This window comes from Canis aureus, chromosome 15 (genome assembly GCF_053574225.1).
Source record: "Canis aureus isolate CA01 chromosome 15, VMU_Caureus_v.1.0, whole genome shotgun sequence".
Lineage (NCBI taxonomy): Eukaryota > Metazoa > Chordata > Mammalia > Carnivora > Canidae > Canis > Canis aureus.
In genome coordinates this window covers 56,994,549-57,457,323 of record NC_135625.1, presented here as the reverse complement: position 1 = coordinate 57,457,323, position 462,775 = coordinate 56,994,549, and the positions used below count along the sequence as shown (strand labels likewise).

General features: G+C 39.6%; 1 protein-coding gene and 1 long non-coding RNA gene across 3 annotated transcripts; one reads left to right on the top strand and one right to left on the bottom strand.

Annotated features, from left to right (window-relative positions):
* Positions 1-25,193: 25,193 nt before the first annotated feature.
* DGKI (diacylglycerol kinase iota) lies at positions 25,194-454,432 on the top strand. The gene is given in 35 exon segments (XM_077850064.1): positions 25,194-25,270; positions 25,272-25,556; positions 171,210-171,318; positions 185,854-185,949; positions 207,367-207,441; positions 208,781-208,837; positions 216,825-216,890; positions 229,439-229,510; positions 232,989-233,105; positions 243,014-243,088; positions 243,615-243,713; positions 253,595-253,677; positions 255,726-255,786; positions 265,658-265,771; positions 267,193-267,330; positions 270,346-270,424; positions 279,222-279,277; positions 280,204-280,266; positions 284,609-284,682; positions 286,123-286,234; positions 297,224-297,423; positions 302,627-302,689; positions 326,804-326,904; positions 347,013-347,092; positions 349,103-349,147; positions 364,233-364,302; positions 366,472-366,512; positions 367,412-367,539; positions 369,634-369,756; positions 396,711-396,736; positions 424,122-424,159; positions 427,768-427,888; positions 438,198-438,234; positions 439,846-439,945; positions 443,947-454,432. Coding segments are annotated over 35 exon segments (3,198 nt in total). The 3' UTR covers positions 444,064-454,432.
* On the bottom strand, positions 341,164-367,295 carry LOC144284900 (uncharacterized). Of its 2 annotated transcripts, XR_013353308.1 has the most exons (5): positions 367,173-367,295; positions 366,858-366,945; positions 364,933-365,028; positions 357,926-357,982; positions 341,164-341,368 (listed from the first exon to the last, which is right to left on the bottom strand). It is a non-coding gene; the product is annotated as an uncharacterized LOC144284900 (long non-coding RNA). The 2 variants fall into 2 exon arrangements; XR_013353309.1 differs by lacking the exon at positions 366,858-366,945 and having other exon boundaries at positions 367,173-367,267.
* Positions 454,433-462,775: the final 8,343 nt, after the last annotated feature.

The window sequence follows — 462,775 nt, the reverse complement described above, 5'->3', positions numbered from 1 at the left end:
AACCCATACCCCAGCCACCCCAGGGCCCAGTACCAGACAACTAGAGACAGTCCCTACACCTAGAGATCCCCCTTGAGATTATTCAAACTAGCCAATCCTAAACTTGCTTACCTTGTCTTGCTCTTTCCTTCCTGTGGAAACTACAATAAAGCTTCTTGCTGACTTTTCCTTCCTTCCACTGCCTCCTGACCGACTACAGTGCTTCCTTCTGTGGCCACTATGGCAGGGTGTGAGTCCTCCTCTTGGGACCTGTGTGTAACAAACTCTTTTCATCAGCAATTGTCTCTTGGCAATCTGCCAGCCTCACCATATCTGAATAATAATAACGGCCTACTTTAAAAAACACATTCCTTAGGCCTTGGAATGTCAAGTTAGAGGCTGATCCCAGACTCGTGGGCATTCTGGGTTTCACGGATGGATCTACTATGACTTGGGGCAATGTAACAGATTTGTTGTCTCATTTCACAACAATTGGTTGGCAATTGTGTTCCAGAGAAGAAAAATGAGACTTGTAGAGGATGGTGGTGGTTCTTTTTCCCAGGAAATGAGGTAAATCAGAGAGCAGGTGTCTCATGTCCCAGTCCTGTGCTCAGGCTGGTTCCAAGGTAAATCACACCCCAGGCTCTGCAAATGGGAACTATAGAGGCAAGGAAGCAGTGGGGAATACAGTGGGGGAAAGAACCCAGCTGGCTTCAGGAGATAAACGTTTATGGATTTCTGCAGTTTTATCAACTTGCTGGCCGCAAGGGAAAAGGAGATGCTTATCAAGCATTTATTTATGCACCTGGTGATTTTTATGTATTATCTATGATCTTATTTATTTCCTCTAAAAAAATTTTTTTTTCCTCTAAAAATTTTATGAAGAATATATAATTATCCCCTTTCATAGTTGAGGACCCTGGGATTTTAAAAGGGTAAGAGGCTTCCTCGAAGTCATACAGTAAATTAGCTGCAGATGAGAGAGGACAGAGTCTTCAAACTCTACTGTGCTGTTTCTTAGGGCTTGAGCATTTTTGCTTGTCAAGATGCAGGGGTTAGCCTCTATCAGATATTGCAGACCTTCAGTGTGTGTGTAAATATTTCCGGTTTGGCCCCATGATGTTTCAAACATTTAAAATTATTGGTTAACCTTTCGACAGTCCAAGACTACTTGTAACATCAGATTTCCATCTTCTCTTAAAAGACTGGAGGACTCAAAACTTCAGGAGCTGAGTAATGGTGACCCCTTCAGTAGCATGGGTTGTCTGTGGGTAGCCGCATGTCTCCATGCCTAGGCTGGTTCATTCATTTATGCTGCTTCCCTGGCCCTTCCATCATCTGAATTGACAGGAAAGGGAATAAAGGATAAGATGCTGTATTGATGGGGCTGGGAGGTGGGAGGGGGCTCAGTTTCTCCCTGAGGGACAGAAATTGTGAGGCCTGAGTTTGGAGGCAGCCAGGCTATGAGTCATGGAGGCTGCTGGCTAATTGCCCTTCTTTGCATTACATGAGAGAATTTGAAATCTGGGGTCTGTTCTTAGTCCAAGAGATAAACCTTTACCAATCTCAAAAATGATATTAAAAACTCTTTTTTGATGATCTCACTCATATAAGACCTTATGCTCTAAATAAAGCTCTTTCACATGCCATGTAACTTGCAGATCATCTAGGAGGGAGATGGAGCAGTCAGTGTTGTCCCTGTCACTCAGTTGAGGAAATGGGGGGCTGTGGAGATGGGGATGGCACCACATTAAGTTACAAGATGAGTGCAAAGCAGAATCATGAACCAACTGTCCCGATTTCCATCCTAGTACCAATTCCATTAGCTATGCCTCATCTGGGCAGGTTGACATGCTAGCTGTCTCAGTCATCCATGATCCTTCCAATGGGATTGCTTTTCAAGATGCCACTGCCATATTCTTTTTCCTAGAATTCTCAGGACTGAGTTTTAAGTTGGATATATATATATATATATATATATATATATATATATATATACCCAAATGCCCCTGTCTCTATAGAGAGAGGGAAAAGGGGAAGAAAGATCATCTCAGTCATTTCCTTAAAAATAATCCAAGTCACCATTTGAGAGGCTGGTGTCACTTGACCCCTCATTATTTGGTGAGTCTGGGCAGGTGGCACAAGTTGATGTTGTCTTCCAATGGACACAGCTGTTGCTAGATCTTTTTGGCAATTTTAAAGTAGAGTTCTGGCCCCATGAGGAGGCCATGTGTTCTCCTCCTCCCTCTGTGCTGTTGTTTTTAGATGGAGGAACAAAAATAACCATTGAGGAATACCATGAAAGCTGCCAGAGAGGCTGTTGTGCTCTTCTCCAAGAATCTGTTTCAAAATGTTTAATGTTTCTTAAGTGAAAAGTATTTGGGAATCGGGGCTGCCAGAGTGTTCATCAGTAATGTCCTCCCCAGTATTACTGCAAAACAGATGGCAAGTTAAGTTTCCTGATGAGTGTATGAGACATTCCAGGTGCTTGGGCTGGTTCAAAGGAAAGCCCTCCCCAAGACAAAAATGTAAATATACAACCACCTACATATTTAGAGACCACCAGGACTGGAAAGGTATCCTTAATCCCCAAAATGTTTCCTTTCTCAACTTAGTTATCAATTAAATGCTTTCAATCATTGATACAGCATTTTATCGTGGTTTGAGATAGTATAAATTGTAAATAAAATGCAAAAAGGAAATACAGTTGACCTGGTATATGCAATATTGCACACATCATTCCATGCAATCCCACCCCAGGGGCAGAACTTGACAGGGGATATAAGTTGAATTAGGAGGGGTGCTATAAGGATAGTCAGAGTTAGGGACAACATGCATGGCATTACAGAGATAAGAAGTAGAGAGAATGCTATTGGAGCCAATGGCAAAATTTTCCTATGGTATAATTAAATTTTAAAATATTGCAGTTCTATTACACATAGCTAAAAAAAATTAGGGTACTAGAAAGCTTTTATTGAAAAATAGCAGGCTATTTTTCCCTATCTTTTCTATCCACCAGTCCTACTTCTTGGAAGTAACCAATTTCCATTTTTTTTCTCACATTTATTTCTATATCTCTTTTTTAAAAGATGTTATTTATTTGAGAGAGAGACAGAGAGAGAGAGAGAGAGAGCACAAGCTGGGGGAGGGGCAGAGAGAGAGAGGGAGACAGAATCCCAAGCAGACTCTGTGCTAAGTGTGGAGCCCCATAGGGGGAGATCGTAGGACCCTGCGAACATGACCTGAGCCAAAATCAAGAGTTGGACTTTAACTTATTGAGCCACCCAGGCACCTCTCTCTATTTCTAAATAATGGGTTTATGCTGCTCTTACTCGATATATCAGTTTTAGACAATTCTTATGGTTATAAGAATTTTACCACTTCAAGGGGAACCTGGGTGGCTCAGTAGTTGAGCGTCTGCCTTTGGCTCAGGGCGTGATCCCAGGGTTCTGGGATCAAGTCCCACATCGGGCTCCCTGCAGGGAGCCTGCTTCTCCCTCTGCCTGTGTTTCTGCCTCTCTCTGTGTCTCTCATGAATAAATAAATAAAATCTTTTTTTAAAAAAAGAATTTTACCACCTCCAGCACATGTACAATGCATACTTCTCTCCCCATTTTCTTCCCATTTGGTTTTTCTTTCACGCTATCAGCCTTCCTCAAAGATCTGAATGGCTTTTGTCCTTTCATGTGCATTATGATGTATCATAATGATGAGCTATTCCAAATTTAAGAGTCAGGATAAGGTGTTATTCATTTTCCTTTAGCCTAGTGTTCTTTAAACTGAGGGTTGAGGAATTGGGAAATCAATTTAGTGTGTTTTGACCAACAATTTAAAAAAGAGAAACAGCATGGAATGGAGTGGAATTGCACAGAGTAAAATAGAAAATGTCAGAATGTATCTAGTAGAGGTTAACACTGTTTCATGTAACAATTTCAGGTGTGTGTGTGTGTGTGTGTGTGTGTGTGAATATTCTCTTGGCTCATAACAGTTATATCACTCTGAGGGTCACAATAAAAAAGTTTTAAATTCTCAAAAACAAAACCCATTAATAATTCTCTCTCCATAAAGAGGTAAGATTATAAGTTAGCTTTTTTTTGTTAACAATTCCCAAAGAATAGCATATGAATATCTGGCACCATTTAAGCCTCCCAAGAGCAGTAAGTTTCCGTCCTGCCTGGGGACTGTAACTGCGCGCAGGTGTTCACGGATCAGTGTGGGGAACAGCACCAGGGAGAGTCGAAGTCATTCGGTACAGAGTTTACTTAATCCTCCTGTTTTGAGCCCATGCCTCACTCCTGCTTCCTTCTGTCTCTGGTGGCTTAAGCTGTGTTTTATTTGGATCATCTCAAAGAACCTCCAAGAATTTTCTAGATGACTCAGCACTTGCTCTCACCCTACCATTTCCTAATTGATGTAGCAAAAGACCAGCGCCAAGGACTAGCAGTGAGGGAGTCTTTCTCTCCGCTGCCCCAACTCCATTTCCCTTTGTCATCGTTAAGCCGTTAGTGGTCTCTCCTGCTGTGTTCATTGTCTAGAGGTGTCTGAATTTTGGTACAAACAAAGGTAAAATAGCTCTGCATGTTGAAAAGTAAATGTTATTCATAATTATGAGCTGGTACTTTTGGCACAAACTTTAAAACAATTTTCAAGCTGGGATCAAAAATATATTAGAAGCTCAACATACCCTGGGTGAAAATGGGGAGAAGGTAATATGGCAAGGAGGAGACTTACCGCCCAGACTGCACGGCATTTCACACATCCTTGTAAGATTTACTCCTTTTGCCTTTCTTGGATACATGATTGCAGCAGCTATGCAGCCAGAACCGAGAGATAAAGTGGGTGGCAGCAGATAGAGGCAGATTACTTGGTGTATGAAATATCTATTTTTAGGTCCAAAACTTTACGTTTCCAATAATAGATTCAGGGAGCCCTGGCTTTGCAATGTATCTGAAAGTTGCTGTTTGTACCTGAGGATGGGACCATCCTGAAGTGAGTGCAGTTAGAACCTGCCTCAAGTCCCAGAAAGCAAGTGTGCACTGTACCCTGAGTTAATTTACATGTGTCATGTTCCATTCTGTTCTGGCTACCACACTTTAAAAACGTGTATCATCAATCTTCTTAGGTACTGACAAACTCTTATCAAACTGTTTCTATCAGTTTATTCTTCTACCAGCAATATATGCGTTCCTGCTTCCCAATACTCACACCAATGCTTGATTTTTGTTTAATTTTAATGTTTGCCAGTCTGACGGGCATAAAATGACACCTTGTGGTTGTTATTGTTTGAAGTAGAATGCACTGTTTCTGTTTTTCCAAAGATGCTATTTTAATTTTCTTCCTGCGCATTTATATTTTTTAAGATTTTATTTCTTTATTCATGAGACACACACACACACACACACACAGAGGCAGAGACACAGGCAGAGGGAGAAGCAGGCTCCATGCAGGGAGCCTGATGTGGGACTCGATCCCAGGACCCAGAATCATGCCCTGAGCAGAAGGCAGACACCTAACCACTGAACCACCCAGGCACCCCTTCCTGCACATTTAACTTAAACATTTGAAGTTAGTATGTTTACTCTTCTCTTGAACAGCCTACAGACCTTTGCATGCCTTAATTCTGAGCAGCTCTTCTATTTTCATGCACTTTCGGTGCAATGTTTTAGTTGTAAAGTCTGTCTTCGTTATTCACAGATACCTTGTTTGTGAGTTTGCTTACCCATTAAAATTTATCTTTAACCTGGAAATTGATATTCACAGCACTTTCATGATAATTCATGGACTTGCACAGGACAGCAAAACATCTGAGTTGCCTGACTCACATGTTCCCAGTGAAGGTCAAACAAGTTGATATGCTGCCTTTTTGTTTCAACTCTTATACTGTCAACAACTGCCCTTTTGGTGATTTGGCATCATTTTTTCCTCCATTTTTGTGTTTTTGTTGATGATTTTGCTGTTTAAATGGCCCCCACACATAGTGCTGAAGTTCTATCTAGTGTTCCTAAGTGTAAAAAAAGCAGTGACGTGTCTTATAGAGAAAGTATACACTAGATAAGCTTCATTCAGGCATGAGTTTTAGTACTGTTGGCCATAAGTTCGATGCTAATAAATCAACAATACACTATATCCTGAAAAATGCAGGGGAAATCCTGATGTGTGAGGCTGCTCTGGAAAGTACGTAATATCTATAATGAATAATGATGCTATTGAAAAGATGGAAAAGCAGCTAAATTTCCGGATTTATGAGATGACGGTTGATTAAAAGAAAGCCTAGTGGACAGTAATGTTATGAAGTTGAAAGCCAAAGAATTTTATGGCTGGCTAGTGTCAGGATAATGTTAAACCCCTTTCAGCTAGTGCTGTTGGCTCACACATTTCAAAAGGCAGTATGGTGTGAAAACGTTAAACCTGCAAGAGAGGGTGCTATAGATCTGGAGGCTACAGAAGATTTTTAAAAAACATCTGCTAAGTGTTGCACAGGAAGTTATGTGAGGGTCTTGTTTTGAATTTGTCTATAATTGTTTTTTTCTCTTCTTTATTCTTAAAAGATAGTTTTGCTGGGTATACGATTTTATTTTATTTTTTGAGATATAATTTGCATATAACATTGTATAAGTTCAAAGTATATAATGTGTTGTTTTGGTTATATATATATTGCAGTGTGATTATCACAATAGCTAACACCTCTGTCATGTCACATCATTATCATTTCTTTTGACAATTGTAGATGGTCAGTTATCCCCTCTCAGTATTTTGATTCCACTATCTCTAGGGTTCTAATTTTGCTATTGAGAAATCAGCTTTTCTAGTTCTTGATTATCTGTAAGTAATCTGGATTTTTCTTCTGACTGCTTTGTGATCTTTTCTTTATCTAATAATAAATTTGATGTATTTATTGATCCTACTTCGGATCCATTGTGTTCAGGATTGGGTGTGTTTCACCAAAGGAAATTCTCTGCCATTGGCTTTTCAAGTATACCTCTTTCCTTTGCTTCTCTTAACTCTTTATGGAATTCTGACTATTCTTATTCCAGACCTTTTTCTATCTACAATATCTTGTAACTATCATATTTGTCTTCCTGTGAGCTCTCATTTCAGATCTATTTTACAAGTTAACAGATCTCCTTATAATTGCGTCTAATCTGTTGTGTCCCAGGTTGGGTTCTCTTGAAAGCAGAGGTTGGAACTGAGTTTGGGGTATAGCCTGTCGATAAGGGATCAAAACCCATGAAAGAAGAGAATGAAGCAGGACTGTATGGAGGAATAAGGCAAATAGCAATGGCTTCCTAACCAAACCTTGGCTACTCCATTGAGGAGCTCTGAAGTAAGTATGTTCCATCAGAGTTGTCCTCTCATTGAAAGTATGTTCTTTCATTGAGATGGAATAGTCAGGGCCGTTTTATGTCTCATCACTCAGTCATTGCATACAGCTTCTCCGTGACCTTGGGAAAGGCAACTCTGAAGGAGCTGACCCCTGGAGACTGTCTGATGACCACACTTCTTGCATTTGGTTAAGTCCTTCTTTGATAAGGAATCTTGAAGATATGCCTTCATGTCTACTACATGCTTTTTAATCTGTTCATTGCATTTCTAATTCCGATCATTATTTTTTCTGGACCTCCATTTGTTTGTTTGTTTTTTGGAAAATGTCTAGTTGTTTTGATTTTTGATTATCATTTGTTCTTACATCACACTCTCAATATCTTATTATATTTTTAAACATATTAAACACAATTATTTTATACTCTGTTTTTGTATTTCTCAGATCTGATTTTTTTTGGCAGGATGATTTTGCTCTGTGTTTTTCTGCAGTCTCTGACTCACAGTACCTTGCATTTTTATGGCTTTTGTGATATTTGATTGTGAATTCATCTATTTTGAAACTTCATTGGTGGAAATTTGTTGAGGGCTAGATTTAAACTATGTCCCTCTAAAGAGAATCTGCTTTTATTTCGCAGGTGCCAACATCTACCTACCTGGCACTACTTTAAACTGAGTGTTTATGTTCTTATAATTAGCTATGTTCATATAGTGTGAATTATCACCCTAAATCTACACAAATAGAATGAGAAATTTCCTGAGGACAATTTCTTTCTTATTTCACCTTTTCCTCTCCTACCATAATTTTTTCTTCTCTTCCTCCTCCTCCTCCTCCTCCTCCTCCTCCTTCTTCTTCTTCTTCTTCTTTCTTCTCCTCCTCCTCTTCTTTTCTCTCTGCCACTGCCATGGAACTGTTTCTCCTTTGCTTCTTTCCTCTTTTTCCTCCTCTTATTTGTCTTCCACCTACTTTATTGTAGTTTGTTGTTCACCAAGCATCCACATTGCAATCAATCCTACCAGTCTCCCATGGTGTGGGTTTTTTTTTTCCTAGATCTTCCATGGTGGATGCACTGCTTTGGGTTCTTAGGTATGTGTGGGTCTTCAGTCCAACTTATCACCCTATTTAGGCTTTATCTTGTACCCTCCAACTCCACAATCCATTAAACAACCACTCCTAGTTAACAAGGGATCAGCTTATTGAGTGAATCAGATATTTATTTTAAAATTTTTCCTATATTTTATCCAGGATTGTAGGTGGTCTATACCAAGAGAAATGTCTTTGGATAGCTAGGCCACCATATTGCCAGAAATGAAGGCGGTTAAACCTCTCAAACATTGAAACCTCTCAAACATTTTAGTCCTCAGTTTTGCCATCTCTAAAATGTAAGAGCAACTGAATGATATATGAGGCCTTTCCAGCCCCAACATCCTATAATCCATTTCAATAAAGTCTGATAATTTGGTCTGGGGTGAGGTTCAGCAATCTGTACTTTTTTTACATGCTTCCATTGAGACACACTTTATCCTTTTCAAACCCCAAAAAACATTTCCAAGTTTTGTCCCAATTTTTATGTTTTTGGTAGTCTTTATCACTTGCACTGAATTCTTTTAATCTCTCCATACCTTCTTTTAAAGGGTGATGACAATTTGACCAGCCCCGTGGAGCTACTGTGTTCAATGTGATTACATATCCCTACAGGAAGGCAGAAGCTTCCACCTCATCAGCTGTTGGAGTAACAATCTAAAAACCTTCAGCATTCAGAGATTCAAAGCAAATGACCAAGTCTGTTTGGCAATTCCAGGGCTGTAGGGAATAAACACATCCTTTTTTTTATGAGTTACAATTTTCTTCATAATATGTTCCTCCCTCTTCCCTTCTATTTCCTTCCATTTCAAACAATTTATCCAGAGTGGTTTTAATAGTATCATTTCTGTTAATGTTTATTGAGTAATGGAGCAGGAAACACATCAGTGAACTCTTGCCTACCAGACTTCAGTTATCCATTAGCTTTGATGAAGTGATCTTTTGGAAATAGTTCAATGTCCAGTTTGGCAAACATGCTCATGAAATTACTTTCTGAGACAGAAAAACATCAAAAGGATCCATATCTATTCCTTAGAGAAAGGGAACACACTGGTATCTTTAAGAAGTTCTGCAGTTATGCCCTTTGAAAAGTGTTCTTGATGCTGTCTACTGTTCTTCCCTGATGATGATCACCAAGGGAGGAGTAAGAGAGGGAAGGAGAAATAGAGAGTGAGAGAGAAATGTGAGAGAAAAACTAAACACTTGAATAGTAAGGGTGCCATTCAGGCTGCTTGCTGTAGGACCACAAAATATCTGATAAGATGGCAGTGTACCTCATAACTCTTGCTTCTACCTCATTCACAGTTTTTGGATTCTTGTGGTGAGAAAGAATCTTAGAGAATTTCTGTTTCAATTCTTTCATTTTTTAAATAAGAGGACTAATTATTGTAGAAGTTAGGATTATTCTAGAAGTTGCTTAAGGCCACACAACTATTTGATAAAAGTAGAGCATGCAGGGTGTGGCTTTCTCATCCAGCGTTCTTTCCACTATAAAGTCCTTCTGAGATGGAGCTTTGACTATCCAAAGTGTGGCATAGGTTGTCCCAGGCTTGCCCTATTTTTTTAAAAGATTTATTTATTTATTTTAGAGTGAGAAGTGGGGAAGGGACAGAGGGAGAGGGAGGAACCTCAAGAAGACTCCCCTACTGAGTGCAGAGTTCAATGGGGGGCTCCATCTCACACCTTTGAGATCATGACCTGAGCCAAAACCAATAGTCAGATGCTCAACTGAGTGAGCCACCTGGGCGCCCCCAGATTTACCCTATTTTAAATCCAGTTCCCATTTTCTAGTTGAGCATTCTAGTTGAATGAAAGGATATGTGGGTACTCAGGTGTTGTGGTCTGAATGCAGATGGTAAATGGAGCAGTACCTGTTGTGACTTAAAAAGAACTGAACCCATTTTCTTGGCACAGTAATTATAATAAGAATATCTTCTTTAGCCCAGGGAACTAACTGGTGCTGGCTCGAAAGTAGTAAATACTCAGGAAACCTTAATCAGTTCAGCAACCTCAAAAGCAAGGAAACAATTGGTTAATTATAATTGATGACAATAGGTGTAGTTTTATTGTATGTTACAGGAAAAGTCATAGAACCATAGGACTTATTGCCTGAAGTTCCTGGACTCTAGGCAGAGATAAATAGGAAACAATGAAATACTTTAATAAGTAGATGCTGAGGAAGGTGTGATGTAATGTTCCTCAATTGATTCCAAAAACCTAGAGTTTCTGTTATTTCTCTTCAAAATTAAAATTTTTGCTTTTAATTGTGGGGTTAGCTAAAAAATTAATATGGTATATATCAACTCTGCATAACCTAGATTATCCTCTCAATACTAAATACTGACCTGTGGTTTTAGGACCCCTGTTTACCCTGATCACCAAGTAGCATTATTTTGTGACTGTGGGCTAAAGTGCAAAGAATGGAGATGGAATTACTCTGTAAATTATGCCTTTGTACTAAGTGAGGCCAAATGACCTCAAGACAGGCAGTATGAGCAAATGTGTTGCAATAATTGCGGTATAGAAATCTGACCAGAGAGCTGCTTATGCTCAAGGCACCCATTTCAAAAGAACTTGCTCTGGAGCAAACAGGGCCATATTTTTGTTGAAGGCGATGATTCAATTTGAGGAAAACAACATTATCCCTCATATATTAATAGTGTGATTTTTGAATATTTGGGTTGTGTACCTTTGTATTGCATTTGAAAATTATTTGGGTGTTATCATTATGCAACCAACATAAGGACTTTAGGCATTGTTTTTGTAGAACCATTAAAATGATAACTGAAAAAATGTAAATGAACCTGTAGGACGTAAGAATCGAATCTTTTTTTTTTTCCTTTGAGAGAGTTCAACATGTGAGTGAAGATTGAGAAACAGTTGTATAGTGAGAAACAGTCATGTAAACTATCAGTCCAGTAGGAGTTCAAGTAAAAGTAATAGGAACGTATTTCAAGTCTCTTGGACAGCAGAAGCAATGTTGGACAAAAAAGGTTAAATTACTGCAATTCAATTAAAGACCTGACTCACTTGGAACAAAGAGGGAAATGCAAAAATGTTCTCGTGGGCAGCTCCATAATGGTGGATTGGACTACATGAGTTTTGCTAATTGTTCTCTGCTCACCAGAGGGACTGCAAATAACAGTAGCAGAAGCAGTCCTCCGAGCCCTCCATTTTTGCTGCAAGCAAACTCTGATCCTAAGAGCACCAGCATTTGTCCTCAGGGAACTTTTCCCACTCCAGTCAGCAGCATCTCAGAGTGGCAGCAACTGGAAAACTTGGCTAGTAATTCCACCCTGTAATCCTGCATCATCTTTGATTAATGAAGAGGGAAAAAACAGGCTGCACCATCCTGAACTCTGATGCAGGGCTTGGCATCACAGTTTAGACAGTTCCATCAAGAAATTGTTTGCTCCCTTGTCTTGCCATTGCCCCCACCTGGCTTCTGTTCAGTAGGACTCATGGTCTTAGGAGAATTTATTTTTCCCGTTTGTGTTCTAAGACTTAAAGTCAGACTGACTTCAATAATTTGTGGTCTCAGCATAAATTCGTTTTCATTTTTATTCTCCTAGAACATTGTTTTGTTTGTTTATTTGTTTACCTTTGTTTCAGAGGATTTCAACCAGTTTTGGCATTTAAAAAATTTTTTTATTGTGGTAAAAATGTAAAAAGTGATATTTATCGGCTTCATCTTTCTAAGTACCCAGTTCAGGAGTGGTAAATATATTCACGTTGTTGTGCAAGTAACCCCCAGAACTCTTTCATCTTGTGAAACGGAAACTTTGTACCCATGAAACAGGAGCTCTTCATTTCTTCTTACTCCCAGCCTGTGGCAACCACCATCCTGCTCTCTGTTTCTATGATGAATTTGACTACTTTACATACATCACATAAGTGAAATTGTATAATATTTGTCTTTTCTGTGCCTGGCTTATTTTGCTTAGCAGAATGTCCTGAAGGTTCATGTGTGTTGTAGCATGTGTCAGAATTTCCTTTCTTTTTAAGACTGAATAATCCCATTATATGGATGTACCACACTTGATTTATTTACTCATCCATCGATGGACACTTAGGTTACTTCTACTTCTTAGCTATTGTGAACAGTGCTGTTATGAATGTGGGTGTACAAATATCCCTCTGAGGTCCTGCTTTCAATTCTTTTGGATATATACACAGAAGTGGAATTGCTGGGTCCTTTGATAATCTTAATTTTATTTTTTTAAGGAACTGTCACACTATTTTTGATCATGTCTGTACCATATTACTTTTCCAGTAACATTCACATCCTCACCAACTCTTCTTATTTCCTGGCATTTTGTTTTGCTTTGTTTTACTTTTATTTTTTTTAAAGATTTTATTTATTTGTTCATGAGAGACACAGAGAAAGAGAGAGAGAGAGGCACAGGCAGAGGGAGAAACAGGCTCCATGCAGGAAGCCTGATATGGGACTCGATCCCGGGACTCCAGGATCACGCCCTGGGCTGAGGCGGCGCTAAACCACTGAGCCACTGGGGCTGCCCTGTTTTACTTTTTTGATAGTCACCATTCTAATGGGTTGAGGTGATATCTCATTGTGGTTTTGATTTGTATTTTCCTGATGATGAGTGATGTTGAATATATTTTCATATGCTTATTGGCTATTTATAAATATTTTACCCTTGTTGCTTGTACTTTGGTGGCATATCTAGAAAGTCTTTGCCAAATCCAGCGTCATGAAGCTCCTTCTCTATTTTTTTTTCTGAGTATTTTATAGCTTTATGTCCTATGTTTTGGTCTTTGATCTACCTGAGTTAATTTTTGTAGATAGTGTAAGGTGAGTGTTAGATTGAATGTTTGTATCTTCCCAAGTTCATATATTGAAACCCTAACCACTAACGTGGTATTAGGAGGTCAGGCCTCTTGAAGGTGATCAGGTTTGGCTGAGGTCATGAGGATAGAACCCCCGAGGTTGGATTAGTGCCCTCCAGACACAAGGGATTCCTCTCTCCACCATGTGAGAACACAGATAGAAGAAGGCTGCCTGCAAACTAAGAGGAGGTCCCTCACCAAGAACTAAATTGCCAGTACCTCGATCTTGGATTTCTCAGCCTCCACTATTGTGAGAAATAAATGTCTATTAAGTCATCCAGTCTGTGAAATTTTGTTCTAGCAACTTGAGTTGACTGTAAGAGTAAAGGTCAAAGTTCATTCTTTTGCACGTAGACATCCAATGATCCCAATGCCTTTTAAAACACTATCCTTGAAGTAAGTCAATCGGAGAAGGACAAACATTATATGGTCTCATTCATTTGGGGAATATAAATAATAGTGAAAGGGAATAGAAGGGAAGGGAGAAGAAATGTGTGGGAAATATCAGAAAGGGAGACAGAACATAAAGACTCCTAACTCTGGGAAACGAACTAGGGAAGGTGGAAGGGGAGGAGGGCGGGGGGGGGGGTGGGGGTGACTGGGTGACGTGCACTGAGGGGGGCACTTGACGGGATGAGCACTGGGTGTTATTCTGTATGTTGGTAAATTGAACACCAATAAAAATAAATTTATTATTAAAAAAAAAAAACCACTATCCTTTCTATCAAATGATATTAGTGCCCTTGCTGAAAGCATTTGACCATATATATGAAAGTTTATTTCTGTGCTCTTTTTCCTATTCTATTGTCTATGCCTACCTTGACACCAATATTTCACAGTTTTGATAACTGTAGCTTTATAATAGGTTTTGAAATCAGGAAGTGTGAGATCTCCAACTTTGCTCTTCTTTTTCAGGATAATTTTGGCTATTCAGGGTCCTTGGAGAATCCAAAACATTTTAAGATGGACTTTTCTATTTTGGCAAAAAATGCCATTGGAATTTTGACAGGGATTTCATTAAATCTTTCATTAAATCTTTTTCATTAAATAGATTGCTTTGAATAGTATCGATATCTTAGTAATATTAGGTCTATCAATTCATGAACACAAGATATCCTTCCATTTATTTGTATCTTCTTTCACTTTTTTCAGCAACATTTTGTAGTTTTCAGTATATAGGTCTTTCCCCTCCTTGGTTGAATTTATTGCTAAGTAATATTTTATGTTTTCTGATGCAACTGTAAATGGAATTGTTTTCTTACTTTTTTTCCTGATTGTTCGTTGTTAGTGTATAGAAACAATTGATTTTTGCATGCTTATTTTTTAAAAAGATTTTATTTATTTATTCATGAGAGAGAGAGAGAGGTAGAGACACAGGCAGAGGGAGAAGTAGGCTCCATGCAGGGATCCTGATGTGGGACTCGATCCCACATCATGCCCTGAGCCAAAGGCAGACACTCAACCGCTGAGCCACCCAGGAGTCCCAATGCATGTTGATTTTTTATTGTAGAATTTGGCTGGATTCCTTTAGTAGTTCTGAGAGTTTGTGTGTGTGTGTGTGTGTGTGTGTGTGTGTGTGTGTGTAATATCCTGGACATTCTACACATAAGATGTTTTCTGTGAACAGAGGTAATTTTGCTTCTTCCTTTTTAATTTCAATATTTTTCATTTCTTTTTCTTTCTCTAGTGCTCTGGGTAGGACTTCCAACACTAGGTGGAATACAAATGGTGAAACTGGTCATATTTGTCTTGTCTTGATCTTAAAGGAAAAACTTTCAGTCTTTCACCAGAAAGTATGATGTTAGCTATGGGGTTTTTACATGTGAATTTTATCACATTGGGATAGTTTCTTCCTACTTCGAGTTTGTTGAGTATTTTTTTTTCTCATGGTAAGGTGTTGATTTTTTTCTTAAACCCAATTTTTAAGAAGGATTTTATTTATTTATTCATGCAAGACACAGACAGAGAGAGAGGCAGAGACACAGGCAGAGGGAGAAGCAGGCTCCCTCCAGGAAGCCCAATGGGGGACCCAATCCCAGGACCCTGGGATCATGCCCTGAGCCAAAGGCAGATGCTCAATCACTGAGCCACCCATGTGTCCCAGTGTTGAATTTTGTCAAACGACTTCTCTGTATCAAATCAATAACCATTTGGTAATTTTTAAAAATCTCTTTATTTTGTTATTATGATGTATCACATTCATTGATTTTCATATGTTGAATCATTCTTGCATTCTGGGAATAAATCCCACTTGGTCATGGAGTCTAATTCTTTTAATGTGTTGTTGAATTATGTTTGCTAGTATTTTGTTGAGAATCCTGCATCATTATTCATCAGGGGTATTGGTCTTGTAGTTTTCTTATAGTGTCTTTGTCTGGCTTTAGGCTCAGGATAATGGTGGCCTAGTAGAATAAGTTTGCAAGTATTTCCTCCTCTTTGACTTTTTGGAAGAGTTTGAGGAGGATTAGTATCAATTCTTCTATAAATATTTAGTAGAATTCACCAGTGAAGCCATTGGGTCCTGCATTTTTCTTCCTTGAGGGTATTCTGATTATCGATGTAATCTCACTATTAAATTTGTCTGCTTAGATTTTCTATTTCTTTATGATTGTGTCTTGGTGAATATAAGAATTCTTTTCTTTTTTTTAAAGAAGGACTTTAATTTATTTATGCATGAGAGACATAGAGAGAGAGGCCGAGACGGGCAGAGGGAGAAGACTCCCTGTGGGGAGCCTGATGCAGAACTCGATCCCAGGACCCTGGGATCATGCCCTGAGCCAAAGAGGCTCAGCCGCTGAGCCACCCAGGCATCCCAAGAATTATTTTTGATTTGAATTCTCCCTTGCAATACTCATTTTGACTTGCAGGTATTTGGTAGGTTAGATTATGGAGGTTTTGAGCATGTATTTATGATATATATTAAATTTTACTAGGTTCTTTGTGTTATTAGAGTCTTCCTAAAGTTTCAAGAACTACTTATTAGATCCAGTTTTGATTCCACTATTTCCCTCACTCTCCATAATTAATCTGTTAAAGACCTTTGGTTCTATCATAGTAATAACTCTCAAATATTTCAGCAATATGTATTCACCTTCCTAGCCTGCTGCCACTGCCTTGGTTCAAGCCCTTGGTATTTCTTGCATGGATTGTTTCAATAACCTCATCATCTGTTTTCCTGCTTCTTCCTGTCCAGAATTGTCTTCCATGCCTTGATAGCTTTCTAAAATTTATTTTTAATCATACCATTTCCCTTGCCTAGGAATAATCTATGCTTTTTATTTGCTTATTTCATGAAGTTCAAAATCCTCAGAATAGAATAGAAGTTCTTAAAGTCTGTAACTTGCCCTCCTCGTCTCTTGTACCTCTACTTCTCCCTTGCTCCTCCATTCTAAGTCTGTGTCTGTAGCAAAATATTTGGTATTTTACAGCATACCTGGCTCTTGCATTTTTCTGTGCTTTTGCAATATATTATTTTTGGATTGTGAAATTCTACTCAAATCTTCAGAAACAAGGGAAAAGTGACTTCTTCCTTGGAATTCTTCAGACACACATTGTTTTGTCTTCCAAGGTTGTGTTCTAAGATGCTTGGAATCTAGTAGAAAATAAGCACTTATGTCAATATGTTTTGTAAGTATTATAGTGTTGTTCCCTCCCACAAGACTCTGATCCTGGAAGAGTAGTATGTGTCCCCAATTTGTCTTTGAATACAGTGCCTAACATTGTCTAGTACATAGTAGATAGAGTAGCTACTTAATAAATGCTTACATAATGAATAATTGTTTCTTCTTACAGATGAATAATATTAAAGAAAACCTGAACTATACTCCTTGTTCTTCACTAACTACGTATGTGACCTTCAGTGAGTCATTTAACTTTTCTAGGTGTCAGTTTCTTCATTTGTGAAATGAAAGGTGGGAACAGATAATCTCCCAAATCCTTCCCAGCCCAGACATCTTATTATTGCAGGTTTTATTTGTGCAAAAGACAATCTAATCATTAACATAATTTTATTGTCCATGACTTGCAATGAAGACAAAACCCAAACCAAATTCTTTAACTCATTTGACTCTGCACTTCATGTTCATTCTTGAGAGGAGGATCATTCTAATCTTAATGAGCTTTCCTGATGTTACAAATATTCACAACTTTATTGAATTAAAATCTTTTATGTTATTATTTAAATCAAATATATGGCTGTTTATATTTCCAGCAACTCCAAATCAAAAGTTTGTGGTACCTCTATCTTTCATAGAGATACAAAAAGATACTTTTGAAGGAACATAGTATTTAATAAAACAATATTTATCTTTAAAATGTCTTACAATTATGACCAGAAAATAATTTTGAAAAAATTAGAAAAGTCATCTCAAAACCAACTATTTTCCTACTTGTGCATTCCTTGTCTGTCTCATATATGCATATTTTACCTAATCGATTATTCAACTTTATATACTACTCTTTTTACATAGCATATCATCAGCAGTATGTGTCATTTCTACATTGACTTATAATTATTATTTTAGAGTCCTGCATACTGTTTCTTCAATGGACATTAGAAAATTTACTTATTTCCCTACTGTTAATTTGTTAGATCACTTCCTCATCAATATAAACAATTCTACAACAAATGTCTTCCTTTAATCAGAATCTAGAGATTTTTGCTTAGGATCCATTTTCAGAAGTGAAATTATCTGGTTAATGAGTAAGATTGTTAACTTCATAGTTGCCTTTGGAAATTATGTGCAAAAGTATAATTTGGGGGGTACAGCCCAACTACCCAATTTGATTTATGGTGTTATAATATTTCAATCAATACACCATTTTTTTCTGGATTTATTTGTGCCAACCAAAAGTTACAAATGCATTTGGCTGCAAGCAAATGAAAAAAATTAATCCAGTCAAGAGTGGCTTAAACAGATTGGAGTTTAATTTTTTTCTTGTAATGAAAATCTAGTGGTAGGCAAGCTGTCCTAGCCTGGCAACTGCTCAAGGAAGTCATTGAGGACCAAGGACCATCACATTTGACTCTTCCATCCTTAGTAAATGGTTTTTTGTTTTCATGGTTGCAAGATGGCTATTATACCTCTAGGCATTGAATTGAAGAAGGAAGAGGGGTAAAGGACTAAAGGGGCATATTATCTTTCTGTACTAATAAAACACTTTCCCAGAAGCCCCGTCTGGTTATTTTGGCTTTGATCTCATTGTTCAGAACCAGGTCAGAGAGTCACACTTCACTGCAGGGCAGTTTGGGAAAGAGAGTATTTTATCTTTTATATCTTTGTAGTCTAGGAAGATTAGAGTGAAAGGGGATATGAATGGTTTTTGAGTAAAAAGATCATGATGTTGCCCCATTACTTTTATTATTTGCAGTGAAAAATAAATGTGTTCCATTTATTATAATTAAATGATAAACCTGTTCAAGGAAGTCTTTTCAAATATTTTATTTTTAAGTAATCTCCCCATTCAACATGGGGCTCAAACTCATAACCCACAGATCCGGAGTTGCATGCTGTACCAACTGAGCCAGCCAGGCGCCCTTGTTCAGGGAGTTTATTGAATCCATGTCCTAATCCTCAGCATTAGCATAGTGTTCATATAGAAGAGGCTCAAGAAATGTTTGTAATATGTTGAAAAAGAAAGATATGATCCCTGGAATTTAGGATAGGTTCATTTAAAAAGTCCTTTTAGATTTGACTCATTTTCTTTAATATGATTTCTTGTCGAATACTAGGAATCTTCATATTTTGTATGCCAATGGTGTAAGCCTGAGAATCTGGCATTTAACACACATTCATCATGGACATCCCTTCTTCCCTTATTTGCTGGTAAATTTATGACCCCAGAAGCTTCCCGGTTGGCTCTCTGATTTTCCTTCTAGGCAGATGAATGTTGGATAATATTTATTCATTCATTCAGCAAACATTTGTTACATGCTACTATGTGCTTCACACACTTTTGTTGAACACATGAGCTGAAATAGAGCTCATGTTCTAATAAGAGAAGAAAGGCAAAAGTAAATAGCACAATTTAGACAATGGGAAGTGCCATGAGGAAAATAAAGTTATATGTCAGCTAGGGCTGAGAAAGACATTTTAGGGAGTGTTAGGAAAGCTTCTCTGAAAAGGTGATATGTAAAGTAAGATCTGAATGGTGAGAAGAAGTAGAGTATATGTATTGGACTCGGTTTAGAGGACCTCTCCAGAATGGCTTGGCCCCAGCTGTCCTTCTATCCCTTTGCTTATTCTTTTGCTCAACAGAGAGCCCCCTCCACTGACATGGACATTGCCTCCTCTCCTGCCTCTGCCAGCTTTCTCAGTCTCCCCCTGAGGAGGGCTGAACTATGGCACAGCCTCTACTGAGGTAATATTGGCAGGAGATTCAACAGCTTGGTGTTCAGGCCCAACCAGTATCTGTCCTTAGAAGTTTCTCCCATCACTTGCAGAAAGGGCTGAGGAGTCTTGCTGTGGGGCAGGGGTCTGGGGTCCCCAGCAGGTGTCATAATGATCCAGTAACACAGCCAGGGAGTGAGGGTGAGTTAATTCCAGAAGGGACAAACTTCAGCCAGTGAGAGATAAGGCACAAGAATAAAGTGGCAGCGAAATTCGTCTTGCTCCTGCAGACAGAATGTTCCCAGCTGCAAAGACGATGTAAATCCTGTCTGGAAGAAGTTCTGGTGATCAAGCAACCAGGTATGTTTATTTGTGAGGATGCAGTCATGCCATAACTCACCATCTTGAATTTAATTTCCCCCTTTTTCTACCTTCCTCTCTTTTCCCTTCATCAACTGCTGGGATTATATTTCTCCATAAAGCCTTGGCTTGTGAGACTTACATCAAGGTCTGTTTTTCTTAGGGAACCCACATGAAAACAAACACCGTGGAGAAATTTGGGGGTAGAGCTACAGTTCCCAACTGTGCATGAAGGTGCTCCGTTTCTGCCATGAATTTACAGGGGCATTGCAGGATGCTTTAAATTTCCAAGAGAAACACAGTGATAGCTTCTGTTAGATGCCATGCAACTACTAGCTCAAGGTAGTTGAGAGCTTCAATACTGGATCCACACTACCTTCTTTCAATGACATTATTATCTTGGCAAAGCTGGGTTTTCAGTGCTTGCTCTGATAACAAGCAAAACCAGGTACAGGAAATGAAAGTGGTGAAATCTAGTAAGATTCCAAGGTTTGAGAAGTTGTGCCATGCCCATTACTATCCCATTGACAAGTAATTTTGGCTATTTTTTAAAAATTTTTTTTTAATTTTGGCTATTTAAGAATGAGATACAAATATCATGATTTCCTTTCAAACCATATGCACTATTAAAAAAAAAAAACAACAACACAAACAAAAAACACCTGTTAGGGGCAGCCTGGGTGGCTCAGCGGTTTAGCACTGCCTTCAGCCCAGGGCCTGATCCTGGAGACCCGAGATCGAGTCCCACGTTGGACTCCCTGCATGGAGCCTGCTTCTCCCTCTGCCTGTGTCTCTGCCTCCCCCTCCCCCACCTGTGTGTCTCTCATGAATAAATAAATAAAATCTTAAACAAAAAAAGCAAGGCATGGACTTAGAATTAGACCCTCAACTCCACTTTAAAAATAAAAACAAACACCTGTTAAAGTTTTGAAGACATAAATGCTTCTTAAATTGTTAGGACCCAACTACCTAATCAACAGAAATGTTAGGTTCTTCTTTTGGCTTGGAGTTCCCAGGAAAATGAATTACTGAGGCACTAAGAAAGTGAACTGAGAAAGTGAACTGAGAAAGTTTAAGAACCTCTGAAGTAGAGTATTCCAGGTAGCACAAGTAGCAAGTCTAGACATTGGAAGGAAAAAAGCCTACACATATCAGTTCAACTCAGTTTTTTCCCTTTGGTGACAGTATGTTCAAAACCTTTATTACCGGGATCCCTGGGTGGCGCAGCGGTTTGGTGCCTGCCTTTGGCCCAGGGCGCGATCCTGGAGACCTGGGATCGAATCCCACATCAGGCTCCCAGTGCATGGAGCCTGCTTCTCCCTCTGTCTGTGTGTCTGCCTCTCTCTCTCTCTCTCTGTGACTATCATAAATAAATAAATAAAAAAATTAAAAAAAAAAAAAAACCTTTATTACCTTGAGTTTGGTCTATGCATAACTAAGATCCTAAATGTGTGTGTGTGTGTGTGTGTGTGTGTGGTTTATGTGTGTTACTTGCTTTAAAAAAAACAACCACCATAATTCTGTGTTATTTCCTGAAAATTCTCAATTGCTACAAACATTTTAAAAAATGTTTGTTATACTATTCTCTTTATTACTGGTCTTGCAATCTCTTTAAACTATAAAAAAAAAAAAAAGAAAGAAAGAAAGAAAGAAAGAAAGAAAGAAAGAAAGAAAGAAAGAAATTGTTCTTTCTTTAAAACTCCATGCTTAAAGATGTTTTTGGTCAGGCTAGAATTTGGAGACTCCAGTTTGGTATTTAGGACAGGGAAGATACCAGGTTTTTTTTTTTTTTTTTCTTTTAAGATTTTATTTATTTATCCACGACACACACACACACACACACACACACACACACACACATACACACACACACAGGCAGAGGGAGAAGCAGGCTCCATGCAGAAGCCTGACGTGGGACTCGATCCCGAGTCTCCAGGATCACGCCCTGGGCCAAAGGCAGGCGCTAAACCGCTGAGCCACCTGGGCCGCCCGAAGATACCTGTTTTAACTATAGAAATATGAAGTAAGAAGCCCACCTCATGGGGCATGGCTTTGGGTCCAGGGATGGAGATATTTTCTAGGTGAGGCCTCCTGGGATTAGAAGCAGGATGTTTCAACAAACTCAGAGAAGCTTATTTTCTTGTTTATGTATTTACTTAGAATCATACAAGATGCATTTTTAAACCTGTATGACAATTTCCTTTCCTGTGATTGGAATGCTTTTGACCCATTTCCAAGGATTCTACTTTAGAGTCAAGGTAACCAAGAAGTTGAATGAATAATTACAAGGTTGCCTAGTGACCACTGAAAAACTAAAAGGAAAATACGTTGCCTAAAAGAATAATTGCTATTTTAAGTAACTTCTTAGAAGGTCATCTACAACAAGAATTTTCATTTGTTTTGTGCTGGAATGATTTGTACCTCTTGGGTGTAGGGCTTCTCTCTTTCTCTCTATTAAGTTCAATGGTGTGTGTTCAATGACCATTTTCCTAACCCTATTTTCCTTTGTTCAGCAGCCCATCTTTGTGGATACACTCTTTAAACATGCAAATACACAGCTGATTGGTCTAGCTGGCTTTTCCGTTAGCGTGGGAGGCATTGTTTCCTGTCGGTATGTACTGATTTAATCAGACGAAAAACTCAACCTTCTACTAGGACCATTCCACTCTGAGTGTCACTGCCTTCTCATGTATTTTCCCTGAAATCCTATATAGCTATTCTCTTTTTTCCTGTAAAGGATAGTATACTATATACTCTGAACTTTGTTTCTCTTTTCTTTTTTGTTTAACTTATTTAAATTCAATTAGTTAACATATAGTGTATCACTGGTTTCAGTTGTAGAGTTCAGTAATTCATCAGTTGCCTATAATGCCCCGTGCTCATTACATCACGTACCCTCCTGAATGCCCATTGCCTAGTTATCCCATCCCCCTGCCCATCTCTCCTCCAGCAACCTTCAGCTTGTTCCTAGAGTTAGAAGTCTCCTCTGATTTGCCTCTCTCTGATTTCATCTTATTTTATTTTTCCTTCCTTTCCCCTATGGTCCTCTGTTTTGTTTCTTGAATTCCACTCTGTTTTTCTTTTTTCGTTAACATATTTGAGATTGTTTATATTATTATGCATCACTTTGCCTTATTCCTCTCAAGGCTGCAGAGAATTCCATTGTTTGGGCAAATAATAATTTAGGTAATTTGTCCATTTTAACATGCATTTAGGTTGTTTCAGTCTTAAATTTTTGGTGTACGCTTACAAGAACATCAGAGGACAAATTCCTAGAAGTGGAATTGCTGGGTTAATTAGGTTGTGCATTCCAAGTATTGATAGATACTGGCAAATTTCCCATCAGGGAGATTGCATCAAACTACCCCAATAATTTGAGGAAGTGTTGGTTTTCCTAATCCATCATCAATACCGTCTATGATCAAACTGTTTATTTTTTAAAAATGACATCTTATTATAGTTTAAAATTGAGTTTCTTTTATAAGGAGTGAATTTGAGCATCTCTGTATATCTTCAAAATCATTTGTTTTTCTTTTCTAAGTCAATAAACATTTAATGATGACCTACAAATATGCCTAATTGTTATCCTCATTACTGGAGACATGGTAATAAACAATATATAGCCTCCACAGACATATGGTAGAGACAGACAAGTGGCCAACAGTTACACTGGTCAAAATGTGGTATAATGGTACATTGGGAACCTGTTGGAGACACACCCATCATGGTGTAGAAGATCAATGGAGCCTCTAGCAGGAAGTGGCGTGCCAACTCAAATCCAATGGAAGTATCATTGTAGTTAGCTAGGCGAATACGAGCGATGGGAAGAAGATCACTAGGGGGGAGCAGACCCGGGTGTGCAAAGATGGGAGCAGAAAGCATCTGGCACTTGTACATAGTCCCATTCAGAGTGGCGCTGTCAGAAAAATAGGAAGGGGAGGTGGCAGGGCCGGCACACCACCCACTAATGTGGCCTTGAAAATCAGTTCAGGGGTTATGTGAACTTTGCCCTAATGAGCCTATGACATAATTCGAGGAGTTTCAAATGGAGGATATCATATCAGAAGTATCTTAGGGGTTGAGCTAGAGTTGATTGAAGAAGATATGGCGAGCAGTTAGGAGGCTGTCCAATAATTCAGGTAAGATGATGTTTTTGTGGTCTTGGGGATACACTAGATATTCGTAGATCTCATCGAACATTACTGTTGAAGCACCTCACTCCCCCAGGCCCCTCTGAGGATGAGGCACATGGCACAGGGGTGAGGGGCAACCCCCTACCACCAGACAGCCTGGGTGCGGGTCCTGCCTCTGCCAGTTTCTAGTTGCACGAGCCGCAGCAAAGGAGGAAGCCACTAACATTTGAGGAGTGCTGTGAAGATGCGGAGATAAGCGTGTCAAGTGCTACGTATGGCACTTGTCTTATAAAAATGGAAGCTTAATAACCACTATCTGGGCTTTCTTTCTTTTTTCTTTTTTTTTTTTAATTTTATTCATGAGAGACACACACAGAGAGAGAGAGGGGCAGAGACACAGGCAGAGGGAGAAGCAGGCTCCATGCAGGGAGCCCGACGTGGGACTCGATCCCGAGACCCCAGGATCACGCCCTGGGCCGAAGGCGGCGCTAAACCGCGGAGCCCCCGCCCCCCCCCCCCCCCCCCGGGCTGCCCATCCCGAGACCCTCTTCGATGGAAGTAGCAGCTGTTGAGGAATAGCCTGCTGTGTGCGGTGTGCGAGGCAGACGCTGGGCCGGCTGGGGGATGCGCGGAGCAAGGGGTCCCAGCCCTCGCCCCGGGGGAGAAGCGGGGCGCCTCGCCCGTAGCTTAAGCTTGACCCGCCTGCCCCCCGCCGCTCACTTGACGCCGGGCACCCTTTCTCTCCGGGTCCGCACGGCGCGCGCCCCACCCCCGAGCTGCCCGCGGGGCTCGAGCTCCGCACGCGCAGGGAGCCGCGCTGGCCGGGCACCGCGCACCGGGCGTCGGGGCGCTCGAACCCGGCGGCGGCCCCCGCCTCCCCGTGCACCGACCGGGGCGCCGCGAGCTGAGCTCTGCTCTCCTGCCGCCCGGTCCGCGCCCCCCGCCCCGGCCTCCCCTCCGCAGCCCCGCGCCTCGGGGCAGAGCCCGCGGGCAGCTCTGGCTCGCGCCCCCGATTTAGGGAAAGGGCGGCGGGCGGGCGCGGGTTGGCCGCGGGGGCGGGGGAGGCGGCCTCCGATTGGTCGGGGAGGGGGCGTGGAGGCACGGAGTTTCCCACAATGCCCCGGTGCGGTGCAGCCGCGGATGGATGCTGCGGGAAGGGGCTGCCATTTGCCGCCCCTGCCAGCGGCGCGCGGAGCGGCTCGCCCTCCCGCAGTGGCGGCCCGGCCCCCGCGACGCCGCCGCCCCGGCTCGGTCCGCGGCCGCCGCAGCGGTCGCCATGAACCCCGGCTCCGCGGCGGGAGAGGACAAGGGCGCGCCGGGCGGCGGCGGCGGGAGCTGCTGCCTGGGCGCCGAGGGCGGCGCGGAGCCGCGGGGCGCGGGGGCAGCGGCGGCGCTGGGGGCCGCCGCCCTGGAGGAGCCCGCGGCCGGCGGCCCGAAGGAGAAGGACGAGGCGCTGGAGGAGAAGCTGCGGAACTTAACTTTCCGGAAGCAGGTGTCTTACAGGTAGGCGCGGGTGCACAGGTGCGGCGCCGGGCGGAGAGCTCGCCCCCCCCCCCAGGCGCTCCCGCCGACCTGGGGGCGCCTGGCCCGCCGGCGCGCGCGCTCTGCTCCTGGGTACCTCTCCTTCTCTCTCCCCCTGGTGGGGAGATGCAGCCTCGTCTCCTCCCAGCACCCGGGCTGGCGGGGAGCTAGGGGCGCCCGGTTTCCCTCTGGAACAAGACAGAAGACTGGGTCCCTGAGGTCACGGCAGCAACCGTCATGCGTGTGCACCTGAGCGGGGCTCAGTTTCCCCGAGAGAAGTCCGCAAAGTTGTCCCTAAGCCGGTGTCATCTGTAGCCACTCCCCCTACCTCCTGGATTTCCTTGGATGAACCTTTGGCACGAACTCGGTAGTTGAGATCAGTGGAGATGGCCCTACAGACAGGAAGGAACAGCACCGCACTGACGAGGAATCCTTGGGGAAGTTGGCCCTGCCCTGAAATCTCCCATCAGGGAAGGGTCGATGTACAGGGAAGTCTGTGGGTGGTCACCTGGGGAGGGGTTACCTATACCCGTGCTCTCTCCCTCTCCCCCCCAGTGGAGGGTGGGGGGTGCCCAGCACCAGGAGGTGGGGAACCCGCAGGTCAGTCCGGGGTGAGTGCCACAATGGGGCCATGCTTGCCCCTGAGGACGGATGCAACGGAGAGACAAGGACAGTGTAGGATAAAGGGCCACCAAGTTATCATAAGAGATGACCCCAAAGTGTTTCAGTATGGAAACATGAGAAATGAGGATTCAGTACGTTCTCTGCTCCACCTCCCCACCCGCATCCTCAGGCAAGAAGAAAGCTTTTGAGAGGTTCCGAGAGTTTCAGAGACTCTCCCCTTACTGCTGGGTTAGTTTTAAAGTCAAGGCAATAAATAAGCATAGAATTACAAACATTTGCACTTGCTGGGCTCTGAGCATTTCCTGAAAAGGGGTCAGTAAAAAACATTAGTGTGACCTGACTCCTTTGAGCCGGCAGTCCTTTCCAGAAACCCATATAAAGTATTAAGCCTGCCACACCATGTGCTGTTATGTAAGCAAAAGCAGATGACAGAGGTGTGTGGGTTTGTGAGGGCGTGTGTTGTGTTTATGGGGGCATGTGTGTGAATCATTGGGATCCCCGTAGGCATTGCCTGGACTCGAGGCCCCAGTCACTAGGGCATGGGCCCCGTGTCTCTAAGTGTTGGTTGGCTTCTGATGACTCGGAATCGGTCTTGCTGGTGAGGCTGTGGCTCCCGCATCACCTGCATGCATTTTGTTCACTGTGCACCGAGGGAGTTTCCCACTTGACTTGCTCTTTTAGTTACTCACATAGATCAGGATCAAATGAATCTTTCTCTTTATATTTTTTGGTTTCTAAAAATAGGTGTTGGAGAGTGGGGTAGCTCTAGGGAGTTATGCTAGGACACAGGCAGTTCTACTTCCTAGTGATGATGGCCTGCCCAGCCCTTAGGGGAACAGGGACCACATCCAGTCTAATTTGGGAGCTGTGGGTTTGGGGGGTGGGGGGCGTTGATTACATTAAGCACATTGTAGGTCTGGGCTTCTGAGCTGAGAAACTCTCCTGCGTTGCTGGTATTCATTGGACTCCTGGCGACAGTGGGTAGGGCTCTGAGGCCAGAGTTTGCAAGGGAAATCATTTCAGCGTGCCTCTTGGCAGGGGGTCATTCCCTGAGGCTCTCTCCTGGACCTGGGCGCTGTGTGAGTGGGGCATGGCTTTCTGGATTGCACGCCCACGCATGCATGTGTGTGTGTGCACACACAAACATAGACATGGACACAGAATTTTTCTGTAAAGTACTAAGAATACGGCATCTGCCTTCCAATCCATCGAGGTGGATCCCACTTTGTGAACATTTCCTTTCAAATAAAGCTTTACAATCTCCAATTCATGGAACCACCTGCTTCAGCATCACCTCAGGGGGCTGGTTAAAAAGGCCTGCCACCCCAGACTTACAAAATCAAACAGTCCGTGGGTGGGAATCTTTAACAGCCTCCTGAGGCAATGCTTAAGCACATTAATATCTGAGGATTGCTGCCCTATTTTTTGCCCAAAGGCTAAACAATTGATCTTTGAGCTCATAAACGGGTGCCCAGCCAAACAAGGCCAGGGAGTCCCAAAGTCAGAGGAAAGACAGCGAAGACATAGGTGATTCCATCTGGCACATGTTTGTCCTGGGTCACCCGTTTGATTACTACTATTATCTTTTTTAGAGTCAGGGTGAGTGGCCTCCCCACTCGCATGGCAGCTGTTCCTGCTGGATTCAGGTGTAGCTGGGCCTGACCATTTTGCTGGTGGGTTAACAGGTAGTCTGTAAAGAAAGTACAGCTCTGGCTGGAGTTGGGCCCTGGCCCCTCTCTGAGGCCCACGCCGCCTCACTCCCGGGGGCACCCGAGGACAGCGACTGGTGGGGTGGGTGTTCGTGGAGACAGGTTGGGAGTACATCAGGGGATGGAGCCTGAGTCAAGGGGTCGGTTGGTGGGGGAAGCCTGGCCATTTGTGTAAGGGGGTCGTGTGAGGTGGGGGGGAAGAGGAGCCTTGCAGGTAGGTAAAAAATATCTTTTGGAGAACATGGGAATTTGCAGAATGACACTTGACAGGAAAGAAGAAGGGGACTTTGGGAGAGGGTGTGCGTGTGCGTGTGTGTAGGGGGGTCTCATCTGCTCCTTCTGTTGCTAAGGAACATATAAGCTAGATTTTAAAAATAAATGAGGAGTGGGTGGGCATATGCAGTGACTCCTGTCTTTTTAGGAACTGGAGCCCTTTACAAAAAGCCTTTAAATAACCATTTCTGGAGGCAGATTATTCATTTTGCCTGACTTTTACTTTGTTAAGTAAAATAAACTCTTTATATACCTCTAGATTTCCCCTCATTATCTTTTCTTTCTTGGCTTTTTTTTTGGGGGGGAAGCCATTTTTCCCATGAAGAGTTTTCCTTTATTTCAGATTCTGCTCCCCTAGAGCAAATAGTCTCTGTAGACTATAAAGCTAAAGGTTTTAGAAGGCAGTGCAAGTGAGCTGGTACTTTTCTCTTAAAATTACTACTTCCTTTTTCTTTGCAAATTATGGTGCTGCAACATGATACATATGTGCCAACGACTATATAATGTGTAGGAACTGGGTTTTTTTTAAAACTGCTGTAAGAATTCCCATTTAAGTTAGTAAAAAAAAAAAAAATTCTTTCAGAAATCCACAGGGGAGGGGAAGAAGAGGGTAGCTGATGTTCCTCGTACCAGGCACTGCATATGCCATCCTGTTTACTTGTCATGATGGTCTTATGTGTGGTTATGGTTATTTCTATATATTTCTGTTCTATTCATTCTACAGACAATGAACTTGAGGGATAGGACTTGAGTAGGAGGCAGATTGCAAACCAAGATCTGACTCTAAAGGGTGCTCCCTTTATTTATTCTTTTTAAAATTTTTTTATTGGAGTTCAGTTTGCCAACATATAGCATAACACCCAGTGCTCATCCTGCCAAGTGCCCACCTCAGTGCCTATCACCCAGTCACCCCAACCCCCCACCCACCTCCCCTTCCACTACCCCTTGTTCATTTCCCAGAGTTAGGTGTCTCTCATGTTTTGTCACCCTCACTGATATTTTCACTCATTTTTCTCTCCTTTCCCTTTATTCCCTTTCACTAATTTTTATATTCCCCAAATGAATGAGACCATATAATGTTTGTCCTTTTCCGATTGACTTATTTCACTCGGGTGCTCCCTTTAAACCACGTTCTGCTTCCCTCAACATTCACTTCGGGTTGGAAGCCTCTCCATGAGTGTGCAAGCATATATATGTGTGTGTGTGTGTATGTGTGTGATGTGAGCTGTTGTTCACCTCCTTTGTAATAGGTCACAGGTCATTATATATTATCTCTTACTCACTCTGGGTCATCTCCCTTTAGCCATATAAATTTAAGGAGTTCCTCTACTATGTCAAAAATAAAAATGAATATAGGGCAGCCGGGTGGCTCAGTGGTTTAGCGCTGCCTTCAGCCCACGGCGTGATCCTGGAGACCCAGGGTCAAGTCCCACGTCAGGCTCGCTGTATGGAGCCTGCTTCTCCCTCCGTCTACTGTGTCTCTGCCTCTCTCTCTCTCTTTGTGTCTCTCATGAATAAATAAATAAAATCTTTAAAAAAAGAATATAAATAATTCCCTTACTATGTCAGAATAAAAATGAATATAAACCCATGGTCACCGAAACATGTATTAGTTTTGCTTCTTAGAACAAAACCACCTACGTGACACCTGCCATAATCATGAAGATGCCCCTGTTAGAGTTTTACATGCCTTTGAATAAAAATTACACAGATGTTGTGTAGGTGAACCTAGGTCCAGTGAACAACTGGCTTGTGTGTGCGTCCTTGGGCAGCCCAAAATACATAATGAGGTATGATTTCACTTGTAAGAAGGCCTGGGCAGCTACCATTATGTATAAGATGTTGATGGTATGCTTCAGCTTCCTGACTTATGCTCCGGGACAGTCCTGCCAAACCCTCCTTAGAGGGGAATTTTGGTATGATACAGAAGTAACTGGCAGGAACTATTAAAGTCCTTAGGTTAGACAACTTGGTAAAAAATGATTTGTTATTCTTTACAGGTTGACAAGAACATAGTTTCCATTCTTGTTTTTTTTTTTTTTCCTGCAAAGCAAGATTGTATGATTATAGGAAAGGCCAGTGGGATGTAGAAAGCCAAATAGGACAGCATGGACTCTGTTTTTCCTTGCACAAGAACCAATCGTGTGCGGGCAAAGTTTTCTCCTGAATATCAGTACGCAGTATCCTCCTTTGTAAATCAATTTTGCTTATTTTATGTTTCATACATTTGCTCACTATTTAGAGCCTTCAGGATCAGATGAAAACTTCAATTCTAATTTAATGTTTCCTTCCTGAATAATTCCTTAAGACTTGGCTAAGTGGGGATCCCTGGGTGGCGCAGCGGTTTAGCACCTGCCTTTGGCTCAGGGCGCGATCCTGGAGACCCGGGAAGGAATCCCAGGTCGGGCTCCCGGTGCATGGAGCCTGCTTCTCCCTCTGCCTATGTCTCTGCCTCTCTCTCTCTCTCTTTCTCTCTGTGTGACTATCGTAAATAAATAAAAATTAAAAAAAAAAAAAAGACTTGGCTAAGTGTAGACGTCCTCATTCAGGACACCAACTGGGCAGGATTGCACTGGAACCGTTGTTCAGAGTACTCAGTCTGCTCTAGTTGATCTTTCAGAGGCTTGCTTTTTACATGGTAGGGTGACAGCATTGGATCCTGTGGCATCAGGGGGAGGAGAAGTTGGAGGGGGTTGTGCTGGTGTTTGTTTCTGCTGTGGCAACAATGGCATTGCGTCATAGGGTCAACTTTAATTAGAGTAGAGGTAGCTCTTTGGAACATTTCAGCCTCTCTAATAGAGAAAATGAGGACTCCCAGTGAGGCTGGCTACACCTTCCCTGTCTGATGGGGCCGGGTTCTGGGATACACATCTTTTAGGCAACCCTGAGTTGTTCTTGAAGGGGGCTCAGAACTGTGTGAAGCTGGAAGCATCTAGAAGGACCATTGCCTAGAGGCTGACATGACATTTACTTTCTGACTTGGGTTTATGTTGATAACACCAATCCTAATTACTTTCGCTAAGACCCTCTAATTTTAGTTTTAGGACAACAGTTGCTCCACATCAATGGTGGATAACCGAGGGACCAAGGTAAGGAGCAAAAAACGTCTAAACTGCAGGTTCTTTTTTTTCCTTGGAAATTTAATTTGCATGAAATAACTATAAAAATGGACTAATTTCAAATTGTTTGAACTGGCTGGAACTATTTGAACTGTTGGAATTGTTTGAACTGGTTGGAATGTTATGCTTATTGCAAGGCATAACAAACCAAAGCAATGTAGAAGAAGATTAAAGAAGTTAAAATGCCAAAAAACGTCTGCTTGCACAGAATGCCCCCATAATTCCTCTCTGGCTTGTTCACCAGGCAAACTGCTCCTGAGGGTTAAGCTCCAAAGTGTCCACTTTCTGTGACAGGTGGTGGGTCTTCCTGTGTCCTCAACATGGCACTTCCAAAAACCTGTGTTAGGACTACCCTGTGATCTTCGGGTGTGAGAATTCAACTGGGGTTTGAACCTGGCATCTTCTAGCTGGTCTTGGGCATGTCATGTGACCCCACATATTCATCTCTAAAATGGGGGTAATAGTGATGCCTACCTTAGAGGTTTGTGATGAGAATTGCATGGGTTGCTTTATGCAAAGGACTCAGCACAGCGCCTTGCAGAGTTAACTTTTCCAGTTATTATTCCCCGCTAAGTTGTTAGCTCCTTTGAAGATGCAAATTGCACCTTATCAGTTGAATTTCTGAATCCTGTTCTTATTACTCAGTAGGTGTTGGATAAATATTTATTGGATGAATGAATTTAATTGCCTTCTTTAAATAAATGACTACTCTTCCCATTCCCTGTCCATCTCCGCTGCAATTTGGCCTTTCCACCAAAAGAAAGGCTGGTCTTCTCATTTACACTTTGTCCGACAGCCCGGAGCTGTGTTTCTGTGGCCCTCTTCCTGCGTGAGTACCTGCATCGGCCAGCTGTTGGAGGCTGGAGAGGGGTGGCAGGCTCCGACTCAACCAGCTATTTGTGGCTTGTCAAAGAAAAGACCTTAATTTGCCTTCTGAGTAGCTAATTAGCTCTCAGGCTCTCCTTTCTGTCTGTCTCATTCCTTTCTAAGGGGGCATCATTGATTTCCTCCTCGGGGAATATTCCCATTGACTCCCCCCCACTCCATGATTAGAATTTAGAGCTGCAGGAAGATGGCTCTCTACCTCCCCCTCCCCCCCCCCCTCCGCACCCCGCCGGTTCCTGGAACCTGTCCTGCTGTCCACCAGCCCAGGTCCTGCCTTCCAGGGCCTCCGCTCCCTATCACCTCACTCTCCCTTCGCAGGTCACCCACTTGAGTTGGGTGGGAAGGTTATTTTAGGAAGAATTTCTTGGAGCACCTGGGTGACTCAGCGGTTGAGCATCTGCCTTTGGCTCAGGTCGTGATCCCGGGGTCCTGGGATCGAGTCCTGCATTGGGCTCCCTGCATGGGGCCTGCTTCTTCCTCCGCCTGTGTCTCTGCCTCTCTCTATGTATCCCTCATGAATAAATACATAAAATCTTTATTTTTTTTTAAGAGGAAGAGTTTCTTTGTCGACGTAGTGATGCTGAGCTTTTGTTTTTCACTAGCTTCATAAGACATCCTTCAAAAAAGTGTTAGCTACCTTTTAGCCACGTACATTTACCACCCTTGAAGGATGGTGGTGAGTGTCCAGACACCCACGGGGCTCAAGGGGACATGGCACGAGCATTGCTCTGTTCCCTTAGAGGAAATTGGATAGTCAGATGTGTGTGCACTGGCTGAGGTTGGGTAGGGATGGGAAGAAGGGTCTTTGCAGATGAATGTTCAACTCCTTCCCTTCCAGCCCTGAGGTTTTGTGAGCCTTTGAAATGGAGTAAATACTGTTTTCAGTTTTGTTTTGTTTTGTTTTTACAGACAACAGCTTTCTGACAGGGACTTCTGTAGTCCTTAACCTCCATGCATTCTACTCAAGTGGAGATTTGCTGTTAAATTTGCAGATTCATAAATAATGCTCTGATAAGAACCAATTGTCATTTGAGCTATCACATTAATGGTCTGGCTTGCTGGATGGAGTGGGGAAAAAAATCAAAGCTTAAAGCAGTAAGAACTCAACTGCAACCCAGTCTCATTATAATTACTCTCTAATGTCATGAGACACAGGTGGGATTGTGGTTAACAGCCCTGACTCTAGAGCCCTACCACTGCGTTTGGTTCTCCATCCATCTCTGCCTGCTGGGTGACCTCAGGCAAGTTACTTAATCTCTCTGTACCTTTATTGCCTCACTGATGAAATAGTACGCACTGATGGTAGTACCCCAGCCTGTGGAATTGGTTGAAGGTTGATGCTCGTAATGCTTCTGCCACAAAGTAAGTGCTACGAGTGTTGGAGTGGTGTCTTTCATAGTTATGTCCAGCTAAGGAAACTTGGTGATTATTCTTCAAAATGTTGAACATGAGTCACATGTCAGTAGCTAGCAATCAAATTATTCAGAGAATATGAAAATAAGATAGCTCTGTACTTAGGAAACGTAAAGGTTTTGGCATTCACCGAGGTATAGGATATGCACTTTTGCTTTCACAACATACTAAAAATTAGTTGACTCTTACTAGAGCGTGTGAAGAGGATCAAGTTGCCCCTAAGTGCTGTGGAAACTGGCGTAGGCAGGAAGCCAAGGTCAGAGATGATGCGCATGGTCAATGTGCCAAGCAGCAGTGGCCCACACCCCCAGACCAGTCATTTGGGAGCAGGAAGTCAGGCATGGAAGTATTGGATAACAGGGGTCTCAGAGCTTCAAGTGTCAGGAATAGATACACAGATAAAGACAGAGGTACTAGAAATAGAGTTGTCACCAGGGACTCCAGGACAGAGGTCATTTCTCTTCTGGCCTGGCTCGATGATGTCTGCTTTATGCGTCCAGACAATGGCCTGCCGCCCTGTCCTGGCAATCAGAGAAAAAGCTTCCCAGATGCTACCTGGCCTGGATTATTTCAGAAATGGAAGGCTCAGCCTTCTGGGATGTTCTATCAGTTTTCCCAACCAGGCCAAACAACAGAATTTACTTTTTAAAATTGTAGGTGGTTATTAAATATTTGTTGAACAAATAAAACTGGCTCAAGACCGTGGAATAGTACTGAGGAAGTTAATTCATTTTTTTTTCTACAAAAGGCAAAGGAAAGGCAGTTTGGTTGCTTTTGTGTTATCATGCAGATTTTCAGGAAATAGCCAGAAAAGAGACTCCTTGAAAAGTTCAAAGTACATTTTTAAAATGTGTCATTCCTTTGTATACCAGAAATATGTCAAAAATTCTATGGAAAAAAATACATTTTTGTTTTAAAAACACTTGAAAGTAATTTGTTTAAAGATGAAAGGGGCTATATATAAGCTTATGCGGAAGCGGTTGGGAAGGGTTCCACATATGACTTTTGAGACAAACTTCTGGAGCATTCTTCAAGCCGAAAGGACTGTGTTCTCATCACTGTCCTTAGGTAGGTAACCGGGTGTGAGGCAATCTCTCTCTGAGACAGAGAGCATTCCCTGTAGGGGTTTTGGAGAAAAGAGCCTGATTTAAAACGGTTTCTTCCTTTTAAATTGGCCCCCTCTCAATGCAAAGACTAAGCTATAGCATATTTTTGTCTCTCTCCAATTGAAGCACTGTCCTCAGCATCTAAAGTAAGACAGGAAGTGCAAAAACCTTGAACCCTAGAAGCCTCAGAGCATGATCTTCCCTGGCAGAGTGAAAACCCATGGAGCCGCTGAACCTTCCTGGTCTACACCGCCTTTTCTCACAGTGGCCAAAGTCCAGTGGAAACCAGTTGTTCTTGCCCTTCCCAGTGGCCGCTGACAGACCATTCCCCAAGGCAGCAGAGACAGCCCACATATTTCCAAAGTCTTTGTGCAGCGCAGCTAAGAGAAGAAACAAGCTCTTCTTAGGATTGAGATGTGGACTGTAAGTGTTAATTTACTTAACTACCTACTTGTGAATATTAATCAGTATAAGGTCCTGATTTTGCTAAATGTTTACTCTGTGCCAAGAGCTTCTGAACACTTTATAGGTAGCGTTTCCTTTCAGCCTCAATCAAGTCGGGACTGTTACTACTTCCATTTGACAGACAAGGGTCCTGAGGCTCTGAGTTTAAGCAAATTGCCTGAGGTCACAAAGCCAGTGAAATGGCAGATGTAAAATCCATGCCCGTGGCTGCCCACTGCTCTCTTAAGGCAACTTTGCACCTTGGTTCTTCTTTCACCCTTTCCCACTCTCTCTGTGTGCAAATAGCCCCAGTTCCACCATCTGGTGGTTTATTGGACTAACATCCCCTGAGAGGAGAGATCCACGGGCCCATCATTTAGGTGGGTCCAGCCAGTCCTGACACAGGACATAGAGACAGGTTGATTGGCTGGCAGAGCAAGAGTTCCTTTCCTGTCCCAGCATGGACTCGGCTCTGGGAATAGCCCCGTGCTACCGGGAACTGTAGGCAGGCCAACATTGAGCTTTCTTGGGTGGCTCTTTCTAAAACTGTATGAATTTTCCATTGCATGAGATGGGGAAATAGATCCAGGTTCCTGGGGCAGAGAAATGATTTGCAGGGATTACAGCCCGCTCCTTCAAATGCTGCTTCCACTACGAGACCTTGTGATCTGTTGGAAGCAGAGTGGAACTTGAGAGGAGTGGTTAATGGTACGGTGGCTTGGGGTCCAGTGAAGAAGTTAGAACTGATTTATGTGTACCTTTTGTGGTTGAAATGGTCCAGTGAGCACCAATTTGATTTTTTATTTTTTAATAAGTATTAATAAGTATCAATAAGTAATAATAAGTATTAGTAAGTAATCCCAGGAGAGCTGAGTCTTCACCTTTAACAGGAGGGCCTATTCAGGCTGTAAGTACTTGCAGTATAAGTTAATTCATAACGACACCTTCAGAATTCATAAGTGTATGCATGTGCACCGTTATAGTCACCTAGAAAGTTCCAAAGGATGATTTTAAAAACCTGAGTCATTCTTTCCCATTTGAAGAAAACCTTCAGAATTTCTTAGCGAAATAAATCTCTAGTTCAAAAATAAACGACAAAGCTATTTAAAGATTAAAACAGAAGCTTTCTATGAGCCAGTGTGGAATTATAACAAAATCTAAGGGATTTTTTTTTTTTTAAGACAGATTTCTGGAGATTTCTTACACTGTTAATACTGACTAAATTTAAGTACTTATAATAAAGATGTGTGTGGCACTTTTAGGGCTTTACCATTTATAAACTGCTTTCGTGTACTTGATCTAATTTTACCCTCAGAACGATCTTAGGCAACAGGTGGGGTAGGTACTGGTTTTATGGCCATTGCACATTTCGGGAAACAGGCATGACCACTAAGTGATGGGCTAGTAAGGGGCACTTCCAGGCTTAGGCTAGTTTCCAAAAAGTCCCACGTTCTTTTCATTTCAGGGCACTGCTTCCATGCACCGTTCTCTGCGTAGGTTGATAGCAACATCTCCCTTTTGTTAATTTTATTTACTTGAATTTATCTCAGTTGTTAATCACAATGGGCAAAGTTGAAATCAGTCACTGGCTGGCATATCAAATCCATATCACATTGACAAGGAGGATGACCTCATTGTTGATCTCATTACTCTTTTTTGTAGGTTCAAAAACGTGAAACCACTGGCGGGATGGTATATGTTTATCACTCCTCTACTGGGAGAAAAAAAAAAAGAAATATTCAGGCTCTTCCTTTGCATTAGTTGCTAGGCAGCAGCCATTTCATTGTAAAGGAGATTCAGTTCAAGTAATGATATAGGTATTCCAAGAATAGCATTTCATTTTTACAGCAACTGCATTTCACGTCTCCATATAGCGTATGCTCTTGTGGCTCAGTGATTTTAGGAGGAGAAGTAGGCACCTCAACACATTTGCTGAATGTGTGAAGAACGTTCTATATAGCTGATCACCTAATAGCCAAACTCTCGTGACCTGTGACTAAGGTTGTGCAGCATTCATAAGCTCCTTGCACTTTTAAGGATTTGGAAGTGTCTCCAGAAAATATGACAGCCAAACAGGTATGCTTTTGAGGCCATATTTGATATTAACTGAGAACATCTCAATGGAATGTTCTGGATAATTTAGAATTCGAAGTTTTTGAAGTAACATGGCACAGAATAGAATTTGGTTGCAGTGGAGAGTTGGATTGTGGACAAGATTTCATTGTATTGAGATTTTGCTAGCAACTGAAGATAAAAGAGAGTACCGCACGGCTAGCATAAGTCCTGGAGTTCAGTTTTATCAGTGAAGAGGGTAGGAGTATAGGGGAAGGCATGTATCTGAGACATGAGTGTGTGTCATTCTTCTATAGTTATGTGTGTAAAAGAGGAGATTGTCAAATTACAGGGCTGTCAGGTGATATATTTTTTTGATTGCACTATCATTAATCTTAAAGGCTGCATGATCTGTGTGTGGAAGCCCAAGGCCCTGCTTTTCGAGGCATTTATGTCATCTCTGCTATAGGTTATCCAGACTGTTGTGAAATTTATGTGTGCCTAGATAAATATATTTTCTTTAGTGAACTGCTTTATGGGAGCTGTTAAGGGAGCAAACTTTGTTGTTTCCTGAGAATGTGCTGCACACCACTGCTCCCCCGACCCCCTCACCAGGCCATTTGAGAGAAAATACCTCTTTCCGGGAGCAGATGGGATGCTTGGAAGCTGGTCTTTAACTTCCAGTAAATTGCCCTCCCATTTATGGCAAAGTATCTCTTCCAGGAACTAAAAGTAATCTTCAGAAGAAATAATACGTGGATGAATCCACAAATGGCGAACGGTTATTCCCACTGTGGTGTGAGTTCATTAGTATAGTTGGTTTTAGCATCTACCCAGCAATTAGTGCTTCTCAGATATTTCATTGTGCACTTTTTACAATTACTTAAAACAGCTTTTGTGAAGCAGGTCTGGTGTTGTAGGAAACCATCATCTACATGGAGAAATCAAGTCTAGAGGGCTGGAAAGGAGAGGACTGGAATCATTGACTTCTCTCCTGGCATGAAGCCACAGAGGAGCAAAAGCCTCCATGTCTTTAGAAAAAGCACTTCCGAGGGGTGCTCAGTGGTGTACCCTCAGCATTATTAATAGTAATATTACCAGTCACAATAATGTTATTTACTGAGGTCTTATTATAAGTGCCAGGAACCGTGCTAAGTGATTTGCATACTTTATTCCAGTTAATTCTTACAACAACTCTATCAGGTAGATGCTGTTACTATTTAAAGTTGGACAGAAGGGCAGCCCGGGTGGCGCAGCGGTTTGGCGCTGCCTGCAGCCTGGGGTGTGATCTTGGAGACCCAGGATCGAGTCCCATGTCGGGCTCCCTGTGTGGAGCCTGCTTCTCCCTCTGCCTGTGTCTCTGCCTTTCTCTCTGTGTGTCTATGAATAAATAAATAAAATCTTTAAAAAAAATAAAATTGGACAGAAGAGAAAACTGAGGCACAGGGGAATAAAGTACCGTCTCAGGACCTCATAGCTAGCAAGCAATGAAGCCAGGATTTCAGCGTCAGGAGACCTCCTTGGCCAGTGCTATATCCCGGTATAGATGTATAGATCTACCCTGTTCTCTTCTTGGGAATCACCTCTACCCTATTGTGTGCAGTCTCTTGGGGTTGTACATCAAGGTACCCGGCTCTGAGCCATGGAGGCCCCTGAGGTCTCTGGAAGCTGTCACCACTGGCTTCCTCTTACCGCACTGACACTATCTTAGGGCATATGACCTGAGTTTCAACAGTTCAAGCTCTTTTGGATTTGACCTCTTAAAGGCTGTCAGAGGAAGTGACAGTTTGTTCATATCCATTAACAATTCCCCGGTAGGACAGTTCCTTCTGCCCTTGCTGCTGTCTATTCCAAGCATGGATCCCCCAGCCTTTCGATTAAATTGTGAACTATCCAACATCTTATCAATGCACTTCCTCTTTGTTTAAGTAAAAAAAGCAAAACAACAACAACAACAAAAACAAACAAACAAACAAAAAACACAACCCCTTCTCCCACCAAAAAACTCCCCCAAAAAACTAACTGATAAAGAGTCAATTGGCAAATAGTCCACAGCAGAGGCTGGTGAATGTCTTCCCTGTCAGGTGTTCTTGGCTACACCTGGGAGAGTGTTATACTGTGCTTAGGTCTAATAGTTGGAAAGTTTTCATTATAAGGAAAAATAAGACACTACCATTTGATGGATATTTAGCATAACTTAGGTACTTCGTGCCTCCTGTTTTGTTGTTCTCGTATCTAATTATCACAGCAACTGTCTGAATTTAGTTATTTCTATTTTACAAATGAGGACACTGAATCTCACAGAGGGAAGTAATTAGATTCACGTCAAAGAAGTATTAGCTGATGGGATCAGGATTCAGACTCAGTTCTAGGTCACCCAAGGCATACAATTTTCCCCATGATCCCATGTTGCCTCCATGTTGAGGCTAACCCTGACTCCTTTATTTTTTGCCTACTGGCATTACATTTGCCCTTCTGGTGGGGCATTTAGATTAACCCTCCCCATTTTGCTATATGGTAGGTCTTCAAGTATTTGAAGTCAGGTATTATATTTCTTTTTAGCCCTCTGTTTCTTTAGACTAAACCATCTCCACTTTCATTCTTCAGTTTTCCCTTATCTAAAGGTGATTGCAAAGCCACTGTTCTGTGTGTCCCTAATTTGACAGCATACTGGTTTCTCCATGACTTTCTTCATAAGAATTGAGCAGTAAACTAAAAATGTGGTCTAACCAGGGCCACCACGAGCACATGCGGTATCTTTGTTTGAATTAGAAACAGGTTCCAAGTCTAAGTGGACAAGTTAATAAAAAGCCTCTCTTACTTCCGAGCTCTTTCTCAGCCCCAGAGCCAGACTCTGCAGGTGGTAGGTGGCACTTAGGGTGGGTTTCAGCCTCCACCTGCCCCCTCCTCTATGTGTCCTAAGCAAAGGGTACAACCTGTGTGTATATGGGCATGGCTCTAGGAACTTACTTCCCTGCTGTGGTGGTAGGCTGCTGTGAGTATATGGGTTAGCATGGGTTCAGGCCAACTGCTGTAAAACTTGTTCCAAAAGCCAAATATTCAGGTTGCCAATTCGACAAATTACTCATGAAATTTCCGGTGTCTTGCTTAAGATGCAGCCATTTCACTTAAGGTTTGTCATTTCAGTTTGGCTAAATGTTTATTTGGCATGTTTCATATTTATTTCAGACACCAAGCACTTCTAGAATGTTCAGGATTCCCTTTCCTTTTCTTCCTCCTTCCCTCCCACTCTCCCTCCTTCCATCCCTCTCTCCATCCTTCTCTCCCTTCTTTCCTAAATAAGAAATGTCAAGCTCTTAAGAACTATTTACTATTACCTCTATTTTTCAGACTTATGCCCCGCATCTCCTCCCCCTTGACCCTGCTGCTGTTGGAGAGATGCCTGTGGTCAACCTTTCTAAAAGTGGCTTAAGCTATTTGTCTGTGAGGTTTTGGTGAACTTTCTTTTAGTGTGTTGATGCAGAACTTATAAAGAAATCCATCTGCTTTTACTAAACCTATATTTGGGGGCCAAAAACATTACTTATTTTGTCCAGAGGATAGCCTTCTACTGTTTCAGATATGAGCGCTGCCCAGTACAGTAGACACGAGCCACATGTGCCTATCAGAAGTCATTTAATACATTGAATTTGAACCCAATTCCTCAGTCACAGTAGCCACACATTAAGTGGTTCATAGCCATGGTAACTACTAGGCACCGTATTGAACAGCACAGATACAAACCGTTTTTATCACTGAAGACAGGTCTATTGAACAGTGCTTCTTTGAGAGATTAATGTCAAGACACTAATTGATCAAACCTCTAGAAACTGCTAGCCGGTCATCCTTAAATGACAACACTGAATATAGTTCTTGAATGAAGAAATCTAGTTCTCTAATTACAAAGTTATACTTTAGAAGTATAGTAGGAAGAAGAGAGCACTGAAGACAGGGAAAAGGGGAAGGTCATTCTTGGTGTTCTCCATCATGTTGCTGGTCACATCCCTACCCGCCTCCCGCCCCCCCCCCCCCCGCCCCAGTGATAACCAATCCCTGTAAGGGTAAGAACAGGAAATTTGTCTTCTCTTTCCTTTGTAAGCTTCATCTTCCTGTAAATTGCCAGATATGCAGAGCTCTGTGCAGCCGGGAACAAGTTCTGTGGCTTTTGGGTGGACTGGCTGTTTTGCCCTCGAGAATACCTAGCTTGGCCTACAGTTGTTGTATTTGGAGCCCAAGGGAAGGGTGGGTGAAGAGCATCACTGCTTCCCCATCAGGAGATTCCTGAAATTTGGCAAGGGCGTGGTCCACCATGCAGAGTATGAACTTGGAATATGAATGTGCAGCTTCAGGTTCTACATCACAGAAATTGCTTATTAGGCTCCTTGTTTCATTCTTAACACTAGTTCTCATTACGTTCAATAAGGATTTATTGTAAATTCACCACATAGGCATGTAAGTAAATGCATGAACTTGAACCTTTAAGGTGGCTCACCTGGTTCTTACAGGAAAGACCTTAGGAGACTATGAAAAGAGCTTCAAGGACAAAGCAAAAACCCCAGGGAATCCTTGTGTGTTTGTGTGGATTCTCTCTGGTGCTTTGAACTGCCAATATTGCACACAAGGGTGTTCTAAAAATAACCTGAGTAATGTGCATCCTCAGCTGAAGGGAGTGAGATAATTTGTGAGGATGATGAAAAATGGAAAAGAAGAGAAGCTTTAGGACATGAGAAATGAAATACATGAATCTCCCTGGTCTCTGAGGCTCTCCCACGCATCAAGTGCTTTCTTTGAAGTCTTGATATTGAAAATCAGGAAAAAGTACTAAAAAAAAAAAAAAAAAAAAAAAAAAGGCACCAAGGGGAGAATCATTGGGTTTTTCTCACCTATGTTAATAACACGAGCAGTTGTCTGGACGAAAACTCACCCATCTTATAGGAATAGTTATAGAATACTCACATGCTGTTCATGCAAAGCCCTTGCTGAAGAATCCAGAGTCAAATAATAAATGATTTCTATCTTAAAGTGATTTAAACTGATTATAACTTATTGGGGAAACAAAAAAATGTGTTGAGTGCCTACTGTATGCCAAATACTATGCTAAGTGCTAGAAATAAAAGAGAAGAAATTCTGTTATCTAGCTTTTACAGTCTAGTGAGGGAGAAGCAGGGATTGACCTGTAGCAATACATAGTGATAAGTACAGAGATGGAGGGATGGTTGGGGGCCCCAGAGGAAGGGCGCCTACATCAGATGCAAGAGTGGAAAAAAGATCTTCTAGAGCAGATAATGGTTAAGCATGCCTTCAAGATGAAGAGAGGATGGCTAAGTGAATTCGTTCATACCCCGGATTCAATGGAGGAAACATGCCTTTAAGTTCCAAATGGCAAACTAGAATTTTGGAACACATTCCATTTGCTTCTACTCTCTTTTCAATAGCCCCTGAAATCAGCCATTTGAGTTTTTTTGGAGTGGAAGCTTTCAACAGGCTCCACTACCTATAAATCCACACATGAAGGATCTTTACTAGAAATGTTATCTATTCTGTACCTCTTCGGCATCAGCAGCTTGAACAAAGCTACAAACAGTAGGCATAAAGTGACACACATGGTCATTTCTGGGTTGTAGAAGCACCAAAGGGAGGGAGAGAAGTTAGTTATGTTTGGGAGTTTTCTTGAAATATTGGCTTTGAAGTATTGGTAGGATTCCAACAAGGGGAGATAGGGTGCAAGGAGGGCAGGTATGGAAAACAAGCCAGCCAGAAGGATTGTATGAGAAAGGACTTGGTGAGTGGAATGAATAAGGTACTGGAGCAGCCATGTGAATTATGGGATAATTTTGCTTTGAGTAGGGAGATACATAATGAAAGGTCAGGCAAGAAAGGTAACTTAAATCTCATGATAGAACGCCTTCATGCCATCAGAAGGGTTTGAATTTTGTAGTTAACAGAGAGCCATTGAAGATAGGGCAGAGAGGTGACACTCTGGACCCAAATGTGGGAAAGTCCCTGTTCTTCCTGGATCCATTTCTAATTCCTCTTTCTGGAGACACTATTATTACTGCAGAAGTCATTGCTGCAGAAGTGACGCCTGTCCCCTGCTCTGCCATGAAACCTTCCAGAGTGGACAAGAGCTTCCCTCCCTCCTTCAGGGCATGAAGAGGGAAGGGAGATCTCTGTTGTCTCTGCAGTGACCATGGTGGCTGAAAGCCATGCTCCTCTCCTGCCTGTGGGACAATAGAAAGGAGGAAGGAGGACACAAGGAAGAAGGGCGAATCTCAAATCCATGAGAATCTGGGAAAGACTGAGTAAGGAGAATGTGAGATGTACTCAGAGCCTGAACATGAAACTCATTTTTCCATAAAGTGTAAATAAGTGGTTAGATTTGGTGTTCAAACCAGGTAACCATTGGGGAAGTTTGAGAGGATAGGGTGCCTTAGAACTGGGAATTTTTTTTTCCCTTTCAAGATTTTATTTAAATTCTAGTTAACATACAGTATAGTGCTAGCTTTGGGGGGTAGAATTTAGTGATTCGTCACAAGTGCCCTCCTTAATGCCCATCTCCCAATTCACCTCCCCTGGGACTTTTCTTTCTAATCTGTTTGGAGAAACTCCCCAAATCACATCATCATTGAAATTTTGTTAATGAAGTGGAAAGGTCCCCCTAGAAAGCACTGGACAAATTAATAGAGAAATATGTGTTTTGAATTTATTAGAAAATAGTAGTTGAGCAGCTTAAACGTTGTTCACTGTCAGAGGACTGTGTTACTGTCTAACACTCTTACATGAATAGGGATTGGCTGGACCAGTTAATAGAAATACAGGTAATTTTGCAGCCAGGAAAGATTTGCTTTCAGCTGCAAACTGCACACTCTTTTCAGACCTAATCTTCAGTAAATGGAGTGCAGCATTGCGGTGGAAAGTCAGTGTGACCAATTCTGTCCCGTGGCTTTCATGCTGGCTCTTGAAGGATTAGGGCGGTGCCCAGTTCATTCTTTGTGTTAGGTACGTTGCATTGCAAGACTTCAGAGCTAGCCCCCCTCTGCATTTTGGAAAATCATCATTTTTCTTGTATAAATGGAAAATAGAAAAAATTGGGTAGAAGAGAGAACAAGTTGGAGATCAAAGTAATATTAACATACGGGAGGGAGTAGAGCTTGATTCAAGGCCACCCAGAGTGATGAGTAGTAGTAATCTTGGGCCTGCAGGCCCACATGACCTGTCTGATGTGGGGACACAGCCTGCAAACTTAATTTCAGGATTTCAAGATTTAAAAACTCTGTCTACCTTTCAACAAACCCGACTGTTAATTATGTAGAGACCACCCAGCAATGCTGTAATTGCATTTCATAATAGTAAACTCTAAGATGCAAAACTTTTTATTCCTTCCCATGTTACTCAGTGAAGCCACTTTTGTTTTAAATGAAAAAAAAAAGTGACCCTCAGTTTTTTCCCTCGATAGCCTTCTTTCAAAAATGTTCCTTCTTCACTGTCCTAAATCGACAAAGGCATAAATAAAGTCAGAAAATAAGTCTGGGGGGTGCCTGGATGACTCAGTTAAGTGACTCCTTGGGCTCAGGTCATGACCTTGGGGTCCTGGGATCAGGTTCCATATCAGGCTCCCTCTCCATCTGCCTCTCCCCAAGCTCATGCGCTCTCTCTCTCTCTCTCTCTCTCTCTAATAAATAGATAAAATTGTTTTAAAAATTAGAAAATAAGTCTGTTAATGTGTCATTGTCTATCCGTGTTGGAAAATACTGCTACCATGTATGTGTGTGTTTGTGTATGTTTGAAAATGGAATTAGCTTGTTTGTGTGTCACTTGCTAACCCTCAGGTAGGTCTCACTGTCTCTGAAGTCTTGTGTCCTCATCTGAAAAATGAGGCTGGTGATACCTATTGCACAGCATGATGGTTGAGGTTGCATGGAATGACATATGCACTTTGTGGATTGTAAACCCCGTCTAGATGCAAGACACTGCTGCACTACCACCACGCTAGATCATGTGTGTGCCATCTGTGATGGAAGGATGTGAAGACCTTATGGACTTCTCAGGGTAACCACATTTCTTTGTGACAGCTCTGGAGCATGGCCTTGCCAGTGGTACACATCATTTTGGAGGTGTGCTCATGCAGGTATGTGAGGATTAGCCAACTTTTGGCTTTAGTTTTTGAATATAAAATTTATTTAAATCAAAGTAGCACATAACTGTAGCTTGATGCATAGTTCATAGTTAACTAAAACCAATTTTTGGTTTTGGTTATAAATATAACATTTATTTAAGTCAAGGTAAATATGTAAGTATAGCTTATTGCATAGTTTGTAGTTAACTAGCACAGGCTTATGACAAATATGTGATTCGCTTCTCCGTGTTTCTCCCATAGTCCCACTTCCCCAGAAGCTGTTGTGACATGTTAGCTGTTTCTTCTGGATTCTACATTTCTATTTATAAATGATTGTTTTTGTAATCTCTCTCAACTGTTTCCTATGAGAAGGTGAGGATTTCGTTCTCTTTTGTCCCATCTGCACGTGTCCCTTCTTTCATCTTTCCAGTAATGCTCACAATTTTATTTAAATTGTTCATAAATGCTTCTGTTATTGACTCTGTAAATCTTATGGATGTCTGAGCCACCCAGGGCACTACTGAAGACATTTCCTTCCTTATATTATTGGTCTCATTTAAAAATACTTTTTTATGTGGATTTGTTTCTAATTTTTCCATAAACTTCTTAAAAGAGCCATACGTCTTCTATGGCATTTACAAATAACAAGTCATGATTCAATTTCCTTGTTTCTGAGTAGAGAGCTCTGGTTCCCTCCCATCTCCCCCCTTTCTGGGCTGGTGGGTACCATGGGGCAATCTTTCTTCCCTGTTTTCTAGATTTCTGAGATTCCTTCTTTGGATTATGCCTCATTAGGTGGAGCATATGACAATTTCGAGAGCATGACATTCTTGGATAGTTTTTTTTCCCCCATCATCTTTTTATTTATTTCTTTATTTTTTATTTTTTTTCCCATCATATTTTTAGATGACCAACTGGAAAAAGTTTCCCAGGAGGTGGCTTCCTCGGACAGAGTGCACAGAAGGTGGTAGATATTTTAAGTCTCTTCATGTTAGAGAATATCTTTTTTTTTTTTTTTTTTTCTTTCCTGCCCTCACTCTTAATCGAGAGTTTTTCAGGGTATGGAGTTCTGGACGGGAAATAATTTTACCTCAGAGTGGTGAGGGCATTTCTGTGTTGCTGCTCTGCTTCTAAGAGTTGCAGTTGAGAAGTCCAAATCCACTTGTTTCTCAATAACTTTGCTGGCTTTTTATTTTTTTTTCGTTCTCTGTGGGTTTAATTTTTTTTCCTCTTTATACTTAAAGAGAATATGTGCCTTAGCATGGGTGCATATATTCATGGTGTGGGAACTTTTTAGATCTCTTCAATCTGAAAACTTAGTTGTAAACAATTTTCTGGTATCATTTTTCCACTCTATCTACCGGTTTTCCCTGGTTATATTATATAGCTACTTGTATCTACTGGAATATTCCTCTAATTTTCTTTTCTATAAAAAGTTTTCCTTACCTTCTATCTGTCCTCTGGGGGATTTCCTCATGTATTTTCCATCCTTTTATTGGATCTTTAGTTTTGTTGTGATCCTGAATAATTTCTAAGTGTTCTTTCTTATTTTCTAGAGTTCTTTTTTTTTTTATAGTACTCCATTCTTGTTTCATGGCTTTAATATCTTTTATTTCCCTAAGGATATTAGTGATAATTTTTGGACATTTTGTTTGGCCTATATTAACTCTGTTTTCTTTTTTCAAAAAAAATTATTTTTCTTTTAATGTTAGTACCTTCTTTCATGTTGGACTTTGTATTCAAATATCTGATGATCCATTCATATTTAAGAGAGAGGCCCCAAAAGGCTGCACAGAAGCTCGCTGTGTACACATATGCGACTTGTGAGACGACTAAGCTTCACTATGGTGTCATTGGTTGGGGACGTCATTTGTTTTCCTGGGAAAACCCTAAACATGAACGTTTTCTGTTCAGTTCTCTGAAGAGAACACTCTACTTTCCTTTTAAGAGGTTTGCACCCGTTAACTTCTCTGAGGCTGGGATTTTGACTATTCTGTGTGTAGATTTTTGGTTGATCTCTCTCCCCTCAGTGGAGGGGCTCAGACTCAAACCAAGGTGTGGTTGATGTTTCTGATTCTCTCTGATTTAGTCTCTTTAGGAACTAAATCTCCAGCGTCCTGGCTGTGTGCAGCAGGAGTAGCCACCAGGCTGTTCAGGGAGGGATCTAAAGAGTGTCTGTAAAGCCTTTGGCTCCCTTTCAGGCCCCTCCCCCAGCCTCGCCTTCTGCAGGACCTGGTGCCTCTGATCCAGAGCTTCTCTGGAACAAAGCAGGGGACTCCACCTCTCATTTGCTTCTCCCTCCTTGATATACTTAATTTCCAGCATCCTCTTCCTGCCTGCACACAATCACTTCTACTCACTCTCTAGCTTCTAAAAATCTTGTCGTCATCCCTTTTGCTGGCATCTTGCCTGTTTTCTTTGTTCTTGTGAAATTATGTCTTTTATTTCCTTTACTTTCATTTTAGTGGGAGTTTCCAGAGGGAGCTGGGAGAGAGAGGTGTATGTCCAACTCACCATGGTGAACTAGAAGTTTTTCGCTCTGTTCTTCCTCAGTAAGAACAATAGGAGATTTGACAAATCAGTGTATTTCTTTAGAATTTTTGAACAGACAATAATGTTTTTAGTTTACTTAAAAGAGTTTCATTAGGCATTTTGTCTGTCCCAACTCTCTGTGACATGGGAAGGGGTGGTAATTTCGCATCATTTTTCAAGCATCCAAGTAAAGGAGATAAAACTCCTGTCACTTTCCTCAGGCATTTTGCCACAATCCAGTTGCCTTCATTCAGTTCACCATTCACCTTGCAGCCATCAACTGAAGCTTCAAAATATCCTTTTGATTTCTAGAGCCTCCTCACCTGAAACCACTGGTCTCTGCTAGACACAATGTTCTCTGTCTCCTGTCTGTATCCTATGCTCTCCTCGTTTTGGGATGCCCTGAGACTTGTCATTCTAGCAGCTCAGATGCCATGCTCCCCAAACACCCAGAGTTCGTTTAGCACCAAGGACTGTGCTCAGCCTGGGATTTCTGAGGGACCTGTCACTGGAGAGAGACTGTTGCTAATGAGGTGCAAATTGGGAGTAGCTGGGGAGGGGCAGCTCTCTCTGGGCTGGGCCCCATGGGAGGGGTAGATTGCTATGATGCTTTCAGGGGACACTGGGTGTGGGCTGGCCATGGGCTGGCAAGACTGATTCCTGGCAACAGGAGGCCCTGGCACAGTGTTGGAGATTGGTCTGGGCTCACACAGCCACGCCCCTGGAGCCACTGCCAGCTGGCTAATCTGTTGGCTAGTTTTCTTGGCTGGCTTTTCTTGCAAGTAGGAGAGGCCTTGCTCAGTCCTGGGGCTTTCCCAGACAATGGAGAGGCAGCTGGAGAAGACCCACAGTCCCCAGAGACTGTCTCTCAGGCTGGGATGCTAGAAGGTCACAGGATTGGGGTTGAGTGGTGGGATAGCAGTTCCAGAAGCAACTGATGGGGGAAGGGAGAGTGTCTGTTCCTCTTGAGCATTTACCCATTGCTCTTGCATGGAAGACTCTTACCCTCTAAACTGTTGACCGAGCGCCCTCATCAGCTACTCTCCTAGGTTCCTGGAAGGTTCACCCTTCTCAGTTATTTTCAGGTGCAAGTATTCCCACCAGGGCTGTGGCAGGGCCGTGGGTGGACCCACGCTCAGAACCGGAAACTATGCCCTGGTAGAGAGAAGATGGAGGGAATTGGGTGGATGTGGGATGTTGCATAAATGGTGAAGCGGCTATACCTTCTGGGCTGCATGACTGCGCATGAGTGAGTGGAGCCCCGTGTATCTATTTGGATGATCTTGAGCCAACCTCCTAAATTCTCTGACTTTAGCACCCTCTGCCCCTCCTTCTGTTTCTCTTTATCTCATTTCCTCTGACTTTATAAAGAAAGTCCTGGGTGCTGGTCTAGATGCAAAGGTGACAGAAATGAATGAAATACAGTCCCTATCTTCAGTGAAAGAAGACAGATATACAAACAACACAGATTTACACGTGATGAGAAATGCACTATATCAGAGGCATGTAGAAAATGTCACAGATGATGGAGGAAGGGCAGTAATGCTCTATGAAGGGGTCAGAGAATGCTTTATAGCAGTGGTGATGTTCAAACAGACTGTCGAAGCTCGATTCTGTACCCAGACAAGGAATGAAAGTCTGCTCTAGAGAGGTCAGAGCATCGTCATGGCGGCTTGAAAAAGCATGACGCCTTCTAGAAAAGGCAAGTTGTTTGTTGATCCTGGGGTACAGGTGCCAAGTGCCTGGGCAGGCTGTGGGTCTGAAAATACACGGGCTCAGATGATGCAGGATGCTGCTTGCTGGAAGAGTTTGGACCTCACCTTATCGGTGATGGGGTGCTGTGGTGGGTTGTGGAAAACTGAGATAACTCACTAAGTGAGGAGGCTGGGCTCGATTAAGATCCCTTGTAGTCTGAAATTCTTGGATTCTTTATGTGGGTACAAAGATGTGGGTCTGGGAACACAGCTTCGTTGAGGAGTGTTATCTGGTGTAACGTCTGTGAGTAGGTGTTTAAATGTGGGCTGGACTCGATAGCTATATTAAGAGGTAACATCAAGTGGGGTGTGGAGCTCCAGGTTTTGAATTAAGCTGGAGTTTAAATATCCAAGTCTTGGGGTGCCTGTGTGCCTCAGTTGGTTGAGCATCTGACTCTTGGTTTCAGCTCAGGTCCTGGTCTCCGAGTCTTGAGATCAAACCCCAAGGTGGGTTCCATGCTCAGGGTGAAGTCTGCTTGATATTCTCCCTCTCGCTCTGCCCCTCCCCCCATTTTCTGTCTTTCTCAAATAAATAAATAAATCTTTAAAAATAAATAAATATCCAAGTCTTACTTTAGCCTTTGATTGTGGTTTTGACCCTGGCTAAAACACTTAACCTGTCAGTGCCTCAGGATTGCCACATGTGAAATAGCACTTGTGTAGAGTTGGAAGGGTTTTTGTTTGTTTGTTTGTTTTGGAATAGTTATATTTGATAATGACTTTGCTGTGGTTTAGGGCATTTGAGAGAAAAATAAGTTATTTAAAAGCTTAGCATTATTTCTAATTTTATGACTAGTTATCAGTAAGGATAGAAATAAAAGTTATCTGTGCATGAATTTTGTGTAATACACTTGTGATGAGTTTCTCTTGAGTTTTGGTTCAGATTTAGAGTAGGAATCTGGTGGGAGTTAGGGTAGAAATGGGAATATGTGCAAAGACCAGCATTGCAGGAACTAACTTAGTGAACCATACAGACACACAAAGCTTTAGCTGAGTGTTCCAGCTGGGCCATTTTAGGAATGTACTTGTGTAGCTGATGACACATTCCTGGACTCCTAAGTGTTAGTTTATGCTTGTTGAACTTTAAACCCCAGGGGATTATTATTTTCTGAAACCACATGACAAACACTTTGGCCTAACTCCAGAGCAGTTCCCAAACCCTGAGTTGCCTATTTGCTTTTGAGCTGGGAATATTTTCTTCAATTTTGCCTTAAGAGTTTTTTGGTCACTAACCTGCCCATTTTCTCAAATTACTCTCCAGTTAGCTCATCTTTGTAACTAAGGGATAAACGATTTCTATGTGGTTTGGTTCTCAAGCTCTGAGACAATGCTGCTGATGGCTCGACAGCCAAATATGGGTGTAGGCGAGAAGGATGTTCAAAATATGGAACAATCAGTGAAGTGTGGTTGTGTAGTTGTGGACAACTGATACTTTCATACCAGTGTACACTTTCTGGTGTTTGCCCCAGCTGTGGCTCGAGAGGTGTGGACACATACATATGGGAATAAAACTTAGTATATGTGATGTCTTAAAGAGACTGAGCATCAGAAGATATCTTTTAGCACTGGCCTCATTCAGACACACGGCTTGGGTCCCCTACATTCTTGGGGATCTTAGCATTGAAATAACTTGCTGATATCTGCAGGTTGGCTTTCCAGTGGGAGTGATAGTAGGAATCACAAACATCTTTACCTCTGTCTGGTCTGGGAGGCTTTTATTGATCACTCGTGAAATTATGACCATGGTCTGTAACTTGTAGGACTGTATTGGGGACTGGAGGGAGACACAGTTTAACAACGTACAGAATTTGCTTTGTTCTATGCAAAAGAGTAAACACTCAGTGGAAAGTAATTTTTCTTGAATCTGAACTCTAATAACACTTTGTGGCTATTTCTCTTATGTCACATATTATTTTTGGCATTATTTTAGAGTTATATCTGCATGCGTCTTGTTAACCTCTGAGTGATTGTAGTATTCTTGAGGGTGCAGCAACTAATTCATTCAACAAACATTTATTAAGCACCTGGGGTGTGTCAAGCACCCAGTGTGTGTTTTAGGCATCAAGCACAAATGAATAAGATTCATTTACAGACCATAAGAATCTCACTGATTAGTAGAGGGAGATAAATAAGTAGACTGATAATCATAACACATATATTATAGTGATAGAGATATTCACATGGAATTAGAAAATGAGATATTTTGGGTATTAAAGGATGAGGTAAGGAGTTCCTGGGTGGCACCGTTGGTTAAGCATCCAGCTCTTGGTTTTGGCTCTGGTTGTGGTCTCAGGGTCCTGGGATCAAGCTCCACATGGGGCTCTGCATTGAGCATGGAACCTGTTGGGGATTTTCTCTCTCTCTCCCTCCCTCCCGCCCATGCTCTCCCTCTTTCTAAAATAAGTAAATAAATCTTTACAATAAGAAGCATGAGGAAAAATTACTCAATTGAAGACAGTGGGAAGGATCTTCCCCAGAGGTCAAGAGGTCAACATGAGCAAACACATGGCTATAGAAACGATATGACTATATAGAAAACTAGAAGTGAACTGATAATGCAGGAATATAAAGTGATGGCTTGGGCTAAGAAATGAGCCCAGGGGCTCCTGGGTAGCTCAGTGGTTGAGTGTCTTGCCTTTGGCTCAGGCGGTGATCCCAGGGTCCTGGGAATCTGTTTCACAATAGGCTCCCCGCAGGGAGCCTGCTTCTCCCTCTGCATGTGTCTCCCTGCCTCTTTCTTTGTGTCTCTCATGAATAAAATAAAATCTTAAGAAAAAAAAAAAAAAAAAAGGAAAGGAGACCAGATAGTAGCACTGTTGTCATTTAAATTGTCATCTCATTGTTATTCAATGAGGGTGATTTTGTCACAACTCTGGGGATGCTCTTGGCATCTGTGGTTTCAGGTCTGGGGCACTGATAAACATCTTATGATGCATAAGACAGCCCCTCACAACAAAGAATTATCTGGTTCAAAATGTCGTCAGTAGTGCTAAGGTTGAGCAACCCTGCTCTTGACCTTTACGTGTCTGGCTTTTAACATTCAAGTCTTAGCTCAAAGGCTTCCTTGAGTCTTAGCTCCAAGCTCAGAGTCTTCTAAAGTTTTGAGTCTTAGCTCAAGGCCAGTTCTTCAGGAACTGCCTTGGCACCCCACCTGTCATAGAAAAGTTTGCTTCTTTTCCTTTCCTCTGTCACTCTCTATTATTCCTGTGGTTTTTTTTTTTTTTTTTTTTTTTGTACTTTTTGATACCATCTGACATTATATGATGTGTTTATTTTCATTATCTGCCTCTCCTCCACTAAAATATAAACATCATGAGATCTTTGATTTCTTTGCTGCTATGTCTCCCAAACCTAGAATAGTGTGGGGCACATAAGCAAATGCATGGAAAAGTTTGACATCTTTGGGTTCTGGATGGAGACGTGCAACCACTTAGATGCAGATTCTGTGGTGTTGGAATGATAATAGTGGTTAACATGATAATTATTCTCATTCCATATATGAGGAACCTGAGCCAGTAAGAGAGATTGAATATTTTCCCAGGATTATGAAGTGGCAGTGCTAGGGAGGAATAACACCTCATGTGATCTTTGTGTATTTGCAAAAGCTCTTTATGGCTACCGATCTGAGTACGCTCTGGGGCTGGATAGGGACTTGTGAATTGGATTTGAAGAATTTCAAACAATATCCCCAAAACAAAGATGCTAGTTCAGGTAGAAATGGGAGGGGTGAGTAGCTGGTGAACAAAGGAGATGTAATAATGAAAAGATTGGTGCCTTGTAAAGAATGGAGTATGCTACTCTGTGAGGGTGTCCAATGACCCAGATAGGTCAAAACTCTTGACTAGAGTCCTCTTATGTAAGGAGGGGAGATACAATGAGCCCTGGCCTCCAAGGCAATCCCGGGCTTAGGAAAAATTGTGTCTTAAGTAGTGGCATAATGCTGAGCAGTACTCCTGACATAGGTGCATCAGAAGTTTCTGCAGACCATTTTCAATGTCGAGAATGAACTACAGGGATAACTGGGATGACAGGTTGCCTCAGAGGAAACTTTTGGGCAGTGTCTCTGTGGCTAGGTCGCAGAGAATGCTTCTCATCACTGTAGGATTGCTCATTAGTTATATTTACAACGTTCCTATCCTGGTGGCTCTACAGATCTCAGAACTAAAGCCACACAGCTAAGTCATTTCATTGTAGTTCCTGTGTAAGTAACCCAACCTATGTTTTGTGGAAGGCCATGAACCTGACCTTCACAGATAACATTGCTGACCTAGTGTGGCACTCCTGAGATGGACTGAGATGGCAGGTGGTTACTGGTATCAAGTACCTAGAAACAAGGGAGGAAGATGACAGCCTTGCTTTGTTTTTCTTTCCTTTTGCCAATGGTAGAGCTGCAAGTTGGAGCTCAGTGAGTGCTGGTGTAAATACACCTTACGGAGAAAAGAGGTGGGGGACTTCTGGGTCTTTAGTACATTTCACCACTGGCCATTGGGATTAATGGGGCAGAGCAGATTGGGTTCTGAGTTCATACCTCCTTCAATGTAGTAAGACCTCCTGACACTGGAGGACACTATTGGATTATGGGGAGGGGCTAGAGAGGGAGGTGGCTGTACCTGGATCAGCGGGGGGCTGCTGGTACTGGAATATGGAGAGCTTGGAGGCCTGTGGTTGAAAGTTCAACCTTCTCTACATCCAGCAGAGAATAGTTCAACTGGGGCAACAGGCAGATGCAGGTGATAGAGAGCCAGGGCTACTGTGCTAGCCCTGAACCTGAAAGACTCTTGACATTTTATCCTGCACTGTTGTCTAAGTTGTGTCTCCAGAAACTGGAGCTGGTGTGGCACTGGCTGACATTGATGTCTAGCAGTGGAAGATGGAGCAAAGGAGATGTTCAGTCTGACTTATAGATACAGCCATGTCTGGAAGCAAGGACTTAAGTCAAACTGAGTATGTAAAACTCAGTTTGGAAGAGTTAGAAAGTAAAGACTGGAAAATTCTTGTGAGAAAATTATGTAGAGGGAGAGCTCTTCATGGGAAGCCCCGGGGCCCCCGAGGCTGATGCTAGGGGCAGTGAGCCAGTATTGAAAATGGAGGATTTGTTGCCATTTTATGGCTGGTATGGGTGACTACAGAGAGGTTTTAGATAAGGGAGTGCATCTTTCAGATTTGTTTTTCAGCTAGATTATTCAAATGCATACACAGAGGATGGGATAATACGGGATCTTGTGCCAGTCTAGGTGAAGGGAAACAGGCAAGAACAGGCCTACGAGATGGAGGGGATGGAGAAAGTCTTTAGAACTTAAAATGAAGATGACTTAGTGACTGAGTGAGATTTATTGAGAATGAAGGAAGAAGCAAAGGTGACTTCTGTGTTTCACATTTGGTTGGTTAGTGGAGCTAATACTTAGATAAAGGGTAGAGGATAATGAACTACATTGGACAGGGAAAAAGATGAATGAAATGCCAGTCAAATTGCACGTGAGGTCCTTGTGAGCCAACAAGATGAGAAAGTCTGATGTGTAAGGGAATCTGACGCTCGAGAGAACAGTCTAGGCTGGATGTGTGGATTTTGTAGTGGGAACTGAAATCCTGAGAACAAATGTGACTGTCTCGGGATGGTCTATAGGATGAGTTAGAAAGAGGACGTGGAGGGGGGCACTCTGAAGTCACATCAATGTAAAAGTGCCTATAAGGAGCCCACACAGGAAACAGAAAGAGCAGTAGAGTGACATATCAAGATCTGTGTTAGATGCAAGCTTCAAGCTGAAGTCTCTCCTCTCCATTGTAGAATTAAGTCCTCCTTGCTCTGCTCTATTATTGTTATTTTTTATTTACAACGAAGTAAGTGATATTATAGAGGCATTAGACAATGGTTAGTGTCGTGAGTGTCATGCAAGTTGCCTATAAGCTTCTTTAGGCCTAGGTCTTCATGGTTATCCATGTCCGTAGTATGAACTTGAGTGGCTCATGTGCACTCATAGGCTTTTAATAAATAGATGATATTGAATACATGAATTAGAAAATGTTTCATGAGAGAATGAATGTACCATTTTAGAACATTTGTTTTTTAGCCCACATCAGAAAAAAGAAATTTTATAGACCAATTAGGTTTTTATTCCTCTTGATTTCACAATGGATTCAACTCCCAGTTGAGCAAACCAGTTAGCTAGTATCTGAAATTAGCTACATCAGTATCATGGTAAGGTCAGTACCATAGATGTTGGCAGCTGGACCAGAAACTCAAAAAAATACGATTTTCTAAAAGGGATCAGCTATGCTGGTTTCATGTGTGGAGGAGAAGGCTCTTACATTTTCATTGTTCTCAGGTGCATACATGATTGTGTTCTCTTTACTGCTTGCAGGGCAAAAGAGGGGGATGTATTTTTAAAGATTTAAGGGAAAGAATGCAGATTCTGTTAATATCCAAGAAAAGTAATGATAAAACAAGTTATCTACAAGTTATTCTACTTTTTTGAGCTGAAAGCCTTGTTGTTTAGTGCTGTTTATTACTGGAAGGCAAAAAGAGCAGATCTTTTTGGTTGATATTTCCATGTTTGCAGCAGGATTCAAGTGAGCAAAGGAGAAGCTTATCTTCCATTTTCCAAACTTGGAGACATCTTGAGTAATCCAGAGACAGGAAATTGCTGCCCAAGGACTGTATTTTAGTTTAGTTTATATGCTTCTTTGACCTAAAACCATCATACCATTTGTTTTTAAATATAAATGATACACCTACATAGTTTGTTCTGCCTTTGGAATATTTGTAGGCTCAGATTTCTCTCTATACTTGTTCTCTAGGTAGGCTTTACTATTTAATAATACTTAAAGAGTCTAAGGCACTTCTTACTGAGGTTCTAAGCCTCAACTTACGTGCCAGGTAGCTTGGAATAGCTCAAATCCCTGTAGTCAAAGGAGCTAGAAGCTGTCAAATGCTCAAGGGTACAAGAGACTCACCCCTTCTAAGAGGGATGATGCTGATGATGGAATTTTAACCCTTCTTGGCATTTTCCCAGTTTGTAAGAACACTAGACGGTATTCCATTCCAGTGCTAAGTTTTTCTTAACTCTTAAACTGAAAGCCCTACTACTAGAAAAGGCCTCATGAAGGCTTTTGTGAGTGAGCGTCATCATGCTACACTTGTGGCTTCTTCTCCTTATTTCTCCCTTTGATCCTCATGTACCTCCAGACCTACCCCTCCGTCCCACCATGGAGAGCCTTTGAAAATAGAGCATTAGAAGAATAAACCATTGATCAAAAGAGGCAGCAAAGCTGCCCTTTGGGGTTTAATAATGTGTCCTGCACTATTTTTGTATTTAGCAAAAATCAATTTTGCCTCATTATAAATGTGTTTTCCCTTGGGCTTTCATTTCTGAGATTATTTCAAGGGAAATTATATCCATATATTAGTCTCATTTGTCTGGTATCTCACTCAATAACTATTAGAGTTATTAAATATCTTGAACCAGGAAGTTGTATTTCGCCAGCATTAAATGCAGCTTGAAATTCTAAGATTCAATTTGGAGAAAAATCACTACATTTGAGTGGGTTAGAATATTGCCAAAAATGCCTTTTCCATCTGTCTCATGGATAGAGCTGTTTTAGCATTTGAAATTTATAGCTGAGGACTTTCTGCCATCTTTGCAAAGTGGTCTGGAACTGGAGATTGTGATAAAGATTGTAGGTCCTTGGGAGCTGTCCTCGCGGTAGAGGACGAAGTGGAGTAGAGGTCAATTTCTTTCTGTTTTAGTTCCTTGAACTGTAAATGTCTTTGGTGTCTGATACTGTCAAGTCAGCACCAGCACCCTCCACACCCTAGAGGTGGTTCTCAGGGTGTCTGCACCCAGAACCATGCATATTCCAGCGTGACATGACCCATAGTGATGATCATGGTTCCTTCTCATCCTTTCCTCCTGACCTGAGTCTATCCTGGAAATATTAGCATTGGACTTATCCTTACACACCTAATCTAACACATGCAGAGAAGACTCTGAGTGTGCCAAATGCAACTAAGAAGTCAAAGGCCAAGTCAGTAATTGGTTTTCAGCCTCTTCACTAACGTGGTCCCATATGCAGTTGTTCTTTATTGTCCGAGGTCATGCACCTGAGAGTAATCTCTTCTCTTTGTCTTAGCAATGCTGATAAAGCCATGAGCACTAACATCATCACTCATGGGCACTATAGTTGGTTCTCCTGTCTGCTCTTTTTTTTTTTTTTAAGATTTTATTTATTTATTCATGAGAGATACAGAGAGAGAGAGAGGCAGAGATGCAGGCAGAGGAAGAAACAGACTCCTCATGGGGAGCTTGATGCGGGACTCGATCCCAGGACCCTGGGATCACGCCGTGAGCTGAAGGCAAATGCTCAACCACTGAGCCCCCCAGGTACCCCTATTCTGTCTGCTGTTATGTGGATGGAGCCTGTCTCTTAGCATCATCATTGGTTTACTTACCTGGCTTAAAAAGAGGGACTCCCTTCCTTTTGATTGCATGTTGTGTCTCTGCCATACCTTCACAATGTCTGCCACAGAGGGTTATTGTGAGGATTAAATGAATTAGTACATGCCAAGGGCTTGGAATAGTATCTCTCAGAGATTGATATCAAATTTTAGTGATTGAAGAACTGAAAGAGTGGGGTTTCTTCATCAGTCATTTTGCCCTGACACTTTACTATTTATTGACTTCAAGAAAATATATGTGAAACTGCTTAAGAGGTCTTGTATAACTTTTACTAGGCTAAACGCCTCTCTACTTTATATTATGTGGATGATGATGATGATAGCCAACATTTATGGAATACTTATGATGCCCCAGGCCCATCCTAAACATTATATATAATCTTATTTATTCATAAAAACCACATGGTGGGAGGCTTATCTCCACTTTACAGTTGAGGAAGCTGAAACTCAAAGGCTTGGGGCTGGATTCATACTCAGGTCTATCTGCCCAAAGCCTGCACTATTAACCATTACTGTTAACTGCCTTGTTTACAACAATGGGCCGGTTCTCCTTCAAAGTGGAATCCTGGGTGAATGGGAAGAGAAGGAGATCTTTCTGGGGTCTACTCCTAAGGTGTTATTGGAACTTGAGGAAGGCACTCAACTTCCCTGAAGTTCAGAGTTTGTCTGCATGCTGAAGAAGACAATCACTGGTCAGGTTGTGTGACAGATGTAAAACAAAGTAAAATACATAACAAAGCAAGAACAGGGAGGTACTTCAAGGATTGTTTCCTGGCTGGCTTTGCCAGGGCAATCAGAAATGCTGAAGATTTCATTTCATATACATGTTTAATGTACATGATGAAGGTGGGACAGTGCATTCTGAGATTAGTCTGCATTTCTCTCCATGATGGAACCGAGCTCAATGGCCATTAAGCAATGTGACTTGGGGAATGATTTTGGCTCAAACTGGGTGCACAAGTTACTCTTGTTCTGTGCAGTCTGATCAGTCTGGGAGGCTGGGACATAGCCCTTAGACTCAGTCCCAGTCTTTCTCAACATCAAGGAATTTACACGACAAATTTCCGTTCTTTCTTTTTTTTTTTTTTTTTAAATTTTTATTTATTTATGATAGTCACAGAGAGAGAGAGAGAGAGAGGCAGAGACACAGGCAGAGGGAGAAGCAGGCTCCATGCATTGGGAGCCCGACATGGGATTCGATCCCGGGTCTCCAGGATCACGCCCTGAGCCAAAGGCAGGCGCCAAACCGCTGCGCCACCCAGGGATCCCTTCCGTTCTTTCTGATAGGCTTTGCAAAATGCTGGATCTTCTTGGTCTTTCTTTTTTTTTTTTTTTTTTCTTCTTGGTCTTTCTAACAGAGTATTTTGTGATTGTTTCCTTCTGAGGTTGGTCAGGAAATTATTTTGAAGGGAAGCTAGCTTTTGCAGCCTGTGATTATGGGTGATCGTGATGGGAGGGGACATATTAAATCCTTTCTGTCAGTTCTTGGCCAGAATGGAGCTTAGAATGGATTTCGCCATTTATGAAACCCATAACGCTCCCAATGTAATGCCATTACAGAGCCTCCTGACAGCAGTCGGTAAGGAGTAGCTCAGGGATGTTACTGTTTAATCACTTCAAACTCAATTTCACATGTTATTACAGATCTATTATTCCCCCTTCTTTATAACTTCATCTTTGGGTAGCACACCATTGCTTCAGAAGCAGAAATTCAGCAACAATTTTAGTTTATCGGTTGACAATAAACATGTTAGATTGTCTGATCAAGGCTGATGGATGAGTTCCATCTTTGGGATTATGATCAGTTCAAACAGGGCCACCTCTGCCCCATATCTGTGGTAGTCATTGATGCTGTTCACCAAATATTCTCTCTCATCACTCTGGGAGCATGGCAGATTGTACTTCCTGGCTTTTTTATATTTTGGTGGAGCCATGTAAGTAGTTTTGGACGATATGGTGTGATTGTACGCCATTCAGTAGTGATGTACTACTTCTGGGCTGGAACGTTTATTTGTCGACATGAGCCTATCCAGGGATCTCTCTTCTTTCTGCCATAGTTACAGGCAACAGTCTTGATTGTCATCTTGGTCCCAGAGAGCCCCAGCCAACCCTTTATGGCCAGGCAGCCCAAAGTAGAAATAAACTGTTGTTATTTTTGACAAATGAGACATTTGTTATGTGCCTGCAGGATATCCTGCTCCATCTCAACTAGTGCAATGATCCATGGTCAAAGGCTTGTACTTTTGGTGAGCAGTCAAGATATATCCTTGATGGAACTTGTTTTCTCTCTTTTATCTTTACCATAAAGTCCTTCTAGAAGTCTGAGAAAATGTGACACCTTGATAATAAATGTATTAGGGATAATCAAACTTGCTTCATAGTCTGATTTTTGTCTTTTTCTTTAATTTTTTTTCCCCTGTATCTCCTTATCCTAGCCTCTACTATTTTGCCGGGCATATAGCAGCCACTTGGTAAATGAGTGATGAATGAATTTGTACATAAATCCACTAATCTGAAAGGAATTTGCCATTAGCATTTTAGAAGTTTTTCTGACTCTTCCCGAACTTACTGTTGCCAATTATCCTTTTATTAATTTGACCTGCAGTCATACCGTTTTTCATTTTCAGGCCTCCCACAATGGCAGGCAGCTCTGCTCTGGCTTTATCAGTAGCTGCAGTGGCCTCTCTAGAGAGAGCAGCACAGAGGATCTCCATCTTCTAAACTCAGCAAACCCAGGAAATGTATGAGATCCTTGCTTAAGCAGACAGGAAAATCCCTTACTCTGGCACCATTTTCTGGACAAGGACAGAGTACCCAAACTGCTGCCGGCTCTGGAAGAATTTTCACCTTTTTTAAATTTCAAATTTGTGTAGTTTCAACTCTGACCCTAGAGAGTGCCATCTCTAAACTTCTTCCCATGAGGCCACACCTAAGATGTCTGTCCCAGATGCAGAGGGGAAAATGGACAGGGGTTAGGACAGCCCAAGACTTCAGTCTGATACCTGGGGACAAAATACCAGTCTTTACAACATTCAGCACATATCCTGCCCAACCAGAGATAAGGAGATATCCTCCCCCTCCCATTTTTTTTTTTTTTTGATTTTATTTATTCACCCATGAGAGACACACAGAGAGAGGCAGAGACACAGGCAGAGGGAGAAGCAGACTCCCTGCAGGGAGCCTGATGTGGCACTCAATCCCAAGACCCCGGGATCACGCCCGGAGCCAAAGGCAGACGTTCAACCACTGTGCCATCCAGGCGTCCTGAGATGTCTCTCGAAGCAATTCCTTCTCTCCATTTCTCCTGTCATCGCTTCAGATCAGGCTCTCAAATCCATTGATTGCACTATTAAATTAGAACAGTGCCTAGGACACCAATAAGTACAGCTATTATAATCTGTGTGTCTGTGTTATTGCTATTTTGTCAGCCTCGTATTCTCCCTGTCTCCATGTTTCTACATCCCAGTCCGTACTCTGCATCTTTTCAAAATAGATCAGCTCCTGTCTTTTACCCCCTCTCTACAGCCCTTTGGCCTCCACTGCCTAGGGAATAAGGCCCACAGCTCTGAACGCATCGTCCTTGTCCGGCCAGGCTTTCACCCACGTTAGCCGTGTTGGAAGCACCAAGGATGCTGGTCAAACTCTCCATCTCTGTACTCTCTTCCCCAAGAGATGCTGACGAGCTGGTTGTTGATGTGCAAGGGAGACATAACACCTTCCTGGGGTGGGAATGTGTAGTTTGAGGAAGATTCCACACCTAGCAACCCCCTGCCTCCCCAGATAGAACCACTGCCTCCCATTCTGCTCTCCCACCATGGGGCCACATCCAGTGTGGGTTCCCAGCTTCTGGAGCCTCCTCAACCTCCTCAACTAAGCTCCGTCATATCTCCTGGCTCTGCACATGCATGATCATTTCCTTTTATGCCCTTCTTCCTTTCTCTGCTTCGGTGCATGTTTTTTTAACATTTAGTTTAAATGTCAGTTCTTAGGCCTTTCCCAACACTGGATGGTTCTCTCTCTCTCTCTAGAGAGATGGTTCTCTCTCTCTCTCTCCCTCCCTCTCTCTCTCCAATGCACTGTGCATTGACCTGCATTATTGTACTTGTCATAGGGCAGCTTCATTATTTGTGCCTGCAGCTGCCTGGAGAGCAGGAGAATGTCTTGTTCTGTGATCCTCTACCAGATGCTAACTGAGTTTTAGTACCTGGGAGGCACTTAATGAAAGGCAGCACTCTTTTGAAGCATGGGTTTTGGAGTTATCCCTCCTAGGGCCCCATGACAATTAAATGAGAATATACAAGGCACTTAGCCCAGTGCCTGACTCTCAGTAAGTGCTGGATAAATGGCACCTATAATTTTTATGAAAGAAATGTTTAGCAATTAGTCAGTATATGTAATTCTTGCATTCATATGCTAACTTGTCTGCACATTCGTACTCATGCCAGGATGCATATTTTCCTCATCCAGATAATATTTCGACTCCCAATTATTTATTTAGCAAATATTAGTTGCTATGGAGAATATATACTACTTCATCTTTGCTTCCAAAGAGATACAACTAAACACCACCGACATCAACACAAACACATGCAAAATGGCAGTGAGGCGACCACAGGTGGAGTTTAATTGGCTGTGTCTCTACAGCCCTCTGGGCTGTAGGTGCAACAGGAATGAAAGGAGGATATGAGGCCTGAGAGACCAGATTCACCTTTTGGGAGCTTCATTTACACACACATATCCATACTCACCTCTTAGGAAAAGTGGTGGCAAGAGGGGATATGGCTTGATGAGGGGAGGAAATACAGGGTGGCAAGAGGGGATATGGCTTGATGAGAGGAGGAAATATGGCAAGAGGGGATATGGCTTGTTGAGTGGACAGGTAGGTGGCTGAAAGTCTGGGCTGCTTTGGGTAAGTACGATGCCAGGGCCATGCTACTCAAAGTGTGTCTATGCTGAGCAGCATCAGCATCACCTGCAAGCCTGCTAGAAGCATAGAATCTGAGGCCTGCCCACCTCCCCCCGCCCCTCCCATGAGAATATGCATTTTAAAAGCATCCCCGGATGATTCCTGAGCACCTGAAACTTTGAGAAACAGCAACCTAGAAGAATTTGACTTTATGGGAGGCTCATTTTGGGCTTCCTGCGAGCTGCTGAATCCTTACAGGGGTTCCATAAATCCATCTGTATCTCCAATGCAGTCTGAACACTGCACAGACTCTATAGCTCATGCATAAATGTAATATTTCTTTGTTCCAAATGTACCTAGATGGAATTATGACAAAATACAAAATTCAATTGGAAGTGTTACTGATTCTTAGTAGTTTTTCATCATTATGTGGTTTCTCAGGCATCCAGATCTAAAAGAAAACAGCTCTTGAGTGAAGGTTTTTTGAAACAATTTGTATTAAAAAGAAGTTTTAGTGTTTGAAAACCAGTATTTAGAAACAGATACACCTTCAGTACTGCATGATGCACAATATTTTGGGTCTTTGCAGACAGATTTGGGAATCAAAAATGAAATGCGTCCCTTTGTTAAACAGAGCACATCGCCTGGCACATAGCAAAGCTGCTCCCGTGACCCAGGACTTAGGGGTTTGGCATCGCTCTTATCCTCGTGCCTTGTGCTGTATGAGCTTCTGCTTCATAGGATAAGGGAAGCAAATACCTGCATGGTCCTGTTCCTTCCCCTTTCCCCGTGTCCTCTGTCATTTAGGCTGCTGGTGATAATTGGTGTGTGGGAGTGGAAATTGAGGCATTTTATCCAATTCTTATTCCACTTCTTGGCCTCGGTTGGGTTTTTGGCTTGGAGCATGCTTGTCATGCTTGGTATGGAAGAGGGCAGGAGCGAAGCCTGGCTCTGTTACTGAGCTCAGTCCCGAGCATGGGTGCATAGCTTTAGCACCTGGTTCTTCCCAGGCTAGTGTAGCACTGACTTTGAAATCAGCTGGACCCAGCATCAAATCCTGTCTCTATCACTCTGGGCTGGTTTCCTAACCTCTCTGGAACTCAGTTTCTTCATTTGTGAAATAGGGGTGACAAATCTGACTCAGCTCCTTTAACAAACGAATGCAATCTGCAAGTAGTTTGGCAGATCCTTCCCATCCCTGAGACCCCCTACTAGGCCATAGTCATTGTTGCCATTTGCTGTGTCTTCTAAAGACTTCCCTTCCCCTGGCTTTCAGGTGGGGACCTTCATGTGGTAAATCTGAATGCTAAAGAAGGTAGAAAAGGGAGGCTGAACAATTATTCCTGCTCACAAGTGATTCACGGTGGAGGCCAAGAAGAAGAAATGAAATACCCTGTCCCCCAGCTCTTACTCAGCTTGAGCCCTGTCTGTGTGATCACTTAGCATCACAGAAATGATCTTCCCGAGCTTTCTTTAGCTCCTGGTGCTGACGCGGGCTTAGCCTTGGCTGACCTGTCTGGACTCAAACAATTTCCTTCATCTTCCTTAGCCTCAGTTTCCTTATCTTTAAAATGAGAGTATGAACCTTTGTGATCTCAAAGGTATTTCCAATTATAAAATTCTGAGAGATTACGCCCCTCTTAGAGCAAGTAGAATTAATGCGATGAAGGGGAGCCCTCAAGGGGGAAGCGCTGGAGATGAAGACAAGAATAGATATGAATCATCTCAGTTTGGGGGCTCAGAGAAGCTCATGGCAGGCTTCTGATTCCGTCTGCCTGGTTGCATGCTTATGCATTGCCCTTGTTTGGCCTTGAAGGGCATGGTTTTTTCCATTGTTTCTAGTGGGGACAATACTGTATTGTCACAAATCATTGTGTCACATCTGCTTGGGAAAGCAACCACGGCTGCTTCTCTTTGGCTCCTTGTCCAGGAAGCTCTCAAGCCAGTGGATTGCCTCAACAGTTCATGATGACTCTCCTGGTGGCTCCTCTTTGGCCAGGGACTTGTTCTCCCCTCTGTGTTGGACACCAGAGGGGATGGTAGGCATTTTCTCTCCACTCACTCCCACGTCAGGAACGGCACTGGTGATTGTCAGGCAGGTAAGGGGATGCCGTCATGCTCAATAGAGATGTCAGACCAGACGTGAGTCAGCGTTAGCTTCCCCCAAGCACAGCTGGGAGACAAAGAAATGGATTTACTGGAGATGTACACAAACCAGAACCTATTATGTTAAAAAACATAAATAAAATGAAGGAAAAGGCATACAGAGTGAAATTATCTTTTTAAAGCATTTTGGCAAAATAGCGCTCAATACACATCAGCACAATAGTGGAGTCATCCATGTGTGTCAACCTGTAGTTTTTAATGACAGGGATGTATAAACAAGTAGGTAATATACAGCCCAGCTGCTTCTGTGGTTTTTCTTGCTCTCTTTGAGAATGAGTTGGTGGAAACACAGCTGAAAATACAGACTTAAAAAATGAGTAATTTAAGTTGAACATCGAAAAGGAGATGTGGATGAAGATTTAGAAAGAGTATATTCAACTTCATAAGTGTACAATGTAAGATTAGGCTAAATAGACAGAAATTTTACTTTGCTCTGAAAGGATAAATATCATTTTCCATTCCTTTTGATGGATAGGCAAAGCTATGCCGTGAATAATTTTTTAACTGCTGGCTTCTTTATGAAAAGAAAAATATACCGCATTTTTTTCTCTCACCCTGTGTCCACTCAGGCTCGTAACTCAGGGGTCCCTCCATGTCTTCTCTAGCCTGTATCAGTGCTAATCACCCAACACAGAAACACCAAAAAAGTTTAAATCTCTTCATTTTTTTTCTGCAAAGAATTTAAAACTGCCCACCTTTGTTTTTACAGATAATTCATAATAGCAGATTGGTTTTATTTATGTTAAACGAATGTGTATGGGGCCAAAGAGACTCATGGAGGAAAGAGTGAGTGAGGGACTTCTCTTCCAGAGAGGAAACAGGGACGAGAGCCAATAATGAAATCTTATTAAATCTTATTAAGGCAGGAAAAACTTGCCTTTACTCATATACCTAGAACATTCCAGATTCTTTCCTTATAGGATTTCTTTACAATAACTGTAAACTGGTAATTTTCTTTATTTTTGAAGAGGAAGTCAATGCTCGGAGAAGCTAAGTAACTGGTCAAGTTCCCATATCTCACAGGGAGGAGGATAGAGTGGAAGTCCAATGTTAGGGCCTCATTGCTCCCTTTTTAGACAACAAGATCAAAATTACACATTAGGTAGCTACTGTATGCCAGACATTTTGATGAAAACTGGAGATGTGAAGGGAAAAAGAGCCAAGTACTTCCTGTTGAGTGCTTCACAAAGCATTTATTTAATGCTTGCTGTTTGTCAAGTACTCTCATAAAGGGAAATCACAATCAAGCCTCACAGTAGATAATCATGTGAAGTGGACATGGTTATTAGCTTATTTTTCAGATAAATGAAAAGTACATGCTCAGACTATATATCTCACATAGCTAAGATCATATAGTGAATGAGTGTTAGAAGTGAGGTCTGGACTCAGCTATGTCTAGCCCTCAGCCCTTGTTCTTTTCTGATGTACATTTAATGCTTATTGAGTTCCCCAGCATATTTGAAATGGACCTGATATGTTACATCTGCAGAAGTATTTGTATTGTAATAGAAAATCCTAAGGTGAAACTGTGTTTGTGTAAGAGACTCATAGGTGGTAAATGGGGGAAGTCACTTTGCCCAGGGAAAAATGTCAAAACTCTTCAGAATGACACCCGATGTTAAGTCTATTAGACAAAGACACATAAATGTGAGAGGTGGATTATCTTAGTTGGTAGACCACAAAGAGAAAAATGACATCAAAAAGAAATAAAGTAATGTGCAAATAAACTTCCGGTGATATAAATAGTATATATAATTCTTGAAAACATTCAAAGTCAGTGAGGAGGATTCCTCTGAGGATCTATTTAATATACTCACTGATACTAGAATCATAAAATAGAGCTCCAGTCTTGGTACTTTCCTGTATAAATACCTTGTCTGGCTAATACAAAAAGCTCATCTCCTCACTATCGCCTGACTTTTGTTTTGTCTTACCTCTGTTCTTCTCTTGGCTAGGACCCTTGCACCCTTTCTCCCCAAGTGTGGGACCATTTTAAATACTCACTCAGTCTCCAGGATGATTTCTATGATATTTCTTTACTGCAAGTGACCTGACCTGTCTTTCCTTTGGACTCCTGTTTGAAGAGCTGACATTCACCTAGTGATCCTTATTTTGCTTTGCTTTGTGTTGTTATTAGTACTTGCTTTGCTTTACCCACTAAACTGTAAGTTTCTTGAAGGTTTTTCTCATCTCTTTTGATTCTTTGTAGCATCTAGCACAGGGTTTACAAGTTGCAGTAATGAATATCGGTAGCTATTGGTCAAATGAAACCAAATTAGGGGCACCTGGGTGGCTCAGGGTTGAGTCTTTGCCTTCAGCTCAGGTCATGATCCCAGGGTCCTGGGGTCGAGTCTCACATCGGACTCCCCGCAGGGTGCCTGCTTCTCCCTCTGCCTGTATCTCTGCCTCTCCCTGTGTGTGTCTCTCATGAATAAATAAATAAAATCTTTTTTTAAAAAAAAAAAAAATTAAATAAGGCCAGAGTGAAATGTGCAGTCAGAACAGCCAGGCATCAGACTTTCTCTGACTTGTGGATAAACCGCTTTCCAGCAAGGGAAGGAATTGGAGGAGAGAGGAAGACAGAAGTAGGCACTTCTGTAATTTGGCAGGCATGAAGTTTACAATGGAAAATCGGCATGTGTCCACAAACCACCTTCACTCTTCTCATGAGGGACCATATCTCCTCCTTAGGCAGGAACTTATACAGTGGGAAAATCTCATAACTCCCTACAGCCATAACCCTATTGATGGCAGCATATGTGGTTACTTAGCAACAATTATGGTATCGCACGTAGATTATTATGATGCTTTCAGGTATGAAAACAACTGGAACAAAGGATTAAAGTTAGCAATGAAAGGGAGAGATGTAGTAAATTTAGAGCTAGAACAGTTCTTTCCAAAAACACATTTTGCGTAAACTTTCCCGTGCAAGGACAAGGCGCACATCCTAAAGTTAAAGCTTTCCCCACAGAGAGAGGGAGAGAGAGAGAGAGAGAGCTGAGGCCTGCAGTTTTTCCAGATAGTGTTTTTCCCAGCTGCAAACCCATATTTATTTCTTCCAGGATATTTACTAATCCTCTTCCTCCTGCCCTCATCCCCAGGGGATGCATGGCTGGGCATGTAAACACATTCTATTCTTTATCATTCAGGACTGGCGATAATATATTATCATCAAAGAGAATGGTCTTCATTTGATTCATAGGACTCACTGTAAGGACTCAAATCGCACTCTGTAGTGGTTGGCCAGAAGGGTGATAGCGTTGCTCACGATATAGTCAGTCATACTTATTATCCACTTTGTGGTTGGTGAAACTGAGGGCCGAAACCTAGTTTGACTTTTTCAAAAGCAAATGGTTGGGACCTGCAGGGTCAAAGCTCTCTGGTCCTAGGACAAGTGGGCTCATATTTTGTTATCACTATTTGTTTTTGCCATGTGCTCCATAGTTATAACGATGTAAAGGACACTGTTGTTTACTTATTTGGTGTCCAATCCCCCTGGCTTCTTCCAATCTTGATTTTTTCCCCCCTAAATTATGAGATTCAGAAAAGCTGGCCCCATTTCCAACTCCAGGGAGCAGGGAATAAGCAAGTCCAGGTGGGCATGGGGAGAGATGGTGGCTTCTTTCATTCCCTTGTTATTCATCCACCCATGCACCGTCGCTCTTTTTCTTCCTTTTTTCATTTGTTTTTGCCTTCCTTCTTGTATGTTCAAAACAACGTCAAAAATATCTTTGAAGGATAAGGAGAAGATACCTCCATGTGAGTGGGAGGGTACGAATATATAAGTGCATAGAGAAGGAAGTGGAGTGTTGACTTGAAAGTTAGTGGGGCATTTGACCTTCCAATTTTTTAAGCACCAGCTGGTACTTCCTTTTCTTCTCTCCCTGATCCATGAGTCATGCCTCATCAAAAGTTTCCTAGGGCCCGGGAGTAAAAACGACAAATCACTGGGTACGAGTGATAGGAGAAGATTTCATTAGATGGACTGAGAGAAAGACTGCAAAATGAAAAATTGCAGGGTACTGACCCTTGTACTACAAACAGAAGGGGCATAGTATTTAGATAGCTGCTGAACAGTGCACATCTTAAGATGAGATTCTTGAAATTGAATATGGCTTAAGGTGAGGCAGAAACTCTTTACTCCAAGTCATAAAAATTCTTGCTTTAGAATCTGATGGAATGGTGAACTACCAAACTCCACTGAATATATAATTATCGAGGATGGACTCACAGACACTTGATTAAGCATCATGAGTATGGGATGGGCACAGAATACTTAAAAATAGTATGAGATGTCAAAAAGCATATGATCCTGAAATAAGCCCTAAGTATCAACAAATTTTGAAGCCAGAATGCCTGAATTGAATCTCTGCTCCTCCAATCTTGTCCAGGCCTAGTTTTATACCTATTAAAAATGAGCACCAAACTGTGTCATTGCTTTCCTGAAACCAGTGAGAAGCCACCTGGATAGAGTATCACTCCCAAGTTGTTCTAAGGATGTAGTAAATATTTGCCAATTCTGTTGGAACAACAACCCCATTGCCTATCCTGCCACATTCTGCAGTGGAGAAAATGGCACCCTCAAGTCTCTTGGAAATCTGAGCTTGCTCATTTCCATTTATAAAGTCAGACCTATTTCTCTAAAACAACCACACCTGTGCTCCTGCTGTCTCTTGTGGTTTCTTTCGGCTTTATTCCCAGCAGTCATCTAGAGATAAGCATATTGAGCAGTTGAAACAGGTATTTCTAGAGTCATTGAATACTAAAAATTAGTAAGGAACTAATCAACTACAGAGGGAAATTTCAAAAAGTTAAAACACGTGGTTCATAATCACAGGGAGTTTAAAAGCTAGTTAAAGCTTCAAAATGGATGCAACTGATGGAACAGCAGGCAGGACTTCTGTTGTACGGGAGGGATTGTAACTAATTTCTCATCTGGTCGTTCTTTTCTTCAAGCACACCTTGACTGAGATGGATAAGGCCGATTGCCTTACTATTTCATATTGGGCTTTCATGTTCTGGCTTTAATTCTTGAAGGTTTCAAGATGTATTTTGATCATTTTCCCTTAGAAAAGTAAGTGATCAACTTCTTAACCAGTCGAACCCCAAACGTAATGAACCGTAATGTCAAAATTATGGCTTTTAAAGGAATAAATTATAGGCAGAATAGCTGAACTCAATATGTTCTTCTGAAGAATTGGGCTGGTTTTTTTTTTATAGCAGCTTTATTGAAATGCAATTTACATACCATAAAATTTACCCTTTTAAAGTGTACACTCCAGTAGATTTTTAGTACTGTATATTCACAGAGTTGGGCAGTCATCCACAGTATCTATTTTGGGAACATTTTAATCATCCCCCAAAAAACTCTGTACTCATTAGTAGTCACTCTCTATATATCCCTATTTCCTGCAGCTTTTGGCAACCACTAATCTACTTTCTGTCTGTGTATTTGCCTATTCTGGACATTTGGAATAAGTGGAATCATGCAGTATATGATATCCTGTGGCTTTCTTAGCATCATAGTTTCAGGGATCATCCATGTTGTAAAACGTATCCAACCTTGCTTCCTTTTCATTGTCAGATAATATTCCATTGAATGGACATTCTATATTTTGTTTGTCTATAATGAATAATGCTGCTATGAACATTCATGTAAAAGTTTTTGTGTGGATATATTTCTCTTGGGTGTAAACTGAGAAGTGAAATCTCTATGTTAAAGAGTCTGAAGAATTGCCAGACTGTTTCTCTAAAGTTCAGCCCCATTTTATGATCCCACTGGTGGTGAATGAGGGTTCCATTCCTCCACAACTTTGACAATCTATATAACTGTATATATTGCTATCTATATATCTTTATATCTCCTATCACCTCTCTTTCTCTGAGAACCCTGACTAGTATACGGGGTGAAACTGGCCACATAGAATAAGCTGGAAGGTGCTTCTTGGTTTTCTAGTTGTTGCAAGAGTTTTTAAGGGCCTAGTGTTAATTCTTCTTTAAATGTTTGGTAGATTTCACCGTTGAAGCCATCCAGAGCTGGGGATTTTTTTTTTGGGGGGGGGGGAGTTTTTAAATTACTAATTCAATCTCTTTACTTGTTATAGGTCTATTTAGGTTTTTTTTTTTTTTTTTTGTCTTGAGTCCATTTTCAGTAGTTTGTTTCTTTCTAGGAATTTTTCCATTTCATCTAGGTTATGTAATTAGCATAGGGTTGTTTATAGTATTTCCTATATTTCTGTAAGATTAGTAGTCATGTCCTTCTTTTATTCCTGCTTTTTGCAATTTCTCTTTTCCCTTGGTCAGCCTAGCTGAGGGATTTTCAGTTTTATTAATATTTTTTTTAAAAAACTAACATTTGGTTTTGTAGGTTTTCTCTATTATTTAACTAGAACCTATTGCATTTAATTCTGCTGTAAACTTCATTATTTCTTTCTTTCCTTCTGCTTGCTTTGGGTTTAGGTTTATTTTTTCCCTAGTATCTTGAGATGGGAAGATAAATTATTGATTTGAGACCCTCCTATATATATATTTTTTGTTCTTGTATTTCTTCATTACTGCCTTCTTTTTTGTTAAATATACCTTTCTTAGTATACTAGTTTAATTAATTCCCTTTTTAATGAAATATTTGCGAGTTATTTTTTTAGTGGTTATTCTGGGGATCACATTTAAAATATTTTCTCAAAAAATCTAGTTCAGATTAATGCCAGCTCAATATCAATAGTATTACAAAAACTCTGCTCATATGTAGCTCTCTTCCCCCCATTGACCTTTGTGTTATTATCACACAAATCACCTCTTTTACATTAGAGCCACAGTAACATCATTTTAGGATTATTGGTTTATGTAGTTCCCATTTAAATCTGATAAAAAAGAGTTATGAATAAAAATACACTAGTATCATCTTTTATATTTACCTATGTGGTTACTTTTACTGGTGATCTCTATTTCTTCATGTGTATTCAAGTTACTGTATATCATCCTGCTTTTTCAGCTAGGAATCTCTGTAGTATTTCTTGTAGGGCAGGTCTGCTTGTAATGGGTTCTCTCAGTGTTCAGTTATCTGGTAGTGTTTTCATTTCTCCTTCAAATTGAAGGATAGTTTTGCTGAATTTGGCATTCTTTTTTTTTTTTTTTTTTTTTAGATTTTATTTATTTGAGAGAGAGAGCATGAGCGAGCAGTGGAGAGGGGCAAAGGGAGAGGGAGAAATAGACTTCCCACTGAGCAAGGAGCCTGAATGGGGCTCGATTCCAGAACCCTGAGATCAGGACTTGATCCAAAGGCAGATGCTCAACCAACTGAGCCACCCAGACACCCCTGAATTGGGTATTCCTGTTGACAGTCCTTTTCTTTCAGTTCTTTTAATAACATATCATCCTATTGGCCTTTGGTTTCTATGTTTTCTTTTCTTTTTTTTTTTTTTTTGTTTCTATGTTTTCTGATGTGAGGTCAGCTGTTCATGTTATTCAAGATTGATTGCATATGGTAGGTCATTTTTCTTTCGCTGCTTTCAAGATTTTCTTTTTTTTTGTATTTGACAGTTTATGACTATCAAGATATAGGTCTCTGAGTTTATCCTACTTGAAGTTCAATGAATTTCTTGAATATGTAGATTAATGTTTCCATAATTTGGGACATTTTCAGTCATCGTTTCTTCAATCATTCTCTCTACTGTTTTCCCTCCTTTCCTTTTGGGATTCTCATTTTGCCTATGCTGGTGCAATGTTCGGGTCCCAGTCTTTGAGGCTTGGTTTGTTTTTCTTCATTATTTTTTCTTTCTGTTCCCCAAGTTGGATAATCTCAACTGACCTGTCTTTAAGTTTTAGTTCTTTCTTCTCCCCATTCAGTTGGGCTGTTGGTCCCAACTTTTCGTTGATATTATTGTATTTTTGATCTCTAAAATTTCTATTTGATTCTTTCATAATATCTCTTTGTTAATATTGTCTATTTGGTGACATATCATTCTCATATTTTCCTTAAATTCTTTAGGCAAGATTTCCTTTAGTTCTTGGAGCATACTCATAATAACTCATTTATAACTGTGTAGTAACTCAACATCTGAGCTTTGCAGGGATAGTTTCTATTGATTCTTTTTTCCTATTTATGGGCCATACTTTTTTTTTGGGGGGGGCATACTTTCTTATGTCATTATGTGTGCTATTTTTTTGGTTGTTGAAAACTGGGCTTTTAAGATAAGTTCATGAGACATCTCTGGAAATCAGATTGTCTCCATATCTCCATATCTGGTTTGCTTCATTGCTTGTAGTATACTGTAGCAGTTGTTATCAGTGCTATTTGCTTGATTAATGACTTTAGTAATTTTTAAAATCTATATTGTTGTATGCAGCATCTAAAGTCTGCTTGATTAGCGTAGTAGTCAGGTAGTGAGTCAACATAGATTTCTTTAAATTCCTTTAAGTAATAAGTCTCCCACCCTTTTGCTACAGATATATGTGTGTGAATTGAAGTATGCCTTCAATGCTCTGGCAGTTTCCAGTTATGCCTTAGCCTTCATCTCCTGTATGGCCAACCATAGGTGAGAGATGAGGGCCTTCTTAGGTGTTTTCCAAGAATGCATATACATATGGCTTTCTAGATTCCCAGGGATATATCAAAACTCTCCAAAGCCTTCTATGGACATCTCATTTCCCAGATACTTATTATAAGTTTCTTTGGTCAGCTTCCTGTTTGCCCCAACTGGTTTCACCATCTTAAGCAGCCATGATGCTAAATAATTCCTGATTCTTTTGGAAAAACACTCCGAAGGTAGGGATTTTCTCACTTAGTAATATCTGAGTTAGATCAACTAAAGATAAATCCTGCAGGTGGGACTTTTCAGACAATAGAGATAATTCTCTAAAGATGGGACTTTTTGAGGGAGCTACAGACCTCTTCTTTCTCAAACAGCTGGAAGACCACTGGTTTTCATAGCCACCATGTTTCTACAGTTGCTGGTTTTCAAGACTGCTGCAATGCTGGGGAGAGGGAGATGAGAAAACAGCAAATATAAATGCCACATAGCTCACTGTTCTTCTAGAAAAACGACTATTTTTCTTTTCCATCCTTTGGTGAATTTACAGAATTTTGAAAATGTTTATTTTGACTATTTTGCTGCCATTCTCATTGCTTTAATGGAGCACCATTCTGGAAGTATTCCTTCTTCTTGAGTGACCTTGATATCAGGGCTGCTTTTGAGACATAGGTTTAGACCAGAAAGTTGTTCGGTATGCACCAGAAAATGGAAATGGGTGAGCTAGAAGGATATAGATGGATGATTAAGTCTGGTACTTGTTTCCACTCTGGGGAGATTGATATTTATGTCGGTAGAGGAATGTTGTACCTCATATTTCTGTGTTCAAGAGCCACCATGATTAGATATTTCCCTTAAGCCTTGAGATCACAGAAGAGGAGGAGGGAGGGGCAGTTGCTGCTGATGATAAAGTCTGAGTGGAAGTCTCAACTGAAAACCCTAATAAAACTGACAAACTGACAGAACAGAACTGTGACAGTGGGGCTTTGGAATTGGCTGGCTGATTGTGAGCTATTGGTTGGGGACCCTTGAGATGTGCCTGCTGTTGACTTGCTACTTGATGTGCAGCTTAGGAACCACAGTGTCAGCACCACCTGAGAGCTTGCTGGAAATGTAAAATCTCAGATCCCACTCTGGTTTTGCTGAATCAGAATTTGCATTTTAACGAGGTGATTTATATACACAGTAAAGTTGGAGAAATACATGCCTATAGCATATTTATATCTTTATGTGGTTGTCCCAGGAAGATTCCTGTTGATTGACTAGCCTTGTCTCTCTCATGTTGATTTTTATCAACTTAAATCTCAGATGTAGTCATCTGTTTTCCTAAAACTTCAGAGAATGCCAACCTTTGCACGGTCTTATCCTTCTAGGGTTTTATTTTTGTTTGTTTGGTTTTTTTTATAGTGAGGATAAAGAGTTGAACCTCAAGAGTTTCAGAGAGAGAGAAAGTATGTGAGCTGAATTAGTCCAGAAAGGCGTTATTCGAGTTGGACTTTGAGGAAAGGAAAGGGAGGATGTGAGTACATGTCAGGTAGATGACGGAATATAGGTCAGCCTACAGAGGTGGGGATTATCTATCATATGTAGTAGAACTTCAAATTATAAAATTTTTGAAGATGTAGATTATGTCTTGTTCATATATCCATCCTCAGTAACTGCATTGATTCACTGCCTACTCAATGCAGTAGGCACTCTGTAAATTCTTTTTAACTAAATAGTGACAAAACTAGCTTCACTGAAAGTGAGGACTTATATAAGAATTATGGGAGTTGATACAAATTGCTTAGGATACGTCCAGGTGATGGGGACCTTGAAAGCTTGGTAGGAGTTTGTATTTAAATTTGTCGGATAATTTTCAATAAGCCATGGGGAAATGGAAGGAGGTTTACTTGGGGCTGTTATTAGAAAAATGATGAAAAAAAAAAAAAAACTATGTTCAAACTCCAGCAAATATAGCCCTCTAAAATCTTGGCTATTCTAGAAATGCATACATTTAAATGAGAATGTGTTATGGGAATCACACATTAAGGAGAAAGAAAGCTGGAAAAAAATGGTAGACAGTAGTGGCACATTTCAACTTTTTGTATGTTGTAGGATCTTAGGCAGAGGAATGGCATGTAAAAAATGGGGTTCAACAGTGATTAAAACAATACTAGGTGGATTGGAATGGGAAGAGAATGGAGTCAGGTAGAGCAGCCATGAGGTGTTTTCAGAATTGGGATGAGGGCGGGTGGATGTGAACCAAGGTCTACAGGATGAAGAGTAGTTGCTACTGGAAGTTCCTGGTTTTCCATAGGAGTGAATTCTTATCAAGCAGCTTGGGTCTTGCATTAAAGATAAAGAAGGAAGGAGAACAGAGAGAAACCACCTGGTACAATAGTAGTAGTCACAACAACTATTTTTTACCACTCTCATAAGGCAATGGTAAGAATTAAATGAGTTAATTCTTGTAAGTTGCCTAGTAAATGCCTGGCACAGGGTAAGCAGTCAATGTAAATTTTAGCTATTAACATTGTTTCCTGGAAGAAGGGACCTCCTGGTGCTGACAACAAGTGGCACTTCTGTTCCTCAAAATCAGTACCCAACTCAGTGCTTTTTTGTAATAGATACATAATAAATGTTTGATGAATGGGAAATAAAATATTTATCAATGTAGGAACCAAAAATATTGATTCTAAATAAAATCACATTTTACTGTTGATATCTATTATAAATATTATACCCCAGTGGAGGGCTGGAGGAAACTGATTATTTATCTTGCATCTTCTGCTCTCCAAACCAACTTTCTCTTTTTTTCTTTCTCTACTTGTCTACTCCCATCCTGGTGGTTCCTATCTCTATACTCGTAACTCCAGGAAGCCAGCTCTTCCTGTCTATCTGCATTTTACAGTAGATGCTCAGTAAATATTTGTGTTAATTTGTAAACTTGTGTTTTCTAGACCTGGGGCTCATACCTCAAAGCACTCCCATCAGTGAGGAAGATACCCGTGTTTCTCTGCCATATGTAATTCAGCTCTTTTGAATAGCTTGTCCTCTCTGAAACATCACTGAAGTGTTTGGTACAACCAAATTAATGAGTTGTGGCTGAAGTTCTTTCTCTATTTCATGTGGCTGAAATACATGTAACTGCACATTTGTGCATGAGCCCAAGTTTCTAGAACTTTCATGATTACTTGACAGAATAATTGAAGCAAGAGGGAAAGGATCGAGTGGTTCATTTTCGCTTCTATTTTTTCACCCACTACTAAGATAAAATATTCTCCTGTGCAAAAGTCAGAAACTTTTCCAACCCCTATCACCATATGACAGCAAGTTGAAGAATGGAATTAAAATAGAGAGTTATCTAGAATCTCTTTCCAAGAAGCTGAAAGTTCTATTCATGTATCACCAGAGAATCTCTGTGATAGAAAAGTTTCCATATGTGGTGATATGGAACTTTTAAGAGACTTAATTTCACTTGAAAGTCTGTAGAAACCTGTAGTCCAGTGCTTCTGATCTCTCTGAATCCTTCTATTTAAAGTTGGCTTGCTTTCTGCCATTAAATAGGCCTTTTCCTCTAATGTTTAATAATGGTGAGCCTTTTGGAAGAGATTTGCTACAAAGGGTTTTGAATATGGGTAGAGAATCTATATCAGGCCCAACTGACTCACTGAAAAGATTAATCAGGCACACTTAAGAAGGAGCAACGTAATTTAGGTCATTTAAGAGAGAATATGAAACCATTAAATATACTTCCTATCATGTCCAGTTGAGAAAGGTAAGGCAGGAAATATAGGGGAAGAAATAGAATCGATCAGAAGAAGGAAAAGAACAGAGGAAAATATGCACTCGGAAGTAGATGCCCATGGCTCAGAAAGGGCTAGGGAGGAGGGAAGGGATTTGTGAGTTCTGAGATGAGCTGCTCCTCATGTGCTGTTGTTTCCTTGGACTGATTTCTGTGCAAATGAGTTGTTCAAGTAATAAGTAGTTTAAGCTTCTAGCTCCTTCTACATCAACTTGCAAGGAGGAAAAAAATATTATTTGGACTATAGCAACATTGACCCAAATGCTTTCTCTCTGAGAGGACAAATAAAATTAAGCCAAAAGCTGGAAGTTCATCTGTGCTCTTGAAAGGAATGCAAGTCACAGAGTTGAATCCTTACTCTGTAGCACATACATGTTCTCCAGAGATTACCCAGTTTCATCCTCAGTGAGTCCAGCAACAGGTACTGTTTCACCCATTCTACAGATGATAAGACAGTCAGGGATTTGGCAGGTAACACAACTACTTGAGGAGAGGCCGATCTCCATAACCAACGATCTCCTGAGTCCCGTACTTTCTGTTTCACCAGCTGCATCCAAGTCTCTTTCTAGAACTTAAAGGAACTTCAGAAAAACATCCAGATTTGCAAATTGGTTGAAATGGCTCCAGGCTTCAGACCGATAATAATTTGCTTTATTGAGTAGAGATGCATCCCTGGGCCTCATGCCAGCCAGTCGAGCTTCTTATCCATTTAAAGTAGAACAGCATCCAGTTGGTTGTAGGGAGTATTGTATCTACCCTTCTCTGACAGATGGCTTTCTACTTGGCTTTTAAAATTTTTTTAGGAGGGAAGTTCACAGTTTCTCACAGAGCTTATTGCAGTCATTTCCAGATCAGTCTTAGGATCATCGACGTGACTATCCACTGTTCCTCCCTTTGAGTGTGGCATACTGTGTGGGCCTGGCTTTCCTGCTCAGTTAATGATGATGGGACAGTCACAGAAACTGAGTTTACAAGGAATAAGTGTGAATAAGGACTCAGCAAACTATCACCCTTGGGCTGGATCAACCTGAATGTTTTTGTAAATAAAGTTTTATTGGAATGTAGCTCTGCTTTTTCACTGTGTACTGTGTATGGTTGCTTTTGTACTTTAACAGTCAAGTTTAGTTATTGTGACAGAGACCGTATGACCTGCAAAGCCTAAAATACTTATTACTGGCCCTTTACAAAACAAATCTGTGACCCCTGCTGTTGATTAACAAGTCACCTAGAGAATTCTTGAAGGGAAAAAGGAGCATGGGTGTTGTCTAGGCCATAGTATGGTGAGGGTCTGCTACAGATGTTTGGGGAAATCCAAAGGGGACAGTTTTCTTGATTATCCCCTCATAACAGGGATTGAGAGTTCCTTGTAGAAATGTTGCTTGTGCAACAAAATACAGAGTTGTGATTCTCTGTTCTGTGGTTCTTGTCCAGGCAAGTTTGGAAATTGTGACTCCTTGAAACCATGTAGGGAGCCAAGTATTCCAGCTGATGTTTTGTGATCTCCCCCCCCGCCCTTGTTTAAAAATAAACTCTGTAGAATCATTTTTTCTTTCTTTTTTCATGGCTCTCTAAATATTCTGTTTTGAAACATTTAATTACCCAGGTTATTTATATGGAAAGGTCTGATAATGTTTCTATTGGAGTCTGGGAGTCTGTTATTTATTTCTTTTGCTAAATTTTATCTTATATTAGGGGAAGGGCTGAGGTTGGTTACTATGGCAACATTCTCAAAACTGCAACAATCCTATTATGGATGCTAAAACTATAGTCATTCTGGTGGGAGGGTAGCATGGGTAGTGGGTGGTAGTCTTTTTATTTTTATTTTATTTTATTTTTTTAAGAAAACCTCTCCCACTTCCAACCCATTTGCATTCATTTATTTTAAGCTTTGCAGTGTAGGGTACTGGAATGAGAAATGAACAGAAAAAAGGGTGTCCTGTCCTGTCTGTCTCCATTAAATTTCTGTAGTCTTTATCTGCTCCATTTGTAAGGATACCCAGCTTTCTATCTGATCTTTTATTCATTTCTTCACCACTCTTATATTGAGGCCTTCTCTGTGGTAGAAATGAGTAAGACACAATCTCTGCTCTCATTTCTTCTTTTAAATTACAAATTCCCTGAAGTCATTAATTCACTTTGCTGTAATTCAGTTAAATAAATATTTATGAGGACATACACTATACCAAGCATCATGCTGGCATACAGAAAAAGGGGTTTTGGTAAAAAAACATGGTTTTGTTTTGTTGCGCAGTATAGGGAAGGTGATTAAAATAAACCATTATGCCCAGAGGTGATTAAAATAAAATTTGATCGATGCTAACACAGAAGTATGTAACTCACTTAACTCTCCAGTCTGGAGATCAGAGGAAAAATTTTGCAAGGGGGGCAACATTTGGGCTAATTCAAAGACAGGTCCCTGGGAATGGGTAGGGCATCCTAAGCAACTTTGGACCAACAAGACAGGGAATATGGTGGTGAGAGAGGTGTGCAGGAGATGTTTAAAGCATGCAGACAAGTGGTATTGGAATAGTCGGAAATAGAGGTTAGACTCATCAAGAAATGGCACATCTAGGAGGTTGGATTTTGGAGACTGGGAGCCACTGAAAAATTCAGACAGAATAGCAACCTGAGTGTTCTAGTTTAGCAAGATCTTTCTGTTAGTGGTGGGTGGGATGGTAGATAATGAAGGGAAAGGGGCAGATTGGATAGAACATGGAGACTTGAAAAGATGGCATGTTTCCTCTTAGGCCTTAGTGAGCTTAAAATGAGCCCACCAAATTGGACTATCCAGTAAGCAGTTGGTGATATGGATGCAAAAGTCATGAAATGTGGGTGGGCACCCGAGACCAGGGTATCATCTGAGGCTTGTGGGTGGGAGGGAAGCAACCAGAAGAGGAGCCACTCATTATCACATCCTCACAGTGCCTAATGTGGTGTCTCACTTTGAATAAAATACTAATTTTACTCAAATTAATTTCAATTAATTTGAAAAAAAAAAAAAAAGGATTCCAAAGTATTGATGCGACCAAAAGAAGTAGTCATTAGACTCATGATTCTTTAAGATTCCACTTGGAATTCCTAAACTCGACAAATGGGAGATACTCCTCAAACAGCCTAGCTTTCTCCTTCTATTCATCCTTTAAATCTGCACAGTGGGGCATGCCCTTCCCTGGCTCTGCTGGCCACTCTTAGGAAATGAAAAACCTTTCTGTTGCAAAACACTGTACTAATTCACTAACTAAAACTTTCAGAGCTGGGCAATAATGAAAACTCTGGACTTAGAACTGAGGTTTCTTCCCTCCTCCGACGTGGACAAGACCACTGCAGCCAGAGAAGAGAGCGGCCAGCTGCTTCTTTCTTTCTCCATGGTGCCTTTTCTCTCTTGTCTCCTACTTGCTGGCCTCAGTTGCAAACCTCTCTCAAGCTGAAGTGGGGCTGGCAAAGAGGCGGAGAGGGAAACAGTGAAGTCCCTATCTGCCTGGTCATGATTTATGCTTCTACTGCTAGTGCTCTTTGAATCTTGCAGATATGGAAAGTTGTCTTTTTCTCTTTAGAGTTTTTCTGTGGAGTCTTTATTGTCTTCCCTCCCTCATTGCCAAGGATCTCATATTTGCAGTTCCTTGAGATGAGGGCAATGCATTGCTTTCTTGGCTACAAGTTTTCTCAACCCTTAGGATCTTGGTAGCACCTCTAGCTAAACTCTGCTGTGGTGTTTTGGATAGTATCTAAGCCAGTCCCAAGATGGCTGTCTCTGGCACATGGCCCACATCTTGTTCCATGGAAGACACTCAAGCAACCTCTTTTAAAATATATTATGTATTGTTTCTTGATGTCTCAGAGAGACTATTCATTGGAACATCTTGTTACATATATATATATGTATATATATATATATATATATATATATATATATATATATATATATATAACTACTCTCTCCTTGTTTCTTTTAAACTTTCCTGTCTTGTAGAGACAGTTCTGTTACACAGGGTAGGATTGGCTGGCTGCTTCTGGGTGGATTTAGTGGATGACAAGGGTGGAACCAGGTAGTTTTTGTGAGCATTGTGTGTGTACCTTCCATGTGGACGGGGCATCCTTGGACGAGAAGCTTGCATCTAATAGGAGCTCAGTTTACAAGACCGATCCCCTCCTTGCTAATGACTTCCAATCTCTTTGCAGCCCAGGCTAAGAAAGCACAGATGGACCCTGAAAACGCATTACAACCTCTCATCAAAAACCCTGAACCCCAGCTGTTCACCCTCATCTCCATCCTTATGGGAACATAAAATGATTGGCAGCTTCACTGCCCAGTTTTTGCCACGCTACAGATAAGAAATGGGCATGTTCACATTCTCACTCTTACTTCGAGAGCCCTATCATCCTTAACCACCCAAGTAAAACCTGAACCAGCTTTCTTTGAGATTTTTATTTTTTTAAAAAGATTTTATTTATTTATTCATGAGAGACACACACACACACACAGAGGCAGAGACACAGGCAGAGGGAGAAGCAGGCTCCATGCAAGGAGCCTGATGTGAGACTCGATCCTGGGTCTCCAAGATCATGCCCTGAGCAGAAGGCAGACACTCAACTGCTGAGCCACCCAGGCATCCCACTCTTTGAGGTTTTTAAAGGTTTAGGCAAGGTGACCTCCTCTCTCCTCCCAGTTTGGATACCAAAAGGAGATTCCAAGTTGAATTTTTGAGCTTAAGATACTCTTCCAGAGATGCAGACCATATGTCTGACATCTCTGATCAAAATATTACAGACTTAATTCACATCATTACTATGAATCCCACTCTTCATCCTGAGTACCCATTCATCTTCATGTAATTTCTCTTTAGTCTTAATAAATGGCACCTAGAACATCCACTTAATTGTTCAAATCAGAAACCTGGGAGTCATCTATAAGTTCTTAAGCTCTTATGCACCATGGGTACCCCCTTTGGCAATGTATTGCTATTTATGGACACTTTTCAAAATGATGTCTTTAAACACAGAGAACCATTATGGAGACCAGCAATATGAAAATACAAGTCTATTTTGAGTAATTTGGAATCTGTGAATCTCCCCCCCCCCTTTTTTTTAACTTCTCATGTGGGTTTAGTTTCAGTCACCAGTCACCTGGGTGGCAGACTCATTTCATCTTGTCTCGCTTCAGGGCTACTTTCTTCATTCAGGCCTTCATTAGCTCTCACTTGAATTGCAGCAGTTAAATTTTATAAGGAATTTGTATTGGAAAATTTCAAATATGTACAAAGTATATAAAACAGTATAATGAAAACCCATAGAACCATCACCTAGTTTTGACAGTTATCAACATAATACTTCAACCTACTTCTTTCTACTTCCTACTTGATGATGATGATGATTTTATAGGGTTTTAAAACAATTTTATTTTATTTTATTTTATTTTATTTTATTTTATTTTATTTTATTTTATTTTATTTTTTTATGATAGGCACACAGTGAGAGAGAGAGAGGCAGAGACACAGGCAGAGGGAGAAGCAGGCTCCATGCACCGGGAGCCCGACGTGGGATTCGATCCCGGGTCTCCAGGATCGCGCCCTGGGCCAAAGGCAGGCGTCAAAACGCTGCACCACCCAGGGATCCCTTTATTTTATTTTTTAAAAAGATTTTATTTATTCACGAGAGACACAGAGAGAGGCAGAGGCATAGAGAGAAGCAGGCTCCCTGTGGGTAGTCTGATGTGGGACTCATCTCAGGACCTTGAGCCGAAGACAGATGCTGCCCAGTTGAGCCACCCAGATGTCCCTATAGGTTTTTGGTTGTACAGTTTGGATCCATGAATCCACAATCCATCCTTCATAGCAGAAAGCCCACACCTCTATGAAGAGACATCTTCCCAGAAAGTTCCTTCTTTTCCCAGTCCCTTTCCAGTCTAGCCTTGCCCTTCAGAGGAAACCACTCGATGTTTCTTAAAAACCTTAGTTTAGTTCTGTGTGTTCTAGAATTTCATGAACCTGGAATACAGTATAAGGTCCAACTATATCACTGCATGATTAGTAGGTTCATTCCTTATTGTTGCTGAATATTATTCCATTATATGAATACACTACAATTTGCTTGTGAATCTTTTGTTGATGGACATTTAAAAATTTTTGCATATTGTGTCCCTGAATATTCCTGAAGTCTTTTGTGGGGAAATGTTTTCATTGCTTTTGGATAAATACCTAACAGTGGATTGGGGGGTCACAGGGTAGGAATAATGTTGATTTTTTAATTAAAAAAAAAACACAACTGCTAGATCTTTTCCAAAAGTACCATTTCACTTCCACTAGCAAGATATGAGAGTTCTAGTTGTTCCAAATTTTCACCAATATTTGTTGTCAGTCTTCAAATCTGGCCATTTTGGCGGGTGCATAATGGCCTCTTGTGGTTTTATTTTACATTTCCCTGGTAACTAATGATGTAAGCATTATTTCTTATTGGACATTCACATAATTTCTGTTGTGAAGTGTCTGTCCAACCATTTCTTGCCTATTTTTAATTGTTTAAAAAAAGTATTAGTGAGTTTTAGGATTTAAAAAAGAACTCTAGATATAAATCCCTTATCATACATATATTTGGTGAATATTTTCTCCCCATCTGATACATACCTATTCATTTTTTAAATGTCATTTTTAGTAAGCAGATACTATAAATTTTTCTTTTATAGTATTGCTTTTTATATTTTGTCTGAGAAAACTTTACCCTATCTTTAGGTCATGAAGATATTCTCTATTTTCTTCTAAAAGTTTTATATATAAGCTTTCATATTTAGATCTGTGATCCATTTTGAATTAATTTTCATGCGTAGTATGAGACAGCAGTTGAGGCTCATTTTTTTTCCACCTGGGTATCTAGCTGTTCCGCATAATTTGTTGAAAAAATTCTTCTTTTATGGAATTGCTTTGGTTTCAAAGTTTCGCATTTTGTTCTTTCTTCAAGATTGTTTTACTGTTCTAGATTCTTTACACTTACATTTCCAATTAGATTTTAGAATTAGTATGTCAATTTTTATTTAAAAAGCCCTGCTGGGGGGAAAAATTTAAAAAGCCTTGGGATTATGATTAGTGTTGCATTGACTCGATATGTTAATTTGCATGCCTTGTTCATTGGTTAGCCAGGGATCTGAGATTTTATTCAGATTTTAGGACTCACTCCCTTTATGACTTCCTCCCTTCCACCATTTCCTCCTACCTTTCTGATGATTCTGCCTTCCCTGAAATCACCTGACATCTCAGTTAAGTAAGAAAGTTGTGGTTTCCTGCAGCCCAACCTTTGTGTGGATTGAGAGGGCCTCAGACAGGAATTTGCAAATTCACACATTTTTTCCATTGCCTTTTTTTAAATTAATTATTATTTTTAATTGGAGTTCAATTTGCCAATGTATAGCATATCACCCAGTACTCAGCCTGTCAAGTGCCCCCCTCAGTGCCTCACCCAGTCACCCCAATCCCTTTCCACCACCCCTGTTCATTTCCCAGAGTTAGGAGTCTCTTATGTTTTGTTACCCTCTCTGATATTTCCCACTCATTTTCTCTCCTTTCCCCTTTAATCCCTTTCACTATTTTTTTTATTCCCCGTATGAGTGAAACCATATAATGATCGGCCTTCTCGAATTGACTTATTTCACTCAGCATAATACCCTCCAGTTCCATCCACATCGAAGCAAATGGTGGGTATTTGTCGTTACTAATGGCTGAGTAATATTCCATTGTATGTATAGACCACATCTTCTTTATCCGTTCATCTGTCGATGGACACCGAGGCTCCTTCCACAGTTTGGCTATTGTGGACATTGCTGCTAGAAACACTGGGGTGCAGGTGTTCTGGCATTTCACTGCATCTGTATCTTTGGGATAAACCCCCAGTAGTGCAATTGCTGGGTCATAAGGCACTTCTATTTTTAACTCTTTGAGGAACCTCCACACAGTTTTCCAGAGTGTCTGCACCAGTTCACATTCCCACCAACAGTGTGAGAGGGTTCCCCTTTCTCCACATCCTCTCCAATGTTTGTTGTTTCCTGTCTTGTTAATTTTCCCCATTCTCACTGGTGTGAGGTAGTATCTCATTGTGGTTTTGATTTGTATTTCCCTGATGGCAAGTGATGCAGAGAATCAGAAAAGACCCCAAATAGCTAGGGGAATATTAAAAAAGAAAACCAGAGCTGGGGGCATCACAATGCCAGATTTCAGGTTGTACTACAAAGCTGTGATCATCAAGACAGTGTGGTATTGGCACAAAAACAGACACATGAATCAATGGAACAGAATAGAGAATGCAGAAATGGGCCCTCAACTCTATGGTCAACTAATATTTGACAAAGCAGGAAAGACTATCCCCTGGAAAAAGGACAATCTCTTCAATAAATGGTGCTGGGAAAATTGGACATCCACATGCAGAAGAATGAAACTAGACCACTCTCTTGCACCATACACAAAGATAAACTCAAAATGGATGAAAGATCTAAATGTGAGACAAGAATCCATCAAAATCTTAGAGGAGAACACAGGCAACACCCTTTTTGAACTTGGCCACAGCAACTTCTTGCAAGATACATCCATGAAGGCAAGGGAAAAAAAAACAAAAATGAATTATTGGGACTTCTTCAAGATAAAAAGCTTCTGCACAGCAAAAGAAACAGTCAACAAAACTAAAAGACAACCTACAGAATGGGAGAAGACATTTGCAAATGACCTATCAGATGAAGGGCTAGTTTCCAAGATCTATAAAGAACTTATTAAACTCAACACCAAAGAAATCAACAATCCAGTCATGAAATGGGCAAAAGACATGAACAGAAATTTCACAGAGGAAGACATAGACATGGCCAACAGGCACATGAGAAAATGCTCCATTGCCTTTTAATGGTTCTCTCTGCTCCAGTTTTTGCATGACCTTGGCCCCTTTGCAGTGCTTTTGAGTAATATTTTCTTTAATTTTCTACATTTTGTCAATGTTATCTATGCGACAGTTGTTATGTCCAAGGTGCCATGCTGTTAGCATAAGACGGCCCCGTCAGCTGCCTCGCAATGCTCTCCATGCCTCCTCTCTCCCCTCCACTAATTTACTTGTCCCTAGTTCCCAGAGTGAACTTTCAAAGTTGCAAACATGAGTGGTGCCTGGCTGGTTCAGTCCACATGGGACTCTTGATCTCGAAGTTGTGAGTTTGAGCCCATGTTGAGTGTAGAGATGATTAAAATCTTTTTAAAAAGATGCAAACATGAGCAAACCATTCCCATCAATGGCTCCTCATTGCTTTCATTGTTCCTCATTGTTGTCATATTTTTCTAGATTCATCTGTGTTTATCCCAGGTGCTTTTGGACTTTATTGAACCATTGGCATTCCCTAGACATTGTTCCCTTAAAAACCTCCCCTCCTTTGCAGGTATCGTGGTCCTGGCCTCAAATACCTCTACCTTCTTCGTGGTCTGGTTGACTACTAAGGTCCTTTAAAAGTCAGCTCAAAGTACCAACCTTTAAGAAAAACGCCCAAACTGGGTTACTCATGCTTTCTTATATTCCCATTGTTCATATTATATTTTAGCATCACAAAGCATGTCAGGTTGTATGTAATTGTTTAATCACTTATTTGTTACCTCAACTATCAAGGCTGTGAGGTCCTTGAGAATAGGGTCTTGTGCTTGAATGCCTGTCACCTAGCATTCAAGTGAAGCAAAGACAGGAGTATGGATGGGTTTTATAGTTAAATTATGGTTGCATTGTAAATTGTAGGTATCTGACCATCCCCAAATATTTTCTCTCATTCCTCTTGCTCATGGGTCTGGATATTTAAATGCCAATATGAAATTAACAAGGGGCACCTGGGTGGCTCAGGGGTTGAGCATCTGCCTTCAGCTCAGGTCATGATCCCAGGATCCTGGGATTGAATCTTGCATCAGGATCCCCACAGGGAGCCTGCTTCTCCCTCTGCCTGTGTCTCTGCCTCTCTCTTTGTGTCTCTCAGGAATAAATAAATACAATCTTAAAAAAAAGAAATTAACAAGATAAAATTAAAACAACAGAAATACCTCAATTATCCAGAGCAATATATATATATATATATATATATATATATATAGCAAAAAATATATATATATACAGTTGATTGCATGTTGTAAATGTGTATGTGGGTTTGTACTCTTTCTTTTAGCTGCAATTACAAAAACAATAAATATAAATAATACTATATAATACTGTGGTTTATATAATGTAATGATATATCTTTATAATATATAACTATATATTTATAAATATATATATTAAAGAGAATAAAAGACATCTATGAGTAGAAGGCAATGACAAAATAAATAAAGGACCAATGATGCAAAATATTTCATTTGTTGAGATATAATTTAAAGTGTTGTGAACACAAAGAAAAAGGCTGATAATGATTTCAGGAATAAAGCAGCCTCTTGAAACTTTAATCTACATGGTCAGCCAGTGACACAGGGGAATACCAGGGAAGCTTAACCATAGCTATGCTCTTGTGGGACACAGGGAGCCAAAATTTTTGCACATTTACTTGAATTCATCCATCTTTTTCCTTTCCTTTCCTTTCCTTTCCTTTCCTTTCCTTTCCTTTCCTTTCCTTTCCTTTTCCTTTTCCTTTTCCTTTTCCTTTTCCTTTTCCTTTTCCTTTTCCTTTTCCTTTCATTCCTTCCTTCAGTCTTTCTGCTACATAATCATATAGGCATTACTTACTTTTATATGGATTCTTTCTTGGTGGAATCCCAATGTAAAATACTGCTTTCATAGAAGTCATTTTTGGTGGCCAATGACTTTTCCACTTAAAATTTTTTTCTTGTGATGTCACAATCCTCCATATTACCATCTTGTCCATCAACTAAGTTGGAAAGTTCTCCCAGCTTTTCCTTCTTCTCCCCTTAGATTAATCTGTGAAAATTACCTTTCTGTGTTCACTTCACTTTTCCCTCAAGCCTCCCCACTGTATACTTCCAGCGCCTTTCCTTTCTCACAGGGGCCTGTCCTTTCATCATGCTTTACAACACTGATGCACTTCCTCGATGAAGTTCACCTGCACTGAACATAAATAGTTGATTGCATGTTCGTAAGTGTGTATGTGGTGTATGGTCTTCTTAAAGTTGTAATTACAAAAACAACAAATGTATTATTCATATAGAATAGATAATAGAGAGTACAAATGGAAAGTTTCTCCTTTAAATACACCTGCCCCAAATATACCTCTTCCCTCATCCCCAGGGGTAACTGCATTACCATTTGTTGTGTTGTGTGTCTTTCATATTTTTCTAAGCACCTATGAATGCACACATGTACATACATATAGCAAGATAATGATGAAATCCTTGGCCACTGGTATGGTAGTACAAATAAATATATTTATTTCAGCACTTCAAAATATATTCTCTTCTATTCTCTGAGTAAACTAACTATATATGACTGCCAAGAGTTAAATGTTAGAGGGCAAATCATTCATCAAATCATTATGATAATTTCCAAAGCATTTCTTGATTTCTTGTTGGTATGGTGCAGCTCTCTACAGCTAAGTGATAGTGCTATATGAACCATGATTTGAAATGGGGAAACACGTGAATCTGTTCCACAGTTTACTCACTGCATTGATAAGCATCAGGTTATTGAGCCCAAGGTTTTATTATAGCCACAAGGTGGCTGGACATGCACCTGAATGCATGGACATGGGGAGCTGGTATCTTAGCCCCCAGCGAAGTGCCATCTTAGAAGCTGCTTGCTCCACTCTCTAATCAGTGCTGGTCTCTGGGCCCTGGCCCAGTCACCTGGCTCTGTGGTCACCGCCAGATGGTGTCATGGAGTGATTTGTAAACTTAGTAGGCCTAGCGTTTCTATTTCCAAATTGATGTGTAGGTATTTAAATAAGTTAACAACTGGTATGGTTGTACCAGTATATATAATCTGTGTATTAATCTTGTATATATTCCACATGATTAAATTCTCTGTGCGTGTGCGTGTACATGCATCCAAGCTTTTATGCATCCATAGACTCCCCAAATCAGGGGCACAGTAAGGTAAGCAAGAGATAGGAATGGCAGAGACACCTGTGTAGAAGGTAAAGGAGAAGAGGAAAGGTGGCAGGTCCAGGGATGTGTCAATATTCATGTATCTGGAAGGACTGTCTATCAAACTTTGAGAAAATTTTTTGTTGTTTTCCATTGTCCATCCAATGACACTTTGCACTTTTTTTCTGAGCATTTAAGATCACAGACTGTCCTGCTTGATTTTCAAATGGTTTCCCTCCCTTCTGTGAGAAGAACTAAACCTCAGTGAAGCATTTGCTTTCAGGAGTCAAGGAGTTAAGAAAAAAAAAGAAAGAAAGAAAGAAGAGAGAAGTGAGTCAGAGAACTTCTGCCTGTGTGTCTGAGTCAGCTTAGTGTGTTTAAAAAAAAAAAAAAAAAAAAAGCTGTGTGCAGAGACCTGCCTGGAAAAACTGCTGAATGGAAAGACTTGAACATAGCTTATATACTTTGATGGTGAATTTTGATGTTTTTTCAGAAATGGTTAGCAGCCACTAATAATGCTCCATGACATCACAGAAATCTTGACTCCTGCTGGTCCTTTGCATTCTCTTCCCAAGCCCATCCCACTTCCTTATCATATAGGATTTTAGCACAAGGGGCTTGGGAAGAGAAGAGGAGGGAGTGAGGCAGGTGGAGCTGCTGTCCTACCTGGCAGGCCAGTTTCCCTCACAAATCAGGCGGGTTTTTTGGAGGAAATGCCATTGGGTAAAAGTGACCTGTGAGTACTCGGTTGCTACCAGCAGCTCAGACATGTGGGACCGCTGGAAGGAAAAACACCCCTGGATGGGGGGAAGGTGGAGTTCAATTTTATGTTTCTATTGTGTGTGTGTGTGTGTGTGTGTGTGTGTTTTGGGGGGGTAATGGTAAGAGTATCTGTTGCAGACACATGAACATGCAACAGAATAGTGGGTGTGATTTCATTATATTCATGCGTATAAAGGTGAACATTTTAATTTTATTTACGGTAGGGGAAGAAGCCCTTCAGAGTTGAAGATTTGGTGTAGTGGAAATTGCGATGAAGATCCTAGTTTCGCTCTGTTATCAGCAATATGTAACTTTCTGAGAAAGAAAAATCTACATTTTCAAAGCTTGATTTCTTTTAAGATTTTATTTATTTATTCATGAGAGACACACACACACACACACACAGAGAGGGAGAGAGAGGGAGACAGAGACACAGGCAGAGGGAGAAGCAGGCTCCATGCAGGGAGCCCTACACGGGACTCCATCCCGGGTCTCCAGGATCACACCCTGGGCAGAAGGCGGCGCTAAACCGCTGAGCCACCCTGGCTGCCCTCAAAGCTCGATTTTTAAAACAGTTTGGGAAATTGGAGCTAAAACTAACTCCTCCTTTTTTCAACAGCGAAAATGCTTTTAATGTGCTTTTCATGTTGCCCAAATTATGACCATTGTTTCTTTTTTGATTCAATTTCGAATCTGTTGGAGAGTTTAAATAACAGCCCACATACAGGCCTCTATGAGATGCTGCATGTGCTTCACTATTTTGTTCTCATAAAAAGTGGAATTTTTCTTATGTGAAATAGTGATTACTTTCCCCTGCAGTCTTAGCAGGTGCGTCAGCTGAGTGTGCTGTGTCAAGCCCTGGGTCATTCCTTCTTAACCTGTCTTTAAGGGGCAGGGGAGTGTGCATTATCACTTCTCTGATTAAATGATGTCTGGAGGCACCAGCCCAGGGCATGGACCCACTGGAAGACTTAATCATACATGTTCTTCTTACTAAACGCTCTATAAAGCAAAGTTCACTTTCTTAGAACTAAAATTGAATGCCAAAGACCCTCTAACCAGAATCCAGTGGAATTTTAAAATGTTGGCCCAAATTGGTCACCTGGGAGATATTATAAGGCACTCAGGTAAGAAAGTTAAGTTTAAGTGACTGAGAAAAGTTTGGCCAAGCCTCATGGAGGCAAGTTTAGTTTATAAACCTCAGACATGTTACTGTGCATAATGTCTACCTGCTTAGAGATGTGATTTTTCTCACCTTCTAGATATCTGCCTTTTCACGATAGAGAGAACATGGATTTAGTGTTCCACAGTCTTGGATTTGAGTCACTGTATCACTTCTGTAGCCTCTGTAAGCCTCCATCACCTCATCTAGAAAATGAAAATAATGCCTATAGGTTAGTATTGGAGTGAGGGTTAATTCAGGTTATTTCTATAAAATCTTGGCTCATACTAAGCATTTAGAGAACATCAGTTTCACCATTTTTCTTGTTTCTTGGTTGTTATTATTTGTTTGTCTGTGTCTTTCTGAGATGTGGGTTTCTTCTCCAATTTAGGTAGAAGGTGATTTTCCTGCAGTATTGAAATCTGAATTCTGCTAACAGAATTCTTTTTCCACTGGTCTTATGTATTTTTTCAACAAATAGCCACCCATTCAGCCCAGCTCTCTGATCAATATCTGGTTTCTCAGTTCCTGTGTGCCCCTACTGGATCCACTGAGGCACCGTGACAGGGGTGTCCCTCAGTCAGGGTCACCATTCAGGGCTCCAGCATTTCCTGGGAGTCAGGTCACCTTATCAGGCCGACTCTGTAAAGCAGTAATCTGTTTCTCTGGCAAATAGCCTAATAGCGTCTTTGCAAGTTAATCACATTTATTCACTCTGATTGGAGTGAGGATTTTCCCAAATTGTCATGCCTTCACAGAGGGTTTCCTACCATTATGTGCTATAAGTGTGGCATCATTTTATGTTCCTACTTGTTTTTACTAATATAGAAGAAACCCCATTATAAATAATTCCAAGGGATTTTGCAGATTATTTTGCTGGTTCAATATAAGAGGACCGTTCCCTGGAACCTGGAGCTGCTGTGGTAGACAGTTTGTAGATGTAGAATGGGGTACAGTGCAATTGCCCTGTGGGTTCCATCTTGTGTGGAATGGCACCTGCTGAAAGAAAGTAAAAGGGGAGCAGATCTGTGCATCTGGCAGTCCTCCCCATTCTGCAGCATTAACTCGAGCACTTTATCCCATTATGACACTGACTCACCCTTCCTCTCCACCCCCATTGTCTGGTTCTGATGTGCTCTGTCCCCACTAATTCTAGGGTTGCACTGACTTATGCCTTCTGCACCCTGAGTGGGGAAAAAAGCTGATCTTCACTAATAAAAGTATGAAAACCGAAATGCCACCACTTTCAATGTGAACAATATATGTTTGTTGAATGCATGAATACAACAACTTGGAACAACTGCTGGCAGTGTTTCCAAATATTTTAGGCCTATTTAAGTAAAGAGACATGAATAATTTGAAACTGGCATCCTTGTTTTCTTCTTCTTCTTCTTTTTTTTTTTTCGCATTAGCAATGAATGTGGTGATATCTGAAGACAAATTCTTACAGTTAGGAGTGGTCGCCCATAGGCAGTAGGACCAGCAGCAGGTCTGGGACTTAGGCTGTTCTTTAGAAACCATTCTGCATATTTTTTTGGTCAGATATATGCATTCCCTTTTTTTTTTTTTTTTTTTTTTTGATGCCTGCCTTAAGTCGGTATCAGTTCAGTCAAAGTAAAATCTATTGAGGTGCCTTGTACCAGACATTGTGCTGGTCATCTGGGCCTAAGGATGAGTAAGGAATAACTCTTGCTCATGAGTTCACAGTCTAGAAGGAGAGACAGAACAGACCAGAGGTGTAGTTAAAAAATATGATTCTGGCTTACAGAGACGTAACTGTGAAGGTAAGCATCTTCCTCCCCACACATTTTATTCATAGTTAAAAAAAATTCTGTCTTTTTGATGAGTGTGAGTGTATCTCACCAGTGTTCTAATGATATCACCATTTTGGTTTCAGTGCAAAAGAGTAGATGAGATTTTATCTTCATTTCCCCAACATGGAAGACCCCAGAATGAATGACAGGCATAAAAACCAGTCACAAGTTTTATTTTGCTACTTTCTCTCTGGGCGTACGTGCACAACAGTGTACAGCAGCCCTAAGTCACAACTTGGAATAAGACTGTGTAAGTACCAGGACATTCTTTATTTCCCGAAGCACACAGCTGCCAATTCCTATGTCTATATCCAGAGGTTTCCACTGCTTTTCATTGATTCTGGAGCACCCAGGAACAATGGCATCTTATTATTAGGAGGTGTTTCCAATGTGAATTGGAGGCAAGCTGAGCAGCTGTCTCCGGCGCTAAGTACTTCTGGTTTTCCTGACAAAGCTTCCAAACTCATCCAGGGGTTGTTAGACACATTTAATTCAATCTATCAGATTGTTCAGCAGTTAATGAACAAAGAAAGAGCAAAGCTGCATCACTCTGCATATCATCAGAGTGTACCAAGTCATTCTGATTTTAAAATATCACTGATATATATCATTAAAATGTCATTCAAATAAAGATTTGTGTTTTGTGGTGTCTATCTATTCCTCTATTTTGTTCCAGAGAAATTTACTTCGGTTTGTACAAAAAAGCTTTTTTGGCTTAATTTTAGGAGTTTGTGATTTCCACAAAACTAAAAATATCTGCAATGTGTATGATGTACCAGGACTCTCATTTCTACTAACTAGTAGGAAAATAGTTTGTCAGAGATATAAGGAAGAGTTTCATTTGTTGCAAGATAAGTGATTTGCTTTTGTTAATTTCAAAGCTAAAACATAAACTCAGATTGGGAATAAAAAGCAGAAAATGAAAGTTAATGATCATATGGATTCAATCTTTAATGATTTCATTCAAGGGTTGCTTTAACAACAGAAATGCGGTAGGTAACTGTCTGCATTTTATCCGTTAATTCCAAGATTATATAATGATATTAAATTTGTAAAGACACAAAAATTCTTTTAAAACTCCGAGAATACTTTATTAAAATCCACTTGGGTATAATTTATTATTAAAAAAACTAATATTTAATTATTAACTAGTGAGTAGTACTGCTTTTGTCTTCCTTGATTAGAACAATTCTTTATAGCTCACTTTAAACCCATTTCTTTGACTGAGATACTTTTAGCTCTAAAATTTCAGGTACATTTGGGGTCAAAATCTTTTAACCGAATTTTGCCCTCAACTGCCATGGCTGGATTCTACTTCAGCCAAAGTTTATCTACCATGTGTTTTTTTTTTTTTTTTTTAAAGATTTTCTTCTTTTGCTCTTTCTTTCTTTATTTTTTTTTTAATTTTTATTTATTATTTACGATAGTTACACAGAGAGAGAGCTAGAGAGAGGCAAGAGACACAGGCTCCATGCACCGGGAGCCTGACGTGGGATTCGATCCTAGGTCTCCAGGATCGCGCCCTGAGCCAAAGGCAGGCGCTAAACCGCTGCGCCACCCAGGGATCCCTATGTACCATGTTTAACATGCTCTGGCTTCTTCTGCACTTGCTCTAGATTTCTCCCTTTAAAGTGACAAAAGCAGAAAGTGTGATTATTGTCATGTAGTTGGGCCCCATAATCAGAATGAATAATCCCTCCACATAAATGCTGGCTTTTCTCAGAATTTCCTGACCCATTTTCTATTTTCTATTTTTTTTTTTTTTTTAGAAGACAACATTTTCTTTCTTGCCCTCCTGACTTCTTCAGAAATCTCTTACATTAATTGGTATTTTCATCTGCTGGCACCTCTTAACTATTACAATGTGCTTCTCAGATGGAATAGAGAGTGCCCACATTTTCTCTTAGAAAAGAAATACCTTTTCTGCAAGAGTTAGTTTCTCTAATGACACCACCATATGGACCATTTAATAGAAAACTCAAAAGACGTGAGAGCACAATATAACAGCCATTCAATCAAGGGGCAGCAATCTTTTTGTCCCTGTGTGAAGGAGGCACCCCGGGAAGGTGTGGCTTGGGAGGTGGAAGGCCAGAATACAGGGGCGGGTCCTGGGGAGGGAGGGGAAAGTCGGGGCACCTGGGTCAATGAAGGCACAGCGGGATTTTGCCTGGGGCCCGCCCATCAGGTCTGGACTCTCCCTTCCCTCTGGAAGCATGCCCTTTGCTAACTTTTTGTTTGAAGCAGCTGGAAAGATATTTTTTGCTCTGAGTCATGGCTTAGCTTTTGAAGAAGCTGCTTCATGAAAGTCATCTATTGTCATCCCTCTGGGTTCCAGCTCAGTGTGATGAGGTTACTTAAATATGTGTGTGTTCTTAGATGGTTGGGAAAATAAACCCTTGGCACCAATGTGGCTCACCCCTTCCCCACTACTGAGTTCTGCTCTCCCTAGGAGCAGCTTTCACTTCTTCTGGCTGTACCTTCTGGTATTCATTTACTTCCACATTTCCGAATACTATGTTTGTTACCGTTTCCTGATCTGCCAGGTGTAGACATTCTCTATGGTTTTCCTCCTTTGGATGATAAGGTCTGAGACTGACACCTGTGTGTCCCCTGACGTACCTCCTCTTCCTCTCTCTTCTTTGTATACGTACATCAAAGCTTTGGGTTAAATTAGTGATTGTACTATTTGTACCATGATATATAACATGTTAAATAATAGCTGATAGTCATTGGGTACTTTTTAGGCATAAGGCACCATTTAAGAGTTTTAGACATGTGTGAACTTACTGTTCAAACAATGGTATCAAGTAGGTAACTATTGTTTTCCATTTTGTAGATGTGAACATTGAGACGTGGGTTAAATAACTTTTGTTTTGTTTTTGTATGTTTGTTTTATTTAAATAACTTTTTTTGAAGTCATACAGGTAGTAGTTGGTGGAGGCAGGCTTCAGAGCAGAGTAAATCTGACTCCAGAATCTGCTTTTAAGCACTGTACTCTGTAAATTACTCAGTTTTTTTTTTTAATCAATACTATAGGGCAGCCAAATGCATACTATCACTTTTTTAAAAATTTCAGTTCACTTACTATAATTTCATTTCATGTTTTTCACCATGGCGTCATTTGTTTCCTTTTGGAACTCCCAGTAGCTGGAAGTTGTATGTCCTGAATTAAACTTCTGAATTTTTTTAATTAATTAATTTATTCATGAGACAGAGAGAGAGAGAGAGAGAGAGGCAGAGACACAGGCAGAGAGAGAAGCAGGCTCCATGCAGGGAGCCTCACGTGGGACTTGATCTCGGGTCCCCAGGATCAGGCCCTGGGCTGAAGTCCACGCTAAACTGCTGAGCCACCCGGGATACCCAAATCTCTGAATTTCTAACCTTTCCATCTTTACTACCTTTTGGCCAACATTCTGGGAGATTGCCTAAACTTTATCTTTTGACTCATCTGTTGACTTTTTGTTTGGTAATGTTTCTTTTTTGGCACGTTCCTTTGTTTCTCTTTTACTTCTTCGTGACTTTGTATTTTTGGTCCTGTCCTCTGTATTAGTGGTTTTCCTCCAGTGTCAGGAGCTCTGTGGTCATCAGTTCACATAGACAAGTGAGGCTTTAAGGAGCTGAAGGGATGTACTCTAGGGTGGCCCTCAGCCAGTGCAGCTCACTGCTGAGTGAGCTAGGCCTCACATCTGTTTGGCTGGAGGATCTCCAGTTATCATCTGGAAGCTTTTCCCATGGATAGGTCAGATTCTCCAGAATTGAGTCTTCCAGATTTGTTCCTGGGAACATGTGCTGCTGCAGGGATTGTGGGAGCCAAGTTTGGAGCCAGGGACAGAAAGATCTCATAATGCCTGTTGACTTCCACTCACTTCTCCCTTTCCAGGCTCACATTTACCCCTGCACCACCCTCACCACCATGCAAGCCCTCCCTACTTTTGTCTCTAGTTCCTGAGGACTGCTTTTTCAATTTCTGTAAAAAGAAAATCCCTTCTCTGCTGCATTTCTCGGGAAAGCATGGTCACATGCTGAGTGGGGAGCACAAGGGGGTCAGTAGGTTTCTTTGCACCTTGTAGGGAGTTCATGGCACTACTTGTAATTCTGCTGTCCCTCAAAGACCTGCAGTTTTAACTGGCTTGCTTTTCTTTGACTTTGCTTTTGGAGAGTTTTAGCTTTCTTTGTTGTAACAGGTAAGTAATGCCTTGTTTATTCCATTTCCATCTTCTGGAAGACTGTTGACATGTCTTTCTTACTGCTATCACCTTTCCTTTTCTCTTTGTCCTTGTGGAGTTTTACTTTTTAAATTTATTCACTTTCCTTATATTGTAGTTTGGGAAGGGAGCAGAGATAAATACCACGTTAATATGCCATGCTTAATGGAAGCCTGCTTACATCACGATTGAAAAAAAGAAGTATTTTCTGGAACTTGTTTCATTTTCCAGTTAGTTTGGAGAACCCTCCCATGGTAGTTGTTTCAGAACAATGGGATGGATTCACCTTTCTTCCTTCCTGCTTGAGTTTTCTTGATGTGTACCTTTCTTTGTTTTCTTTCAGGAAAAAAAAAAAATCCTGTATGGTCTCTCAGCTCTTTTCTCTCAAGATCTTCATCTGTAAATGAAAGGGACTGACAGGTTTCAGGAACTGGATCCTACATTAAGGGAAACTCGTGCAACAGGCTTCTCTTGGCCTTGTCCTCTCAAGGATGTCCTCTGAAACCTTTCTGTATTGGGACCTCTGGGTGACTTAGTGGTCGAGCATCTGCCTCTGGCTCAAGTGGCGATCCCAGGGTTCTGGGATTGAGTCCCGCATCAGGCTCCCCCACAGGGAGTCTGTTTCTCCCTTTGCCTCTCTCTCTCTGTCTCTCATGAATAAATAACTAAAATCTTAAAAAAAAAAAAAAAAAAAAGAAAAAAAGAAAAAAGAAAAAGAAAAGAAAAGAAAACCTTTATTGTACTGAGGTACAAGTATGGGATATTAGCTTAAGGTATAAGTATAACTTCTTTTGGGAACATGGATAAGGCCTTGAGGATAAAACTCCAAAAATGAATTTTTATCTCCTTAGCCAGTTGAAAGGCTGGGTTGGGGCTTCAGGGCCTTCTTGGAAAAGAGGTGAATTATTCAGTGGTGTGATTCAGCTCCATCATTTCTAGGAGGAGGCCCATGTTCACGTTTCATTGCAGGGAGCTGGGGCAGGCTGGCTCTAAACTTCCACAGGACAGCGCTTTCTGCAGGAATGCCCCTTAGAAAACTCAGTGGCACAGGGGAGATGAGGAGTATCATCGGCAAAATCATTTTGAGATTTCCTAGTTCAGGGGCTCGCCCTGAGCAGTAACTTTGCCAGCAGGTTGGAAGAAGACACTAGAAGCGTGCTTATTAAATCTGTAATAGATGCAAAGTTGGAAAGAATGGCCGATATAATCAATAACAAAAGTATGTCTCAAAATGATCTGGATATGTTGGGATGCTGGGTTAAAAATAGCAAGATGACATTTCAAAGAGATAAATGTAAAAATCTTATTTGGAAGTTAAAAAAAAATCAATGGTAATGATGGGAGAAAAAAATCTACTGGCAGTTGTTCTGGTAGAGAAAAGACATTTAGGTTTTGTTTGACTAAAACTCAATATAAGCTGCTACATCTGATGAGGCAACTAAAAAGCTGCATTAATGGAACCATAATGTATTGATCCCAGGAAGAAACCCCTCCTTCAATGGTTAGCCAGCACCTGGAGACGTGTGTTCGTGGGTGTACCTTTGATTAGATCCAGCAAATAAGAATTTGTCGGAGAGGAGCAATTAGCAAAGGGCCTAAGGCCCTGGCATCAGAGCCACTGATGGAACTGGGTATATGCAGTTGGATAAGAAAACTGTCTGCTTCTTAAAAGCTGTAAAACTTCAGGCAAGTTGCTGCCTGGGCCTCAGATGCCCTGTGTGTGAAGTGGGGAAGGGAGAGCATTTCTGCTCAGTGAGAGTGGGGGCCGGAGACGGCAGGAACTCCTGAATGAGACCAGAGAGGTACGAGGTGGGCATGAGATGGTGAACATCTTTGAATTTCAGGATAAGGGATTTAAAGTTTATCCTGTGCTGCACATAAAGTATTCAGTCATCCCAGCTATTATCTTCCAAACCAGGACATTGAGAGTGAAGGGGAGCTTCCTAAATTTTGAATACAACAGATATAAAATGCTACCAGCAACTGCGTGCCAAGGGCACCCCGGGCAAACATGGGAGGAAAGGCCATCCTGGTAACTGGTGCTATAGGCTGGGGAAAACTGCTTTTTGGGATGTAAATGAGGTGCCTTTGGAAGCTCTTAAGCAGAGCTTGGCTGAAGGAACCTGTGTTACAGACCAGACCAGTGGTTCTGCTTTAGAGGAAATGAACAAGATGAACTTTAAGATCCTTTCTAACTCCTGGTATAAGTGATGCTCAGTTGGGGGGTATATGAAACAGGTGACATTGAAACCATCCTGGCCTTCCCCTGATTTTTAAAAATGTATATATTTGGCAAAAATAGGGCAGTTTCTTCTGAATTATGAAACCAAAGCGTTGGAGTCTGTTTACCTGGAACAAAGATTCTAGTGTACTTCAGGGAGCTTCTTAAAAACACTGATTTGCAGGGCTGGAGTCAGAGTACGGCTGGGTCACATTAGAAAACATCATCTGTTCTAGAGTGACCCCATTCACATCTGAGATGAGCAGCAAAACGTATTTATTAAATATTTGCTGGATCTGTGATAGGATTTGATCAAAGACAGTCCGGGAGTCATCACTTGGCACCTGTACAGGTTTAAAATAAATGTTATGATGATGTGCAAACACTGAGCAAATACCAAAGCAGTTAGATGCCCTGTCACTCAGTTCTCTGGCTCTCAGGCCCAGACTACTGTGTCCTTACTGGTTAGAGGTAGTACAGAATGCTTTTATCATTGACACAGGAGGCTGAAAATTGCTCCTCGAAGGGTAGAGAGCTTCCTAGGGACTAGATGCAGACAGGTGCTAGCAGTTCACATGCAGAAGAGCAGCTCCCCTTGGATGGGCGGGTAACTTTGTGTTGCCTTGTTAGGAAGGGAAACATCCAAGCAAGTCAGGGCCTCTCTCCCATTGAGCACTTAAGTCACTATTGTCCCCGAGAACCAGACAGTGGACCTCGTACATGGCAGGTTCGCCCAGTCCAGGAGATCCTAGGTGATCCTCTCTTGGTTTTCATTTTCACATGGGAAAGTAACTTTCCTTGAGAAGGAAGAGGTCTCCCTTTGAGAACAGGTGACACTGGACCTAAGATTCTAAGCTTTCTCGTTTTTCAAACGGAAGGATTTGATCTCCAAGTCTAGAAGAGAAATGAGAGAAAAAGGCCAAATTTGCTGAAGAAAAAATAATTCCCCATGAAAGGCAAATCAAAATTCTCAGACTAATTATAATATAGTTTCTATTTCAGAAGGCTAAAAAAAATATTTTTAAGTTTTTTTTTTTTTTTTTTCCTGAAACCTGAATATACCTCAACAACCCTAGACATGCAGAAAGGTCTAAGAACCGGGAGCCCGTTGCAGGCAATGGCTGACGGGCTGGTTTCTGTGAGGACTCACATTCCTTCCTACATCTCACACCTGAACCAATCCTTCCTGACTTGGGCTTATTAAGAAGTAAGGTCGTTGAAGCTCTGGGCGCCCAAGTAAGAGCGAATGTACATTTCAGCTATTTCTGTGTCTAAAAACTGAAACAGGGCCTGAAAGCTGAGGAAGCTTTGAGCATTTCGGGTGCAGACATTCCTTAGGTTGTCTTCAGATATGGGTGGGTCAGTGTTTTGGGAATGGACAGCTGAGGCGATCGCACCTGAAAATAACAACTGGGTATAGCAGGATTTGCCTGCTGACCCAGGAATGACACACGGCTCACCTGCTCTTTAGACCCTTGGCTTTGGCAGTATCCCAGAGCTCTTAGCAGGGTCTGATCATGCCAGTCTCCTGTCATTGCTTAACTTCATTCTAGGTCTTCTTTGTTGCTTTTTTTTTTTTTTTTCTTTTTGGCTTTATTTTTTAGAGCATTTTTAGACACCAGGGGGCTTACCTTACTCTTAGGCGTTCACTGTGATCTTCGCATCAAATGTATAAGGAAAATAAGATCTGTGGATAAGTAGTTTTCAGCAGTTCTTTTGGTGGAAGTCCTACATCATTGTGCTTGATTATTTTAATTCTCCCTGCCATATGATTCCTGACATTATTCTGGACCCTTTTACACCAGGAATTACATGCCAAAAAGTACTCATATGGCTTGAAGGAAAGCCTAGTGGCATTTGTGATAGCATGCACCATTTCTAGGAGCCTCTTACTGACATCTTTTTTTATATATATAAATTTATTTTTTATTGGTGTTCAATTTGCCAACATAGAGAATAACACCCAGTGCTCATCCCATCAAGTGCCCCCCTCAGTGCCCGTCACCCAGTCATCCCCACCCCCGCCCACCTCCCTTTCTAGGGAGGTCGTTTCCCCTAGTTCGTTTCCCAGAGTTAGGAGTCTCTCATGTTCTGTTTCCCTTTCTGATATTTCCCACTCATTTTTTTCTCCTTTCCCCTTTATTCCCTTTCACTATTTTTTATATTCCCCAAATGAATGAGACCATATAATGTTTGTCCTTCTCCGATTGACTTATTTCACTCAGCATAATACTGTCCAGTTCTATCCACCGAAGCAAATGGTATTTGTCGTTTCTAATGGCTGAGTAATATTCCATTGTATACATACATCTTAAAGCTATCCGAAAGATAACATTATTGTTCTCCTTATTTTGAAAATGAAGAAATTGAGACTCAGGGGTTAATCATCTTGCCCGTGGGTGCCGTGTCACAAGGTGATGAAGCTTTGATTCTTATTTTCGTTCTTTCTGACTCCAAAATGTGTGTGTGTAGTGTAGTTATACAGCTCTGCTTGGGAAGATCAATGGATGATTGATTTGCCTAAGTCTATGAAGGAAATCACAGAAGGTTAGGATATACCTCTGACTTTCAATAACCATAGAAGAAAACTAGTCCTAGTCCTTTTTCTCAGAATCTTTCTGAATGAGGAAGATGTAAGCAAACACAGGCCTGAGCTACGTGATTCAAGCCTCTTGGCCTGGATAAATTACATTCTGGGTAATGTAGAGAAGCTACTATTGAATTACTATTTAGAATCTTTGGAGAATCATGGCTAATAAATGGGACAGGAGGTGGAAAATTGAGATAGGCAAACATTTTCTAGGTTTTCAAAAATGAGAAGACTGTAGATGAGAGAGTCTGACATAATTTCCATAAAGCATTCTTGAACAGGTTATGAAACACACAATTTGTAAGTAGGATAGGAAAGGAGTGAACCTAAATGCAAACACTGGTTTACAGAGAACTTCTTGTCCAGGTAGCATGATTTGTTTTTGAGAAATTTAAAGTTGCAAAGCCTAAATAGATGTAAGCGCAATAGGTATGGTATATCTGGGGTTCAGCGAGACATTTGACAGTGTCTGTGCCAGGTAATTTCACACCCAAATCTTCTTGGACAAGATCGATAAGTATGAGCTGTATAAAAAGACAGTCAGATACACCATCCCCATTTCAGTGACTTCTCTGGGGCCCTTACATACAATGCTTCACAGATGCAGAGATATTTCATGTGGATTCTGTGCATTAGGTCCCTATTTGAAACTTAATGATCATAACTTAGATGACGATAAAGAGTACATGTTACCAAAATGTTAGGTGATCTGAAGTGGCAGTGAATACTTTGGATGAGCTGATAAAGGTTTCAAACAGATATGAACAATTTAGACAATGGAGCTAAATCCTACTGAGGTCATTCTTTGTTACTTAGTCACCAATATTAAGTTCCCTGGTTGCTGAGAATTGGGTTAGGTTCTGGGGTTAGGAAGTACACAGCTATAGAAAGGAGAACAAGACACAGATAGTATCCTCTAACAGTGCTTTGATGGAGGTAGACCCAGGATGCTGGAAGAGCATAGACGCAATGAACCCCAAGAAGGCTGGGGGAGCTCAGAACCAGGTTAAGTCCTCCTGGAGAAGGTGATAATGGAGCAGTTTTGAAGAATGAAGAGTTGTTTGCTATGGAATCGTGTGTGTGTGTGTGTATGTGTGTGTGTGTGTGTGTGTGCGCGCGTAGGGGGTGTATGTAGTGACCAGGAGCAATGGGGTCTGGGTATGAGACAATGTGCAAAACCAGTTTATGGAGGTCGTCAATGGCAGGGATCTGGAACAGAGAGATGTTACCTAGAGTCCTCACTTTTTTGTTGTTGTGTTATAGAATGCCACTGCTGCTTTTATCAGTGCTTCCTAAGAGTGACCACTGTTGTGGTTGTTTTACATGTGTTGCCTCATGCAACCATCACAGTAACCCATTGAGGTGGCTACTGTTATTACCCCAGTGGCATAGGACACTGAGGCAATAGGACAGTCATGCACCTTGGCTAAAATCACACATTGGATAAGTGCTAGAGCCCAGATGTGAACATAATTGAAAGGGCTCCAGAGTCCTATCTGTTAACTACCACAACCACTTGCTAGGGAGTACAATAGCTAGGAGGCTCACAAGCATTTGCTGGATTTAACAACAGAGAAGTTCCTCAAGACCCGGGCTCTGCCCTGGTGCTGGTTGGTGGGGGCTGATGCATAATGAGGAAGTAGAGACAGGGGAAGGAAGATAAGTGGGCTTCACCTACAGGGTAATGGGGCCAACAAGGATTTTGTTCTAAGATAGGAAATGGTGTTTACATGCTGCAGGGGAAGAGTAAGTAGAAAGAAATTGGTTTACGGTTCAGGAGCCCGAGCAATTTTGGTTGAATTAGATTCCTAAGTGTTCTTACCACACAAATGAACAAACAACAAAGCAAAACAAAAGAAAAAGGGAAAAAAAAAGGAAGAAGGAAAGAAAAGAAAATGGTTAACTATGTGAAGTGATGGATATATTAACTAGCTTGATTGTGGTGATTATTTCACAATGCATACAAATACCTATACTTTGAGTTGCACATCTTAAATAAATATAATTGTTTGTTTCTCAGTAAAGCTGGAAAAAAAAAGAGAGATCCCTAAGGAAGCAGGAGATCATAGAATCCAGATAGGCAGCAAGGCACTGCTCTGGACCTGAGAAGGGAATGTCATCCCTTTGAGCTGGGGGAAGAAGGGGTGTCATGGGAGGTAAAAGGGATGGTCTCTGTAGAATGGGATGCAAGGTTCGCTCTGAGGGGAGCTCACTGGGTGGAGTTGGTGTTATTGGACCTCAATAGGCCTAGCATGTATCTGACTCCTTTTGCCAACCAAAATAGTTCTCACTGGACTTACCCTTCTTGTTCCTGTTCCTCCTTTTCCCCCGCCATTTCTAGAACTTGGGTAGAATCTTCATTTCCACTTACTGGTTGTTTCTGATGTGAGTGCCACTTTTCCTTTTAGGACTATAACAGAAAACCCTCCTGATAAGATGTGGTCGACTGGATGGGTGGCAAGGGAAAAGTGATTACTGCGTTTCCCCTTTATGCCCCAGGAAAAGAAAGACCTGAGAGTAGAGAGAGAGGGAAGCCATGAAAGGACGAGGAGGTGGGGGTAACCAGGAGGTGGGTTGGAGTGAACTCAGCTTGTTTAACAAGCAAAGCAGATCTAGATTAGAGTAACCATGACAACAGGCTTTGGGCTAAGGCACTCTGGATTTGGGAAAGAGGGAGGGAGGTGGAGGGGAGGTGCAAGCTGTTGGCTAGGTATCAGCCTACAGTTTTGGAAAAAGCCGGTTCTTCCCTCAGGGTCCTTGGCTGTCACAGGAATCACCATAGTCACCAATGGTGGCTGGAAGGGAAAGGCAATCAGGAAAGGAGGGTGATCAGGAAAGAGCAGTGGGTGAGATGGGTCCAGCTGATTCAAAGAAAGGGAGTGACCCCCAAGGACTAAGCAGGGTTCTTGACAGGAGGTACAGAAGAGGATTAGGGGGAGTCTGTATCTGGTGCCTCAGTCTACCCCCGTGCCTTCCAGGCACAGATGCACTATCCAGTCACATTTCATTGCTTACTCTGTGGTAGCGAAGGTGGTACCACCTCCATGGCTTTTTGTTTTTAGCTTCTCAGAATATCACATTTTCCACTTCTAAACAAATGAGGTATAAGCTCCTTAAGACTCTTTTCCTGAAGCTGCACCAAGTCTCTCTCTGTGTGTGTATGTGTATATACACGCACATGTGTGTATGTTTGTGAGTTCATGTATTTTTTTTAAAGATTTGGCTTAATCATGAGAGACAGAGAGAGAGAGAGAGAGAGAAAGAGAGGCAGAGACACAGGCAGAGGAAGAAGCAGGTGCCATGCAGGAAGCCCGATGTGGGACTCGATTCCGGGACCCCAGGATCACACCCTGAGCCAAAGGCAGACGCTCAACCGCTGAGCCACCCAGGCATCCCAGAGTTCATATTTTTTTAATATTACTTGAGTTTTATGTGTACAACGTAGTAATTCAACAACTCTCTAAATTATGCTGTGCTCACCTCAAGTGTAGCCACCACCTGCCCCCGTACAGCACTATTACAATACCATTGACTCTATTCCCCAGGCTGTGCCTCTTATTCCTATGAGTTCATGTGAACGCAGCCTCTTCACCCAGCCCGGGCCTGTCATTATCTACGAACTTCTTGGAAGTCTTGTATCCTTGCTCTGTCACCAACCACTTCTGTAGCTGCTTGAGAATCTCTATCCGTAAGAATATAGATGCTTTTAAAATATGTGAATTCAGTTCCTTCCTGAGTAAGCTCAAAGCACTTGAATGGGAAATGTAAGAAATTGCCATGATCCCAAACTAATGATGCTTTTAGCTTAAGTATCTCCTCATCACACCCCAGTGAGATCTCATCCCAAACAGTACCAGCAGCGCTGCTGAGGACAGGCCTGTCGGAATTTCTCTTAGGTTAACTTAAAGTGATTTGCAAAAATGGCCTTGGGAGTCCACTCCCTTCCTCCCTTTCCAACTAAGTTTCTCCCTAAGGAAATAAAAGCTAGACTCACCATGGAATGGGCTGAATGAACCTCAGGAAGATTGGAGCCCTACACCTCACCCAGGGGTTCTTAGAACCATGTTGGGGCTGTAGGTTTATGTGTCAACAGTTATCATTTCCGATCTTCTGCAATTTTGACTGGGAAGGAGGTGATCAAGGGGATTCACATCTATTTCTCAATGTCTTTTCCTCCAAATAAGGAGGAAATAATGTAGAGCCCAAGCCGTTGGAAAAAGAAGGTTCCTTTGCACAAAGAGAAGTTAAAACTTGAGCTCTTTCTTCCAAGCTGTCCTAAATAGCTGTGAGAAGAGAAAACAGAAAGAGGACTGATTTCCCCAGGGTGCAGAGATCTTTCTCAAAGCTGGAAAGAGTATGCACAAGTCTCCAATTTTGCTCTAAGCTTAAAGCTACCCACCCCCCTTTCTTGAAAAACAGTCTTATGTCAGGTAGATTTAGTCATCTTCTTCTTCTTGGCTACATTATAACTTGTAAATGTGTAGATCTGTTCTGCAGTGTTGTGAAGAGTCCTCAGTACCTTGGGAAATAGGTTCTACATTGAGATTTCATTGGTTCAGAAGGATTTCTGGAACGAGTGACTTCGGTCTGGCCTCCTGTTGTCAGTACCGGCCAAGGGAAATAGAGCCACATGCAGAGGGAGGTGACTGGCCAAGTGCTCCAATGGAGGGAAAACGAAGGAAAGCACACTTATAAAGTGATGAGGTGATCCCTTTTGGGTGGAACTGATTAGAGAGATTCAGGAGGATTTGGGGAGGGAATAGAGAGGTGGTTCTAGAATAGAGTCTGGAGCACATTGATTCACTCACACTGTCACCCCTTGCACATAACATCTCATATAGACACGCATGTGTGGACCCACAAACTCACACACACACACATCTGCACTCATGAACCCCCCACGTATAAATCCAGATGCAAACAAAAAATTCAGTTTTGCCTATTTCATTTACTAGTTCATTAATTCACCTCCCAAGCATTTATTGGACATTTTTTTTGGGTGGGTCCTGTGCTAGACTGAGAGAAGGAGCACAGAGAAATGTCAGACATTGCTGCTGCCCTCAGGAGTTTATTGTTAGTAGGTGAGAAAGCCCCACAGACGTGGTTGTATCACAGGATGGTGGATGCTGTAATAGACGGGTAGTTGTATGAACTACAGGAAAGCATGATCTCTAGGGTGAGAAAGAGGGGGATTAAGGGAGGCCTATTAGACTGCTCTGGATGCCATAACAAAATACTACACACTGGGTGGATTAAACAGCAGAAATTTGTTTTCTCATAAGTTCTGGAGGTTGGAAAACCCAAGATTAAGTTCCAGCAGTGTTTGGTTTCTGATAAGAGCTCTCTTCCTGGCTTGCACACAGCTACCTTGCTCTGTCCCCACATGGCTCCCTCTCAAAGTATGCATGTTGGAGGGAGGAAGGGAGGGGGGGACTCCCTAGTGTCTCTTCTGGTACGGACCCTGATCCTTTGGGATCCTGGCCCCACCCTTATGACCTCATTTAACCTTAATTGCTTCCTTAGTGGCCCCACGTCCAAATACAGGCACGGGGGTGGTAAGTGGGGAGGGGTGGGTGGGTAGGACATGTGAATTTTTGGGGGGGACACCAGACCAGCATTCGGTCTACAACAGAAGGCTCGTAGAGCAGATGACAATTGAAATATATTTTTTAAAGTTATGCAAGGGAGAACAGGGATGCATTCCCTCCCCCTTAAAAAGAATAGATTAGGAAGGGATGGAAGGACTTTCTGCATTTCTACAGATTAAGATAGCCAGAAAGTAGACAGGGAAATGGGGAGTAAGGACACATCAAAGGGCTCGGATTTACTTTGTGGTTGATATGGAGCCACTCATTCCTGTTAAGGTGGTAACAGTGTATGTCGTCTCATCAGAAGCAGAAAGCCTGAGTTAGAGGGGACACCATCCTAGGTTAGCGTGATTGGCAGTAGAGGGGAGGGAGGACTGGTTGTATTTGGTGCCTGGATGTAGGGAGTGTAGAAGAGCAGAAGGTTAAGCCGATTGAGCTGCTGTCTTGGCTTGATGGATTTGTTCTCACGGGGAGCAGGGGTGGAGGGCAGGCAGGTGTGGAGGGATAGGTAATGAGCACAGTTTTGACATTTTGAGTGGGAGCTGTTCACATATAGCTGGTCAGGAGGGAGGTCCCAGAAATGAAAGTTTGGAACCCCTCAACATTCTATGTGGCCATAGAGTGAGGGTGGGAAATGATGTGGAGATGACAGGAGGATTGGGCACAGAACCCAGGAGACCCTGCAGCTGAGGAAGGAGAATGAGAAGCTCGGGAAGGAGAGGGGGTGGGAAACTGAGGAATACATCACATCTGGAAACCAAAGGAGGCCTTGGTTATCAGCACTGGTAGCTGAAGATGGGACTGAGAAATAGCCATAGAATCTGGGCCTTGGAACAGAAATAGTGGTTTTGGTGAGAGGTTTTGAGTGGAGAGTGGGGAGCCCAAGAACCTCATATGGAGTGAATCCAGTGTTAAATGGAGCAGAATAGAGTGTAGGTGCCCAGGAGCGGGGAGTCTAGAGTGTCAAAGGACAGCTTTCTTTCCTTTGTTTTGGGGATCCTGAAGAATGTTTACTGATAAAATTTAGAGGAGAAACAAATACAAAAGAGAAATAATTTAAAAACCTAGATTATTTATGCAGAAACACATTCAAAATCTAGGGAGCCCACACAGTTGAGAGAGACAAAAGATACGTAGACCTATCTGCACAAAAAGAGCTAAAAACTGAAGCGGGGAAGGGGTGGGGGACGGGAAGGAAGTCGTTGAGGGGGTGGTCTTATTAACACTGTATTAATCACTCGGAAATCTACTCAAGGTAGTCTCTGAGGCAAGTTTGTTTTAAAATTGGAATTTAAATGATAATAATAATAATAATAATAATAATAATAATAATAATAAAAACCCTCCACAAGTCTAAATACTTATTCTTTTAGATCCTAGAGATGTATGAAGTTAAATAGCTCTTTTAAGAACAGCGCTGCGTGGAAAATAACTAGGTTTACCCGGCTAAGTTTAGCATATAAAGCTCTTTACTGAATGGCTTCTTTGTCAACCTCAGGCTGGAGGAGTTCAATTCCTTTTTATTTGGTGAATTCCTTAATTGGATTTTGTTTGCCGATCTTACTTTCTCACATTGTAAGATTTTAATAAATCATTATAATCATTCCCTTATGTCTTGCAAAAATAACCTTTCTGACGGTTCCCGAATGATTTTTCCCCCCTGTGTTTGCATCATGGGATTATTAGTGTAGCTTACAAATGAATCAGAAAAGGCTGTGCAGCCGAGGGCGTATTTCCATCATTTCCTAGGCGTGAGCTGGGGGCATGATAACCTGGAGCCCCTGAGGTCATGCGTGGCTAGGAAGGCACAGCAGGCCTTGGCATATTATCTCCTGTCTGGATTATTGATGAGGTGCTTTGCTTGGAAACAGGGGAGAGATCTCCTATCTGCTTGGTTATTAAGGCCTCTGTAGGAAACAGGTTCATTGGTGATCTATGTGCACTGGTGATTTGGCTGCATTTTCAGCTCCCATCCGTCCCTTTTACTTAAGGTTGATGACTGGGTAGAGGAAGAACTTCACGTCTTGTTTAGCTGATGTACTTGGTCAATGTCTCGCTTGAAGTGTGCCTTTCCTATGGCCCTTCCATGACAGATCTCTTCTGAGAGGAGGTGTTCTCAGTCACCCATTTGGGAACTGGACCAGGGACCCAAGGCTTTTTTCCTTCTAGCTCCCTGGGCTTTCCAATTTGCTGCTTTGTCGGTAGACTCCAGCACAGCCGCCTTCTTGTTGGCGGAGCTTTTGGGAAGCTGGGGTTGCTTTGGGCAGTGGGATTTTCCAGACGAGACTCGTTTCTTTGGCATCTTAGCGCCCTCAAAGAATTAAAAGCATTCAGATGGATTTGTTTCCGGTTTGCTCCCTATGTAAGTAACCAAGCCAAAGATCTCAATCTTGACATAGAAGTAATTTTTAAGCCTGAGAAGTTTTGTCAACTTGCCTCCCCTCTCCGTAGCTCTCTCAAATTAAAGGCCACCATCCCAAGGCCCTACCAAAAAAGCCAGGCTCGGAGGTGAAGGCAACACCCTGCAATGCTATCTTCGCCCTTGCTTGGTGGTGAGCCTGTGCGGAGCAGGAGGTGTCGAGAAAAGCCTCGCATCCTTATAATCTGGTCCGTTTCTATTTCAGTCTTGAATGGATTTTTGCTAGTTGCAAGGAAAGGATTCTTGATGGATACCCCTGGAGGCTGGAGGAGGCCTTATTTTATTTTTCCTCTTTGTATCTGCAGCGTCTAACGTGCCCCTCACCCACAGCACGGCCGGGCACTGATCCTGTGTGGTCTTACTTGTGCCGGGGTGTGTGTGTAAAGGCTTATAACCAGCAGTGCCCTGGAGAGCAGAGCATGGCAATAAAGTGCTTAAAATGCACAGAAAAAGATAAGCCTTGGGCAGCCCTGGTGGCTCAGCGGTTTAGGGCCTGCCTTCAGCCCAGGGCATGCCCCTGAGGACCTGAGATCGAGTCCCACCTCGGCTCCCTGCATGGGACCTGCTTGTCCCCCTGCCTGTGTCTCTGCTTCTCTCTCTCTCTGCATCTCTCATGAACGAATAAATAAAATCTTAAAAAAAAAAAAAAAAAAAAGTAAAGAAGATAGGTAACACAGGAGGAAGAAGGCAAATGCCTTGCCCCAGGTGCCCTTTGGGAGGCCGGGGGTGGGGAGGCAGGTGCTCGCAGGGCCGGGTCTGTGCTGGAGGCCCGGGTGCAGGGCAGGGGCCCGCGTGGGTCTATTTATAGCTGGTGCGAGGCTGAGCACCTTGTTCTTTTCTTAGCAGCCGCTTGACTTGCTATCAATTATCTAGGAGGTGGATGCCAACACCGGGGGAGTTATTCGAGGCAGGTGCCCTGCGGTGAGAGGGACAGGGCGGGTCACGCAGGGCCAGCTCCAGATGGAAGGGGTGAAATAGGCCGTCCTGGGTCCCCCCAGCTGGGAGGATGGGGGGCCGGAGCTGCTTGCCCCCGGGACTTGGACTCTGGCTCGGCCCTTCTTACCTGTGTTCTGCTTCCATTTGAAAAGCCCACTTGGGCAGCCCGGGCGGCCCAGTCAGTGGTTTAGCGCTGCCTTCAGCCCAGGGCGTGACCCCAGGGTCCTGGGATCGAGTCCCCTGTCTGGCTTCCTGCATGGAGCCTGCTTCTCCCCCTGCCTGTGTCTCTGCCTCTCTCTCTCTCTCTCTCTCTCTCTCTCTCGTGAATAAATAAATAAAATCTTAAAAAAAAAAAAGAAAGAAAAGCTCACTCGGAAAATATGGGGAGCAGGAGGCGAGCAGCAGGGGTCTCCTCCTGGGGGAGGTGCCCGCAGGGGTGGGGGAGAGGCCCCACCAGGAAGCTGGGCATAGGGGTGGGGGTGGGGGGTGCAGGCAGGGGCTGGACAGCCTCCCTCCACCTGGGACCCCTACAGGCGACAGGCGGCAGCCCCAGGACAGAAGCAGGAGTGCCTACAGGGCTGCTCTGGGCCCGGGCACCTGAGCACCCTGGTCCTGGGCCATGTGCCCCACGCCCCTCAGGAACCCTCCCTCTGACCTCTTAGATTCTATACTAGGTTCTGATCTTTTGTTTGTTTCTGTTCTTTTTCTTGCTGCTGCTGCTGTTTTGTTTTTTCCCCATTGATCATTTAGATTCCATTTTTGGGAAGCTATTTCTCCTCTTCCTTCTCCAACTTTTTTTTTTTTTTTTTAAGTGTTGTAACAGAAACACTGTTTGCCCCTTTGCAGTGGGAGCGGCTGCCCTGGTGCCTCCTCTTACCTACCTGCCGTTCACCAGGCAGGTGCTGTAGAAGCAGGTGGAATTGGCTACCAGAGCAGTTCTGACGGTGCTGACGTCATTGCTTTAGCTCCAGGAATTGAGCGGCCCTGGAGGTGCCCGGAGGAGGCCGTCTTTTCCACGACCCCTCAGTAACCAGCCTTCTAGTCCCTGTGCTCTGCCTCCCTTGGACTTTGAATCTGATGAGAGGGAGACTGAGTTCCAGTCAAAGAGAATGGAAAGTGAATTTGTTGAACATTCTATCAGCCTTGATTTTGGGCATAAACTAGCTCAGACTTTCTACCCCGTCCCTCTCTAAATTTTCCTAATTTCCTTCTTCCGGTTGCCCTTCCAGTTCTTTCTACCTTGAGGGATTAAACTGTCGCCGCCTGTGCTGTGTGCGCTTGCTGATGCCTGGGGGGACAGCGCGGCTGCGTCCGGAAAGGCTTTGGGATCCTTGCGAGGTTCCTAACTATATGTGGAGGGCACTGCCACGGTCACGGGCAGCCTTTCCCAGGGATCCCGGCTCTGGCTCTAATACCATCTGCCCGGCTAATCCACTTTCCAGGCCAGTGTCTAGCGCCAGAGAGTGTCTGGGTCTGCGAGTGTCCTGGTGCCATTTAAACCGACTCCAGCTTCCTGGGGATCAGTTTGCAGCCTTTGTTATCTTTTGGCAGAGCCACCCTGTCTTTTTCTTTCTCCTCTTCTTGGGAGTCAGACCACTCAAATTTAGCTTGGTTTATTATTTAGGGACTTCATGGGGAGGAGTTGAGCACAGAGCACCAAGCTTCCAGGCAGATACTGTGTGTGTGCACATGTGTGTGCTCCTGGGCACACAAGTGCGCACTCGTGCAGGAGTAACACACACATGAGTCGGTGAGTGCTACTGACTGTCTTGGGAAGATGAGTCCAGGATGGGTGGATCTCTTTTGCAGAAGCTGCAGGAACCAAGACAGGTGCACAACCCCAGTACCAGAGGCCTCAGATGGCTGGTAAGTAAAGAGGAACTTCCTCCGTTTTGTTTTCGTTCTAGGTCATAGCAAAACCTTTAGTTGACAAATTATTAGGTCTTCTTGCTTCCTCTTCACAGACTGAAGTTTGTGAAACAGACCTCCTATTTATACCTGTGTGGGATTGTGTGATCAGAGTTTTCTTTTCTTTTTCTTTTTTAAATTGTTGATTATGTTATTCTTGAGTGACGGGAGTTCACCATCCATAGTTTTGCATTGATATCATTTGCCCACCTTTTCTACATTGTTTCCCTCAGCTTTTATTATCCAGGGGGAGATCTGTTTGAAGATTTCTGGCTCTGGGAGGTTCGTTCTGGGGATAGGTTTTGGAAATAGCCAGATTTTTAGCCTGAAGGTTATTGCACCGAGGTTTATGATTTTGCAACATATTGGTAAATTGTATGAAGCTATATACTTAAATCCACAGTCAAATATATATATATATATATATATATATATATATATATATATGGTATTAAATATGATTAAATGATTGGCTAGCACCTAGACATAACCAATAAACCTAGAGATGTTACTTTTGTTTTATTTTTTGTTATTGTCATATTATTACGGCCTCTTTTCTTAGCTTGCTCCTTAAGAGTCCATATAGGACCAAATCTCTCTCATTGGGATTGGCAAAATGATAATAAATGGTTCTTAGGCCCTTTTTTTTTTTTTTTTTTTTTTTGTTCCAAGATTTAATTTAGGAGTTGGAAAATTGCAGCCCATAGTCATTCTGGTCCACTGCCTGTTTTTATAAATAAAGTTTTATCAAAATACGGCACACTCATATATATGTAAAAATACTGTCTGTGGTTGTTTTTGTGCTACAACTATAGAGTTAATTTGTTGTAACAGAGACTCTATGGCCCCCAAAGCCTAAAATATTTAGTATTTGAGCTGTGTTGTGGTTTGATTTCCTCTTTTCTTTATGTACTTTCAAAAGATCTATAGTGACACTAAATAGGGTATCTTTAATGGGAGAATGAGCACTATTTCTACTCAAGGGGATTCTAAACCTATCAAAAAAGGAGGAAAGATATACCTGAAATATGTATAGCAACACGTGTGATAAAAATATATGAAAAGATAACCCAACAGATATTAACAGCACCCACTCAGTGCAAGTAGCTTGTCAGGATGAGGAGAGGTATACAAGTGAACAGAACACAGTCCTATTCTCAGAGTTAATAGGACAAATCTGCTACATAACTAGAGTTTCTGACAGGCTGTCACGGTGGCTATAGGAAAATACACATTGTTATGGGATTCAGAGGAGGTAAAATGACTTTTATGGCCCAGTCTAGTAGGTACAAACTTTGGAATGGAAATTAAAAAATGATAATGAGGGTTGCTTCTTAATAACAGTAAAGGAAATCTTTATCTGTTGTCTCCAGCTGTTCACTGAAGTAGACCTTTGCTTCTATAGTTGAGGAAGTCTTGTTTTTTACAAGAAAGGATAGAAGGAATCTTAGCCAATTATTTGTCATGAGATTCACAGTTGTAATAGACTCAGCGATACCTAATTTTAGGCCGTGGATAGGAACAAAAATATTATTAAAACCAGTTAGCCTGGACCTAGAAGTGACCCATAGAGCTCATCTACAAATAGTCCACTCCTTTTACAGCTGAAGAAACTGAGTCTAAGAGATCTAGTTAGTTGTATAAAATTGTCTCCAGAGCCTAGGATTTTTGGCTTCCTGGTCTTGACTAAAGTTCACCATAGTTTTCTTTCCAATTTTTAAGCGAGAGTCTCTGTGGATGTGGAGAACATCTCAAAATTACCAGCATGAAGTCTTTATGGCCTTAATGATCATGTCAGTTCTTTCCTTGGTCCTCCTGAATCCTCAAAATCACAGATGGGGGAGTAAAGTGTTGGCAAAGCCCCTTAGGCCTCTACCTGCTTCCTACTTCCCTATTGGACTGCTTGTGGGCAGACAGACCTTCCCAGGCTGGGCTGGGTGTCCTGCTCTGCTGGAGTGCCCTCAGTTTTATAGTGCTGCTGATTGGAACAACCATATAAGGGTTTATCAGTGGGGAGGAGGACAGGAGAGAGTGGGTGAGAAAATGACCCACAGGTAATGATGGGGGAGGGCTTCAACTTCCATTAACTTTCAATTAGTATTCATTGGTTATTTACTCAGCAGGTATTTATTAAGCACCTACTGTATTCCAGGCTCTGTTCTAGGCACTTGGGATATAACAGTGGTCTAACAGACAAGAATCCTCCCCTTGTGGGTCTCACATTTAAGGGTGCTTCACTATGGGAAAGTGTTTTTCATGGAGATGTGGCTTGGAATGTGGACAGGTTGAAGTGCTGGACCTGGGTAGGAAGGGCTGGGTCTGAGCCCAGCACCACCTCTTGGCCATCTCCAAAACTCTCTGCATCTCTTTACTCTTCATCTCATCTCCCTGTACTGAGTCTCTGTCTCTGTAATACCTTCACCCTGGTTCCTTTCTGCCTCCTTTCCTGGTTCTACTAATTCTACTTAACCTTACGTTCCCCTTTAGGTTCTCCTATTACCTTTTTCTAGGAGGCCCAATGTCAGTTGTGTGTCCTTGTGCTGGACTCTGTGATGATCTGCTCTGCTCCTCTCCAGTTTTCTAGCTCCTACCCAGCCCCACTAAAGCATGCTTGGCTCCAGATCCTGGGTCCCATCCAAGGGTCAGCTCACCTTGGGGAACAGCTCTACCCCTAGCTGTCTGTATTCAGCACTTTTGCCACATTCCTTCCATTTCTGTGATGGTATTTATTCACTACATGTTAATTCACTCATTTTACAGTATTTATTGGACATGATTCTAGACAGGGACATAATGGTGAAGAAGATCAAATTCCTGTTCTCATAGATCTTACATTCGCAGATGGAGAATCAGGGTTGAATTTGGGTTAACTTCAGGGACTGATTCATCATATGCCAAATGATGAGTTGGGAGTTGATAAACATCCTTTTTAGCTCAAACATCCATCCTTTTTAGCTCAAAAATTTCTCCTTTTCAGTCACTCTCTGTCTCTCTCTCTCACTTGCCTCTCTCTTGCTTCCTCTGCCTACAGCCGATTGATTATTATATTCAGTTAGAGTTATAAAAATGACCAGGATTTTTTAGGAAAAAGAGAAAGAGAGAGAAAAACGAGAATTCTTTAGATCCTGGATAAAATGGGCCTGTTGGATAGTGAAGGGGGCAGTGACAGCCCTTTGGTGTCTGTGAGTTGGGGTTCACCAGTGGTTTGAGTGGAGACTTTGCTTGGGGAAAATTAACTGTCCACAGAAACAATGGGGGGTGTAACAGCTGAGGGGAAGGGTATTGGAGGGCAGGGAGCTCTGTGCTCCTCATCTTATTTTAGGGTTCTGCTTTTGTATGTTTTGCAAATGGAGGAAACACAAGCAGCACGTATTTTATGGTGTTTGAGCATGGAAAGAGAAGACAGACGAGCTGTTTGAGTTTATTTTAAGTGAAGTTAAGAATCTTGTTTTACTAGTTTATTGATTATAGAATGGCTGGAGCTAGAAAAGATGATTAAATTAATAAATATTCGATGATCATTCTGGATCTGGCAACCATGCATGCCAATTTCAAATAATGCGTTCTATTGTCTCCATAAATAATCCTGTCATCATAACCTGCATGTCAATATTTGGTTCAGAAAATATAATCAATGGTTGCTATTATTATCTGCAAGGCACGATACTGTATTATCTTGTCATCCAACTCAATTTTTACCATTTTTGCTTTGGCAATTTTATTGGAAGAAACTAGTAGCTCATAAATCATAAAAGGCTAATAATCCCAGTCATAATTTCCTTCCTTTACCAGGTGTCCTTAAGATGCCGACTCTTGGGGCACCTGGGTGGCTCAGTTGGTCGAGCATTGGCCTCTTGATTTTGGCTCAGGTCATGAGCTCATGAGTGATAGGATCGAACCCTTTGTCCTCTCTGCGCTCAGTGGGGAGTCTACTTGAAGATTCTCTCCTTCTGCCCCTCCCCCTGCTGGGATGCACACCCTCTCTCCCTAAAATAAAATAAAACTTTAAAAAATAAGATGCCCTCTTTCAATCCTAATATTTTTCTAAAGATTTTTAAAGAACTGGATCATGATTTCTATGATGAGATTAGGTTGGGAATGATGAGTTTAAAATGAATTTCTGACAGTATGTAAAGAGTATATTCCTATGAGAAAATTGAAATATAGAAAAACATACAGAAGAAAGTAAAAATTCCCCCCTGGCTTTCTGTTTCCCAAGAAATAATACTGGAACATAAGGGATGATGAAGTGAAGATATTACCTGTCTTCTGCTCTGTTTCTGTGCCAAAAAGTGCTTGGCACATAGTAGACATGCAGTAAATACTTGTGGAATGAATAAATGACTGTTTTGTGTATTTCCTTCAAGTCTTTTTTTTTCCTATATACATATGTATGAAGATTATATAATAATGATTCCATTTACATCTTTGAATCATATTCTGTGTTTCAGTTTTGTATCTTCTCTTTTTCTTCATTCCAACCATAGATGCATTTATATTCAGGAGTTCCTCGAGGGAGCAGAAGAAAAAACAATGAAAATAGCATTACATATGGAATGATTTAAGAATGTTTGGTTTATATTTCAACTCCTGGTGATTAAGAAATCTGAAGTTGGTGTTTTCCTTTTGGGCCTTACTTCACCAGCTATAGAACTTTATTTGTAGGACCCTCTCTTAGGTGCAGATAGTCACTTTTGGATGATGATGATGAGCTGGTGGCGTGTAGGCAAAGCTAAGAGCTTAGGTTCTGGGATCAGAAACACCCCAATTTGAATTTTATTTCTCTCCTACAGGACTAGGTTAGGTGACCTTGGAAAAGTATCTTGCATTTTATAAATCTTATTTCCTTGTCTGTAACGTGGGTTTGCATTTGTTAGATAGGCTAGCTAGGCTATGACTGCCATAAACAGATAAACCCTGGAATTGAATTGGTTTAGGACAATGAGAGTATTTTTCACTCACACAAGTCTGAGCCAAGTCTGGGCAGAGGGGAGAGGGAGGCAGGGGTGGAATGCTCTGCTCTTTCGAATGACTCAGGATCCAGGTTACCTTCTTGTGATGCTGCCGTCCCATTCCAGCATGTGATCTTTAATGTCTCTGCAGCAAAGGAGAGGAAGGCCTGGTGATGGCACCCAGCTCGCAGCTGCATTGACATCAAAGTCACACATTAGATACCATCTCCGCTCACATGTCATTGTGTAGATCTCCGCATTGCGCCGCACTCAAGTAGAAGGGCAGGAAATAAAATTTTCGGATACCTGGGAAGAAAAGGAGACCCAGGCATGGGTGAGCACTAGTAGTTTTTACAACAGAGCCTAATAACAGTAACTTCAACAAAATTTGGTATAATCCAAACCTTTGCCAGCCTGTGATAAAAAAGAAGATTACACTTTGTTTTTTAATCTTAACTTACTATGACATAGAACCCTACCAGCCAGATTGCTGGAAATAACAGGCCTCCACCCTCAAAGTACCTTTCAAGGATTCTCAGGGTCCCGCTCCTGGGTGTTCTCTAAGAGGTCTTTAGGCTTCCCCATTCTGGTTCCTTCCCTTGTCCTGTGGCAAACTCTGTTGCTATTGAGAGGACTGTGCTGTGCCTGTCCATCCTGCATTGGTGACCGCCCACTCAGTCTTCTTCTCATGTTCACCCTGGCTCCCTTCAGTAGAGCCACCATGGGGCTCAGTTCATAGGACCTTACTGAAACCTTGAGGTCAAAGCAAGCAACACCTAGAGCATACTTCACACTTATTACCAGACGTGTTTGGACTCGTGGAGCTTCAGATGGAAACTTAACTTCAGAGTCTCCTCTTCTGCTAATTTGGGGCTCACCTCCACCTTGCCCCCATTACAGGGACTACTAGTTCAAGCCTCTACATGCTTGAGAATCCAGATCCTTTGTGGCCTGGGGAGAAAGAGGGTGAGGAAGACTTCCCTGCCCTATTTCAAGGCATAAAAAAACCCCAAACTGACAACAATAACAAAAAAGTGTTTTCTTCCCAGGATGACTGTCAGTGAGAAGCTCATTTCCCTCCAGGGGAGATTCCGCAGTGTGGCTTGGCCCCATATCCCTGAAAATATAATGTAATAATTCGCAATGCATTAGTCCAAATCTGGATTATTTGCACTCAAATCACATCACTGTGGAACCCAACAGCCCATCCAGATTGTGCTTGATTAAGTCTGTATCACCTTCTTGTGGCTTTTCCTCTAGGGGGCGGGAGGGGAGATAGGGCTTCACCACCCTCCTGATAGTCTAGCTTCAGCTCCATCTCCTGAGAGCAGATACCTGGACAACACAAAGCATGATCTTACCCTCCTTCCCCCTGCCCCTTTTAAGTACTCTCCACACCCAGCGTGGAGCATGGCATGGGGCTTGGACTCATGACCCTGAGATCCAGACTGAACTGAGATCAAGAGTCAGATGCCTAACTGCCTGTGCCACCCAGGCACCTCCAAGCATGGTAGCTCAAGAACAAAGTTCTAAATCAAACTTTGGGGGAAAAAAAACAAAAACAAAAACAATTCTGTGTCTGTAGACACAGTTCTGTTAATACAGCCAATTCCCATTATTACAGAGACACCTAACATGTTAGTCTGAAGTTTTTACTTCAGGCACTTGTTGCCTTCCATCTGTGTGAATGAAAGGCCCACCAAGGTAATCCCTTCCATGATAAAGACTGATTCTGCCCCAAAGACCAAAAGATACATTCATTCTTCACGTTCTAAGACCGAATCCCACAAATGGACATTTTTACAGATTCATGTCAATTTTAGTCTGGTTTCCACTGGAACTCCCTTACATTAAGTATTCTGATTATAATAAAACAATTTTATATCTTCCCTTCTTTGTCTTTCTTTGAATTATTTTCTTTAATAAACTCTATTGTACATAAAGTTATAGTCTTGCTAGTGGTTACTTCTGGGGTCAAGTCCTTTTTGCTCACTCACACACTTCATTTTTCCTTCTCAACTTCAGGCTTTTTCCTAATAACTTGTTCTCTTTCTTGTGGTAACAATGAGTAAGACATAAGCTGCTTATCTACCCAGGTCTTCATTCCATGAATGTCATGTTTGTGGTTTGCCTATCATCAGTCTTGTCACATGGGTTGACCTGCTTCTGCAGGCAGGTCTGTGTGTCTATGGGGCTGGGTAGAGGTAATGGAGAGCTCCCATGGGTGTTCCTTTTTTTTTTTAATTAATTAATTTATTTCTAGAGAGAGACAGAGAGCATGGGGCGGGGGGTAGGGAGCAGAGGGAAAGGGAGAGAATCTCAATCAGACTCTCTGCTGAGCAGGGAGCCCTATTCGGGGCTCGATCCCAGGATTCTGAGATCATGACCTGAGCCAAACCAAGAGTAAGACACTCAACCGACCGAGCTTCCCCAGCGACCCACCCATGGGTGTTCTTGTGTGTGTCTGGCCAAGATACCGGTCCCAGATTGGTTCACTGGCACTACTTTACTGGAAGCTCTATTTCTACCCAGAGCTACTCTCAGGTTCACCGCTGCTACTCCTAATGTAAGGGGACCCTAACTAAGAAGGATTTTAAAGTTCTATATCTTTCTTTCTTTTTTTCCCTTTTGGAGGTAACAGCTCACTCACCGCTGCCAGAGTTGACAGGATTGGAATGGCAGTAGGTGGGTGAGGGGAGTGGGGGTGGCAAGGGGAATGGCAATCATCAATTTGGGAACAATCTCAGAGCCAAAGAACTGCCTTTGGCATATAAGAACAATATGAGAGAGTTTGTCTCTGCCTCCTTGGAAGGAGCTATGCTATAAATCTGACTCAAGCCAGGAACTATTTATGGGATATCATTATTAAAGAACAGATATTTGGTTTTTCAATTAGCATAGGCTTGGCGAGATTATGAGTTGGGCCACTAAGAACTTGTTGTTCCCTGATAACTTTCCTCCTGCTATCCATAAGGCAAATCTAAATTCTTGACAGGAGTCTCTTCATGAGAAACCAGACTAGGCTTATGTATAATATTAGTACATGTAAAAGCACTAACAAGCGTGGAGCTTTGCTACGAGAGAGCAGCCCTATGGCTTTCAGCATTGTTAGCAGCAAGTTCGTGTTAACTAGTGACTGTGCTTTCCCAAATCGCCCAGTATTGCACCTTCATGAAATTGCAATGAGCATCCAGATTTGTCATGATGGTTATAGTAACTAGATTCAACCCCCGAGCCCAGAAGGAACTGTCACTCTCAGTGATTCAGATGGGTATTTGGGTACAGGTGGCCACGTTTGGCAAGCAGGTGCCATGCAGATTCTGCACTTGTGGTTTGTTTGGTCTTAGCAGTCAGGCACAGATGCCTCCTGGAGTACCGCATCATGCTGTTGGCCGAAATCTTTCTGCATAAACCACGACCTCTCCGTGATCCTAACAAGAAGGAGTCAGTGTACAGAGGGATGTGACATATTAAGAATCAGAAGCTGGGATAAGCCAGAAGGAATCTTCTAGGATTACTTTCTTCTCTAAGTTGGGTAATGTTTCTTACATACCCTCTTTTCAAACTTCAGCATTTCACTTGTCCATCTGCATTTTCTCTAACTATTGCAAATGTCAGGTTTGTGTGAAGAGGCATCTGCAAAGCTGTTGGAATGAATAATGCCCCTGATATTTCTGTGCAGACAAGAGTACCGGGGGCAAGCCGACTTTCGCACACTTACTATCTTTTACTAATTAAAATCAAGAAGACTGTGCAGTAAGACCTTTGATGTGCAAGCACCCGTTGAATTGATTTTTCTCCTTTTTGGTATTTCTGATCAGGTGGGAGGCAGGAAAGGATCGCCAAATGGCTTGCAGCAAGCTGCAATGGTGATGTCCCACCACCCCCAGACAGAGTCTTCAGTGGCCTGCTGAAGTGTGCTTTTCTATCTCAAAATAACCCTTCAGGTGGAGATTTATTAACCCCTTTTGTACAGGAGGAAATTGAGGCTCAGAGAGGTTAATGATTGTGCTCAATGACACGGAGTGTGACAGGCTAGAATGTGGACCCAGAGCCACCGCTGAAGCTCATTCTCCTTCCACTGTCATAGCCACAAGCAGGGGATGGTGAGATAGCCCAGTTTCTGCATGAGAGCAGCCTTATTCTATGTGGAGTGAGTTTACATTGGATAGTTATTTAAGATTAGAGTCATAGGCTGAGCACTGCGATACCGGCAAGACACAGAAGCTTTCCGGAGAAGTTTTCTTGGTGAAATATTTGCACAACTTCTGATCACACTGAGCAACCATGCCTGGGCTGATTGTTGGGGAGAAGGATGGGGCTGGTCAAGGTAATAGCTAGTCTCCGTTTCTTACAGTGAGACATTCTCCGACTTTCTAGTTTTGAGGCAGGGAGGAGTGTTTGTGGCGAATCCCAGGAGACAACTTGATGGATGTTCCCTCTGTACCTGTCGCTGCTGAACTGCTTTGCTGGGGGCTCAAGTGGACACACAGGTCGGCCAGGCTGATGCCCCGGGGAGTTTCTTCTGCAGCCTGACCTTAGGCATCCTCCCTGTGGAAATTCCTCACATCAGACGTCTTGCATTCATGCCAAACAGTACTGATTCAGTCTCATTTGTTCCCGGGAATAATGTGACTAAAATCAGAAGCAGGAGATAGAAGAAGCTGGCCTTTCATCCAGAATTAATAAACCAAGATCTTTTAAATGTGTTTCCCAAGACTGTGGATTTCTGCAGTGTGTCTCTCAGGCTGCATAAACAGAATTTGTGCTTCAATTTCTCAGCATCCTTAATTTCTCAATTCTCTCATGGGGCTTTCAGTAGAGGAGAGAGCCAGATTTAACTTGCTGTGCAGTCCTGGGGTGGGTTTGCGCTTTGACTTTATCCCAAAGCAGGTGATTGGTGGATCTTATTTGTTGCAGTGAGATGCTGTTTCTTTCCTCCTCCAACTTTGGAAGTTATGGTGGAGCAGAACCGTTGGGCAACACCAGGACAAATAATTCAAAACTAGAGTAGTTGTTACTAAACACACAGAGAGAGAGAGAGAGAGAGAGAGAGACCTCAGTGTCACCTTCCCTCAGTGGAACTGCCAGTTCCATTCTGCAATTTGCAAATGTAGTCTGGAAAGCAGATACTCACTCTCATATGCTCTATGGGCAAATAGGAAAAATAGGGAAGAAGGGACTCAGGAGGCATATGACCCAAACTAACTTCCTCTGGACAGTCTGGTTGATAAAAGCCACTGTGAGGAGCTAGTATAAACATTCACATGAAAATGCAGCACTCTTTACATGTGTCCCACACTTTCATAGTCACCTCTCATTGGCCATTCTGACTCTGTTGTGTGTTGGGCAGGTGGGTCTGTTCTATTGGCAAGAGGGATGAGATCTGAAGGCAGCCCCTTGGGAAATGAGCTGGAGAGCCGGGGCTCAGCTTGCAAAGAAGTCCTGCCTGAGAAGTCCTTCCTTTCCCATAGGAAGCCTCTGTGATCTCTAGTTCCTGCCCCCCCCCCCCTTTTTTTTTTCTCTTAAGTCACACTGCAACTCTGAAAAATCCATGAAGGACTAAGCTTTTCTTCTAGAGTTTTAAACATGGAAGGAGGCTAAGAACTTATTTTGTTCATTTTAGAGATGAAGAAAAATGAGACCCAGGGAGATGTGACTTTTACAGGGTCAAACAATGCTGAGGTCCTAGCCAGTCTATGAAATACCTAGTGTGAATTTACAAAAATGCACCGTGGAAGAACACAGCCTTTTGGACACATTGCTTGGTAAGCTGGGGTGTCTTTGTGCAAAGGAAAAGATGCCCTTCTTTCAGGTGGACACAAAGCCACGCAGGGCACATGGCTTAGATGGCTGAGCATGAAACAAATATCAGGTCCTGATCCCCAATTTGAGATGCACTGACGATGTACTTACTAAACAAAGTAGCTCTGCATAGTTTCCCCCATTGTTTAAAACAAATTTGGTTAGAAAACATTATTGAGTGAGGGAGTCAGTTTTCCATTAGGTAGATGAGAGTGTCCATATGTCTACTAATTGCCCTCATTTGGCATAAATCAATCAGGCCTGGGGCATCAGGGGTGAGTCTTTCTTTTTTGCAGTTATAGACATGAATAATTAAGATGAAGCCAGACCTGCATGTGCTGGTTTGACTGATGGTGAACATTTTCAAAATCATCGCAAAGAAAAGAGACTTAATGGAAAGTCTGGCAAACTTCACAATGAATATCTAGTGAATTGGATGTGAAAAGGAAAGGAAAAAACTCTCAGCTTTTCAGCGTCTTAAAAAAAAAGAGTTCATGCAAGACAAAGCTGGTAAGTTTGGAGAACCATTTTCCAAGCTTAGGTCAATACAGGAGGGTTTTTTTCTGGGGTCCAGAATTTGAATGGACAGGGAGGTTGGTATCAGTGGTTAATGATTAAAGCAGATAAACATAACCCCCCCACCAGCCACATTACTATAAATGCTTTTTACTAATATGACATTATATTGGAAGGTAAATGTCACTATAACATTTACAAGTAGTAAATTAATTCCTTGGTAGTGAAAATAGCCCTACATTACAGAAACTAGACCCTTCTCATAAATGATCTTTGAGTAGCCCAAAGTTTTCTTTAGTATAACTCATTAGTCTTATAAATAATTATTTGCAGGTATGCATTTGATGTGTGTCTCCCTCAGTAGCTTGGGGTCAGAATAGCACAGTGGCTAAGGGTTCAGACTTTGAGGTCTGGTTTCATTTTTTAAAAAAGATTTTATTTATTTATTCATGAGAGACACAAAGAGAGGGAGAGCGAGAGAGAGGCAGAGACACAGGCAGAGGGAAAAGCAGGCTCCCTGCAGGGAGCCCGACGTGGGACTCCATCCCAGGTCTCCAGAATCACACCCTGGGCCAAAGGCAGGTGCTAAACCACTGAGCCACCCAGGGATCCCCTGAGGTCTGGTTTCAAATTCCACTTTTGTCACTTAGCAGCTGTGTTACACTGGTTGTGTTACTTAATCTCCCTGTGCTTCATTCTGCATCTGTAAAATGGTAATCATCATACAACATATTTCGTAGGGATGTATGTTGGGTGTATTAAACCGGAGCATCCATGTGATTGCTGAGCACCATTCCCAGGACATGGAAGTCCTTGGTAGAAGTGCTGGTTGCTACTGTGGATGGAAGTGTAAGGCACTGTTTCTGTCTTATTCCCTTGGTTATTCCCAGAGTGTGGGGCACTTAGACAAACATTTGGTTGAATAAATTAAAGGTCTCATTTCTTCATAGCTCCAGTGCAGTGAAGCCTCAGATTGCCAACGGTGGTATGTGTGAAATTAGCTCCCATGTGGCTGGGCCTTTTCCACAGTTGGTGTAACTATTTTGTCGCACTTCATTTAACGCCAGATTGATCTGCCCTCACATAAAAACAGTAATCTATAGGGGGCTTGAGCTCTGGTTCTTAGCTTCTAAAAAATTGACCGCTATTGTTTAGAGGTATTTCAAAATACAGTCTCCCAACAATACGTAGGGAAATAGGAGATGTGTTTTTGCCTTATGAGAATGCCGGAAAAAAGACTAAATCAGGAATTCTGGGTTGTTAAATTTCCTCTGCTTAAATTTACCTTTTTTTTTTTTTTTTTAAATGAAGGATTAGCCTTGTGATCCTCAAGATTTCCTGTCTTTTTATTTTATGTGTTAGTGATTTCTGTTAACTTCTTCAATGCACCAATACAGGTACAACTTTACATAATAGAATGCAGATTCGGTTTCTGCAAATAATGTTTCTTTATATTCCAAGGAATCCTTCCATAAATATATCTTGTAAATCAAGAATCTTTTCTCATGCCAATAGTTTTCTTTTATGTCTCTGCTTTGAAAATTTGCATGCATTTTTTTCTTAAAATCAGGCCCATCCAAATATTTGCTAGTAAATCTAACACTACTTAGTGATTGTACGCATACCCAAGGTAGGAAACTAAGCATTTGGGGATTTGCATTTTTAAAACACTGTCACATTTCCTGCCATTGACTCCTATTCATCCAGTTGTAGTTTATAGCCTGAGTCTTTGAAACTGATGAGGCTTGATTTTTTTTTTTTTTTTTTGGAGTCATTTCACAGATTGCTCCAACTTCTTTTCACCCTGATTTATAGGAGATAACAAAAAGAGATCATTTACAGCCACTATTATTAATGAGGTGAGGGCAGATATTAGAAAAAAACTAGATAGGGTGCTTATCTCTTCCTGTGGTGCACGTGACCTCCGATTAATTTAATCCTAGTTCTGCATCTAACGTTGAGGGCCTGACACAAGGTCTTGATTGACAAAATCTATTTCCTCCTCACGTTCACTCAGGCCTCTTGGAAGCTAGGGATTTCTGATTAAATTATGCTATTTTTATAACCTGCAGAAAATCTCATATGGTCAATCTCAAGTTCCCTTTGCTTCCAGTATTTCTCCCAGATGTTTGTTTTGCTTAGGACAATCAGGATGCTATTTGTGGGTTTGTTGTTTGACCTTCTCTTATGAAAAGGTTTTAAGTGTTTCCTCTTTCTGCTGACTGTTTTAAAAGTGAAATTTATTGACTGCCACGCACTGTAATGTGTTCTCTCCTTTATTCTTCACAGCAACCTGATGAGGTAAGGACTACTATTAATCCCATTTTAACTTTTCAAAATAAGCTGCAGAAGAACTAAATAATTTTCACACTGCCAAGCAGCTAGTAAGAAGTTGGGTCTGAAATTCAGGTTCATTTGTCTCCAAAATCCATGCTTAAGCCTTAAGATAGGCTGCCTCTTAGAAAAACCTATCCTGATAGAGACTGCATGCTGAATAGAGTTTGTCTTAATGTTGGAAATGGTTTATTGATGTTCCCAGCATTTATATTGGTCAGGTTGCGAAATCTGTGTGGACGTTTAGTAAGAGAGTGAGGCAAAATTAATGATGTCTTCTCTGAATTTTCCTGTGGCTTATATTGGGAGAAGTTAGAATAAATAAGCCAGGCAGCAGAGGAGAAGAGGAAGCTGGGGTCAGGGAGGGCAGGGGACTTAAACACATATTCCCCAGTGTTGACTGGCCCTGTGCACAGAACATATGATCTGTGTGCAGATCCCTGTGTTGTGTGCTTAGACATGGTGGTTCTCTTATTTGAGCCATTGTTCCCTGGTATGATTGTGGTGCTGGGGGGACAGGGTCCAGGAGAGTGTCCAGCATCACTGACATAGCAGCATACTGCAGCCAGTACAGGTGTTTAACGTGGGCCACCATCCTGCTCTCCTAGTCCCTTCATTTCTTAGGAATTGTTGCCTTTTCGTTGCTGGGCTTGGAAGGGACCACGTGGTCTGTCCCAACTAGTGTCCTTAATGTCAAATTTGGAGGGTGAGAGGTTAGGGTTTTGCTTCCTTCCTTCCCAAAATTCCTTTGGGCTTCATATGCAATGGAGCCCATTTTCTTTATAGTGACTGGTTTTACATACTGGGGCTTCCTAATCTTGAGAAAATGGCTGGCTGCTCAGTTGACATTCTTCAATAGCTTAGAGGTGGCTTTGTGCCGCCAAGAAGAATTAATTTATTTTAGATAAAAAGTTAAAGGAAAAGCCTCTCTACCTCAGAGATATATGTGTGTAGTGGTAAATGCTGAAACACAGGCATATCACAGTCCCAGAGGAGCACAGAAAGGGGCACCTGGCTAAATCTGGAGGATTCAGAAAGACTTTCTGATAGGATGAATCCTTATCTGATCTTAAAGAATAGGTAGAAAAAGGTAGAAAGAGTTTTCAGGTAAGAGTACAGTATGAACAAAGGAAAGGAATAATGATGAAGTGCTGGTTTGTAAAGCAAAAATCAAAACAGATTAATATCACTAAAGCACAAAGCATGTGGTGGAGAATGGTGGAAGATAGGTATTAACACATCATTAGAAGTCCTGATACAGAGCCCTAAAATGCAAGATTAGAGTTTATTTTAAGCAATTTAAACACCTGAAGGGTTTTAAATAGGACAGATATGTTTTTCACGTTGGTAACTCTAATGGCAGTGTAAAGGGTGGATTTCAGGGGCAATAGGTAGAGTAGAGGCAGGGAGACTTAGTTAAGAGATAGATGGTATGTGAGATGAAAAAGGATCTATCCAAGTATAGGTAATGGGGATGCAGATGATTTTCATATTATGTTGAGGGACTAATGTAAAGGAGAGAGAGAAATTATCATATATTCATTGATCATCTAGTTTGTTCCAGGCACTTTAAAGGTCTTGCAATGTAGAAATCTGGAATTCTAAAAATCTAGAGAATGGTTGCAAGGGTTCCCCTTATGAGTGAGTTATCTATTGCTTCATAAAAAATTACTCCATGCATGCAGGGCAGAATAACTAAACTTTCAGCTTTCTGGCCAGTTAACTGAAAAGGGCAACCCCATATAACCAGAAAATATTGAGAAGGAGACAATGGAAAGGGGGAAATTTTAAAAAGCAACACCATAAAGTTGTTTATGAACTCCCAGGCTCATCCACAAGCTATGAATGAATATGTCTGACCCTAGTTTAATAAATAAAACATCTTCATTCAAGAGCTATATCTCCATGGTATGAAGGGCATACAAAATGTATATTTACAAGTATCTATTGAAAAGTGATTATACATATTATTTTGAGACTAGATCACTATTTGGCTTATTAGCTAATCTTTACATAACTAGCATTAGCGTAGCAGTTGCCATGTAGACAAATAAGTTGAAATTACAAATGGCAGAACCGCAGGCTTTTCAAGAACTGTGAATAGGTTTTAGAGTATTGTCGGAAGATGGAAACTTTCACTAAGACATGAGAGATTTAAGATTGAATTAAAGATTGTCTCATAGACATGAATAATTCACTTAAAGTTACATGATCCAGCTAGAGCACCAGCAGTTAGGTGGAGGGAAGACCTGAGCAACCAGAGTTTACAGGAGATATGGTATGGGTTTTTATTTGGGGGGGGGGGCAGCAACTCTGAGTTTAATTTCAGCATATTCTTGAGGGTCAGATGGGCCAAACTCCACATAGAAAGTCTGTGGTTTATTTGGTGGCCAGACATAGGAAGCTGAGAAAGGAAACACCATGGGAACAACTAGTTCTAGAAATCAAGGTTAGGCAAGGTCAAGGACACGAGGAGCATTGTAAGTTGAAATAATGGCGTTGACATCAGAATACAGATGTGGGCTTGAATTTGGGAGGAAAGGAACTGGCTCACAGTTTATTTTAGAGTTGGAGGTTTACTCGGTATGGCGGTGCTAGGACACATCTGATGATGACAACGATGATGATCATGGTGCTGATAACATCTGCCATTTCTTGGATCTGTACTGTGTGCCAGGCACTGCTAATTCAACAAATATTTTTAGTACCTAGTCTGTGCCTAGTGCTGAAGAAACAATAAATAGATAAAGTTCTTGTTCTTATGAAGATGGTTTAATTGGAGCAAGACAAAGAATAAATACACAGGCCAGTATATAGGAAATTGGGGAGTGATCAGCACTTTGGGAAACAGAAGAGGCAGAGAGTGAGTGGAACAGAGCTAGGGGAGGGGGGAATAATTTCATGTAGGATGCTGAGGACAAGCCTGGCATTTTGTTTTTTGTTTTGTTTTGTTGTTATTTTAAATTTTGTTTATTTATTCATTTGACACACAGAGAGGCAGAGACATAGGCAGAAGGAGAAGCAGGCTCCCTGCGGGGATCCTGATGTGGGACTCGATCCCAGGACCCTGGGATCGTGCCCTGAGCCAGAGGCAGACGCTCACCCACTGAGCTACACAGGCACCCCAAGCCTGGCATTTTGAACAAGGATACAATATTGGTATGGGGACAAGCCAGACAGGTCTGGGGAAGAATGTTTTGAACAGAGGGAGGAGTAGGCCTGAAGGCCCTACAACAGGCAATTGTTGCCAAATATAAGGAACTGAGCTGAGGTGAAACAGGACATGGAGACTAGATCTTGCAGAGCCTCACTGGTGCTCATTTCAAGGGTTTTGTCTTAATCTAGTGAAATGGGAAACCATTGGAGGCTGCTCTAAGCATTCTGAAGCTTTCACTGTCTTAGCTCCCCACACCTGTACAAGACAGGTAATATTATTATCCCCTTTTACTTTAAAGAGGAACCTGAGACATAGAGAGAACTTAAGTGACTGGCCAAAAGGAGCTTTGAAGTTTTGGAAGGAGGAAGTTAACCCAGGCAGTCTGATTTCAGAGCACATACACGTTGCATAGGAGGGATACAAAGAGACGCAAGGGAAATTTGGAGGGTGATGAATATGATCATTATCTTGATAATGGTGATGGTTTCATGCTTGTAGATGTATGTCAACACTCATCAAATTATACACTCCCAATATGTGCTATTTATTGAGTCAGTTATAGTTCAGTAAAGTTGTAAAGAAAAATGTTTTAAAAATATGAAGGGTTTTAAAGCAAAGGAGTGACATTTGTATTTTGTGAAGGATGGATTGGAAATTAAAGAGCCAACACGAAATCGAGGAATTGAATTAAGGTAATGCAGGGAGGAAGAGGAGAGGAGCTTGACTGTACAATTGACAAGACCTGGAGACTATTTGAAATGAGGGGAGAGAGAAAGAAGGAGCCCGAGAAAACTGTCAATTTGGTGGTTTGGGCAGAAGTGAACCGTGGTGCCATCAACCAAAATGTAAAACACTGGAGGTTCTGAAGAAAGATGATGGCAGTTGTAGACATGTTGACAATTGGGGTGTCTGTTGGGTATCCAGGCCAATAGATAGTTTAACTTAGGTAGACTTCTGATTTGGAAATAGAGGTGTGGGAATCAATCAGTGTGTGAATTGTTGAAACAGGCACAAATGACACGATCCAGGAATGAGAAGGACATGGACGGTAAAACTTGGTGGATATTAATACTTAAAATGGGATTTACTTTATTTATTTATTTGTTTGTTTGTTTGTTTGTTTATTTATTTTAAATGGGATTTAAAAAATATTTGCCATAAATTTTGCTCTGCACCTCCTTTCACGCTCATGGGAAACACTGTGCATCAATCACAACACTCTGTCCTTTAAAAATCTCTCTGCACAGTGTTCTTAGAATTTGTGCATTTGACGTGCCAGGAAGGAAGACAAGTCCTCTTTCCTCTTTTCTGTCCCTTATTTAAGCAGTGAGTGTGAAACTGTTAAGGGAGATGAAGGAGTGTATCCTGGAAGCAGAGGAGATTTCAAGGAAAAGGAAGTAGTCAGCATAGACTTTAATCTCATATTAACTGAAACATATTCACTGGATTTAGCCATCAGAATGGTAATAACTGTTGAGAGCTGTGTTTCAGTGGCATTAGGGGGCATAGGCCAGACTCGAGTGGAAGGAAGCGTGAAAGTGAGGATTGTTCCTCCCAGAAGCTCAGCACTGAAGGGAAGCAGGCATTTTATTGAAATAACCTATATTATTTTTAATAAATTTCTTCCCCAAAGAGTTCAGTTAGTTTTTGTAGATTATTCTTTTTGTTTCTTAAATCTAGGAGGATTCTTGTCATCTCTTTGCTAGGAGACTTTGGAGCACAAGGCAGACGCCTTTATTTCTGGGCAATGTCTTGCCCTGTGGTCTGGGAGGAGGCTAAGCATTAGAGCCACTAGGATGTCTTTCCAAATGCTGGTCTGCCAGCCTGTAGCCGTCCCACCACCCTGGCACAAAAAGAGGCGCTCATGGTACAAAGAAAAGTAAGAAAACTAGGGGTACCACTGGATTCTGAGATTGTCTTTTCTCCTATATTTGGATTAAAATATCCTTCCTTAATATCAGTAGATGGTATTTTTTAAGTACTATTATTCAGCAAAATAAATAAGTTGGCAACTCTCATCCCACTTTTTTCTTCAGTGATTTTAATTCCTTATAAATAGACATCTTTTAAAAAATGTTTTATCTTTTTGGGGCCAGAATTAATTTGGACAATGCTAACTAACTAGAATAATGAAATCATTCATCCTTGAAAGCTAGTGACCTGTAGCCCAACCTCCAAGACCTTTAAAATAAAGGATATGAGATTACCCACAGAAATTGGACATTAAAAGCTGTAATAGAAAAATGTACAAAATTACCTTAAAAATTCAGAATGGCTTTCCTGCCAGCCAGACTTGATTGATTAAAACTCTTAGTATGTCTAATGGAAGAACATTTGATGAGCAATGAAGCTGATTACCCCAGGGAACATGGAGAAGCCACCGGGGCTGGTGGAGCCTATCTGAACACTGATTAGATGACAAGAAACCTTGGCACAGCGTGTCTTTGGGGACTTGTGTTACAGCAGCAGAGACACTAGTGGGTGCTTTGGGCTGGAAAGGCCAGGCTGTATGAACCAACATTTACTGCATCCAACTGGCCTTCATCTCTTTCCACCCTCTTTTTTCTAGCTTTCCAAGTAGGAAAAGAATACTATAGTGCTGGGGGGTAAAATATTGCTTCTCCAACAGACTGAGAATTCAAGTCCCTGTGTGGATATTTTCTTGATAGAAATTAATAAACTGGCATTCTTGATTCATCCCTCAGTCTCAGCTGTGGGAGAAGGATTCTATAATGTGCTGACAAAGTCTGGTTTCTGAGCCTGTGGGTATGAGGATTGATTGAGACTCTTGTGACATTAGCCAGGAGGACTCTGAGCTGTGACTTTCCCCAGGTAGGAACAAATTCTGGCATTGCCACTGTTTTGGGTTTTTTTCTTCCTCCCAATTTTATGGAAGGAAATCGACAAATACAATTATGTGTATTTTAATGTGTATGGTGTGAAATATATATATATATATGAAATATGACCAAGATCAAGATAATTAATATACCCATCACCTCACATAGTTAACTCGTGTGCGCATACAAGTTGAGAATGCATGAGATGTACTCTCAGCAACTTTCAAGTATATGATACTATATTAACTACAGTCTCCATGCTGTACCTTAGATCCTCAAAAATTATTCTTCTTACTACTGAGAATTTGTACCCTTTGACCTATATCTTTCCATTTCCCCCTCCCTCTACTCCCTGGCAACCAGAACTCTATTTTCTTTGTCTTTTTTTTTTTTTTGGATCCCACATGTAGGTCATACCATACTGTGTTCTCTGTCTGGCTTATTTCACTTGAATTATGCCCTTCAGGCTCATCCATGTCACATATTGGCAGGATTTCCTTCTTTTTTTGTGGCTGAATGATATCCCATTGTATTTATATACCATATTTTCTTTATCCATTCATCTGTCAAAGGACACTTAGGTTATTTCCATGTTTTGGCGACTATGAATAATGCTGCAGTAAATGTGAGGGTACAGAGACCTCTTTAAGATAGTGATTAAGGGAACCCTCATATACTGTCAGGCAAAATATATATTGCCAGTGTGGAAAACAGTCTGGTATTTCCTTAAAAAATTAAAGATAGAACTACCATATGATCCAGCAATTCCATTCCTGGGTATATATCTGAAGGAAATATTGCCAGTGTTTTAGACTACATTGTAACTTGCCATCATTTTTCTTTTAAAGTTTCCCCCAAAATTACCGTTTTGAAGAAAACACCCAGTTAATAGAATGCCTATTGACCAGACATTCTGCAGAAAGTCGTGCTGAAGAATAACATTTGCCATTTTTCCTCAGGTATTGTTTAGTCAAATTTTTTTCTTTGTTTCCTATAGAGAATAGCTTCAAATTTTTATAAACTGTTTTATGCTCATAATTTTATTCATGTGATTTTGGATTGTTCTGTGATGATAAACCCCAAGTCAGTTCCCCTTTCTTTGCCCTCAATTCTGCTGTGATGGATTATTTGTCTTGCAGATTTTGAAGGAAGTGGGTAGAGGGTTTAATCATACCAAGATAGTTTCCTAACCCCCTAGTTCTTTTTACAAACAAAATGTTTTAAGTTTTTGCTATGAAAAATTACATTCAATTTTCCTCATGGTTTGCAAATTATTTCACTAAGGCTCAAGGCTTTTGACATGACAGTGAGCATGTGAGGGGAGTTGAATTTAGTTATTTGAGAGGGTTTGATGTACATTTTGAGAAGTTCACACATTTAAAAAAAAGATTAATTAATTACTTAGAGAGCAAGCAGGGGGAGAATCCAAAGCATCCTCCATGCTGAGCAGGGAGCCCAATGCTGGGCTTCATCTCATGACCCTGAGATCATGACCTGAGCAGAAACCAAGAGTGGGACACTTAACCGACTTGAGCCACCCAGGCACTTCAGAAGTTCACACATTTATAAACATTCCCGCTTTGAGTCTTTTGAGTTCTTTCCCCACTTTCTTTATCTGCTTCTTTGTCATTATACAAACACTTCCTTTCCTTTAGAAAGGAAGAGAGAAAAGTAATTCTTTGCCCAAATATCCCTTTCTTTTGTATTTGATCAGAATGCCCTCTGTGCTTCACTCTGGATGTTACATGATAGATATGGAGGGGCTTTGTAGAGGAACAGTGGGATTAAGCCTGGGCCCTGTGGTTGTTGCGTAACAGGGCAGTTTTGAACAAAATCTTTTCTGGATGAAACTTTTTTCTTATTGTCATATGATGTATTTAGAAATGAAAAGAAGATGAAATATTAACTTACTGAAGTCTGATCTTCTAGATCAGGGTCATAATCCTGTGTTCCCCACTGGCATAGGAAAGATTGGCTAGTAATTTCTGTCCCCTTTTCTCCCTTTTGTATGACTTTAGACACCTGATTATTAATGTCATCTCTGGTAAGGAAAAAAGTCCTGTTTCCATGGAAATGGAATTAGGAAGGATCTTTGGGAGCTAAACATTTCCTCTTCATGAGATAATGTTTTGTTTTCTTTTGTTCACCTTGAAAATAATAGTACCTTTAACTAGCAATATGCATAAATAAACGCTTTGATACATAAGATGGAAACATAGAAGAACTGTTTTATCAGAGTTTATATCAGACCTGTAATAGCAAAGTAGAAAGGTCATTTAGGAATGAGTAATCGTCTCCCAGGGGAAGTCATAGAAGCTTTACCAGTATGCTTAAGATAAGAATTTTTTGAGGAAATTAAAGCAGAGAAAGTGCTATACCATTATCATCTTTCATAAATCTGTAAGTCAACTGTAGAGGTCAATAGTAATATAGCAACTATTCATGAACCTTAGAAAATATTTTTTAAAGGCATAAAGTTTTAGAAATCATCTTGTTCTTAGCTGACTTCTTTAAGAAGTAAGGGTTGTTGATGATTTGGCTGATATGTAAATCCTTGACCCCTCCATGGAAGAACTCATGGTTAGAAGAAGAAAGCTCATTATCATATCACACGTGAATTATTATATTAGAATCTACATTTTTTTCTCAGATTTTTTGAATTCTCAGATCTTTTTAGCAATTAACATTATAATTCAGTATCATTATATTTTGATGAATGATTTTGGTTTGGCAGAGTTGTTTTTGGTAACTGGGGAATGGTGTCCATGAGAAAAATATTTTGAGACTAGAATCAGACTGGAAAGACAAAGTATAGAAGAGGAGAGACCAGCTAGGAGGTTTTTGTAGTAATCTAGGTGAGGATGGCATGGATTGGTGTGGGGGCAGAGGAGGTGTGTAATGGAGAGCTTTAAGACATAATGTAGAGGCAGACTTGCCCAGGTTTAATGATAATTGGTTGTGGAGGTTGAGGATGATAGCGTCCTCAAGGAGGACATCTAGTGACTGAGTGAATGAAAGGATCATCATCTGAGATGGGGGACCAAAAGTTGTTTGGGGTGTGGTAGGTATGAAGGATCTTCAAATGGGACAAGCACACAGTGGAAACTATGAGTTGGGGCTTAAAAGTCTGTGGGACTACTGATATAACATGTTACAACAGCTGACATCCATGAGTATTTGAGTATTTAATAACTAATTTTAGGTACTGTGTGACAGCCATAAAAATAAGAAATGATATACTTGGTAATACCACCCTACCCACCCCCCAAAAAAACCCACAAAGACAAGCACATCAGGTCAGGTCCAGTAAAAATCAGCCAGTCTTGAAAAGAATAAGAGAGTTAGGCTCAAAGAGAAATTTAAGACTTTGCATTTTCTCTTTTGGTTTGATTCACATGAAAATTAATGCTGGAATGGGAAATAGAGGCTGTTATCAGAAGTCAGGAAACAAAAGAAGAGAAAGTAAACAGATTGCTTTACCACCACTTTTGTTTTGCAAAGGTTAATTAAATCTATTTATGCTTTATAATGAGGACGATGTAACAAAAGTTGTTTTTTTTTTTTAATGACACAACCATTTTTAAGTTATTTGAAATAGAAATATGTCTGTTAGAGTCTGTCTCCTTTTCTAGCTGAGAGGAAGTTTCCCAGCAAGCCTCAGGACTTGAATGGTATCCTGTGATGTCACCAGGTCACCTCAGGGACATGTAATATAATAGGAGAAACCAAAAGGAGGATGTGATAGGCCTAAAAATTTAATGAATCAGGGAAAGATTGATGGTACTAGGGAAATTTTGGTTATTTTGACCATTTGCCAAGGTGGTCCTGTTTGTATTTCTGCCCAGAGGAATGTATTCCACATAGCTGTAGACTTCTTACACAGAAAAAAAAAAAAACAAAAAAACCCCAAAGAGCAAAAATTCCACTGATTTATCATTTCTCTGCTAGGTTGAGTATTTTTTGACCAGCTCCTTTCTTGGCTGTGGTGTGTGCACACACACACACACGCATGCACATGCACACATTTGGGGCAGCAAAAATGTAGAGAGGGAAGAAGTATGGAGACTAGGTGCTGAAGAGGAAGCCCAGGCTCTGAGAGGGAGTGGGATTAAAGAGCAGAGAGGGGATAGTACTTCACCTCTCACCTCCTTCTTACTTTTGTAAATACAAATAACTTTTTTCCACTCTTTGTTCTTCCGTCACTGGTTGCTCCTTTTAGCCTGTATTGCTATAACAATCTTGCCTATCCAACTTATGATTGTTCAGAGCCCCAAGTGCAATATTAGCACTTCTGTTCCTCTCTGTCCCCAGCGGCTCCCCACTGGGATCTCACCTGGCCCAGTGACTTTACCACTAGATGCTGAGGACAATGGAATGTACGTCTGCAGTCCTTCTCTGTCTCCTGAGCTGTGGACTACCTACTGGACATCTTTGTTTTAGGTGTTTTATAAGCGTCTTAGACTTAATTTGTATGAAACCAAAGGCTTGATTTCCACATTTCCAACATTTGTCTTCCCCCAGTGTTCCCCTCTCAGGAAATGTACTACCATTTGTCCCGAAACCTTCAGTCATCCTTGGCTTTTTTTTTTTTTTTTCTTACTCACAATCCACCTGCAGTCCATTAACAGACATCTCTGCTTTCAAGATATACCTTGAATCTTACCTCTTCTTGCCACCAGTACTGTTACCATTCTAATCCAAGGCCCCATTGTCTGGACCATTGCAGCAGCCTCCTAAATGTTTATTGGACTACCCCTGTCCACTTCCACACCATTCAGATTTATTCTTCACACACCAGTGACTGTGGTCCTTTAAAACATAATTCTGTACATGGCACTCATTGGCTCAAAAACCTCTAATGGTTTCTTCTCATACTTAGTAATCCAAAGTCCTTGCCATGGCTAGAAAGCTCTGCATGCTCTGGCCCCAGATGCCAGTCCAGTGTCATCCTGTTACTTTTCCTTGCTCATTCAGGTCTAGCTTTATCACCCTAGTTGAACAAGACAAAAATCGGAGGGGCTTTGCACCTGAAGTTCTGTGCATCTGGAGTTGTGTTGATTCTTTCTCACTTCAATTAAGGTTCTGCTCATGTGGCACCTTCCCTGAGAGGACTTTGCTAACGCCTTACGCAGAACAGCATTTCTTATTGTGCTCTCATCCTTGTTTCCACTGGTGCTGTTATGATTGCAGTCTACATTAAAAGTGTGTGTTTCTGTTGTCTGGCTCTCTACTCAATGGTAAGCTTTCTGAGCCTGGGGCTTGGTCAGGTTTTCATGTTTCATGTCTTACATTCAGAAGACTGCCTGCACATGAGGCATAAGTATTAGCTCTATAAATATTAGCTGACTGAATAGCAAAATCAATAACTAGGGAGATCAGATTTGATGTGTATGACTTCTTACTTTGGCAGCTTGGGGAAGATAGAGAGTCTGCCCATGCTTGCAAGTGTCTAGCATGGTGCCTAGAGCAGAGTTTGCACATAAAATACATGTTGAATAAATGAATGAATGATTAAGTGAATGGATGAAGTTAGATTAGAAAGTTATTACCAGGGATGCCTGGGTGGCTCAGCGGTTGAGCATCTGCCTTCAGCTCAGGGCATGAGACCGGGATCCAGGATTGAGTCCCACATTGGGCCCCTTGAAGGAAGCCTACTTCTCCCTCTGCCTGCGTCTTGCCACCCCCCCCCATCTCTGTGTGTCTCTCTCATGAATAAATAAATAAAATCTTAAAAAAAAAGAAAGTTACCATTACATCATCATCTGCTCTTTAGTCCCATTCTTTATGGTAGGGTTAGAATAGCAAATAAATGTAACCCTAAGGGGTCTGTGAAGCCCTCTCTAAGGAGAGTATGTAATAGTAATCTTACCTGTCACATTACTGAGTACTTACTATGAGTCATCTACTGTGCTTAGTATCTTGTGTGCACTAGCAGTTTAATCCTGTGGGATTGGTACTATAATCAGTCCTACTTTACAGATGGGGAAAATAAAGTACAGAGAAATAGATAAATTTGTCTCAAGATCTATAGCTAGTGGCTGATAGAGCCAGACCCAGGCAATCTAGTTCTGGAGCCTGTGCTCTTAACTACGGTGCTATAGGTCTAAGCTGAGGACAGAAGAGAGGCGTATATGGCTAAAAGGAGGGTTTCAGTTAGGTAGGAGTTAGTGTTCTGGGCAAATGGAATCATATATGCCAAGGGCTAGATCATGACCAGTTTCACTGAGGACATGAAGAGACATGCAAGAGGGTAAGAGAAGAGATTTGTTATCAAGGCCAGTAGGCTGTAGAAGGCCAGTAGGCTGTAGAAGGAGTTTAGAATTACTTTTGACAAAGGGACACATTAAGTGATTTTAAGCAGAAACATTAGGTGCACAGATTTACATTTTTAAATAGTCATGCTGGTGGCTCTGTAGAGGATGGGATGGAAGGTAGGCATATGGAAAGCATGGAGACCAGTTAGAGAGGTTTTGCGACAGTTCTAGAAGGGGGTCATGAATACCTGTTGTAGAAGAGGCCATGGAGAGGTAGTAGAGATGTGAGGTTGAACCAACAGGACTCAGTGGCAGGGTGAGGAAGAGGGAGATAGATAGATAGATGTCATTTAGAGGACCAATTAATCAATCACTTCACTTCTAGGGCTTGGTTCTACAGATAGACTAGTTACTGATGCATGCACAAAGGCCTTATTTTACAGGATTATTTCACTGTGGGAGCTATTTGTAGTTAAACTAGACACAGGAACACTGTGGGGCCCTGTATTACCCCAAGGGCTGCCATTCACAGTGGAGATGATGAGGAGAGCTCCCTGAATTAGAGCAACTGGCAAATCAATTACTGAGGTACAGGGTGTCCAAACAATGAAATAGGATGCAGCAGTTAAAAAGTGAGGATGCAAGTCTTCATGTACTGATAAATAATGATCTGCAAGATAAAATTGTTAAGTAAAAAGAGAAAGGTTCATAACAGTGAATAGTATGCTATGATTTAGATTATTGGAATCTGTTTGTACACACACAAGTATATATGTATAAATGTGTAATATCACTCCAGAAAGGTACATAAAATCTTTCAGTGTAAAGATTTCATAAAAAAGTCCTAAATGGATTGGAGGATTGAAGGGTAATAGTAGTAAGGAAATTTTCCTTTTTTGTACTGTTTTTTTATCTGTATGTATGAGATTATTAAAATAATGAAATTTAAAAAATAAATCATGGGAGACTTGATAAATGCAGTGACAGTTAAATGGGAATAAAGCAGACATTGTACTAGTTTGTGAGTATTTTTCTTTTTTTATTTTTCTATTTAAAGGCCTGTGACACACAAAAAATTTAAATTATAAATTTCAAGGCAAAATTAAATATGAATGTAATAAATATGGGATTTGGAATAGTGTGTCAGGGAAGGGCAGCATATTAAATTCTTAAGTCTAGGATAAACAAGTCATAACAAAAACTGTAAATATAAAATGTTTGTAATAGCATGTGAGTATAATTAATTGACCTTAAAGATTCATGTGCATGTACATGATTAGGATTTGAAAGAAAAGAACTGTATTTAGAAATACTATCATAGAAACTTTAAGTATCTAATAATTTTATGAGAAATTCCACTTTGCAAATCACAATGAGGACTCAAGGCTCTTTTAAGATTGATGAATCTTAGATTATACTTTTGGTTCTGGGATAATACTAGTTCCTTGGAAAGTGTGAGGAGCTCAGTGTCCTGCAGTAGGTGTACAGCTGCTAGTGGGACTTTGAGGATTTGTTCTATTCACCAAGACATGTGAGAACTACTGCAAAATGAATGTGTATTGTAAACAAGAATAATAGTTTGAGCAGGCCCAGAATATTAGATCCAGTTTGCCATTCTGGACTTCTTTAATTCTCATTCTATAAGTAATTGCTGTCTTTTGACAAGGGGCAGACTTTACCAGTCCTCCTTATCTGTGCATCCACAGAAATGCTTGAGGACCAGGTTGGTGATTTTCTTCAGAGCTTGCCTGGGTTCTAGGTGAGCTTCATGTGCATAATCAGTCTTGATTAAAAGAAATGACAAATTAAAGGCAGATTCCAGTTAGGAAATACTTTTTTTCCTGAAACTCAAAGTCAAACAATTGAAACTATAATACATATATAAATATAAAAAACAATAAATATATTATTGTCTGATTATCATTTCTTTCCATTCACCTTTTTTTTTTAATTTTTTTTTTTTAATTTTTATTTATTTATGATAGTCACAGAGAGAGAGAGAGAGAGGCGCAGAGACACAGGCAGAGGGAGAAGCAGGCTCCATGCACCGGGAGCCCGATGTGGGATTCGATCCCGGGTCTACCAGGATCGCGCCCTGGGCCAAAGGCAGGCGCCAAACCGCTGTGCCACCCAGGGATCCCTCCATTCATCTTTCAAGAGACAAAAGGCCTAACATTGTGAGGGCCTTGTCAGAGTGATCATTGTAATTGTCTCTGAAGACAATGTTGATTTATGCCATTTTAAATGCAGAGAACAGCAAGAATGAAGCTTAGGGTCCTTGTGTTCTGAAGATTCCAGGTAGAATGCATGAACTTCTAGGTGTCTCTCTTCAGCTTCTCACTCTTTTGAGATCTCTTGGTTGGTCTTTCCCCTGCTACCTGTTGTCCTAATCACTGAGGACAATAATATTGGGTGGCATGAGATACAAGTATCTTGAATGATACTTGTAAGATACTTGTATCTCATGCCATGAGATATGCAATGTATCTCTAAATGGTGGGCCAATGTTTACCTATTTCCCGTGAATGCTATACAAATCGATACTTGGACGTTTCAGTAATCCAGAAATATAAAGTGCAACAATCTCTAAAAGTGCAGGATATTTAAGTTCCTCCCAAATTTAAACTCCAGTACCCTCCCTTAGGTCTCAGCCTTCAACCTATCTGTGGAGTTGGCTGTTCCTGGAAACCCACACTGTGTGGAGAAAAGTGACTTTTGGGGATTACATAGACAACAATGTGTGTTGTAAACAAGAATAATAGTGTAGACAAACTGACTTTGGGAATTGCATAGACAAACCTGGTTCAAATGCTATTTGTATCTTATTGGGTGTGTAGACTTGAACATGTTACAAAACGTAAGTGAACCTCAGTTTCTGCATGTGTATGGTAGGATTAATAATACTGTCCATGTCAGAGAGCAGATATAAGTCCTCCCATATAATAGGACTCAGTAGTAAATGTTCATTCTTTCTTTTGGCCACCCGCTGTTCCCAGCTAGGGCAGTGTGTTTTTAAGATGTGGTTTATGGATAGCCTACATCAGAACTTGCTGAGGAGTTTATTGGAAATGTAAATTTGTGGCCACCCCTGGCCCCACCCCACTCCCAAAGCCACTGGACCACTAGGAGCTGGAAATTTTTGGTTAACAAGCTCCCTTGGTAATTCTGATAGAAATAGTTTGGGGACCTGCTAGGAGTGCTAAGAGGTGGTGCCTTCCCAACAAGCCTCAGATGAATCCTGTCAAGGCCTCCTTTGCCCACCCTTCCTATAATACTGTTCCATTGGGGGTCTATGGAGGAGCAGGCTCCACTGGGAAACCCAGGTGAACTCAGCTCAGAAAGTGATGGATTCATGTCCAGGAGGAAATGGAGACATATAACTCTTAAACTCTGTGATCTATTGATCAAATGCAGCAAGGCTTACCAAGAAAATCATCTGGTTTTAAGAGATAATCCTGAAACAGCTGAGACAGTTGTGACTGATTCTTGGCTGAGGGGCTGCTCTGAGATGCTTGCTGTGGAGGAGGTCCAAAATGGGAGGAGCTGCTGTGTCCCCACGTCACCCACTACAGCCATAAGTCCATCAAGGGGTCGGCCAGCGTATACCTCCCCTGACGGTATTTGACTGCCAGGAATCCTATTGGGCTGCAGACAACAGTTGAGTGCCTATAAGGGCACATTTGGTGTGGATTTCGGGTTTTATGCCCTGTTTTAATTTCAGTGGCATCTAGTAAAGACAGCAAATGGATGCTGAAAATCTAGTTGTCTAAGACATTAAAATATTATGTACCAAGACCAAGAAACTTCTACTGTCCAAAATACTGACAAAGTAAAAGGCCATGTCCCTTGTGTATTTTATACACAAAAACTCCATCCTGCTAAAATATCTGGTCTTTTTTATTTATTATTATTGTGGTTGCATTTAATTCCCTCCAACAGGAAAATTTTTATGTCAGATGGCATTCAATCTTACATAGCATAGTCTGACTCTGTGTTCTTAGTCACTTGTGCGTCCACTAGGAGCTTCTTTTGTCCTTCATTGCTTAGGGCTGGGGAACCACTACCAGAGTCCTGAAGACCACTGTTCTCACTTGGAGGAATTATGAGCCTCCTGGTATTGTGACTTTTCCCATGTTTTCCATTGCCCTCCCTGGACATCTGAGGTTTCCAGAGGACTTCCCCTCCTTGTCTGCGGGGGTATTGCTGCCCTCAGCAAGTTTCCTATTCTTTTGAGGCTGTGATTCTATGACTGGACCGTGTTGGTTGGAACCTTGTGTGTTTTATGGAGAAAGCTCTTGAGTGCCTCAGACTGGTCCTGAGTCAGAGAGAAGGCTTTGGCATTGCCCTCCCATTTTTAGTGTCTTTTCCTCACTGGCCTTAATTCCTTTCTCAGTCTTCCCTGCCAACATTCACACCTCCTGGCAAGGGACATTCTTTGGGTTCAAATCCCCACTCCATCTTTTATTCACTTGCCATTTTAGACAAGTTGCGTAACCTCCCCGGGCATCATCATACTCCTACATAAGGTTGCTCTAACAATCATAATAATGCTGCCTAGTGTTGGTTTTTGTTATTTTAAGCCTCATATGTTGTCTGCTAGAAAGTAGGTGTTCAGCTGCTCATCATTGTTATCTGTACAAGGCTGGGAGCCATTGGCCACTCCAGTTCATTCTCATTTTAATTCACTTGAGAAGCTGCAGGTGGGCAGCACCACTGGGCTGAGTCGTCGCTCCCCATTCTAGATGGGGCTGTGCTCTGAGCACATTCTCAGAAAGCAGCCTCTGAGGAGCACTTCTCTCCTGGTGGGAGTGGAGCTCATGTTTTCTCCTTATACTGGTGGGTTACATAATTTACAACAACAATGTTAAGGGGGAAGTTTAAAGTCATCAGAATGGTATATATGGAAACAGTCTGATAAGTATGTAAGGATTTTTTTCAGCTAGGAATGGCCATTGGATGCAGACTTTATGTGAGAAGGCTTCATGGAGTGTGAAGGGAAGTGTGAACCCTGTTCATCATATTCCCTTGTCAGAATTTCACCTTTTCCTCCTTCGCGCCTTATCTCTACCCCACGTAGTATTTCTCTTCTCTCTAATTTTCATGGAAATTTAACACTTCCAAATACCTATGTAGAATATACTAAAATAAAAATAAAAAGAAGAACATAAAGAGTATTTCTGCATGACTGTGTACATGCACACACCATGGCTATTACTGAGTGGTACCCACTTGATAATAAATGAACCAACAGACATTTCTTCAAGCCTTGTGGAAACTTCATAGCATCTTATAAAATGCTGACATCACCTAAAATGTGATTACCTACTCTTTGATTTTATTTCATTTTTTATTTTCCTGAGAACTATTCCCTGCAGCCGAAATGCCAAGTACTCATTTTAAATGAAGTTTTGGGTTTTTTCTTCCAAGTTACAGAAAGAAAAAAAAATAGTCTTTCTTTTCTTCTCCTTCTTGAGAGCCAAAAAAGCATGTCTGAGCCATGTCTGCCCACGATTAAATAATAGGGTCTCACACATCCCATGGGCTCTAAACCACCAAATTGAAGAAAGCAATCGTGTTGGAGTTTTTCCATGTACAAGGCAAAATTTCTTCATGTAGTTCCAATCATATTAACAAATATTGGCCCCCTAGTATTTTTTGGTCACTCCGTGTCCCAAAATAAGATAAGTGCCTGTCTCCAGGTATTCTAGAATCTAATAAAAAAAGTTAGAAAAAGTGACCTTATAGTATAAGTGGAATAGCGTGAGTTTTACAAGAAAAGATAGCAGTGTGGAAGAAGAGAGTCAAGTTAGTAGTGAGTGACGGATGTTGATGCAACAATCTGCAAGAGGCAGACAGAAGTTGAATAAAAACATGGGTGGAGGGACGCCTGGGTGGCTCAACGGATGAGCATCTGCCTTCGGCTTAGGGTGTGATCCTGGAGACCCGGGATCAAGTCCCACATAGGCTCCCTGCATGGAACCTGCTTCTCCCTCTGCCTGGGTCTCTGCCTGTGTGTGTGTGTGTGTGTGTGTGTGTGTGTGTGTGTGTGTGTGTGTGATGAATAAATAAATAAAATCTTTTTTAAAAAGTGGGTGGAAATTTTTGCTTAAGCTGGGACATAGAGCTGGGTGTTTCGTTGTTGTTTGTTTTTCAGAGGGAGAGGCAAAGGAATGGGTCAGTAATGGTGCTGAGGCGTGTTTAAACTTGAGGAGGGAAAGGTTAAGGAGGCTCCCCCCTTGACCTTTGGGAATTTGCACAGAACCTTTTGTAGGGGGATAGAGGGTACAGATGAAGTTTGGAACTTGAGGAGAGAACCTTTCTTGGGCAGTGATGAAACGTTCACTCTCAGTGTCCCCTTCAGTTTTTCAACACATGCTGCATATGTATTCAAGAGTCTACATTATCATTTGCTTTCAAAGATCATTAAGAGAACAGTGATTTCATTTTTAATTATCTCCCTGCTGAGTTTTCTTTCACTGGTGTCTTGTGCTTTATGTTTGAGTTAACCTATTCTGGATCCAGCTGTCTTTGGGTTACTGGTGTAAAGCAGGAGTGAGTGGCAGGTTGTTATAGCAACTGAATGTGATGGCAGTTAGGGATACCTGTGGGGATTGATCATGAGCTTGAATAGCGTACAAGCTTTTCTTAGGAAATTTTACAGTCATTTTAAGTCCTTTCTTGCGGCTTTTGTTCTGACAATGAACCTTTTCAAGAATGTTCAGATTGTCTGAAGATGTTACAAAATTAGAATAAGGCAGTTGTAAGAATGTTCCATGATTCCCAGGAAACTATAACATTGTATGTTCTATTGTGGTTCTGTCGAAGTTCTATTAATAATAAAAATTTGAAAAAAAAATTTGTCAGAGACCAGAGTAATTATGGGTTTCCTTACATAAAAGCTTTGGTATTCCCATTGCCTGTGATCTTCTTAGGCCATTCAAGGCTTCGTCCTTTTGCTCTCAGTCATCCAGCTTTATGCTCTGTTTCTCTCCTTCATACTTTGTACACATGAGCCACGATGGGTGACTTCTTGTACGAGCACAAGACTTTCACTGTCACGGCTCTGGGTCTTGCTATGCTTTCCCCTCTTCACAGCAGACTTTTAACCTAATTCTTCATCTGGTGAAATTCTTCTCAGGCTGAGCTCAAATGCCACCTCTTCACTGAAGCCTTCTCTACTTCCTTTCAGAATTCACTCTTCTGTGCTCCTTGAAAACTAGCCATACCACTAATGCAACAAGTTGGGGGTTGTATCATAGTTATGTGGTTAGTCTTCAGTGAGTACAGAGTGTTTCTGAGTAACGCATGTTTTTCCTAGTTGCTTTGCATACTCCTCTTCATCTTTTGCACAAAATGGGGCACTTTTGCATGTGCCCACACTTGCTTCGTCTGTTGGGCATTTATTACAGTGCCACCCTAAATAAAACTGGGGCTTTAATACTGACTGTACAGGGGACCATATAACACTCACATGTTTTGGAAGACGTTGAAAGGGCAATGTTACTGGACTTTAAAAATGGGAGGGAAGAGGACAGTCGGCCTCATAACCTTCCACCCTTCTCTTCCATCAGACCAGCACACTCTTTTGCCCTGGGTTTCTCAATCTAGGCTTGGCAAGAACTATTTAATAATACAAATGCCTAAACCTCAGAGCTTCTAATTTGGTGGTGTGTGGATGACTCCTAATTAAAGCATGTTTCCAAAACTTGGCTGGAGACTCTGTACACAGCTGGACTGAGGAGCATTGATCCCGCAGTGACTTTTATCCCTGGCTGCACATTAGATTCCCACGGGGAGGTTTTCCAAATATCAAGGCCAGGTCCTACCCACATCATTTAAATCAGAATCTTTAAAACCAAACTACTGATCTAAGATTTTTCTCTTCCTGCTTTCCACCAAGAAGCAAGATATGGAAAGGAGCAGAGGAGGAAATAGGCAGGGGTGATTTTATTATGGGAAACCACAGAGAAAGCTTATCACTTTAGTAATTTTTATGGTGATTATTTTAGTTTTTCCTGCATGAAGGAGAAATAGATTAGCAAGAAGGTAAGGGTAAGGCCATTCCAGGTGGCCGAATTAGTATTTGTGAAGGTATGGAAATGAGTGATTTGCTTTAGCTGATGGAAGGACTAAGTATGTGGATTATCAAGGTAGATCCCTGCATGAATGATTGCAGGGATGCAGTGGGCAGAGAAACTCAAAGTCTGTATTGAGGATGTGGACTTAATGTTGGAAATAACATTCCCACAAGAACTCTTTAAAAGAAGAGTTACTTGTCTTTAAGCAGAGGAGTAATTTCATAGATAGCATTTCATTTCAATAAGATATCTTATTGCTATGGTTAGGGCATGTCTTGGTTTGCTCATGCTGCATAAAAAGTTACCAGAGACTGGGTGGCTTAGCCAACAGGAATTTATTTCTCATTGTTCTAGAGGTTGGGAAGTCCAAGGTCAAGCTGCTCCTTGATTCATTCTTGATAAGGGTACTCTTCCTGGCTTGCAGATGGCCTTCTCTTATGTTACCGTGTCCTCATATGGATGAGGGCTGGGGAGGGAGAGAAGACTCTGGTCTCCTCCTCTTTTTATAGGAACACTAACCTCATTATTGGACCTCACCCAAAACTCCCAAAGACCTCATCTTCAAGTATCACTGGGAGGTAGAACTTCAATGTATGAATTTGGAAAGAGACACAAACTTTTGGTCTATAAAAGGATGAATGGAAATGGATGGTAATATGGAAGGATGTTACCCAGGATCAACCTGTGTGGTAGTAATGGGATGCTGATCACTTCCCATTTTGTATGTCCAAAGATGAACTAAACTCTAACGTGGAATTTGAGTAATCAATGCCACCTTCCTCTCTTCACATCCCTGCTTTTCTTGCCTTTTCTTTCCACTTTCTTGTCACCATTTTTATGTTAAGTATGTTGTTGTATTCTCTCTAGGGCAAATGTCTAAATGTCAGTGCAAGGAAATGAAGGAAAAATTAAGAAACAATGATAGACTCTGACTTTTTTAAGATGAAAATTACCTTATGACAATCAATATGGACTGTCCCAAGGCACAAACCATACAGATTAAAATATATATATTTAAAAGCAAGTATGTGTTAGATATTTTTAACACTAGTACCCTTGAAAGAATCCTAAATTCTTAGGAATACAATATTAGTATTTTAGATCTATATTGGACATGAGTTTTTGCCCATTGTCGCTTCAGATATTTTCATTAAGGAGAATTATCTTAAAACTGGAAGAGAGAAATAAATATTGATATGAAAAACCCAAGATCAGAAAGAACATATTTTGAAATAATCTACTTTTTTGAAGAGGGAAGCTTCCCACATTCAAATAAATTACATCACAGATAGTGGGAGATCTTGGAAATTTGATCATAGGACCTACCAATAATGTCTGAGATATATTGAAAATGGTAGTTTCTGGAATGTTGGTGATAGGAAAATATTCTCATTGTCAAAATTGGGCAGGTGAATTTATAACTTAATAAGATTAATGGCAACCTGTGCAAAATTCCCCTAAGAATCTTATACAGATGTTTTATGTAAACTTAGAAAGGAAAATCACAACGAGCTAGAGTGAGTTTCCTAAAAAAATATATGTGGTTAGCCTCATTTCATTTATTGGATAAGATTACTATAGTGATAGATTTGGGAAATTCCATAGATAAATTATATCTAGACTTTAGCAATGCATCATGATTTCCTTATGGTCAAGATGGAAACTATCCCCATGAATATTATCAATTAATTCCAAACTGGAAGCAGGTTTCTATTTGAATAGAAGTTCTACACTTAGTCATGTCCTGGTTGCTACTTTCATTAATGACTTAGGTGAATCATACAGGCATGCTTATCAACTTATCACCTCGTACTTATTCTGCTCTGGGAACTAGAGCTAATACCGTGATGATGGAAATAAGATTTAGATATCTATAAACTGGAAGAATGGACCAATAGCAACCCATAAAATATAACGCAAGGTTATAAATTTAGAAAAGGTGGCAATTAGATTAATTGGTAAGTATCAGTGCTTATTCCCCCTGGTGATCTAGGATGTTCTGTTGTAATTTGTGTTACTTGGAAATTCCAAGCTGAAGCTGTCTGGCCATTTGTCAGGATTCTTGGCAGAACTAGTTCCTGAGTTGTGAGGAAAGTTGTATTAGGTTACTTTGCTTGCCCTGAAAAGTCTATTATTCTTTGAAATTACTTTGAGAAACTGTTTTATGAAACACATTGTCATCTTACTTATCTATTATAGAGCTAAATCACCCATCTCATCCATCAAACTTGATTTCAAATAGCTTGTTGCTGTTTGACTAAAATAAAATCTATCCTCAGAGGATAAGGACTGTCACCATTCAGAATGTACAAAAGAACAGCTGCAGGTTCAGAAGGCATTTCTAAAAAAGAGGAATCTCTAAAATTTTTAACAAGGTATCAGTATATCTGGAAAATACCATTTGCTATTGAGAGAAATTTTGTGTGTGTTTTCTGGGGTGGCAACTTTAAGTGGACAGGAGTAGCTTGACTGTGTAAAGAATCACCTGTCCCTTTTCTGCTTCTAATTTTACAAGGCTTAAAAATATTTTTTTATTGAGGAGAGAGTATATAAAATACAACCTATTTATAAAATGTAAATTATAAAAAAAATAAAATTAAATGTAAATTCTAAGGAATAATAACCGACAAATACTTGAGTATTCATTATCCATTTTAATACTGAAGGGTACTACCATAACCTCTGAAGTCTGTGTAGATATATCTACTTCATTACTCCATTTCTTTGCCTCCTCTAATTGGCCTGAAATATTTACTTATTCCCTTGTTTTTCATTGTTTTTTTTTACCATATACATGATATATATTTAAGTTATATAAACATAACTTAAATAATGATGGCAGCATAAAACCTTAATACAGTGTTTTCTGTGTGGCAGACACTTATAAGTGCCCTAATCTCATTTTAACCCTGTAACAATCCTCAGAGGTAGGTAGACTAGTATCCCCATTTTACAGATGAGAAGCTGATGTATATAGAGGTTAAATAGTCCAGTCATATAGTTAGTAAGTATGGTAACCAGAATTCCAACTCAGGCAGTCTGGCTGTAAATTTTGTTCTCTTAAACCTCTATGTTATGTGACCTCTCAAGAATTTCTTGCAGTTAGGCAAGAAATAGAAATAAAAGACACTCAGATTAGAAAGAAAGAAAGAAAGAAAGAAAGAAAGAAAGAAAGAAAGAAAGAAAGAAAGAAAGAAAGAAAGAAAAATTATTATTCACAGATGATGTAAGTGTCTATATGGAAAATTTGGTGGAATCTCCACACAAGCTACTAGAACTAATAAGTGAATTGATAAAAGTTGCAGTCTACAAAGCAATATATAAAACTCAATTGTATTTCTGTGTGCTAGCAATGAATAATTACAAATTGATGTTTAAAAGATCAACATTTACAGTAGCATGAAAAATATAAAGTACTTAAAATAAATCTGACCAAAAAAATGTTAAAACCTACATATTGACTACAAAATACTGCTATGATAAGTTAAAGAAGACCTAAATAAATGGAATATATTATTGGGTCAGAAGACTTAGTATTGTTAAGATATCATACTTCAAAAATACAGATTTAACATAGATTCAGTACAATCCCAATCAAAATCCTAGTAGGCTAGTGTGTGTGTGTGTGTGTGTGTGTGTGTGTGTCTGTAAGTTAACAAGCAGATTCTTGAATTTCTTGCAAAATACCCACACTAATCAAAACTCAGCAAAAAACTAACGAAGTTGGAGGACTAACATTATTTGATATCAGGAATTCTGAAGCTATAGTAATCAAGACAGTGTTTTTGATGTTACAATACACCAATAAATCAATAATAAAGAGTTTGTATCCTGAATATATAAAGAACTTTCAAAGCTCAACAGTAAGAAAGCAAACAATCGATTGACAGATGAATGGATAAAGAAGATATGGTACACACACACACACACACAAAATGGATTATTACTCAGCCGTCAAAAAGCAATGACATGGATGGAAATAGAGGGTATTATGCTTAGCAAAATAAATGAGAGAAAGACAAATATATCATTTCACCCATATGTGGAATTTAAGAAACAAAACAGATGAACATAGGGAAAGGGAAGGAAAAATAAAATAAGATGAAAACAGAGAGGGAGATAAACCATAAGAGACTCTTAACTATAGGGAACAAATTGAGGGTTGCTGGGGGGAGGGGATGGGGGATGAGGTAACTGGGTGATGGGCATTAAGGAGGACACCTGATGACATGAGCACTGGGTGTTTTATGCAACTGATGAATCACTAAATTCCATCTCTGAAACTAATAATATACAATATGTTAATTAAATTGAATTTAAGTAAACATTTTTAAAAAAGAAAACAATCCAACTGGAAAACAGAAAGGATGTGAACTGATATTTCACTGAACAGGACATAGAAGTAAGGAAATAAGGAAAATAAGGAAATGGAATGATGTTCAATATTGTTAGACACTAGGAAAATGTAAGTTAAAACCACAATATCAGTATCACTATACACTTATTAGAGCAGTTAAAATAAAAAAATAGGGATCCCTGGGTGGCACAGCGGTTTGGCGCCTGCCTTTGGCCCAGGGCGTGATCCTGGAGACCCGGGATCAGGTCCCATGTCAGGCTCCCGGTGCATGGAGCCTGCTTCTCCCTCTGCCTATGTCTCTGCCCCTCTCTCTCTCTCTCTGTGTGACTATCATAAATAAATAAAAAATAAAATAAAATAATAGGAATTCCACAAAATTCTAGCAAGGATGGCAAGAAACTGGATTTCTCATACATTGCTGGTGGTAATGTATAAGGTGTCAGCCATTCTAAAACCAGTTTGCCAGTTTTCTATAAAAGTAAAATGCAATTACCATATAAATTAGAAATCTCATTCTTGAGCATTTATCCCAGGGAAACAAATTTATGTTTACACAAAAATCTGTGCAGAAATATTAATAGCTGCTTTATTTCTAATAGCCCCAAACCAGAAATTACCTAGATGTTCATCAAAGGGTGAATAGTTAAACAAACTGTCATGTATCTGTACCATGGAATACTATGAAACAATAAAAAGGAACAAATTGTTGATACACTCAGTAGCTTGGATGATCTTGGATTAATTCCATTAAGTGAATAAAGCCAATACCAAAAGATTTATACTGTATGGCTCCATTTTTATAATATTCTTGAAACAATGAAATTTTAGAAATGGAGAATAGATTAGTGGTTGCCAGGGATTAGGGATTGGAGTGGGATGAAGGGAGGTGAATGTGTTTTATAAAAGGGATCTTTGAGGGATCTTCATGAGGGATCTTCATGGTAATTGAAAAGTTCTTTATCTTGACTGTTGCTAAGTGCACAGACCTATACATGTGATAAATTGTGTAGAACTAAATACACATACAAATACGTTTCGTGCATACAGGCAAAAAACAAAATAAAACATACTATATAGCTCTGTTTGCATTTTTAAATGTTCTGTAAATGAAATACAACTGTGGTATTCTGGAATTGGCATTTTTCAATCACCACTGCTCTGGAGTTTCATCCGTTTGTTCTGTGGAGCTGGAGTTCATTCATTTTCATTGCTATAGAGTATTATTCTATTGTACGAAAATAATGTATTTGTCCATTCTGCTTTCATTCTGCTTTCATTTGGGATGCTTTCATATTTTTATATGATAAACAATGCTGATATGATGTTTTTGACACCATCTTCTCCATGTGTGCCAGAGAGATCTATGATCTAGAACTTGGAGCATAACTGGTAATTCTTATTTGCAGTTTTAGCATTCCTCCGTAACACCAGTTTGCTTCCTAGAGTGATTATGCCATGCTGCACTCCAACAGTACATTAATTCATTCCATGAGTTAATTTGTCAGACTTTTAAATTTTTACCAGTCTGTTTTTTTTTTTTTTTGTCTGTTGGTTTTGAAGTAGTAGAAGAATGGGGTGAAGATGGAGGAAGAGGGCAGATTTCCATTTCTCTCATTACTAATGAATTTGATGTTTTCACTTTTTTTTTTTTTCAATTTGGATTTCCCCTTCTATAAAGTATCTGTTAAAATCTTTGGTACATTTTTGGGAGGAGGAGGAGGATTCTTTTTCTTTTTTCCTATTGGTTTCTATTAATTGTCAGTTGCATTTGTGGAAAATAACTTTTTTTATTTTGTGCCTTGTCCTTTTTACTTTCTTCATAGTGATAAACAGAATTAATTAATTTAATGGATTTAAAATTCTTTCTTTTAGGATATCTGCATTTTTGTGTGTGTTTATTTCTTAAATGCTTCTTTCCACTTTTATTATTTTTTTAAATATTTTATTTATTTATCCATGAGAAACAGAGAGACAAGCAGGGAGAGAAGTAGGTTCCATGCGGGGAGCCTGACGTGGGACTCGATCCTGGGTCTCCAGGATCACACGCTGGGCTGAGGGTGGCACTAAACCACTGAGCCACCTGGGCTGTCTCCCCGCCCCCACTTTTTTTTTTAAAAAGACACTTTCTTGTATTATCTTCTAAAAGTTACATAGGTTTTAATTTCACTTTTCCATCTTATTCTCCCTGGGATCAATTTTTATGTATCCTTTGAGGTAATGTCAATTTCATTTTTTTCTATAAGGATAATCTTTTTTCTGGGACCATTTATTACTGTCTTCTCTCCCCTATCGGTCAGTTTGTCTATTACTGCCTCAATACCACAGTATATTAATTGTTAGCTCTTTGTAGCAAGACTTAATATCTGTTCATGAGCTAGCCCTACTTCCAACTTTTGGCTCTCCAGGAGTCTCGGCTACTTTTGTTCTTTGCTCTTCCATGTATATCATAGAATCAACCTGTCCAGTTCACCCAAAAGCCTATAGAAATTTTGACTGGAATTTTTTGAATTCAAAGATCATTGAGAGGAGAACTGACGTCTTCCACCACATGAACAGCTCTCCTTTTATTTGGGTGCCTTTAATGGCTTCCTGATATGTCTTTAACTATTGTCCCTTCTCAGTTCTTCCTCCTTTCTTTCTGAAACTCTAACAGACATGTGTTAGAGGTATTTTCTCAATATTTTTTTATGTTTCCTAACTTTCCCTTCCTTTCATATTTTCTATTTATTATGCATTCAGGTCATTTCTTTAGATCTGCATTGTAATTCACTAATTTTCTTTTCTACTATTTCTGTGTGCCATCTACTCATTTATTATTTCCTTTTATAGTTTTCCTTATGAAAAGTTATTTTTATTCCTTAAACAATAGTTTTAATAGTCCTTTGTTCTTTCATTTTAACCCCATCTTTTATTCCTTTAAAGCCATCCAACATGATTATTTCATATTCTACTTACTACAGCTTTAGTATTCTAGAGAGTTTTCTAGAGTCCGCTGCTTTTGCTGGCTTGTACTCATTGAGTCCTTTTTGTTTTCCTGTGGATTTTTTATGAAGATTTTGCATGTCTTGGCACCTCTTTTATTCTATTCTCTGAGACCTGGTTTGCAAATTGGTTGCTCTAGGGAGGATTCATATTTGCTTCTTAAGCATTCAGGGAAATTTCTTAAACCATAGCTACTTTTGGTTTGCCTGGGTGGCTCAGTCAGTTAAGTGTCCATCTCTTGATTTTGGTTCAGGTCATGATCTCAGGGTTGTGAGGTCGAGCCTCTAGCCAGACTCACCTACTGAGTGTGGTAGTTAAAGTCTTTTGGACAACCCAGGAACAAACTCATATAAAGGCCAGCTTATAGTCAAATATCCAAGGGGAGATCTTTATTTTTTTCCATCACATAGTGCCAAAATTCAAGACAGATTTTTTTTTTAGTAGACCCCTGGAGCTTTACAGATAAATATTTTTATTTTATAAGGTAGTTATAGTTTTATGTTCTATAAGGTACTTTCTACTCTCTTTTACTGTTGAGGAAAAGCAAGCTCAGAGCAGTTGCAACATGGCTTGCTCAGAGTTACAAAGTTAGTAAGTGTCGAATCTGGTTGTTGTTGTTGTTGTTGATTTCATCATCATCATTGTCCAGTTCACTCTCCCCTTTCCAACCCTAATCCTCTCTGTAATGGTGACATAGCCTTTTAAAAACCTTTGCGGTGTTCTAGAAAAGTAATAGGAGAAAGGTACCTTTATTATTCTTACTTAATTAAATCTTCACAACAAGCCCGCCCATGTGGTATAAATTATTATTCCTGTTTTACAGATGAGGAAATTGAGTTTAAGAGACATTAAGTAATAGAGAGATCATGTATTTATTTATTTTATTTTTTATTTTTTAATTTTTTTTCATGTATTTATTAACTAAGAGAGTGAGGCTTCCCATCCAGGAAGCCTTTAAATCCTATCTCTGGGGGATCCCTGGGTGGCACAGCAGTTTAGCGCCTGCCTTTGGCCCAGGGTGAGATCCTGGAGACCCGGGATCGAATCCCACGTCGGGCTCCCGGTGCATGGAGCCCGCTTCTCCCTCTGCCTATGTCTCTGCCTCTCTCTCTCTCTCTCTCTCTCTGTGACTATCATAAATAAATAAAAAAAAATTAAATCCTATCTCTGTTACCTGCTCTGGGTAGCCCATCCTAATAACTGGTTGTTGTTGTTGTTGTTGTTGTTGTTTTTAAGATGTTATCTATTTATTCATGACTGACACATAGAGAGGCAGAAACATAGGCAGAGGGAGAAGCAGGTTCCCTGTGAGGAGCCTGATGTGGGACTTGATCCCAGGTCCTCAGGACCACACCTGAGCCAAATGCAGACACTCAACCACTGAGCCACCCAGGTACCCCTATCCTAATCCCTGTTCATTCCCATTCTCTGACACCTTCTTCCTGTTGTACCCTTCATAGTAGTTACATCTATTAGCCACACATCATGTGTCAACTTATTTATCTCTGTTTTCTTCATCAGGATCATAGGCCCAATAAGAAGAGGGGTGATATGAGTTTTATTTACTTCTGTACAACCAGTAATTAGTTTAGAGCCTGAAATATAGCAGGCACTGAATAAAAATATTAGATGCCTGAAAATGGGATTCTGAAACTCATTTTATTTTTGCTACATACACTGCCTCCTCATTTCTTAAAAATCTCTATTGAGTAGAGTTTCTCCTATTATCTTGGAATTACAGCCAAGTCCCAAAGCAGAAGACCATAAACATTGTAAGTATCCCACATTCTAAGTTTAGAGAATTGTCAGTGGTTAAGGTCAGACACCAATTGGGAAAGCTGAGATCAGAAAATTATTCCACCAAGCCTTCAAATCCACTCTTGTAAATCAAGTGTAATATAAAGGGCAGATGGAAGAGAAGATGTCACTCTATCTGGAATACAGTGTTAGTGAGGAAAATTTGTTTGCTTCCCACATTCTGTAGCTATCCCTAAGGGCAAAGGCAGAGGGCTCAAGAGAATAATCATACAAGTTAAGGGTGTCTGCAAGAAGGTACTATAGACATTTCAACTTCCATTAGTGCATATGCTTAACTCGTGGACTTGACCACCTGGCTATCCAGTAGAAGAGAAGAAGTGATGAAGAGATGTCTTGGTGAATGAAGTACTGCCAGGCACAAATGAAGCACAAGCTAGAGTTCTCTCAAGTTCTTAGTTGCTTCAGGTTTTGAAATATTGGTGCCACCTATGCTTTAAGGCCAAATGCTAGAAATTTTTATTTGGAGAAGAGGAGAATCTAGTCTTGTTAGTATCATCACAACTTTGAGTGAGTTGGAGGCAAATAGAACAACGAAAACTTTTGTGTCAGAAGAAGGCTGCATGATGCTACTAACATCTCAAGATCAGTGGGAAGATATGACATGGTCTTGGTCAGGATGGCCAGTGTGGAGGGAGCTTTGTGGGGATAAGCCTGTGGTCAGTGGAACGCATTGAGGCTACTGGGAGTCCAAGACAATGAGCTCAGCCTGCCCTATGGCTAGCCAAGACCAGAGCTGCTGCCCGCCTCTTCCATTCGAATGGTAATTTCCAGGGTTCTGAAAAAAATATATATTTTGACAATTTTTGCTAGTGTTCTTACCACTTTTATAAAGGAACAACTTTTCAGAATTTTTGGCACAGGAATGAGAATGACAGAATGAGTGTTAGTATCTTTTGATATGTCTTTTGATAAGTAGATTTTTTGTTTTTGATTAAATTTAATTCATCAATTTCTTCTCTCATGATTAGAACTTTCTGCATCCTAGCTTAAAAAAAAATCATTACCTACTCCAATGGATGAAGGTAATTTCTTATGTTTTCTTCCAGAAACTTTATAGTTTTAGCTTTTAGGTTTATATCTGTGATCCCCCCTGAAGCATTATTTGTTTATAGTTTGAGGTAAGGGTCAAGAAAAATTTTTCCCCAGCATGAATAACCAGTTTTTCCAGCATCATTTGTTAAAAGGATATTCTTTTTTCCAGTGATTTGCTTCAGTGTCTCTTTTGAAAATGTACATGTATGAGTCTGTTTCTGGAAACACTTTTTTTCTATCATTCTGTTAATTCTTCCTCCAATATCCTATGCTCTTTTTTTAAAGATTTTATTTATTTACTCATGAAAGATTTTGATAGGGATTGTGTTGAATCTATGTATCATTTTGGGAAAATTTGACTTCTTAACGGTATTGTCTTTATTTTTAAAGATTTTATTCATTTATTCTGAGAGACAGAGACAGAGAGGGAGAGAGAGAGAGAGAGAGAGGCAGAGACACAGGCAGAGGGAGAAGCAGGCTCCATGCAGGGAGCCTGATGTGGGACTCGATCCCGAGTCTCCAGGATCACGCCCTGGGCCGAAGGCAGGCGCCAAACCCCTGAGCCACCTGGTGACCCCCAGTATTGTCTTTAAATGCACAAATAGAATACTTTGATTCATTTACGACTCTTTAATTTTTCTCAGCAATGTTTTCTAGCTTTGAGTGTGAGGTCTTATATATATCTTATTAAATTTATCCCTTAATAGTTCACATTCTTGAATGCCATTGTTAGTGGTATTTTGAACATTTTATTTTTCAATTTGTAGTTGCTTATATATAGGAATACAGTAGAATTTTCTATATAGGTTCCATATACTATGATTGTAAAGTCACACATTAATCCTGGTAGATTTTTGTAGATTATTAGCAGTTTTACATGGTTATAAAATCTAAAAATGAAGAGAGTTTCACTTTTTTATTCCCAGTCCATATGCTTTTTTCTCTTCTTTACTTTTTTTTCCTCTCTCTCTCTTACTAAGTGGTTAGGACTTGCATTATAATGCTGAACTGCAGTGATATGAGCAGACATCCTTTGTTTCAATCTTAGGGGGAAAGTGTTTGGTCTTTAGCCATCATGTATTGTGTTCTGTGTAGATTTTTCATACGTACTCTTTATCATATTGAGGACATTTTCTTCCCTCTCTCTGGCTTGTTGAAGGTTTTTATCATTTCTTTTCTTTCTTCCTTCTTTCCTTTCTCTCTTTGTCTCTCTCCTTCTCCCTCCCTCCCTCCCTCCCTCCATCTTTATTTTTCTTTCTTTCTTTCTTTCTTTCTTTCTTTCTTTCTTTCTTTCTTTCTTTCTTTCTCTTTCTTTCTTTCTTTCTTTTTTCTTTCTTTCTTTCTTTCTTTCTTTCTTTCTTTCTTTCTTTCTTTCTTTCTTTCTTTCTTTTTTTCTTTTCTTTTCTTTTCTTTTCTTTTCTTTTCTTTTCTTTTCTTTTCTTTTCTTTTCTTTTCTTTTCTTTTCTTTTCTTTTCTTTTCTTTCTTTCTTCTCTTTTACAAGTAGGCCTGAAAGACATGTTCAAAGCATGAAGATCTGGGTAGTTATGAGTTAGTTGCTAGGGAGACAGGGAAATGAAAAGAACATGTACACTTACTTGCAGGCCAGACTGGATGGGATGGACAGAGGTCACACAATGATAATATAGACAAACTGGGCTGGACGAACAGACCTGATTTCTATTCCTGGCTCTGCCACCAACTAGCTATTTGACCTCAAATAAGTCACTTTGCTGTCTATCTAGCACTGAGAGATACAGCTGAGAGCCAAGTGGATCTCAGAGAGAATTTAGTAGAGTTGCAAATATGATTAAAAGATTTGAAAAATAAGAAATATGAGAACAGATTGATATGCCTGGACTTCTTTTGTCTGCTGAAGAGAAGTCTAAGACTTGGATTAGTTTTATACTAATTCTTGTTTACTGCACAAAAACAACCATAAACCTGTTATCTGGTTTTATGGTGCCTTAATATCCCTTTTCTCCAATATCACTTGTTCTGGTTTCCTTAGGTTTATTATAGGTCTTGAGATTAGGTAGTGGTTTATTCCTTTATCTACCTTTAACTAGTTGCTTTATTAAAGCCTCTTTATTGGAATAATCTGAGCTGAATTCAATTTTTTTGCCAGGACCCTTCCTTCACTGACGCAAGTTGGCAGTGTCTTCTCAACATATGGTATACTCTTGGTTCTCTCTGTAAACCTCGCCATCATGCCTAGGGCTGACCTCAAAGTAGATAAGTAGGTCTCTACTTCTAACCCAGACCCCCATCCCATTCCTCAGTGGTATTTACAATATTCTGGATTGGGCCTTAGGAAAATTATTTTAACTGCTTTGAATGTCATTTGACTCCATTCTTTGGGTCATGCAAGGTTTTACCTTTTTATGAGTCCCTTTTGAGAATGCAGATACTCTTATGGGGGACATATCCTAAACTGCCTTCAGTTGGCAAAATTGTGTTGGGTGATCTGTTCAGTGATACCACCAGTTGAGCAAGATTGTGGTTGAGGCAGTGTAGGTGCAGAGTGAGGGAAATTGAGAGGAGTAGAGAGTGGTTACTAGCATAGAAATAAAGAGGGAGGCTCAGATGTTAAACTTTTCCTGTTGATAGTTTTACTGGGAGGAACCCCATGGAAATCCAAATCCTTTCCCCTAAAATTTCTGTGAATTCCCAGAGGGCTTATGTTATTTCTGTTCTCAGGCTCATGATTTTTCTAAATTTGTTCAATTTTGGATTATCTTTCTATTCCAGTAGGCAACATCTATTCTGTATTCATTGACCTAGATGTAAAATTCAGCTGTTTCAATTTCCACATTCATAAAACTCCACTGCCTCTAAGACAAGGAGTAGACTTCCCTGAAGATTTAGGTGCAGGTGGAAAATATGGAGGAGGAGACAAAGAAAGCATTTCCATCACAGTATTCATCAACTTCCAATTGAACGTTAGACGATATTTTTAAAATGTCCTCAGCCACCCTGACACCAGGGCATTTTCACTGGTGCCTTTCAGTCCATTGCACATCCAGATCTTTTCTTCTCTCTCTCCCTTTCAGAGGGAATGCAGAGCAATGGAGCTTTTGGAGCCAGACATCTTGGCTCTAGTCGTGGCCTTATTACTTATTAGCTGTATGGCTTATTTAAGTTATTCAAACTGTCTAATGTCAGTTTTTCCATTAGCAAAATGGGCATGATAAAATTACCCATTTCCTAAGTTTGTCATGACTATTAAGAGTGTGTAGTGGATGCTTGTTTTGCTGCCCACATGCCTTCTCAGGACCAAAATGTTCCTCTCTCCAGCTTCCAGGAGCCTTGGCTGCCGATGGTCTACAGCTGCACCCCTTCTCAGGCATTGCCCCTGTGTAAGAAAAGCTTTAGCCCATGGTTACACTCTCCCAAGGGGCTGCCCATACCCAAAGACTGGTGGATGTGGAATTGCAAAGTCTCATCCCTGCCTGAAATTAGAACAGCTCTGAAGGGATGTTCCAGCTCTAGAAACTTACCTTTTGATCAGCTACAGCTTCTGTGGAAATTATATCACAGTTCAGATTCTCAATTTGCCAATTCTGCTTCCCTCACAAACCCTCTGCACAAACTCCAGTAAACCTCAACACTTCGATCTCAGAATCTGTTTCCAACCTAAGAGAAAATAGCTAAAGTTATGGTTATTGAAGGAGGTAGGGAATAAATTGTTATTATCATTTGGAGAGTGAGAGATTTTTTTAGGAGATTTTCTATAATATTTCAGATATAAATAGAGCTACACAAGGAATTCTATATAATAATTTGAACTGTGAGTAGTAAAAATAAAATTATCTTAAATTTTGACAATGGAAAATGGTTATCTGGCTTTTAAAAATTATTTAAGTTTGTTATTTATTTAATTTATTTGACTAGAACATATTCTAATTAGCCTGCTCCAGTAGAAGTAGAACCTTGTTACCGAGTAATTGACTCTTACCTGATACTTTGGGCACTGTAATTTCACTGTCTCTGTGTCTTTGATTAATAATCCCTAACTGAGAATGTGAACCGGTGCAGCCACTCTGGAAAACTGTGTGGAGGTTCCTCAAAGAGTTAAAAATAGACCTGCCCTACGACCCAGCAATTGCACTGTTGGGGATTTACTCCAAAGATAAAGATGCAACGAAAACGCCGGGACACCTGCACCCCGATGTTTCTAGCAGCAATGTCCACAATAGCCAAACTGTGGAAGGAGCCTCGGTGTCCATTGAAAGATGAATGGATAAAGAAGATGTGGTTTATGTATACAATGGAATATTCCTCAGCCATTAGAAATGACAAATACCCACCATTTGCTTCAACGTGGATGGAACTGGGGGGTATTATGCTGAGTGAAATGAGTCAATCAGAGAAGGACAAACATTATATGTTTTCATTCATTTGGGGAATATAAATAATAGTGAAAGGGAATAGAAGGGAAGGGAGAAGAAATGGGTAGGAAATATCAGAAAGGGAGACAGAACATAAAGACTCCTAACTCGGAAACGAACTAGGGGTGGTGGAAGGGGAGGAGGGCGGGGGGTGGGGGTGAATGGGTGATGGGCACTGAGGGGGGCACTTGACGGGATGAGCACTGGGTGTTATTCTGTATGTTGGCAAATTGAACACCAATAAAAAATAAATCTATTATTAAAAAAAATAATAATCCCTAACTGAGATCCCTGGTGGCTCAGCGGTTTAGCACCTGCCTTCGGCCCAGGGCATGATCCTGGAGTCCTGGGATCGAGTCCCACGTCAGGCTCCCTGCATGGAGCCTGCTTCTTCCTCTGCCTGTGTCTCTGCCTCTTTCTATGTGTCTCTCAGGAATAAATAAATAAAATATTAAAAAGAAAATAATCCCAAACCAATGGATGTGCTAACAGTTTATATCCCCATAAGATATAAGAGGTTAACCTATGAAAAACTGATGAGTTATGATTTTATAGACCACATGAAAAGTTAATGCCATGGTAATTAAGTTATCAATCTGTAGAGAGATAATACATTTTACATCTGATTTAGCAATCTTTTTATTTTATTTTATATTTTAAAAGTTTTTATTTAAATTTATACATACAACAATATTAGTTAATACAGTAATATTAGTTTTAAGTGTACAATATATACAACACTTCCATATATCACCTGGTATTCATCACAAGTGCACTCCTTAGTCCCCATCATCTGTTTTACCCATCCTCCTCCCCACTCCCCCATCCCCCATGGTAACCATCAATTTGTTCTCTATAGTTAAGAGTCTATTTCTTGGTTTGCCTCTTTCTCTCTTTCCTTTTGGCTCATTTGTTTTATTTAACAATCTGTTTCAACATTTCTTTTCTGATTATTCATGTCTCAATTTCTTATACACACTTTGATTTTGCATTGGGTTTTGCTGCTGGCTACCTCCTTAATGAGTTAAATAAAACTTTATCAAATGCTCACTACCTATTTGTATGAGAATATTGCTTTTTAATAGTAGCTTTTCATAGGAATGTGTTTCTGTTTTTTTTTGTTTGTTTGTTTTGTTGTTGTTGTGTTTGTGTGTGTGTGTATGTGTGTGTTTCTGTTTAAACATTAGTTTCTGAAAGGGTCACATTTGACAGGAAGGTACCCAAAGTTCCATGGGGCAATTGGAAAGAGAAGTCAACATTCTGAAGTTAGCCAAACCCTATCATACTATATGCAAACTTTGGGTTTAAAGTATGTGTATTTGCCAGGGTTGCTGTAGTGAAGTCCCATGCATTAAATGTCTCAAGCAATAGAAATTATCTCACAGTTTTGGAGACTACCAATCTGAGATCAAAGCAGGGTTGCTTCCTTTTGAGGTCTGTGAAGAAGAGTCTCTTTGGGTCCTCTCCTCTAGCAGCTGCTGGTTTGCTGGCAACCTTTGGCCTTCCTTGGCTTGTAGACACAACCCCCTGATCTCCGCCTTCATCTTCACATTCTCCCTGTGTGTGTCTGTGTCCAAATTTCCTCTTTTTATAAAGACATCAGTTATACCGGATTAGGACCTGCCCCAATGGCCTCATTTTAACTTGATTACCTCTGTAAAGACCCTAAATCCAAATGAGGTCACAGTGCGACCCGTAACAGTATGATTATTTTTCTCATTTCCAAGGTTTACTTTTTCTCCTCAACAGGTACCTTAAGAATGTCATTAACTCCTGATGAATCCCAATTGAGAAATCTCCCTCCTTGTTTTAAAATGAGATTTATTGCCACATCTCACAACAAGTCCATGCTGGCATTGCTTTAGGAATGTAGTTATGATGAAGTAGGTTTGGGAAATAAATCCTGTTTAACAGATGAGTTCACAAGTTCTCAGGGGCATTTAGCAGCCCGAGTGCTTTACAGATTCCACAACAACAACAAAATGCCTTTTTTTGGTATAGTTTTCATTTACATGATTTTAAATAAATAAGTAATTTTAATGGAATTTGGATGGTATTTTAAAAAATATGTCGGTAAATTTGTCTGAGGGGAGAGTGTGCTTTTGAATTTTCATTGGGTGGGTAGGCAGGTGGTGGGGAAGAATGATTCCTTTGGCAACCATGGAATTATTTGCCACGACTAGAAGAAGAACTTTCTGTTTGAGTAACCCCTTTGAACAGTGTGACACGTAAGGGAAGCTTGTTAAACGTTTACTCAATGAATGGAAGTGTCAAGGGAACTTGAAATATTTGAGAAGAATCAAATAAAAAACACCTGGGTGGCTTGGTGGTTGAGCATCTGCCTTTGGCTCAGGTCGTGATCTGGGGTCCTAAGATGGAGTCTTGCACCAGGCTCCCTGCAGGGAGTATGCTTCTCCATCTGCCTTGTCTCTGCCTCTCTCTGTGTGTCTCTCATGCATAAATAAATAAAATCTTTAAAAAAACCCACATATTTATGCAGAGATTTACCATATACTTTGCTTTGACTAGATGCAACGGGGCTGCCAATACATGTAAAAAAGAATAATAGTAGTGATTATTTTTTTTTGTGCTTACTATGTGCCAATCATCCTGCACACACTTCTTTTTAAAATTATCTCTGAGCTAGGTAATATTGTTCTTATTTTACATAGAAGGACACCAAGACTAAGAGAGATCAAGCACCTTGACTATATAGCTAGCGATTGGTAAGGTTAAGTGTGCTCTTAATCTGTACACTTGAGTGCCTTTCAGATTGGCCTATTTCTAGGAGAAGCTTATGTTATTATTGTGGAGATGGGACATTTATAATTGAGGCAATTGGAAATTTGGCATAGTAAGACTCTAGCTGCTTTGTATGTCTCTTTTGCCACGTATGTGTGTGCTGTCAAAATGTCATAAAAATAAGCATTGTATCATGGTTAAGTATGTACAATCTGGATTTTGATGCCTGGATTCAAATCCCACTTGTACCTCTTCCTATCTCTGTGATTTTGGACACATAGCTTAACCATTATGTACTATCATTTTTTTAAATTATAAAATAGGGTATAATAAAAGTACCTCCCTCATGGTTGTGAGGGACCTATATGGTATGTAAAATGATCTGTGCCTCGCAAAATGTGTTTCCTGCTAGAATATAGGCTTCACAAAGGCAGCAATTTATGTCTGTTTTATTCATTCATGCATCTTACACATCTAGAACGGTGCTTGGTATAAAATAGACATCCAGTAAATACATTGTTGAATGAATGAATATATTTCAATGTGTAAATGCCAGGGCTTAGTCACATTTGCAGATGTAATGAAGTAGTCACATGCTTGTACATCAATGTAGAACCGTGGTTCTCAGCCTGGGATGCTCATTAAAAATACCTGGAAAGCTTTTAAATAGACTGATGTCAAGCTACATCAGTCTCCACATTGAGCAGTGAGCCTGATGTGAGACTGGATCGCAGGACCCTGAGATCACGACCCAAAGTGAAGGCAGATGCTTAACGACTGACCCACCCAGGCACCCAAACTATCAGAAGCAATTTTTTTGAATGACTTACAACCCTTAGGAAACTAAAAACAACCTTTGTTTTAATATTTACATTCTTGAAAATTTCAATTCACATTAAAATTGTCAAAACTACTTTGAGTTCATATGTAATATGGATTAGGATTTAGGCTCAAATAATTACACAGGATTTGTTCCCCTAAATAAGTCTTTAATGGAATATTTGGAGTTTGTATGGAGCTTTGGACAATTTTTTTTTAATCATGTGGACTAACCTTAACATTGCTGGCAGCTCCTCTAGATCAACCAAGGAGCATCGTGGGCTGCTTTGAATATAAACAAAGTTAGTACCAAAATAGCATATGGGGAAAAGCACACTAACACATACACAATGATTGAGATCCCTCTTGAGGCACTTGGGGAATTAAACCAAGGTATGGAGTACCTTTCTAGACAGCTGCTTCTTTTTCTAAAACAAGGAGATGAGTTCACCAATCCCTGATGTGTCAGTTGCTTCTCTTAGGAGACGTCCTGGTTACGGGAATCTCTCAGTTCTGATGTTTCTCTGCTTAGCAGGCGGGGTCCTCATTCTATTCTATTCATAGAATCACCCAGAAAGGGAGTTGGCAAGATGGGGATGGATTGAATATAGGAGCCATATAAACTTGGAATCAGAGTGGAACCAGAGCGAATTCAGAGAAAATTGCAAAAATGGATAATTAGAGGGTATCCTGGCTAAACAACCACTTACATGTTTTCCCATAAATTTTAAAAAATTCTTTGCAAAGAGTATATGCTGCACATTTCTTTCAACAAATACATTATAAAAATGTTAACACTATCCCATGCCCTTTGCAAATGTTATAGCAATAGGATTTTATTTTACGTGGATCACAAAGCCGTTTTGATGTCTCTTAGGCTTCTTAACCCTGAATTGTACCTCTTTTGCCTTTTTCTTTAAAGAGCTGTTTTGAAGGATTTCTGGCCCTTTCTGGAAAGTATATCACCGAAATGCGCAGCCTGGGATATAACTCAAATCTTCCTAATCAGATTTCTCAAACCTTGATCTAATCAGCAAGCTGTTTTGCTTAGCTCTTTGGTCAAGTTCATTCATTAACTCAGAAGGCATTTATTGAATATTTGCTGTGTCTACCCCAGGGCTAGAATGTAATAAGATTAGTAGATGAATTGAGCCCTGTCCTTTAGGAGTTTGTAGTCTTATTGGATGAAGTAAAGGAAATAATAGAATGCTATTTAAAATGTACTATGGCTTTTATACTTTAAATATGTTTGAGGTCTTTCATGGCAGGTAATTGACATTAACCATGACTTTGTGTGCCTGAAACCGCATTATAAAATATTTTCTTTTCGTTATCTATTTCACAGTTAATATCACAGTTCTCCTTTTCAAAGATTCTTTTGCCATTATAGTCATCCCAGCAAAGTGTTGTTATAAGATTAATAGGAAGAATCACTGCCGTCTCACTGTCTCACTGACTGTGGGTTTGGGAAGACTCTGGGCCAGAGTCAAAAACCCCATTTTTTTTTTTTTTTTTTTACTGGAGCATATTGAAACATAAAACCCCTGCCACCTCAACACACCCCAAATCCTACCACTCTTAAATGTCATCTCCTACAACCAAGATGAACCCACATAGAAAAATAACTTATACTAATTTTATTTGAGGTCTGAGAAATAGTGAAATTGCTTTCTTATTTTGGAACAAAAGGTGTATACATATATGAGCTATTCAAGAAAAGGATTTTCTCACATGGTTGTTTAGAAAGATAGAAAAGGCTGTAATCAGAAGTTACCTCCTACTTCCCTATAGTACCTGCAGGTATTTTTCCTGTCCTCCTTCCTAGGTAATATCCTCTTGCGAGGCCCATTTGCAGTTATACACCGGCACCACTTTGATGATTCCTACTTATTTTCCTCCAAATAAGTGTTTATGTGTGTCGTACATATACAATTTTCCTCTATTAATGTTACAGAAAACCAACCTTAAATTTGCATCCACAATGAGGGATAAATAAGCAGCAAAAGCCCTTACTTATTGTTTCTATTCACGGGCCGGGCAAGAGTGCCATTTGACCGTACTTTCATTGCAGGGCTTACTCAGGGTTGAAGGTATGTATGTCTTTCCTTTTATTGCCATGTGTTTTGTTTTGTTTTGGTTTTTTTTTTTTTTTGCTTTTTTTTTTTTGCCATGTGGCTCTTATAGAGACACATGCAGCCCTTCACCCTAATTTGATTATTTGGGCAGTGTGTCCCATCCCTTCTGGCTGTTTTAATTAGGAACACAGGCTTTGGTGGTCAGAGTCAACAACTTCTAGTGAGTTAAGCTCATTTATCCTGTGGTTTCCACTGTGCTAGCAGAATTGTATTCCCTCCCTTCTTTTTTATTCTCATCACAGCTCTCTGCGGCTGTGCATGAAGACATGAAGGGCTTGTATTTTCCTCACTTATTCAAGATTTAGGGATTCTTCAGTTCTTCCAAGGCCTTGTGCTTTGGCACTTTTTTTTTTTTTTGTTAGAGTACTTAAATTTAGTTTGTGTTTTAAGGAATGAAAGATGGAACCTGTAGATTCTGACTCCACAGAGATCTGATTTTCTTGTGATGAAAGCCGTGAGTTAGAATCACATATAGCCTCTTTCAAAGCCAGAGAAAAGTCCTAAAGAAAAATATGACAGAAGTTCCTTGAACTCAGGTGGAGAAAAATGCTGGGCCCTGAAGGAGCACCGTGTGAGAATCTTCCAGTGTTCTTTTCTTATTGCTCAGTGGAACGGGATATACTTTGGGGTGGAGGGCTGTGATATTGTGATTTATAAGAAACATACATTTGGTCCACTGAATGACCAAATATAGATTTCTCATATGTATTTGTTCTTCATCCACAGATATCTGCTCACAGTTCCTGAAACTTGTGATAAGGGCAAAAGAGGTGTTTTTCATTATGTTAACGAAGGTGGCTTTGTACCCCACTCAAGGGTGGGGGCTGTTTGCCAGGAGGACCAATCTTGTGATGGGAGGGTCGGAAGTTTCAGTTCTACCCCCCTTTCCCACCAGGGAGGAGAGGGAGAGGCTGAAGGTTGAATCAATTGCCAATGGCCAATGGTTCAATCAACCATGCCTATATAATGAAGCCTCCATAAAAACCCAAAGGGATGGGGTTCAGAGAGCTTTCAGGTTGGTGAGCATTGGAGGTACTGGGGGAGTGAGGCCCCTGGATAGGGCATGGAAGCTCCACACTCCTTCCTGTACTTCACCCCTGTATCCCTTCATCTGACTGTTGATTCATATCCTATATTGTATCCTCTATTCAATGGGTAAATGTAAATAAGTGTTTCTGTCAGTTCTTTGAGCCACTTTTACAAATGAATCAAACCTAAGGAGGAGGTCATTGGAACCTACAATCTGTAGCTGGGTGGCCAGGAGCACAGGTGACAGCCTGGGGGTTATGACTGGCGTCAGAAGTAGGGGGGTGGGAAGTAGTATTATAGGGCTGAACCCTCAACCTACAGAATCTGATGCCAGCTCTGGGTAGGTAGTGTCAGAATTGAGTTGAATTCTGGGACACCCTGCTGATACCTGAGAATTGCTTGATGTTGGGGGAATCTCCCAACTCCCACTCCTCACCCCCCACCTGGCTGCCAACTTTGGAATTGGCTCTGGGAACGCAAAAGAGTTGGTGTCAGTAAAGGGGCCAGAATGGATGTTGTTAATTATTTGCCTTGATGAAAATGAGGAAAGAGAAGATTGTGTCATCGGAATGTCTTCATTAAAGGTCTACATACTTGTAATGACTCTTTGGGGGATTACATAAAGCAAGTACATTGTGTGCTACCCAGTGGGAGCTTCTGAAAGTAGGCTATTGGCAGGCTTGATGTGATCACTTCCAAATACTAAAGACCTTTACGCTATTTCTAAGACTTCCTGAATGAGGGATGGGGGGAACGGGCTGGGCACTTGCTGAGCTCTTAAACATACTTGGCCATTGATCAGTGGCTGCACAATCTTGGATTCTTTTCTGGATTTTACCGAGCCTTTCTTTGGGTTTTGAGGCTACTGTTTATCTTGGTCAATTACAAATTCCATTTCTGGGTGGAGTTTGCAGAGATCAGTGAACAGAGAAGAGAGATCATCTGCCCCTAGATTCTAACAGAGCTTTTATGTTTTATTCTTATTCCTCCTCCTTTCCTGGGCAAGTTCCTTGCAGTGGCTCAGTCATGATGGGATTCACCGTACATCTGGCCATCACTGCCTCCCCTTTCCCCATCTACCTGTCTGCAGCCTTGTTCCTTTTTTATAGTGAGATGGGTGAAGGAGTCTGAGGATCTGGGCCTCCCTAGGGAACCCAAGTGTCTGCAAGTCCAGGGTCCAGGATGGCAGATTCTTACTGCAACGTTCACATCCTATGAGATAGGATGCTGAGAGCTAGTGGGTGTAAAGTGCATAATGAAGTTACTGATGCTTTCTTTCAAGGGTCCTGGGTAAGTTAGTGCTCCCCCACTTGCCCAAATGTACTTGCTATTGTCAACCTAAATAAAGAGGTAAAACAAGGCAAGCTCAAATTATCAGAAATTGAGTTTATTTGAGAATAGCATGGGAGTTGCAATTCAGGAAATGAAAACTGTAGCAAGCTGCAGGCAAGTCCATGTAGCAGTTTGGGGTGGGCTGTTTTTATGGCCAGGGGTGTGAAGAGCAGGGAGTCTAGCCTGAGTCCAAGCAGCAAGTTCAGTGACTTGAGGATGGGGAGACAATCTTGGTGGATGTTCATTGGTTGAGGGATAGGTTTCCAGTCTTCTGTAAAGCAGGCATTAACCTGAAATCAGTCTCTAAGTTCTTAAATTTTGCTTTCCTGAGGGTATATTTGGAAGATTCTCCATTTCATATCCTCTTTAGATTAAAGTCTCTCCACAATCCCACTGAGCAGTTTGAAAACTTTAGCTCACAGGAGGAAGCGTGTATACATGCAGATTCCTGGGCTTCGCCCTCAAATCTGTCCAGGACTCAGCTGCAGGGTCACAGACCCACCTGAGTCTAGTTCAGGTCATTCTCAAAGCACAAGTGGGCACCGCTATGGAGGGAAAACCCCCCTCCTTTCCAGGGAGCCACTTAGTTAATTCATGAATCGGTACTTATATTTAAGCTTGAGACCCTTGTCTGGCATTTTTCAAGGAGTTGTTCAGAAATTGTACTTATGTTATTAATGGTGATACCACAGGATCTCCCTGCTTTCTTCCTCTATCTTGCTGTTCTCAACTTGTCCACCAGGCTCTCCTCTCCTTTCCCTTCCCTTTTTCCTGTAGTTGTTAGATTTGCTTGCTAAAGCAACTCCTCTTATTTCTTATCTTTGCAGACCAAGGTCAGGGCTGACTTTCTCAACCTCTCCTGATTCATTCTGTCCTTTCCGACCTGCAATCTGTTATGTTCTTTTTAACAAATGCAACCTAAGCAACATGCTTTGGTTTTATCTCTCCGTGGGCCTTTGTAAGGTAGTGGTCTTTTAGCAGGTGCCTTTTCCTGACAGATACAAATCAGTCTTTTCCCACTTGGAACTTCAAGCTATCTGCAGAAGTCCTCTGCAAGGATGAGGGAGGATGTTCTTGAGAGGAGCAAGACTGAACTTGGCCCTGTGACCAGCTTGGAGAGCAATTTGTTGGGAAATAGAATTTCAACAGAAGACCCCAGGAGCCTACTTTTCTTCTTAACTTTTGTCTCTGACAGCTTTAAACTTGTCCAAGTATTGTGACCACCCAAGCCCTAGATCTCTCTCTCTCTCTCTCTTTTTTTTTTTTTTTTTTTTGTAGACAGAGAGACCTGCATTCTGCCCTCTACCCTAAATAGGGACTTACATTTTAATTTCTGGTTCTGAAGCAATACTGCCCCCCAAGTGATCCCCTCAGGCTCCCTGCTGTATTTTGAGACTTGCCAGCCTCTATCTTCACCATGCACTTTAGAGACCTATATTCCAATACATTTGCAAAGGTTTTCGCATGTGGAAGACTAACTCAGGTATTGTTTTTACCCCAGGGGAAGTTTTTAACTGTGTATTACTTTCTGATGTTGGTTTTTCTTTGTGTTTTTTTCTTCTGGCTGCAGGAAAGCAATCTCCCGGGCAGGCCTGCAGCATCTGGCTCCTGCACATCCCCTCAGCCTTCCTGTGGCAAATGGTCCAGCAAAGGAGCCCAGAGCGACTCTGGACTGGAGTGTAGGTGTTGGCTTTTTCATTTCAACATAATTCAATTGCATGTGTGTCTCTCTCGTTCTCGGGCTCCCTATGGCTATGAAGCAAGGCTTAATAATTTTCAATATTGCTCACTGACCAATCCTCAAATACCTAAGCCATAGCTCCATTTGCAAACCTCCAGCAACATAGCTCCTTTGTATGAAATCAGATGTGTTTCAGACTAAAATAAAAACTTCATGAATTATTTGAGGCACTACTGCCTGGGTTTGCAGCTGTGAGATAAAAAGTATCTCTGTGCACATACTTTATTGGTTCTTGCCAACTTGATGATGAATAGAGCTTACTCTTAGCAACATCATGGCATCTAAGCTTAATTTCCTCAGCTCAAACTGCCTTCTTTTCCTTTTAGGTGCTTGTTTTCTTGTTTTTGTTTTCCCTGATACAAGATGATTTCATTTTACATTTTAGGTACTTCATGCCCTCCTGTCTGATATACTTCTGCCCTTAACACAAAGGTAGATGGGTCTGGTATCAGTGGTTTGAGTATAGTAACAATTTTAACCAAAACACATACACAAAAGCTATTAACTTGAGCTGAAGATTGCATTCTGAAGTTCTTAAATTAATTAGAATACATTTATTGAGGGTCTTCAGTGAATCACGTTCTTGGTCAAAGACATCTATAACTGTGGACTGAAAGGCTTTGTCCCTTCCTTGAAGGAATGAATGTAGGGAACAGCATGAAGGTAGAGGAGGACTGCCCTAAAAATTTTGCCAGTTTGATCTTGATGGTGATTCTTGTTTAGCATTTGTAGTTGCGTTGAACAGTGGGGATTATTCATGTTATCCCATATTAAAGAGCATTGCAGGGCAGGGTGGGGGAAAGGAAAAGAGGTTTTTTAATTAAAATATATATTTTTAGCCCATCTGTCATGACTTAATGTCCTTTTATATTAAAACAATTATTCCTCTTTCCCAAGCACACGCTTACTGACATTCTTATTTTACATTCTGGACTCGTGCCAATGTACGCTGCCTACCTAGAAGAAGACTGGACTTAACTGAGATGCAGCTTCTTCCGTGATAGGGTCGTGAAAATGCTTCGATAGCACCTGCATGTGCTGGATTGGTGCTTAGGATGAATGCTCCTTTCCTGGAGTTTCCCTATATTCTGGGACAGTGACTTAATAAACTCTTAAACCATAATGGAGTATATTTATACCAGTGTTTATATAATTAAAAAGAGTTACATGGGTAAATAAGCAGATAAATAAGATCAAAGAGCATCATCCTTGATCCAATAGTGCGAATGTTGGGAATCAGGGACCCAAACCAGTGAATTTAGTGTTTATGATGCCTAAATAACCCTCTGACCCCCAAGTAGTAGGACCCTATTTGAGAGGTAGGATTCTAATGAAGGATAGTTTAAATCACTGACATAGAAAAAGTCATTAAATCCTTTTGCTTCTTGGGTGATGTTAGTCAAGTTACTTGATTTCTTTGTCTGAGTGTCCTCATCTATAGATGGGGACAATTGTAGCCCCTCCCTAAAGGGGACTTCTTGAGTGTTATTAGGATCAAATATGGCAGTAAGGGTGAAAGTTCTTTGTCAACTGTGCAGCCTGCATATTTATTTAATCAGAAATAATATAGTTGATGAATTCAGTAATTCATCACATATTTGAGTCCCTGCTTTGTGCTAGAGCCTGTGTTGGTTCCTTGGGATTCTAAAATGAGGAAGATGGGATTTCTGCCTCTGAGAAGCTCAGGAAACAGTCAGCATACAAAAATCAGTAGCAAGAATATAGGGTGGTGACACCTAGAATAGAGAAGCCCAAAGTCATGGAGTGCCAGGAAGGATGTTCCATCTCTATTTGATGGTGGAAATAGTTATCAGAAAATACTTTTAAAAAGAAGTGTCCTGCTTGAGCTGAAGCTTAGCAAGAAGGTATTATTTTCTGATTCCTGTAGAGATGTATGCACTCTAATATCTCATCAAAATGGTATTTTGGGCTAGTGGTGGGAGGCTGCACTACATAGCAGGAGAAGAGCAAGTAAGAGCTAAGCTCTTTCTTCCTCCCTCTCCTTTGATTGTGGGCGCCCTGTCATGGCGCCCCGGTGAAACGATGGCATGGCAGGAAACACTTTGGAGATGTTTAACAATGGAGGGAGCACTGAAAGCCTCCTCTGAAGACACTCCATCTGAGGGCATATTTGAAGTTCTGACGTGTAAGGAGCTATAAAGATATGACTGAAAAAAAATTAACTGTGGGCTGATACTGCTGTTAGCGAACTAAAGCCAAACAGTGACCAACACTACAATTCCTTATTTATGATTGATTCCTTATTATGATCATTATAAAACATTTTTCTCAGAAGAGAGGAAGAAGAAGATGGTTAAAAAACATTTTAAAGCTTTTTTTTTTTTTTTCTAAGACTTGCCCTTGCTTCAAAATTTTTGGCTTTTCCTAACAAATGTGCTTTTCACTAATTTGATTTATGTCACCTTAGTTTGCTGGTTTGTTCACATTGCTGAACCAGGATTTTCTTTGTTCTGCTTAAAGTGTGAGCTCAGGCCATGGGCGTGACTTGTCTCTGTCATTCCCTCATCTCACCCCCTGCCTGGCTCCCTGTGGAAAAGCAGCACGACCACCTATGCCCCTTCTATCAGCCTATTCTCTGGACTAACGGCATTGAAATGATCAAAATTCACTTACTCACTTTTACTATTTACTGATCTCTGATTTGGCTTGGAGCCTTTTATGTTTCCCAAATGAGGGGGTGGCCTTAGGGGGATGAGGTCATCTCAAAGGCTTATAGGTAGGACTCTGAGCCCCTGACTTAAGTCACCTCCCCTCTCTGCATTTCACCAGCGGAAAAACAGATACAAAAAGCTGTTCGTGGTACATCTGAAGTTGCAAGACAAATCAGGATGAATTAAAAACTTAGTCCCTACATTTCTACTTATTGTAGAATCCCAAAGGGGTCCTGTTTTGACTTTGTGCCAAAGCCTTTAGAAGGGGCACAATGGTTTCCATAAATATCTTTGTGCAAAGGGCTTTAAGGAGCAACCTGACTACAGGGGTGCACTGATTTGGTGAGCCTAGACTGTAGGCACCTGTGTACTTTGGCCAGGTGTATCCTGTTGTAGGAATCGGTTTGATGTGTTGGGTATGTAAACTTAATAATTTCCTTAAAGTATTCATATTCTCATTTTCATATTCTCATTTACCTACTTAGTGATATATATTATCTCTCTCTTATTTTTAGCTGTTCCTCAAAGTCCCAAAACTTCCCTCTTGCTATGATTTACTCAAATGGTTATTAGGATTTATCAGATTGTGTCTCTCATATGATCTCATTTTCTTGGTGACTCTTCATGAACATTCTCTCCTGCTCCCTGAGCAAAAACCTGCCCCTCCATGCATGTCAGGGATAGAACCCTGCATGTTGATGTGTGGGGAGTAGCCAAATCAGTCTTCACTATGGTGCCTGAGCCTTCTATTGACAACAGTAGACACATGTGGAAATTGCTATTTCCTATAGAGATTTCCTCTCTTGCTTTGTGCCAAGTCATACTCATCTTTTCAACTGGCCTAATTCTGTTTATCTTATTCACTTTTTGCTTTGTTTCCTCACAATACCTCTACCCATGGTGCACTGTCTTAGAAACCTTAGAACCAAAATAGTGGTTTTTAGTTGCTTTCTTAGTCCAGGTCCTCAGGTCGATTTCAGGCTCCTTGAAGGGAGGGACCAAGTTTTTTGCCCAGTTTTTCTTCTTCACAATGGAGAGCATGGGATCATAGGCCTACCTGCTATTTGGCTGCTGAGATCAGGGGACAAACTGATTTGGGCAGCTTTTCTATTCAATTGGTGAGAAGTGGACATTTCAGTGGGAGTTGACCAGCATTCAGATTATCTCCAGTTCCTGAAAGGATTGGTAGACAAGAGTCCAAAGCTTCTTTTGAAAAAAGAAATGGGTTTATGCTATTTGAATACCAAGTAACTCTTTAAAAATCTCTTTCCTAGTATGACACATTTAATTAAGTCTTGGAGTACAACAGTGGTCTGATCTCATTCCTCCCAACTTACCACCCTTCACCCTTATGGTGACAACCTGTAGGGGCTGCTTCCATGGACACCATATCATGCATGTTGACCAAACCAGTTTTTGGGAAAACAAGCTAAGTTGCCAGAAAGGGAGTAATACTCAAAAAGGAAAAAAATTCTCATCTCCTGGGCTGGAATCCAAGGTTCCGGTTTAGAGTGATTTAGCCCCTGTAGAAGTATGTCTGTTATATAGATAATGTGTGTCTTCTCTTAAATGTCATATGCTTCATTCTATGATGGAGACTTAATTCATACTTAGATATTTTTTCCCCTCTTTTTAGTATTATAGCAGGGAGCATAGGAGGTGGGTTTTACTCTGTCTCCACTGTTTTATAATTTGTTTTTGCCCATTACACTGCCTAAAACAACTTTCAAAGCAATGGTGAAAAAGTCATCCAGATCTTTCTTAAAGGGCATGTTGGTTTTAATGTCGATTTTAATTTCAGTTCATTTTTCCCTCCCTCCTTGGAAAATTTCCTCCAATCGTGAGGGTTATGGAAAATAGGATCAACACAAACAAAGCCAGACTCTAAGTCCAGACCATATTTTCTTGCCTCTAGTTGACAATGCTAAGAAAATAACTGCATTCTCCTAGGCAGGTAGAAACAAAACACAATTATACACCACCTCACCACTTGGTTCAGGAACAAGATTAGGGAAACAGAATCTTCACGCAGGATTGGTTTAAACTGGGTTATGAAACTAGGTCATCTTATCTTTAGAAACCTTGAATGAAGAAACAGGAGGAGGCAGGTGTGTATGGGTATGTGTGTGCGCATGTTCTCATTTCAGTCTTATTTCAGATGGCAGGTCCTGACAAACCTGTGCTTTTAGGCTTTAGCTCTTGTACCTTCAGGTTTGGGTGTTGTCCCCAATAGTGACTCTCACCTCAACATTTTCTCCACTCCCATCCCCATTTCAAAAACTGTTTAGTCAGGTTAATCATTGTACCTGATGCTTGAGAGGTCAGGAGGAGCTAACCAACTATAAATCAGTGAAGGTCCTGGTCCTGGTCAGCTGTGTTAATAGTGGGACAGATCTAGCATGATTTCCAGAACCCTCATAATCCTTTATTTCCCCCAATTTTAAGAATTTTAAATTATGTCACACTGGCTGCTGGGAGTTATCATAGAATCCCACAGTTTCACAGGTCATTGAGAAGTGTCTGGGTCTGAACTTCTGCCTCTAAGCAAGTGATTATCTAAACTAACACTGCCCAATAGAAATACAGGTGAACCAAAAAGTATTTCTAAATTTTCTGGTAGCCACATTTTTTAAAAGTAAAAATAAATAGGTAATTTTAACGTTAGGACCATATTTTGTTCAGCCAAATATATAAAAAATATTACTATCTCAACATGTAATCAGTATAAAAACTATCAGTGAAGTGGTTTGCATCCTTTTCTTCACGCTGAGTATTCAAAGTCTGCTGTGAATGTTACATTGACAGGACATCTCAGTTAGAGTTAACCATATATCAAATTCTCAGTAGCCATATACTTATTGGGAAGCACAGAGCCAAACCATCTGAGACAAATTCTACCTACTATTATCATGAAAATTTTCAGGGAGAGACAGTTGAGATTTCCTTTTCTTTTCTGAGTTTGTAAGGACATTTACATGAGATACATCTTTATAACTTCCTTACTGTTTCAAAACATTTTTGTAAGCAAGTGTCTTCCTTTTGTGTAGACTATTTGCTTCTAGTGTCAGTTCACTCTGTGTTATTCAAACTCTTCCCCACCAATACACACACATATCTTCTTACCTATAACCATTACTAGGACTTCAGTAGAACTTGAGAGCAAGGACTCATATCTGTATCTATAAATCCATACCTAGATGGGTCTCTACTCTTAGGTAGCTAGATCTGTCTTTATACAGATGGATGTATATAAACATATGTGTATCTATAGAGACTTGTCTCAGTGCTCACAAATACAGAAGAAATGTTATCTTCATTTAAAAGTGGGAGAACTATTTTTTCTGTCTAGCACAGATAGATATTCTCAGTTATGTATTGTTTGAGATGATAGTTCAAGGTAGATGTGTACAGGAGAGAGAAAAAGGTTCCTGGGTGGGGAGAATGGAATAAACCAAAAACATTGCACAAAAGAAGGAAGATATGGCTATATTTAGAAAAGAGAGATGAAGGAGGAAAATGTACAAAGATGCATACAAGGAAGGTTAAAGATAGACAAATTGGTGCCATTAATGGAAGGTCTAGTATGTGAGATTAAATTTGGATTTCATTTTATAAATAATAGGGCATTGTTTAAGCATCCTGAGCAAGACAGAGACTTAATCATAGTTCTGTTCTAAAGGAATTAATTTTGCAGCATTGTAAAATATCAAAGAGAATGTCAGAATTTGAGTTCAGAGCAGAAGAAATCAGGACTCAGTTTAGACATGTTCTTCAGTAAGTAACTTGGGGGTAGACATAGATAATGAAAGGAAATCCAGACAAAAATATGAGGCCTATATTAGTTGGTGTAGAAGAGGCTGCAATAAATAAAATATTCAAAATATATAATTACCATGGAGGAGAAGTATATTTCTCTTTCATATAACAAACCAGGACTGTTTCAAGTAAGTTAGGCGGGAAGTAGGTCCTATTCCACATTGTTATTCAATGCTCCAGGCAGTTGATCTTATATCCTAACCAGATGGCTTCTGAAATCATCCCAAAGGTTGACTTTTCAAGTATCTGGTGTGGGAAAAGAGCGTGGAAGAAAGCATGTGGGAGGTTTCAATTGGCCAACTCTGAAAACAGTGCATGTCTACTCATGCTTATGTTCCATTGGCTGGATCTTGGTCACATGGCCACAAGTAGTTGGAAGGGAGGCTGGGTAATGAAGTCTAGCTATATGTCCAGGAAGAAGGAAAAAATTATTTTAGTGAATCACTAGTAGTCTTGGCTACAAAGTCCAAGGAAAGAAACTTGAATAATACCAACATCTATGGGTTAGAAGGGAAGGAAAACTGGAGAGTGTCTACCTTAAAAGAAAACTGCCAGTTATTTTACCAGCAAACTGGATTTATTTAGAACTAGCAGAGGAATTGCAATTTGGAACATGCAAGCTATGGCAAACCATACCTGAGTCTGGAGATCAAAAGAGAGAAAGAGGGAGCCATTACTTCATAGAGAAAAGGAGGACAGTGGGAGGAGCTGCTTTGAATAGAAGTCCATTGGAGAAAAGCCAGAGTCCAGAGAGGTGATGATTTCTCATTGGCTGAGTTGTGGTATTTTCTTATTGGCTGAGCCTGTTGCAGGGGAGGAGAAATTCTTTCCTCCTGCTGGAGTAGTAAAGTAGGCTTCTCCTTGTTGCAAATGCAAGATAAGTCTCTTCTGGTAAGTTGGGAGTCTGCAATTAATGACAAGAGGTAGAGTGTGTCAGCTCCCTCATCTGATCTCCTGACTCCATTTTATTTTATTTATTTTTAAAAAGATTTTATTTATTTATGAGAGGCACAGAGAGAGAAGCAGAGACATAGGCAGGGGGAGAAGCAGGCTCCCCACAAGGAACCTGATGTGGGACTCAATCCCGGATCCCGGGATCACACCCTGAGCCGAAGGCAGATGCTCAACCACTGAGCACCCAGGCGTTCCCTCCTGACTCCATTGTATTGTATTGTATTGTATTGCATTGTATTGTTTATTTTTTAAGGTCCTGACTCCATTTTATTTTTAAATTTTTTTTTTTAATTTTTATTTATTTATGATAGTCACAGAGACAGAGAGAGAGAGAGAGAGAGAGAGGCAGAGACACAGGCAGAGGGAGAAGCAGGCTCCATGCACCGGGAGCCCGATGTGGGATTCGATCTGGGGTCTCCAGGATCGCGCCCTGGGCCAAAGGCAGGTGCCAAACCGCTGCGCCACCCAGGGATCCCCTGACTCCATTTTAAATGAATTTTCTTTATTCAGTTTTGCAAGGGTAACCACAGCAAAAATAATAGAAACTATATTGAACACCTATTAACTTCTTATTGGGTGCAAAACATTGAACATTATGCATTTTCACATTTAAATATCACTATGATTTTGTGAGTGAAGTACAATTATTATTGGTGAGTAAACTGAGGTTTAGGATAGTTAGAGAGGCCCAGGGTCATATAGCTAGTCGGTGGAAAATCTGTCTCATGTTTATTGATATTGATCTAGAGAAGGATTCATCAGAAATGTAAGAAGAGAGCCACAATGGTTCATTTGTCTGTTCTATTCTTGTGTGAATGCAACCCCCAGCTGGATATCTTTATGCAGAATTCAGGAGTCCCCAAGACCACCTTCACTTCTGACATCAATTGAGGGCTTGGGACTCCCTAGCACCATACTCAAAATGTTTGATGAGTCACTAGAAGGACTCACAGAATTTACTGAAAGCTGTTACACTCACGTTTATGGCTTATTATAGTGAAAGATGCAGATTCAAATCCACCAAGGGAAGAGGTACATGGTGCAGAGTCCAGGAGAGTGCCAAGGTGGAGCTTTGAGTTATCCTCTTCCAATGGCTCTGTGGACAGTGCTAACCTCTCCCAGCAACCATGTGTGACAGTACATATGGCATATTGCCGATTGATCTGAATCTTGGTGCCTTGAGTAGTAGTTGCAGCTTGATCATGTAGATATGGTTGGGTTTCTTCATGGCGGAATGTAATCTCTAGCCCCTCTGAAGGGTGAGCTGATATATGGCTCCAAGCCCCACCATAAATCATGATTCTCTTAGACTACCTGGCATAGTTCCATGTCCCAAGGTAAACATAACACTCTTATCAGGTAGGACTTTCCAAGCACTTAGGGAGATGACCTTCCTAGAGCTGAGGACAAAGTCCAGATTTCTCTTTGGGTAAGTTTACTATAAATGTACTTTATTAGGCATCAGACAAGATAGATGCACAAGAAAAGAATGAGGCATGGGAGAAATGTAGTCTAGTAAAAGATATGCTTCGTCATTATTTTGCATGATTTTTTTTTAAAAAAAGATTTTCTTCTGTTTGTGATTTAGAATACTGTCATGTTTCTATTGGGTACTTATATTTACTTCTCACAGTTAATGACTCTAAACTAATGGACAGCTAAAAATATTTATCCCTTTCTACCCCTTTGGAGTTCCATGTAACAAAATGACCATTCATTCATTTATTGATTCTTAGTCTTTCATCTTTTCAATTCTCAAAATTTATTTGTCATCTACTATTTTCCAGGAACTAAGTGAAGTGGACATTCAATGTTCTAGTGGAGTTTAGAATCTAGTATATGAGGGAACATTAATCACATAATTATGCCAATGAATAGATAATTACCAATGGAGATAATTTTGGGAAGAGAACATGGTTTGATGAGAGAAACTAACAAAGTAACTTGACTTAAGACTTAAGCTTTGGGGTCAGTGATGGCTTCTTGGAGGGAGTAACACTTGATCTGATGACCAGAAAGTAAATAGAAATTAATCATATAGAATCAAAATGGAGAAGAGTAAACAATTTGGATATAATAAACAGCATTTGCAGTGAATAGGGATGTAGGGAGATTTCACAAAGACCTAAACAAAAATGAGTAAGGCACAATGTAGGTATCTTGTGTAAAGAATTTTTAGTCAAGGAAACAGCCAATTCAAAGGACCTGATGTGAGAGCTTCCTTAGCCTGTTTGAGAAACAGCAAGGAGACCAGTGTGACTGCAAGTCAATGACTCAGATGTAGTATGATAGAAGATGAGGTAACCAGGACAGAAAATGAAGTTGCAGAGAAACAGAAAGTGAGGGAGGCAACCAGGGTCTAGATAGTAAAAACTTTGCACTCAATTTAAGTTCATGGACCACCTTTGAAGAGTTTTGAGCAGATCAGTAACTTGCTCAGATTTACATTTTAAAGCAATTACTTTCATTGTTCTGTGGAGAACAGACCATGGGGAGGCAGTACTGAAGCAGGGACACCGGTTGGGGGGCTATTGGGACATTCTAAGCCAAAGATTATGGAAGATCAGGTGGTGACAGTTGAAGTGGTAAGTAATTGAGTTTCATGCCCAGTTTGAAACTGGAGTCAATAAGATTAGCGGATGGGAGGAGTGGGAAAGAGAGATCTAGAATGACCCCAAAGTTTTTAGCAAATATTTGTGGCTATAAGAAAGGAAATGCCATTTGCTGAAAATCTAGGGAGAAGATTGGAGTATGAGCAGATTTAAGGAGTATATCACAAGCTGAGTTTTGAGAGTAAAATTTTGGGTGCTTTTTGTTTCAAGTGGACATACTGAGAGAGCAGGGTTTTTTATTTGTTTGTTTAATGAATCTGAAGTTCAAAGAGAAGGTTTAATGGGGGAGGCAATAATTAATTGATGGAATCTACAGCCAGGAGAACTAAATGCAGTAACCTAAGGACTGGATGTGGATAGAGGAAAGATCTGAGAATGAGCTGTGGAACATTCTAATGTTTAGAGTTTGGAATTATAGGAAAGGTCCAGGAAAGAAGATTGTGATGGAGTGGCCAATGAGGTGCCACAAAAACAAAAGGAGTATAGTGTTTCCAGGAAGCAAGTGTCCCTAAAAGAAGGAATCATCTGTATCAAAAGCTGTTGGTTAAGATAAAGATCAAGAATTGGCCATTGGATTTAGCCCTGTAAAGTCATTGATGATGTTGACAAAAATAGTTACAGCGGAATGAGAAGGAAGAATGCCTGATGGAGTTGGGTTCAAGAAATAATGGAGCCAAAGGAAGTAAAGGTAGCAAATAAGGAAAACTCATTCTTGAACTTTTCCAGGAAAGGAGAACAACAAGTAGAAGTAACTAACAGGGATGTATGGGTCCAGAAATCAAACTACAAATATAATTTCTCCAGCTCTTATTTATATTCAAAGTTGTGATCATAATATACAGGTAATCTCGAATTTTATTTTTATTTGACTTTACATCATATAGTTTTCCATATGGCCAATCTTCATAATTGTACTTCTTGATGACTTTATAATATTCCATTTCATGGGCAGCCTCAGTGGCTCAGCAGTTTAGTGCTGCCTTCAGCTCAGGATGGGATCCTGGAGTCCTGGGATTGAGTCCCATGTCGGGCTCCCTGCATGGAGCCTGCTTCTCCCTCTGCGTGTGTCTCTGCCTCTCTCTCTCTCATAATAAATAAATAAAATATTTTTAAAAATATTCCATTTCATGTATTATTCTATCAAACATTCTTCTCTACTGGGCATTTATGATAATTCCAATTTTTTATTAGACAAGGTAGAAATAAGCTTCTTGATGTAAATAGTTTTTTTCTTCTGTTAGGATTATTTCCTTAGGGTACATTCCTAAAGTAAGATTACTAAGTAAGTGTATAAACGGATTTAATTTACTCTGTTGCTTCTTTAAAGGTTTGTGCATTGAAGACTTTTCTCTTATTCCCAGGATCTATCTTGTTAACTTTGAACCTTCTCACTATGTATCTATGGTTTCCTGTCTCTTTCCTTAAAATCTCTCTGGGCTACCTTATACCTCCTCATCTCTCCTCCTCTCTTACCTTTTCTGGTGACTGTACAAGGACAGAAAAGTATCAAATTTAATATGTCAGTCATAGACAAGTTCCAGAATCTATTAACTTGAATGGGTAGGGTAGGGTTTGCTAGATTAGGGGATCTCAGGCTCTCTGCACACTAATCCTTTCAGAACTTTGAAAACTCATGATGTCCAGGTTTCACCTTACATTAGTTAAAATAGACTCTCTGGAGATGGTGCCCAGGTATTCTTAAAAACTCACCAGTTCATTTTAATGAGCAGTCACATTTGAGAGCCACTGTGGCAGGAAACCTCTTGTCTTTTTTTTTTCTCTCTTTCCCTCAAAGGACAGTCTTTCTGACCAGATTTCCTCTTCAGAATGAGGTTAGCTGGACCTAGCAGCTCTGCTATGCCTGAATCTGAGTCAAGGTTTATCAGCAAGGATCTGAGCGCTTGTAGGTGGTATGTAGTATGCAGGGGGCAAATAGCCCCTGGCCCAGGTGAAGCCTACCAGCCTGGGGAGTTAGTGGAGTGCTTGCAAATCTGAGTCCCCAAGTCTTGACTGCTCCTGCTTCCCTTACTTGACCTCCCAGGAGTTAATTTCTGGCCTAGTTTGGTATTTACTATCAGTGGTTTTGGACCATTTGACCCACGGCAACATTTTACTCTCCATTTTTTTAAATTGCTGGCGGGATTTTTGCTCTTTTGGCTTCCCTAATATTTGATGCTGTAATTATGTGTTTTGTTTTCATGTTCTCTGGTAGGTTTTATGCCGTGGGTTGCCACACTAACCCAGTGCCTGGCACCAGTGGTCTGGAATAAATGTTTATTGAATGAATTAAAGAACAACAGAATGAAAAAAATATTTTATTCTATAAATGGCAATAAAAAAGTTGGATATTAAGTTCCCAATAATAGGCTGTTTTAGACTTTGGGGACCAATTTCTTTAGGATACCTAACAAAAACAGGCCTTTCACATATTTAAGTGAAAATGGATATTCATCCATCCCTATCTGAAAATTTCTAGGGTGTTCTTGTCTTGCTTCTGTTGCTTTTCTGTAAGGTGGACTGTGAAGTGAACCCCATTTTCCCGTTGACTTTCATAAAGAACATGAACATGACTTTCTACAGGGAAAAATGACCAACAGAGAAGAAAAATTTCTAGTGGAAAGACGGTCAGTCACCCTTTGACATGAAGGGTGGTGATTCTCATTAGCATTGCTTTCTTTTTTGGAAGAGTTTTGAGGCATTCTGAGATATGCAGGGCCTGCTCCTCCCGCCTTGTGTTGTTCCTGATCCTTCAATATCTATAGAACTCATGAATTTCTCTTGCCCCTCACCTTCACTCTTCTAAGAGTTGGTGTCATCTATCTCAGATTGTGAAGTCTGTGTAACCTACACTTATTCTTGCCTGAAAATCATTTGAGCCTATGGGCTCTGAAAAGAAAGGTTTTGTACTGGAATCTTAAGAAATACATTTATTTTAAGAGATGATGGCACTTTGTATGTTTTTCAGCTTCTCTTCAGTATATGTTTCTGCTACTTCATGTTGAGCTTTGGGATTCAGAGGGCAGTCAGGCGGGCATTTCTGGAGTCTGTTATTATAAAGGTGACTCATGTGAGATGGACTTCTAAGTTACTTGGTTATTTTGTAAAGCTCCTTACTGAAGTCATTTAACAAAAATGCCATAAGTGGCTTAAACAATAGGAATTTGTTTCTCACAGTTCTGGAGGCTGGGAAGTGCAAGATCAAGGCACAGGTATATTCGGTTTCTGATAAGAACCCATGTCCTGGCTTGTAGATGGCTGCTGTCTCACTCTGTCTTCAGATACCTTTCCTCCGTGTATGCATGGAGAGAAAGCCCTCTTGTGTGTCTCTTATCAAGGCACTAATCCCAATCATGAGGGCTCCACCTTCATGACCTAATTAACTCTCAAAGGCTTCATCCTCAAATACTGAGGAGTAGGGCTTCACATATGAATTTTAGGGGGGGGGGATTCACAATTCAGTCTATAACATCCCCCATGGAAGAGTGATTGCATGCCCCCCTGATGAATGAGATAAAAACAAGAGCAATTTTCTTTTAAAATCAGTAAACTTCCTCTCTTTGTGGTTAACCCAATACAGTGCCTTCCTTAGTAGCTGAGTCCTTTTCAAGCAAATGAGCAAAATTCACAATTAATACATAAATCCACAATGTTTCTGAGGTAGTGTGCCAGAAGGAAGGTGGCATCCTATTCATTATCCTGTTTTAAAGTATTATACTCCCCCCACCCATCCCAATGAAACAGTATGTGTTCCTGAACATCAGATTATTGTACTTATGTCACCCATCACAGCACCTCTGTTTGCCATCAGATGTGACTATGTAGGAGCAGGGAAATCACTCCGTTTGAGGAATGTAGAACTATATGGGTAAAAGATGTACTGAAGTAGGAAAAGTGTGAATGAGTAGAAATTCATTATGCTTTGAGTACACAGTGACTTAAAGTAAGTTTTGAGAGGCCTCTGCTTTAGAATATAATTTACCCATTACTGATAATACATATGGCTTCAAACAGTCTTTAAAGTACTCTAATACCACTATCCTTCTTCTTAGCTAATTTACTAAGTAAAGGCACCTTTTAATAGGATTTTGGTCTCAACTGTTGTGGGCTGTGCAGTGTTGGGCCTGGATAAATATGGCCTTCCATTGAGCAATGTGAGGGATTTTTCTTCCTTTATTTAAAATATGTTTCACAGATGACGGCATCTGTGGATAAAGCTTTTATAGGCCTAATGTCTGTTTTAGTTATGGCTCAGACAAAGTTTTCCCAAATATCTATTCTGTTTCTAGAATTTTGATAGGACTAACACCAACCATATCTCCAGGGCTGCGCTTATTTTCTTGCATCCAGAATCTAAATTTGAGATCTCCCCCCTTGATGCCTGAAAAGAAAACTGAACTCAGGTGGATCTTTTCCTTCCAGGAGAATGCCGTGAACGGAGAGCACCTGTGGCTGGAGACCAATGTCTCAGGAGACTTATGCTACCTGGGAGAAGAGAACTGCCAAGTCAGATTTGCAGTGAGTGTGCTCCTCGGACCTCTGGGCTCTCACCTTCCCCTGGGAGGGCCACCAAGTTGAGTCTTCCAGCAGCACAGAGGCCACCGTGCCTGAATCTCCAAGGAGAGGTTTGAGAGAGCCTGTACCTTGTGAGACGGTTGACAGTTAATGTGGCTTTCAAGGGGTCGGTTTTAATGGCTTTAGGGCTTGGCTCATTATTTGTTATGGTCGTCTGTGATCAGGGATTATGACTGACTGAAAGCGGAGATAATGGTTAGCATTTGTAACAATGAAGTATTTTTTAAGGTAGGTACTTTTTTTTTAGACTTAATGGCATTGCACATTTAATAGACTATAGAATAGTGTAAATCATAACTTTCTTATGCATTGGGAAGCCAGAAGATTCATTTGACTCACTTTATTGTGATACTTTATTGCCGTGGTCCAAAACTGAACCCACAATATCTCTGCCATATGCCTGAATTCAGATCAAGTTGTGGAGGATAAAATTCTAGAAACTGGACAATTAACAAATACATTGAAATAGCCCATGCTTTTTAAAACTTGCTTCATATCCCTATTTAGAACCATCAGTATAAATGTCAAGATTGTCTTTATGTTCTGTGAAAAGAGCATGGTTGCCAGGCATTAAGTTGTGAGGAACTAAAATTGTATTAAGAAAGTGAACTTAAATTTTTATGTAATTCAAAATTATCGATTTGGAAAGAGAGTAATGGGAACCCTAGAAGAGTAAGGAAGAAATTAAAAAAAAAAGGGGTTCCTTCTTATTTGGGGAAACGGGCCTCATAAATGACATATAATACATTTCTTTTTCTTTTTCATTATGTTTATTACATGAAAGAAAAATTTGGGGCAAAATGCAGGACTTTGGAATTACAAATGAATATGTTTCTACTAATGACTAATAAGGAAGAAATTGAGTTTTCACTACAGCTTTTAGAAGAATATAGCCCTCAAGGACTTTTATCAGGCTGCCTAGAATTGCAAAGCCTGTGGAACAAGACTTTAAAAACTGAATTAGCTGTTTTGACGACTGGTTTCTAGGTTTTGTTTGGGAGATTTCATAAGAGTTTAGAGGACCAGGGTTGCTTTAAGTGAAGTTAGGAACAAAGATCAGTGACAGGCCCAGCTGTATAGGGAGGGTCTCAATTTGAATCTCACTGTTACCACTCACTGTGTGATCTTGAGAACTCCTGTCCTTTGGGCACTGGCTACCTTCTTAGAAAAAGAGAGTATAGGATGAAATTATTTTAATTGTGCTTCCAACTCAGATCTGTACTTAGTTGTTTTCATTTCTCTTAATCTTGTAAATTCAATTGATTTAAATATTAGGGTTTCAACTTTCTGCATACATATTTTTAATTAAAGTATAATTGCATAAAATTTGATTAAATTAACCAAAAACCCAGAGATGCTCTGCTGTTTGGTCTGAAATGCTGTAAATAATGAATTAACATTAGGATCTTAGTTAATTGCATAAACACTGGTCTTGGAATATCAGATAATATAAAATGGAAAAAAATGAAAGACAATTTTACTTCCAAACACTTGCTTTTGAACGATTTCTACTGATACTCTAATTTGTTATGGAGTTCTACATCATTTCCAAATTACTCACTTTGATCCTCTTCTGGTAGTCATTTAGGGTCAGTACCTCTCTTGGCATATATATGTAGATAAACCTTACACCTTGGGTAGCATCGTGACCCACCAACTGATTATAACTTGATCACTATTATCTCTATACCAGGAAAAATAAAAAAGAATAAGGGAAATCGTAAGTGTAAGTAGGAGACAACAGAGTTGTGAATATTCCTGGTGCTCTTCTGAGTCTTTCTCCAAAGTTCATCTTTAATGCTCAGCAATATTAACTCACTTTACAATGTGTCTGGAAGATGAAGAGCTCTCCTCCAAAAAAAAAAAAAAAAAAAAATGATGAAAGAGGAATGAATCCGTGAGGAAGTAGAAGATCTGTGTTTCCTCATCATAGACTCCTGAAGGCTCAGTTTCTTCTGTAAAGAGAGCAATGTTTGTAGCATTACATGAGATAATGCATTGAAGGAATTTACTTGTAGCAATCGACACAATGAATTAAAAATCAAAAAAATAACAGAAAAGGCAGACAATTCACAAAAGAGCTACCAAATGCCAGTATATATGTGGAAAATATTTTTAAAGGTACTCAAAACAATTGTGAGGAGTCAACATCATGTGCCCATTAAATAAGCAAAGATTTGCAAAATGGTAATACCTGTTGGTTAGTTTAAGCCTAAATGGATCTTCTTATTGTCAGCTGGTAGAAGTGTAAATTGATATACAGTTAATTCTTGAGCAACATGGGTTTGAACCATATAGATCCACTTATATGTGAAATATTTCTGAATAATACAGTATAGTAATACAAATGTATTTTCCCTTATGGCTTTCTTAATGTTTTCTATAACTTACTGTATTATAAGCATACAGTATATAACATAGCATACAAAATATGTGTTAATTGACTGTTCATGTTATCAGTAAGGCCTCAGGCCAATAGCATGCTATAGTAGTTATGTTTGGGGGAGTCAAAAGTTATGTGTGGGTTTTTGACTGCACAGGAGGTCAGTACCCTTAACCCCTACATCATCCGAGGGTGAACTGCACTGCTGAAATTGTCAGTATGTCGTGAAAGCATTATAAATCTAGTGCTCTCTCTCATTTGGGCATATTTGGTGGGGGAAGGGGACTTTGGCAAGCAGGAAAAGACCTAGAGGAGTGTGAAGAGGTAGTAGGAGAAAGAAGAGTGAAATAACCTGGATTGCAAAAGAATATGAATGAGGGGAAGTAGAGAGAACTGATCTCTTCCAGTGTTTGAAGACATGCCTCAAAGAAAATGGAAGGGTCTTGCTCTCCATAGTTAGGACAGTAGAACTAAATTCTAGGTGTAGAATCCACTGACTCTAACAGTGAATCTTACATGTTTCATAAACATCACCTGGAAAACCTGTTAACAATGACTGTTTCTCTCCTTGCTCCAAATGCTCCAAATGCTGATTCAATATGCCAGAGTTGGACTTGGGAATCTGTGATTTTAGCAAGCACCTCAAATAACTATGGTGCAGATGGTCCACAGACTTAACTTTGAGAAATACTCTATTATAAGGAAGAACTTTAACAACCAGAACTGTCCAGCAAAGGACCAAGGTATCTGGAGAGATGGGCTCAAATGATGTGTTTACCAACAAGATGGATGACCATCTTTCAAGGATGCTGTGGTGGGGGTAGGGGGTGTGGGGGTGTGCACATATGCTTGGCTAAGAGGTTAGGCAAGTTAATTTTCAAGAGAGGCTCCAGTTTAAATGTTCTATTTGCAGCTTTCTTAGCTGAACAACAGTTTTGTAAGAAAAAAGCATGTGCGAATGGATTATGCATTATATTCTCCTTTCTTTTAATGAAGCATCTTTGAAGATAGCCAACCTGTTGAGATAAAGACCAAATTACCATTACCAGGTACTACCTGGAGGCTTCTAAACAGTGTACAGGCACAGCATTTGGAGGAGGAGTGAGTCCATTCCCAGAGATGTGCCTTTCACTCCTTACCTTATTTTAGCAAAGCAAATGTCATGGGTAGAAGTTAAGAGAAGGGAGAAATCAGTGTGGGTTGAGGTAGACAGAGGCGGCTTCATGGCAGTGGGGCTTGAGCACGGTTTGAAAGATGGGTAAGATTTATGTAAGTGGAGTGGGGCAGGGGAACATTTAGGAACAAAGGGAACATTAGCAAACTCAGAGACAGGAACAAGCTTTGAGCAAGGGAGGAGTCATCATCAGACATGCATGAGCATACCAAAGGGCATGTGTTAGGTAAGAATGGAAATAAGGAAAGATGGGGGCTGTGTGTGTTCATGTCTTCTGAACTGAAACTTGGAGTGCATGTTATAAATGTCTGTGTGCTTATGAAGCATGGCTATATAATAAATCTTCTAACGTAAGATAGCTTTGAGGGTGAAAGAAGCTGCTGGTTATAAGGTGCTGTAACATTAACTATAAACCAGAACTGCATCAGGGACACTGAGGTAGTCACTCTACCTTACAGGGACATTGCAACAGTCTATTTGAAACCAAGTCCAAGACTTCCTGCTACCATATGGACTGATATTTGGGGCTGATATTGGAGGGTATTGAAAGCAAGGCAGTGACATCATAGGACACTAAGACATTTGTAGGAGAGTTTGCTCCAAAGCCTTGGGGCTGAACCAAATGACCTTTAAAATCCTTCATCTTCTGCATTTCTCTAGTGGCAACATTTAATAGTATAGAATGTCTGTGAGCAGAAATTTAATGGAATTAAAGTTGTTCCTAAATCAGCAACAGTCCCCAAATTAGTAACTGTTTCTTTTTCTGGTCTAGAGAGGAGAAAGGGATGCAGCAGTAATGAAATGGGAGCAGAAGGATCACTGTTTCCCAACACAATGATGGGGGGAGAAAAATTGAAATAAAATTCCAATTAGGACCACTCTCATTTGGTGCTATTTATTGAGGAGGACATTTCTTCATTCATTTATTATTCTGTAAAAGTTTATGGGCTGAGTACAGTACCCGAAACTGCAGACAGTGTTGAGAGTGACAGTTAATTGGAAATGACATTATCACGGTCCGGTAGGTGCACTCTGGAGAAACTATTCCCAGGCTTTGTTTATCGTATGTACAAAGATGTTGAGCCAGAGATTTGCTTCTAAAGAAATTCACGCCTCCATTAATAATCAATAGAGCACATTCTAGTGCACACCTATTTTTACACTGAAATGACATTTGCCTACATTGCTATGTTGAGGTACCTAATAACCGTAGTCCTGGTCCTCAACCTGCCTCTATACGAGAGACAGAGATAGGCAATGCGGGAAGTAGGAAGGAAATGGGTTCTGTGAGCCTGACCTGGATTTGAAAACCTGTTCTGGGGATCCCTGGGTGGCTCAGCGGTTTGGCATCTGCCTTTGGCCCAGGGCGCGATCCTGGAGTCCCGGGATTGAGTCCCGTGTCGGGCTTCCGGCATGGAGCCTGCTTCTCCTTCTGCCTGTGTCTCTGTCTCTGTCTCTCTCTCTGTGTCTATCATAAATAAATAAATCTTAAAAAAAAAAAAAAAAAAGAAAAGAAAACCTGTTCCATCTGTGTAGAGTGAACTCTGGACAAATTTCACCTACTTTGCCTCTACTTCCTGATTTAAACTATGGTCACTAAGATCAGCCTCGGTGGTTCTTAGTGCTGGATGAGCACTGTGAACTTATAAAAACTTCTTAATTTTGTTTCTTAAAGTGGTTGGTACCAGCCTGGATCTACCACTCTGTTGGGTGGCACTGGGTGTGAATCTGTTAAAAACAAAATAACTCTACAGATGACTCCTTGCTGTCACATGTAGGTGGAGAAGTCTACCATTTACTTCATAAAGAGTGTCAGGACCCAATGAAGAGACTGGTCTCAGCGCCTGGTGTATAGTGGCTGTTGTGGCTTGAATTGTGTATCACAAAAAAGATGCTGAATTCCTAATCGCCAGGACCTCAGATTATGACCTTATTTGTATATAGGATTATTGTAGACATGATTAGTTAAGATGCCTCTTCCAGTGTGACAAATGAACTTCTAAGGAGAGAAGGGCACAGAGATACACCAGAAGGAGGCAGAGACTGGAGTGATGGAGCTGTAACTCAGGAACACCACAGACCACAGGCTGTCATCAGAAACTGGGAGAGAGGCATGGGACAGATGGCCCCTCAGAGTCCTCAGAAGGGTATCAACCCTGTGGATACCTTGATTTCAGACATCTAGCCCAGAACTGTGAGTTCATGTATTTCTGTTCTTTTAAGCTACCCACTTTGTGATACTTCATTAGGGTAGCCCCGGGAAACAAATACCATAGTTGTCCTGTATGGTGACTTATCTGGCCACATGGGTTCCTCCGCGAGACTCATAGATGGGCATACACCCAGAGGTATATTTCAAACAGCCTTGATTGAAGATTTCATTGAGACATTTGTGGCTCTCTGCATAAGTGAGCAGACAGGCAGGGAGGCACCCGCAGCTGAGAACCGCGGGGAAGAGAGTAGTTAGACGTTAGGTGAGTGAGAATGTGTAGGTTGGGTGAGAGAAAAAAGGAACTGTCAGACTTCAGAGTGCTGTTTCCAGATATCTTTTCTATTTTTAAGTGGGCTTATGTCACCTTGTTTTTGTGGGTAGGCTAATGGGTACTATTTTCCTTTTGTAATTGTTTTGTTTATACATTTTGCTTTAATCTTTTCCCTGTGGGTAAAGTTTAGCAAAAATGGCCACCCCTCTCCCCCACGACCTTCATTCTAAAGTGTCTTCCAATGTTGCTGGGAAGCTTAACAAATACAGTTTTATTGAGTAAATGAACAAATTGCATTAGGGAGGCCATGTGATGTGGGGTGGGATGTGGAGAGTGAGGAACCATGCATATTTAGAGACAAACAGATCTGGATTAATATCCTAGCTCTGCCCAGCTTCTCTGAGCCCCAGGTCCTTCTGTAAAATAGTAGTGATTGTATCTGCCTCTCAAAAATTGGTAGAGAGATTAAATTACTTGACAAACATAATGTCCTTTCTTGTTTTCTCCTGTCCCTACTTCTATTTCAATGGCATCAAGTTGGACTTTGCTCTCAAGAAGACTTTACGTTTGGGGTTCTTCTGCTAACCCCAACACTGAGACTTAAACTTTTACCTGTCATTTTACTGCTATGTGTGTAATATCCATAATCTTCCTAGGTCATGGATAGGGAAACGAGTGTGCAAACTAAAGTAACCCATTCTGGAAAACATCTCCTAGGCTGTGTCTCCTTATTGGTAGACCAGAAGTCTCATTGCAATATCACAGCCTCTGCTCACAAGGAGGCTGGGCATTTCACTGGATCCTTGGAAGAAACTTGTTAGAGTACAAGTGCGGTAGCTTCCTGCCCTATTTGAGCAACACTTTCAGCTTTTTGTTGCTTAAAAAAAATTTTTTTTTAAAAAGATGCAGAACCTGGTCACACACTGTTTATTTCATCTCTAGAATATGGACACACTAGACAGCAGTGAGTGCAGATGCTCTTCATGTGCATCTCTGTTCTGTGGGTGAAGAGGCAAAGCAGTGTCCAGCACACATTGGTGAGGCCTTTCTGCCCATCTGTGCATTCAGGTCTGGCAGGTGTATACCACAGAGCACCAACATTGGACTCAAGCCTCAGAATGCATCAGGACTGCTTGCCTGCTGATCCCTCACATGCCAGTTGTCCAGCGTGGCAGATTGATGGGCGGGCCATACCCCCAGATGGCAGCTTGGCTGAGTCGGGTGTGGGCTGTCGCAGGGAACTGTGAGTGTGGCAATAAAGCCCAGGAGGCTAAGCCAACTTTCTGTTGTTTGGGTGCCAGCCTTGAAGATGCCATCTCCAGGGAGCTGCCAATTCTGCTCTCTGCCAGAGGTCTCTCCCATCATTAGGATATTGAGGAGCTAATGAATCCAGATGACTCAGGGAGAGCCGAGCCATCAACAAAAATTGTTTTGAAAAACATTTGCATAGAAAGATTCTCTGCTCCTGACCCTGTGGTCAGTGGACGTGAGTGGAGAAAGGGAGTGAGGTGGTTCTGTGGGTGCAAGTGATGGTACTCCATATGTGTCTGGCCAGATGGTTGGGCATTTGCATGAGATCATCCAAGTGCACATTTCAAACTGCATCTGGCATGTGGCAGGCCCTCAGTAAATATTAGCCATTGTTACTATTATAGCTATCATTGTTGTTATTAGTGTAATTATTTGGTGTAGAGTGCTGTCCATGCACTTGAGGGGAATATCGTACTGTTCCTGCCCACTTCATGAAACAGAGACAGAGATGTGCTATGGAGCCCAGGAAACTTTAGGATTCTTCCCTCCTAAGTGACCATGGATCAACAGTATCATTGGCTTTTTGCACAGTCTGTTTTTTTTTTTTTTTTTTTAAACCAAATCATGTTCTGGAGAGCACTAAACTCCTATAAAAAATACGGTGCATTGTTTATTAAAGCAGACTTATGACCAAATAAGTTTAGCAAACACCGAACACCTTTGATATACAAATGTATGTTATGAAGCTCTAAGAAGATATAAAGTATGCAGGATTTTCTAAGTTTTTCCTTGGGAGAAGGGATGATGAATCCATTATTTTTCCCACAGAACAGCTACTGGCATCATGTGGGATCCCAGTATTCACTGGAAACCTTAGAAATGCTCACATCATGGCATTTACCTAGGACTTGTCAATGTTGGTCAATAACAGGAACCCTTTGGGCTGGTCATCGAGGCAGTTGCCTCCCATTTAAAGGTGAAGGAATGTCAGAGAAAATAACCATACAGAGTTTCATACCTGTTCTTTATCTTCTGTTATTTTGCCTTTGTACTAAACTTTCATTAAGACAAGTGTGCACTCACGCACGCGTGTGTGTGTGTGTGTGAGAGAGAGAGAGCGCACGTGAGCATGTATTTTATTGTTAAGAGTTTGGGCTTCTGAGAATAATTGTCATCTCTTCTGCAATGATAATTTTAGATTGAGGCGGTGTTTGTGGGTATGTGTTTGTGTGGAGCAGTTGTTGTTATTTCATACTGGCATGGTCCTGTTACTTAATAAAAATAATTTGCATCTAATTGAACATAGGGTTTGTATCTCAGCTAGGCAATGCCCAGGTATATAGAAATGTTTTTGCTTTTTCCACTGTTCTCAGTGCAGAGACCCAGAAAATAGAATTCAACCAATAGTCTTGTTGCTCAGAGGCCCCAGTCTTGGCTGAAGCATTATTTGTATCAGATGTTCCCCAGAATTACTACCAGCCTCTAAGTGGACATGATTTCTAATTGTTAGGAGCTTGTTGTTATTTTTGGTCCCTATCTCATAGACCAGGCAGATAGAGATTTTAGAAAGTAGTGTCATAAAAACACACGGAAATGGAAAAGCCTGCTTTGATGACTTCATTTGAGGAGGCATGTGGGCTGTGGAATCAAAGGGTGACCTGGCTTTGAATCTAGGCTCTGGGATTTCCTGGTTGTGTGATGTTGGTTATCATGTAGCCTCAGTTTCCCATCTTCAAAATGTGCACAATACCTGCTTCTTACCATTGTTGTGAAACTTAAATGGGATCATGCATATACAGCAATCAACAGCATGGCAAGTCACGAACACATGGTAAAAATCTTCCACTACAGTCATTCCTCCTTCAGTGGAAGTGGCTGCAATGGGTTGTCAGAAACTGATCCCGAGCCAAAGCCCGAGTACAAACTTTGGAGGGCCTTATGATCAGCACGTTACTCTCACTGAATAAAAGAGAAGATGGAGCTCATGAAGTGAGATCCCAGCTGACAGTCTGTCGCTCAACTCTGTGGCCCTTCTCCATTCTCTTGATCTTATATAGCATGGATCACTTTCTATTTTTTTTTTTTAATCACTCACCTACTTGCCTGTATCTCCATCCTAGAACATACAAGTTCCATTTAGCTCAGAGACTGTTTCCTGTGTTCTACTGTCCTGGATCCTTAGTTCTGAGAGCAGTGACTAAAGTCAGGAGTTATCCTGCCATTTTCTGGAATGAATGAGTTCAGTGATGGTATTACTGAGACACACATGCACACATGGATGCCTGTCACCAGATCGAACCCTGCCATTTAAGTATCATCATACTTAGCATCCAGGATGTTTGAATTCTTGCCTTAGTTCTCAGGCTCTTTAGCAGGGGGTTCAACATTCATTGTTTAGCAGGCTCTTGTGGTTAAAACCCCTGTATAGCCTGTGCCATGCCAATTGCAGCCCATTTTATTTGGTTCTCATGGAGGATAGAGGCTGGGTGTTTACCATTCTTGACATAGGTGGTCATGTTATGGTTGTCTTATAGTCCATCCCCATGGGGCTCTCATGAGAATGGATCATCTGAAGCAATGTCAAATGTATTTATCTTCATTAGTCTTGTTCCCCTAATCTTTCACTAGTAAAATGACAAGGAAATAGTAAGTTGTAATAGAAATGTAGCTTTGAGCCAGAAAGACTTGGGTTTCACTAGCTAATCTATCTTGGGAGAGTTGTTCAATCTCATAGGGTCTTACCTCCTTTGTTGTAAAATGGGTGAAGTACTGCCTTGCATGGCTGGAGTGGGCTGTGATGACAGTGCACATAATGCATATATTCTACTACCAGCCATACTGGTAAATACCGTCAGTGGTAGTGACGTTCTCACTGAAGGATGGTATAGGTAGGTGTGTGTATGTGAGTAAAAGCCATGGTGCCAACTGGGGATATAGCATTGGGTGAACTGTGGCTGAAATAGTGGTCCCCCTGGGCTAGATTGGCTGGAAGACTTTCTCTTAATTATGTCACCAAGAGCTTGGGATATAAGAAATGGCAATGAAAGAATAGCTTATTTACCATAGCTCAATATGGCTTCTTAAGCAGGTACAGTATTCCATATTAAAGCATGTGTATCTAAATTATTTTTTAGAAATCTCAAGCTGTGAATTAAAAAGAAACCCAAACAAACAAAATTCCTCTATTTCCATGATGTAAACTGATAATGAGAACATGTTAGGAATCATGCTGCAGGTTAGGGAATGTATGTGGTGCCATCACACCCACAAGGAATGAAAGGCAGACTTTGGTGTTCTCTAGTTTATACTGAACCTCAGATCTCTACACACTTGACAAACTACCTCAGAACTAGAGAGAGCCATTAACACAACATAGGCACACCATTTCCTGTTAATTTTTATTATGACTTCTGTAGTATGTCCAGCCATTCTTGTATCTATTTCCTTGAAATTCATAAATGTACATCTTTGGGTGTGTAGAGTTATCATTGTGCAAATATCTACTTATTAGTGTCTGTCTTCTTATAATCCTATTTACATACATTTTTTTGCACATATAGTAACACTTCATTTAATCTGTAAGATGTACAACAACTCTGACCTGAGATCACTTGAAAAGAGTATAAAAATTCAATAGGCAGCAGCCACAAAGTCATCTTGAAAGAAACAAAAATAGAAAGATAGCACACAATAAAGTCAAAGCCATTGACTGGCTGTGGTCATATAAGCTAGGACCTGCTGGCACCTAAGCTGAGAAACATAGAGGAAATGAATGGGGAAAAAGAAATAAGAGAAAAGACAGGCAGAAGAGAAAAAGGTAAAACAAGAGATGAGAGCAACAAAGTACAGAGGCTGTCAATAACAATAGTTATGGAAATATCAAGTATCCTTGGGTAAAATGACAACCAAGAGTGGGAAATAGAATTATGGATTTTTGAAGATTTCTTCTAGCTCATTAGGCTGAAATCCCTTTTTCTTTTGTCCTGAAATCCTTTTTTTAATGCATCAGGACCATGAAGGCGGCAGAACGAATGTGTAAGCAGCAGAGCAACCTTGTACCCGTCCATGAGTGCACATGCTGAGCATCCCATAGCCCAGCAGTCTCTCAGAGCAGCCCTGTGTACATACCTTTCCATCAGACCTACACAGATTTATCAGACCATGCACCTTACTTTCCATAAGTGACAACTGCAACATATATTTGCTTCCTATCTCTTTAACTGCACCCAAATTCTGCATAGATGTATAAAAGTAGTGTGTGTACTAGTTAAACTCAACTGAGTTCCACGATGTGGACTCCTCCTAAGATTTTCTACATGTAGCTTTCTACTGCAACCCATCAGTACCTATCAATTTTTTTTTCGCTAGAGAAAAATGCCTTGAATTCACTAACGTTAGCCACTTTTAACCACTCTTAAAGAATATGATACAAATTTTATTGTAAGTGCGAGCTATTAAGATATAGGCAAATATCTCCCCCTTGGCCCCCACACTTAAAGTGAATACTGTGCCACTCTGACCGTAGCTTTTACCAATCTTAATATAATGTTAAAAATAAGACAAGATGCCACTCTTTATAACCAACCAATAATTTCATCTTTGAATCAACTCAATTTCTTTTTTTTTTCTCTTGGGTAAATATTTTTATTTATTTTTTAATTTTTTAATTGGAGTTCAATTTGCCAACATATAGCATAACACCCAGTGCTCATCCCGCCAAGTGCCCCCCTCAGTGCCCATCATCCAGTGACCCCAACCCCCCGCCCACCTCCCCTTCCATTACCCCTTGTTCATTTCCCAGAGTTAGGTGTCTCTCATATTTTGTAACCCTCACTGATGTTTTCACTCATTTTCTCTCCTTTCCCTTTATTCCCTTTCACTAATTTTTATATTCCCCATATAGACCATATAATGTTTGTCCTTCTCCGATTGACTTACTTCACTCAGCATAATACCCTCCAGGTCCCTCCACATCGAAGCAAATGGTGGGTATTTGTCGTTTCTAATGGCATAGTCCATTGTATACATAGACCACAGATTCTTTATCCATTCATCTTTTAATGGACACCGAGGCTCCTTCCACAGTTTGGCTATTGTGGACATTGCTAATCAACACAATTTCTACCAATTTAGTTTTTACCTAAGGGTTTCTCCGGTGAGCCCAGATTGCCTGCTTTACAGGAGGAGGAAAGGTTTTCATAAGATGTTTTAGTTCTCATATTCAGCTCACCCAGTCTGTTCCCTTCCACAGTTTTCTGCTCTAAGATTTGGGTTTTCTTTCCCTTCACATGAAAAATAAACATCATCAGTTGAGGAAATATAAGACTTTTATTTGTGTCGAAACAGTCAGGAGAAGGCACTTCTTTATGTGTCTCCAGAGAAGCTGTGGAAGCAACACCTCTGTGCCTGAGCTCAGGTGGCTCTTGTGACCTTCTAGATTTATAGGCCTATCTGAGGTTACTCAGGAGAGCGGGTCTCTAGAAATGTAAACACTTCACACACACATTGCTTCAGATAACACATTCTTTACAACACGATACAATGTGCTGCTTGAAAAGCATATCAAGTGAGGCTTATTGCAGGACTTTAGAGGCAATCCGCACCATAACACGCTGTGCACTGTAGTATGTGTAGTCAGCCGGCATACACCAGCAGCAGGCTGGTCAAGGTGTAGGAGGGAAGCCGTCCTTGGCCGTCTGGAAGACCGTCAACTGGAAGACCTACGGGCCCAAGTAGGAGACATCTGTGTTAAGCTTTAGTGGAGGCCCGCAGGTGACTGGAGAGGGGTCTACTTTATCACTTACACACTTGTGCATCTCTGCCTCCACTCCTGTTTTGTTTTTGTCACTTCAGCTCAGTACCTAATTGCCTAATACGTGAGTTATCACTGTGGAGTCGGAACCATGATTTGCAAGACCCCTTGTGATCTGGCCTTGCCATTGTTATCCGGCCTCATCTCTACCTCATTTACTTCGACAACTCAGGCCCTTCTGTCACTCTTTAAACATCCCAAAGCCCTCAGGCCTCTGGGCTTTGCACTTGCTGTTGGTCCCTTTGCCTTGAATGCTTTCCCCCCAGACATCTGCAAGCGAACTCCTACACTTCCTTCCGGTGCTCCTCAGAATGTATCTTCTCATTGAGACCTTTCCTGGCCAACTACAGCTTCCTTCTACTCTTGTTTTTTTTTCTCTTATTTCTGGTTCTCTCTTTAATTTTTCTCTTTAGCACTTATATCTACCAACATATGATATTTATGTATCATATTTATTTTCTCTCTCTTCTTGGATAAAGTTATCTCCATGAGATAAAAAAAAATGTTTTGTTAATGCTTTGCTCACTGCTGTATCCCCAGAGCTCGGCACCTACTATACGCTTGGTATTTACTGATTGACTGAATTAATAAATTACTTTGTCCCATCTCCTTTTTTCTTCCTCTTGCTTTCAGATTGTGCGACATCTTGCCACCAGATTAAATGATTATTTTTGGCCACATTGGTCTCAACAACTCTGTCAGCGTTCCATTGCATATTAGATTAAAATTTGTACTGCTCAGCCTAGATTTAAGGATTTGAGTAGTCTTGGATTTGCCGTTCTGGCCTGATCTGCATCACCTAACCGGGACTTCTATTTGGGAAGCCTGGCCTACTTGCTGGCCCCAATTTTGTCCAGCGTGTTTCCTCCCCACCCCCATGACCATCATCCAAGTACAGATTCCAATTTAGCCTGTACATACAGGTAGTATAACAAGAGCAGCAATAGCACCGACTTTTTGTTCTTAACTCTACCCACTTATGTAAGACCTCAGTCCTCTGCCCAATAGCTATCCCATCCAGTGTCCCCAAGGCTCTGCAGAAGGTATCTCATTTGTGACACAAAGGTGGTGCTGCTGTAATCACTGCGAAGCCTCTACCCTATCTTCCCTCTGTGTGGAGAGGTCTTCTCTTCCTTTAAAGTACCGCATTTTCTCTTTGGGGGTTGCCTACTGTGAGAATGCCTCTGTCCTGCTGAAGGTTTTGTCTCATGATCTCAAAGCCACCAGTTCTCCAGATTGGGGCTGATTTGGGGGCTTGAAAGAGAGAAAGCCCTTCTCTACAAATCTTTCTTCTTTCCTCTTTCCTTTCCTTCCAGAATGTCTACTAGGCTCTTGGTATGTATCCAGTAGTGTACTTGGTGATGGATTTTAGGAGTCTGAGGAATCTCCTACTTTTTGTAACCTACAATTTTTTAAAATTTTATTTTTAATTTATTTAGAGAACATGAGTGTGGGGAGGGGCAGAGGAAGAGAGAGAGAGAAGCAGACTCCCCACTGAGTGTGCAGCCTCACAACCTTGAATTCATGACCTGAGCCAAAACCAAGAGTCAGATGCTCAACCAACTGAGCCACCCGGGCACCCCTATACCTCTACAATTTTTAACCCTGGGGCCTCTTGGGAATAGTTCTGCTTTGCCATTTTTTTAAAAAAGATTTTTATTTATTTATTCATGAAAGACACAGAGAGAGAGGCAGAGACACAGGCGGGGGAGAAGCAGGCTCCCTACAGGGAGCCCGACATGGGATTCGATCCTGGGACTCCAGGATCATGCCCTGGGCCAAAGGCAGGCACTAAACCACTGAGCCACCCAGGGATGCCCTGCTTTGCCATTTGTCTTGCAGCCCCTTATGACACAGCTCCTGTGGCTTCTTAATATGGCCATTTCTCCTACTCCTCAACTTGGGGACACCTTATTCCATCTGAACCTCCAGCCGGGAACACACGTAGAAGTCTCCATACTCCCAAGTTTCAACCTGGCACCCAAGAACTTGCACCAGTGGACACCTGTGAGCCCAGCAACTCTGTACCCCGTGAAACATGCCAAAGCCAGCCTCCATTCCTATACGAGATATCAGTGGCTGCTACATAAAGGCTCTTTACTGAAGTGTCCTCAAATTTTGAAATATATACATTTTATAAGGCCCAATTCAAGCATTTGTTTTTCTGTTAGGTCCTTCTTACTGACTCAGCCTCTGAGATTTTATCATCCTCTGAATAATGGCTCTCATTGTCTGAGCTGGTCATTTAGCATCTAGCCATGTGTGGCCTTCTCTGTTAATGACCTCCTCCCACCCTCCCGGCTGAGTCCTCCTTGCCTCAAGTGGCTTGCCAGCTTTTCTTAGGAAGGACAGAAGCTCCTTCCTCTTTAATTCCTGCACTGCACTTAGCATTGCCTTATCTTCTTAGTGGTGGTTAAACGTATTTCTTGATTAAATGTTTATAGATATGCTTTGGAAAAGTCAGTGGTTAACACTGTTTCTGCCACATGGAAAATTAATTTATGCAGGACACTTCAGACCATCATGGTTCCAGAGGACTGGCACATGCAGGTTTAGGTGTATTGATATGTATTTGAGCATTGCATGAGCAAATTTTGTGCACTCTCTTTTACATAAGTCCTCCACCCAACCTCCTGTTCCTGTTCCTTTCTCTGTCAGATATTTTGAGGTACATCTGGCATTTAGAATGTAGGGTGTCGATGGTGGGGGACTCCCTCAGAGGGGTTTGAGCCCTTGTCTATCCAGAGGACACAGGGGACAAACACATAGGACTTTGGCAAATGAGGGTCTTGACCTTCCAACATGGGCCAACAATCCTTAGGCTGAAGGCTGACCCCTTTAACACAGAGTGAGATCTTGTAGCAGACCCTGGGAGACAGCTTTGAGATTACCCTTGAGCCACAGACTGCTCCACATGTGTGGTGTTTTTGCTCCTCAGTCTGGGATTTTGAAATCTTATTGTCATAGACTTACTGATGTAATGAAGAACCACAATAGGGGTGCACTGAGACCTCAGATAGCTGCCCTCCTGGTTTGTCCGAAGTGTCCTGCATTCTGTTTGAGGAAAAGAGGAGCCAACATGAGTGGCATTGGAGGCTGTGCTTGGCCCTCAAATCACCTTAATGGAACTTTCAGATAATGTCATTCTTCATTTTTCCTAATACCAATTTACAGATTGCATCCCAGGATCCCCAGAGAAGCAGAACTTGCCAAGTATGCTTGTCTTTTCTTCTAATTAGGTTTTTAAATAAATCAAAGAACTCTTGTTTTCATTTACCTTGGATTACACAGCAACAGTGTTTTGGTTCACGTTGCCCATAGAGGCAATCCCCACTGAAAGGACACCGAATTCCTGACACTCCAAAGGCTTAGGAGCTTTCCTCCCTCCTCTTTACTGAGCATTCCATTCTCTCCTTGGAGAGGAAGAAAAGATGGCCTTATCTGTGCTCTGTTGCCTCTCCTGGTGGCCCCTCCCACCAAAGCACCCCATAGACTGAGTTCTGTGTCTGAAAGGGAGCAAGAAGGGAGGATATAATTCTTCTTGCCTTGCTTTCTTTTTACTCTTTACCTAATTCTCAACCCTCACTTAGCTTCTGTTCCTCAGCCTGATGCTTTGGATCTGGGGTAAGCCAAGGGGCTAAGGAATCACTGGGAAGAAGATTGCTAGGCAGAGCTTGATGCCCATTCCCTTGGCCCCATCCCCTCACCTCTTTCCAACTCTGTGCTCCATTAAGTCTTTTTCCCCAGAGTGCCTCCTCTGTCTCCTTCCCTGATCCCAGTATGATTGGGTTCCTGCCCAGAGGAACCCCTCCCTGGCCATTCATCTTTTTATCAGTGTAGCCTCATTGTAGAGACAGAGCTGATGGAAGTAGTGACTCCTTGCATTAAGTCTGTGAGCCCAACCCTGGGAACTCTGGGGAGAGATGCTGCAAGTCCAAACTCTATTTGGCCAGCAGCAGGCTTTGGTCTCTAAGTTCTTCTGAAACAGGGAGACTGAGAAGGGGTTGTCATGCCAGCTCTGAGGACTCGAGTATTTCCTCCTAATATTTTCTTTGAATACTGACAAAATCAGAAAATCCTTAGTAAGAGCATTGAAATCACTTGATATTCAAAGCAGTAAGTCTGATTAGCCTTTAAATTCATAGAAAGAGTGAGTTTTTAAATTTTTAAAATTTTAATTTGTAAACATATGTAGAATTAATGACTTTTTTTTTTTTATAATAGTCACACACACACACACACACAGAGGCAGAGACACAGGCAGAGGGAGAAGCAGGCTCCATGCACCGGGAGCCAGACATGGGATTCAATCCCGGGTCTCCAGGATCGTGCCCTGGGCCAAAGGCAGGCGCCAAACCACTGCGCCACCCAGGGATCCCTTAATGACCTTTTTTGATTCATCACTTTTTAAGAGTGAAGCATTGGTTTAAATAAGAGTTCAGTGATTGTTTTTTTTTTTTAGTGGTTTTTTAAAGAAAATGTAAATAAAGTCTATATTCTGACACTTTTAACTTTGTATTTAGCTTAAATCTTGCAGTTAAAAATTGTAAAATAACCTAGCGCAAAAATTCTGTATGTTTTGAGCAATTTCTGCCCAAAAGCTTATCATCTAGCTATTTTGAATAACTTTGACCAGTCAAAATATAGTCATAAGCCAAGAAGTCAGGAGTTAAAATTTCTGATTCACTGGAACAGTTTTTGTCACTTGAGAAACTAAATTCCATGTATTTTATTACTATTGAAAAAGCCCTTCATTCAGAATTTGCTTGATTTTGCATATGATCATAAGCCTCAATTACCCACTTTTTATATTTATTTATTTATTTATTTATTTATAATAAATTTTTTATTGGTGTTCAATTTGCCAACATACAGAATAACACCCAGTGCTCATCCAGTCAAGTGCCCCCCTCAGTGCCCATCACCGAGTCACCCCCACCCCCCGCCCTCCTCCCCTTCCACCACCCCTAGTTCATTTCCCAGAGTTAGGAGTCTTTATGTTCTGTCTCCCTTTCTGATATTTCCTACCCATTTCTTCCCCCTTCCCTTCTATTCCCTTTCACTATTATTTATATTCCCCAAATGAATGAGAACATATAATGTTTGTCCTTCTCCGACTGACTCATTTCACTCAGCATAATACCCTCCAGTTCGATCCACGTTGAATTTTACCCACTTTTTAGATTATTAACTGTTAGAAGCTGTCACTGAAGAAATTGAAGGCAACAAAAGACAGGCACAACAACATTGAAAGTATATCTAGTCTGTCAGAAAGAAAACAAAAATAACTGTTCTTCATAGTAAAATGCATCATGTTAGAGTGTTTATGAAGAAAAATTTAGATTATGGTCTATATATTCTGGTTCTAGAGGCATGAAAGTCTATATTTTTGGAGGGTTTTTTAAGATTCAATATTGTTTAAATAATGTTGGTTTTATAACTTACAGCATTTTATTTCCTACATTATCATCTGGAGAACATTGCACTTGAATTACACTCTATGAATGATGTTGACATATTTACATGCTGTTCCAGAAAGCTGAGAGATAACTTGTCTGAATCTTGTGATTCTCAAACTCTTACTATTAGCCCAGATACCTTATTCCAAAACTTTTCTTTCTTTCTTTGTTTCTTTCTTTCCTTTTTTTTTTTTTTTTTTTTTTTTTAGATTTTATTTGACAGAGAGAGAGAGAGAGAACACAAGCAGTGGGAGGGTAGGCAGAGGGAGAGGGAGAAGCAGTCTTCCCACTGAGCACGGAGCCTGATGCGGGGATTGATCCCAGGACTCTGAGATTGTGACCTGAGCTGAAGGCAGATGCTTAACTAACTGAGCCACCCAGGTACCCCTCAAAAGAGATTCTGATTTAGAATCCTGGTACGGAAAACAAGGAAAGGAAGAGATATTCTGGTTTTACCCAGTGTTCTTGGGTCCCTGTGCCTGCTTGGTGCTCTTCCTACAATCCTCAGTGACCTCTTAGGAGCCTCCCAGAGTCCCTGGAGCTCTGCAGGTGCAAAGCCAGACTGAAGCAAGAATTACTGATAAGGAGGGAGGCTTGTCCAGTGTGCTTAAAAATCATAACCCATCAGTGGTGCCTACTGTGAGGAGAGTTGCTTTGTTTGTCTGCAGTGTAATCTACCAGGGGTTTTGTGGATGATGAGTAGGCTGGAATCAATTCCAGTTTCCATAGCCTCACTACAACTCTGATTGGCTATATGACTCAGTTGCCCCATGCATTCTCTGCAGGTGGTGCTGCATCAGTGATCTGTACCAGAAGATCTGAAGGAGAGGGGAGAAAAACATGAATTTGCTCATGGGCATTCTGCAAACTAGAATCCTATTGTTGCTTCGAGTGCTGCTGCTGCTTCTACCACTACCACTGTTTGTGCTCCCCTTCCCCCCCCTCGTCCTCCTCCCTCTCCTGTCTTTTCAGTAATAGAGCTGAGATTTTCCAGTGTGTAGCTAGATGCTTGGGTTTCCCTTATCCTTTGTTCTTTGCAAAATCAATTGATTGTCAAACTTAATGTTCCAGACCATGTTCTTTCCTCAGGCAGAGGAGAGCCATCTACAAGCAGGTAACTAAACCTCAGTCAGTGGGTGTCTAGACTGCAAGTTGAGATGCTGCAGGGTTCTGGGTGCCTTGTAGAAGGCACAGAGCACCATGCAAACCCCATGTTGAACGCATGGAACCATCTGGGACAGAGCAGGCTAGAGTTGCTTGCATTTCTGATCCTGCCCCTTCCGAGGGGGTGGCTTGCAGTCCTTCTAATTTTCTTCAGTAGCAGCAATACCTCAATTTTTGGCTCAAAAATTATATCTCAGCAGGGGAAACCACACATCAAAAGAGAGCAGTTTGCCAGTAATCTATACTAGCACCTTTCCTGAGAATAAGGACTCAGGCCTTTCACACTTGGATGCTTTGATTCACTGTTTCACAGATTAGCTTTGTTATATTAAGCTGCTTTCAGTGCTCAAACTCCAGTTATTCATGCAGACCTACCTTTTAGCGTGTGCTTTGTAGGGAGGCCTGAACATTCCCAGCTTGGATTTTACAGGACATTGGAGTATCGAGATACCACCTGTTCCTCTCTCACCCCACTGCTCATTTTTTTTTCTTTATTGTTAGAGGAAAAATACACCTCAAAAGTATTCTTATTGTGCATTGAAACTATACTGTCTGTCAGGCCAAACTGTATAATGCAGACAAGCATGAGCTCGGAGCCAGACTCCCTGGCTCTGCAGTATCCTAATTATGAAACCTCATGTGCATCACTTACTATGCTGTAGCTTTCTCATCTATGAAATGGGAGTAAAAATACTACCCATTGGGGTACCTGGGTGTCTCTGTGGTTCAGCATCTGCCTTTGGCTCAGGTCATGATCCCAGAGTCCTGGGATCAAGTCCCACATCAGAGTCCCTGTAGGGAGCCTGCTTCTCTCTCTGCCTGCATCTCTGCCTCTCTGTGTCTCTCATGAATAAATAAAAAAATAATCCTTTTTTTTTAAATAAAAAAAAAATCCTAAAAATAATACTACCTATTTCTTAGGGTTGTTGAAGGTTAACTGAGTTACTATTCATGAAGTGCTTCTGAGTGCCTGAGTGACTGAGAACTACATTTGTGTTAGTTGTTCCTGCTCCTGTTATTACTGCCTATTGGTATTACCAGGTGTAAGTGTTAGGGTGCTCTTATTACTTTGCTGAAGATTTGGGTAAAGACCCAAGTAGCTTAGTAGAGATTTTGTGCCTGGGATAGAAGCCTAAAGTGATTGACCCCTTGAAATGTCGATTCCTGGCAGTCACTAAAGAATGCCTATTTTGAATTTAGATTTAATTCTGCATGTTGGTCGGGCTGCTTAACTAGCAGAGTAAAAATATAAAAAGACAAAAACAAAAAGAAACCTACTAAGGAAAAAAAAAGAAACTTACAAAAGAGGAGGATACTAATGCTTCTGTTGTTCAGTTATAAAACTTAGAAATGACAGAAGAAAGAGCCTGGTCCATATTATATGCTCAATATATAGCAGCTATCATAAGTATTACATTTTGGAGAGAAAATCTAGCCCCCCCACCCCAAGTCCTCGAGATATGGAGGTAGGAGGTGGGTTGAGGGATTGAAGCTTGCCATATTATCAAATGTTTCAGATGATGTTTTAAATTTGCTTATGTTTGTCTTCTTTATGTATATTCTCTTTAATGCCAAGGGACTTTTCAGAACAGACTGTTAATGTTTCTTCTTGTATTTTGAATTGAATGTTGTAGAAATCGGCCCTGAGGAGGAAGTGTGCGGTCTGTAAAATCGTCGTCCACGCTGCCTGCATTGAACAGCTAGAGAAGGTGAGACAGCACCACCTGCTGCAGCGTGGGCTACATTGCAAGTGTTTGGGCTTCTAAGACCAGGTGTCAGTTCCTATTGCCAACTTTTTCGAAACAATGCCCTTTTAAAAAAACCTGAAATACCAACATTGTTACCAGATTAGTAATGGAAAAGCAGTGCTTAAGGTTAATTCGCCCTATTGTTTGCTGAAGGTAAATTCGATAACATTTTATGTTGCTTCTTGGGAGGAGGAATGGTGAGGTTAGAGGGAAAAGCCTGGTACACACAATTTTTTTTTTTTTTTTACAGTGACAAAATTGTTATTCACCCATAGAATTTTCCACCCATAGAATCTTTTTTTCTTAAAGAAAAAAATCTATAAGCTCTTTAAAAATCATTGTTTAGATTCGTCTGACCTTTGTGAATTTCTTCTTCTTAAAGTAGCTACAAGGAAGAGAGTCCGGCCAGAAGCCAGCTCTCTGTCCTTTCTTGGGGGGCAGCATGAATGTGTGGGTGGGATGGAAGTAACATCTCCCCGGTGTCTTGCCTCTGGAAGAAGTAGATTCTGCGGTCCATTTGGGTATTTGCAGGAAAGGGGAGGTTCCAGCTGTGAGTAGTCTGTTGGCCTCTTGCTCTCCTCTCTTTCCACCTGTGAGTGTCTGTGTTATATGTTCTTGAGCTGCCATGTGTGAACGTGTTGAAATATTTTCATCCCCTGAAACATTCGTTATTTTCATGAACATGTTACCGATTATTGCTAGCTGCTATTTTGTAGGGAGGACTACTAACATTTATACATATATGTATACATATACATATTTTTTTCTTCTTGCTGTTCCAACCCCATTTACTTATGTCCTCTTTCATTTCTATACTCCTTTCACCTTATCAAGTAACTAAAGAAGATGCACATATTACCAGGAGACCTGCCTATCTAAAAAAAAGGCAGTACTGAAGACTTGAAGAAAAATTTCTGTGTGTGAATCATCATCATCATATTAAATATTTCTCAAGTTTATGTTGTCCTACTTTTAAAATCTGAAACATAACTGGGTGATTTCAGCTGCCTTAGATATTTTCTTTACTCTTTATCTTTTTCTCACATTTATAGTGTAAGGGGATTATTGTTTAAAGATATGTTGATTTCATCAATGAGAATAAAGAGACGTGGATTAGAGATAGAGGATCATCTGGGATCTATATAGATTATGTAGGGTGATGATTTCAAGTGTTAAACTGTGTTCCTTATTCTTTGGGGCTTTTGTAGTCTCAATATGTGTCGCTGTTGATTTGTTCAGGTAAGTCAATCTAGTCTGATGCGTATCCCTAATGTAATACACTTTTCTTTTTAAATGACAGATTAATTTCAGATGTAAGCCAACATTTCGAGAAGGGGGCTCAAGATCACCAAGAGAAGTGAGTGTTTCAGAGCTCGACTTTAAATACCACCTTTATTTCCCATTGACTTACTGGATTGATAGATATTCACCAGTAATTAAATACCAAAGTCTAGCTCCCTCCATTCCATATGGGTTTCTCGTTAATACATCAATAAATACCATCAGTAGAATCTCCCAGTCTCTTCAGCATGTGTATATTGCCTTTTATTATTCTCATGAAATGCATTGGGGAACTAAGGTTTTCATGAGCAGGTGGAGAGGCAGTGATAAATTTGAAGAGGTAAGAAGTAAATAACATTTTATTGTCTTTTGGTCCATTTTAATTCCATTTTTCAATTTTGAGGGGGGTAGAAGCTCTTCAGGGGGCTGCATGGTTATTGAGTATTCCCACGAACACGGGAGCCAGGTTGATTTCTATACCAGTCTAGATGCTGTGTGATTTGAGACATCCTACCTAATCTTTCTGAACTGCAGTGTTTTTACCTGTTAAGTCAGTAGGTAGGTAGGTAAATGGAAGAACCACATTCAGTGCTTAGTCCTTAACCTCACAGCCCAGTTGTGAAGACAAACAGCTAAAGAGGAAATCATAATGAAGAGCAGTTGCTCTGTTGGTGGTAAGCAGACGGGAGGACAGGAGGAGAGCTGCACTTTGGTCATATTTGTTTGTGTAGCTCTTTTCGAGGAGACTGAGCACATGAGGAGAAGTTAGAGAAGGTGAGACGGTTGGTAGAGGGTCTCAGCCCTCCTGTGCTATCCTGGATAGCCCAGCTCCAGGCCCCAGATTGCACTCTCCAACAGGCTGCAATGAACAGAATCCATCCTTCTTAGAAAATTGTTTAGGTGCCTAAGTGTTACCGTTGTATATGGTGCTCTCCGTAAGAGAAAGTGCGATGTGTCATTTTTGTAAAATATACTTTCTCCATTTCACTTACATTCCCAATGAGATTATTTTCAATTCCACATATAGATGTAGCCCCTTGGAAATCTTCCCAGCTGGTGCACTCCTCAAACTAGCTCTGTGTACTGATAAATAGGCAAGAGAGGTAAGGCACTGGAGAATGGGCTTCCGGGAAGAGGTGGCAAGCAAACTGAGACCCAGAGGAGTTATCTAAGTGATGGTGTGTGTAGGGGGAGGGTGGTTAGGAGGTAACAGCCTCCTAGACAGAAAGAGCACATGCTTCCAAGCTCAAAGATGAGAAAGAACGTAACAGAAACGTGAAATCTGAGGGATAAAGCAGGGGCTGGGACACAAAAGTCCTTGTCACTGTGCTACAAGTTTGTTTTATCATCATGGTAATTTAGGTGGAACACTAACTATTTTTTAAAATTTATTTATTTATTAGAGAGAGAGAGAGAGATGGGGGAGGGGCAGAAGGAGAGGAAGAGAGAATCCCAAGCAGACTCCCTGCTGATGCAGGGCTTGATCTCACAACCCTAAGATCATGACCTGAGCCACATCAAGAGTCAGAACCCTAACTGAGTTACCCAGGTGCCCTGGGGCATTAAACTATTTTAAATGAAATATATTATTCTGGCTACAGTGTGGAGGGAATACCATACAGTTCAAGAGCAGCCATATTGGAGGCATGGAGAGAATTTAAGGAGCTCCTCTAGTGGTGATCTGAACTATGAGTAATATTGATTGGATACTGGACACGGAGATGGCAGAGCCCAGAGTAAACCAGTCTTCTGGCCTGGAAAGCCAATGAAACATTGGAAAATGAGTTGATCTGAGGATGGGTTGGAGAGGTAAGGTGATGAGTTTAGAGGTAGAATTTTCAAGCATGCAGTGTCCTTGAGCCTCAGTTGGAGATGCCCAGTAGAAAGTTGAATGGATATATGAGTTTGGAGCCTATGAAGATTGGGTTAGAGGTAAGACATTTGTGAATTACTAGCACATATAGATAGTAATTAAAGTTATGAGAATAGATGAATGTGTAGAAAAGGAACAGAGAAGTGTGAGTACAGAGAGGGTCAATGACATCTTAATGATAATGAAGAAGACACTGAAAAAATAATGATCTTATTGTTACTGTTACAAATACAAGAAGATTGGGAGAAAACATGGGAGGAGGTTAGTTTGGGAGTGGAGATTATGGAGCGGGGAAATATAGTTGTCCCTTTCACTTGTCTTCTCCCACTGTATTTGGCCATTATGTCAGCAACAGGAAGGTGACAGGCCATATATAGGGTGAGGAAAGTGCAAAAGAGTGATAGGCTTGTGGGTACCCTCAATGCCATCCAAGTGCACAATAGCATTGGCCAGAAGAGAACTCAGAGTTCTAGTGAAGGGAAAAATTCCTATAGGACAGTAGAAGGAATAGTTTTGTGTTTTTAAGATGAACTGAATACTTTCCAACCCAGGATCCATATGTCTACGTTTAGCTCCCTGTCCTTTCATTTCTCTCTTTCTCTCTAGATTGTGTTTATAGGTACTATTTTCTAATGCAAGGGGTTTTATATTTTTTTTTAGTTTTTAGTAGTGGTATCACTTGTCTTCTGTGAAGCCAGACCCTCCTCCACAAGTGTTTTTGAACACCTGCTCTTGTCTTTGTAACAAGGACTTGATATTTCTTCCATTCTCCACCAGTCCTCTAGGTTATTTCCATCACCGTAAACATGCTCTGACATCTCCCATCTTAAAAATAAAACAAAAATATTTCTTAACCATCAGTATCTTAACTGCTGTTTGATTCTCAGTTTTGCATTCACTTCTAAACATCCAGAAAGTGTTGTCTATATCATTGTTTTCATTATATCACTACCTAGTCATTTTAACCTGTTCTCATCTGGTTCCCACTCTATCCATTCACTGAAGTTGCTTTTTTTCAATGTTGCCAGAATCTCCCAGTTACCAAATCCATTAGATGTTTTCTGTTCTTTGCATATTTATTCTTTCAAATATATTCAAATTATTCAACCATTATTCAACCATTATTCCACCATTCTTATATTTCTCTCCTGTCATGACCTCTTTCCTAATTTTCCCCTTGTTTCTTTGTTTTTTTTTTCCCCCCTTGTTTCTTTGGAGCGTCCTTCCCACTCATTGTTCACTCCTCCCAATTCCTATGTAATCCTCTGGGCTTGGTACTTGGCCATATTTTCCCTCAGTGCACTCTTGTTGGGAGATCTCATCCAATTTCATGGCTTTAAAAATCACATCTGAGCTGACAACTCCTAACTTTACGTTCTGGTCCACACTTCTTGGAATTCCATTTGACATGTCCCTTGAATGTATCATGGCCATCTCAAACATAACACATTAAAACTAAACTCTTTATGAACATCACCATAAAATCTTTTTTTTTTTTCAAATTTTTTGCACATCAGAAAATGAGATAGCTATTGATCCAGCTCCTCAGTCAAAAAGACTGGGAGATCATGGATTCCTTCTCTGATGTATTCAACACATCTAATTCATTTGCCAACCCTAACAATTTTATTTATAAAATATATTTCAAATCATCTACTTATTTCATTTCTGTTAGCACCCTAGACTAAGACATCATGATGTCTTTTGACTATGGCAATAGCTTCTTCATGATTCCTTAATTTTTCCCTTTAATCCATTGGGATTGAAGAGAGATCTTTAAAACAGAAATCCAATCCTGTAATTTTTTTTTTTAACTTAAAATGCTCCACTAGTTTTCATAGCGCTTAGAGTATAACCCAACTCTTTGTCTCTACATGAGTTGTCCCTGCATGAGTTGTCTCTGGAAGACTAAGCCCTGCGTAGTCTTGCCCCAGCCTACCTCTCTAGAACAGGTTACTTCCTCCGAATAGGTTACACAGTGTTCTTTATCAAAGCACCTTGTTCTGCCCCTTTAGAGCACCTTGTATGTCATAATTATCTATGGGTAGTACTCCTCTGCTTGTTTGTTGTCCCCCTGAGGTCACTCATGGAATTTGTCCCAAACTCACTGTACCAGGACGTAGAGGATGTGATCTGTTGACTGTCCGTTGACTGAAAGCATTGATAAAGGAGTTACTTTCTCCCTCAATGCCTAAGAACTCTTGTTCTAAGAGGACAGTTTGAAGATGAAACTCATGGTAGGCTATGACTCACTGGAGATTCTTAATTAAGAGACCTCAGGTAATTTACCGAATGTCAATGGAAGAACAGTCACCTTAGAAATAGTTTGGCCTGAGTTCAAATCATAACTCTACTACTTTTCCACTTTGTCCTATCTCAAGTGCAAAGACCTAGAGCAGGGACTGTTCATTGCTGTACCTTACACTTTGTGGAATGTCTGACACGTGGAAGTTTGTTAATGAATGTTGGTTGGACTCCTCTAGGCGAAATCTTTCTGGACCTCAGTTTTCTTAGCCATATGCTATGTAGATTAGGTTGTAATTTCAAGATTCTTTCAAGCTTTCTATGAATAATGTTAGGAATTGAACTTAGTGTTTGAAAATAAGTGAGCAAGTATGTTATGAATGTCTGCTAACAATACTGAATATAAACCCTGAATTAATGTATCACTCAGATTTTAACACCCATAAGTAATAGCTATTTCTTTGCCCAGTACTTGAAGATAGTGTATGAATAATTCAGAGATTATTGACAAGCAATAAAAAGATGTCATGGGGTTAGAAGCCTTGCTTTGCTATCTTAACAGCAGTATGTCAACACTCACATTTTCAGTGTAAGGATTTCAAGTCTAATTTCTACTCCATAATTTAGGAGATGTGAATAATAATCAAAAGGAAAGATGGTGAAAAATGAAATTGCTTGGGAATAAGGATCAGAAAACAGCGTGATTCCATAGAAACTGGGCTTTTCCCCCGATTAATACGGCAATTGATCCATAACTATATGGTAACTATATGATTTGGTCATCAAAAGGTTAGGTTCAGAATTCCATTCTACTCAACACATATTTATTGGATGTTTGTCCAAACTGTGTTAAAGCAGCAATAGAAAGCATTTATGTTAGGCCTAAGAAGATCTATTCATAGAAGGATCCTTGACCTGTCAAATCAGAGCTACAGATGGTAGACAGTTACTCAGTTTTTTCTCAAGGAGTCCTCCTTTTGTTTCACTTACTTTAGCTGTGCCTTAATCTGTGACCCAATTTCTAGGAAGAATGATATTAAAAATATTTAACAACTTCCTGAGTCATATGTTAATATTTAAATAAACAATTTAAAACTGTTCCCTTTTATTCCCTAAACAGATTAAACTACGTGGTTTTATAAATCTGCTTACCAAATGACACATGTTGCAAAAGAAATGATTCATTAAGTCAGTCTTATAATTTCTAAATAATTGTTGATTTCTGGAAATTGTTGGTTTAATCTTTTGATTAGAGCTGTCACTAGCTAAATAACCCCATGATTCAACCCAGATTTCATAAACAGTTGCATCAAATTCGTCCAACATTTCCCTCCTTAAATTGATAGTCATTAGGTGATTTATAATCTCCATAAGCAGAGAATTTCCCTTATCATCAATGATATTGTTCATTTTCCCACAGCTTCTGCTAAACTAACAGCAATTACAGTAAATTTTTCTCTTATGGTATTGTGTGACACTCCTGTGCATTCAATATTTCTACTATTGACTGTCATTGATATCATTTATTGAAGGTGCTTGATCCTGAGCTTTCAGAGCAGAGGAATGGCATAGCAGCATAGTGGTTAAGAGCATAGGCTCCGTTGCCAGCCTGCCTGGGTTTAAATCCTTGCTCTGAACCTTACATTTGAAATAACTGCTCCATAACTTAGTTTTACAATCTCTAAAAGGAGCATGATAATAATAATTCAAGCAACACCCTCTGATAACGTGCCCTACAATGTTGTAAACTGAGATATAGTACTGTTGGCAGCTGGCCCAGTCCTCTCCAGCCCTGTTCTTAAGCAGGCAGTGGGCTAGAGTTCTCATCACTTGAGTGGATGGAAAGCTGAAATGATCAGCCTCACCTGTGAAGTAGAGAGGTACAGGGTCCAGCAATTTCATTCCCTGTAAGTGGTATGGACACTGATTACTGGGTGGTTTCCTGACTTGCTGCCACTGTTCTGAAAGCCACAACCAGGTAGGGGACCCAACATTGTATGATATTTAAACTTGCACAGAGAGCCACCATCAGTTGGGCATAGCCTAGTCTTCTAGGGGGGTAGGGGAACCCAATGGCATTGCTCAGGCAATGTGGTTTGTTTTCAAAAGACAGCTCATTGGAACAGAATCCCAGAGACCTGTTATGCCAAAAATTAACATTTTTGTTAATAATAAGGGTAGAAATGGTTTCCAATATTGAGGGGGTGAGGTGAGGTGGGGGTGCTCTGGTAGTTAGGGAGGAGCCACAGGATGGTCAGGGAACTAAACTAATTTATCAACCAGTATAGGAATGTTTCAGTATTTTAATGACTCATGGGATTTTTCTGGTATGTACTGACTGAATAGCACCTCTACTCATATAAATTCTCATGAAAATTGAAATCATTATTACATTTAAAGCATTTTAAAAAGTGCCTGACACAAGTTAGTATTCAAAAATATTATTATTAGCTTTTTTCTAAGAACAATATAAGAATTGTGTCCCTGTTTTATTAAACTGCCTCAGTGGGAAAAGCCAGACAAAAAATTCGACTAATTATTTATATCTTATTATAGTTAAAATACATTATTCCTTCAGGATCTATAACTTGAATCAATTTGACATTATAAAGAGAAACAGAGGTGGCATTGTAGAACTGATGCTTATGTCTGTTACAGGTGCCTTTGTTACTCTCACTTTCATGTGTTGATAGAACTTTTTCTTTTTCCTCAACACGGATCTATTTCCTATATACTTGTATACCTAAAACGATGCCTAGCAGGTAGTACACATCTAGTGAGTATTTGCTGAGTGACTGAATATACATTTAAGGGCCTTTTAAAGGGAGAAATATGGGTTGTAGCCCAATGATAGACATGTTAGTGTCAGGTCAAGTGTTTTCTCAGAAAAAGGCAAGAAAAAAAAAAGGAGATAATTTCTGTATATTGGTCTAAGAAGGACGAGTTATATGTAAGTTTATTTCTGCCATAGGGCCTGAAGACAACTTTCTCTCCTATAATATATCCTAACAGCAATAGTAATGGGGCTACTGAACTCCTGGCCTAGAAGTGATTGTCTATTTGGGAAGGCCAATTCTCAAAGATGAGAATAGACTTTAAAGCAGATCTAGTTTCTAGAACCCAACGACAGTTTAAGCATAATGTCATTGCACAAACATCATGTCACGATGGGGCCACATCTCTTGCCTCTGTCATCTTTCTCCTTCAGCTTTTCTTTTCCTTCACTTTAGCTAGTGAAAAATTCTCATCCTGTATGTCCTGAATGAGGAGGTCTGTTTCTTTCTGAGAACTCAGTTTCTTGAAGCTCTATCTAGCATGGATGTTAGGTGCAGTGCCTGCCTGGCATATATAAAGCATTAAAGACAAATTTGTTTTTATAAGTTTTTAAAAGATTTTTATTTTATTTATTCATGAGAGACACAGCGAGACAGACAGAGACACAGGCAGAGGGAGAAGTCCCGATGCAGGACTCCATCCCAGGACCATAGGATCACGACCTGACTAGAAGGCAGATGCTCAATCACTGAGCCACCTAGGTGTCCTGATACATATTTGTTTTTAAAAATGGATATTATTGCTTCATCTTATCTCCCTCATCTTCTTACCTCTCTGAGGATATTTCTGTTATTTCCCACATCAGCATAGCCTTTTACTAGGAAGGAAGCAGAGTAAGAGTGCAATGTTGTGGCCATGAGGAAGACATGGCAGGAGGACACAATGAATGGTTTCTATAAATATGGAAGGTGGCTGGGCATGGGAGTAGGTTCAGTTTTCTAAGTGGATTCATGTTTATTGTTAAACCAATCATACACACACACACATATTTGGTTTTGTGCTGATATGGGCTTAGGTTTTGGTTTATGGGAATCTATATGCTTAACATTTAAAAAACTAATAATGAGGTTTGCCAATCTAAACATAGTCATTTAATTTTGTTTTCCCACAGAACTTTGTGCGTCATCACTGGGTGCACAGGCGTCGGCAGGAGGGAAAATGTAAGCAGTGTGGTAAGGTAAGGGGCCCAGCACCTCATGGCCATCACAGGAGGCTACCCAGGCCTTCATAAGCACCCGAGGTAGATGAGTCCTCTCACCTGAATCCAGTGCTCAGTACGTCTCTTCCTTTCTGAAAGGCCTTATTTCTCCAGGTCCCTTTTCTTAAGAGGTGTTTGAGTTGTAGAACTCCCTGCAAGAGGCAGGGGTCTTAATACAGGTATTGGCATGTTTTAAGGGAGATGGATACACTTGTACAGTGAATTTCATGGTCAATGGTTAAAAAAAAAAAACAAAAAACTTCCTATTTTGTTAAAACCCCCTCCTGAGGACTCCTAGCCTGCCATATTCCTTGCTCAGCAGAAAATCAGTGAGTAGCACTACTTTTGTTGACACATTATTGTGTTTGGGCAGAACTCAACCCAGGAAGGCAACACAGAAACAAGAAATGTGTTGCTCTCTTAGGCCATTATCCAGTTCCTGGAAAGAGATAGCCTCTTCACTTTGTGGCTGTTTATGTCTACTCTCCCTGTGTGACTGGTGAAAGGCCTCTTGGTGTACAGGGCCACTGGGCAAAAGACGGTGGGGGAGAGGGTAGGTCCCATGGCCACATGCTATAAAACTCCATAGATTCCACAAGTTATTGACTTCAAGAGATTTGGGTTATGGCTTTTTTTATTGTACAAAGAAAGGTCTGCCTTAGGAGTAAAAGGACCCTCTGGGAAGGTTAAACTGACAGTAAGACATACTACAAAGATTTTTTTTGGTAATCAATAGTAAGCTGGGTTCAGTAAAGGGCAGTTTTGATTTGGTAAAGCAGGATAACTTGGGAGTATATATATTCTTCATCAATTAATTCCCAATTTGTTTATTTATTCACATGACTTTTTTTGATCAAGCACTGGGATGAGCTGACCAGCATAGCATTTTTGACAAAAGAGGGCTGCAAGGAAATACTGGCTATCTGAGGTAGGAGTGTTGAGGGTGAGTGAGAATTGGAAAAAGTTTCACAAATTTTACTGTTTTGACCGGTGCTGGAAAGAAAATATCATACTGTAGCTTCAAATACCAAGTTTTTCTTTGGAAGGCTACTTGTCTTTACTTCAAGGGTATTGCCCTCCATTATAACTGGCGTTATCTCCTCAGTTCACAGTGACTTTTAGTTGGTTCCTTTCTAGCTTATAAAAAGGACACATGAAATAGGTTGAAAGGGGAAGAAAGTAAAAGGAAGATGAGGAGGAAGGGAGAGTAGAATGGTTTTTATTTGACCTTTTACATGGTTAGGAAGAAGTCCTCTACTCTTACATGACCTTCCTTCATTGGGTCCATCTACCCTACTCTTTCTGGGGTTGCCTTGGGGCTCGTAGGCTTTATCTTACATAGTAGACTGTAGACTATCTACAACTTTCCTGAAAGAAAGAAAAAGAAAGAAAGAAAGAAAGAAAGAAAGAAAGAAAGAAAGAAAGAAAGAAAGAAAGAAAGGAGAAAGAGAAAGAAAGAAAGACGAGAGAAGAAACAGGTAGGTATTCAGGCACAGCCAACTTTGAGGTTAGATATGTGAATAGTAGGAAGGATCTGGATGAAGAAGCTCTTTGCCTTGCAAACATATCTTCACTGGATAGCCTAGTAGCTGGCACCACCCCCAATAACTTTCAAGCCATAATAGAGTTGGAAGAATTTGATTAAAAAAAATCAATAAACATTATATTTTGGTTCAGGTATCCCCTTGTGTCAGTCACATCATGCTCCCTTTTCTGGCCTTGTCTTCCACTGGCTTGGTCAACCAAATGGGGAAACTGGACTCCCTGTACCCTGGGATGCTGTGACCATGTCTCCTTTGCTTCCTCTGTTCTCAGGCAGCAGTCTTGGAGTGCTTATGGCTATTAGCTGGGAAGTCAGTGATCCCAACTCTTCACGTAATGTTCCCATAATAATATATTACTATATTCATCCCCTGTGTATAATCCAGCTGCTTATGACTTCTCAGAGACTCTAGGAGTTATAGGATGGGATGATCTTGCACCTGTGTGTCTCACCAGATGGTAAATAATCTTTCTTTGGATCCTGGTTTGTACTCTGGATTAGAGGACACAGAGAGAGAGAGGGAGAGGCAGAGACACAGGCTGTGGGAGAAGCAGACTCCCCGGAGAGAGCCTGATGTGGGACTTGATCCCAGAAATCCCAGATCACACCCTGAGCTGAAGGCAGACACTCAACCACTGAGCCACCCAGGCATCCTGGTTTTTTTCATAGTATTTATTTCCCCACCCTCTGTCTCATTAAAACCTCCAACGTACTTGCCATTTCTTGACACCCATTTCGACACAATGTCATTGATAGAGTGAACCAAGTGGTCTGCAGAATGTTCATATGGCTCAGGTCCCTTTGCACTACATTTGGATAGGATTCAGAGGAGTTAAAAGCCCTGTTAACTCTACCAAGTGAATGTAAACAGTTTTTGATTCTCTTTTCAGAAAGGGATGGAAAATAATTCATTTGCCAAATCAATGGCCATATGTCATATACTCAAGATCAGAAGATCCCTGCTTTTAGATACACTGGGTTGAATTTGTGGTAGTCCAGAATTATCTCCAGTATAATGTCTGGTTTTGTAGGAGCTCATTAAATGGCAATATTTTAGGGACTACCACCATGGCTTCCTGTAGTCTGTATGGGTGGCATGTAAACAGGTAATAATTTTTAAAAACATAAACACAATACTATTACCATAACTTAAAAATTAATCATTGAATATCACCTAATTGAGAATGTGACATTGGTTTTGATTTAGATATGACAGGGAGAGTGGTTTATGGTTTCTCTGGGGCTTGAGGCCTCCCTATGCCAGCTCTTGCATAACAGGCCAAGAAACCAATAACTGGAGTTCTGCTGAATATACCAGATATGTTTACTCCAATTACACAATTAGGGAGCAGGAAAATTAATTCTGGTGGATTTGTGAGGCTAGTAGACTCTCTGTGAACCGGTCCTGGCCCAGGACTTTTTTTTTTTTTTTTTAAAGATTTGTTTATTTATTTAGTAGAGAGAGAGAGAGAGAGAGAGAGAGAGAGAGAGGCAGAGACACAGGAGGAGGGAGAAGCAGGCTCCATGCCGGAAGCCTGATATGGGACTCGATCCCGGAACTCCAGGATCGCACCCAGGCCAAAGGCAGGCGCTAAACCGCTGAGCCACCCAGGGATCCCCAGGACTTTATTTTAATTGGACTTCGTATGTCCCTACTCTAAAAGGGCACCAAGATGTTGCTTCATACCCAGGACCTTGGGTATACAGATCAACTTGGACTCTTGTCCAGTAGTCTTCAGAATGTTTGGATATTTCTGCCACCCAAGTGTATGACTACCCAAGTAAATGTCTATATCCTCTTTTAGAGGCTGAGGAAATGTTGCCATAGACCCCTACTATGATGTTGCAGGATTTTTCTCTGGTAGACTCGCTGTCTCTAATCAGTGAGTTTTATCTTTGAAAACTGGCTTAAGTCCAGAAATGAGGCAAAAGATTATGACCTGTGGGAGCATTGGTCTTCATATCTCTTGATTCTCCATTCTTGATTTCTTGTGATTGTTAGATTGAAAAATACCCGTTTTATCTGTACTCCATCTTGCCTCTAGGGAGTTATTGCTGTATTAACCATTTGATAGCTCTTTGTAGGTCAAGCCCCCTTGGCTTCAACTTCAATCTTGCTGTGATTGTACCCACCTTGCTTCAATGGCTAATTGCTGCCATGTGGTCCTATTATTTTGGGATTCCATAGCCCTTGTTGCTGTCAGAATGCTCATTCTATAAGGCATTTCCTATCATCAGACCTAATCTACAGAGGAGAGCTTCTCAGCAATGATGGTATTCTTCTTACCAGCTTTTGTTGCTTTTGTAAGGGGAGTATCCTTTACCTCCTCTTGCAGAACAGAGTCCAGTAGTGGATTTTCCAGCTGTACTTAATATAACAATTCTATCATGCCTATTTCTGTGAAATTTTCACAACTTCCTCTATCATAGCAATCCTGGCATTTCTACTTCACTTTAAACCCTCTTTATTCAAGTTTTCAGAATGCCATTGAATATTAGCATCATCTTCTGGGGTTCCTGATAATGTGTTAAATGCTCTATTGTAGAGGAGTGCTCCCACATTGAGAGACGTCTTTATCCAGCTTAAAGTCCTATCCCCTTTTATTCTGAACCCTCAGATGCCATCCCATATACACTTTCCCATTCCAGCTGGTAAATACTGGTTATGTCCTACAGCTAGATCTTTTGAGATGAAACCTGTTCTTTTTTTTTTTTTATTTTTATTTATTTATTCATGATCGACAGAGAGGGAGGGAGAGAGAGAGAGAGAGAGAGGCAGAGACACAGGCAGAGGGAGAAGCAGGCTCCATGCACCGGAGCCCGACGTGGGATTCGATCCCGGGTCTCCAGGATCGCGCCCTGGGCCAAAGGCAGGCGCTAAACCGCTGCGCCACCCAGGGATCCCGAAACCTGTTCTTTCTTAATGCCCATATACCTCCCTGGCCGGGCACATTGATGTGAAAAGTTATTAGGTCATTTGAAGTACTATCAGGAAGTGTAATGTAACATGAGATGGTGTTTGAAAACTGGAACAAAAAATAGTCCTCATTAAGTACAGCAGGAAAGTCAGAATTGCTGTGATAGAGGAAGAGACAATCAAAATCTCACAGAAATAGTGGCTCTATTAGGCATAGCTAGAAAATCCATCAGTGGACTATCAAACCCTTAAAATGAAGTCAAAGCTATTTCTAGGCAGCAGAATCCTTTCTTTCTCTAAAGGCATACATTTTATGGTGATGCTACTCTGACATAAATTCATGAAACCAGGAGGGACACAATCTAACTAATTTTGGCAAATTTTCTAACTCTCTTTCTCAGCTGTCTGGGGCTGTTACAGCAAAATAGCTTAAGTTTGCCCAGAAAGAAAGCATCGTTAGTTCTGCCAGCAGAAGAGCATTTTCCTCCATTAGTTAAGGGTAAAAGTACAGCCAATTATCTCCTGGAATGTCATACTGTCAGCAAGATTATAGATTATATGGCTTCTCAGAAAAGCTGCAATCATTTTTATTTGGTAACTGTAGTAACATCAATCCTATCTTTGGGAAAAGTTGTTTTTAAACAAAACAACCTGCTTGGTGAATATTATCAGTGTTACAGTTTTATTGGTAAGTATCAATTATGAGACAATCAGATGAAATTAATTTTCATGGATGATCATTACCATAATTGTAGCTGTTTGTATCATTAGGAAAATACTTTCGTGTAAAGAACTTCCCTGGTATTTTAGGACAAAGATATAAACCCAACAGGTAATGTTTTTTTTTTTTTTTTTTTTTTAGGTAATGTTTTATATACAGTTTTGGCCATATTGAGTATAACTCCCAGTATCTGTATAAGACATTTTTGTCCTAGAATAAGGATAGTCATAAAACTATGAAATATAAATGTCACAGTTAAAAATAGTTGACATGTAAATTAAAATGTAAATCAGTAGCCATTGTTATAGGCTTAATTCTAATTATTTCTTAATTGCAAGGTCCTAGGTTAAGCTGTTTCAATGAAGTCATCTGTCTTTGAAATGACTAAGTTCTGTAAATCAAGTCTTAGACTCTTCAGACAGCCTGACAAGTTCATGGTAGCAGTGTTAACTTTACTAAGATGACTGTGCCCTAAATTGTGCTTCCTCAATTTATGATCTGTAGTTTATGACAAGAGCCTTCAGATAAATTAATGGCAAAAACAGAAACTGTGAGGATAATAAGACTGATTTGCACTGATTAATGCATTGTAATTACTGGCAACATTAGAATGGAAGGACGCAGAATGTTTTATTGAAAAATAATAAAGTGTCAATCTGTGTGTAAGTCAGTGATTACTTTAGAGCAAGAGCATATTATCGACAATAAGGGCATTAATAAATTTTCAGAGCCTTTAATTAATACTGCAAAGTGTATTTTAATTAAACCCAATAGATAAGAATATAAGATAATTCTAATAAAGTCACTAGATTCATAATTTGCAGTGCTGTAAGAAGCCATAAAAACATTGCTTTCCATTCATAAAGACATCATTTGTTATAATTCATTTTAGATGACCACATAGGTTTACATTTTGAAAATCTTGACTATTGCTACAAGTTTAGCTTTATTCCTACAAATAAGCCTAGTAAAATCAGTAGAGGAAATTTAGGAAGTTCAGGTAAATTAGATTTTCTATGAGTAAATAAACTGTAATGCTGCATAAACTAGAAAATTAATGCTGCCATTTTTTTCTGTACTTTTTGTTTCCTTGAAGTACGGTTGACATGTTATATTAGTTTCAGGTGTACAACATAGTGATTTGACAAGTGTGTATGCTATCCTATGATCACAAGCATAATTGCCATCTGTTACCATACAATGCTATTACAAACGATTGATTCTGTTCCCTATGCTATGCTTATTATTTCTGTGACTTATTTATTCTGTAACTGGAAGCCTGTACCTTCCACTCTCCTTTACCTGTTTTGCCCATCCATCCACCCACGCACACCCCTGTCCTTGGGCAACTACCAGTTCTCAGTATTTATGAGTCTCTTTCTGTTCTTTGTTCATTTGTTTTGTTTTTTAGATTCCCCAGAAAGTGAAATGATACAGTACTCGTCATTCTCTGACTTATTTCACTTAGCATAATACCCTCTAGGTCCATCCATGTTATCCCAGTGTCAATTTCTCATTTTTTTTTTATGGCTGAGTAATATTCCATGTTCTTTTTTATGGCTGAGTTCCTTCTCATGGTTGAGTAATTGTGTGTGTGTGTGTGTGTGTGTGTGTGTGTGTATGTGTACATCTTCTTTATCCATCCATTGGTAGACACTTAGGCTGCTTCCATATCTTGGCTATTATAAAGCTGCACTAACCGTAAGGGTGAGCATGTATATCAATACTACTAAATTTTCACCATTGGAGGACCAAGGAAAAAGACATATTATAAAAATAGCCCAGTATCTACTGATTCACATTGTCAGGCAAGAGTACACATACCAGTAAAAAGACTGGACTAAATAGTTTGCTGAGGGGAAAAAGTCAACAAGTTGTATATTGTAGGAAACGGATTGGTTTATGGTGGTTTTGTTAAAGACTAAAGGTTGTACTCTGCATAGGGCAGAATTAGTCCATGAGTCTCTAGATAGTTGGTTAAAACAAGTGTAATTTCTTTTTATTAGTCAGGAAAAAGGTTTTAGATTGTTTAGATTAGATTGGTGTGGGTCTGTGCCTGGGTCACTCAAAGGTCATACAAGTACTATTTTTCATTGGCTAAAAACATGTTTTCAATTAGGTTGGTGTGGGTCTACTCTGAGGTCATTCAGAGGTCTTAGTTATTTATCAGCTTCAGCTGGTGGTGCTCAAATGTCATGGTTGTTTGTGAGCCTAAGCTGGTTAAAAGCATTCATACTGAAACAGCACAACCAGTTTGAGATCTTTAGCGAGGTTCTGCTCTGATTGATAGCATTTCCTTTTTCATTGTATTGAATCACTGTGGTATTTGTATTCCATTGGATAAGTTTATAAGAGTGGTATAGCAGTTTATTTTAGAATTTCATTTTTATTTTCTAGAAGTAATGAACTTGCATCTGATGAAGATTTTATTTTATTTTATTTTTTTTGAAGATTTTAGATATTAAATATAAAATGTATAAAACTAGACATTTGTCAAAAATTATAGAAAGTACTTGAGCAAAAATGCTTCAAGTTCTCTGTTTTGAGATAAATATTGACTTAGTCTTATAATTCCCTTGGGTTTGCCTTTTGCAATACTTTGTGAATCTTGGACATGGGAGTGGATATGTAGAGGTTTATTTTGTTTTTGTTGTTTAAAGTTTTGGAGGCAAGAGCAGTATCAACAATACTGTTGGATAAAACAAAGTCAAACAGAGAATCAGGCGGTGGTCAGGAGATCCCCTTATTCAAACCTCAGTAAAATACATAAACAGTAAAATCATTTGTTTGTTTCAAGTAAAGCCCTTCGTTTCTGGTTTAAGCCAAAGCTGTAGAACTGAGGGCCATTTGGTATATGCCCTAGACTGCAGAAGAAAAAGAGACAGCAAAGCTTTAGATACTTTAGATACAGAAGAAATATTGTTTAAACTTTATTCCAAGGACTCAATTTCATTAAAAAACTCAACCCCCCAAAATAAATGACCTTATCTCTCAGGGTTCATGGCATTTATAATTCTGCAGTCAGATCCAAAGCATATGACCTCACATCCCTATTTTACTCTTTGATAGTGATGAACAAAATAGCCTTAAAAATCATAGTCAGCTGAAATTCAGTAAGGGCATCTGTCAGTACCATGATATTAGATTTGGGCCAGTATTTAAAAATGGGTAATTAGGAATCTGGCTCTTTTTGCTGTGATCCCGGCCAAAATCTCCCCATTGCAGGTGGTCTGTGAGAACTTGGTTCATGAAGGCTTTGATGTGGTTCTATTTATGTCTCTATGTTAGACAATAACCCTGAAGCCGTGGCTGCTGTGACTCTTCCAGACCAGCATCCAAAAACAAAGCACAGACCTCGTTTCTAAGAGACCTACAATTCTGTATGAGTGCAGTGCCCAGAGCCCTCGTTGTGGATGGCCTTGCTGTTTGTTTCTGGTATCAGCTTGGCTGTTGAGACTACAGCCTAAGTGGGCTGCATCTGTTTCGCTGAAGCCAGAAGGCCAATGTTCAGTAGAGGGGTGGGCTAATACACACACTCAATACCATCAGATACAGTGTCACTGGTCCTATCAGTCACTGCAGAGCTTCATCAGCAAGGCAATGGGAGAGGTTCCTGTTGATAGATCTTAGCAATAAAAGTATTCCTTCATTTATATTTGCTGTGTTGTAAAGATCTCGCAGATAAAATTGCTTCATTGTATACTTAAAACCATTTTGGGGTATAGAAGAAATTTGTATTTTTTATTTTCATTTTCAGGTGAAGGAAGAAATCTGAAGGGTTAAGTGATTTGTCTAAGATCACCAGGCTAATAACTATTAGAAGGTCCAAGGACTATTCTGTTTTTCCATCTCTCTGTCAGCTTCTATTTGATATTCAGTCATCTGCTGTATGAATTAATAGAAAAGTGGCTGTGTAACAATAGCATTTAAGACTGTTTACCAATACATCTGACAGCAGCATTCAGACTTCTGGTTGGCTACTGCTGTTGCATCACTGGTTCTACTATACTGATGGTCAGCCATGCAGCTTGTCAGTGTCACAGACTTAACAACTGACAATTAGAATCCTTGTATGCTTGCCCTGTCTGTAGGGGTTGGAGGAAGATGCAGGTAGGGGCGTATTTTCAGGTGGTTTGCGTTAGGTTTTTAGGGTCTGGATAGCATAAAATTTTTAATTGGATCACGTGGTGGCAATGACTTTCTTGTTCAATTAGAAAACATAACATGCCAATGATTTTCAAAAACTATGGTGAATTGTAGAGACCTATTAAGAAATATTATGGGGTGCCTAGATGGCTCAGGCAGTTAAATTCCAACTCTTGATATCAGCTCCAGTCTTGATATCAGGGTCATGAGTTCAAGCTGTGCATTGGGCTCTGCACTGGGCTTGGAGCCTACTTAAAAAGAAAGGAAAAAAAATTACAAGGGCTTCTCTCAAATTCATGTACACATAAAATAACCAGCAACTTAGGGTAGCTGTTCATTAATGCTAAGGGGAGGACCAAAATAAAAGGCTTACAATTTAGCAGGAGGGATCACAGTGAATTGAAGTGATCTTAGAAGACTTGGATTTTTGTAGTGGAAGTAAAATTCACATGCCATAGGTGATACAGTGGTGGGCATTCTGGATGATGGTTTGAAGATAACAGAAAAAATTGGCCAAAACATGGAAATGAATAAAGCATGTTGGAAATGTAATTAAATTAAATTAAATTAAATCCATTCCTCTAAACATGGGAGTTTATAATAGGGTGACAGATTGATGTTAAAAATTGGGAAGATTATGGGTGGCTCTAAATGCCAGTAGGAATAGTTGATTCTGTAGCTTTGAGGAAAGAAGTAGTTAGTTGAGTATTTTGAGCATCAAAATACTTCTTACATCAGCATGTAAGAAGTAGCATTTTCCCTGGTGGCTGTGCCAGGATGGAATGAAGAAGCCAGGGGGAAACAGACTATCCCAAGAGCAACAAGTTAGCAAATGGGGCAGACATCCAGATGTGAAGTGACCAGTTGAAAAGCCTGCTGTCTGCTGCCTGTGAGGAGCAGGCTGGAAGGACCTAGCCATGCAGCCAGGGCTGGCTGCAGGAGTCCCTGTGCAGACACTGCACCAGCTTTAGTACACTTGCTCTTGGCTACAGCTTCCTTCCCCACACAGTTACAAATGGTTGCTATGGCTCAAAGGGAAGTTTTATTCATCTCTCTTTTACCTAGTCCATCAGGAGTAGCCTGAGAGATGATGGGGAACTTGGCAAACACCTCCCGTATGAATTCATTTCTTCCTATTTGGTGCCATCTTGTGTCACATTGACTCATCTTGAATCGAATTATATCACGTTGAATTGAAAGGACGTGTATGCCTAATCCTTTGGCCCCTGGGCTCTGTGTCCTCTCTTCTAAGCCGTGTCTATCAGGCAGCTCTCTCAGTGCTGGGGGATGTGTGGGTTGTTGCTGGCCGTGCAGCAGTGAACACCACACCTGTCCTAATAATTGATCCATATGTGTTTTACAAGTAGTGCTTCCTTTTGGGAAATGATAGTATCACCGACAGAAGGAGGCATTGTTTGGGAGAGGTGAGTGCGTTAGGGTCCCCAAGACCACCTGTTTGGAAGATTTGCTAGGAGTACAGGAATCAGTAAGTATTATGGCTGTGATTTATTACAATGAAAGGCCACACAGCAAAATCAGCAAAGGGAAAGGCATATGGGGCAAAGTCTGGAGACAACCAGGTGCAACCTTCTAAAAGTCCTTTCCTAACAGAGCCACATGGGTTGTGACAACACATGTGAAAGATTGTCTCCTAGTCTCGTTAAAGGCTCAGTGCCCAGCGTTTTTACTGGGGGTCTGGTTGCATAAGCACCTCCTGCCTGGCACACACCCAAGTCCCAGACCTGCTAGAGGAAAGCAGGTGTGCAGCATAAACCACATTGTTTGTACCAACACATTAGATGTAGTGAGCCACTCTGAGCTGTTTGGGAGAATTGGGGAACTCTCTTGAAATCCAAGTTTCTACATACCAGCCAAGGGCCAACTTTGCGAGCTGGCCTTATAAGGAGAGTGATCTCCAGCCTGCTGGGTCAACCCCCTTGTTCTTGGAATGATGGCTATCACTTTAGTTGCTGAGAAAGAGGGACTGGTGGAGAAATTTTTCAAAATCCATGAAGGTCTGATGTTAAGTCATGTTTCTGGAAGTGAGATTTGAGTATGGGACAAAAGAAAAGGATTCAAGGAGGAGTCAGAGCATAGAGGGCTGAGAGCCATCCTGGTTTGTTTTGTGCAGGAGATGAGAGAAGCAGATGGAGAACATGAATGTGCTTTAGGAACTGAAGAGAATGGAGAGGCTCAAAATGGAGAAAGTGCTCCATAGTATATAAAATACTACAGACTGGTAGAAATTCTGGGGACTGCAGAAAAGTGCCATTGGGAATTCTTTTAATAATGTGTAAATTGATTTTTTTTCTTACAGTGATCTATACACATTAAGGCAAGACTTTTTCAGCCAGGACCTTAATAGCTTCCCTGCCCATTACATCTTTGTTTTCTTTTGATCACTTTACACAATCCTCTCTTCAAATGTTTTTTGTCATTGCCTTGCTTTAGTTTATTTGGGCTTATAGATGTCACAGGCAGATAGAAATGGATAAGCTTTGGGAGGACTAACCAAAGTTCTTTGAGCATTACTGCCTACTTCTCTCTGGTAATTGACAGCAGCCACCAAAAAACATCTCTTCTGTTCTTGATGGATAAGTAATTCTGTTTATTCATTTAAGAGGATTGTGTTTGCTATTCCATTAATCTCATTGCTGCTTGCCAGTGAAAAATAAAAATTGAAAGCTGATTATTTTGAGTCCCAAGGGGATGGAGAAAGTGTTTGAATTTCCTACAACACCCTTGGACTCTACCCAGACCCTGATTTCTAGGTCCTAACTCTGATATTTAATTTCTCTCTTTGTGGGTTCTTAGATGTTCATATCGTGCAGAACCTCTGAGGTGGATGCTCATCATCACAAAGAACCATGTGACCCAACAGTGGCTTTCCTTTTACTTATAATAAAACTCAATCTGAACCACATTTATTTGGGGAAAAGAAACAACTTTTTGTGGCTGACTTGAGTAGTTAGTGGCACAGCAAATACTGGTGCCTCCTCTCACATTACAGATGATTCAGGAGTGAGAAGTTCTGGGACGGTGGAGGTTGGAGGACACAAGTGCTAACTGTGGCATTTGCAGTGCTAGTCACCTTGAGTGGTGGGCCACTTCTGGCCTTACTTCTTTGGACTTCAGGAGGGCGAGTGTGTGCTGTGATTAAACTGGTTTTAAATTCTCTATCTCTTGTCCTAACATCCCAGGGCTTCCAGCAAAAATTCTCCTTCCACAGTAAAGAGATTGTGGCTATCAGCTGTTCCTGGTGCAAGCAGGCGGTAAGTTTGGGGATGAAATAAAACAAAGTGGGCTCATGTTTTATCAAAGTAGACTTACATCATTACTTGAGTTGCTGTCTATAAGTGGAAGGTTCTAATTTATGTATTATTTCTCTCACCTAGGATCCTTGAAGGAAGAAAGATAGATTAAAACTATAGAACTATAGCTTATATGACCTGGGAGAAACTAGAGAGGTCAATCAACCCCTTCATTTATGTACACTGAAACCTAAGATCAGAGACTGGGAAATCCTCCCCTGGTTCTCACCCTGGGTCTATAGTCGAGGACTTCTCATCCCTAGAACGTATTTCTTCCACCACACTAGATTGTTGATAACTCCTCTATGGTTGGATTTTGCAACATTAGATAATCTCTCTAACACTGGAATCCAGCCATCTTGCTTCTTCTGTTTTTTGATGTGGGTGACTTTTATGGGGTTGCGTTGGGGTCAGGGGCAGTCCTGTACTCTCTTTAGGCTTGGATCTGGTTACAGCTGTGCAAATGCTCATTGAAATGTAACTCTTCTTTATATTTGGGCATATATATTCATTAGGATCCAATGGTAGTTTCCCTGTTTTCCTCTTTTATCTATCCTTTATCCATTGTTTATCTCCTCTGTTCCAACCAGATGGTTCATTTTCTTGTTTGCTTATGCACCTGTTCTTTTTTTTTTTTTTTAAAACAGATGATGCTAACTCATGGGTTGGCAGACCGTGGCCCATAGGCCAAATCTGACATGGCCTGTTCTTATAAATAACATTTTATTGGAACACAGCCATGCCCATCCATTTACATATTGTCTATGGCTACTTTCATGTTACAACAGCAGAGTTGAGTAATTGCAACAGGGACAGTATGGCCCCTTAAAGCTAAACTATTTACTAGCTGGGCCTTTTGTAGAAAAAGCTTGTGGACCTCTGCTCTAATCTCTCAGTTCACCTACTTTGTTGAATGACTGTATGACTGTGGCATAGAGTCCACTCATTGCATAGACAACCTGAAAAGAAAGGACTGCGGTGTTCAAGGTAAGTTAAAGTTTTGCAGGAAGACTTCAGCCCTCTACATACATCAGATTTAACTAGCCAAATGAGCACACAGGGCAGGAGCAGATGCATTTAGTTGAAACACATAAAATTGATATTTTTTGTGGGGCAAAAGCTTTTAAATTTGGGAAATTTTATGACATTTGACCTATATCTCTCTAGCATAATTTCCCTAGTTCCCTACGTATCAAGAGAACCTACTGTCACTAGGTAGGGATGCACTAGTCTGGAAAGTTCAATGCTTACTGTATCCTCATCCTGCCACATTTTCTAGGCATTTGCATCTCCTTTCAATTAATTTTTACACAAATAATCTTTGTGCTTCTGTTCAAGAACATGCTCATAAATGAGCATAAATGACTCATAAGGTCATTCTAGTCCTTGAATGAAACTATGCCATCAAGGCAGTATCTCCACCTGGGGAGAAAGAAACTGATTCAGGTTTCAGGTGTCTCTAACAGCATCTATGCTGTGAGTTTCCCTGATCTGTTGAGACTCCACGTGTGGGATAACATCATTGATAATTTGAGCTCCTATGGACTACATTGGCTCCACTCCTGTAGCAACCAGGCTGTAGTGAGAGGGTTTCTTCAGCATCCATTGATTTTGGGAACTCAGTCTTACTTTCTGTGAAGCACATGTTCTCTTGTCACTAATTCATAGTCCAATTGAATCATGTTGTAGATGATTTTGCAAGAAGATGAGTTAGTGACAAACAGTTAAATGACAAAAAGTTAAGACAAACCATTTTAAGACAAATTGCATTGGGGATATATTTTAACCCTATTGGTAATCTCTTCAAGAATATCTGATGTCAAAAAAAAAAAAAAAAAGAATATCTGATGTCAAACAAGTGCTGTCTGTAGGCACTTTCTGCAGCAGGGGAAAAAAAAAAAAAAACTGGGTCCAAAAGCTAGGTTTTTTGGTTTAGGCTCTGACTCCACCTTGTAAAAATTATGCATTTTTGGACTTTATCTGGATAGCTCTTTGTCTGGGTTGGAGAGTACTCAGGTATAAATTGAGAGTTGAAAGACTGTCTCAGAGATCTTGACTATTTTTTTTAAAGATTTATTTATTTATGATAGACATAGAGAGAGAGAGGCAGAGATACAGGAGGAGGGAGAAGCAGGCTCCATGCCGGGAGCCCGATGCGGGACTCTATCCCAGGTCTCCAGGATCACACCCTGGGCCAAAGGCAGGTGCTAAACTGCTGAGCCACCCAGGGATCCCGATCTTGACTATTTTAGAAATGCAATGGGCATGCAGTTAGGGGTTTATTTGAATTGCTAAAAGAAAATCAGTTTTGAAGAAGATATTTAGGTAATGTTTCTCCAGTATATCACTGTTTGCAGATCACAAATAACTGGTGGTAGGAGAAATTACTAACTTATTTTGCATTCATACTTAATTAGTAATTTGCTACAGGATCATGTGAAGATAGGCAGAAATGAAGACAAATTCTCTCTCTGACACAATTGGGATGGCCATATTTGCCAGGTTTCCTGAGACAGTCCTGATTTATATTTGTTGTTCCAACATAATTTTTATCAGTGCTCCCTTTCATTTTTAAAATTGTTCCTGTTAAGATGACACATTATGCTTCCATTAAGTATAATGCAGTAGAAACTGATGTAAAAGTTTTTAAAAATCATGGATTAAATCTTTAAGGCCCCAATTGTTGCATAATGTGGATTTTGTTTCTTAGGAAAAAATTGTTACCACACATCATTATCACTTTACACTCAGAAAATGATGGTGACTCAAGTCCATTGGTGCAGAGTTAAGCCACTAATCCTGAGGTATTGTTATGATCACCAGTCTCCATTTACTTTCTTCCTTTCAAAAACAGGAAGCCTTTTAGACTTATCAAGTGTGGTAGGGTCATTGTATTTTTTAGCAGCCCCAGACAAACCCAGCAGAGGCAATTTCTTTCTTACCTCTTAGATTAAGAACTCTCTAGAAGAGACGTCTTGCTTCTTTCCCGGGCTTCCTAAACTAGAAGGACTACCTGTGCTGGATTTACATCAATGATCAGAAAAAAGAGAGGCCAGTGGGAGGACCTGCCTCTCTGCTTGCCTTCATTGCCTCCTCAGCATTATCCCACATCAAGTCCATAACAAGCGCGAGTCAAGTGCAACATCCAGGGTTGGGATCAATAGAACTCTCCGAGACCTAATTATATAAATATCCTAATAAAAGCTTGTAAAGTTTTAGCTGGCCTTGACCTACAAAATTGATTTCTTTATCAATTTGTGAAGGGGAATGAGTTGTAAATCTGGTCTCTAAGTTCCAGGGCTGTTTGGGGAGTGATAAGGAACATGTGTCTTCAGGGTCTGCGAGTTTGGGTGAGTGCACGTGGGTGCATGAACTATTCCTTCTTGCTGCAGCAGGGGCCTTTGCCTAGGATTGTTTATTGGCCTGTTTTTCTCCTCAGTTTCACAATAAGGTGACCTGCTTCATGCTGCATCACATTGAGGAACCCTGCTCCCTGGGGGCTCATGCTGCTGTTATCGTCCCGCCCACCTGGATCATTAAGGTCAAGAAGCCTCAGGTAACTTCTGGGACCCTGGTACTGCTGGGCCAGTGCAGAGAAAAAGGAACTGCTGCTTCTTGCTTTTCTTGCCCTCTTTTTTTGGGTTCCTAAAATCTCTGCTCACTCATCCCCCCAGCCCCACGCTCAGCTTCCCCAGTTCATCCCCTTAGCCCAGCACTTGACTGCAGTTGGGCTCTCTCATGGAACCAGCCTCCCTTTCCTAAAGAAATCAAAGTTCCACAGCAGGAATGTTTCCTTCCCATTCATGTGCTAATGAGACTCTCTTTGGGTGTCCTCCTGAGTTCATTAAATACTAGTGGCGGGTGCAGCTAATTCTGACACAACTCTCTTCTCTTCCAGCCTGGGCATCCCCAGGGAGTGAATGTGAGGGCAAACTGTGCAGGCTTCATTGTTTGGTTGAGATTACCACCACTTCCAACCTGAACGGCAGACTGTGGGTCATGACCTTCCTAAATACACAAGGCCTGCTCAGAGAGCAACACTCTTTTCTTAAGGCAAAGTAGAATTTATCCTCTTAATACCTAATCTCATTCTGTATTCAATTCTTGTTGTACATTCTGTCCTAGAGCGTCTCTGTGATATTCCAGGAAACCTTAGTGGTTTCTCAACAGGGTCACAGTCTTTGATAGCAAAATTTCTACCTTTGTCCTATACATCTTAGCCTGTGAGCTGCAAGTTACAAGATGGCATACTTGTAATGCTATGGGGGAAAGAGGATACTTCTCCTGGGGACACAGCTGCCCATAGGATGTCCTTATTGAATGTAATACCTTTAAAAGATATGGCGGTCCTACTTCATATGGTCTTCAGAATCATCCTGCAGGTTATTCTCACTGACTTTGTTTTATTTTAAAAAGTGGTGGATCAGGGAGACTGTTTTGCTTTGTGTGTTTTTACAAAAAGTTCAGCTTCTGCTGATGAGTAACATACAGTAATAATCTTTCCCAGTTACAATCCAACAAAAGCCCTTGGGAAATCCCTTCTTCCAGAGGCAAGTGCAATATCTATGTATTAAAAAATGGGGAATTTAGACTTTTCATCTAATATTTTAGAGCCAAACGCTAAGAGCTGTTAATAAGTGAGTGGCCCAAGGTGACAGCAAGCGTAATACTGCATTTGAAATTCAAGTACCAATTTCCAACCTACTGTTAATTTAAAATCTCTAACCTTTTTACTTCTTTGATTCTCCAACACCTAAAATTCAGTGATCTGAGTTATATATCAAATACTCAGTTAAATCAACATGCTTACACTGAAAACCTTCATGGCATTGAGAAAGCTCCTAGGCATTGGGATATAATGTATGATCCTTGTTCTGAAGAACTATATGGTTTTCCTAAGGAAAGATAAGGGAGTGTCCTGAAGGAGGTGAGTTCTGTTCTACCCCTATAAAGATGGGTGGGATTTAGATCAATGGAGAAGAGAGGAAATAGCAGGCCCGGGGAATGGCATGAGCAAGGGTGCTGTGGCCAAAATCAGACTCAGGAGGCTATGAGACTAGTTTGTACTACATGGGTGGTGACGTATTTCTGTGATATTGCTTTCAGAGGAATGGGGCAGCAGATTGTTTACTCTTAGTTCTAAGACTGATCAGTGAGTTCGGGAGCTATGCTTCTGTTCCATCTGTCATAAAGTTGTCCATCAGCCTTTCACCATTTTATCCATTAAGGATTATTGCCTAAGTCTATTATGTTAGGGGTTTCCAAGAGGTGTTTTTTCGTTGTTTGTTTTTACAATTTTTACTCTTATTTTCCTGCTGGTAATAAGGGAACTAAAAAAAAAATAAAGCTAATTCATGAAAAATGCTTGAATATTTATTTATCTTTATTTGTAAATTTTCAGAATAATAAGTTGGCAACTTAGCAATGTTATTAGTTGGCTAAAGGTGGTGGTGGTGGTTTTTGGAGAGTATCATTGTGAGTTATCAACTTACCTCGTGATATCTAAAACATGTTTCAATCCATTGGCATCATTTTTTTTTGTATTAATGTCTTTGACCAGTTGGACCCTTCTAGATGGCTCTTGTCTCCATTTTTCATGAGCCATGAGGTTTTTGATGCCTTCCTTAGTTTCAGGAATCCTATCATGTTCCAGGATCATTTTAGGCATTTCCTGCCCATACCTAGAAGCAGCCATTTTTCTAAGGAATCTTGGTTACTTTTAATGGTGGATGGTATTTACAGTTCACAGTCTGTTCAAAGTCCAGATAGTTTTCATCACACACCTTCTTATTGTCCTTCTGTGATTCAGGAAAGTGTAATAATAAGGAAAACTAACATTTATGGAATGCTTTTATATGTATTAGGAAATATTTTAAGGACTTTACATTCAGTATCTCATTTTACCATTAAGTACCTATTCCCATGGGGTATCCTATTCCCACGTTGTAGCTGAGGAGAGTGAGGAATTAAAGTCAAATAAATTACCCAGAGCCATAGAATTATTAAATTGTTTAAGGTGACATTTGAACCCAGGGATTCTGATTTTGGAAACTGTGCTCTTAATGGTATGTCATGCTGCCTCACTGTCTTACTATAGCAAGCCTTGCCGAGGCACATATCTTTAAAAATTTTGTAGTCCCTCCTCGTCTGGGCCCCCAAAAGAAAGAATTTAATCAATAACTTAATTCTATTTGTAAGCCAGTGTACGATGAGCGTGGGGGACAATACAGTGGTGGTTAAGAGCTCTAGCTTATGAGTTCACTGCCTAGATTCATAATCTTGCTCTGCTGCTTAGTAACTTGTATAATCTCAAAGAATTTTTTTATTTTTTATTTTTAATCTCAAAGAATTTAAAGTCTCTGCCTTCTCGTCTGCAAAGGGTAAATAATACTAGTACCTAATTATAGGGTTTTCACGAGGACTAGGGAGCTAAGAAATGAAAATGAAGCACATAGAACAGTACCTAGCTCATTGTAAAACTCAATAAATGTTAGCTCTTGTTATTTTCCTTGTGAGTACAGAATATCAAATGAAGTTCTACATCAAGAAGAAAACCTTGGGGGATCCCTGGGTGGCGCAGCTGTTTGGCGCCTGCCTTTGGCCCAGGGTGCGATCCTGGAGACCCGGGATCGAGTCCCACGTCAGGCTCCTGGTGCATAGAGCCTGCTTCTCCCTCTGCCTGTGTCTCTGCCTCTCTCTCTCTCTCTCTGTGACTATCATAAAATAAAAATAAAAAAAAAATCTTTAAAAAAAGAAGAAAACCTTGGGCAGTTGTACAGAGGTCAGGAAGGACAGAAGTTATGGTTTCCTGAGCCATCTGTATCTTAATGAGAGAAGATGAGAAGAGATGGATTCTCATGGGGAAAGAGGCAGAGTAGGGGTCACAGCCTGGTGTCTCGGGTGCTCTCAAATGCACCTTGAGATGCAACTGTAACTATTGTATTTTACACTGTAGTGAGATTGTGTGTTCATAGCATGATTATCCCATGGGAGAGAGTTAAGAATTATTCATTTACTGAATTGAAGAATTGAAGAAGACCGAGTAAGCATCCACAATCAGAAAGTGGAAGGAGGAAGAGAATCCTGCAGAACAGGGAGAGACCTTATAGCACAGTTTCATTATTAAAAATATAAAGAAAATAGGGTAGTCATCAAGGTTAAATTCTGTAGGCATTAAAAAATAACAAGGATTGAAAAAAGTCTTTGTGTTTGGCTATAGATCATTGATGACCATCAAAGCTATAGTTTTTTGTTTTTTGTTTTTTTAAGATTTTAATTATTTAATCATGATTGCTAACACAGAGAGAGAGAGAGAGAGAGAGAGAGAGGCAGAGGCACAGGCTGAGAGAAGCAGGCTTTATGCAGGGAGCCCGACGTGGGACTCCAGGATCACGCCCTGGGCTGAAGGTGTTGCTAAATCCCTGAGCCACCAGGGCTGCCCTAAAGCTATAGTTTTTGGAGTGTGGGTGACAAGCTGTTAGTGATGGTGTTGGAAGCAGTGAGATTAGAGAGTTCATTGGAGACATTGAGAAATGCTAAAAAAAGAATTTGGAAATTAGAGAAGAACAGACAAAATGTTTTTCCTACTTGTAGAATTTATGTATATTTTTTCTGTATATTTTTGTATTCGAGGATACTGCTTAAAAACAAGAAGATATTCTTAACTGAGTGAGGTAGATGTTTAACTCCATTCACAGATGCCATTATAGGCAGTGGGATGTCCACAGATGAAACAGATGTTCACCTGATGTCCACAAAGAGTATCCTCCCTAGGTGAGAAAACTGATACAACAAACTAAACCATTGGGCAGAGAGTTTGTGGATTCTGGAAAAGGAATTCAGCCAACTGTAAATTCTTAATAAAAAGAATGGTCTCGGGGTACATGGGTGGCTCAGCGGTTGAGCGTCTGCCTTTGGCTCAGGTCATGATCCCAGGACCCTGGGATCAAGTCTTGCATCGGGTTCCCCATGGCGAGCCTGCTTCTCCCTCTGCCTATATCTCTGCCTCTCTCTCTGTGTGTCTCTTATGAATAAGTAAATAAAATCTTTAAAAAAAAAAGAGTGATCTTCAGGTATCTGGAAGGTTTGCCTCTGTCATCAGTGTGCATCTTGTAGGACAGATACACACAGGGTGGTGAGAGAGAGGATGCCCCACAGGTTGGTTAAACCAGCCATGGTCTATGGGAAGCCACCCCCCCTCCCCATGGGAGGTGATAAAGATGGCTGAGATGTAGGAATGAGGTAGAAGCATGAAGTAGAAAGGATTGATTTTGGTCGCAGAGATGGTTGGAGGCCAAACAGAAAGTCCTGTTGGTACTCAGTCCTGAAGGATGTGAGGGGCCACACTGGGAAGAGGGCTGAAGAAGGACAACATGAGTTTAGAGAAGATACTGAGAATAGCAGTTAAGGTGGATCACTAGATAAAGTCAGCTTTACTTTTGATGCTTATGTCTAAGAAAATGACCCAAGAGAGGAAGAAAGCCATTTGTGTGTATAACAGCCAGGAAAAGCAGGTTGTAATGAAGTGGAATCAAACTATATATTTTACATATCTATTAAAGGATGGCTGGTTCTGAGTAGATCATCACTCTGTGACCAGCTGTGTGAAGCTTGGATGGTATGGAGAATGGGGCTGGTTTGGCTGGTCTGCTGGGTTTCATCACCAAATCATTTGGAGAGAGCTAGAAAACAAAAGATGATGGAATTTAGAAGACAGTCAAGAATTAAAAGCAACCCAAATTTTAAGAATCAAGCACAAATCTGTTCATATATTTAAAGGCAAAGTTATATTTAATGTTACAGATGTCACAGTTTCTCCTCTGGACTGAAAATGTTAGAGGATAATACTTTGGATAAACAAGTTAAAGATGTTAAAATATGAGCACTTGGAGCTGTTGGAGAAAGACCCATGATATGTGAATTTTTGTGGGGTTAAATTATAGGAGACTAGAGGTATGTGTTTTTAATAAATGATGTCATTCTGCACATAATACTTTAAAACTTGGCTTTCCTAGTTTAAAAAAATCTTGGAGAAAAATTTGTATTAATACATGTAAATTTAACTCCTTTGAAAACTGCTACATATATTCCATACTATAAATACATTACAGTTTATTTAGCCAACTCCCTATTGGTGGAGATTTATAGTCTTTTTTTTTTTTTTTTAGCCAAATCACTAGTTGGATTTATTACAAAAGTTGAAGTTGCAAAATTACATGTTAAAGTTGGTGTTAACTTTTTCATCTTCTAACTTCAAAATTTGGAATTGATATTCATACCAACCTTGAAAAAAATAGTTATCATGATAAAAACTAAGCAGTTAGCAATCACAATATAGTAATATCTTGTTAAAAAGGTCACATGATGCATGACTTTTGGAATCCCAATAAAAACAAATGGAAAAAATCAACCAGCAGGAAACAAGATCAACCAGCAGGAAACAAGCATTTGAGGAAGAAAAAGTCCATTTTGCATGGAAAACTTCCTGCTCGTGTGTGTGTGTGTGTGTGTGTGTGTGTGTATATATATATATATAGTTTCAAATGGTCTCCTTATAAAAAATTCTGCAGTCAACTCCTTAGCCCATATGGGTTTCTCCATGTCAATCTCTTATTCGTTATGATCAGATAATGTGAAAATGCTGGAGACCCAGAACATGTAATAGCTATGATCAGCCATCTCTTTCAGAATTGCTCAAGCCATTTCCTTTGTTCAATTCTAAAGATTAGGCAATACTTGCTGCAATTTAACCAAATATCCCTGAGAAATAGCAAAGACTCTGTCCTTATCATTTGGAATTAGTTTTCTTTATTTCTCTGCTTGCCTATGAAACAACTTTTGTCATGGTGGTGCAGCTGGAGTGGGGCAGCAGGAGAATACCGTCTAATAGATGAAGTCCATGCCTCTCCTACTATCCATCAGAGTTTTGTCCCATATAGATGGGGGAAGGCTTCATTTGGCATGATGAAGTATGAGATATCTTCTCTTTAGAGCTGTTGTTATAACCTGTCCTTTGTGATCCCATAATCTGGGAAAACCCCTGAAGGGTATTAAGAGGTAATTAAGTTTTATTTACAGTTGAGTGATTTACCTGTAGGCTTTTCTTTTCTTTTTTTTTTTTTTTTAACAGCCCAGGAAGGGGCCCTGACTATGAGAGAGGCTTTTGTTGATAGGATTATTTCTGTAGTAAAGTAATACTGACCCAATACCTGGCATAGAAAAAAATAAAGTAAAACAAAAGGCCTTTATCTATTCTTAGAACTTGAACAAAAAAGTAGACACTGAATGTACGGGGGCAAATGCTGTTAGAGTCAGAAAAATGCAAAAATCCATATGAGGGTATAACATTTCACTGGATGGTGTTCAACTTGCCAAGTAAATCCTTTGTATCACTGAATTAGCTGCCCTTGATAACAGAGATGCTTTGTTTAAGAACACAGGACAAGTATCGATGGTTTCTTGGATAATGCAACCAACAATTCTACAAAATAACTTCTTGGAATAATTTTTATGTTCTTGAAAAGCATGCTATTTTAATTCTCACAACTGACCCAGGCAGGGTGAGCAATATCTCAGATTAGCAAGACTAGCTAACTTGTCTTGTCATGGCTGAAACACAACCCAAATCTGCTTTCACATCCATCTGTTCCTCACTGGATGATGATACCTTCTAAAAGAAGTTCTGTGTTGAGACCGAGATACATATTTACACATGAACAGAAGGAAGCCTTGGGGATTTTGAGGTGTGCTGTGAAATCCCATACTGCTTATCTTTTGCTATTTGACTATCCATAGGGCTGTAAGCTTCCTCAGAGTTCACATAGAAGCGTCCAGGTACTGTAAGTCAATCGCTGTGCTTCATCTGGGCTCCCTTGTTCTGTGAGATGAAGACCTCACGTGCATTTGGCTCCATGAGGCTCAGAAACATTCATATTTGCTATATCTGTGTGAGAAAGGCCATTGTTGTATGTTCCCTATTAGAGTTGAGTTCTTTGCCTGCTCTGTTTTCAGACATGAAGCCTTCTTTTGATGTGTTTTCTAACTGTTTCCCAAACATGCTTGATCTGCAGAATCCCTTGAAGAACTGTGATTTCTGTGATCAGGCAAGTTTAGGGAGTGATCTTAGTCTGATCCATTAGACTTTTCTCATAGTGCTTATTTATTGAGTCCTGCCAAGAACCAAGTCCTATAGCGTGTTCCTGAAAGCATGTGGCTCCCTGCATTGCTCTTGGCAATAAATGAACTAAAACAACAAAGAAGTTAGGAGACAAGAATTCATTTCTGAAAGATCCTTTCCAAAATCAGGAAAGATCAGTAAGTGTTGTGAATTATAATATTGATTCATTTCAACAATGATTTGAGTGCATACTATGTGCCAGGCATTTGTGCTCAATGCCGGGGATATACAGCTGTGAACGAGGCAACTAACATTTATGGAAGTGCTTATCATGGGACGATACCAAGCTAACTGCTTCACATACCTTTTCCCGTTTTAACTTCACAACTGTCCTGGGAGGTAGGTATTATCACCTTCGTTTTAAAATTAAGGAATCATTATTTCAAAAGCTTGACTGACGTGGCCAAGGTCATAGATCTCGTAACTGGAAGACCCAGAATTACCACCCGTTGTGTCAGATTCCGCAGCTCATGCTCTTTATCCCATTGAAATTATGCTTTAGTCCAGTATGTATGTCCCCTCACTTTTCCCTTTTACTTCAGAGGTTCCCAACTCTGGCTACACACTACAGTTGCCTGGGGAGCTTTTCAAAAGTATCTTTGCCTGGGCCTTACTCCAAACAAAGAATATTTGGGGGGTCCACATCAGCATTTTTAAAAGAACTCTGGGTGAGGCCAATGTGCAGTGATTGGTTGAGAACCATTCGATATCATTAATTGCCCTCCTAATAGTTTCTAGCATTCTTCTTGGGACTGATTCATTGTTTCCAGTTTCCAGGTAGTTCTTCCCTTTTAAACAAATTAGTTAACACGTAGGAAATACTTTAGTAATGCAAACGTTTCCTCAAAGTGGAATATGGTAGTAGATCAACTTAAAGAGGAATTCAGAAACTTGGAGTTCTTTATGTAGGACGAGTGTAGTCTACAGTGAGTGGTAAGAAATAACCTGGGGCCTAGAGCACCCATGAACTTCTGGATCTCTCTTTTCTGGTGAGACTCAGAACCTGAAAACTCTTTCAATCTGATGGAGGAAGAAAACTTCCTTCATCCTTGATGAGTACCAGCTACAGAGCAACATATTTTTTTATGGTCCAAATGAAAGTAAAAAAAAAAAAAGTAGTTTCAATCTTGCTAATTTGAATGTGTTAATATCTGTACTCTAGACTAAGGTTTATTTTGAATGCGGTAAGAAAAAAATACTCAGGAACCTAAGAATAGATATCTAAGTTTCTTGAAGCTGTTTGAAAATCTTTATCTGCTTGGGCAATGCATGTGTATATATGCTTATATAAACTTTTAAGTTAAGAATTCTGTGTTTCAGGCATTCAACAGTTTGCTAACCATCTATGGTATGATAGTAACATCTTGCCTTTGTGAAGATGGCAATGTAATTAATTATTGACTCTCCACTAATTAAACCAGTGAGTTGTGACTGTCCCTTAAGAGAGGTTCTTCTCAAAGCATCTGTATCATATATTAAGAGTAAATGGTTAGTTGAAGTAATCACAAGGTTGGGGCCCATAACATTCCTAGAAAGAGAAAAATGGGGAAACTAAACTTGGGGTCACTGTATTCCACAAGTTGGAGGCACTTCTATGAGAAGAATAAATCAAGGCTACCAGGGGAGGGAAGACTTTTTAAACCAATAGGTCTTTAGAGAAAGAGAGCAATGATTGCCACTCTACTAATATTAAAAGTAACTTCAGGTGAGCCTTATCTCTGCATTTTAAAACTTTGCCATCAGGGCTGATAGGATAGTTGGATCATAATGTTCCACTAGGGTTGAGCCATTTTATGACTATTACTAGAAAGGTCATTACCAAAAAAAAGGTAAACAGAGAAAAAAAAGAAAAAAGAAAAACATGAAAAATGGCCTCCTTTTTTACATTTCCACATAGGTGATCTCCATACCAGGAGGTGAACTTGAACTTGGTTGGGCGGGAGACGGACCTGGTTGGGCGGGAGACTGGAGCCCCTCAGAGAATTTGGGATTCTTCCATTTTTACTGGGAGGGTTGGCAGGTATAACATGTGTTGTTATGTGAGTCCATGAGAGCCTCCAGGGTTCTAACTCCCTGCCTCTCCGTGTGGTGGGGAGTCAGTCGCTCACTCTGAAGCACTCGACTGGTTTCTGTCTGTGGCTTACCCATGAACAGTGGCTTGGAAGTGTCAAAGCATGAGAAGCATGCAGTGGAACAGCATGTGCTGCCTTCATCTCCTACATGGTTCTGCATGGGAGGTTCGTGGGCTGTCTGCCTTAGAGCTCAGGTGTTTCTTTCTTTCCCCACAGAACTCATTGAAGGCTTCAAATCGGAAGAAGAAGAGAACAAGCTTTAAAAGAAAAGCCAGTAAAAGAGGAACTGAAGTAAGTGTTTCAGGACAATGTCCCAATAAACTATATTCTCCTTACTGTAACCACCTCTGTCCATTGTGATCTGGCCCAAGCTTCTTTTTCTGATAAATTTTCTACTCCACTTCCCTCCTTCACTATACTTTTATGAACCACACTGGAATTCTTTTCTATTTCCAAAAAAATGTGTGTATGTGTAACCTTCTGCTACTTCAGAATCAGAGCATTTGTACTTGTCCGTGAAGTACTGTCCCAAAAACGATGAAGAACTAACATTTCTAGAATGCTCAAGAGCATACAGAATAACACCAAAAGCATGGCTCATTCTCTAGGGCAAATTATAGCTTGAGATCCTTTCTTCTAAGCTTTATATGGACTATCTTGTTAAGAGTAAGCCATGTGACATAAGATGGAACTTTTTTACTTGGAGACATCAAGGGTTAGTGGTGGTGGTGGGGTGCTGGTAGCTGCTTCCATTGCTTTTGGGCTACCTGTCCAAGTCATGGATGGATGTCTCAATAGTGTTGCTTTCTTCCTTTAGCAGGAAAACAAAGGTCGTCCTTTTGTGATAAAACCTATCTCTTCTCCTCTCATGAAACCCTTGCTTGTGTTTGTGAACCCCAAGAGTGGAGGCAACCAGGTGAGTCATTTTTCATGATTTTAACTTGGAATCTCAATGCTTTCTTGAAAACAGTTCCCAGCACCAACTACCTAGGACTCCAAGTGTTGGAAGAAAACCAATTTCCCAGGGACAGGGTTATTGTTATAGGGCATAGCCTTATACATTGCAGGGTTATGCAAAATCTAGAGGTCCTATGTTTATCTCTCAGCTTCCAAGTAAGATTATACCAGAGGCCTCTCTAAAAACCTGTTGACATTTTCCTTACAAAATTTAAAAAAAGTCATTCCAAAATCTCTTAATTAATATGTTTCAGGGTTTCTCAACTCTTACTGTTAGGAAGCTCTTTATGGACTTTGTTGCTTCCCCTTTTAAGTTATACTTCTGTCCCTATCGAGAGGAAAGCGAGAACAATGGCTCATCATTGCCAATGATCATTAACAACAAACACCACCAAAGCTATCAAAAATATCACCTTCTAAAGGTTTCACTTGGTCCTTGCCCAAATCGTGTAGCATAATTAATCACTACCTCATTTGAGGAGGAAGAAATGCCTAAGAAGTATAATTCATTAATTAAGTATAATGACCTACCCGAAGTGACACAACTCTCTAAGGACAGACTTTGTTCTAGAATCTAGGTCTTTGTCTCCTCATATGCTTCTCTTTCTACTCTGAGACTCCTTACCAGTACTCTTATTTGGCTTTGATTTTCTCTATCTTCATGTGAGAATGGATGATAAGATATTTTATCTGTCCTCTAAGTGCACATTTTACATTTAGAGGTGAGATTCCTTGAAGTTCACACTTAACAACTAATGATCTGAAACTGCATACTTAACCCCATATAGGGAGGGGAGCCATATAATTAGGAATGATATTCTTACTACTAAGGATACTGGGCATTTTCCAGAATGGACTAATTATAATAAAGCTTCTCCTAAGAGAGCTTGTGATTTATTATTTTTATTTTATTTTATTTTTAAAGATTTTATTTATTTATTCATGAGAGATACAGAGAGAGAGGCAGAGACACAGGCAGAGGGAGAAGCAGACTCCATGTAGGGAGCCCGACGTGGGACTTGATCCCAGGTCTCCAGGATCACACCCTGGGCTGAAGGCAGCGCTAAACTGCTGAGCCACCCAGGCTGCCCCCAAGAGCTTATGATTTAAAGAAAATATTATTTCTCCATTTCTTTATTTCCTTTAAAATTCTTGATAACTTGCTGTGTTAAAAATCTTTAACATGGTAGAAAACAGGGAAAAGAAATGTGTTGTTAGCAGATAATCTATTTTCAGCATCCTGCTTTTTTAAAAAGCCAGTGAGTGATGATTTTCATATTGTAATGATGATGATCTTAAGGTTTTTACTGGTGGAGCTTTTCAGGAGTGAGGTTCAGTGTGCCCTGAAACATACTCACTTTCTAGGTCTAGCCTCCATATAGGCCTAAGAGGGTCAGGAGTATGTTTGGGGACCACGGAACAGAGCAAAGATAATGCAATGGAGTCCATGATTTTGACCACTTGAATATCATATGCTAATTCCCAATATATTTTATTATGAAAGTCATTCTAGAGGATGCACTCATCAAATCATAAGCCTTTTTCCTAGGGCATTTAGAAACTTGTAGGTTTTAGGAGCAGATAGTCTAGTAAAGATAGAGCCCATTTTTGTTGGAATCTCTGTAAATTAGTAATGCCAGGGTCTGCAGAGATGATCTGATGTTATTTCCTATTTCACTAAATAGAAAACAAGAAAGTTTAAATTTTCTAAGGACATTTTGATAATGATACCCAAGGGGCAAATGTGAAAAATAATTCAAGCAACATTAACTATATGTGAGTTTTAAAATGAGTGGTTCAGACTGTGCGTGCTCTGAAATTTCAGAGGCAAGTAGTGCCTTGGGGGTGGTACAAAAGTGGTGTCATGGCAGTGGGTAAATTGAAGATGGACACTACTTAGAGTTATGCAGAGAAAGAAGGCTGGAACAGCACCACTTTTCTTCTCCTGTTCATCCTTTAAGGATTGGAACCATTTCTCAAAATTAATCACCCTGTCCAGGGCCGTAGTCCCATAGCCCTTGGTACAAATCTGTATTTTGTGAATTGCAACATAAGTACTCTGTGTGTGTCCTGCTAAGATACAGACTCCATTATGCCTGGGGTTGCACCTTTCAACCTGTGGTTTCTAGTATGTGGGATATGGAAATGAACAAAGAATTGTATAATAGGCAATTGGGATTTTACAGCAGATTATCGGACGGTGGCTTTGTTACTGATGAGAATTCAGGAAAGGAAAGAATTATTTTGGAAAAGAAGTTGAGGTGTGTTCAAGGAACTGTAAGTGACCGTGAGATATTCAAATAAGAAATGCCCAGTTATTAGAGACAGAGGACTTAAATGATTGGCTCTCATTTTATGCATTTTGGTTTACAAGATTACTTCTAGACTAGGATTCTCAGAAGTATGACTAACCAAATCAAGATGAATATTGTATAACTCTACATTTCTATATACTTTCTTTATAAAACAGAATACTAAGCCTAATAAATGAAGGGCATTGCTTCTAAGCACAGTGTGAAATGTTGAGAGTGCTTTATTTTTTTAAATATTTTATTTATTTATCCATGAGAGACAAGGAGAGAGAGAGAGGCAGAGACCCAGGCGGAGAGAGAAGCAGGCTCCATGCAGGGAGTCCAATGTGGGACTTGATCCCAGGTCTCCAGGATCACGCCCTGGGGTGAATGTGGCGCTAAACCACTGAACCACCTGGGCTGCCCCAGAGAGCTTTAAAGACATCCGAATACCTATGTATGCTTGCAATCATTCCATCTGATCTCCATCTTCAATCTTGGGAAGGCACAGCATGATTCCCAGGGAAGGGTCGTGGTCATAGATAATCTAATTCCTCTGTTAGGGTCCACCTTTTCCTGTGCTGTGGTTGTCCTATGTCTTTAACATTGCAAATAAGGTTGGATTCTGTGTGATGGGGGAGTCAGAAGGTGAATTGGCTCCCTTGAATCTTGTTTCTTCATTTCTTGTTTTCTTATGAAGAAACTTCATAACTTCAACCTTTTTTAAGACTAAAAGTTCAAAGGAGAACTAAGGATGGCAGTAAAAACTGGGCAAATGAACCCCCCAGGAAGGTGGCTTTGAGAATCTGCTTTTCTTTTCTTTTTTCTTTCTTTTCTTTTCTTTTCTTTTCTTTTCTTTTCTTTTCTTTTCTTTTCTTTTCTTTTCTTTTCTTTTCTTTTCTTTTCTCCTTTCCTTTCCTTTCCTTTCCTTTCCTTTCCTTTCCTTTCCTTTCTTTTCTTTTCTTTTCTTTTCTTTTCTTTTCTTTTTTCTTCTTTTCTTTTCTTTCTTTTCTTTTCTGTTCTGTTCTTTTCTTTTCTTTCTTTTCTTTTCTTTTTTCTTTTCTTTTCTTTCTTCTTTTCTTCCTCTCCTCTCCTCTCCTCTCCTCTCCTCTCCTCTCCTCTCCTCCTCTCTTCCTTTTCTTTTTTTAAAATATTTTATTTATTCATGAGAGACAGAGAGAGAGAGAGAGATGCAGAGACACAGGCAGAGAGAGAAGCAGGCTCCATGCAGGGAGTCCAATGTGGGACTCCTATCCCGATCTCGGGTCTCCAGTATCAGGCCCTGGGCTGAAGGCAGCACTAAACTGCTGAGCCACAAGCCCGAGAGAATCTGCTTTTTTAACAAGCTCCCAGCTGACTGTTGTTGCAACTCCGAGACCACACTCTGACTGATTAGCTAGGGCTTCCTAGAAATACGTCACCGCTGTTGTTGTTCAGTCCTGGTTTTTGCCTTTTAATGACTGATTTATTTTGCTTATCTCTGTAGATACAGAGCACTCCCTCTGAAGCCTAGGCTTCAAACCTTTATTTAGGCTTGCCTGGGCTTCTCTTAAGTAAATAACTAGACTATATCGCCATCTTCTGGCAAGAAAAATACCTTTTTTTTTTTTTTTTCCAAGCACTCGTGTGTGCAGAAATTTTCCAACACTTTGCAGATATATATTGAGATGAACACATTTGGGACTGATGCTATGCATTTTTTTAAACAATAATTTGTTTTAATCAGTTGTTTCACAATAATTGTCTCTGTTTTTTCTATCACTTAAGGTGGAGGTGATAGTGGGTATCTTGAAAGTTTTAGAGGTTGGCAGCGCTGTTGTTGTTGGGATCTGGGAACTGGAATCATGGACCACAAGGTCAACTTCAAGTGTGTCCTCCTGTGGAGAAGACGTAAGATCTGGGAGATAAAGTTTGCACCAGCACAGTCCCCTCTTCTGTGTTTGAAAACCTGAGGACTGGAGAGATAGGCACCCTCCTTTATATTTAATCTCCTCTCTAACTTCAGAACTTAGTATTTGTATTGGACATCCCTGACTCCTTAGCATCTTTCTCTCTGAGTCTTATAGACACTTCTGATATCTCTTGATGTTTTTCCTGCTTTCACATGATCTCTCCTGGAGGCTCCCTCTCAGGACTACATTTTTAGTGTCTTAGATTATATGTTTGGGGTTAAGCAGCTGCTCTGACCACTAGAGTGATTCTACCTTGAGGTCCTGACAGTTGGGGGGTCCCAGGCTCTGGATCCTCACACTATTCATTGTGAAATCCCATTGTTGAGGGGTGGCATGTGTTAGATTAGATTTCTAGGGATCTTATCAGTAGATGATAAGAGGAAGGCAGTGTCCCAATTTGTGGGTAGGCTCATGCTGAGTCCACCACCATCACACATCTATGCACCATCACACCAGAGCTGCCCCTCCTAAGTCAGGGACAAGTCAACCAAGGTGGAAAAAGGAGACAAAAGTCAATAATCTCAAATGTCTGAGGCCCCAAACTTCCTAAATAGTTGACCGAACAGCCACAATTATTTTCTGTGATGTTCAACCTGGTGATAAATCAAGAATCATGACGTTTGGATAAAATTTTAGGCCCCTGATGCTTAGAATGGGCTAGGAGGAGGGCAGAAGGATATCAGTAGATGATCACACGTGTCAAAAAATCTAAGCTCAAGATCTTGTCAAACCAGCCTCAAGAGATGGAATTAAAACAACTGAATGATAAGTCTGTGGAAAGTCCCTTTTCCCAGTTATAATACTGGTGGAAGTGTGGGGGTACCTGTTTTACTCCACTGAGACTGCTCTAACTGAACACCACAGACTAGGTGGTTTAGTAACAAGAATTTATTTCTTATAGTTCTGGGGGCTGGGGAGGCCACAATCAGGGCAACGCAGATATGGTAGCCGGTCAGGTTCTATTTCCTGGTTCTCACAGGGCTGACCTCTCACTGTGTCCTCTTGGTGTGTCTTCACATGGAAGAAATGATGAGGGAGCTCTTTGGGTTCCCTTTTATAAGGGCACTAATCTACTCACGAGGGCTCTATTTCCCCAACGTCCCATCTCCTTTGACGGGTCAAGGGCCTGCCCAACTGTCTAGCTTCTTAGTTGATAGCCAGACTAATACATCAAAATGTCAGTCTGGCTCCCCTGATTAAGACATCTCAATTACTTTTATTTCCTATAAAATGGAAGCCAAACCCTTTAGTACCTCTGCAACTCGGGTAGCTTCATCTCCCCCGCTTCTGCCTCATGGTTCAGAAACTGAACAGAATGTCAGAATGTCCTCCTCCCATGTCTTGCTGTTTTGCATGTGTTGTGCCTTCACCTTTCTCTTCTCCACGTGTAAAGAAATGGCTGACTTCACTCATCTTTCAAGAAACAGTTCAGATATCATATATAGGGTGCCTTCATCTAATCCCAAAATTTGGGCTTAGAGTGTCCCCTCTGGCCACTCCTACTTCTCATTATGTATCTCCACTATCACACTGACCATCTTTAGCAGGCTAATTTATTTTTCATTTGGCTCTTTCTGAGTTTCCTGAGTGTACACATGCACACAGAGTAGGAGCCTGGTATGTGTTTTTTAAGTTTTTTTTTTTAATTTTTTATTTATTTATGATAGTCACAGAGAGAGAGAGAGAGAGAGAGAGAGAGGCAGAGACACAGGCAGAGGGAGAAGCAGGCTCCATGCACCAGGAGCCCGACGTGGGATTCGATCCCGGGTCTCCAGGATCGCGCCCTGGGCCAAAGGCAGGCGCCAAACCGCTGCGCCACCCAGGGATCCCCTGTGTTTTTTAAGTTAATTAGGTATTCCTTTGGGGTTGTTTGAAGCCAGTTTAAAGTAATTATTTATTCATCCCTTCCTTTCACTAGCTTTTCTTTTCTTCAGGACTTTCACATCAGCTTTTGCCATGACCTAGATAATACCTCTGTTACATAAACCAAGGCTTGCTTCATAACCTACCAAAATGTTTCAGGCTATACAAGAGTTATAAGCCTTCAGTGAAGAGAGATAAGCCATTTGAGCTGATTCATTCTTAATTGACTTGACTCTCCATACCTCCAAGTCATTATCATATTTTCTTTCATGAATAATGCATAAAACTTCCTCTAGAGAGCAGGATCTTCCTGTTTTGTCCATCTCTCTCTCTTCCCGCCCAAAACAATGTCTGGAACCTAGTAGGTGAGTAGATGAATCTCCTTTATTTCCCTCTAGAACAATTTACCGGTTTTCTGGGAAGTTGTTTTCTCCTGTCCCAGCCTATTTCCCAAAATCTGGAGCCAGAAAGAACCTATTCATCACTCCACAGGAATACCCAATCTCACAATATCTTAACAGGTTCTTTAGTCAATGTGTATGAGAACCCTCCCAAGAGTGTGCTAGAATTGACCTGCAAGTTTTTTTTTTTTTTTTTTTTACTTAGAGAAAAGTATAACACTCTTGCAGAGAAGTTGCAGCTTTTTTTTTTTTTTTTTTTTTTTTTTTTAAGACTAAAGGAAAATAAGCAAACCAAAAGCCCTGAGTAACCTATATTTGAGGCCCAAGGCTAAAAGTTATAGCTCATGGCCTTGCTCTTCCTTTCCTGCTCACCTGCCATATGACCTTAAAATGAAAGCAAATGAAGATTCTCTGTTCTATGCTCTCAGCCATTGTGTCTTTCTTTCCCCCTAAGTCTTGATGAACCCTAAGGCAGTTTTATGTCTTTTGTCTTCATAGTCCTGTGGATTAACATAGTGGCTCTTTACTGACCACAGAGGGAGTGAAAGCAAGGAGGAAAGGCAGGTGTATGAAAGGAGGCAGGGAGGGAGAAAGAGCAGGAAGAAACAAACTGGCACAATAACCTCCAAAAAACAAACAAACAAACAAAAAAAAAACTTATAGCTTTTGCATTTGGCCTGTAGCTTGTGCACAACTATGAGCATGTTTGGGATGCATTAGTGAATGGCAGTTGTGTTAATGTCCAAGTAGGTTTAATCCAGTCGGTGAGAAAGAAATTACTCTTTTCCTGGTGAAATTTCTCAAGCCATTCAGTTCTATTGAATAAATTACCTAAGCCCTAAAGTAGTTCATCCTAGAGGTCACAGCAGAGGTAATATAATTGACTTCAATGTGTCAGACCTTTTTTTCTTTCTCCACCCACCATGCTGGATTTAAAACAGTGCAGTGTTTTTCAGGCCCCTACACTTTGATAACACACATACTTTAGAAATACTACTTTTAAAAGAAATAATTCTATCATCCCTGAATAAAAAGTCTGACAGGGTTGACATGTAGGGCCATGCACATTACACCTGCACAGCTCTGAGGCCATCCTTCCAATGGGTTGTGGTGTCAGCAGAGCCTCCTGGAGATGTGCCTGCCTTAACTCCCCTTCCTCGAAGGGATAAATGTAGATAATTAGAATGTCCCAGGAATCACAAACTTAAAATGAGCAAAAACAAAATTTTGTGGTCACTCAAACCTTTTGGAGAAATTTCAATTTAACAAAAAACAACTCTAAGGACCCCTCGGTGGCTCAGTGGTTAAGCCTCTGCCTTCAGCTCAGGTTATAATCCTGGGATGGAGTCCAGCATTGGGCTCCCCACAGGGAGCCTGCTTCTCCCTCTGCCTGTGTCTCTGCCTCTCTCTCTGTGTCTTTCGTGAATAAAAAACCTTAAAAAAAAAAAAAAGAAAGAAAAACTACCTCTAAATGCTTTTTATTTTATTTTTGTAAGGTGTTCGTTACCTGGTATCGTATGCATAATAGAAGCTGAAATTTAGACGAGCACTGTGCCATGGCCAGAAGTGGAAAGGAATAATTAACATTAACCATTCATATTGCTCTAGGAATTTAGAACTGGAAATTACTTTTCTAGCAAGTCAGTGGGAAATTTTTTATAAATTGGTCATTAAAATGACTCTGGTGTTACCGATTAAACATAAAAGATTACTTGAGAGAATCCCCAACTGACTTGGTAGCAAGGCCCAGTATGGGAAGAGAGAGAAGGATCCAGTTGTTACTAGTATTATGTATCCAAATCTATGTCTGCATTTTATAGGAAGCAAAATATGTCATTTGGTGAAATTGAAGGATTAGTTGTAATAAGTAAGGATAGAATGTTATTCCTAAATTTATAGCAAGCACATGATAAAGCAGAACTTTTAAATTATAGGTTTGGATGAAATGTGGAACAAAAGACCTGCATTGGCCCCTGTAACAACTGGCATAACAATGTGATAATTACAAGCTACACTTTAGCCCTCACGCCCTCAAGTGCAATTTACTGAATAGATTAACAAGGAGCAACAAAGAAAGAGACTAACCTTTACAAAGGCCTATTTTGCGCCACATACTGTGTTAGATCCATAACTATTACTGATTCATTTAATTCTCATTATCCTCTGGAAAGTGGATGTTGCCCTCCTATTTAATATGCTGGATTTCTGCAGGATTATAAATACTCACAATCACCTAATGAGAACACCCAAGTTATTACTGACTCAAATATCATGCTGTTTCTGCTATCCTAGAATGACTCTCAGATAAGGCATAGTAGGTGAACAAACTTGGGAATATTTTCATGAAGAACAATCATAATAGCTAACAAAGGAACTCTAATTATAAGGAACAAGAACTGCCCAACTAATCAAATGCTGTTTGCTGTGGTTGATAATGACCAAAAAGGGGTACCCTACACAGTTTTAAAGCTGTTTTGATGCTGCTTAATGAAATGATCCCTCTTTCATTTTTTCTTTGCTCAATTCACTGTGAAGAAATGATCTCCAGGACTGCCTTGCATTTTTTCCATGATGGCCAGTTCTGCAAATGCCAATTAGAAATTACTTAAAAAATTCTAAAAATGTTCATGTGAGAACTGTTTGACTTAGAGACATGGAAATTGAAACATGTCCAAGTAAACTATTACTAGGAAAGTTGTGTGTGTCTCTGTGTGTGTGTGTGTATATATATATACACACACTAAATAATGAGGAGCCTGTGAGACTTTTGCTTCAGTTAAATTATTTCAATAAAATGATACTTAGCTCACACTATGTTCATATTATGCAAAGATAAAAGTAATCTTCATAATGAAGTAAAAATGGATGTTAAATCACATGGATTGGCTAATAACTTCCCTACATGGATTTTCACGTTGAGTGATGGTAAAAATCGGTAGATACTGTTCAGTAATCACTTAATTGAGTGCCAAGCACTGTGATGTGCTCCCAAACATTATCGTGTTTAATCCTTGCAACAAGTCTGTGAGCTAGGCATTCTTGTCTCCACATTAAAGAGAAGGAGGTTCAATAAAAAAAAAAGAAAAAAGAGAAGGAGGTTGAGTTTTACTGATATTGAAGAACCTGGCCAGAATTACACAGGTTGGACCGAAGCCTCATCTGGATATTCAACATGTATATAGATGGCCAAAGCTATGACTTTAACTACTACTCTATGCTATTTATAATTAGGTGGTATTTTAGAGAAGAGGATTTATTTTTATTTTTTAAATGAGCAGCAAATATTTGGAAATCTCTTCCTACTGTCTTTTTATTATTATTTTTTTCTTACAGGGAACCAAAGTCCTGCAGATGTTCATGTGGTACCTGAATCCTCGGCAGGTCTTTGATCTTTCTCAGGAAGGGCCAAAAGATGCGTAAGTCTGGAAATAAACCCCCCATGGTCCATATTGGTTTAGGCAAAGAGAAGGACTTCTGCAGCAAAGCCAAGCTTCACTATTAGATTCCCTCGTGAAATATTTTCTGACCATCCCTCGTTGACTTTCTCCCCTGCAATCATCTCCCTTAAAGCTTCATCTGATGTTTCTCCTCCTACTCTTCACTGGGCTAATTTCCTTCAAACCCAGCTACTCAGTTATCAACTCCAGGTGTACTTCTAGTGTGTTTGCTGCTCATGGACATGGTCTGTAGATTATTTACAAGTCTGCCTTGAGAAAAGATTTGTCATTTTCCTATCTATACAAGTACAACTTTGGAGGTGTACATTAGACTCTAAGTATATCTTTGGAGAGTGGCCATAATTGTTAATGAATATGTTTGTGTGTGTGTGTGTGTGTGTGTGTATGTGTCTGTGTCCGTTTGGGACAGATTAATTGAATCTGCCTACGATTCCACATCACAATGGGAAGACATTTTATTTTCTGCTCAATCCCTTTTCTGAGCTTCTCAGACATTTCATTGTCTTTGTTAGAAATGTTGAAAATCAAGTTTAGATGTCGGTGACATGTATCCCTTATCTTTCCTTTGGTGGTGGTGGTGCTGTACATGGTAACAAAGAGCAGAGCTGTTTCTGCTACTGTCTGATTCCCTTTTTAAAACCCATGTATTAAGATAGTTTGGATGTCATCTGATAAACGTTAGAACTTAAGTGGTACTAATTATTTTTAAATAAGTAATGATATTGCAGGCAAAGTAATCAGTTCAGATAATTTCTAGAGAAATAATATTCCTGTATGAAATGGATAAATCATATATTTTAAATATTCAGGAGAACATTAAATATAAAAATTACTTTCTGCTCATTCTTTTAATCTATAAACTTTTTTGCCACTAGAGTTCGCTATAAAACTTCTAGACTTTTTTTTCTGTATTTTAATGGACTAAGGCAAATCTGCTATGCCAGCTTTGGCCCTTTTAGATGCTTTTCTTTTTTTTTTTAATTTTTATTTATTTATGATAGTCACACACAGAGAGAGAGAGGCAGAGACATAGGCAGAGGAAGAAGCAGGCTCCATGCATCGGGAGCCCGACGTGGGATTCGATCCCGGGTCTCTAGGATCGCACCTGGGCCAAAGGCAGGTGCCAAACCGCTGCGCCACCCAGGGATCCCAGATGCTTTTCTTAAAATCTTATGACTTTGGTTAGACTTAGGCAGAGGCTTCATAGATCATCATAAAGAATGTGGCCAGATAGGAGATATTTCTAGAAAAAAACAGTTGGTTTAAAAGGTGATGTTTTCTACAACAGAGGTTCTAACAGCTTCACTTAAGTAAATGTTTTAGCAGGGGTGGTATAGTTTTATTTTCTCAAGAGCCAACATGAAAAATGATCCATTTTAAAGTAGACTAATTTTAAATACAGAAAAAACAGTAAATCTTCCCCTTTTGGGGCTGGGGAGTTTAAATTTGTTTTTGAGTGTTAGTGAATGAGTGGAGAGAGAGCTAGAATTGTAGGTGTGGTAGTAATGCTAGTGGATATCCTCCTATCACCCTGTTTTTCTGAAATGACTTCCTGGAATTAAGAGTGGAAAGTACATATTTGAAAAAAAAATCCAGGAAAAGCTGACAAAATATAAAGAGGAGACATATAACGACTGCTGACCATCGATTAATGATGATTTTCTTTGAGAAAGGTAGAAGGGGTATGATGGGAAAAAGAAAAGGAAGTCAAAACTAATTAAGAAAATAATGTGAGTTGATGTATTAATAGGAATTATGGGAAATAAAACTCTGAAATCCCATTCCAATGTCAGCCATTTACAAAAGATTTTTGCTGCCAATCTCTGATGCAGTTGTTGGGGCCCATACCCTTGTGATGACTTAGTAACTAGTTATGATAACATCATTATCCTCATGATTATACAAGTTCCCCGGTGGACATTCCCTTCTTTTTTGCCCTGAGTTTTCTCTCTGCGATGGCTGGTGATGTACTCTTTTGTTTACTTCATGTTCTTTTTCCTCTACAGGCTTGAGTTATATAGGAAAGTACCAAATCTGCGAATTCTGGCTTGTGGAGGGGATGGAACGGTAGGTCCTTGAATTAGAATTAAGCTCTCTTCCTTATTCTTCCATCTTTCTTTTGTTTTCTTTATTCATTCCCACCTCTTTCCAATCCCCTAAAACATAGGTCTCTGTCATGTGAACCCTAGCTTGAAGAAGGGATGTGGTTATTGTCCTAATGGATTCATACTTGGTCTTCCTAAATTATATCTTACTCCCTCAGCTCTACTGTATCCCTTCCTGTCCTACAAGGTAAAGATCTGGTCAGATTATTAGGATGAAAGTTACAGATGACTAAATTCTTAAAAAAAAACAACAACACCAAATACTTCATTTCCTTTGGTTCTTAATAATTGGTCGCAATTGGGGCACCTGGGTGGCTCAGTCAGTTAAGCATCTGCCTTCAGTTTAGGTCATGATCCCAGGGTCCTGGGATTGAGCCCCGAGTTGGGCTCCCTGCTCAGTGGGGAGCCTGTTTCTCCTTCCCCTCTCTGCTCATGCTCTCTTTCGCTAACTCTCTCTGTCTCTGTCTCTCTAATTAATTTATTAATCTTTAAAAAATAATTGTTCACAATTATGAAATAAAAATATATGGAAAAAATTATTGTATTTGTTCTTTTATTAGTGAAGACAAAACTTAGAATGCTGACATTGGTTTGCCTTAAAGATCATTGATTGGTCTCCTTTGTATTCATTTTTTAAGAAAAGATGGAATTGGGCTGAAGTTTAATATCATGGGTATTTTTTCCTCTATTTGTCTCATCTGTTTCTCCATTTACTCTCTACTTATGTTGGTATATTTAGAAAAGGCAAAGAATTGAGAACCATGACATTTAGACTCTGTTGTCAGGTGTCTTTTTCTTCTGTATTTGGAGTTTGCTCCCATAGGATCTGGAGTTTTATTATGAACTATCTTTGGCTTTTCTCTAATCTCCCTAATTAGAATGCTTTATTCTCAAAGGTAGCATCAAAATCTTTTAACCATCTCTCATAGCACTTAATGCAGCATTGGATACACATTAAATACCAATAAATGCAACTGGAAAAAAAAATAGAACAGTGTTTCCTGGTCCCTTATGTTACTCCATGAAGATGAAAATATTTTTCAGTTGGGAAAATAGTGTTTACCATTTGTCAAAATTCACAATACACATTATTAGCTTATAAAATTCATGATAAATTCATACAACTGAGAAGCCAAACCTGTTTCACTTTATTTAATCCAGTTTTTTCCAAAACGATTTGACCATGGAATTTTTTCTACCACAATACCAATTAAAGTTCAATCAGTTGCAGTGTTCTAGGAAAATATACTAAGGGATAGGCTGATTTGGAATTTTCCCAACTTTTTTAGTAGAATTATATTCAAGCAAATCCTCTAGGGATATATGTGTATTTAATATCTATCTATCTATCATCTATCTTTCTATTATCTATCTATCTATCTATCATCTATAATCTATCATCTATCTATAGTGTGTGTGTATTTGTGTACATATATAAATATATTAAATATATATTAGTATATTTGTTATGTTTAGCATACACACACAGAATGTTCCTCTTAGCTCAGCTCTCCCCAGAAAGTTATCTTAAAATGTAAGCTTATTGTGACCATTTACTACGGTTCTTTTCCTTAAGTTAGAATCCCCTTGTCTTCCTATATGAGTTTAGCATTTGCTCCCATCTTTTCTCCATCTCAGTGATAGCAGCAGAGAAGTTGGAGATTTGCCTGCTGTCCTGAATTCATAGTTTTTATCCTTTCTTAACCCAAGTGGCTATGACTTCAAACCCACATCCACCTCCTATTCCATCTCTACGTCTTGGACTTCAGCAGTGATGGAGTGCCACGCCTTCCAAATTTCTCCCATCATCACGGAGCCTTCTGGCAGCTGGCTCTCACTTCTCCTTTCTTCGCCCTTTCCTCTACTCAGTGGGCACATATAGGAAGCATATTCTAGGTTTTGTGGTTTTGAGGCATTCTCTGCAAGTAGAGACATATTTGAAAACCTGGAGGTTTTTTTTAAAATTTTTATTTATTTTATTGAAGTTCAATTTGCCAACATATAGCATATCACCCAGTGCTCATCCCATCAAGTGCCCCCCTCAGTGCCCATCACCCAATCACCCCAACCCCCACACCACCTCCCTTTCCACTATCCCTTGTTCAGAAAACCTGGAGTTTTAAAGCCTAAAGGACAAAGAGAAAAGAGCCGAGTCCAACACTTGTGACAGGCCTGTGATTAGGGAGTCAGGGCCAAAGTTCAAAAGGCAAATGAAAAGCCAGAAGTAGAAAGGACCACTTGTAGTCTAGTCTGTCAAGAAAAAAACAAAAACAAAATACAAAGGAGTTTCAAGAAAGAGGTAGTGGTTATATCTTGAGGGAGAGTCCGGAGAATTATCATTGATTTTGAAGACTAGTAGGTAACTAGTGGTTTTTAAGAAAACCATTTCAATGGCGTGTTTGGTACAAAACCCAGAATGACGAACAAGTGAGACATGATAGATTGCTAATGAATCCTAAAGACCAGACCCAATTACAGTGTTGAATATCTGTGAATACGCCCTGGTGCCATTAATAACACCTTTTTGACACGAAGACTACCTAGTTCTCCTACTTAGCCTGTCTTTTCTAGCATCCTTTCTTTAAATGTACCATAATTAATAGGTACTCTACAAGGCTAGATATTACTCTTCTTTTATGTTCTAGGTAGTTTTTCCTCTTAGGGACTGTGTCTGTGTTCCTGGCTTCGGTTTTCACATCCTTCCACACAACTTGCGAATATACTAGACATTTATATTCAGGTCCCTCACAACAGGCATGCCTAAAAAGGAAAGTTGTAGGTTTACCCTAGAGTTGGTGCATATTTTGTACTAATTATTTTCTCAATAGTAACCCTCTGTGATTTAATCACTCAGAATCAAGACTTTGCTTATCTTGTACCTTATATAAAACCAGGTTTTATTTTATTTTGCTTTACATGGTTAAAATGGATATTTTGCAAAAGATGCCTGGAGTTTATGAAATGTTTTTCTGGGTAAGTGATCGATATTTTTAATCTCATTAGTTTAGGATATGAAACTTTTAATTTTGAGTAGGGGCAGAGTTTCTGTAAAGGCGAGACCTCCTGATGGATTTATGAAGAAAGCTTGCTGGCTTGAGGCAAGTGAAGACGAATTCCTGAGAGTGTCAAGTAGACATTTGACATGAGGCATTCAGCCTTTACTCAGCGAGCATGTCTATCACCGTAGAAGCTGTCAGAATTCTGTCTGTATAGTGACAAGGTTCCAGGCAGAATCAGGAATGGGATTTTTTTTTTTTTTGACTGATTAGGAGGAGGATATATTAACCCTTAACTGCACTAGTTTGTGCACGGAGTATTATTTCACATATAGATGTCTCACGTTAATTTGGAAACAAGTTCGTTGGCTTCACTGCCAAAGTTCTGCGTTGCTCTGCCTCCTTGCACCTCTAAATAACCCATCCTCCAGCACTGCACTTGGAGCCAGAAGAGTTTGTTGGGTGCCTATATTTCTCTGATTTTCAGCAGGTTCCTCACCCTTCTTTGAGACCTTCTAAATTTGCAAAGCGGTACATCTGCATCGCTAAGGGTCTTCATAGTGTTAGCGTTGTAACAGTACAAACCTTTGCTGTTCAGGAGACCCACAATACAAACCACATTTTTAAGTTTTCTAAGTCACTTAAAGTCAGAGGCAGATGAAATTAATTTTATAATATATTTCATTTAACCTAATATATCTAAAATGTTATCATTTCAACATGCAATCATAGAAAAACCACTGACGAGATAGCTTATGTTCAATTTCTACTGTCTTCAAAAATCCAGTGTATATTTTTACTTATAACAGCACCTCCAGTTTGTATAGGGGCACATTCCAGTGCTCAGCTGCCACACGTGACCCATGGATGCTACAGTGGACAGTACAGATGTGGTCTCTTTGTAACCAGTTAGTGTAATCCCAAGGCTGTCACATAGTTGCGGGTATTGGATGGGCTTGTCTCATCTTTGATCTCTAGGCTGAAAGAAAACTCCCCTAGCTCAAGAATAAGCTCAGACCTTCAGGTTTATAAACTAGGTTTTTTTTTGTTTGTTTGTTTTTTGTCATGTGGTGAATTTATATTCTTTCCCTTCCTTGGCCACATCTCTACCCATCCAGCTCCCCATAACTGTCCCCATAGCTGCTTAAATATTGAAGGGCATATGAACCCAAGACCCTAGAGGCACACATACCCACTCACCCCCCACCCCTCCTGCTGGTTCCTTAAGGCATAAGGTGATCCCTACCTATTTGGCTCCTGACCTTGATAACTGGGCGGGATCCGCCTTTAACCATGTTCACGTCTTTCCAAAGGCCTAGAATTAAACTATTTAGCCATCCACTTCATGCTTATTTCCTGATCACTTGGCTTCCCTAGATGAGGATCCACCCCAAACAGCAGGTGCCTCCATGCCCTGACTTATTACAGCCACCGCAGGGTGGCAGGCACATCATTCCAAGCCCTTTTCCTCCCAAAGCCTCAGTTTATCTCTGTCTCTCCACCTCCATCTCTCTCATCTTCTATCTTGATTTCTTTAGGGCTGACTTTAAACGTTTCTTGGAACTCATGGTGACTTGTAAACTACTAGATACGAACATAAATTAAAAATATCAAAGGGAAGAATCAAAGTGTACATGTTAGAAAGGGACACCCAGGCAGTGAATGCTGTCTTGATCTTTCAGTTCAGAAATGCTGGCCTTTTCTTTTCATTTCTCAATATGCACATCCTTCATCTTTTTGCCAGCATGTGAGGAAATGTGACATGTACCTGGTCTGTTCAGAGAAAGCGTCAATTCACCGATCTTCCCACCCCTCGGCCGCCTCTAATGTTTGTACATTGCAGAATGAAAATATTGCTCAGAACACACCGGGTGAACATTTAGTGGTAGCTAAAGCAGGAGTTGGGGAGGCGGTGGCAGCACTGACCAGCTGCAGGTGGCACCGTGGGACTGCTCAGGGACAAAACCCAGGACCCCTGGGTTTCAGAACCCAGAGGCAGGAAGGAGCTTGCAAACTGGGAAATGGTTTCACCCAATCTGGATAGTTTTCTTCAATTGTGATAGAAAATATGCTAAGTACTGTGTTTTTTTTTTTTTATTATTTTTTTTTATTGGTGTTCAATTTACTAACATACAGAATAACACCCAGTGCCCGTCACCCATTCACTCCCACCCCCCGCCCTCCTCCCCTTCTACCACCCCTAGTTCGTTTCCCAGAGTTAGCAGTCTTTATGTTCTGTCTCCCTTTCTGATATTTCCCACACATTTCTTCTCCCTTCCCTTATTTTCCCTTTCACTATTATTTATATTCCCCAAATGAATGAGAACATATAATGTTTGTCCTTCTCCGACTGACTTACTTCACTCAGCATAATACTAATTAAATTTAACTGAAGGAGTGCTGGATGGGCTGGTGCAGACGATTTGGGGAAATGTGAAAGCCTAGCGTGCCACAAACCTGAAGCCTGGATTTCCAGAAGGAACAGGTTCCTGATAAGGGAGAGGCCCCAATAACAGCTTTGGGCCTGAAGATCTTTTATAGAGTTTTGCTTTTATAAGGACAGATACAGATGATTATTCAAAACCTTTTATGCCTCTTGCTATTGTAGTATATTTGCTTACATTCTCTCTCCCTTTCTCTTTGTAGCAGTTTTCTACTTCAGTACAGTTTGGTTTTTGATAGTCTCTGAAAGACTTTGTGATGGGTGGCAGTCAAAAGTGGGATTGATATGCCACCTTGAGGCTCCAACTTTAAGTGGTGAGGCAGGAAGAGGGCATTTGGCTTCTAGGAAACTGGACCTTTATAGGGGAAGTGAAGAGGAAGAAAAATTAAGCTTAATCACAGCAGCTAATGTTAATTAAGCATTTCCTATTTGCCAGTGCATGCTAAGTAATGTCTACACGTTATTTAATTGATAACATAACCCTAAAAGGCTTGAGAGACAGATGAGGGAAATTGGAAAGATTAAATGGTTTACCTAAACTCGCCCAACTAGCTTGTGATGGAGCTGGGCTCACTGGGATCTGTTTCTCCCTTCAGCCCTACATTCTGTTGCCTTCTGAGGAAGTTGGTGTTGGCTAATATGGCTCTTGGATGAGAAAAACTATTAAGGACTGTGCAAAGCAAAGATACAGATTCACTTCTGCTAAAGAACTATGATTAGCCTAACATTGATGGCACTTGAGAGAATTTCATGACAAATCTTGGCTATGAAAGGCAGGTGACCTCTCATGACATCACAGTTATGTGATGATGGAATACTAAACCAGCTGACTGTATCCAGGAGAAAAATGGAATATTTGTCCACTGGAAAAGAAAGTAGGACATATTTATGCAGTTCTTTTTTTTTTTTTGTAAAGATTTTATTTATTCATGAAAGACAGAGAGAGACAGAGAGAGAGAGAGAGAGAGAGAGGCACAGACACAGGCAGAGGGAGAAGCAGGCTCCATACAGGGAGCCTGATGTGGGACTGGATCCTGGGACTCCAGGATCATGCCCTGGGATGAAGGCAGGGACTATACCCCTGAACTACCCAGGGATCCCTATTTATGCAGTTCTTAAATCAGTTGCTAAGAAAGGAGAAGATCCCTTGATTCAAATAGGTTGTTATGCATTTTCTTCTTCTGCTTAGGCCAAGTGTGAGAGACAGAGAGTGGATGAGAAGTCCAAGTGTCCTGAGGGCTCCCGCATAGTAAAGTATCATATGGATTCTTGGCCACTTTCTTTGAAAAAACAGGAACAGCGTCAGAAGGTTTGAATGAGGGCTGTTGTACAAATTAAAGAATTAGTAGAAGATCAATTCATGAAAGTTACAGGGCACTCGTTTCAGTCATTTGAAAAGTATTTTTATTTCATGCACTGTGGACTAATCCCCTATCCTTCCCATCCATCTTGGTATTAGTGTTCTTCCTACGATTTAGAATTTTTCTTTGCAGGCTCCTCTTCAGAGGAAGTTAGTTTGTTGTGTTTTGTCTTTCTCTTTTCTTTGTCTGCATCCTTTCACTTCCTAGTGATCTTTGTCACTTCCTAGTCATTTGCATGGTTGCCAGGACTCTGGGACTTGAGGATTTTTTTGTAAGTGACTCAGGCACCCATCCCGGGAGATGTTGGGTGTTGGAGGTATGTCAGTGAGCCAGTAGGAAGGTGGGCCGACTGCTAGAGACTTTGTCCCTCCAGCCTCAATGAGTCTCCACTGTCTTTGGGCTATGACCTGGTGCAGGTGTTCTTCACCCTTTTCTAGCCTCTCTCCTACTGGCCAAGAGGCCCACGAGGGGTCTCATTCATATGTGGCCTCCTGCCAGGAGGGGTTAACATTTACCCCCTATTATCAGACAGAAGCTAAACTCCTGTCTTCATCTGCTTGCCATTTTGTGTTTGGTTTGCTTCTGGTCCCTGAAGATTTATTTTTCCTATCATTGTGTCTAGAGTGCAATGGGTATTGCAAATGTGAATACATGACATTATTTTGCCAGGAAAAAAGAGACTTGTTTCACCAAAGCATAAGAAAAAAAATTCTAATTTAAGTCTACCTGAAAGAAAGTAGATGGACTTGTGAGTATAATTCATAAGGAGGAGACTGAGTGTTCATCTCTTGGAGAAGTTTTAGAGAGATTGCCTTCTTTACCGGGGACATCAGACTCGATTTCCACCAAGTTTCATCATGTTTCTGAGAGTCTCTGAGTCACAGAGCTGTTTACATTTGTAGTCAGTGATTCCTGATTGCTAGGATTCCTGAGTTTTCATGTCTTGTTGTAGTTTATTAGAGGGATCTTACGGTGTGCAGTTCGTGCTTTTAGCAGCACAGGTACCGTAGCTAGCAGAACTATTTAGCATCTGACCTATACTTCGACAGCAAGCTTTGTTAATACCATCTGTAAAAAAACTAAGAACGTGTGGGGTCAGAATCTATGGAGTCATCTAGGAGTGACTTGCTCAGTTTGAGGGAATAGAGGGACTTCTAGATACTTCTTTAGATCTGGATTTTTAGTTTCTCATATTGGGTGAACATGATGGTATGCCTTTCTAGGAGGTAAACACAATGTAGGCTTCTTAATGGACAGGCAAGTTTTACTTCCTGGGAAGAAATATTGTGGTGGAGAAAGGATGGAATCTCTAGATGGAATCAAGAGACCTGATAAGATTCTGATGCTGAGACTCCTAATTATTTAGTCTTGAGCAAATTACATGACCTCTTTGCACCTCAGTTAATAAATCTGCAAATTAACTGAACTTGATAGAGCAATTGCTAAGATTTCTCCAGCGCTCCAAAGATTCCAAAAGAACATGCTGCTGTCTCCAGCATGGTTAGACTATATCCAGAATTAGGTTTAGGTCTTTATTTAAAGGCTCCCTGCACCAGAGTGGCTAAGATGTTAGCCTTGGTGTTTGACATATCTAATTTTGAATGCAAGCTATACTGCATAAATGATATGATATTAAAGAGGTCATTGAATCTTCCAAGTTTTGGCTTCCTTATCTATAAAATAGAGGTGAAAATTATTTCTACCTTACAGAATTGTTCTGAACTTTAATAATATGATTACAGAGCTTTACTCAGACATCAGCACATAGAAAGCAAAGGTATGTTCCTCTCTTTGTTCATTGTAAGCTCTTTGACAGCAGCCGTGTACCTTACTTATCTTAGCCTGGCTCATTCATCTTATTTCAGTTGCTTAGTTCTGTTTTATATGTAGTAGTGTTCAGTAAACGTACTATTAAAGCACAATTTTTAAAAAAATTTGAATAGGACTCGTACAAATATAGAATATATGCATGTCAAATTTATTTAGCTCTTTAATGAAGGAACCAGCAAGATGATAAAGTTGATTTATTAGAGAAGTAGAAGAAAAGGACTATGTAGTTTATACCAAAATAATTTTTCTAAGTTTGAGACATAAATGGTTAATGGCCTTATGGAAGAGTAAAACCAAACTTTTAACATAATCATTTATTGTCGACATTTGTATCTCCACAGTACAGAAATCTGTCCGTTAACCTACAGTCACAAAGTTCTTAGGCCTAGTGAAACACTGTTTTAGTATGACATTGGGAGGATATGCAAGTTTCTTTTTGCTATTTCCAAGTTTGGGATAATTATTCTAAATAGTTACAAGACCAAACCTAAAGTATTATTTATCTTAGAAAAAGATTAAATGGGAATATGATTCTAGTATATAAGTATCTATTTTCTGCCTAAACTTATAATAAGTCCCTAGGACCATCCATAATTATGTTTTCATAATGTTTCATTAAGAAGAATATAAGGATGTTTAGGAAAATGCTACTAATTTCTTACATGATGCTATGGAGGGTAACCATTTAATGAATGCTTACATGGACCATATCAAGGGCTTTATATATATTTTAGTTTAATCTGTAAACAATCTTGTGAGGTAGGCATTATCTCCATTTTGAAAATCAGGTAAATAAGTCTCAGTGAGGTTAAATAATTTAATCAAGATTATGTAGCCAATATGAGCCAGAATTGAAATTCAGTCTGATTCTGAGTTTTGTATTGTTTCCAGTGCCTCTGTTATAAACCTCCCTAAAGTTCAAACTGTTCTGAATTTTAAGGTAGATCTCAAGTTAAACATATAGGTTAGTGGGTCTAGTTTTGCTTATATGACAGCACATACAAAATGGCCCTTCTCCCTATAAAGGACTTGCCATTTTGAAACTGCTTGAGATAAGTGGTCTGTTTCCTGGCCACTAGATTAAAACATATATGTTTTCAAGAAAAACCGTTTCATTTGCTTTTTAAAGCTCCCTTCTCTCAGGTTGTCTTTGTAACTTACCTATCTTTCTTATATCTCTTCTGGCCCCCACAATGTCTCTAGGTGGGCTGGATCCTTTCTATTCTGGATGAACTACAGCTGAGCCCTCAGCCTCCCGTCGGGGTCCTTCCTCTGGGGACTGGGAATGACCTGGCTCGAACTCTCAACTGGGGAGGGGTAAGAACTTTTCTAAGGGGCTGCCCATACCATCAGGCAGGAGGAGCCTTGAATCCACAGATGTTCTAATGGAAGGGAAATGTGCTTTTATTGTCCAAAGAATAAGTTAGAATTCAGAATCAGGGAGCCCATGCATAAGGATTTTATCTGGACCTTATTCAGTTTAAACCTTTAATCATCTAGATAAGAAAGTATGGTATACAAAACAGGAGTTAGTACACAGGCTTGGAGCTTCTTGAGGTAGCCATTGGAAGGCAGTTGGGTAGGTTGGCCTCAAGTCTTCATCTAAAACAATTACACAGACCTCAACTGATCCTGACTGTAGCCCTGGCTAGAATAGCCAGTCTGCTTCAGATTACAATCCTTAAGTCAAGAGAGTTACAGCTTTTTTGGAGCATTTTGTTTTTTTGGTTGATGCCATCATTGGCTTTGTTGGGCAGGTAGCCAGCTGTCCTTTCCACCATAGAGCCAACTTTAAGCAAGCTTAGTGGAAGAAGTATACCTGTCACTATCTAGCCATTTTATTAATTTTTCTAGGGTGTTAAGATAGTAAGAAGACAAATTTGCTAACATATGCGGTCCCACCAGCTTTTTATCTACTCATATGAGAGATTGGGCTGGGCTCCATGAAAATTCTCTTCAGATATTAGCAGATACTGATTTGACCTTTGTGTGAATTAACTTCCCTTAGGTGATAATTATCTTCATATATTAACAGATATTGATTTAACATTGAATGAATTAACCTCCCACAGGTCTTTCTTATTTTTTCAAGTGAGCATAGTATAAATGCATTAGTTGCTTTGTGCAAATATACTTATCACTGTTAACTCCTCTCATCTACATCAATAACTTGACTATCCTTAATAATCATGCTGCAAATAACACATACTCAAGGAGTGAGTGGGTGTCTGATACAGCTGTGCTTCAGACAGACTTGCCTTAGGTCATAGAAGGAACACAGAAAGAGCTCACTACAAGGTTAGGGAGAGGTGAATGAGGTGGAAGGTTAATAGAAATAGTTGTCTATCATATACCACCTTGATTCTTTTCCTCCTTTTCCGCACTCACACTTGTTCTATATATGTCTCAGATTCCTCTATTAGGAGGCTTGGGGAATCCTGTTTTCATTCTGATAGAAGCAACCAGCCAGCATGGCCCTCAAATGCCTACCAGTGACATTGGTTGTTGATGGTGGCAAAAATTACTTCTCAACTTAAATCAGTTAGAGCAATATTTCTATGCATATTGTCTGTGACTATTGTCCTAGATTCTAACTACTTCAAGAAAACCAGTTTACCTTCCCAGCCTTGATAATTGTAAAATAAACAGAGATCTATAGCAGAAGGGCTCTTGCTTGCATGAAATTCCTTTGGCTATACTGTTCCAAGTGGCAATGGGTGTATTCTTTGATTCCTTAGGGCTACACTGATGAACCTGTCTCTAAGATCCTTTGCCAAGTAGAAGATGGGACAATCGTACAGCTGGATCGTTGGAACCTCCATGTGGAAAGAAACCCAGACTTGCCTCCAGAAGAACTTGAAGATGGCGTATGTAAGGTGAGAGAGTTTTTTCTTCAGTGGAAGGGAACCCTGGAGCATGTACCTGAGCCACAGGAAATATACTGCTGGCTGGAGAAGCCTATGCTGATTCCTTCCTATGAGATAAGAGGATGATGTTTGAGTTTATGGCTATTAGGACTACAAATATGACACTCCTTAGTGATTCTGCCCCCATAGACTTCTAAAGATTGAGGTTTCCTACCTGCTTCCAGACCTCTGTCCTCAACTTCCACACCAAAGAGAATGTATTCATTTTCTAATCTTTCAAGCATTGTAAATTCATAACCTATGAGAAGGTGGAAAATATGGGTGGTGTAAATTCATAACCTATGAGAAGGTGGAAAAATGGTCCTGAAGCATTAGGCATATGGTCTTTCAATGGAAAGATAACCTCCCAAGATTTCTAGTCTCTTACTAAATATCTCTTATGTATAAGAAATATTAACTTAGTCCATTTCATTACTTGATTGAGACTTAAAGATGCCTAAATAAATATTTTGACTTAGTATTTTTCCTTCAGTGATTGAGCTTTCATTTCCACCCAAGGCAAACCAAGAGACACAATTGTATATATGTTAGTATAGAGCTTCAGTAGAACATTTGGTTCTAAGTTCTGGCCTCAACTTCAGATAAATCTGACAGATTGCCAAATAATAAATAACCATGTTCTGCATATTACTTTCCACTTTTCTTCTGTGATAGTGTTTTCAAGGTTTTGCATGCATAAGAACCTCCATATGCATCTGTTAAAAATGCAGATTATGGGGCCCAGTCCCCATTAATTCTGATTAAGTAAGTGCAGAGTTAAGGCCCTGAACCTATACTTTAAATGACATCCCTACTTTATTGGATTATGCAATTGATAGAGCCAAGATTGTCATGGATGTTTCCACTTTAAAATATGTTGAACCAGATATCCTTCCCAACTAAACCAAAACCTATTTATTCATTAGCAACACGATCCTGACCAATTGTGATAAACACTCAATCTATGGCTAAGATAAGTTAAAAGGTGTTTTATTTTGTCTTCATGTTTTTTTTCCCCAAAACTATGATCCAGAAATTATAAGGTTTCTAACAGGTATCATGACTGCTTAGTGGATTTGCATTCATAATGTCACAATGTTGTTTGAAACCACAGGTATCATTTTGGGATATGATGTTTTTTTCTGATGTGTTTGACCTACAGAAATTCAGTAGAATACAGCCAGTGTGAAAAGAATTATACCATATGGAGATTTTACGGTCCTTTCCCCACCGAACTTAGAATGCTTCGGCCGTCAGTAGAAATCTCTATTTAAATCTCTTCCCAACAACTTAAGAAATGGAAAGACTCCTTGGTACAGCCAGGGAGCATTAATTCAGATAATTAAAGGGCTTTGAAAACTTGGATTTTGGAGGAGATGTGTAGGAAATTGGGACAATTTTCCCTGGAAAATATGAATAAGAACTTAATAACAGACTAAGTTGGGATATTATTTAGGGAATGGCAACCAGATGTTCTCCTAAAGTTATCAGTGAATGCTAAGACATGGGTTAGAATTGTAGCCAAGAAAACATAAATGGTAGGGATGAACATATCTATGCTTTTGGCAAGATCACCAACCCTTGCTGTCATTACTAAAGCTTGGTATTTTGTTTAAGTGCAGGAACTGGACATTCTCAAATATTAAGCCAGGAGAATGAGACGTGATTTTGGCATTACTCTGTGTTTTGTTTCTTTCCTGCTCTCCAGTCAGTTGTAAACATTTCTAAGGGGGCTGATTTGACCTATGAGTTTATTATAAGCTCTGACTCAGGGCCTTCTGTAGGGGGTTCATTCTTTCTTTCCATTGGAGACCAAGGCAATCTGTTTTCTTTTCTTCTGTATTAATATCTCTCTTTCTGCTATTCTTCCTCTTGTTTCATTTATCTCTTAATGGGATAAAGTCCTCACTCTAGTCAAACAAAATCTTACTGATTAAGGAGCATATGAACACGTTTGATAAACTTACTTTTGAAATCTTGAGGATTAAACACTTCTAACAGAAGAGAAGTATATTTCTATCTGGAGGCTAAACCTGATAATTATCTGGAAACATTATCCAAGCTGAGATAAAATTGCTTCTCTATTTAACATTTACCTTCTACTCTGAGTTGCAGAGGGAAAAGTGGAAGAGCCACAATTTCCTTTCTAGCATTTTCCACGGGCTTTTCTAATTGTTCTAACATTAAAGCCTTAAAAGCACATGAATTTTGCAGTTATGAAGAAGGATTGTAGGTTGTATCATCTTCTTTACTAAGCTTGCAGTGGTAACAGCCAGGGACCCAGAGGACTATAGGAAGACTTGTGTGTGTACATGCATCTGTGTCTGCATATTTCATGGTCTACTAAAGATACAAGATCTAATAGACTTCTGATAGATTCAAATAGATTCAGATTCAAATAGAAATCTGAAAAATACTAACAACTATGTATACATATATCTTTTTCCCCTGTAGATCAGGGATAGCTGAATGTTTCCCACTGCCTTATTGCTTATGACATATGTCAAAAATATATTTTAAAAAATTAAAGGGTAAACATTAAATATTATTCATTATAAGTTGCAGTATTAATATGCTGAATATAAATCCTCAAAAAGTTTATCCACTGATTAGCTTACACATGATCCTTCCAGTTGAATTGACTTTCTAAGTTTACTTAGTCATTCTTTGTAACTATTGCATATGTGCTTCCCTCAGCTCAATTGGACTCTCATTAATATCCACAAGAATAGTTCCCATTTCATAATTTGTTTTTGTTTCACTTGTTTCCTATACTACTTAAGATTCTTGGGAGTGTTATTTGATTTGAGCTTTCACTAATGAATTAAAAAAATCACCTGTTCCTTCTATGCAAACACCTTCTACCTCGGGTTGTGACTTCTCTTTTTCCCAGGGACTGCCCGAGAGGTGTCTGGCCTTAGGCTTTATTTTACTCTTTCTGCCCAGTTACACACCACTTCACCTCTACTTTGTTCATCATTTCAGCTCCCTCTGAATGTTTTCAATAATTACTTCAGCCTTGGATTTGATGCCCACGTCACACTGGAGTTCCATGAATCCAGAGGTGAGGACAACGTCCCATTTCCATCTCCCAGAGAGGAAGTTTCCAGCAGGTGTTTTGCATGTTCCCTTCTGCTTGCATATCACTTTAAGTATTGACAGTGTGCTTCAGTGTTGTTCATTTTAACTTTTATGATGACCCTGTGAGCTAGACAAGATAGGAACTTGTTATAGATAGGACCTTGAGATCTAGTTGTTTAGGTCTCAAAGATGTAAAGGATGGCACCAGATATATGTTTCAGGTCTCAGATTGCTTTTTTAAGTGTGACTAGAAACTTTGAAGTTAGTGAACTACTAGAAAGTGATAAAGTTTCTTTCACTCAAGTTATTAGGATATTCACAGCTTCTTGAACCACAAATTAGAAAAATCCAACACTTCATACACTAGGGCCATTGAAATTAGCAAAAATATACAAATCCTCCCTGGGTGTGCAAAAGAGACAACAGGCATCTTAGAACAATAGGGGAACTGACAAGTGGTTTAGGTTGAAAGAAGGGGTAATGATTGGATTGGTGGCAGAGGTGCTGGGAATGCCCATTGGACAAGCTAGAGGGATGAATGACACCGAGTGGTAATAATTTCAAGGGCTAAAAGATATGGGAGCAAGATTAGAGAACAAACTATTTTTGAAAGAGAAATAACACAGAATAATGGCACACAGATAAGTACTTCATCAGAACATTTCCTATGCCATTCAGAGCTGAGAAAGTTTAGGATTTGGGCTTATGTTGTAAAGCCCCAATCTTCTGTGCTCATGCTCACTTACTTGGTGTCTCTTCATCTCTCTCTTAAAATCTCTTGTTAATGTAGCTATATGTCTATGCCTTTGCCTGTATCTACATCTACATCACACCTAGTACCTGGTGAATATGTTAATATATAACCAAAACCATGCCAGGCTGTAGGTTAGTGGGTGTGTTGTGAGATAAATGAGAGGATTATTTTACTTCTTTTTCTCCAGATTCTTCAAGAGCATCAGTGGTTTTAACTCCTAGAATTTCAAATACAGAGACCTAAAAGCTAGAATTTGAATGTTCAGATTCTAGTAATAACACAGAAGAAACTCTCTTACACACTAAAGGTTAAGAGTTGAGTTGTAGGATTAAGGGTGTTAGGATACAAAATATGAGTGAAGTCCAAACCTGTAATTCTCTTACTGAATTTAGCAGTTTTGGTAGGCTTTGCCTTCCTGCTTTCATGGGGCTTTGAGGGTCAAATGCTGTGTCAAATAAAAGCAGTACTGATGGAAGAGAAAGCCATAGTTTGACTTCTCTCTTTGAAGGGTTAGTTGATAACAGAATACCCAAATATCAAATACCCAGATCAGAAGCAATACCACCCTCCCACCTCCTTGCCATAGGCAGGTCTTGGAGACAGATATTGAGAGAGCCCTACTTAAGGGCCTACATTTATAATCTGTTGGGCTCCCTGTATTTAAGGAGACTTAATTTGGGGCAGTAAATGGAGATTACTCATTTCTTAACCCATTTGTTTTTCTCTCATATTCTTCAGGAGACTCTGGCTCTGGGCTTCCTAATAAAATCCTTAGATTTTTTAACAATACTTATAAGTATCACCAATGCATGAATCTCCCAAAATAGATATCATGGCATGAAAAGAGGCCAAAATGAGTAGGTGGCAGACAACGAGCTCATTCAAAGGAGCCTAATATTTTGTCCAATTAATCTGACAATTTCCTCATGATACATTTCCTTGTGCTCTGATGAAACTTCAGTGTCTTGGAGAGACAGGAGCAGAGACATCAAGATGGAAAGATTGGGTTCAGAAGAGAATTCTTGAAGGAAAGTCATGGGCTTCTTTGTTTTGTTTTGTTTAGTTTTAAGCTGTGGGACTATTTTATTTATAGAGAGGAATATGCAAACTCTGGTGTATATATACATAGTTTAATATATTTGTAATTATAAAACAATTGGTTAAAAGACTCAAGGTATTAGTCTTTGAATAGTTTATTGTTGAAGCTTAGTAATTTAAATGCTTTCAAGCAGTATGAAATGGTATTACAGATATTTGCCCTGGAGGTAGGCTGGAGCCCTTGTGGAAAACCAGCCACTGAAGAGCTGATAAGGGACAATTGATACTGACTGAGACTAATCTGCAATATTCATGAAGATGGTATAGAGATTTGGTTGATATGGCTATACCAGAAGTGTGGACTTCTTAGTATCTGTTGACCTATTACTCATTTTGCATTAATTAAAAATCATTAATTTATGATGAAAAGTATAATTGCCCAAACCAGTTTTTTTTTTTTTTTTTTTTTTTTACTTTTTTCTGTTTCTTTGGATTTTCTCCCATATTTTTACCTGGATAGTCAGGAAACCTCAAGCTCACCTGCAAAAGAAAAAGAAAGAGAAGGCTATATTTTCAACTTGTTTCTTTTGGTCTTAAGTGGCTATTCTCAAGCCAAGAACACTAATTGCTGACACTTCAAACTGTTCTCAAATGCAGACATTCACAGTTGGAGGCATCATGACAAAACTTGTATCATTTGCCATGAAATACTTGGAGGGTGATTCAAAGCCTCATGAGAGCCATTATAAAAAAATGAGCTTGGATAGAATAACCTATTAGGTATTAAGAAAAAGATGTGTAAGGTGTGTGTGTGTGTGTGTGTGTGTGTGTGTACTTGGGAATTATGCTAATCTATCTACATGAAATGGGTAATAAATACAAATCTTACTAAGGCAGAGTCTTTAAAAATGTAATTGCAAAAACTATTTTTGGCATAGATGTGAAATAGCCCATTGAATAGAGGGGATAATTAGACACAATTGAGATCATTTATTGGTGGCATTACTGTGTAAATGCTTTTAGAATTACCAGTAGAAAATCAAGCAAGGAGTAAAGATAGTCTTAACATTTTGATTGCCTTTGTATATAAAAAATTAAACATTTGAATAATTTTGTTTCTATATTTGATCAGAAGGTAGGGTTAGTTCATTTGATTGGAAAATAGAGATGCTTTCTTCTTATTAAAGTGGCTAAACCAGGCATGGTTGAACTGTTGCTTGCATATCAGAAAGTGCAGTCATTTGGAACAGAACTTGGAGATGTAACAGAATTGGCCATTTAATTTTCAGCTGGAGTCTTGCCCAGAACTTTAATAATTATTGCATTATGACAGTGCTTGAGCAAGTGCATTGAAAATATTCTCATCTATTAATGTATAGCCATGTTAACAATGATTATGGTTATCAGGTGGCAAAGTTAGGTCTCACTTTGCCAGCTATATGAATTAGATTGTCATTTCTTTGGACATGAAGGATATTAAGCACCTCAAAGTTTTAGCCTGAGATTGGATGCTTAAATTTTACTGCCTCATTGAAATTACTTATCCAGAGGAGTTGAACCTTATGCTACAAGGTCAGGGAAATACAATTATGACTCTAGACAAGGCAGTATTTAAATTTGATTTAAAATTTACTATTTTCATTGAATATATAGAAACATGCAGATCGGCATATTTCTAAGGATTATGAATGTTACATGATTCATATGGAGAATGAACAGATTTCTTTAAAACGATGTTCAGTGGCTTGCTAAATTTCATCATCATCATCATCACTGCAAAGGAGACACTATCAGTCTTATGTCTGTGTACTGAGACTCAAGCTTGATTTGCCCTAGAGAAACTCTCACTGTCCAAGGTTCTCTGTAACCTTCTTTTCCATTTTGAACCTCTGCATGGCACCAGCTCTTCATTCAAGATTCAAGAACTCTTTTGATCATTCCCTTTATGTATGACTCTCACTTCATCTGATATAGGCACCTTTGCATGGCATATAAAAAACGATGTTTTCCTCTGATTTTCAAATCTATCTCCTCCACTCTAAACTCATGAGGGCAAAAGACCACATCTTATATTCTCTGTGCCAAGGCCATGGCTATCTCAATAAATGTTATAGTAATGGAAAGTGTAATTAGAGGATAGGCCACATATATAATATAAAAGGTAGAAGTAGAAAGGAATATACAGCAGGGACAAGATTAGTTAGTTGTACAGGCAATAAATAATACAGGAATTTGACAGGAGAAAGGAATCAGAGGAAAATCTCCAGAAAGGGTAGGATGGAGCTGAAAGATAAAGGAGGAGTATGATATATGTAAAAAAGAAGTAAAGTGGCTGAGGGCATTTCAATGAGGAACAAATGAGCTTGTGTAAAGATGTGGACCAATTAACACATAATGACAGATTTTTACAGCGGTGTTAGAAAAATGGGTAGTATTGGTAAACATATTTGTCCTTAATGGGAGAGGAAGTTGGAAGAAAAGATTTTTTTAGATACATACAATTTAAATTGAAGGTGGCATTGTTACTGTAGGTATAGATTTTGGGATCATTTATGTATATATAACTGAAGTCTTACAATTAGGTACATAGCTAATGCAGAGAAGATGGAAAATGTGAGTTCTGTACAGTTCAAATTGCTTATTGATTTCTATAAACATAGAGTTGAACTTGTTTTTGTGAATATTTCCCCTAATAGACCAATTACAGACGAAAGTAGGGTTTAGGATCCTATTCTGATGGCACAGATGTTACCATGTTATACATAAAAATGGGATTAATATTAAATCAATAGAATGGATTATACCCTGAACCTTATTATCATTATAACTGGATTATATCTAGAGCCAAATCATTTAGGTGATTTAGATGGTGAGATTTGGGAAGTTTGAGCTAATAAATTTAGATGAGATTTTTAGATTTTGAGTTGATGCCCTAATTTGGGATGAGACCTTTGGGGACCTTAGAGGGTATGAATGTTTTTCATCATGGGAAGGTTGTGAATCATGGGGACCAGAGGGTGGGTAATGGTAGGTAAAACTTTGGCCTTTATGATCTTTGCTATTTGGTGTCATGCTTGTTGGTTACGTTATTTTACATGGTAAAAAGACTTTCTGAATGTTTTGAGGTTAATAATTAGCTGACCTTAATAAAAGGAAGATAATTCTGGGTTATCTGAGTGGGTCCAATGTAACACCATGAGCCCTTAAAAGCATGAGTGGAAAGTTAAACAGGAAGTCAAAGAGATGTAGCAGAGGGGAGTCAGATAGATTTGAATTGTGAAAAATACTTGATATGCCATGGCTGGCTTTGACAGTGGAGGGGATCCCAAGCCAAGGACTGCAGGTGGGCTCTAGAAGTTGAGAATGAACCCTAGCCAACAACAACCAGCAAGGAAAAAGAACTTCACTCTTCCACCTGTAAGGAAATAGGTTTTGCCAACTATCTGAATAAACTTTGAAGTGAATCCTTTTCTTTTTTTTTAAGATTTTATTTGTTTGTTTATAGCACATACACGCCCATGAGTTGGGGGACAGGGGAAGAGACAGAGAGAGAATCTCAAGCAGACTCTGTTGGGTGCTGAACCTAATGCATGGCTCCATCTCATGACCATGAGATCATGACCTGAGAGGCAATCAAGAGTTAGAATCTTAACCCCCAGAGCCACCCAGGCAGCCATGAAAGTGAATTCTTTATAGAGCCACCAGAGAAGAGCCCTGCAGACTGACACCTTGATTTGGGCCTTGTAAGACCCTAGGTAGAGGAGAGTTCAGTCCAGATTTTCACCTAGAGAATAAGAAAATAAATGGATGTTTTAAGCTACCAAGTTTTGGGGAATAGAAAATGAATACAATTAATGTTGGTGTCCCATCTGATTAGAAATAAGTTAATGTCCTAGACATACACAGTGTTTAGATCTCACTTGGTTACACTGTGTCCTTGTGGAAGAGGAAGATGGGCAGTTGAAGAATTGCAGCAATAAGTTATGAGTACTTCCAGTATTAGGATCTTGGGATACTTTGAGTATTGTTGGCATTTCATGAGAATGATGTTTCATGGTTGATGTCATACCAATTAACCGATACAATTTCCTTAAGGAACAAGAATGCTTGAACTTTCTTACTGGTCCTTTCTCAATTCTGTATGTCCCTTTTCTTTGATATATTTGGGAACCACGTTCCTTGGACCTTCTCAAAGACCTGTCAATTCTTATATTCTTATATTACAATAGATATATTGTAGATATACATGTAGATATATTCAGCCACTCAACACTTTAAGAGTCAATAAGGACTGATTAAGTACTATTATTTGCAGATTTCCCCTTGCTTTTTAATGGACTGGCTTCTGCAGGGACTGGGGAAGCTCTAACATAACCCAACACCTCTCTCAGCTCTAGTCAGCCTTTGTTTCCGAGGCTGTTTGGAGTAGGGTAAATATTAAAATGGAAAAAGTATTTAATCATCAAAGTAGGCTCAATCAAGGAGTCATTAGTATAATACCATTATACTATTAACAGAGATAACAGAATTTACCTCCATCTTTTCTGTTCTCAGGGCCAAAGCATAGGTATGACTCTCCTACCTTGTTATGTTTCTGACACCTCTCTAAATGCTAGTGTCTTAATCTTGTTTAGTTTACATATTTATTGAATTTTATCTAGTTAAATTACATTTGAAGTAACTGTTTTCATTAGCTGTGTCAGTGAAATCATCAAAACCCCAGTTTACTTACTAATTTTATTCTACTCTTTTAGGTCTTACAGAACATTTTCTGTATCTTGAGAGAAAACTATTTCTTTAAAAGGAGAAATAAATAGGCTCATAGGAAAATCCCTTAGGAATGTGAATCTTTTTCAAACTGTAAATTAATATTTTTAAAAAATAAACGTAATAGTTGATGCATGATTCACTTGATAGCAGTGGATGTGAGTGCCCTGAAAAAGTTCTATGTCAGAACTATGGGTTCTGCCATTTTGCATTTTTTTTTTAAGATTTTATTTATTTATTCATGAGAGACACAGAGAGAGAGAGGCAGAGACACAGGCAGAGGGAGAAGCAGACTCCATGCAGGAAGCCTGACGTGGGACTTGATCCCAGGTCTCCAGGATCAGGCCCTGGGCTGAAGGCAGCACTAAACCGCTGAGCCACCCGGGCTGCCCTATTTTGCATTTTTTTTATTGTAACTTGCGTGATAGCCAGATCTGACTATTTTTCTTTCATCTTTTTAAAATTAGGAATTATGTACCCCTGATAAATTGCATTGCAACAAAAATTCTAATTTTGCCTCTGGTTCCATAAAGCAAGAGTTAATGCAACTGAAAATGGTACCCAGCCAAATCTGGGTTAAGAAAGGTTAAAAACAAATAAACAATGTTACTTAGCAGCCAAATTTATTCTAAAGACCCATACTGTAAAAATGGTGACTTTGGGGTCCACAAATGGGGACCAGGGAAATAGAACACCCAGTACCACTTTTATCCTTTTTTTGTGTTTAGTATTGCCTACAAATTAACCTTCGACTTTTGTTTTATTTTGTTTCTAGGGTTTAGAGTACTTAATTCTGTAGAACATAGTGAATGTTTAAGGAGAGGTGTGAAACTTAAATATGTAAAAACTCTCAAGAGTTTCCATGTTGTGTGCTAATATTATAGGCAGTACTAAAGTACTCAATTTAGGCAATACTAAAGTACTCAATTTAAAACATACTACCTAAAAAAAAAAAAAAATAAAATAAATAAATAAATAAAACATACTACCTTATTTTTTTTTTTAATTTGCAAGATTCCACCCAGTTTCCACATTATGTGCTAATATTATATTCTAATAATCATGAAAATTATCTAACGATCCTATGCCTAGGATTATTCTCTGAGATGGTACAGCTCTTATTCTGCACAATCTTAGTGAGTGAACTCTTTGCTACTGTTCTTCATCTAGACAATTGTTGAGATTTGCCATTCAAACATAGGGCCAGGACTTAAACAGCTTCAGCTAGCTGGCCAGCTGTCTGATGAGAAAAAATTTGAAGAGACACCTTGCCTGAAGAAGGAATTGATGAGCACTTGGAATAAAATAACAGGAGGCAAATCATTGACAGTAGGCCTGATCAGAAAGTCTTGGAATTCTACTAGAAAGAATGTAAGGAAATAATATTTCATTTTGGGATTTTGTAATCCCTTAAATTCATATGAACATTCTCCAATACAGATTCTTATTTAACTTTTTTGTGGTCTTCAACCTATATAATTAACAGAACCAAACTCAAAATTAAACCATTTTCAGCCAGAGCCTTTGCTATTGAATGCCCTGAGGGCATTTAGCAGTTCACCTGCATATATCTATATTTATGTACCCCCACTAAGTCAAATGACTTTTTCAAGGATTGTTACATAAATAGACCGTAGGGGATCCTGGGTGGCTCAGTTGGTTAAGCATCTGCTTAGGCTCAGGTCATGATTCAGGAGTGCTGGGATTGAGCCCCATGTCTGGCTCCCTGCTCAGCATACATAGTTTATAAAAGACATGTCTTATGGAGGTCAAAGCGAATAATCACAAATAATCACCTCTTATCACCCCCTCCTTCATCCTTTCACCTCTGCCCTGGATCCCTGCCAGCCCTCTACTCTGAATAGAGTCCAGAGTCTCTCATCTTTTAATGTACATACAAATCACCTGGAGAGCCTATTCAATCATGATTTCTAGACACTACCTCCTAAATATTATAATTCAGTAGGTCTAGGGTGGAGTCTAATAATTTGCATCTCTAACAAGCTTCCAGTTTATGCTGATGCTGCCATTTTGGAGCTACAGTTTTGTAGCACTAGACAACTATACCAACTGGCCTATAACTAAGGGAAAGATGATAATAAGGCTGTTGAATCTGTTGGATCTATGGGGTGGGGAGAGAGGGGAAGGAAGTAAGAGTGCTAATGGAAGTTACTACCTTTAATGAGGTCTCTATAACAAAACTACCTTTTTCCTTTCACAGAAGCAAATCCAGAGAAATTCAACAGTCGTTTTCGAAATAAAATGTTCTATGCAGGGGTAAGTATATATTGTATTTTATAAGTATTATGTATTATTTAATACTAATTCACCATTGATAATAAGGATACTAACTATATTAAAAATAATTACACATCTCATATGTTTACAAGTATGCCTATATATGATTAAGGTTTAATGTCTTGGTTTAAAATTAAGATGTATTTAAGTTGGTAGAAAGGGAGCTGGTGTTCATCACTTCGAACTTTAAAACCTAAGGCTTCATGTTGTACTGAGGGGATGATATTCAAGGAGTGACATGAAAAACATCAAAGCCAATCTAGAGAATGAGACAGGCAGACTTAAAAGATGTATGGAAAGTCTTGGATAAGAATGTGGATTGCATAGGAGTTCATATGCATCCATGTTTGGATGAGAAATTGACAGAGGATGGGCAGTTTCTCATGAAAGGATATATGTGAGTAAAGGAGATCTTTTTTCTTTCTTCTCAGGAATATCCCTGGGGATGCATGACCGTTGACGGGGGGAAGCACCTCTAAATTATTGATTTAAAGAAAGTATAGTTTAAATTTATAACACTGGATAGACAGAATTGAAATAGAAGAGGAGAGGGTGAAGCAAGATGTTCTTAGTGTCAAGTTAAAGATGATATCAACACCCTATGGTCAAGTAGGAGGTCAGGAAAGGTCATCAAAATCAATCTTCAAACTGGCTCTTGGAATTATCTACTTTTTCACTTTTCTATTTGTGTTCTTAAATTTTATTATAAGTTATAGTTTGAAAACAAAGTTTTCATCTTGACAGCTACTGCATTGCATTTTGTTTTGGATTTAACAAGAAAAGAACTTATTTTATATTTTGAATAATTTAGAAGCACTAGGAACTATTTATAACATGGAAGCAAGGACTTGGCATAACCATGTGATTAAATTTGTTTTTTTCCCCTTTATTTCCGTGTGGTATAGGCAGCTTTTTCTGATTTCCTACAGAGAAGTTCTAGAGATCTATCCAAACATGTTAAAGTTGTTGTAAGTATTGAATGTGTTGACTCAGTTCATTTGAATATAAATATGTATGCTGCAAATAATGTACCCCAAATACCAGTTTATATACTTAATCAATGGGCTGCCTTAATTCCAGAGATCATTTAATATAGTTCATTCAGCCAACATTTCTGATAATATAACTCTGTATTGGGAACTGTCTTAGTTGCTGGGATGAACAGTTAGTTTTACTCCTGAAGAAACTCACAGTTCCATTACAGAGAGGGCCTGTAAGTCACTGCATAACATTGTAGTTAGTGTTGTTGATTATGCATTCAATATGGTGGTGGCACAAAAAGGGGAATGGAAACTGATTATGGTGGGTTCAGGGATACTTTCATCAGAGAAGTGATGTTGAGCTGGGTCTTGACATAGAAATAGGTGCTCACCAAATAAATATCTTTATTTCAGGGCTACCTGATGAGACTCCATCTTAGAAAAAGACTCAAATACAGAGAACAGGTGGTTGCCACAGGGGAAGTGGGTGGGGAGATGGGTGAAATAAAAGGACCTAAGAAGTACAAACTTTCAGTTAAAAAATAAATAAGTCATGGACATGAAAAGTACAGCATAGGGAATATAGTCAGTAAGATTACAGAAATGATATTTGGAGACAGACAGATGATTTCACTCAGTGAGCACTGAGTAATGTATAGAATTGTTGAATCGTCATGTTGTACATCTGAAACTAATAACACTGTATGTAAATTATACTTCAATAAGAAAAATTCATAAAATTCATAATCACCAATCAATAAAGCATGTATGAGACATCAGTCTCCTGAGTCAGTTGAAAGAAGAGAGAAAAGCGATTACCACTAGTGTCAAAGGCCATTGGCATCACTTTTAGGTAGTTTAGTTCTCATGCAATAGCAGTGAAAACAAGCATCTCCTAGTAGTAGAGACTCTTTAGAGGGGAGGTACTGCTTTCTTAAAGCTGGAGGCAAGAAAGACAGTGGTCCACTGAACTATGAAGATATTTTATTTTATTTTGATTTTTTAAGATTTTATTTATTCATGAGAGGCAGACAGAGAGAGAGAGAGAGAGAGAGAGAGAGAGGGAGGGAGGGAGATGCAGAGACACAGGCAAAGGGAGAAGCAGGCTCCATGCAGGGAGCCCGACTTGGGACTTGATCCCGGGTCTCCAGGATCAGGCAGGCCCTGGGCTGAAGGCAGCACTAAACTGCTGAGCCACCCAGACTGCTCCTGAAGATCTTTTATTGATAAAATTATGGTTATTAAATTTAAGTAACAGTGACCTCCCTGTTTCTTTAAATTTTAAAGATTTAAATATTAAATTTAAGTAATAGTGACCACCCAGTGAAAAATGAACTTGTCCTGCTTTTCCAGTATTTTTACATTGAGAGGAAGGGCAGCAACACTGCCCAGGGGCAGTGGCCATATTGAATGGCATTTACTGTTCAAGTCAGCTGCAGTGAAATTAAACTCTGTATACTCCCTAACTACTGGACAGTTTGTCTGCACATCTAGCACTCCCCCTGATGACAAGTATCTTGTACGTAGGTGGCTATATAACAGGGATTAAAAGAAGCTTACAAAGAGACCAAAATGGCACCCAGATAACTAGGAAAGATAAGCTGTCAGCCAATACAGGCAAGATTCCAGGTGAATTGGTTTGTGTAATACCATCTTCTTTTTTTGTGAGGAGAAAAAAGATTAGAAACAAAATAGAAATATTTGGGATTCAGTCCTAGGTCCACCTTTATGAGGTATATGACTTTCAGGGAACCAGGTAACCTTCTAAAAGAGTTTACTTGCCTCCTTTAAAACAGGCATAACAGGGATCCCTGGGTGGCCCAGTGGTTTAGCTCCTGCCTTTGGCCCAGGGCACGATCCTGGTAGACCCGGGATCAAATCCCGGGCTCTCGGTGCATGGAGCCTGCTTCTCCCTCTGCCTGCGTCTCTGCCTCTCTCTCTCTGTGTGTGACTCTCATAAATAATTAAAAAAAATAAAAAAAAAACAGGCATAACAGGACATGTCTTTGAACAACAATTACTGACCATTGTGATGTGTCACACAGGGATACAGAATATTTCTATAAGGACATCACTGTATGTTTTCTTGAGTGAGAAATGGAAAGGATAGAAGATTAGCTAGAGCAATTTAATGTACAGGTAACAACAGACTGTCTCATTTTTGCCACAGGGTGAAGTCAGGTGTTTCTGAGGTAGTAGTTAATCTCTCGCATAAATGTAGAGTAGTTTGCATGACTACTACATCAGAAAATCATAGGACAATAACAAAATCCTATGTACAGCATTATTTGTCCTCCTTCCCATGTTTTCTTCTTCTTATGACTTATCAATATGTGAGCTTCTGTATAGGAACATATTTTATGTGTAGACATTTTCCTTTGTGTGTTTGAAATAGGAGAAAAGTTGAAAGCTGCTGTTCTTTTTTTTTTTTTTTCCAGATTTTATTTATTTGAGAGAGAGAAAGAGTGAGAGCATGGGGGGCAAGGAGGGGTGGAGGAAGCAGCAGACTCCCATCTGATCAGGGAGCCTGACTCAGGACTCCATCCCAGAACCCTGAGATCATGACCTGAGCCAAAGGCAGATGCTTAACCAACTGAGCCACCCAGACACCCCGCTGTTATTCTAAAGAGACACAAAATTTAAAGGCAGCAATATGTAAGAAAATTTTGTGAAGCATGAGAGATGGTAAAGTGCCCTCTTTTATAATTTGATAAATTCCCAGAATCACTGACATGTTTCTCAGGAAGAAAAAGTAGAAAATTTAAAAAGATTTCCGTTCTAAATATGATAATTTTATAGTTTTTTTTTTCTGTAAGGCAAACAATACTGCTTTGTATGCTATTAATGTATCACATCCTATTTTTAAAGTTTTAGTTACTTACAACACTCAATTTTGATAATTTAAGGTATCTTCCTTGGTATAGTCCTCTATCAATCATTTCAAGTCCTTAAATTGGGAGACTTCATGTTTTCTTGGTGTCTGAGGATATTGTAAAAATACCTTCAATCAATGTCTAGAATTTGATTCCTTTCTAAATCACCTTTTGAAATATTTTGTTTATTTAGGGCTATAACATTTCCTGGAAACAATTTTTTAGGGCATGCTCATTAAAATTAGGCTGCATTAAGATCAGCTGGGAAAACAATGAGACAATAATGCTAGGAGAAGCACTGTTCTTAGATTGAACACTCTTTTGAAAGAAGTCTTTAAAAATTCACAAGGGGCTTGGGAATGCATTACTGTGCTCTCCAAAGGAGAAGATAATGGGGAATTCTGTGATGAGGGTATGAGGAGAGCAAATACAGAAGTACACCTTTGACATTGAGAAGTCTATAGTTGTGACTAGAATTTTCTTCTTTTGACTTTTGTCACCAGTGGGAAATGAGAAAAGAAAATGAAAGCCTTTTCTTTGATTAGTTGGAGGATGCTCAAGGGAAGTGCTAACCATGAGGGAAGCTCCGTACAGAGATATTGGGGCCAAGCCAGCCTGAGGCCTTTGAGACACCTGGGGTCATTCAAATCCAGAAAAGCAGTTTATCTCAGAAGACCAAAGTCTGTAGGACATTAAATGTGTAAGAGCAAATCCCTAAAGGAGATATCACTGATTTACAATAGTTTTTTTAAAGCTTGCAGTATATATTCCTCTTAAACAGTTTTCAAAATGTTATGTTTAGTGTTTTCAAAATAAAAATTATTTTCAGAAAGCAAATTGAATAAATGGTTATATTCATCCCTATTGTTTGGGTTGGATAACTGTGGTGGAGATCACTACAGCCTGAACTCAAGGCTTCCTTTTAAAAAAAAATATTTTATTTATTTATTCATGAAATAATAAAGAGAGAGGCAGAGACATAGGCAGAGGGAGAAGCAGGCTCCATGCAGGGAGCCCGATGTGGGACTCAATCCTGGGACTCCAGGATCAAGCCCTGAGCTGAAGGCAGACACTCAACTGCTGAGCCACCCAGGTGTCTCATGAAGGCTTCCTTTTTATGCCCTTAAATGTTCATAAATCTTTTAAGGTTGATACAAGTCAAAATATCTAAAAATCCAAGGTTAAGAATGATGGCAGTTCCTTTGTTTATGAGGCCAGAGAAAAATTATTTTGGCAGCTTTGTTTTCCTATTAAAACAAAACCATTCTCTGAACCCTGGGTCTGCTAAAGTTATAATCAGAATACATTTTCAGTCAAAGTAATGACATCCACTTAAGCAGAGTTGAGGGCAAGGGGAAGACCGTGATATATACCACTGTGCCAACCTAGTTATCTTTGATAAAATTTGTAGACTTGTGACTACTTCAGAAACCCTTTTTCTACTCTGATTGTTGCAGTGTGATGGAACAGATCTCACTCCAAAGATTCAGGAACTGAAGTTCCAGTGTATAGTATTTTTAAATATACCCAGGTAAGCTCTGCTCATCCTTTTCCTTTGGTTTGATATGAACTCTGTTTGACATGAGGTTATCAGTTTTCATTATAGGAAATGTTTAGGTACAAACAGTGAAAGTAAGTTATCTTACTGACTCATTAGGGGTGTCCAGGCCTGATCATTTTGTTCTCGGTTTAGTTAGTGTTCTCTGTGGTAGGTGGTTTTTTTTTAATGCGATGTGGTGTGCATGCTATATACTTATCCATCGTTAAGAAACCCAGGCACCCCTATTTACTGGAACATTTTAATATAATTCTCAATTACTGATTCTCTCTCCCTCCCAAGAATAATAGACTTGAATAAATCCCTGTTCTCAGTTTCCTGAAAGCTGTTAAAAGCCATGCAGCCTGATTTTAGCATGGAACTCATTCAAAATTGTTGCTAGATGATTGCTTTGAAAAAATAGGATCAATTAGAGTAGCATTTTCTAGCCAGGATGTCAACTCTCTTTGGTGCTATTATATACCTCTGGAGAAAGGGGTATTTAAGATTAACTAGACTCAAAATAAGCACATTATCTCAGTGGTACAAAATTAGAGTCTAGACTCCCAAGCCAAGATTTTGGAAGGGATGAATCTATGACCCTTTGTTATTTGCAAACCACACAACTCAAGACAAAATCTGCAGATAAGTTCTATTTAGACTGAATTTAATTGAAATGAGAGTTGTATGTAAATCTATGGCTAGGAAAACATAGTTTCTTGATTATTTTTGGCAGTGCTCAGCAGAGTCACCTACAATCTTATTTCAAAAGGTTTTCATCTTCATTATTTCCATAAAAGACCTAGATTCTCAGGAAACATTATTTTCTCAGGAAACATTATCTTCTTTATTTTTTTTCCCTCTTTTTTTCTTCTTGCTGCCCTCCTCTCTATTCTGCTTCCTCTACGTTTCCAATTTCCTTTATTTCTCTTTCTTTTTTTCATCTCTTATCTTTTCCTCATACCTTTCTCACTCTTCCTCAGCTACCTTTCTCTGCTTACCTTCCTGGTGGTTATTTATTATCTTAGTTATGCACATAATGACCAATGTGTACCTACCTCCATTTCCTGGCCCTTTTCTGCTGGCATGCACTGTCTTCCTCCGAGACCAAATTCCGGAACTGCCCATGGATAACTCGTGACATATCATAGAAAAAAACATAATGGATCACTGAGTGAGAAATGTTAATAAACAGTGAATTAGGGATATAGTTGGGCACTATGAGGTACTTTTGTTATAAAATTGTGACCCATTTTCAAAGATGAATATTTGGAAATGATGAGTCCATTTTCTTTTCTATTGGAAGGTATGCACCAAGAACAGGAAACTGTTCTTAAGTGAGATACATGTTGGATCTTACTGTAAGGTAATGCCTAGTGACAATCATGAGAGAGATGGAATAAATTTAATTCTGTGTTTAATCTTATCTTCCAGATATTGTGCTGGCACAATGCCCTGGGGGAACCCAGGAGATCACCATGATTTTGAACCTCAGCGTCATGATGATGGTTATATTGAAGTCATTGGGTTCACTATGGCCTCTTTGGTGAGCAATGCAATATTTTATTGAAATGAAATATACATAAGTTACAGAGTTTATTGATTTCATAGATTTTGGGGTTTTAGCCTTTAATTTTCTCTCCTACTTTACCAATTTATGAACTTTATGCAATATAGGATTGTTTGAGGAAAACAAGAAAAAAAGATAATTCTTTATGTTACGAGAGAAATTGATGCACAATTGTTTGAATTTCAAAAATAAATATTATTTGTTCATTTTCCTGATTAATTTTCTACCAGAATGAAATGCAAACATTTTTATTGAAATTAAAAAGCGTTATACCACAGACATATCTCAGCATTAATGCAGAAACCTTGCCATTTGATATCTTTTTGTTTCATTGAGGACCTACCTTTGTTTAGGTAGAAAGGAAGGTGGTCATTTGCATTCAGCTTTATCTTGCCTGGTTAAGAATAAGGTAGATAGCTCCATTATCACCAAATACAGGAATAAAGAAAGACATCATTATTGTAACAATAATGAATATTCATTTGCTACAGCGCTGAGATCATCTTCACATTTTAATTTTGTTTGCTTGCATTAAATTGTGAATTATAGTGTAAGGGCAATTTCAAACAGGTTTTAGCACATATTTCAACTTATTATTGAATGATGAGGAGACAAATTAAAAATTATGCTTATCATCTTATCTAGTATAAATCAAGCCACAGGGATGCCTGGGTGCCTCAGTGGTTGAGCACCTGCCCTTGGCCCAGGGTGTGATCCTGGAGTCCCGGGATTGAGTCCCACATCGGGCTCCCTGCATGGAGCCTGCTTCTCCCTCTGCCTATGTCTCTGCCTCTCTCTCTGAGTGTCTCTCATGAATAAGTAAATAAAATCTTTAAAAAAAAAATAAATCAAGCCACACTATCGGTTTATAAAATGAATTAAAAAATTAAAAGCTTCTCCTTGCAGCCCATGGTTAGCACTTGGTTTGTGCTATACCTTATGCTTGAAGGTAAAAAGGTTCTATTTCTTGCTCCGAGCAAGCCAAAGCAGCTTTCTTTAGCACTCATCTTGTGGATTCCTACTGACTTTTCCTCAATCACCTCAGGTTACTGAGATCTGATAGAAGAGCCTGTTGTGATTGTAGCAAGGTTGTCCATCACCTGAGATGGTGATGCTCCTCATGAAATCCACCCTCTCTGGGATGAAGTGATTGTTACATGTGATAGATTTGTCTGGGAGTGATCTAATTTTCAGGGTTGTAGCTCAGGTACAGCTCTTTCTCTCCAAAGGTCTTTATGGTAATTAAGGCAAAGACTCAGTGGAGAGCAAATATAGGAATAAATTCAAGAAAGATATCTGCAAGGAAGAATTCTTGAAAGCAACCCCAAAAGCCTCAAATCTAGCCACATGTGTTTCATTCATTCATTTATTCATGGGTTTGGTGAACATTTATTGAATGTTCCAGAGCTTCCTACTCCTGACTGTGTGGCAGCAGGTTGTTAAGGGATGTGGGAGAGAAGATGATCCTTCACCGAGGCTTGGGAGGGCAAAAAAATATTAGTTACTTCTGCATCACTCTCAGGATCAAAATCGAAATGTAAGCCTGCAAGATTGAATTTCTAACTCTCCGGCCTTTCCCCTGCCTTCTTCACTTTCTAACTCAAGTAGCCTCTCAAGTCAAACTCAGCTTTGAACATCTCTTGCTGCTTTTGTACCACAGGGCCATTGCATATGCTTTTTTCCTCTCTAAAATGTTCTTCAAGTCTCCATCTTCTATAACTTCTCAGCTCTATTTATGTCAGGTCTTTCTTGGGTTATTTTTGTTTACAGTTGCATAGTATCTGGACCGGAAGGAGATAGCTGAAACTGGGTAAGTAGAGGAGAGTTTGTGGAAGGATTCTACAAATATTGAACTAATTGTGAGCAGCAGCAATGGATGGTGGTGTATTCCTGAGCTCAAGGTGCAAAGATAAGGAAGCAGTCAGCTGCACAAGGAGAATTATTTGGGAAGGACCACGTGATAGGAGTAATGTTTGCCAAGTGGAAGCAGTCAGTCAGTGGCAACCTGGCAGGGAGGGAGCCAGAGCCCTAGATATAGTGACTTTACTCTTCTTGGCCCTATAGATCTTTTTCTGGTGCTTCCCTCTGGAGAAGTCTAACCAGAAGCCAGGGAACATGCAGTTACTGCTATAGTCAAAGGGGGTCAGGTTCACAAGGCAAGACGGAGAGCAGGAAAGGGTGGAGTGCCAGCCAAGCATGGCAGGTGGTGGATATGCATCAGTCCAGTGTGCCTTCCACACGAGACAGATTGATAACCTATATTGGCATAAGCAAATGTGGCAGAGCAAATTAATTTTGCCAGGAGAAGAGGAGCGGGATTTGGCATTCTGTAGAAAGAGAAATTTACGTACACTTGGAATTGTGAGAAATCCTAGTCCTCTGTGGGAACTATAACCCATTTTAAGGGGGTGAAAAGTGAGGGTGGTCGATGATGCTAGAGAGGTAGGCAAAGGCCAGATCATGGACTGATTATAGGATTTATACAGCAGTTTTGACTTTATTCCAAGGTCACTGGTGAATTAGTAAAGTGTGTTTTTAAATAAGTATTTATTTTGAAAAGAGCCCAATATAAAAATAGACAAAATAATATATTGAACCCTCATGTGCCACCACCTAGCTTCTATAATATTCAAGACATGGGCAATCTTCTGTCTCCACCTATGACCGCCTCCCTCATACTAATGTGAAGCATATCTCAGGCATTATATCAGTTACTTATAAATATTTCTGAATGTGTTTTTAAAAGAGAAGACTTATTTTATGAACAAAACTATATACTTTATATCTGAAAAAATTAAGACAGTTGCATCTGAATATTACTAAGTGCTCAAATTTCCAGTTGTCTTGCAAATACCCTTTGTTTTCTTATGCTTTGTCAGTTTGAACCAGGATTCAAGTAAAATTTATTGATAGTAATTGATTGATATGACTCATGTATCTATGTATCTATAGATTTCTGCCTCTTTACCTTCTTCATTATTTATTGAAGAAACCAGGCTATTCATCCTGTAAAATTTCCCTGAGTTTGAATTGTGCTGATAATATTTCTGAGATGTCAATTAACATGTTCTTCTCTCTTGCTGTTTCCTTTAAGTTGTTTGTTGGATGTAGATGTATCACTTCCATCCCTATCCCCCAAATCTACTTTGTGGGTATTATTTTCTTTTTCCAAAAGAGAATAGGTAATATCTAGTTGTCTTTCTTTTTTGACTAATAGTCCTTGAGGAGCATTGTCTGGATCCAGCAATCATTAGAGGTTGGCAGAGTAATGATATTCTAATTGTATCCTTCTTCATTTATTAACTGGAATATTGTTATGAAGAGTAATTTCACCCATTATTTGGGTACTCAGTTACATAACTTATGTAGGAAAAGTGGGATAACAGATTCTTTTTATTTATATGTTTTCAAAATATAGATTCACTAGCACCTTCTGATGGTGACCATTGTTTTCAATGGATTTGGATTTTTTTTGACACTTACCATTACAAGTTTGGGTGTATGTACCCTCTTCTCACATCTGCGGAGGCTTACAAATACTTGGCAAGTCATTGGGATGCCTGGGTGGCTTACCGGTTAAGCATCTGCCTTCACGCTCAGGGTGTGATCCTGGGGTCCTGGGATCGAATCCCGCATTGGGCTCCCTACAGGAGCCTGCTTCTCCCTCTGCCTGTGTCTCTGCCTCTCTTTCTGTCTCTCATGAATAAATAAATAAAATCTTTAAAAAAAGAAACCAAGTACTTGGCAAGTGAGGTACAGTGGAAGTGACACTAGGTAGCTTGGGATGCTGGATCATGAAAGGCCATGCAGCATATGGAAAATACAGGTCATACTGATGGTCTCTAATTAATAGGAATTTTATACATTCTAGGTAATATTTTTAGCTCCTTCATTTATTTGTTTATGTAATTTAAATTCAGTTAGCCAACATATAGTACATACTTAGTTTCTGATGTAGTGTTCAATAATTCATCAGTTGTATATAACACCCAGTGTAGTATCTGTTCTTATCAGTTTAATATTTGTTATTTAAAATGTCTCCCTGCTTTCATTCATTTAATGTCAGTCATAAATATTTATTGAACATTTGTTGGAACCACAAATACTTATTGAATTCGTAAATGACACTCTGCTACGTAGAACAGTTATGAGAGGGACCCAAAGACAAGCACTGTCTTCAGGGTGCCCACACACAAAAAACACGAGAGTTGTGGTCTGGCATCATAAATTCTGGGAAAAAAGGCATATGTGAAGATAGAAAAAGAACTGAAAGCAGACCAGTGTTTATAAAATGGAAAATAAGCAAAAAATTGCACAGAGGAGGCAGGAGTGGCTACAGATGAGATTGCAAGTATCATTCTATGAGAGAATTAGCCTAAGAGAGCATGGTATTCTAGAGCTCTCATGGTGGTTTAGTGATGACACATACAGTGAAGAAAGACACGTGTGGAGGAGAAAGGATGGGACAGGAACAATATTTTGTAACTGTTGAGAAGGTTGAGAGAGACAGAATGAGACAGAATCAGATTTGTGGTTTAGATAGATTACCTGGATGTCTGTGTGGATAATAACCAGAATCTCTACTGCTGGAGGCAGATTGACAAAGCAAGATGTTGGTACCAAAGTTCAGGTGAAGAAATGAGAAAGCCTGGAAGCCCGAGGGAAGAAAGTGATAATGAAGGTGGGAGGACAGGCAACTTCAAGAGTTATTCAGACAAGGTAACTTATTGTGAAGGGTGAAAAAAAAAAGAATAAATGAATCCTGGCTGGCTAGAGTAGGCCAGTAGATAAATGGTGAATACATTAGAGATGTGGAGAATATAAAAGAAAGATAATATTGCCAAAAAATGAATTGTGGGTTTTTTTTTACCACATTTTAAAATTTTATTTTAATTCCAGTCTAGTTAACACACAGTGTTCAATTAGTTTCAGATGAACAATATAGTGACTTAACAGTTCTATATAGTACTCAGTGATCAACTGTGTTTTATGGAAGTTAAATTTGGAAACCCTGTAAGACATCTAGGAAGACAGAGGCAATTTGAAATGCATGTTTAGAGCTCAGGGGTTCCTTCCAGGTTGGGAGAAAGGGTTTTGGAGGTCTATCAGATCTCTTTCTCTCCTATCCCATCATTGGTAGGAAAAGGAGAAGAATAATAGTTGATGGAAGCTGGTGAAGAGAAAATGGAATACTAAAATTACGTTGATCATTTTTTCTCTTTATATGATACAAATCATTTAAAAATGCATACTAGCTAACATCAAATGTGTGATTGGATCTCATATTCTAGTGACTTTAGATTGCTTCTAAGATTTAAAAAAATTCTACTTCAAAAAAGCAGAGTTAAATGTAGTGTATATTGCAGTTTTGAACACCCTATGCTCTTTAAAGAATATGGGCATATGTTTCTCTATTTTCATATCCATCTTACCTGACTGCTCATATAACAGTAAACTATTGTTCTGGAAGAAAGAATTTAATTTTCAGAACTTGAGTTACATGTTTCTTAAAACTATTATGCTGATTATGTTTCTAAGAACATAAATTATTTGAAAACCACATCTGTGTAAGATGATTGCATAAACAGAGGCGTATGGTTATTTGGGTATATGTATATATTTTTGTGTACTTAAAATATTCAGAGTGGCACTTGAAAAGAGATTCAAATAGAATTGCTGGATGGGAAAAGACATTGTTTCTTTTAGGTTCTTTATCTTGTGATTGCAAATTTCAAAACAGAAATCTTCAATTTATTTTCCTGGTTGAAACACATTCCTACAAATTAAGATGATTCTGCATTGGGTGCTTGGTAACCTAATTACCTTTTTTTAAAAAAAGATTTTACTTATTTATTTTAAAGAGAAATAGAGCATGGGAGTGAATAGGGTGAGGGGCAGAAGGGGATGGAGAGGAAAAGGAAAGAGAATCTGAAGCTGACTTCTTGCTAAGCATGAGCTCGACAGGGACTTGATCTCACCACCATGAGACCGTTACCCGAACCTAAATCAAGAGTCAGGCACTTAACCAACTGAGCCACCCAGGTGCCCCAATTATCTTTTTGGATTCTATGCAGACCATAATCAGGTGTTATAATTCATGTTTATTTCTGCCACAATTTTTTGCCTTTATGATTTTGAAAGTCTTTTCATATTTCTAAGTAATCTCAAACTCTATAAGACAGCCCAAAGCATTATACAGATTGAGGAATCGGTTACCTAATTTGCTATGCAGTATGAAATCCAAAGATTTCAGTCTCCTAAACTTTAAAGAAAGTATAGCCAGCTTTTCTGTTGTTAATTTAAATTCAAATATGTAAGCTCTTTTTTATGTATGAATTAGAAAAGCGAAAGGTTATTTGATGAGAAAAATCACATGGGGAAATTCCCAGGGCTGAAGTTTCACACAATCAAGAGAGTATGTTCCTTACTTCTTCAAGGAAAAAATATTAAGTGGGTGCTTATTTGATAACACACTTAAGAACTGAAAATAAAAATATCAGTCATAATTAAATAACCTATAACTATATATATTTTAATGTGTTTTCTTCCAATTGTTTTATTTGTTTTTAAACATATAAAAATAATATTATAAGTAAACCTCATAGCACAAATGGCTGACTACAAATGGCTGACTACTCCTTCTTGTATAAATATCTCAATTCATATAGTAATTATTCCTTTATGAAAACCTTTCTTTATGAAATGTTTAGGTCTTTGGATGTTTGGTGGTATAAATAATCCTGTGATTAACATAATTGTTCATAAGCCTCTGTTCACTTTTCACAATACTTTCTTATGACATATTCCCACAGAAGAAATTACCGAGTCAGTGACATGAATATTTTAAAGCCTCTTAACAGTTATAAAACTGCTTTCTAGAAATTTTGTTCATTTACTTGCCCAACAGCAATGTACAAGAATACCTATTAAGGAGTAATATCCCATAGGTGCTGGAAATGTGTTAACAGAAACAAAAAGCTATTATAATACTATACCTGATGAAACAGAAGGAGAGATGAGAATAAAATCATGAGTGTTTTGTACATTCCATTATGTCCTCTTAAACAGCAAAAAATGAGAGTAAGGACACATTACTCTTTAACTTTATTGTTACCTTGCATTTTTTTTTGAAGTGTGTTTTTTGCATATTTTCATAAGGTATTTATCTTTTATTCTTAATTTCAGGAGTTATTTATATATTCTGAATACAAGTTTTTTTGACAGATGTATTTAGTGCAAATATATTCTTCATTTATTCTTACATTTTATTTACTTAGTGTTTGTTTTGATGAGCAGAACTTTAAATATTCTTCTGAATTCCAATTTTATGAGGTAGGCTTATTTCATTGTTAGGGCTTTTGCTGCTCTTCTTAAGAAAACGTGGTTATTCCAAGAAAGGTCAGGAAAATATTCTCCTGGGTTTTCTTTTTGAAGATTTATAATTTTAGCTCTTGTGTATAAGTCTGTAAATCAGCCCAAGTTAATTTATGTGGATAGTGTAAAGTCCATATCAAGATTCATTTTTTATTTTTTTATTTTTTTATTTTTTTATTTATTTTTTATTTTTTTTTCATTTTTTAAAAAAGACATTTATCCAATCTTTTTTCTAGCAGTATTTGTTGAGTAGATTTTTCTAAAGAATTACCTTAGCACCTTTGCCCTTTGATTGTATGTGGTTCTATTTCTGGACTCTATCCTGTTTCACTGACTTATTTCTTTATCCTTATGGCAATGCCACACTATTTTGATTATGATAGCTTTATAGTAAGTCTTCAAACTGGTAATATGAATCATTTCACTTTGCTCTTCTAAGGATGTTGTGGTTATTCTGTCCTTTATATTTGTATATACATTTTAGAATGAGTTTGACTGTGTTTGAAAAAAAAAAAAACCTGCTGAATTTTAATTGGTATTGCTTTGAATCTATAGATTAGGGAAAATTGACATATTAACAGTACTGAGCATTCCAAACTATAAACATATCTTTCTTCATTTAGCTGTTCTTTAATTTCTCTTAGCAAAGTTTTATAGTTTCATGGCTTCAGCATAGTTTTCAGGTTCTTGCATACCCTTTGCTAAATATATTCCTAAGTATTTTGTTTTCTTCTCTGCCATCTCTGACCCAAGATTGCCATTATTCCCATTGGACAACAAGTAGAATAAGGGCCTGAGTAGTAAGAAAGAGGATCAGGCTTGGAGGAAGATGGAGACAAGTATCACAGGGAGGAATATAGTTTGGAAAGACAGAAGATCTCCTGGCATGAAGGAAGGTTGTTATGGTCTGGATAGCAGGGCAGTAAATGACAGTGGATGCACTTGGTTCCAGGAAAGTCTTTGTTTTCCTATCATGACCTATACTATCAGAAAGGCAATGTTTGAAGTTTTCACAAGAGTAGTCTATGCAAGATTGAACAGATCATTGAATGTGTATCACTAATAAATCACCATATTATTAGCAGTAAAGATTCATTCTAGCAAATCATGGGAATATTTGTGGTTAAGCCTAGACCACCAAGTGATGAAAAATAATTATTTCTAAGAAGCATTTAAAAAACTACCTTTACTCTAAGTTGTTCCAAAAATAACATGGCTATGCTAACAATAATAGGACTGTCTTTATCCTGCAAAGCTATTTACTGTAATTCCTCTTGTGCCTCTGCAGTGATCTTGGATTGATTTTGAAATGCCAATGGGACTGCCGTTGACAGCTGTGGACATGTTTGTGGTATTGCTGCTGTTGTATGTTTGAGGCTGAGAAGATGAGTAAAAGTGCTCCGCAGTGCTGTGCCTTCTCATGCCAAGGGGTTGGAAAGTATTCAAAGTAGTGTTCAATTCTGTTAAACTCGAAGAAGATCTCATCTGGCAGTTTCTGCATTTTTATTTGTAATTAGGCCTAGTCAAGGGTAGCAGTGGGGAGAAGAGATGGTATTTCCAGAACAATGGATGAAGGGATAGAGTTCTCAGCTGAGAAGTACCTAAGTCAAGGGAAATACCTTAGAAACATTCTGGAGATGAGATAGTGGCTCTAATTTAATGGACTTAAGTGGATCGTTAGATTACAGCCAAGAAAAACCTTTCAGCTGAATAACAAAGGATCAGGTAATAGGCCAAAAAGAATTTTAGTAAATCCTCACTGCATCCTTCTCTGCTTTTTTTGTTCTCCCCAACTAATTGAATAAAATTGTATGTAAAGCACACAACGGAATGCTTTTAACATTATAGGTGTTCAGTAAGTAGTTCTCAGTTTCTATTCTATTTTCTTTCTAGCCTTTTTGCCCCTTTGTGTTTCTTTTCTCTTTGCATTTATAGATAATTAAGTTTCAATTGTTCAAACTAAGGCAAGTACAAAAAAAGAAATTTAAAGCATCAGATAAATACAAATATTTGGCAACTGAAGAAGAGGAAGTTGACTTCACAAATCTTAACAAAGTTTATTCCACATTCGCAAAATTGAGACATACAAAAAAAGTTGATAGTATGTTTTAACCTTTTAGATTTTTGAGTGTGTTACTATTTGACTCCTTTTTAATGTTTATTATAAGCTAATTGATAACTCAAAATGCATAATATAACCTTACTAAAAAATTATTTAGCAGTATCTACTAAAGTTAATTATATATCTCAACTCAATGGCATAGCAATTCTTTTCATTGTATGTACCCAGGAGAATATTTATCTACCAAGAGATAAGTACAAGAAAGTTTACATCAACAAGAGCTACAAACTGGAAACAACTAAATGTTTACCAGCAGAAGAGTAAATAAATGCATTTTGCTATATATTACTGAAAAATAATGATGAGCAAAATATATGAAACACAAAAGAATCATCTAGTATGGTTTATATGAAGTTCAAGTTCTAACAAAATGAATCTATGGTGATAGGAATCAGAGTATTGGTTGCTAACATGTTGGTAGGAGGAGTTAAAAAGTTTGAGAAGGAACACATAGAAACCTGTAAATTATCTAAAGCTTGATCTGGATGGTGATTCACATATGTGTCTAAAAATATTCATCAAGTTGTATAATTTGTGTACTCTTTTATAACCAAAGGTGTATGATTTTCATTCATCCCTAAAAGGTAAAGGACACTAAATATGTAATAACATATACAACATAAAAATATATAATATATAATTTAACATATATAAATGTATATGTTTGCATATACATATATTTTTTTAACTAATGCAGGAAAGTTATGTTAATTTGTTGCTTTTAACAACAGGCCTTTCATGTTGGATTGACTTTCCATTCTGTGGAAATCACGGTGAACTGAGCTCTGTATTTGATTTTGATCCTCAAAGCTGCTTAACTTTTGATAATGTGTTTAATTGAGTTATTAATTGATTGCATTGATCTTATATAGATTAGAAGTAGCTCGAGGAGGTTTTTGGTAAAAAGAAAAAAACTTGCCCAAGTTTGAAAATTAACCAAGGGTAGGCTGCCTATTTAAATATTAATATATTTAATATATAATCTGTAGTTACATATTATAGCATGTATGTATATAAGACATAGGTTACATATACATATATATGTTATGTAATTATATATTTATATTTAAATATATGTTATGTATTTATATTTAAATTAGTATAAAAGCTGTCTTAAACTGTGCTTTATGCCTTTTATTGTCTTTTTTTCTCCTTATATTGATTATTCACTGGGAATAGATAGCACAAAGGACAATTTTGTATTAAAGTAATGTTTTAGATTAAGACTGAAAAATACATAAAACTGAAAATGGACTATCAATGAGAATTTTTGGTCAAGCTCATGAAAAGTTTAGAAACTTTATTTTTGATAAGGCAATTTATCCAAGATTTCTCATTCTACTCCTGGCTAGCAATTTTCAATGTGTTTATCAAAGGCCTTTTGGTTATGCAGCATGGTCTTGGGGTTTCTAACCTTTCTGACTCTTAAGAACTAATGTCTAGCTTCCTTTGGCCTCTTGAATTCACAGGCTGCCCTGCAAGTTGGGGGCCATGGGGAAAGGCTACACCAGTGTCGGGAGGTCATGCTGCTCACTTACAAATCCATCCCCATGCAAGTGGATGGGGAGCCCTGTAGGTTGGCCCCGGCTATGATTCGGATCTCCTTGAGGAATCAAGCCAACATGGTACAGAAGAGCAAGAGGAGAACATCCATGCCTTTACTCAATGAGTGAGTCTGCCCCTTGCCTACCTTTGTGAGCACAAAGACCATGGAGAGAACGCCAAGCATGTGCATGGTTTAGGGGCCTTACCATGTTGAGAAAGGAACAAAGTCCAAGAAACAGCAGTCATTGGTTTCTCTGACATATTTTTCTTCATGTTTATTACACAGTGACCACACTCTTCTTTTAGAAATAACTACTATATCGTATACTAGAGAGAGAACTTTTCTGCATTGACCGCTTTGGTATATATTTTTTGGGAGCAGCAGAAAATCATTAAGAGTGATCTAGGGTCATAAAATGCATCAAGATAAATATGCTCTGTTTCATTTTAAGAAGGCATGCTGTTGGCCTCCTTTTTACCCTGGTCACTTGGAGAGTGTTGGTTTCCCCAATAGCAGGAGGCTGGTGGAGCTGGATGTTTGGAGCTCATCTCTCTCCATCTGGCATCCCCTTCTGCCTGTTAGTGAGTTGTCACTTTCCCAATACCCCCATTTTGGGGTCCTGTGGACTCTGGTGTTTCAACTCAATTTTGCTATTCTGAGAGTGGATCCTATTATCTGGATATAACCTAACTCACTATTCAATATCTAAAAAAAAAAAAAAAGGTATCCCTCTTGGACCCTTTCTTTTCTTTGTGGTTTTGATGAACTGGTTTGAGATACGGTGATGATAACTAGATATTTAGAGTATATATTCATTCTATAACACCCCTTCATCTAATTTTGTTAATGGAGAGGTCTACCTGGGTTTGGAGAAGGGGATGGGGAAGGATGGGGATTTGGGGCCTCTTTTTTGGTATCTTCTATATATAATGCCCATATGCCTAATCTAACTCAAGGTAAGGCTGCTTCTGGGCTCAGCCTTGGGTCATTATCCTGTCACAGTGAGGGACCTTCCGAGGTGCTACTCCTGTCTGTGGTCTGTGATGCATGGTTACTGATTTGTACTGAATGGCTGGCTTCCTGCAGTGCCTATGAAGCAGGGCATGCTTTGCCACATATTTATGGAGTCACTGTGACAATCTACAGAAGTGCCTAGAATAAATCAGTGACACAGGTGCCATAGCTCACTGCCAGAACCTGACTTCACCTCTCTTTCTGAGATGGCATATGGTGAGGAATAGCATTAGACAGGGCTCTTAACGTGTTTGCATTTTTTGGCATCTGCTTCTAAGTCTGAGCTGGTGTGAGAGATCCTCTCTCCTCTGCTTCCTCCTTTCTCAAAGTCACTGTGGACATCAGAGTCACTTAGCACTTTCCCCAGACCATTATCCAGACAGCTCATTCAATTGTATTCTTTATTTTGTTTACATTTTGTAGCTAGTGAAACTCCTAGCTCCTTCCCAAGGGTTTTCTTTTCTCTTTGCCTTTAGCTTCTCTTAGGCTGAATATACAACTGGCAACATTTATATGTTAACATTTATATGTTAAAAAGGTAGGATGCCAACAACAGTATATGGTTGACCAAATCCTCTCAAGAAATGTTAGCGTTAATCCATGAACGAGTGGTTGGGGAGAAAGCTCTGAAATAGTAAATGAAAAGCCATCTTGGAGGTCATATGGCAGCTCAGGTTGTTTTGAGTCACTTGTAGATAGTTAAGAAGCTATAATAAAACTAAAAGTTCTTAATATCTACAGGTAAAGACTTCTCATCCTCATGCCTGGCGGTGCTATATTTAATAACCTTATTAGACACAGAATTGTTTCTAGGTGCTTAAGTTTCAAACAGCTCTTGCCCTTGAACTGAGAAAGAATTTGTATTTGCTCAGCAACCATATTGTTAATTCATCTGGGCTTTCTTCACATATAAAAACAAATACAAATGGTTGTTTTCTTTTCGTACTTAGACTACGTATGACAGATGATGTGACCGCATAGATTTAGCTGCAGGGTGTTCGAGAAACAGCCTCAACTCAAAAATTGTTCCTTCCCACCAGGGGGCAGTGGTGCATCCACCTAAGCAGCCTCTGGCCTCAGGAAACCTCTGTGAACCACAATAACATGCTTTTCAGTTCAAAAAAGGACACCTGCAAAACTTAACAAAGATATTTATTATTATATATGATGAATAACTATAAAAACACTACATTTTTTAGAAAATCAATACAGATAGCACATTTTCAAAGGAAAACCAAACACCTAGTTATCTTGTCATGCTTGTTCACTAAACCTCAATTGCTCTCCCTCACTGCTCTTGTTCACCCTTTGCAATTAGATTTCTTCTTTCTTTCTACTAGAAATCCTTGTTTTGAAATCTGACTTCTTCCACTGGATTTCCAGGTGGAGTTTTCAGTTTGAGGATTGCCTGGTCATTAAGTCCTTCCTACAAGTTTCTAAAACCTTCTATGTCCTCTAGGCTTTTCTGTTTTGGCCATGGTTGTGCCAAGTTCACTTTTGCAGCTAAGGCAGAGAGATAATTGAAAGATATTTCTTTATTTCCATCCTTCCTTCCCTGTTTTCCTCTATTTTTTTCTCCTTCCTTCCTTCCTTCCTTCCTTCTTTCCTTCCTTCCTGTTTTCTAAGATTGTTACTTCTGTTCCTTTTGCCTGTCTTCTTTTAGAAGAAAGAGAACTGGCTTCAAATGTCTGGAGAATTCATTTAGAAACCTCTGTGGCTGATAAGGATTGGGCTGGGTGTAGCGAGTTAACTTGGAATATTTGAGAAATAAGTACTGTGATTCCCTAAACAACTGGCTTCCTTTTCCACTTGAGCAATGGTGTTCCTCACAGGTTCGCCTTTCTCTAGGAGATCACATCTGTACTCCAGATTTCACCTATGACAGATAAGTGAATAAATCTCACATCTGTGTTTTCTATCCAGATATTCTTTCTAAAAGCCAGAGACTCATACCCAGATATCTCAGGTGACATCTTTACCTGGATAGCAACCTCAGACTGCAGGCTGAAAATGGGCTTGTTAATTCTGCTCTCTTTCCTTCCCTGCTCATCAGCCAATGAGCCCTTTTCATTCATATTTGTCTATATGGAACCATCTGCCCATTCACCACATCCTTGCCCATCCTTGCCATGGAGTCCTTGCAGTTACCTGCGCTGTTACACACCCCATGTGGTCTACCTTCTATTTATTTCCCACATCTCTCTTTTTTTTTTTTTTCTTTTTTCTTTTGGCAAAGGTTTATTTATTTATTTTAGAAGGCAGGGGAGGGGCAGAGGGAGAGAATCTTCAAGCAGACCTCCCACTGAGTGTGTACCCCATATCACAAGATATGGGGTTTGATCCCACGACCCTGAGATGATGACCCAAATTGAACCCAAGAGTCAGACACTCAACCACTGACCCACCCAGCCACCCCTATTTCCCATGTTTTTAACTCACAACATCTACCCCCTCTGCTAGTGTTACAGCCTCTGTTCAAAGGCCATATAAGTTACCTCACCACAGTATCACTAAACTATGCTCATGATTCCTTGCTTCCAGTGTCACTGCCCTTCACACAATGCTTTTTCCAATAGACTAATTACAAGGATCTTTCTAGAAAGGTCAAACTTATATTCCTTAGCTTTGTGGACCTTTTGATCATTGCCTCCATCATCCTCATCTTTCACTCCAGAAATCATTGCTATTCTGGGGCAGTGGACTGCCTTGTGCATCCTCATACTTTTGCACTTCTGTCGCTCTTCCAGCCTTTTTGTCTGTTAACTCTTGCTCAAGTTCAAGACTCCATTGAAATATCACTTTCCCTAATCTATCTACTTCTAGCCGTTAGTGTTCTATCTACTTCTAGCCATTAGCCCTAATCTATCTATTCCTGTTAGTGTTCTAGGTTATGTTCATCACACCATTTATCAAGAATAATATAGTTCTTAATTTACGTGTCTCTCTTCCATGCTTAGAGATTCCTCTTAGGGTCCTCAGTGTCTACCAGTATGTCTAAGACATGATTATGTATTGAATAAGTGGGTTGCTCATGGATCAGATACATTTCTCTGAGATCGTATTCAAAATAACATAGATCTAAAAAATATCACCCCCCAAAAAGAAATAGAGGAAATTATCTAGGTTCATATTTATATATTAGTAACATGGTACCCAGGTAAATTTGATTACCCTATTTGAACAGCACCTTTGAGAGAGATCAGAAATATAAAATTTCTCAGGCCGTTGGGGAGATCTTAAGCAAGCTGAAATCCTGAGTTCACTGGTAATTCAGACTACACTGTGAAAGGCGATCATAATATTCAGGGGCAAGATTTTTAGTTGGCAAACTTTGAATTGGGCAACTCGGTTAATTGGATTCCATCATCTTGGCTGTTCAGAAGCATTATTGGTTGTAAATGATAGTCCTTTGAGGAAAACAAGGAGTTGATTCATAGGTGACTATGTGTAAGGACTTACATACCCAGCAGAAAAGAGGAATGGGGCTGCTGTGCCTACTACAGTTACAGAAAAGCTCTTCAAATGGTCTGAGAGAGCGAAGAGAACTATTATGTAAATGTGACAACAAATTTTGGATTTAGTTTTTTAAATTTTATGTTTCATCTTTTGTAATAGCTACTGAAGGTTCTTTCCTTTATAAAAGAAGAGAGAAAATAGAGAAGTCTATGGCTTCCCTCTTCTACCAAGAGTATGAGTGGAATTACAGCATCACTGTGATGAAGTTAGGCTTTCTTGGTATTACCTTCAGAATCTTCAAAGGTTTTGTTGAGCCATCTTTCCACGATGGTTGTCTTTTGACACAAATTTCCTCCAGAGCTCTGGAGTTAGGAGGACTATGTTAAAGGATTAAGTTTACCTGGACTTTCCTCAAAGATGAGTTTACTGTGCTAGCCTACCCCTCTCTAGTGCGTGTGTGCCTGTATGCATGTGTGTGCGCATCCTCTCCTTGGATGTGCCAAATGACCTGGAGCGAGAGAGGAGCACGCCGATGCCTCCCACCTGTAGCCCTGCCCAGTGTCCGCACTGCTGCCGCACCTGCCCGCGCCCTGCCCCATGCTCCGGTCCGCTCCGTGGCTCACCTGAGAGTCGGCCCTTGCCGTGTGTCCTGTTGGCTTCATCGCAATCACTGGCTTTTTGGATTATGTCCGTGGCTGGCTGGATTTTCCTTTTCTTTTCATTCACTGTGTGGTGATGCACTCATTTAATTTCTGTTTAAACTGTGTATGTCTCTCTTTCTCTCCCCTGGCTTGCTCCCTGTCTGTCCACGCTGTTGTGCTGACTGTCTTCGCTGCTCATTCCCTGCTGCCTCTAGTATGCACCAGGTGTCCGCTGGCGACCTGCGGAGAGTCTCGGCTCCCCCTGGCTCCTTCACCACGTGAGTACAAAGCCGCTCCATTTCTACATTTTGGCCAGCACCCTCATGTCCTCCTGGGGGGGGGGGAGGTGGGGACCACCTACCTGCTCCTTTGCCCACCCACGTCTGCTTCTCAGACAAGGACCTGCCAGCCCTGGTTGCCTTCTTTACCCCTCTGTGATTTGAGAAGGAGCTGTCCAGTCCTTTGTGTCCTGTTTGTCTCAGTGCTCTCAGGCTTCAGGTTTAAATTTTTGGCTAACTACTTTAAGGCCCATAATTACATGGGGTTGTATAAAATTCCATGCTAAGCTGTTGGTTCTTCTGGAAAGTTTGTAACAGCCATAGACCATTCTGTTATCTGCAGCTCAGGGATGATGTTGAAGGAGTGCCTACCATCCTTGATTTGTGAACCCACTCCGAAAATTACGTGTGGAGTTTTTTTTTTTGTTTTGTTTTTTTTATTTATGATAGTCACAGAGAGAGAGAGAGAGAGAGAGAGAGAGAGGCAGAGACATAGGCAGAGGGAGAAGCAGGCTCCATGCACCGGGAGCCCGACATGGGATTCGATTCCGGGTCTCCAGGATCGCGCCCTGGGCCAAAGGCAGGCGCTAAACTGCTGCGCCACCTGGGGCTCCCACGTGTGGAGTTCTGAGTGAATGCAGGTGCATCTGGGCATTATTGGGGGTGGAGAATCCATGGATTGTAATAAAAGATCAATGACTGAAAAAACTGGCTCTGAGTTAGCAAAACACACTTCACCCAGGGTTCATAATTTATACTTAATGTATTCTATGCTTTTATTTTTTCTCTGGTGGAAAAAAAATGTGATTTTTTTTTTTTAAGCATTTTGCAACTTTTTAGGTTGTCACATCTGTCTTGCTCTTTCTTCATCTTACAAATACTTAGCTTTTGTTCTGGTTCAGGTACTGTCACAGGTGCTTTACATTAACTACTTAACTAGTTACTCCCCTATCCATGGTATTGTGGTGAATCTGATGCACAAAGAGGTTAAGTAACTTGCTCAGATCACACAGCCAGCAAGTGGTAGACTGGGGTGCAAACTCACATGGTTGGCTTCAAAGTTCACACCTTTAACAATTTACAGTTTTGCCACCTTTCATCTATGTCTTTCTAAGTCCTAGTTGAATCATTGGCTTTTCAAGGAATTCTTTGTTGATTCTTGTTGTATTAATTATGTTCTTACTAGAGCTCACTATTGATATATTTATTATAGTTCTCAAGGTTTAATAGGCTGGTATTAATTACATTAGGTCTATATGTGTATGTGTCGTGCACTAGACTTAGGCTACTTGAGATCCTTGACCATATCTTCTTAGGAATTTTTGTGTCCCTGGCCCTGAACACAGAACTTAACCCAAAATATTCTGAAACCAAACAGAGTCGTTGGTTGGCAGAATGAATGAGTGAAAGAATACACATGTCATTGAACTGTACAGTATCTATCATCTAGGAATATGCCAAAATGATCCCTAAAATTTAATCATATAATCCTACTTCCAGTCCTAGTCTTATAGATATGCATTTATTCATTCTTTGTTTTTCAAAAACATTACTTTGTAGTTGTTCTGTGTCCACCATTTTGTCCTTGAAATCTAGAGGTGAGCACAACAGAGATCTGCCTTCATGGAACTTAACACTGAGTAGTCAAGGGCACTTGGTGGCTCAGTTGGTTAAGCATCAACCTTCAGCTCAGGTCATGATCCTAGGATTCTAGGATTGAGCCTCACATCAGGCTCCCTGCTCAGCGGGGAGTGTCCTTGCCCTTCTGCCCTTGTGCTCTCTCTCTCTCTCTCTCTCTCTCAAATCAATCAATCAATCAATCAAATCTTAAAAAAATTAATTTAAAAAAATTGAGTGTTGAGAAAATCAATAGTAAAATAATATTTAACTTTCAATTAGAGGTTATTCTGGTGTAAATCCTACATTCTACAAAAAGCCTCTTTAATAAATAGGAGTCCAAGGAGTAGCTTTCAGTAATTTTCAGGGGCTAATAGATAGATTTCAAAGAATTGAGAATATCAATAGTAGAGATGCATGTGGAATCTGTCCCATTTCTATCACAGTTTAAGTTTGGGTTGTGTTTTAAGTGTTTGGTTGTAAAATTTAAAGGAGACTCTTTTATATTGATTCCATGTGTGCATACTACAGTAAGATAAACTGTCAATATTGTGATAAGGTGTAACAGGGAAACACCTAGGTGTGGCCACTTTAAACTTGAATGTTGATCTAAAATATTTTATATCTATATATGATATAGTAAATATTATATATTATAGATTTTATATTTATATGTCTCTGAAGTATTAATGAAATAAGCTTTATTAAATTAGACTATTTTAAAAAAAAACATAAGAAAACACTGTCAAGGAGCCTGGAGAAAAATCCTAGAACAGATATTGTCTTTATATATTATGTCATTGGTTAACAGTTTTGACCCACTCTCATGCTGCTATTTGTTATTTTCAGCAGCACTTAATATATGCATTGATGTTGCTTTGGTCCTCATGAAAGTGAAGACCCCAGTATTTTGAACTAAGGTTGTCTGATTTGGATTTTTTTTTTTTTTTGACCCTTGGTCAGCCATTCTCTGCTCAGAAAAACTCTTCTATGATCTTTTCTGGAGAGAAGCCTCCCTTTCTACTGTTTGATGGTAAATGTTGGGTTTCTAAAGCGACGCACATGGTCTTTCTCTTTAGCTTTCTAAAAACTTTTTTTTTTTTGAGCAGTTTATAGTAGTAGCAGTGTAATTAGGAATTGGAACATACTATTAATATCTGTGCATGTGGAAAATTTCACCTTTTTACAAAGAACCCTGAAATTTTATTTTTGATCACATATGATCATGTATGAATCCTGAGTTTTATTCAAAAGTATTTAGTGCTTTATGCAGTAGAACAAAACAAAACAAATGGAGAATTTTACCACAAATCTCATGCATGTAGCTTAATGAATTATTGAGCAATACCTCAATTTAAAAATTTCTTATAATTAAGTGACTTCATAGTAAAGTCCTCGCTGAGGGACACATATGCACACTGAATTTTATAAATTCATGAATGTTATAAATTTTATAAATTCATGAATATTTATGCTAAATATTCCAACTACCAGCTCCTGTTCAGCCAAAAATAGCACAAAGGTATGTAATTGTAAGTTATCTTTCTAGAACTTTTATCCTTCACTAACTGCTTATTAAATTCCATTTTGTATCTGTTCTCCACCAAAATGAAATAATGTAAACCATTTATACTTAATTTTCGTCAATTTTTTATCTTTCAAAAAGTATTGAGTGCCTTCTTTAAATACCAGGGGTTCTGTGGGATACTGGAGATACCAAGATTATAAAGCTAAGGTTTTTGTCTTATAGAAATCAACATTCCAGGGATAGACATAGTTTGTTGCTTATAATAAAATGACAATGCCATCTGATAAGCATCCATGTACATATTCTGGTTGTTTTTCCATGTAAATGACTATGTATTTATTACATTTGTTTTTATTTTTTATTATTTACTTATTTATTTGTTTTAAAGGTTTTATTTATTTATTCACGAGAGACACAGAGAGAGGCAGACACACAGGCAGAGGGAAAAGCAGGCTCCCTGTGGGAGACTGACATGGGACTCGATCCAGGACCCTGCAATCACATCCCGAGCCAAAGGCAGGCGCTCAACTGCTGAGCCACTCAGGCATCCCTGTTTTTATTTTTTATTTTCTTTTAGTATTTAAAATTAACATACAAAAATGGACTTTTTTGGTATACAGTTGGGATTTTAAGGCAGGTATAGATTCATAAAACCAGCACCCTAATCAAGATACAGAACTGCTCTACTACCAACAGAAATCTGCCTAATTCCTGCATCTCTCCTTCCAAACTCTGGCAACCACCAATCACTATAGTTTTATATTTTTGAGATTGCCACATAAATGGAATCATACAATATGTAACCCTTTGCACTTGAGTTCTTTCAGTGTAATGTCTTCAAGATTTATCAGTTGTTGCATGTATCAGTCACGTGTTCCTTTTTATTGCTGAGTAGTGCTGAGTAGTATTCTACTGTATGGATGGATGCTTCCATTTATTTATCCATTTACTTGTTGAAGGACATCTGGTTCATTTTCAGTTCTAGGCAGTTATGAATAGTGCTGCTGTAACGTCGATGAACAAGTTTTGTGTAAATATAAATTTACATTTCTCTAGGTTAAACACCTAGGAAGGGAATTCCTGGGTCATACGGTAAGTGTATGTTTAACTTCATAAGAAATAGACAAACTATTTTCTAGAGTGCAAATTTTGCATTTCTACCAGCAGTAGGAGAGAGGGAGTTTCAGTTGCTCCACATCCCTGCCAGCACTTGGTATTGCCAGCACTTTAAGATTTTAATCATTTAATCATTCTAATGAGTGTCTTTTCATTATTTGCCATCCATTATATACTACTCGATAAAGCATTTGCTCAAGTCTTTTGCATTTTTTTAAAGATTTTATCTATTTATTCATGAGACACACACACACACAAACACAGAGAAGCAGAGACACAGGCAGAGGAGAAGCAGGCTCCATGCAGGGAGCCCGATGCAGGACTTGATCCCAGGACCCTGGGATCACACCCTGTGCCAAAGGCAGATGCTCAACCTCTGAGCCACCCAGGCATCCCTTTTTGCACATTTTTTAATTGGGCTATTTGTTCTTTTCCTCTTGAGTTTTGAGAGTCATATATTCTGGATCCAAGTCCTTTGTTAGAGATGTGTTTTGCAAATGTTTTCCCCTCAGCATGTATCTTTTCTTCTCTTTCTCTTTACACAATCCAACTTATCAAATTTTCCTATATATATATGTGTGTGTATGTGTGTTTGGTGTTATATCTAAGAATTTTTGGTTTAATATCAGGTAATAAAATATTTTCGCCTTTGCTTTCTTCTAGTGGTTATATAGTTTTGTTTTTTTTACATTTTGCATTCAGTTCTATGATTTGAGTTAATTTTTGTATAAGATGTGAGCTTTTGGCTAATGTTTTATTTCACTTTGTGTATAGATGTTCAATAGTTGCAGCACCATTTGTTAGAAAGACTGATTTTTCCTATTGAATTGCCTTTACATCTTTATCAAAAATCAATTGGATGTATATATGGAGGCTATGGATATATAAGGATGGATAGACATTGATTTCTGCACTTTCTGTTCTTTTTCATTGATCTATTTGTGTCTTTGTCAATGTCATGTTATTCTGGTTATTGGACTTTTATGTAAGTCTTAAAATCTAATTGTGTTATTTTTCCACTTTATTCCATATTTTAAAAATTGTCTTGGCTACTCAAGTCCCTTTACTTTTCCATATAAAATTTATCTTTTAAGATTTTATTTATTTATTCATGAGAGGCACAGAGAGAGGCAGAGACATAGGCAGAGGGAGAAACAGGCTCTCTGCGGGGAGCCCGACATTGGGACTCGATCCCAGGACTCCCGATCACAACCTGGGACAAAGGCAGATGCTCAACCACTGAGCCACCCAGGTGTCCTACACATAAATTTTAAAATAAACTTGACTGTATCTCCAAAAATTCTACTAGAACTTTGGAACTGTGTTGAGTCTGTAGATCAGTTTGGGGAATGTAGACATCTTTACTCTGATGAGACTTCCAGTCCATGAATACTGTATTGTATCTCCATTTGTTTATTTTGTGCATCATTGTTTTGTAGTTTTCAACATAGAGATCTTGTACATATTTTGTTAGGTATGTGCCTGTGTTAGATATGTGTTGGTTTTACATTTTGGTTACCGGTATATAAAACTACAATGGATTTTCATGTGTTGACCTTGTGTCCTATGGTCTTATGAGAAGTCACTTTTTAGTTCTAGAAGTTTGGTTGCATCCTTGGGATTTTTTACATGGTCACACTTGTCATCTGTGAATAGGAGTGGTTTTCTTTCTTCCCAATCCATATGCTTTTCATTTTTTTCTCTTGTTCCCTTATTGCACTAGCTAGAATTTCTAGTACGATGCTGAATAAAAGTGATTGCAGTGGATATCCTTGCTCTGCTTCCAATATTAGGGGGAAATCATTCCATTTTTTTTCACCATAAAGTATGATTGTTAGTTGTAGATTTATTTGTTAAAGTCCTTTATTAGGACATCTGAAAAAGATTAGGGGACTAGGAATTATTTGTCCTCTAAATGTTTTTTAATCTAATTTAAATTTTTTTAAAGATAGATTTATTTATTTATTCATTCATTCATTCATTCATTCATGGAAGATAGAGAGAGAGAGGCAGAGACACAGGCAGAGGGAGAAGCAGGCTCCGTGCAGGGAGCCCGACGTGGGACTCGATCCCCGGACTCCAGGATCACACTCTGGGCTGAAGGTGGTGCCAAATCGCTGAGCCACCCGGGCTGCCCTCTAATGTTTTTTAGAATTTGCCAAGAAACTGGGATGCCTGGATGGCTCAATGGTTGAGTGCCTGCCTTTGGCGGAGGGCGTGATCCCAGTACTTTGCTATTCTCTAAGTCTCCTTTTTTTTGGTCTTCCAGCCAGAAAGTTAAGGTTTTAGTTATCTTGCTCTACTGAATACTTCCTGCAACTTTGTTCATGTGCAGGACTAAGCAGTGAAAGAGGATGAATAAAAGCAATGTTAATTTATCCCATCCTCTTGGGATTCCTGCTCCTTTTATCAGAGAGGAAAGCTCTCTTCCATTATAATTTTAAGCACCTTATCAATGCTGCTGCCAGGGTGAATGCTGAGGTGTAAGAAAATGGTAAGGAGAGAATATATATAAATTTTTCTGAGCATTCAGAGCCCCTTTCTTTTCCTGAAGCCAGAGCTCAAGGTCTTTCTTGGAGCTTTCTCTACCTACATTTGATGTTCATTTCAGGCTTTGTGCTGCCTGGAGTCCACACCAAGTTTATTGGCAGGAAAAGGAAGGGAGAGTTCACCACCATTTGATGGGATTTTATATTCTGATCTTCTCTAATCTGCTGTTGTCATTTACTTTCCAGAGTTCTCAAATAGCTGCTTTATGAATCCTGTCCAGATTTATAACTGCATTTATTGAAAGGAGAAAGAATGGTGTATGTTTACTTACCTTACTCAGAACTAGAATTCTCTACTGCTTTCTAAAAGCAGAGTGCTATATTACTGTATCCCCTTCTCTACCACTGTACCATAGCTAAACTCAGCAAAACAAATCTGCAGAGAAACTACTATATTTCTTGAACTACAATCAACATATGTAAAACATAATATGCCATTTTGCACAACAGGTACAATTTAAACATAAACAAGACATTTCCCACTGCTAAGTTGTGTGGATTTGCTTGTTACCTTGGGGAAGGCAGAGTTGGACACAGATCCATGAAAAAGCAAAAATTGTCATGTTTGACTACAAGCTGAATATGATTCAGCATTCTAAAAGTGGTTTCAATAAATGAAGTCTTCATGGTAAAAGATGAAAGTAAATTGATTTTTGTTCCAAGAAGAGGGGGAGTTTTAGTAAGAGAAAGAGAAATATTTTTGATGTCTTTTTTTAGACAGGTTCTGTTTTGGGTTGAGTTTAAGAATTTTATTGTTGGGAAACTACTCGGATAAAGCCAAGAGTCTCCAGTCTTCATGACTGAAGAAAACACGAACTGGTCATAGGTAGTTTAACATTTGCATGCCGGCCAGCAAAGTGAACTAGTTGATCTTTGAAGTGCTTTCTAAAAGTCTATTCTCCAACTAGTGACATTAAATTTTTTGTTAACATTTTTATGAATTTGTCTAATGTGGTGTAAAGAGTCTGTTTATTCCATTTATTTAATATTGGCCCTATAGTTAGAAAATAAGACTTGATGTGCTTTATTCAGACCCTTTCTCTTTTCCTTTTTTTCTTTCTATAAACTCCACTTTACTACAAACTACACTGTCTGGGAGTAGTAAAAACATTGCCAAAGTAGAAACTTACACATACATTTCTGCAAACTGTGAGGGTTACCTCTAAAGTAGCCCAGAAGATCTATCATATATACTTTGCCTGAGAATGAATAAAGCTAAAGGTGGATAACACAGAAACTTTCTTGAGAACCTCAGGATAAAAAGCACTCCTGCACCACTTGAGCCTCCAGAAGAGTGCTTCATGTCTGGGGTGGAAATCTGTCCTGATTCTGATTCACAGATTACAATTTTTAGGTCAGAGTTTCTAGATCTCAAAATCAATTGTGAGGATAACAAAAGTGCCTAAGCATTCAAGAAATTATGAATATATTTATTGTTAAGGCTTTCATTGTTATTGGATCTTAGAGTGATTATTATCTCTGAGTGACAGGATCATGGGTAGTATTTTAGAGGCTTTCTGTTATTTTCTGAATGATTTTAGTGAACACGCATTACTTCTATAAAGGGAGAAAAATTAAAGTTCATATTTTAAAAAGGACAGGAGAGAATTGCTACATCCACAGAACAGAAAAAAAATGTCATTTACTGCATCTCAGAGTGAGATAGGGAGGCATTAGAGTTAGCTTCAGGCTTTCTGGAATACAAAACTATTTGTTCTCTGAACCACTGAGCAGAGGAAACTGCTAATCCATCTTCTTTCTTTTCTCTTAATCCCACTCTCACATTTTCTGGGTTATCTTCCTGGTGATTTCGCATTCTATTGTCCGGTTTCTTGAACTTTCATAATGTCAAAATATTTGGTGTCCTTTCTGCCAGTGGTATCCTCTCTCCTGGTTGTGTAAAACAGATAAGCCAAATTGAGAATTCCAAGGAAAAGTAAGAGTTACTTGAGCTTCATCTCATACTGCTTTGCAAACTTGAGCCCAGGCTGCAGCTTAGATGATAGTGGTTTTATTTCCTGTGCTCCGCAATGTTCCCCCAAGAGTTTCCTCACTCCACTTGCACTTTTATTCCCACTCAGATGGTCAGAAGAGGGACATTAGGAACAGACACAGGAGGTCTCTAACTGGAGTGTTTTCCTCCTTATTCAGTAGCACTGCCCTGTAACATCTTGCCATTTTGAATATTCAGGGGAGCTCTGCTTTTGTTTGTCTGACATTGACCAGTGTTAATCTCTTTGCATTTCATTTTTTCAAATATTAAAATAGAAATGCAGTTGTTCCCCTGGATTTCTATCATCTCCAAAATTCTGTTATGGTAAAATCCAGGGCATCACCCTTGACTATATGAAGGTCTGCCCCAAAGGGATCTAAGACTTGAGGTAGGCAAGACTTACCCTGGGACATGACAGGGTCATCCTTTATCCTAAAACTGGTCAGGGAGGCTAGGCCCCATACTACCTTAGTACATTTAATTGATATTTCTCCTTGCTGTCAGTAAGAACCCAAGTGGATTTTTTTCATTTAGCTAGAAAGGTAATGTGTGTCTGGTATTATGCTAATAAGCACCTTGACTTGTGATCAAATTTAATGTCTTGATAACTGTGGTAGCAATTGTCATTATTCCCATTACATCAATGACAAGATTGAGAAAAAGAAATATTAAGAACCTAACTAAGAGTATATGCCAGGAAGTGGTAAAGTTTTCTGCTGTGGAGAGGGCATTTAAGACCCTAAATGCCACTGTTGATATAACTTCTGATCATTTTCCTGTGTGTGCGTGTTTATTTTTGTGTATATGATTTATGCATTTTATTCAGTCACACTATGTTAACTTCTTCCTTTTTAAAGAAAACTTGGAAATATTAACTTAGAATTCAGTTTTGCGTGTTTCAAATGTGTGACTCCTTAGTATTATAGGCTTGCAGCTCCAGTGTTATTATAAGAAAAATGTCAGAATGACAAGCCCCAATTAAAAATAAGTTCTAGTACAGCTAAAGAACCCGGAGAGTCTTGTAGAACTGTTAGTAATGGTGTTTGGTCTGTGAACATGGCACCTCAGGAAGGGTCATGCCCACGACTATGGTGGACGAATGAGGCCTATGTTCTTCTCTTAGCAAAGGTAAACACAGATGGCAGCCTCTGGTACAGTTATGTAAGGCATAATACATTTAGGACTCCCTCAACATTTAAAATTGTATCTTGTTGCTTTTAAAATTTATTTTTGGAGATGAATTATTCATGTCTGCGTAGGTGTAGAAACAGTCTTACACTTACGAGTCAGCACTTCTTATAAAGTAAAAGGTCACTTCAGAACTGAAGGGAATATATACCCAGGTGTTGGCTTGAGGTGTAGGGCCTGAGGAGGTGATTGCACAAATCAGCTTCAGAGCCATGGGGAGAGTTTGTAGGAGGGTTCAGGTACAGTGTGTGCACCAGGCCCACTGGGCAAGACAAAGGAGGAGGAAAATTTATTAATTTCTTTGTTTATTTAATCAAAATAAATTTTAAGAATTCCAAATAAAAAATGACTTTGGAAATAAATTAGTTCAATAAACACAATACAAATATGTATTATTTATATGATTATTCTATGTACCTTGACTTTTAGGAGAAGTAGAAATTAAGGTCTGAATATCCTAAACAGTGACATCAAACCAGCAGAGATTAGATTTCCAAGCCAGGTAGGAATTTTGGAAAATGAAAAATCAGATGCCTCTCATTCTTCTCTTTGTGTGATCTTTTCATAATCAGTAGTTGTAGGATGAAAATAAAATGTAGTGATTCTCTGTAGTAGGTATTTGTGTAGTTTGCTTGGGCTGCTGTAACAAACTACCACAGACTGAGTGGTTCAAACAACAGAAATATATTTCCTCACAGCCTGAAGGCTAGAGGTCTGAGATCAAGGGGTTGGCAGGGTTGGTTTCTCCTGAGTCCTCTCTCCTTGACTTATAGTTGGTAGTTGTTTTCCTGTGTCTGCAGGTGGTCTTCCCTCTGTGTGTGTGTGTCTGTCCTAATCTCTTTTTATAAGGACACCAGGCCAATTGGATTAGGGTCCACCCATATGACTTCATTTTAACTCCATTCCTCCTTAAAGATCCTATCTTTAAATACACTTACATTCTGAGGTACTGGAGTTAAGAGCATATGAATTGGGGGGGGGGGGGGGGGGACAAGGGAGGGGAGGTGATGACACAATCCAGCCTCATACTAGATAAATTGGACTGAATTTTAGTTTTGTTTCTTTTCCTATCACCAACTGTGTGAAGACTGAACTTTGAGTATGTGACTTGTATTAATGGTTTAATTCTTTAAAATCTTTTTTATTAAAAGGTATAAGAAAGGCTAAAGAATATTGCTCTTTTATTTATAGCAGACTCTTGGTATTTGGGTGCAGTAGGGTTGTTGTTGACCTCTCTGGACCCAAATCCTATTTCTATAAAATAAGGTGGTCAAACAAAATGAACTTTAAATTTTTATTCATGTATGAATTTCTAAGGTATTACTGTAATAAAAGCAACAATAGAAATTGAACACCAATAAAAAATAAATTTATTATTAAAAAAAAGAAATACAGACTATAAATGCAAAGGGAAGGGAGTAATTTTGCTAGTGTTTGTGAACAAAAGATCTATTTACAAATGGACTCTCTATGTAGGAAAAAAAAACCCTTCTGGAAAGTAGTTATTTTTATCTTAGATAAACCACAATCTGCAGTGTTATTAATGGATTTGCTGCATTCAGAGAGAAAAGAGAAGCATTGCAGATTTACTCCAGTATTACAATGATAACTGATACCATATTCCATCATAAATCAGAGGAATATATCAGTAACAAAGAAATCTAGATGTTTGTTTGGAGCATTCCAACAGGTTGTTAGTTTGGATTGCTTTGCTGAGGTAGTAATAAGCTGCAGTGCACACTTTATTTGTAGAATTTTAATTTAATTATACCAATGTGGTTTAGCTTCCCGATCTGTCATAATGCCCTGAAACACTTACAGGAAATGAAAAGGAAGTACATGGTTAAAGGCAGAAAGAGAAAATCCTTGTTGATGCTACACTTAATTAATCCCCAGAACTCATCACATTTTGTGTTAGAAAATGAAATTCTAAAAATGAATTCAGCAATTCCAAAGTTGGAGCTCAGATATTTGACTGAAATGAAAGTGATGTTGGAAGGATTATAAATGGAACAAAAGGCCGAAGTTTTCAGCTTTGTATTAGAGAGAATTGTACTTTTTCTTTATCATGTAGCCTCTCCTTTGGCTCTCAGGAGAGGTGATTTATGTCTCTAATTGGGACATAAATCTTTTGGTCTGATGATATTTTGTTGCTCAGGCAAAGTAAAACAATTAAATGTTTCCTTGATGAGAGGTTCTTGGCTTATGAAATGTTAAAATACTGCCTTTGGTAGAGGCTTGCTCTGTAATACGGTAAGAGAAATGAGAAAGGGAAATGTACCTAAGCAAAAGTACCCTGATTTATATTCATATTCTATCATGGCATTCTCAGCAGAACCCATTGTTTTCCTTCTCTCCTCCATTATTTTCTTTTTAGTTTTGGTAACTAGTTAGTATTTTGACTAATTTGTGTTTGCTCTTGACCATCCAAGCAATTTATTAGTCTACCACTAAAAGTATATCTTAAGGAACTTTTTTTTCATCAAGTTTACTATCAAATTTTGCATTTATTTTTAAATTTTTGTTGATTAGTAGTTGTAATGATAGAATTATATGATTTGGGGCAGCCCGGGTAGTTCAGCATCTGCCTTCGGTCCAGGGTGTGATCCTGGAGACCTGGGATCGAGTCCCACATTGGGCTCCCTGCATGGAGCCTGCTTCTCCCTCTGCCTGTGTTTCTGCCTCTCTCTCTCTCTCTCTCTCTGTGTGTCTCTCATGAGTGAATAAATAAAATCTTAAAAAAAAGAATTATATGATTTTTGCAAGTACTGTTCTATGAAGGTGTCTTTGTTCTTTCCATTTTTTGACACCAACAAAAGAATGATATAAAAAGATTCCCTTGGTCATTAGATTAGGGTTTAGAGAGTGGCAATAACAGTTTCTACCTAATTGGCTACATTTACTGACTTGGAAAGAGGAGTCAGGTTTGGGGACTCTGATTTGTTCATGGATCTCTGACGAGGAAGCATGAGGTGGTGGGAGCCTATCTGTGCTATGAGTGGAGGACGTAGCTTTCCCCCAGCTATAGGTGGATGAATAGGAAACAAGTGGTGTCCTCTCCTCCCTAGGGCCAGATGCAGCACCACTGAGTATTCCAGATCTTGCAAGCCATTGTCAACCTGGAGGGGAACATGAGTCAAATGTAACATGGTAAAATACTAATTATTTAATATGAGTAATGGTTTCACAAGTTTTCTGAATACCTAGATTTTAAGAAAGTATATGTGTCCTTTCTTAAAATGTTTTATATAGAAAGCTGAAACCATTTAAGGAAGTGTTTCTTATGTAATGCCGTTTACTGTTAGGCCAATACGTACTTTTTTATTTCCTTGATGTAAACCAAATATGGAATCTTCTTCTTACTGAGCTTGTTTCCTAGGGGTGCAGAGCTATTTCCTTTGCCCTATAGTTTCCAGTAGGAGCACATCTGGTAATATGTTCAATCCTTTCTCAAATTAAGTGAGGTTGCATTTCTCTACCTTATTAAGATGGCCATGTTTATCTTTACACCATTATTGTCTTACACATTTTTGGCTTCTGCTTTGTTGGTTATTTTTACTTTAAAAAATTCTCAATTTTTCCTATAGTATCAGAGATGAAATAAGTGTTAAACATTTTTAGATGACATGTACTGTAGGTTTTTATTAAAAAAATATATTTATTTTTAAAAATTAATTAATTAATTAATTAATTTATTTATTTATTTATTTTAGAGAGACAGAGAGAGAGCCTGGGCAGAGAGAAGGAGAAGCAGACTCTCTGGTAGAGCAGGGAGTCCAATGTGGGGCTCTATCCCAGGACCCTGAGGTCATGACCTGAGCCAACCGTAGACACTTGACCAACTGAGACACTGTGCCCCTCTAGGGTTTTTTTTTTTAAATAAATATTACTCTCAATCAAATATCACCACTTGATTCATCAAAGTGTATAGGGTTTCTATAAGGTGAGCAAATATGCTAATAATTCTGGCCTAATTTACTCCTTTATGATATGTGTGAAGGGCTACAGTATTTTCTTTTGTAAAAGAACACTTTTAATTTTTATTTATTTATTTTTAAAGATTTATTTATTTATTGGATGGGGGTCAGAAGAAGGGGGAGAGAATCTCCAGTAGCTTTTCGCTGAGCATGGAGCCTAACCCAGGGATCCATCTTATGACACCGAGATCATGACCTGAGCCGAAATCAGGAGTAGGACACTTAACTGACTGAGCCACCCAGGTGCCCTAGAAGGACACTTTTTAAACTACACAAATCCCAACACTTGCTCTATACTCTCTTCCAAAAGAAAGACAGTTTCTTTATCATTTACAAAGAAGAACAGGATATTACAACAGCTTGTGATTGCAAACCCAAAGGAAGATTTTAGCATTTAAATAGCAAATGAATGCTTGGTTTTCCTTTTGTTTGATACATAGAAATTGAAACCTGGAGAAAAAAAATGTCTTTCTTTCTGAGCACATGATATCTAAAGCCATTTGGATGTCTTGAGAGTAACATTATTCTGTTATGTCTCATTGGTTCAGGCCCAGGGTTTCCTTCCTTATTCCACTGGAGCTAATTAATGGACCTCTGTACAATCAGAGCAGCAAAAGAATTCTCCAAGCCACTGCAGGCTCTGCTACTATAAGTAGCCCATATTAGTATTTTATGATAGAATTTTTAGTCATTTTTAATAGCCAGGACACCTCTATCAAGTAGACTTATCTCATGAGGCAGAAATGATTCTTGCCTGGTGTGATGAAAGACTAACCTTGAGTTCCTGTTCCCATTCCAACTGTTCTTAACTGTTCTTCATTCAGCAGTTAGAATTTGCAGGATTCTACAAAAATGCATGCACCCTCTACCTTTAATTCCATCCCTCTAGATTTCCCAGGGGTATTTGCTTCCTTTGCCTTTCATCATGATATTTGTCCAGCTCCTATACTCTTTAAACATAAAACAACATAAAAAGAGTATAATTGGGGACCTAAGGTCTGAAACTCCTATAAAGTTTTCTGAGAAGTTGTCATCCCTAGTTGCCAATTCAGCAACTATTAGGGCAGGAAACTCTCAGGAGATTTAAATCTGTAGGTGGTATCTAATTACAAGTGGACATTTTTCTCCATTCCTATTAACCAGAGATAAACCAGAGAATCAACCCCATCTGTGAGGGTAGCATGAATATTGAGATTGTTTTTTGTTTGTTAGTTTAGTAATGGGAATTGAATTTTCCCTTGAACCAATTTCTGTTGATTGGTTAGTGATGCACATTACATAGCACACATGATTAGGTAGGATGAAGAATGTAGTTGTCATGAAAACTGGTTCTCACTTCAAAATTAGTAAGTCCATGTAGGAAGCAGCATCTTACTGCTGGATAAGATGTAGCTGGCATCCTGTCCTTGAAGAGCTCATGATTTAATGGGGGTGAAGCATTACCATGTCATGATCACATTTACATTTCACACTGACTGCGCCATCTATGGCAGTCAGTCTAGGTGCGAGATGATAGTAGCTTGGTCTGGGGGAGGGGAGGTGCTACTGGAGGGGGTAGAGAAGCATACATATTTGAACACTATTTAAAAGAGGATGAATTGGGACGCCCAAGTGGCTCAGCGATTGAGCATCTGCCTTCGGCTCAGGGAATAATCCCAGGGTCCAGGGATTGAGTCCTGCATCGGGCTCCTGCAGGGAGCCTGCTTCTGTCTCTGCCTATGTTTCTGTGTGTCTCTCATAAATAAATAAATAAAATCTTAAAAACAAATAAAGGAGGATGAGTTGCAAGGGAGGGAAAGGAGGAGCAGGTGGAAAATCAGAAGAGTATTTTGAACAGAAATCCAGAGAAAAGTGCTCCAGGAGTTAACCAGAGGGAGGAATCCTACTGAAGGGGGGATTTGAGTGAGGACGGAGAGATGGATTTAGTGAGCGTGGATAAAGGGAAAGGAGAAGATAAAGGGACAGTGTGTTCTTATATAGAGGAACGTTTGGGGGTCTTTGACTTAAAAAACATACATCTGTGACTCTTGTACTCAGAAGTTGTAATGTTATGTACACATGGGATGATTCCACATACAAGTCTCAGAGTTGATGACTGAGGCAATGACAGTTATGACATTCACTATCACAAAAAGAAGAGGATGGTCGGAGAACTTGAAAAATTGACCAAGGCTAGTGGGTTCTTTTCCATTAAAGCGAAATAAAACTGCTATACTTGCTGAGCTGCTTATAGTGCCACCAAGTGAAGCAACTACTAGTTCTTTGTCTTTGCTTCTCCTTTGCATTCCAGGAGCCTGACACCCAGCTGAAGAAATAGTCTGTAATACGACATGCTAATTTCACTCCACTGCATATTCATTTATCACAATTTCAGAATTAAAAAAATTTATTCCAATAGAAAGCATGAAAATGTACATCTCAATATGTATTTGAAGATCTCCAGAAAACTTTAAAAATATCTGTTTCTACCAGTTGCATAAAAGTTCTCTGATATTTGGTACTTAAAATCTATTTTTAATCTATTAGCCATTAAGTCAGCAAATAGTTTCTTTGATATGTGTCTAGGCCTGGTGCTTAAAGTTTACATTCCTTTGCCATTAGTGTCTGTGGTTGATTATCCCAGTGACTTAAAACCCAATTCCAACCCAAATAGTAGAAGAGAAGTCAATAAATTATGGAAAGAGATATAATTTCTTTGGGAAGAATTTACAAATGCTTAGAATAGTCTAAACAAAGAATAGAGCACTTCTATCCTTCACCTTCCACACTTGGTGAGAGTCAAGCAGAGATGGAGCAGCCATGGCTGCAATCAGAGACACAATATACAATCAGATGGAATAGCTAACAGTGAATTAGTGAACATCTCAGTTTTCTCCTGACTCTGTAATGCTGTAATTCCATTATCTTGTTGGAGATCCGGAGGGATAGCTGTCTCAAATAATTTGCCATTATGACATATTATATTAACCACCTCACAAATGGATGTCTTAAGAACTTACTCAACTTAATCTATTTTTTTTTTTTTTGAGAGAGAGAGAGAGAGAGAGAGAGAGACCACAAGAGGTGAGGGAGAGAATTTTTTTTTAAGATTTATTTATTTATTTTGGAGAGAGAGTGCGAGTGGGGTGGGGGGCAGAGAGAGGGAGAGAAGCAGACTCCCTGCTAAGTGTGGAACCCCATACCAGGCTCTATCTCAGGATCCTGAGATCATGACCTGAGCCGAAATCAAGAGTCAGATGCTTAACCACCTGAGCCACCCAGGCACCCCAACAACTTCTATTGAAAAACAATTAACAACCTTTAAAAAAAGTACTTTCTCTAGAAAAACATGTTGGACCCTGGGAGCTCATGATTGCTGCTAATGTAATCTTGGTTTATCTTTGGTCCCAAATTCAAAAATTCCTTTATATCTTTTTTTTTTTCAAATTTCTGAAGCATTGTTCTCTATACTCCAGGCAGGAGACAACTGAATTCTAAGAGTGCTGTGTGAACACAGCAGGTGTCAGAAATCCACTTTAAATCTCTGTTCAGAAGCTTTGATTCAATTTGGTTTCACTGCTCAATGCAAAGAGGCCTCTTTGGATGTGTTTTTAGATAGATTATTGTGCAGTGGCAGCTTGAAAATGTCCCAGGGTAAATTGCAGCAATTTCTAGGAAGTTGTTAAAGAAAGCTCTTGGATATAATTATATCTAAATAAGGCCCAGCTTGACAGCTGATGAAAGGATGTGGTGTGGTCAATGTTTCTGGTTCACTGTGATTTAATTGAAGAACAGGCGGTCCTAAAATGGTTTACATACTTTCCTGGTAGGGACATCTACCATTTGTATGTTCTTTTCTCTCTGTGCAGATCCCCCTAGAGCTAAGATGTGAAGGAGCATCATCCTGCATAGATTTACCTCCAGATCTTGGAGAGCTGGATGGAAAAAGGACAGAAATGGACAACTCCATCAGGGGTTACCTAGGGCTCACAAAGAGAAAAACAGCTATGGAGTGGCTCAGATGATGTCAAACTGGGCTAAAGGGCCATGCATAGTCCCAGAGGAATTCAGCTTTCTTGCATTTCACTCATTTGTTTGTTTAAAAACATTTATTGTAAACAACCCAGGTTAGACTCTTTTAGGTGCTGGCATTGTAAAGAAGAGGAATAGTCTTTTGTGCCATGAAGTCACACTAAAGTCCGTTCATAAAACAAGGGCCAGTTCAAAGAAATCCTTTTGGAGAGTAGTCAGAAATATATTATATGTAGGTTATGGTCAAGTAGAATCCCACATTTACAATCGCTTGAAATAAATTAAAGCAACATACCATGATTAAATCAGGCCTGGAGGGAGAAAGGCAGACAAAAGTTGTGATGTTTTCTACCTTTCAAAGGAAAACTAACTCTTTATATATGAGTAGCAAATTCCTGGTTAAATTACAGTTCATCATAAAAATCAGTGAATCTACCTAATGAGTGTTTTAAGGGGCGGGTCTTACCCTGAAGCATTTGAAAATGTTAAGGAAGATTGGACATTTACAAAGTACGAAATGTAGAGTACTTATATAACTTTGAGGGTCGCACGGAACATGAATGAAGATTTATATTCTTAGTATCCTTAAGATATCTTGCAAACATTCGCAGTCCCCATTTGCTTTGTCATCCCATAGCCTATAGATGGCTACGTAACTCAGTCTTTGGCTCCCTGCCTGTATCATCAAACTGTCATTATGCTAAAATTCAGTATCTACTAACTACTAAGAGCTGTGACTCTGGCCTCTGCTATATTATCTAGGATTACATTAAAAAAATGCTTGTGGAAGTTGAAGCATCAGACTATTAACTAATTGTCTATTAATAAAAATAATAGTCTATTAATAAAAATAAACAATAGGGACACCTCGGTGGCTCAGCAGTTGAGCATCTGACTTTGGCTCAGGGAGTGATCTCGGGGTCCTGGGATCGAGTCCTGCATCGCATTGGGCTCCCTGCAAGGGGCCTGAGTCTCCTTCTGCCTATGTCTCTGCCTCTCTCTCTCTGTCTCATGAATAAATAAAATCTTTAAAAGAATACAACAATATATTTTACACTATTTACTAGGGATGTGCTGTCTTACATGTATTTTCTCATTCAGTGCTCACATATTCCTATTATCAGTTCCATTTTCAGGTCAGAGAATGTTTTTGCCAAGGTAACTTTAGGGTTCTCAATGTCAAACACATATTAATTGACAGCGTTCAGATTGGAACTAAGATTTTTCTGAGTTTCCTTCTTGCATTGCACACTGTGTTATAGTGTCCTAAAATTAAAGGATATTATTCCCATATGATTTGTGTTTCCTTTTTCTTTTTATTTATTTATTTTTTTTATGATAGTCACACAGGGAGAGAGAGAGAGAGAGGCAGAGACACAGGCAGAGGGAGAAGCAGGCTCCATGCACCGGGAGCCTGACGTGAGATTCGATCCTCAGTCTCCAGGATCGCGCCCTGGGCCAAAGGCAGGCGCCAAACTGCTGTGCCACCCAGGGATCCCATGATTTGTGTTTTCAATGAGAATGAAGTCTGTGGTGTTGCCGGCCTTGAAGTAACCCTGGGGAACAAAAGCCCTCAGCTCATTCTCTTCATCCATAAAGGGTATCCATGTGAGAAGGTTGGAATGAGGAGATTCTGTTATGAGGATTGTGTAGTAAGGAAGGTGTAAGTTGAATAGCATTGAGTGTTCTGGGAGTTGTCTGGATGGTGCTCCACCTCCGTCCTCCCCCACCAGTGCCTCAGGGTAACAGGTGTGTATAATGTGGCTATGGGAAGGCATGGTCTGGAGCCAAAATGCATGAATTTAATGAGATTCTTTTATGGCAGTTCTTGAGGGAGTTGTCATGGGGACCTTTAGGAGTTATGTTCAGAGTCATGAACTTCCAACATGTGCAGAAAACTCAATCTTGACATTTCAGAGGAAATTTGTGATAAGGTAAGGTAAGGTAGAGGTCACTGTCCTGATTTCAGAGGGAATTCAAAGATTGCTGAGTCCATTTTCAGAACCTTGAGTGTTTCGACAGAAGTCTGATTTAAAACCCCTACCACAGAGCCTACGTCAGTATAGGAATAGTTTGTGGTAGATGTTGGCATGGAGGCAAATTCATTTTTATCCAGGAGTTCATCTCTTCTATGCTCTACTAACTTTCTTGGGAAAATTTAATTTTAGAAAGCTAATGGCACTGCTATTCCCCAGACTCCAAGGAACAGCTTTGTCATCGTCCACCTCCACTCAGCCATTAATGGGAGATTAATATATTTTGACATAAAGGGACACAATTGAATTGCTTGGCTTTCACTTAATGTCTGTGTATTTTATCTTCCCCATGTTCTAGTTGTCTGTTTTCATGTTATTGGTTGGCCTGTAAAATACCTGTGGGAGAAGATCCAGGTGAATGATGGCCCTATCCAGGCTAGACCATTTCCCCTCAGAGAAAGCCCAGCTGCTTGTCAGAAGTGCCTAGGCGGGCCCAGCACACCCCTGAACTTCTTCCACTACCTGGCAGCAGCAGATGCTATTGTTTATTAGCAAAATCTTATGTAGGGGAGTAGTTGTCAGAATAATGATTAAACTGATAATAGCTAGTATCTACTGAGCACTTACAATGAGCCAGGCATCTTTTGGTATTGACTCATTTAATCCTCATAGTATCTTTGTCCATAAAGGGTATTCATGTGAGAATGTTGGAATGAGGAGAGTCTGTTATGAGGATTGAAAGAAACCTGTGTAGTGGATCTTGTTATCTCTACATTACCGATGAGGAATCTGAAAACACAGGGTTTCCTGATTCTGGTAATTGGAACACCTGTACTTCACATCTAGGCGACCTGACTCAGAGCCTGAGCTCTTACACTTTGCTGAGCTGCCTACTTTAGTCCAGAATCCAAAATAATTCAAAGGAGACTTCCACGATGGACTCCATGATTGCCCTAAAATTAGCTGATGGTCCCCAACATTTGATAGCAGGCCAAACACCAAGTACCTCAGACAGAAGGATGTTTAAGCAAGCAAGCCGTGGCTGGTGGGAACGTGGGATGCCTTGTAGGTCCTTTGGAACAGATGGGTGCGACAGCAAGGGAGTGAGTGTCTAAGAAGGTGGGATGGGGGAGAGTAACAGGCAGTTCCAGAGTCTCCATTTTATTGTCTCCTGCCTAGCTGATCACTCTGGAGGGGAAGTGAGGTAATATATAAATTCATTTGGATCTGGAAAGTTCCATTCAAATGACAGTTCCTATTGTATGTCCATGGTGTGCCACCTGTCAGGTCAGGAAGATTGGTGGAGACTGTGGCTCAGGAGGCAACACTGTGTGGCTGAAATTGGTGGGCAAAGATATAAAGCTGGGAGACAGAAGCATGTGGGCAGGGAGTGGGCATGGCTGAACCATGAGAAAAGCAGGACACACTGGTTGGCTAGTGGGGAGCGCCTGGGGGAAAGGTGTACAGTGACTGGTCTATAGTCATTCTCTGAATCCTCTTTTCTACTCTACAGCTACTGCTGGACCTAGTCTTATTCCTGATACCTCTAGCCTGCTAGAGGATCCTAGAGGTTGCTGTCATTAATTCTACAGTAATCTCAAAATTTGTTGAATTAGAGCTCTTTCAACTTCTGTCCTCCCCAGAGGGTCTGGTGGGCCACCACATTCTCTGCTTATCACTTCCCTCTTACCTAATGTACTTGTGGGGAAATATTTCCTAATTACAATCTTTTCAGGTCACTAGGGTAAACTTGAAAATGAAAATATCAGACACCTCTTAATTTGAGGAATGAGCATTTGGTATAAATACTGTATGATCACTCTGATAATTGCTTAAATTCTTTCCTATCATTTCCTATCTACTCACATCTAATATCTAACATTCTTTACTGTAATTCTTATTTTTACTCTGGTTCTGAGTTAACATTTATTTATACATTGACATAATTTTAAAATCTTTTTCTAAAAATGATGATACTCAAAGTAAAATAATCCCTAAATCCCATCATGTAGAGATAACTGGTTGGGATAGCTCACTGAACATTCACTCCAGACATTTGTATACAAATACAAATGCTGATTCCACAGTTTACATGAAGGGGATTATTCCAGATATAATTTTCCATGACTTTTTTTCACTTCAGTGTTATGGTAAGACTTTCCTTTAAACAAATGTAGATCTAGACACTCATTTGTAAATCCCCAGTGTTCTCTTGTTTCAATATACCACAGTTTACATAATTTTCCCCCAGTTGATTGCTTATTGATAACAGTCTGAACACCACATAGAGATTATTTGACTGTGTTAATTCAGGCTCTCTGGTTTTGCTGTCAAATCCACAGGATTCTTGGCATCACATAATAAAGCAAGCATGAAACTGATGAGTGAATAGTCCAAGACTCTGATCCCAGCTCTTCCACTTAGTAGCTATGTGACCATAAAATCACTTTACCCTTCTGAACCTTCGCTTCCCTGTCTGTAAATGATGGTAAGGTTATATATGATATTTAAGGTGTGTTCTACTAATTCAAAACATGCCTTTAAATTCTATTGCCCATCTCAATTTACCAGTTTTATTTGTCAATGCCTATTCCATAATCAGCACAATGCCCAGTACAAAGTGGACACCCAACAGAAACACTTTGAATGAACTAGTCTATTGATTTGTCTTCTCAAAACTTTCTCTCAGAATTATCCATCTTGTCATTTCCTATTAGCTTAGTTTTAAACCCAGTGAACCTCAGACATTTTTATTTGTCCACCATTTATCTTTAGGATTTATGCTCTTGTATCTAACTATCTTTGTGTGGGGGGAGGAGGAGGAGAACTACATATGGGTGTGCACATATGAATCCATAGTTGGATCTATATATTGTTTTGGGGGTATTAGAGTGGGAATCTATATGGAGGGAGTTAATTATACTTTCCCTAAGATAAGGTGATAGGCAAGAGAATGAGATTGAATTATTTTTTCCCTTCTTCCAGAATTGCAGTGAAATTCCATGTATGTATGTGTTTGAGGTGGGGGTCATGGTATCCTGACAATATTTTATCACTCCCTCCTTCCATCTATCTTTTTCTTCTTCCTTCTTACTATTTCTTCTCTTTCTTTCCCTTTTTCCTCTTTCAGTCTTTCCCTTCTTTACTGAAATGAAGAATAATGCTATTCTTTCTACTTTGGTCAATAGTGATTTTTATTCCATAATACAAGAAAGGAGAAGCAATCTTCTATTTGCTAAAATTATCTGAACCAATGAAATCTAAGTATAAACTAATACTGAAGGACAGATGGGGATTGTGTTGTATTAATATATTGAAGAAATGCATTGATCCATAATGGTGATGATGAAAATTAAATTGTTACACTCAACTAATGCCAATGATTAAACTGCTTTGAAAAATACTATGTAAAACCCAAGGGCATTCTATAAGTGAACAGGATGATTTGGAAACCTTCGTACTACCCTCTTTTAATTGTTTAACATTTATCCTGAACCAATTTGGATTGAGTTCTTTGAATATGAATTACAACTTCATTCCCTTTCTAAAGAAAGTACATTATACAAATTTTAAAATTTTTCTTCATTTTGGGGTACTCAAAAATCACCATCACAGGCAGAATGTATTGTCCTAAACTTTGAGAGGTTCCTTCAGACTGTTGGGGTACGTAGAGCTGTTTTGATCTCGATCATATGCTTTCTTAATTCTTGGTCTGCTTTTTAGAGGTTTTTTGTTTTTGTTTTTGTTTGTTTTTTTGGCTCTTTTGAGGGTCTAACTGTTATATTTGGCTAACAAGGGCATATTTTCCTAGAGGAGTTTTTTACAGCTCTGTGCCATGTCTCACAATTTCAGATTAGCTATGTATAATTTATTGCAGAACTAAGCACGTGAGCTTATTGGAATTTTTAATAAGTTAATAGTGAACAGGACAGGAGAGGCTTCCAGAAGCTTTTTCTGCTTATTTCCATGTTCTTACCTAAATTCCAGAAACTTGAGGTTTCTGGAGATGTATTCTCCAGATAATGGTCAAATTGTGGTAAAGAACCTCCAATTCTGGTTTGAATGAGAACTTATTCTCCCAAGCATGAAGAAACATTATTGGCTTTAGTTCTCCCAAGTGTATGTGACTCTCAATTCCACTCTCTCATTTGTTTTGCAGTCCCCAATCTGTCCCAGACCGCCTGAGGATCCGGGTGAACAAAATCAGTTTACAAGACTATGAAGGATTCCACTATGACAAAGAGAAACTTCGGGAAGCTTGTAAGTTGGAAGGGCCTAAAGTTGATCTCATGTGATCAGCCTATCTTCAGCTTCTTGACCCTCCTTGGTTTGATGAATAGATTCATCTTGTGTCTGAAAACAATGGTTAGGGAAATGAAGGGAAGCACAGTAATGTGTGAACCCCAAGTGGTGATTTATGGGCTGAAGAAAATGGAACTGAACAAAGGAAAGTAGCAAGATAAAATTATTGTGCTGGAGATGCCAAGTTAGGATTTGTTGGTTTATTAAACACTTTAGGCTCAGGCTCACCTAAAATGAGGAAGCAGAAAGTTGGCAAGTGTCATATGGTATCACAATGTCTAGAAATGTCTGCATTACCAAATACTATCCTTGTTCTTCATGCAGGTGTGCCAGTTATCTGCAAAGACATGTCCAATGCTTCTAGCTATTATGTGATTGCATAAATGTCAGAGGCCCACAGAATACTCAGTGTCATGATAAAGTGACTCATGGATGATGAGATGCCATTGTTCTGAAATCTTAAGTTGACTCAAAGAATGAATACTTCTTAATGTTCATATTTTCCACATGCTTCTTTAAATGCGTAGCTAGTTTTTAGTTCATCTTGTCTATCATTCAGTATTTATTGGGCACTTTTTACATTCCACTTACTATTTTGGCTCCCTGTCTGTACTGTGATATATGAGGTAACCAAGTAAAGTAGGCCAGAAGATGTGAAGACCACAGGTGTGTTAGATATTAGGGTTCTGGGCTCTGTTATAACTACGGAGGCCAATAGTGAAATGCAGTAAAGTCAGAGAAGATCAGGACCAGTATCCCAGGGCATAGGCAGGGATCCAAAAAAGAACAAAAAGAATTTGACATAGAACCAGAGGTTTATAAACTTAAAATAGAAGACACAAATAGCTCAAACTGGCAGGAAGAACATAGGGGACACATTCCTGGGATAATGACTTCCAAGTTGTAATTCTGAACCTGAGATCCGGAGTGGGATTTTGTGAATGGAAATCCTGAAGTTCCGGGTCAGTCTGGGGGGTCAGTGAGGGACTTTCCACTCTGGAGGTGGCAGTGAACAAGGGTCTATTTCACTGGTAGCCCAACCACTGAACGTCCCAGCAAATTCTGTGAAATTCCTCCTCTCTGAATTCTCTCTGCCACTTCAGTTGCCTCAGCCCTTCTGGTTCTTTTCCTTAAACATCAATACCTTCTAGCTTTTCCCCAGCCTTCTCCCTCTCTGTTCTTCACTCTCATTTCCTCTCCTTGGAAAGTTTGAAGCCAAGAAGAAGTACTTCCCTGACCCTCTGTATTTCTCCCTTCTATGAATGACAGATTATATATTTAATACAAATGAAATTATAAGTGACAGACTAGCACAAAATCTAATTTAACTCATAATGTGATGGACATACATGTTTGTATTGGGAGGTGTAGCTAGCTACTGCGTAACTTAAATGGACTTGTAAAGGCTACTGATTCTAAAGAAGAGTGTCTATGTCCTTTCTCATTCCAAACTTATGGACAAAAAGCTTATAATTTTTGAAAACTAAAAAAAGGAAGAATGGAACTCAAGTCAGTAATATTTTTCAGCTTACCATAGACTCTAAACAAAGTTGGTTGGGAGTAGGGAAGCATTTGAAATTTGGGGCTGAAATGGGATTTGAGGCTTATCTGTGGATTTCAATGATCTGTTCTATCTCTTCTGTGACATTATCTGTCCACCATTGACAGAGGTAATTGTGATTTGAGTTTTTACAAGAAGATGACATTTCCGGGCAGGTGCTTTACTCATCATATCTTCTGTGACACAACTTCTCTGTAAGGAAACTTCTTATATCAAATTGGGGGAGATGACTTGGTATAAATCTAAATCCAATAAATTCAACAGTGTCTATGGGTCTCAGGACAAACACTCAAAGAGGGAATCAAGAAGTTAACTTGCTCTAAAGATTTGAGTCTGAAGGAAACAATATATTAATTAGAAGTGAAGATGGCCAACTCAGACATTCCACATTGAATATGTAGTTGTGATGCACCTAAACTGGTTGCTCAGGGAAGTTTGTCCTTCAGGGTTATATATTTGATTATTACCCTCACTCTCTTGCCTAATTCCAACTTGCAACCAACTACAGATTCACAGGAAGACTAGCAGAGCTCAAACTGAGTATAAAGATGAAAACCAGTTCAAGTCCATTTGTGATATACAATGCCAAAATAGATCTGTTATTTCGGAAGCATCAATTAAATAAAATGCATAGAACACATATAGATAAAAGGGATTTGAGGACTGCACTCTGACCTGCATCACAAAGGGAGTGAATCCTCTTTGGCCATCTATTTATTGTCAACATACAAACCCTGAACTAGAGCAGTACTGCATTATTGGGTTTAAAAATTAGTACCCCCCCAAAAAAAATTAGTTCCCTTTCTTGATGATACACCAAGTGATTCATCCAGGCAGCATGTGGTTGTTTGCCATCACTGTTTAATGGATCTTGCTCATGTGTCTGGATCATTGTATTCGATTACAAGCTCGAATATTTGTTGTCTAACAAAGCCCCACTTCCGTCTATAAGGCAGGACTCCTTGGTAATTAGAGGATGGCAGCTCTTTTAATTACCTTGCTTATTTTAGCGTAGATAAAGATGACTACACTATTTCAAAGACTTACCATCCCTCTTCCATTTAGCTCCGACTAGCCTGGGGGCAGTCCCCCTGAAATAATAGCTTAAAGAGGGTTAATATATACCAGTCCCTTCCCTGGCTCTTGCCAGTAAATTTCAGACTTACTTAAAATAATTAGAATCTCATTCCTGGATTTATGAATTATTAACCCTCAAGATAATGGTTATGATGTCCAAGAGGAAAGTCTATTCAGCTTAAAAGGCAGAACATAAAGAGAAACATTTTTAAAAATCCTTAAAGTAAATCCATAATGATCGCAGAAACTCACTCCCATAATCTGAATGAAGTAGATAAACGAGTCCTTAAAAAAGCATGTAATCATGTAGTCTAGACAGAGGGTGGTTAGTTATTGAAAATCTCTTATAGTTCTAACTCCAAAGGAGTTTTGTTGATGCAACGTGTATTTTTATATCTAGAATAACTTGATCCTGGCCAAGATTGAACTCTACCCTGTGTAAACTGGCTAAACTTGACTTCTGGCATTAGCTTACTCTGTGCTTTTGAATTGCCCTGATAATTCATACAGGTGTAGGCCCTAAAATACAAGCAAAAACCAGTTTGAAACTAATTGAAAATAGGGGTAGCCTCTAAAGGTAGGAGAGGACTAACATTTGTTGTTTATCAAGTATAGTGTTCAACTATCCTTTTACACTTTCTCAGTGTAATGGGAATTCTATGGATGTTTATAAGCCTGTATAATGTATAGTATATAACATCTCACTACATTATTCTCTGGCAAAGATTAATGATATTAGGATTCTTTAGACAGTTGCTTTAATGGAATTCCCTTGTCTTTCATTTACTACTGTGGTGGAAGAGTCAGACATGTTTGTGTATGAATCACAGTTGGAACCTTGACCAAATAAATAATCTCTCTGATGATCCTATCTCTCAGCTCTAAAATGAGAATATAATTGCAGCCTCATAGAATTACAGGGTGCAATGTAATCTTGTAGATGAAACCACTGGTACAAAGTCTGGCACACAAGCATTCTCTCCAAGAGTGATGGCTCTGATTGTTGCGGTTGCTGTTGCTCGAGACATACTACAGGCACACTGGCTGCTCTTTCATCTGCAGGTCCAAAAGCCAGCTGACCTCTCTCACCTGTGGCTTTCACTTTAAAGTACACATGCTACCACCTTCCAACTCCCTTTCTCACTTTCAAAAACAGTGTTGAAAACACTGATAAATATCACAGAAAGATTATGGGAAGAGAACATAATCACTCAATTCACATTTATTGTGTCTGCCAGGACAAGACACTGCTCTGATGGCAGGATATTTAAACCTGTGAGACATGTAAACACTGAGTGCCCATATTTGGTGATCTGGCTAGATATCTATCTGCACACTTCTTGAGTCCTAGGACAGCCTAATACGTGCATCATCTGGTATTTGGGACTGATTTTTTTTTTTTAAACTTATTTTGGGAGTGCCTGGGTGGCTCAGCCACTTAAGCATCTGGCTCTTGGTTTTGGCTCAGGTCATGATCTCTGGGTCTCTAGAGCGTCATGTTAGGGCTCCACGTTCAGAAGAGAGTCTGCTTCTCTGTCTCCTTATGCCCTTCCCCCACTCATGTGCGCGCGCGTGCTCTCTCTCTCTCTCTTTCTTTCTCTGTTTCCCTCTTTCTCTATCTCTCATATAAATAAATAAATCAAGGGGTGCCAGAATGGCTCAATCATACTCCTGGTTTCAGCTCAGGTCATGATCCCAAGGTCATGGCATCAAGCTCCTCTGGGCCTCCATGCTCAGCACAGCCTCTGCTTCAGATTCTTTCTCCCTCCTCCTCTGCCTCCACCCCCCCCCCCCCAGCTCATGGTCTCCCTCTTTCTCCATCTCTCAAATAAATGAATAAGTAAAATCTCTAAAAATCAAATAAATATTCTTTTAAAAACTTATTTTGGAGTAATTTTAGATTTTTATAAAAGTTCCAAAGATACTACTGGAAGTTCCTGTATACCTTTCACCCAGTTTTCCCAATTGCTGAACATTTTATATTACCATGCTACCTTTGTCAAATAAACTGATATTGCTTCATTACTATTAACTAAAATCTGTACTTTCTATTCCACAATCCAATTCAGGACAAAATATGGTATTTGGTTGGCATGTCTTCCCAGACTTGTCTGGTCTGTGGCAGTTTCTGAATCTTTCTTTTTCTTCTTCCATGACCCTGATGGTCCTGAGAAATAGTGGCCAGGTGTCCCGTAGAATACCTGCAATCTGGCTTTGTCTATTGTTTAGTTCATAATGAGAGTGAAGTGAGTTAAAGGTTCTTGGGAAAAAAATACTGCAGAGGTGTAGTTTCCTTTTAGTCTCATGATATCAGAGATTCCCTGACACCCATATGATATCCATGATGATGGTAACCTGATCACTTGGTTAAGGCTGTACTTGCTAGGTTTCTCTACTGTGAAGTTACTATTTTTTTCCTTTCGCAATGCTGGTTTGTTTGTTTGTCTGTTTGTTTGTTTTTGTGAATCACTACGTTTAGCCCATCTTCAGACTAGGAGGAGTTCTATCACAAGGGTTTTCATCGTTTCTAGTGTCCATATTTGACCTCAAGTGAATTTATTTTAATACATGTGGCATAGTGGAGCCATTCATTCAGATGCATCCATGCTTCCAAAAACTGTGTGTTTGTGACAATTATATACTATCCACCGCATTAGATGGTAGGCATTGGAAAATGAAATTGGGACATTTAACATGACAATATCATTTATGCAGTACACATTTATTGAGTGCTTACTGTTAGCAAACAGTGGTGGGGGTTAAAAAACAGAAATAGTACCTGATTCATTGGAGCATTTTTCTCATGTGAATTCCAGTAGGGCTATGGAAACACTAGGTACCTATATTCCTAGCAAACATCACTTAAGTGACTAAAGAAAGTGATGGAAATATAGAAGCAAGAATGAGAAAAACCAATCTAACTACTAATTACTTGTATGACCTTGGGCAATGCATTTATCCTCTTCAGGCTTCATTGGCCTTATCTGCTCTACACACAGTGGTTAAACTAGGCGTTTCCTAAGAACTACTGTATTATAGTAAATGTTTAGCCCTATAGAAATTACATAGGGTTTAACATTTTTCATCCAGACATGTCTTCTTAGCGAAGTTTTTAAAGCACACACATCACTCATGAGTATGAACATTAGAAAATTCTGTAAGTGCATTTTGCTTCATGAATTTGCAACAAATACTGATATTTTTTTCTGTTGATAGCTTCATGTAAAATTTAGTCTTCTCCACTCCTTTAACAAGTTAACAATCAGGATGTTCAGTGGGGATTGAGCCCCCATTCGGTGGAGGTAAGTGTTCCATTTTGAAAGCTGTCTGAGGAATAAAATGATTCCAGTCTGTTCTCTGAAGGACACTGTATATCCCTTTGTGAATGTGTTTGTCTTTTCCTATTTTTCATGGGTTGACATTTACCCAGAGTTTTGTGCTTAGTTTCTTTTACTGTTCTTCTCTGTCTTTTGTCTATACTGTGTATTTATCTTTTTATTTAAAATGTAATACTAGGTTATGCCTGGATGGCTCAGCAGTTAAGCTCTGCTTTCAGCTCAGGGTGTAATCCTGAAGTTCAGGGATCAAGTCCCACACCGGGATCCCTGAGGGGAGCCTGCTTCTCCCTCTGCTTATGTCTCTGCCTCTGTGTGTGTGTGTGTCTCACAAATAAATAAATAAAATCGTTAAAAAAATTAAAAAAAATAATATGTACTAGTAAGTGAAAGTAATAGTTAACTCATAAGCATTACTGTGAGCAAGGAAATATCCTAACATTTCTATTCCTCTCATATAATTTAATTCTTCCAAAATCTTCTGAGGTTTTGGCCTGAGAAGCTTGGTAAATAGAGACAGGAGAGATGTAGGGGCCCCCCAGCGACCAAGAAGCAGCACACAGTGAACTAGGAAAAAAAAAAAACAACTTGTTGATTGCAAGCCAAGAGAAGAAAAATGTTTTATGCGAGAACAGTGAGAACTATGCCAAATGCCCCAGAGTGGGAGAGGTGGAATAAGGATTGCATGCTAAGAACTGGTCATCAGATTTGGATTTGGGCCGAGGGTGATTATTCATCACCCTACAAGAGGTTGAAGAGTGAAAAAGTGAAGATGACTAGAATGGCTACATGCACACATGGGAGGGAAGGAAGTGAGTCTGCATAGGTTGCTCTTTTTAGATGGTTAGCTACAAAAGGGAAGTGGGAATGGAATGGTGGCCGGGAGGGGACGTGGAGCCCAGGGAGGATTTTTTTCTACTTTGTAAGATAGTACAGCTGTCTCTCTTGATGGAACCCATTTACTAGAGAGGGAGAACTCCTTTCAGGAGAGAGGACCAAATGCAGGGGTAATGCCTTGGAGTGGGTGGAGATAGGATCTAGTGCCCAGGGCACCAGTACAGAGTACAGAGCAGAAAAGCAGAGGAGTGTTGCAGAGGCGGGTGAGTTGGGGGTTTGGGTATTAGAGAGAAGCAGAAGTTCCATTCTGATGACTTTTATTTTCTCAGTGAGATAAAAAGCAAGCCTACCAGATAACAGTAGGGACAGGAGAGTATCAATGTTCAGGAAGAACAGAGCAAGTTGAAAAGAATCAATGTGAAGAGCAACACAGTGAGTGGCTCACACAGAATTGCTAAGCAGCACTTTCGATATGGATCGATTAATTCATTGGCTTTTCATAAGTGCATAGAGCCTGACCCGGTCTGTTCCTAGGGGTCTTAACTTATAAATCAGTGCACTGTCATTCTTTCCAGCCTCAAAAATTCAGATGCCAGGAGGGTATTAGGCTGGAAGATGGTGATCTTACTTTTAATATAAATGTTTAAATGATCTAATTCTGTTTATGACCCAAAGGCTTGCTTTGTTTATAAGAAAATATGTGCTTCCAGAGCTTTGGTGAATTAGATGCTGATGATGGTAGGTCTCAGAAAGGAAATAAACCTCAGGCATTGATATTTGATCCTTCTTTCATTGTTGAAATGTAGGTTTGGGGAATGAGAACCATCTATTGTAGGTACATCCTCAAGTCTCTACCCAAAGGAATATTTTCCCCCTTTAGTTTATTCTGTGCACACACACAAAATCATGACCAATTCTTACTGCTTATACACCAACCTAGTTCACTTTGTTGATACCTTCCCAGGTTGACAACTCTAGGATATCAACTCAGATTGCAGTCAGGTTTCTCTTTAAAGGCTTCCTTCTAAGGGCCTTGTATAAAATTATGGCTTTTTTTATTTATCATGTTAACGTGTGGGTGCCACTGCAATCATGGCATTGTGTTTAACAGCTAGTGTCTACACACTGCTCACGGTTTACAGAGGGTGTTCATCTATGCCATATGCATGTGTTATCACAGGGACACTTAGAAACACTGCCTCACCCGGGGTCACATGGCTATGATGGGATTTTAATAAGAACCAGCATCTCTCTCCTAAGCCAGTACACTTTCCTAATACACAGCTCTACTTCTTTGTAAAGACATAGCTGTGCACTTATAGAAATGTGTTTTTAAAAAGGATTTGGGATCATAGTTTTTGTAAGTGGTTGGGTTTACTCAGAAATAGAATCTGAGGCTTTTGAGTTTTAGATGTAGGAGGTTTGTTGGGGACTCTCCAAGAGGGAACAGCATTTGTGAAGAGGGAGGAAAGTACCATCAGGATAGGGCAGAGGAAGATGTTGAGCTGTAAGACAATTGCAACAGAGGCCTCCCACAGGGATATTTGCATCTGAGATGGCCATGTAGGGTTGTCCCAGTTGAAACAAGGATTGTCCCACTCAAGCCAGGCTGTCCGCTGAGAGGAAGCAAACCCTGAGTAGAGTATTTTCCTTCCTGGAGAGGGATTCAGTTGTGAGTTATCAGTAGAGCCACCACTTGAGAGCTGAAAGAATGAGTGCTTCTTTGTGTCACCTCATCTGGGTGGGGCACTTCAGCTCTGAAAGCATCTTCTTGTTTACAGTAACAGAGCACCTGATTTTTAAAATAAGACTGGGAAAGATCCACCCCCAAAATCCTTGAGTGCATTTAATCACTTTAAAAATATATATATTTTCTTTATTTTCAATTTGTCAACATACAATATAACACCGGGTGCTCATAACACCCGGTGCTCATTCCATTAAGTGCCCTCCTTAGTTATTCACTTCTTCATTAGCAATTCTTTATTGAGTAACTACCATGTACCAAGCACTGTTCTAGGTGCTAGGGATTAGAGTCAAATTTTAATTTGTATTTTTTAACCTGAGTCTCCTACTATTCCAAATTCAGGGAATTGGAATATAAGTTATCTTCTTTAGATGTGTCAGAATTAGCTAAAAGAAACTCAAAATGTTAATGATGACCTTTTCTTGAGAGCTCTTTTTGACATGAACTATTATTAAGCCAAATATTCTTCACTTGGAATTTGAGTGATTAAAATTGGAAGCGTAAATATAAGGCAATCTAAATTTTAAGCTATTTCTAGCCTGACACTGTAGTTAGAGATAACTTCAGAGTTTGAGCTTCATCAAGATAGACATTTCATCTATGTATTCTTCCAACTTATTGGTAAAGATGTTGAACCAAATAGAACCCAGGACAGAAATGTATACTAATCTGAACATAATAACCTCTTTGCGGATTGACTCAGAATAACAATTTTGTGTGCTACTAACGTGGGTGAAAACTGTAGACTTTTCATAGTTCATACTTAATACTTCGTGGGTTTCCTGAATCACTGACCCATGAATCTCCTCTGGAGTCACTGATAAACAGAATCAGAGTCCCCTGGGTTGTCAGATTCTAAGGATATGTTTGCTGAAATCTGCCCAGTTTCACATCTTTATGTGGCAGCTGTCTACATATAATTTGTTTACTCTTTTTGCTTCCAGAAAGAGATTTAGGCCTCTTCAGAAGGTTTTGGGAAATCTTTGTATCATTAATTCTCTACATGTATCCAATGAACTCAGAAATTCAGAGCTACGTGACTGATTATGTCTTCCATATCTAACTGTTGGTGACCTCGCGCATCACTGAATGGTACACAGACAGTATGATGTTGAAATTTAAACTAGTGTCTCTAACCATCATTTTTAGTATTTAAGTATGTGGTACAGTTATGAATCTTTGCTTTTGAACCCTTAACGTTTCATTTGACTTTCATATTTTTTTGGCTGGCCAGGCCAGGTAGCTAAGATTCCAATGTCATAACCAAATATTTGCTATCTCCTAATTACTAGAGCACTAGCTCTAGTAAGTCGTCACTGGTGCTTCTTCTCTGTATCTAGGAATTTTATAAATCCTACCTTATTGATAAATGCACCTGGAAGAAATTCTATTTTTCAGTGCCCATTGTCAAGTACATTCTAGAATCTCACCATTAAAAGCTGTTATTACATTTTACGCTGGGAATAAATCCCAAGGAATTTTATAACACATTTTGTTGTACTAGGATTTCATTGAATGTGACATTAGGAATTTTCATTGAAATGGAATTTTCTGCATCAAAAATAGAAATCTATGTTATTGTTGTTAAGCTTTCATACTAAGTTGGAAGATTATGGCATTTCATAGAACTGAGCTAAAGCTCTTCCTAACTCACCTTCCTGCCACTCATCGTCTTCATATCTCTGCCAAAGATTTTTCTAAAATGTCAAAGAAAAATTGCATTGGACAAATTAAACAGGCTACGAATAATTTATTCAAGACTATTGCAATAAGAAAGAGAAAGTGAACTCAACTCCCCTGTAACAAAAGGCAGGAGAATTTTAAAGCAGAGGAATGAGTGAGTAGAAAAGTAGTGCAGGACATTGACAGGTTAGTCTTTGTGATTAGGGTATCTGTGTTTGTTAATTGTCACTTATTAGCAGCAATTAAGTAGGCTCCTACCCACCCAACCCATGGAAATTCAAGGATCCGGACACAATCTTCCTTAAAGGGTCCATTTCAAAAAGATGCCTCCCAGGTCTTTGCGAAGGACATTCTAGGGTTGTAAAAGTGGCTGAGAGGCTGGGAGAAGATTGACACCTTAAAAGGACAGAGAAGTAATTTACAATTGGAAGTCTTCTAAATAAGAATTGGGAGGTCAGACACTGTCTTAAGTATAGTCAAGCTGAGGGGGACATTAAGGCCTTCTAGATTAATGTAAATCTGAAACTTTTATCATCTGTTGGGAACCCGATAGTATCTGTCTATCTTTTTAAGAATAAAGTCTCAATTCTTAGCATAAAAAAAAATGCAAGTCTCTGGCCTTGGCCTCAGCTTGTACTCTGCATCCATCTATTTTCCTAAGTCCTGAACATTTGCTGTTTATGAGACCTTGGTTTCTCAAAATCTAAGGATGATCTAAAACTAAGGGAATTTCTTGTGCCTGAAAAACTCTTGTCTCTGTTGCCAGACTTCCTTATTGTCTTCATTTGGGATAACTCCTCATGAATTGTATCCTGACCTAGGAAATGTGCAACTTCTCTGTATCCTAAACACACTAGTTTCTTGTCTGTCAGAATTCCAATCACAAGGTATATAATCAAGAGGATGTCTTTAATGTCCCCCTTCTTTTCCCAGTCTATAATATCTTGAGGGCAGGTACTGGTTCTTATTCAGTATTGCGGCCTCACTTCCTAGCACTCTAGTTGTTGCTGGCACAAGAAAATCCTTAAAACTTGTGTGTCAAGTGATTAAGTGGATGACTTATAGACCTGAAAAATATTTTCATACAATTCCATATATATATCTGAAACACAATTGGCCAGTTAAATGAAAGTGAGTACCAGGAGTTGTTATTTTAGATTATAAATGACAAAGTATTTAAGAGAATTTTTAAAAAAGTGAGTTGGCTGTCCCTTGGGTTGCCTTCTCAGTTAGTTTACTATTAGGATAAGAAGCAGAATTCGAACTGTAGTTTGAAACCCAGATTTGTAGAGAAACTGCTACTTCCTAGAAAGCATGCCTCCAAAATATTATACTCACATAGAATGCAATGAAAACTACCTAGTTGACTTTTATCTTGTGGTGACGTTTTGAACTAATTTTGGGGAGATTTAGCTCAAGCTATGGAGTACAATCTCTAGGACCACTTTTAATCACAAGAATCAGGTTTCCTGAAACCTTTTACAGACCCCAGCTATGGCAGAGTGCAGTATAAAGTTCTGAGGATGTTCTATACCCTGTTGAATGCTATATGCCTATTAATTTCCCCTGTTGGTTCCATTGAGCTGTGGCAGTTAATGATGACAAGTTGTTATAAAATGGACTTGTGGGGAAAAATTGGATTGAAACATTGCCAACTCATTCTCTTTAATTATTATCAGCCATCAAGTTAGAACTTTAGTTCCTTGATAACCCTGTCACATTCAAAACTAATGAGGACCATAGGAAGATTCCACTTGCTCCTCCCATCTTCCCTTAGGACTTTCCTCCCTTTCTCTAGTCCCCTGCCTCCCCTCCCTGATTTTTACTTCTAGTCCCTTCTACCCATCATTGTGTGACTTCTTGAATAGTGTTAAAACTATGGCCAAGAAAGTCGGTAACATTTGCTTTTTCTACGTGTAAATAGATTCTCGGATGTTAGCAAAGTATCTGTCTATAGGAAATTCAGAGCCTGTTTTTTCTTTTCTCTTGCTTTTTATTTCTTTTTAATTAATAGATTTTTTTTTAAAGAGCAGTTTTAGCTTTACAAAAAGTTTAAGTGGAAAGTACACAGAGTTCCACATAGTCTCCCACTGTAGGCTCCCTACCCCAGCACACAGTTTCCCTTATTAACATCTTGCTTTAGTATGATATATTCAGTTACAATTGGTGAGCTAATGTTAATGCATTATTATTAACTAAGTCCACATTTCTACATTAGGATTCATGTTTGTGTTCTATAGTTTTACGGTTTTTCACAGATGTGTGGCATATATCTACCAAGACAGTATCATTCAGTGTAGCTTCACTGCACTAAGTACCCCTGGGCTAAACCTATTAATTCATCCCTTTCCTGTAACCCTTAGCAACCACTGACTTTTTTTACTCTTCATACTTTTCCAGAATACCATGTAGTTCAAATCATGCAGCACTGTCTTCTTTCAGTTAGCAATATACACTTAAGCTTCCTTCATTATCTTTTGTGGCTTGAAAACTCATTTCTCTTCGTTCCCGAATAGTAACCCATTGTACAATGATAAGTTTTGTTTTTCACTTGCCTATTGAAGGACATCTTGGTTGCTTGCAAGTTTTGGCAATTGTGAATAAAGCCAATTGTGAATATTCATGTTCAGATTTTTGTGGGGACATGATTTTGGGCTCATTTGGGTTAATACCAAGGAATAGTTTTGCTGGTAAGAATTTGTTTAGTGCTGTCTTCCAAAGTGGCTGCCCATGTTGCACTCTCATCAGCAATGAATAAAAGTTCCTATTGCCTCCTCCTTCTCACCAGTATTTGGTGTTGTCAGATATTTGTTTTTATGTTGTCTATTCTAACAGATATGTAATGGTATCTTGTTGTTTTAATGTGCAATTCCCTAATGACATATGATGTTGAGCCCCTTTTTCATGTGTTTATTTACCATCTAAGTCTTTTATCCGGTGAGCTGTCTGTTTAGATCTCTTGCCTACTTTTTTTTTTTTTAAGATTTTATTTATTTATTCATGAGAGAGAGAGAGAGAGAGAGAAAGAGAGAGAGGCAGAGACACAGGCAGAGGGAGAAGCAAGGCTCCGTGCCGGGATCCTGACGTGGGACTCCATGCCGGGAATCCAGGATCATGCCCTGGGCCAAAGGCAGGCACTAAACTGCTGAGCCACCCAGGGATCCCGTTGCCTACTTTTTTTTTTTTAATTTTTATTTATTTATGATAGTCACACACACACACAGATTGAGAGAGAGAAAGAGAGAGAGAGAGAGAGGCAGAGACATAGGCAGAGGGAGAAGCAGGCTCCATGCACCAGGAGCCCGACGTGGGATTCGATCCTGGGTCTCTAGGATAGCGCCCTGGGCCAAAGGCAGGTGCCAAACTGCTGCACCACCCAGGGATCCCCCGTTGCCTACTTTTTAATTGACTGTTACTTTTGAGTTTTAAGAATTCTTTGCATATTTTGAATGCCAGTCTTTTACCAGATACGTGTTTTGCAAAGATTTTTTTCCCCAGTCTATCTGGTCTTTTCATTTGTTTAACAGCATATTTAACGGAACAGAAGTCTTAATTAAGTCCAACTTATCACTTTTCTCTTTTATGGATCATGCTTTCGGTGTTGTAGTCACCTGTCATTGCCAAACATAAGCTTGCCTAGCTTCTCGCCTGTATTATTTTCCAGGGAACAGTTTCTTTTTCAGCCTATCAGTTTCTCAAGGCTGTGTATAGGTTGATAGAGAGTGAGTATTGATTATGCCAACAAATCTAAAATCAATGCTTAAGGAAACGTCACATTTTAAAAAGATTATCTCTAAATAGTATTAACATAAAATAAATTAATTGTAATATTATATTTTCCCTGATTTACCATAGTATTTGAAATGCTTCCCTATTTTGTGAATTTTTAACTTAGATTTATTCTTTTCAGGAGGCGACAGTGTTTTTATTTTTATTTTTTTTTATTTTTATTTATTTTTTTTTACGACAGTGTTTTTATTTAGCCTCGAGACTGCAATTCTAACATTTTTATGTATACACTTAGAGCTTAAAACCCAATCTTTGCAAATCCCTGCAGTTTCTGAGAAGTTTTTCTCTAAGATCACACACCTTCTTTTAATGATCCTGTTGAAGATAGTTTTTCATGTTTTGAATAGGTTAGCAGCCCCATTCAGCTGCAATTCTGTTGTAACAGGAATGACACTGTAATAAAGAGAGATAGACAAACCAACTGACTTAAACATCTTAAACATGTAAGGAAAAGGTGATGATTTCACTTGTATTTATTTTTATTATTTTTAAACTTTTTTATTTTATTTAAATTTAATTAATTAACATATCATGTATTACTGGTTTCAGAAGTAGAGGTCAGTGATTCACCAGTCTTATAGAACACCCAGTGCTCAGGACATTATGTGCCCTCCCCTAATACCCATCACCCAGTTACCCCATCCCTCCACCCTCTCCCCTCCAATGACCCTCAGTTTGTTTCCTATGTGTGATTTCACTTGTAGAGGAAGGCTCTCAGGACAGCTGAAAAGAGTCTGCATCAGTGTCTGACTTCAGCTTCCCTGAGAGTGCACATGAGCCCCTTCTAAGAGGATTTAGGGGGCAAGATTATGATTGAATTCTGAGAAACATTTTTCAGGGTGTTGGGGTGCATTCAAGTTATCAAGCAGAAATATGGTTGGGGGAATGGACTTCTTTGAATATTTCTGCTTTACCATAACCTAACAATTGCTCTGAAAAACAGATTAAGACAGAGTACATCTAGGGTGCTACAGTGTTGATATATTTGAGAAACTGGTTCAGACTTGCCTGGGCTGTACCCTTGGGTTGAAAAATAACTCCAAGGATTGTGAAAATCTCAATGATATAGCTATCCACATAAAGGTCACTTGAGTCACAGTGTTCCAGTATATGTTGTTTGGCAGCTCATTGCGTCTGTCATCCTGTGCTTGTCTAATCCCACCTTTGCTCCTCTTATTTGTATTCTCTATATGTTATATTGCATGCATTTCTCATCCTTATTGCAAATTCAACTTTTGTTTGGAGAAGTACTATAGGAGCTTCTTGATAGAGGGTGTGTCCTTTATTTAATCCTTGGAATTGTTTGATAGCTTGGATTATGTGTAAAAGTCTTAGAATGCTGAAGGCCTTGTTTGATTACCTGCCTGACCATGTAGATGCCTGTACAGTTTAAAACTAAATAATTTCTGATCCTTTATATGTCATCTAGTTATTCTTTTCTGGAAATTTGTAGATGCTTTGTCCCCAGTATTCTTAAATTTTAAAATAAAATGTCTTCCTATTGTTTTATTGTTATTGTGCTAGGCACCTGTCAGGCCATTTCAGTTTGAAGGTAATGTTCTTCAGTTCTAAGAAATATTTTTTATTTTATTTCTTTAAAAAAATTATTTATTTATTTATTTGACACAGACAGAGAGAGAAACAACATATATTTAGGCAGAGTGCCAGGTAGAGGGAGAGGGTGAAGCAGGCTCCCCGCTGAGCAGAGAGCCGGATACAAGGCTTGATCCCAGGAACCTGGAATCATGGCCTGAGCTTAAGGCAGACACTTAACCGACTGAGCCACCCAGTCACCCCTTATTTTGTTTATTTCTGATAATTACCCCTTTTGCTCTTCTCTGGTTTTTGGAACTCCTGTTATTTGAATGTTGGACCACTTGACCCAGTCTTATTTTTCTTAGCATTTCTCTTGTATTTTATGCCTCCTTTTATTTTTGCTCTAAGTTTATGGAGAGTTCCTCAACTTTATCTTCTATTCTTTCCATTAAACTCTATTTTTTTTCTATCAGTTTTTAAAATTTTCAATATTTGTTATCTGAGTGATGTTCCTTCTCCTTTTTCTTCCTCATATTCTTTATCTTCTTTTAATATAATCTGTTTATATTTCATAGATGGAATTTTTCTTTTAACTATCTGAGGATTCCTCAGAGAAGAGACTTCAAATTTTTTTTCCAAAAAAGTGTAAGGTTCTGACTGCCAACTTTTGGAGAGTAGTGAGGGAGAAATCTGGGAATCTTTGCATTCTTTAGATGGTTAGTTAATCCCCCATTGTCTGTAAAGTAATTACACTTGCCAAGAGTGGCTAGTAGAATCTAGTCATCTATTTTGGCTGCCCCTCCAATCTGTTTGTGAGTCGCATGAAACGGCCACTTACAAGACTTCTGAGGGTTTTCTGTATAAATCATGTTGGTTCTCATCAATCCTACCCATGGTTTAAGATTGGATTCTATAGGTGCTATGGGTCATTTACCAGTTTTCCATCTGCTTTATCTGTTACTCTCTGCTCACTGTTTCTCCTCCTTTTTTCTTGGTTTATGTCTTTAAAAAAATCCATTTACTGTAATTTAGTAGCATTTCTGGCAAGAGAAAAGGAGGTGTTAAATCTTCCATCTTAACTGAGAAACCAGCATGTTCTTTACTGCTTGGAACTTATAAATTCCATTTGATCCCTACAAATAAAAGTTCCATTATGTAGGCTGAGTATTGGCTGTTGCTTTTTGGAGTCAAATAAAATCTTTAATGCCAAAATAACATGAACCATCAGGATTGGGGATAATGATGCTAATGCTCAAGTGGTAACTGTTTTCATTGTTCCCAACAAATATGAGTGAAACTTCATTGAAGTGGTGGTTGGTTGTCAATATTATAAAAGGAAGGTGATAATTTCCACAAATTTCTACTTTCTCCACCAAGTTAAGCCCCAAGTGATATTGTCAGATTACAGTATTTTTGTACTACAGTTATTTTCTCATTGCAGAAAGAATAGAAGTTTGTTTTAAGAAAACAGGAATAGGGCAGCCTGGGTGGCTCAGTGGTTTACCGCTGCCTTCAGCCCAGAGTGATCCTGGAGACCTGGGATCAAGTCCCACATCAGGCTCCCTGCATGGGGCCTGCTTCTCCCTCTGCCTGTGTCTCTGCCTCTGTCTCTCTCTTCCTCTGTGTCTCTCATGAATAAATAAAATCTAAAAAAAAAAAAAAACAAAAAAAAAAAACAGGAATATAACTTATGGAACTATCAGCTAATCCTTACAGTATTATGATAAACTGAAAGATATATGATTAGATGTGTTCATTTTCTAGCTAAAATTGCTCAAAAGATAGTAAAGGGAGTACGTGAGAAAGAACATTGATATTTTGGCTATTCATTTTTAAATAAACTGTTGCATTTAATCTTCACAAAAACCTAGAAGATACCTATCCTAAATACCATAGTCTTCACTTTAAGGATCAGATGAATTGAGTAATTTACAGGACCAAAGAGCTAATGTGAGTAATTCCTAAGATTAAAACAGCATTGGGATTTGAATCCAAGAGAGAATGACTATAAATCCTTTCTACTGCATACTGCTAGTTTCATAGGATAAATTTGACAGCAATTGTCAGTAACTATGGTATTAAATTGTGGTGGAGAATGCCTTTTTTTAAGCCCAATTTATAGCTTACATCAATCAAAAGCACTCTTTCTCTTAATTGACTTCTTGAGGAATATTGCAAAGTAGCTGATTTTATACTTATAGTAGAAATGAATGACACATCTTTGAAAACTTTTTCCAAGCTATACCTTCTTGATGCTAGGTCTGGAATATCTACTCTCTAAATGTAGTTTAAAATATCTGCTACCACATACATTGAATTTATGGCCAGATTAACTCCAAGCATTGATAATAGAAGGAAATGAGAGATGTTGAAAGGATTCCTGCATTTCTAAAAAAATATATCTCCTAATTTAAATAAATAGATAAGTATTGATCAAATTTCATTTCTCTACATTGGCACATTTGAAATTAAGAGAATACATCATTAAGACTCTAACATGGGCTCTCATGTTAGTAATAGTTACATTTTATTTTCACAACATTTGACTGACTTTCTAGGCCAAAATTTTAGCTTCTCCTCCTTATTCCTCAAGGGTTAAAAATCTTTATTCTTCCTTTACTTCAGTGGCTAATTTTATTTGGATCTATTTAGTAGTCTAGCTGAGGATGATTATTTTAATTAGTAGTTTTAGGAATCTCCTCATTGAATTTTCCTTCCATTTCTTTTAAAGATGCATGATTACCACATGATGACTTTTCTGATGTTTCTGTTTATATTCAAAAAGAAAAGAAAAATGTTTTTCCAGATTATTATTTCCCCTCAACACATGACACTTGCAGGGCTCCTTACCATTTTGCTTACTGCCTCCTCTACTCCAACCCAATGCATGCTCTGTCTCCTGCTCCAAACCTTTGGGGTTTTTTTTTTTTTTTTTTTTTTTTTTTTTTTTGCCTCCTCTGGAAAGCTGACCTAGCCTGTAAAGACATACTTTCTCTTTTACACTTGAGCATGCTCTAAGCTCTTCTTCCTCTTGTTACAAACTTTTATTGAACATCTACCATTGCTATACCAGACATTATGGTTGTGATAGTATTTATTCACATGTTTACATAGTTCTACAAGATGATGACTGTTTTCAAGCTTTATGTATGCAAGACTTTGGTTTCCATTAGAGAGATCAATACCACACTCTGTTGCTTTAGGTTGCCAATCTAAGAGGTATCATTGAGAAAGAAACTATTTCTTTTTCTCCAGACTACCCTCACTTCCCTAACTAAAAGAGCCAGTGGGGCTTCATTTACAGGGAGCCTAAAACTATCCTCCTGGCAAGAATTAGTCCCACTCTCCTATAGTTTTCAAATGACTAAACTCATATTTAATGTAGCCTATGCTACAGCTATTATTGTTTATATGTATGTCTTCTCTACTACTTTGTGAGTTCCACAAGATTTCCTCATGCATTTTATATGTATTTTATTCTCTGTATTATTAATTTTTAATGCATTTTGCATTTCAGACCCATTTATTGATGATGAGGCTTTAAAAATTCAATGGGTGAAAGGTTTTAGAAAATCTTTAGTGAGTATCGTTGTCATATCATATGCTTGCTAGACTCTAGTTGGTTAATTTAGAATTTTGAAGGGTGTTCTTTTTTTGTTAAATAATAGATTTAATAGTATAACTGCACTTTTAAAATTAGACATAGGCAATACATATTTTGAAGTTTTGGGAAGGAGACTATTTTTCAGTGTTTCAGGAATCTTGTGGTTATATCTGAAGTAGGAAGTTCTATCCATGCCTCTGTAGGACATTTGCCACCACCTAAATGTAAGATATTTAAGACACATAACAGCTTTTCCTAACTGTTCCCTGAAGCTCTGCTGCTACCACATTTACACTGACCATCTTTAAAATCAATTGGATTTTTAAAGTTTCCAGGATTTTTTTTTTTTTTTTTTGGTTTGTTGTTTTGTTGTTTTTTAAACATTTCATATCTATGTAGTTCTGGTGTTAGCCACCAGGTAGCACAGTGGCTGGAGTAGCTTGAGTCTCTTAAACAGGAAATTGCTGCACACTGACAGAAAGGTTAAGCTCCATGCATTCAGGAGGGAAAGGAGTAAGTATCCAGAATCATGATTTTTTAATTCCTCTCTCTGGTAGTACATTGACCATTGAAAATGCAGGCATAAATTATTAGCTGGCTGTGAGCCGCCTCCTGGTCCTGCCAGAACACTGTTTCCATGACATTACAGTTCATAATAGGGCCACCAAGACAAAATAAAGGCTGGCCAGGTGGCAAAGGACAACATGGCTCATGCAAGGAAAGCTTATGAAATAAAGAGATTGAGTCACAAGGGAGGTTTGAGAATTTTGTATATTGAAATGTCCAAAACACTAATAATATTTATGAGATTTTATTTTAACCATAAGAAACACATCTATGCCAATCTAGAAAAATCAAATATGTTATTTTAGATTTTTCTCTTTCCTTCACCCTTAGCTATCCCTCTGGGTATTCTAGTTGTGCGTGGAGACTGTGATTTGGAGACTTGCCGTATGTACATAGATCGCCTACAGGAGGTGAGTTTCTTTAGCCAATTATTTATTCTTAGTTTTCCATTTTTGTAAACGGTTACCAGCCATATATATATATATATACTTCTGAAATGATGCATCTGGGGAGGAAATGGAAGTATGGTGTCCTTGCCTGTTAAGCATTGACCACATCTTCTCTCTCCCTGACCCCCCACTGCTATTTTCCCTCCTCAGGTGACTGAAATGGGAAAGGATGTTGCTCTAGTGCAATTCTTAATTATAGCTTGGAACATCTTGTCTTCTTGCCAGACTACATCCCTGTATTTTTTGAGCTATATAAAATTTCAAAGGGTCCTGATAAATAATGAATGAGAACAGAGAGATTATTTAATGTTTTGTATCTAGCCCAGTCTTCTGTCAAAGATCACTACATTTTTTAAAAATATAACTTCTACAGGAAAGAAAACCCTTCCATCTTTCATAGGAATTCATGTCAGAACACAGAAGAATATTCTCCTTTTTCCCTCTGTATGATTTACCATAGAGAAGGACAATGGAAGAGACCTCATGAATGTGAACTACACCAGTGAAGTCAGGAGACCCAGAGCCATCATTGCAGTGGCTGTTGATTGTTTTTGCAAAACTTTGAGGAGGAGTATTCACTGTGTCCATTCTACAAATGATGAAAAGCATAAATATCTACTTCATCATTGTTTCTTGATGAAAGATGCACATTAAAATCATTTTTTTTCTGGATGTGGTCTAGACATTTGTATTCTTTAAGCTGTTGGGTAATTTTGATAGATACCACAAGTTGAACAACTCTCTTCTAGATGACACATTATACATAAGTAAATATCACAAATAAGATATAAATAAATTACTTAAAATATCTTCCAGTTGTAACCACTTAGCTTTGAACATGAGATTCTATTTCTCTTGGTGGCAATAAAATCAGGTAGGAGGCATAAATATAAAAAATTGTTAAGTTTTCTTTTCAGCATTTTTAAAGATAGAGATGGAATTGTGAATACAATGTATTTTGAGATAGAGAGCAAACTTTGAATACTGATGTGGATGAGAGAAGAAAAGTCAGCAAATTTTATACTTGTGGCTTTATTTGGCTATCTTTTTTACCAAGGATAACTTTAACATGTTAAAGTAACTCTTGGGTAACTTATGATTTCACAGTAGTCAACTACATGACTGATGAATTGACTCTGTTGAAAATTAACTACCAATATTCAACTAAAATTAAGATTCTTAAAAAAAAAAGAATGAATGAACTCAAAGAGGATAAGTTTTAAAACTAAGTTGGGCGCAGAGAGTAGGTTGGTAAAGCCCTATGGGAAGCAGGTCTGAGGACAAAGGTACCCAGGATTGCTGACATCTGTAAATAGAATCACTATCCTCATTAACAAGGAAGCCTTCAGGACATGATCATGGTGACAACTTAGTTATAAAACTTTATAAAGGGAGCCAGACACTCAGAATCTGCCAGTAAAACCTCATTAATTTCAACCCTATTAATTTGCACTTCTTATTAATGCAGAGGTGGCCAAAGACTTTCTCTTTGCTATCTATGAAAACCTGTGTTTGCCAAGCACTTATTGGTATAAACACAATTACTATGACAATTTGTATTTGGTCTAAGATAAATAAATTCTTTCTAAGTACTGAAAGGGATTTTAGAAGCTTTCTTCATAAGTCAATAGTTCAGGTGCAAATTAAATACAACCCTCATTTATTAAAACAAAATTGGCTATTTTTTTACTTTTGATCTTTTTGATCCTTGAAATTATATCACTCACTTCTAAAACTATTTAGGATTTATAGATTTCAGTAGCTAACTGGCCTTTCTTCTCTCATTCCAGCTTGGTTTGTTTTTGTTATTTTGGGCATTTTCTTCTTTAACCTTGATGAATTTGGAAGAGTTAGATCCTTTCTAGATGAGTTTAATAATATTAAATTGGGAGTTTGGTTCATAGAGTTATAGAGTCAGCCTGTTCAAACTAATCTTAAGGTATGGATTTTTTCCCCCCATTTTCTCATTAGGACCTGCAGTCAGTTTCTTCTGGCTCCCAGAGAGTTCATTACCAGGTAACACATAATTGACCCCCTGTTGTTTTCTTACCTCCCCCCTAAAAGAAGGTCCATCTTTGAATCAATGTTCATAGGCCAAATCTTCCCTAGGGATGGAGTTGGTACTAAGAACTAAGTGAAGTAGACATTCTGATTCTTTTACATTTTCCTGGTTTTGGACTATCCTAGTGTAGCACAGATTTAGACTGTGGATTTTCTCCCAGATCATTTAGAAAATATTATAAAACGAAGTGCTATCAACGGTAAATATTAGAAACTCAGTTCAAACTAGCTTGAGAGGGAAAGAGTATATTGGTTCACATCAGCAAAAAGTTCAGATCAAGGGTGGAGTTTATGTATCCGTTGGCCATGCTTCATGCTTCATTTTTCTGCTGGCCTTTCTGCTCTATTCTCTTCATCTGTCAATTTCACCTCTCAACTAGATGTTTCCGTGTCCAACATGGCTGCCATTAGCAATCAGGGCTGCATGTGTCTTCTTCACATCCAGGAAAATGAATTATCTCTTCCCACAGCCATCAAGCAAATGTTCTCAAATGCATTCTGACTGGCACATCCTGGTGTTTTGGACAGGATCTAGAAACCCAGCCTGCCTCTCTCTCTTGTGACTCACATCAAGTCCTCAGGAAAACACTCAGATATCCTTTGGCCCAACAATCTTTGGGAAGACAGTTATCTCCTGCCTTCCCTGTCCCTAGTCAATTGCACTCTCTAGCCATCCTCTTACAAATTAGATTTCTCAGACATGGTTCAGATCCCAGTGTTCAGTACACTCCAAACTGTATGGGGCAAACGTGAAGCTCTGAGTGGTCCCAATAAATCCCTTTTCTTTGGGAAGCCATTACCCTTCCCTGTTAGAGGGGTGTGTGGCAGTTAGAGCATGCCAAGATTCCCTCCGAATAAGTCCTATCCTAGACCCTTTCATATCTCCATGTGGGGGACAAATGTTTAAATATGTCTCAGTCCGTGAATCCTGGTTTAGCACCTCACATTTGCTTTTGGTTTCTTTTTTGCTACACCTCAACATCCTTTTATATAAACAACATTTTTTAAGCCATTTTTAAAAACTTTATCTTGTAACCTCCAGGTAGCTTCTCTGCCTGCTGGTGGATACAATATACCTTCAGCCAAGGCAGTCTAATTATCCTGAGGCTTAATGACAGAAATAGCCTTGGTGTTCTTGTTTGTTTATATGTTTATGTTTCAAACAAAGTACCCCACTATTCAAGAGTCTTTTCTTCCATCTGGCCTCAATAAGAAGGATAAGAATTCACTTATATTTACTTTGAGAAAACAAACTCTACTTCTGAGATTGTTTATCAACCATTAAAAGTCTAATTTCCAATTTATTTTTCAGAGCACAACATTCCTCCCATTGGTTATTTGCATATTTACCTGAAACCACTAAGCTTAATTTTATTTTTAAAAGTTTGGTACTTTTAGAGGCTACAGCTGATCTCTACTCTTTAAAAAATGGCCCTATTACTTACAAGATTTTATGAAACTGTCAAGTTTTTTTTTTAAGTTGGTACTCTTTACTCATGAACAGTTTTCATCTTCGCATTTTTATCAAGACATTTCAGATATTTTTTCCAAATAGTTTTATGAAATTAATACATCTCTTTATTACTCTGGCTTATATGATGTAGTCATTTGGATGCGAGAGTTTTAATAGGTAAATATTTTGTGCCATGTTTTCTTTATACCATATTTGTACATGTTTGCACAGAGATCAGGAGATGGTTGACATTATAGCATATGAGAAGGGTATTTGTTTCATTTGTTATTTGGTAACAAAAACATGCAAAAGAATTAGTGGTATTTATTTAACTATATCAAGAGTTTGCTGTGGTTTTTTTTTTGTTTTTTTTTTTTTTTGTTTGTTTCTTTGTAGTCAAGTCAAACTTTGGTATCAAAACTGCCACATTATAAATGTCACATCAGAAGCTTTTATGCACTGTCCACATAGGATAACCAATGCAGTGACCAAAGATGAGTGTCAGGAGTGTTACTGTGCCCACACCTCTACTTGCAGAGTTATAAAAAAAACAGGGGCCTTTGGGCATTAAGGAAAGAGTGGAAAAAGAAGTCTAGGGAAGCCCAAGATCTGCTCATGCAATAAGAAGCTGAGGGGGAGCGTTTGAATTAACATGACGAGGGAGTAAGTAGAGGGTGGTGAGGAAATTTCCTGAGCAGAGGTAAGGAAATGGGGGACAATAAATATTCACATTTGGCTCTGATCTTAGGCAGTCAGTAGAAGGAGGAGTGAGTGAGAGGGATGGGGAATAGAGAGTTCTGTTTTAGCCACACTAATTTTTTTATGCCCATTAGATCCAAGAGGTTTTGGTGTATAGAAAATGAGATATTAAAAAAAAGAAAAGAAAATGAGATATATGAATTTTAAAGCTTATTGAAAAATTCAGGTCTGGAGATAGAAATTGGTTGGTCATTAGGAAGTAGATGGTACTTAAAACTATGAGGCTGGAGGAGATCACTTAGGAAGAGTTTAGATAAAAAAGAGGGCTCCATGTCATATCTGCATGTACTGATGGGTCAAGAAGAGTGGAAGTTTAAGAGAACCATTAATCCAGAAGAGTCGTAGAAACTGAGATGAGCAACCAGAGAACCGGAAATCAAGGGGAAGGTGGAATCATGAAAGCCAAGAGTGAACTATGTTTCAGGGAAGGAGGAAGCAGTGAAATGTGTCAGTGCTGTGGAGAGGCTGAGATGACATAGATTGAATTCTATAGCATTCTGAGGGTTTATAGGTTTATAGTTTTATAACATGGCATAGAAGTGCTATTAGCTTCACAAAGAAAGTGACCAAACCAACCAGCAGGAAATTTAATATTAAATTTGTGTTTCCTAATGCAGTAACTAATAATACCAGACTCTATTATGACTAGAGTCTAGTCTAGTAGACTCGGGTACTAGACAGGGGGGATGTAAGAGAAAGACCTGTCAGAAACACAGACAACAAAATGCATTAAATGGCACTGAGGGGGACACTTGATGGCATGAGCACTGGGTGTTATACTATATGTTGGCAAATCAAACTCCAATAAAAAAAAAATATATATATATATATATATAAAATTTTAAAAATTTAAATACATTTAAATGGGCTTTCTTGTGTAGGAGATAGCACAAACTAAGCTTGGAAAATTCATTTTGACAGAATGAATAAATACCAGTAAGTTAAGAAGAAAAAAAAAACACCCAAAAACAAAGCATGAGAAATTCCTATCAGCTCACTTATTGGCAGCTGGCATTTTACCTGACTATTTTCTAAGGCTAGAAAAAACCCAAGAGAAAACAGCATTTAGAAGGGTGTGTTAGTGCCCAAGTCACCTTATTAGTGAGACAAATGGCAGTTCCTAGTCATTTAAGCATTTCATTGCTTTGGTTTCTTCCTTTCCTAAATTCATAATGAATTGCCAACAAAGCCCGAAGACTCAAAAGCAACAACTTATATTAACCTAACAAGGCATTATGGGTTCTACAAGAATGTGTTGGATATTTATAGCCTGCTGAAAATTCCTGCCTACACTGTCTCTGAGGTCAAAATACAAAGGCCCCTCCATCTTAATGACATGTCTTATAACCTGTAGCTGATAAGTTAGACAAGCAAAATGCACTGTGCTGACGGATTCAGGATATTCTTGAGCTTGACAGAAGAGATAGAAGTCATAGAGAAATCGGACTCTGCCTACCAATTTGATAGAAATTTTTCTTGAGGCCACCTCCTATGAAATTATTCGTTCTCTGTTCCCTCTCTGTTCTTAATTATATTCCTTTTTAGCCCTAAGTTGCTAAGTTAAGGAGTAGAAGCAGATACAACTGTTCCAGTGATTCTCAACAGGGGGAGATTTTGCTCCTTGATATAGGGCATTTGGCAATTTGGATATTTTTGTATATGACTATCAGGTGAGGTAGTGCTACTGGAATGTGTTGAGTAGAGGCCAGGGATGCTGTTGAACATCTTATAATGCACAGGACAGCCCCCATAGCAAGGAATTATCCACCCCCTAATATCAATAGTGAGACTCATATGAAACCCTGTCATTCCGATGGCTCTCAAGACATTACTAGAGACCACGGGCAGATGTAAATAAGACCTAGGTGAGCAGAAGAAATGAGGAAGGAGCAGGATGAGAAAAAAAATAGTGCAGGGAAACAGGCATCTGTGGATATGGCACAGGAAAATAACAGAGAGCCGGGGATAATGGAACCAGGAGCAGTAAAGGTTTTTTGTAGACAATGAGTTTCCCCATTTCCCTTGTGTTGTGCTCCATGAATGTAGTGGGCATATGAGAGTGTGCTTTCCAGAATCTTATGAGCTAACCACATGAGCTCTTAGAGTACAGTAGGATTCAACAGTAGCTGCAAAAAAGGAATCTATCCAGGTGATGATGATGATGATGATGCTTCTTCTTCTTCTTCTTCTTCTTCTTCTTCTTCTTCTTCTTCTTCTTCTTCAAGAATTAATTTACTTTAAACTAACAGTAGAATGGCTGGAATACTTCAGAATAGGTATAACATTTTCAAACAGTTCTTTCATCCTTTAGAAATGTCCTTCACTTCCATAAGAAAAAAAAAATCCCTTGGTCAGATCTGAGTCTGTGTCAATTTGCTCATCCTCTGATCCCTCTTCCCCACTTCACATAAATACCTGAACTTCTGGGAGATAGATTTACATACTTCACCAGAGTGCTGTCCTAGGTAAACAGCATTTGCCCACAAATACTTGATCTATTTCTCTTTTCTTGACTATCCTTATTCATCTCTCTCCTTTTTCTGAAGCTGCCTCCTCTTAATTTGTTTTCTGGATTTTAGACATCATTCAGTGGATGGGTTCAAACAACTTTAAGGGGTCACCCTGGGAATTAATTTATCTTGTCTTAGAGAAGGACAGGGGTTAGCTAGGAACTTAGTAGAGTGTTGTTCCTTTGGGCTAGATCAAAGCTGTCAGAAATGGATCAAATGAGGAATGAAAATAAGACTTGCCTGGGGCCAGGTCTGTTGCAAGAGAAGGCATTGGTACTGCTAACACAGACACACATGCGCATACAGTGTAGTTGTTGTTAATAGAGGACTTTCTCACACAAGAGGGCTCTTAAAAATGTTAAAATATCTTTCATCTTCTAAACCATTATTATTTCTTCACTTTTCAAAGCTGCTTTTGGAAATGGGCATCCCATTTCTGTATTCTGCTGCTGCAGAAGTTATCGGCAGTAAAGTAGATTTGAGGAGCAAGAGTTTGAAAGACAAAAATAATGGTAGCAAAGTCTATTAATGGGGATTATAGTTGAACAAAGATGAGCAAACACATATTTTCTACCCATCCCTGGTAGATCTGTTCACCAAGGATAAAAATATATGTTTATACAACGTGGTGATGAATGGAAAGAAAAAAATTAATAGATGGGTTGGGCAGGAATGAGAAATTTGGGTGAGTAAACAAGTGGCCAATATAAAAGTAGAGTGATTATTGACTGGACATTATTGAGTAAAGCAGGGATTCCCAATCCAAAGGGACTTCTGTTTACCTCTTTGCCTTTTACATCTTCCCTAAGTTTTATGACAGAAAAGAAATCTAATTCACAGTGAAGGTATAGTTAAATGCTAGGTGAATACTGCTTAATTGAATTACCTACTGGAGTGTGTAATGGGCTGCTGTGCTTTCATTAAATTATGTGTGCATCAGCTATGAGTAATTGAATGTAAATTAAGGGCAAGTTTGGCATATGCGTGCCAAATAGTGGTTCAGATAATTTCCTTATCAATTACATATAATTTATGCCAGTTGACTTTTAAAGATATATGTGAGAAATAACAGGTTTGCTTTTGTGCATGCAGCTGTATTTTTAGCATGAGAAACTGGTTTTTCATTAGCATATGTTTAAAAAATTCACATATCAGGGATTTTTGAAATGAATTTGTTAATATTATTCATTTAAAGAGCATGCGGTTTTACATGATTATTACATTTAAATGGAAAGGAGTTTGGGATGTCTAAGGTTATGTGATTCTGCCTATAGTATAGAACAAGGACAGTCGTATTCATCTAAATCACACTATTTCTATGAAGAAAAATAACAGATCATAAAATGGGCAAGGATCGTTTTGATGAATTGTAGATTTGATTATATAATTTGAGAGGACTGAGGGGACTCAAAGCCCTAAATTTAGCGCCAAAAGCATCAATGTCATTGTGAGTGGCACTGCTCAGTTAATTATGTGAATACCCCCTACCACATAGCAGTGCTCACACAATTGTGTTTCCTAGGTATCTATACAGTCAGATCACTTTTGAAAGGTGCATATTTTTAAGCTTATTTTTGTTTCTATCAGAAATTAAGTCTCTTTACATTTATTTCAATGCACAGCATTCACAGACATACTTCCGGCCACTCTTTTTTATTCTAATTTTTTTTCTTATTTGATTTAAAGATTTTATTCATTTATTTATGAAAGACAGAGAGAGAGAGAGAAGCAGAGACACAGGCAGAGGGAAGAGAAGCAGGCTCCATGCAGGGAGCCCGATGTGGGACTTGATCCCCGGACTCCAGTATCATGCCCTGGGCCGAAGTCAGACGCTCAGCTGCTGAGCCATCCAGACGTCCCCCGGCCACTCTTGTTTAGTGGCATGGATGTTTCTGTGTTCACCATAGAGGGTCCCTGAAGCTAAGGTCTACCCTTGAGGTAAATATTCACCCTCCTGTGAGGAGCTGTTTTGTTTTTCTCATTTTCCCCTTTCAGCTCCAGTCTGGTTCATAGTCTGCACCGCAGAGTTCGGTGATCCCCTCTGGGGCCTTTGAATCCAGGATTCCTTAGTGCTGGGGCCACCTATTCTACCTGTGTGCCAGGCCCAGTGTGGGAGTACAGTGAGTTATTTACCCGATGTGAGGTACAACACCCACAATGGGTTAGTAATGCCAGTTATTTAAAACAAAATTGTTTTAAGTTAAATATTACCTGTATGTCAACATCAGTGTCACTTGTATTTTGATTCTCTTTTTTTGAGTAGGAGAGAAAGGGGTGTAGGTAGACAAGATGTAGGAAGTACATGAATCCTGGTCACTTAACCACCTATGTGGTCATCATTAGCTAAAAACGTCAGTGTGTAAGGAAGTTTATGGACCATGGCTTTAAGTTACTGTGAATTTTTTTCAATAATCTTTTCTTTATTCCTGTTCTAATTTGAATCCATCCACAAATGCATTTGTCTTTGACATTAAGGTCCTCAAGGTAATTCTCTTGACTTTCATTAGCTACTTGTGTTGTGAAGTCTGCCGGGTTTTATAATCCTGGCTTATCTTAATTTTCTAATTGTGTATTATAATTCTAGACTTCTCTTTGGTTTTTAACTCCCCACAGTAGACCTTAGGACAATACCTTTCAGTGGGTACCTTTTGATAACTTTCTGTAAATCCATACGAAGTAGAACACATAGATTAGATATACATGGATATACATTTGTTTTTTTCTTTTCATATATTTTTTTAAGATTTTATTTATTTCTTTCAAAGAGAGAGAATAAGAGAAAGAGCACAAGCAGGGAAGGAGCAGAGGGAGAGGGAGAAGCAGGCTCTTCACTGAGCAGGAAGCCGATGTGGGAGATGTGATCCCAGGACCCTGAGATCATGACCTGAGCCGAAGGCAGATGCTTAACCAACTGAGCCACTCAGGCACCCCTATTTTTTTTTCTTTTTAATAAAAATGGATTTGCATTCTTTGTACACTCACTATGTATATTATACCACAACTTATTTTTAACAGTAACATACCATGGAGATTATGTTTTGCCAATAAATGAAGCTCTAACTCAGTTGTTTAAAAACTACTGCTCTATTCCATGGTATATATTTAATCCTGTCTCTCTGGATAGACATTATGTTATATGCAGCATTTGCCATTGTTTTTCTAAACAAAGTTGCGGTAAACATGGTTGTGTAGATTTGAAAATAAAGCTGTAACAGAAGTGATAATTATGTCACATGCTGAACAACTTGGTCACTTGTATGGAGTTGAGAATTGTAATCAGGTAACACAGCAAAGTTATCGTAAACTATATAACCAGAATTTACACGAGTCTTGTTTCAGTTTCTCCACTCAGAATTGTGGCTCATTCTTTTTTTCATTGATTACCATATTTCTGTGGGATTCTCAGGCAGATGGGGACATGGGAGGGGAAAGTGTGCAAGCAATGTGACTGGAGAATTTGAGAGAAGAAAAAATCCTGATTTACCAGACAGTGAACCCTGATATGAAATATGGAAGATATCAGTGAACCCTGATATGAAATATGGAAGATTAATGAAAGTTGAAAGTATGAAAAATCCAGAGTCAAAAGAAAGTTTTCATGACCATTAAGATTATTCTAGCTTTTGCTTTCTTCGTGTTTTTGCTTGAGCTGAGTACAAAAACAACTTCTGTCAAACTTGACCTACACAAATTCCACCCATCTTTCAAACCCCCCCACTAATTCATATTCCTCCAGAATCTATAAACCTAAGTATGTAAGATAATAATCTCTGAAGTAAAAAAGGCCTGCATTTGAATAGCAGCTCCACCACTAAATGGCTGTACTTGTGAGAGTTTACTTTAATTCTCAAAGCTGCTGCTCTTTATTTATGACTCACTGTTAGGTGCTGGAGAAGAAGTTCAAGAAGAACAGTGGGGATAGATGGTAGGTAAGGTAAATGGGGCTAGATTATACAGCTTTCTTAATGACAGAATGGATATGCCATAAGAATATGGCTTCACATCACTTACCATATAAGACATAAGCCTGATATTCCTAAATGAACTCTGTGGTAGTGGCCAGGTAACCTGAAAAAGCAAAAGGGATGGTTCTGTGAATTTTCATTGTAATCTGTCCCATACATATGCTTTGAGGGGAAATTTTTCCAAACATAGAATATTAAGTAGTTGTAATAACATAAAAAGACTGGTGGTCTAAATTTTATTTCATACAGAATCACCAAGGAATACAGAAATAGAGTTATGTTTATGGAAAATTCTCAGAAGTAAAAAAGGAGCATACTATAAAAGGAGGAAAAGGAAAGAAAGTTTACCAGTCACCAACTGTTATTCTCTGAGTAGTTGACAGCTTGTTAAGATTATTGTTCCATATCCTTTGATGCCAGACAATGGAGATGAGTCTGAGTGGGAGCTGTAGGTGGAAGACTTAAAGTGCAGGAAGGCATGAAGGAGAGCAAGAGTCAACAACCTGCTGCTCTGTTTGACATCATGGCCACTGGCCTTTGTGTAAGTGGATTGCATGATTCAGGAATGTGCCTACTGGCACATCTAAGCTACACCTCAATGTCGGAACTACCTGAAAACCCTGCCCCACAGCAAAGATTGCTAGCCCCACATTTCCAACTTGAAAGGAAAGGGCGTTCTTAACTGTGAGCTGACCCTTCCATTTGCTTTCCCAACTATTAATATCTTTTGCTGTCTTCACTACCAGGCTCCAGGTCTTTGGGTAGCTGACTCAAGATCCTTTTCCCAAAGTCAGTGGCTTTTGACAGTATCTAGGAAATAAAGTCGTAATTAGAATAGCCATCTCTTGAAAAATAAAGATGTTGAAATCTGGTAAATCAAACATATAGCAGCTCCAAAAATTGGGGTGAGAAAGTAGCTTGAGGGCACCCAGGGGGTTCTTACTGCAGTAGACAGCATCTGAAGACACAGTCCAGGCTTTGCTCTTCTTTATGACTCTCATATCACATGCCTTGCACTTAATCAGCTTCCATCAATATGAATTGAAAAGACTGAATAGAATTGTGTCAAAGGAATAAGAGTAATGTATAGCTGGGTGGTATCTGACAATCCAAAGCAGCAAAAGAAAAGATAATAATTTTGGTGAAAATGGGTGAATATCAGGCATAGTTACTATTGAATGGGGAATATTATTGAATATGGGAGAGGACAGATAGTAAAGTGGATATTCTGAAAAATATTGTTATTGGTGACAGAAGACACGCCTTAAAAACCACACCCTGTACTTAAGGCAAATATATAGTATCTGATAGTGTGAAAAGAGGTGTTAGGTGCAAGCATCAAACCAAGGATGGCATGGGTTCAGCTGCAGTTTGATGCCATTCTTTTTTGTGTCCACACATACAGATCTGTCCCATTTCTCTCTCTGAAATCTGGATTCTGAGCACAAAGACATTTATGGATAGGATAGTTTTGTGCTGATGTAGCACCATCTGAATGATCCAGTCTAAAATGTGGTCTATGTTCCATAAGCCCCAAAGGCAATTAAAGGTCAGAATTGTTTTAGGTTAAAAAAAAAAAAAAAAAAAAGGTCTCAGCTACCCCGGAATTACTTGTGTAGCATAACAATATCAGCATATCAACATGTGCCAGCCCTCGGGTTAAGCATCCCACCTGACCTTTCATTTATTTCTCAAAAGAATCCTTTATGATATGCTGTGGTAGCCATTTTATAAATGAGGTATCCATTTATGGTCAGCAGGTGGTGAAGCTCCAGGATTATCATGTGCATGAGCTGGTGCTCTCAGCCACCAGAATTCCTCTGCCTTTGGGCTTGCTCCTTGAGGTGGATCATGTACCATTGATTGTACTATTGTTCCTTCTCATCTATAGAGCTGCCTTTCCTAAATACCTCAAGGACAGAAACCTTTTTGTCATCTCATTTCTTAGTCAGATGATGTCATCCTTACAAAAATATCAGTTTTTCAACCCACCACTATGTCAGTTGACTTGACTTGTAGATATGAAGAATTGATAAGTGTGATTATCTACCACTGTCTCTTGGGTTTCATTACTAAATGGTTACCATTGAAAAATTCCTGGTACTACATGGATGAGATTCAGCATTAGGCGGTTTCCTACCTAAGGTATATCTTTTTCCTGAATTTTCAAACAGCAACCATTGATGAGGCAGCAATGACACGACAATTCACAAGATCAGTTTTTTAAAAAATGGACTTTTGGGGGAACACAATTTCTATTAAATCTAATGTAATATAATCTCAAAACAAGCAATCTTGTAATGATCGAAACCACAGGTCTGAAAAAGTATATGTCAAACAGTCTGCTGCCTATTTATCTTTTGCAAAGCCTGTGAACTAAGAATGGTTTTCAGATATTCAAATGCTTAGAAAAAATGTTAAAGAATATTTTATAATTCACAGAAATTATGTGAAATTAAATTTCAGGGTCCACAAATAAACTTGTATTGGAACACACATACAAAATCAGTTTTTCAAAGCAGACTTTCTCACTAAAAGTAGCTCTGGGCTCAGTTTTTCAACTCAAGTGAAATACAACAGCCTCAACCACCACCAGATTTCCTGTCCCTAGTATGCTCTTTACCTCATGTTCTCCCTCAGATCTTTTAGACATCAACCTAGCACCCAGCTGTGCCAATTAGCTGGATTTCTTTGTGTCTTATTTTATAGGTTGTTGGTTTATTGTGTGGGTATGTTTTACATTTTGTCCATCTGCTGCATTGAAACGTTTTAACATTGATTTCAGGTAATCTCTAACTTTTAGGGAACTAATGCAAGTGAGATCCTTTCATCTGCATATATATGTGTGTGGGCTAGATTAGATCCAAGGGGAAAATTTTGTTGAGACTTGACTGCTTCTATATATCTTTTGATATGCAAAATTTTGAAATAAGTAGTTTAATTGCATTGCACTATAAATTCTTCCCATATTGGGGTAGGTAATATTTGCATTTTTACTTCAGAACTCAAATGCCTTTTAACCTGGGACTTCATTTTATTAATAACACTCTTCTTAAAAGCTCATATATATGTGTATACATATATATGTGTGTGTGTGTATATATATATATATGTTTATTTATGAACAAGGTTGAAAGAGCTTTCTAAAAGGAGGGAGAGGATGCAAACCTAGTTCAGGGAAGCTACGCCAGAGAAATTAGGGCTCTCCCTGTGCATTGGTAACCATCTCTTAAATTGGCAGGTTAATCTGCACAGGAAAGTATCCAATTATTTTTCCAAGACATTTTTCTCAGATCACTTTGATAATCTGTAGAAAGCAGTGAAAATGCATGTACACATAGACATCCTGAAGTTAGCCTAAAATCTCAGGGAGTTAAGGATTGTTGAACTTACTAGAGGATCCATTTGAACCTATTTGATGTGTTTCAAAGATCTCTATTCTATGGCAGCCAGTGTATTTTCACAGAGCAAACTGATACCATTCACTTTACAAAAAACCTCTTTAAAGCAGTTGGGTTGTAGCAAATGCCTGTGAATCAAGGTATAGAGAAAATAAACAAAGAAAATATACAAAATAAATACTTAGGCACATGCATAAAATTCTCCTGACACACAGACCCTCATACCTAAAAATGTATACAATTATACCAATATTACTTTACCAGTCTGTGGTAAGCTAGTCAAGTGGCTGAGGCAATACATCAATCTACGTTTTATTTATTTTTTTCAATCTGCATTTTATTAAGCTAGACTAAATAATATCCAATATTGTCCAACTTGAACACTCCAGCAATAACATTATTAATCTTTAGATTTTTAAAATCACAAGTCATGTATTTCTGTGTTCTTTCAGAGTAGATTTTTACCTAGGGAAATTTGATTTTTGTATATAATGCTTTCTGTAGTACATTTGACCTCAAATTTCAGAAACTATCCCTAATGTCTAAGCCATGTTTATTTCTAGAGAAGACAGCCATGTTTCTATTTAATATCTTTACTTAGTAGCTTTCATAGTTGTCACTAAATATTTCAAATCACATTTAAATTTCTTGACTTATTACATTTGACACCAAGCTGACATGTTGGTAACTTTACATGTTTTATAAAAATATATTAAGAACCTTAAGTTTCTTTAAAACAATGTATCACATGTGTCAAATGTAATTCTCAAAATGTTAAATATAATTTTCATGCAAAGAGGTATTGAGCACATGTCAGGATTTCATTTAGTGCAACCAGCAGGATGGCAAAGCCAGTTCAAAAAAGAGATAAATATCTCTGTATCCATAGCTATGTATATACTATGTATATGCATAGGGATATATGTTTATCTATCCATCCATAGCTATATCAATTCTACATATATAAATATAAAGTTTTGTTGTCAGACCTGAGACCAGTTTTTTCTCTATCAATTATTTAATTTGTAGAACCATTCATATTAAAAATTCCATATATTCAAGGTTTCTAATAATAAAAATGGATTCCTCTTGTTAGATCTATGCTTTGAAACCTCTAGTGTCCATCACTTTCACCTGAAACCTTGCTGGGTTCCACTCCCAGAGTTTCTATAAACTTGGGGTGGCACCTGGGGATTTGTATTTCTAACAAGTTTCTACCTGATGTTGCTGTTCTATGGCTCACACTTTGAGAACCACTGATCTAAGCATAGGCTTTGCCTGAGGATCAAGTGAGACATGAGGGAATATTGATCAAAACCCAAAAAAGTCAATGCAACCTCTGATTAGTTCTCTTATTGTTTGTCCTGTATTATTCCTATTTCCTTTACCTGTCCCCCTCTGTACACAAGGATCATCCAAGCCCAGCCGCCCTCCAAGGATGCTCCCTACATTTGAACATCTCAGATCCCTAATATGGGTCAGACTCCCACTGCCTTCTCCACAGAGACATAGCCTTCTTCTTCATTTGTCCTATTTCTGTCAACTATTTCAAATTCATTATAAGCCAGGGCTAGCATGCTCCAAGTCATGTGTTATAAACTGGAATGTGCTTTTTATTTTTAAATTATCATCAGCAGAGCTTCTCTTAGGAGAGATTTTTAGTTTTTGAAAGCTTGGAATTATAAAGAAATAATCCATTCTGCTTTCAATCTTCCAGTTCTCTAGTCTGTTCCTCTGTGATGTGGCCTCAATTCCTTGTAAAAAATAAACACTTCAGAGACTTCTGGGAAGCTTGGGAACTGGTAGTAGTGTTAAATCAGGAAGGATGCTGGTCTTGACGATCTCTTGGAAGGGTAGCTTTTGAAGAATGGTGTATCAGAAGCCAGCCTTCTAGAGATTGGGCCAAAATGGTTAAGAGGCAGGGGATATACTAATGGCATGCTTCAGGAGTTTGGCAAAGCAAGGAAGGAAGGAAAGATTTATTTTCAGGAGATGTAACAAGATCAGTTGAAGGGAATTTGTTTTGGAGAAGGTGAATCATTGAAAGCAGAAAAGTTAATGAATTTCTGGGTAGGGGGATAAGGATTTTGGTAAGAATACAGAAATAAAACTTGAAAGGAAAGAAGAGAATAATCTGGAGACTAGATGAAGTGGTTAGCTTTGAACAGGAAAGAAGTATTTTTATCTAAGCCTAGAGGAGAGAAGATAGAGGCCCTCAGGCTTGAGATCACACATGAGAGGGAGGGAGGGTCGGCATCTTAGAAGCTAAAAAGCTAGAGACTGCTGGGGTGGATGAGGACATTGCTGGCTAAGTCAGCATTGAAGAGATGTTTGTCATCAGCCAGCTTGGCAGAACTTTCTTCCTCCACTGCTCTGCACTCAGGGTCAGTGCATAAGTTTGAGGTAATGATGGCCTCAACATATGAGGTTTTCTTTGCTCTCATGCAAGTTGCCCTGTATAACAGATGCTACTCTAGTTAAAGGGATTTGACGCTACATGTGGATGGCTTCTTCTGTTTCTTAGATGCCCCAAGTCCATTCTGGCCAGTAGATGAGCTCAACTCTCCCATTTTGTGCTAGTGCCTTATACCTACAGGGGAAACCAAGGTGTAAATGTCAGCCAGCTGCCACTAGTTCCTCAGCTTCACAAAAGGAAAGAAATTCCCTAAAGGAGATAAATGTCCCAAGTTATATCATTTATGAATGCTTAATACGATAGTTGAAAACTTCCTGGAAATTTCTTTGTGGGAGTTTTAAATGGTTCTGTGTGAAATAATTTATTTGAAAGCAGAGCCTCTTTCTAGTAAAAATACAATTTGGTTTCTCACCAGTGCTCAGTTTAGGAAAGGATGCTCTCTCTTAGAAGTAGTTGATAGAGTACAATGAGGTTAAATCCCCCAGGTCAGTCAAATGGAGTAATGGAGTCAGGAGGATGTATGTGTCTCTTTCCAGGACCATGAAACCTCCTTCCCCAGGGCGCTCTCAGCTCAGAGACTCTCCCCACGGTGGTGCTTTCTAGATGGTGAGTATTTCTATATTTCACGGAGTGGTGGGGGTTGCATAAGCAGCAGGACAATGAATTGATAGATGGTGCGGAGTGGACCCTGGTCTTCCAAGGGATTATTCAGAAACCCTTCATGTGGCTCTGTGTGATTGGTATTTGCATCTCAAATGATGTGGACTTGTTGATGTTGCAATATACTTTCCTGACGTCATTTTTCTCAAAGAAAGTTGGTTGACTTGGGCTGAACTTCTCAGCCTCAAATTGCCCAAGTGGACATTTCCCTTTCTGTGTCCCCTCCCCTTTCCTAAATCATATTGAGTGCTTGTCATAAATACAGGCCAGTAGATGGATCCAATACACTGGGGATACGTACTGATTTCTCTGTTGTTTGCTTATTGTGGAACTTTCATATGTTTCCATTAGCCATCATTTCAGTACAAGTATACATTTTTACAAAAATGCAGAAATTTTCAGTTGCATTCGGATCTGCTCTCCTGAGCATGACCTATTGAATGCATAATATTTCAGGTATTTTCAGACTGGTTAATAGGTTCATTTTCCATTGCAAGCATCCCTCACTCCCTACATGCTGCCCAATTCTGTTTTTCTATCCATTAGTTACCCATATTACAATCCACTTCTGCTTACCTACTGCCCATTATATTGACTCCATGGTATCTCTCTTGTCTACATGGACATGTGGTTTTCACTGTAGACATTTCATTGGTTGACCTGGGGGTGCATCTGAGAAGATATAAATGCAGATAAGAGTATGACAGGATGTGTGAGTATGCGAACAGTACTATGAAGATTGAGCACTTGCATTTATATCAGACCTAACCCATGTGAATCATGACCTAGGTTTTCATTAAGAGCTCATCACCTACCTCTGAAGAAGAGAATCTACACCACTTTTCCTCTGGCTCCTTTATTCCCTCGTGATGAGAAGCACAATCATGTATTTTTTTCTGATTTCACAGAAGACTTATATTTAAGAAAATTTTGGAAACTTACTTGAATTGTTCTATATATTGTCTGTTCTGTATACACTCTTAGATAAAATTTTAAGTGCAGGGACTGGTGTGTTAATACAGATATTTATTATACTCTATAGATATAAAAAACCTTTAAAAGGTGATCACACTTATGTTTAACAAGAACAAAGTAGAATACGTCCTTCTCAGATAGATTTTACTCCCCTGCTGCTTTTAGGGGGCAGGGACCATGATTGTCTTCTCAACTCATTTCCTTTGGAGAGAAGCTACTCATTAAATATTTATGATTTTTGAATGATCATTTGCATCTTGAGTTATTCCCTCTAGTACTATGTACTTTGTAGAAAATCTATTTATAATATTTGGACTCTGTTGGAGAGATTTAAGTGAGGAGGAACATAATTCTTTTGAGTATTAAGAATAATCAGAATAGTTTCTAGAAACTCAAAGTTTGCAGTTTTTCTCCCAAACCACAGATGTAGCCCAATCCCTTTTAGGAATGCTTAAATAATTATTTTTCACTGTTTTGGCTTTCTTTAGACATGGCTTAGGGACTCAGCCTTGAAGTGAAATGAATCCTTCAATACCAGATGTGGTCCTTGGCTCCACATCTTCAAGCTTTTTTTCAAAATGAGAATCATTTCCCTGAGAAGTCTGGCTACCTATAGGAATTTTTCACACACACACCCCCAACTTTATTTACTTAATAAATACATACAGAGTCCCAGCTCTGTTTAAGGACCTGTGTTAATGTATGAAGACATAAAAGAGTAAATGAAACAGTGACCTTTAAAGAGGCAGATATCTTCATCTCATAGTTGTTTGTGAAGATGGTTTGTACAAGAAGAAGAAACAAAATGTAAATATGAATAAAGGTAGGAGCAATGAATTTTCTCTGGGGTAGGGAGGATGGGACCGAGGAATGTCTCACAGAGAAGGTAGCATTTAAGTTGGTCCTGAAGAGACAAGTAAGATTTAGTTAGGGAGATAATGGGGAAGGGCTTTCTAAGCAAGGACATGGAGGACACAGCAGACATGGAGGTCCTGATGTTTCTATGTAGACTTAGGAATGGGCTAGCAGTAAGGCAGGACTGGAATGTTAAGATTTTGGTGGCATAATATGAGAGAAGGCTATGAATTTGGTGCCAGAACACAGGATTCTGAATGCCATATGCATTTTTTTTCTTCCTAGCAACTTCTGCTGATCGCTTTTACCGAATAGACAGATCTCAGGTAAGCTTTCTTGAGCCTAACACTTTATTGGTAGCTAATCTTATACATTATTTTCTAATGTAAACCCTAAAACATTTACAAATTCTGGAATGGCACTCATAGCCGAAGCTATGAGTTTTCTTATGTGTCTTCACACATGTTGTAATCTGTGGACTCAGGATGATGTGGCTTGACCTTGCAGATGAGTACAGAAAATGACTAGGTTTGTAGATATCATTACCTGCCTGCGCTCTAAATTTTCTCACACACTGCTACTTTTACTGCTTCCTAGCTCAATTTTATGGCTTTTAAAGTTTATTTTGGTTAACAAGTTTGACACCTCCAGTATATATTTATGCTACTTACTTGCAATTCATCACTTCCCAGAGTTCCATAATGAGAAAAAAAATGCTTATGCCCAATGATAATATGTGTTCTCATTGTCCAAATTCTCCTGAAAAAAAGAAAAAGGAAGAAGATAGAGAAGAGGAGGAGGAAGAGAAGAAATAATACAGTATGGAATCCAGTGATAAAACTAGTTGTTAATCATGTCACTTAGTTTGGCCAGATCCTGGGGGTCCAAGTCCAGCTTATTGCACAACTCATGCTGGACCAAGCCGCAGGTGGGGTATCACTTCTTTGACTGTATTTGAAAAGAGGCAAGCCCAACTCTGGTCATACCTGACAAGATCCTGGTCAAGTAGGAATCCCAGGCCAAGAGGGCTTCACCAGCCTCTTCCTCCCGTGTTGCTTCAGGGATGGATGTCCACAGGTCAGACCTCTGAAAATGCACTTGGTCTTTTGTTATGTCATAGACTTTGATTATCTTTCAAGATCAAGAAGGCTTTATTTTGTTACATATCCGATGATAGATTTGAGCATCCTGTCAATCCTCTGACAGACTCCTTTTTCTTCCTTAGGAACATTTGCACTTTGTGATGGAGATTTCCCAAGATGAGATTTTTATTCTGGACCCAGATATGGTGTTGTCACAGCAGGCAGGGACACCTCCAGGAATGCCTGACCTGGTGGTGGAGCAAGCCTCAGGGTGAGTATGCCTCGTTTTTGGTGACATGGTAGCGAGGCTGGCCACAGGGTGACATCCATATCTGACTTTGCACTTGGCATTTCTAATGACATCAAACTAACTTAAGATACAGGTTTTCTTGTTGTGTTTCATTAGAGTGTAGCATAACTGGTTCCATTATATGTCTGTCTTTTGAATGGCTGCATAGAATTATTCTTTCCCACCAAGATTTGTACCATGTCTGAGCCTTCTTTACACACCATGTCTACACCTCTTACCAAACTATAAAGTGCTAGTATTTGCATTTGTGCGTATATATCTATAATGCTTGTATTATCCAAAGAAAAATGGGCACAAGTGGTTTGACTCTATGTTTCTCCTCCACCACTTCTCCTTTTTTTGCTATATCTAAGCAGCTAGAGACATAGATTGTATAATAATAACTATGATGTATGAAGCACTTATTATAAGCCACCTACTGTCCTAAATGCCTTTATTATATCCCTGCCATCACTTCATAGTAACCAAATCATCAGAAGTGCTCTGTGCTTATTTCCTGATCTGTAAAATAGAAATAAAACCTACTCAGAGAACTGTTCAAAAATTAAATGAATTGATACATGTGAAGTATTTGGGATAGTTTTTGACACTTGGTAGACACTCATTAAATATGATGTTGTTAAAATTATCAGCCTCATCACGGTCATGTAACAATGCCCCTGTGCATCTGGAACTTTTATTACCCTAAATCCATAGATAACTAAATTGAGGCTTAGAGCATTCTTTAACTTGGCCTGTATTGCATAGAAAATGAATGGCAAAATTGAGATTTGGTCCCAAGTTTTATGCTAAAGCTTATGCATTTAATCACTACTTTGAGCCACTAAAATATTATTAATATTTCTAGGTTATTTCAGCAATTCCAAAATATTTATTTAGACAACTTTTTATGTGCCAGCCACTAGTATAAGTGCTTAAGAGACAACAATGTAAAAAAACAACCCCAAAAGCAAGCAAACAAACAAAATCTCTGCCCTTGTGAAGTCTAATGAACTTTGATGTCTTACTGGTATATGGAGACCAATTAGTTAAAATAAGGATTTCCCTGGAAAGCACACACACATGTGCTAAAATAGCATTTGCAGATTGTGTACACACACACACACACACACACACACACACACACCTACCATGTAAGTTGACATGTTCACTTGAGGTAGCCCTTATGCCTTTTTACTCCTCTGCACTAATTTATTTGACCATTGTTGCCATTTCTGAATATCTCCCACTCTGCAAGGGCCAGCTGATATCACTGGTATGTATCAAGTCAAGAAAAGACCGAAGTAGCATGACAGGGCAAGTATATAGTTGTGTTTAGGAAGCCAGAGCTAGTGATATCAGATATGTTTCCCTGGGCATCCCAGAACGTGGTGGAAAAGCCCATCTTCACAGTCCACGTACTGTAAATCCAGTGTGTCAGCTGGAGGGAGGAAAGCAAGTGGTTGGGTCCTCCTGCAGGAGCAGTGAGCACTAGAGTCTCGGTGTCCTCCTGCCCAACATGATCTTGGCTACAGTCTTTGATCTGGGAAAGAATCAACTCATCCTGCCACACTCATCCTGGTCTTTGTCCTTCTCTATATCAAATAATGGCCAAAAGAAATGGCTTCGTCCTGAGTTAAACCTCTATTAGCCCCAGCTCCCAAAACAAAGTAGCCCAAAGTAGCCTGAAAATCTACTAGAACTTCAATCAATCCCTTTCTTATTTCAGATCAGTTGCCCCTTCTGGAAATGAGCAAGGACAGGAAAACAGTGAAAAAGGCTGAGCTTTTTTATTTCCCAATTTCCATTTCTCCATCAGGTTCCATTACTTCTTATTTACATCACATTTAAAATTACCTAATCGTGAAATGTAGTCTTCTCATCTGTAAAGAAGGCAGAGGCACACAAGCAGTTCATGATGGTTGAGAAAAGTAAATAATAAATGTGGAAGAAGGAGCTAATAGATGAAGATTAATTTCCCATCTCCTGTTTGGACAAGCATCATCTTGAGGAAGAGCAGAGTAGGTCCTGTGGCTGGTCCTGAATGCCTAATGCCTGGTACCTTCCTTCTCCCAGGCTGTCAGAATGGTGGAATCCTGCCCTACGGAAGCGTATCCTGAGCGACAGTGGTCTGGGAACGATTACTCCGCATTATGAGGACTCCGATTTGAGAGATCTCAGCCACTCACGTGTGCTACAGTAAGCGCGCTCTCACTGTTCTTTTCCTGTGCGCCCTGTGGTCACCTGGAGAGGCCTGCCAGGTACCTTGTCAGTGACAAGGGGTCTCTTTCCAGTGCTGTTCCCACGCTGTCTCCTGTGGCACCCAGTGGTTTCACATTGCATTCACTTGGCTCACTTTTCCCAACCCCCGGCTCCTAGTGGAGCTTCACTTTCCATTTCTTTGGCCCCCAAACCACACTGAGACCTCGCATGTCCATCTACAAATACGTTGAACGTCACCAGTGTTTGCTTTACTGAAGTCCAGTGCTTACTAGATGTCCCTATGTTTGCCGCCTCAGGAAGACATGCGTGAAAGAGATGATGAATAGTTGGGAAGTGACATAGCATCTTTTCATCTGTATGAACATCCCCACTTGCTTTTACAACTCTGTTTCATTTGTGTCCAGTCCTGAGCCTCTGGATGTGTGCTCTGTGTAGCACAGCCAGGTAGTTTTGTTGGCTGAAGTGGAGCTGCTCATGTTTCTCAGAGTCTCTGGGTAAACGAAGCAGCATCTGTTCATGCTTATGGATGCTTTTTGTTTGTAGATCAGAATAGTCGGTGTGTTTTCTTCTGAGGTCGGATCACAGTCAAGAAGTAGGATGAATGTTGGAGTTCTGGCAACAGTGTTGGCACATTTCTGGCTGGGGAATCTTTTTCTCCCTGTGATATCTCCTTGCAGGAGCGGATTCTAAGTACAGTCAGTGGTCATGGGTACATTTCTTCCACACTTCAGGCCAATCACCCCATCTCAGAGGCCATACAAGTTGGTTGATTCAAAATTTGTGATATTAGGCTGATTTCCGTTCCTACCCGAGGTCCTAATTGAATAGCGAAAATGGCCTTGTTGCCATGTAGTCTTACCATTTTTACAAAATAAAAAGAGTCAAAGTCTTAGAAGCCTAAGGTTAACTGAAGAGGTGTTGTTTCTAAAGGAAGACCACAGCAATTTTGGTATGACAAAGGGGAGAATAAGTGAAAAATCTGGAGCGCATTACTTCTTTGGTGAAGGCTCTACTCAAATATCCCAGGGGCAAAAGGCAACTTCATTTTAATTGCTTCTCGGCACTACCTCTTATTTTTGTTGTGTGAAGAGTAGAAAGGAAAAAAGTGAATTACCATGGATTTTCCTTTATAATGCAACCATATAGTTAGATTTTGGTCACATCTTGATTCCTTACAACCCAGGGTTGTTTTTCCATTTCTTTTTTATATGAAATTGATGCTTGTAAACCATGGTGAGTCAGCCACCCGTTGATGGTTAAAGACATGGCTATCTAGCTGTGGGCAGATTTATTTGAAAATTAGAGTTTAGCCACAGAAATAGAAATTATGCCTAGACCAACCAGATGAGTATTGTAGTTGTTCTTCCAGACAAGCTATTTCCAAAAAGTAGAGTATGACCTCACCCTGGTTTCCTGTTTCCTGATTTCCCTATATGGAGTATATTAAAGTATGTATCATGATATGTGAAGTGATTGTTTCTAAGGTAGTAAATATCCTTCCTAAATCACAAATAGATGTACTACTTTATATTAATAGCCAAGTTCTTAAAACTCTACATAAAAATCAAATCTTATTCTTTATTTGGGATATATTATCCTTCAAAGATTTCTCTTAATTTTCTTATTGATCTTCACTTGGCAGCTGTTAGTTGTCCTGGTCATTTATACTACCTTAGCTCTCAAGTGCACTAGAGCAGTTAACTTAAAAAAAAAAAAATTCTGCCAAATCTCCTTGAAAACAAAGTAACACTCAAATACTCACCTTCTAGTGCTCGAGTCTCCTAGCTGAATCTCTGGGCATCATGGAAGCGAGACAAGTTGTTCCCCCTGGCTTCTGTCTGAATCCCTGACTCAGAATACAGGACCATAATAAAACAGTTGTTTTAAATCACTGACAATAAGCAAATACCGTACCCTACCCTCATTTTGCCTATTAATTCTTTAATTTTTTATTATTGTTACTGTGTCCATTAATTCCTTAGAAAGAACATCTCTTTGTTTCCTTCAGAGATCATCTCTGATGCGAAGAGGTATATTTGCAGTTATCAAATAGTTCAATTATATAATACCTAGATATTATGTGCCATGTTAGTAATAGCTACTACTGATAGAATGTCTCCTGTTTGCTTTGTGTCATAGATAAATTATCTTTAATTCCTGTAACAACTTCTAAATCTTGCCATTGCTTAAAAGATGAGTAAATTGAGGCATACAGAGTTTAAAATACTCATTTTGGATCATGCAAGATAGCAAGAATGGAAATTGTGGTTCGAGTCAGTTGGCTTGACTTCTGACTTCATGGTTTTTCTGACCATACTGTATAATCTTCCTGAAGGGCTAGTGCAAAGGCATGGTGCCCACAGCTCCACGGCCCAAAAAAGGTTTACTTTGGTTTCTATTTTTTAGCATCTTTAGTGTAGTGGGGAGAAATATATATTTGCATATATAATATATTTGCATATATAATATATTTGCATACATAATCTCCCTATATAGAAATTTTCACTTTATACATATATTATATTATCATATATATTTAACTACAAATTAACCCAAAAGTAAATATGATTGAGAATTAATTTTAAAGCAGTTTTACTGCTTTTTAAAAAAAGATTGAAATTTTAAAAATGACTTTTATTTTCAAAAATTATTAAACTATATTAAATTTGTCCCAATGTAAATAAGTACAAAAATTATTTGAAAGCTCATTTGTTCTGTTTCTTAAATTCTACATATGAGCCAAGGGAAAAAGAAATTCCACATATGAGGTAAATGGTATGGAGTTTCCTTAAAAGTTAAAAATGGAGCTACCCTATAACCCAGCAATTGCCCTACTTGGTATTTAGCCAAAGGTACAAACATAGTGATTCAAAGGGGCACATGCACCCCCATGTTTATAGCAGCAATGTCCACAATAGCCAAACTGGGGAAAGAGCCCAGATGTCCATTGATTGATGGATGGATAAAGAACATATGGTGTATATTTACAATGGAATATTACTCAGCTATCACAAAGAATGAAATCTTGCCATTTACAATGATATGGATAGAACTAGAGGGTATTAGGCTAGGCAAAATAAGTCAGAGGAATACAAATACTACATGGTTTCACCCATTTTTTTTTATTTATGATAGTCACACACACACACACACACAGAGAGGCAGAGACACAGGCAGAGGGAGAAGCAGACTCCATGCACCGGGAGCCCGACATGGGATTCGATCCCAGGTCTCCAGGATCGCGCCCTGGGCCAAAGGCAGGCGCTAAACCACTGCGCCACCCAGGGTTCCCTGGTTTCACCCATATGTGGAGTTTTTTTTTTAAAGATTTTATTTATTTATTCATGAGAGACACAGAGAGAGGCAGAGACACAGGCAGAGGGAGAAGCAGGCTCTCTGCAAGGAGCCTGTTGTGGGATTTGATCCCAGACCCCCAGGATCACACCCTGAGCCAAAGGCAGATGCTCAACCACTGAGCCACCAGGCATTGACACCTCATCTGTGGAATTTAAGAAACAAAACAGGTGAACATAAGGGAAAGGAAGGAAAAATAAAATAAGAGGAAGACAAAGAAGGAGGCAAACCATAAGAGACTGTAACTCTAGGGAACAAGCTGAGGGTTGCTGGAGGGAAGTGGTGGGGAGATGAGAGATGGGGTAACTGGACGATGGGCATTAAAGAGGGACTGTGATGTAACAACCACTGGGTGTTATGCAACAATGAATCACTGAATTCTACCTCTGAAACTACTAGTATAGTCAGTGTTAATTGAACTGAATTTGAATAAAATATTTTTTAAATGAGGCAAACCAAGAATCTGTAACTATAGAGAATAAACTGATGCTCACCAGAAGGGAGGAGGGGTGGGGATAGGTGAAACAGGTGACCAGGATTAAATAGTGCACTTGTGATGAGCACCTGGTGTTGTATGGAAGTGCTGAATTACTATATTGTACATCAGAAGCTAATATTACATGTATGGTAAGTAGCTGGAATTTAAATAAAAATCTTAAAAAATTATAGGAAGGGTATTCATGTGGCAAATACCCTGAAATATTATGTTGTTTTATGTTATTATTTGCATTAGGTCTTTCACTCTATAAACAACATAGAGTAACATAAAAATATGTTGTTTTATGAACTTTTTTGTTTATATTATCTTTGTACTTTCATTACCTACATTGAACAATGCATACGCTTTTCAGACTTGCCATTCATTCAATGGTCATATTTTAAAAATATATTAGTATTGATATATGCAGTTTTTAATTAACTCTACTTGGTATGGAATATTGCATCATTAGTACTCCATAACTTATTTCTCCATTTTGATAGTGATTTCTAATATTTTATTATTTTAAAACTGCAGTGAATACCCTGCTGCATGTGTCCTGTGTTGCAGGGTGTATGTGCAGTTTCAATTTTGCTTGATATTCCTATCAGGAATATTAAAAGTAAGTATGTAAAAAAGACCTGAAGAATTATTGTAATATTTTAGGTACAGTTGGCATCTGCTGCTTTCAGCTTTAAAGCCCCAGTAAGTTTGGAGAGAGAGAAAGTCCCAGTTTAACATCATGTTTACAATATTAAATAATACACTACATTAAAAAAATCAAAAGGGAAATTTTGAATTCCTAGAACTGAAAATACTATTTATCAGAGTCTGCAGAAACCACTAGTCTTACTCACAGAATGATTTATGACTATGAATTCACTTATCAAAGGAAAAATGATTCATACAAATAAAGCATTCAGTTCGATAAACTGGGAAAAGAATCCCAGAGTAGAAAACAAAGAAATAAGAGGGAGGAAGAATCATAGAGACAAATCAATGACAAAGAGAAACTGTGGAAGGAGCCTCGGTGTCCATCGAAAGATGAGTGGATAAAGAAGATGTGGTTTATGTATACAATGGAATATTCCTCAGCCATTAGAAATGACAAATACCCACCATTTGCTTCAACGTGGATGGAACTGGAGGGTATTATGCTGAGTGAAGTAAGTCAATCAGAGAAGGACAAACAGTGTATGTTCTCATTCATTTGGGGAATATAAAAAATAGTGATAGGGAATAGAAGGGAAGGGAGAAGAAATGTGTGGGAAATATCAGAAAGGGAGACAGAACATAAAGACTCCTAACTCTGGGAAACGAACTAGGGGTGGTGGAAGGGGAGGAGGGCGGGGGGTGGGGGTGAGTGGGTGACGGGCACTGAGGGGGGCACTTGACGGGATGAGCACTGGGTGTTATTCTGTATGTTGGTAAATTGAACACCAATAAAAAATAAATTAAAAAAAAGAAATGATTAACCAAGACTAAAATGTAGGTAAAAGACAAAAAGTAGGTAAAAAGGTAGGTAAGAGACAAAAATCCTGAGAAGACTGATTTTTAAAATAGTAAATTTTGGAGTTACCTGGGTGGCTCAGTGGTTGAGCATCTGCCTTTGGCTCAAGTCATGATCCCAGAGTCCCGGGATTAAGTCCTGCATCAGGCTCCCTGCACGGAGCCTGCTTCTTTCTCTGCCTCTGTCTCTGCCTCTGTCTCTGTTTTTCTCATGAATGACTAAATAAAATCTTTAAAAAAAAAAAAAGTAAATTCGGGAAACAGGAGGAATTTAACTGCAGTGCTTTCCCAACTCATCCTTCCTGCCTGGCTCCCCGGCCTGCTCACAGTGGCCTTTTCCTCTCTAAATTCCAAATGCCCTAATGCCAGGGGTCTCCTCAGAGTTGTCTCTTCGTTTTAACTTTTATTCATAAGATCCATCATCCTTCCTTCTACTTATACACAGTCCTCTAGGAGAGAACATAATTCCAGTGAAGGACGTATAACACATCTAAGGTCTTCAAAACCTATGAAGATAGTAGAAAACAATCTTTAAGTACCAATTTTAAGATAAATTAGGTAGAGACAGTTGACTTGCATTCTTACAAATAGAACCATAATGAATTTGTCTTTAGGTTCAGAAAATATTTTCAGTATCTAAGAAAGTTCTATTTAAAATCTATTTAAAATAATATGATTTTAAGTAGATTCTAGAAACACATCAGCTCTCATCATTAATCATACCACCAGAATTAGTGACAAGGCTATATTTCATTTTGGCAGAAGATTTGTAAGGAAGGAATTAATGGAAATTATAGCAAACAGAATCTTAGTCCTGAGAAAGAGTTTTCTCAACTTCAGGATCTGAGATTTGAAAAAAAAAAAAAAATAGCACTGAGTGAAAACTAGTATGTTCTTTTTTTTTCTTTTTTAGATTTAATTTATTTATTTATGAGAGACACAGAGAGAGAGGCAGAGACATAGGCAGAGGGAGAAGCAGGGTCCCCGTGGGGAGTCCAGTGTGGGACTCCATCCTAGGACCCCGGGATCATGACCTGAGCCAAGGCAGCTGCTCAACCACGGAGCCACCTGGGTGCCTCAACTCTAATATATTCTTAATAAGTTATTTTTTTGAGAAGGAAAGACTTAACCTGAGTCAGATGGGTTAAGGAAAAACCGGTAAAGGGACTGGGAGATATTTAGTTTCTGAAAAAGAATGATCTTTTTGAAATTTTTATTTATTTAGGGTTATGCAAAACCCCCAAAACTGACTGAAAGAAGTACACTTTTTCTTAGTGTCTTCAAGTCCTAAATTGGAAGGAACTAAGTAAAGGTCACACAGGTAAAAACAGAATATCTTGCCACGTGACTAAGACAAGAAAGAAGACTGTAGTGAGCTACCCGAAGGCAGACGTTCCATCCAGACATCTGTGTCTCGGCAAGTATCTATTACCTGATCAACTCAGCAGGGCTAATAGATCCTTATGATCTGCAGTCTCTAAGAGATAATGTTATCAAAAATCAAACTATGATGTATCTGGTCTGATTATTTTCATTGGGATTCCAAGAAACAGGCTGAGTCATTCAGTAAGTCATTCATTGATTGAGCAAATAAATATTGAGCACCTTCTCGGTAAGGAACTGTCCATCTGGTATATGTATATAGGCGCACACTCATACATACGTAGGCACTGAAGAGATAAAACTAAACAAGAAATTATTATCTCCTTTGAAGAGCTTATATGCAAAGGGGAATATTACACAAATCAATTATTAGAGTTCTCTCTGCTAAGTGCCATAATGGAGATATGCATTAAATGTCCTGGAAATAAGAGGACTAGAATTTGCTGCTTCCTCCAGATTTCACTGTTTTATATTTATGTGAAAAGAATGAGTATTTAGAGAAATAATGAAAATGTTAGCCTCAAAGGAAAGAGGCTTTTTAAGAACTCCAAGCTTATTTTCTTCATCCTTTGTACATGAGCAGATAACTATCTGCTTTTCATCATCATATAACCAGAAATGCTCCTCGAATAATTGAATGCACAGTTTAGCATCACTCTAACTGACATGTGCTTAAGGAAGTTGGTACAACTAGCAAGTTATTTAGGGATATCCAAGATACCAAATAGTACTTTAGAAATTGGCTTTTCCAAGTGCTCTAAAATTCTGAACCACAATATCGAGAAGATAACCCTTCCTTCCCCTTCCAAAAACTCAGTCGTTCTTGGCTGAACATAGGGTTAAGAGCTGCATTCCCCTCTTGTTTTCTGACTATTTCCGTTATCCAGTTTCTTCGGGAACATTAGGTGATGGCCTGACTCTAATAAAAAGGATAATTGGCTTATAGTCACAGCTCCAAGTTCTCAACAGGAGGACAGACCATTGGGCAGTGATTGGGTTGTGGAAATACCCTTCATGCTTCACAATCTGATAAGAGGGAGAAAATTAATCTTCTTAGTGGGATGCCAGTTTTGCTGGAATCTGTCTTAGAGATGAAATCAGTGCTGTCTGGATGGAGACACACAGTCCCTTGCATCTGTTTCACTAAGATAGTTGGTTCCCATCCTACTTACTGTTGACTGGTCTAAATCTTGCTCTCCCTGCCTAATCACTGAAGCTGGAAGGGCTCCAGTTTATCTGACATATATCTTCCTTTCTTTTTCTTCCTGCCTTACTTCCAGTTTTTACCCTCCCTATTTAGCCAAGCACATAATGCTCTGTTCCCTTGTGTGTGCAAAATTTTTAATAAGAAAATTTGCTCTATTCCTCTTATAGTTGCTCCTCAAATACTTCTGCATATGGGGGTCCTAAACCTTTTGTCAGATATGGAAATCCTTTTCCAAGTTTGGTTAGTGGCAGAGCCAGACTAGAATTCTTTATATGTCTTTATATGTCAAAATATATCTTATTTTGACCAACACTGAAAAAAATCTTGTTAATGTAAATAAGCTCTAATATTAAACATCCATTGGATTTAAAATGATGCCAAGAAATTCCACCCTTCCATTTTTATGAGTTCAAGTTTGGTCAGTGATTACAGCACGTCAGAATATTACTTTAAGCGCTCTTTCTTTTCACTTGCAAAAGATGTGGCATTACCTACTCACACTTGAGGAACATGGTAAATGAGGGAAATTTTATCAGACCCTTCTTTAAAGCATGTGAGTTCCTTGGATAGACAAACTATATTACTCATTCTGCATCCACAGCACTTTGCACCATATCTGGTATACCAGGTGTCCCGTAAGGCAGGCTTATTGGATAAATGGATAAATATGGGACATTAGAGAGAAGGTACTCTATCAAACCAAAATAGAGATGTCTATTTATAATACTGCAGCAAACCCAGTTCTAATCACACACATACAAAAATGTAACAAAATGTTACATTAAATGTTAAACATTTTTGTTAGGCTGTGGAATCCATTTATGTATTTCGTATTTTAATGTAGATCTGTTTGACGCAGGGAATTTACATTAAAATAATAATGATGCATGGAGTCCCTCAGACAGAGAGAAGTTGCTGTTTTATAAGTGAGAAAGCAGAAAGCAACAATGGTGAGTATAGAGAATTATAGGCACTGTTGATGAGCACACAGATGAGATGGGGCCAGGGGGTGGAGGAGAAGAATCCCATCTAGAACCTCGTGCATTGAGAAGTCAGCATGCTCCTTGTGTCAGAGCTCTGGATTTTTTTGGTTATGTCAGTAAGTTGAGTGCTTGAGGAGGGTTTGGATGTTCTTTGGACAAAGGGGAAGAAAGTTGCCAAGTGGGAAACCATGAACGGTCAAAATGTTATGGATGGAAGAGAATTTGGGGATTTCCTAAGGATTTCCAACCTAAAGAGACAGGACAGAGCCAGAGCATGAGGAAATATGGGGACGAGACATGCAGAAGGAAAGCATTTTTTTTTTTTTTTGAGTTCCCTTAACAAGTAGGGAGCAGTAGAAGGAGCCTCTAACGAAAAACTATCAGTCTTATTTAAAAACAAGACAAAGGGAATTTCTCTCTCCTTCCAACAACACATTCTGCCTTAGGGCATTAAGAAAAGCTGGTCCCAGGTCACAGTCTTTTGTGACAAAAGCATCTACGTGCCATTCTAAAACTAAACTTCTCTGTGCCCAGAAGTGAGAGCAGGTATTGTTAGGCCAGTAGAGAAATGAGAATTTTTCTTTGTTTTCAGAGGCTGTGCCAGAGATGGAGACTTGGGTGTGTGCGAGAGGAATCTCCTGTCATTCCTCTGTCTTGTGCCCTCTGGGAGTAGCCATGAGCATGTGGCTGGCTCACCATGCAGTCTGGTTTTTGCACATTTGGTGCTCTTTTTTTTTTTTTTTGAGACTGTTCCTGGTTCTTCTTTAAGGGCTTAACGTTGAAATCTTCTCAGTCTGGTAAAGTAGGAATTTAGGGTGTGTTGAATGGGATCCAAGCTAAAAAAAAAAAAAAAAAAAAAAAGTTGGCATAAAGTGGATGTTAATCCCAGAAAATGATGGCACATCTCTTCTTGAGGGCCCACTTTTTCTAAGCATCAGGATTAAAATTTAGTCAAGTGTGATAAGAATCCTCTCCCAGAGCCTGCTGGGAAAGTGTCCAACCCATCAGACAATTGTACAGTTTCTGGGGACTCTTATCAATGATCTTTCCTTCCTTTTGGAAAGGGTGCAAAATCCAGAGTTGGGTCTTCTGTGATGTTATTCCCAGAGCGCCCATCCCGTGGAGTCCTTGTTCCTCAGGACACATGCCTTGTCCTTGGGCATCCATAGCAGGTTTTGGCAACAGGAGGAAAGGTGAGATAATCTTTCCCAGAGATTATCCCTTTACAAGTAAGGGTGACTGACAGGATCTGAACTAAACATTTGTTTTTTGATTTATTTATTTTAAAGAGGGAGCACACACAAGCTCAGTACTGGCTGCCTCTTGCCCTCCTGCTTACCTCCACAGAGAGGGGCAGAGCACTCGGAACACGGGTGAAGAGGCACTGGGCCTCCTGTTGACTTACTTCCACAACCTGCTCATCCTTTTGCTTCTTTCTCAGACTGCCACCCAAACTCTTATTTTCTCAGTGCATCTGCCTTAGATGAGGTATTGATTAAATGTATTTAAAATGTCAGTGATAAATTTGAAATCCTTCCAAAAATACTTGCCCAGGAATCTCAGGTTGGAGGGATATTGACTAGTAATTGCTTGGCTTGCACAGGTATGGGGTCAGAGTGAGAAGGGTCCCTTTATTGCTTTTGGAAATGAAGGGGTGGGTATAGGACTTCTCTCATGAACCTCTGGGGACCTCTGAACCCAGGACCACCCTGAGGAGACCGGCACAAGAAAATTCTCTACAACATGGAGAAATGACTTGCTTGGAATTCAGGGAGACAGGGACCATGTTTTCCCTTTTCCTAACTTTTCTGGCTCTTGTGCTAATCACCAAACATAAGAACATCGACAGCATTGCTTTACAGTTTCTCCAATTCTCTCTTTGATGTTGGTCTTACTCCATAAACCCCTTAGAGTCTCCTTAAAAGTGGGATAAAATGTTGTAAGTTCTGTATCTCTGACAACTTCTGGAATTGAATTAGGTTTATAGCAATGCTTGATAGTCACATGTGGAATTAATTATTCTCAAAGAGAGTCTGTGGAGCCCACTTTCACATCTTGTTCCCAATATTACTGTGGTTTATTTGTATTAATTTATCATTTTTTCATAGAGGTTTGTGGGGTTTTTTTTGTTTGTTTTTTACTATTTTGGGTTGTTGGTAATATATTACGTAGAAACTGTCCTGTCCTTGGACACAGAAGTGTGGGGAGGAGATACTTTTCATATTCTGTTTCCCATGCCAGTGTCTTGAACATGAATTCCCTCTTCAGAGAAGTGGGTAAGGTGGGAGATGTTAATAGAAAAACTTCTGGAATATATCACAGTTATTTTCAGGAAAAGTGCCAAAGCAGCTTCCAACTCCACTTCTGTCTTTTCTTCCATTTTCTAAAGCTGGATTCAGAAGTCCTTATTTAATGAAAATAAAATTAGTTGTGAGTAAGTCTTTGCTCAATTACGTTGGCCCCACAAGGTAGATACTGCTTATCCTGAATATTGTGATATGTGAGAAGTTTCTTCTGTTAACAGTATAACGTGACACTCACACGATTTGCCTTCAGTGCCCAGAGCTTTGTTTCAAATTACACTTAAAAAAAAAAAAAAAGTCCATATTCACAAAACTCCAGATCTATTGTGCCTCAACAGGAGCTATTGGCCAGCATTCACCGAGTGACTAAGTTAGAGCCAGTGGCTCTTGGTATCAGGTCCTCCTTACTCATACTGCCTATTGGCTCTCTGCAGATATATCTCCCTTGGTTCAATTTCAGAAAAAAAATGCTTGTCTTATTCTTTTACTACCCCCCCCTTTTTTTAAAGAAATTAAGCAGGCAACTATATTGCAAAAACTGATTTCTAATGTGAAGTATCCCATCTTTTGTGCCTGCATGGCTGTCCTAAGTCTCGTATGCAATTATTTTCATGTCTCCAAAATGCTAAAATGTTTCCCAGGAATGTTCATATTTTAGGCAATCAAAAGTGTGATGGACAAGTTTTCATGTTGAATGAACTTGGTTGATACTGGTTTCTTCAGCACCATCTCTTCATCTGTTTCTTCCCCTGTGTCTACTGCCCACTTTTGCCCACTTGTCCTGATCTTTACCAGTAGATTTCAGAGATGCCTTTCCCTTCATTTTGTTGCAGTTCTTAGGCATGAACATTAGGTGGCAGTACAATTTCAAGCTCAAAGGGCCCTCAGGGGCTTCCTTCTCAGCAAACAAATTGCAGAGGATGGATAGGAGAAATCCAGTTGTTACAAGCTAGTGTAACAACTAAAATACAGTGGTATTTTTTAGATACCAATGAAATACAGGTGCTTATATAAAAAAAAAACCCGGAAGATATTTCAAGTACAGTTCATATGGGGATCATCAGGTATATATTTGGGTAGAAGACTCTCAAGGAATAGGAAATTAGGACCCTGAAAGGAATTAGAGGATATTTACATCAAATGGAGAAATGACCGAGCAGCCTTTATCATTTAGGTTCTGTGTCTTATTTCCTTACTTTCACATAGATACCTATCTCTCTCTCCTTCCTTCAATTTTGCTCTTTCCTCAGTACACTCCCCTCCCTGCCCCCACCTCATTTGTGGTGAATATTACCTTTGAGGCTATTTGGCATTCCCTGAATGGGTTTGTGACCACTTGAATAGAGAATGTGTTTGTCTCTCTCATCTCAATGCCACTTTGTATGGTCGCTGTAACTTTCATCTTTCTGGCTCCCATTCTCTGTAGCTCTTTTACTGTCGGTGCTTTGTTCATTGTCTTAATAGCAATATTCATAATTAGAGGGAAGAAAAGCAAACAAAGAGAGAATTGTTTGGTTGATGGAGATTCTCAGTGCTAAGGGACTTCTGGTTCTGTTTTATCTAGTTAGGGATGCTTTGGTGCTAAAGTAATGGTTGTGAAGTTGTCACCTGGATCTGTGATCTTACTCTTTCTCCCTCAAGCTCTTAAAATGATGTCATAGGCTAGACATGACAGTCCTGTAGGCAGTGCACGTCCTTGAGAGAATCTTAAGGGGGAAACGCATTGCCAGAGATGATAATCTACAGCCATGTTTTCAAATCACATTAAATCATCCTTTGGCTTACTTAAATGAAAATTCTTTGTCTATCAACAGTTTCAGGAAATAAATTGAATTTGTGTAACACCATTACTTGAAGGTAAAACAAAAGAAAAATAAAGCTTGTTTTATTTGTGTTTCTGCAGCAGTGACATGGTCTCTTGAAATGTGCCTAAAAGGGGTGTCCAGCTGGGAAATCAGTTTCCATTTGGGGTACTTCTCAGGAGTTTGTTAACAGACAACTAGCAGTAACAGTTCAGGCAGGAACAGCATCCAACCCAAGGACTTTGCCCACACCTGACTGTCCCTGGTATTCTTCAGTTGGACCAAGTGTATTAATTAGCACATGATGGGAGGCCTATTTCACAGAGAGATTGGATTCTACCAAAGTGTGAGGAAGGTGTATGAGATAAGCCAAGGTACTTCTTAGGCTGTGGTAAGGAGAAGGAAAGAGAAATAAAAGTAGACTGATGAAAGGCATTCAGAATTGATATAAACAGCTAGAAGCCAGAGACTTCAATTTTCTCTTCCTTTCCTGAGTAGGATGGATGGTCACCTTTGCTTATTGAAAGTGGTGTTTTTGCTGGTCCTCATCCCTAAAGCTGGAACATAAAGAGGCAGACAGAAAAAGGAACATTGACAAAATATTCATAGCATTGCTTTCAGTGTGGGGGCATGGACTGCCTTACTCATGAGGACTTCACAGTCGAGAAATGTTTTATTTATTCATAGTGTGCTGAGTGGACTGGAGAGGTAGCAGAGCTTCCAGCCCATTCTTGTTTGCTTTCTAACAATTCCATGTTAGTAACTAGGAAATAAAGGGGCCCCAGATTTTCTGGCCAGGCCTATGAGCTGGTATGAATATGTCAGAGCTTCCTTCTCCTGTCCAGTCAGAGAAACTTTCTGTTGCTATTTTCAGAATATGGATCTGGTATTTGGTATTTTCAGAATATGGATCTCTGCCTTTATGCCTATTCAAGCTTGGTTCTTATACTTATTCTATATGTTTATTCCCAGTCCACTTCTATATGGTAACCCCAACCCTTGTCCTACTCAGATGATGGTTTAGAAATGCTAAGTAGAGGGTATATGGGTTGGGGACACTGGGAAGGGAAATTGACATTTATTTGTGAATGAGTCTTTCTAAGAAGTAGATGGGTCCCCAGTATTCATTTGGTCTGTCTTTAAGAAAGACCTTATCTGAACTAGACAGTCTATTGATCTACTACTACCTCCCAGGAAGGAAGGAAATGATACAGACATTTTGAGGAAGGGCCAAGTAGGAAAGCCATGGATGCTATTGGTTTAAACCACAAAATGAAACAAAAAGCAAAATACTGTAAGGAGGCCTAAAAAAAAGAGTCAGGACAGTATTATTAAAAAAAAAAATCTTGTCTTAGGACGCTTATGGGTTTAGAGCATTTCATGGAGGCTGCCAAGAAAATGCATTAATCTAAAATGTATTGCAAAGCATCATACCACGTCCTACAGGCTGAGGTAGTCATGATGCTCATCATCTCAGTTCTAGGTTTATTGATAAAACAACAAGAAATCACAAGAAGCGTAGTACTTCTTAAAGACTTTTGCCTTCATAAATATATCACTCTTAGGCTCTTTAGATCTCAGGTGTTACTTTGCTGATTGAAAACTGAGCATGATTTTCAATGTCTTTAAGCCTTGTAATTGATCTACTTGGAATATTAGAGGCCTTGAAGGGAAACTTGCTGATGGAAAGCAATTTAAATAACTATCTTTGATTTTCTTAGGGATTCCTTGTTTCTTAATGACGGACAACAGGATCATAAGCTGTGCTGTTTACCGTTTAACAGTAGCAGCTAGTTAATAAATGCCTGATGTCTCATTCCTTCAGATTCTTAATCTGATAAAAATGATTTATTCCAAATATTATGGCTGTGTATATTTTCATGTTTGCAGATTTTTCCCTGGAAACACTCCTATTCTAGAGGTGAACAAATCTACCCCATTCAGGCCTTGGGGTTATTGCCTGAGGCTGACTGCCTCAAATACAGACTTTTTTGTTGATGTTGTTAACTTTGTTGTTTTATTTTAAGAAGTCAAGTGACTTTTGCTTTGGGACCCATAATATGTTGGTGCTGATTTCAATAAAAAAATAATATTTTAATTTTTACCTGTTAAATTATGTAATCCCCCATCCAAAACCAGTGTGTTGGTTTTCCTGGGAGCCTCCCCTATTTTCCAAGTTCCTTTTTTTTTCTTAAAGATTTTATTTATTTATTCATGAGAGAGAGAGAGGCAGAGACACAGGCAGAGGGAGAAGCAGGCTCCATGCAGGGAGCCCAACATGGGACTCGATCCCGGGTCTCCAGGGTCACGCCCTGGGCCGAAGGTGATGCTAAACTGCTGAGCCACCCAGGCTGCCCTATTTTCAAATTCCTGTGTAGATACTTGTTTGAGAAGTGTGGCCTTCATGTAAAAGGCGAGAACAGTATGAATATTCTTAGCATAATTAACACTGAGAAGAGGACTTTCACTAGCAAATCTTCAAATAAAAATTTATAGAAAAGTAGATGTAATCCTAGGAAGACAGTGGTGGAGAAGAGGACCCTAGACGCACCTCATCCCATGAACACAACTAGATAACAATCAGTCATCCTAAATTTGTCAGAAATGCCTGAATAATGGCAAAACAAACCCCACAATTAAAGGAGGATAAGAGGCCACATTGAAGAAGGTACAATGTGCGGAAACACAGTTTGGGAGAGAAACATGTAGCTCCTACGGAAAGGAGGGAGCCACAGTTGCCAAGAGGGGTGAGAGACAGACTAACAGAGGATGCATTAGGAGAATGAATTCCCATAGCAATTGGCTTGGTAAGTGAGAAGATCCAAATTTCATGAGTTCTTGCAACCAGGGGAGCTTAAAGCCTGAGGTTTTAAAGGTCAGCGGGCTTGGCTGGACTAAAGCCTGGAGGGCATTGTGCTGCTCCTGGGGAGAAGGCAGAGCAAGCAGCCTGCAGACATACAGCATGGCTACAGCAATCTGAAGAGCACCTATGACACACAATGGGGAGGTTATTCACTCATCTTGGAGCATGTCCCAGAGGGTCAGTGTTCACAGAGAGACCCCTCTGGGAACAGAGGAAGTGGCCGGCACCATTTACCTCCCCTACTCCTCAGCATAAGTGCAGGGCCACCCGTGGGAACCAGTTCAGGGCTGACACTACCTAACTTACATCAAGCCCTGCCCCTTGGTGGAACCACTCCTCCCAGTCACACTTATATTGGTCCCAGCAGAGGGGGTGTCCTTGCCCCCAGAAAACCAACCTAAAACACTACTCACACGACATCTCCCAACAGGGTAGTTGTGCAGAGTCTCAGTTCTGGAGACAGGTCTCTTGTGGTGACAGGTCTCATTTCATAGACTAGAGCAAACCTAGTTAAAATATGCCACATTCAGGCTAGGTACCAAGCAATGCTCATAGCAGGCAAAGAGAGCCTCTGTAGGCAACTGGCCTGAAGGATAAAGTGACCAGGACAAAATGATAGAGCACATGCAGCACATATTGGAGGCACTCCTAAAAGTGCCAGGCCCTAGAAAACAGGGGACACTACACCGCAGGACACTACAAGATCTCCTCTTCAAAGGCCATTACCTTCAATAACAGGAGATGTAGGGGTACCTGAGTGGCTCTGTTGTTTAAGCATTTGACTTTTGGTTTTGGCTTAGGTCATGATCTCAAGGTTGTGGGATTGAGCCCTGTGTTGGGCTTAGCATGGAATCTGCTTGAGATTATCCACCCTTCCCCTCCCTCAGCCCTTCCCCCCAAGTGCTCAGTCTCATAAATAAATAAATAAACAAACAAACAAACAAATAAATAAATAAATAAATATTTAAAAAAAAGAATAGGAGATGTAGTTGACTTTCCTAACACAGAGAAATAGGCACAGAGACTCAGACAAAATGAGAAGACAGAGACATTTATCCCCAATTAAAGAACAGGACAAGGGCATGGCCAGATATCTAAGTGAAATAAATATAAGTAACATGCCTAATGGAATATTTTAAGCAATGATCATAATAAGGATACTCACTGGACTTGGGAAAAGAGTAGGAGATATATGAGACCCTTACCACAGAGATAAGGAATAACAGAGAAAAGGGGCTCAATAAATGAAATGAGGAACACACTTGATTGAATGAACTGCAGGCTGAAGAAGCAGAGGAATGAGTTAATGACCTAGAAGAACAAGTAATGTTAGGTAATCAAGTGAACAAAAGAGAGAATAAAGAATTATGCAAAATGAGAATAGTTTTAGGGAACTCAGTGTCTCCCAACAAATGTAATAACATTCACATTATAGGAGTCCCAGAAGAAGAGAGAGAAAGGGGAAGAAAATATATTCAAAGAAATAATAGCTGAAAACCTCCCTAATATGGGGAAGGAAACAGAGATCCAGATCCGGGAGGCACAGAAGACTTGCATAAAGATCAGCAAAAGCAGATCCATACCAAGACAAGTTGTATGGCAAAATGTAGGGATAAAGAAAAAATTTTAAAAGCAGCAAGACAAAAGAACAGTAACTTACAAAGGAAAACCTATAAGGGCAGTAGGGCATTTTTCAGAAGAAACTTTTCAAACCAGAAGGGAGTGAGTGGCATGATATATTCAAAGCACTAAATGAGAAAAATCTATAGCCAAGAATACTCTACTCAGCAAAAATATTATTCAGGATAGAAGGCAAGATAAAGAGTTTCTCAGATAAACAAAAACTAAAGGAATTCATGACCATTGAAACAACACTGCAAGAAACATTAAAGGAGACTCTTTGAGTGAAAAGGAGAGAACAAAAGTGACAGTATAAAGGTAGGAAACAAAAACAGTAAAAATGAATATTTTTGTAAAAAAATGATTCAAGGAACTCACAAAATAAAAGGATGTAAAATATACAACAGATACCTAAAACATGAGGACATGAGGAGTAAAGAATGTGTTCAGACTTAAACTACCATCAACATAATATAGATTGCAATTTGCATAGAAGGTTATATACAAATATAATGGTAACCATATAACAAAAGCTACTAATAAATATGCAAAGAATAAAGACAAATAAATCCAAATATATCACTAAAGAAAATCAGCAAAACATGAAAAAAGACAAGTATCAGAGAAAATCTTCAGAAACAACCACAAAACAAATAATAAAATGACAATATATACATAGCTATCAACAATTACTTTGAATGTAGATGAACTAAATGCTATAATCAAAAGATATGGGGTGACAAATAGGATAAAAAATACCCAACACCCATCTACATGCTTCTTACAAGAGACTCACTTTATTTTTATTTTTATTTTTAAATTTATTTATGATAGTCACAGAGAGAGAGAGAGAGAGAGAGAGGCAGAGACACAGGCAGAGGGAGAAGCAGGCTCCATGCACCGGGAGCCCGAAGTGGGACTCGATCCCGGGTCTCCAGGATCATGCCCTGGGCCAAAGGCAGGCGCCAAACCACTGTGCCACCCAGGAATCCCCAGAGACTCACTTTAAACCTAAAGACACTCAGACTAAAAGTGAGAGGATAGAGAAACATTTATGCAAATGGAGATCAAAAGAAAGCTGGAGTAGCAATACTTATATTGGAAAAAATAGACCTTAAAACAAATACTGTAACAAAAGACAAAGAAGAGTGCTATATCATAATAAAGGGGACAATCCAACAAGGAGATATAAAATTGTAAAAATTTATGCGCTCAACATAGGAGCACTCAAATACATAAACAGTTATTATGAACACAAAGGACCTAATTGATATAATAATAGTAAGGGACTTTAACACCCCACTTACATCAATGGAAAGATCATTTAAACAGAAAAAAAACAAGAAGATGGCTTTGAAGGACATACTAGACCAGATACATTTAGCAGATATATTCAGAATATCCCATCCTAAAACAGAATGCACATTCTTTTCAAGTGCACAGGGGTCACTCTTCAGAATAAATCACATATTAGGCCGCAAAAAAGTCTCAATAAATTTTAGAAAACTGAACTCATATCATGGATCTTTTTTGACCACAACACTATGAAACTAGAAGTCAACCATAAGAAGAAATCTGGAAAGACCACAAATATATGAAGGTCAAATAGCATACCACTAAACAATGAATGGGTCAACCAGGAAATAAAAGAAATTAACAAGTACATGGAAACACAGGAAAATGAAACCATATCCAAAACCTTTGGGATATAGCAAAAGCAGTTCTAGGAGGGAAGTTTATAGCAAGAAAAATTTCAAACATCCTAACCTTATACCCAAAGGAGGTAGAAGAAGAACAATAAACAAAGCCTAAAACCAGCAGGAGGAAGTAAATAATAAAGATTAGAGCAGAATTAAATGACATAGAATCTAAAAAAAACAATAATAGTACAGATCAATAAAACCAGGAGCTGGATCTTTGAAAAAGATCAATAAAATGGATAAACGTCTAGCCAGACTTATCAAGGAAAAAAATGCAAAGGACTTAAATAAATAAAATACATATGAGAGAAGAGCCAACACCACAAAAATACTAACAATTATAAAAGAATATTATCAAAAACTATATGCCAATAAATTGGACAACTTAGAAGGAATGGATAAATTCCTAGAAACATATCAAATACCAAAACTGAAACAGTAAGAAATAGAAAATTTGAACAGACCTATAACCAACAAAGAAGTTGAATTAGCAATCAAAAAACTCCCAACAAAAGGCAAAGACCAGATGGCTTCACAGTTGAATTTGATCAAACATTTAAAGAAGAGTTAATACCTATTCTTCTCAAACTGTTCCAAAAAATAGAAGAGGAAGGAAAACTTCCAAATTCATTCTATGAGGCCAGCATTATCCTGATACCAAACCCAAATAAACTAAAAAAGAAAACTACAGGCTGAAACCCCTGATGAACATAGATGCAACACTCCTCAACAAAATACTAGCAAGCCCAGTCCAACAATATATTAAATCATTCACCATGATCAAGTAGGATTTATTTCTTGGTTGCAAGGGTGGTTTAATATTCACAAATCGATCAACAATGTGTGATATATCACATCAATAAGAGAAAGGATAAAAGCCATCTGATCATTTCAATAAATATAGAAAAAGCATTTGACAAAGTACAACATCCATTCATGATAAAAACAAAGTAGGTTTATAGGGAACATACATCAACGTAATAAAGGCCATATATGAAAAACCCACAACTAGTATCATCCTTAATAGGGGAAAATGGAGAGCTTTTCCCCTACAGTCAGGAACAAAACAAATTTGTCTACTCTAACTACTTTTATTCAGTATAGTACTGGAAGTCCTAGCCACTGCAATCAAACAAGAAGACGTAAAAGGCATCCAAATTGGCAAGGAAAAAGTAAAACCTTCACTATTTGCAGATGACATAATACTATAGAGAAAACTTGAAACATTCCACCAAAAAAAACCTGCTAGAATTGATAAAGTCACAGGATACAAAATCAATGTATAGAAATCTGTTGTTTTTCTATACACCAATAGTGAAGTGGCAGAAAGAAACTAGGAAAACAATCCCAGTTACAGTTGTACCAAAAATAAGATGCCTAGGAATAAACCTAACCAAAGAGGTGAAAGACCATACTCTAAAAACTGTAAAACACCGATGAAAGAAATTGAAATGACACAAAGAAATAGACATTCCATGCTCATGGGCTGGAAGAATAAATATTGTTAAAATATCTATGCTACACAAAGCAATATACAGACTTAATGCAATCCCTATCAAAATACCAACAGCATTTTTCACAGAACTAGAACAAATAATTCTAATATTTGTTTGGTGCCACAAAAGACCAATAGCCAAAGCAAACTTAACAAAGAAAAACAAGGCTGGAAGCACCACAATTTCATACTTCAAGTTATTTTATAAAGCCGTAGAATTTAAAACAGTATGGTATTGGCACAAACACAAACACATAGATCCATGGAACAGAATAGAAAACCCAGAAATAAACCTACAACTACATGGTCAATTCATCTTCAGAAAAGCAGAAAAGAATATCCAGTGGGAGAAAGACAATCTGTTGGGAGAAACACAATGGTGTTGGGAAAACCGGACCATTTTATTATACTATATACAAAAATCAATTCTAAATGGATTAAAGACCTAAATGTGAGACCTCAAGCCATAAAAATCCTGGAAGAGAACACAGTAGCTTCTCTGACATTTGCTGTGGCAACTTTTTTCTAGATCTGTCTCCACAGGCAAGGGGAACAAAAGCAAAAATAAACTACATCAAAATCAAAAGCTTCTGCCCAGCAAAGGAAACAATCAATGAAACTAAAAGACGACCTATGGAATGGAAGAAGATATTTGCAAATGACATAGCCAATAAAAGTTCAGTATTAAAAATACATAAAGAACATATACAGCTCAACTCCCAAAAAACAAATCTGCTAATTTAGAAATGGACAGAGATAAGAGCAGATATTTCTCCACTAAAGACATCTATATGGCCAACAACAGACACATGAAAAGGTGGGCAGCATCACTCACCATCAGGAAATACAAATCAAAACCACAGTGACTGTTGGTAGAAACGCAAACTGGTGCAGCCACTTGGCCAACAGTATGGAGGTTCCTCATAAAGTAAAAAATAGAACTACCATATGATCCAGTAATCAAACTATTGGGTATTTACCCAAAGAATACAAAAATACTAATTTGAAAGGATAAATGCAGCATTATTTACAATAGCCAAACTATGGAAGCAGCCCAAGTGTCTGTTGATAGATGAATGAATAAAGGAGTGGTATACACACACACATACACACACAGAGAGAGGAATATTATTCAGTCATAAAAAAGAATGAAATCTTGCTATTTGCAACAACATGGATGGAGCTGAGAGTTTTATGTTAAGTGAAATAAGCCAGTCAGAGAAAGACAAATACCATATAATTTCACTTGCGTGGAATTTAAGAAACGAGGCAAATGAGCAAAGGGAGAATAAAAGGGGGGCGAGAATCAAAAAACAGACATTAACTGCAGAGAACAAACTGATGGATACAGGAGGGGTGGTGAGTGGGTTGATGGGGAAAAGACGTGATGGGGATCAGTGGGTGCACTTGTCATGATAAGCACAGGGTGATATATGGAATTGTTGAGTCACTGTATCTGTATACTTGAAATTCACGTGATGCTGTATGTTAACTAACTGGAGTTTTTGAAAAAACTTAAAAAGCAAAAAAAAAAAAAAATCACAGAAAAGTAAATCAAAGTGGAAAAACAGCAAGACATTTCCACAAAGCAGTTACTTGAATAGAGGAATAAATGAATGGCTTATATCTTAATATATTTGTAGTTATTATTCATCTCTTACCTCCTCTTAATATCCTTTTCCTAGTGCAGTGGTGACACAGTGGAAAGAGCCCTCAAGCTTTTTCTATAATTTACCTGTTCAAATATTCTGGACCAACTTTTGCTCTTTTCTTCTGCTAGAGTGTTAGGATTATTTCATAATCATTATATTTCTTCCTTATGTTTCTGTTCACAGAGGCTCTATTCCATCCGTTACTCCTTCCTCCTTTCCCTCCTTCCCTTTTTCCATTTTAAAATTTTATGGAGATCTGTTAATAGTTTTACCTACCCCCTGCCATCATCTTTTTAGTGTACTCCCACCTTAAGTTTTGTTTGTCAGCAGATCCTTATCCTGCTTTCTTCTTGGAGTATTTTCGTGTGGATATCATGCTGTCTTTTCTTCATTACTCATATTTGTTTTGGAGGAGTTCTTTTTGGAACTGTTAGTTTGGAACGGATAATTAGGGATAGTGGGTTGGTGTGTTTCTGGAAGCTTGACTTTGGGTCTGTTTTCAATTTCTTTTTAGCAGCGCTATCCTCTGGCATTTGATTCTACTTCTGACTAACAGGACACCTGGCTCAGAGCAGAGGGCTTTCTGCCAGATTTTGTGGTGCACAGTGTAGCTCATATCTTTTGAGTTGACTGAGATCAAAATATGCTCTCCTTGTCTTTCTGAAACGTGGTCGAATTTTCCCCCTACTTGGTAGCTCTTTTTTTAAAGATGATTTTGGTTTATGAGCATCTTCTGGCTTAGTCAAAGACGATGCTTCCTTTTCTGTTTTCTTATTCTCCCTGTTGTCTTAAAAAAAAAAAAAAAGATGATTGATTGATTGATTGATTGATTGATTGATTGATTTGAGAGAGAGAGAAAGAGAGAGAGGGAGAGGCAGAGAGAGAGAGGCAGGTTCCATGAAGGGAGCCCGATGTAGGACTCAATCCCAGGACCCCAGGATTACACCCTGCACCAAAGATAGACCCTCAACCTCCGAGCCACCAGGCGCCCCCCTCCCTGTTGCTTTTCATGAATTTCAAAGAGAAGAGCAGAAGCTTTGCAGTAATAGTTTCTAACTCATCTTCCACCTTTATTCTTGCTTTTTTTTTAATTCCACTCTGCACAGCCTGCCTGATGAGAAGCACCAATGAAAATGTATGACCTCGCTGCTTCGGAAACTCACTTCATTTAGCTTAGGAGGTAAATTACCAGTGCTTCGAAATGGCCTGTCAGGCCATATATGAAATGGCTCCTGCCTCTTCTGTCTCCAGGCCTAACTTATTACTCCTTTACATTTTAGCAACACTGAGTTACTCATCTGCTTGATAACGTATTACAAAACTTCCTACCCAGATTCCTTGTCATACGCCTGGTCCTTCTGCCTGAGATTCTTTTCCTTTCTTATTTACCTAACAAGTTTCTGCATTTCCTTCCAAGCCCAGCTCACATGGTTCTTGCTTTCTGAAGTCTTCTTTTGCTCTTCTGGAATAAATGGGTCTCTCTATCTCCTGTTCCCTCTTTACTTCACACATGTTTTGATGATTATACTTTTTTCAGTATAATCCTTTATTTACCTATTTTTCTCCTTCACTAGACTGAGGTCCTTAAAGTCGGTATCTTGTTCATCTCTGTATCCTCATCACAAGGTGTAGGGCTGGTACCTAATAGGGTCTCAAATAATTATTATGTAGGTTTGAATCAACATAAATAGATTTAAAATAGGAGAGAGATTTTGAAATCTAAGGACATGAGATTTTGTTTCTGCTTTTTCACTTTGCTGAATTTGAATGAAATGCAAAAAAAAAATGTTTTTAAGAACCACAAAGCAAATGAAACTAAGTAAAATCAAGTATAAATATTCTACAGACTGTCATAAAAGACTAGTACTGAGGAAAGAGGTAAGAACTCTAAATCCTGGAGTTATTTGAATGATAGTCATAGTTTGCACTATGAGAGCGATGCTATCCCCAAGATAAAGTGTACGTGGAGGAGAAATAAACAGTCTGGAACAGAACCACAAGTCTTGCAGGTGCAGTGGGAAGAATAAGAGTGAACTTTCCTGCATTCCTCAGTTGTCAGGTTGAAGAAGATTATCTGTTCCTGGAGTTCAACCACTCTGTTTTTTTTTTTTTTTTTCAACCACTCTGTTTTAAAAATAACTACTTCTATTGCTGATCGCATGAATTTTCCTCTCTCCTGAGCTAAGTTCTGTAAAACTTTTTATGCCCATTTCCAGCAATAATGGATGATGTGCATGTCTCCGTAGTATAATTTAGTGACTCGTTAGAGTGAAAGGTGAAATACTGAGTGAGGATTGAAATACTCCATATGTCTTAAAATTCCACAAATCCAGGCGTGTGGGAGACATTCAGCACAGAAACTCAACATGACTAATCTTCAGAAAACACTCTGAAATTGATAGTTCTTCCCACTGCCTGGACGATTGCATCCCCTTGGGACTTGAACGAAGCCATCTGGAATTTTTCAGATTTAATATTAGTTCTTTGCTTTCACAGAAAGGCACCAAAAGCCCTGCTTTACAAGCCTTCTACCTGAAACATTTAGTCGTCTGTTGGCATGGATTTTTCTTTGTTCCTGTAGAAGTTAATTGCCAACAGTCCAACAAGTCTTATTGCTTAATTCCCATCAGAATACATGAGGGCTAAAGATGTTACCTTGTTGCTGACTTCTTTTTATGCCCTAAGCATCTTAAGAAATTATCTTATTTTAAATACGTATTTCTCATTAGACTCACCTTTCAATCCTATTTACCTCGATTCAGCACTGTCTCCCCCTTTCTTTTTCCTAACCACTAAGGCAGATCGTGGGTCTCTGTTGCTGGGTGTATTGGATGTCTTTTGATTCTGAGAGTGCTCCCATTATCCTTATTCTGGAACTTGTCTCACTCACTAGGCCCTTCCGTCATGGTTGTCCTAGGACCTGGCAAACCTGGTTTGCAGAAAGTTTGAAGGTGACATGATGATTTTTTTGAGGCCCTCCAGAATATGTTTGAGCCTAAGCACCACTGTGGTGGTGCTGACATTAATTAATTCAGTTCAACAAATTTTAATCAGGGGCCCATTCTGTACCATGTAGGAAATAGTCCTAGTTTTCTATTTGTTCACAACCCAGTGGGGAAGACTGGTGTGTGAAGACTGGTGTGTGATAGCATGAAAGAGGGAAATCCCGAGGAGAACACAGATTGGCTTCACCTGGGGAGGCCAAGTGGTATTTCTCAAGCAGTGGACTCTGTGGAGATGACTTAGCTCATGGCAGGTTCCCTCTCGGTGCTCCCTGTGTCCATCGCCCTGATGTCAGTTTTCTCGCTACCAAAGCTTGGGACCCTCTGTTGTTTTCACATGCAAAAGTTCACTTGAAGAAACTTGTAAGGTTGAAATGATTTGACACTTTGCCACTATCTTTCCCACCACTACTGCTGTGTCCTTACACCTTACTCATCACTTACATAATGAACAAAAATATTACTGAGCAGTAAATAAAGTAAAGCATTCTCAAGCATCCCAAAGTAGCTAAAATCTTCCTTTAACCACTGTGCCTCCATGGAATCATTCTTGCCCCGGCACGAGTTATGCAAATGGGTGTGTTACTAAACTCTTGCATTTCTCTTTGGTCATCTTCCTGCTGTGGACCTCAGGAGGCTGATCATGTAGAAGAGAGGATGCCTCCTGCCTGGTTTCTTGCCTTTCCCTACAAAATTCTATCACCTGTTAGTACAGAATTATACACCTCCCTTTATCCCAAGGAAGGAATGATATGGTAGAGTCAAGACTGTATCTTTCTTTTTCTTTTTTTTTTTTTAAGACTGTATCTTTCAAGCTTGAGGGAAATTCATCCTCAAGGATGAATCTGTATTGCTCAGAGTAACTCAATCAGTGGCTAGCTGAGGAAGAAAGAAAGGTTTTTATTGAGAAAGGGTCGATAAGATGCTTCATCAGTGTCTTCCTAACATAATTGGAGCTGCAGAAGTCATCCATATATAAAAGTTCTGTGGGACCCCAATGATCACTCTCTTGCTCATCCTGGTTCTTAAAGGTTTAGAGCTATGAGGTCAGTACAAAGAGGTTCTATGTCATGCTCACGTAAACCTTAAATTCCACGAATAGTGAAAACAAAAAACAATAATGATAAGGGTACGTATCATTTGTTTTACTTCTGCCTCATTTTTTACTGTCCAAGCAGATTTCTTTTTACTTGCACACAGTCTAGTGCTTATTTATATCCCTGGTATTTTCTCTGAAGGCTTGGCCTTTGGTGACATCACAGCATTCCATCCATTATCACATTTCTATGACTTTTCTATTTGTGTGTGATAAATACAGACTTAAGTTCGTTGCAGTCCCATGACACTGTGCAGTAGACTGGAATTTTATTAACCCCAACCAATCAAGGTAATCTTTGGGAGTGATCAATTAGAAAATACCATGCGACCAACAAATTAATTACACTGTCTACTATATTGACTTTGTATTTAATTAAATTTGGGGGGTAATATTCCTAGGAGATTATTCTTGATCATTATTGCATTTGTAATTATTAGTATTATTTACAAAACATTTATCATGCTTATTATCTCGTTTTAGGTCACCAGTCTCTTCAGAAGATCACGGTAAGAATCTGTCTTACTTATACTAATTCAAGATTAAAAGTTGAGCTCCGTTCCTTACATTTCATTGTCAGAAGAAAGAATTATTTAAGGAAATGTTTCTAAGACATTGGTCTAGTATTTTTTTTTTTTCATGTGGAGTGTCATGCACTTTTAAAAATTCAATGCATCCTAGCTAAATGTGATGTCTTGTCTTCCAATCTATTATAACCAATTTGGTTGACAAATATTATGAAGCTTATGTATCTGCCTGATTTATGACTGGATACTTTCTGTGACTTGGGGCTAGCTGTGTAACTTCTCTGGATCACAGATTTTCATCTTTAAAATGAGAGTTTGTAGTAGACATTCCCAAAAGTTTCTTCAAGATTGGATGTTGGAATTTGCTAAAAGTACTAGAGGTCTGAAATGAACCTAATCCACAGAGGTATTAACTGTTACCCAGCTAAGGTGAGTTATTCACATTTAAGACATAGTTATTTTATTAAAAGGATAAAATATATAGTTTTGTCACATCCAACTTTTAGAGTTCATTTATTCAGTCAGTCATTCAAAAAATGTACACTTTAAGTGTCTACAATGGGTCCATTATACTATGTAATCATGTTATACAATATTAGGAACTATGTGCAAACACATGTGGTACGTGACATAATTTTCTCCCTCCAGGAGCTTTATGAGTCTAGTGGTGAAGGAAGTGGTGAGAAGATAGTAGGACTCTGAGTAATACTGGCATTCCTCGTCATGCCATCCCTAATTAGTGAGGGCACTATTTTGCATTCAGCCAGCTAAATACAACACATGAAAGCTGCTATAAGCTTCCCTCTTCATCCCTTTAGTCTATTCGGTCATTAAATTTTATTAACTCTGGTTTTTGTATTTCTTTTATCTCTGTTCTCTTTTCCATCCCCAATGCTGTTGCTTAGGGTTTCTCCATGTCTTATTTGGACTTTTAAAGTTATCTTAAAACTGCTATCCATACCCTAGCTTTCTATCCTCTAGTTCTCTGTATACTTGGATAGCACTACATTGTCTGTTCTGTAGCAAAAATCTGCACCCATTGCCTAAGGGTTGAAATCTTATCAAAAGATCAGTCGTTGTATTCAGGTTTCCACTATTGTATTTTAATGTGGAATGGAAATCCTAACTGATGGAATCTTTGTTTATTGCTACTGCTTATTGCTTCTTATGGCATCTTTTCCCCCTTCTGAATGCGCAAGCCATGCAGTATATTGCAACTAATTTCTGAAACTCACCATGTTTCCTGTGTCCTGCTTTTATCCATGCTGTTCTTTGTGACGGAACTACTCCTTTTTGTGATATACATGGTTTACATTTACCATTTGAGACCTTGTTAATCATTTCATCCTCCCTGAGAGCTCTCTGATCCACTTACCATTTGCATGAAAAATTTTTCTTCTAGAATTTAATAGTAAATTTGATGCTTGATTTGCTTGTCTCCCATGCTGGGCTGTGAGTTCTTTGATATAGATCCTAACAAACAGTAAACATTCACCAAATGTTTATTAAGTGAATGAATTAAGGACAAAGAGAGGGAGTTTTTGGATATCGTGCCATATCATAAGATCTCTCGTAATATTGAAATGAAGATGTATCACATCCCTGAGGATCATAGGCAAATCATGTTTAAACTTATTAAGTCAGAATTGGGTAACCAACCACCTAATGATGACCTATTACGGTATGCTATTTCGCTCATCATTGTTGGTCTGACTAGATTTTTTATTGTGTGTTTAGAGATCCTTGGGCTTCTAATTTCCATGGACTCAAAACGTGTTTCGTTTTTATTTCGATCTAGGGTTCTCCTAAATGACTTTTGTTTGCTTTGGCCTTCCAATCTATTAGACTTATCCCCTATTCCTAACAAAGGAGTGTGTAGGGGACTTCTGAATTGTTATTCTGTAGTTCGCTAGGAATTCTTTTTTTTTTTTTTTTTTTTCGCTAGGAATTCTTAAGGGGTTATGAGCTATCAGTGAGTAAGTGATGGCATCCTTGGAAATCCTTGAAAAATGACTATCACCAGAAAGACTTGCTCAGTATGAATAGCACTTCAGAATTAATTATTTTAAGAACTAGTATATGTGACTAGTTAAGGAAATATTATCCAAATTTGAGGGCTTTTATATTTTCATGGCTTCAAAAGTTATTACATGTCCATGATTCTTCGTCGATTCTACAACTTCCAAAAACTACTTGAATATATAAGGTGAAATTACAGTGCTGATTTATCTAATCTTATTAATTTTCCATCATCTTCTAGCCCATGTATACTTGGGAAAAGTATTCTTAACCCAAGGAAAAGGAAAATATTCTTAACCTTTTCTTTTATCACCAAGATTTTCTACTAGAACTTAAAATATGTTTCCTCCTGCTTATACATTTTTAGGTTCTCATATTTTCTGTGGTTCACATTAAATCTCCTGAATATTCTATCAAGCTTACATTTATACATGATAATGATATTGCAATATGTGTGCTTTTAAAAATGGTAAGAGGTAACAGTTTTCTTTTCTCAAACTTAACAATAGAAAAATTGAGGTTCATTGGGCAAATGGATTGTGACATTGGAATATAATGCCCCATGCCTCTTGACTTTCTATTTTGTTAACTTACTACCAGTGATCTTACTTTTCTCTCTAATAACGGTTGCGCTGGCTAACTTCAAAACAGACTTTGTTCTTGAGAAAATCTAATTTTCGAAAGTCCAATATGCCCAGTATTCTCAGTTCCCACAGATTACTTTTCATAGAAAATAGGCTTGAACATTATGGCTCTGTCATTTACCCTTTCTTACCTCCCGCCTCTTTATCTGTAAAGTGGAGATCATCATATCTACCATGCCTACCTCATGGGATTATGAGTTCAAGGGGAGATCATCTGTGAAATCATTTTCCAGTTTGCTAAAAGCACCCCAAACGCAATGCTGATATCATCCAGGCAGTGGATGAGGAAGTGTGAGTTTATTTGTGATGTTTGCTCAGCATTGGACACTGTCTTTGAAAAGTTAAAAGGTGTCCTGGGGGAGAAGGAGAGATAGAAAACTGTTTCCTTCAATGTTATCATTAAATATTGTGTTTTCGGGTCCCTGGGTGGCTCAGTGGTTTAGCGCCTGCCTTTGGCCCAGGGCGAGATCCTGGAGACCTAGGATCGAATCCCATGTCAGGCTGCAGGCATGGAGCCTGCTTCTCCCTCTGCCTGTGTCTCTGCCTCTCTCTGTGTGTCTTTCATGAATGAATAAATAAAATCTTTAAAAATTAAAAAAAAATAAATATTGTGTTTTCATTGGAAACCTTTGAACATCTGGGTAAGGAAGAGTAAAATGGTTAATGCACAATGCAGCTTATAGTGGCGAAGTAAAAATACAGTTCATGATTACATGTGGCATCATATAGGAAACTGACCATATAAGGCATAAGTGAAATATAAAATGTTCCTATTGGTATATATAGTATCAGAGTCATTAAGAATAAAGGCTAACATTTTTTAGCACTTTTGATGCAGACACACTGTGCTAAAAATACTTCAACTATATTACTTCATCTCATTTAACAAATAGTACACAGTAGACATTTTACCATCTATTTTTTAGTGGGAGGCAAAAGGTTCATGATACTTAAATAACTTGCTTAGGATCACATAGCTAGAGTTAATTTTCAAACCCAGTTCTTTTTTTTTTTTTAAGATTTTATTTATTTATTCATAGAGACACAGCTAGAAAGAGAGAGGCAGAGACACAGGCAGAGGGAGAAGCAGGCTCCATGCAGGGAGCCCGACGTGGGACTCGATCCCGGGTCTCCAGGATCACTCCCTAGGCTGCAGGCGGTGCTAAACCGCTGCGCCATCGGGGCTGCCCTCAAACCCAGTTCTAATACCCAACTCTTGCTCATTCGTGTACCATATCTCCGGAAAACAAAAGAAATGATTGTCAGAATTAAGGTGAATAGAATTATAAAGAAAAAAAATTCCCTCTAACAAGAGTTTATTTACTACTGTGTAAGTAATCTCTTTTTAATGACAAAACAAAACAGAACAAAAATAACAACCTGTCTCTCCTGCTGGGAATGATTTGTCCCTGTAGAAAAAGCAAATACCAATGTCACATTCTCTCATAATTAGTTAACTGAGTGAAACCGAAGCTTCAGGGAAACCTGCCACACCAAATCCCAGTGGGAACATTACATTTTAATGTTACAGCTGCAAGCTGGAGTCCTACCCCTTGTCAAAAGATAAGCCTGGCAGTGATTGATTGCCCTGCCCTAGGAGTTTCCTCTGCATTTAGAGCCTATCACCTCATCATTTAAATTGCTCCAGGAGCATAATTCCTGTGCCCAGGCTGCTCTGCTTGAGCTCTCAGATTCTGTTTTGTCATCTTGGCCACCTTATTGTGGGGACCCCTGAGAATGCCCCTGTGCTGCTGCTCCTCCACCAGTGCATTCACAGAGGGTCATCTTCCAACTAATGTCTGCTCACTTACAAAATACAGGACAGTCACTGAATCTCTCACAAGGAAGTGCCAACACTCTGTTTGATTCCCCTAGATGTCTGAAGCAGGCACCCCCTTCCTGTCCTCCCTCCTAGACCGGTTGGCAATAATGGTTCTTGCATTATATGGTGGCTTTTTCGTTGCAATAGTAACACAGTAGACAAGGATGGGAGTAGCAGGCATCTGGAAGTAAAATTTTAAGGACCACAGTCACTAGAGTAAGTCCCCAAAGGGTCCAGTATCAGACTTGGAGGCAGTTTTACTTTGCAGGAGGTTAGACAAGAAAAAAAACAACTCCAAACAACACATTGTTGGGTGGCCTACCACTCTTTAATATATCAATAACTATCTCTTGGCTCAAACATCATAGATGGTTTTTTTCTCCAATGTAAACATATACACATGCAGTTTTACTGACATAGATAATATTCATAAAAATGTACAAAATTTATCAGCTTAGTTTAAATGATAACCAAAAGGAACTATGGCATGCCCAGCCCCCAGCCTAAGATATAAAACATTGGTAGTCATCTAGAAACTTCATATTTCCCTTTCTGTTTACATTCTCTTCCCTCTCCCACTGAGATACCTCTGTTCTGTTTTTTAAATAATTTCCTTGTTTCTTGTGATCATTTTACTACATATACACATATTCCACATATGAATGTGTGTGTGTATTCCAGATATATGTGTCTTTATATGTATAGAGATTTGCTTATATTGAACTCTCATAAATTGAACCCTGTGGTAAATTCTTCTGTGCTTCTTTTGTTCAGAATGTTTTTGTGACACATCCTTGTTAAGTGCCTTATTGCGTACATTTATTTCATTAATTTTTCATGTTGTATAGTATTCTATTGTATGAATATAAAACAACTTATATATCCAAACTCTGATGAATATTTGCACAGACTGGGTTTTTTGGTTTTGTTTGTTTGCTATTGTAAACAATATCATTATGAACATTCTTTTTCATAACTCCTCTGGCTTCCATATGTATGCATTCTTCTAGGGATTAAGCCTGGGGATGGCATAGTTAGGTGGTAGGTTATATATCTGTGTAAGTTATCACATCATGACAAGTTGTTTTACAAAGTAATCCTAATTTACTCTCACAACTCTAGTCAGAGCTCCCATTGATCCCTATACTTGCCAACACTTGATGTTAACTAATGAAAAAATATTTTACCAATTTGGTGGGAGTGTCAAATGTTATCTTGGGGTTTTAATTTGTGCTAAATGATTACACGTCAGATTAACCATTTTTCATATAAGCCATTTGTGTTTACTTTTCTGTGAAATGTTGCTTTATTTCTTTTGCTCGTTTTTCTCCCACTAGGTTTTCTTTTTCTTAATGATTCGTAAACATCTCTACAGATTCTAGGTAAAGGTTTTTTGTTGATAAGCGTGTTGCAATTTTTTTCCAGTTTGTGGTTTATCTTTCCAAACTTTTTTTGAGGAATAGGTATTCTTTAATTTAATGTAAACAAATTACTAATATATTTTTTAAGATTTTATGTATTTATTCATGATAGATACAGAGAAAGAAAGAAAGAAGCAGAGACACAGGCAGAGGGAGAAGCAGGCTCCATGTAGGGAGCCTGACTTGGGACTTGATCCCGGGTCTCCAGGATCGCGCCCTGGGCTGAAGGCAGAGCTAAACCTCTGAGCCAGCGGGGCCCTATTAATATTTTCTCTATGGTATCTAGCTTTGGTATGTTCTTAAAGAAGTCCTTTCATAGGCTAGAATATCCTAAGGATATTGTCCCGTTATCTCTTCTACTGTTTTCATAGTGTTAAACTGCAATTGTGTCTTCATTATTTTGGAAATGATTTTGTGGTTTGATGAGAGGTAAAGATCCAGTTTTATTTTGATTTTTTTCATATATATAACCAGTCATTATTGTTTATTTCTTTCACTGACTTGAAAAGCCTGTTCTATCTTTCCCTATATGTGGATTTCTAGATCTCTTTTCTATTTTATTGATCTGTATGTCAATTCTTGTACAATGATTTTTTAAATTGCTCTAACTTTGGTATAAATCTTGCTATCTGGGAGAGCACATACTCTAAAATTTGTTCTTCTTCAACAATGTCTGAATTGTATTTGGACCTTTGTTCCTGCCTATGTATTTTAGAATCATTTTATCAAGTTTTGTGTTGTAATTTTCATGGAAATTGCATGAATCTATAAATCAGTATAAAGACAATTGATACTACAACAACACGTCTATCTCAAACAATCTCTTTATATTTAATTTTTTTGTTTTTGTTTTTTTTAGAATGCCTGTCCATAGAATTTCATAATTTTCTTCATGAAGGGTTTGACTGTCAGTTTTAAATAAAGTCCTAGGTACTTTACAGTTTTTGGTGATATTTTAAAAATTGTATTTTAAAAATTGTATTTTCTAAGTGATCATTGTTGGCATAGTAGAATGAAATTCACTTTAGAATCTTGTTTCAAGGTTCTTGCTTCAAAATCTTAAGTCAAGATTCCGGCTAAACTTTTAAATTCATAAACTTTACTTGAAGGGTCTGTTGTGAGGAAGAAATTCTGCAGAGGCATTATCATCTGCAAGTAATGATAATTTTGTTTCGTTCTTTCCAATGATTATACTTTGTTATATATTTTTCTGGTCCTTTCTATGCTGATTAGAACCTTCAGAACAGTACTGAATAGAAGTAGAGATAGTAGATTGAATAGTGGCATCATCGATTTGTTTCTGATCTCAAAGTGACTGCCAACCACAAGTCACCAATAAGTGTGGTGAACAGCACTGGTGATGCTGGTTGTTTTGCAGATAGTATCTTCAGGATTTTCCTTTTCATCCAAATGTGATAAATTCAACAGGTATTAGAATTTTACAGACTACTTTTTTCTTCATCTTTTGAGATAATGATTTTTCTTCTTTGGTGTATGTCATTGTCTAGTAGAAAGCAATACCATATGCATGAGATAAATTCAAATTGGTTATTATATTAATCTCCCTTATATATTGCTGGATTCAGTTCCTATTCTTTTTAGAATTTTTGTGTCCATGGTCATCCATGTGATTGGCCTCTCATTTTCCTTCCTATTTTACAGAGCATGTGTGATAAATCTAGCTTTATAAAAGGAGTTAGATTTTTACTGTTATTTTATTTTATTTTTTTCAAGGAATGTTTCTTTTTAGCTTCATTGGTCCTCTGTATTACATATTTGTTTTCTGTTTCATTGGTTTCTTATCTTTATAGTTTCCTTTATTCTAATCATTTGGCTTGTTTTTATACTTTTTTTCTATTTTTTTATTTTTTTCTTAACAATTTTATTTATTAATTCATGAAAGACACACACACACACACACACACACACACACACATACACACACACAGAGGCAGAGACACAGGCAGAGGGAGAAGCAGGCTCCATGCCGGGAGCCCGATGTGGTACTTGATCCCAGGTCTCCAGGATCACGCCCTGGGCCAAAGGCAGGAGCCAAACCAGTGAGCCACCCGGGGATCCCCCTTTTTTTTCTAACATAGACAATTGAAGTACAAATGTAACCAGAATGCTTTCTCTTCTCTGTATATGTCCTTCTGGAATTCTGTTTAGATGCATGATAGACCTTTTCATCCTATATGTGTCCTACTCTCTTTTGTATTTTATTTCTCCTTGTTTCTCTGGAACGCATCCTGCATTATTTCTTCAAAGTTGTTTTCTTGTGTTTTTACTGATTTGTATTTATCTGTTTTTGATTATTCTTTGAGCCACTCATATCTTTGGGCCTTCATACATGAGAATTCTTTAAGTCCTTGAGAGAGGTTTTCCAATCACCAAAGAAAAATAGCAAACTTAATTAAATTATCTGTTGGTGAGTGTGTGTGTGTATGCTTGTTTGTTTCTTTCTTAAGATACATAGAGAACATAGAGACAATAATTCAGAGTGCCCAGTATTCTACTGATGGCAATAAATTCACATAAGAGTTGCCTTGTTTTTGGTTTTATGTCCACACAGCATCAAATTTTCTTGTTCAGTCCTTTATAGGTCTTATTTATTATTCATCCTATACTGATTTAGCTCTTCAGGGGCTCAATTTTATGTGGGGGTCTCTTTGGGCAGGTTCCAGGCTTTATCTTCTATATCCCATGCCTCACACAGTCATCAAAGAGAGGCTCAAAATCCTAAAGGTGTGGCAGAAAACTTTAGGGCATCGGGTGGTTTGGGCACCTGTTCATCTGCGAGGGTCAGTGGATTTACTTTGTTTAATGGATTTATATATTCCTGTCTTTCTTCACAGTAGAGAGTGTGTGTGTATGATGAGTTTTTAACGGTTATTTTTGTTGTAAAATGAAACACCATACATAGCTTGGCATATTATCATGGTAATATCCTCATAACCATCACTCAGACCAAAAACCGAAATTCCTTCCATGTGTCTCCATCCTAATTACATCTCTCCAGGCCTCTAAAAGTAACCACTATCTTGACTTCTGTAGTATTTTTTTTTGTATATCTATAAAATCTAATCACTCATTCTAGTCTTATCTTAACTATATTATAGTTTAATCTTGCCCATTTAAAAATATAGTATTGTCATCTAAGTCTCTTTTAAATGTACATTCTCCACATACCCCTTTCTTTTACTTAGAATTTATTTTTGAAATGCTCAGGCCATTTGAACTGCAGACTTTCACACAGGCTGGGTCTTGCTGAGTGTATTCTAACACAAACTCTGATCTCTGGCAAGTATATTGGTGAGAGTTTGTTCTTTTATCAGAGACAAATGATGTCTGGATTTCACTGTTTTGTTGATGTCAGACTTATCAATTAGGGTTATAAAATAGTGCTGTTCTAGTTCTACCTTTGGGGTTTTCCCAGTTCTTTCATTTCATAAAGAATCACTTCATCTCCTCTACTGTTTTATTTCTCAGTGAAACAGTGCTGTAAAGGAAAACAATAAATGTTTGAATCTTTCCTTTTATTTATCTGGTTATCAAGATAATTAATTGATTCCTTATCAATGTAAAAAATGACCAATTTTCAAAAATCATTACAAATTCATGTTTTTTTTTTGTAGGCTCCATGCCCAATGCAGAGCTTGAACTCATGGCCCTGAGATCAAGAGTCACATGCTCTACCAACTGAACCAGCTAGGCACCCCATAAATTCACAATTTTAACACATTTCATGGGCTTCAGTGCATTGCAATTATCATTCTTATTGAAGCTTAAATTGTCCTATCTATGGCAAGAAGGAAGTCCCTTCATCTTGACTTCTAAGGTCTAATATGGTCCTAATATTTATAGATAATTTCCTTGATACCCAGCATAGCAAGATGTTTCAAGCTCATCTTTTGTAGTTCTTGCCCTGGACATCATTTCTCTAAAATTTCTTAGATTATTTCAAAGAAGAATAGTATTTCAAGATCACAATTTGGGCACTAGTTACTATTATGTTGTTCATTGTTTCTGGTTGAGCAGAGATAAGACAATTATATTTGCATTATGGATACGTATGTGTGTCTATATCTGTGTATATACATGCCTCATCTTTTATTTTAACTCACACAATTCATTTAGGATTACTGAAAGGATTTAAAACAGATTTCCTTGTATTTTTATTGATTTATGATATGTTGGTATTAAAATCATATAGACATTGTACACTATAATGTCTCTCTTTTAATATTCATTTTTGACTTGGTTGCAAAAGTAACTAATGCTCATCATGAATTAATATGCTGAAGAAAGTCTAGTTATTTTGGTTGTCTGAGCCACTTTTTCCCCCAGATCCCTTAGGTAAAATCCCCTGAAAACAGTATTTTTTTAGTTGTTTCATGAAAAAGCTTATCTGGGCCTTTTACCCTAAAAAATTAGTTGTGGTCTGTGGTGCCTAGGTGGCTCAGTCAGTTGAGCATCTGACTCTTGATTTTGACTCAGGTCATGATCTCAGGGTCAAGCTCTATCCTCAGTGGGGAGTCTGCTCTCTGTCTCTCTCTCTCTGACCTTCCCCTAATGTGCTCACACATGCTCTCTCTCTTAAATAAATAAATAAATAAATTTTTGAAAAAAAATAGTTATGGTCTCTACAGACTCATCGTGTCACATGTTCTTTCCTTGATATTTTGAGTATTCCATTTTCTCCTGGAATAAAGTATTGCCTTTAAGGTCTGATGATATTCTTATAAAAGTCATTTCTTGGGATCCCTGGATGGCTCAGCAGTTTAGCGCCTGCCTTTGGCCCAGGGCGTGATCCTGGAGGCCTGGGATGGAGTCTCACATCAGGCTCCCTGCATAGAGCCTGCTTCTCCCTCTGCCTGTGTCTCTGCCTCTCTCTTTCTCTCTCTCTCTCTCTCTCTCTCTGTGTGTGTGTGTGTGTCTCTCATGAATAAACAAATAAAATCTTAAAAAAAAAGTCATTTCTTGGGATGCCTGGGTGGCTCAGCAGTTGACTGCCTTCACGCCAGGGCATGATCCTGGAGTCCCAGGATCGAGTCCCATGTCAGGCTCCATGCATGGAGCCTGTCTCTCCCTCTGCTTGTGTCTCTGCCTCTCTCTCTCTCTCTCTCTCTCTCTCTCTGTGTCTCTCATGAATAAATAAAATCTTTCCAAAAAAGTCATTTCTTTTCTTTTCTTTTTTTTGTCTAGATACCCAAAGGATATTTCTCTTTAATGTCCAATACCTTTACAAAAATATGCCTTGGTATAGATCACTTTGAGACATTGATGCTCTCAGATACATGATACACTATTTAAATGTATGGTTCATTTTGAATTTCAAAGCAGTGTTCTTGAATTAAGTGTTTATACATGGTCTATTCTCTTGCTTTGGTTTTCTTCTTTAGGAGCTCATTTTGTATGTTTGATCTTCTCTATGTCTCTTTAACACTTGTCATTTCCTATCACATTCTTTTTACCCCTTTCATTATTTTTTGAAAGTTTCTTTGTGCCTTCTACTTTTCTTAAGGCTTTACTGGTTGAATTTATTTGTTCCTGTGTTCCTTCCAGTTTGTCTTCATTGGAAAATGATTTTTTTCTGTTATTTCTAGTTTTTTGTTGAATGACATCACCTCATTTCTGAATTATTCTGATTCAGATGGGCTATTCTTGATCTCATGTATCACTTTACTAACGCCATTAAGCTTACTTGAAATAGTATGCTACTTTTTAAGCAAGTCTTTATGGTACACTTTCATTGCCTCTCAATGTTATTCTGTTCTTTATCCTTTTTTTTAACTAAAATAACTTCATATGAGATTTTACCTTTCTTTGCTATTTTTTCTATGAAATTCATTTTCTTTCTGAATTTTGGAAAGAAATGTAAGTTCAGTTAGCTATTCTCGCTTCAGAGGCCTCTTTCTTCTGTTGGTTTTGTGTCCTATTGAAAATGTGGTAGCTTGCTTTCTCTGACTTCCTGACTTTGATCCATATCCTCACTTTTATCAAGACCTCTTTCTTTGCTCCCATTAGCCATATTCAGCACAATGTGAATTCCACTCAGAAATTCATCCTCAGTTTGGATCCTGTCTTGAAGGGGTATCCTAGGTGGTCAGTTTTGAGAGTTCACAGGAGCTACAATGCTCTAGGTACTTCCGTTTGTAGTGGGGCCCCTTACATGGATTTGGCAAGGGAAAGGGGAAAACTTCTGAGGCTGCTCTCATACTGGAGCCCAGTACTTTACCAGGACCACCTGTTGGCTACTTTGTGGCATTCCTGCTGTTAGGTACATCAGCTTCCCCACTTCCTCCCTATGCCCTCCTGTGCAGACACTGGGAGAATGCAGGTCTTTTGGCAGTTAATGGCCTCTCTGCAGCCACTTGTAATCTTGAAGTTTGTAAGGATATCTTGTTACCTTGTTTTTACAATTGATGGTGTATTTTGGTTCTTTTACTGAGTTTCTCTTTCTATGTGTAGATTCAGATGGGCATTAGGGAGGGCACTTGTGATGAGCACTGAGTATTGTATGTAAGTGATAAATCACTAAATTCTGTACCTGCAACTGATATTACACTGTATGTTAACTAACTGGAATTTAAATTAAAACTTGAGGGGGGAAAAAACAACAAAAAAGAAACATTCAAAAAGTCTGCTGCTACTATTACCACCATCTTCCCATATTTCCTGATTTTTAAAAATCCATCATTTTAGCTTAAATTGTTAGAAATTTAGTGTCTGTGATTCCCCTTATTAGCAAAAAGAGAACCCTATATTCATTTTTATTCAAATTAAAGTTAAACATCTTGAAATTTATATATTTTTAAATTTCTGCTATCTCCTGAAATTGAAGAATTAAAACAAGCATAATAATTTTTGAGAAACTCAGAATGGAAGGGATTACTTAAGGTTTGGGTCCTTGTGTTTCAGCAAAATACTTCCAACTACTCCTTTGGGATTATGTGGGTTAATATACTCTTAGGTGTCCTTAAAATTAAAAAAAAAAGTCAGTGTTATTAAAACTTAATGCCAGGCATTGTCCTAAGGTGTGTTCTGATGAAGCTTAGAGAGGTTAAATACTTTCTTCCAGATCACATCAAACTAGTGTATATTGAACCAACTACTCCGGATATTTTAGACATATTTACTCTACAAAACAATCATAATAATACTACTCTTACCATTTTACACATGAGGAAACTAAGGCACAAACCCTGTAGGTAATTTTTCCAAGGTCCTATGCATAGTTGATAAGTGTTAGAACTTGGATTTATACTCAAGTAATCTAGATCCAGATCCCATTCTCAGTCACTGCCCCACAGAGTCCCTCAATAGCATTGCTAAGAGTCGAGCTCATGTGGTAGGAAATCTTGATTCTTTTGGTTGAATGGAGATCTCCTACTTATTGGATGGCAATTCATCATTAAAAATGAGGTATATATATATATATATATATATATATATATATATATATATATTATTTATTTATTTATTTATTTATTTCATATCAGTGACCAGTACCTTTGACACAGGATAATTCAAAGATGTGTTCTTGATCTACTTCTCCTATCTTCATACTTCCATGATCAGGGAAACAGTTTCTTCAATCAAGGAAGCTAATCAAGGAAACAATTTCCTGTCAATAGCATCCATTTTTCAAAAGGAAGAATTCTCGAAAGGTAGCTATTTCCTTAAGGAGATATCACAACCGGAAGACAATATTATGACCAAAATGGTAGTATATATTAAGAAAATCTGGTATTTTCCCTTTTATTTTCTATAAGCTGCTTATTAGCAAAATGTGATGAGTAAAGTAAACTCGGCTGATGATACAGCTGGAAACCTCACAGCTCTTAATTGCCTCAACTGGGAAGAGTCTTCAGTGTTGGCCATCACAGTATGCCACTCTGCAATGACTTTGGGCTAGCTAATGCAAAGTTGCTGGAGTGTTCTTTTTTGCCCCATATTCTATTTCTGACTATGGAATCCCCCATTGGCTTTTTAATTAGATTCAAACATTTTAGTGCTCACTTTTGAGGCCCCTTCTTACCCTGGTTTAGCTCATATGGCTTTATTGAATTATTTTTACTCCTCTGCTTGTGGGCCTCTCTCCATGTTCATCTCCTTTATATTCACCCAGCCATATGGTTTATATCACCTCCTACCATCTCTCTGGCAGACCACCTTCATTGTCATTCATTCAAATCCCTCCTTGGCGCTCATTAATTCCCATGTGTTGGAACCACCTCCATAGATTCGAAGGACAAACAATGATGAATTTTCCTGACAACTCAAATGCCCACAATTTCTCCTTCCCTATTCATTTACTGTTTTTTTGAGTGTATTCCAAAAATGTTTCCCCATGGGTGGTGTTGCCCTTCTTATTTGACTATGAACCCAGTGAATAGAGATGTTGCCCCATTCTATGCTGTGCCCTGGCACAGAATTGATTTTCTCTATACAAATCTCACTGTTAGATTTGCTGCAGTATGTGGTGTTGGCAAACAGAAACTTTCAATACACATCTTTGAATTCCATTGTAGCCTCATTAACATTGTTCCCTGTTGGAGAAGGTAAGTTAGTCCTGGTTCTTTTCCAATGAAATTCAGTTGGTAATGTGCTGAAAAAAATGGCCTTTTATGGTGGCCTCACTGGGTGCTCCCCAAAGACTATGTGAAAAGGAAAGGAATAAAAATGATGGCATGCTTTTAGTTGGCTAGCCTTCTTTCACATTTTGTAGGAAAACAGACAATCACTGCTGATTAAAAAACAAAATAAAACAGTACAAGCGAACAAAACAAAACAAAAACCCCTGGGCTTTCCAGAATCAGGTTATATTACTTTCTATGTGTCCTGACCCTGCTCTCCTCTCTCCTCCCCCTATCTTAAATCTCACTATTGATTGTAACCATATAATCCTTTGATCCTGTGGTTTCTTTGGAGTGCTTTGTTGGCGATCATCATCTAATTATCTTTTGAAGCCTTATTAGAGATGAGTGTATGTTGAGGGGGAGGAGTGCTCTTGACTGAGATTCACCTGCAACTTGGCTTGAGTTTATCTGGCCTCAAGAGAATATTCTAAGTATTTAAAACATTGCAAAATAAGAAAGTGACAAGAAAGGGGAGAGGAGGGGAGAACATTAACCCCCTGGTTTGCATGTAAGTAAGTGGATGGGTCAGAAGAGGTCAGCAAATAAGGTTATGTGTCACTGTTCCTCTGGCAACAGATGAAGCTATCACAGATTTTATGCCTGCAAATCAGTTACTTCTCCACCAGGTGAATGTGCGAAAGGACAGGGGAGGTGTATGACCTGGTCCCTTGTAGTCATCGATAAGAGCAGAAATGAAGAATGGAATTGTGCTTACTTTTTAAAGTTTACTGTGTTTACTTAAGCTTTCTAGTGCATGAAATGATAGGAGCTGAGCTATGGTATGAACTCATATCACCAAGGGGCTAGACAGGTATGCTGACAAGTACAGTAGGACCCTTAGATGAAGGTCATCAACACTCCATTTGTCTGTTGTCTACTTGACAAGAGAAACCTCAGTATCCAGTGAATATTTTTTCCCCAGGGAGCTCCACCGAAAGCTGATTTGTTCTTTTGATGCCTTCCTCCTGCAAAGAACTATGTGGGTGTGGGGACTGCTTTCCCTGAATTATGGTCTTGGCCCAAGCGTCTCTTATCATGCTTACCAGTTGCAAAATACTAGAATGCCTCATCACTTTTTCAGTTGAAAGATGAGCCCTGGATATTTTACAGTACATTCCATCCTGGCATGTTCCACTTGGAAGCATTTTTTTTCTGTGTGAATTTTTGTTTGTGCAGGCTGTCTATGCCAGCCTTAGAGCTTGGAAATAGCCATCAGTCCAGCTCGCTTTCAAGCTAATGAAGTCAACGAAATGCTGCCTCATTTCAGCATCCTTCTGTGTCAGTCCTCATTTTCTGGGTCCACCCCGGGTGCTCTACGTGTCAGGTCATGACTGTCTTAGCCGCACGCGGTATGTCTTCTTCCGGTCACCATGACTGCACGTGGTGCCCATAAGCAGTTCATTACTACTGCATTTCCTTCTCCCAGCACTGCTACATTTCTTTCTGTAGCCTTCCTCTTCAGAGCCGGGGAATTATAAGGCATGGAGGCATGACAGCTGCACTCCTCGTGGCTGACCAGGGAGATGAAGGGAAGAGAGGACCTTGTTTCACCACCTAATGGCATCCTAGTACTGTCTGATGCTCTGTGCAGCCAAATAATGGAGGAGTGTAGAGCTGTCTTGCAAGTCACTCTTCCACATGCTAGGTTTCCATCCTAGCTTTGCCACATATAAGCCATGTGGCCTCATGCAAAGTGACTTAGCCTCACTAAGCCTCAGTCTGTCATACTTAAATGGGGGTGATGATAGTCACAGTACCTGTCCAGCAGTTGTATCAGAGTATTAACTTAGGTAGTATTTAGCTCTCTGCCTAGTGCATAGTTTGCCTGCAAATACTCACAAAAGGAAGGGACAGAGCAAGAGAGTAGATGTGCCAAAGAGAGCAAGAGAAGCTACCAGAGTCAAAAAACAAAATGGGAGAATCTTTTTCTATAAATAGACCCATCCCATTATATTTGCCTGGACTTGGGATGTTATTCAGGCATGTTGTATTCTAACTTTCCTGGAACTAAACATCCTTCAGGTTACAGCCCAGTGGGCAGAGAGTGACTCATATTGTGCTGGGCAGTGGCCACTTGAATGTGGATGGTTGTATAGGGCAAGGACAAGACCATTATTTCAGAGTAAGGAGGACTGACCCCAGCCCCGGCTCTGCTTTCTGCTAGGGTGTGGGGTGTAGGGGGTGTGGAATCTAAGGCAGATCATTTCCCCTTAGACCTTAGTCTCTGCAGAGAACAAGCTGACCTGGCACCATCTAAGCCTTTTCCTGTCCTCTAAACTCAAGCCTTGGGATCCCTGGGTGGCTCAGTGGTTAAGCATCTGCCTTTGGCCCACATCGAGTCCCACATCGGGCTCCCAGCATGGAGCCTGCTTCTCCTTCTGCCTGTGTCTCTGCCTCTCTCTGTGTGTGTCTCTCATGAATAAATACATACATGCATACATACATACATACATACATACATACATACTCAGGCCTCTGAGCCAGGGAAGACTCCTGAGCAATGAGATACATGAGATGAACCCCAAAATGTCACCTTCAGTTTCGGAAGAGTATTTGGGAGACATCCAAGCTCTGCTTTCTAAGGAGCAGGCATATGGATTCCTGCAGATGAGTGCCAGTCTCTTAATATTTCTGCTGCTGATGACAAAACAGCACTGCTGTTTCCAAATCTCACCAGGTACTCACCTTCTGAAAAGAAAGAAAATCAACTTTGCAAGTGCATAAATGCTTCGGGCAGATTTCACACTGATAGCTTTCTTTAACAAGGTAACAAACTACATTACTATTTAATTATTCAGCTCGCAGCCTCTCTCTTGACAAAACGATGCCCTAGTGCTTATTGGAAAAGGGATTTGTAATCAGCCAGGACCCATTCAATTTTGTGCAGTCTGGTGACATTTCCATCCCATCTTGTGCTTAACCAAGTAAAGGCAATTATTTCAGCCATTGCAAAAACAAAAAACAAAAAACAAAAAACAAAAGAGGTAGTGTTTTATAAGACCACAGAAGACCATGTTGAAACCATATTGTTTGTGTAGCTGCTTGTTCTATTTCTCTGACCATGTGCCTCTTTGGGCCTCATATCTTCCCTAACTCTGTGGGCTCATTCTCAGAAAGCAGGGCTTACCCCAAGATGTTCTTTGGGCATCCGATTGCCCAGCAATTGTTCTCTATAAGCTCCTTTTATATTTGAGGAAGACAGTGATAGTCTTGGTCAAAGTTGTATTCTGAAAAGGGAGTTGGTGAGTGATTTTTCAGTGATGTTAAAAAAAAAAAAGTTTTTGGCCTCACATGACTGTGTCTTGGAAGCTGTTCTCTCCAGATGCCCTCCATACCCCCTTCCTGCCTCTTTTCTCTCTACTCCCATTCTAGACATGCTACTCAGTCAAGTGAACCCATTTATCACTTGTTCCGTCATGCCTCTATGCCAGCTAGTCTTCTTCAGGGAAAACCCTCCACCCTTACTTATTTTTTACTAGGGCAGATCTTCCCTTTTTGGACAATTTCTTATGACTTTCCCAGGAAATCATTCCATATGCCACTCTGTTTCCTTAGCAGTCAGGGGGCTATGAGTAGATATGTAATTATACATGTGTTACTTTATGGATGACTCTCTTTCTTGAGAATACATGAGTTCTTAAGAAGAGTGAAGGTTTAGTTTTTACTTCTCTTCATGGCAACTAGATGGTAAAATCTGCTCTTGAGTAAATATTGAAGATGTGCTCATGCACTGAAGCCTGTTCTATTTTGTATCTTCCTCGGAAGCTTCCGGACTAACCATTTACTTTAGAATTCTTGCTTTTAAGGTGTGATATGGCTTCAGTCAACTTAGCATAATGTCAAAGTGAAAGTTGAAGTTTACTGTTCATTTCTCTGAAATAAAATGCTTAAGTTTTCTGTGCTTTTGGTTCATATCTGTCTTATGCTAATTCAGGGAAGGTTCAAAATTAGCATTTTATTATAACTTGATTAGAGGTACAAATTGTATTTACAAGTATACATGAGAGCAGGTTCTAGAAACTATCTTTTTTTAAAAAAAGTTGGACACTTTTGCTATATGTGCATTTTGCTGCTGGATGTCCCTGAAAGTGACTTTTGCAATGTTAACCCCTCCCTGGTTTTACTTGTGTTCTAGGGAGGAGTGTTTGGGCTCAACCTGTTCTTCCTTTAAGTTCAAAAGGCCTTCATCGTACAGAGTGGTCAGTGTGCTGCTAGACAGTGATAAGCTACTTACTGTGCATTCCGATGACCAGATGACCTATAAACCCGTCATCTTTTTGAGCCCCAGAGCACATTCATTTGTACTTGGATCCTGGCCTTAAACACCATTTCCCATATGCCATCTTGATGTTTGGTTAAAACCAATAACCATCCATCACTTTCAGGCCACGTCAGACCTGCTCGCGGCTATCATGGAATGAAATATGAGCGCAGCTATTCCACCTAAGTTCCTTTTAGAGGTCCTGAAGGACACAGCTACAATATATCAGATGAATTCAAGGAGACCTATCACAGGAGAAAGGTGGCCTGATGTTGAGAGGCGGGATGAAGCCAAGGCCCTGATGCAATCTCCAAGGTCCTTGGTGAGAGTCATTAGGAACCAAGTTCAGCCCCAGCACCACTTGTACTTGGCACCTTCCTCCCACCTGTGAGGCAAATGAGGACTTTGCTTATTTGTTCTTCCATTTCTCTTAGCCTCTCAGGATTATAGCTCTATCATCTATAATGCTGGGAAATCAAAAATAAAGTTCATCAACCTGAGTTAAATTCTTTCGGGGTTGTAGAGGCAGAGGACTTTTGGAGGGTGCTAGAATTTTTTTAAATCTCTCACAGCACTAAATTGGTTCTAATATACTAAGAATTTTATTATTTTTTTAAAGATTTATTTTTTATTTATTTATGATAGACACAGAGAGAGAGAGAGAGAGAGAGAGAGAGCGTGAGAGAGGCAGAGACACAGGCAGAGGGAGAAGCAGGCTCCATGCCGGGAGCCCGATGCGGGATTCAATCCCGGGACTCCAGGATCACGCCCTGGGCCAAAGGCAGGCGCAAAATCACTGAGCCACCCAGGGATCCCCTACTAAGAATCTTAATATGTACCACTTTATCCAAATGTGAAGGCGAAAGAGTGTTATTGTGGACTCTGGTTATATGGGGTTCACGAATATGAATTGAGTAAGGTGTAACCAGCTTAAAACCCTTTACATATATGAAAAAATCTTCCCTGTTGGTAGAGACTTAACAGTTGTTGAACAAAAATAGTTGATGGGATTCTGTAAAAAAGAATTTATATTTTTCCAGTTTTAAGGGAATGGTTGGATATTACTTTAGAAGGTGATGTTATATGTTTTTAAAACTGTTGGTGACTACATCCAAAGATTAATATATCATCACTAGAGAACATATTAATTTTGAGTTTAATAGATTCTCAGGAAGGCACTTTCAAGAACCTGCCTCATCCCTCCTGTGACTATTGGCACATATTTTACACAGCTGTCTGAAACCGTGACTGGGGAAGACCTGTGAACTTGGCTTCTCTAGCCCAATGCTCAAAGCAAATTAACCCATGAAATTTCTCTTTACACCAGTCCAAACCTTACCAGTGATGTTCTAGGAAATAACTATTGCTTAGCATAGGGCTCTGATTTGACCCATAATATAAATATTCCTGGTTCATTGAGATACTTATGATGTTGTTTCATGGCATCTAATAAACGCTATTAGATGCCTGAGAAGATAAGAACATATTTTTAACTCTAAAATTGACTGCCAGGTGTAGCAGGGGCCAGTAAAGTGGGCTTGCTTCCATTCCTTAAAATGCCTTCCATGATTCAGGGGGGTTGGAAGAAGATTGAATGATAGCTCACTGTATCACCAGACCACAGTATCAACCAAGTGTTTCTTAAGCACTTCATATAGTTCTAGTACTAGAGCTTTTATTGAAAGAGGGAATGTAGATAAAACAAAGAGAAAAAAAAAAAACAGTTAAAACATAGCCCCTGTGCTTTTGGCTTAAGTGCAGAGATGGGGCTTACACATGTGAAACAACCAGAGAACAGTTTTGCAACCCCAGGTAAACAAATGGGGTGTTTGGGAGAGACATCTGGTCTCCTCACTGTTTATAGCTAATTCCAGGGGGGAAATAAGAGAAATGGAACCAACCACTTCTGAAGGGAACACGTCCCGTCCTCTGGCAGCAAGGTAGAAGTTTTCTGCCAGGAGGGAACACTGGATAGGGGGCTGTTTGTTTTTTCTCCAAACAGGAAACTCCTTCCATGCCAATAGTAGCTTCAAAAGGATCTCAGCAGCAGATGGAAAGAACCCATATGCATTCATGCATTCAATTAGCAGGGACTAATTCAATTTGAGGATTAACTCTGTCATTAGAGAGAAACAAAACCTATTTAAGTCTCCCATCTATGGTTACACACTCTGAGTGCCATTGGCACAGGTGGTGGGTGAATATTAGACCATTGTAGCATTTAATGGCCTTCAGATGTGCTGATGGAGTAATCCCATTGATGAGGAGATCCTGGAGATGTGTGCTCTGAGCCCTCTGCCCTGTATCTCAGCAATGGAGGAGAAGCCGGTAGGCCAGGTGTGAGGGATATGGGACTAATTTGGTGAGTGAGTCCTTGCTTGACTGGAGGAGGAAAAAGAGGAGAGATGGTGGGTTTTTTTGTTTTTTGTTTTTTGTTTTTTTTTACATCTGGTTATTAAAGAGAATTTCAGGGTAAAGCTTACCTTAGATAGACTTCTTAATTCAACTCAACAAACACTTGTCTGCAGTGTCTTCTACTTGCCTTTCTTCCTCCTGCTTCAAAAAGCTGATCCTTCAGATAAGCAGCTGGCAGCATTTTGTATTTTTCTGCTGAGATATTCATGACCTAAAACAGATGACGTTGTATGCAAAACACACTACTATAGATGACACAGGTAGCAAAGGCTATGGTTCAAGGTCATTTCCCAATGCTAACCAAAAGTCAGTGTCAGCCCTCTTAATCAAGGCCTGTCACAATGCTAGCGTATGATGTGACCGAATTTTCCAAAAACATTCACAGCATTATCTCCCCATCCCACACATTATTCTTGCCGTATGACTTTGACATTCTTTTCATTGAGATGTGGGGGTCTGTGTCTTCTTAAATATGGGCAGACTTAAGACTGTAGCAGCAGAAGTGACACTACATGATTTCCAAGGCAAGGTGACTTCCATGAGGCTTTCTTGGGATGGTTGCTTTTGAAACCCAGCCACCATTTCAGGGGGAAGCCCAAGCAGCTGGAGTGTCATGCTTGAGGAGCTAAAGCAGCTGGAGCCAGCACCCAGTTTACCTGTCATGTGTAACCATCCTGAAAGTGGATCTTTGAGCTCTCAGTGGAGCTGCCCTACCTGATGCCAGGTGGAGGGGAGACAAACTTAATGGCTGAATATGGCCCAAGTTGCAGATTTTTAAGCAAAACAAATAATTGTTTTGTTTGAAGCCACTGTGTTTTGGGATGATGCGGCTCTGTGTTACTATATAACAAAGAGCTGATACAGATTTTGCACCATTGTAAGAATAATCTTGAAATTGTTCCAATATATTTAAAAACCCCAGTATTTTAATTATTAACAAATAACTTGGCACATAGCTTATTATCAGTTGTCAAAACCTCCCCTAGACTTATATTAAAATGCAGGAGTCTTTCGAGATACCAAATTCCTCCGTTCTCTCACCTCATCTTGTTGAGTATGACTATGTAAAATAATACTAATTACAGTCATTTTCATGAGCTGCTTCTCATTTATGCCTCATTAGCATAATTCACAGTAGTTATCCATACCATTCATTAAGTGAGTGTTAGTTACCTTTGCTGTATCTGATGATGATACTAGATTCCATTTTGGGGAGCTAAGCCTTCACGGTCTGTTGCTCATGTCCCATGACTGCTTACAAAGTAGAAAAATTGGACAGAATGCTTCTGATAAGGAAAATATGGGAAAAGGTCTGCAGAAATATGTATCTGAAAGAAGTAGGCTCTTGGGCACCTGACAATGCAAGCTATCTGTGACTATGCAATAAGTAACTTTGAATAAAGGGGAAGTAGGAAGATGCCCATCATGATCAGACTAACAGGACTGTGAACACAATATCTGCCCTGCATGCCCTCTCTATTCAGTGGCTCTGTCAGCATAAAAAGAGTTGGATCATAAAGGATAAATTGACTTCATTTTGTATGTGATGCATTCATGAAATTTTTATTAGGGGTTATTTGCTTTAGTTTTTGCCCACCTTGATCCTAGTTCAAGAGGAAATGGCATGGTGGAAGGACTTCTCACATAGGGGTCAGATACAATAACATTAAAGAAACTATTAAAAAAAAAAAAAAAGAAAAAAATAAGAGTCTCTGTCATCTGGGTTGCTAACTACCTGTGTGACCTTCTGTGTGATCTTGCAAAAGTCCAGTTACTTCTCAAGCCCATTTTTCTCATCTATGAAATGAGAAGTTTAGGCTAGGGCCCCAAATAGCTCTGGAATATAGAACATGACCACTGCTGAAGGAATGGTTCTCGCATATGCTTCTTGCTTTGTGGATGAAATATTTCGGGGTAAAAAGTATGCAGAACTTGGCAAAGCCAGTGATATATTTATGCCAGGTATATATTTATGCATCAGCTGATTTCTCCCACTACTTCAGGGCTCTACAAGCTACTCTTTGTTCTATGGTGGTTGTTTGTACTTTTAATTTTTTCTTCCACAATTTTTTAAAAAAGATTTAAGCAGCTGCTGTCATTAGTAGGTGACAAGCAATTTGGAAATAGAATATTAATTTAAGGACTGAGAAGCAGCATGAAAGATTAAACTTTTTAAATAGACATAAGTGTTCAGAGTTGAGACTATATGATGTAGTTATTTCAGCTGATTTATTGAGAACTCAGATATGTGGCTTTGCCAAGTCTTGTAGACTTTATATTAAATATTTTTGATGGCATAGCAAAAACTGCAACCTTAAACTATACCTTTGGAAGTAGTCATATGCCAAACTCTACAGCTGTAATTGGCCTTAATCTAACCTCATTTCATAGGTGAAAAATGGTTCTTTTTCTGTGTAGTGAGGTCAAAAACATTAGTATTCCGTAGTGTTCTATGCAGGAGACCATAATAAATCCTCTGGTCCTTGAGCTTATTTAAAAGGCAGAGTCCCAAAGGAACTGACTTTATCTTCATTATTCTAACAAGAGAACTGAAGTTTAGTAAACTTGTGCAAGGTTATAGCTAGTTCATGGTGCTAACCGGCAGTCTGGTTCTTGACTCAGTTATGATGTATCCCTTCGTAGTTTGGACTTCTTGCCAAAAGCCAGTTCCCTGAGAGGATAGAGTTTGTTTTGTCCAGAAGTATCCCCAAAAGCTCCAACAGGGCCTGGCACAGGAGCAGGAGGCCAGCCAGTGCCCCCAGTGGATTCTTTTGTCCCTATCCTAATTCCAGTGGGTAGCCATTATTCCTTCATGCATGATTCCTGAGGATATCCAGACTGTTGGGAATCGAAGCCAAAGAGAGACAAGAAGGAAGATAGTGGGCAGCCTGGGTAGCTCAGCAGTTTAGCACTGCCTTCAGCCCAGGGTGTGGTCCTGGAGACCGGGATCGAGACCCGGGATGGGGCTCCCTGCATGGAATGGAGCCTGCTTCTCCCTCTGCCTGTGTCTCTGCCTTTCTCTCTCTCTGTGTGTGTCTCTCATGAATAAATAAATAAAATCTTTAAAAAAAAAAAAAAAAGAGAAGAAGAAGGAAGATAGTGATTCCTTCCTGGCAGTCCTGACTTCTCAGCTCCAGGATATTTACTGGATAGCAGTTTAATGGAAGGCATAGCATTGAAGGAAAAATCAACCATTTCATACAAATTAATGATTCCACTTCTAAGCTCTAAAAATGACCAGCTTCTCAGTTCTCTACTCCCTTAGTTTCCTGCCTAACTACACAAGTTTCTGTGATTTAATTGTCCAGGAAACTTACTATCCATCTACTCATTTACATCCCATCAGCAATTTGACTTCCTTTCTTTGCATTTGGGAGCATGATTTCCCCAGTTGGAAAGAGTTTTGGAAAAGGCGGGAAGGCAAGCTTGGAGCTCAAGAAATAATAAAGAATAATACTATAATCATAACAACTCATTATTTGTTTTTAAAGCTTGATCTTCCAGAAGGTTATTTTCTGGAGTTGAATACTAATAGGTTCAAGCTCCCTTTATGCAGAGGAAATCTTAAACAACAGTGTTCATGGGGAAGGACATTAATCAAGAGAAAGAAGTGAGCCTTGAGCCTAATAATGTTTGCATAATAGCAACCCTTGGGTGTATTGCTTGACTTAAAAATAAATATCCCCGCTTTCCGTCTCCAGTACAATTGGAAATTATCTGTGGTTATGATTCTGTTATATGATCCTCTACCTGTTCATGGAGACTTTAACCCACAAGGCAGCTGGAAACCAACAAACATAGCAGTGCTTGTGAATGTTGGGGTAGACATTTAAAGAGGCTATAATATGGGCAATCTGGAGAAAGTGAGCAGGGAACAGGTCATAACTCTCTTTCCGGGAGGAGAAGGGTGGGATTGAACTGGCATGGTTGACATTTATATGCTTCCCTGCTTTACTTTTGCCTCTGCAGTGGTTTCTCACCACCTGCAGGATAAACTCCAAGTGCCTTATCTAGACGGAAGAGGTGCTCACTGGGTGGGGGATTCCTCTGACTCTGCAGCACCTTACCTGAGACCACTCTCCACCTCAGGGAGGATAATATACAGCTCTTTGCGGGTTCCCTTAGATAATACAACTTAATTTGCATGTCTTTGTTCAGATCCTCCCTTTGTTTTGCCAGGATGTTCCAAATCTTCTTTGCTAATTAATCCCATTTACCATGGAAAAGTTGGCTTAGGCTTCATCCAAGAAATCTTTGAACTCCACAGCTAATCAATAAGCTTTCCCCTGACTCCTAATATTTTTCGTTCTTTCTGTTCTTTCTCTCATCCTTTTCTTCCCTTCCTTTTCCTTTTCTCTCTTCCCTTCCTGGTGCTCCTTCAATAGACTGTCTTTACTGTCTTGATTTGTTGCTTATATGCACCGAATTTTATTACACAAAGGCTTTAAATTAATGAATTCATTTTTCTTCTTTTCTCCCCCTTTTCTCTTGACTTCTGGAAAATGTTTCAATATAATCTTGAAAAAATGGGCACTCTACTGTTTCAAAATTATAAAGCTTTCATTGTTGGTTTTGTTCTTGCTATAGAGAGATGAACAGGACAGCTATTAATTTTATTTTAAAACTTAAGAAAGTTGGTTCATAAACATTGACTTGTTAAACTTACATGTCTGCTAAGTTAGAGATTAGAATTAGACTCCAATCCAGTGCCTTTTTTGGATTTATTTATTTATTTATTTATTTATTTATTTATTTATTTATTTATGGAGAGAGAGAAAGCATGTGCATGCAAGTAAGGGGCCCGGTTGTCACCATAATGCAAGTCCCTGTGTCCAACCCCGGCCTCTGTGCAGTGCCCTCTGGGAGTCCCCCCTGTAAAGCTCCACAAGGCTCTGGGAGGCCTGAAGAAAAGAAAAGTAAATAGTCTTTATAGGCTATCAAGTTTATACTGTTGTGAAAAGGCACCGCAGTGGTGCTCCTGGGTGGCTCAGTCAGTTACGTGTCCGACTCCTGATTTGGCTTAGGTCATGATCCCAGGGTGATGAGATCAGCCCCACGTTGGGCTCTGCACTCATTGGGGACTCTTCTTGAGATTCTCTCTCTCCCTCTCCCTCTCCCTCCGCCCCTCCTGCAGATGCTCTCTGTCTCTAAAATAAATAAGTCTTAAAAAAGTAAAAATAAAAAATAAAATGATGCTTTGAAAAATAAAATTCAAGTTACTTTCTTCTAAAATTTTGTGTTGTTCAAGCCTTAAGATCATCTATGTTTTCAGTAGTTCTAGAATCTAAATACTTTTTTCTGAAGGGACCATTTCTATTCCAATGCACATGTTCCCTTCAGGAGACATCACTGTCATTAGATGCTTCCAAATCCTGCCCTCTCTCACCAGCTCCCCCTTCTATCTTCTCCTCTACCTCCCAAGTGACTTGTATGTCCACTTTGATTCTTTGCCCCTGGAGCTACATATCTTTACAATTAGTTTAGGCTTCCTAAGACTTTTAGAGTTCTTTTCACAAGAGTCATCAGGATAGATGCTGACCACATGGTTATTTTCCGTAGAACATAATGAAGCATACATGTTCCCTCCTCACTACCTCCAGTCCTCTTCATTTCCATAACAGTAGAAGTTTGTTTCTCACTATAGAGCAAAATTACTAGTGATTTATAGGACCCCAAGAGGACAAAGCGAAAGGAATTGGAAAGAAGGGAGCAGAAACGATCATGATTAGGCACCCAACCCGCCTCAGTAGATGAGTTGAGAAATCCCTGTGATTTCATCCATCATTTCAGTCACTCTGTAAGATTTAGACTTGCTGGTTGATAGATGTAGAAATCGGGCTCAGAGGGCTTCCATGATTTGCCCGCAGCTTGTGTTGGAGCTAAGATTTGAATCTAACCTCTGTAGCTCCAAGTTTTATGAGGAGTGTTCGGGTAGATTCTAGAATGATAGAATGGGTACCTGGGTAGCAAAAGGATGAAGTGAAGGCGTTAGCCTGTTGCGAGATTCAACCTTTGACATGTTTCTCCTTCCCTGATTCCTGCTCCAAATGTAGACTATTTCTGCAAAATATGGATCCAGCCCTTTGTGTATTTTAATGAGAGGGTCTTCTACTAATGGGACATCTCTCTTTTGTCTTCCACAGCAATTTTGCAGGCAGTAATAGCTGGTGATCTTATGAAGGTAAGATATCTTCCTACCCAAACTTTTGGTGATTCTTTAAGAACTTTAACATCGTTTCTCACCAAATTTTCATGATCTCTCATATGTCATTTATCATCCCCCTGCCTGTGCTAGCTGACTTGAAAGGGGAAGGATGCTCTTTTGAGAACTGGGCAGAGAGGGCCAAAGAAGTCTTCACAGCATCTCTACATTTCCTAACAGCGAAGAATGTATGCAGGGGTACCACGCTGGTTGCCTCAACTAGTTAACATGGATCACACATTCCCTGGATGCAGTGTTCAGGGTGTCTGGAATCCCTGCTCTCTAGAAGCTGATATTTGACATTTAAAGGTTTCTTTTTAGATAGGTCTTGAAATGAGTGCATCTGTAAAAATTATCTGGACAACACCCAGAAATACATTACCCAGGCCAGAGCTTACAGCTTCCAACAGTATTACAGTTTTATATGTTGAGAATAACAAGTAAGCAAAAGAACACACTTTGTCTCCCTCGAATACTTGAATTCAGGCTTATATTTTCTTAGTTCGGAGGGAAGGAAGTGGTCACTGCTGCCTCTAGAGGGAATGCAAATTCTGGAGTCAGAATGCCTGGGTTCAGATCTTGGCTCTGCCGTTCACTGTATGTGTGACCTTGTATAATCATTTAATTCTCTCTGTGCCTCAGTTTCTTCAGCTGTAAAATTGAATAATGGTGCCTCTTTCCTTTATTGTGAGGATCAAATGTAACAACACATGTAAAGCTCTTAAGACTTTTTATTATATAGAAGGGACTCTAAAATGCTACCTAGTGGTGTTAGTCTGTGTTTTTTAAATAAACATAGTGGAGATGCAAATATTTGTTATAAACTATAGTATAGTCCACGAGTATCCTAAAAGCTATATTTGGTCTCACATCATTTTCAGGCGTTGGGACCCATGACGGCCTGTATATCCCCGTATAACCTGCACTGGCATTGATCTGCTCTATAATATTGGCAACTGCATGGAGGCAGAGGCTCTTGCCTTACTCATTAGCCTGTGGAGTGTGGTGCCATTGCAGACCGGGAAACCAAAACCCTTACAAGAGAGCTGAGAAGCACTGACCTTGCTTGCAATTTCCTTTGAAGCACATCTGTTGAATAAACTGAGAAACCGCTGTGCTGCAGTGTTAACAGGTTACTAATAGGAAACAAATGGCGAGAAGGTTGCAAGCATCTTGATAAACTGCCATCTTTAGACACATAATCCTAGAAATGGTGCCTGTGGCAGTGTCTAGAGCAGAATGTTACGAGGAACTGTTACCCACAAAAGAAAAGTATTCCCCAAGCAGCGTACCTGGGAGTTTGATGCTGTTGTCCAGCCAGCAGTGGATTGAACCCATATTATCTTGTACTCCCCACAAGGCCTTGTATTAGATGCTTTGAGCAGTCTTACGATGGGATTCCTGCTTCTGCAGAGCTTCTAAGTCAAAAAAATTTTGCAAGCTGCTGTAAATTTGGAGTCTTTTTATTTCACTGTGTGTGTGCCTTTCATTTAAGTAGCATATTTTTCAGGTCTCTGGGTATACAACCACACTTTTTTTTGTGCTTAATAGAGAATTATTTGAAATATGAGCAATTGCTATATTCAGTTGGTTATCTTATTACATTCTCTGTTATAATCATTTTCCTAAGTGCCTAAGAAATGACTACACCGTGGAGCACCTGGGTGGCTCAGTCAGTCAAGCATTTGCCTTCAGCTCAGCTCATGATGTCAGGGTCCCTGGATGGAGCCCCTGCATCAGGCTCTCTGCTTAGTGGGGAGTCGGCTTCTCCCTCTGTGCTCTCTTTCTCTCTCTCAAATAAGTCAATAAATAAAATCTTTTTTTGAAAAAGAAATTATTTAAGTTTATTTATTGAGAGGTGAAATATAGTGACTTAGAGTTTTTCTTACACCTTTTTCTCTCTTTCCTTCCCAAGTCTTTCTTCCCCTTTCCTTTCCTCTTTTCTGCCTTCTTCTGGTTCTCTGTCCCACCCAGAAAGCATTATAAATACTAAATATTGCATGTGTCTGTAAGAGAGAGAGCACACACCAGACAGCAGAGAACTGAAGACCCCAGGAAGCAGTCAGTGTCAAGGGGTATTGGGAGTGGCTTCTGTGCAACTGGGATGCGTCAGATACCCATGCACTGACTTAATGTCTGTACTGTCCAAAGACCCCACAGAAAGGCAACATCCCAGCACCTGATGGATTGAGTCTGTGCTAGTCCATCAAGCGCAAATCCTTTGTGGGTCTGCCTATAAAGAAAGGGAGTGTCATTGTAAGATTGTTATTGACCAGTACCGGATATGCTTAGATTTTGGAGGGACAACTATTAGCTACCTCTTGCTGTCCTGTGGTTGAGGGATACAAGCCACCATATGTTCTTTACTTCTTTTCAACTCTTCTTTTTTGAACTATTTTCAAGGAAGTCTTCCCTGACTCCTTTTTTTTCACTCTGTAATAGCCTCCTGTGTTCTTCTGCATTCCTGTCTCTGTCTTCGACATCTGTCCTCCCCACAGACTGCAAGTTCTCGAGGCCAGTGGCATTTGGCACATGGCAGTTCCCTGGTTGGATCTGAGTGAAATCGTGAACTATGTTTACTTTCTTTGACCTTAGGAGATGTTTACTTTTTTTTTTTATATATAATGTGCGATCTAACTTCTTGGTGATAGATACATTCCTTTTGCTTAGCACCTGCTGGGTTACTTTATTCTTCTTTGTCCTAAAACTACTTCTTAGAAGTTCCAGAAAGACTCTTTTTTGTTCTGCTATTCCACAGTTTGGAGAACAGGAACCCATTTCCACTTTCTGTAATGTTCAGTATTTCATGAAATGAGACTGCATCCTCTTTTTGCCACATTGTTCTCAGGCTGCAAAATCTGTTGGTTGTTTTCCAGTCTGTTCTCGTAATACGGGTGTTTTAGGTTTCTCCTGCAACATTCTCTGAATCCTTCTGGTTCTCCTCCCGTGGATTGTCTCTAGCCTGATTGGGTATAGGTTGGATGATTAATGGAAGGCGTGCAGGCTGGGCTGCAGAGTTGGAGAAGAAAGAGGCCATACATGTGTGTGCTTGTGTATGCTGCACGCACGTGTGCCACCATCTCCCATGGGAAAATGGGAGGCAGCTTCTGTATTTGGTAGCTAGGTTCATTAGAGTTTGAAGAGAAACCCTAGGCTAGGAAAGGAGCTTAGCTACCAGACACCAAGCTATTCCTGTCTCCAGCCTTAATTACTCTTTCACTCAAGAGAAAGCAAAGCCAACATAGGAAAGCATTTTTTTTTTCCTCTTTGCTGCTCTCTTGGGACAGAGACCAGTGCCCAGAAAAGAAAAAGACATCAAACAGAAAAGAAATAACTAAGGCAGCACATTTTCAGTTTTGCTTGGCTGCTCGGTGCCCGCAGACCCTCTCTGGAGTGAGAGGAGACACTGGCCATCTCCTTGAGTGCTAACACAGACCAGGAGTGTTACTTCATCTCTTTGACTTTTCTGTGTCCTCTGAGGCCAGAAACATTTGTGGTTTGCTACATTACTCTTATTTTATCACCGGTTAACTATTTCCCTGGTTCCGGACTCTGCTTGAGCTGCTTTTCCTATGTTTCTTTTTCAGCTAATGGAAAGCTATAAAAATGGAGGCAGTCTGCTGATCCAGGGGCCGGACCACTGCTCCCTCCTTCACCATGCAGCTAAAACTGGCCACGGGGAGATCGTAAAATATATCCTGGACCACGGTGAGTAGGCACAGTAAACCAAGGGTCACTTATCCAGGAAGTCACTGAATTTTCTAAGTTGACTTCAGGCTATCTTCAGAACAGTAGAAATGCTCCCCAACTTACAGCTGACACCTCCTTGCTTATGTGCGGCAGACAGAAGTGTTCCTCACCAGAACCAAACAACTCCTAGAAATAATTTTCATAGCAAAGTCTTTGCAGGATATTGTTGAGCTGATTGGTAAAAAAGACAAGAACAAATGCGTCCTTACAGAATATGCTGGATTGTTCAGGGGAAGAGCTTTAAGTTGCCTGGTTGGGACCAGGTACCAAATCCATGTTCATCGCTGAGCATTCTGAGGATTACATGAACCCGTATTTTTCTAGCTCTTTGGCTTCTCTCTTTTTATTTTTGGTCTGAATGTCATTCATCATTTCAGTTTAAGCCATAGTTCACTCTCTTTGAAAACATCTGGTACTCTCATGTCTTCTGTACTTAGATATTTGCTGGAAGTAGCACATACATGGAAGATGCAATGGTGGCATCATTCTCTCATGGCCCTTTAGAGGCATAAGCACATGGATGGATAACAAATCATGACCAATACCTTCAACTTCCCATGTTTATAGTGTTTGTAGGAATTAAGAACAGGAGTAAAGGAAAAACTCTGCCTGGCTTGGCTCTTTTTTTTTTTGGTGGGGGGGGATTGGAGCAGCCTCTAGCTCTGCTAGATGCAGGTACACAGAGATTCTAGAAGATACTCTATGAGCCCTAGCAGTGAGGCTGTGAAATCCAGATTCAGGCTGTAAGTAAGCATATTAGTAGAAAGGTACATTCCTTTTGCTCCGCTTTTTTTTTTTCTTTTTTTGAGAAAGAGAGAGAGCATGCATGCATGAGCAGAGGAGGAAGGGGTAGAGAGAGAGGGAGAGAGAATCATAAGCAGGCTCCACCCTCAGCACAGAGCCCAGTGTGGAGCTCAGTCTCACGACCCTGAGATCATAACCTGAGCTGAAATAAAGAGTCAGATGTTTAACCAACTGAGCCACCCAGGTGCCCTGCTCCTCTTTTATTCAGTTCCACAAATGTGTCTTTTAGTCATTCAACAAGTATTTGTAGAGTGCCCAACAGGAACTACCTATTATAGACCAGTGTACACACAAACACACACACACACACACACTACACACACAATACAGTCACTATTTTCAGGCAGTTGGAGGTTAAAAAATATATAATCATATGCAGAATTAAATTGAAAACAGTTCTTTATAGATGTTTTAAGTCCTATTGTAAAGCCGCAGGTAGAAAACACAGCTACCATTTGTCGCACACTTATTATACTTCAGATGCTTATACTAAACATCCTATCATTTAATCCTTACAAAGACCTTGTAAGGTAGATATTAGACTGTCAGTTACGCTTGACTCACCTTGCTTTGACTTCAGTTCCTTCCCCCTGTGATGACTTTGCTTAAACCCTTGGCTGGAGTTACGATGGAAAGAATGGTTTAAGGAAAGGAAAGTGTGTTAAAGCAGGTTAGTGATCATTTGACCATTTCTTTCCCCCTTGTAGGCTGGGCTGGACAGTTCCAAGTCTGTCTACCCTGGAAAGCCTAGGTGGTAAGCTGTATTCTTGGTGCTGTGTCTGGGGTATGCATCTTTTCATCTCCCATTCCCCTGCCCATTCTACCCATTGCAATAAAAGCACTTGGGGAAGAGGGGCAAGACTTAGCAATGGTGGCATAAGTTCTGCTTACCTCCTTCATGAAAAAAAAAGGCATAGGTATTTTCTCTTTCCCACAGTGACTTCTCCAAAAGCTGGTGAGAGGTAAAACCAAATGTTAGAAAACAGTCCCAGAGACAACACATACAGTCACAGAGCTTTTATGATTATTTTTCTCTTAACAGAATAGATCTCAGGGCACCTGGGTGGCTCAGTTGATTAAGTAGCTGCCTTTGGCTCAAGTCATGATCCCAGAGTCCTAGAATAGAGGCCGAAGTCGTGGTCATTGTCATCATCGTCAGGCTCCCTGCTCAAGGCCTCAAGGACTCTGCCTTCCGTCTCTGCCTCCTCCCCCTGCCTGTGCTCTGTCTCTGTCTCTTGCTCTCTCTCAAATCAATAAATAAAATCTTAAAGAAAGAAAAAAAGATCTCAGGATTTCTACCATACAAAATGGAGATGAGCTTTAGCTATACATGTTGTCAGTTTATTCCTCTTTAGCTCTAGTTAAAGTACTCCTGATTGCTGTCTTCTTGACCCTTTTCAATCATTTCTTCCTAGTTTGTCCTTTACCCAATGAGATTGAATGCTTGCTGGCATACTTTAAGTGGTTCAATACCCACAGATCCTCTCTCGAGTTAGGTGAGACACTGGCCATCTTTTTGAGTGCTAACGCAATTTAGGATCTCTCTCTCTCTCTCTCTCTCTCTCTCTCTTTTACCTCTCCTGAAGAGCTAGCATCTTCCCCCACCCCCACATACACCCATAGTTCTGAAAACCTCTCTGTATCAGTTACCTATTGGTCTCATTTGATCTCACTCATGAGGCTGTAGGGAGCTGCAACTGTAATTGAGTCTGTATTGAAGACAGACTCCCCCACATATTTGGGGGTCTCAGCTAAGATGGCTGGAATGGCCAGCACACTTGAGCCTCTCTCTCTACCTGTTCTTTTATCCCAGGCTTCTTCACAGCATGATAGTCCTAGGGTTCCAGGAAAGTGAGGATAGAAGCTTCCAGATGTCCTTGAGGCCAGGCTGGAAAGTTCTGCATTATTTCTGTAGCATTCTGTTAGCTGAAATAGGTCACAGAGTTACCCCTAAGGCAAAGGAGGGCAAAATGGCCCCCACCAACCCATGAAAGGAGCTGCAAATAATCTGTGGCCAGATTTACCCTACCGCTCTCCCTTACTCTCTATTTTCTTCAGTTGAAAATGATGAGCTTACTTTCTCCATATCCTGAACTACTGTCTCACCTGGAAATCCCCTGGACCTCAGCTTCTACATTTTCCTTTGGTTCTGGGTCCTAAGGTTGATTAGCAACAATAATTCTTTTAATTTGCAGCTTCTGCAAAAACACCAGTTTCCCCCTTTTTAAGCATAAGTATGACCCATGCAATATTTGGGACGTACTTATACTAAAAACAAATGCCTCTCCTCAGTTGCATATCCCAGGGGCATGAGTGATGAGGCATGAGATGACATGAGTCTAAAACCATAGATTTAAAAAAAAATAATAAAAAAATAAAACCATAGATTCTTCATCTCCGCGCTACTCTTTCCATTGCCCTAAATAATAGTGCCTCTACAAGCTTGCAGTTTCTAACAGCCCCCCCCCACCCCCTATGGACTGGTGCACCCATACTTTGCCTGGCATGAAATCAAGCTGGTTTGTTAGTCTCTTAGTGCTGTAACCAAAGCCTGATGTTCCAATGCTAAACTCATTTCTCTTCCATCGCCAGCATCTCTGGCAAAGGTGAATCACACAATACAGCTCTCTATCAAAACCAAGGACACAAAGCAATCTGTTAATTTGGGGCGAGGAGGGTGTTTATTTTTCCAGCTTTCTGTGGGGATTAGATTTTATAAATTAGTTACTGTCATATTTATGATAATGTGAGAAACACTCACCTCTGCTTCCCTCACAGGCATGTAGTTCCCATGGTCACGGGAGGCATCTGATTCCCGCCCCCACTCATCAGAATCTCTCATACCTGAGGAGAGACTGGAGTTATGAGGCACGCTCCATCTTTCTGTTTGAAAATAAAATCTTATTATGCTATCCAGTCCAAGAATCACTGCAGTTCTGAGGGATGGCAATTTTTAACCTTTCAGCACTATAGTCAAATAATGGAAACTGAATTGCAGTTTTTATTGAAATTAGCATTTATCAACCTGATAGGCCCTGCCAATTTTAGCCTTAACGTAGACCTCACTATTCCAACATATTTAGGTATATGCAGGTAAGTCTTTTGACGTAGCCAGCCTAAGTCAGCAGCTTCCCCAAGAGCTAAGTGCATCTGCTTACCTGTTTTTATTATTGTTGTTTGTTTTGACATCTTTAGTCGCTGATAACAATTTCTATTAGCCTGTGCATGTTGAGATTGTAAACTACTTTTGTAAAAAAAAATTAAAAAAAAATTGTCTCTTTTAAATTATAGGAACCTCTGTAAATTATAGTGTTTTTGAAGGCAGGGACAAGCACATGGGAAACATGACCCTTTCTCTGCTCTGTTGCAATCCTTTTAATGTAACCCCTGCTCAGTGAAATCATCTCTCCTAATTTCACGTGATGGAATCCCCTTGGTCTGACAAGGAAAATAGCCTTTTCCAAGAGGCCTCAATGAGGCTGGGAGTCAGGATGTACATCAGACCGTGGCAACATATTTATAAACCAGCATCAGATTTGTGGTCGACATGTCTGATCAACATGAATTCGTGGAAATGGAAAAATATTAAAATTTTACACTGTGCCAGAGATGGAGAGGGACATTCCTTCCAATTTCGAATGCTGCAAATCTTTTGAAGTTTTAGTTTATTTATTTTTAATTTGGTTTAAGTCTTTCCTGGGGCTTCATATGATATAAATCGTAAAACTTGTTCATAGACCTGACTGTAAAGATGCCGTCCTGACCAGGGTTCCCCAGAAATTGGTGGGGTCTCTCCAAGGTGCCTGAGAAGGAGCTGGCTTGTTTGCTTCTCGCATCCTTGCTCAGGTGGGAGCCTCTCTCTCTCCTCTGCTTGGCCTCTCTCCTCACTGGTTGTTTATGGTGAGCAGTGGTCCACAGTCAGGAGGGCAACCCCCCTACCCTCCCTACCCCCAACAGGAGCCTGAGACATTACTTGTTCTCCCAGACTCCACATTCAGCAATGCATTTCTCTTCTAAGCACTCTTTGAAAGCCAGGCTGGGGGGCGAAGGGCAGGGGTATGGGGTACACTCTGAAAAGCCACAGGAGGCTTGCATTTTTTTTCTGTCCCACATCTTCTTTGGGACTTTCTCTCAAACATACAACCTGCTGTTTTCCTTTATGCAAAACTGGAATTGGGGGCATTTGGAGGGTTGCAGGGAGAATGGAGGGGGAAGAGAGCTAAAATTCCAAGGGGACACGGTGGAGAGGGAAGGACGCCGAGGGGTCCCAGCCAGGGTCCCCCAGCGGTTCCTGCTTTTCAGCTCCTTTCAACCATATATTCTACTCACTCCCTCCTCCCTCCTCATACCCCTCCGAGAGGCACTTTTGTGTTGTTTTAGTCTTTTACCACCCCGCACATTTTGCTCCTTTGTTTTTATTCTCCTCACTCCCACCCCTTTGCCCCCCTACCGTGGGTCCCGATAGAAATCTCACTCATGCATTTCCTTTTTGATTTCAATGGCTTATTTTGCCTTCTCTCTTTTTCTGTCTCTAGTCTTTCTTTTTTTTTTTACCCCCCTTTTTTCTGCCTCTGGTCCCCGAGAGAAACGACCACCATCCCGCTGGGACAGGATGACGGTGCTGTTAGAGTTCCCAGAGCCAACTCTCCCCACATCTGTGCAGCTTTTGTCCTGAAGCAGAGGAGGATTTGGAATGGTCTGCTGGCAGCGTCAGGGAGACTAATGGGAAATGAGGTCTGGGGAGAGAGAGGCCATGGAGAGGTGGAAGGAATAGCAAAGGGGATTTGGATGCCTTGGTGTGGGAAGCAAACTACAGGATGCACGTGACAAAAGACACATCATATATAATGCAAGGACAAAATCGATGATAGGGTTGTGCTCACAAGAGGCTGGGATGTCCAGTGGAAGAGCCAGTGGAATGAGCACCGAGCCACAAACTTCCAGTTTGGAAAGCTTGACTACTTGGCCACAGTTTCTCAAGTGGGGAGATTTGTGAAGTTTGCTTCCTTTCACACTCCCTGGCTTTCACCTCTATTCTGAGGTGTGAACCCTCTTCAAACATTTTCCCCCCTATTTTTCAGGTCATTTTCTATGTAGCAGTCTCTTGAATCCATGTAACATTTATGGATCTTTCTCTGAGAAAAGTTATGATACTGGCTAGGGTCCACACTGATTTTTAAATGTCTTCATTCATTCATTAAAGAAATGAATTCTGTCCCATGAACTTTTGAGAAAAAATATTATAGTAATAGCCACTGGTGACTAAATGCTTTGTGTGTATTAATGTGTTTAATTCATAAAACAGCCCTACATACGTGAGTTCTCTTATCTCCATCTGAGAGGTGGTGACAGCTGAAGCATAGTGAAGTTAGGTTCCTTGCCAAGACACATACGTAGTATATGATCTCTGCCCTCCATATTTCTAAAACCCCAGTAAGGGCAGTGAAACGTGGATAAAGAGCCACAGTGCAGGATCATTCAATATAAGTGTTGTCTGCAGGGTTCCAGGGACAACTGGTGCAGAGCTATGGAGGGGCAGTGATGGCTCATCTGCCCCCGAAAGTTTCATGGACAAACATGAACACACGTGTGCCTTCAATTGGGATTTAATAGTTGTTTTCCGGTGCAGGTCACTTGTAAGATTGGGTGTGGACATTGTAGTAAACTCTAGGAGGGACAGAGCACCGAGACTTCCTTTTATATTCAGGGAATTATTGTGGGTTCACTGCTAACATGTTCATAGTATTCCTTCGACTTCCCCAGGGCAGATGGCATGATCTCCACAATCAGACCATATGTATACCTAACATACACAGTAAGCCCTAGGTCCAAATGTTCACCATTGACATAAATTGAAAGAATTCCATCATCCTTTCCTTCTTGTGTCTCTTATCAGTGCTCTCTCTTATCAGTGACACTCAAATTAACTTTCCAAAAGTCATAGATGCCATTTTTAAAAGTACTTTTTCTTTTGAACAGAATGTTTGAGGTCTGTGTAGATGATTTTTTGTTTCTCTGGCCATGTCCCCTTCTCTGAATCTTACACCAATGCTGCTAACCTGTGCAGGGCATCACTCACCAGTACAATATAGGACCCAAGGGGCTCCCAGCAGGTCATTGGAAGCACACACAGGGAGGGAAACTCCAGCCTGTTCAGAGGCTGCCCCTGCCCCACTGGCCTCTGCTTATTTCCTCCTCTGCACCCCCCTTCTTGCTAGCATTATGCAAACACAGTTATTTTAAAGCAGGTTAAAACATTATTAGAAAATGTAGCCGTACTATTAAAAATAGCTCTCTACTCCCGCCTCTCATCAGTTTGCTGCCTCCCTTCGCTCTTTGGCGATTTGCCTGACGCTGTTCAAAATGTTCTGCTCCTTTGTGATTATTATGTATTGATGGGAAGAGGAGGAAAGTTTGGGTTAATTAAGTCTATCATTCCGGGGCCCATTCCATTCCTGAAACCTGTAATTGGAGTTTCGTTAGATTTTAATTAAGAGCAAAAGTATCTCATTTTAGGAGCAGCACCTCTCCCTCTCACCTCTGCCAGCTGCCAAGGATGAAAAGGAGAGAAGGGGGATGTGATAAGCAGCTATAGGCATGCCTGACTCATATGCTGGATAATCAGCTCTGCAATTATCCTGGGTTGGCTGCATTTATGGTGATTCTTTAAGAAATTCAAGGAGCAGGGTCCCTTCTTTTCCTTGTCCTCGCTTTCAGAGTGTCCAACAATTGCCATTTTAGCTCAGATTTAGCTGGTTCCACAGCCTCTCACTTACGTGGTAGTGTGGCCTCTGGAGTCAATGGGCCAAGGGAGAAAGGACGTGAGGCTTCTGGTGCCTGAATAGGCATGCACTTAGCAGTGAATGGTGGGAACAGAGCTCCTGCCCATGGGGCTGGGTTGCTCCTATTCATGGAATTCCTTTCCAGATGAATGGCTCCAAAGGTTCTCTGAAGGTGGCAGGCACTCTCTGTGAGGACCCTAGGACCCTGTAAGCCTTCTTATTCCTGACCTTGTGGAGAATGCCCTGCTAGTGGTTGAGGGGTCTGGAGTTACTGGTTCTCAGGACATTGAATTTGAGTCAACAAGTGGCTTCAGAAGTAAATGGAGGTAAATGCAGATCCTGGTATATGTCCTTCCTCCACAGATGCTTCACATCTCCACTTAGTGTAACCTGCTGGATTATGTCAGAAAGTAGGACACTTCATATCTAGACTTCAGACATTGCCTGTATCTTGCCAGCTCCCATTTTAAGCACATAACTTATATTAGTTTGTGAAATCTCACAACAATTCTGTGAGAGAGATATCAGTCTTTTGTTATGAATGTGGCTGAGAGATTAGGAACTGAGAGATTAAATGAACTTGCCCGAGATGCAGTAAGTGGCAGGTAGAGTCAGAATTTTGAAGCAAGCAGGTTCGTCTCTAGACCCCATCACTGCACTATACTGCCTTGCACTTCCCTGGGTGTGTGTGGTGGGAATTATTGTTCCTGTTTCCTCAGAACGCCAAGACTGAGGAACAAAAATAAATGAATGAAGTCTTTGTTGAATCTTTCATGTAGGATAGTGCTAGCAAAATAATAAATGAAAAATAATAAATATTCTTACATGGCAGGGATTTAGAATAATTCATTTAGGAAGACAAGTTATATGACTGAAAAGCAAATACATAGTACAAGAGTGGAGCCAAGTCAATGTTACAGGAGTTCAAAGATAGATTCTTTCTGTCAAAGCGGGTCTTTTCAGAAGACCTTGTCACAGACTGGGCTTTATGGAATGAGTAAGATTTAGGTATATGGCTAGAAAAGGGAAGGCTGTTCTGGATTGGGAGAGTGGTGGGAACAAGCTCTGTGAGCTGGGAGGGGCTGAGAGAGGGGGATGATGGCACAGTTATCAGTTTAGGTAATGTGAAAAAAATGGAACCTGGAACAATTGAGAAAAGGTAGTTCCAGGTGAAAGTCTGCCAACTTTCATGTTTAAATACTTGGGAGCAAGCAGTCAATGTGTTGAATTAGAAACCTAGAAATCTGAATGATAAGAGAACTTTTCATTTTTCTTAGTAACTGTTTCTGCATGCTAATTATGCCCTAGGCAGAGACCAATTAGGAAGCCTATTTATCAAACAGGACAAAGCGAAGAGGTGAGTAGGGCAGGGGGTACAAAGGAAGATTCACAGGACCTACGTGGCTGTAGATGTGAAAGAGGAGGCAGCTCTTGGATGACCATGAGGATTGTGGAAGTCCTTCTTGGCCTGTGACTTTCATGGTCAGGGAGTTCTAACCTCTTCCCTTCCTTTTATGTAATAAGCAATCATATAAGCAAATTTTCAATGATAATGATATTCAACAATATAGCGACCAGATCAACAGGATTATATTTCTAAAGACTAAAATGCTCAATACATAGAACTGTGTTTGGTACATCTAAGCACATTTATTCATTAATTCAACGAAACATTTAAGCATCTGCTTGGTACCAGGCTCTATGCCAGGTACCAAGGAAGGACGGAGTGGTGGACAAGGCATAGGCCACAGCTTCAAGGGGTTTACTAGAATCTAGTTGTGGAGAGAGACTAGTGGTTTTATTATGGTGTAAATCTCATGATTGTTAAAATGATTACCTATTCCCACCTATCTGGGACAGTCTCAATTTGGATGATAAATTATATTACCTTCACAATTTTAGGACATAGGGTTAGGGCACAAAGTGAGGGGCACATAGACGGAACATTTGATGCAGTATTTGGAGGGAGGGTTGTGGAGGGCTTTATGGAAAATATGTCTCAGCTGATACCTGCAGACCAATTAGAGTATAGGAGGGTTGGGGAGGGAAGCAGTGGTGCAGAAGGTGGAAAGGTGATCATTTCCAAGGATTGTTTGCAGATTGAATTAATTAATTGGTGATCAAATAGAATGTTGTCAGTGCAAAAACTCACCAAACATGTCACTTCCTGAGGAAGCATCTATAATCTTTTGGTGTGTATGCACGACATTCCTTCCAGATCTTAGAAGGGAAATTTTATGAAAAATGTAATTTTTCTCTGTTTCTAAAATACAGATATTAGACGGAATGATATCTGTGGTACCTTGTAGCTTTAAAATTATACTATATAAAACCCCACCTCAACCTGCCACTGAGGAGTTATAAACAATCCTTAAAGCCTACTGAAGTGTCCCCTTTCTCCAAGGTAACCACTTAGCTATTTATCACTTATTCTATTCCAGTTAATTTTATTTCTTCTACTTGATTGAAGGTTGCTTTAAAGGTATGGGCTATATCATTCCACACATATGGGCTGGTGGTGGTTGGTGAGTGGGGGGCAGAGAAATGCTTTCTTTTCCCTATCACCAAATGACTCTTTTTTCAGCTTTCCAAGGTATTTTAATTCTGTGACTATAATTTTTTGTTAAATGGTTAGTTTTTGAACTTATTTTTGATGGGCATCTTGCTTTCCCCTTATTTAGGACCTTCTGAGTTATTGGATATGGCAGACAGTGAAACGTGAGTATTGCCTCTCGTCACATAGTCTAGATTATTTTCTTTAGTACATATCTAGGAGAAGAATGTAGTCTATAGAGCATGCAATAGATAATTTAAATGTCAGTGATAAGAACTTCACTTTCAATTGTATTTACAACTGTGCAGGGCTAATCTTCTAAATCAAAAATTACACAATAAAAATTAATGACAGGAATCATAATGATTACATGCACAGCCATTGCTCTTCATCATTTAGAGCTTCCTACAGGCAAGGGAGTTCTGCACTGGTGCCTCTTGGACTACTGAAAACTCTAAATAAGTACATTCACCTTTTTTATTTACTCTTTCTCAACTGGGGTTTGTGAGAAAATTAAATCCTAATGCCCTATGGCATCCTTCGTTAGTAATGAAACCCCTCTCCTGGCTCTAGAATGGAGCAAGTTCTATACAAGCACTGGAGAATTAAGAATATAGTCATTCCAATCATTTTTATGTTCTGTGGTCCAGATGAAAGACTCCAGTTGAGAAAGTCCTCCTCTCTGGTGTGGTACCCAAACTGATAATGTTTGTTTTCAACTTTTCCAATCCTAGGGCAGCCAGATAGCTACTACTCCCCAAGTAGGAACAAAGAAAGGCTAAACATCTAACCCTGAAAGCCCCATAGAAGCACTAAAAAACTTCAAAGAAATTTGAAGAGAGATAAAGGAAGGAGAGCAGCTAAGTAGGTCTGGAGGAGGAAAAGTAGGAATGAATAGAATGGCAGATGAGTGGGAAGGGTATAGTTCTATACTTATGACTTCCTGGACATGGAGGAAACACTCCTTTGTGCCATAGAGTTTGTCCACATACCACATCCTAATGGCAAGGTGAACACTTACCTGAATGGAAATCTCACCTCCCTATGCTGCCTGTTAGAGGGGTGGAAATAGCTACTCGGCTTTGCTCTCTTCCTACACCGAGAGGCTGGCCTTGGGCCTATGGCCAACATGGGAGAGCTCATGTTCCCAACTCTCCCAGATGTCCTGTATGGCTCCCCACATCCTCCCACCTGCCATTCACATGAAATCAGTAGATAGGGCAGCTTGTGTTGACCTGGTCCTTCGAAGTTGAATCCCCCGAGATACTCTACCAAGGGCACAATGGCGGTCTGCCAAGCATAGTGGGAAGTATCTGAAGGGATGGTGGTTTTCCATCACTGCCCCGTGTATGCTTTATCTGGTTCCCCCATGTTCTGCCCAGATGCATCCACAGAGAAAATTGTTTGACGGTGCTCAGAGGCGTCTATACACATCCGTCTGTTGAATAGTGCCATTCAGTATGACCTAAACCAGAGGTTATGGGTGAAAACAAGTCGCTCAGCCTAGTTAACACTGTGGAGGAAAGAGACTGGAATCAGAAATTATGGTTCGTTGATGACTAACTGAAGGCATGTTTAGACACCCCCTCATCCACCTCCCCAGAATGTGCCCCCCAGCCATGGTCTCAGCTGTGCAAGGAGTGCAAGGAGGCACAGGAGCACAGAGCCTCAGCAGCAGGGATGGGAAGCTACCCTCACCCCCTCCCTGCTGCCTCTACCCCCACCCCCATCTCCAGTCCCTTTATGGGTGGTTTCCCATTTCCTCTTTGATTTAGGGGTGAGACCGCACTGCACAAGGCTGCCTGCCAGCGGAACCGGGCTGTGTGCCAGCTTCTGGTGGATGCGGGAGCATCTCTGAGAAAGACGGACTCCAAGGTAACTTGATGAGTGAGTGCAAACATCCTCCCGCTGGGCAGGATCACCGGCACTGTTGCCTTCACTTGTGCGCATAGCAAAGGCGCCCTTTCTTGCTTATGGAAGTGCCTGGGGCTTTGGAAAAAGGAGGAAAAAATAAAGTGCTTCATTTAGAGAAACTGTAGTTTAAATGTATAAGCACAAAGGGAAGGGTGTGTGCTTGCCTATGGGACTTTATAAAGCTCTGAATGTCCTGGCCTTGGGATTTTGGGGTTGTCTTGCTGAAGGCCAGCAGCCAAGGCCCTGGGACATGAGGTTCAAAGCCTGAGGAGAGGGGTGAAAGACGTTGCCCTGCTACTGAGAGCCTCTTTGGACTATCTCCTTCAGCTACTTTACCTAGGGTAGCTTAAAAATCTATGATTTATGATGGCCCCATGTACAGGTGCCCAGGTGATTGGCAATCACCGTCAGGATGGTCAGCCCTGACTTCAAGAGGGTTACAATCTTAAATCTGGCGCATTTGTGTTGGCTTTCTATTTTTAAAAATTTCTTCCTATTTATTTTCTTATACTTTTTTCCTAAAATCTAACCCCTGAAGTTAGGGTGGGAATTGCTCTTATCAGTGCAAGAACTGAAACTAAAAGAAAGTTCTATGCCCTGAGACCATAGCTGAGCCCAAATCCAAATCCAGTTCTCTTGACACCCAGCCCAGTGTTGTTTGAGCAGATCCCTTCTAATTTGGTGATGGAATACCCCACTGGATCCAATAGGATGAAGTATGGTAACAAAGTAACCAAGATGTGTTTTTTTCCTATAGTTTGTATAATGTTTTTGCCTTACAGCGGTACCTATGGCATCGTGTGGTTGGTTACCCTGCAGCTAAAGGCATGTAAATCTGGATTTAAAGTATGGATTTAAAGTATGTCTTAAGGAGGGGGCAGGGAGGCCAGAAACTGATAGTGGGACATATAAAAATGACCCACTAAAATGCCTTGACCAGAAAAATGCCAACAGGTAGAGAGGTAAGGCGTCAGGAGAAACTCGGTTCAGGAGACCTGAGGTCAAGGTACAACGCAAGTCATTCATTTACTGAGAGCACCAAGGGAAGGGCAGAAAGCTGGAGCTGAGGAGGTGGTGTAGCTGGAGCTGCAGTCCAGGAGAAGGGGGTGGGGGTGGGAAGACAGCGTCTACAGAAGACAGAGCCACAGAGGAGCCTGATGAGCTCTGAGAAACCACCCTGGGTTGACCCTAAAAAAGGAAAGACTGTTGAACTGTAAAAATTGATTGAGAAACACAAACCATGTAGGCGGGAAAGGGGGGGGGGGCACGATTTCAGGTAGGGGTTGCCTTTGCTGGGGCCAACCACACAACAGCGTGGCAATTGCCTATTTACACACAAAGGGCTACTCCTACACTCAACTCAGAAAATAAAAAGAAAAGGAGGAGCAACGTGAAAGAGACAAACAAAAGACTAGGCTGGAGACCCGGCTCATGAGCAGATTGCTCCTTTTTATCTTTCGAAGTTTCTAAATCAGATAAATAGGCTGGACATTCCTTGAGATTGCTTCCTTTTTGGTGTTATGTGTGTGCCTGCTTTTTTTCAAAACACAGTTTCATTATATTTATGATTATAAATATAGGGCATTCTTATATAAAAAACTCTAGCAAAAAAAAAAAAACACCTCTAGCAATGCAAAGAATATGTAAAAGGATAAAAATCACTAGAAATCTCACACCCTAGACCTATGTACTATTAAAAGTTTAATGATCTCTCTTCACATGTAGGTATACCTGTTTTTCTGCCTCATTTTTTTTTAAGCCGGTGAAGTCATACTATTCATGCTGTTGTAGAACGCTTGTTTTCACCCAACATTGTGTTCTAGAGGTCTCACCGTATGACATGCTTTATCCTTTTGGGAGATCTGTTAATTTTTTCTATTTTGGAATTTTATGCTAGGTTAAAGCAGAACATGATAATTATAACTGGATCTTTTCATTCATATATATATATATATATATATATATATATATATATATATATATTTTTTTTTTTTTTTGTGAGAAGTAGTATCTTGACAATTTCTCCTGCTAGAGAACAGTTTCTTTAGTATCAACTCAAGAGCCACCCCAGTCTCCCTCTCTGAATACTTGGAAGCTAGTAATTCCAACCTCATTAATAATATTGAAGAGGGATCCCTGGGTGGCGCAGCGGTTTGGCGCCTGCCTTTGGCCCAGGGCGCGATCCTGGAGACCCGGGATCGAATCCCACGTCAGGCTCCCGGTGCATGGAGCCTGCTTCTCCCTCTGCCTGTGTCTCTGCCTCTCTCTCTCTCTCTCTGTGACTATCATGAATAAATAAATAAAATCTTTAAAAAAAAAATAATATTGAAGACCCGTATAAGTCTATTTATACTGTAAATAAGTTGGAAAAAATATTAAAAGAGCTTTAAGCTAGTGGTTAAATATTAAATCCCAGCTAAGTATGTATAAGTAAAATTTTAGAAAGAATCAAGAGCCCCTGTTACTTTCCTTTCATCCTCTACCCACGTATCTTTGTAGGCTAGTGGAAGCAGGCTTAACTGAGCTTGATGCTCTCCATTGCAGTGACTCAAATGGAAGCTGAGAAGCCTTCGATCATTTTTTGTAATACTTGTGTGCATTTATACTTGGAGCTGTTTCTTTGGTACAATGACCATGCTTCCACCTTTTTTAACTTAATATCACTTTTATTTTTTATTTTTTATTTTTTTATTTTTTAATATCACTTTTTAAAATAGTTTTACCTGTATCTTTATCATAGAACAAAAATTAAAAGTTTCAAGGAGTGTTAAGTAATATCTATATGCATTCAAAAAAATGAAGACCTTCCTTCCTTCTACTACTGAATTCTCTTCATTGACCTTCTTCCAAAAATATCATGTGTGTGTATAAATATACATACAGCCTTATAGCAGGCTGCAAGAAATGATATGATCATTTAAGATGATGTAGAAGAACATTGAATGACATAAAAGTCATATATTTGATATTTGTGATATATTTGATATAGTAAGCGAAAAAGTGTGTTATATAATAGTATGTAAACAGAGTATGTTTTTTTAACTTTTTTTTTTTTTTTATTGAGAGAGAGAGCACAAGCAGGGGAGGAGCAGGGGGAGAGGGAGAGAGAGAATCTTAAGCAGACTCCACACTTAGCATGGAGCCTGATGCGGGGATCGATTTCATGACCCTGTGATATGACCTGAGCTGAAATCAAAAGTCAGACTACTTAACTGACTGAGCCATCCAGGTGCCCCAGAGTATGGTTTCATTTTTACAAAAAATAGTTATGTGTAGAACTATAGAAAAAGACAAAATAGCTACTCCGTAGAAGGTTAACAGCAGTTATCTTAGTATAGTGTAGGAATTATTGGCAATTTTTATTTTCTTCCTTATGCTTTTGTGCTTTTCCCTGTTTATTTAATCAACATCCATCACTTTTATAGTCAGAAATTAAAGCACTTTTTGGAGAGATGAGATGGTTCTGAATTTGGAGAATTTAACCGAAGACTTTGAAATCAGCAAAGAAACATCTTTAGATCATTTACAACCATCTGGTCCTCTCATTTTCTGCTTGCTGCCTCCCAGAGTTTAGGATAATAGGAAGAGTCCAGCATCAGAAGTCCGAATGCCAACTTCCTACTTTTTTGTTCAGTGATTTCTATTCCTCTTCTCCTGGAAAGAATCTGGGTTCAAAACTCACTGTACCACACTGTTTCCTGCTGTGGACTCAGTTACTCTGAACTCCTGTATCCTTGGATCTAAGCCCCACCTGTTAAGTGATTATGTCTTTCTCTTGAACTTACCTAACTCACATGTTTAATGTGACGATAGATTTGAAAGTGTCTTGTGGATTCTAAAACCACAAGCATGGAAAAATCCTTTAGTGAGTAATCTTTAAATACCTCTGTACCTTTTTTTTTTTTTTTTTTAAATCTCATTCCAAGTATTTGTGTCTCCTTCCTTCCCACTGTTACCTATAGGGTAAGACCCCTCAAGACAGAGCACAGCAAGCTGGAGACCCAGATTTGGCTGCTTACCTAGAAAGCTGCCAGAACTATAAGATCATTGGCCATGAGGACCTGGAAACTGCTGTTTGACCCTGGTAGATCACAAAGAGAACCTGCGCAAGTGTATCACCTGTGCCCTCCCGGCGATTGGGCAGCTCCCCTGGAAGAAGCTGATGGAATCCATAAATCTGTCTCTCTCTGCAAGAATCTGATACCATGCCACCAGTTGTTAAGGGCTACCAAGATGTACAACAGAACATGGTAGCCTACTGAGGAAGGGGCAGGATACCTGGAGATTTGTGGAATACCCAATTCCACAAAATTTGATCCTCATTGCTTCCAGCAAGTAGCATGAACTTCTGTGTTCACCTGTATAATTTATTTTCAAGATTCAAAGGATGTTCGTATAAATGGCACCGCTCCCTCCTCCCCCAATGCATTCCTGAGTCCTCTGTACCACACAATTCTACTGTAACTACCCATCATTCAAAAAATATGATCTGCTTTCTTTATGTTCAGTCTTTGAAGATCACAAGACTGTCAGAAAGTCTATGAAAACCCTCTGGATGTCCTGCAGAAACACAACTGTAAAGCTGCTTCCATTTCCAAGACAAAATATACCAAGATGATTAGTGACCTTTTGCATGTTTCCCCTCCCTCCCCAATCCCTTGTCATTATGTAGGAGCTGGGACGTGCCACATGGATGATGTCAATTTGTGCGCTATATATCTGAGGTTTGGTAAGGTGGCATGGGAGGGCATTCAGGGGCCGGCCCTGGCCGCGGGGCTGTTGCTGATAGCCATGAAAGACTGGTTCAGCTTGGGCTGTTTGCACAGCCCCATACTGCCTACGTGTAGCCATCTTTGCCTTTTGCTGCAATAGAGACGAGCAAAGGGTTCAACAAAGGCCCACGGCCAGTTTGCGGAACCACTGGATTTTAAGTGCAGTTGAAGTTGCTGAGCAGAAAACCATGTGTGGGGACTGCGATTACAGGAAATGGAGCACTGTGACAGCCTCTACTTCTAGACTTTCTTGAGTGATAATAGAAAGCAGGCTAATTGACTTGAAATAAAACAGCCAATGCAAAAGTAGCAGCATTTGTCAAAATAACTCACTTACGCAAGAAAACAGTCACTGGCATGTTGCACAGAAACTAATAAGTATAGACTGTTGGGTTACTGTGGTGAGAGGGGGCCCATTTTAGGTTCTCTTTCTAAGTTTTTGGTTCTCATCACCCCAAGTAAGCCTTGTCCCAAGGACAAAGCCTTGTTTTATGAGTTCCACTGCCAGATTTCCAGGATGGCTGGATCTTTCTGATGGATGCCTCATCTTTTACTTGTCAGGTCCCAAGGTCATACCCGATAGCACTATAACCCTATTTCTTATGTACAGGGTAGTCTAACACATTCTTTTCTCTGTTTTCCCCTATCAGAAAATTCTTAGTACAAATTGCTGTGGGAGCCTAGCTAGAAATGTGTCTCTGGCATTGGAATTACAACTTCGAATCTTGCCACAGATCAGTTGGTACCTACAGGTCCCTCTATCAGGGACTCTGTGATAACTACAATAGCAGGAGGAAAAGCCTCCTAACTTTCAGTGAGGAGGTCTACTTGCCTTGGGTATAAAACAGAAATGAAAGTGGATAAAGGGTTGTCTCAGACTAAAACTGATGTCTTCTGAGATTTCTTCCATTTTGCTCTTAGACACAGGCAAAGTGCTTCCCTAGTGTCTCTGCATGTGAACATATAAATGATCTTTTTTCTACATTTACTTTAAAGGTCCATTGTTGACACATTGCTTATCGGAACCACATTTTGGTCACATATCATTTTGAAAGGACAGATATGAATGCTGTATTAAGTAGGAGAAACTTCTCAGTGGACGAGGATGAAGTATCTCTTTAGTCAATTCAAAATCAAATTGTTAGTGTTATTTCCAGCTGTAGGAGAACAGGTTGGTTATGAGTAATCTATTTCCATATATCAGTCTTAGAAATGGAATTATCTGTTGGGTTTTATGGTGAGGTAAGGAGGACAGCAGTAGATTGTTTCCAGAAGCTGGAAAAAAATATGTTACAGGAGAATTTAATCACTGAGCTTCATCTGGGAGTTTTTCAGTTGGTGGGACTGTCAAAGAGATGTTGTGAGGACAGAAATATAATCCTTAAAACAGACTGGAATCTGGCTTCGAATGGTGCCTTCCATTCCCTAGACTGAGCCAAACAGTTGGCCACACGGTTGGTTACGCAGCTGCCATTTCTGGGATGTAGGACTATTTTCACCAACTACCATCTCATATTTCGTTGTGATGCTTCAAAGCAGCCCAGAGAAAATTTAGGGTATAGATGGCTATGGGCCAATTCAAATAGGTCCAACTGAAGTCACAAGTAAATTCCTGGTATGAAAATTGATAAGATAATGACTACTGTAGGGTTCTGGTACATTTGGAAATCATTCCAAGCCAAAAAAAAAAAAAGGAAAAAAAAAAAAAAGAAAGTTCTACATTATTGATGGGAAACTATGTACAACCAAGGCAAATATCCCTTTGAAGAAGTGAACAACCCTCTGGACTTGGGTTTTCCAAGAAAAGAATATAAAAAATAAGCAGAACAGTTACATATTTAATGGATTCAATATTAAACCTACCTCCTGTAGCATTTTTTTTTTAAAATTGATCACTGCATGTAACAATCTTGGGCTTCAGAAAGAGCTGAAGCCATATGCTCCAGGAGTTTCCAGCTCAGCTCAAGTATATAGTATCCCCTTTAATGGGCTATCAGAAAGCGTAGAAGCAAATGATCTGGCCCTGGCCTGTAGACCCATATCCATTTAATTTAAAAGACATAAAACTGTACACTTATAAAAATACAATTTTCTACAAAACTCCTGAGGCGGTATTGGAGAGAGGCTGTCTTAGCTGCCATTCCTCTGTGTTTGGCTCAGAAGAGCCCCTTACATAGCAGTGCTATCTACTCTTGGATTCCATATGTAGGTTAGGTTGACAGGGAGGGGGGTAAGGAATGGAGAATTATTACAAGACAACATCAACCTTAAAGGTAGTCATTTTTGGAGCCATATATTCCAGTAGTACACATTTAATGAAATAGGAGCCAGTTAAGCTGTGCTATATCACATTCAAGGACTGTTAAAAAAAAGAAGCCAAGAAGGAAATAAACACCATGGCTGCAAATTTCACTTTGAGAGTTCTGGTTACCTCTATGGAGACTATAACCTACAACCAATGCAATTTCTGAAGAAGAGAATTTAGTTGGCAAGTGCACAGCCCTGAAATTCATGACAGCTGATGGAAAGCCCTGCACACCCCATCACTCCCTTTCCTGTCATACTAGCTGGCTTTAGCACTTAGGCAGATGTGTTTGCACCAGGAGATACTCAACAGGTAGTTTGTATTTGGGCCTTGTAACCATTTCTTTGCCTAAAGGATTTCTGAAATTTATTTACCAGACTTCTCACAATATCCATGTTTTATAATATATGGGGCAGCAGTTTTATTTTTTTACATTTTGATTTATTTAAAATATTTAGATTTTTTTAAATTATAAAGGTAGAACATGCTTTTTATAAAAAAGTTCTAATGGTACAGATGGGAATCACAGGCAAGAGGAACAAGGTGTTCCTCTGTGCTAGTGTCCTCCATCCCACTCCCCAGGGATAAACAGTGTTAACACTGATCTACATTGCTGCTTGTATGTTGTGTCAGAAAGATTGTGTGCACACAAGCCCCCACAGACCTATAGAAATCTATTTATTTGGATACATATGTGTACATATCTATATGTGTACATATATATACATATACTATACACATGTTATTACATAGGTTTCCAATAGACAAAACATTTTAGAAGCATGCTAGTCATCTCTCTATGTATAGTTAACACCAACAGGCAAAGACAAGCTAACAGAAATTTTTCATTTATTCTTTGTTGTTTCTGCTGTTGCTAAGCTCAATTCTCTTACTGCAGCCACTCCAATTGCACATGGCATTTGCTATTGCCTGCGTCATAAAATCCATGACCAAGAGGTCTCATAACAGTTCATGTTACCTTACACGAAGCATGAAACCTAGAGCCCAGAGACTTGTCTGTGCTGTTTTTGGATCTCAGATGGAAAGTTTCTTTCTCTGTAATGCTTTATAAGGTTGAATTTGCAGGGTTAACACTCAATACGTTGCCCTAATGATATTTAATGAGGGCAAGCTGCTGCCAGGAAGGTGTAGGAACTGGGATATATGGGCTGGGGGTCTGAGGAGCTCGGCTTCCTTCCAGTAGGTGTAGCTCATGAAATCATTGAAAACAGCATGATCTTTCATTCAGTTCTGCTGTTTAAACATATAATAATAGATCATTGTTGATCATTGTTGAAATGGGAGACTTTTCTAACTAGTTTTTGACATTTATTTGTATACAATAGTTTCTTTTTTTTTAATTTTTATTTATTTATGATAGTCACACAGAGAGAGAGAGAGAGAGAGAGAGAGAGAGAGAGAGGCAGAGACACAGGCAGAGGGAGAAGCAGGCTCCATGCCGGGAGCCCGACGTGGGATTCGATCCCGGGTCTCCAGGATCACGCCCTGGGCCAAAGGCAGGCGCCAAACCGCTGCGCCACCCAGGGATCCCTATTAGTATACAATAGTTTCTACCCAGGTCTCAGTAGAACCTCTCTGAATCCCTCTACTTCCTCATTCTCTGAATTCCATATTCAGCTGATTGCTGTAGTTTTTTTTCTCTGTCTGGCTTCTCAGATGGGCTTTGTCCCATCCCTGTGCTCTGTGTCCTGATCTTCACTCATCTCTAGTCCCTCTAGTTTTCTGACCATGGCCATAGTCTTCCTGGACTTTCTGCCACTACCTTCAGTAATTTTGTCATACGGACACCCAAATTCTTCCTCAGGAATTCTGCTCAAAATGTATCAAAATGCAGCTACCCCCTGGGACAAGTATCCATTTTGTCTGAAGGATGAAGAGATGTCCACTAACTCTGATCACCTAGTTGACTGGACTATACACCTGTTATACCCATCTGTGGATTTTAGGCTGTATCCCCACAGTTTAATGAGAAGCCTAAAAATAGGAATTAAGCAAGGAGTAGTGCCTTTGGAAAAGCCACTCCCTGGACACACAGCACTGACCTGGTCCCCAAAAGAAAACAGGAAAAATAATTCTTAGGCTGTTGAAGCATTGCCGTTTACAGTAGAGATTTGCATATTGAATGGCGTCCTCATGGTAGACAGATTCCAGAGTCTATATATGTACTCAGGCATTCTGCATGCAATCATATGTTCATGAGTCAAGCATACATTTATGTATTTAATCATTTCTATTAAAAATCTATTTATCCCTCACTCTGATGCAGGCAACATGCTAAGGATCTAAGAATGAATGCAAGAACCAAAACTCTTGACTTCATGGAGCTGGCAACCTAAGAGATTCCAATGGGATCAGTTCTGCATGGGAGAAGCACAGTGTAGCAGGGAAGCATGGACTGGGGGATCCATCAGGCCTTTATCGTGCCAGTCACTCTTCAGCCAGCAATGTTTTTGTTCTAAGAAATATGACTGAGAATATGAATATGAAAGAAATGATATTTTGCATTTCCTTTCCCTAAGAGTCTTGGTAATGTTCTTAAAAACATATTTGCAACCAAGACTTTCAGATGAGACAGAAATACTAAAATGAGAGCTAAAACTCATGCTATGTCTTCAGGACAAAACTAGAAGCAATAGGCAAAATTTGCAGTGGGTTTTGACTGAATGCAAAGATGAAGTATAAATATTATCCAACAGTGGAGTGGGCACTCCTATGGAATTACATGTGCTTTCAGGCCCTGAGACTGTTTGAACAAAGGCTACCTGACTACCTGGGAGGGATGCTATGATTAGGAACATTTGTCCGAGAGGCTGGAATCAGATTCTGTGAGTTTTTGAAGTTTATTTTTTTTAAAATGATAAATGACAAGATTTCATTTTTAAAATTTATTAAGATCTTGATTTTTAATCTTTAAAACATCCCATTGAGAGGAAAAATCTTGGAGATAATGATTTTTGGTTGCCATTAAAAACAATTTAAACCAGCTAAGCCTGAATTTAAGAGCTAGTGCAAAGAAAACATACTGAGAGGTCTAACTTACTCCAAAATGCTGCTTGAAGCATCATGGATTTTGATGAATGTTCTTAGGCATTCTTAAGTCACATTAGAAATTGGTTTTACTGTTCATCCAACAACAACAAAAAAAGTGCTGTGATTTGATATTCTTACAATTAAATGGACTACAACCACAGAAGAAAATTTTGCCCAAAAGATATTTAGGAGCCAAGTAAATGTATGCAAAAGACAATCATGGAAAATGCCTTTGCTTCTGCTGCAGCCATGATAACTACTAGGGAGGGCTCACCCATGATGATAAGTGATGATTCTGAACATTTTCCCAAGTTTTCATATTTGAGCCAAATGGCATCTGAAAGGGATCCCTTCATGGCGGAAACAACCTAAACTCTCTTGTTTCTCAATCTTTTAATGAAATGCATATAGCTTTCAAAAGAAAATAGTTTAAACAACTCAAATCTATACTGCTTACTGTTAATGATACTGTCTACTGCAATTTCAGTAATTTAAAAAAAATTTAGTGTTTTAGCATTTCGGTGCAGTTGTGACACCTTTGAGCTTCAGTACAAACCCATGAGGTGGATAATGCAGGTAATCCATTTTAGGTGATAAAACCAAATCTCAACACAGTGAATTCACCTTGCACGGATGCATATAGTAAGTGGTAAAACTGCAGTCAGAACTAGGATCTCTAGATATTACAGGCTAACACATCCACAGTAGATGTTTGCTACATCCAGTAATTTCCCACCACTGCCTGCGATGCTGTTTCACGTCATTCAGATTTCCATTCTCCAAATTGAGAAGGTGCCTCCTTGAAAAGATAATGATTTAGTATCCCATAGCAAGAATTGAGTAGAACTGAGGGAAAATATGGAGTTACAAAGTCAGAGTTTTTGCTACCAGAGGCTTATAGGTTGGGCAAATTTCAAGGAATAAAAGATCAAATGTTTTGGTGCCAAGGTGAATTTCACGAGAAGAAGTGAACATTGAGGACGACTTCCTGGTTTCTCTGTGGTTCTCAACATTTAAAAATGTTAGTACTATCTTCTTTCCTTGGATGTCACTATTGGAATGAGATTTTAGAATTCTGTGTCCCGGAAAATGTTGACGATGGCTTGCCATTCAAGACTCCCTTGTTTTAAGTGGGTGGGCATGCAAAGCTGCATCTGTCATACAGTCACATAGGTAGAGGCCTCGTAGACCCACAGGAAGTCCTGCTGACCTTGAAATGGGAAGAATAAACAGACCTGAGGGATTCTTCACTTCCGGATCTCATATTTTACAAAAAGGCACCTGGATGGGCAGATCAGTGACTATGTAGAAGAAGGATATTTGATCTGGAAAGAGGACAAAGTTAGATTAGGAACAGGAATGTTTGGAGGAGCCGGGTAAAGTAGAATGGTGAGATTCAAATTCCATACAGCAGATAATTTGTAGAATAAAGCAAGGACAGAAGAGTTCAGAACGGACATGAAAAGGATGGGGCATTATTACTTCTAGAAGGATTTCTCTTTTTCCGGAAAAATGGGTGGGGCTTTCTAAAAAGCAAAGTGACTTACTGCAGCTAGGATTTCTTTTAGTATTTAAGCAAAAATTGAACAACCAAATGAGGGAACAGGAAAAAGCTTTAGTCTAAGCTCCCTCCTTAATCGTGAGGGAGCTTAGACTAAAAGACTTCTGTGATATTTTCTAGTTTTAGATGTCAATGATTTCAGACTCAAGGAGAACTCATTTAGAGTCCCTGGCTTCTCTAGGTTCCTGCCACGTAGATGGCAATTAAAGCTATTTTGTGGAAACACCAGTCATTGTAAATATATCCCAGATCATTGAGAAGCAAGTATTTCATGACCTTCTAAAACAATTTTCTTTGTTTATATACACACCTGCAAATGTGTACATGCACGCACCCCCCCCCCCCACACACACACACTCTGTCTGTTGCTAGCTGATTCCCAAATCTCCTAAGATATATGTTTCTACTAAGGCAGAACAGTCACAGGTTCAGTAACTTTAAAAAAAGGATCTAGTATTCATTTTCCTACTCTCTACCCATTTGTTGTTTGGGGTGTGTGGTTGTGGCTGGGGCTTGGAAGGGGCAGATCTCTTTTCTGGTAAAGAGGCAAAAAGGCCATTTTTGTAGCTTGTTGCCATTAAGTAGGACTTAGTCTTGTGTCACTAGACTGAAATGTTGCTATAATGTTTGTAGACTATAGTTTTTTTTAAAACCCATTTTTAAAATCTTATAAGATTTTTAGAGAGAGAGAGCATGTGTGCCCAAGTTGGAGGAGGGGGAGAGGGAGAGAATGTTTCAAGCAGATTCCCTGCTGAGCAAGGAGCCCATTGTGGGGCTCTGTCCCACAGCCTATGAGATCATGACCCCAGTTGAAACCAAGAGTCCCACGCTTAACTGACTGAGCCACCAGGTGTTCTGTGGACTATAGTTTTAATTGCTTATCCTCCCTTATTTCCATATTAGGCCTGGTTCCTAGATTTCAGGTTGGCTCAATGGAAGGCACTCTTGAGATAGTCTTTAAAAATGAACTCTTATCTGGAATCTTGCTCAGAAAATGCTCCCACTCCACCTTCTCCCCCACCTCACCGTTACCCTTGCCTTGGGAAGGTAAAGGAAGAGCAGGGATATGATAAAGGAAAAAAGATTTGCAGGAGTAGAGCAATAATAAGGCTCAGTCTTTACACAAATTGCCATGGCAACCCACAAATAAATAATATATACACTCAGCAAACTTTGATCCTCATGAAAAGCAAATTCAGAAGATGTATAAAAAGATTGAACTTATTCAGTGGCTTCAAGGACTATCATGAAATTTTCAATCTATGTAGCTTAGAAAAATTATGTGTGGAATTTAGGGGAAGAGAGGGTTCCTGTAATAGAACTTTCTGATAGAGCTTTCCTCAGGACTGGGTTGTTTGTTAAAGGAGTTTCTCTAAGTGCTCATAGGAGGTTAGACCTGTCCACAGATTTGTGATGGTCTATGGTAAAATTTGAGAGAAATAAGGACAACTTAGGGTTTTTTTTTCATAAGTCTAAATATATACAATCCTTAAAAATTCAAAGGCTAACTTTTTTATTTTGGGGTTTACACATAACCTTCTTAAAATTATAGAATAGGAAATGTTTACAAATTGTCTTTACTTGTAAAAATAAACCAATGACAGCTCCAAACTGGTTTACCTTATATTTTGTTTGAAATTTATAGGTAACTCTGTGAGATATGTTGGCGAGATTTATCACTTTTAAGATACTATCTAGCTTTGATACTTACTGCACCTCGTATAATGAATCCAAATGGTTCCTGACCATTGGGTTTTTGGGTTTTATTAACACTACAATTTTTCATTGGCTGTCCTCAATTCCTTATTGGTTGGACTGAGGCTCTGACCACATGCATAATTTCCAACACGACTAGAACTCAGATTGATGCTAACATCCTGATTGTGGGCTGGGAAGCGTGGGCTTCTTGCTATCCTGGGAAATGAGATTCAGAACTTTCATAGACATAATATTCTAGCAAAATAGAATATTTTGCAAAACACATCTTTGAAAGGGTAGAGTTTGAATTAGTCTCAGTAAAGGTTAGGTAGTCTGTTTTTTAGGTTACTATTTATGTTTTACCAATGATTAAGTGACAACCATGAATCTGAATATAATACGGATCCTAGCTGATCAAAAGAGGGGAAAACCATTCCTGTTAAGAGTTAAAGGAACAGAGGACAATCTCGGTTCCTTACGAATGAATATATTTTGTTTAATTTGATTTCTGAGTGTGAAAAGATTCTTGGGCATCCAGAGAACCCTTGGCTGGGGGTAGTTCACTCTCAGAGGCTACATCTGTATGAAGAGTTGCAGCCACATTATAAAGGGCTCTTTCATGATTTCTGATTATGCCCTAACACATCCCAGAGCCATGATTTTGCAAAGCTGCCAGCTGGCAGGTGGAATCCCCCTCCCCCCCCCAAAAAAAAAGAAAGTAGCAGCTGTGGCAGTAGATTGATGAAGTTTTATTTCCAGGTGAAGTGGGATCCAGATAATACAAAATGGAGGGGGGGGTGGGAAGGGTGGGGAGGGGAAGGGAAGAATGGATTTTTTTGTAACAAAGTCATAAAGTATTTTTCCCTAATTTTCTTGCATTTCCTATTTATATAAAGTATCTTGATCACTGTGTTGCTCTACAGAGATTTTCAACAGAATTTCATTTGGGAGACTGAACTAATCTCTGAAAACGAAATTGACTAGTTACAGTTACTTTTTGGACACTTTTTCTGTATTGTGAATTGTGTGGAAATGTACAGAATAAAAATTAAGAAACATAACTAGTTTCTTTTCTTCTGTTACTAGCTGCTAGGTGTAGTCGGTGGGAGCACTGGCCGTAACGGTAGTTAAGTTAGAGTTTCGGTATCATGAGCTAAGCAAAGATTGGCTGTTAGACAAGGCAGAAAGGGATCCCTGACAAGGAAGAAGGTATAAAAAATAAAAAAGATTTCTTCTTTCAAGATGGACTAATAGGGTACTTGGTGGCTCAGCCGGTTAAGTGTCTGCCTTCAGCTGCTTCCCCCTCTCCCTCTGCCCTTCGCCCTGCTTGTGCTCTCTTGTGTGCTCTCTCTCACTCTCTCAAATAAATAAATCAAATCTTAAAAAATAAAATAAAAGATGGACTAATAGAGGCCACATTTACCCTTCCACCTGAGTAAAGAACATCTGTATATAAAACAGTGATTGTTAGGACACCGGGCGTGAGTCGAAGAAAGACAGTGATCCCTAAGAGATGGCAGTTAGCTGCATGATTGTGCCATTTTACAGACTTCAACGTTTCCAGACAGTGGCTCAGAGCCTGGCAGATTTCCTGAGTTGGGGAGACCGAGGCAACCAGTGCTTACAGAGCGGAATATCAGGAAACTACACGGAGCCCCACAAATCTGCAGAGACCCCCCTGCCACACACACACACCCTTAGTTATTCAGGAAAACACTTGGGCGTGTGTGTGTGTGTGTGTGTGTGTGTGTGTGAAGCTTGCCCAGACTTTGAAGAACTGTCCCAAATACTTAGAAGGAACAACAACCAGTACTCTCACATGGCTGGGAATGATGCCCTTTGCCACCAGCCATGCCCACCCCTTCCATCTACTCAGCTACAGCTTTTATTTCTTAACAAAATGTCACACATCTCCTGCTTTCCCACTCTGGTCCCTTTTCCTCCCCACTCCGGCCACAGTGGCAATCGCTATGATGGTTTTGTATGAAGCGTAACACATCCTCATCTCTTGTCCCTCTACTTCTCAACTTCTATAACTATATTCCCTGTCACAAATGTGCATTTTACTTTTTTTAAGTTTTTTTTTAATTCCAGTATAGTTAACATACAGGATTATATTTGTTTCAAGTCTACAATATAATGATTCAACAATTCTGTACATCACTGGGTGCTCATCACATTAAGTGTACTCTGAATCCTCTTCACTTCTTTGCCCCAACCCACCTCCCCTCTGGTAAACCACCCATTTGTTCTCTGTAGTTAAGAATCTGTTCCTTGGTTCCTCTCCTTTTATTCCCCCTTCATTTTGTTTCTTATATCCCACATATGTGTGGAGTCATGGTGTGACTGGCTTATTTTGCATGGTCTTATACTCTCTACCTCCACCCATGTTGTTTCAAAAGGCAACATTTCATTCTTTTTTTTTATGCCTGAGTAATATTTCTCACAAACACACACATACACACACACACAACCTCTTCCTTATCCATTAATCTATTGATGGACACTTGCTCTGTTTCCATAGTTTGGCTATTGTAAATAATACTTCAATAAACATAGAGATACATATATCCTTTGAAATTATTATTATTTTTTTTATTTTTGGGGTAAATACCCAGTAGTGCAATTACTGGATTGTAAGGTAGTTCTACTCTTAATTTTTTGAAAAAGATTTTTTTTTTATTTATTCATGAAAGACACAGAAAGAGAGAGAGAGAGGCAGAGACACAGGCAGAAGGAGAAGCAGGCTCCATGCAGGGAGCCCGATGTGTGACTCGATCCTGGGTCTCCAGGATCACACCCTGGCTGAAGGTGGCACTAAACCACTGAGCTACCTAGACTTTCCTATTCTTAATTTTTTGAGGAACCTCCATACTGTTTTCCACAGTGGCTGCACCAGTTTGCATTCCCACCAACAGTACACAAGTGTTCCTTTTCCTCCACATTCTCACCAACACTTGTTGTTTATTGTGTTTTTTTTTTCTTTTAGCCATTCTGACAGGTGTGAAGTTTTACCTCATTATACTTTTGATTTGCATTTACCTGATAATGAGTGATGCTGACCATCTTTTCACGCATCTTTTGGCACTCTGTATATCTTCTTTGGATGAACGTCTATTCATGCCTTTGGCCCATTTTCAATTGGGTAACTTTTTGGGGAGTGTTGACTTATTTAAGTTCTTTATATATTTTGGATACTAACTCTTTATAAGATATGTCATTTGCAAAAATCTCCCATTTATAGGTTGTCTTTTAGTTTTATTGATTATTTCCTTCACTGTACAGAACTCTGTTTTGATATAGTCTACAGATGTGCATTTTACATTCTGTTTCATACCAATGTTAAAAGTTCTACATATTATCAGTTTTTTTAGTTCTAAGGTTTCAAAGTTAAGAACACATACATTCATTAGCATGGCATGTTAATGTGTACCTCAGAGGCAAATAGTAAGCTACAGTTACATTTTTTTTCTGAAGCTTTTCAAGGCCACCCAAATGCCAAGGAAAGACAATGTTCTGTCATTCAGATCAAATCATTTTTCTTACCACTTCTTTTTAGATTGCTCTGCTTCATATTTAGACCTTTTGATACTGTTTTTTTTTCTTTCTCTTGGTGTTGGTTGTTGAAAGATACAACACACACACACACACAGATTTTTTCTTTTTTTTTTTCTTTTTTAGATTTTTTCATTATGTCTCTAGGATCATTGATCTCCTGTGTCATTCTGGAATCCATTTCATTCTTTTTTCTGAAGGCACCTCAGAGTCCATTGGCTTCCTGTTCTAATTTTGATGAGCTTTTTCCTCATAATGCTGTACAACTATCACCTTAGGCTTTTCTTCTTTGGATTTCCACATTTGTCTTATCACTTTTAACTCACGTGTTTCTTAGTTTCTTGATTTGCTGGAGTATAGTCACAAATTACTTAAAACTAAATACTAGGGAAATAAATTCTCTGAGTTCTTGCAAGTCTTAAAATGGCTATTTTGCCTCTTAAAGTTTGTCTGTCTTTGGGATTCTGGTGGCAATATCATTTTTCCTTAGAAATCTGGAAAATCTTAGGGAAAAGAAGGCCCAAGCGTTTTGTGAAAAGTAGAAACTAATTTGCCAATACATTAAAATCACAGAGTCATATGTTATGGGAGCAGAATGACTCTAGAAAGCATGTGGAATAACTTTGTTTTGCACAGGAGGAAACCAAGGTTCAAAGAGATGGAAAGCGCTGCTCAAGATCACACAGCTAACTGTGCCAGGGAGACTTCACCAAAGCTCAGGGGCTCATTTGCCCCCTCCTCATTTGCAACTCCTATTGCAATAGCATGTTCAAATGCTTTGGATGCTGTCTGAAGGAGCTACTGGGGTAAAACAAAGAGATGCTTGTAGCAGAAAAGAATGCACTGGATTCCAGCCTAGCTCTGCTCCTAAGGAGCTATGGTTCTTGATCTCCTTTAGTTCAACTTTCCTGATGTGTAGAATAAGCCTGTACAAATGATAGGCTTCGGAGGGCCCCTTTCTTTTCTCAAGTAGTGAAATTCTCTAAAGAGGTTTTTAAAAAAGTTTTTATTTATTTAATTTGAGAGAGAGAAAGAAAGGGGGGAGAGGAGGGAGAGAGAGAGAGAGAGAGAGACTCTCAAGCAGCTCTGTGCTGAGCACAGAGCTGATGCCGAGCTCTGTCCCATGGCCCTGAGATCATGACATGAGCTGAAACCAAGAATCCATCTCTTAACTGACTGAGCCACCCAGGTGACCCTGAAGGGGATCTTTTAGTTGAAAGTCATTATAAAGATGGAAAAAGCTTCAAAATGACCTCCATTTGAGCTCCTCCCTTTGGAAAATATTACTAAAGCTATCCCCCAAATATCTTGTTTGAGCACTATTTGTCATAGCTTTCATAACTGGTTAGCATTTTAAAAATCTAAAACAAATGCATTTTTAATAAGATATCTCTGGCTCCAACCCTTGAAAATTTTTATATGCACTTGTTTTCAGGGATCAGTGCAGTGAGTCACAGGTTGGTAGCTCCCTGACTCTACAGGCTATCACTTCTGAGGAATAGAGATAATTAGCTCAGTTTTGTACAGATGGAAAGGACCAGAACTTACACGGAGCACAGATACTTAATAACTATTAGATGTTACAATTACATCTCAGCTATGGTGATGATAACAAGGAAGGATGTTTCTCCTTCACTGACCAATCTAATTAGGTTGTGAGGTTTCTTTTTGGCTTGACATTGTCTGAATCCATAGAGACAGCTGTGGTTTTGACACCTATGTTGCTGATGACAGATGGGGTGAACTTGGTCATGTAATACTGTTTCTCAGCCTCAGTAATGTACCAACCATTTCTCAACCATCGGAAATGTAGAAAACAATACCACCAACCAAGTGGAGTTTTGGGGCATGAAATGAGATATTGGCTGAAAGAATATTAAGAACAAAGCCTAACACATAGTAAGTGCTCAATAAATTGTGCCCATGAAAATGTGCTGGGGAGGATTGCTTTGGTGACATGCTTATCACATTTCTTGCACTTTCCCTGCCCTACAGGGCAGGGGACAAGGTGAAAGGAGAGCGACTATACATACTCACCTTAGATGACTTAGTTTGCTTGATTGTCTTTTCTCTGACATGAAGTTCCTAATCTAAAGTTTGCCTCAATCCTTTTTACTCTCTCTGGCTTGTAAAAATGCCTTAAAAATTAAAGATATACGCATTTTGACAGTGATAAATACGGCACAATTCTGAAAACTTAAATTGAGAGAAAATATGGAATAAATAGACCCAAAAGCTAGAAATGAGAATGGAAAAGAAAATTCATCAGCTTTATTGTAAGTCTAGTTTCAAATGATGTCAGTCTGTGGGCATTGCTGGTTTAAGAAACCACTGTGCTGTCTCTTGTAATTGCATACACACATAACCCATATTAACAATTTAGTTAGGTCTAGGGATAATTTTCTTATTTTAATTTACCTATTTTTAAACAGTCTTTATTCTTCTGAGAATCCCAAATTTCTAGACTCAGATGGTATAGAGCCAAACTTGTGAAGATTCTTTCATAACATGAAAACCTCTGACAATGGGTAAGCTGTAGTGGTATTCTTTATGCCCACCAGATTACCCATACAGTTCAGTTTCGGCTTCTGTGTCTAGTCCCATTCCTTGAAGCCTCTCTTTAAGTGTCCTGTATTCATAACTTTTATTCTCAGCTTTGGAATTACATGGAGTCTGACCCCCCTGAATTTAGGTTTTTGGGGCCTTGTGGTGAGGTTTTTTTTTTTGTGTGTTTTTGTTTTTGTTTTGTTTTGTTTTGTACTGCACGGAAAGGAAAATGCTTCTTCAGCCCAAACCTAAGGTTTGCAATGAAGACCATGATATATTCACATGAATTAAGGCCTTTCATCGTCACTGATGATGGGTATAAAATACAGGCATGCAAGCTGTTTTTAATTATCTGTATAGAAAACTCAATGGCAACAGTTTGTGCTGGCTCAGTGAGCTGCTGGCTCATTGCAGAAAGAGATTACAGCTGCCCTGGCTGCCAACGACAAACTCATTCCTCTGACAGAGGCAATCAGGGGTGAGATTCTCAACTCCGGTAGCAGTAGCCTAAAAGGTACATGCTTAATTACCAAATATGAAATGGCCATTTTGGTTGTCAAGAGTATGGTGATCCAGAAGGGATGGAATTTTCTTGCTCTAACCCAAACCCAACGCATATTTTTTATTCTACTATTTTGTCTAAAAAGAAGTAGGGAATTAAGGTTGGATGAGCAACAATTACTAAATATCATCCATGGGATCTGTGCTAGAATAATATCCTAGTTACCTGATTTAATAGTCCCACTCAAGAAAAATGAATCTTTCAGAAATGTGTTAGTACTATTGCCATTTTTCTATTTTCAAGGAACAAAACATGGGCTGTGGGAGCCCTGATCAGAAGCTATTTCAGTCTCCTGACTTTTTCAATTGAACCAGAGATCCCATACTTGTATTTCTGGTCAACTGCTATTTTATGGCCCATATGAACCCTGCCTCCTGGTCTTAATGTCCTGTATAATCCCCTTCCTCATTGACCTTGGGTTTGTCCCTTTTGCTAATGTTCCTTTTAGCTGGTGTGAAGCAAGTAGTGGTTTGATAGGTGCTTGCCTACTGGGGCTTGTCCCTCTTGTATGCTCTTTCTGGGGACTCAGCACCATTCCAACTTAGCCACACAGGGAGACATGCAGAGAGAGAAAGATGTTGAGCCAGCCCTGATCTGTTTCAGCCCCCCCCCAGTGGAGGCATCCATCCAATGGGTGATTGAAGAGGACATATCGGATGGTCCAGTCCAGTGTGTAGCAGAGCAGAGCTGCCCTGACAAGTCCAGTCCAAGGGGCAGAATCATGAGCAAATAAATGATTTTGGGGTGGTTCGAAACAAAGCCATGGATAACTGAATCTGAGTCTCATTATCTGGAACGATGCAGCCTGATTGGCTTGACCATTTGTGATCCGTTCCCTTATGTTAGTGAAGACAGGAAAAGGAACACTTACATGATTTTTTTAGCCCACCAATAATTGAATTTGTACATTGAAGTGGCCTGATTCTATGCTATAGAATCAGAATTATGGAGTTGGAGAGTCCTCACACGGTATTTATTTGTATTTTCAAACTCTCCAGCCAGAAAATTAAAAAAACAAAAACAAAAACAAAAACACAAAAACCCTGGAGTCCACACAAGTTAAACTAGGAATAGAATTCAAGCCTCATAATTCTCCCAGTATCTGTATGATGTTGACTCTAGTGGTTTCCAACACTTTCATGGACACAGACCACTGTTAACAACACTGGAACATATAGTTAATGCTAAATTAATATGAATTAATTTATTTGCTTTATTGTTCTTTTTCTGCTCATGTTCACCAAAAGCTGTCAGATTCACGGCTATATCTGTATCAAAGGACACAGTTTAGGCTGATAATCACATCTTTGAAAGGAAAGCTAAGAAATTATCTGTAGGGAAACAGCTTCCAGCCACTTTCTGGCCTCATAAAGAAGCAGCTATGTCTGCAGTCACCCCATAATATAGAATATTTTAGCCTCAATGACTTGTGATTTGAGAATTCTGCTTTTATAAAAAAATACCCACTTACTGATCTGGAGAAGTTTTTTTAAAATATTTTATTTGTTTATTCATGAGAGACACACAGAGAGAAAGAGGCAGAGACACAGGCAGAAGGAGAAGCAGGCTCCATGCAGGGAGCCTGATGTGGGACTCGATCCCAGGACTCCTGGATCACACACTGGGCTGATGGCAGCGCTAAACCACTGAGCCACCAGGGCTGCCCAAGTTTTTGGTTCTTAATGAAGAGCTCCACTGGGTTCTAAGAGAAAAATAGTGCACACCAACCATTTGTGAGTTTCTAAACCCTAGGGATGCAAATCTGATAAGCCTCTCGCCATGCGGTCAAGGAATCATAAAATTTGAGGTTAGAGAAGCTACTAAAAGAACCTATTCTATACTATACTTAAGAACCTATTCTATGCTACAGGTTCTTAAGCTACATCTTTGAGGTTAAAAAAACAAAACAAAACAAAACAAAAACACCCAACTGTTTATGACATAGTTTATCCAGTTTACAATAAACTGAAGGTAGTTGACCAGTAATATCCTAGTTATTCAAGAAGACTTCGCTGTTCAGATTCCTCAGGTAGTAGTAGAACGTGTAGTAGATCAAAAGTTGTGGTGGCATAGAACCATTAACTTTTGAGCATATCACTAGCAAAATTAGTCTCTCCTTAACGAGCCTTTCATTCCAGATGCTAGCATCTATTGTCAGCTGTTGAACTTACATCTTATTGGGCCATCTCTCACTGATTTTTTTTTCTGATTTTTTTTAATGCTGCAATATCCTAACAGTACAGCATAATATGAGGAAAATAAATTATAGAAATAAATCACAAATCTTTTAAAAGATAGAGAATAATGGCAGTGTAGTTTCTGGAAATGAGGATAATTGAATAGCAAAGAATAAGAGGGAATCTCGGAAGATTGATGAAATCTTTCCATATTATTGTAAATATAATCATGCTTCAGATTTAAAATGTGAAATAGGGCATATTATCATATATAATTTGTTGGAAAAAACAGAAACAAAGTATAAAGACTAAATTACCATTTGATGTATTCTTTGAGTTTATAATTAGTATTTTTTTTAAAGATTTTATTTATTTATTTGAGAGAGATTGAGAGAGAGAGAGAGAAAGCAGGAACAAGGAAGACAGGCAGAGGGAGAAGCAGACTCCCTACTGAGCAGGGAGCCTGCCATAGGACTTGATCCCATGACCCCGGGATCATGACTTGAGCCAAAGGCAGAAGCTTCACTGACTGAGCCACCCAGGTGCCCAATTAGTGTGTATTT